A 521457-nucleotide genomic window follows, 5' to 3' on the forward strand; every position below is an offset into this window, starting at 1 on the left:
AATGCTGCATTCTTTCAGAGAAAATACAATGTTCTAAAACTTCCAGATGAAACTGAACAAAAAAAAAATAAATGCAAATGTTAAAATGCATGTTTTAGTTCTCACATTTTACAAATTTAAGAGGTGCTGAATTTTACTGACAGTTTTCTTGGCAGTATGTGAATTCCAAAGATGCACATGCAAATATTTGTCAAAACCGAATTTTCAATTTTGCATGCATAAGGATTACTCCAGAAGTGCTGGCATACTCACTTTCTCACAGAAGAAAAGTAGTGTCATGTGGCATGTCTGGCCAATCACAGGAAAACTCTGTATTTTTAATTTTAAATATTCTGATTAATCCATAGAGTAAAAAAATATAGTGAAAAGAAAGTCACTGAATACATTTGAATAACAAATTGAAGATGGCGTGATTGGCTTATATATATTCCCTGAGTAAGGAGAGACAAAATTAATCAAATAAATTATTCATTCTGAATTATTTGTTCAGTTCTGTTTTTACAAGTGGAGGCCTAATACTGATGTCTGAATTTTGAAGTTCACTACGAAGGCTCTTGTATTGTGTGTCATGTCCTCCTGATAGCCACAGCTTTGCTTTGGGTCTGACTTCTTCACACATGAGCATTGCATTTGCCATGATGATGTATTTTCTGTGAAAGAGTTGCTAAAAGCAATTAGGTCTTGAGTAGCAGGCGCTGAAAGTCCTAACGTGCTCATTGACAAAAAGGCATTAGAAATATAATGTTGCCCATTTCTGCTAAATCATTACAACACAAATAGCGCTTCTCTGCCTTGGCCTTTGAGCAGAATTAGATTCAGGTTAGAGTGCATCCGTACACTTACCCCGAGAAGCACTCAGCACGGCTGTCCTAATTGCACCCCGGATATCTAGACTGTATTTAGATGGAAGATTTAATGGCTCTACTACCAAAAGTCTGTTAGCTTTTATTACATTTATTTTCATCAGAAAAACTAATCATTGTGTTCTCTGTTATAAATACAGTAATTAAAATGTAATTCTTCTTTCTTTGATAGCTATGCAATATATGGTACTTGTTTACAGTCTTGTTCCAAGCTCATACAGGAGGAAAAGCAGAAAGTTGAACTATTTGAGAATATATCAGTGTTCTGACACCAACAAAGCACTGTACTGACATCCAGAAGGGGACAGCTAGTTGTTCAGCAGGACTGTGCGCTTCCTCACAGTGCAGTGCTGGGCTGGGGACAGCGAAACTCTCCCTCGTGGTTGATGGGGAGGTGAGGCTGTGCCGGGGCACGTGAAGGGCAGGGTCTGCAGCCTGCCCAAAGCCCCAGGTCTCACCATTTCTGTGAAGCAAAGCAGGAAGGTGCTAGAGCATCACTCTCTGTCCGCTATGGACAAGCAGTGGAATGACAATCAATGCTGCAGCACTGTCTCGCTGAGGGAAATCTAAAGTTCTAAACAATCTGTCTCTGCTCCAAAACCCCTGTGTGAGGCTTAGGGCTTTGCTGGGTGCCTGCCAGCCCTGTCCTGCTGCCCAGGCAGCAGCTGGGGCTGTGCGGGTGCTGCCCCAGCCTGGGCAGGGGCCAGGGCTGCTGTGGAGAGGGCTGCGATGGGGACGGTGAAACCTGGAGCAGCATGGTCAGCTCATTTTGTAAAAGCCACCAGATGATCGTGAATTTCATTGCCAAACCTGACTGTATTTGAAACGTGAAAATACACAAATGTAAGTGGCACTGTCAGCTCCCTAAAAATCACATTTTCTGCAGCCTGCAATACTTGTTCTGTTCCATATGTGGAGGGATTTTTTTATGAAATGTTCCAGGCAGAAAGTGAAAAACTCTGTGGTATACTGGCACGATAAAGCTATCTTGCATGAATGCAGTGCTTTCCACTTAAAGTGACTTGCATAAGTGGAAATATTATCCCCATCTTGCTGATGAAGAAACTGAAGCCCAGCATTTCCTTTGAGTCACATCCAGTGAACAAGGATAAAGCCAAGAATGAATGTGCTGACACGCAGGATTTCCCATTGCCACCAGACAGGTTGTCTCCACTGAGAATATTTCATTCTGACTTTATAGTTGCCTTCTCCCAGATTAAGGTACCATCTTACTAACCATTTTATTTCCACAGGATAGAAAAAGAAATATTGTCTGTATTTGCTCCAGTCTGCTCTCCAAAGCATCTCTTAATGTGACAGGAGACTTTGCAAGCTTTACTTGCTATGATTGGGCACAGCTGGAAGAGGCCAGGTCCTAAATTAAATGATGCAACTGGTGCCTGCACTAAATCTGTATATGTGCAGGTTTACAATATACAGAAGCCAGCAAAATGTGGCTCATGTAAGACTTATGTTGTCTATAAGGAATCATTATAGCCTTGGTTAGAATTGTTAACAATTCAGCGAAATGATATGAGACATAATTATTTGAGTTATTGATCGATGCATAAGAAGAAAGACCTCCATTTACAGGTCAGTATGAAGCGTTATTGGGTCCTCTGAGTGCATCAATACAATCATTTATTTCTTCACATGGATACTAAAGAAGACTCAGAAAGATGCCATGTGCAGAAAGCTGCTTGTGCCAGTAAATTATATTTACATCTGCTGCATATGGATAGATGGGATACAGGCCAAGTATGTGATGGTGGGAAGCAGCTTGCTGCTTCTGTTTTGGGAAAGTTCATCACGGTTGAAATTTTGGACAAATTAGATTCTGAATCAAACTAGAGAGAGAGCAGTAGATGAGCTCAAAACTTTGGCTGCTCCAGAAACTCCATTCAAAATAATATACTGTCTTGTGTCTTATCTTTTCCATCAAAGTTTTGAAGACATTTTTCAGTTGCTTATGGGAGTAGGGAAGAAGAGAGGACCTTGCACTGAAACAGAGACAAACATGCACAATCCATTTCACTGGAAGTTTTGTGTTTAGAAAATGGAGGACATGGAAGAAGTCCATCTTTGCAGAAATTTAGAGACAGCTGTAAAAAAAAATTAAGAAGGTATGAAAGTCAAACTATGCCAATGGTGAATCTGGTCTTCTGCACCAGTTTGTGTCCAGACTCAGTATACAGACAAAACCAAATAGAGTTTTCGGGCAAGGTGCAAGGCTTGGAGATGAAGGATACAGATACAGACATTTTGTTCTCAGAGGCAGGTGAGTTCAGTAATTTTCCTGGTACAAAACCAGAGCTGAACAGAGGCCTCCCAGGAAAGTCTCCTTGCCTGGTTTTGCACCTTTCTAGGCTGCTGTCCCACTGCCACCTCCCTCCATCTGGCAGTGGCCAGTGGGGAATAACTTGAGGTGTTACCATCAGGGGCCGAGGTCCAACCTCTGCCCTGGTGCCCCACCTCGAGGAGGAGCTTCCCCTGCAACAGCAGGCCTGCAGGCAGGGGCTGCGGAGGTGGGCAGGGAGCAGCTTTCACCTTTGCTGGTTGTGCAGTGTGTCCTTCTGGAAGAGCAAGAAGCTGGACCTGCCTTCCAGCACTGCGCCCAAGATGGGGTGAGAGCACGCTGTCCCGAGGGTCCGGCTGGCAACACAGCCTGCCGATTGCTGATGGGAATCAGAGACACAGTGCAGACGCTGCCATTATTTTCCAGCAAAGAAAAAGCAGCCCTTTCTTCAGAGAACAAGATAAAAATTGGCTCCTGCTTAATCTCCAAAGCACCTGAGTTTGGCTTAGTGAATCAAGCAAGCAGAGCCACTGCCCTGTAATGCAAATGATATCTGAAACAGAGCTTGGTGGAGATGCTTACACTGCCTTTCCTGGCCAGGGCAGATGGGGTGGGCAGGGGCTGCTGCCTGCAGTCCTCTCAAAACTCCTGCAAGTTACAGTGTGCATGGGGAAACCTGAAGGTGGGAGGGAGGAAAAAAAGGAGGACTTTTCAGTTGCTGTGCCGATTTGTTTGTTGACTTGTAGTTGTTAAATACGGAGAGCTGGCTGAAAGGGCATCGGGTGCTTTCAGACTTGGCAGCTGATGGGTGAGATCTGTGTTAATGTGACCACGTTGTGCAGAACTGTCCCTTGCTTGCTGGGAATGAAAGCCTCACTAGTGAGCAGTGATTGCAGAGCGGTCCAGGAGGAAGCAAAGCTCCTCAGTGTTGCTAGTGGTGGTGGAATGCAAAACGGGGCACTTAGAGCTGCCTTCTGCATCTTGCCTGTGCATGGCAGTGCGGTGGCAGTGCCCTGTCTGGCAAGCAGCACACCTGGCTCTGCTGTAAAGTCACGGGCACTTACCGATCCTTGTGCTTTCCCTGGTTGGGCAGCCTCCCACCCCAGCACAGAGCACCCTGCAAGGATGCCACCACTAGCCTTTGCTGCCCAGAGCATTCCTGTGGATTCTCCCACAGCACTTTCTTCTGTTTCTGTCCAGCTGTTGCACTTTAATCTGTGTACAGAGTCAAGGCCAGCTGGTGACAGCTCAGTGTAGTAGATCACAAATGGTAAAGATTTTGCAAATCTAAAATAATATTTTCTTGCCATAGATACAGAGTGGAGACCAAATGTGACTGAAGACCCTTTCCCAAGCCCTGCAAGGGCACTAGCAGCAGAGGCTGGAATGAACCTGACTCTGCAGGCAGTCTTCTGCCTTCAACTCAGTGACTCTTGGGGAGTAAACCTACAGCAAGCCCCACAGTGATGTGTAGAGGTAAACACATATTTCACAAGTAAAATGTAAATGCGCCTGGTGTAGCCCCCCAAAGTACAAACTCCTGCTGTTGTCACTTGTTTGTGTCTATCTAATTTTGGACTATGTTTGCCTCTCAAATTTAATAATTTTGACAAGTTAATTTCAGCCTGTTCTTGACAAGGAACACAGCTACAAGGAATAAAGAAAAAAAAAGAGTGAAATGCTCTGGCAAGGTAATAGCATGATATTGTATGGCAAGCTACTTACATTTCTGGACTATTGAAAATGTTAATATTGAAGTGTATGTTGTTTGTCCAGAGAAAGAAACATAATGTCTACGCTGCTGAGAAATGACTGAAGGTCCTGGAGCAGCCAATTTGTGTACTGTTGAAAGGTGTCACATTTAGGCTAACCCAAAGGGCTTCAAAAAAGATAAAACAATTAGAAAAAATCCTAGATTAGCAATTTAGGAATATTCTAGGTATTTCCTTTACGGGTTTTCAGTACAACAGCTACAGACTTCAGGTCAGCCCAGTAGAGGTTATGGAGCCAGAGAAACTGATCCTGCAGCCTGAGCAAGGGCTGACCTGCCAGCTCTGTTCCACCCTTGGGTTTGCTCTGCCCTCTGCCTCTCTGACTGTGCTGTCCTGCCAGATCCTGGGAATACACGATATTTGTTTTGATTCATGATGTCTGGATGTGTATTAGCACCAGCCCTGGGCTACCGAGGTTGTCTCCAAGGCTTGTCACTTTGATGAGGGACATGGCCCCTCTCCCTTCGGGACTGCTGCGAGCAGTACAGTGTTCCTCTTTAGGGGAAGGAAGAGTTGAGCCCATGACTAAAATCCATCACACCAGAGATGGGGCATCTCCCAGCAGGTCTCAGAGGAGCCGGCAAACAGCCTGCTGGGCTCCCCTTTGGTTTTGGGGCTCCCTGGCAAGCCCAGCTCCCCCAAGGCCGTGCCCCCCAGGGACCATGCCACATGCCCCTGCATTGATGATTTCTGGCTGTGGAGGGAAGAGCTTTGCAGTTTACCCCATCCAGCCCCTGTCTTCTACAGGTGATAAATACTTTGGTGTGTAGATTAAAGAAAATTTAAGAAAAATTGGCTAGAGAAATTAAAAGTGCCTCAGGCAGCTTAAGTTGTAGAGCGACACATACAGTACTTAGCACCCTAGATTTCATTATTCTTAACAGCCTAACTGGAGTTCTATTTTCACACATTAAATATTCTTGGATTTTTTTTTCCCAATGAGCAGACATATGATTTTTTTTCTCTGCCATCAACATGCATGTTTTGTCCTTTCAGAGACTTTCTTCAAATCGGAATACAGATTAGTTTTACCTATGATTTAAAGAGCTCTGGTACTTGGTAAGGCCTTGATTTGTGTTTTTTATGGAAATGCATAGCTGTGGGGGCTATGGGGAGCTGCTCTCTGCTTAGCACTTCTGAGAGGAGAGCTGTGCAAGACTGCACTGTTTTCACGTCTCTTGGATTTCACAGACAATGTGAAATTTGACTGTTTGCCATGAAGAAACAGTGTTTCCTAAGTAGGGATGGGCATGCTCTTGTATTCTCCCAGGCCTGGTCTGCAGACCCCTGACAGCAAGATGGGAAAGGAAATATCAAAGCCTACAAGAGGCAGCGACCAAACTACCAGGGCCAATTGTAATATGCCTGCAGTAGAGTCTAAGGTTGCATAATTAGGAAACTGTGATATTTGGGATTTCTGTCTGTCACTGGAAACATGGAGGCGAAAAGACTTTCCCAGCAAGCCCTCTGGTAGGCAATATATCAGATAAACTGCACACTGGGTGGTAAACTTGCCAGAAAGCCATTTGCTAGAGCAGACTGGGGGAAGCTGTAGGTGGCCAACCTGGACAGTGAGTTTTGGTGAGTCCTGTCATGGGTTTTGGTGGGGTTGCCAGCATTGCCCTCGATATTATCTTCACATTTCCAGTTCTTGGGTTAAGACTGTGTCTAATGAAACCTTGTGCTTCAGGGCTTTGGCCAGGCACCTTCGCAGTCTGGGAAGGTGGATTTTGCATGCTCACATACTGACCTAGATCTTGCTGGGCTTTGTTTCCTCCTGTCTTTCTGAGGCCCTAGAGCCTTTCAGCATGAGATTTGGGCAATGGAGATCTAATCAGCAGAGAAAGGAGCCCCGAGAGTCTGCTGCCTTACCAAATGTTGGTGTCTGTGGCTGGGGAGGCTGAGCAGCTTGCTAAGACTCCTGGTGTACCGTGTACATCCCCCTGGACTGCAAATGAAGCCCAGAGCCACATGTGGGGCACCTAGACTTTGATGTCTTAGTGTGGGGCTGAATCCCATCCTTGGGACTCAATGCAGCTCCAAATCAGAGGGTCTACTGCTGCTTTGTCACTGCCTTGTGTGCCTTGCCGTCATCCGGTGCTCCGGACAGCATGGGTCCCTGCTGCTGCTGTGCTCTCCTGCATTCAGACACACCAGGCTACTCCATGTGAAGTGGCAAGTGGCATTAGGTGTTTACAGGTAGGGACACAAATCTGTCTGTAATTGCCCCAGACCAGAGCCAGATGAGTGCTCTGGTGCAGAGTATCATCTTTCCTAAGATGATCTTCAGATGTCTAGGTCCTACTGCTCATTAAATTTAATCCTCACCTGCTGGGATGATCTGGGCATATATCATCAAAATAATTCTTTGCTGTTGCAGGGGGCTTAGGTGTTACTGGCAGCTTTGTCATGTTCCCAGCCAGTGGAGCACAATTTAATCTGGGGACTTGAAATACTTTAGTCTAATGAAGTCTTTGAGTTTAGTGCATGGGTGAAATATAGTAACCTATATGGTACAAGAGGTCAAACTAGATGACTAATAGTCCCTTTTGGCCCTAAATTATGAAATTCACTGAATCATTTCTAATAATGAATGCATTTGTAAAACTTGGATGCCTTCTCGTGAATAATCTGCAAACAGAGAAAAGACTTGTTTTGTTAAGCAGACTGCGACAAACAGTTCTTCCAACTTTATGCAGACATGTATTTTTGGATATTCTTTGGGGGAAAAAAAAAATCTACTGCAGCTAAATCTACATAACCTGCAAGAACAAAAATCTGAAACAAAAGATACATGTAGATTATGAAAGGCAGAGAATCAAGCTGGAATTCTGATGTAAATGTATGTCATTATCAGTAGAGATCACTTGTAAAGCACTATTTTAACTTGAAGAGCTGAGAACTGGAATATTAAAGTGGAAGTCTTTTTACATGTGCATTTAGAACAAAAGCTACCCTGTCATTAAAAATCATATATAACAGTTGGATGCAGGTTGTTGTTTTCAGTGTTTGGTTTAAACACAGTAAAGATGAACAAAATTAAAACATGTTCATTGATGCATGAGGATGAAGTCAAGATCAGAAGTACAATTTCCTAATTTTTAGATTTATTCAAAGACTCTTCCTTTGTATTAACTCCTACAGATGTTTAATGAATGCTTAAAACCAAACAGTGCTTCTCTCCCCCCCTCCCACTGTGTTCAATGCATTTCATACAGGCAACCTGATAAAAAGAATATCTGGAAGGAGAGGAAGACAAAATCAAAGTTGATGTATCAGAACATCTACTGCATGTCTAAACACAATGAAATTTGAACTGTGTGGGTGTATTCACTCATTTTAAAGAATGTTCATTGATTTTAGTTTTATTATGTTTGGAATTGTGGTATGTTACACAAAGACCATTTTACTGATCTTTATGATTCCATAAAAGCCTACAACAATTTCTGTAAAACTGGCTGTGCTAAATTTTTTTTCTTTATTTCTGCTGTTAGACTTTATGCTTAGCTCTAGCTACAATGAATAGATAGAGGTTTGTCCTCCTCTCACTGAAAACAACGGGAGCATTGCTATGGACTCTGAGGCATCCAGCCATGGGATGTGTCCTGGCCCATTCAAGAGACACACCTAGTTTGGCCATGTGTGGAGTTGGTCTACGGAGAGCGTGAGGCTAACATGAAATGAACCTGTGGTAACCACAAATACAGAGTGCTGGAAATGGGTATCAATATCCAGCAGATATTGTTGGTAAAGATCCATGAGTGAATTTCCATGAGATCTCAGAGATGCAATGTCCTGTTCTAACAAGACTATCTCCTCCCACTGCACCTCTGACAGTCCACTTCATGATGTACTCTTGGAAAGAAAGATAAACATGGTAAAAATGTGAGCCAGTGTCCAAGCAAAACTATTAATCTTCCATTTTTCCTTAGAAATAAGTGAATTGTAGTCAGAGGAAAAGTAAGACACAATATCCAAGAACATCAAGTATAGCTGGGGAATGGTAAGGACTTAGAGCAGGGGACTGAGAGTCCTGAGAGTTGGGATCTATTTATAACTCTGTAGAGATCCCACTGTGTGGACTTGGACAAAGTGCTCTGGATTGATGTGAATATCAGTAGCAATACATAAGACCCCTGTTGGCTTCCACCAGCTTTGAAGTACGTTTGAACCAGACTTCAGTGGCTCAGTACATACTGCACTGCCTGCTCCTGTTCTCCCAGCTGAAGCGCAGACCACCAGTGTGGAGCTGCCAGGCCAAAGCTTTTTCTCTCTGAGACCCAGAGGAGGCAGAACGAGGGTTCGATGTAGTGGACAGAAAGGTTTTGTGCAGAGAGACTGGACTTGCCTTCTGCTGTGAAGTGAGACCTCCTGAGCCTTCCTCTCTCTTCTGCAAGGAGCTGGCAGGCAGGAGGACTTCAGCACCAGGCACTGCTGGGTCTGCATCCAGCCAAATCCGTTGTCCACTTCTTCTAAAGGTGGGTGGGCTGCACCTCTCGGTACAGCCAAGGTTCGGAAGGTGTCACTTTTGAGGGAACAGACCTCACCTGCTTGGGCACTCCGGCCCTCGAGTGCCCGGGGCAGTTCTCTGGGCCAGCAGGGACTGTTGGACACACTGAGACACGGCAATTAACCCTTCTATGCCTGTTAGCCAGTACTTGCAAGGAAGTTTGATAGGACAGGGATACCATGCAGCTGGAAGCCAGAGAAGGTAAAAGGCCAGTTGGTACCAGGCATGTGTGGACCACCAGTGTAAGCTGCACCTTCCAACCTGCCATTCATAGCTGTGAAGCTGCAACTGTTTTTCTTTTCCATGAGTGAGGTTTCACGCTACGGTTTCATTTCACCTGATGGATGAGACATCTTTCCTATAGTAAGATGGATAGACAGTGTGTCATCCTGGGTACATTTTTTCAGGGGTGTTTTAAAGTTTTATCCCACAGGGGGTTTTTAGGGTGTTTTTAACCCACAGATTTTCCACAAGGACCCACTTTTCACTAATATTCTGTATTGTTAGTTGATAGCAACCAAACCGTGCTAAATCCAAACTCCGAAGCATTGAGGTAAAAAAGATTTCCCTGGGGAAGCGAGCTTACAGTCTAATTAGTGGATGGTGTTTCTCGTTGGGCAGTTTGTACTTGCAGATCGAAGGTTCAGGTGAGTTAAGTACTGGCTTTCACCACAACAAGCACTCAGAGCTCAACTAAAATCAGTCAAAGCTCAGGCTGCCCAGACCCAGCCTGTGTGCCCTGTTAACTGGCCACTATGAAGATGGAGACCTTAAAATTGTTGCTGTTATTACTGATCCCAGCTGGAGAAATTTCAGTGCAAGAAATAAGCTCATGTTTAAAGAGATTGTTCTCTAATCCTGGCGTGTTTCAAAATCCTGGGTGAGATTTAGTTAAACCCATGAAGGGGAAGAGAGATGAAATTCTAACCTTAGTATCCACAAAATTCCTAGACAAAAATGGGCATTGCATGATCTTTAATGAGCTTATCTCAATCTCACAGACATGCCAACACATGTGCACAGCATCTACGTTTTGCAAGGAGCTGTTGCACGCCGGGAAGCTGGGTGACATGTTGGTGTGCTGGGGATGCCCATGGCTGGACATCAGTAAGCCTGTGCTGGCGTGGTAAGTGCCCAACTTGTTCTTCTTTCTATTGTCAGCTAAACACGAGTCTTTGTTCAGCTACTAAGCTGGGACCATTGGGGTTTGGGATAGAGGGGACACAGGGGTCGACAGTGTTCTATGTGGCAGATCGGGCTGCAGGAAGGAGCTGTATGGGGCAGCAATGGCTTCCCTGCCTCCTTACTGGCAACTGCACGGAAAGTCATAATTAATTATCACCCAGATTACTGCTATTGACAGTCTCAACTGAATTCCTGTGTGGGGAGAAGGGGCCTAAGAAGGAAAGTTTATGGTTTTGGTACACAAAACTCCTTCAGAAAGGCTGGTTCAAAGGGCAGTGTTGGCAATGTAAGCATTGGGGGTGAGGAAGCCCAATGCTTCAGCACTCCTGGTGTGCTGCCATGCTGTTCTTTATCTTTCCTAATTAACTTTTGGAGTGCTCTCACTACAGCAACACCAGTTCAGTAGCTGCATGGGGGAAGTCAGCAGTCCTGATGCAACAGCACAGCAACGTGCTTCCACTAGATTTTTCCGAAAGAGACTCTTCAGGCTTCAGCCAGAACTTATTTCTGACTTCTTGTATGTGAACAGGTCTCTTTCAAGACTCTAAGCTGTGTTGTTTGAAAATGTCGCATTTAACCCCAAAACAATGAAGTTCAGGGCTGAGGGCTTGCGTTAACTAACTTGTTAATGAAACCTTCACCACCACTTTCTTCCACACATTGTCAAAACAAGGAGCTCATGCTTCAGGGGGAGGCTAGGTCATCCTAACTAGAGTCTTTCAACTTTGTTTTGAAAAAATCCAATTGGTTTTGTTTTGTTTTCTTATGCAGACTGCTGCTGATTAGCCTCAACTTTCTGAAGCAGTTTCATTACTATGTGGGTTAAGTGTGTACAGGGTGCTCACTTTCCTTTTGCAGGTGTTCTTGCTGTTTTGCAGGGCATGTGCCACAGACCCTACATAATTTTGGATGAACAATCCTGGCTTGTGTGAGAAATACACTTATCTCAGGTGATACGGCCAGTAGTATAGTCTGTAAAAAATGTCAGAGCTGTTGCATGTGTGAATTATGTTCTCAGACTGGCCTTCATTTGCAGATACAGTCAGAAGTTGAGCTCGTGAGTGCTGTACAAAGGGAGACTCTCATCTTCATGTAGACAGCTCCCACGGCTGAAAACTTTCCAGTTTCCTTTTCTCTTGCTGGGAATATCACTGTAGTCCATGACTTCCTGAGAAATGAAAGACGAGAAAGTCCTGGTGCAAGTTCTATTAAGCAGTTTTCCATGGTGTGTTTGTTTCTAGTTGTTTTTTTTTTTTTTTGGACAACATTGTCCTTTGCATTAACCTGTGCTCTTCCAAAGGCATGATGTTATGGAGCGCATTAGAAGGTAATATTTGTGTTAACAAGATTTAAATACCCTCTGGCTTTTAGTCTTAGTTTTGCACCCACGTTTACTTGTTCTCAGATTTTTGCACCTGACTATAATTTACTGCTGGTGTGAATATCAAGACGTAGCCATTTAGCTCACTGATTTGTGGGAGCAATGAGGTAATTTTATGCCTAGGTCCTCTCGTACCTGCCAGCAATGCAGAGGCAGCCTTTCCTAATCAGGCATTAAAAGTTCTTCTTGATTAATCTCTGACTTTGTTGGAGCCATTCCAGATTTAAGCCAGTGTAATTCATTTCAGGATCAGACCCATTAAGTGTTTTCCAATGAGTAATGTACTGTGTCATTCTTCTGCTCTTAAGGATTTCTAAAATCATGGAAGGATTGATGCAGATCTAGGAGATACATGGTTCTTCTGACTCCACTGGCACCTTCTCTCCCACTCCCTGGCTTTTGGAGATTTGTTTCTAGGTGAAATTTCTTTTTTTCAATTTCTTTCTGCGTTGTGCTAGAAGCATTAACAAATGGTGAAGTGTGATACTGTCAAACCAGTGCTCTGTGTGGCCAGGCAATCAGGACAGAAATAATTAACACAGAAAATGGCCTGCCAGTATCCTGCTGAATGAAACTGGAAGGAGTTCAAATACAAAAAGATTTTTTAGCTTACTACTTCTAGGCTACACATAGCAATAGCCATTTGGAAGGACAACTGCCAGCTTCCATTTCAGATTGCTTGACAGCACTAACTAGAGCACTAAGAGCATCGCTCTATTCCAGCAAGTGCCTTTAGCCAGATTTGGGGTGTGGAGAAATATTTTCAGACAAGAGAAGAGACCGGAGGATGGGATCGGGTGCTGCTCTGATGCAGTGTAAGAGGGTGAGCTCCTCTGAACACGGGAGGAAATGTGACATGGGAAGGGCCTCTGGTTTCCAGCCTGCCCAGCAGCTGCTCATGATGCCCTGGCTGTCTGGGGACCCCCTGTTCCTGCGAGTGCCGGCTCCTTCCCCACCGCTGCCTCCCGCCACCTCCCTGGCCCCGTCTGCCCCGGGATGCCACCATGCAGAGACAGTGGCTGGGCTCATGGGCACAGCCACACACCTTTGCCCTGGCTGTGTTGCAGCGCCTGTGCCTGTAGGGTGACACAGGGGAGGGACTCCTGCAGCTCTCTGAAGACCTCTCTCCCCTTCCTTTTTCTTTCTGTTTCAAAGACAGATGATGCAGCATGAAACAGAACAAATGGTGGCTGTATCAACTAAGAAATCTTCCTTAGGAGCAGGAATGTCTCATGCTAGAGAGGTGATGTCAGGTGATGATCTTCTACCATTGTATCGACTGAGCATCCACAGCCAGGTTGAAGCCATGTATTTCTATGACACCACTGTCTTTTAGCTCATTTCTCTGGCTTTCCCTCCCATCATGCTTGCAGAGCCATCCTGCTACAGCAAGATACAATGCAGGGAGTAAGGAAATAAAGCAGAACCATAGTGCTTTACTTGCTGTAAACTGAGTATGTAGACTGATAAAACTGCAGCTGTACAGACTAAAATTACTTCTGTCCTGGCAAGCACAGAAGCCGCTATGTACCTTTTGTGCCCTACAATTAGCAGTGCATCACTTTGTTTCACATCTGCCTACATCAGGAACATACTTGGTGCTTTCAGTATTTTCAGAAACAACAAATGAGTAGATGAATAGGAGAAACAACGGAAGAAAAAAATTAAAAGTAGCAAGCCTCTGAAATGGCTTTCCTCTGGAAATTGTTCAGACTGGTGGGCTGAGATGCCTGTGGCAAGACTGCGTTACTCCACGGTGCCTGTCAGTTTGCATGCACAATGAATTGCACGGCATTTCTTCCAGGATCTCTAATTCTGCCTTCTCAGCCTTAATTATCCTGAGATGGTCCACTTGTACCTCTACCACTTGTATATGCCATGGACAAACCATTACAGACCATGACCTACTCTGTAAAGCCAACTGGACACCTGAAGAGAAAAAGTGCTATGCAGAAGCTATGCATTATTGATGTTTACAGGTAAGTCTTGCCCTTCCTTTTACTTTTGCTCTGATGTTCATCTTATTGAGCCTGAAAATGATGATCAACCTCCCCTCTATTTTGTGGAGAGGAGTCACGATGGTCATCTGAGGAGAGAGGAAGAAGCACTGGGATCTAGTTGATTATTAACTGCAGAAAATGGTTCCATTAGCTCCTTGTGAGAACAGTGTTTCTCAATGATGTTACATCACTTGCTTCCTATCAGACAAGATCTGTTGTCAAGGTCTGGGGAGCCTTGACTCTTCCTAGAGCCAGGTGTGGCTTGAGACAGTTTATTAAAATAGCGCCACAATGATTAGAAAGAATTTGACTTGAGGTTTTTCTGTTACTTCGATCATGTCTCTTTTTTCAAATTTGTACTGAATACATGTATTTGATTTTTCTCATGCATCCTGAATTCAAGTTTTAAAACTGACCTTGCTTAATTTGACCTTATCTAGCTAATTTATCACAGGCCTGTGTTTCTAAACAATGTTAAATGGAGTACATATCCTTGTATCTTCCCAAGTAACTAAGTCTCCTGCAAAATTCAAACAATTAAAAGTGAGGGTGATAGAAGCTCCAAGAAATGAGTGAACTTAACATAAATATTCATAATCATGTCAATTCCACTTTTTAAACAATTTCTGAAATGTTAGTTTGCTCTAACGGCTGGTCAGAAGCACAAAGGTTAGGTTAAGCTTCCTTCGTTAATGGTTTGGCTCAATGCACCCAGCAGTATAATGTATTTTATCAGTGAGGGAAATTATATTGGTTTAAGAGGTTTCATGTAACAGTCATATCCTGACCAAATGTAATTTTGAAAACAATCAGGGCCATTATGGCTCACACAGAAAGAAAGATAAAGACAGATAGCTGTATATGGGTTTTTAATAAGTAATTCACCCTGGGTCTTGAAACATCAGATTGCCAAGTAATATTATTAATGTATAAGCATGTTGGTAAAATCATGTATTCTTTCCCATTGGTTGACTATAGATATGTTTCTGATGCAAATATTGTGTAAGTGTATTGAATCCAAGCTATGTAAATAGACTATATAGTACATCCATCAAGCAGTTGACTTGATTATTCCACACGCTAAAGAGCATTTTCTGACATCAATCTACATTCTGCCTAAATAGAACATTTTTCACCAATGATATTATGCATCATTTACTGTATATTTGATACTAATTGTTCAGCATATCGATCACCTGTCACTCTGAGAGTTTAGTGATCACTGCAACTTGTCCAGGCAACTTGTAAGTTAGAGTCAGTTGGCTACTCGACGTCTGTAGTAGCGGACCGAGATTTCCTGGATGGCGCTGAGATATTGCCCTGGGCAGGCAGCACAGAGAGAAGAGTTAAGTGGTAAGGGTCTGCCAAATCAGTACTTGAAAAGGAAAAAAATCCACCAGTTTGATCCTCATAGAGATTAGACTATGACAGCACACAAAACCGCTACAAAGATTAACAGATGTCAGTCACTTCTCTGCCTGTCTGTTTGTAAGCAGATTTTTATTAAAGGCTCAAGATGAGGACTGACCAGCACAACGGGAGGATGGGGAGAGATGCAAGGTGTTGATTCACTCTTTATACTGATGCACTGTGCCATTTTGTTTTGTGAATGCAGGATGCAGCCCCTCTGCAAGCTGCTTCTCTTGCAGGGCTATTTAAAAAGAAGGGGGATATCCAGGGAAAGAAGGTCTTTATTTTTGCATGCAGAGTCTGCATACATGGCAATCAGTTACCTGTCAAAGGACAATTATATCAATAGCTAAAGGACATGGCTCTAACTATCAGAGCAATTTCAACTGCCTGATAAAACAGGATCTGTTTTAATATAAATATGTTGAACTCTGATCAGTTTTAAATATCTACTTCATATATGAAAATGTAGAGATTTTAAAATAAATTTAACTGCAGCTGGAGGGGGGCTGTTAATATTGACTGTTCTGTATCTGTCACAGCACATACATTATTGAACTAGAAAACTACTGGAAGCAAAGGCTTCAGAAACAGGAGAAGAATATATCGATTTAATCATTGCCTTCTTTCAGCAGTTCCTTTACGACATTTTTTACAGTATGGAGCGTGGGCTGCCTACTTGCCACACACTTTATTCACCAAGCAGGTTATGCCTTTACTGTATTTCCCTTCATAAACCCTTTGTGTTCCAGGCTTTCCCCTCTCCAGACCACCGAAGCTCATAGCCAGGTTCTCCTCCTCTCCCAGCTCAACTACTATCATCTCTTTCCCTCCGTGGCTGTCACAGTCATCCCCCTCAAGCCTGTTCTACCATCAGCCTCCAAACCCCACCTTGCCTCCTGGTCCTCATGAGCTGGCCACCAGCTTGCCCTTGGTCCCTGTGGAGGCTTCCCCCGACTAGCACCCAAACTTAGAATTCACTCCATTGCTGTTCCCGCTTGGCCACAACATTCCCACCCAAATAAACACGGCATGAAACTTTTTGGAAAGATACTTCAAGCTGCTAGCTTTACCCCTCTCCAAATCTTTGCTGGAGCCTCAGGGGTGCTGACAGGCCTGCTACCCAGTGGGGGAGGCTTGGGGGCGCAACTGGGGCAGCCGAGCACGGAGGGACTGCACTGAGATGCCTGCGGTAACAGGGGAGGAGGGGGCAGATTGACATTGTTTTGCGATAAACAGGAAATTTTCTGGAAAATGCTATTTCAGGGGAATCAAAACTGTTAACAAATTAGGGTCAGACCAAATAAATTTTCAGCCAAGCAAAAAGTATCTGCGAAGTGGCAGGTGGCAAGAGATTTTTAAAACCTTGAGACAATTCACTCTGACATTTCAACAAAATAAGCCTGTTGACTCTTTGCTTTGAAATGTGTTTCTCAATTCCAAACTGAACTGAAAGAAGGGAAAAAATATGGAAAAAGATTAAAATAACCCCAAACTTGAAGCAACATTTTGTCTTGGGTTGAATGACAAGATCTGACATCTGAAATGTTTTTACCCCATGGGCTTTTTCAGTCACAGAACTCAAGGTTGTGTTCTTTTCCCAGCTCCACTTGAGGAGCCACTGGTGACATGCACCAACTGTACTGACTGTACAGACTGGCTGTTTCTTTCGCAGCCTGACCCCTAAACTTTAGTCATCTGTCTCCACTCCTTCCCTGCGTTTTGCCCTTTTCTTAGAAGACCAACTCTTTCAGATGAAAGGTATAATCTCCTTACCAAAGGACTGTGTATTAACTCAACCAACTTGTCCAAAATCACTAATATAAAAAAAAAAAAAAAAGTGAGAAGAGATATTAGCAGTCTCTCAATGGCTTTGCTTTTCTCAAAGGCGTGATCCTATGCTGCTTGTATGGGTATGTGGTCTCTCTCCTGCTCTAGGAATTGGCAACCTCGGAGGTGGCGGCTGTCCATGTTTCTCATGAATTCCTGACTCTGGGTTCCCAGACTTCTCCAAAAGGCTTCTCCAAGTCATTCTGAGGACGTCTCTGACCCATCATCAAGCAAGTCAAGGAAATTCTCATATTCAGGAACAGAATTGCCTTGCCTGTGTATGTTTTGCTTTGGATCTTTTCAGCTGTCATTGTGGAGACCTTCTTCCCAGAGGTTATTTATAAAAGATGCTTTGATTGAGGCAGCATGTGGTTGTATGCGTGTCAGGTAGAGCACACAGTGCCCTCCCCACAGCGGCTCCTTCCTTCGCTCTGCTCTCTCCTCCCATCCTCTGCACAGCGCCTTGCTGTCCCCTTCTTTCTCTGCCTCCCGGCTCCCTCCCTCCTACCCGCTCTCTCAGTCTTCCAACAGTGGAGCACTTTGCTGGGTGCGCAGCTGTTTTGGGAGGGAGAGAGCTGTGTAGTAGCAGCTGCGGTAGCAGTTGTAGTAGCGAATTACATGAGGATACAGATTATCTGAGCACTTGTTTCAGAGAGGTACGGCTTATCTAAGATGTAGACTTTGCATAAGCAGTATGGAAATGACAGCAGCCCAGCGTGACACTGCTGCACTGGTTTATTATTTGGGCCCTTCCCTGCCAGGGCGACATGGGCTGTGGGGGGAGGTGGGCGCAGCGGGGCCAGGGGCTGCAGGCAGGCAGCAGCCCTGCCTGCATCTCTGCCTGCCCAGCTGGCCCCGTGCATGGCCACAGCACCAGGAGTAGCCAGTGTAAGCTCCTCAGGGCAGGAAACGTTTCCCTTACTCACCCATGAAGTATCATGCAGAGCAGCAGTGGTTTATAAATAATAGATGTTGAGAAACACTCAGGAAAAAATCCTCTGCAGAATATACGCAGCGAAACGTTACCGAGGCATCCCTGAGACTGCCGGAGCCACGGGCACGGTGAGCGAAACCGTAATGTCCCCCCATTCATCTCTCTAGCAGTCACTGCTCTCTGCTTTACGTAGCTGTTTACTTTTTCAGGCATCTTATGCCATAGCATTAAGACACAACAGGGTGTGCTTTACTGGGACATTAATAATACATCGGGTGCGTTGTGAGCCATGACTGCGAAGGCTGAATGGCTTCAATAGCCCAAGAAATGTATTAATGCTCCAGTAAACCACAGCTGAGAGTGGTAATTCAAGTTCTATTTTGTCATTTTATTAATGACACAAGTTATATGATATTATATGTGATGCTGTCTAATGGCATGCATAGGCAACGAAGGGACAGCAAGCCCATGGGCAGTGCTGGGCAGATCAGCTTCTGTTCCCTGCATGCGGGGAGGGCAACTTTAGTTCGAGAATTTTACCTAACTGCATATAGTTTGAGGGAATATTACAGCAATAGTACAGATAGCCTGTGCAAACCTGTCTAACATATATAACAATGAGGGTGGTAATGTTATGAAGGGTACATATATATACTAGAAATGGGAAGATGGATGATTTGCATGTGCCTAATGCTTCAGTAGGAAAAGCTAGGCTCCTTGTTAGCAAGAGAAATGATGAAAGATAGGAATAAAAATATATCCCAAAGAATGCTAGAAAGAAGGAAAGACAGACGCCAGTTTATAGGAAGCATCTCACCTCATTAAGCATCTTAATTCCCTTTTATTGTCCATACTGCACCGAAGCTTACAAGATGTATGCATGATTTATAAACAGTGCTGTGCATCAGCTAGGCAGTTTTATACAGGGCTCTGAAAGGCTGAGACACATGTGGTGCTTGGGTTTGGGTGGGTTATTCTGCAGCATTTGAATCTTGCCTGATTTCATTCACGGTGTCACTTGGCTCTGCTGTGCTTGCATGCTTTTATTTTGATAAATGTTTAAACACCTCCATATCAAATGAAGCCAGGTAAATATGCACCCACTTTACTCTGACATATTTTTAAATTAATTCATACCTGGATAGACCTGCATTTAATTACAGTCCACTAAATAAGAGTCATTGATGTTTACTCAGAGCCAAGAAAGCTTCATGGATAATTTTATAGTCATTTAATAATTTTATTTTGTTCAACTTAGCATATTTTAGACTTTCTTATCCTCTTAACTGCATTAGCTGTACAATCATGAAGAAAATCTAAAACAACAATGAAAAACGCTGTTGTTCAGATTCCAAGATAAATCCAATAACAACGCTGACAGGATTGATTACAACAGAATCAGCAAAACCTCTAGACTCTTTTTAATGCAGTTTGAGACATAAAGAAGATAATGAAATATGTTACTTGACATCAGTAGGATCTATGTTTAGAGCTAAAAGCCAAGTGTTCTGAATTTTTGTTTTTGATGTTGGAACATTTTTCTACTGTGAAATATGATTTTTGTCAAAATTGACATATTCATTAAATTACATTAATTTTTATGACATTTTCTGGAAAAAAAATATTTTTCAAATGATCCTTTGGAAAATTCTATTTGGGAAAATGAGATAAAATCACAAACTAAAAGCGTGTTTTAAATTAAATTCTTCATGTGTGTTTATAGTTTTAACCTCGTTTTATGTTATGTCACCAGCAGTATTATTTTCTGTGGTGGTTTTATGGAACCTAATCCTCTTTGCCCTCTCTCTCGGCACTTTTCTGTACCTCTGGGTAATTTCATCTGCAAACAGGCAATCAGCTACTGCCTGTGCGTGGCCACTCACAGATCCACCTGTGTGCTCACAGCCTGTCTCCTCTGGCCAACTTCAGCTCTGGGCTTGTTTCCCTGTCATTTCATGTAGACGACTGTCTGTCAACTCAGACTCAATGCGGATGAGACAAAACTTTTAATCTTTCCCAATTCATGTCTTCCCTGCTAGTCCCCTTTTTGATCACTGCGGACAACCTCACCACTCTGCCTGTCACTCAGGCCCATAATTTGTGTGTCATCCTTGACTCAGACCCTTTCTCAGGTCCTCACATCCAGGCTGTGGCATAATCCCACTGACTGCTCCTGCTTAGCATCTGTAAGATGTCACCTTTCCTGTCCATCCCCATGACTGAGGCCCTTGTCTAGCCTCTTCTATGTCTCAATTAGTGCAACACATTTTTTTATCAGGCCTTGACAAATGCAACATTGGCCTTTTGGTGCCCACTTAAGATGACACTGGAAGTACTCTTTGCCCATCAATCTCCCATTTTCTGTCCATTCCTGCTCCACCTCCTCTTTCTGTATTGTACCAAATGTTACCTGTTCATCCTTATTTTTGTGCTCTGTCACAGTCCACTTCCACCTTTAGTTATCAACAGCTACTTAGTACTGCCAGCTGGGGTGGCCCTGATGCCAGCTCCCATTGCCCACATGCTGGCTGCCCAAACTTGCATGCCCAGCTCCACCCTGCTGCCTCCCACTTTTGCGAAGAGCATCCTGCAAGCAGCTGCAAGCTGCCTTGCATCCTCATCCCCACCTAACACGAAACTCTCCATGCCCTCTTCTCCCAACCACTGCTATGCTCTTCATTTGCTGCCTGTCCTGTTGCTCAGTATCATTCTATGTTCCCCTGTGTGCCGTCATCCATCTTTCTGTGCCTCACTTTTGTCTCTTGCCTTATTCTTATGTTGTAAGGTTTTAGGAGCAGGTACCATCTTTCTATTTTGCCTAATACTTCGAGGCTCAGCCCACAATCAAATCTCATGGGGAAGAAGTCCACTATACTAATACATACACACACATGCATATACATTATGATCATATAAACTGTTATTTTTTATTAATATTATTAGTGTGAGAATATAGCCTGCCATATATCAACTCATACCTTTTTATGACTTATTTAATATTCTACTATTTTATTGTCCTCGACTTTTATTATTGTTGTTTGAATAATTAACTTTGCCAGCTATTAAATACAGATTTGAAGCTTCTTATTTTCTAGATCAAAGCATCTCCCACTTCTGTTATAATGAAACACTTGAATTCTTGGACAATCTGAACTGGAAACTTAGGTAAGAGTCAAAGTGTTTCATTACAAACAAGCAAGAGATGCTTTGATCTAGAGAATAGGATTTTAAATATTAATTTTTCATCTTAAAGATAAGATCTAGCACAATAAAGTGCATCGTAAATACAAAGTGAAATCACAGAAATGTTCCACTATTGTATTGCGTAATGTATGGAATATGTCGAGAAGACGCATTCATTACATGAGGAATGTCAGAAGGCACCCTGGCTCCCCTAGCTGCTGTGAGTTTTGGTATTTGGAAAGCAAACTGTCCTACTCTAACAAAATCTGAGTTTAAAGCTGAGAGGATGTCACTGGGAGCTCACTGTGATGGGAAGGTGCAGTCAGGCCCATAGCACAACTTGAGGTGGTGGTGGTCCCGCTGCACAAAGGGTGACTGCAGAAGGTCTCTGTGGGCCCACCTAGTGCAATCCACGGCTGCTGCCAGCACAATACTACAGCAGATCGCAGCCCGTGAGGGGTGTTTGGGAAATCTCAGGTTTGCACTGTTAACAAGTCGGTCCAAAGTTAATTTTTAAAAATTCATTTTATTCTGACATATTTTGAAATGTGGCTTGATGCTCTCATTTACAGTGGGTGTGAAATAGCTGCCCTTCCCACGAATATAGTTGTTCAGGTTCTGGGTTTTGACAAGGTCTTGCAAGTGTATAGTTTAGATTTCCACTTAAAATACACCATTTTGCTATTTTACTTTGCCAATAGAATACACTTTACCGTGAATATTTTGTGGTGTCACCAGAAAGCAGCAGGAGAAAAGTGTTAAAAATTGCTAAAGAAAAAAAGGAAAAAATTACTGTGAAAGATTTATTCACAGTACACACACGTAAGAGCTCTCTTCACCTGGAGGTTTCACCTAAGCCATGGAAAGGTGACCATTTCTTAAAGAGTCTTCCCTGTCCCTGCCGTGAAATCCAGAGTTATCACCTCTTTCAGGGCATGTGAGCTGCATGGACGTGCTCAACTCCCAGAGATCTTTTTGGGAACCAATAGATGATGTATTAATACATTTCATAACAATCTCTATGGAGACCAAAACTGGGTTGCCATCCTCCAAACTGATCATGATAGAAAACCCTGTTGGCAACATCGATTAGTGGGTGCTCCTCTCGGAGTCAGAGGCTGCCCCGGATGATGTAGTTTATCTCGGTGTAAATCAGATGTGACTCAGCAGCAGACACTGTACTGCCAAACGTGCAGAAAACTTGCGTCAGTGCTGAATCAAAGCCCGAAACATGGATCATTATTTAAAGAGAGTTATGAGAATGCCATGAGTTTCAAGAAGATCAACACTGCTGAAAAAGTGAAAGCCAAGAATTATAGATATAGTGATAGGAAGCTCTTAGGATTTATTAACTGTTTTGTTTGGACTCATTAAAAAGGAATGACACCCATTAAAGTATATCACAAGAATGAGCTATCTAGCAGCCCCAGGGCTGTGAATGAAGGGGAGCTCTGCGATAAGGTGAGGGCTCTCTATTGCTTTCCAATGACGAGACACTCAGTAAAACAAAGAGAAGGTCTTGCTTTATAAATTGTTCGTTCAATTCAAGAGTTTTCTCCAACAAATGTTGTTCTGCAAATAACCCGTAACAGCAAACAGGCCAATTCTCATTAAATGCATATACTTATGCACTAGTCTGAGATGTTTCTGATGTTTTTACGACAACTCCACGCACTCTTTAGCCGTGTTGTTTGAGGAAGATGCGCACTGGCACTGTAGATGGCTGCTGGCTCGGTGCCACCACTAAGGACAGGAGCACAGCTTGCTGCCTCACCGTGCACGAGCGGCACTACTGTCGTGAGCTTGGCAGTGCTCAAAATGGTGGCATCGGTGTGGAGAATGTGGACAGGTGATGCTGTTTTGGCAATTCTTTTTGGCTGTCTCTTCACAGTGGTGTTTCTTCAGGTTGCCAAACTGCAGGCTGGGCCTTGTTTCTGTACTTACCTAAGCACCTGTGCACTTCAAGCGCTGCAAGAATCAGCCACGCTCCACCTCATTTTCCCACCAGCCTCTATATACGCATCTTGCAAGCTTTGTGTAAGCAAGAGCCAGAGCTGACACAGTTGGGACTGTCCCCACCAGCAGTAGTGTTCTTCCCCTTCCCTCTGTCATGTCTTTCAGATTTTAGTCACTCTTTGGTGTTAGCAGCTTTCTTGCAGCACAGATACACAGAGGTTTGGTCCGAGAGCTGTACAGGCACACACGCTCACTGGGTCCTTTCCAAGCAATGTTTGTCTGCTTTCCATGAGGTGTCTTTGTCCTGCCGCTGCCCCCTGCCTGTCCTGCCTCCCCAGGACCTCACTACCTTTGGTGTCTTCTGCTATGCTTCTTGATAAGCAAGTACACGTCACACGCTAAGATGAATCTCTTCAGTTTATTTGCTTGCATCTGCACCAGCCTTTTCAGTCATGTCAGAACAACTCTGAGATTATTTATCTGCATTCAGGATATTCTGCTTGGCCAGTGTACATTTGATACTATGTAAAAACAAGGCTGTTTCTTTCAAATGGTAACTAGGAGTGGGGAATTTGAAACAAAAAAGTTCCAATCCTGCTTTGTGGAAGTTCAGAGGGCATTGCTAAACAGGTTACAAAATACTTTTGCAGAGGGAATTCCAGGATCTGAGCTATTTGACCACATTCCTTCCACTAATTGCTTCTATAATTCAGACCATTTTACTTTTCAGTGTAAAACCAGCAGTATTTTTAAGCTAACCAGGACAATTGAGATGCAACTGGGGGTAGCTGCCTTTCTTTTTTGGAAAATAATTGTCAACTCCCCCTATGTTATGGCAATAGGAGACTGTCAGAAATCTCACGCCATGCTGTTTTCTAGCACTGCTCCATGAGGACTCTTGGTCCTTTGTGCACATTTTTTTTGTGTGTGTGTGGTGGTTTTTGTTTTTTGGGGGTTTTGTTTGTTTGTTTGGATTTTCTTGTTTGTTTTTGGGCTTGCTTGTTTGTTTTTTCTTTCTCATTTGGGTGAGCTTCATTGCAGCTTATTATTATTGGAAGCTGGAGAAGAGATTGAAGACTAACTACAAGGATATGGTATACCATGGGAAAAGCCTAGTTATATAAAAGCTTTGCCTGAGACTCAACTACTTTGTGTTCTGCAAAAGCTACTGCAGACAGCCCTGTTGTTTTTATTGATCTTATAGATTCAGTACTGGGGCATTTAGAGTTTAGCTTTGCTTTGGAGACTTGCTTATTTTACTTGAATTTTCTCAAAATTCAACAGATTAAAGTGATCTGACAGATTTTTGAATGCTGGCCTAGAAAAAGAAATAAAAAGGCTTCACATATAAGGTGAGCCAGCTGTCTCCAGAAAAAGAGTTTTCACTCCACACTGTCACCAGATTCCTGATGCCCAGAAACTCCAAAGGCAGTGAAGTGTCTGCCGGGACAGGCAGAAACGTTCCCTCTCTGCTGTGTGCAGGAGCAGCCACGTGCAGCCGAAGCAGTTTGGTGTGACGGGGCTGAGCCCAGAGCCCCCAGCAGCCGGTCCAGGCTCCCGCTCAGTGGCAGGACCAGCCCCGAACCTCCCGCTGCAGCTCGGGTCACTCAGTCCGAGCAGCTCCTGGAGCTCTGCTGGGGATCCAGCCCCAGCCTCCTGCACCGTGTACCTCACTCCCCCGATCTGTACAGCAGTGGCATTTCCTGCATTTTTAGCAGAAATCTTTTAAAACAGTGATACTCCCAAGGATATGGAAGGTGCTGTAGTTGCTATTTTACTTAATATTAAAAGGCTAAAAAGCCTATGAAAACATATAGCTATGTGGAAATTAATGATGGTATCTCTTGTAAACTAGAGTTGTGTATGTACCTATCCACTCATAACGTTTTAAAATATACATAGCAGAGTGCAGATAGTGATAACACATTTGATTTTATCTGCTACTAATATATATATATGTCAGACAAATAACTTATCTCTCTTCCTACTTTCTGTATTGATAAAATCCATAGAGGATTTAATCCATCCAAGTGTGCTTCTCCACGTTATTCATCTCAACTGTGCACTCAGAAAGTTCAAATATTTAAATTGGTTTAAAGTAAGAATATTAATGGCTGTTCTTAGAAATTCAATAACAGTTACATTTTCCCAGTTGATGGATACTGTCACAAATGGCTACTGAAGAAGTGTACATAGTTAATTACTTTGCAAAAATTAGGATCTTAGTCCAAGTATATAAAGACTTTTACTAATATGTGTAATGAGAAGCACTGAAGCACTCTCAGCTCCTGATTGCTGAAGGAGCGTACTAAGGATCCCAGCTGATAAACCTTAAAGCAGCTCATGATAAGCACTATTGTGTGTCACCTGGGTGCAAGATCTGGGAGAGTTAAGGTTACCCTCCTGCACAGGACATAGGATTTGGTGTAGATGAACATTGTTTACTCCTAAAATGTCGATCCTGGTGAAAAAGAGGAGTGCCAAGGGGAAATGCAACTTCTCTGTGAAGGTGCATGTTTTCAATTAAAAATACAGAAGGAGAAACTGCACAAAATTCAGGCAGAGAATTCAGCAGGCAAGGAGACAAGCCCTGTGCAATGTTACACTGTGACCAGCCACCTCCTCTTAGTGCAAAGCCAGAACATATGCTGCATTTCAAGCCCGTTTTTAAATACACCCCTAATTATGAAATCATTACCAGAAATCTGCATGATAAGGAAAGGAGAATTATTATATTAACCTGGGGTCTTCAGTGCACTCAGAGGCATCACGAAGCTGCTCTCCTGCAGTCAAAGCCTGTGCACTCCCTCTTTCCTCTCATCCAGTGAGTCACTTCTCCCCTTTAATCTCCCATTAAAATCCTTTCTATCCTCTTCAGTTTATGACTCTGTTGCTGCAAGGTGGTTTGTGGCACTCGGTATGGCTAATCCTTGGGATCGCATCGTATTGAGAACAGAATAATTGAAAACAGCTTGAAGCAGTTGTAGTTAGGCACACAAATCAATGACAGATAATCGTTTAAGCACAAACCAAAACAGACATTTACATGGAAAACAATCATGGCCTTGGAGTTACACCCCGTTCTCACCATGCAAAATCTTTCATGGATTTGGCAGAATACCCTCAAAAGCTAAACCCGGTTGCCAATGTGGCCATCCCCTCGAGACGGTGCTGGCAAACCCCTGCTGGAAACCTGAGTTCAGCTGTAAATAGGTTTTCCTTAAAGGCCGTCCAGCTTCAGGCAAGATAAAACTGCACTGCCTCCCGAGCTGTGTGAGAGTCGTGGTCTGAGATGAGCAGTCCAGAACTGTGCAAAGCCACACAGCAGAGGAGAGTGTGGGGCTGTGTCCCCGCTTTGGGGGTGCTGCTCCCATCCCAAGTCCCCACCAAGGGAGGTGGGACAGGCTCAGGTGCACTGCACTGTGTATGGAAGTGCAACAATAACAAAGAAAAACTTAAGTAGATTCTTTCTTGACTCGACAGTGCAGATGGGAGCACATATTTGCCTGTCATTTTCTGATGACAATCATATTTATACCAGCTGGTTAAAATGTTTTAATAAATTATTACCTGATGAGAACACTTTCTCATGGCTGTGGTGCTGGGGTTTGCTCATTTTTGCCACAATCCAAATAACTGTTCAAATGAAAAAGCACCACACAAAACCAATAAAATGACAACTTTAGATCTTTCTGAGCATCTCTAGAAAGACACCTGGAAACCTAAATCCCAGCTCACCTCAAGTAGTAAGTTGAAAATGTGTTGAGGATGCCATATGCTGTCTGTTGGCTGTCCTGAGGGCCTGGAAGAGCCAAGCCTCTGTCCCCGTCTGAGGGCCCAGTCCATAGCCAGGCAAGCGAGCAAGTGCTGTTATGTGTATGGCTCCCATAGCTCTGAATTTCTCTGGGTGAATTTCTTTACAACTGTCCAGTTTAGAGACATAGGAAAATCCAGAGTGAATTCCCCTCCACCCTTGGTGAGGAGCTGGGGGATACAGCCCCCTCACTGCTCTCACGGCTGCAGTGCCTCTGCCAGGAGCTGACTGCCCTGCTACTGGGTGTGATGCACATGCATGCACAGAAACCAGCCGAAAAAGGCTGGTGATCTAGTGATTTTTTATTATTTATAGCTACTTATAAGTAGGTGAGTGGTATTTTTTTCCTATTATTTAGCCTTTTGCTTTAAAAACATCAACATCTTCACCAGAGAAGTTTCAAAAGTTCAGTTGCCAATTTTCCTTCCACTTTCTGTGACTCTGGTGAAAGGGTATTATTTATCAAACTAAGTGTATATTATAATCTTTGCAAAATGGTAAAGATCAAAGACTACCTTGCATCAAGCAGAATTACGGTGCCATAACATTTTATCTTGTTACAGCTGATATCAATCACGGCTTGACAGCAAGCTACAGAGAAGGTTTTTTCAGTTGGTATCCCTGGCATGCTGCAACATCTGAAATACAGCAGCCAGCTAGCATGTGCTCTGGGTGTGAAAGGGAAAAAACAGCAGCATAAGTGCCTTCAGTATCCATGTCATTAAGTACGGCCATTTGGCAGTGAAACACGTACACACGACTTTAATTCTGCCTGCGGCTGTTGCATCCTTGCAAGGGAAGAGATAAAAGCCTCTGTGGGAAGAGAGGGCTTGATTTCAAGTGACAGTGGTGACATTTTCAGCAACAACGCTCAAGTGCGGCAGAGTCCACTGCATGATACTCCTGCCCCAGAGGCATGTGCATCATCCTGGTTTTGCGGGGAAGAGGTAAGAATCTGGATCAGCAGCCAGGAGCAGCCGGGCTGCCGGGCACTGGGCAGTGAGGGAGGCACTGACCTGCTGTGCCCTAAACCGCTGCTGGCTCTGCACATTGTGCTCTGCAGCTCTCCTGCACCAGCCACAAGCCAGTTGCATTCTCCCCTCAATTTGCAATCATATCTTTGTTTAATTTAGGTTTGGGAGTCTTTTCACACTGGCCACAGACAGGCTAAGGGAAGGAATGAGATTTCTCATTGGAACAATTCATTCTGGGTGTCATCTCCAAGCATGTGGAGGAAAAGGTTATCAGAAGTAATTAGCATGGATTCATCAAGAGGAAATCAACCTGAGAGCTTCTATGATGGTATGACTGGCTGGGTAGACAAGGGGAGAGTAGTTGATGTTGTCTACCTTGACTTCAGCAAGGCTTTTGACACTGTCTCTCACAACACCCTCATAGATAAACTCAAGAAGTGTGAGTTGGATGAGCGCATGGTGAGATTTATTGAGAACTGGCTGAACAGCAGAGCTCAGAGGGTTGTGATCAATGGTGCAGAGTCTGTTTGGAGGCTTGTAGTTAGTGGGGTTCCCCAGGGGTCAGTATGAGGTCCAATCCTGTTCAACCTGTTCATCAATGACCGGGATGAAAAGACTGAGTGCACCCTCAGCAAGTTTGCTGATGATACCAAACTGGTAGATGAGGTCCCTTCCAAACCCAACTATTCTGTGACTCTATGATTCTCCTGCTCCTCCCCAGGATCCTGCCAGGCCAGCCAAGTTTTACAGCACTTGTAGTACTGCACACACTGTGTCCCCCAGACTTACCTCTGGAAACATCTGGTGGAGAAAAGAAAGGAAAGATTAATTATAAGAGCTCTGTTCTCATACATATCCCTTCTAGCAGGGATGCATACCTCCTCTACATGTTCGGAGCCAGCCCTGTGTGTTTTTCCTTGCAATATGCACGGATCCAACAGCAGCATCTTTCCCTGCTGTGCTCACAAGCTGCGCGGCTGCAAAGCGCTACCTGAGCTCCCAGCCTACGCTGGACCTGAGACCCTGCAGCAGGAGCTGGCACTTTTCCCAAAGCACCAGCAGGTCACCTGCAGGCCTCCGGCTGCACCCCCAAACGCAGCCCGCAGCCAGCCAGTGCCAGCAGGAGTGGCCAGGCCCAGCCTGCCCAGCCCCGGCACCACCGCAGGTGTGAGATCTGGAGCTCCAGGAAGGGGAGGCCTTGGTTGTCTCGAGCAACTGGAGCACGTTGGCTTCTGTGTTTGGGTTATATTAACATTATAATTTCATAACAGGTGACTTCAAATGGTCCTGCAATTGTTTCTCAGATACTTCAATCCAGAGAGGGAACTCTTTCAACATGGCAAAGAGGAGAAGAAGGAACAAAGCAAACGCAGCCCAGAAAGTACAAGGGTCTGACAAATTTAGACATCTTGTGTTTTCAAGATTCTCCTGCTGTTTGAATAGAAAACTGCATTGTTTTAGACAAAGTGTGCACCTTCAATTTCTCAGTCTCCTTTCCCTCTGTTGCTAAAAGCCACACAATGTACTTGCCCACCAGTTACTAAAATGCTTCTAAAAACTTGAAGAATTATTTGAAAAAGAGCATTCCTATTCCTTATGCATAAAACATGCATGCATATTCATATAAAACATTTAGAAAAATTTGTACCAGTTATAATTAGCATGTTTTGTGCATCTATTTTCTTTGCTATTAAATAACAAATTTGTGGTAACCATAGCAACTGGAACATCACATGGTACTGGTGCTATTTTGGGGATAACATAAGTACCTTTCTTAGAGAAGCATTTACACCTCTAAGCTATGAATTTTAATAATTTTCACTATAAAATATCTGTTGGGTAGATTGTATTCATCCCTCACTATAACATTGATTTAATGTAAAATGCACTACCTTGTTTTGCAGTGCCTGTGACCACTTAAAAGCACTAATGGGTCTTCTAGTGTTGTAAAAAGGCAAGAGACTTTTCAGAAAGGCAAAAGAGAAGCTATGTGATATATTAGTGGAACTCACACTGAGGGAAAAAGTACAATAAAATGAAATGAAGGATTTACTTTATTGTTTCTGGGGAAGGAGCTAACTTTGGTGATGTAACTCTTCATGTTTTAATGGAGTAAAGCAGAATGAAAGAGATGCTTTTGTCCTGGACTAGTATAGTTCCTACTGGAATAAGTGGGAGGTGTTGCATTAGCTCTACTGGAAGCTGGGAGAGGTCCTTGGAATCTCACATGGGAACTCCTGATCAGACAAGACCAGCTGAGCCATCAAAGCCAATTGCCTTCCACTGCAGTCAGGTGTATTTGTCTACAGAACACCTGCTGTACCAACACCACACGCCACACCACAGGCCTTCCAACTTACCTCAGAGCCTCATAGCTAATGAGATAAGGAGCAAGAGACCAAATGCCACAACAATAATGAGCCATTAAAAGAGATTAGGTGGCAACGAGGTCAATATCCATGTGCTAGGCTCCCACTAGGGCAGGAATTCTCTTAAATAAAATTTGCTGGAGTGCCACGTTACAGATAAGAACAAAATACCTCAAGAATCCTTGCCCATGTTGTGATGAATTGAGGAAAAATGGAAAAACGTGGAAGAAATTCCCTTCAGTCTCTGAAATTGGTAATTCAGTTAATCGTGAGCATGTAAGTAGGATGAAGCAAACAGGCACCCATGAGAAATGAATGCTATTAAAAATATCCTGCCCACACTGATGTACTAATGAAAAATGCTGGTTGACATGATTAATTGTTTTATCATGAAAGTGTCTGTACAGATGAAACCCACCCTGAGCTGTCAGGATGGTGTTATCCATCTCCCAGACCAGAGGTAATGAGGGATCATTCACCCTGGGTGGCTCCTACACAGGTGATTTGGGTTAATGGGCATGCTAAAGAGGCCATTAGGCTGGGAAATTACTCAGACTGAGTTCGTCTGCTAAGGTGGACTTTGGAGCAGAGGAATTTTACCAAAAGGTGAAGAAAGGCCCTGGGGTTGGTGAGAAGAGTTGTGAATTTGAGCTGTGCAGAGACATAGCAAGTATGTAACAAAAGGTGAGGGTTCATGGGGGTTGTAGGGCTGGCTGTGATGCCCAGGGAGAACCTTGGGCCTGAGACTGGGTTCCTGGTGTCAATGAGGGCTCACCAAGCTGTTGGCTGGTTTGGGGCAAAAAAGCTGATGAGAATTTTATTTTTATAAGTTCACCTAGGCCAAACTTTGCAAATCTAAACCAGACTGTAGGAATTAGCCTGACCAAAGATTCACAATGTGGTGCTTTGTTTCTGCCTCTGTTCTGTTCTGCCTCCCTCCTGTTTTTTCCTATTCAAGTGTATCATTGGGAATTTTTTGTAAAATTTCATCTTTTCTTACTGCTGCTTTTTTTAGCACAGCTTTTGTAAGAGAAAGTGTATTTCTGCTTTTCTCTTACTTTAAAAAAGTAGCTTTTTATTATTATGAATAGTTACCAAATGACAACATGTTCAGCCATTTTGAAATCGAGGCTTTCGTTTCAGAAAGTGCGTTATAATAAACAAATAGATGAAAAAGTATTGAAGTAAACATTTTGATATCTTAAAAATGGAAAGTTTTGATTAGCCTCAATAAACCCTAAATTGTTCTTTTATGTTTGATCTGCCCAGAATAAATAATCCAATATGGAGCAGTCTTTTTTCAGCCTTCTCTTGCTGAGTCTTTGGAGACTTGCAGTGCTTGTTTCAGGGAGGCCATGTCAGGATGTCCTGTGCAGAGGCTGCTTGAGAGAAGGGGCTCTCCTAGTCCCCACCACACTCGGTCCATGCATTGCATTGTTGATCCTTTTGGATTTATCTGTTCTTTTATCCTTTGCTACAGCTCCTGCTGTGCTGTTTCTCCCCCCTCCAGCAGTGGCTGGTGTATGTTTTCCCCTTGCCCATGCTGTGGAAAGGGTCTGGTCCTCAGAGCAACTCCGCTCCAGCCCTTCCCTCACCTCTCAGTCTTGTTCTTCCCTCAAATACCCACTTCTTAACAAAAGTCTTGGGAAAAGGTCTAATGAGGCAGCAGCACGGCGTTTCAGCTGAACACATACGCTTCCAGGAGCCCTGAGGGGTGAAGCAAAAGTAAACCCATTAGAAGCAAAAAGCAAAAGTTGCACAATGTGCTTTTTTACTTTTCTTGATCCATGCTGTGAAACGGGAACTTCCCATTCTACTTTCTGTTTGGAGGGGAAGAGAAGAAAATAAAAAGATTTGGAGGATGCTGGCAAGCAATAAAATACAAAGAAGTTCTTTTTTGTTGTATAGTAAATGAATCGCTTTCTGCCTTTCCTTTTGTTAAAGCTCCTAATCCAGCCTGTAAATAGGGATTTTCCCTTTGGATTGGCTGTTTAGATATAAGACTTAGAGCTGATCTGAAGTAATGGGATCACAAAATAGAAGATATATCAAAGAGAATGATACATATGTTCATCCTACTGAACTTTCTCTTGCAGCACTCCTTGTATACTGTATGTAAATGTTCACAAGTACAAAGTAAGCTTCATTTTACTGCAGACCTAAGCTAAGACACTCGCTTGAGCAGCCCGCCTGTTTGATCCCCGGGGAGGGGAGGGCAGCCTGCCTGCCTTCGGGCAAAGCACAGATCCTCTACAATAAAAGAGAACAGGAGATGTAATTTTGTTGCCTGGCCTGACTTGGGTTTACTAAATGCTGGAAGAACTCAGGCATTTAAAGATGCTGGAAGTGCAGATTCGTACTCCCAGATCTTGGAAACAGCAGTAGTACACCTGATCAAGCAGAAAACCCAGCAAAACAGGGACTCAGGATAGAGTGAACTCTTCTTTGAAGTTCATCTGTTTTCTAATTAAAAAACATATTTCACATACATGAAAGAACTTTTTACGCTACTTGTTACACTACTTGAACTTTTACAATGAAGCTGTAGCCCTTCTGGCTGTCTGCTCAGGGTTGTGCTGTGGCTTTCTGTGAGCCTGGCCCTGGCAATACATTGTTCTTCTTGGGTTTGGAAATCCTCCAACTTGTATTCAGCTGCCATGGGAAAAAAAATCCTGAAAATTCACAGGCTTGTCTTGTTTCCAAAGACACCTCTGACCCAGGCAATGTATTCTAAAATCCTTAATAATTTTCTACTTACTGAAAATCCTCACTGACTGAATAGGAATTTTTCCCAAGTCAGAAATTAAGCAAGAGATGGAGTTTCTCTTGTGGTTCTTGAAGATTAATGTAGAACTACGTTGAGAATACAAATATAAAATATGATGCGTATATTTTTATTTTAAAACGCATAAATGAGTCACTTGCCTTCCATTTTATGTTTAGGAACATTTGTACACCATTTGCTATTTATATTTTTCAGGGAAGCTTTTCATCAGATTTTTTGAATATGTGCTACTACAACCGTATTTTAGAAGGTATTTGAAGCAATATAAAGAGCGAAAGCTCCAACCAGTGCCATCAAGGTAATTTGAAAAAGTTGCTCTGACTAGAGAGCTCCAAAACCCAACTTAATTTCTTCTGTTTCTTGCATTAATCTTGTGTAAACCAAGTGGAACTCTGCAGATCAGTAATTAGACCCAAGGAAAAAAGATGCCTAAACAAAATATATCTTCTGCTGCCCAGATATGCTTTACACATCAGCAAGAGTAAAGATCAGTATTTGTGGAAGTTGTTGGTCTGGGCAGATTTTCTTCCCCATTGAAAATACTGTGTGACTAAAGTGGGAAATGTTTAGGGGAGGCAGTGTGGGGTGCTCCCGTGTTCCCAGAGTCCATGGCCATCAGCACAGAGCTAATTCCTTGTGACAATCCCAGCTCGTCCACTGAACAGTGTGAAGAAAGGACAGACATCTGTTTGCATCCTCTCTTTTTCTTTAAAATAGTCTTTATCGTCATTGTACACTCTTCTAACCTGAATGGGTGACTTTTTTTTTTTTTCTATACTGCTACTGGGTTTTGTTTTCTTCTCAAAGTAAACCTGGCATCTGTCAAAGCCACAAAATAAATTATGAACCTTTAAAGTGGTAGTATTTGTATTAATACATTCACTCCTGATCAGCTGAAAGCTGAGAAAAGTTTGCTTTGAATTCATCCCCAAGATATCTTTTTAAATACCTGTAAACCGGATGTTTTAATTACACTAGATAAATAGCAACCACTTTACTCTTTCTTTCTTTTTTTTTTATTCTGTGCTTTAAGCAGTACGACCACTTGAATATCTCCTACATCAAATACTAAGCCATAATATTTAAAACATTTGGAATAAATACTTTTATTTTACTTCAGCATTAGTATGACTGCTACTAAAAGATGTGTCCTTCATAGCCTGTTTCAACTTTATACTGCAAGGCCTTCATTTTATTGAATTAAATCTCAACTAACATAACTAACAAGCTGGAATATGGGGCAATGACATGGCACTGCACCACCTCAGTTGCTAATGCAAAATGGTGAGTGAGCGGTGAAAGGTCAGCTCTGGAACTGGGGCCTGCAAATGCAGCTTGCTTTTCATATTGATTGTGTTTTCCAGTGGGCTTCAGGTCAGGTGCTGAGACCCTGGGGCTCACTCTGTCCTGAACAGCTCTCTTGCTGTTTTCTTAGCTTACCTTGAGCAAGTTCTGCAACGTTTCTGTACTGTTCCTCCAAAGAGAAAATAGGTCTAATGTTTATCAGTGTTGCAGAGGCATCATTCCCCCTAAAAAAGGTCTTTAGAATTCCCTGGGAGGAAGATATTCAAAATAAGAGATGGGTTACAGCATTGGTGGATAAGGGAAGAGCAACTGATGTCATCTGCTTGGACATGCGCAAAGCGTTAGATGCTGTCCCTCATGACATCCTTGTCTCTAAATTAGAGAGACATGGATTTGATGGAGGGAGCACTTGGTGGATAAGGAATTGACTGAACGGTCACACTCAGAGTGGAGATCAGTGACAAGTGCCATTCCCCAGTGGTCATTTTGGGGCTGGATAGTGAGCTCGGGTGCACCCTCAGAAAGTTTGCCAGCAACACCAAGCTCTGTGGTGCAGCTGACATGCTGGAGGGAAGGGATGCCATCCAGAGGGACCTTGACAGCCTTGAAAGCTGGGCCCGTGTGAACCTCATGAAGTTCAGCAAGGCCAAGTGCAAGGTCCTGCACATGAGTTGGGGCAATCCCAAGCCTGAATACAGGCTGGGCAGAGAATTGGTTGAAAGCAACCCCAAGAAGTAGTACCTGGGGGTGTTGGTTGATGAAAAGCTCAATGTGACTCGGCATTGTGTGCTTGCAGCTCAGAAAGCCAATTGCATCCTGGACTGCATCAAAAGAAGCATGCCCAGCAGGCCAAGGGAGGTGATTCTTCCCCTCTGCTCTGGTGAGATCCCACCTGGAATCCTGCATCCAGCTCTAGGGCCTCCAACATAAAAAGGGCATGGATCTGTTAGAGAGTCTCCAGAGAAGGGCCATGAAGATGCTCAGAGGGCTGGAGCACCTCTCCTATGAAGACAGGCTGAGAGTTTAGGTTCAGCCTAGAGAAGAAAAGGCTCTAGGGACACCTTATAGCAGCCTTCTGGTACCTAAAGGGAATCTACAAGAAAGGTGGAAAGGGACTTTTTACAAGGGCATGTAGTGACAGGACAAGGGGTAATGGCTTTAAACTGAAAGAGGGTAGATTTAGATCAGATATAAGGAAGAAATTACTCACCATGAGGATGGGTGAGGCACTGGAACAGGCTGCCCAGAGATTATGTGGATGTCCCATTCCTGGAAGCGTTCAATGCCAGATTTGCTTGGACTCTGAGCAGCCTGGTCTAGTGGAAGGTGTCCTTGCCCATGGCAGGGGAGTTGGAACTAGATGATCTTTGAGGTCACTTCCAACCCAAACCATTCTATGATTCTATGTACAGTGTGTGTATATCAAGGGTTAATGTTTCTCCATGGGATTTTTTTTTTTTACCTATTATTAAATCCATTGTCAATAAATGCTTTTGTTTAGGTTCAAATGGTTGTACAAAAAAATAAAAAATAGGCACCTGTTTAGAGAAAGGGACAACATAGAACTATACTTTTTAGCAAAAGTATTTGTTGATACAGAATAGATCAATGTGCAACTGCACAATAAGGTGGAGAGAAGATGAGACTAAATGTTCAAATAGATATCCTAATTAGAAAGGACATGTACATCCACGTATAGAGAACCTGACAGTGAGAAAATGACAGAGATTTAGCACTACAGTGAATTATAAATGTCAAATTACAAGGATGCATGTAAAAAAAGCTTGTAACTGTTAGGAACTAGACTGTGTATTCATGTAAAAACTGTTGCCTTTATCATCTTCTTAAATCCCTTTTAAGGTGTTCTGTCATTCACTGTCAAATTTTCTACATAAGATAATAAGATGTATGTCACACAAGTGTCCAAAACTGCTTCTCTGCCATTGCCAGGACACACCAATACATTTTGGGTTTGATTTTGGGTTGTGGTCTTTTGGGGTTTTTTTTGTGGGTTGGTTTGTTTGTTTATTTTGTTTTTAAAGCAACAAGAGTATTAGGCAGGAGGTCTGCTTAAGTATTAGCAGTCAATTATGAAAGGGTTTTTTGCCCCCTCGGATATGGTAAAATCTAACGCATGATACCCAAAATGTAGGGGAACAGGGAACCAGCAGCGTGGTTCAGATTTGCCTGTGGATTCAATAGGCTGAAAGGGAGCCATAGGATGCACAATGGATGCTAACTAAGTTTTGATGTGCAGGAGCATGTGTTTAATTTGCAAGGTGTTTTGTTTAATTAAAAGGTAAATACCATTTATAATTCTTCTCACAGACTGAGAGCAGCAACAACACCTACAGAGCTCTCAAGCCGCCTAAATAACTTCTTTGATGCATCTGATCCATGGGGTAGGTACATTTAAATGAGAACAGTTCACTACTCTATTAAGCGATATTTTTGTTTTTACACAGTATTGGTTATTACTTCTAAAAATGTCTAAACCTCAGCTGCAAGATGTTAGCTGCATAAGACATGCAAAAATATTCTGTTATGGAAGAGTGGTGAAAATCCCCCCCCAGATATAACTGACTCAGAGACAACATCTACCATGTGCAGAAGACTTGCATCAAGCCAAGACATCACACAAATATGAAGGTGCAGAACCTATCTGCACAAGCCATGTTCAGACCCCACTGCATACAGGGCACACAGAATTGCTGCTGAAGCAATCACATCTTTTTGAGGCTTGCTTTTCCTAGCTGCATCCTCTCCTTCCATATAACCCGCCAAGCCTGCAGACCTTACAGTTCCTTTTTCATTTCCTTTAAGGGTTTTGAGACTCAACACTCCATTATAGGTTTTGGCCCAATGCTCTCCTTTGGGATGGTGTGGTTCCTTCAGAAAAACCCATCATCTGACTGGGCTTGTCCTCACTCCCCACAGGTTGAGATGAGTCTGTGGCAGCATCTGTGACAGGAGCTCTGCAGAGGCATCACTCATTTGGCAGACAGCTGCTGAGGCCAAGAGAGAAACAACAGTATCAAATGAAAAGGCAGCACCAGTGCAGTGATGGGTGTTGTATGCAGTCATGTCATCCCACTGTATCTATACAGTTGTGCTCTGAAAATCAAGTGTCTTCTGCCAACTGCTCAGCAGCACTTTTTGGCTACAAGTGCTGAGGGGGAAAGTATCTGAGAACCGCCTGGCTCTGAGAGATGGCTTCGTCTACTACCAGTGGTCTTTAGGGGCAGCTGCGAGCCCAGCAGCTCTTTGTTAGGTTGTTTTTACATGAGAAGAATGGCTGGGAAGAGGTGCAGGCTGCTGACACCCAGCTCTCTAATATGCTGAAGTCGGATCCTGTTCTGCTCAGAAGTTCTGATGGTATCAGCCTCCAGAGAATCAGTGTATGACACTCCCAGTCTGTTGTTCATATTGGTTTGGTCTCAGCTGAGCTATTTCTAACAAAGAAGAACATATCTGAGAGAGTTACAATTTGCTGTAGTCATATTTTTCCAGTTTTTCTGTGTGATAATTGCTCCCATAAATATCATTGCTTCACCTCAGCTCCACAGAGTGCTCTCTATTTCTGTTCTTAGCCTCAGCCTTCCACACTCGGATTGCTGGGGAAGGTCAATGATAGTATTTGTTATTACTAGGACCACTCCAGCTATGTGGCTATTTGGGTTTCCAGTTCTGGTTCAGTTTCTGTGTTGTATTAGCTGATAAAAAATTGCCATCTGAAGTGAAAACTAGCAAAGGAAGGGTGTTAAATTGTGCATGTGTTTAATATATACAACATATAATGTATATTTATTATAATACAGCTTTGACTTAGTTTTCAACCAGGCAAAGACTTGAAAGCCAGAAGACAGGATGCAGCTTTGCAGTTAAATGTCTCTGACTTTACTGCTGGCCCCTGGGTTTAGTTTAGCAACAGAGAACATTTTTAATGTAATCAATGGGCTGCAGATCTCAGGAATTCTGGTTCCTACTGTGCTTACTGACTAACAGCTTTTAGGATAGATCCTTAAAGTAGACTTTGTAAGAGTAGGGACTATTTTTAACCATCAGCCTAAGAGTCTCAGATGCATTTGGACTTCAGAGCACCAGGTGCTGGGAGCACCCAGAAAGGAAGTGCTTGGTCTGAAAGTATATGATACAAGAAGGTATATGGGAAAGAAAAAGAGGTGAGAGCAGGAGTATTACTGTCCCTATTTTAAAATTGGCAAAATGTGGCAAAAGACCAAAGTACTTGCCAAAGTTACCTCTGTTGCCTATGGCAAACCTGGCGTTCAAAGTGAAATCTCCAGATTTCTAACATACCCTCTTAACTGCAAGGCCGTTCTTCCCCTCCAGAAGATGATATATAGGTATATAAATGTGCATTGATGTAATGCCAAGTTATAAACCACAAACCTTTCAGAACTCATGTCCCTGATAGATTGCGAAAGAACTTGAAGTCAGGAGAATTGCGGTTTGTCTGACCTTATGTTAATCATTCTCCCTGCTTGTGTCTTGGTCAAACTGAAAATGGATAGAATAATGAACCCTTTTGAAAACCGTAATTTCTGGGTGTTGGTCACGACCCAGTTTTCATAAGTTGCTAGGATATAGGGATAATCAGGGAAATGAAGATTCTATCTTATGAGACAAGACCGAAAAGCTTGATTTAAACAAAAGAAATGATGAGAAGGAATATTAGTACACTGCAAGGGGAGTAAATATCAGAACTAATTAAGTTCAAGGACAAAATTGGCATCTGAACAAATGGATATAAATGGGCTCCTAATAAATGTAGGCTGGAAATCTTAAGAAGCTAGTTATGAGATTCTGGAACAGCTTTCCAAGGGGAATAGTAGGGCCAGAGAAAGTCAGTGCTTTTCAAATGGATCTCAATCAGTTTATGAACTGGGTATCATGTCTGAGACAACCAGAGAGCTAGACTCCTGGGCCACACATGTCCAATGTTCCCAGGTAACAGCCAGAACACCACCAAGCTAGAACATCTTGGTGATATTCTGGAAAAAGAAGTAGCCAGCCACAATGTACCTCAAGTTTCATCACATATATTTTGGTTTTTTAGGCTCCTCCATTCAGAGAGCCTCTTTAGTTCCCTGATTATCCCACCAACCTAGCACTTGAGATGTTCATCGACATTTCCAGGTAAGCCTTCCCCACTTTCAAGTGTCAGTGTAGGAATACAGCTGAAACAGCTCAAGGTAATGTTGAAAGTGCAACTCTTTGTGTTTGCTGTTGAGGATGAGAGAGCAGGGATGGATGTGAGCAGGGGCAGGTATCTGGGCAAAATGGGATTTCTTGTATGGCTGGAGACTCTGTGTGCAGAGGCTAGACCCTGTGTACCACCTGTGCAGCCCTAGAGAGGTGAGACCCTGTCAGGAGTCTGCTGGTGGTGTCTTCTAGCGCAGTTGTTTCCAAGGCCGGGCAACCTGTCCTGCTGCCACAACACGGGGATGCAGATGCTGGTGCGTCCTCTCCCATCCAGCCATGTGGAAGGCATGGGTGACCCCGCTTGTCTTCCTTCCCCGGCCCGCCTGTGCCCAGAGCCTCCCCTGCCGTGGCGCTGTCCCACTCCCGCCGCGGAGTCCCCGCGCTGTGCTCAGCTCCCGCGGCCGGGCCGGGGTCACCGCGGGTGGGGCGGTGCAGAGCCCTGCGTGGGCTGCGGCACCTCGCGCGGCCAGCAGGGGGCTCCGCCGCTCCGCGCCGCTGCGCGCAGGCGGCTGGGGCTGCGGGGGCAGGTGCGGGCTGACCCGGCCCGGCCCGGCCCCGGGAGCGCCGGCAGCCCCCCCGGGACCACTCCCAGCCCTGAGGAGGGTGCTGGCCGCCGCCTTCCCACAGCCCCCGCCGCAGAGGGCCTGCCGCAGCTCCGCAGGTGCGGGACGGGCCGCGCCGGAGTCGGAGCTTTCCCGCGCCACTTCCGCACGGTACGGCCCGGGGACGCGGGAGCGAGGCCGGCGGAGCGGCCGCCCCGGCCGGGCGAGGCGGCGGCTGCCGGGAGACAAAAGGCGGCTGTGTGTCCGCCTCTGCGGCAGCGCGGAGTGCGCGTCCGCTCCCCCTTCTCAAGCAGCCTGCAGCAGGGACGGGGTCTGCCGCCGTGGCCGCAGCCCAGCCTCCCTCCCCGCCTCGCTGCGGCGTGGAGCTCGGAGCTCCCGAGGAAAGACCGTCTTGTTATTAACCGTAATAGGCGGCCATGCGTGCCGAGGGCAGCGGGGAGCAGACAGCCCGTGGGAGCAGGCAGCTACGGTGCCGGTCTCCGAAGCGGATGCCAAAACCCGTATGAACGGTGTTAACCCCAGGTAGAAGGCGAAGAAAGGGAAGAAAGCGAGTCCTTACAAACCGGTGTTCAGATGTGATGGGAAAGAGAGTGGCCACCGTTTATTGGGCACTGATACTTCTGAATTATAAAAAACAATAACTAGATCGCTTTAACACTTTTTTTTCCTCTGGTACACTATTTTGTGCGTTACCGTGGAAGTGGTGCCGAGGCGTGCGGAGGCACGGCAGAGCGTGGCTGCGGGAGTGGCACCGGGCGGTGCCCAAAGTTCCCGCTGTCTCCCCAGCAGCAGAAATCATCCCTTTGGGGCAAGAAGCGCGGGGCTGAGGCGGTGGGGAGATAAGAAGGGAGGGGCTGCTGTCGGGCTGCCCCCTCGTAGCCACCGCCCCAGTCCGCCTGGCTTCCCCGGAGGTTTGCGTGAGGTCGAGAGAGAGGCAAACTCAAGTTGCGCCGGGGAAAAGTTGCTCGACTGAGAGGACTCGGGCGGGATCCTGAGCGCCGGCACCCGCGTGGCCCTGTTTGGTGCTGGGCTCTTGCCTTGTTCCTCGGCAAACTCGGGGAAAGGTCAGGCTTTGCCTAGGAAGCTTCCCGTAGTCGTACGGAGAGAAGGGGAGAAAGGAAACAACATGTCGTCTGAGTGGCACCTCTCCTTGTTCTGTCTTCTGCTGTCCTGGCCAGGATTGGAAAAGGGGCTGGGGACAAGCGTAGCAGTGCTCCGTGCCCTGCCTGATGCCAACTCTCCCCGCTCCTAGCCCCTCTTAAAGAAACACGTCCGAGCCTTCGTGGTGAAGAATCAAAACCAACGAAAGTTGAATCTTTTTCCAAAAGGGACCTGGGGAGCGCCGAGCCCGGTGGCTCCCGCCTGCCGCACGCTCGGCAGCGCGGAGCGCTTGCCGCGACTGGGGCTTGACCTGCAGAGGGCAATAGTTGGACGCAAATGCTGACAAAGGCGGCGAGGCTCGTTGGCTCGGCACTGTGGCCGGGACCCAAGAATGCTGTGTAGGTAGGCAGCAGTGCTTAATTAATGTATATTAAAACAAAAGATCGGGTAAATTGTTTGATTTGTCTTTAGGCTACGTTTTCAAGGCTAATCTAATTCATAACTGTTAAATGTATTCTAAAGAGATTAAGACAAACTTCCAGGAGAGGCATGCAGTTAACTCCAGAATTACCCTAAACACTAATTGTTTACCGGAATATTTACATTCAGCCGCTTGGATTCGTATTATTAGCGTTATTATTCTCTGCTAATCACATAGGTGAGGTGGAAAGGAACGGGCGCTTTCCTAATTGTGGTGCGATTGACAGGGCGACCGCGCAGACTTTGCCAGAGGAGGCGGCAGCCGCCCGGCGCCCTGCGCGGCGGTGACGGGCGCGTCGCGCCTGGCCATTGTCTGCGGGGCCGGGCCGCTGCCGTTCAGCACCGGGCGGGCGGACAGCGTCCGGCCCCGCTCTCCCGCCGCTCTGAGGGGGGCGGGGGCGGAATTCGCCCCCGTCCGCTCCGGCAGCCCCTTCCCCGCTGGTGATGGGTTTATTAGGGAGTGGAAAGGAGCGCCCCGACGAGTGCACTTTGTCTCCCCGTCTGCGTGTGTAGACGCGGCTGCTGTAGACGTCTGCAGCTTGTGTACATATATTCCTTTAATAATTATATATACGTCTCTGTAAGCTTGTTATTCAGGAAAGACTAGAAAACGCGAGCAAATTGGAGTGTTGGCAGCAGGGGTGATTGCGGGTCTGGATGCATACTCCATCTCTCCCCAACTCGCCGCCCCCTTCCTCCCCCCCCTCCCCAAATCATATTTAACTGAGATTATGTCAAATTTCAGTGATCGGAAATGTCTTGCCCAAAAGCCATTCCTGCTGGAAAAAGTCAAAAGGGTTCCTGGCATTAAAACGACTTTGCGTCATTCCTGATGAAATTAGCAGCGCTGCATGTTTAGAGCTTGGCTGTGGATGCACTTTGGTCACAGTAAGAAGTAAAGAGATTTGGGGTTTAACCCCCCCCGCCCCGCATCTGAGCAGGAGCCTTCTACTTTCACTAGCTGCAAATCCCGAGACCGGCACTCGAAAGCACCTTAGTCCCGCAGTCCATTTTTTACTTGTCTTTAAGTGCAAGCGATGGGAATTGCTAACCTCGGCTAAGAAAATTTCATTTCCCCCATCCTGCTAAACGGTTCTGGTCGACATATGTTTGTTATCAGAGAGAGGTGCTATGAACACAGAGCCATTTTCTTAGTAGCTCTTTGACTCTGTGTTACCATAGTCCCACACGGCATTGGTCCTTTCCCGTTGGGAAGTCATGAATAAGAGACTGTGAAGCTTGCACGTCAGATCTTCCTCAATTAATCCACCATTAGCATGTTTGGGATCCTCTACTGGATGGTTAACAGCAGCTTGGGTAACTGTATGCTGTCCATGCCCAATTATGCTCTGCTAAAAATGAACTCTGCAGAACAACCTTCCTGAGCTGTCAGTGTCTCCCGTTTTCTTATTTTAACGCTTGTGTGTAGTGGCAGGCGACAGATGGTGTAGATCAGATCGATTTGATTGCATTAGGCGATTTTTTTTTTCCTCCTCTCCCCCCCGACTCCTTTTCTGGAAGCCCACATTCATCTGAGAGGCGATCGCCGGGGACATGGGAAGCAAGAGCAGCCGCCGATGTGTGAAAGCAACGAGACATGGCCAGCCAGAGGCGCCGGGGTCCCTTCCCGGGGTTTGTTAACATGGTAATCCGGCACCAGGAGAGAAAGCTGCTTTCTGCTGCCCAGAGCCCATTCCCCATCACACATCAGATGACTCTCTGGTTTTACACACGGAGTTCTGCCCGAAACCTGGATTTAGAGGGTAAGCGCTTCAATAGAGGTGGATTTCTGATGGTTACTCGGGTAGGTGGCGAAAGGAGCGAGCTCCCAGAGATTTTAAAAAGAAGCTGCCTTTGAGCGGGAATTAATGTTTTCTTCCTCCCTCCTTTCTTTCTTCCCCTCCGCGCCTTTTTTTTTTTTTTTTTTTTCTCCGCGGCCCCTTTCCCTTTCACCAGCGAGCCCCCTAATTCAGAACAGTTTCCCGCACGGAAAGACATTGTGCCTCTCTATTGACGGATGGGATCGATATTCCCCTCTCTGAAATTCGCTTTTCGTGGCAAAACCGAGCTCTGCTCAGAGCTCCGCTCCCGATAGCTTAATTGTTTAATTCCCTCCATCCGTTCCCCTCCTTTCTGTCTCTCACCCCTCCCCCCCCCCGCCCCGAGCACGGCAGAGGCAGTGGAAGTGCCCCCCGGGGCCCCTCCTCCGGCACCCGGGCTCTTTCGGCGGGGGAGCGGGGCGGCAGCGCCGATAAACATGGCTTTCCGGAGCCAGGGAACAAAGGTATTTAACGCCGAGCGCGCCGCCGCGGGCGGCTCCCGCATGCGGCGGAGAAGGTGCGAGGCGGGCAGCGCGCCGGGGGCTTCGCTGCCCCGGTGCTGAGCCTGTCCGGGGGGTGCGTGTGCGCCCGGGCGCGCCGGTGCCGGGGCGGCAGGGACGGACCTGCCGGCGGGGGCCGGTGCTCGGCGGGGGCCGGTGCTCGGCGCTGTCCGGCTCTGCGGGTGCTGAAGGGCCCGGCGGCCGGTGGGTGCGGCGGGCAGGGCCGGTGCGGGGCGACCGCGGCGGCGGAGCTGCGCAGGGGAAGTTTCGGAAGGCGGTGTATTCGCGGGGGAATGGGGGGATGCTTTTGAGGGAGCGGAAGGCAGTGTCAGATGGACACAGCGAGAATAAGGCGGGTGTCGCGCAGGTCGTCTTTTCCCCGGGAATCGCGCTCTTTAATATTAAAAAAAAAACCAAAACAAAACACACAACCAAACAAACAACAAAAAAACCCCACCGAAGTTTGGATTTCTGCCTAATTCTCGATGCATTGGTGGAGCGCCTCCAAATTTCGGAGAATGTCTAGGTATATCACTGTAGAGTGTTTTCGCCACGACTCGGTGCATTTTACTTTTTCAAACGGCTTTTGTTCAAGTTGAAGGAAGCCCACTGCATCAGTTATCTGAGTTCCAATGCCGGTTAATGGGGTTACAGCCTTCAATTTCACAGCAGGGAAAAATTACAGTGTTTGTTATTCACTTTCTATCTGTCATTTAAAATGCAACTTGAAAGGTTGGTGCGTTAGAGGAATATAGGAAATTACACCTAAAATGAGATTAAAATAGAAGAGAGATGGATTTTTTTCTTAATTTAAGGTAATGTGGCTATCAAAGTATTTTTTCTTTCTCTCTTTGTTTTTCTCTTTTCTTTCAAATTCAGACAAGAGTCTATGTTACAAAACAAATGCTGTCTTCTCGTATGTTTTCGTAGGAAGCATAGTGGTAATATGTCAAGGAAGGCAAGGGCTCGTGTTAAGGAAGGAATCTGTCGAAAAAACAAGCATCTTGTATTAATTTCAGTTGGAATCTAATCAACAAGCTGGTCAGTTACCGAGTGCAGTGGATAATGAGAGCTGTGCATGCTGCATAATTACTCATGGCTGAAGAAGTGCGAAGTACCCCTGCTATGTGCGGATTTTGACCGTGCGTCGCTAGTTTCATTCCCCCCTGCCCGTCACTCACACAGAAGCTGTCCTTAGCATCAGGAGACTGGGTGAAATAACCCGGAAAAGTTCCTAATCGCCAGGCGAAGTGTGCTGTGCCATGACGTTGCAGAGATGCTTTCTATTTAGTTGGCGAACAATAAACGTTTATTATCACCGCGGCAGATCATCAGACAAAGCTTTCCCCTCCCGCCTCCCCCAAGTACGAGCGCTTCTGATAAGGGAACTGCTCCGGGTGACAGGCAGAGCCGCAGGCGCCATTTGGAAATAACTTATTTTTATTTTTTTTTTCCCTGGTTCGCCTTTTGCAAACAGGGCAGGGAGGCGGCAGGTGTCGGTGCGGAGGTGCGCTCCGCTGCCCCCGCCCGCCGCGGAGCCGCCCGCCCGGCTCGGAGCCCGCAGCCGCTGGGCTCTGCCGGTCGGGCACACGCGGGGAATGAAGTGCGCAGAATTTGTATTTTGAAGCCTTTTTGGCCTCAGATTTTTATGTTACTAGGGAGGCCTGGCAGATGAGTGCCTCTGCTGAGCTCGGAGCCTTTGCTATTTCTTTCTTTGATTTTCTTTCTCTTCATCGCTTTCCTTTCCTCTCTCCCTCCTCTTGGTAGCACACCGAGTCAGTGTGAGTCAGGACTTGCAAAATGCATTTCCAAAGCCCAGATGAAAAGTCTCTCAGGCGTGGCTGCTGCATTATCGAAGCTCTCCCAAGCCCACCTATGCAAACAGATTTGTAATATTTGTGTGCTTAACCGTGCATCTCTTTTACAGGAATCTGTTGCTGCGTGTGACATCTCTTGCAAGCTCCCAGAGAGAATTGATGGAGCATACGGCTAGGGAATAGGATGCCAGAGATGCACAGAGGAAGAAGCCAGGCAATCACCAGGTAAACTCAACCTTACTTTGATTTATTTCCTTTTACCTCGCCTGCAAGACCTTGCCCGCTCCAGTAAGGCAGCAGGAGAGCAGAGGGACTGTACGCGTGTGTATTAAACGCCTGCTCCTCTCGTTTGCCTCTGCAGCATGGGAAGGTTCAGCGTCCATTGGATATGGGACAAGATCACTCGGCAACCCTTGTGGATTCTCCTTCTTCTAGAGGGGAGTTATAGTTGTGGATTTATTGTCCCGGTGCAGCACTTCCACCACCACCACCAGCAACAGCAGCAGCTTTCTGACTCTCTTCGGTGACGGGTATTCTTGGGTGGATAATACGGATTACGTTGTTATTGCTTAAGAATACGCGTAGTCGAGGAGAGTACCGGCGGCGGGCAGGCAGGCAGGCAGCGCGACCGCCCCCAGCCCACCAGCTGGCTCCTCACCTCCTCTAGTTGCCAAGGTAGCACCTTTTCCGTCTTTTCCTACGCTTTGCAATGTTTCACTTTGACTGTGTCTCTGCCCGGGCGGGGGGGAGCTCGGACACCCTGTTCCCTGTGGAGTGGGGGTGCCCGTGTGTGCGTGCGTGGGAGCAAGCACAGGGCAGGGGAAAGGCTTGCCAAGCCCCGCAGCAGCACGCCGCGGGCGGCCCTGGCCCGCCAGGGGCTGCGGGCGGGGGCTGCCCGGGCGAGTCGGGGCCGCTGGGGTGCGCCTCCGCGGGCAGCGCTTGGCAGGCTGCACCGGCGCCGGGGAGGAGGTGCCCGCCCCGCCCGGGAAGCCCTGGTGCCCCGGTACACGGCCGGCAGCCCCCGGCGCCCGCGGCCCCTCGCCCCTCTCCGGTGGGGAGAGCGGGGCGGGGACGCGGGGTCTGGGGCGCCCGGCCCCGCCGGCCGGGCGTCCTCATCCCCGGGACAGGGGTTGCCCGCAGGGCCGGGGCGGCACCGGCTCTGCCCGCACCCGCCGGCAGAGCCCGGAATGCTGTCCCCTCTGCGGCCCCCGCGTCGTGCGGGGCCAGAGTGCCGCCCGCGGGCGGGGAGGTGCCGAGTACCCGTGCTAGCGAGGCCAGGGGCACCACGCACAGCCGTGGCTGCGCCCTCCCCCTCGGGAGGCGTCTGGTCCCTGGCTGCCGAGGGGTCCGGCCACCCGGTGAGGCCACTACTGGGGAGCAGGTTGTGGCGGATTGCTTCGAGAAGGTGATTCCCGCCTTACTCCCTTATCCTCATCCCACAATAGCAACCTGATTGAGGCAGGATTAAGAACTCACCTTCACACCAGCCCCAACTCAGCAGGCTGGGAAGCACCCAGCTGAATGTAGGGCTCATCAGCCTCTAAGGCCCCAGGTTGAGATACATGTTAAGAGTCAGGGGGTTGTTTACCCTGCTGCACCTCAGGTGGTGGCTTCTTTGCTCCTTCGAAGAGCTCAGTAGTCCCCAAATGCTTCTTGCAGCTGGTCAGGAGGGAGACACAACCAAGGGAGCATTGATTCCCATTGCTGGCCAAGCCATTCCCCATCTTTTAACACAGAAGAAGAGGTGCCTCTGTCCTTCCCTCCAGCATCAGGGACAGGCTTTGGTTAAAACCTTGGTCAGCCTTTCAGATGCTTTGCTTGGAAAAATGCAGGCATAGCATTCATACTTCCAGTCTTTTCTCCCCTGCTCCTCTGCCCCCAGGACTGGCAGAGGCAAGGAGCAGGGTGTGAGACATCTCCACATGCCCAGAGGATCCCAGGTCTTGTTTCTACATAGTTGCAGTTGTGAGGCAAGGTTTTAGCTGTAAATGAATTAGATCAGAAGCCATTTTAAAGCAAGACCAAGAGTATTGTGCTGAGATAGCTTTTTGAATGGATCCTTCCCCAAGCTCAGCTATGATGAGGCTAAGAATGATTTTTAACATGGATGAGCCAGACGTGGGGTGATCCTTAAGTTGTGAGTGCAAGGCTTGTTGATGGAGAATATCTCTTGCTTAGCATTTGAAAGATCATCTATGTTCTACTTAATTGTTTCCAACAACTGCCAAAGGAATCTTACTCTGTTGCCTGCAGTAGCGAGTGGAACGCTTATTGTTACATAGGCATGTGGATGTTATTCTTTAGACACATCTTTGATGCCAGCACTCTGATCCTCATGTTTCTCTAATACTACTTGAAAGCAGATTTTTTTTTTTGTAGTTTAATATGTTCAACAGCCTCAGAAATAATGTTAAATTATGCTTTAAAAAGGCATGATCAGCTGCTAAATCATAGTTCAGCACTGTAACCCAGCCACATCCACAACTGCTGCAGGAACAGCAGTGGAAACACTATTTTAAACATCCAGGTTTGTATTACAAACCTTCCTCTGATCTGAGCTTTTAGTTGACACCTTCCCTTGAGTCAGGACTTAGAGTATTATCAGGAGTTCTGATTTCATCACATAAAGGATGTGGTTTTGTTTGCTCTTTGCTTGGTTGAGTATCTTGTGCAGTATGCATTGGACTGGTACCCAAAAAGACAAGCTTAGTAAAATGTTTCTTTATACCTGGTTTCTTCTAGTTGCTTTCTGTTTAGCATGATGAGCTGGTTTTGCTGAACAATGCCTTAATGACAGGGCTGATGCATTTTTAATGCTTGTACTCTTTGTCATTGTCAAAATTAACATTTTGATGATTGTAGGTTTCTTTTCTCTAAAATCTTTTGGGGATTGCTATGATATGTGGGTTAAAAGAATGAAACCGTAAGGTCCGATTGGAGAAATACTGGGTATGCTCACCAAAATAATTATAAAATATTGTCTAAAGGCTCAATAGAATAAGGGCTCTTAGAATGATGTTTCCCGATAACATAATCTCAGAGTGGCTCTCCCCATTCATTAGCAGTTCCTGGGGTCTGTCACGTATGTATATTGAAGGACAGAAGCAGTCGTTTCTGAACAACAGATATCTAAAAAGAGACTACACTGCGGGCCTGATCCTGGGAACGTACGTAGCTTCCTTGGGACTGGTCGTGGAAGCAAGGTTGCTCGTGCTAAATCCAAAATATTTTGGGCCAAATCCTACCATCCAATGCAACAGCAAAGCCCCAGTTGATTTCACTGCGGGAAAGATTAGACACCTAGGGAAAGTGATTTTTACAACACTACACTTCCTATTTTTTTGCTTTAGAAATTGCGAGTCCTGTGTGCTGAAAACTGAATCTAAAACCCCCCTGCATCTAATAGTCTAATAATATTTTATTAACAGTAGAAATCGTACTAAAAGGCTATAGTGCAACATAATAAGAAATTACTTTCTAAATAGGAGTTTTTAATTGTACCAGTATGAGTATTTTCTAAGACAACATTTTAGAATGAGGTTTGTGGCAGCACCAACTGTGTGTTAACAGCTATTTTGGCGAGTGCATATTTAATTAATTTAGAATACTAGATTTCTGTTCTAAAATTGTTTTTGTAATCTGCATCCTGGTAGAAAATTAAATAAAGATTTAGCCCCAAAATAATTACTCGAACTTAGCCTTTTTTTAAAGGCCATAATCCTATGAAGATTTATATCTCTGGGTAATTTCATCCACTGGAGTAGCCTTGAAGGCTGCTCTCATAGGTAAGTCTTTGTTGTGCTAGGGCCCCCACAGCAGCGTAGCCGATTGATGGTGGAGCGGACACTGGGGTGGCAGTTGCCCCGGCACAGAGCAGGGTGCTGCAGGGTCTCCCCCTGTGCAGCAGCCCGTGATGCTGACTGTTCCCCGACCAGCTCCATGCCGGAGAGACACTGACTGCTCAGGCCTTCCTGGAGCTGGGGACAGCTGAAAGGGCTGTGACTCTGAGCATCACAGGCAGGTCGTGCCCCACTGTGGGAGTGGGAGCAGGAAGGGTAGCTTTGGTGCCTATTGCCCTGTGCAGGTAGGGGAACAGCCCTGCCTGGGTCTGCCTGAAACAGGCAGCATCGCCCTCCTTAGCAACACCCTAAATTAAGTGATGAGGACTGCCATTCGATTTCAGGTGCTCTCTCCACAAATATTTAAGCCTGCAGCTCTTCTATATATATATATATACGTATAGGTATCTGAATGGAATGAATATATAAATGTACATATACACATACACACATTTCTCTGACGGGAGGCTACAGCACAGTAAGAAAAGCCCCACTTTCCCAGAGCTGACAGAGGCACAGCTCCCACTCACCTCAGCAGGGGCCGTGTTGTTGCGGTGCGTATTTATGACTGGTGTTTTGATTCCTCTTGCTGTCTGCAAATTTGCCTAAAATAAATACACACGGTTGCATGTAGATACATACAGTTATGCAGATGCCTTTTCTTGGGGTCAGTTCTGCTTGCTTTCCGCTTTTAAGACTACATCTGATTTTGAAGTGAGTGTAAGATTCCTTCCCGTAACAGGTTATTGCCTTTTGTGTCAGTTTAGGTGGCTTCTAGTGTTCATATGTGTTTCTTAAGGAAAACAATAATATCTATACATCCAGACAGCTATACACATACTTTGCAGCTGTAAGAATAAGTTAACTATCCTTTTTCTCTGGGTTTTTACATCACAGTAGAAGTAATATGTACAACTGGATTTTTATGCATTTTTTAAAATAAATAGTGTCTTTACATACACAACAGGCTTTTCTTCTCTTCCTTTTAAAAGATTGTTATTTTTTCTGAAAAGCACTCCCCCAGGTATTACCTTTAGCTCTTTTGACACCTGACCATTTAGTGTTGTAAATGTAAATTATAACACTCATTATTAATAATCGTAATTTCTTACCAGATTCAGCGTCTGCCTCTTGAAAGCTATAATGGTGGAAACATTTCCTGGGCTAAAGCCCATGATGCTTGCATGCTTTTTATTGCTATCATTTAGTAACCAAATTGTTCAAACATCAAAGGACTTGACTCTCTCATACCTGCAACGCATAGAGCTATTTATAAATGTTGGCTTGATAATAACAATGACTCAAAAGAAATTTAAATGCCAGGCCAAAAATAAGAAGTCTAAAAATGAAAATCCAAGCCAGAATTCATAGAGGTGATGGGAAGAGTCTGACATTGAAGGACAGAGGAGGTCCTAAGGAAGATAAAGAGAAAAGGCCTGGAGATGATGGTAGAGGGTAGATGTGCCACGGCTTTGGAAAGCCAGAGGGCAGATGAGAGGAGAGGCACCAGGGATGGCAGGCGAGGAGGTATTGCAGCTTGGTGCTGGGAGAATGTGCCAGAAGTGTGGAAACCAGGGCTGAAATACCACATGCATTCGGTAGCTTGCTTTTTGGAAAAACAGTATGTAGTTAAAAGCAGCCAAGAAAAAATTAGGTAAAATGTTCCAGAAACTGGAAGGGTTGATTGATGGGGAAAAATAAGAGCCCTGAAAATATAGCTGAAAGGAGTTTTATATATTTACGCATATATATATATATATATATGAATATACGTACCTAGCCACAATTACATAATAATGCCCATATAGATACATGAAATTAGTAGCCTGCTTTTGAAGTCGTTCTCCTATAAAAACTGGGGGGAAATTTCTATTGATTTCAGTGTGTCCAGAATTTCTCCTATCTGCAGGAAAGCAATGTAGCCTGGTGTGTGCAAATAGACCTAGGAACTAGGTAGGGTGAAAATGCAGTGTGGCTATCCTTTCAGTGGACGCAATTCCTCCCTAGCCAGTGGGGATGATATAGAGTAACGGAGCAATCTCCAGGCCCGAAAGCCCTTGCCTGAGAGATATAAAATTACCTTGGCGAAGACACTGTAGGCAGCAGTCACCCTATGAGAGCTGGAGAGCCACCTGGGGAAATCTCGCCTCTGACTTCTGCGATACACCTCCATGGGGGTGGAATGGTGCTGATAATTCCCCGATGCTTTATATCACTAGAAAGGAAGAGGTAGGCCCATAAGAAGCTATTTAAACCTTCCAAGATACTCTCATAGAGTATTTCAGATTAGGTCAAAGTTACATCTTTTATCTGTTTCAAGGTCAATTGTCACAACAGTATTGTTCTGTATCAGTTCATCTGAATCATATGTAATGTACACCCCTTTCACACTATTACATTAGGCATGAAATGTTGGAAAAATACATCTGACTTTTTTTAATATTAAGAATTGCTGATTCATAACCTTGATTGGAATATTAGCAGTTCTATTACTAAGTCAGGGCAATATCACAAAGTTTATTAATGTTCACAGGTCATGCCTATCTTCTAAATCACTGAAAATCAATGACAAAGAGATCACCATGGAATTGGTCTTCTCTAATTGGCAAAAGAGGGACATTCTGAACCAGAACAGTACAGCATTTGATTGTGCAGCCTGTTACCAAAAAAAGAACCATCTCACTACATCTTACAGAGGCATTTACATAGATAATGTAGATTTCATATGACTTATTTTAGATTTAGTAATAGCTTTGCAAGTACTCACATTCCTCTAACAAGAAGTTGATAGAAAATTCAAATAAAAAGGCATCACTGTAATTACTGCGTTATAAAGGATTTCTTTTATTTTTTTAAGTTAGGTGGGAAATAACAAGAGCAGGGAGGCTTGATGCATTAATGTTTCACACCACCTGGAAACCCATGCTTTAACAATCATTCTTCAGGAGATAACTGGTTACTCCAAGAAAATGTAGAGCGGTATTGCCTCTTTGTCAAATTGCCAAAACATTATTCTGAAATCCAAAATTATACGGTTTAATGCCTGCTGTTTTACTGAAGCAACAGTTATTACAGTCTTGATGCTCTGGTTGTTAAAAATGACCGTTACAGGAAAAAATTATTCATTTTTCCCCTACTTTCTTTTGTCCGCTGCCTGGCTGTCTACCCTTCCTGTTTATGATACATGCAAAAAATTCAAGGGGACGTAAGAGGTTTTTGTTTTCAGAATGTTTTATTTTACAAATGGCAGAATCATTTAATTTCTTTCTTTCTTTTTTCTAATGTCTTGAGCTATAGAGAAGAGCAATAGAAACTTTCCCAGACCTCAGTCTAAAAGGTGGTGATTTTTTAATTTTGAAGAAAGAGACCTTTTTCCCTGCATGTTTGTCTGGGGTCTGAGTTATGCAGAGAGCAATAACATAATTACTTTCTAGTTTTCAGTACAATCCTTTGCTTTCTGGCTGTGCATGTCGTATTGTCCCTTATTGTGTTATGACATCATGTAGCTATCGTACATGTAAGGACATAAACTCATTTGCCTTCAGTCATTCATAGAGACCCTTGGTGAAAATATGATCTGCAAGTCCTGCTCTAGGAAGCAAATAACAAAACCACCCCCTTTTGCTCTCATTGTTTAGGTGCTCGTAATTTCTGTGTATGTAAATTCTCACCAGTGAAAAATGCAGGACTGGTCCAGACCTTCGGTTAGAGATGAAAATAGACATGTTTAATTTTCATTTGCTGGAGCCGCAGTAAGGCAGTGCTGCTCACTCTGCTCCAGCCTCCTTGGTACAGAGGGAGGAAAACTCCAACAAGGGAAAGGAGGCTGAATGGGCGTGATGCAAAATCCAAGGAAAAGAAACCAAATAAATAAATTTCCTCACAAAATACCTAGCTGGAATTTTTGTGGTTTATTTTTTACCAAATGCCACTCTATTTAAAGTATTCCACATTTCTTGGACGCAAAACTTAAATATGTGCCCCGCAGAGGGGCTTAGAATAATAGCTCTGCTTTCTCTAATACAATCTCTCTTCTGAGATTAACTCTGGAGCTAGCAGTAAGGTCAGTATTTCATTTCATAGAAGTCAGCTCATGCTGACAAGGGTTTGGCCTTCTTAGTAATGGGCCGTTTGCTGCTCAGAAGTGTGAGGAATGGCTTTCCAAAATATCGATATCTTGCCTTTGCTGGAGTTCATGATCAAATTTAGCTGGCAAGCATCGATGTGCTACAGCACCCGGACTGATGGGCTGCGAGGCTTGGGCCTTGGGCCAGCCGCTAAGGTTTGCTTTTTAAATCAGAGGCTAACTCTTCCATTAGTGTAAATCAGTGGTTTATAATAATGTCAAATGAGATTTGTGCCAGAGTAGTCCAGACTACATCCTGGTCTTAGGATTTGAAAAGGAATAGAAAAATTAGACTGAGACCATTAGTATTCTGTTTTCATTTGGTTTTGGGGTGTGTGTGTATACACGTGCCTATACACACAGGTGCACACATGCAGAGCTGCATTTAATTCCCATGGATGTTTCCCATGGCCATGTTTTTACCATTGAACAAAGACCCAAAACCGCAAAATCTTCATCGTGGTGTGGTTTAATTGGCATGTGCAGAGATCTCACATAAAGGCTCTGGGATCCCTCTTTTCATCCATTAAAGGAAAGCAGGCAAGCTTCATCCCTGGCTAAACCCTTCACACAATATACATCACTAATGAGGCAGCATCTATTTATATATTGTGTTTACAAATTGTTCACTGGAAATGACTGAATTCAGACAGAAGTTGGTGAGGCAGCCTGAGCTCCACCAGCCTCCATGGGGTCTATTGTTATTACCCAGGATGACTGCTCAGGCAAATGGGGAAGAGAGGCACAATTTGGAGCCTACCGTGTCATGCCGTAGCAGCTTTGGCCCTAGGTAGGTGGTGTCTCCTCTCAGAGAACACCTTCGATGGCTCTGCCCGGACCTGGCAGTCACGGAGAAGGAATGCAGGAGAAATGGTTGTGAGAGGAAGGGGCAAGAGTGCAGCCCCATTGCTGCTCCCCGGGAAGCGGCATGCTGACCTGGGTGTATCCACCGGGTGAGAGCTCCCTGCCTTTCTTCATGAGGAAAAAATGTCCAAGATGGAATGGGAGGAAGGCAATACTAGCTTGATACACACTGATGCCTTCTTGCCATGTCTTTGCAGAAGGTTTTGAACAATATATTTTCTTTACCTAGAAAAAAAAAAAGATGCAGTATACCAGCCCCATCCAGCATTACAATGTTGGTTAGCTAGGTCTGTGCAGCTGATAGTCTGGTGATGAGGACGAGGTGCAGTGCTGATACATGCCCGTGACAATGAACACTTGCTTGTCTATGACATGTTTAGCATAAATAAGGCACTCAAAACCCCTTAGCAAAGCACAGTCCAGACAGCACTTTCGCTCTGTGTCCTTTTTTCTCTTACTTTCCTCTGTGGCCCTTGTGTAGTTTGCCCATATGCTCCAAAGCTATTTTGTTCTCAGTTATGTGTATGTTTTATGTAAATTAGAAGAATCAAGTTCCTCTGCTTGCTAGATTATAAATTAAGTGGAAATTGGCCAACTCTCTTTAGACTATGTCTATAAGTTATACAAAATGTAACTAATCAAGCTGAGCAGGCTGGGTTGGGGAGGGGAAATGCATCTATAGCATGGGCCATGTTAGCTTTGACCATACATCTCTGTATACTGCCGATTGCCTTTGCAGCCTTGAATATCTCTTTGATTTAAGGTGCTGATCTAACTCCTTTTACACTGTTCTCCAAGATGCAGGTTTATTGCCTTCTTTGGTAGTTTGCTCAGCATATTCATTATACCTTGTATAAATGAACTGCTCTTAAAATGGTTGTTTCCACTCTTGCTTTAGGACCAGAGTAGATCCAGACTGCCTCTTCTGGGAGCACTGATTCATTTTGTTTCCCTTCTTCTCCTTGTAAGTCAAAACGCCTGTTGATTTTAGTGTCTGTTTCTTTGGCTTACTCTGTGCTTTGGCTCCGCTTCCCCTATCCCACACTAATTTTCATATGCTAGAGTTTTGCCCTGAGTTGTCTTCTCCTTAGTAGCCCACTGCAACCCCACAGAGTAGAACCATAATGTAAGAGCGGGAGCCTGGCAGGGTCTGGCAGCCTGAGAAGTGCTGCCAGGAGAGCAAGGGAGTCAGCCGGTGTCTTGGGACTCTGTGAGATGGTGGAGAATCTGCTACAGGTCAGAAAAGACAGCCTTGCTGTGGCCTGTTCCTGCACAGTTAGACCAAGTTTTAAGAAAAAGGCACCCAAAATCAGACCCCTAAGTCTAACGTTACACATTTTAGAGAAGGCTGAATTTTGGGCACCAGGAAGGTCCAGTGTTATCATAAGCAGATATGGGTATCGTCCTGCTCTACAGTCTGATGTCAGGGTTCCTCTTAAAAATGTCAATTTTCTGACACCTGACAAACCAAACTGCCCCTAAAAGAGGCGACCAATTGCAGCCTCAGCACAGGCAGAGATGTCTGTCAGGCAGTGGCCATGCTGGTGTCCGCCTGTCAGCGTGTCCAGCAGCACTGGCTGAGGGCAGCCTGGTGCAGCTTGGTGCAGCCCATCTGCCCATGAGCACCCAGCTGCATTGGGGCAGAGCTCGGGATGATACCGTAAATCAGCTAATTGGGACAGCTCTGTTCTCTGTCCTTTACTTCCATGCCAGAAAAAATACTTTTAAGACAGGTGGTGTAAGGCAGTTCTCATGAAATCTTGACCAACTTTTTCAGGCCAGCATCACGGAGCTCGTGAGTGCCATTGCCATGGAAAATCCAGTTTAGAAATTAATTGCTGGAGGGAAAAATTGTGGGGGGTGGGTGGTCTCTGCAGGCACAGCCTCAGGGGCACGGGTCTTAGGCTGGTAACATGCTCCCATGTAATACCAGCCCTGTGCATCTGCTGCGTCCTGGCGTGCCTATGTGGGTCCACAAGCCCTCCCAGCCCAGACTGGCTCTGAGATGTGCTCAGTAGGCTCTGCTGATTCTGGCAGGACTGAAGCATGTATTTTGTTGAAGGGGATCCCAATGGAGTCGGTTCTGCACAAGTAGACAGGCGGCCGTCAGGAGTCTCGGGCTAGGACCTGCAGGTCACAAATGGGATCCTCTCTGCTCAGCCTCTGCCCTGCAGTTATTTGAGTTTGGGCTCTCTTTCACTGAGTTCATAAAATACATGCCTTTTACTTTAATTCATTAGATACTTTGATTCAGTGACATACTGTGAGAATGTAGTTTATTCTGTCCAGTCAAATGTTTACTGAGAAGCGATAAAAAATATCCAACCTGCCTTTTTAGAGCTGCTTGGTTTTTTTCAAAGGGAAGGCATAACCTTTCGTTTCCTGCTGTGATTTTTATTAAACCTCTGCCTGTTTTATTTGTCAGACCACACATACATTTACTACCATTTGTGTTTCCAAATAGAAGACATATAGGTTGGTAAGCAGGCTGGTATTCCTTGAAACTCATAAAAGGATCATTTTAATCCATGGAATTGCTAATTAAAGCTGCTTCTTAATATACAAAAATTAAGTTAACAATAATTAATGTAGCCAGCCTGGAACCTTAGGAAGCTACTGCCAGCAAGTGTCTTTTGCTGCACTCAAGAGGATGCAGTTTGATTGTTGGCACCAACAGACAGGTTGGGAATTGTAAACATGGTAATTAGCAGTAAGTTTCTGGATCTCAACTTGCCAGACTGGCAGTCTGATTCTTGGAGTAGTTGTCACATGGGAGGAGGGAAAAACAAAGTAAGGGAATTAGAGCAACCTTGCATTGCTCCGCCAACATATGCCACTGGACCAATGTTTTTCTTGGCAAAGATCTCTGACAAGGAGTTTAAAAGCAGCATTGCAGCCCTGCTGCAAACTGTGAACCTCACTGCAGGCATCAACAAAGCAACTGTTTCTGGCTCCTCTGCTCAAACCATGAGTGTTGCTCCACAGAAAGGAATTGTAGAATCTGAGATTCCCCTGCTCCACATCTACAGTGGGACACAGTGTTGATAAGGTTATCAACAATAATGGGATTAAAAGAGTTAAAATCCAGCTTTTGCAGTAATCCCAGAGTATTCTATTGTTGAGCTATCAAAGATTAAGGTTATAGTAACCTTATTAACCCTTGTTGTAGTGTAAATAAAAAGGAAATGTCAACCTTAATTCCACCATGAAATTAAATCTTTACTTCTCTAAATGATGATTCAAACACAGCCTACTCCAGTCAATGTGGTTTATGAAAATACGGAACCCATGTGAATTTAAGAAATCCCATCAGAGAGGTGTGGGGGGGGAAGTTTCAATAAACCATGGCATTTATTTAGTTTAAAATGAAAAAAGAAAAAAAATCTATTTTGTGTGTCTGCAGGAACTATACCTAGAGCAAACAACTTCTGCAAAGAATAAGGCAGGGACCAAATGCTCATGGTGTAAATCCCTGTGATGCAGTGAACAGAGCTCCTCCAGACTGCAGCAGCTCAGTCTCTGGCCCTGGGCAGGACAGCTGACCCTGTGCCAGGCAGCAGCCACAGCACTGCTCATGGTGTCCCTGTCCCCTGTTGCCAGGCACTGTGTGGCCTCCTTAGTGCTGCCCCAGTGCCAGGGACCAGGTGCCCCAACAGGAGAGCTTGAACCAATCATTGCTCCACCTGTGCTAGAGACAAGACGATGAAAACCAAAAAATATCAGAAATAAAATGGTTGCTGAGCCTTGTGGAAAAAGAGAGCCAGGTGCTGGTGTGATAGGCACAGGTTTTCATGGCTAAGTTCATTTCCAGGGGGTGGGAGCTGCCTCTATTGGTAATGGATCGTTTGCCCCCACACCAGCGCTGGGCACTGCCCCTGCTTCCCCACCCTCAGAGATTGAATCTATAAGCAGGTGTGAAACTACCCTCTGGGACTAGCTCTCCTACTTGAAGAGAGGGAAGGAAGGATGGACGTACTGGGCATCACTTAGAAGTCAATAGGATGCGGTACAGGTAAATCTATATTTACTTGTGGGGAGCAGCAGGGGAATTACAGTAGGCAGAAATGAGCTGTGTGCACTTTTTTATGCTTTTTTGACTGGGAGGAAGAATAAAGTAGTGGTAAAATGGGGTGATTCAGAATGATTCTGCATATTAAATAACTTAAATACTCACTCCGAGTTTCTAGCAGAGAGGTAATTAAGTATTAAGGAGCTGCATATAGCAGGAAGTGAGATCTCTGGAGGGCAAGAGGCATTGACAGAGAAAAGAGATGGCTTTTGTGGGGCTGTTCTGAGGCAAAAGGGGCTTTGCCACTTCAGCAAAACCCTGTCTGTCCTGTGGCACCTACACCTCCTGGAAATTACTGGCTTTGTGGATTGATAGAGCTGGGGAGTGGGCGTGATCTGCCTCTTCATACTGCTTACCCCAGTCCTCGTGAACTGGTGAAGCTGCATTATGAAACTCAGACTCATAAAGTAGCTCAGTTTAGGATGGTTTTCTTCCCTCCCCTGACTGAATCATACTCTTCTGTGGTGTAACTTGTCACAGCTCCAGAGCGTGCACCAGTTCAGGTGCACCTGCTGGGTCCTGGGCTGCCTCCATACCCACTGCTGCTGCAATCACTGCCACAAACACAAGCTGGCTCGCTCTGGCTCTTCTTGTCTTTCCGCAGTGTAGTAATAGACAGTGGCCCATGGGGTTGTTCAAAAATATTACTGGTTTCCACTGCTGGCATAATGCTCCCTCCTGGGTAGTATCCCTCTTCTAGAAAATTTCCCAGTAAAATAGTAAATGGCAACTGCAGAGCAGTAAAGGCAATGGTCTATTTGTTTGACTGACATTTCAGAGCTTGCAGAGCAAATGCAATTAGAATCTACAGTGTGTTGCGGCTTCCTTTCTTCATGTTGCTACCCCGGAAGAGTTGTGGTTAGGTTCAGCTTAAGGCTGGCCCCTGCTCCATGTCAGCCTCAGGGTGGAGAAGAGGCTCCAGGAGGGAGGGTGGCATGTCCCTGAGCCTCAGTGGACACCCTCAGCCTTGGGAGCAGCCCATGTCTCGCTGGGCTCAGGTGGGACAGGAGCTGCTGCTGCTCCGCTGCTGGCACTATGGCCCCAGGCAGTACGGGGGTGATTTTGGTAGTAGGTATGAGCTTCCCCTGGACTCAGTGGAGCTGGCACCAGGATGGTCCCCCAGCACTCAGACCCACACTCCTCATCGGGGAGGAATCCTTGTTGGTGCCTGTGGATCTGTGCGAGGAGAAGCAATACAGGATTTGGGTTGCCCCGGTCTTCACTGGGGGCAACTGCTACTTTCTTTGGAGTTTTGCAGGGTCAACAGTTGATGCACTGTGAGCACATTGATACACACTTGGTGCATCAGAAAGAGGTGGAAAAAAAAAATGGCAGTAATCGTTCAGGTTTGTCTGGAGGAGGTAATTGAAAACAAATTGCTACCAAAAGCTAAGGGCTGCAGTTAATTGTGGTGGAGCACTGTGGGTCACTCACCTGTAGGGAAAGACTGCTAGAGAACGGGCAGGGGTCAAAATTGTTTCTCTCCTGGTGGGGAAAGAGGGTCTCGGCCATATAATTTGTTTTATAGGGTTATTCTGTAGCTCATAGACCCTGACATGAAAATCCAGACCCACAGAGCAGTGCTTTAATCACTGGAAACAATGCAGCTGGTGAAGGCAGGAGCAGCCATGGCTTGTCCTTGTGGCAGAGGCCGCCCAGGCTGCAGCATCCCTCCTGTCATAGGCAGGTCCGAGCTGGACCCGCAGGCAGCACATGGCAGGAGAGGCACGGGCAGCTGCCGAGTCCCCTCTCTGCTGGGTCCTACTCGAGGGAGGGGACATGTAAATCCTGGACTTGGCTGAAGAGAGAGCAGCGTGGTGGAGGCTGCGATGTGCACAGAGCCACCAAACTACTAGCCTGCTCCAACCGGGAGTTTTACCTTTCTGTTTGAGCATTGCTGCTGTGCATTGTTTTATTTGTTAACAAATTTAAACACTGCAATATTTGTGGATGCTCCATTACTATTATGCGATTTGAACATGTTTAACAGCTCTGTTTTACAGCAAGTGTGCATACCTGTGTGTGCAAGTGCACACGTACACACATACTGCAGTAGTCCAGCGTTACACGGAGTTAGCTGCTGAATTAAGCTGGCAGTATGAAATGTGTTATCAACCCCTCATAGGGTCAGGCATAGTACCTGTACAACAGAGTGGAAAAGTCTGAGTGGTACTGGTGAGAATGTTTTCCTGGCTAAATTTGCTCATGTTCAGTTTGTAACTTCACGGTACCCTTCTTTTCCATTATTTCCTTTTATTTGTATAAACTGAAGGGAAAAGAGGAGGGGAAAATGGCTTTCTCATGGGAGGAAAGGTCTTGGCAGGACAAAAGCTCTGTGTATGCTGCTGAATACTGCTGGATACAAGAAGCTGCTGAACACAAAGTGTATGTGGTGAATTGAAGGCATTTACAGAGGGCCAAGTGGCTTTTTTTTCATGATAACCTCAGGGCCAGGGGGAGTTTCTTGGGGCCAGGACATCTGGGAGCTCAGGGAGCTTCAGTGGTCAGAGTGGTACATTATTGCAATGAACAGATACAACACAATCCCCCCCGAAAAATAACACATAACCGCATGTTCAAAGCCTAATGCCATGCTGAAGCCACCTGGGTTTCTCCTGTCCTGCTGCTCCCCCCGTTGGGGTGCAGTGCTGAGGGCCAGTGCTGCTTTGCCTCAGCGTGGCTTTCTGCATGGAGGCACGACCGCCGTGGCACAGTGTTCGGGGCAGCGAGCACTCCAGCCCTCCTGCTCCTTGCTGGCATGGGACACCTCTGCCAGGGCCCTGCCGGGGTGGGCAGGGTGCTGCCCGCAAGGCCAGGCAGCAGCAGCTGGGCTGGGGGGCTCTGCGGGGCTCCTCCCTGCCCCGCTGAGAGGATGCAGCTCGGTAGCATAAGGAGGGGCCCTGTGCTTTTGACCTCAGATTTTTTTCTTGCGTATGCATAAAGAACAGTGTGGTGGTGGAGGGTTTTAATGGAATGAAATTGAGGAAGCCAGTGAGTTATTGTCAATGGTAAATATTTATATTCATAATTTTAAAATTCAGTGCAATTTTTTCCAGAAATTTAATGTTACCTTTAGAATATGAGAGCAAGATGTCACTGTAAATGATAAAGAAGGAGGGTCTCAGTTAAAGAAACTGCAACTGAGGACCTCCTTCTCTAGTAACTCTCAATGTTTCTACTGATGAATTTCCAAATAGCTACTCTAAACCTTTGGAAATCCAAGTGTGATGAGCTGAGGAGTCCTGGTCCTCTGGTGTAGCCCATGCAGCACCCTCCCTGCCCAGAACTGTGCTTCCAGGCAGGATTCAAGCCTCCAGCACCTCAGCATTCCTGCACAATTACAGGAAACCAGATCAGGAAAAAAAACCTGTTTACTACAGCGTGGTCTAGTTTTTAGATCCAAACAGATTGCTGTACATTGGGTGTGAAATTCCCAAATGTTTTAATATGATGCTGGAACCTCTCTGCCTGACAGCTCTGAGCAAAACACTTTCTGAGGTTACGTAAATGTCTAAAAAGAAATCTAACCCTAAATCTTAATTGTGTAGCAGATTTGAGTTCTGTGAAATCTAGGCACTGTCAGATTTCAAAGCTATGCTGCTACCTTACATAAATACTCATAATTACTTACTGTAAGTGTCCTAAAAAGATCTTTGGTTCACCAAGGGAGCTAGAAGAAGGTATTACTGGGCTGCCCCCTCTACACCAGCTGTGAGCAGCACACAGTGCTGCCCAGGCCTGTCCCAGCAAGAGCAGGAACCCAGAACTGTGGGTATCAGAGATCACGTCCCAGGCAGAGGAACGAAGCTGCTTCCATTTCTGATGTCTACTAACAGGGTAAAGAGATCTTTCCTGGTGCTTCTCTGCTCTAGCCTGATGCAGAAACAATTATAAAACACATTTATAAATTCCACCCGGGTGTTGCAGCCCTCTCTACGAATCTCAAAATATATCTGAGATTTATTAGTATGGTGGTGCTTCTGACACAAAGGATGTGGGGGACAAAGAGCAGCAGCTTCTGTGTTAAAGGAAGCACATAAAAACCTGTCAGTACCCTTGTAATTTAATGCTTCTAACTGTTGTTATCCAAGTGTCATTGTACTCACAATTATTCTGTGTGCATTTATTCTGAGGTGTAAAATACTACCTCGTATTAAAAATGTGATAGTAGCTTGGATTGTTAGAGTACATTTAATATTTTTGTGAGAACTCTTGTTAGCTCTTATTGTCTTGTCCTTGGTGTGACTTAAACTAGAAAACCGAGAGTTTACTGCATTTTAAAAATCTTCAGAAATATGTGCTTAAGTAAAGAGATGTCTTTATTTTCAGTGTTGGAATAGGTATATAAAGAGAAGGGGATTGAATACAGGCAAAGTCCATGTAGTACAGCTTACTAAATAAAGGTTGTACTTAATTTTGCAGAATTGTCCATGAATAGCTGGCAAAAAATGTTTCCCGTATCCCACAACTTCTAGAACTGGCTGACTCATTATTGTACTCAAGGAGTGATACCTTTGAGCTGTGATCTCACGCATATTAAAATTTGCCATTGATTTTTTTTTTAAATTTTTTTTTTTTGGAGGTTGAATCAGGGTCCTGAAGGACTGACATATTTCAAACAAAATACTTGTTATAGCCTTTCTCTTTTGTTGCTTTTCCTAGGCTAGGTGAGGAATTGGTGCTAAATCATGGGAGTGCCTACCTCTCCTCTCCTGGAAGGAGCAGAGGGACAGGGAACCCTAGCAAAGGGAAAAGGCAGGAGAGGAAAAGCACAGAAGGGAATGACTGGAAATAGCAGAGGAAGGGAAGAAATAGGAAAAAGGAGAAAGAGAATCAAAGAGAGCCAAGGGAATGAAGAGAGAGGAAAAAGGAGTAGAAAAAGGAAAACAAAAGGGAAGGTTGGATAAACATGAGTAAGCGCAATAATTAATTCTCAGTCTTAATCTTCCAGCCTACTCCTTAAGCGGGAGCTCAATGTGATTTGGAGGTTTGTGGGGGGGTTTTGAAACAAACCGCACCTCCCGCTGCTCCTGCAGTGCCATCTCCAATAGATTTTTCTCCCTTTTTGCCTTGGCCAGAGTGCAAGGGCTGGCACAGCTCTGCGGTGCCCGACAGCCGCCCAACTCAGCTGGGAGAGCTGCTGCTGGCCATGGGCTCTGATGCTCATCCTCCTTCAGCCGACCTGAGATCTACAGGGAACATGAGTAAGCACCAGCTCCTGGTTAAATCTCAGCAGGTTTATCATTTACAAAACCGTGACAAAAGATGAAGTAATGTCCTATCTGGCCACATACTGAACTGTAGGTCCTCTTTTCATCTAAAAGGAGAGCTGACTGATGTGTCTCGTTACTGTCAAAAAGAAAAAGGAAAAAACCACTTATTGTTATTTAGAGGAGCTAAGTGTTTAATATAAAATATATGTTCAGTGATTTCATACAAAGATTCAGTGATAATCAGGTGACTTAAATCCATGCACACTTATCATAGCCAAAAGATTTAAGATGTTTGTAAACCATCTCTGCTTTCATTGTGACCTCTTACAATTATAGATGGGGACAATGAAAATACGTGTTCCCATGCAGTTACTTGCTGTTACCCTATAAAAAGCCAAAGCTTAAGGAACTCCAGTACACAGTAAACTAATAGTGTCCTTGTGAAAGAACAACCTGGGGAGTTTTGCCCTACTACTTACAGTGAAAGCAGATGTATTTATGAAAATAAGCCTTTGTAAAAAGCTAGGTTTAAGATGAGATTTGAATGAGTTTGACTCAGCATTTCCAACCTGTTGAGAATGAATTCTACCTGTCTTCTGTAGATCTTTACCTTGTGTTTTGGAGAGAACAGTACACTGCCCTCTAGCAAGCAGAAACATCAGCTGCCCTCACACAAAGAGCAGAGCTCTGATAAATGCACTGATCCCAATTTGTGCATCGCTTTCCAAGTCATCAAAGCAATTTTAAAATCAATATGTTTTGCTTAAGTGGGAAGCCATGCGTTCCTCTCTGTGCGGGAATAACCCATTGAGTCTGCACTGGGAGAGATAACATCCTAGACACAGTGTTTTGTACAAACCAGAGAATATGAAGAATATTCCAGGAAAGCCATAAAGGGAGATGACGCAGTAACTGTTTCTGGGATGTTAAAAATACAGTTCTGCTTATGAGCTGCTGTATGAGCCTGACTACAGTGTCTGACTCGGGGTGACACTGTGTGGGTGACAGTTTCACAAAGGTCAGGAGTGCAAGGCCGAGTCCCAAGCAGCTCCTCCAATTTTGACATGAAACAAGGCCAGAAGACAGCTTGGTGCAGTAGCAATAATTTAATGCAATTAATATACGTAAAGATGCATCTGACACAGTGTTGATAGGTTTGCCAACAGCACTTTGTTAGACACCACAGTGATCAATCCGGGTGGGGGCTGTAGGCTTGGGGACAGGTCTTTGGGATCAAGCCACTAGTTTTTAATGGGTTCGAACCATTCTTAAATAAACCTTCATTAATTAGGGTGGCACCGTTAAGTCTGCTTCCTACCGAGCAGCAGGAAGACAGAAAGACCATCTACAACAGTAATAGTTTAACACAAATTGATTTAAAGACTGGAATAACAAGAATCTTAGAGAGCTTGGATGAGGGATGAAGGAGTTGGGCAGAAAGAGATGCAGAGAGGAACAAAGCCCAGCCGGCTGCGGATGAAGGAGGAATGTGTCTCCTCCACTTTCTGCTGTCAGCTGAAGCGCACCATACTGCAAGCAGGAGATGTAATGCCTGTGTGGCACTTATAAAACCACTCTCCACTTTGACCTGTTTATAGTGTCAGGTGAGTGGCCCTGGGCAAACCAGGCATGCTGCCTTGCACGCCCTTCCAGCTTCCCCCTCCACAACTGGAACCAACTGCAAGGTGGGTCAGACTGTACTTTACTGAACGGTCTGCTGAGCAGCTTGATTACGGCCTCCAATCTCCAGAGGTTTTTTTTAGTCTACCCAAAATATTTATGCCTGCAACATCTCAGACCTTGTCTTTTTTTATCTGCTGGGTATAAAGTAGTTTGGCTCTTACAATGTCTCTGTATACAGAGTTTTAGTAGCTTAGATTGCTTTTCTATGTTTATGATGAAAGTAACACCCACTTAAAAAGGGTTATTGATCACAGGAAGACAGTAGATGGCTTTTAATCTTTAGAAACAGAACTACAATTAAATCAAATTATAGAAAGTATTAATATTTTATTTAAAGACATTTTATTTTATTGAAAACACTACATGCATGTTGGTAGAAATGGAATACATTTTGTTTCTTTGTACGAGGGTTCGGAGGAAACTAGAGTGGGAGTTAGCCCTTCTTACTCAGTAACTGTGCTAATGTCAATAAGTCAAAATTAGACTCTTCCCAAATTGCATAAACCACGAAGAATTGAAAAGTAAGGATTTGGAGGGCTGTAAAATTCCCATTTCAATTGGTAAACTATCTGCAGAAGTTGTGATCTTTTTGCACAGACACATGCAATACATTTTTTCTTTACTGAAAATTTAGGACTACCACAATGTGTGCCTATACATACACCCATATATATGTATGATGTATAGCTGAGCACGTATGTAAATGGTTGTGTATATACATGTATCTAAAACTATATACTTATTGCATTACGTTATGAAGAGCCAACAATTTCTGCTGGCCATGCAATCTGTGCCACTTCTGAGTACACTGAGTCCCACTGGTGCCTGTAGCAGCCTCTGACTGTCCCACTCAGCATGTGGCTCTGGCTGACCTAGTCATGATGAACTGCAGCAGAAACTACCTCCTGTCCTTGTCGTGACTGGGTGACTGAATTTGGGAGTCGGTTTGCATGTTCCAGAATAAGGACTCTGCCAGATGTGACCACAGGAATGTGAGACCAGTGGGCTGAGCCTCATGAAGCAGAGAAGAGCTGCCTTTAGACTGGAGTTTGCACCTTCTGTTTCCACGGTCTAAGAAGGAAATAGGTCCTTCCCTGGAAGAAGTGAACCAAAGAGGCATTATCCATTCAAGGAGGCTGGTGGGACTGCCTGAAGGCCAGTGGTCTTTGTCATTAACCAGCTCTCTTCAAGCTGGCTGAGGAGCTGAATAGTTCTGTTGATTAAATTCCATCCCTTCAAAAGGAAATCACCATTATAATGTTTTGGCAAAGCAAAACATTTTTTTTGGTAGTAAGAGTTTAAGTCACGTGCGGCCATGCTCTCCCTTTAGGATGTCAAAGAAAGAAGCTTCACTATTCAAATGCTGCCTGCCTAACCAGCTTGCGTTACCCTGATGATAAAGTGCTCCGGTGACAGAAGTCACCTTCTGTGTTCAGCTGAGCTCAACAGGAATCATGATCTGTGGCTGTGCCGCCAAGTGATTCTGAAGACGTTACGGGTGCAGAGCTGTGCCACTGTGTTTCAAGTGATAATAAAAACTCATCGGATAAATCGAAGGAGCATGGCTTTTCATTGCAGCAAGTTGGGACGGTATGAGCAACTCTATCACTGTGCTGAGGCAGCAGATGCAGTTAGTGTTTGGAGGAAATGGTTCATGACCTGATGGTGCTTTCCGAGAGATGCAGCCAGGAAACAAAGATGTTGAGGGCCCCTCAGGTGGAAGTAAAATTGGTGGGGTGGGCGAAGGAAGCAGGAGGATCAGACAATGGGAGAGAGTGAAGAGAAAGGTGCAATGCAAGCAGAAAAACCCTTCGCCATGCTTCAGGCTCATTCTTGTGCTCAGAGCTGTGGGACAAAAGATGATAGCTTGGGTAAGAGTCCCCTACCGAAGACCTGCAGAGCATGCCAGAAGGGTGCTACAGCCACCGCCTCTGCAGTGAAAATGAGGAGCAATGCCACAATCAGCATGGGCTCAGACTGAAAATATCGGATCCAAGATCTACGTCACCCTGAGAGCTGGGTTCAGCAGGTCCTTAGAGCAGGGGAAGGCCCTCACCCCACACGGCCAGCCACAACCTGCTGGGACTGGGCACTGTCAGATGCCGGGCAAGATGCTCACCACACAAGAGCATTGAAGCTGATCACTGGCCAAGCGAATGCTGACAGGGTGTTACTGGAGTATTTCAGTCTCGGAGCAACCAACACTGAGAACACGCGAGAGCTGGTGCCCAAGTGTGAAGCATGACCTGGCCAGGGTTCCAGGTCAGAAGACCAGGAAGCTTCCCCGGGAGCTACACGCTGAAGAAGGCCAGCCATGAGGCCAAGGGGAGAAGCTGAGCTGGCCTCACACAAATTCTCCTGTGGTTCAGGCTGGCCAAGCTAAGTGGGTCCCTTCCCTTGGCTGATGTCGTGATTTTGAGGGAAACACCAGGGACCTGAGGGTCAGAGACAGAGCTGGCTCCTGCTGCCCTGCACAGGGCACTTGCTGCTGCAGGAGGACTGTGCTGGGCATGTATAGGCCTGGAGCACGTCCCTGGCAGGGATCAGCCGTCACCCCCTCACTGAGGAGCCTCCCATGGCAGCATCCTGTAGCTGTCACACCTCACCTGTGGGGGTGGACGTGGCCACACCGATGTGTACACACACAGGCAAACCCTGCGCACGTGGTGCAGCCATCACCACTCCCACATTCAGTGGCAGCTCTCACCCCTTCAGGAGGGTCCCCAGCGCACAGTGATGGGCATCAGCGTGTCCTGTGCTCCCCACTCAGGGCACCAGCCGCCGTTCTCCCCCAGCCTGTGCCCACATGCACAGCACTGCAGAGCAGTGAGGGGCTCTGAATGCCCCCCCCCACCTCGGGCAGGGGCTCTGTGGGGGCACTTGTATTCCAGCTGAGGGTTTGGCTCCCTGGTCTTTGCATCAGGTGAATTTGGCTCAGCTGTGCTGGTGGAAAGGAGCGAATACATTTTAAGAAAAAAACCTGCAACATAAAGGTGTAATATATAAAGATAAAAATGCTCCTAATGAACCTCATTGACAATGGCATTATTTGCAGCTATCACCTGGACGTTAAAAAAAGGTGAAATAAAGCTGATTCTTTTCCTGAAGGAGTGAAAGTTTCTTCACTAACACTCCACCCCCTGCATGGTTCTCCCCTGCTGCGTTTCTTGTTTCCCTTGTTGTCGCCTGCTGACCTGCTCACCTGAGGGGCTGTGCCGGGGAGCAAAGCTGCGGCTGCTTTGAAGCCTGCTGTGGCCACGGCTGCTCCCTGAAAGGAGAGAGAAATTGGAGGAGGCAGCACCGAAGTGAGGGTAAGAGTGTGGACGGGGGGAAGGGAGCAGGTGATAAACAGCTCCTCGAAGCAGGGGCTGAGGCCGGTGTGCGGCTCTGACAAGTTGCAGTGCCTGACAGGACTTGTCCCCTGCCAGGGGCAGGTCACCTTCCCTTTGTCTCGACACAGTGTTGGAGTGTGTGTGTGCATGTGTCTGCATGTGTGTTTGTGTGTGAGCATGTGTGCTGAGCCCAGAAACCAGTCGCTGATGCTCTGGATCTTCTCATAGACACTCATTATATTCTTTGCTGCCCTGTGATTTGCAGTATCTATTTTATTATTTACATAAACTCATGCTCTCACTGTCTTCAGGGAATTTCACCCAAGTAAGCATTGAGCTAATTCACCTTCCTTTGAATCCATAAGTACAAACACCTTTGATGTAATTTTTCTGCCCCTGGGATCTCTATATTACTCACTTTGGCTAGGTCCTTTTTAAAGAAGTTAATAAATCTATCACCACAAGTCCATTGACTCTCAATAGAACATTTCTTCCATTCCTGAGGTCACTTTCATAACCAGTTTGCATATTAGCACTGTTTGTTAGCATCCGATCAACTTTTCTCTGTAGTATTAGTGTGTGTGCGCTTTCTTTAATAGTATCTGAAGCTCATAAGACACCTATGAGTTTGCCTCCTGATGGGAGAGAAGGTATCTGTAGTCTGTGTTTTGTGTCTTGAGTCTCTTAAAAGGACTAGAAATCCCAAATGCAGTAAATTGTGGATTTTCTGTCTTAGAGAATTAGGATGTCTTTGCATTACTGAGCAGGCAAACATTGAGCAGTGCTTGATCAATAAGAGGCATTGCCAGAGGTCTGGTATAGTCTGCCACAGCTAACGGTAAGTGTTGCTATAGGCTATAGAACTAGGAATGTAAAATGTTGAATGACAGTAATAATTCATGCATCCTGGGACATATAAAACAAACAGCATGTCAATAGCTGTGGCATGCTCTGCAGAAAATATGCAGGATTTAGATGTTGCAGGAGGCTGTGTTTTATTTTAAACCACACTTTCTTTGGTGAAATATAGATTTTTCGCTATTTGTTAAAAGCATTTATTTTGGGTTTCATGGTGCTACTTTTCTATTAAGATTCAAAGAACTGCACAGCTGAAAAGGGGCACTGAGATTCAAAAAGCAAAATAGATGTATATATCGAAGAAAAACACATAAAAGATTTATAAAACAGAGGGTACAATGGTATTTGAGATTCATGGACCACTTCAGCATTCATAAAAGCATATATGGTTCTCATATTGGCTTCACTGGGAATCGTACTTTGCTAGATGAGTTACCCAGAAGATATCTAGTATTGCTTTAAAATTATACTCATTACAATCGCTTTGCATTTTACTTGGAAAGCAGAATATCTTGTGAAATAAGAACTTCTCCAGTATTCATCTTCTTAAAAAATACTTTGAGATAATTAATATTGCTTGTCTTAGAAAAGATGCTGAAGACGGTGAATTATTGCATTTGGAAGGGTTCAGCAGGCATAAGAAGAAAGATGGCATCTATTTGATACATGTTCTCCCGTGTGCCACTATTGCACTGCTGCTTGGGAACCCAAAAGTGACAAGTGCTGTTTTACTGGCTAAGGCTCCAACAAAAATTCTTCAGATTAAAATTTGATGAGAAAAGAAAAAAAAAAAATGTTCAAGCATTGCCATTCTTATTCTTTCAGCTGTATGCTCTTGTGCACCTCAGCCATGTGTTGCCAGGTCTCAATTTCTCTAAATCTGCCTGGAACTAGAAAGGCGAGACAGAGAAGTTGCATGTCACTCATGATTATATGAATATAGGCCTTGGCATACAGGTAATACTTCTAAAAGAATGTAAAATATTAACAAAAAATAAAAGGAAAAGCATCACAAAGAAACCCACCATGCATTATTTAAATCTTCCCTGTGAGAGGCTGAGGACTCAAATGCATATGAATCATCTGCTTTTCCATGTGACAGCAATCCCTCCACTTCAGAGTTGCAAGGTCCCAGCTCCTACTCTTCTACTCAGGAATTTTTTCTGAGGTGCATATTCAAATAAATCACCTTAAATATAATTTCTGGTTTTTGAAGACCATGAAGTGATTTTGGTGCAGTGGACTGCACCTACATAAACAGGCACTAATACTTATTTCAGCACATTTGCTGAAGCTAGAGTGGGACAGAGATCATGACAAAAATGAAAAAAAAATAAGCCTGCTAACTGCCTGAGACCTATGAAGAGGGATATCTTTGTTCTAAGGAGAACATCTTGGCTTGTTCTGCTCCTTCAGCTTGGTTTGGGGAGGATGTATTTTACAGTCCTCCCCTTACACTTGGCAAATTTAAACCTGTCACTGCTGATCCTGCTTCTCTTCATATTAAAAGAATGTCTATGGTGTTTTATAGTATGGGGAAAAATGCTATATCTGCTTATTGTATTTTCATTGTCTCTCTTCTTATGACTATACTGTTTGCCAGCAGCTGAGAGGCCACTTTGATGCTTGCTTTGATGCCATGGTGTATTGTGTCGCACAGTTGAGCCTACAGTTTTCCTTTCTAATCAGAGCTGGCATGCTGGATGGAAAAAAAAAATAAAGCTTTTCTATACTTATGGTTATCTCTTAAAGTTTGCATTTGTTATGGCTGCTGGGGTGCTGGAAACCAGTGTTTCTAAATACCTATACATATTTTCTGATTTGTTTTGAATTTCGGAGGTGTTTTTGCCTGCTTCTGTTCCTCACCCTGGTCACTCGTGAGCAGGCTTGTGTCCCTGTGTGCTGAGTGGTTCTTGCCTCGGGAAGGTACCAGCCTGCACGTGTTACCTGTTACAACCTACACCTTGGTCACTCTTCCTGCTCTAAGAGATGGCATCCCATCAAGAAAAACAAATGAATCTTGTGCAGTCAGTTCACCCAGGGAAGTGAGCAGCCAAAACACCAAGAGCATGAATGCTGGCAGCAGGGTCAGAGGCAGCCCGACGGGGCTCAGGTGTGCTGCGTGAACCCACCTCTGCCTTGCTGCTCTCAGAGGTCTATGGTTTCACCGTGGGTCCTACTGTGCGTAACAACACTCTCTTGTGCCCACAGAAAGACTCACTTGCTGGTTACCTTCTTTGCCCCACGCTCCATGTCATGATGCCAGGCTGGACTTGAATAATACCCATTTGGATGTTGCTATTACTTTTCTTCCTGTATCTCATGGCCATTTGTGGATTGATGAGGGACTGTTCTGTTTCCATTTTACAGATGGAAAAGGAGGGACTTTGAGTGGCTGAGTGATTTGTTCAGGATGATGCAGCAAATCAACGGAAGAAAAAGGGATCAGGCCACTCCGTGCAGTTTAGGAGTGTCTTTAACTGCCTCGTGGGTTTTCTAGGAAAAGGCATGCAGGTCTCCAAAGAGGCAACTTCCATTGCAGCAGTGGTCCTCTGTTATTTCTTTCAGGTTATTGCTGTGAGCGATGGAGAAAGGCAAAATGTATTATTCATCTCTCCTACTCATAAAATCAATACCTATCAAAATACAAATACAATTTAAATCAAAGGGCACTTGTTGAGTGCAGATCCTACTAATTAGGTATGATTTCCCTACAATTCCTTAAATTATTTATCCAAGGGATGGGTAGCAGGCACTCCATGTGCCCCAGAGTGAATATTACAAACCTCTTGTCATGATACAGCAAATGTGAAATGTAGTGCAATGCAGTGTGATTTGTAATCTTGATGAACTAATGTAATATCAATAGACATCAGTCTGTGCAAAAAATGTCTCATTGTAACATCTAACAAGATATGTTGAAAGTCAATAACCTTGTGAAATGGACACATATCAGTGAAGGACACAGCTTGTGCTGCTAGGAATCAATTAAAAATGTAATACCCACCTGCAATGGAAGTTACTAAACCACCATCACCAAAACAGAGGTTTATACCATGCATGGACACTTGTTGTGAGAGCAACTCCCTGCAGGCTGGCTGTTGGCTCTGTAAGCAATTCCACTGTAATATCTGGCCCTTTTTACTTATGCTGGTATTGCTTAATCTAGTCTCATAGTCAACATCTAAACAATATTTATGCCTTATCTAGTTAATTACAGTTCTAAAACCTGTAAAGAAAAGAGCAAATGGTTTTGAAGATTTTTTGTGTGCAAATTAGGAAGCAGGTCTCCTGTAAAATGAAAGGTTTACAATTGTCTGTCAATAATGTAGATCAATGCTCTTCATTTTTCAATCATAAGGATTTTTTCTTATGCAGCTTTTTTGGGTCTTAATTTTCAAAGGTATCCTCCCATCTATACAGCAGATCTTGAGATTCCATCACAGCAGACATGTGTCAACTGAAAAGCCTTTGTCCCATCATATAGACATGATACCTACCAATCAAATTGTTTCATATAAGCAATTCAAAACAACAGTCTGAAATATTAGGTATATTTTCTCCCCGATTTTTAAAACAGATGTCTTAAAAAATGAACATTTTATTATTTTACTTTTTACTTCATCATCTGATGACAATTTAAGGGCAAATGTAATTTTGAGACCTAAATAGTTGAGCATAGAACTGCTATGACTTCAAAGAGAGGCTGAAGTAAAACCATCGGAGTAATTCAGAGCTTAAACTTCTTACTCAGTGCGTCCCTCTCTAGCCTTCTTGGTGACCAGGCTCCCAAGAAAGCCGCCAGGAGCCTGAGCAAAAAGCTGTAGCAGTCCAAAATGCCCGAATGTTACGGCTGCTGCCGGCAGCCTGTGATCTCACTGCGCTGTTGGCAGCACTTAGGTGCAATTGTGCAACTGGGCATGCAAGTCAGAGCCTTAATTCAGAATTTCATGGCATTTTCAAGTACAAGTCAGAATTTTAATGGTATTTAAACCTTCCTTATTAGTTACACAATAAGTGTCTTTCAGCTAGTGTTCTGCAAAATCCTTCCTGGTGGTCTGTAAAAGACAGGGTTTGAAAGTCAGAGCTGGAGGCTGAATGCTGGGTACGTGCAGATGGATGGCTGTGCCTGAACTGATGGGAGGAATAAGGGAGGCTGAAGAAGCACTGCACTAGGATATCATAGGCTAATAAGGGTAGTAGCGCAAAGTATAAAACAGCATGGCATGAATACATTGGTTATATAGGATAAATTCACCTTCAGTTTTTCAGCTCTCCTGCTTGTGTTTTTGTTCTTTTTGAGTAAAGGATGTCTGTCTGGTAGGTATGAAAACAAAGTTCAATACCAGAGTGTTTAAGTTACAAGTCTTAGCTACATCAAGTGAAAATAGACAATCCTACATTTAATGTTTTGTATTTTCTCATTCCATTTAAATGAGAGCGAGTTATCTGGAAGGAGTATCAAATATTGCAGTTACTGTTAAGTGGTGTTTTCACTTTCTTCTTCTTCCTAATTCCTTTCATACATGTTTGAAAAGTGTGTGATTGTATAATATATTAATGATTGCAAAGGTTACCTAAATTAACATCATGGACTAATTTTGTTTTAAATGGAGGGTAGGAGCACATCTGTTTTAAACAGCTTTGCAATATGCCTTCTGTGAGTTCAAATCACATACGGTAATGACCACTTAAGTGAGCTCCTACATGCACAACTACTTACTTGCAATAGTACTAACCAATGCATCTATGAAATGGCACTAGCATTTTGGTGCACTGAAATAGGTTCCTTCTTTCCCCTCCTCTTGAAAATTCAGCCTTATGTTAGTGTTCACCGCATAACAAAGAAAAGCATGTGCTCTTCCCCATGGTGGATGTGTTATTCACTGTATAACTGTACTGGCTAGTTATTTTACGTTTTGCTTGCCTGTCCCTTAGAGAGAGAGTTGGGACATTTTTTGTAGCTGTAACTAACACTACTTTTCAACCATGAATTGTTATAACTATATAACATTATAAATAGAATTGAGGTAACAAAAGCAAAGCAAACAGTCAAGATTATATCCTGGGTTGTATTAAGAAGTTAAAAGTGTGTGGTTTTGCTGTACATCACACTTATTTAGGAAGGATATCATTTGGAAATGATCACACATGGAAGACACCAGCTGGGGGGCATGTACCTCATACTCGAGCCTACATCAAATTGCTTACTTAAACAGGGAAAATGCCTTTTTCTGCAGATGTCCTTTCTATAGATAAAGGTGTGTACAGCCTGCAGATATCTACTGTGGGCAAACAAAGTAATTAAATAGAAATGTGTTCAATTGACAAATTTCTAATGTAAATGTTTTTGCCTTAAACTGGAAGGATCAAAGAAACACCTTGTAGAATGGATCCTCCATCACAGAGACAGGGAGGCAGAGGACTGCAATGGTGCTGCCTGGCCTCTGTAGGGGTACAATCTGTAATGCATCTGTCCTGTGAAGCAGGAAAGTACTATTATATTTATTTTTCAAAGAGAAAGCTAAGACATGGACAGAAACCATGGGACCTGTCTGCACACATAAGGGAACTCTGTAAAAGCTGGGGGGTTGAAGAAAGCATTGTGGAGGCCCTGGCTAACACCATTGGACTGTCCTTGCAAAATTTATGTTGCCAAGTCTGCTGCCAATGAAATCTGAAAGCAAACATTAGCAGCCAAGAGCATCATTCTAATTAATTGCCTTAGGAGGACACGATTTCCAAGATCTAGTGAAAGACGGAGTCCAACTCCCATATGTCCCATTTGATAGCCCAAGAAAACATGCCCACATTTTTCACAGAAACAGTGACAAATGTCCAACTACTTGTCTCTCAGCTGAATAAAACTAATCACCAGGCCCAGAGATGGAAATAGCTGCTCATCAGCACCCAGCCTGAAAAGCCAGCTCAGGATCTGTCACTGAGGAACGGTTTTGATTCACCATGTTGAAAGCAGCTTCAGAAGGTGGCAACTGACCTCCAGAGCACACCTCTCTGTGCTGCCGTGTCAGCCAACAGAACAGCAGTACCCCATACCTTGCATGCAGCTACCGTGTCATTTTGCTGGTTCATTTAAAAAAAAAAGACCAATAAAAAGTTAGCATGTCATATTCCTGACAAAATACTAGAAAGAAGATAAAGGCATCAATATAAATGCAGTCAACGGTATGTGCCAGCACTGCCTTGCTGTGCTATAGGTAGATGGGCTGTTCATGCCAGAAGGACACTGGTGTGTGGCCCCAGGGCGACAGTGAGGGCCAGAGGGCTCGGAGAGAGAGGGCTGTCTGTGGAAGCATAACTCTTTTGATTGGGGATGTCTGTTCTCTGTGTGGCTCTAAGGCACACGGAATTCTTCAGCTGGCTTAAAGACATAATGTTTCCTTTCAGTACTTAAGGTGCTGTGGCTGTACTCACGATGTGCCATGTTCAGGGAGAGGCAGGCGCCCTCTCCACGTGTGAGAAGATGGTCCTGCTGTGCTGGTGCAAGTTATTTGATGCAATTCCCAGGTTGGTTTGAATAAAGTTGGCTGATTGGGCTGTTGGTGTGCACACTGGTTTGTTATACCAGACTTGACCCTGTGGAGAGAACGCCTAACAGATGTCATGGTGACAGTCCCAGCCTGGGGTCACTTGCTCAAAGGACGGTAGGGAACGTCTCAGTGGCCACTAAGCAGACCTGGAGGCTCAGTGCAAACAGGGGAGCAACAGGGCTGTGGAGCAGGACTGTGGCAGACCTCAGTGTTTAATCCAGGCCTTCTGGGCATCCCTTTATCCACCCAAACACCATTAGTATTTGCTAAATGGTCATTTTTTGGAAACACTGAAACTGTTCACCTTCCCATTCTATATATGATACATGTGAAACTGCTAATCTAAAAAGAGTGTATTGACACCTTGTTTAGTGAAAATGGGCACAAGGAAAGCAGGCACAAATTGCACAGCAATTTTTTGCCTTAAATATTGAAGAAAATATATTTTATTCTGTCTACCCTGAGATTAAAGTGCAAAAAACATTAGGAAGGTCAAGGTAAGTAATTGTAGCACACCAGCTATTGTGTATTTCCTTGAGATCTCTCAGGTTTGTACAGAATAATGACATTTCTGAACTTCAGTAACTTCCACACAGAAAGGCAGCCCATTTTGACAGGCCTCGGTAAATCATTTAAAATCATAAGGGCTGCCATTATGCAGCCTGTGGGATAAAGTTAGATGTAGAGTATTTTTCTGCAATTGGCCTTCAATTTCACTCTAGATTTTAGGTGACATAAAGCTCAAAAGGAGCTCCTGGTACTACTCTGCCAGAGAGGAGATCAATATTATAAATACGAGTTTTGACTACACAGCTGAGAAAATTGAAGCGATTATTATGGAAGAACCAAGGTGATAAGTACCATGTTATACATGAACAACTGTCAGTCAGACATGCCAAGAAAGGTCATAATCTGTTATATTAATGTCATAGGTGTTATCATAAGCTGACATCAGGACGGTAAACTGGGATTCTTGTGCTTTTTTTTTTAAGTGCTGTTGTTTGTAAACTTCACTGTGTCCTGGAAAGGCAAGTTGAGTATTATTTTTTCTCTCAAAATAAAGGACTTTAAAGATTTTCAGCATAACAGAAGTAGTTTTTGTTTTTATTATTTTAAAGTAACTGACTGAAGCGTCACTGCAAAATCCAGATACTATGACCAGATGAGGGAGGAGAAACCAGCAACACAATAATTCCTGACTATTTAGATATGGTCCCTCATTGCTTTATTTGAACTGTAGCTGTCACACCTGCATCACTTGGGCATCTCCCATCCTCTTGCCCCCATGCTGGGGGCTGCTCCAGCTGAGGACAGGAGGAGCAGGACAACAGAGGTGGGAACTCCTGCCCTGGCTGCTGACCACACCAAGCCAGCACTGTGCCCTTTGCAAACTACTCCCTTGACATTCATTTTTTTCCATATCAGATATGAACCAGGCTAACAGTCAGGAATTTTTGACAGTAGAATGAGAGAATGTAAATCATATTTAATGTCTTTTGTGTTGCCAAGCATTTTCACACCCACAGAGAGCAGGCAGCTCAATGGATGTCACCAGTGCATGGCTCCTCTGAATTCACCCTGGGCTCCCAGAGGAGTATCACCAGGGATGGAGAAAGCAGAGTGCTCTCTAATGAGACTTTCTTCTTGCCAGCACCAAGGGGTGCGGCATCCATTGCTGACCAGTTAAGAACCAGGAGTAAATTGTTGTCACCTTGTGTAAATCTGCTCCCAACACAGGCTCTCAAGCAAGGGTAAGGGAGGTGACTGCTGAGTCCATCCAAAACCATACCCTCATGTCCAGACTGACTAACTTTACAAATTCTGCAAAGGAATGGGATTACCCTGAAATGTGGGTGCATTGGAGGTGAAACAACTACCCAGTTAACACTGAACAACTTGGTTTCCAGCATTTGGGTGAATGGTACGATAAACTCCAGAAATGCAAGAGGAATTTAAGGTGAGTTTTCACATCCCAGGCAGAGTCCAAAGACAAAAGCGGGGTAAGTACTTCTGGAAAGTGCCGTGCTGTATTTACCAACCACATCAGATCAGGGCAGTGTTTTTAAATCAGACTTAAAATTCAGCCTTTCCAGCAGACTCATGCTGATGTACGGGTGTGATAACATTGACGCAGGCAGGAGACAGCCACCAGTGAGTCACCGCAGCACTTCCTGCAGAAACCGGCTGTCTGCGGTGGGCATCCCATTGCACTGCTCATCTGGTCAGGCTTGTAAAAATCACCCATCTAGTCAAGCTTGTACAATCTACAAATAAGCCGTGCTTGTATCATGCAGGTAAATGTTCGTAGTGAAACCGATATATGCTGACTTGAATTGTATAAGATAACTGCAAACCATTACTTCAAGTAAGAGCATAATGCTTGGAACCACAGGCAGGAAAATACATTTACAGACTATCAAATTATCTTGGGATAATAGTATAATGCTTTAGGCTGCGGTACTGTGTGTTCTGATAGCTGAGCAAATAATGCTACAGCTGGAAAAGGCTCAGAATTTCAAAGAGAAGAGATTTCATAAGCAGAGTGCTTCCACAGGAGAGACTGGTTTTTCTGTATTATTTGGGGGGAGTATTAAAAAAAAGCAGTTATTTTTTTATGACTTGGAACTACATAGAGTAACATCCTATGATAAACAAACCCTTTAGACAATTTGTCTATTTTATAACATAACCTGCAAAGTGTTTCCTTTTTCATACAGGGTTACTTCTCTCTGTGCTTGCAACAATATTCTTTTGATCAAATGTGTTTTCAGAACTGGCACAAACAAATCAAGTAGCTAAGCAACTATAGCAGTTGGCATGCACAAGTGCTGTTTGAATATAAAATTTTTCAAGCACATTTTCAGAGAAAACAGAGTGTTCTTTGAAATTTTGAAACTAAAGCTATATACCATAGTGCTGTTCATGATGTCTAAAGAAATATATGACACCCAAAGTGCTTTTAGGAAGCTCCGAGGTATATCAAAGAGCATTAACTTCAGCACAGCTGGGAATGTCCCCAGATTCATTTATGAATACATATTTCTTATATCCTGTATGTTAACTACAGTTAACATAGCCTTGGTCATTGAGAATAATCCACAGAGTAAGCCTATTAGGTGAGATTTAGCATCTACATTTTTCTGCTCACATCTGCTTGCCTGACATATGTAATCTGCCTGGATGTCACAGCTTACATCCTATTTTCATTGGAGGATAATGAAACTTGATCGGTGTCTTCATCTTCTTCTCTGTCTCCCTAAGAAATATTTCTTGTCAGCTCCTCCTTACCAGCACTCTTTGGTATGATTGCTAGCCAGCTCCTTTATTAAAGGGGAATACGTGCAAGGCTTGCAGGCAACCATACAATTAATCATTGTTTGTGCAAAATGGGTGAAGAAAGTGTTAATTCAAAGACAGTAAGAAAACAAAAGTGGTGTAGTAATTTCCTAATCTGAACTTTCTGTACTTCCTTCTCTTACAAAGCTCTGGCATATCACTGTTTTCGCAGCAATCAGTCAGTACTAGCTTTCTGAAGACTTATGTTTCCTTTTAATTCTTACAAAACTGAACTGTAGGCACTTCAGTAATTTTAGAACCGCTTAGTCCAAGAGGTAAATTAAAATTAGGGAAAATTAGACCATTTCTAATTAGATGGTTATTACATGGATTAATGATGATTATTGGTTCTGCTTAATAAAACTGTCAGCCAATGCAAAATATATATTAAGTGAAATTACATTACAGTGTATTTCTATCAACTCAGAAATCCAGTGCATTGCTTTCCCACAAACCATGAGCGTAACAAAATGTTAGACAGTGCTTCCTTTTCCAAATAGGATGAAATGTGGAGCTTTCAAAAACAGCTCTTTAAAGCCCTGATTTAAAGCCCCTTAAATCCAATGTGGTGAAGACTCATGATGACTTCTGTGCCATGTAGATCAGGACTTCACTAAAATTGGCTGTGTTCTCTCCTATTGTCTGTACTAGATATCTAGATAATGCTATTGTGGTGAATATTTTACAGTATTATTAGCCTACTAAAGAAAAACACTCATAGGCACACATTCCCATTCCCCTTGCCTCACTGAGTTCATTGATTGCTGGTTCACCCACTTTTCTGTTCTCATTTACCTGCAAATTAGGAGATGGACTTCATAGGGTGAGCTACACTTTTAATTTCCAAGGTGAAAACAATGAGGAAAATTATCTATTAGCTAAAAATGATATCCTGCTGTATAAAACATGACACTGGAGCCCCAAATGCTTAGAGGTGGGGCAACTCCCCAGAAGCCTGTTGGCTGTCTGGGGATCTGACTGGCCAGGAAATCTGAATACTCAGCATTTTTTTGTTTGAAAGCAGGACATGATATCAAACCTTGCCTTCAGCAAGGACCGCTGTGCTGAGGAATGAGAGCCATCCCTTTGGGAGGGTGAGTCCCTGCCTCTGCACTGGGGGCCTCTCTGGCAGTAAACTGACAAAGGGGGAGGAAGAAAAGAGGGGAGGAGTGAAAAGTGTGTTTCTGTGTAGGGCTTCACCTAAAAGGATGTGTTTTTGTGGCATGTTTTGAAATAAACTAAGCCACATTTGTCTTACAGAAAAGGTTTTTACTGCAGCTATAGAAGCAGTGTATTTTATAGATTCTGAGACTAAACAAGCAGTAACAAGTGCATGACGAGACACACCTGTGCCATTGATCTGGTGAACTGGGGCATGGAGGTGAGCGAGTCTTTCGGTGGTGCATGTTGAAACCTGGAGAAGCACAGATTTTCCTATATAATTTTATTTCTTTGAGAGTACTATTGCTCCTACAAACAGCAATGTATTATCTTAAATGAGGATGATAACATAGTTAATGAGTCACAGCACATGTGGTTATAAGGTTTTTACCGTGCTTTGAAACATTTACTATTCAACAAGATTTCTCCTTTTATGAAGCCCATTTTGTAGAGTTCCATAAACAAGGTTCAACAGTCACAATTTCATTAGCATTATATTGTTGCCATGGTAATGTGGTACCAATTCAGTTGATGGGCTTTTCATCCTGGGCTTATTATAGAATTGCTCTTCCTGTCAAATATACATCTATATGGAAACAGAAAACAGACCATACCGTCTGAATACTAGCACAAAATTTCATCATATGCTAATTTGGATAGGAATGTATCGTGTTATTGGCATCAGACTCAGAAATCATCAGAGACACAATAGAAGTTACTAAACATCATACATGGCAAAGTTGCAGTCCAAAATTAGGAAAATTACTTGCATTGTTTGCTGTGGTATCTGAATTTGTTACTGCAAAAGCACTTGGCTCTGCTGTGATCATTCTCTGTAATGCTGTTGGGAGGACACAGTGCTGCAGGTGGTAATATCAAAGGGAAAAAAAGGGCAGTAACGAATGCTAAAGAATAAAATGTGGAGGGATGTTGGTCCTTCTCCTGTGTGCATGTTTTGCAGCATGTTTTAGGGAAAGTGCTGCCAAACGCAATGCCATGGTTTCCCGATCTGTAAAATGGGGATAATGATCCTTCACCCCCTGTGCCGAGCACCTGGTGTATACCTAATAACAAGTGATAGCTGGTACTGCTAAACATTGTTATTAAGTAGCAATGTTTTTAACAGCTCCAGGAAAATACACTGCACATCTATAATTTGAGAAATGTCGCTGGGAAAATCTGGACTCACCCAGGGAAAAACAGAAGAGTTGGCAGACCGAGCAGGCAACAGAACGTATGCACTTACGGAGGAAAGAGACATCATAAAAAATCATGGCAGTTCATAGTTTTTTAGAAATCAAGAATATTGTAGGCTACAGGAGAAGTATCTGCAGCAATCTGAGCAAGCAGAGCAATAATACAATATAAGGCAACAGCGAAGTGGCATGTTCATTGTATGTTGAAACATTTTCTTGTATATTTTCACTGTTTTTTATGATTGTTTCTTGTTTAGATAGGAAATATCTTTTTCCATCCTGACACATAATATTCAGTCTATCATTTCTTAGCTTAATCATGTTGTGTTCTTTGCAGCAGTGAGGGTAAATTACAGACAGGATAGTATTCAGTATAATCAAAGATGTGTTCCATTTTACATGCTAAGTTTTGTCTGATTTACAAAGGCAGTATCTTCTCCAGCTGAGCAGGGAGAGACCTTACTTGCAGATAAAACACACTTCAGAGGAGACGCTTCTCCTCCATTAGGATACCATTGTTCATACAAAAAAATAACCATTGTCACTGCTATTATCTATTTTTATCATGATATAGCCACAGGACACAGCTGAGACAGGGACCTACTTGTGCTAAGCACAGCAAAACCACACAGAGAGCCACAGTCTCCTCCTCAGACAATTTATAAGCTTAAGAGCCATGAGAAAGACCAAAGAGGAAATAAAAATAGAGAGATGGAGAGACAGCTTAAGCAGCTGACTGAAAGTTGGAGAAGACAGTGGCAGAAGCAGAACAGGTCTCCAGCCCCAGTGCCCTCCATCCGGATGCTTTCCCCTCTCAGGGATGGAGATATTTGGAGATGTCATCCCCCAAATGATGAGGATTCAGGCTCTAACTCATAGACAGAGCCACATTTTATCTCCTGTTTTCAATGGCTGCATCTATGTTGCTGAGCAGGGGCAGCCTGAGGGAAAGCTTGAAGTCAGCTGTGCAGCCCACCCATGTTCTCTATTAAAACACCTTCAGGCTGGCTCCAAGGCAACTCTGCTAATCCTCCCAGGGACAAAGGCTCAGGAATACCCTATGTTTTCGAGCATGTTCAAGATCATGAGGGTCAGGGTACCTGCCAGAGGAATATTAATGGGTTTCACCACCAAGGCAACAGGGATCAGGCTTTCTTCTTTGGCGGCAGGGACTTCCAAAGCCAAGCCTGAACAGACGGAGGGGTGGGGGGTGAGAGAGGAGATTTTGGTCACAAGAGCAAAAAGTCAGTCTGCGCCAGAATTTGAAGGCTTTGATCAGGAAGAAATATGATGTCTTAGACAACAAAAGTATTGGCTTGGTGTTTTTCTTGCTTTCTCCCTCTCTCTATCTTAAAAGTCCATGTAATGTAAAACTGTTAAACTCTGGGGGAGGAAGCATTCATCTTCTGAACAGTAAATACTTCCTTTTGCTGTGTGGTACCTGCTGACTTTACCGCTGTTGCAACCTTTTAAAATGCTTCAAGGAAATCTCATTAGATTTCGACCTTTTCTTTCTTTTTTTTTTTTTTTTTAATCAGGGAATCTGAAGAGAGTTTCTAATAATTCCCGTTAAACTTTTTAATAAAAACTGCAAATAATATGCTAGCATGGATTTGATCTCATATACATATCTGATAAAAATTCTGATTTGTAGTAAAATTCATTAGCCAGGGGTCTGTTGTGATCATATTAATGAACATAAAAGCTGGCAGCTTTAAAATGGCAATATTACAGTGAGCCAATATTTTTTATAATGGTTTTGCATCGTGCATTCAGTATTGGTGAAGATTAAGATTTAACATGGAGAAGCAATATCCATTATGATGGGATTGTCCACAGTGAATTGAGTAGGACATTTGCTTAATAAAAAGTATTTATCTTAGATCATGTAAGAAGTATGTCCTACTACTGAACTGATGATGTAAATTGGCTTCCTATAATCAGTTCACTACCGATGACTCTCCTTATACAAAACAGAAGAAGAAAAAGGTAAGAGTGAGAGGAAAGTAACAGACCAAACTGTCTGAGAATTTAAAGCGGCTTTAGAAATAATGATTAATTAACACTACACCATGAGTAGGAAATCCACACAATCACGCCCATAATGCAGACAGCTAAACAGAACCCTAAAATGCTGCAGTTCCAGCAGAACATTAGGAAGCAAAAAACATGAAGAAAAGCTCATATTCCCACTGTCACCCACTGGATCTGTGCTACTTCACCTTCCCCTCATGAGGCCTCAGAGGACATTGGGGAGCTGACCTCAAGGGGTGGGCAGGGGCTCTGCCGCAGTGGGGGGCCAGAGTGAAGCCCCGTGGTGTGGTGTGGGGGTCTCACGGGGTCTCAGTGGCCAGGTGCTGGGGCAGCAGAGCTGCTGTGGCTGGGGAATTCGGATAAAGAGTGGGGAGCACAGCCAAGGCAAAGGCCAGAGCTATAGGGAGGGCAGGAGCTAGTCTAACCTACTCCCTAGGCAGGGTTTAAGTATCTGTTTACAAAAACACATCTTTAGGGGAGAGGCCTGACTAGGGGAGTGTTTCAACCTATCTCAATGTTACAGCTGGACAGCCTGTCTCCTGGACTGGCCCATCTTCCTTCCTCGCCATGCCAGATGACCCATGGAGAGCTGTAGATCTTCAGTCTGTGGGGACAATCTAACATCAGAAAATTCTGGGGCTGCTACTACAAGGTAGGGCCGCATCTAACTCCTTCAAACCATTCCGTCAGCTCAGGTGTGTTGCACATCTGAAAAGCTTGTGAGTCCCACCGTAGAGACCTACCTGTCTGCTTCTTGGAAAACCCTCCTACCCACGAGGTGGCTTCCTGAGACAACGGGACCTTCCACCAGCCAGACACACAAATCACTCACTAACTAGTGTTTGGCTGAGGTTGTTGGATGAAATCTTCATAAATAGAGCCAATAGGACAGGCAAGAAATATTTCTCTTCTCCCCACAACTTGTTTTCCCATTATTTCTTCTTGTCTCCTTTTTATACTCCAGGCACTTTTTCTTTCTACATAAGCTAATAGGAAGAAATACTGTGCCCTACTCTAGTAAATTAATTAAAGTAATTTGTTTTAATTCTTCTTATGAGCATTCAAATAGCAAGTGACATTTATTGATATACACTACTCTTCAGACACACTAGAAAAAATTATCTGGCCCATTCTCTGCTCATGTTGGCTTAGATGCTGTTTTAGGAATAGCAACCACCCTGCAAAGGGCTGTGCATGTGCACAGGACAGAGCTGTCAGTGAAGTGCGTGGCCAGGAATCTGGTTTTGATCTGTCCATGTGATTTTCCAGGTGGTCTTCTGACCCTGCCTCCAGTCTGTGCTACCAGACCTGGTCCTGTGACAGCAGAGGGAGTGACACCCGGACACCCGGCATCCCGCTGCCCCCAGCCGCTGCACGGGGCATTTGCTGCTGCTGGACACCAGCTGCCTGACACCCAGCCCAGCTCGACTGCTGGCGGAGACGCTGCTGGGGCCAGTTCCCCCCACCTGGTGCTGCCTGCCTGCCCTGTTCTTCTGAGTGATGCCCCAGCCCACTCCTGTCCCGTTGTGCTGCTGCCTCTGGGCCATGTTGTATTTTCAATTATCACAATATACAATGCAGATGCTATGTAAAACAGCCAGCGTGACTCAAGCAGGCTGAGCTCAGTAAAAATACAGTTAAATCAAAAGGACTGCTATACTACCAGGAGGCTGATTGGAACCACAAGATACCAATGTCATATCCTGTGGCTTTTATGTTGGTGGATGTAGATTTTAGCCATTAGAGTCTAGCTATCCAACAGATAACCACCAGAGGAAATGCATCTGGGTATCATCAATGGTGAATAAGTGATACATTTTTGCCAATAAATGGAAGACCTGGTAAACTGTCAGAAGGAAAAAACTTCTGAGATACCTACAAATATAATCAGGCATGTAATCTGTGGTAGCTTCTAACTATGTACAACTTAAAGAAGCTCCTCGATTACTCGCAATATATTTAAAATGGTATGTCAAGAGAGCTCTGATCTCAGAGAATCAATGAGTGGTTACACTGCCAACTCCAAATTCAGGCAAGGAAATAAATAGCAAGTGTAGGTCTCAATGTATGTATTTGTACAAACAGTAACAAACCCCTGGCTTGGGTAGGTGGGGGTAAAATGCTATGAAAAAAGAGAGAGAAATAAGCAAAAAATACAATAATGTAAAATGTGCCTGTTATTAACTTCTAGAAAAGCTCAACAGCTAGAATTTTAGATTGTGGTATGTAAACAAATGTAAAAAGAGCAACACATTTTGTGTTTTTCTCCAGAGTAAAATGAAATAGGCATACAGAGCAAATTATAATATTTAGTACTTTCAGGGCAAATTCTAGTTGAGGATCATGAAGTAATTTGAAATTATTAATGAATTAGCCTCACAGCTAGCTTTCAGGTAGATAATAATGATAATTATTACTATAAATAAATACTATTATTGTCATTCTTGCTCCAAACACATGAAAATTGAGGCATAGAGAATTTATGCATTTGTCCAAAGTCTGTGTTTTACTGCTGTAATCGTCCTTCTCTAGAACTATTTTATACCGAGTTTATCCTTTTCCAAATACTGTATGTGATATACTATTCAGTTTATGAGCTCTAAAAACCAACCAGCTGAGCTTCCTTGTGAAACAATGCCTGCGAACATCTCCATTTGCATTTGAATTCTCAAGCAGCGACAATCCTGCTTAAAAAATATAAAGAAAAAAAGGAATCATGGAAATCAGTACAAAATCTGTCAAGGCCCCATCTGTGACTGGGAATCAGAATACCGCTAAGAAGCTCTGAGGAACAAAGTTCATTCCAAGTCTAAGGCATAGTGCTTTTTGGTCGATGAAATTAATTCAAGCAGGGTGAAATGAGGGCACATACCATGAAAAACTCTGTTCCTCCACTGAGGGGTGAAGGAAAGCAGCATTTCTGCTGTGTGTGTGATCCTGGTTTTGGTACATGTAGCCATGCTTTAATATAATACTAAAGGTTTTACACGGCAAAATATTCAGTGTGCTCACGTCTCCTGTTGGTGCCACGCAGACCTGCAGCTTCTCTGAGGAGTGTCTGGGAACGAGTGATCTCTCATCCTAACAAGATGAGGACTTAGTTCACATGTGCTTGTTGCAAAAAGCAAGCTTTCACAGACAGCTACCTGAAGTAGTATGGAAATAAAATAATAGACTCCACCCTGGTCTTGAAAATACCCCTACAAACATGTTTACTTCCTGCTGGATGGCAATATATAAAGTTTAGGGACACTTATTTGTAGGATATTTATATATCTCCTATTCAGGATCTGAATTCCTAAGAGTCTTGGTGTTAGCTTTTTGCTCTCGCACATGTGATATTTGGAACTAACTACAGGAAAACCACAGCATTAACACCATTCTAAAGCACCATCTTATTTTTCTTCCCTTTTTTTTTTTTTAACTGTTAAGAGTATGCAAATGATCAGTTAACTGGTCCTCATGTTTTCTCTTTATTGAATTGCTTTCACTATGGTAAATAAATATTCATAAAGAAATGTGGACAATAAATCATTTCAAATAGTTCAAAGCCATTTTCCTTCTATGCTGCATATATATTCAGCTGTGACTTGCCTTTAATATTTCATTCAAAAGAGAGACTTGTAGAAGGACAATAGAGATAATGTGTCAAGTAGTAATTAAAAGAGTGGGTAATGATTAAAACCATTTTATCTACATTGTGCTCTGTCAAATTCATAATCTCCTGTGTTTGTTAAGATAACTTTCTACTTGCTTTATACAGAAACTCAAAATAAACTTCTGTTTGAAGACACTGCACAGAACAAAATATTTTAACCCCAAGCTTGTGGGGTGCAGAGCCCTTCCCAGCTCCAGAGGTCCAGAAGTTTTGGTATATCTTCTGTACCATCCTAGCAAGACAAACTCAGGCAGGCACTGTCCCTCTTGCCAACATTGGGGCTTCTCTGGGAAGCAGATCCAGGTATGGGGCAGAAAACAACCAAGTGCCACCCCAATGTGTACAGGCATGTGTAACCTGTCTCACCATTCAGATTTAAGCTAAGAGCTCCAAAAGAAATAAAAGTTAAAGATCTGGTTAGCTCATACATTTGAGGACCTTGGTTCGAATCCAAGTAAGAATGGTGTTCCTTGTCTCATTATATGCATTTTGGCTGCTAATACACATATTTGGACCAAACTCATTATCTTTCCTGATTTGTTGCTGACTTTAGGCCCTGATTCAACAGAGCACTTATATACAGACTTAAATAAATTGATTTAGGAAAGCATTCCTCTTTGTGTTTAATCTTGGGCAGACATTCAACTTTGAAATCAATGGGACTTATGAACAGCCCTGACCTTGGGGTCTAAATGGTTGCTGAATCAGTGCATTGACAGAAACATACTGGAAAATATAATATCCATGTCTAATCAGAATTATAGTCTCTACTTTCATGGGAAATTACCCATAGATAACACATTATTCTGCTCAAGAAATCCATTTTATAGCATTTATTAGAAAGCCTCAATTCACATTGTCTGTTTATGCCAAAGGTACCAGATGAACAGTGTCATTCCTTGATATATCTGTAACATTCTTTAAAAGAAAAAATACAGGAAAAGTGTTGGCACAGGTGGTCATTACTAATTATTTACAGACTTTCTCAGTTGCCTGCCACATGGAAATTCTTTGGATGACGGGTGGATGGAAGGTGAAGCAGAGCGGTTGTGAAATCTCGTGGACTTGAGGACAATTGCATATGAAATATCATGTTATGCAGTATCTAAAAGTGAAACTCGACTCTAAGAATAACATTTATAAGAGCTCTCTGCCAAGTCTACATAGGGAATTTTGAGTGATCGCATTTTTATCACACAATGAGAGCAGCAAGAGTAAAACCAGCAGATCTTTCTTGTATCATGGTGTAGAGGTTATACAAGTGCAACTATAGCCAAATCTATGAGATTACAAGAAGCAGTTGTTAAAATAATTGAGGCTATGTTGGATGAAATAAAATAGTTTTCTTGCCATTCTTTAAAATGTTTCACACTTAAGTCTTATTTACTATATTTCAAACATGGCAAACAAGGACTCTTTAATGTTGTTTAGAGATTTGAAACACAGACATAGAAGGGGAAGTAAATTATGATGGGTGCCATTATGTAATCTAATTTAATGAATGACAAGAATGAAGATCATAAGAAGCTGGAGGAAGAGTCAAGGGGTGCTGCCTCTCTGTCCAACTATGGAGGACACCATGATCCACATTATTCCCAAACTCTGCCCCCAGAACCCAATGGAATAATGCATAAAGAACGGCTGTGCAGTGTTCACTTGGCTCACAGTGGTAGAAACTCCTGCAGTTCCTGGTATCTATCCTAATGCTCCCCACACTTGCTTTAAAGCTGATGAGCCAGGAATATGCAGCTGCTGTGTTGCACGCTCATTGCATGCGAGCTCTGTATTGTCTGCAAGCCTCAGAACCAACGTCCCTTAGATCAAAGGGCAGACTGTAAGAGGAAAGCACAGAAGGTCAGGACCTATCTTATCCTCCTATATAATTCTCGAATCACCAAAAAACCCCTGAAGCTCCCTTTTCCATCATACCGTCTACTCTACCCTAGGAGAGGGTGAGGTTAGAGCAAATGTGCATTCTGAAACAGTTGCTGCTTCTGATAGGCATTTCCATATATGGTAATGAATTGAAGCTAAATTTGCTTAATTTAAGCTCACCTGCTCTCAATGAAATCAATTAGTGCCTAGCAGGAGCAGAAAGCTTATAGAGCTCAAGGTGAGCAGGAACAGGTCCTTGTTGGATCAAAGGATTTTTCCAATGTGAAGAATTGCTAGAAGGAATAATGGATCTGTGCTATCAAATTAGAATCTCCTAGATCAGTTCTCTAGTTTCTGCTGAAATCTTACTGATTTAAAGAACTTAGTTACAGAGGTGAGTTTTGTAACTGATTTAGAGTGTGGGATTTCACTTTTTCAATTTTCCTGATACCTTTGATTACAATGTAGTAATTATTTTTCTATACTGTGTGTAACATAGAGGTCATAGAAAAAATGTTTCCCCCTTCACTTCAGTAGTATTTATACTATTTTATTTTTTGAGGAGCTAGAAAGAGCTTACCTGCTCTTTTCTGTACCAAACCGTATCCCTGTATGTCTATTTGTCACAGTTATTCTCCTTTTTAGCTTATGAAGATTATTATTTGCATCCAAAAGTCCCTTTTATGATCTCATCGTATGTTACACTGTTACCTTCACACCCTGCTGCAGCACTCAAGCTAATGTGACGTGAAATGCAACATACAGTAACTTGATATGGGAGAAATGCTTCTTAATGCTCATCCACAGAAGTGGGAAAAGAAATTTATTTTTTCACCTTACTAGTGTATTTCCTTTTTTTCCATAATTACCTGCGAACTAGGAAGCCTAAGATAAAGTGGATGGAAAGGACCACTGTGCATCCCATGTTGCTGTTTGATTAATTTCATTACATCCAAAGTATCTTATCAGAATGATGTTTGGTTATCAGTTTTTCCCCCAAACACACTTTTTTTGTGTGTGTGTTGTTTGGTTTGGAGGGGTTTTTTTTGTGTTTGGTTGTTTGTTTTCTCTCTCCAGTGTTCTGGCTTTTCTCCAAGCAGGGGGGATAGTTCCAGCTAATAACAGATGTAGACCATCCCCTAAGAATCAGGATTAATTAGACAAAAGGTAACTGTTGTCATTAACATCTTAAGATGTACTTTGGTTTAAAAGTCCATTTTGTTTCCTGCAGACCCATTATTTACTAAAATAAATGCTACAAGTACAGCCATAGTATGCTTGGGAAAAGAAAACAAACAAAAAAAACTAGATTGAGTTTATACTCAAATGTAAACTGTTCCTTGCAGAGGAATAAGAAAAAAAGACTCCTGATGCTGTGACAGAGTTAAAAGCAAAAGCTCCACATGGTAAAAAGGGCAAGTGAGAAGAGAGGATGAAGAACAGGTGGTAGAAGAACAAGGGGAGGGCATAACAAAACAAGGGGAAAAGTGTACTAAAGGAAGAAGCTTAGACCAAAGGAGCACGTGCAGCCCCAGGGGTGTGCTTGTGGCACTTCAAAAAAGGTCTGACTAACTTTCAGAGATAGTAAAAACTGAATGAAAAGAGGAACGGGAGATGTGACAGCCTATACATAGCAAAGAGTTAGAAGAGAGCCGGGCAGAAAAACTTGAGGCACACTCTGGTTATTTATACATTCTCTCACACTTCTTTCTTTGTAAAACATCCTATGGCTCTGTTAGTGTGGAGGTAGGAAGAGCACAAGTCGATGTAATGGCTTAATGTTGCTCATGTGTCTTGTGACTAAATAGTTTGGTTTAGGATATCAGTGCTCTGAACATGAGGTACAGACCATTTATAACACCCTAGAAGGGGGGTGGGGTAGGGCGGACCAACAACAACAACCACCAAAAAAACCCCAAAAACCCTACTATGGAGTGCATACTGATAATAGAAGTGATTTCTGTATGGTAGAAACTTCAGATGTTCAGTTACTTAAGTGGAAATCGAGGTGTTACAATATTAAAACTTGGCCTAAATAGACTCATCTTTTGAGTACTTTGCTCTTTGTATTTGGTACCACTGTTGTCTTTTATGGAAGAAATGCTGATGCTTGAAGCTTAGATATGATAAACTTCAGATACATATTGGTTTTGAAGAATCTACACATGCTCTATGTAATCAAATTGAATTGATTCTGTCTTCAGTGAAGTTATCAGTAATAGAAATGGGTCCAGTGTCTGTTTATGACTTTGTTGGCAGCAAGTTTAAAGGTCTCTTTTGAGAGACTACATGATAAGAGTTTAGCTTCTGCTGCGTGTACAGCTTGTCTGTCCCACAAGTAGGCTTCTGTCAGCACCTTGGGCCTGCTGGTCACAGCCCTGGCTGCATAGGCTTTCTGAGAAAGTGATATAAGGAGCGTGTGTTGCTTATATCAACATTGTTGGCTAAAGTCGTATTTTGGGTGTAAAAACTCCATTTACTGTGGTTGCTCTTAAGCTTAGACATGCACTTTTCCTTCTAACTGACAGTTTCAGTGGTTACTTAACAAGAACAATTTGTGCTATAGCAATGGCTGCTCTTGATTTTGTTCTGAACTCCTTTCATACAGCACATCCTTCTAAGCACTCTTTGAAGCGAGTGGGACCTGACTGATTGTGTAGTCAAGGGCTATCTAAAGTTATCCAGAAAGATGGCTCAGGTCATCTTGGTGGACTTTTGCCATATGAAACAGCTTTCTTATCTGAGGAGAAACTATTTGTCTCCTTGCTTGCGATGGCTAAAAGTTTCTTCATTGGAAGATACAGAGCTTTGCTGCAGCTAATTACAGATGACTGGGCAAAATTAACCCCTCAAAGTTCCATCAATGAATGCCTTGATTTATTAACAGGCACTGTGTTTTGCAAACAGCAGATATCACAGATAATTACCTTCAATAAAGAGAGCACCAATTACTGATGTTGGCAGACTTACATAATTTGTAGAAATTTTAAATGGCAAACCATGTTTTCCTCCAACCAAATATGTTTTGGCCAGAGGGATTCTATGCGGTTTTGGTTTGATCAAGAGTACTTTATTTCAACCTTAAAGGAGGAGACAAATTAAATAAAAAATAAACCAAACACAAGAAAACTATGGTGCCCCTTACCAAAATTCACAGATCTATATAGAATTTAGAGCAGTTGTTATCCCAAGTGTATTATTCCTATTCTAAAAAATTTTGAGGTTACACTTAGTCATAAATATTTCTAGTCTACTAGTCCCTTCTTTATTTTGTTCTTTGGAAGTAGTATGAGATTGAGGTACAGACTTTTAAGGTAAAAAGTGTTACTGGAAGAAGCAAAGCCAGCTATGTCTGTCTCTGCCAGACTCTGCAACCTTTCAGATTCATCCTGCTGATACTAAGGCTTGTCCCTTGCAAGATCACAACCTACTGCTGTAGTGAGTAGTATTTGCTCAGTGTCACGTTACCCAAACAGTGCAAAATCAGACCCAAGACAAATTGTGTTACCATGGCTTTAATGGGGGTGGAGGGAGCTCATCATGTTTAAATGGCTGGTATGTACTTGCAAAGCATATAACCAAAACCCAGAACTGACAGTTTAAGTATACGATGGGAGAATAACAAGTGTAACAAACAGATGGGCCAGCCAGTCTGTTACAACGTGGTTCAACTGCAGGTCTGGCTGTGTGTATGTGGGAGCTCCTTAGTCAATCTTAATTGTCATAGCTCCATTGACTTTGGTATTTACAATAGCTTTATTTATATGATGATTAATTTCTTCTGTGATTGAGGAAAAGAATACAAATTAAAAAGACCTTTTAAATCCTATGATATATTCTGTTTCTTTCAGGCTTATAGCAAATATATCTAGTGACAGTGATACAGGTTCTCTCTGCAGTAAGTGTGAAATGACAAGTATGCATATATATATATGATCTCATTGTCAGTGTTTGACAAGCTTAAAAAAAATGTTTTGGCTATAGAAGCTATTGATGTAGGTGTTATGAGGCACGTGGGAAGAATCCTTCAAGTTTTTGGAATGTTTGAAGCAGGAATTTGCTGTGTGGGCTAAAAGGACTATATCCATGCCCCTCTCTCCCTCCATGAGTCCCAGCCAGGTGGAGATTACACTTTCCCAGGCGGCTGTTGTGGCTGGAGCCCACCCCACTTCTGCAGGAAGGGGGAAGGCAGCATAGCCAAAAGTTGTCATAGCAATGAATTATTACACAGAGTATAATCTTAAGACAAACCAACAAAACAAACCAAACAAATGAAAAATGACAGCAAGAAGACACAAAACCTTTTCCTTTGCTCCTTTGCATAAGAAGTGGATGGCCTTACAAACACAATTACCTTTTTTTTTAATCAAACCCTGTATAAAGTGAAGAGCACCCAGCATAATACAGTAATACAGTACATTTTTGTTAGGTATATATTCCAGTATTCCATGAAAGCTGTTGTTTTCCTGTGTGAGACTTAAAAATAATATTAAAAAAAACCCCAAAACCCAACCCAAAACAAACCCCAAACAGCAACAGAAACAAAACACAATATATGAACAGAGAAATGTCTTGTGTCTGCAAGATACTTGTCTAGAAAAGTTGTCATAAGGTTGACTGGTATTATGGGGCTAATTGTAGGTAAAGAAGAAGAGAAAGGTAGGTTAAATAGTTTTGGAGGAAACAAAAATAAAAGCAGGATTAAATTTTTTGAATCTGATCAAAATGTACAAATTTAGGCAGGAGATTAGACAGTGTAATCTTGTTTTATCTGGTGGGAGAGGATATGTTTTTTTAAAGTATGGTGTGTGTTCTGTAGCAGCAGTCATTTTCATTGGAAATAAGATTGTCTGCATTGATAGATCTTGTTTGTGATAAAGGGTTAATTTCCAGAAGGAAACTGGTTTAGTTCAGATTTTTTTTTATCAAATTGACTCTGCTTGATTTGATGTAGTGATCTAATATGACCTTGATTAAATTAGAGAGAAAATGATGATGCAGACTGTTTGTGCTATTGACAATTTGCTACCTTAGGCTAGGGTGGCAGTGAATTAATGTCTTGCCCATATTTTGCAGGGACCTCTGGTAAGAATGAATTTCTCCTATTAATTTCGGCCTTACCAAGAAGACAATAACTGTTGCTGATTGTAAAGTTAGCTATTTCTGAAGTAGTGAAATAGGCTTCACCAGTTTGCTCAAAAACAGCCCAAGACAGATGATTAGCTTACCACCAGCCTAGAAGCTTAGCAAGGACATAGAGATGTACCACAAGTCGTTTATATTATCTGAGCATCAGTTCTCCAGTCAACAATCAAGACGGTGGATGGTCTTTATCCCTTGTCTTATACCACGGGTGGGGGCTACAGCCACATCTGACACCTGTAAGTGGAAATCAGGTTTCTTCTGCACAATGTATAGCGGAAGAAACTATCATCTTGCCAGCATAATAGGCTCAAGCAGGATCTCTCAGCAAAGCATATTTTATTAATGATTTTGAAAGACTGGGTGTTTTACCTAATGGTAGGCACACAGAACAGGACCAAAAGCTGCTGCTTATATTCTCCCCCCTGAATCCCAGCTGCAAATTCCCTCCCCTGTTCACCACTAGTTGGGTACCGCAGGGTTTACAGACTACCTGACACTTCCTGGATGCCCTGCCTCAGTTTACCTATTTCACTAATCCAGTTCTAATGACCCTCTCCTTATTTATTTCCATTTAATGTTTGGTTTCTTGGCTCTCTTACCTCCTGCCTAGCTTAACTTTTAACCACAGGAATTGGTTTTGCATTCTGAGATTAGTGCAAAGAGACCTTGTTTTACATTCAAGATCTGATAGCCAGATATCCCTCAGTCCCCACGCACTGGGTCAGGCCTCAGATCCCCCGTTGCAAAAACAACATTCCCCCTTCAACGGCTCCTTATATATAGGTCCTGGGTAAAAGTCAGCTTTATAGCAAGGTAACTAAGAGAAATTTTCTTTTTGCCCTATTTGCTGAAAGCTATGGAGCAAAGGTGTACTGGTGAGAGTGCATTGGGGGCTGTCACTTCATGTTTCCAGCCCAAGCCCGATGTTACCTTACAGCAATCATTTATGTAATGTAAAGGACCATAGAACAGTTTTTCTCTGGCAATATTTCATTGCTTGGCTTAAACAAAATAGTCAAGCTAATTACCTGTCTGTTAAGTGTTGATGGCTGTCAAACACTTTTATAAAATCGAAGTTATAGTTGAGGTCCTTTGCACTGAGTACTGTAAAGACCTGGAGAAGACAGTAGCCTCTATTAGAAAACTTAGAGCCTTTTAACTCTGTTTAAATCTTGTAATGGGAGCAACACATTTCACTGTGTGTATGGCTACAACTGCTGAAGTTACAGGCAAGTGTAATAATTTGAAAGTAAATGGGACTCCCTATAGGAAGCAACTCACAGGCATGCAGAGTTGGGTTAACAATGTGCAGAGTCCTCTTTAGTGTTTACATAGAGCACTGGTGGAGGGACAAATCTTGACTTTTAATGGCAATCCAGTATATATTTAACTAACATGAAAAAGAAAACTTTAGTTTTTGTGTACTATAATAATGAAATGCGGAGATGTCTGTTAATATAAAACTAGTATGTGCTCTTACACAGCTAAACAACTAATGTAACATGTAAACTGTCATATCTAAGAAAGCAAGCAACAGTCCTCTGGGAATGTCATGCATTATAGGCATGCTAGGGGGAAGGAAAGTGTTCACATTACAAAATCAGACAAAGCAACTCTTTATTCTCATTTTGCCTCTACTGTTAAAATTAGGATTTCTCTGGTATACCTGCCTACCAAGATGATTCAGCATGGGGCCAGCATATAGCTCCTATCAGTTGCTATGGTTTTTCTTATGTAGTGCTCTCATTAGTACTTTAATAATAGATTCTGCAATGACTGTCAGATTTTTTTCATTTGTTTGGTCACAGGGCATAGGTGAAGGTGTTAAAAAGGTGCTAACCCAGCCTAAGCCTTCTGTTGACGATCATTGGCCATTACCAAGTACGGCTGGGATTTCAGCCATGAGAGGATTGGATGTATTGTGGAGACAACAGACTAGTTGCAGTTACTTAAAGGGACATTGAGTTACTACCAGTTGTTGTAGTTCTTTTAGGAAAACAGAAACCTCTTTGTTCCTTTTTGAAGTACTAAAGAAGAACAATCCAAACACAGCAACAGTTTGTTTCAAGGATGCTAATCTGGTGGTATTTTTAATTACAAAATAGTAATTTAAAAAAGCAAATGGCAGCCATTTTGTTTGTCAAATGTCTGTTTTGCGAGGCATTTGAAAAGCTATCAGAGTTGAAACCAGTTGTGCTGAAACTATAGAGACCTGTAGCAAGCAGTAGTAGTATTTTGTAAATAATTCAAGAGGCCAGTTTGTACTGTGTCAGCATCTCTGGAAAGCAACATAACTACGGTATCCCCACTAAAAAAAAATCTCCTGCTGATGCTCCTGCTGTTGTTTGAAGGGGTGAATTAATACCAATAGTTCAGTGAATATATTTGTGATGTCTCTTTCAGAGTTTGATCTACCTATGATTTCACTGCATGCTTCCCTTTGAAACTGCAAGCACAAAAGTAGCTCATTTTCCATGATTGTAAGTTAGGCAGTAACTCGCCATCTCTAATATTCACCTGAATGGAGAAATACTTGCTGTTGGCAGACATTAGGTATGTAGTAAACCTGTTCTCCAACAGCTTAGCAGTCTGACTTCTTGGAGACTTAGAAGCCTTCTCTGCACAGGGAGGGAGGGCTGGAAGGTCAGTTTGCGCAGACACCAGCTGGCTGACATCCACAGGAATGCTGGGTGAACTCAGTATCATTTTGTCCTATTTCACTGCTGCACGATGAAATGGCTCAAAACCAGGCCTCACTCAAAAGGTGCACCTCACACTTGTCAGAAACTTGCTGTCACAGGGAAAGTAGGAGATGCAAATAATGCAGCATACTGCGTCCTGGCACAAATCCTTCAAAATTATTTTTCACTCTTCTCATCCCAGAGGTGTGTATGTCTGGAAAGGAGCACCCTTTGTTTCTAATACCCAGGGCTGAAAGAGGTGGATGTGACACCCCTTCCACCACCACAACCATGAGACATCTCAGAAGCAACTAAGTGATTTCAAATTTTCAAATCCCATAGTGGATTCCCTTTTTTATCCTGAAAAGATAATTTGGTCTTATGTAACTGAGTGGCTCCTCAGTATCTCTAAAATTAAGTCAAACATACTCTTCCTGTAAAGTATTTTCAGCCTCCTCTTCCCCAAATTCAATCCTCCAGAATCCCATCTTAATCTGAGACCTGTAATAGATTTCATCCAGGGAAGACTCATGATAAATGTGTATACTCAGATTTCCTGACTATTCTACCTAGCTAGCGGCCAGCAACATGAGAAGCACATTAAGAACCTAAAAATAATCTGAGGCACACACAGAGAAAAGACTCTCAGATCAGTGCGAACCTAGAACATCAACTTAGCAATTCTCAAGCTTAGTAACAAATACAGGATTTGTCTACAGATGTCATCAGTGGAGACTGGAGGGGAGGGAAAAATAGCCAGATTTTTACATCCCCTAAAATATCCTAAAGAAACATTTGGTGGCATTTAAATAGAAAAACATTATGCTATGCCAGAAACAAGTTTTACTTGTTAATATTTCTTTGAATTGCATGATAGTGGTTATCAAAAGATGTTTGTGGTGTGAAAATATGTTGGTTCTTTTTGCTTAATTTTCCCCCAAGATTATTATAATGAAACGTGTGGTCCTTGCTACATCTAAAAAATTATAAAGCAGTTTTGGAGACAAGCTTCTGTTTACACTGCCACAGATGGCTGGAATAAATTAGCAGACTCAGTAAAGAACAGTTCATTTTAGTTTAAAATGCATTTGGACACTTATCAAAGCTCACATGGTGGCCATTTTGTGTTATTTATTCATCTGTTTGTGCTTTACAATTCCATGCCCAAAGGCTATGTCTGAGTAATGGTCAGAGTTTCCTCCTAACAGAATTTATAATTATGTATATCTCACACTTCAAGCACACTTGTACTCGTGTACTGTAGCACACCTTGGGTTATCCTGTGTAGCTACTCTTTCTGAAGAGCATTGCAAGTTCAATTAAGAAACAAGCAGATTAGAAAGGCAGGGTAAACTTCTTCACTCATGTGAATGTTTTAAGTCAAGCATTTTCCCTAAATTGGTGAAGAAATGCATAAAGTTGTAACTATATATTTCCTTCACCATCAACACAGCTATTTGGGAGACTTAGTGAGAGCAAGACTTCTCAAATTAACTCTTGAATTCCAATCCCCCTGGACTGGATTAGGATGAGGGAGGACAAAGGACACCATACTTACTCCGTGGCTCTTCTCTTACAAACCTTTCAGAAACAGTACAGTAAAACCCCTCCCTCTCACACTTCAACTTTTTCATGTGTATACACTTGTTTCCTCAACACCAGTACAGTGAAGATATGCAACACAGATGTCTTCAGACTTGATGAACCTGGCACTGGAATCAGTGGGTCTACCTTCAATTTTAACAGTTATTTGCCTTGTCCTGGGAAAGTCTGCACTGCTACTACTGTGACTTCTAGTGTAAGGGAAGAAATCAAACTAATATCTGAGTGGCTGCTGGTAGTCTTCAGGAGCAGCTTGTCATCTTCATGGCATTTTCTTGCTAATCCCACTTCTCTTGGACCCTTTGCATACTGGGTGTATCACCTTTAGACTGTTGCACTTGGGAGCTGACAAGCCAAACTGAGAGAGCAGAAGCAGCAAACAACTGAAATGTAAATCTGTGCACTGTCATAGTGAGGTGCTCAAAGAAGGGAAAAGAGCAACTTGGGTTCACTTCAGGCTTTCCTGAATCCCTTGAATTTGACAGATGAACTTGCTTAAGTGTAACGAGCAATATGGGTTGCTAATTAAGCATTCAGATGTTGGGAGATGCTAGCAGTGAGACTGTAACCATCACTCTTTATCATATGCAATGAGTGAGGAAACTGGTCCTGGAATAAAAACAGTGTGATTAAAGACTGCCCACCAGGTCCAAGTTAAACTGCACAGCAAATTAAAGTCTGGAGTGTCCTGTCTTTCTAGTACCTGAACTGATGTGAATCAGGGGCAGTTTTGAGGAAAAAGCGGGGAGTTGCTTGTATGATAGGGCAGTACACCAAAACCTGTGGGCTCCCTAATACATTACTGCCAGAATTTGAATGCTGAACTTTCTGAGTTTACAGTTTACCCTTTAAACTCTCAGATTAACCACTGTAATGGCTGGAGGGGAGGAATCCTCTGTTTCAGATCGCAGGTTTTGTTCTTGGAACCATTTGAAAGAGATGGCCTTGCTTGCTGCCTTCTGCCCTGCCCTCCAGCCAGGCAGCCGATCCCAGCATAGGCTCTTGCTCTGTGGCAGCAGCGGGTGCCTGGAGGTTTTCTGAGAAAGTTGATGTACAATTCTTTGGCATGTGAGCACGTTTTACCCAAAGAGCACAAAAACCTAAAGGTTAATGGCAATTTTCAAAAGCCTGTAACTCAACCAAGCCTCAACTGCATTTCATGCCATAAGTGAAAGTTAGGTCTTCAGCATCCCTTCTGTTTCTGCTGCTTTCAAAACCATGCTAGAGGGGGAGAAAAAACAAACAAAACAACAGAGGCTCAGAACTTCAGGAAAAAAGCCCCAAACTATATTTAGGCTGTGTAACACTTGTCTTATTATAATTTCTTATAACTTCTGCTTTAGAAAAGTGGGAATACTTGTATTATGGGGAATGTTGTGCATGCCTCCCTGTTTCTGCTCATTTTTTTCCTGAAACAAAGCTCAGCTGTACAGATGCTCAGTGCTGATAAGAGCACTGTTTGCCACAGTTGAAAATCCAGAGATCAGAAGGGTGGTCCATGGAAGACCAGCCCTCCCAAATGGCTATGGGGAAGCTGGCAAGTGCGGCAGGCTGACACAGGCTGGCTGGTTGCCATGGTTTGCAGACAGTAAGTTAATCCACAGGAGAAATGTGTGAGAGGTGAAATAAGAGGAGCCTCCTTTACCAAGAAATACAATTTGTGAGATAAGGCAGGGTGTGGTTAGGTCTCTGAATCCCTTTCTCTAACCTGTACTCACTGGCAGAATAGGTTCTGCTTCTTTTGGAGAGGAAAACCCTAATTCTGTAACTTTTAGATGGTGTTACTATTTATTGGTTTCATAGTGCAAAAATCCTACTGTTGTCAGGTTTGTTTGGCTGGGTAGGTAACATGGGGTAACCAAGGGTTTATAACCTGCAGAGCAAAAGAGAATGTGCGTGATGACACTTTCCAAAAAGAAGTGGAGGTTCCTTAAAAGGGTTTTATCTGTAACAGCTGAAAATCTGGCAGGACAGAAAGAAACTGGAGAGTCCAGTGGCTGCTGCTAGTTTCTTCTAATGTAACTGCTCCTTTAGACCAAATCAATGCCAAATGTAGATGGTCGGACACAAAGCCATTTATTATTTCAAATACATGGAAATAATCCTTGCGAAAATGACTTATGGACCTAATGCACTTGTACAGTCAATATACTGCTGTAGGTCAGGAGCAAACATGACTAGAGGACTCCTCAGCTAGCACCAGGGAGCACTGAGCTGCTCAGTAATGTCAGTATTAATGAAATGAACCAGGCTCTCAGATTCGTTAGAGATAAGTACTAGCAATGCAGGGGATCCTGCTTCTGATTTTCCTGCCAACACTTTAACTGCTTTGCATGGGTGATTGTAATCAGCAAGAATTGTTCTGTGATAGTGCTGAAGCAGAGACTTGAGAAAACACAGCTCTCACTCGAGACACAAAAGGCCACAACCTTATTTCTCTGCATCTTATAAGGGAAACAAAATCTCCACTGGGCATCTCAAAAGTGCTCATTTACAGAGATGGAAAGTAATAAAGTAATTACAATGCAAAGAAAAAATTCCATGCTATTCAGTGAGAGGCATTCTCTCTGGAGACATGAAAGGAAAAGGCAAACATATTCTCTACTGTACCCAAAGGGTCATCTGTGTCCAGAAGCTACTTACACTTTTCCAGGCCTTTTTATAAGGCAAATAAGAGTTGCCTAGCATGAAAATAGGAAAAACAAAGACTAGTCATTGTTAAACTCCTCTATTCTTGTGATATGATGAGGAAAGCGCTCATATTTTTGAGGATCATAGACATGGCTACTTGAAAGTGGAAAGTGCTGTCTAGAAATGGATATTATGGTGGTGTGTTTCCCCCCCCCCCCCCCCATTGGGGAATACTTATTTTTGCTGTTTTTTGAGGTAGGAGGCAAGGCAGAACTTCTCTATAGGCATGTTGCAGTGGGAATGTTTATCTCAGTGCTACCATAAATATTGTGTTTGTGGTATTAAACAATAGCAACGTTTGGGAGGAAAGAAACTGAACAAAGCACAGAGGCTGTGTGAGCCGGTGCCGCTGCGGCAGGATGGCCTCTGGGGGGTCAACTCCCCTGAGGGGGTGAAGGGGGAGGCTTGCTGTCCCTACAGGGAGCAGAGGGAAGGTTCGGGGACGGCCCGAGCCAGGAATGGAGGGAAGGTGCATGTGTGACCCCGGGAAGGGTCCTCCCTCTCCGCCTCTGGGCAGGAGAGAGGCTGTGTCCCCGAGCACGGCCATGTTTCGGCTACAGCCCTGGCGCAGGCTGCTTGTGTGGGATTTTCGTGGAGTGGAAAAACAGCCAGGGCGAGGTTTGACCCCGTCCCCCCTCCCCCTTCTGCCAAAAGGGACTGCGGAGGCCGGCGGCGGAGGCTGTGGTGCGCACGTGGGCGCCGGCGAGGGGGCTGCGGCACCTGCCCGGGGCGAGGCGGGGCCCCGGGGCACCTGCCCTCGGTGCCGCGGCCCCGCCGTGTGAGCCCTGCGGCTGAGCGGTCGTTTCCCGGCGGGGGCGGTGCGCCACGAACCCCGTGGAGAGTTTCTGCCGAGCCGCGTCCTCTCCCCTCGGTGACCGCCGCCGCGAGCCTGAGGTAAAGCGGCGCGGGCGCTCCCGTCCCGCGGGCACCTGTCGCTCTCCCCGCCGGGCCGCCCTGACCCGGCGCGGCTCTGCCCGGCGGGGCGGCCCGGGCCCCGGCGCGGGGGGCGCCCGCCCACTTGGGCGTTGCTGTCCGGGCGGGCGGCTCCGCCTCCTCCCGCGCTCCGTTCCGCTCCACTCTGGGACTGCGGGGAGCCGGGGGAAGGCGGTGGCGGTGCGGACACCATGGCTCGTGTGCTGAGCCGGGACCCGGTGGACATTGAGGTACCCACTCGTCCTGCCGGGACGTGCGGCTGTCGCTAGCGGGGAGGGGGCTCTGCCCAGCGGCGGCGCCCGGGCCGGGAACGCCCAGCAAAGTTTAGCTGCGCTAGGAAGTGCCTCGCCGCTGTTGCCGCTGCCCGCCAGCAGCGTCCGGGGCCGCGCTCCGCCGTGCTGCTCCGCCGCGGGGCTGGCGGCGGGCAGTCCCGGCCCCAGGGGCTGGCGTGCCGCCCGGGCAGCTTCGGCGGGGGCGGCGGCCCGACGCACCGCTCCGGGTCTGGCTCCGCGTCCCCTTCCCGCACCCCGGTGAGCGGGGCCACCGGGCGGCCGAGGGGCGTGAGGGGGCGGTGCCCGGCGCTTCCCCTTCTCGCCGCCTCCCGTCCCTCCCCATCGGCGGAGTCGAGGGCTGGGTCTGGGCGAGCCCCGTGTCCCGCGGTGAGGTCTCCGCCCGGCTCTGGCAGCGCTCCCGCGGGGCAGGGCCGCTCGGGGCCGTGGCCTGAGGGCGGCTGTGGGCGGCCTCGCGGGCCTCGAGCTCTCACAGCGCCCCACGGCCCCGGCCTCGATGGGCCGCGGCTGTCTGTGGCCGTTGGAGATGTGCGGTCCATCAGCTCTTCGTGGTTCTGCTATGGGCCAAGCTGAGCTGGTACCACACCGTGTCTCCAGGGAGTGAAACAGTTGCAGGGAATGCTGAGCAGGATGGCAGGAGTAGCACCCTTCTTGCAAGTGGCTTCCAGTACCCGTGGCACTTGACGTTTTTGTGTGACATTCATTGCCGCAAGGCCGGACTGGGAGCTTGAAGTAGGATCTGGACACGGCCTGGTGCAAGGCGGAGGTGAGGTGGAGTGGGACTGAGGCTGGTGCAGTGTAACATGGTGAACTCCTGCGATGTTAGCCAGCTGGCACAGCTGGGGCTCAGGGCAGCTTTCCCCACCCTTCTCAGGACCTTGCACGTGACTGTAAGCGTCAGCTCTTAGAGAGAAGCTAGTAAAAACAAAGTGAAAATGAAACAACTTGTAGTTTGTCAATCTTGTTCCAGCCTGATACAACTTTTTGCTGTGATATGCCCAGAAATTTAAAATATTAGGTTAGAATATTAGGTTTAGGGTGGGCTATTGCAGCTCGTTGAGGGGCCAGCCATAATACATAAATGTGCACAGCAGCAGCTTGAATACACCTCTAGGTCAGCTGTGACTGAACTTTAGCATCAGTTCTTAAATTGACTTTTTGTGTCCAGTCCATTTCCTAGCAGAGCTGCTGCTCAACCTATGACTAATGTCGAGAAATACTTTTACAGATACTCCAATAAAACTGAAACATGGAGTGGATGGGACAAATGAACTATCGTAGAAGTCTTCCTGGAAGTTAGGGAGGCACTGTGGTGTGAAATCAGTACTATCTGTCTTTTACCAGCTCAGTGTTTTCAGAGCAGCCAGTCTGGGATTTTTCTTCAGGTGTTCATTTTCCTATTACAAAGGTTTGATTTCAGCAGTACAGGTTTTTGAGCACTTTCCTCAAATTTATAATGCAAAATATTTCTGGGATTACATTGTTTTGCATTTCTAGATATGTTTGACTGGGATTCAAAGAACGATATACTATTGTAGGATCGTGTGTTGGTTGTAGTATGCAGCAGTACATGATTTAGAAGACAAACTGATGGCCATTGAAACAGACTAGTGTTTACTTTTACTCTCAGGTTGAAAATATAAACTTTGGTCAGTATCTTCCTGTGTTTTTACTTTCAGCAGTCATTTAAATTAGCAAGGAAATCAAGGCAGTCCATTTCTAACCAAATGGCCTTTCCCCATCTGTTTGAATAAATTTAGTCGCTGTATGATTTATCTCCCAGATGAATGTATTAATAATTACTGCTAGTGTAATTGCAGCTCTCTGTGTTTATTGTTGACTTTTTTTTTTTTTTTAGGGGGAAAAAAGTACTGTGTTTTCAATAAAAACATATTTTTTCTTTGAAGTAGGGAAAGTGCATGTTAGCTAAGTCCATATCATTGTAGATACATATTCTCAGAAAATTGGTTGTTGAGGGGAGCAATCTATCAACATGAGCACTGGCAGCACAACTTGAGTGTTTTGGTCACTTTCTTGGCTACAGTATAAAAACTGAACAAATTATTTCATTAAACTTATCTCAATGGTTAGCATCCTACACAACATACTTCATATAATGGAAATATTGAATATGATCTTTGGAATCTTGGTACTACTTTATCATTTATTTAGGTAGTTAAGGCAGTATAAAAAGACTGATGTCTCTGGTTAAACAGGAGCCAAGAGTCTGTGCTAGAAGTAGCTAAAATCACAGCCAATTCTCCAAGTTATTTAATAAAAGAAAAAATCCAGGAAGCTGTCCCTGAGGAATCTCATCACCCTTCGTTGGCTTAGCCAGCAGCTTCAGGCTCTGGGCATCCTGTCCCTAAAATCTTTTTGCTTAACTAAAGAAGATGGAGAAATTACATAGATAATCTTGCTCTGGAAGTCTGCTTTCCAAATTATGGAAGACTAGGAGTGTTGCGATTAAAATAGAAGGTCTTCTCAAAAAAATGTTAGTGTCATTAAAAACAGACAAACAAAACCAACAAAACAAAACAACAAACCAAAAACCCCAATAAATCAAACAAAACAAAAACCCAAACAACTGCCAACCACACAAACCCCAAATGCTGCCCGAAGGCTGCTCTCTGAAGGCCTCTAACGAAGGTGGAATGAGGTTGTAGCCTGTTTGAGCAGCTTGCCAAGGGTTCAGTCAGCATACCTGAACTTGAGGGCTGCAGCTGGTTCCAGGGTCTGGTAGATGGGGGAACAGGGCTTCTTACGCTGTGCACCCTGCTGCATGCAAGGACCACCTGGGAAGTGCCCCTAAGCCTCAAGGAAGCTGTATGTAGAGCCTGCAGTTTCCATACCGCTTAAAGTAGCAGGTTTGATAGCAGTGATGGCTCTTCTTTCCCTGGTAGGGGAGCAGATACTACAAAGCACAGGCTATGACAGCAAGGTAAGCAAATTTCGCTTGTCAGGTTTATTCTTCTCCCAGTACAAATGGACTAGTACAGTGAAATACTGCAGTGCCTTGAAGCTGTGTCTGAGAGCTAAGCTCGGTGTCCTCTAAAGGGAGAAGCAAGGAGAGGATTGTAAAATAAAGAACAGTGTAAAAACACAGGAAGCCTCCAGCAAGATAGCAGGGAATCCTACTAGTCAGCATGGTTCACAAAACTGTCAAACAAAGGTTATGTGAATAAATAGCTGAAGCTAGCTTTCTTTCATCTGGGCTAAACTGTTATTTTAAAAAGCCACAATTATTACAGTGTCTCTCTTTGTTGTAGATAGTTGCTGATTGTTTGAAGTTCCATAATGAAGCTTTAATATGGAGGATTTTTTTAAGTTATTGCTTTATAGCTTGCCGTGATGATCAGATGGCAGTTCCAGATTGATGGCTGTGTCTTTCTGGGGTCATTTGACAAGCAATCAGTGAGGAAACAAAACTTCCTGTTTAGCTATTTTTGTTTAATGAATTTCTCAAGCTCTTTCATTGTTTTAGTGGTTTTATTGTAGTAAACTCTTAGCTGAGTGGAACAGCAATTATAGCATGATTACAAAGACCTCGTGGAAGATTATAGACCACAATTATCATGTCTGTCTTGGAGAACTGAACAATATGATTTACTCATCAAGTTAAAACCTGGTCGGGCAAGTAGGACGGAAAATCTCCTGTATGAGACATTTTATCTTTTCGTGTTGTATATTCAAATCCTGTTGATGCTCGAAGAATTATGTATGGTCTTGCCTCCACTGCCAATAGTCTGCTAAATTGTAGCACTGACATTCGGTCAAGTTCTCCAAAATAATGATATTGTGGAAAAAAAAAATTACTCTTGTGCTTTTCATTTTCCTTTTACCTTTGAGTTTTAATGTTACTCATGAATTCAACTTTCATTTTTTTCCACACTTTTAAAATTTTACTCTTTTTGTAAGAAAGTCTTGAAAATAATACCTGCTACTCCCACCTTTTCTCATGACTGGGACTTATGAGAAACACAGGCTGTTATGAGACTCAATAACAGTTGTCGCTGCAGATAATAACTCTGAAAACAAGAAGGAACTGAAATTAATTTTCCTTTTTGTTACATAAATGGATTTCATGATGATTTTATATTGTAGACTGGACTTGAATTTTATTCTTTCCTCTGCTTAGTGTTACATCTTGTAAGAAACTAAAACTACATGTTGATATAGGAAGCCGGGATCTGTAAGGCAGGATTTTGCCCATCAGATGTGCCGAGAGTGCAGTGGTGGTGGTGCAGGGCAGTCTTCTGAGAGGTGTTTGAAGGGGTGTGGTTTTAGCAGCAGGGCAGAACTTGCACAGTTTTCCGTGCAGCCGAGAGAGGTGTGGCTGTATCTGATGGACTGGGATTTGCTTGGACCCAAGGCTGAACAGCTGTCTCCATCCTACGAGCCAGTCTACATGCATGGTGCAATTTGTGCTACCGAAAGGCACGTGCTGCTGCTTTTCAAATGGATACTTTAAAAAAAATCTACTGTCCATCCCATCTTATGGCATTTTGCCAGCACCAGTAAAATGACCCAGGGAACGCAAACATAGCTGGCATTGGGTCAGGAACACACTTCTACTTAAAATGTTGAGAAAAGCTGAAATTCCTGGTGGCTGCAGACAAGCTGAATTGAATGTGTTCTGTTTGTTCTGGCTACGCCAACCTTTGACAGCACAGAGTTCAAATCAAAAACTGCTTTCTCTCTGTCCCTGGTTGCCTGGCAACCTCCCTCCTCTTATTAGCATATGATTTCTATTCCTTTTTTTATTTCATCAGTACAGTGTTACACACTCTGCTCTCTGCCCTGTGCTGTCACCTTTGAGAAGAGCAGGATTTGTGCCTTTATATGAGACTTCAGCAAGTATGTGATCTGGCAAAGAAATCAAACATTTGGGATTAGGAAACCTTTGGCCATAAATGTCTTATCAGAAGCTCAGAGGGTGGTGTTTGTGTGGGCATGCTGTTCAAAGTCTTTTCATTTTCATTTGCTGTCATTTGTATACTAAGGGCAGAATTCTTGCAGATCAGCACAGCATAAATCTTGAGCGTCTTTACATGTGCAGGGTATCAGTTTGTGGAAGGTGCCAACAGAGATTGGCTACACAGATCTTGGTGGGCATTTTGCCTTCTTGGTCTGTATGCAATTCAAACGCAATGTCATAATTCAAAATATAAATATATTAAAAAATCAGATATATCCAGGTCAAATTGGTACTTGGAGAAGTAGAGAAAATGAACTAAATTCTCCGTTTTTCTTATAATAATGCTTTTTAGAAATAGGAACATTTTTCCTTCAAATTGACCAGGTGCATTCTTTTATGAAATAACAGGTGATTCAGACTGGGTCTTAAGTTTAGCTGTAAATTCCTTTTTTTCTGCTCATAGAGTCTTACAAATGTAAGAAATACCCAAATCGTTTTTTGTTGTTGCAGATGACAAAGTGACAAAGGCCATAAGATTCAAGTGGGCAAGCTTCTTTAATAAATATCATTAGAAAAAAGCAACAGCAACAACAAACATTAGAAGACACAGTGAGGATGAAATGCCAAAGCAAGTATATTTGGGGAGTGTTTAGATCAAGATAAGCATAGGAGTTTTTTCTTAATATTATCCGATTCATAAGATATTACCATGTTAAGATGTAGTAGAATTACCATCATCAGCACAGATTTACACAAAAGGGATCCAGTGTTCCTTGAAAGAAGGAAGAATGCAAGAATCTTTTTGTGAAGCAATTGTGATATGTACTCTATACCTGAGACAGCTCAGAAGTCACTGTATAACCTTCTGCCTTACAGCAGAAGAGGGGTTTATTCCACTTGGAACTGCATCATCTGGATGAGTAGCATGTCTATATCAAACCCAGAAGTGTATTTGTGATGTTGTGTGAGGTTCCACAGTAAACAGTGGCAAGCCTTAGTCAAAGACATGAGATGTTTTAGTTCCTCAGATGTCAGCGTATTAGCACACATCGTGAGTGGTGGGAGTGATTTAGTATCTCATTTTTAAAAATGCTTCCAGTGTTTATACATATAGTTTCAGAAATCTTTATTTTATATGATAAGTATTAAAATATGTGATGCCAGTGTTTTATTTGTAAATTTAAAGTGATAAACACAGTGAAGTCCTTGAAATGCCAAACCTTTCATCTCTGCTTAAGCCAAGGTTCAATTTTTTTTTCAGTATGACATTTGCTGCCTGAAGTGTTACAAGTGACTTGACCTTAAAATTGCATTTATTTTAGTTCATTGAAATAGTTGGCCTTTCCAGTTCAACTTGACACCAATGGTGCAAATGGGAGACGGCAGACAGGCTTGCTGGTGACTTCATTTGAAAGCTAATAAAAAAAATATCTCGGTGTTCAATCTAAATATCTCCATTTAGATGGGATGGTAGTCATCAGTTAAAAGCAATCATGGTGCATTCTGACATTTTAATTTCAGGTTCAAAACCAATTATATATGTAATTAAAGGGAGAAGTGTCCAGGCAGCCAAACTGTCTGATTTACATATCTTGCCAGTGTATGCAGTTTTTTTAATAGATGTACCTGTGCACACCACTTTGAGAATGTAGAAATCAGGTAGAAAAATTGAAAGCCGCTTTGAAAGTTTGATGTTAGTTAATATTTTCTTCCTAATGGTGCTCTTCTTTCAAGTAGTAGTCATATGAGCAATGTCATTAGGTTTATATTTATGATGGAGATTGGACTCTGTGCCATTTTCATGTAGGTTGTTGTGGTACCTAGTTTATTAATATATTGCTACAGACTTTCCTTGGTTCTTTGTTGTGAATTTGTTAGTTGTGCTCTGAGAGGCATTATTTAAATTGGAACTTTTTCTGTTGTAATGAACTGTCCTGGCTGGGGTTTTTCAGTTATCAAAATTTTTTACCAACTTGGAGAGAATGAAGCAGGTTGCTGCATAGGAGGTGCATCACAGAAATTTGGGCTACTGTTTCCTGAGACAGGGATGTTTGGTTATGCTGTGTGCTCTGCACAGGGCTGCCTACCCAGCCTTGAGAGAGGTCCTCATACTGCCCAGTCGCACCTCTGTTAGTTGATTAAGGAATGATAATATTGTGCTCTGAAGGGTGCCCTTTGCAGTCTAGAGATGAAGGGACAGAAGGCAGGACATGTCCTTCTGGGTGAGGAAAATTGGCTGATAAATATGTGGAGGAATCTAGAGGGAAGGGGAAATAAAATAGGTGCTGCAAGCAAGCTATAACTGAATTTAACAATCACAGCACTTTCTTTTACAGCCGTCGCACTGTTAGCATCTATCTCAGCATCTAGCTCATTATAAAATGCTTGTTTTTGCCTTGATTGTGAAGGACATTCTATGAAACCCAATTCTATTCTGCTCTTAACAATAAGCTGATAACCCTCCCATCCAGGCATGTCTAGCATCCATGCAAAACTCCAGAGTGTGTGTGTGTGAAAGTAGGTAGCAGTTTTAGAATAGGTTATTAAAAATGTAGACCCATAATGTGAGTAAAGAAGATTGGAAGTATAAAAAGAGGTTTTACACCTGGAAGTTATTATAGTTATTTAGATTGAGCGAGAATAATAACCAATTGTTTTCTAAGATGTATGACACATTTATGAAAAACCTTGAAGGATAAATGAATCTTTTTAGTATGCTACTTCCACAAAGGACTCTATGAATAAAATAATAGTGAGAGAAATCTCAGTAGATGCTGAATACTGCTAATTGATGAAATTATTACTTATTACATTGCAACTGAACTCTGCTTAGAAACACTATTTTCAGTATGATTTTTTTAAAATGACAGCTGAAATGTAAGAGGCTTTGTATTGAAAATGAATAGTGATGATTTCTTGATATCTTTGAAATGAAGGATAATTCATTGACAGTTAAAACTGAGAAAAATGATTTTTTTTTTTTTTTTAGTGCTCAGATCATGGAATATTACTCTGGAAATAAAATGAACTTCTCTGAAATAAATAAAGTAGACTTAATGTCAATTTATGAGGCATTTAAAAATAATTTTAAGCATTCTTATTTATAACAAAGCAGTCAATAATTTTTGTCAGCTGTTTTCACATTATGTCACATGTTAAGGTTAAAAATGAGGTTTGTGAGATAGGGTGTAGCCATTGCAGTTAGGAAAACTCTAATTGTAAATTAAATCAGCATTGAAGAAGTACTTCATCACTTACAGCTCAGGGCAAAAATGGGAATGAGTACCAAGTTTGGCTTTGATTTAGTACTGATGAAATTAAAGCCCACTGTCCTTGGTGTGTCATTTCAGGTCTACATACTAGCTCTTAAGGAAAGTTATCAGTAATTGGTGTGAGGATCTGAGTGCAAAGTATCTTGTGTAGTGTAATATTTTGGAATACAGGTGAATACAAGATTCAATTTCAGCCTTAAAATATTTGTTTATTTGTGTTAGAGGTTTACCGCTCTTCCAGTTGATCTCAGCCGTCTTCAGAATCTGAGGGACGAAGTCAGCTTGTGCAAATTCACTCACAGGCTTGTGGGTGGGTGTGTGTGGGTGCCTGTGTGTGCTAATGACAGGAACATGAGATGGGAGATTAGAGGTGGTTCCCAGACTTACTCCACTTCAATTTTAAAGCTGTGTTTGATACTGCATTTTTTTCAGTTCCAACGCAAAACTTTAAAGATTTTAGTGAGCTTATACATACTCTTCAAAACAGATGGAAGTGAGAGAGTGACAAAAGAGTTGGGAGGAAAAAAAAATCAAACAAGATAACCAAAACAGAAGCTGTTCTGGAACGCTGGTAATAAAATGCAGGAATGAAATGAATACAGAACAGAAAAAATGAAAATATTATCTACTCTCAAAAAACCTACAGTCTGTCAGCAGCAACCAATACTATTGACTGTGTAAGGGCCAGTTCTTCTTTGTTAGGATATAATAAGAAAGAGTTTTCAGAAGACTGTAGAATATTTGTTCCTAAGTACAGCAGAGTAGCTTGCATGCTGCCAAACCTTGGCACCAGGTGAGGACACGCAATGAATTGATTTAGAAACCCCAATAAGTATTTAGGACAAAAGCAAAGTTAGTTCATTTTTAACTCCCAGCATAATGTTCTCTATGCATTTAATCAATGAGCCCTTAATGAAAAATACATAAGCAAACTTGAGAGTTGGGTAAATGCTTTTCTAGTGCTGAAGCAGTGTTGTTGTCATATTTGCTCCTTGATTTGCTTTTGTAATCTTAGTTTAACAGCTAATCAGCTCAACTTCATCCAGGTTTGCTTTCCACCCTCGTTAGTGGAAGGCAGGAATGTGTGGATGGAGGTCTTCTCTTTCCAGGGTGACTCCGGTAACCATTAGACTATTATGCCAAAGAGCAAACAATAGCTAAAAAAAAGAGCTGACCTGAAGTCAAGCTGAAGGAGGTAAAGACCAAATTTCTGTTCAGAGGTCTCGTAGCAGAAATGTGATTTGTCTTAATAAGTAAAAGAGTTAGAAAATAATAACTACTACATATCACACCCTTTATAAAGTATTTTAAAAATAAGTTTTCTGTATAAGCATGTGACAAAGTATGATAGGTCAGAATCCAGATGTTTGCTAGCATGTTTTTAGATGGGGCAGCCTAATCTGACTATCCTATTTTTTAAAGAGTATCACCTCTGCCTCTGGCCCAAACATTCAGCAGTATTAATGTCAGGAAGATTTAAAAGTAAAAATTGTCAAATAAGAGTGAAGAACTCCAAGGAATTGCTTTGCTTTGTATTTCCCATTATTGATATATGTTCCCTTGTAATCTGTAACACATGTGGTGATGCTCTGTGTATTTCTGGAATGTCACATTTCTTTGCTTAAAGGTGTCAACATAGGATCATTGTGAACTTCTACAAAAGAAGACGATGACATGTTAAAGGAAAAAGAAAAATTGGCAACAGTTTCCTCTTGCCTTACTTACATGGGCTGTTAAAATTTTATTGCTTGAAAATTGGCAGTGTTATTTTTTCAATTATCAGACATTTAAAATATTTTAATATGTAACTTCCCACATCAAACCCTTCCTGTTTATAGTATATAATTAACAAATGCTTCACAGTTCCATTTTCTTTCTACATGCTGATTCTTTTTTTTTCTTTTTGATTAGGATGCTCTGATGTATACACAAAGTTACTAGAAAATGAGTAGTTCCATTGTCAGTTTTGTGTTTTATCATTGTATTAAACAGTTGCTAGCGAATTTTTTGTAGAAGGTTGCACATTAGTTGCACATAGGTAAGTTTACTTGTTGCTTCTTAATGTTGCAACAGATTTAGAAAGTCAGTACTGATAGATAGTTGGCATGTTCTTGGAACAAATACAAATGTTCATATGTGTTTCAAATACTGAATACACTAGATCTTTTGGATGGATATTGTCATTCTCATCCTTGCGTTTCAGGTTCATTTATTGGACTTTGAAAATCACCTTTTAACAAAGTTTTCAGAACATTGCTTTGCTCAGCTAAAATTAGTTCCACTGATTTTGCCAATGATTAAACTTAAAGCAGGAATAACTTTTAATGCTAATTTCTCTCCTGTAATCAAAAGTCAGTAGAGCATTCACTTTTCATTAACTGACATGTCTAATGAAAGTTTGGGTTTTGGTTAAGCAAACACCCACAACTGAGGGTTCAATTGAGATGTTCAATTGTGGGGATACAATGGCCTATTTTTGGTTTTGGCACTAAACTTATTTCCAAGTGCAACTGAGCTTGCTTTCTCGTTCAATCTGTTTGTCTTCTTGCAGAAAACCACAAGTGAGATGTCAGTGCATGTGTCTGATTATAATCCTTTTTGCTGTGAGGTACTCATTAAGTGACTCTCCATGTGAGTGAGCAGTTATAAATATTAGCATTTCTCATGTAACAGAGCAATTTGATGTGCAAGGGATCCAGGAATAGATAGATATTATAGTGAGGAAACAAAAATCTTCTGTTATACCTGTGATGCAAACTTAAATATTTTCTGAAGCTTTAAGGTTTTTTTTGTAAAGACAGAAGATATTTGTATTAGGAAGATGAATGAAGGTAACTTTGAGTGTAGTGGGTTTCACAGACTATGGAGACCATGCATGTGCTAACTTTTAAAGTAACAGCAGTCATGAAGCTAAGAATCAAGGCTGTGACATGATTTGCTCTGTTTTTTACACTTAGCCAATTGGTTGGGTGATTAAAGACTGTCCAGTTAGAAAGAAAATGTATTAAAATGCTAAATGTAGGTGTGGAAGGATAGCTGTGCCAAATTGTAAGCCCCTCTATTTTTAAAGGCTGTAAACTAAGTAGTGTTCTAGTCAACAAAATGAATACATGGTAGTGAATTCAACTTTGAGTAAATCCACAAGACCTGTGCTTACCTAGGCCTTCTCTGAATTTGCTATGTTAACCCTAATAGCTTTTGATGTAGTGTATTGTTTCTGGTGTGAAAATGTGATCTTATCACAGAGTAAGGTGCTCCTGAAGAAGCCTTGGATCTGAGAACTTCATTGAGCCTGATTTAAGCTGTGTAGCTTTTAATGTATATGTGCTTGTGTTAAATATGTGAATGATTCACTGAATGCTGGGATACTACTTGGATACTTATGAACAGAGGGTGAGTATTCACTTTAGTTTTTTCTGTGAGGGTGAAGGTGATTCTGCAGGGATCAGCTGTGTCAAGGAGGTAGCAGGCAGAGTAATTTGCCACCCAGAGCTCTTCCAGTAGAGAATAGTGGTTGGTATCTATGGGAAGCAAGTAACAATTTTGTTTTCTATTTTAAAAAACCTTCCAGAATTTACAGTAATACCTAGCATAAATGCATTGCTGAGGTAGAGAAATCAAGCTCTTAATCTAAAAGTTAATGTATCAACAAAATTAGGTAAACCATGTTTAGGGTTGTGTGAATTTGCTACTTTGTTAATCTGTAATGCATTAACTTTGCTTATATAACAGAAAGTGCAGGAGGTATACCATGTTTCAGTTAATATAGACATATTCAAAACTAAGACTTTCCTGACTTTGGTGGGAGTGATTTAGGAAATTGCTCGTTTTGTTAAGAGACAGTATTTACATACTGCAGCAAAATCTAAGGACCGTGAAAATCTGTAGTGGTAAATCTGTTTTGGAAACCCCACTTTCTAAGTATCTACTAATGGACCTAAGACTACACCTCTAGGATACTCGTCTGCTATGATATTATTACAGGTTAAAGAACAGTCTTACTCTCACTAAATATTAGAGGCTGTGTAAGAAGTGCAATAAGCCGGAAAGGTGTGTGTTTTGATGTAAAGCAGTCTGTCTTATGGGGAAACCTAAAGCTATGAGGAAATGTAGAGATGAGGATGTAGTACTTAAGTGCTATGCTAAAGGCGGTGACTTAGTGCATAGCTAGAATATGCTTACCACAAGGTCATCTATTGGTCTTTGAGTTCTTGCTTGTTTTCGAGACTCTGAGTTGGTGTGGCTCAGAGAAGAAGTGAATCTTGTGATTAAAAGTTGAGTGTTTTTGCATTCCCTCACCCCATATGCACCAGGATTCAGGGTCAGGCCCCAGTCCCTAGAGCCTGTTGGCTTTGTGGCCCTGTCCCACACGAGGCTGCAGCACTGGTGCTCTTCTGACACATTTCCTCATCACAGGCTGATTGTCTCACCATAGAGTCCCATCTTCCAGATCTCTGGACCCTGAGGGACTCTGGTTTGCAGATGTCATGATAATGTAAATTGCTGGTCCTTGGGCATGGGCACAGAGGGTCACCTGTAGAGTTTATCTTTGAGAGAGATGAGAGGGTTGTGACTTGTCACACTATGTTATGCTGTAATATAAATGGGTTTGCAGTCAGCTTTTGACTTTGCTCACACATGCAGCTGTTTGTCTCAGTAACAGAAAACTTATTTGGTAATATACAAAATTAATTATTTGCGGATTTCCTGTCTTATTCCCATGCTGTCTGGGATTGTTTCTGGTTCTAGAACTGGGTTCTCCAAAGGCTGATCACACTATTCCCCTGACATCTGCGGTCATTTCATGTAGCTTTCTCTGGTATTCATTGCCTCACAATTAAACCAGTCCTGAACTACTGTAAAAGCACAGTCTTTACTCCTTTTTGAAATTTTTGGATGAATTCCTAAGACATATTATCAGCCAGGTTATATACATTCTTAGTAGTGATTCTCATTAGTTCAGGTCTTCAGTAAGGAAATACGCACTTGACACAAATATCAATTTATGAGATATTCTCTCGTACATTATTGTGAGGAAGAAATTAACAACATTTTCCCATATTCTTTCAATAATGAAAAATAACATAGATTATCTTCTGGAAGCCATGACACCATGGATACCTATTTTTCAAAATCTTCTTTGTCATTTAGTGTTACAAACTCTCCTAGGACTAGAACTTGCTCTTGCCTATTTGGTAATGAAATTTCCACTTGTAATACAGGGTGTTTCAAAACAATGGACCCAATTTCAAAGATACAGTGATTTCAAATTGGATCCATCTTTTTGAAACGCCCTGTAGTTAGGGACTTCACATGGTGTTTGAAGTGCTGCATCTGTTTGTGCTTCATGCAGCCTTCAGTTTGAATTGCCTAAATCATGTTTTACTTCTCACATCTACTCTGCCTTAGTCATCTTTTTCTTAACTGACATTATTTTTAAACAATAGTCATTATTCTGGGTCATCTAATCTCATGAAAACAAATACTTCTAGCTTGAGTTCTTTGGTCTATGACTGACTAACACTAATAAAATTAGTTTCGTGTTCAGACATACTAGAAAATATCAGGGGAAAAACTCCAGGTACTTGTTTCTGTCAGTGAATTAACACTAGTATCGAAATTAATTGTTTAGTATGCTCATTACTCTTAGCAAAAATAAATATGTTCTCATTATGTTCACTTGGTGAACATATGTATCTTGCAATACATTTAATGTTACTTGCTGTGAGGGAGATTACAACTCTTTTTAAGGAAATTGGGTAGATTAATGGAATGGGGTGGGTTAAATTGCTCTCCACATGCATTCCCTAGCATGCCTAGCCTATTCCTGAATTTTAATTGATATATATAACAGAGTTTAGCTGAGGATGCTGTGTGAAGCAGCTGGAGTAAACCAGGATATAACCTGTGTATTGCAGGGGCTAGGTTAGGTAAATGTGCTGTATACTACAACAAAGCAAATAACACAGGACCACATTTTATGCCCACAGTCATAGTCTGCATGCAAGCAATTGCATTTTCAGCAGCTTCATGGTGGCTGTATGTGTATTGATACGTGGTGAACTTCAGCAGGCATTTTGGGGCTGTTCCTGAGGAACTTCCCCAACAATCTAGAGAAAGTGACTGGAATCCATCAAAAGAGCAAATTACTACTTTGTCTATTAAGAGTAACCTTAACTATTGAATTTTGACCAAATTTCCTGTTTTGAATGAGGGATAAGGTCCACATAACCAGGACACCTTGCTAACGTTGTTACTTGGGGGGTAAGGGAGGGGAATGGGAAAGCTGCAGACCTTAAAGTTTAGTGCTTTAAAGAAAAGCTTTCAAAATATGGAGTAATGTCATATATTTTACAAAGACAATGCTAGACTAGCAGGACTTTTTGATGACCATCTTGAAGTTACTGTCATCCCTCCTATGATGTAAATGATACTTTTTTTAACACCATCCTCTCTCTGCCTCCTGCCACCCCCAGTTGGTGTTGCAGTGTTCCTAATAAGCGTAAGTGCTTCCATAACTTTATATTTTATTTTACTGAATACGCATTTAATTAAAGATCAGATTTAATTGCAGTAGCTTCTTATGATTTCAGCTAAAAGGGTGGCTTTATGAGATGGGAATAAAACGTGTGTGACACTTTTAATGAAATTAAATTTCTATACCAGAAATTTATGTTGGATCACCACAGAGCATGTGCCAAACCTATCTTGATTTACCAAAAAATGCTGTATCAGAAACAGGACTCCCAACTGCAGAATGTGTCCTATCCTGAATGACTGCCTTGAAATCGCTTATTTTTGGAGTAATAGTAATTCAAATTCTCGATAAGTCACTCATTGTAATATAACATGCTGTTTTAAAACTTTTACAGCCTTTTCATTAATAGACGATAGTGAAGATTAGAGCTAGTCCTTTTTGCGTAGTCTTCTTAATCATAGCCTTTAAAGTAGAAGCTGAGCAATAAGCATCTAATGAATAGCTTATGTCAAGTTTATTCTCAGAAAGTATGCTACTGTGTTGGTACAGATCAACATAACCATTTATCACTAAATTCTCAAAATTTAAAAACAGTAGCTGTCACTTATACATCCTAGTCATTCTCAATGTACATTACATATAGATAGTTTATAGCATTTTAGGATACTTTCAACCTAAATCAATATATATTAGTCATAATGAATACGTTCCTTTCTAGAAGAGGATGTATTAGGGAATTAAACTATCCTTTAATATTTTTAAGCTTATAATAATATTTGCCTTTTAAAAGGCATAAAAGAAATAATTATGAGTTATTAATAAAGGAATTCCTTGAAGTAGTTGTATTTGAGGGTCATGTGCAATATATATATTGAGTTGTGTTCTGTAGTGACAGACCACTTGGCTTTCTTCCCAAAGTAAAGTCTTCAAATTAATGTATGGAAATAGTGAAAGAAAGTACAATACTTTCGTGGTGCCCATCAGTGTTGTGCAAAGCTGCAAGTTTAACTGTATTACACTATGTTTGTTGTGCAGCTGTGCCACAAGTGTGTACTTGGCATGGGCTGAATTTACTTCTATGTGCTTACTCATAGCCCTATTTCTTTCTCCATCAACATGGTACCTAAAGAGATTTCTACAAAATACAGCAGTGTTATATTCTGATCTGCAGCCATTAATGATAATGGATTTATACCTACTTCATTTTTAATGAAATAGATGTGACCATTTACGTAAACCACTAAATATATAATTCCTAGGTTCTCCATTACTATACAAATAGCATCTTAATGTGAAATCCAAAGTTCATAGTACTCTGAAAAGTGATGTATTATGTACCCATATCCTCCATTGGGGAACTTGAGTCTTGCCCTTTCAACATCTGGAGAGATCAAACAACAGCTCATCTGGCAAGAATGAGAATTTATGCAGCAGAATAAGCATAGGATCGGGACAAGCAAGATCACAGATGCCCAAATAATTCTCCTCACCTATGAGCCCCCCACCCCGGTTAGATGGCCAGTGTGTTTGAGAGACTGGAGGTCTCAGGATTCCTTCCTTGCATGTCCATGGTGGTTTATTTTTGTTTAGCTGGGTGCACACCTTAAGTGTTAGTTGGAACATTCCCTCTAGAACTTTCTTCGCAGTAATTTTCCATTTACTGGCTGACCTGCCTGAATTTATTTGTTAAATTTACTAAATGTCTGACCTAGCCATAAGCTGCAGAAAACCAACCAGGGAACTGAAATGAATAGGAAGAAAACACCCTCACTAATTTTCCTTTCTGACAGTTTAGCAGACCCAAAAGCATTTACATTACTTTCACATTCAGGCAGTTAACTTCTGAGTGGTTCTTAAACACCAGGGACCTCTAGCTAGAACAGCCACCTTGGTCAGCAATCCAAGATTTAGGAAGATAGTATATTATTTAGGTAGTGGGAATACAAGCAATTTTATATTGTATATGTGATTTAGTATGTTCTGTGCCAGTTTTATTTCAGATTTAATTCTGGGACATGCTGCACTATGTAGTCCTTTTGGATTTCTGCAACTGTTGCGCTTGGAGCCATGCTCCTGCTGCAGAATTCCAACAGGAGCAAACATATGGGGATTCTTCCGTCCTTGGCTTGCCCCACCATTTGTTCCATGTTTTAAACCAACTGGTGCTGTACCCAGTGGAGTACATCTGTTACAGTTTATTACTAGAAATTTGCAATTCATTTCAGTTTGCTAAAATAATTATAATATTCATGGCCAAGAGTACAGCATTAAGCAATTACAAAAGAGAGTAGGCAAAATTTTGCAGCAGTGTATGTGTGATTCAGGAGCTACTGCTTGGTTTGGGTGATTTGGGCACTCAACAGCCCATCACCAATGAGTCAGATGTGCTCTGACAGTTGAGTTTGATCATCTTGAGAAATTAAAGTAGCAACTGAGATGCTGTAAGTGACATCCCTTATGTGAATGTCCCTGTTCTGTTTTAATTAAGAGTGAAATAAATTAACATAAACCACAACTGAATGCATTTGGTTGCCACATCTTGCTTGAGGTACTCAGCTGGGGAACACCCAGAAATGGAGCAGTGTCTTTACCACTGGAATTGCAGAGGCACATCTGATTACACCCTCTAACTCTTCCTGAAATTCAACAGCATGTAGGCTGCTAAATAGTCTATACCTGTTTGAATGTTGTAACCCACTTTTTTGTCTGTTTGTACTTGGGGGAAGCTGTGAGTTACTGTATTGGGTGATGTTGTTAATTGCAGGTAGAATTTTCAAGTAGGTGAGATTTCTGGTTTGTGGGAAAATGGATTACTGATCAGTCCGGAGTAAACATTAAATAATTGATTAGAAAGTGACCCCTTTGCATTAAAAAAAAAAAGGCCCCATAAACATCAACACAATAATATCTGAATACAACAGATTACTTTTTCATCATTATCACCCACTCAAGCAGACTTTTAAAATAAGGAAACATCCTGCTGATATAGTATGCGTAACCCTATCAAATTTGTCATGTTCAGTCTCCATTTCTGTAAGTCAGTCTCGCACATCTTTGACATATAGTAACAGAATAATCACACCCTGTTCACCACAGTGGAGAAGTATAGTGCTAAAGTCAAGTTTTTTTAAAGGAAGATTTACAAAACCAGTTCTAGGAGTTACAACCAACAATATGCCTGTTTTGGTTCTCCATCACAGACCTGAGTCTGGATCTGTTACTTGCACGCTGTTCACACTCACTCCTTGAATTAAATGAGGTCAGTTTTGCTATTGAAACCTGTCACTTGCCTGATTTTAAAAAGAGCTCGGGTTTCAAAAACCTGATTTAATTTTTTAAGTTATGCTAGTATAATGAAAGACATTAGAAAAGTCGTTCTGCTGGTGTCGTCAGACTATCACTTAAAAGTACAGCTATATTCCCAGCATTTATTTGTGTCCTTGTCATTGTAAGAGAAATGAAGTTGACTCATCAGCTCATTAGGTGTAGAAGCAGGTTCCTGTGAAGGCAAATTGGAATTTATACTGAAATAATGAAACATCCATAAATAACCCAGATCCTTTAAAATATTTTTGCTTGTTTTGTTTTACAAGTGTTACTTGGAGTGATATAATGAAGCAGAATTATGTATTTCTGTATGCCATACACAACAAACATCCAGGGATGGAAACCTTTATCATGGCTGCTAAATATAATTCTGTTTTCTAGCAGTCCTAGAAATATCTTTAAGTACTCAAAATCTAAGTGGTGTGGACAATACAAATCTAAAGAAATTGCTTTCAAACTAAGTTTGAAATTATGTAATTTGAAAAAATAATTCTGTGATTCTATAAACAGGTATATTAAAACACATAATTAGTTTGAAAGCATAAGAAGTCAGAAATAAACAAATTCATATAAAGTTGGTCTATAATATTGAATAATTGTGGTTTGCTTTTTCATAGCACTGTAAATAAGTTGTGTGAGGTGTGATTTAAGAGGCCTTGAACTTTTTTAAAATTTTATCTATGTATTTTAATATTTTCTGTTCTCTTTCTACAGAACATTCTGGCTTTAAATCCCCGACAACAGACGCATGCAACTCTTCATTCAACTGCAGCAAAGAAACAAGTCAAGAAGCAATGGAAAAGGAATTCTGACAAAAGCTGTTCAGTAAGTGCATGTTTATTATTGCATCTGGAATATGCAATAAACCATTGAGGTTGAAATCTTAATTGTGTGAGAAATTCAAATTTGAGTTTCCTGTGTTGTTCAGTAGGCAAATGTGGCTCCTGTAGATACAAAGTTACTTTGTGATCATCTATTTACTTGTCAGAACCAAATACATTGCACACCTTTTTCCTTTTTGGCAACTTAGTAAGTCTTTGATGCAACTTTTTCCTCTTTTGCTACTAAGTCAGATGAGTCTCAAGTCTCACGCTGTGTCAGGGTGTCTCACCACGTCCTGAGCCCCGTGGAGCTGCTCGCTCCCTGGGCAGCAGCACCGGCAGCCGCTGCTGTGCCCTGCTGGGCTGCTGCCCACTGCCTCTTTGCCTTCTGTTTCCCAAGAGTAATACAGGGTAGAACAGCACTTCACTATCCTGAGACTTCAAAAAATAATTTTATGTGAGTACGGAAATAGGGAAATCCATCGTATGTACTTATTTTAAATACTTACATATATATATATGATATATATATATATATACACACTTATATATATATATATATACACACTTACATTATATTTATATATATAGGGCTACCTATATATGTACTATATACACATGACCAAATGTGTATATGTTACCTATAAACAAATACATAACGCTTATATTAAAACATGGCTCTAGATTTTAAATTTTGTACATTGCATTTTTCAGGAAATAGGTGGTTTTAGAACAAATATTTTGTCATTATAAACTGCTTGTATTCGTCAGTATTTCTGCCATTAGATATCATAATTTTCTCTCTAGGTATTTAGGTTCCTAGTCTCAGTGTGATATTTGACTAATCCTATCAGACTTTGTCTCTTTGATCTTTTATCTGATTAGAAGGTTTGTAGTGTTTTTACTGTCTTCCTACAGATTCTCTTAGATAATCCTCTAAATTCAGAAATCTTTTAGGTAGAGTGCTACTTATTAATCTGCAAACTAGTACCCTTATGGGTACAATGTTATGGTGTCTCTTCATACTGTTATCAAAACATCTGTCACTAAGTAGGAAAATTTAGGTTTGATAATTGTCATTTGTTTATTATTAAAAAAACCAAACAAACGGCAAAACACAAACCAAACCAAGAAACTCACAGAGTTCCTCATTTTCTCAAAATTCTGAAATCCAGTATGACTAACAAATATTTACTGGGAGAAGCAACGCAGGGTACAGTTCGCATTTGAACCATGCTCTAGTATAGTTTCCTGTTTTATAGCATTGATTATAAGAATCTCTGTCTTACTAAAGCTAATATTCCTGTTTTCTTTATTTATTGGCTTGGATAATGTTATAATAACTGGAAAATAACAGGGATGATTATTTTGGGATGTCTGATGCAGTTATTGCTCACAACTATGTGTTCCTGTGCCTGGACAGCTGCAGTTTACATTGTTATATTTTCAGGTGACCTGTAATCAATAAATCAATACTGGGCTGTAAACTCCTCTGTTTTCAGAATCTGTTTGTTAGGAAGCTCAGGTATCCATGCAGCAGGGCAGTGAGGTATCTGTGTAGTAACCTGATTAGCTGTTCCAGTGTAAGCTATCCTAGTTAGTTAAACTTCAAGCTATAGCATACATGTATATATCTTCCTAATGAGTGTGTTAACACACATTTTTAAAGCTTCTATGCTTTAAGATCACTGTTGGTTATCTCTGAACTTTCCCCCATATCAGCCTTGTTTGAGTTTTACCTTCAGTTTGTTCATAAAATGTTGGATATTTGAAAGTTTTCCTGTTAATTTTGAAAGTGCATAGCTTTCTAGAAATTGTCTCTCTTCCCGTGTTCCTGCTCTTAGCTGTGTGTGTGTTCTTCATGGTATCCCAAATGTTCTTGGATCCCTAAGGCCTGAGCTTTCCTGGGCTGTGCAAACAGCAGTGATTTCTGGTTTATCTCTAGCTTATATGCCTTGTCTGGATTTTCATTTGAAAGAAATTCTGAAGGTTGTGAAGTATTACCTGATGATGTTTTGGCATAGGGTTACAGTCTAATAAATAACTTGATTTTATAGTTCTGCATTACTGCGTGGAGATTTGTGCAGTTACTGGGACCCTGCGCTGGCAGAGATCTGCTCATATGTTACAACCTACAGGGTTAAAGGTTAGAGATAAGCAGATGGGTATAGCTGTACATGCGCACACCTTCAACACAGATCATTCTTATGTTGTATATTATGAATTATTTGGTAGAAATGTCACATCATTTAGTTTATACGTCATTATAAGAAATGTAAAATGCTTGAAGAAACTGAAAAGGGGTAGTCCCTATTTTTAGGCCAGTAGTGGTCCTAGTTTTTAGAACTGTCAAACACTTCTTTACTCAGAAATACATAGCTTACTTTTAGGTAGTCCCTATTTTTAGGCCAGTAGTGGTCCTAGTTTTTAGAACTGTCAAACACTTCTTTACTCAGAAATACATAGCTTACTTTTACTGTGCAAGATTTACCACATAGCTTACTACTCTGGCAAAAAAAGCCCTACAAAACTAAAAAATCAAACTGAAACCTCTGTCTGGCACCCCATTACATAAAAGACATTGGGAAAAAATGATAGAGTTCTTACATTCTCCAGATCATTGTTGTTGAGTGGTTTTCATAAACAAAGAAAACAAAATGATAGAATCATTTCCTAGCCTTCTTAAAATAAGAAAGCTAATACAGGAAAGGATACATTGAGCACAATTTTCTGTTACAGTCTAAAAAGCCATTGGCAGTAATGTTTAGGCCTGCTAATGAGCAGATCAAGCTCTATTTGAAGCCCATAGGAAGTATACTTGTTGACATTTCCTTAAAATCTGAATTTGGCTTTTAGCTTTCAATTCTTTTAAAGCTGTACTGATTCTTCCTTTGCAGAATTACTGTTGGAGGGAAGGTGGGAGTATGAAAATACAAAACTAATTAAATTAACAGCCCTCAAAACTCTGAACAAAAGCTGCATCTGCTGAGGCATGCACACAGTGACTTTGTAATGTGTAATACACTTCCAGATGGCAGACTTATATATTTCCTCAGAATAATTACACAAGTGAAATTTTAACTCTTTGCCTGCTCTGAGACACTTTTGGGTTGCCCATTAAATGAGTTCTGAAGTGGAGAGTCAATATCTTTCCTTAACATTGTTAAAGCATTGTCCTAAAGGAAGGATCAGTTATGCTTTCAATGAGTCCTATTGTTTATTTACTGTGTTAGCAACCACATTTTACTATAAAAGTGATTTATAGCTGTAGGTGCAAGATCAGTCAGCTTTCCTTCAGAAATTTTAACTCAGAGATTTAGATCAGAGTAGGTAAACTTTATTTCTGAGTCACCATTGGTAACAGTGCAAAACCTAAGCGTTAACACTCTGGTTTCTGAGTCATTCTGAAAGGTGTTATAAACAGATGCCACTAGTCTGCCTGGGGAAACAAAGGTTTCTGTTGGTCAGAAGAAATTAAAAGTAGAAGATCTTTGAGATGGCTATACTGATAGTAAATCATAGAGAAGGATGCAAAATTTAGATCACTTTAGGTCATCAATTTGCAGGTAAAACTAAAGCAAAGAAATGAACTGTGGATGCTGTGAGGACTTGCTTTGGATTCAGGGTTTTCCTAGGTAGTTCAGGATTGTTTAGACATCCAATTTTTTATTTTATTTATGGTTTCCAATTTTCCATAATTCCATTTCTATATGTATTTTATGCTTGCTAACATTTAAATAATGAATTAGATGACCATGCATTGTACACATTTGCGTTATAGCCAGCACATTTGAACTCCTTGCTTTTACAAATAGGACTTCTAAGCATTGTGTGATAAGTTCTTTTACCTTGTATATGTGCGGGTTTGTTGTTTTAATGAAATTCACCTTCACAATTTTTATAAATTTACTTGTCACTGTAGAATTCAGTGGCATGTGGTAGTCCAGTGTGTTTTGGTTTTTTAGTTTTTTTTTTTTTTTTTTTTTAGTGAAACCTTGGATGTATCTGATAAGGATACATAAGATTATATAAACCCACCTATGTATTCAGACTTCCTTTAGTTTCTGCATTTAGAAATAATAGTAGTAATTGCTCCAGATGGAAGAGTTGGAAGTATTTCAATGAGACAAGAAAGGTGAAAAGGAAATGAGGTTTAAATTGGTTTGTAGTTAATTGCCATAGCCTGTAACAGTATTGATTTTGTGGCAGTAGTAGCATCGTTCTTTGTCCTTACGTTTGCAAAGCCTGATCAGCGTTGTCTGACAGGAGCTTCTCTTCCTTGAACGAAATAATTTTTAAGCTTATTTGGATTTTTGCGAGGCCATCGCTTTTGGGCAAGAGTCTTTAACTGTCCTATAGTTCTCTTCAGCCGTTAGAGAGAACCAAATTCTTGTCTTTCTGTGCAACGTTGCTCTGTGCTAACGGTGGAGAGTGAAGACTGCAGTTCATTGCAAGATGTAACAGATCACGTTGCACTTCGTATTCAGAGGACAAGGTTGCTCCCTTCAAACAGTAATAGTAAGAGTTTAGTAAAACTCCAAACAGCTTTTTACTTTGATGATACTTCTATGGCTGTCAGTGCTGTGTATGAACATCGGTAAAAGGAATTCTTATTTAAAAAAGATTTGGGAGACCACTTAGTGTACAAATGTCCAAGCTTGCACAGAAAAATCTGTAAATGAGATAACGCTTTCTCAGCTGTAATCAGTTTGTTACTCTAAATATTGCCTTCTGGTGAGGTGGAAAAATGTCATGTGATTTTTGTGCCCAATCATGTATCACAGTTACAGAATAATCAAGTTAGCAGTTCACAAAGCAAAAATAGTGCAAATTGCAGATTTGAAACCCAGTTCACCCAAGGCCTGAAATCAGGAACCTTGGTGAATAAATGCTTTTTCAGTGAATAATTTGGCCATTTCTAGACATGTATTGATGAAAGATTATATATTTATAAATAAAAAAATGATCCCAAATATTGTAAAATAGAGAACACTCATTAAAGAAAATCAACTCAATTATCTTTACAATCTAAATGTATAGTTTACCTTTGCAAATATTTATTTTTGTCTTCATTGCATATGAATATGCAAGTTTAGCTCTTTTCTGAATGAATATACAATGGCAGATGTCTCTCTAATCGCTGCTCTATTCAAACATTAATTGGTAGAACATATGTAGAATTCTACTAGTCTGAATAGGTATAGGATAGCAGCAGTCTTTTTAATCACATCACTATTCAGCCACTAATTGGTGTGATGATTAAGGGACATTAGAGGGAGCACTTTGACATCTGATTCTTTCAACTAATGTCTGCTTAGTCTGCACTGTATCCATCATGGCCAGACTGATATCTTAAATAAAACGCTCTGATTCCCAAATGTGGAATATACTGCATTAGGATCTTTTGAGGTGATTAGGGAATTTGAGAATGATTCTTTCATTTAACTAGTGATTGACTGTATATGCACAAACTATTCATATGAATAATACATGGGTTACTGAGCATCAGAAAGAGCGGAGAAGTAACATCAAGAGACTTTCTCTTTTCTCACAGTGTCAATAATTAAATATTAATACACATTTTAAAATGTACCAGTTTAATCATTTAGCAGTCAAATTCCTGCTCATGCATTTTTTAGATTAACTAATTACTCTGCATTTTCTCGTATCGATATAATATGCTGGCATTTATAACCATTTTACTGAAATAAAGTGGTTTACGTGTTTATATATGATATCACTTATATGTGCTCTAAGAAATGCATATTATATTCCTTGAGTTTTCTGTTTTATTTTAGTTTTAATGTCTTAAGGTATTAGTATTAGAATACCTCAATAGCTCCTAACTCACTTGAGTACTACAAATTAGTACTTTTATGCACGTTTTCTGTGTATCATATTGTAAATACTAGCTGATGGCATGTTAATACCAAACCCTTTTTCAGTCCTCTGCAAAGAGTTCCGTCTTACCTTATGGCTCCCTTGGAATGCTGTGCAAAACCATCTCTGACCTCTTAACTTCCTCTGTTCAGAGTTCTTCAGGTTTGGTGTTCTTCAGATTCGATGTTGGATGATCCCCCTTCTAATAGAGCAGCACTTACCAAAGATTTTAGTTCCAGGTGTGTTTCTAATCTTAACCATTTAAAAACTGAAGTGTATCCAAGTTGCAAATTGTTTGGTTTTACACATACATACATGACAAAATGAAAAATGTTTGTCTGCTGCAAATGCTAGGTAAGCCTGATCAACTCCTTCCCCTTCATTAAAGCTGAGCAGATCAGAGAGTAGATATAGGACCAGAAACAATCTTCACTGTTAACTTTCATCTTCTGCTTAGCCTTATGTTCTTTTAGATGTGGACTTCTATATGTGCACTTTCCCATGGTTATTGGATGGAGATAAAGGTACCTTCTTGTGCTGATGTGTTGGAAAACAGAATAAATAACAAGAAGACTAGCTCTTCTTTTTTCATTTCCTCTACTCTCACTTTTCCTTTCTTTTGTAAACCATTGCATAAACTGAAACCTATACTGCTCTTGCGCTCTTTCTTTTCTGCTCCTAGACTTTCTTCTTGTTACAGTGAAAGCCCCATCTCTGTTCTGTTTAGAAATCTATAAAATTAAAAACAATCATGAGCTTTAGGTTGAGAAATTGCAAGTACTTGAACTTGGTTTCTTGGAGAAATCTTGGCCATTGTTAACCTTTTAGTAATTACTTGCTTCAGGTCTATTTATATTGTGTAAGTCCTGGAAGACATCTGCTTGCTAGAAGCAAAAGTTGCTGAAAGACCAATTTTAGTGTGAAGGAAGTAGTGTAGCTTACTGAATGATGTATATTAAGCAGAGCTGGTAGCACCGTACAATATTAAGTTGCACCGAAGTGCTCATTACAAGATGCTGCATGTAGCCTGTCTGCAACTTTGCTATATATTTGGACCAAAATTTTCTGGGTACAGTCCATCTTTTTTTTTTTTTTTTTTGGTAATGCAAATTAAAAGATCAGTCATAGATGGGTAGCAAAAAATCACTTGATTTAAGTAGGAATGAACAGGTCTGACAGAAAGTCTTGGTTTTGTTCTTTTAACCAATCCCGATAGTATTATATTTTAAAAAAACAGTAGCATCCTCATGCTTTGAAGCAAGGATGTGTAACAAGCATGAAAAAGTATGTTGGTACAACAGAACTGTCCAGAAGCTTTGAAAACCTTACCTTGACCAGTTTCTGTTTCATTTTTATCACAAGGTACAGTCCTCAGGTGGAAAGCAGTTAACTGCCTCATCACTCACTACTCCTTTGCTTACGATATTCAGTATTTTTTGCTTATAGTAGTGTCCTGGTTTCAGGAACTCTTAAATTTTTGGTGGTACATCTCAGGAATGATTTAAGACTTTCATAACAATTTCTTTGTTGTTTTATAAACTGATATGTTGTTTGAATATAGTGTTGAAAATAAACATAGTATCCCATCCAGTATTGATATCAGAAATGTTTGTGGGATCCTTGAGCCTGCAAAGATGCCATGTACTCCTTGGTACGAGAATCTTCCTTATAGTATGTGGGCTTCATATTGATGAAATGGCAACCGGCGGGTGGTCCGGTCTCTGGAGCTGTGGTGTTGCCATGTTGAAGCATATTCCCTCTTAGTCTTTTTGTCTGTGTGCCTGTTCCAGCTGTCTTCAGAAGGCTACATGTGCACACTTTCTGCAGTCACTTTGATCTCCAATCAGTCCTATTTTTTCAGCAAATATCTGGAACAATCACTCAGCAAAAATACAGCTAGACATTTCTTGACAGATATTTGTATAATCCATTTCTAAAGGCATATGGTGATGGAGACTTCTTAGGACGCATCTTAATTGAGATCCTTTTTCAGTGATAGAAAACAAGATAAGGGTTGTATTTTGGTAAGTTGTGTGCTCCCTGGGTATTTGTTTTATCTAGACTACAATTTTGTTTGTCTTATGAAAATGTGGTGTAGAATACTTATAAAAAAAGTTTACTAAAAATTTGTCACATCTATGACTTATTCATGAGACCATTCATCCTCTTAAGGACAGAAAATAAGATTGATTTAACTTTGTCTTTACATGCCCATGTTGGCTTTTTTAATATCACAGTATTATTTTTAATAAATGTACTCAATTTTCTCTGCAGGGGCTATAATTGCTATTTTCGCTCCATTTTTTGTAAAGTGAAACATTATGTTTGTCTCTTTTGGCCTCTTGGAAACCCAAGACCTCAGAGTCTTCGGGAACAATTGATAGTGGTCCATGAAATGCTTCAGCTAGTTCCTTGATGCCTCAGTGATACGTGAACAGCATCTGCCTGATTAAAAAAAAAAAAAAAATCAAAAGCATCTTCTCTCCATACTCAAGCCTGCAATCCTGTCTTCTTGCTAAATATAATACTTTTAGTGATAGTTATGGCTAAACCATGCCATCTTCATGAAGAGAGCAGGGAAGGCTGTGAATAATTCAGTTCACTCTGCATCATTTGTTATTTGCTCTCCTTTCCTGTACATAACCTGTATTTCTCTTCATTTTCTTCTTAGTTCTCATGTATATAGAACCTTTTTATTATTATTTTTTAAATCTTCCTTACTAATTGAAATTTTCTTGGTGCCTTAGCTTTATGATTTTACTCCTATAGGGTTTGTGCTGTTCATCTAAATGTAGAAATTGATATACTTAGGTATGTGTCATACTTTCCCTACTTTTATGATTTTGATTTCCAGTCCATGGGGGAGACATGATATTATCATGAAGGTCTTTTAAGTGCTTGCTTTTTTTTTTTTTTTTTTTTAATTTCCTTTTTCTCCTCCTCCTTCTTTGCTCAGGAATAGTTTCCCTTCATGCATTTCTATCAAGGTTTGCTCTCTCTCCTGCTTTCCTTCACTGATCAGTTTATCTTTCAGGAAACATACCAACCTGATCTCTGGGTTTATTGAAATTGTATTTTCTGAAGTTCACCGTCCTCATTCGGTTACCCTCACAACTTTCTATACTTGGAACTGATTGTAATGCTGTTAGAGATGTAAGTCATTGTAAGACGATTTGACTTTCTATATACAGCCTGGAAAACCACAGATCCCAATAACGGTAGGGTGCAGGTATTCTTTGATGTGAAAACTGACAAACTTTGTAACAGTTATTAAATCAGAAACGCTAACATAAAATTGTAAATAGTATCAACTCTTACTAATTCAGGTATCAAGCAGAATACACTTGAGTGTTAAATGTAGCAAATGGGGGAAGTTGAAGAATAGGTAATCACAGAATACGATGTTCATCAAGCTTTTTTTTTTTTTTGAGTTTATTTAGTGTAAGTTCTATAGAAGAATTACCCAAATTTATTTTAGTATTTTATAAGACAAACCCAGAAGTTAAGAAAACTATTTAGATCTCTAAACTGAACAGCTCAAATACATGAATTTTGAGGAGATTATTACTAATTCAAATATACAAAAGGTATTTGGAATTTGCATCCCAACTTGTAAAGAATAGTTTCAGACTGAACTGGAAAACAACTTCAAAAAGAATATTAGGAGTGTGGGGATAACCCACAGGGAATTGAGAAAAATGGGATTGATTGGCAAAGCCAGAAGTACAGAGGGAAAAGTGAGAATTTTCAAAAGTCAAGTTGATTCACACCTGGCAAAAGAAATTAAAACAAATAGTAAAAGGTTTTTCAGCTATATAAAACAAATAGTAAAAGGTTATTCAGCTATCTAAATTAAAAGAAACAAAAGAACAAGTAAAGCCAGTGTGAAGATAGGATTAAACATCCTAGGTATTGTCTAAAATCTTTGTAAATCGTTGTCCTAGTTTCAGTAAAATGGGAGTAAAACAAGAGGTGGCTAGTGGGCAGACAAGTGCAGAAATGGAAATTACCCCAGAAAGGCCAGAAGGAAAACTTGAAAGGTTTCAGCTCTGAAGTCAAAGGAACAGAAAAATGTCTGTGAAAGTATCACAGAAAAATTGATATGTGAAAATACAGGCCTAAGAGTAAAGCAAGCTGTATGTTATAGTACTTGATTAAAGAATAGCCGATGTAGTTTCTGTATGTTAAAAGATGGAGAATTGATGGGCAGCTATAATTGTTAGTCTCATATCAGCAGCATGCAAAACATTGAAAACAAGTTTTGAAGCGTAGATTTATTAAACAAACTAAGGTAAATATACAATGGAATAAGATATATTGGGCTATATTGTTAGGGATAGATCATGACACACTGACAAGGGTTTTTTTTGGCTAATTAATAATGATGTATCATCTATTTAGATTAAAATAGTAACATGGATAAGGGACTGGCTAGAAAGGAAATGAGAGTGAGTAGTGCTCAAAAAAGAGCTTCTGAGCTTTGAGTAGAGCTTGTTGAAGGATCAGTCTTCAGATTCATACCATTTAATATTTTCATTAATGAGCTTGACATAAATATTAGGAGTGTGTTACAAGAAAGTCGACAGGCACTGTCAATACAGAAGGAACTAGAACATCATAAAGAACTGACACCGGAATTTAGAATAAAAAAAAAAAGATAAGAATAAATTTAAAAGTGCAATTAGGAGACTGTACAGCCAAGGGCTGAGGAGAGAAGAATGACTGGGAGCTTAATGGTTGGAATTAAGAGAGAGGATGTTTTAGAAATACCAGCTGATCAGAGGGTGATGGTTCCATCAACTGGATGAGAAAATCTGAACGTCAAAGCAACAGAGTAACTCTCATCATCCAAGTTGTCACTTCCAGTCTCCTATATACTTTAACATTTTGGACCATAAGTGACTGATACAGCACACTCAGTTATTTTATAGACTTTCTGTGCCGATTGCTGGCTGTTAAAAGCGGATATTCATAGTATGTAGAATAATTGCTTTTAAATCACTTCAGATGCTGTAGTTATGCATGTCATTGAAATGTTCATAGCGAAAAATAGTCCTGCCTCCAAATAAGGTTTTGAATAGTGTGCAGTAAATAAGGCTACACACTAAGCATAAATGTTGAAAGGCTATTGATTAGGTGAGCAGTCCATTCTGTATCCTGAGTCAGGCAGTGCTTCTGTGTAAAATAGCATATGATCATATCATTAAAACTGCTGTTTTGTTGCATATGCATGAAAGGGCCACATCCAGTTTTGAAACAGCAAACGTTTTTAAAGCATTTTTGAATTTAAGTGCTTGACTTTGCGAAGCCTATGTTTGTTTTATGGTGGCCTATATCACCTAGGAGTTCTGCTGTGTTCTCCAACCAACTCTGTGTACCCTACTTTGGCCTTTAATTTCTAAAAACTTTAGTGTGGGAATGAGGCTAATAAACTGGGATTGTCTAAATATTAGTTTCTGTCCTTTGTTTACCTATGTGGATCATTTGCAGTTTCTCTTTACTACGTATAATTTGTACCTGACAGATGTAGACTGATGCTGTTAAATGTCTTTTTAAGGTATGTGCTCTGATGTATTTTCTTTTCACTTGCTACGGATACTCTGCTATGAGGACATCAAATTGCTTTGAGGCTGATTTAGCTATATAAAAAGTTCTTAGGTAATAACATTTATTTGCCCTTCAGAAAGATACATGTTACCTGAACATTTCCTCCATTCTGTAGAGCTTCATCACAGGGTGGTCCTTAACCCAATTTATGTAGTTATCTTTTGCTTTAGCATTTCTATTTCTTGACTCCCATTCCAGGACTCATAATATCCTTAGAGTTTTAGTGCCTTGGATAAGCATTATTTACATCCCCAAATTAAAAAGACATTTATTTTTCAGACATTGTCATTGGCTGTTGGAAGGAGCCATTCATTGCTGTGGAATAAAAGAGGATTGTCAAGGAAACTGGTTTAGTATGTGAACTCATGATACTCAGTTTAGTTAATGCTGGTTCATCAATACTTTGCAAAGTATGGACTTAATGAGCATTTGTTTCTAACTTTTGAAGATCAAGCCCAGCAAACTTTTGTTTTAAAATAAAAGAGAGGGTGGGAGGGAAGCTTCACTTTCTATTCTGTAACATTTGAAGTCATTAGAAATCATAGATATTGAAAATCTTTTAAGCTTGGCTCCATAAACTTTAGGAACAAACTGCGTTTTTGACAATGCTTGGACCATTTTTCTTATCCCGTACAAACTGGAGGCTACCTACTATATTTTCTTTAGTGTAAAGCTTTCAGAAGCAACTTTGCGAGAGTGTAAGAAGTCAATGAATCTCTGCCAGTACTGCATACACAGTAACTATTTAAGAGTTGGGTGAATTTAACACAAGTTTTGATTTCATAAGAAATATTATTTACATTTTATTTCTCAAAGGTTGTAACAGTAGTAGCATTAGTGAACCATAATAACATATAAGCTACGCGTGTTTTATGCAAATGGGAGTACCTGAGATGGGGGCAGCGCACCTCAGAGTACGGGGCCATTTCTTGTGCTGGAAGAGTAGTCCTGTTGTTGGTTCTTTTTCTGGAGTTGTTCTTTCTCATTTACATTTTCCTCTGCATTTATTTGCTAGTGAATGGACAAACAATGTGAGAAGGATCTTGCATATATTTGTAGCAATAAGTCTGAAAAGCTCTGTTGCCACCAGAGCTCTAGAAAAGCTGTGGAGAGGTACAGGGCGTTGCTAGGCAACATGGCATGGCCACAGATAGTATTTTTCTTTTAATTTATTTATTCCTCTAGTTTGAGTGTGTCCTGCTTGGGGCCATTTGGGTAATAGTTAAGCAAGCACATAGAAATCAGAGAGCTGCAGGAGTGGAACAGAGGAATGCAATATAAAAAAATAAAAAAGGAAAAGCCGTGACACATAATGAAACAGACCAAGAGACATGAAATAATTAGTAAGGACTAGGGGAAAAAAATAAACAAGTGTGGAGAAACAGAACAGGAGAGGAAAAAACCTCAAGTAATGGAGAAAAAAAAACATAGGGCACTATTGAAGAAAAATTAAAAATGGAAAGCTCAAACAGTTTATACACAAGGGAAACAGGGAAACTGCTGCATAAGAATAAGAATTAAAAATCGGAGATAAAAATGGCTTTGAGAAGAAAAAGGAGAAATTTGGTAATCATGTTAAAAGAATAATGATTTTTGTTTCTTTTTGCTTTGCAGCCACCCTGCTCTTTCCTATTGCTCTGTTTGCACTTATACAATAGTAGTAGTGACACTCAGGAGCTGGGGACTGATTAATAAGTCCAATATGTTTTCAAGAGAGGAAAAAATAAAGTAAGAGTTTCAGTGTTATTTAGAAAATATTCAGTGTGTATGTTTGAAAATAGCATTTTCAAAACTAGGTTATTGTGTTTTATTGTACAATGCAGATGATTATACTAAGGGTACTAGGTTAAGCTCTGCAGGGAGGGAACGGGTTTTTCATAGTCTCCAAGTTAAACGCATTAAGCAGTGCCAGGTCTGTCCTTTGCAATGTCCTGGAAACCAAAAGCCCTTCGCTTGCAGTAGCTGAAGCCACTTCTAGACTTAAGAGTAGCATAGGCATGTGAGGAAAATGCTGTGACAGACCCAGTCGTGCTGAGAGACTCAATTTATTAGCTCAGGATCTGTGTTACCTAGCCCAAATGTCTTGAGGAGCGCTGTTTGTGAGACCTGAACCAGACTCCTTAAAGAGTGCTAAGCCTAACTCGTACCAAGGAGCCTTGAATCACGCTTCTGTTCTGGTGACTCTTGGCTCCATGTCCCTGCTTGCTTGGGAATTTCTGGGAAGGTGCTGATGTAGTGCTTTAGGGCATGCTTGTATTGCTCACCTCAGGCTGGACACTGCAATTTTTAAGAGACTGACAGGAAGGGGAATACAGCAGTCTGAGCTGTCTGAAGGCAGGCCAGAAGGTTTTGGGAGAAGAAAGCTACTTGGGTGGAGACATGAAAGCTTCCCAAGGAGTAAAAACCTTACAGAGAAGACAGTAAATGGAACACAGAACTGTAATATTATAGAAGAGTGTCTGGTGCCATACTGAGGTATTGGGTTGTTAGATGCTCTTCTCTCTAAGACGGTAAATGGAACTGAGACCTGAGGCTATATATATCCTGGATGTTGTTTTCAAGCTGCATGTGAATAAACAGCATTACAGCAGCATTCTCCTAATGCTCTTTCTAATGTTCACCGTGGAAAAAAAAATTTTGAATGCCCTGCTGACAAATGTAGCTACACATAAACCTTGTTCATTTCTGTATATAGGAAAGTTCTCGTTCATGTCATTTCTTACAGAAGAGAGACTGATACAGTTTATTCCCTTAAATTTGTATTGAGAGATTCTCAAGCTTATTAAACATGCATGGTATCTTATTCAAAGAAAATTACAACTTATTTGAGCAGTTTTCCCTCAGTTTTGGTTATGTCTGTGTCTGTAAATAGATGACACAACAGATGGTGATAACTTCATAGGATCTGCAACAATTGTAATAGCCCCGTGCCTCTGATTTTCTGAATTTCTTTTGAGAGGGAAAAATATTTTACAGCAACAGTGTTTGTACTGTCCTACTTTGTGTTCACCCCCACCTCGAGACTTGACTTTCCCCTCCTTAGCAATGAGTGTAAGCTTTCATTTTGACTAACTTGGCTTGATGCATGATATTTAAAGATATGTAACTGTGTTGACTGTGTTGTGGCTCACAGTGAACCAATTTAGTGGTTCTTTGTGCTTTCCAGTTTCTCTCCCCCCCACCCCCCTTCCATTTGTTTCTTCTGACTTTGTATATATTATGGTCTGAGGTCACTGTCTTGTCTCTAGTTTTACAAGAAGGTTTTAGATACCAGTCAGTGATGAGCATAGTAAAAAATGCCTATGAGTATAGTAGTCTTTTCAGTATTTTTCTTTATGGTATTTTGAGGGAAAAAAAAAGTTTTCCTCTGATTTAGCTAGTTTAGATGGCAATTAATATAAAATGTATTTAAATACTTGACTTTCCTGAACATCTCAGTAAAAGGACATGTCTTTTGAATCTCAAAGAAAATGGAAATAAAGGAGAAATTACAACCTAGGTTTTGTTGTTGTTGTTGCTGGTTTTGTGTGTGTGTGTGTGGTGTGTTGCGGTGTGTGCGTGTTTTGTTTTGTTTTTTTTTTTCTTCAGAGATATGTGATGTCCCTTCTCCTTGCAGGTGGGTGGACTAGGTGACCTTTGAAGGTCCCTTCCAACTCAAACTATTTTATTAATATGATTCCATGACTTGTCAACTGACATGTCCTGCTATCATCTACAGTTCCTTCAGAGTCAACACGTCGTTTAAAACATAAGAGCTGAGGTAACGTTTTGTCGGTGCTTGCATATGGTCTTCATAGTTAATGAATGAGCTTCAGATTGTCTTAAGTCAAATTATTCTTCAGTTTTTTGTGAGGAATGATAGTGATGGAGAATCTGATACAAAATGCCAGCATATAACACAATGCCATGAGGGTCTTAATACAAGGGTTGTGCTCTACTGGCTGCAGTCTTTTTCCTAATTCTCATTCCTTTGACTCAGGGATATGGTTCTCAAGCAAACTTAATATTTCCAGTTATTCCTCTGGGGAAATCTAGTCTCAATTTCATATTTGGCTTTGTCTGTGGTAAGTACCCTGAACTGTCACATGAGGAAATTTGTTTCATTGCTATCTAAGTCATCTTTTATGTTGTGATACTGCTTTTCAGATAACATGGTAAACCAGAATAGAAGCGCATATACTCTTTTCTTGGTAATTCACCGAGTCAGAGGATGGGATCTTAATAGTATTTTTTGCGGAATTGTTTCAGCTTTTTGCAAAGAAAGTTTGGAGGAAAGATGCTCCTTTATGAGGACTTGGCCAGTGAGCATAGTGACATATAGCCACATATGGTTATGGCAAGAAATATGGTTAGTTCCAGCACTGATGTATTGTTCATTCTGAGCTGTCACTTCAACTGTTTTCTTCAACTGAGCTAAGCAGAGGATGGCATTTTTCTCTCCCTTCCTGCAGGACAGAAATGTTAGGCTGCTTGGAGCCCCGAAGTCATAGATCCTACAGTATTTTCCGTATAAGAGTCTAGTCCCTTGATATTGTCACCAGGTCTTCGGCTCTTGGCCTTGTATTTACCTTCTTTTCAGGCTCTTTCCAAGGGACTTAATGACTGTTTTATGTAAGTCTTTCAGTGGTTGGTGAAAATTTGGAATACACAATTTACTAAGTAGTACATGGAATGTGGTTTAGCTGGTGCATGTGTTTCTATAACTGTCAATAGAAAGACATGATCTGGAAGATTAGAAGGACCTTGGCAGGACCCTGCTGTTGTGGCTTAACCCCAGCTGGCAACTAAGCACCATGCAGCAGCTCGCTCACTCCCCATACCCAGTGAGATGGGGGAGAGAATTGGAAGGGTAGAAGTGAGAAAACTCATGGATTGAGATAAAGACAGGTTAATAGGTAAAGCAAAAACCATGCATGTGAGCAAAGCAAAACAAGGGATTAATTCACTACTTCCCATGGGGCTGGCAGGTGTTCAGCCATCTCCAGGAAAGCTGGGCTCCATCCTGTGTAGAGGTTACCTTGGAAGACAAACACCATCACTCTAAACGTCCCAGCTTTGTTCTTCTTCCTTCAGCTTTATATACTGAGCATGACGTCATACGTTATGGAATAGCCCTTTGGTCAGCTGGGGTCAGCTGTCCCAGCTGTGTCCCCTCCCAGCTCCTTGTGCATCCCCAGCCTGCTCGCCGCTGGGATGGTGTGAGAGGCAGAAAAGGCCTGGGCTGTGTGTAAGCACCACTCAGCGGTAACTGAAACATCCCTGTCTCCAGCACAAATCCAAACCAGCCCTACGCCAGCTACTGTGAACAAAAATTAACTCTGTCCCAGCCAAAACCAGAACACTTGCCTAGTCAGTCCTCAAAGTTATTTGGGAAAGAAGCTTATGCAAAATCATGAGAAACAGCTTAGGCAGATTAGCTTCTGCAGAATTGGTTGGGAAAATTGTGTCCTGTTGTATTATTATTTTTTTTTTTTAGATAATGAGGCAGCTATAAGGAAGATGCAGTGCATGGTGAACCTTGAAAGATGATGTTTTGTTGTGGCCCTTCTGAAAAATACTATTGTTGGAGAATAAAGTGTGTCTTGTAAGAGACGAGAGATGGCATCTTGGGCTGAGGAAGCACAGCTGCTGCATGTACTTTGCTTTTTTTCCTCTACATAGGGCTGGTCTGTGTTGTTTCAAGATAGCATTTAAGCATTTTATTGTAACTTTAATTTTTGAAAAGCTCTTCTATTTAAAAATTCTTTACCAATGCATGAAAAATAAGAGGGAACCTGTAAGCTGGTACTCTCAAATATGTGGGCTTAGTTCCTTAAATTTTTGGTCATTTGGCTTCTAAAAAAGCAGGGGCTTTTGGGTATATGCTTTTTCTTATGCTCTTTGTTGAAGGTCAAGAACATAATCTGTTCTTTAGGAGTACAGTTCTACCTGCATTTTAAAGATTCTTGCTTTTTTTTTTCAAGGTTATGAGCTCTGTAAATGTTAATTCTCAATATGAGTCTGGTCTTTACCCACACACTCTCATTTTATTTAATCTCCATGAGTCAGGAGAATATTTGCCTAAGCAGAGTAAAGAGTCTCAAGGGAAAATGAGGTAGGTTGAGGTATGGGAAGGTACTGTGAGGGGAGGAAGTATAGCATGTGGGATATTTTTTTTCTTACCAATCTTTGTTTAGATGTATTTTCACTGTCAAGTGAAAATACTATATTTAGAAATTCTTTGTAGAGCCTGTCTGTCTTTACTTGGACTTCAAGACCTTAAAGAATTAAATCGTAAATTGTAAATTTATGCTATGCATATCAAAGATTCAGAGGATTCAACCATCCAGAAAGGACCTTTAACTTCTGTGAAGGCTCTCACGTAGTGCTCGGGCTCTCCAATAGGATGAAGGCAGGACCGCAGCTGCATTAAAAAATAAAAAGTATCTGGACGAAGCTTGTTAAATTCTAAGAGAGGATGTATATTGTTCCCTGCTACAGAGTCCAGTTCCATACAGGAAAGCAGCCTTGAAACTGTCCCTTTCAGATGCAGAGGGACCGGTAGCTTTTTGCTAATTCCTCCTCTTCATCTACTGATGAAGTTCAAAATTTGTTCTAGGAAGAGAAGGAAAAAAGTGGGAGAGGCAAAAGTTTTCCTTCCTTTATGTTCTCAAAGTTTTCTCTGTCTTTCAAAGCTGAGTCACAAGGGGAGGAGTGTTATAAAATGTCCTGTCTAGTGGCACCACCCGCATTCTCTGCTCCTTCGTTATTTCCAGCTGTGCCTCCGCTGTCTTGCATATCTTTTGTAGCTTTTTATTATTTTCTTTTGAGTTCTTTGGTCCACTATTCTTTGTGTTGCATGCTTGGTCCTTTCAGAATGTCTTTTCTCATCTTCCCTGTATCACTGCTATCTGATGTGTTATCCATTGCCAAAACACGTGGTGTCTGCATCTGCTCTGACAACAGCAGGTTGAATACAAGCAAGATACCATACCCCTATGTGAACACTGAGAGGCTGTTATAAATTTGCTACTTGAAATTTGTGCATGAAACTGCATGAAAAGGAAGTTAGCAGAATGCCATCTCAGATTGGAAGATCTCGATAAAATTTCAAACTAAAGTGTTATGTATGTTCAACAAGTAATTAGCTTTTATATAATTACCTGTCTTTAAGGATTAAGTGCATCATATTTTAAAATGGGAAAACGTAAAAAAATCCGAAATTGTCTGCTTCCACTTCAGTATTCCCAGTTACATTGACGGTATTTCTGGTAATGAATAACAAAAAACACACTTGCAGTTTCAGAAAATATCTCATGCATTGGAGTTTCCTGGTATCAGTCCTGTTTTAGCAATATATTCCTGTTAGTGGAGGAAATGTGATAATTGTGTTTGAGTTTGCATGTGCACTATTTCTAGTGCTTTAAAAATCATATTCCTCTTAAAAAAACCTGAGAAAAATTAGCATGGTTATGCTAATTAGGAATTGATTATAGCCACCCACAATTCTATGTCATATTTTTTCTATGGATTTTTATTTTATTACTGACAGAGCTGGTTTTCTGTTGGAAGTCTGCTGGTTTTGATGGATTAATATCTATATTTTTCAAGGAGCCTGTCTGGCCGATATGGCTGTATCACATAATGAAAAAATTGCTATAACAAATGTTCATGTATTATGAATGACATACTGTCAAATGTTATGTAAATACCTGAGGCCTCAATATACTTTCTGCAGATATTAGGAATATATACTTATTTTAAAAATACCAGTTTTTTCTTTGTGAACAGCTGGTCAGGTATCAGTTTTAAGTTGCTTCTGCCCCTGTTTGGAATAAGAACACCTTGAGAATTAATCACAGCAAGTAGGAAGGAGGAATTTAGTAGGTAGGTGTTGCATAAATCATAATATCTTACAGTTAGGATTAAACAATCATTTTACTTGTTTAGTTTTTAAGAATGCTCTTAGATAAAACCCATTGGCAAATGCCATTGGTTTTGTTTAGTTGCTCAATATAAAGGTAGTTTGAGGGGGCTTCCTGTATGGAATACAACTGTCGGCTACTGAATAACTTCAATGAATCGTAGCACCAATATTAGAATAAATGCAATATTTGTAAGCCATTTTATCCTATAGTGGATGGGTGCTTAAGTCTGCGATAGAGGACCAATGGAACCATTAGGTTTTTGTATTGTTTCAGTGTAGAAAGATAATCTGTTCTAAATCAGGAAAGAAGTCTGCTAAGAATATTTGGATTTCATTGGAATAAAGCACAGTATTATATAAGTTCGCATCAAAAGTAGTAGATGTGCTATTCCAAACTCATAACAATTGTCTATTAGTCTGTTTTTAATAATTTTTCTTTGGCATGTAATCCTGTTTAATTAGATTCTACTCTCTCTGTTGTTTCAAGATTCCATAAACTGGAGTCTTATATACCAGCTGCTAAAGCAGGAGTTACTGTCTAAATGATATTCACAATGAGTATTTGGAAGGTTTACAATTATACCCTTGCTAATAAATTGTGCTATTTTCCCCAACAGTTTTAAGTGCTAATCTTCAGAAGGCATTTTAAAATTAGCTAAAATTCTGTCAAGAGATTTACAAAAATTGTTAGCATGAAGATAATTATGTCACAGTCCTTGGACTCCATCTCTGATTGTGTGCATAAATCAGAAAATGTCAGCTGTGTTTTCCCTTAATAATTATCCTTGCAGCAATATATTACAGTTTAGATTACTATTATAATGTTGCTTTAGGTTTATAAAACACAAGTTAGTTATTTCTAAAGTTTTACGCTGATGAAATAATTCACATTTCCAGAATAACAAGTGATTATTGGTGTTAATATTTTTTATATTAATAAGGAAATCAATATGGAAATAAGCATTCTACGTTTTTATACAGTCCCCTGAAGAAATCAGCTTTTTTATTACAACTTCATTAAAGGACATCACTTCTACTTATGACCAACATTTTTGAAAGAGCTAGCTGATGTGGTCAGCCTTGTGGCATGTGTGGGAGTTACAGTAGATTCTATAGGTCCCCAACAGTTTTGGCAATCTGTTGTAGGAGCCTGTCTCCTTAAAGGTAACTAATTGAAGTATCAAAGGGAGCTACTACATCCTTCAGAACTTGCACCAGCTTATCTCATTTTAAGCACTCAGAAATCTAGGTAAAATACATTTAATATGCACATTTTAAAATTTGGCTACATAAACATTAGAAAATTAAGACACAATATGTTCTGTAGGAACATTTTTTGTGGATCATATAGGAGAAAACAGAAAAATGAATTAGTTTTTGCATTAGCGGCAATTATAAATACAAATCAAAGAGGTGAGAGCTGTTCCATCTTTCAATTGCTGTACGTTACTTATGTTTAATACACAGAGAATATTTGACAGTAAAAATGTGAGATTTGCTTTCACAAATGTTTGGAAAAAACCTCAGGCTTTCTAAGAAAATTCTCTAAAACCATGTGGAAGCAATGAGTTCCAAGAATTCGTCAATCCTACTTACTTAAAAACTTCTTTCATGGGAGAGCAACGGTATTTTAAGGAAGGCTTTTGATTTGGCAGTATATCAACTAGGATAAGAGATCTACTCAATTTGAGTGATGCGGCTGCCTTAGAATAGGTCTTACGCTGTTGTCAGATCAAAAGATTTTATTTCTCAACTATCTCAAAATGTGTGTAAGACATTATGTGTAATACTAAGATTTTTGAAAGTCTTATGTGAAGTATTTCAGAATAGAGTTAAAGTAGCAGGAAATGGCTTAGTGTGATCCCACTCCAGTTTGACTGGATGGAAGACTTAAGGTTGATTTTGATGGAAGTGCGGTCACTTCTAGCAGTACTGTATTGCAGAATGGGCAAATTTGAGTTCTGGTCTTCTCAGAACTGTGATTTTAGGCCTGTCATGTCAGAGAAAAGGCAGCAATGCTTTAGTGATTTAGGGAGATCCTCAGTGGTGACACCAGGCAATAGACTGCTTTTGGTTTCTGAGCTACTTCTGCAAAGTTTTGCATTTGACCCAAGAGGCCAAATCACAAATTGTTTTCCAAATGACTAAGTCAAGAAACAAGGGCTTTTCCCTCCAAGACAAAAACATATATAAGAAAGCTAAGCTGATGAATTTTTAGAGATGTGTTTTTAAAAGCACATCTTCACTTCTGCCAGGATTGTAGGCTTTATTTAAAACCAGAGTGATTATTTATTTTCTTGAGTTATGTGAGCTAGCTTGCTACTTCAACTGATGTCAAAGAAGAGGAGTACTTTGGACTCGGTAGTTGCTGACTTTCCTCAGACTTTTATAATATGATAAAGTTTATGTCATGATATTATTAATATTATTACTTACCATAACTGAAAATAGAGAATTATGAGCACATAGTCCTTGCTCCCAAAGCTTGCAGTTTATTTTATTAACAAGAATAAAGTGCAGTGGGAAAAAAGTAGTATTCTTGTGGTTATGGGAGAAAAAGCTTTTCAATTTGTTTGTTAATGTTTTTCCCTCATCTTCATACGTTCATAATTCATCTTTCTCATTTCTTATTAGATGTTCCACCAATATTCTGTGTGTGATGCCACAGATATCTGTCTACATCTCCCTTTTCAACTAGTTGTCATGTAGTTTTAGTTAATATCTCATATGAAAAATAAGCCGTCTATTGATATATAAAATCTCTTCCTCACTCTCTTGCTTTTTGGTTCATTTAAAAACCTCAAAGTATTTATGCTAGAATCCTTTAGGAAGCAGTATTTAGTCTTTTGTGGCTTTTTGACATGCGATGGTAGTTTGACTTATGATGGCCGTGTCCCTGATCACATCTCTGTACTTATTTTTCCTCCTGAACTTCTCAAAGGTGATATTTAGTTTAGTATCATACAGCACTATAGATCCGCCAACAGCGATAACATATAGAGTACTATATAATTATTGAATCATAGAGTTAAAACTTATACCCACAGAAAATCACTTGGCAGTAAGCCACCAAATCAATTTTTTTTTTCATTGCTTGTGTTTTGACTTTTTTTTACTTTAGTTGCTGCTCAAAACAAAACACCTGGGAGTTTAATTGCTTGTTATGTGAAGTATTATGGGCCAAAACATACTGCCCTGTGCAAGATGTTTATAGATATTAATATATTTGGTAGCACAGATAACAGAATGAGCTCAATTTTTGCTATGGATTTCCTGCTTAAGGATGTAAAGCTCAGCCTGGTCAAGGTCTACCAAAGTTTCATCATTTCCCAGACATATTCGTCAGAGTATTCTCATGCTCACAATTTCATTCACATTGGTAGCTTTTCCTATAAATACTGTCGTTTCAGCCAATCTGCAAGTGTAGTGTGTGAGCTGATATTCAGACCCATGAAGAAGTGGCATCTGTACACCTGTAGCTATGCTTATTTTTGGTATTTCAGACACCCTGTTCTCTTTTCTCTGAGTGGATCCAACATGCGGTTTTGGATGACTGCAGCTCTGTTTGGAAAGCAGTGGGTGTGATCAATATTTGCTCCCTCTCCTCTTCAGTATGTATGCAGTAACTGGTGACATAGTACCATGAAGTCATCTTCCTTCAGGAGTTTGCATATGGCTCAGTTTTCAGTTCATTCTGTACCTTGGATGAGAGCAGCTGAGAAAGATATTGTCCAGAAACTGTTCTCAGAAATGGTGAAAGTTCACCTTCTTGCCAAATGAATTGGTACCACATCTATTATTTGAATCTATAAAATTTGTTCAATTTTTTGTTCTGGATTATCTATTAATTTTCACATTGGGTTTATAGTTGAGATGGAATATTTGTGTGTGTAAGGCTATATGATCACAAGATTTTCTTTAGATATGGACCGCCTTTGCCCTTCAACTGATTAACACAGTATGGGCTATATAGACAAAGAAGAAATACGAGCTGAACTTACTTTCAGTATTTTCCATGTGGAGACCATGAGTTATTTTAGCTTGTACGATACAGAGAAGATTTAGTTGTGCTTGATAAAAATCTTGTGTGCTTTGGATCCTCTGTCATTTCTATGTGCTTTATACCATGAGGTCAAGAGAAATGAACTGCATCATGCTCAGATTTTCTGAACCCGCCCCAAGATGCTGATGGCACAGGATTGTCAAAATATGGGCTGTCCTCTTTTGGTGCTTGGAGCAATATTCCAGATGGTGTTTCCTTTGCTCTATTTTCCTGGGCGATGAGAGGTTTTATTTTTGCTTGCACAGCTACTTTCAGTTTAGTGTTGATGAATCACAAATTCTTTGTTAACTAATATTCTTGATTTGGATTTCTTTTGTGTATTTTAAATGACTGACCTGCCTGTATGTGCTTGATGCTGAAGATCAGTTTACGCTGATCTAAATAATGAAAACTTCACTGTAGAACTTCCCTGTCTTTCTTACACAATCCCTTTGAGTTTTTGAGTTGGGTTTTGCCATACAAAGGACAACGGATTGTAATATAAACAAAGAAAAAAATATCAGATTAGCCACGAGATAAGATTTACTACTCATACTTAAGACAGGCATCAATCATTTTTTATAAGGTAGAGAAAAGATTGCAAAAGTTCCAAATGTAGCTTTGTTTGTTTCTCCTGCTCAGAAATGTATTGTTAAAGTATTAAAAGTTTGTATTAAAAAGTCTATAATCTTATTTCAAAATAATGATATTTTAAATGTTAATTGGACAAGCTAAAATGTCTTGTTAGGTCATTTACAAATACATTATTATTTCCTTTCCTGTAATGCATTTGTAGCCTCAAATTGAATGTAATTATAGAAATAAAGAATCAATGCACTAAAGAAATAACAGTAGGTAACTATTGTATTTACTATAACTATCTTCAAGATGTGGACTTGAAAATTAATTCAGATATTAAAAACTGTGAAAGCAATATGACCAAATAATAGTGCATGTATTTTCTTTAAAGCTACTGCATAAAGAGCCTGACAATCCTGCCTTCAAGGTTGTTAGCAATAGTAACTGTTTTGCTTCCAACTTGTGTTTCTTTCACACCCATATGGCAAAATTATGCCTCCCAGAGGTAAGTTTTGGTATTGGAGAAAGGTGCTGCAGAGAACAGTGGGGACTTAAAACCTCCTGTATTGATGAAGCCTCAAGAGAATATAAAAATTCTATGGATGATGCAGATGATCAGAGAATTATTGTTTTCTGGCATTTCACACTCACTTTGCACAGATACAAATTTCTATACTCCTCGGCATCTTCTGAATCAATTTTACTGCTGTTATGGGAGCAGAAGAAAAGGATCAGCACTGTGGAGTGATGGAACTAGTCACACATTTAATAACAACAGAATGCAGTGAAATTTATTTCATTTACTGTCACAAAATCGCTGGCTTCATATTACTTTTAGAAATACTGATGAGCTCTAATCTGGAAAAACACATTAAGTGGTTGAGGTGTCTGTAAGCAATCTTTTCAGTTTCTGTTATGTTTTAAAAATTAAATTAAATATGAATTAAATATGATTGGTTTGTTCCAAGAGCACTGTCTGTTTCATTGGGACAGAATATCTAACTTTTATTATAATTCTAAACTGCACATTTATGTTTCTATTCTCATCTCTGTGCGTATAGTATCTTTGTAGCCTGGCATACTAATTAAGAAAATTTTTTTTTTTTTCAAAGAAGAAAAAAGTAAGAATTCCATACATTTAATTATGGAACATTTATAAGATGATTTCCATGACAACCATATAATAAGATTCATGTTTACTTTGTTTCCGAGTTCTCAATGTCTTTTTAATGACTCCTGTGTAATTAAAACAGGATGCATAATTTGAGGTTACATAAGATAAATCAGTTTTGTTTCCATGATGTTGGATAATTTTAATACATGTACAACATACCGTTTAAGAGCCTTACATGGATTTGTCCGTTTGTTGCAGAACTGTGAGAAACTAGAAAATAATTTTGATGACATCAAGCATACGACTCTTAGTGAGCGAGGAGCACTTCGAGAAGCAATGAGGTAAGTCTGGGTCACCATAGCAACAGTCACAGATGTGGTAAAGAAAGAGTCATTCTTCATTATTGGGGGAACAAATGAGTTCATTGCCACCATTCAGCTCTATTCTCTAAGGTATTAATTTGTCAGTGGAGAGGCTTCCCTTGAGGCTGTACTTTGGTTTTGAAGCTGCATAAATGTTAAGCCTGACTGCACAGTAAAAAACGTAAATGTTTAATTTGTTATTTAAAATGCTTAAGGGGTGCCTTGCTTTATATTTATACTAAACTGTGAGTGAATGAAAATATTGTTCATCTAAATTCTGTAAGCGTTACAACAATTTTACAATGCTGTTTGAACAAACCTGTGTTTGCTTTTAAATTGGATTTGATTTTTATGTGTGTAGTTCCTGTGTACTCTCTTTTATCACTAGATTCACATGATTTTGATTTTGCTAATGGAATGTTAAAATCTATCTGGCTCTTCATATATTGTAGATATATATATTTTGCTTAATATCTTCATATCATTGCACTTAATGCTTATTAGGGGAGGTTAAAATTAGTCAGTACATGAATCTTCTCACACCCTTACTTGCACTGTAGAGTATCTGCGTACAGGACTCCAAAGAAACTTGCCAGCCGTAGTGCCTAGAAAAGGGAATGATTACAATGCTGAAAGGTGGTGGAATCAAAAATAGATTTTCTAAAGTAACTCATTGAATAATCAGGAAGATGTTAATTATAGTATTATCTGTCAATCAGAAAATTGTAGTAAACTGTATTTTTAAAGGTTTCGAAAGCTGGATAGTAAAATGTAATAATGCAAACGTACTGCTTCATTTGACTTGCCTGATATCAGAGTAACTTCTTAAGACTTGCACTAGCACAGTAAAAAGTAAAACCAACAACAAAAAATATTGAGAATCTTCTTGAAAAAATAATTACACCCATTTGCTTTGATTGTGTTCATAATCCCTGTAAATTTATGGATGTGTGGGAATGACTTTATTTGCCTGACTGACTTTATGCTCATGACACTCTTGTCTCGTGTACACTGCTACGAATAAGTGTTTGTAAGGGCATTCTGACTTGAAAAGCAACCTGCCTCTTTTGAAGCCTTTTCTTACTACCTCCAAATTATATTCTTTCCGTTTTAACATCTCAACTACTAGCATTGCAAATAACTGTAAAAATAACGGCATTTACCTTTCTAATAGTGATTTCTTGCTTTTTGCTTGTTTTGCTTCATACGTTTAGGGTTTTCTCTCTATGTGGTCTGTCATCTGTGTACGTGAATCTTTTGTGTAGACCCAGTAAATGGAAAGTGATTTAAAATAAAAATTTGGGGAACTTTTGACATATGAGGCTACTTTTAGCATTTTCATTGAGCTGGATTTCAAGTTGCTGCTCTCTTCTAACAACATTCCATGGGTAGTTTTGCGGTGTTTTGCAATACATGACTCAGCAGAGTTTATCTTTTAAAAACCTGGGAGCTGACAGCTCTTTGGTGATAAACATTCACTAGCAAATGGAGCTTTGTCATTTCAAAGGTCATGTTTCTGTTGCAAGAAGTGGGTAGAAGATTTTCATGATTCTATGCTGTGCATACAATAAAAAGCACTTTACTATCTCATAAATTTGTATCCTGGCTGTTTCTGCTAGTGTACAAGCCTTTCTAAGAAACAGTTATTGATTGTGAAGTGTGACAAATATTGTGCAGTGCTGGAATTCTCTTAATTGGAGTCAATATTATATGGTTGATTTTTTTCTTAGTTGTTTTTATGGAGGTAAAGAAAATACCTGACTTACTAAATTAAGACTGTAGCATGTTTTTATAATGTACTTGAGTAACACATAAGGGGTGCAAAATGTTAATTTAGAGACGTATATGTGTATAGATGTATGTATTTTTCTATATGTGTGTAAAAGACACTTGTTATTTTAGTCTGTACAGTTCTTTCAACTGCTGCATAGTCACCCCATATCCTTGGTGGCTGCAGTTTTCTAGTTGGATCCCAAAATTATCTTTAGCATATGCAATTCAGATGGTACATTTGACAGATTGAAGTTCACTTTGCTTTCCTGGAACTATACTGGACACTGGACCAGGCATTAGGGTGCTAAACACTGTCCCAGGTTGCCCAGAGAGGTGGTAGATGCCCCATCCCTGGAGACATTCAAGGCCAGGCTGGACAAGGCTCTGAGCAACCTGATCTAGTCAAAGATGTCCCTCCTCATGGCAGGGGGTTGGACTAGATGACTTTTGAAGGTCCCCTCCAACCCAAACTATTCTATGGTTCTGTGGGAGAATGTGGATTTGCTGGCCTCATTATTGTGGGGTTCCTGCCTCTGTTTGGTAAGGGAAGCATGTGGAAAGGGTTGCACATTGCACAAAGGCACTAAAATCATGATGGCATGAAAATAACAACAACAACAAAATCCTAGTTGGATAGCTAAGCGGGTACGTGTGGATCTCAGATGAGCCTTAAGTTGAGTGGGCAGTCTGCCCAAATCTCCTCTGATTTCCCAGAGTGGTACTACTGGTCTGCCAGATGAGAGATACAATGATAATTTTTCCCTAGTGCTCCTGTTTGGAACGAGACCTCTCGTTTTAACTTTCTCTTCGAGAAAAATGGTCAATTTAATATGGGTTTCAGTACATTTCTGGTCTATGAATATCACTCTGCTCTGCATAAACAAACACTAATATCCAAGAAGGGCCTTGTTCTTTTTCTAGCTCTTCATAAACTGAATGGTATTCAAATGAAGGATTACATGAAAATCATCTTTCTTGTTTATATATTTTGATGTATGCAAAATAAACTTTCTGAAGGGTTTTGAAATTATCATAAAGCATATGAACTTTCTCTAGTTCTACTTTACATATTATTTTAGACCTTGAATGAAATAATGAGCTGATAGTAGTTTGCCATTACTCAGTGCATAAAGAGTGCTTTTGTAAGAATTTGGTTTACTTATGATTGCACATAAAAGCATAAAGCATTCAATTCAGTTAATATTCTGCTTATTTTGTTAATGTACTCCAAATTATTTATTATTATATTTTAATGCAACTGCTTTTTGAATTGGGGTTTATAAATGGAGAGACTATTACTTTACATACCTCAAATGTGTATGTGATTATTTATTTGGGTATTCTATGTAGTAACACATCAGAAAAATAGCATAGATACATACCTATAATGTCAGGTTGCATAAGTAAGAACATTAAATTTTTGTTAAACAGGGGTCAATTTATTCTTAATATATAATCACTGTAGAAAATCTGGACCCTGATCCTCAATAAAACTTCATATAGAAATTGAATGGAGTGTTTAGACTGGTTTGGCTGCTATGAGGAGATAAGTATTTGAGGAGGAGGAAGTAGGATAGCTAACTGTATGCTGACCCTGGTAGTCTTAGGTAGCAAAACCAGAATGTGGACTGCTGCAGCAACCATTTCTCTGGGGAAGCAGGGTAAAGTGGCCTCGTGGCCTTGAAGAGTCTTAAAAACAAACAAAAAAATCCCCTGAATGAACCCCCCCTCACATGATAAAGTAACTTTTAGTAGAAATACGGAAGAAATCTAGACCCAATTGTTAATATCAGTTTAGAAGAAGGTAAGGTTTTGGTAGTTACAGGGTTTAAGAACAAGGTAAAGGACAGATTTCAGAAAGCAACAGACATCAGCTGGCAGGAAAGAAATTTTTTTCCAGTGAATCTCTTCACTCACTTTGTGTCCACGCATCTATCGTTGTTATCAAGAGAGAGAATCACAGACTTGCTGAAGTTGAAAGTACTGTTGGAGATGATCTAGACCAGTGGTCTCCAAACTTTTTTGATTCTGCACCTGCAGAATGTTTTTGAGCACACACCATTAATATGCATATGTTCATTTCTTTATAAATTATATATATGTACCACTGTACCTATATATTATGTGCATTATAGAGCACGGACAAGAATAGAAGTTAAAAACTTATGAGATAAAGATGAAATAAACACTACTTAATTTAAACAGAAATGTTATTTATTAATGGTACCAAAAATATTATCTTCTCACATCCAAGTGGATTGCCTCGTGCAAACTGCACTTTGGAGATCACTGATCAGCTTTCCTGCTCAGAGCAGGGTCAAGTAGAGCAGGTTACTCAGGGCTGTGTCCAGCCAGGTTTTGTAGATCTCCAGAGGTGGAAACTCCACAGGCTTCTTGTTAATAAAGGAAGATTTAAACGTATTTCTTTGTACTTTGAAGTGGGAAAGGAGAGAGAAAGTTTGCTTGGCTGTTTGGATCAATATAAAAGGACACCAGAGTTCATTTGGAATTTTCTTTTACGTTCACGTATTTGCATATGGTTTTGGGTAATGTGAACATGGGAGTGAGGCTTCAACGTGATTTCAAGTTTGATAGAAACAGTTTCTGTTAATGATGATATTCACTGTTGTCTTGACAACTGTATAAATCTGGGGTTAGTAATAATCAAGCTTCTTTTAATATGGTCTAGACTCTCAGATGCATTTGACAAATAATTTCTATGGCTGGGCAAAACCCAAGAAAATTGCACTCTAAGAAGTTCCATGATTTCACAAGTGTTCATTAGTTTACAGAGTAAACGTTAGGGATTTAAAAACTTGTCAACAAAACAAGTCTGCAGCACAAACTACAAAATATCTAGTAACTGATTTGTTAGGGCTCTGTCCTGAGATGTGGCAAATACAGGTTTATATTGTGGTTCTGAGTCAGGCAACTTGGTTTTCCCAATTTAAAAAGCCACATCATGGAGCTGTACAGCTAGAGAAATGCAGGCGTGAAATATAAGGAAAATGAGAACAATGAGAAATGTCATGTTAAAAGTATGCCTGCTTTCATGTTTTGTTCTTAAGCTGTTCTGAGAGATGGGACCCAATCTCTGGTAAGTTGAAAAGGAAGGTGAATGAGGAGTAAAGGTAATTGCTTCTGGGTTCCGGATTTAGGTCTCAAAGATCATCTATTCAAAGAAATCCTTCATGTTCTGGGGCAGCGGAAGCCTTTGGAGGGAGTTCCAATGATCCAAAGTAGCCACTAGCCCTTGTGATTAGTGTGCTTATTTGGAACTGAGGGAGTAAGTTCAAACTTCTCTTCCACCTTCTTCTATCTTTACGTTTCTCTCCAGTGCAATGATTTGAATGCTGCTTGGGGCATGTTTTTAGGGGAGAAGCAAGTGATTGCTTCATATGTATTTAACATAAATACTGTGCTGCTTCCAAAGTGCAACAATATTATGCCTCCTTGGGTGACCAGCACATGTTCCTCTGATGTATCTCAGCAGCATCAACCAAACACCCACCAGCCCCAGAGGATATACTAATTGATATACTAATTAGGTGAACCACTTCGATATATAGGCTTATTCAGTTAGACCTTTTTTTAGACTACATTTGGCTTAGGGATATTCCTTATTAAAAAACCAAAACCAAACCCAAATCAAACCAACAACAACAACAAAAAAGACCAACCCCAAAACAAAACAAAAAACCCCCAAACAAACAAAAAAACCTAAATCAAAACCAAACAACTGCAGAAATGTTCTCAGGCTAAAAACAACCCACAAAACTGTGGAGTTTAGGGAATAGACCATGCTGCCCTTAGAATTTCTTTTCTAGGTGTGTATCTTGACAATTATATAAATTTACCATACTATTAATAGCATATGGAAATAAGCAGATGCTGCAGAATGTTACATTTGGTGTTGCATAGGAATACATGCAGAATATTAGAAGCACGTGAGAACTTTTAATAGTATATCCGTAGTATAGACCTATGTGGCTAATAGAAATTAATTTAATTTTGGTTTGAGTGCCATTTTGAAATCAGAATTTCACTGTCATCCCTCGTGTACATTAGAGATCAGATTGTCAACATCATGTGCATTGACCAAACATTGGCCATATATCTTCACTGTAAAAGACAGCCCTGTTTGAAGATAGCTATGACTGAACAAGCTGCTTAGGGGCTAGAAGCTGTCTAGTGGCATTAACAAGGTTCTGCAATCATGCGATTTTACCTTGCTGTTTGTTGTCTAATTAACTCCTGGGTCGCCCACTCAGGGCCTCACAGTGCCTGGGATGCATTGTGTAGATCCTGTCACAGTGGAATAATTTCTGTCCACAGGCAGACACTGTGCAGGGCTGTAACACCAAGCATATATAGGAACCTGTGACATTAATGTGATTATTTTTGTGACAGTTATTAGAACTTGCATTGTCTTTCTGTATCATTTACATGGAGAATTAAAGGGCTTCATATTTCATTGTGCAATTAAAAAAGAAGGTTCTGATATATGACAAGTCCATTGTTTCAAGTCACAGCTATAACTCATACTGAAGATCTTGTGGAAGTAGTAATAACGTTTATCTTCTGAACTTTAGCATGTAATTGCATTGCTTTATATATTTTTAAACTATAAATCAAAAAAAGTTGTGCATCAATGATGTTCATGACTGGCAGATGTAAAATTTTGTTGAATTTTCTTGTGATTTCATTTTGCATTGTAGGTTCATAGTTACTTCACATCAGAGGACTGAATTATGCCTTGTAAAGTATATAAACAACACATGGATCTAGAACAAAAGCATTGTTAGCAAAATAGCAGTCAATATAGTAAAACAGCAAAATAACAAATAGTATTTGTGGGTTTGGAAAATGCATTACAATTACTACTTTAGTTGATATACTGAAGTGTGCTTTAGGCAAGGTCTTACATGAATGTTTTTGGTAAAAGCTTGCATGTTTCTCATGCACTTTCTTGTATGTATTACAGCGACTGAATGATGCTTCAGGTCTGTTCTGTGTATGGTAAACACATAGTTGCTGTATTCATGTGTACCATTCCCCAAAAAATATTTTGGAGGGAAAAGGAGAAAACAAACCCCACTTTTCTGTCACTTCAAGGGAGGGAAGCCTGTTTTTGCTTTTGAACCATTTAGCTTTATGATTTAAAGAAAAGAATTGGATAACACTCAAAATGTTGCTTTTTAGCAAACTGCAGGAGGTGTTGTCTGATGTTGACGGTGAAAGAGATTTTGAAAACCACTGTGGCAGATGGCTTACCACAAAGACTCCAAAGATGGCATGCAGTGGGTGCAGCGTTGTACCTTTAAGTGACTAATAGCCACTCGTCTGCAAACTGTTAGAGTAGAAAATTGCACCACGGAATCTTGAGCTCACTGTATGGGTTTTCCCTTTGTTACTTTTTAAAATGCAAGGTTTTAAAATATTTCTGAAGTTTTTTTCTTTGCTACCATTAACAATCAGGAAAAATGCTCTGGATTGCTAGAGATGATATATACAATATGGACTCATCAGATTCATCAGCCTACACATTTTGGAAAAGGTTGTGGTTTGTTAAATAAAAATTAAAAAAAAAAAAATCAAAGATGAGTGAAGTAAATTTGCTTATGGTCTTGCCATGAGCCATGGCTTTCTGTAGATTACTGATATTTGATTTTATTTTCTGGGGCTTTGAATGGTTTAGAACAATGGAATTGTTCTCCCTATAATTAAAGAACTAACAGGAATGTTTAAAACTGTTTACATAGGAACTGTTGCGTATTTAAGGGAGATTCTGGCTCCACTGAGTGTTTTCCACTGAAGAGAGCTGTGACTGCGCGGCTAAGCCTGCATACTGCTGGCCGTGAGGCTGCAGTCACCAAAGCAGAGCTGAGGGCCCTGTTCCTTTAATGCGTCTTTCAGCCTGCACTGAGATGCAGCTGCACTGTATTCAGTGTCTGGCATAACTTCTTTTTGGGTATAGGGATATAGACAAGCTTAAATAGCTTCTGTGTAGAGTCATACAGTTAGTCATGGCTGACCCGTAGGTGCTTCTGTGTCACCTGCGCTGACTCAGCTGGCATTTGTGCGCAGCTGGTGGGGCAGCACGTACCCAGGCCAGGGGTGCGTGGCTGTGGCCAGTCCTGCTCGCAGTGGGCGATCACTTCTGTGCCGTCTCTAGGACAGTCAGTGCAGGCAGCATGACGTGGAGGCTGCACGGACATGGATGTCCATGTCGGTTGCTCAAGCCTACAGGACTAGGTTAGAACTAGGCTGAAATAAATACTACCTGCATTTTGGGAAGAGTTATGTTGGGTTTTAATGCCAACTGTTTTGCTGTAGAGACCCCTTATTACTGGGCCACACTTCTCATGTAGATACAGTCATTCTGGGCTGTCTTTTGCTACCAGAGATGTAGCCATTCTAGGGATATAAATTCTTCTGTGGCCAAAGTCATGAGGAAAGGCTGGTTTACACTCCAAGAAAGCGGAGAGGACTGCTGTTCACCCAGTGGCAGATGAAATCTCTGATTTTCCTTTTCTAATACAGGAAGCCATTTAACCAGCAGGGACCATACAGCATAAATATTTTGCTCTTTTTCTTAGTTGAATTAAGATGTATTTCAGTGAGCATAAAACAGTCTCCCTGTGCTCCCTGCTTCTGTGAGCAATTTTTATTTTTTCATCCTACTTAGGTAGGCTGGGTGAGTGAAGACTTTACCCCTACATTGGAAAGGTTTGAGTAATCTTTTGCTGGTGGCATTGCTAAACATTCTTTCTCCTGCTAGTGTAACACTGTTATAACATAGAAAATTTATTTTGTCTTAAAACTATAACTGCAAACAAAGCTTTAAAATGAAACTTCTCTTAATATTTTCTCTTCTATCATACTCATTTAATTCTCGAGAATTCATTGGTTTTGTGCTGAGTGTGAAGCCACAAGTTGATAATGGTAACTCGATGTTTGTAATATAAAGTGTTATTCCTGTAGTGTGGTCCAATTACATGACAGTAAAGCAGGGATGTAACACAGCAATGCTGCTTTCCTATTTGTTTCAGTAAGTTTAGCACAGTGGGAAACGTGGCATTCTTCCAAGGTAATGCGTCAAGCTTACAGTTGGCTGGCAGTGCAATGGAAGTTATTCTAAGACTTCGCGTGCCGGCTAATAACTCTTGCTGAAGGTATGCAACAATTGTCTTATGAAATGTATTTGATGTCATTTCATTGCAAGGATTATTATATCTTCATTTTGAGACATCATAGTATTCTAGAGATATTTGGACAAGCTTCTCTGTGGACACTATGTTTATGACATTGTAGTTTTAGTAGTCAAACATAATTTCTGTAGGGTTAGAGATCATGTACACTCATTTTTCAAAACGCTGCTGAATCTTATGAAATCAGAAAGAACTACTCTATTAATTTGGTCAAATTATGTAATTTTTTCTTCCAAAAAATTCCTTTTTTTTGAGGAAAAATATATCTAAAATAAGGTCTAAAATGAAAAAATACATGTACTATCAACAGGCTGTTTTGTATCTTTTTGAAGCCCAGAGAGCTAGTAATGTATCAGGAATTTGGCAGCTGGGAAAAAGCAGAGATGGCAAGGCATCTTTTTTGGTAGTGACTTTGCTGTTGAGACCTAGGGGGTTAGATAGGAATCACTTAGAATTTTTGTGGTTGGTCTCATTTTTGACTAATTTTCTCATCACTTTAAAGCCATTCCCCAAGTCAGTAGACATCACTGTTGTAATATGGTAGTCAAACCCCCACAACTGTCTTAAAGATACATTAATAGTCTTTACAATTTTGAACACTCCTCAGCAAAATATAGACATTTAAACTAGCATGGGAGTGGCTTTATAAACTGCTCTGTGGTGTATCTCAACATGTTTTAAATGTGATGAGGAATAGCCACCACTTACGGAGTATTAGCAAATAGTTCACAATTAAGGAGTTAATCTTCAGCCTCATTAGCAGTCTTGTTACAGAGGTTACCAGTGCATGCTAAAAAAAATGTTGGGTTTCCTTTTTGTGAACCACAGGTAGCTCAGAGTACATCAGTTTGTTTCAAGCAGGTTATTGAATGCTGTCATAGGTAAAAATACCAGCTGTACTGCATGTGGTTTGATTTAATGATTATAAAGGTAAAATTCCCCATTTCAGGCATTTTTTTATCCCCACTACTCATTTTTCAATCACCCTTCTAAATAGACTATCTGACACCCTTTGGTCACAGATATTTTATCTGTGGTAGTAAGTTTGGGCTTACAGTAAGACCAGTAATTGCTATGAGTGTCTAAAGCTTTCCAAAGCGCTTTCATTACATACATAGACACACCTTTCCTGAAGCATCTCTGAATGCCTTTGGCAACATCGATCCAGCAAATGGAAGGCTGTTTGTCACTGGCAGCATTTGTCATTCCAGGAGGCGTGTTTGTTCCAACTGATTGGAGTTGTTTCGGCACTGACACCTGAAGAGTGTATAAAAGAAAATAAAGGACAGAGGAGATGCAGAGAGGTTAAAAGCCAGGCATCAGGGTTGGCCCATGTTCCTTCAGGCAGAAGTAGTGTCAGGTGTGTGGGGAAAAAAATGACCACTGACTTCGCTGAGCTCTGCGCTGGTCTAGCAAAGCAAAGATAACTGCAGACAGTTATTAATGGGACTGAAAAAGGGGATCAATTGGTACTGATCTCCCTTAGTAATTCCTACCAGCATCAAGAGCACCAGCCAGTTTTCCATGCAGTTAATGTAGTGAGCTTGCTGACTGCGAATGTGTGTTGTGTATGTTGTCTGCATTTAAGGGTCCTTGTGCATCAAAATGGGCTCACACAGTATGGAGCGGAAAAAGAGTGAGTGTGGGGTGGCTGAGGGTACGTGCTGATTTGGCAAAGGATATAAATAGGTGGAATTCCTGGGTCGGTAGTGGCAATGATCAGAGTGCCTTTAGAATGAATAACTGAGTATAGGGCAGTCAAAATTTTCCTCTCAGCAGTGACATAATGTGGTGTAGTATGTGCCAATACTTGATGAAGAAAACACATTTGGGACTGTCCAAGCTGCCGTTAGGCTCCTACAGCTGCTTTCAGAGCTCTGAAAGCTCTATTTTGGACTGGAAAAAAACTCCCACATTTGAACATCACCTGTCAGGGGTTTTGGGGACAGAAGTCACAAAAGGAGGATCAGTCAGAGATAAAGATCAAAACTACAGAGCGACAAAACATGCTTGTCCCTGGATATCCTGGATCAGAGTATCTGCTCAACACCTTGGTTTGCTTTGATGGGTAGCACTGACACTGAGATGCTGCTGCCTTTTCAGTAACAAAACTCCAGCTGAACCACTGAGACTGTGCATGTAACACGCTGTGATTTTTTTTTCACCTTTTTCCTTACAGACAAACATACAGCAAGAGAGCAAGGCGTTACAGTGTGCATTTCTAATGCTGTATAAACAGGCCTGGATTATAAGTGAAAGAAATATCCAAATTCTGTAAAAATGAATAGCATCTTTCTTTAATCCAGAGCCTCATACTTACTGCTGTGCCAAGCAGAATGACTGGAAAGTTTAAACTCAGTGTTTTGTTTATTGTTACCAAGCAGTAATAAGTTCCCTCCTTAAATTCCGTGATTTAGTGTTTTCCAAACCTTCAATTATTGTGGCACTGAATTTTCACCAGTAAATTTGTAAGCATTTCCATGCATTGTGTGGCACAGTGTCATCATTTGTATGTAGTGTGACAGTAGTAGTATTGCAAAATAATGTTGAGTGTTCATGAGGTGAAAGGATTGTGCCTCTCAAATGAAGTGAGAATTATTTGTGAAAGCATAACCTGTGCTGTTTTTGCCCTCCTGAATGTGTCTAAATGCTGTATATTTGCTTTTGCATTTAAAATCGCCATTTAATGGTTAACATGGGAAATGACTAGAAGAAGGAAAAATAAATTTTCAGCATTTTTATGCTGCATTTTGGCTGCAGTTTGAATAGCGGCTCAGTGGCACTAAATATCATCTGGTAGTTTACTCATTTTGTTTTACCTTTGCATTCTTCCAGTGTATGGATAATGCTCAAGTAATAGCATTAACACTTTTTTTTTTTTTTTTAAGGAGGATTTTTTTCTCATCTTCTCTGATTGCCAAGTTATTTGTATGTAGAGGGAAGATTCTTTTTGTATAATCAATCTGCTGCTACCCATTTTTACTGCCAAGCATTCCTTCTCTATGGTAGCGTAATGTTACCTAGGGAACAGCTTAAAGCTGACACATACAGTGGTGCCACAAATTAATTTCACAGTTATCAGGATATAGGGTGATAACAACAACATGAGCTACTGTGAAATTACCATTGTTCCCATTGAGTTACAGTGTAATTATTACTTTTGTGGCAACTATGCAAATAACTCATGTCACCACTGTAGGATGGGATGTACTTTCCTTTCTCTGATTCAGTACTTTGTGCTTCAGAGACATCTTCATGTACTATAAACTAGATCTGTTCTTTGAATTGAAATCTAAATATGGTTATAGCTTCAGACACACAAAGAAAAAGAGAAATGCAGCTGTTAGGAGACTAAAAACCAAAATCCCTTGCAGTCTGCCCATTATCACCTGCAATCTGATCTGCAAATGTGTGCTAATTTAACAAAAAATCAAACTGTTATTTTTTCCATTATTTCCAGCATGAAAGTGGGAATCTTCCTTTAAAAAGGGAGCTTTGGGTTAGTTTTATTAAGGGACGTTTTCAGCTTTCTTTGCTGCCATTTTATGGAGGCTGTTTGGTGGGAGGGATAGGTAAAGAGATGTTTGATTACTTTATATATTCTTATTGATAGATAGGAAAAAACATCTGGAGCAAAGTTCAGATACTGTTCCCAGTATATACAGGATGGAATGTATCTTTGACCCTGAAGAATGGACCCTGGTAAAAAAAAAAGGCAGCTGCTGGGGCTTAATGATGGCAGAAGGCAGGAAGGTCACATAATGAGGTGAAGTTTGCACAGGTGCTCCTCGTATCACTTGTTAGAACCAGAAATAAGCATGCTTTGGGAGCTGCAGGTTAGGTTACGTATTTTCAGAAAGGTAAGCTCCATGGCATGTGTTGGTGTTTTGTCGTTGTTGGTTGTGGGTGTTTGGCTGTATTTGTTGTGTTTTGGTTTTGTGGTTTTGTTTGTTTGTTTGTTTGTTTTCTCTTTCCCCTACAGAGGGCTTAGGTGTGCAACTTGCAGTTGTGTATGGATAGCTCAACTTAAGCTTCTTTAAAAATTCCTATTGTAGATAAGTGGCTGATGACCAGATTTTCATAATTACTGAGAGGTCAAGAACTTTAAATGTTTAAATACTAAAGAAGAAAAAAAACTTGTGAGACATGCCATTTAGAAAAACATTATAGCTACTACCGCATGAAAAGAATGAGCAAATGAAACTTAATGAAACAAGTCTGTAACCAAGTGAAAAATTTGTGTGCATATGGAAACTCACTATTATCAAAATTGTGAGCGTTAGAGAAATTTCCCTGAAGGACAAAATGCTGGTGATGGGAATGTTTTCTTTCTATTTTAGAATTTAGTGAAACTTAATTGAAAAACAATCCTAATGGAATGAAACCCTCTGATTTTTAAAATTAAACTATTAATTTATATTTCATAGTATACAAGAAAATGAAATTGGAGAAAGCATTTTCTCATTTTAGTTATAATGACTTCTCAGATATTCTCTTGCAAAAAATGCTTTTTAATTACATTTGAACGTTTTTTTAATGCAAGATAGTTTGCAAACAGAATCTGTTTCCCCAGTTCTTGTTCCATTGCACTGACAGAAATACAGAGCAGCTTGATGAGCCTGTTTCTGTGAGGAATGACTTGTGAAGGAATATATATGAACAACGTTGTGAAGGAGCTGTCTGTGTCCATGAGCATTTCTAAAAACACATATCTGTGCTGCATCATCAAGATTTGAACTGCAGAGATATGCTGTAAATTTGTGTGAAAATACGACAACTGGACCTTTTTTTCTTGCATGAATGAGCTACATGAATGTTGGGTGTGGGTTTTTTTTTTGAGCTTACAAAGAGATTTGTAGCAAAGCTACTGAAAGAGTAGGAATAACATCCAAATGATGATGGGAATGTAAAGCAGAGAGTCATGCTGGGTGTCAGTGTTCCAATGTATATTATCCATGTTTTGCAAAATAGCAATTTTCTGATGCCATTTCTTTAGAACTAATGAAAACCAGCTATGTAATCACAAAATTACAAAGCAGTATGCTGTCCTGCATCAAAGCACTCTGCTTTTAATTGGAAACGCATAAATAAAAAAAAAGTCACTTCCATGAAGCTCCCACTGATCTGTCTTTCTGAATTGCTGTACCTGAAGGAGAAGCAGTTAAACCAATGGTTAAGGTATTTTTCGGTAGTTTGATAGCTGCAAGTTCCTCTCTAGAAAAACAATGTTCTGGTTCTTTCTTGTCTTGAATTTTGGTTTTTTTGGGTCAACACAACCTGCTCAGGTTTTTCACTGATGAAATATACCAGTACCATAAAACCTCTGCAACTGGCAATCTAAGGGGAAGTAATGACAAGATAAATAAACCTTATGTTCTGGCTCATTTATTATCCATATAATGAAGAATGGTGGAAAAGTGTGTGGTAATTAATGGACTGGCTTCCTGGAATGACTCTTGTTTATCTCATGTTTGTTGCTCTTTTTAGAGGTTTGCTGACAAGTATTAGTTTGGTGCAAAAATAATTGCGGTTTTGGACTGTGAATTTTAAGTCATTATAAATAGGCTCAAACACATCTTTATTAATCAAAATAGGAACCATTACAATAAATACATTTTTGCCAATGAGAAACAAATTTGTTTATTCCTGTAGCATAAAAATCCATGCTTTGGGATTCGACGAACTCTTGGAAAACATTTTTTGCATCCTGCTGGTTGTGGAAGCATTTTCCCTGCAAAACGTTGTTGAGATGCTTGAAGAAGCAGCAGTCAGTTGGTGAGAGGTCAGGTGAACATGGCAGATGAGGCAAAACTTCGTAGCCCAATTTGTTCAACTTTTGCAGCTTTGGTTGTGCAACGTGCAGTCAGGTGGTGTTGTGGAGAAGAATCGGGCCCTTTCTTTTGACCAATGCCGGCTGCAGGCATTGCAGTTTTCGGTGCATCTCATTGATTTGCTGAGCATCCTTCTCAGATAGAAAGGTGTCACTGGGATTCAGAAAGCTGTAGTGGATCAGACTGGTAGCAGACCACCAAACAGTGACCGTGACCTTTCTTTGGTGCAAGTTTGGCTTTGGGTAGTGCCTTGGAGGTCCTTCTCAATCCAGCCACTGAGCTGGTTGTTGCTGGTTGTCGTATAAAATCCACTTTTCATTGCATGTCACAATCCAATTGAGAAATGGTTTGTTGTTTTTGCATGGAATAAGATGACACTTCAAAGAGACAATTTTTTTCATTTTTGGTCAGCTCATGAGGCATCCACTTATCGAGCTTTTTCACCTTTCCAATTTGCTTCCAATGCCTAACGACCATAGAATGGTTGATGTTGAGTTCTTCAGCAACTTCTTGTGTAGTTGCAAGAGAATCAGCTTTGATAATTGCTCTCAATTGGTTGTTGTCAACGCCCGCTGGCTGGCCACTACTCTCCTCAACTTCAAGGCTCTCGTCTCCTTTGTGAAACTTCTGGAACCACCGCTGCACTGTATGTTTGTCAGCAGTTCCTGGGCCAAATGCGTTGTTGATATTGAGAGTCGTCTCTGCTGCTTTATGACCTGTTTTGAACTCAAAGAAGAAAATATCTCAAATTTGCTTTTTGTCTAATATTTGCATAGTCTAAAATTAATATAAAATAAAAAGTAATGTCGGTAGCACAAAAAACATGGAGAAAAGCACGTTAAAATGATGTATAACATAACCACATTTATTTAAGAATGTATTTCAATATCAAATGGCAAATTTCAACAATGCAAAAACTGCAATTCCTTTTGCACCAACATAATAAAAGCTGTGTAGCTAATTTTTTAATTGCTTGACCATGTTTATTTATTAAGCTCAAATTCCTGATAGACAGTTTTCTTTGTACTATAAGATAGATTTGCTGCAGTATGAGGAGGTTGCTAATTAATATGGATGTTAGGAAGATTTTGTGGGAATACTCTAAAAAATCTGGTTATTTAAAAATTTTCTTCCTGTCACCCTCCACTTTTATAATTTCTAGATATTGAAGAGCTAAGTCAATATTTGATGTTGCGTTATTGCTCAGGCACAATCATATTTAACCTATATAAATTTCAATTGAAATAACAGCTTGCTCTTATTAAGAGTTTCTGGAAAACCTACAGCAATCCTTGCATGTTGTTGTCAGGCATCAGCCTTGTGGAAGCAAGTCATAAAAGTTTAGAACTGCCAGAGATGCTCATCGTCCTCGGTTTGGAAGGAGTGGGGAGTTCAGGGTGGGTCGTTGTGGGACTGTGGGGAATTTCTACTATTACCACTAATGAGCAGGAAGCTCAAGTTGATCGTAAGAATCAAATGTTGTCTTTTGGATACCTGATGACCCGAACAAGCAGTTATGCTCATGGATAGTGTTATGTAGTGACAGGTTTTTAAAAATAAGTAGACGCAAAAAGGTTTTGGGTTATTTTTTTTTTAGGAATCTAAACTCGAACTATATGATGGACTCCTTCATTAATATGTAAATACAACATATCTCCAAAAGTGATAATTAAGACAGTTTGTTTGCAAAATAGGTAGTGTTAATTATGGATTGTGGTGTAAGTTATTTGTTTTCTTAGGTTTGCTGGACAAATAATGATAATTCTGTGCTGCATGTGACACATCTGTTGTTTTAAAATGACAAGGAATGCAGGAAGGATAGATATCTTCCTACATTTTTCAAGTAAGGGAATGATCTGAGCTCATTAGTTTGATTTCTTACCCGTCATTCCCAATGACCAGGTTCAAGTATCCTGATGGAGAGCCAAGAAGGAAGAGTGAGTTAACCAGCTAGTTTTGTCCCCTTTTGTTTGTTTCCTCTGCCTTTTTTTTTTTCTTTTGTTTCCAGTATACTTTTTCATTGTTCCTTATGTGGCCTACTGTGACTTCACTAGTTAGGAGAGACTGAGCCAAGTGTGTCATGTAATCTTTCTTCCTTTGCTTATGGAGTAGCTGTTGGAAAGGTTGCAACTTTCAAGACTGATCTTACCTTTTCTCCTTCAGTCTCTGGCTGGCTGATGGGTGGTCAAAGTGCTCAGCAGAAACAGCCTGAAAGCTGAGGTCCAGCTCTGACTGCCAGGGAAGCGGATTAGCACCTGGTGGTTTACAAAGGGTCAAAACCTACATAATAGCTGAGTCTCTCTCCTGCTGCGTAGTCAATTTAAACCTCTGCACTGAGGTTTGTAAGCAGAGCCCTGGGAAGGTCCTTCGACAGGTTGTCATGACTCCTGTCATGTAGAGGCAACCTAATCTGATCTGTGCTGTAAGTACAGACAAGCGCGCATGGCACTTGAATGGTGGTGTAAGGGTGAGCAAAATCCCTCTTTAGGATTGTTGAGGGACAGGACATCAAAAGACAAGACACCTGTTATTTTTATGTTCTCAAAATTTACATCAGTTGGTGCTTCATGCTGTGACTTTATCCAGGGAAAAAATGAATTATGGAAGGATGGGATAAGTCCTTAGTTATGTGTCATTCGATGGAAGGTGAACTTTTAAGGTGGGACTTGCATGCCCTTTCCTGTTTGTCACAGTCACTGTCCCTGAGAGACATGGAACATGTGCTTACTTGAAAAAAACCCTTCTCTTGGAAGTTCCATCTACTGGAAATCACTCAGACTGGCTTTACACAAAATTCTCTCTCCTCACCAGCCTGAAAACTGTGGTCCTCTTTCAAAATAATAGACCTACTATTTCTTTATGCAGGACCACTGAAAATTAACAATTATGGGGCTTTGAGCAACCTGGTCTAGTGAAAGGTGTCCCTGCCAATGGCAGAGGCATTGGAACTATTAATAGATGATCTTTAACGTCTCTTCCAACCCAAACCATTTTATGATTCTATATCTGTGCTCTGAAGAATGTAAATAGTTCCTCTTCTCCAGGGAAAAATACATAAATCAGTGCCAAATCACGCTAAATTAAAAAAACCCAAACAAATAACCTATTTCATTTTGGCAGGGTGGGTAATGTTCTGATCCTTGGCTTCAGGGCCAACATATTTTTCTAGGTCTACATAGAAAGATGTTCATGTCATTTCTGCCTCTACAGTAAATAAAAAGCTGGATCAGCTCTCCTACATTGTCTCTGTAATGAGTTCCAACTGGAGTACTATCCCTCCATGCTTAGTAGCTTTTGAGTGGAGCATTTTCTGGTTTTAGAAAGGTTTTTAACCTTTTCCTTGCCCACAAAGGTACAGAAATTGTAACATAGGAGATTACTTTAAAAATAGACACTAAATCAAAGTTGTGAGCTTTATGGACATTAGTATGTTGTCTGTTTATTCAGAAGAGTTCTTCACATTCTGACATGTTTTATTTATTCTTTGGGGAATCAAGAACATTTAGTTTTGTTCTTCTTAATAAGATAGAGATTCTGGCATCCGTTGCACCAAATACAGCTTAGGACTATGAATTATCAGCTATTTCTATATTGTATATATATTTTTTTAATTACTTTGCTTAGTAGTCTTTCTCTAAGTTTTTCCTCATTGAAATATTAAAACCTGCAAGAAGTTTCTTTGTAAAATGCTTTGACTGGTCAGTTTGCCACTGACCAAGGAAAAAAGCTCAGTGGTAATGAAGTTTTACCTGAAGGCAATATACGGCATTGTACACTCAAACAATACTTAATAGGCAAAAAACGTATTAGAGCAGAAATGTGATCTCTATCAGCTTCCATAGAAAACGGTATGTGATTAGGGAATTCCTTGGGGAAGAGCAATCCCTTTCTTTTATCCCACACTAAGATCTACGAAGAACTTTATCGTCTTATTTTGCCTATCATCAGGTTGTCATTGTGGATGGATTAGATCTGCCACATCAGTGTGCTATTTTACAGCTGTGAATTCCCTCCTCAGCACATGTGGAAGACTCAGCAAAGTGCAGAGCACTTTGGCCAACACAGTGAAAGCTCCTACTCTTGCATTGAATTTTAAATGAAGCCAAATTCTTATGCCTAAACTTGAACATGTGCTTCAGTGGATGCACAGCATAGGGCTTCAGTACTTGTGTCTGCAAATATGTAGTATTTATGTTGGCTCATGGAAATAGATACAGGTCCTTGGAATATTAACTGTTGCTTCTTGTGTGATGATGCCCTGCCATGTGGCCAGTGACTTGCCCTGAAGCAGCTCATTTGCTGGAAGTACTCAAGGGATCAATCCCAAGTTTCATCTAGAGACTACCTACTAAGAACGCTAATACTCCTGTCATACCACAGATAGTCCTGATCTTGTGTGAGTATATTTCTGTGAGGAGTAGGATTAATAATTAATGCATGTTCCCTCTGTGTAAAATAGGATAATCTCTGACAGATGGTGGTTTTTAACAAGAACACTGCAGTAATTCAGATCAGACTAAGCATGTTATATCTGTGCCTCAAAACTAAAAGACTATTATGGGAATGTATGTAAAACTTGCGTGGCTTCCTTGGATTCTATTACTAGTTTTAGATTGTGGATGTAATGGATTTTTGAGAGGTTGCAGTAGTAATGGTGGTAGTGGGGTTATGTCAAATTTCATAGCATTATAGAAATGGTCTGCTTTTAGCTGTCAAGTGTGCCTATCTATAGGTGAACAGCTGCGAGCAAAACCAAATTGCTACCAATACTAGCAACTTATTAAAAAATGCAATTCTGGGGAACAGTATTTTGTACCAGCTTTACTATTATGAGTTTATATTAACATACAATAGTTTGGTTTATTAATTCCTTAAATGCCTTCTGTATTGCTGTTGAGGAAACAAGATACTTAGTTCCTATTCCTTTTTTTACTGAGGCATGCTCACCTAAGATTTAGAGGTCAAGTTGGGTATCCATCAGTACCGTCAAATGGCACTGACCTCCGAAGAAAGATCATCTGTCCCATTCTGAAAGCTGCAGAGATATATTAATGAATGATAGAATTGCTGATATGTTATCAGGAGCTCGTCTAACATCTTGCACATCAGGTTGATGTGAGAGAAGGATTGCTGAATGTCCTATAAACATGTTGGATATTTAGATTTTTCTCATTGTATGTAACGAACTTATAAAAAATTATGCACCGTGGCATACTTGTGATGGATGGGTGTCATTGCTTAGATGAAAGCTTTGAATTACAAAAGTATGTGCAAATAGCTATCTTTTTCCATTTGTAAAATATTGTGCTAACTATTTCTCAAAATGGCTAATGTACCAGATATAGCATGAAAACAGTGTCTAAAAGTGCTTCAAATCATGCTAAGTAGAAATAGGTAAGTCTATTGAATGTAGCATCTAGCTTGCCTCATTGGAGGTATCCATTTGGACCTTTTTTCTCTGGAAATGTGATTTTGCAATACTGTACCTGTTAAAAATCCAGGTGTTTGAATCAAAGATGTTACACCATTAGACAGCAGTTATGTCACCATGAACTGTATACGACTTTCTTCATAGTACAGGCTGTTTCAAAAAGATGGACCCAGTTTTAAATCACTGCTGCTTTGAAATTGGGTCCATCTTTTTGAAACACCCTGTATAGCTGCTATGTTAAGTAAACAATTGCCAAATCAATGTCTATATCTATGTTACAAAATTAAAAGCTTTAAGTACATCTGTCCAATGAATGCCGATATTTTTCGTCATATGGTAAGTTGTGTTCTCATTACAGATTTCCCATGGTTGCTTATAGACTGTATTTAGGAAGAAAGTGTGGGTTTGTACAATGCTGCTGTCTGGTGCAAGTCAGTCTATACCTCCTCCTGAGCTGACAGCTGGTGCAGTAATTTCAAGAAGAATCCATGTTGCCTTCCCTGTGGCTTCTCCAGGTGCTACAATGCCTGGAGGATGTAAAATGGCACTAACTTTTACAGATGTTAACATCTGCACCAGAGTAGGGCTTCGTTGATTAAAACTCGGATAGTCTAGCACCTTAACAGTAATTAACCCAAAGTACTTGTGACTGCAAATGACATTTCGTGTTACGGATAGCTTTTTCCCTCTGTTGCCTCCTTCTGAGTTTTAAAGGAAATCATCTGTTTGTTTGTAGGAACCCAGACAATTTATATGAAATATTCCTACATTTCTTAGAAATATTCATTGAAAAAATACTTTATTAATTCTCTAATTCATTAATTGATTTTTTAAATAATCAGATTATCGAATATAGTCACATTTTGAAAAACAAAAATTAGGGTTAAACTACTGCACACTAGAATTAGATATAAATTTGGGGACTACAACATTCACTTTACAGTCCAGACACCTATCATTTAATACTACATAGTGTAAGCAAATCTGTAGGTTGCAACTTGCCTGCTGGATGGACATTACAGAAGATGTATGGTCTGCTCTGCTCCTCTATAAGCAGTAGACACCATGCTCATTGTAGAAGCTCTGGAAAACTTCTCTATCTCTGTGTACTCAGCATCATGATGTGTATTTTCTGTACCCTGGGACAAAGTTTCATACGCTACTTTGTGTAGCAGAGGCTGAAGCACCACAATTTTGCTTTGGTGAAGTGACTGAAGAAGGCTGCAGCTTCTGTGTAACTGGCCTAGGAACGGCAAGCAGCACGGTCTGGTTAGGGAAGGGCTGATAAGGTTTGTGAGAATTGCATGCTGTCAATTCCTCCTCATCAAAGAGGTAGGAAAGGTATGAAAGTTGTGCATAGTTGTGGGTAAACAGCTCTCCAGCTTCCAGGTTTGTTCTGGCAGCATCTCATGGTAGATGTATTTGCAGGCAAGCCTACTTAAAGGTTTTAAGAAAAGCACTGTTGGGAGGGACTTTTCTCTTCTGATGTCACTTTGGGTCATGTATGTATTTTTGGTCTCTGTAGGAGCCTCTAGTACTGTATAGTACTGAGCATTGTGGAGTCCTTCTCTGTCAGTGTCTTCTGTTCACTGGCAGCAGCTTTCATTTCATACTTCGAACTGTGACTTATACCTGGGGATATTATGGTTTTCAGTTTTCTTTGTTTTTTGCTTTTGATAAATGCATTGTGATGAAACCTGCATACTACCTACTAGTTTGTGGAGGCGAGAATAACTGTGGTGGTCTCCTGCAAGCCTGTTAAAAAAACTAATGCAGGGTGTGACTGCGTGCAACTTACTAAGCGTTCCAAATAAGTATATGGCTGGTTTTAGACAGCACATAAGATATGCATGTATCTTTAAAGAGAGATGTAAAAACGTCGGTGATTTTTAACTAGCTTTTGGGATGCTGCTGCTCTTCCTAATGTGGCAGAAGAGCACTGCCATTGTCCTGGGCAGTCAAGATAAAGGGATGTTAGTTCAGGTGAAAGTCTGCTCATATTATTCCTGGGTCTGCCATGGCTTGGATCTGGTGACCTTCAGGGCATCCTGTAAGCATCCTCTGTGTTCCCAGGCTTTTCCTGGAGCAGGGGAAAGCTGGCAAGAACTTCCCGCTGTTTTCATTCTTGTAACTGTTTATTTGTTTGTTTACATTAGGATCGATATGTTAAAATGCAAAAGAAAATGTAAACTTAAGAAATTTGGAAACAGGTTTATACTATCTTATGTATTATAGACCAAAATAGCTTATTTTAGGGTTGATGTGGTGGGTTTTGTTTGTTTGCTTGTGGTTTTTTGTTGTTTGTGGTTTTGTCTTTTTTGTTTGATTGGTGTTTGTTTGTTTTTGGCAACCAGACTGTAAACCTAGGGTTTTGTGAACAGTGTTGTATGTAGCAGCTGATGTTAGGAAAATTTCAAAAAGTTCAGAAAACTTAGCCTCTTGCATTTGTTCTGGACTCTTTGGGCTCATAAATGAATAGCCTCAGCCTTAATCAATTACCTGTTCTTTTATAGATGAAAAGACAGATATTCAGTCTCCAAAACCAAGGTTAGTATTCAGTGTCAAATGTTTACATTCATCTACCTTCCCCCAAGTTACACTGACAAGGCTGAGTTACACTTTTTAGTGATTAATATAAGCTACAAGCATTCCCTTTTTTGGCTTAATTTGGTAAATTTGATATTTTTCTTTTAAGAAAAAAAGCCTATTTAATACCTAGAAAATACACTATTGAAAAATGTAGTGTTTGAAAAGTGAAACTGTCTTTCATGTGATTCTGTATTCAAAAATGGATTTTTCAGTTAAAATGTAGGAGGGCATCAGTCAATTGCCATAAAAATAACGGACTAAGGAAAAAGAAAAATGTTGAAGTAGCAAAGCTTTTTAGTGAGATCACATTTAAAATCCACGTGAATTATCAAAAAAGCAAAGAAAAAAATCAGTTTATGGCAGTTAGTAGTGATATTTGTCAAGAAGATACAAAGAAACTTGTAAAGCCTGGAAAGAGTGATACTGAACGTAGATGAATGAGTTTCAGTGCAGGAAATTGTCAACTTCTGGCTGGAGACAGACACTTTCTGACATACAAATATTCTTGTTTCAGGAATACTGAGGAAACTCTTGTGATTTTAAGTGATACAAAATGTGTCCTAATGCTAACATGTTTGGATAGGGGATTATCCAGTAAAATTATTACCTGCGTCTTCAGTGCTATCACAAGAAGGGGGGAGTCTCTTATCATGCAGGAAAGCTCTGGTCACGCCAAGTGCTTTGTGTGGAGCTGGGGCTGGGCCGGCAGCGGGAGCGGAACGGACTGGCTGGGACAGGGCTGTGGCCCCGGGGTGTCCCCATTTGTGGCTATGCTGGTTAGATGCCTCAGACTGGACGTAGACTGGAACATTTGCAGAACTGCAGCTGGAGCAGTTGGGAGGTTTGCTTTTGAAGTCCTCTGCTGATTCAAAGTAAAGCGGTGACATAGGTGCACCAAAAGCAAAGCACGGTGTGCCTGTAGTGTATCGTACTATGTCAGCAACCAGTGATGCTCACAGCCCCTTTGAGAAGCAGTATTATCTCTGCATACTACAGAAATAAAACAAGACACAAATTGACCTTTTCTAGGTCATCCAAGCAGCATGCAGAAGAACTTGAAACTGGGATGAGCTCTTGAAACACTGTTTCACTTGTAAGCCCTAGAGCAATGTAATTAAAATATTTTAAAATGTAAAGGATGCTCCTGAGCTGATAGTCAATTCATTTCCACTTGCCTTTGCTTCAGTAAAAGTAGCCTCATATATACAGCGCAGAATGTGTCTTATGGTGACTAAGCTACAAATGATTATTGGAACAAAGAGAAAAGAAAAACAGTGACATATAGATTAGTTAAAGATACTGGTGAATGTATTGAAAATTAATTTTTCCTTACACCATCACCTGTTTGGAATATTATGTATTATTGTAGCGTGTGTGCTCTGTTGGTATTCATGAATACTGCAGTGTTTCAAATGCTTGCAGAGAAGAATCTGCCTTTACTTCACAATGTATTTTTGTATGTAATGTCTTGTAATTTGAAGTTTCACAATGGTAAAAGCGTCACACTACTCTTCATAGGGATAGTCTTGGAGAGTTTATCTTCTCTTAGTACAGAATTTCACTAAAACACATACTTTGCAGCTCACTTGGTGCAGCAAGCTACAAAAACTGCTGCTCATCTACCTCAGCAATCTGTAGGCTGGAAGTACTTTCTAAAATTGTCTGGAGTACTTAAAGGCAGATTTCAGAAGGCACTGATGGTTAGAGGCATCAGGGGTTCTCTGGAATATACCACTTTCTAGTTGCTCTTTGGCATTGGGGGCATTGTTTATTAACATGCTGGCTGAAAACAGGGCAACTCTGAGGTCTGTAGTCTCTGAGCCTCTGTTTATACCACAAATGGTTTAAATTAGAGATTGATACATTTAAATTTGCTGAAATAAAGTATTTTGAAGGAATTTAGAAGTCTAATTAGGTGGAAGAGTTTTGCTTCCTTCTCACAAACTCCTCTTTTACTGAATATCTTTGGAGTTATTCAATAGAATTATTAGATATCACAGTCACTCTTCAATTTCGCTTTCATTCTGTAAGTATGCATCAGACAGATGGATGCTTTATATGACAGGTGAAAGTGGAGGTTTCTTTCAGGATAGGTTCTTTTCAAAGTTGTTTATTTGCAGAGTGCAGCCTCAGGATAGCACTAATGCTTTTGTTAGCAAGTGATTTGCGCCAGCCCCAATACAAATAACACATTTGATTTGTGCGTTCTATTGTAAACAAATGTGCACATGCTTGCTGTCTTCAGACATATTGTATTTTATCAACATGAGGGATCCTTATTTCTTTTATTACAGTGTGTAGTGAATACCAAAGACAGCAGTGTAGTAAGTTGTAATAAAGTGTTATGAAACGAGTAAGAAAGTTACCTAACATCAAATTCGGGCAAGAAGTGAGTCTGTTATGCAGAACATGTCTTCAAAATGCTGCATACAACTGGAAAATAATTTCTTTGTGTTACTGTCCAAGAAATATGTGTGAATATTCTGTTTGGAATCCTATTTCACAAAAAAATGAAGAGAATACTGTTTCTGATACATTTGGTAACATATTTGAATGGGTTAAATTGTGTTATTCCATGTGGTAATCACAGTGTACAAATCACTATGTTTTGTTCAGTGTGTTTTAAATGTAGTCTGTTAACGTTCGTTAACTTTGAGGTATTTTTTCATAAAAAAAACCCCAAACCAAACAAAAAAAAACCCAAAACAAAACTCCAGAACTTAGACGTAAAATGAAGTGATTATTTAATGTTATGTTGCAGTATGTATATGTGCTTAATCACTCTTCATTTTCTTTATGAAACTAACACAGAACCTACCAGATACTCCCTGTATGATTGCTGTTTTGATATTTAGATCCAAGAGATCAAAATGATAGTAGAATCATTAAGGGAAAGAGACTTTAAAAATTAATCTGTCATATTTCTCATTAGTGTGAGAGCATACTGTTTATTGCAATAATTACTGCCGTAGTTAGATGCAGTGGAGAATAATGTCAAGTGAACTGAATATTATGAACAATGTGAAGATATCCAGTCTTTCCTCATTACCAGTAATTTCAAACATGCTCTCTGATTCTTTGTGAGTCTAAAGAACCATGCAAATAAACTACTCAGTTTTCTGAATATGAAATATACTAAATATGAAATTCTTTTAATACCAACAGCAATTTGGCATATCTTCAAAAATTATCAGAGAATTGTAACACTAGTGGTCCTAAGACTTGTCTAGATATTAAAAAAAAATACAATATTTAAAGACTTGAAATGTTTCACAAGTCACCCTAAATAGAAAAAATATTTTATCTGACATAATGTTGATATTTACTGTTGTGACTACATCTGTATCTAGCAGAATTTGAAAAATAGTATATTCCATACAATGAGATTTTTGTACTAGAAATCAACTATTTCTTTTGACGTGCAAAAATATAGTTAGTTTCTTAATAACTTCGTGAACTTTGTTCTGATGCAGGTGTTAAAATCCATACAATTACTTCAGTGCTGTAGTCAATGGTCATTCACAAGTGTATGATATGAAAAAAATTGACGTAACTTGGCCTTATTTATTAAAGCGTTATTCTCTTCTCAAAATAGTTTTTTAAAATGTCATCAAGGGTCTCTGAATCTCAATGACTTCTAAATTTACTGGTTCTGTTTACAGGTTAGTTTTTCCTTAAAAATGCCTAATCGATAGGCCTCCAATTTCAACAGCACTCTAAAAATGAGGCTTTTCTTTTTTACTGTCATATTAATGCTTGTGACAAGGATTCTTCATCTGAAATTCAAAAATCTTCCTGATGATCAATGACTCAATCTGAAGTCCAGGTACTCTTGAGAGCAAGCATGAGTACAGTAGCAAAAATGTTGCTATAATTTCACTGTAGGGTACAATGAAATTAGAGACAGACTTCTCATTGTCTTCCCTGGGGCCATGATTTTGTTTGCTTGGAGCAGCAGATTGAGAGTCTTGCTCTTGATCTTTGTAGCTTTTAAATAAAAATTTTCAGAAAGCTTTTGTTAAATTAAATAAGACAACAGTATCTAACTTGATGGTCCAGTGGAGCGCCCAGGAATGAGGGATAACTCAATGGTTCTGGTATTGCCTTGGAGGCTGGTATGGAAGTGGTTTCTGTGCTGTAGGCTGCTAAAAGCTGCTAAAGTGTTCTGTGCTTTAGTCCTTCATTGTCAAAACTGAAATAATATTTCTTTGCCTTATAGCTTTGATGGGGAGAGAAGTACAAACCAAGAGTGAGATGCTCAGGTGCCGTGTCACTGGTGACTGCCTAGGTAAACGTTGAGGGATGAACACACTGTTTTGTTCAGGTGTGAACCCGTTCAGAGCTGACTCCAGGTAGCAGAGAGCGAAGATGTGGTTAGCATAGCTCAGGGTCTGTGATAATAAGCCCTAAGGAGGGCAGGCAGGGAGGAATTATCCTTGAGTATACAGTTTAGGTATCTCTTGTAGAATCACAGACTCGCTGAGATTGGAGGGGACACAGGGAGATTGTGTAGTCCAGTCCTCTTAGTCAGAACAGCACTGACTGGAGCAGCTTGCTCTGAGCTCTGTCCAGCCAGGTTTTGAATATCTCCAAGGATGGACACTCTGCAGCCTCTGTGGGTAAACAAAAAATAGTAGATGTGTCATCATTATACTGAGCCTAAGTTCACTCGTAGAACAAGAAATGGGCAGAGCTAATTTTTCCACGTAAGGTTACAGGCACTGACCTAGCTATGCTGCTTCCAGATTCAATGGTTTTGACATTTTGACAAAAGGGTTTTGACAATTTACTTTCACCTGGTTTACATCCCCGAGGATGGCACATCTGAACAATGCTGAGGGTCGGGCAACACACACAGAGTCAGTTTGTTATATTCTCAGGGCTGCCAAAGAGATGTCTTAAGGTATAACACTGACTTAATTTCTGCTTTCAACACCGTAGCTGGCTGTTGTTGGGGTGAACACTCATCACTGAAGTCACTGCAACAAGTTTTGTTAGCAAGAAGTCATGATTTACAAAATAGCATTTTTGAAGATGGCTCATTGGTTCGTGATACTTGGCTCAGGTATCACTTAGTGCTTTTGTCTGTTGGTTAGGTAGGCAAAAGGTGTGTCACTCATTTTAAAGCTCTCGTGGTTAGACTAGGTTCCAAGCCTACGAAAAAAATGCTGCTGGTCTCTAAACAAATAGCAATCTGTAACTGGTCAGAAAAATTACGATCAACTCTTACAACAATATTGCAGAAATAATTTTGTTGAGTAACTGAAGATGGAGCACTATGAAGATTTAGTACAATAAAGCGTGTGCTTTCGTAAAGCATAATGTAAAATTAAACATTTTCATTTTGGAATATGACTCAAATACCTGTTTTCTTTTGAAAGGAAAATGTGGTAGTGTGGCATTTTTTAAAAATCAGCAAATTAATATGTTCTACAACAGAACTGTGGGTCTCTGAGCTGTATTTGCCAGTCCCAGAATTAGCATCTGTAGCATTCTGAAACACCTGGACTCTTGGGATAGGTTTGGCTTGAGAAATTTGGCCTAGTAAGGTGTCTGTGTTAGTTAGTGCTTGATACTGTTGGTTTTTCTTTTTCTCTCCCTTTTTCCTAGTCCACACTTTTCCCTGCTTATCTTTCCCCCCCTCCCCAGCTTACAGTGTGTCAGTAATTTAATCTCTTATTTCTCCAAGAATAAGGTGGTAATGTCATACTTTATATTCATGGTAAATTAATAAAATATTTAATAGATGCTAGCATGAGCCATTATGAACTGACGATGTAAAAGGGTGGAATACTTGAGGGCATTTGTCACACATAATTCATGGCTGCTGACTAAACTGATTTCAGCTCTTTTGGTTGAGATGGTTTGTGTTCCACACCTTACCTTACATATATTGTGAGAACGTGCAAAATGCTGGAACTCATGAATTTTTTGTCTTAATAGATAGGAAGGGAACATTAAATCACAACATCTAAAAATAAGTCTGACTTGTTTTTTTTCTGTTGGCACATGTAAATTATTATTTGAACTATTCATTCTTATTTCTAATGTTACTAGTGTGAACTTCGGCAGTAACCAGATAGATTCATTAACAATAAGCCTTATCCCTCTAAAAATGAGAGTGAACCACTACTGTCACTCCTGCAAAGCGGTGCTGTGAGCTGCAGTTGAATGATTATTTGGTTGAATCTAAACCCAAAATATTATGTTTAAATGTTTCAATGGAACCTGCCTCTATTTGAGATTTATGTCTACATGGTGACTTAGGCTTATACTATGGAAAAAAGTATATGTTAGACTAGGATTAGGACATGTATAATGTTAGTGGTGTGTCAGTAATTTGATTCATCCAGCAAAGAAATGTCTTAAGTTTAAAAATATATGAATAGGTAGTGCTATCAGGAACTATTCAGAAAAAAAAATAGCTTTATATTTTCACGCTAAGCAGAAACATGCTGGTGATAGTATAGTATAGTACATTTACCAGGCTGATGTTGAGAAATATGTCAGGAGGCTGTGTAGAGCTATTTTCAGGTTCAAAATAGTCACCCTAGAATTTCATTTGACTGTGTAATATTTTTTTATCTTCACAAAGGCAACAAACATGCAATATAAAGTACAAATTTAATGCATATTTTTATGTGCTAGAAAATTACTAATTTGCACTAATGATAGGGAGACCCTTTTATGAATTACTGAATTGTGCAAATTAGCAAGTGAACAAACACAATTAAAGAAAAGAATAATGTATCACATAATGCACTTAGTCTGTTTTGACATTTGTGGTTTGGCGTTAACTCTTTATGCTACTACATCATCTTGCACTGTGCTAGTAAACATATTCAAGTATATTTTAGTAAAGATCATTCTGTGCTATCAGTAGAGCATTTTGCCAGAGCACTGTCACTCTTTGCTGAAAAAAGGTTATATTGCCTCATGTAAAATAGCATATTTCTGTTGCTTTTGTTTGAAACTGTGGATAGAGTTTTGTGTGGTCATCTGTTGTAAAAACAAGTTACTAGAACTTAGCTTGCTGGATTTTAGCATGTGTAAAGCACCAAAATGGATTTGTGGAGGGATCTTTCAAAAATACAGACAGAAATTCTGGTCTTAATTACACTGATTTTTTTTTTTTTTTTTTTTTTTTCCTTGGGGCATTTGGGGAATTGGTTTTTTTATTTTTCTCTTTGAGTGATAGCTGTCAAACTACTGTCTCTCTGAAAAGCTCCTGGTCCTTGAAGGGGCTGAAGAGGCTAGTCATGGATAAGGAAATGAAAGGATGAAGAAAAGGGAAAGAGCTTGTACTGTTCTTCATTCTTGTCTGATTCAGAAAGACAAACCTCTCGTGATTGGCAAAATATCTTCTGATTATGCAAAAAATTGCTTCAGAGTGTGGAAAATAATGAGTAGAGGCTATTTCCAAGAGTGCGTTTCTAGTCATAATGTGACTAGCACATTTCAAGCCCATAGTGAAATGCAAAATTAAAGAGTGGATAACTCTATCCTTCTACTGTTCTGCGCTTTCAAAGGAAAACCAAATTGTCTTGACTGAATTATAAGTGACTAAACAGCCTTTACTTGCATTTGTCATCTTCTGTTCCATTGCTTTTTGTTACCTAATTGAACACATATTTTCAGCACAACTAATATACAAGTGTTTGAATTTACATTGTTATTCTCTGTTGAACTGCATAACTCTAGTCAGAACTCATAGACTGAAGATGAAGCCTATGTAGTTTCTAGTATCTTTAGTACCTTTCTTGACTGAGCAAAGTTTAACACCGTCCAGGCCCTCACAGAAAATACAGCCCTTGAATAAACCTGAAATGGGGCTGGAATGGGATTCTAACACAAAGTATCTTTCCTTCTGCTGCTTAAAATTTGGAAGCCATTATCAAGATGCCTTCGTGCAGGTGAGCTAACTGCTTTTAAAATTGTTAACCACGCAAGTCTTGACTGAGAAAGGCATCTGATAAAGCAGCAGCATTGTTCACAATCAAAACTCTTACAGTAACCCCAAGTTGGCATATATTCTGCTGTGATCAGATTCTGGCCAAGGCTGGGGGAACAGTAGTTAGTCTTGCCTATTGGCATCCCAGAGAAAGGGATACAGGAATGGAGCAGACTGACACTAGTAATCATTAAGGAGATCCTCCTCCTGGCATCATTCGTGGTGAGAGCTGAGATCCAGGGGAGCACATAAGGCTTTTAGCAACAGTAGTTCTTGGTACAGGGAGAGTGGTGGCTGTGCGGTGGTAAAAAGCGCACGAGTAGAGAGCTTCAGGATGCTTACTGCAAAGAGCTTCAGTGAGAGCTGTCTGACTCTGCAGGTATCCTCTTCTTTTGGCATTCATATAGAGTAGAGAAAACAACTAACAGCCCTCCCTGTTAAAGGAGACACTGGTAAGGAAGCTCTACTTGTGATTATATTGATATCCTAGGCTGTATCATAGTATCCTATAAATCTAAAGCATGAAGCTGCTGGAAGTTATCAGACATATTCATCAAATCCTAATACTTCTGCGTTAGAAAAGAGCAACACTAAAATCACAGCATCTAAGCCTGGGATGCAGGAACAATTGGGAAGTTGCCAACATGTACTGTGTGTGTTTGTGTAGAGAGAGGAGGTACTGATGGAGGGTGGAAGAGAAGAAGCACTTTGTACTGATCCGTGGGCTTTCTGAAATGTCTCTGTGTGACTTGTCTGAGGAAAGCAGTATTTGGATCTGTGTGGAGTACTTTTTTATAGATAATTTTTAACATTTTCTGTAATTGTTTTCAAATAACTGCATAAAAAAGAATTGCTAAAAGGCAGACATCTGCTCATTTGTAGCAAGAGAGACTATCTACCAAAAGAGAATATTTAAATCCTACTAGCAGGTTTTTGAAAATGCAATGCCTTCGGGAAATGGGAAAAGTATGATTTTTTTCAGTTGCACTATATTTACAGTCCTGGGATTGCTATATTTGGTGCAGGTCTAAGAATTTGAGCATGTACAAAGTAGTGCCATGCCTCATATTCAAGAAAAAGTGATCTATCAAACCATGGTGAATCAACAGGGTAATGATTTTTTTTTTTAATTAATAAAAAAATTTCTCTAAGCTGTGTTTCTCTGAAAAAAACATTTCTTTTAATATTTTCCAGAAAGCGCATAACTGCTGAGCCATCCTAGAAAATGTATTCATTCTTATGCCATTAGCTTCAGTATGGGAGGAAATGTGACAAATACTTTCTTTGTCTTTTATATAATCTTCTTAAAAGGATGTGAAAATTCTTCATACTTAGGTTGTAAGGGTAAAACCTAAAATGCAGGATTATTTTTTTGCCTTCCTTTTAGCAACAAATGTTTGGTCTATTTTTACAAGCACGGATGCACCAATTGTGGTCTAGCTGCCACCTAAGCCTTCTTGAAATTTGCAGGCCAGCACCTTTTCTTTGTTTAGCTATAATAGTAGATGGAGTTTTCTTTGCCAATATACATCCATCTAAAAGGCCATGCTATAGCATTTAGAAATCAAACCCTATTAAAAATGTGTGCAGGTGGTTTTATATGAAAATCCTTGTACATAATACTCAGATTTTGGATCTCTTGATTACTGTTATTTTAACTAGAGTCCTTTAATTTACCCTACGTTTGGAGCGACTTGGTAAGGTGCTAAAAGTAGGGATTTAATTCATAAAGAAAATGAATACTCAAGTCACTTCTGTAATCCCAAATAACTTGAGAGCCACTATATAATTGTATGCTTCAATCAGCTGGCGGAAGGTTTCATCCTTTAGGGAGAAACGGTGTCCAAAAACCACAGCACAGATCACGTTCGAGACGGCGTGAACAATGGGGAAGGAAGGGTGGACAGCTCTTCCTGCAGACAGAGATATGCGTTTGTCTCCAAAACACTTTCTTCATCTCCTTTGTGATTTTGGAAGCAAGATCACAATGACATTTTATAATAATATCTATTTAGACTGTTACTCTTAAATTGTTTAGAATTTCCTTATTTCTGTGGGAAACCTCAACTGCAGATAGATAAGCAGACATAAATTTGCCATTTTTAAAGGCCATTATTTAACATACTAGGAGAAATTGCAAAGACAGTATAAACCTGTTGGATCATCTAGTCCAGCCTTCTGTCCATGTAAGTCTACAGTAGGTGTGGTTGGTGAGACCGGAATGGTTGAACATCTGTCTTAGACCCCCAGCTAAGTAGTGTGCATGTAGGAGCTTTTATACTCTGGATGAATGAAGCTGTGATAAGGCAGAAGTATTCAGTGCGGTGCTTCTGTGAACCAGCCTTGCCATCAAGAGAGTCAGACTCTAAATTTATTTGGTGATCACTCAGATTGGTAGAAAGTGAGCCTGCATACACTACTGTGTCTATAAGTTTTGTGTGTTGTTTTTTTTTTTTTTTAAAAAAAAGTCTTTTGTATTTAAATTATTTGTTGGTTTAATGTAAATATCAATAGTCTGGACAGTGACTTTTGGCTCTGTCATTTATTTACATCATCATACTGTGAATGTTGTAAAATTCTTCACAGTGAAGGTTATGATAACAAAATCTAGATATGACACATACCAATCATTCAGTCTTAATGAGTTAGTGTATTTACTTCTACTAAACAAATAAAACTGAATTTTGAACTATCTGCTTTTGAAATGTTGCTTATATCTTTAAACTAAAGATAATAAGAATGCAACATTGATTCTTAGTGTAATTTGTAGAGGATTTCTCTTTGCTCTGTGCTGACCTCTGTAGTTTGCCTGTATGATTTCTGTTATTGTGTCATAAAGCTCTTTTCATTTGCTGAGGTGATACTGGTTCTGAATCTTTACTTTTTGGATAAAATTAAGGTAGAAGAGTAAAATAATTCCCTTAAACAGCAAAGCATACAAGAAAATGCCACCTCTTTTAAGATGCTTATATATTATAAACAGGGATGTATTATTTTCCTATGGCTAAAAAATGTATAAATGTTATGCGGTTTAGAAAATTAGAACAAAATAGCAAGCATATTTCCTTTTTTCTGGGTATTGATGGCTAAGCATATTAACAAGTGACAGTGTCACTTATTAAAGTGTCTTAGACAAACCTCTTTATTTGCAAAAGAAGATATAAGACAGTCATTATACACATGCAATATCTACAGAAAAATATTAAATCTTGGAATTCTTGCAGTTTCCACACCAATAGATCCTGTCAGGGAAGAGACGTGAGTAGTGGCTCTGAAATACGTATCTGCATCAATTTTAAGGTGAGGAAAAGAGTGAGGAGACCAGAGCTGTTCCTACTAGTCTGGGTGCTGGGAACTCACTTCTGGAAGACTTGGATTAAGTTGGTTTAACAAATAGCTTAAGGGCTTCCATTATAAGCAAATGAATGGTCTAACTGAGTCCCACTGGGGACTACATATGTTAAAATAAAGCACAGTTAAGCAGTCTGATAATGAACTAGAGTGTTCACCATCTGGCAGGACTGAGCTTTACTAAGGATACCCTGGCTATGAGTTTTAAAATTTGGAAAAAGATGGTCGACTGGGATCAATAACTTATTTCCTGTGTGGAAAGAAGAATCTTTATCGGGTTCATAGTGGAAATGTGACTGACCTCTTAGTTTTCTCTGGAGTTCTAAACCGTAGTAGCAGCCAACATTTATTTTTCCCTACAAGTCTGAAAACAAGGGAAACTGAAGCTTTTGAAACTTCTATTTTGAACACAGAGTTGAGTGAGGCAATTTGTGCTTTTCTCTGCTTCCAGAATGTGCTCAATGTGGGGTCAAATGTTCAGGTGACACCAGCAGCAAAGCCTGCACAAACCTTCTTGGTCTTTACTCCCTTTCCCCCACACCCCAATTCCATTCTGATCGCATTGTGGATTTGGCCATGGAGGGGCTGTCCGGTGTGCAGGGAGCAGTGCAGCCAGCCTTGTGGGGGCCTGGATTCTATTATACATCAACATCAGGTCAGTTCTCTGAGCAAATGGCAGGATGATGGTAAAGAGAGATCCAGAGAATTCTTTGGTGCTCAGATCCTAAAAATAAGGAAAATGTTAGCTTATTCTGCTGTTACTGCCTCTCCCAAGACGACTACTCCACAAAGGTTCTTTCTTTGAATCACTCTTGCGTCAATTGTGGTGCAATTGCTGGCATGCCTAAATCGCAAGACAGATGAGCATTAGCACTGTTGGTCTGATCTTTAGAGTCTCTGTGGTGGTGTAGTGAGGAAATGGGTTTCTTCTGGGTATGTAGTTTTTAACTGAGAACGTTTTCTTAAATTTTAAATTAATGCATTTTAGTTACATTATAAACAATCTAGATAAAGTTTAAATTTAATTATTAAATGTTTTAAATGTTTTCAGTACAAATAAATGGTAGATGTGTGCTCCTGTAGTTGAAGTTGTATTGTACAGAGTGCCATTTGTAAGATGTGCATAGATGATCAAGGTATTTTGGGAGAAAAAATGTCTGTGACTGAACTTACAAAAGTGTGTTTTTTTCCTGAAGTGAACCCAAAGGAGTTTCACTGACATTAAGATAAACAGACAACAGGTGTTTCATATTTTGAAAAGGTGATTTACACAGGATAAGAATCATGCCACATAAAAATAATTTCTTCTCTCCTAAAAAGACTAGAAATAATCTTTGATATAAGTCAAAAAGTCTTCTGGGAGAATAGTCCTGGTGAAAGTCTTCTGGGAGAATAGTCCAGGTGAAAGGAGATTATTGTGTACAGGGCAAGCTATAATAAAAACTGTCAGTTCTGTCAACTCTTCTGTCTAAGGTCTATAGAGGATTAAAAGGATATTGAACATCATGTAACAGCTGCCTCCTATGTGAAAGGGATCACTATTGTGGTGAACATAAATGTACCCATTTAAAACACCTCCACAAGGCTGGGTGTGCCTGAGCCACAAGTGGCTGGTTTGGCAGGTAAAGTGCCGACTTCAAGAACCTGAAAAAGCACAGTCTATGTTCTAAGTAGGTAGTATCAAAGTATCAAATTGGCATGATAATAATCAAACTGTATTGTGCACCTATGGTGTTGAGAAAATATTAATTAATATGTAGTGTGAAATATAATCAGTGTTTCCAGAGGAATTGTAAATTTGAGTTTTAACTCTTATTTCTTGTAAGTCTAAAAACTCTTAAGTTTCAAATAAAAATATGTTGCTGACAGTAATAAAATCTTTATACATAGTTTTTCTGGGACAGTTTAATGAATTTTGAGTGTTGATTAATACTATCGAAAACACAGCAATTTCATAATGCTTAATATGAAAGATGAAAAAGGGAACAATGCTTAGAATGAATATTGCTGTAAATCTGTAATATTTAAAACTTTTGTATTTGAAATTTTTTTAAAAAAGTTCAGTTCTGAAGCGAATGGAGGAAATAGTCTATCCGATGTATCCTTTACTCAGAAGGTACAGGGTCTTTTGGTTTGGTTTGTGTTTTTTGGTTGCTTTTTGTTTTGTTTTAATTTAATTTCTCTTTTTGTTTCGTAAGAATGAAGTATGAGAAATGGATAGCTATCTAGATTATGGAATGGTTTTCTTATGTACAGGTAAAGGGAACCCTCAGATTCTTTAGTACAAACTTTAATAGTTGCAGCACCTGCTTTTCCTTAAGCATTCATGTGTTTGGCCAGTGCTGTGGGTAGGTAAAAAGATAAAACTGAACATTAAACTCAAGTAGCTTTTTCTTCTGAAAATACATCTCGTACTTTTGTATCTTGCTGAGTTCAACTTTATTTCCACTTAGGTTAATTTTAATTTACTAAATTTGAAGACCCGGATCCCCAATACCTTTTCTTTCATTGTACAAAGCAGCAATCTTTAGGCCGGTTATGTACTAAGTCCTGCTAGAAGGAGTTTACAAAAATAATTTTTCAGAGAGCAATGGTAACTTCTTAGCTGAGCACTTGTTGGGAGCTGTTAGGCCATGGAATAGGTATAAGATGTGAGGGCTGATTACAGTATCTAAACTTAAATTCTAATTCTAATACAGTATTTCCAAATAGAAATTCGAGTACCACTTTTGTTGACTTTCCAGTTTAAACACATCTGGTAACATTCAGTGTATTATATAACACTGTCCATAGTTTTGTACAGAGCTCTTATGGGATTGTTTCAAACTTCTTAACCCTAGCTGGAAGTGTTTGCAGCAAGCTAAGACAGCTGAATCTTCCATAGAGGATTTTTTAAAAAGGTTAGAAAGAAATATGCAAAAGTAAGAGACTTTTTTTTTTTTTTTTTTAAAAATCAAACCCAAATCCTAAGACCACCTGTCAGCTTTTAAAGCCAGTGGACACATCAGTGTATTGAATTTTTAAAGCTAATTGAAACCAATATCTAGCTTGTCATTCATGGGAATCATAAAAATGTAGCAATTTAAATACAACCTTTTTGAAGATGTGCAGTAATACTGCCCCAGTCTGGGACAGAATATCAATAAAGGGACCAACCGAAGTTCATTAGGGAAGTGCCACAATATAAAGGATGAGAAATAACTGAAAAGATGAGAAGACCAGGAGTTTCCTGAGCACATCAAGTACTGTTTGTTCCCCACGATAGTTTTCTGTGACAGGCAGCACCCAAACCTGTAACTGCTCCTTGAGAATTGCCTCACATTCCTGCTGGTGGAAAATAGGTTGATCTTGCTGGGACTCAAAGCTAATGTCTCTGCATTATCTAGAGCTAAAGTCAGACTTCCTCTCTGGCTATGTTATCTGATGTAAACCCAGTGATACCAGTAGTGTCAGAAAAGAGAATCGAAGCAGCATTTGATGTGTCATGGCACTGGATGGAACAGAAAGAGGAAGTTATTTTTAATTTCCCCTTTCAAAACACAGTATGCTGATAAACTGAAATGAAACCTTTGTCACTTGGAAATGAATGCGAGAAAAGGAAAAGAATAAAATTCAAATGGAGAATCAGAGGTTCATTTTGTGTCTTAAGATACAGAGGCTGATGTGGAATAATTGCTGCAGGTAAAAGCATGTGGATGGGTTTGACGTAAGAGAGCTGTGTGGTATATGAGTCTGCATGTACTTGTCAGGAACTGTATGGTTGACATATCCTATGTAAGATCTACCACTAAGGAGGAAGAGCAAATAGGTTTTGACACTCACCGGACTTCGTGCCTTTATACAAACTGAGAACATTTTATTCCTGCACCACGGCAATATTTTTTTTGGTGAGACATTACCATAATAACTTTGTTTTTGAAGTCAAAGAACTCTGAATGTTGTAGAGTAGTATAGAACAAATGGATTACAAAAACAAAGCATGGATTTAAAGATGCTGTAAATAAATTGCCTTAGTAAAACTCCAGAGAAGAGGTAGTCTGTGTGGGAGTGAAGGAGCTAGTGAAAGGTATTCCATACAGATTCTAGTACTGATGATGTTAAGGTAAATATATTTTTAGTAATAATATTGATTTGGTATGAGCTACATATAACATATAACATAGTGAACCATTTATTTGAATTACTTGTTCACAGATTGAGTCTATGAGAAAGCATAGGATGGTTGAAATTATTTGCATTATATATATATATATATATATATATAAGGTTTTATTTCTGATATGTCAAAAGGGTGCTACAGCTTTTCTGATTTGGCATGTGCTGATATATATGCTTTGTGCTACAGTATTCTATAAGCCACACTGCTTTTTCTGGTTTTGATCAACTTCAATTTATATAGCAGTTTTGTTCTGTAACATTATAAATTGGAGAAATACGTTTAAAGTAATGATATACAAGCTATATAAAGTGAAGTGGGTGAAAGACAATAGTCTTTGAGGGTATATTGCAATACGGTAAGTGAAAATTTCTGTGTCCCAGTAAAATGATGGGAGGAATTTAAGAGCAGGCAGAATATAGTTTCCCATGAGCTGCCTCGGAGCAGGCATCTCGCCGTGGGGCGGTTCTGCCAGCACCACCTCTGTGCTGACCACAGAGCTCTGCCGGGCCGTGTTCCCACTACTCAGCGAGGCTTTAAGAGGAAATCCCACTCATCCACTTTTCTCCTGGTAGCCACTATTTGCGTATGTCTGATCACAGTCCAAGATAGCACGGTCCTGAGTATGCACTAGGCAAGGACAGTTTTAGTGCAGGAACTTACAGAAATGAAGGTTCCGCCAGGCTGGATGGTAGATGGCAAAAATTCCGAAGATGGATTGAAAAGCGACGGGTGCACACTCTCCTACACCCCTGCCATCGATATGTGCTGGCAGACATTGGGTCATGCTTTTTTAATGTTATCAACATTACCCATTAAAATGGCGTTATGCTGAAGAACGATAAAAACTTACAGGACAGAGGAGTGGAGGAGTTTTAGATGTATGGAGAAAAAAGACTACAGAAAACAGGAAGCAGATGCAAAGCGGAGAAGAGAGTTCCTGCACTCAAGGGGGATTCAGAAGCAGATGAGAAAAGAAGAATTATGGTCATGTAGAGAGCGAAAGAAGAAAAGAGAAAGATGAGTCATTGATGAATGGAACGATTTGGAGTCCATGTCCATATGATTCACTACCTCTTAAGTGTCCGAAAATAACCTTGTCTGTAAGTGCCATTAGTCTGCACTATGGTGGGAGGCTTTTGTGCCCGAAGACTAACTTTCGACTCTGAGCATTTCTTCCTTTCAATAAAAAACACCTCCCTCACACCTCCTGCAGCGGCTGGAAGCAATGTCATATCTGTCTCTAATCCTGTAGAGGGCCTCTATTTAAAATTTACTTCCTCTGGTCATCTTAACTTACTGACAGAGAAGTCATCTCATTTTCTGTGGGTCTACAGAAGACTCATAGGACTCCCTAGGGCAATGCTGATGATGTGGGATTCTTTCCTTTTTTCTTCAGATATGGACTAATGTTGCCAATTCACATGATACTGAATCTTTTGTTTCTTATAGCTCCTGTGCATTGCTAACAGGATGGGCGTTTTTCTCTCCAGTATTACATGTTCAGGACCATGAAACCTGCTTGCCTGTATAGTCTGCGTTCACTGCCTTTAGTACAGTTTCTGATGCCTTTTGTGTTCAGAGGTTTTTCTTGGAGATTACGTCTGTTTCTCCTGTGGTCCAAAATTATGTGTTCATAGTTGATTCTAATTTAAGATTTTGTCTTCATTGTTACATTGCACACAGGCAACAGAGTTCTCAGCCTTGCGTGTAAGAGTCCCTTTTTCTGCTCCTACACTTCGAATGAAAACAAATATTCCTCTAGCTATGATTTGTCTTTGACACTCATCAAACCCTTATATCAACTGTTATTGTGTTTTGATATTTAAACCTGACAATAAAATTTCCCCATTGCTTTATAATGTTTTTCTCTTCTTCTATCCATTGTGGAGTGTAATGAACAGGAAGACAAAAGGGCATGAGGTTTTTTTGCTTGATTGATAGTTTTGGGTGTGTTTTTTGTTTGGTGTTTTTTTTTTTTAATAAAGAAAATAATGGCAGCAAGTCTCTTTCTACCGCTTTCAGCCATAGCTTCTCACTAATGGCTTTCCATTGCACTAGAGGATCTTTATTCTGACATCTCTCTTCAATGAAAGTATATATGTCCAAATCTCTGTTTAGGTTTGTCCTTGACCCTAAGTACAACAAGATCGAATGGGGAGAAGAAAGCCTAAGTTCTGCAAGATTGGCCATAAGCAGTTAAAGGATTTAACCTCAAGAAAAACTTGTGTGATGCCCTTCATGTGCTCTATCAAAGGCAATTGGCCTTCAACTTGGGACATATAGATTTATTTGGAAATTATAGATTTATTTCATTTTACATGTGGCTCTCTTACTCTGCTGTTTAGCACCCCCAAATCAGGGTTTAGAGAGTGGTGCAAGAGACTTGAGACAAAGAAGAGCCTTGACATGAGAATTATCGGAATTGGGTCTCTTGTGCAAACTGGCCTCTAGTTCGTTGAGTGGAATTGGCTCTGCCATTCTCTTAAAATTAATTGACCAAATCCTCAGGGAGAGTATACAGAACATCATGATGAGACCTGTGTAAAACTGTTATGTGGGTATCTGGGCTATTTCTCTGAGTAGTGGACAAAGTTTTAGAAAGTTCTACAAATAGTAGAGCTGGAATCCTTTTTTTTCCAAAATGAATGTTTATGTCCTGCAGAAACCCACATAAATGGATTAGGATTTAATCTGCTTCTAAACATCTGCCAACAGCAGCCATGATAAAGCTTGTTTGGCCTGTTTTGTGATATATGAAAATGTGATAGGTTATCAGCGATGATCTGTTTGTGGAATATTACTCTAGATTATCTGTTTCACCCCCCGCCTTTCAGCATACATGGGATTGCACTTCAGTTAATATTGTAGCCAGTTAGATAGACAATTATTTGCTGCAATTTTAGGTAATGATATAACTAAATTGCCCTTCTTTGTTTAGAAACAAAAGTGTGTTAGGAGCTGGTCTAGACCTTGAAATGAGACTGTGTGGTCAGGTATTTTAATTTTAAAATAAAATACTGGGTAATATTCCAACAATTAAATAATGAAAATTATTAATTGAAAATTAGTCTTGGCTATGCCTTCCTTTTCACTTTTTCTTCTGTACACAAGAGTAGAAAACTGGTTTCTGGTATAATTCTTTTCCGAAGTGGAAATATTATTTATACAGGAGTGTGTTACTTTTTTATTCTTTATTTTCCTCATTTGCTTTCCATTCCTTTTTACAAATAGACATACCTCATTGTTTCTTGCATCTTTTTTTCCCAATGCATAGTATGTGTTCCAGAAATTTGCAGCTTTTATTTGGCTGTTCCATTTTTCTTTTCTATTACAGTGTGTTGTGTGTTTTGGAGTGTGGGGTTTTTTTGTTTGGTTGATTTTGTTTTGTTTAGTTTGTGGGGATTTTTTTTTTTTTATTGGTTTGTTTGGTTTTTAGTACCCATGCTGTTAGAGGTTGGTTGAATGAGTTTGTGTGTATGCATGCATGGTTTTAGGTGCTTATTTTGCCCTGACAAAATTGATAGGTGCAAACCCTATTGCTGATAATGTTTGGCTACTGCATAAGTATCCTTTGCATCTGTTATTTTGTGCCTGAAAGAGATTTATAAGCATGCTCACCTTAAACAATAAATAACTTTAGTACCGCAACACTTAAAAAATCAGAAATTGAAGATTTTAAGCTCAATGGGGATACATATGTATAATTTAACACTGTTCAGGAAGAGATGTAAATTTTCAGCTTAGATGTGTGGGAAATGTGAATTTCTGTCATTATATAGTCACGGGCATGTCTGCAATGCTATGCCAAATGATAATATTTGCATAAATATTTATATAAATATGCTATACTTGCTTAGCATTTGTAGGGGTTTTATATCTAACTTAATTTACGATTTCACAATGAGACTGAGTTGAACCAACAGCTGAGTGCTTCCAAAATGGAAAATATCATTCCTTGTCTTTGAGTTCCTCAAGTTGGAGTTTAGTAGTGCAAAGACTATAGTGTTGCCTTTTACATGGAAATCAATATGCATACGAAGTGAATATGGCATCTTTTAAGATTAAACATGGCCTATATTTTTCTAATGGAAATGCTGTTCCATGAACAAATAGGGGAAAAATTCATAATAGGGTGTTTTCTGATATTTCTGATAGTTGAAAGGGTTTTTCCTAAGAAATGCTGAGATATATACGCTGAGAATAGTATAGGTCTAGCTTTGTCTAATGCTTTGTATTTTTATGCAATCCAGAATAGTAAGACTACTTAAAATGTGGCTTTTTTTTTTTCTTTCCTTAATATAGTGAGCATATAGCTCTTCATTTAAATTTGGTAGGAGCTAGCAGCTGAATTAAGAGAAATTTATTGTAAATTTATAGTTTCTCGTTTTCCTTATTTTGAACTAAAACCATAGTAATGGAATAACCTTATGAAAGGTGGGTTATCATAGGGTGGGAGGACAGTTACAGAAAAAGGAAAAGTGTAATACTTAATGTTTCTTCATATGGGGAATGCATGTGGAATTGAAGCTCATGGTAATTGTTGGTGTATTTTTTTAAGCACACAGTATTTTGCCTGTGATTCTTGAAAGGATCAATCACTTGCAGCAATTTCTGTAATAATTTTCTGGTGGATGATTCTACTATTTTTTTTGTATGCTTTTTGCCTGGTTCACCAGAATGCAATACCTTTGCTCCTTGGTACAGCAAATGCACTCTGTAATATCTATTATGGTATGGTCAAAAGATAATTTATTGTCAGATAGAAAAATAGGTCAACACTAATGTCACTTGATGATCAACCCCCCAAGTTTAATAAAACACCTCACCAGCACGCATTCTGCAGAGTGCTTGATGTTTTATTAGGACTACAGTAGCTTACAGTACCTAGCTCTAGCGGGAGTGTAATTACTGAGCTGTCAGGGTGATAAGTGGGATTAATGGCAGCCTGGTGCACTTTAGTCTGCAGAGTGCTTGGAGAATCGGAAGATGGTATTATTATAAGAGAAAGTCTGAAGTGGCATATTCATGGCAGCCTCCCCTCCTCCCCAAAGCTCACGTTCACGTTTGTGTTATCTACCCGCCCCGCCCCGCCCCCCCCCCCCGCCCCAAGTATCTGACATTTCCAACAGCTGTTATTTGTGAACCAGCTCAAAAATCAAAAGATAAATAATTTGGTAAAGATGCTTGCTAGATGCAACAGGTAATCTGTACACTGCTTATCCTGCTAGGTGCCATTCAAGTCAGTTTTGACATGAGATTGTTCTATATATAATTCACAGAAATATATTTTATGTTAATTGCTATTCTTTTGGTCTTGGATATGGGACTGTTGTACTTTAAAGGAAACTACATTCAGGAAAGTGAAGAGCAAAAAGTCGTAATGAAATTGTTGCCTTTTTTAAACACGTGATTTTCCACTTCTATTATTTCCTTACTGCCTACACATGTAAAATGATCATCTGAACCCTCATAGTGGTGTATTTTTTCTAGTGTATCTCCTTTTTTTCTGTCTTTCAGTACTAACGTTTTGCTGTCTTTCAATCTGCTTAGAATGCGAGGAGCATCCTCTTGACTTGGTGCTCTGGCCATGTCAACCCGTGGAGGTCCTCACTGACCTGCTGTTGCTTGTTAAGGCACTTGTAGCGTGTCCCTGTCGGTGGGCAGTGCAAGGCAGCGGGACATGTAAGTGCCACGGCTGGGCTGGTGGGTGCGCTTCTGCCAGAGCCCCCTGACATCCTGACTGCTTCAACTAGTAACCCACCATGGTGTTGAACCTGTGTTTGGCTTTATCAGATTTTCCAGCTTTTGCAGCCTGCGAGACCTGTTTCCCTTTAAACATTTCCTCTGGGACATTTTCCCCATGACTAGTTCTGTGAGAAAATCCAAACAGCCACTACCACATGAGCCTTCAAATTTTGCTGGTGCCATGGTGTCTGCAATATCCAGCTAGATGATAATGCATAGGAAGATGAAAGACTAATTAGGCTTTAACTTAATTGGCATTGCCTTCTCTCTCATTCCACCCTTAACTGAGAAAAAACAAAAATAAATCCCAAACACACACACTCCAAAACAAAACAAAAACCACACCAAAACAAAACAAAACCCCCAAACACACAAACAAAAACCCCAAACAAACAAAACCCAAATGAAAGCAATACATGGGATTGACAAAGGTCAGTTTCTCACTGCAGGTATTTCAGGCATTTCATTCCTTTTACTGTGTTCCTCATTTCTTTGTGTGTTGTCCATAGGCCTCTTGCAGCTTTTCTGTGTTTGGAAATATTCTGTCCCAGGCAGTTCCACTGTGTTATTGTCTGTCACTAAGTGACAATAGTTAAGGTGGACTTGTGGGAGTTACGTGAGTAGCTGTGCTCAGATAATACATTAAAACCAAACTTTATTTCATTTTCCATAGAGTGTTTTACAACCATAATTTGCATAAATTCTGTATGTTAGTAGAACAATATTGAAAGAGCATCTGGAATAACTTAGTGAATTCTGAGATAATTAGTAGTGTGGCATTTGACCTATGATAATCACTGATATGTAAAAACAAAAGTATGTAAAAATACCTCTGTGTTTAAGAGAGAACCATTTTATTTCTTCAGCTGACTTTTATGTTTTTTTGTTAGATTTGCTTACTGCAAATTGCATAGACTATCCTGGTGGCTTAATCCACAGGTGAGACTTGTGCAAGCCACCAGACTGGTGGATGACTATGCAGGAACAGGCATTAAATCCTTGCTACTTGGTATGTTTTAATATACAGTTAGGTTTAATCATTAGGGATGACAAGAAGAGGGTCTTAGGGTTTTGAGTTCTGAGTATGCATAAAACTACTGAATTGTTTTCAGAGGTCACAGACATGTCACAGACATGTCACAGACAAATCACAGGAAACTCACAGAAAAGTAGCTTTAAAATTTATCAGCTGTTCTTATTCTTTGGCACATACAGTACAAAGTAATTCCTTCATCTGTGGAAATACTGTTGCTTTTGTATGTCTGTTCAACATCCAGAATTTAATCCACATTGACAATTCCAGAACTTTGTTAATAAAGTCAGATTCACTGCACAGATGTTTTTCATGTAGAAAAATGAAACGGTCAGAAGTCTAGCAATCTTGGATTCCAGGAAAAAGTGCTTCCATGTAATTAGACATTGTTTCCTAATACTTAGACCTGTGTAGTCCATATGTTTGTAACTGCACCCTGCTGCATTTCTTTGAAGTCAGCAGAATGTAAACAGTGTTTGAATGCAAGTCAATAATGATAATCCAGGACTTCGTGATTTTAAATAGAAATTTTATTAAAATGCTCTGTATTATTCCTTTGTGGCTTATCTTCTACCATGCTAACTTGAAAACCTTATGGTATTTGTAGCATTTGTATTCCAAGTCTCCTTGACATGTTTTTATTCTTGTAGATGCTTAAAGTGTGCAGATGCACCTTGTCAGAAGAGTTGCCCAACTGATCTGGACATCAAGTCATTCATCACAAGTATTGCAAACAAGGTAAAATCAGGCTTGCATAGTACATGGAAGAAGATAACAGCAGTTGCATGCAGTTCTATTAGTGAGATTGCATTTCAAGGTTTATCTTCGTAAGATCTTAAAAAAAGAGTGTTTACAACAGATACTTTAAAGTTCAACAGTCATCTAAATTTTAATTATTTTTGCTGCCTATCTGTGCCTGTAGAGATAGTGTATAGTGCAAATCTATTTCTTCATGTCACTTTTTCTATAAAGTTTTTGGTTTTGATGGTTTTCAAATATAATGATATTAAAAAAATTATGATGTAGTTATTTAACTTTGCTGCTACCTGAGATATTACAGATACAAACCTTTTCATTAAAGATTTTTTTTTTTTAAGAAGTGATTATAGTTTAAATTTGCTTTGGGTAGAAATTTCGCATGAAGGTGGTCATCTCAAGGAATGTTTTCTTGTACTTTATAATAAGAGGCTCTGGTTAATGCAAATGTAGTCAGTCACTTAGACTATTAATAAAATACTACAAGAATAAATTGAACCCCCTCTTTGAAGGTACTGTACCTTTTCATTTCTTAATAGGCTATTATACTATAATCATAATAAAATCTTAAAAACATTATTTTGATTTGTGGTTTATAAATTACTTTTAACAGTCAGAAATAGAAATAAATAAAGATGACTGCAAAGTTGATATGACAAGATTAATTAGGCTGTCTAGGATAGCCTGAAGATGACTGGATATTGATTGCCTCATACCTTTTTAAACTTCCCATCTGTGGAATCATTAGCTGCCATGTGATTTATTTGTCTGTATGAGCCCAACTGGGGGTGCTGCAAAGATTTCCTGGCTGCATATTATGCTCTAACACAGGGGTGTCGAACTCATTTTCACCCGGGGCCACATCAGCCTCGCGGTTGCCTTCAACGGGTCGAATGTCATTTTAGGAGTCCTAGTTCGACACCCCTACTCTAACATGTCTCACTGTTAGATGCAGCTGAAAGGGCCAATGCAGGTAAAGCTGGAGTGAAGTTGGCAACAGCAGCACTGCCATGTGTGAGTTAACAGCAACACTGCTTTTACAACACTGTGTGTTGTACAGAGAAGAGACTGGTAAATTCTGCACCTTAACAAGAAACATTAGAATAAGAGGAGATATTAAGATACATGCATCAATTATAACATAGCTATGTTTTGATGTGGTTTACATTAATTGGCATTATGCCCAGCATCTGCATATAGAGAATTTTCTTATGCAATCTATACCCTGTCAGTGCATCATTTATTGTCATGAATGTAGGCATCTGTTTGCAACCATAGTGTAGCCTGTGGCATATTGCTCCTATTACCTCTTCCAGGCATTGTGAAGCAGGGAAACTGAACGGAGAAGGTACAAGACAGTAATGAAACTGCTAGTCTCCATCTCATCATTGGGCTGTAGTTTGTTTAGGAAACTTAGAGCAAATTTTATGGAAGTATTTCACTAGGATGGGCTTTTCTTATTAGGGCTTAGTTATGCTGCTGCCTTGCATAGGATAGGGTGATGTGTTGTTCAGGAAAGAAAAAGAGCCTGATTATCAAAATAGAAAAGCTTGGAATAAAGAACCAGGGAAGATGGACTGAAGACTGCAACAGAAGATGTCAGAAGAACTGACACTAGCAGCATCCTGGAATGAGAAATCTGCTGGGTCTTTTAGACTTTGATAGCCTCAGAAGTATGATGCCCTTTTGTGACCTGGCAGAAAGTGTATGTCATTTTAACAGCTGAATCATTCTGAAATCTGTGAATCCATTACAGAGGAGAGAAAATAAAGATGGGGTGACTGCAGGGCTTTGAGAGTTGTATTTTGGCAAATATATTGCAATAACACTAGGAAGTAGCATCAAATGTACAAAGTGAAGTCTTTGCCCTGCTGAAGCCAATGAGTACACTCTTACAGGTCTGAATAAGGGCAGATTTAACCTGTCAGATGGTCAGTGAGGTGAGTCAATCCTATAGAGTTTTGGATGTTTTAAATCATCTTGGAAGCTTCAGATGCTAGGTAAGACTGTGGTTCTACCCTGAGCAGGTGACATGATCACTTGCTGTTTTATCAGGAAATCCTGCTTTAGAAAAGAATTGCAGTATACTACTGTTCTCTTAAGATGTTTAACATTGTTTAGGGAAAAATCCAGGTATCTTAGATTACTGAAACGTACTTACAGCCTTTCTTTTTGAACCCTATCCCTATCTGTCAATAGCTTTTGTATTCACTCTACAACTAGTTTTTTAAGTGGTATACAATGGTTTTGGTAACTGCTTTTCTCTCATGTTGATCCCTGATAATTGCATAGACAGCAGGAAACATTCACACACAGGAAGTTATAAAAAGTCAGGTAGTCAGTTTCTGCTAGCCGGGATGTTAGGACAGGAAATTGCATGCCTAATGCACTGCATCTGTGAAATGTATTTTTAAGTGTGAGTCTACATACACTCTTACCTTTTGCTTTCTCTCCTTCTCCTATTGGAAGAAATCTAATACAGCATGGTTGTGGAAGTGCTTCTCTGCAACAGCTCTAATGCTGACTTTAAAAACAAACAGTCAGAAAACCAACCAAACAAAAAAAATGGGAGTGAGAAAAACCCATGACCAGATATGCTTAGCAAATAGCCGAAGTCATGGACTGAGAAACAAGGCTAGAAAGTCCTGGGTATTTGTGGTCTTCATGTCAATGGCTATGCCTCCTGTAATTCACGTACCAAGCAACTTCTCAGGGAAATAAACAGTGTATAGAAGGAAGCCAACTTTGACCTGATGGCCGCAGTCTGCTAGGCTGAATTTTCCTTTTGATGAATGTGTTCCTGGTACCTTTGCTAGTAAATGCTTCTATTATACCAAATTCTGTTCTTCAGAAAAAGTAACAGTAAATTTAACAGTAAATTCTTCTGGTATCCTTTATTAATAGATTATTTTCTAGGTATAGGTATGTACTACTGTTTTTACACTGCTGGACTATGAAACTCCTTGCTTTCTGCCAAGCAAACAATAGATAAAAGGTTGAAGTTAAGAGAGGAGTACCAAAAGTTGAAATGATTCATCTGAAGTTGTGACCCTGGCAGAGTCTGTATGAGTCCAGTACTGTGACTGCTCCTACAGTGTCTTCTCCCCTCCTTCATTCTGCTCCTGTGGTGGTTGGAGTACATGCACCATACACTTTTAGAGCAGACAGAAAACAAGAACAGTGTGCTTTTGAAAACCAAGCTAAAACTTCTGACTTATCATTTTGAAAGTTTTTAATGGAACCACTAAGTAATTTTTCACTTTGTTATGCACTTTTCTATACTTTTATTGAAATAATCATTTGGATATTGTTCAACAACCTGCCTGCTGAATACTTTTGTATTTTTTTCTAAAAGTATTTGCTTCACATTATTGAGGATATTTTACATGTTGTTGAAAATTCTTTTCAAAATGATATATCTTTTTTGCTGTTTTCACCTTGTAAATAAAATGTATTTTTTATTCCAAGAGTTCTTAGATATATCTGGTAGCTTCTGGATGAAGTAGATGGGTGAAGTGTAGAACATTCAGGTACCTGAGGTCATTAAATCCAGGAAATCAGGGTATGCTTTCTAGGTGTATTGAAGTCCCTCTTCTGCTTCTCAATCTTTCTTCATCACTCGAGAAACTTTGTTCAGCAGGTTACTCTTCTACTTGCTTAGAGGAGATTCAGTTCAGTAAATTCCTTGTCCTCATCCTTGTGTAAGCGGTATTGCATGCAGGTATTTATTTAAACACAATTCATTATTAATACAGGGAATTTAGACAGCAGCGTACTGAAAATGAATTACCTTGTCAGGTATTTAAGAGCTCTATTGTATGTAGTTTGTTTTGTTGGAAAGCTGCTATAGCAATCATAAAAGGTCAGGGATTTTTGTTCTCTAAAGCCTGAGGCTTTTTAGATATTTACAGGCCATGTACAATGTAGCTGTTCTGCCATTAGACCTGGGCTCAGGAGTAGAGGAGGGACTGGGGAGGAGGGGTTGTTTCTGGGTTGAGAGGGTAATTGAATTGCCAGACTCAATGAGCCTTGAGCCCCTTTGAGAAAAGGATGTCACTTATGCTGTATTGTGTTAGCTACTGTGACTCTGTAGAGTTTAGGCCACAACTTCCTTTCTCTTTTTCCATACAAACTGGATTACAACTCCACTTTATAAAGGTACAATCTATTCCATTATGTCTTCCCAGTCAGTGTTTCTTGGTTCTTACAGACTGCTTGAACTGTGTCTCTAAGAGACCAGACTTCAGATTCACCATGCACACATTACTTCTTTTGTTTCTAAACATCAGTAGATGGCAAACAAAAGTGTTCTGACTTCCAGCTGTCCTCTCTTTAAATACGGCATTCATGTTGCAAAGTGTATATGCTGTGTTTTATAATGCACAAGTGCCATCTTAGTTATTTCTTTCTTTCAAAAGGAAAAAAAAACCCAACCCAAAACAAAAACCAACCAACCAAAAAAAAACCCCAAACCAAAACACTAAGAAAAATAAGTGTTCGGCTGCTGCAGGAGAAAGCTTCACCCTCTACCCCTGAACGAGTACCTGAAGGGACTTCAGGATTTTGTGTCCTTTCTCTGTGTTGATACGTCAAAGCAAGAAGGACTTGCAAAAATGGAGCTCCAGCACCCATCATCCTTTAGGAGTGGCACAATCAAATATTGTACAGCAGCAGAAAATCCCACAGCTTCCCAGAAGCAGCTCTCAGGCTGAACACTTGCAGCCTGTCCGGCTTTCCTCCTGTTAGGCAGAAGTGTGTGCCAGAGGGAGCTGCCCATGAGAAAGCAACAGCTGCTGACATGCTCTACTTTTGCAGTGTTCAGTGAGACGGTCTTGGAGCTTTTTGGTATCAGGCACCTTTATGGTTGAGTAATGACGTTGGAAGACCACTGTTGGTGCAGTATAGGCTGGGGTTATGAAGCTGTGTTAATATGGCACTGGCATAAAGAGTGAAGGGCTCAGCTTTTACAGGCTGAGTCTGTAATGAACTAGGGATGCGGGAGTATCTTTTGTGTTATCGGTACTCAAGAATCACACTTTTTCGCTGCAGCTCTCTGTTACCGGCTGTTATTGCAGTGATTCTTGACATTGATTCAACAGTTTTCTTCCTGTTCAGAAGTACCATCTTCTCTCGTATCCCTTCATAATAAAGACAAACTGGTCTGAGCTGATGCATCAACCGTTTTCTAACAGACTTTATAGGTGGATATAAGCCTTCTGGTGGCCAGCATTTTAAAAGGAAAAAAAAAACACTGGAAAACAAACAAAAAAAACCCCAAACCAACAAAGACATGCAGCCCTCTGGATAAAAGCTTGTCTCTGTACTGTGCAGAATGCTGGCAGGAAAATGGGGAAGAGAGAATTGAATGCTAGAAAGAGTACAGAGAAAACTGTGGAACACAAGAGTAAGTTTTAGGATTTCAGAGAAATGTTTAGGTTTAAATGAAACCAAAGGAAATCTGTGTGGGTTGGTGTTGTGTGTGGTTTTTTTGTTTGTTTGTTTAGGGGGGGTGGAGGATGGTTGGTTGGTTGGTTGTTTTGTGTTGTTGTTTTTTTTTCAAGAGAGAAATTCGCCCTTTCAAGGGAGAAATGGGAGAGGGAACAAACTGGAGGATAGAGATGGATACAAGTGGTAAGGGTGAATCTGAAGTTTGGGAGATTGAGGGAGTAAAGAAAAAAGTGTTTGTGGCAATATACTGGAAATGAGAAATAAGGAAAAGTGGGTAGACAAAAGAAGGCAAGAGACCAAAAACTGTGGGATCATTGAGAGAAAAATAAATGAAGATCGTAAGGATAAAGGGTGGTGAGAGACATAGGATTATGACAGGTGGATGAAAGTGAGTGATGGTTTTTCTGTGCTAGAGGAACTCTGAGTAAATTAACAAAGGATGTCTATATGCCATTGCAAATGCTGTAGAAAATCATGAGTCATAGTTCATATGTAAAATACTGTAAGTGGGATACTGTTAATACAATGAAGGATTGTGGAAGTCAGAAAGCTGCTAGATGATTGGTAATAATTATATACAGATATGCATCACAATTAATCTTTAAGTACTACTTTGAGGCCCCAGGTTTTTTTAAAGTGCTGTTTTATTCAGCTTTTTCTGTTAATCTTTGTATATTTCAGGTCACTAAATACAAAAAACCCCCCCACATTTAAAAGAAAAAGTAGTAATGGTGTTAAATTGATGCACTTGAAACAGTGACTTTTCTTGAGATGTCTGTTTGTACTTAGTGTAATGGAATGGCTGACAGCTGGTTTCAGTTGCCATAGTGTAATTATGTAGAATAGACTTTTGCGATGACACTATGTCAATTAAAGAATCTCTCACATTCTAGACTACAAAGGACAAAATGACAGTACAAGATATTTCTTCCGTTCTTTTTCGTAAGAAGATAGTGACACTGTGTGAAATTACAGTCCTGTTATGATGACACAAGTCAAATGATGTGAAAGATTTCTGGATTGATTAAAAATCATCAGCATTATAATATAGAATATGTATGATTTGATAAGTTGCTGTTATGTTTTGTTCATTCTTCTTCGGAAGATATTTGGGGGGGGCTGACAGACTGGAGGCGTTTCTTGTTATATTTGAACTGCTGTGTGTCAATGTGAAAAATGCTACTTACATAACTACATACTTTAAATAGAGGCTCTTCAGTATGTGAAAATATTTTAATCCAATACATCTTGAGTAAATTTTAAAGCCATTGCAGAGCATGAACTAGGATAGGAGGAGGTGATATTTTCCCATATTTTTTGCTATGTTTCCCCTTTTTTAAACTAAACCCAGATGAAAAGAATACTACCACTTTTTTCTTCTTTTCTTTTAAAGTATTCACTCTGTCCCAAAATCCTGATGAATTCAGTGTATTCATTTTTATTACACAAAGCATAATAATGCATATTTGCCATTGTTTTGAGAAAACTGCAATATCAAAACACCCTGATGCATAATGAATTTATATAAAAAGCTATTGAATTGAATTGAAAGAAAAGATGCTATAAGCATTTCCTGATAGTAAATGCGATTTCTTCTGGTCTCTCAGTATTGATCCTATGTGTTTTAATAGGCTTTTTTCAAGTAAAAACCAGTCTCATTTGCATGCAAATTATATAATGCTTCCAAATGATACATGTGGAGATCCTCCTCTGCCTGGTTTCTGCTGATTATTGATGTCTGTGTAAGGCTTGTTTTTGTTCCTTGTGTTAGCAATGTAGTATTTATTGACATTTTGATGTAGGAAACCACAAAACATCCTATCCAGTTAGATTAATTTATTTCCAAGGAAGCGCACAGGAAAAAAGATTGTATGAACAAAGGCACGATCAGACATTTATCTCATTAAAAAATTCAGAAGCATTCTAGTTTTAGACTTTCTTCCTTTGTGATGTCGGTAAGAAACTAGCCAACTGAGTCATCTTATTATTTCAGCATCTAAAAAAATGACTCCAGACTGTTAAGGCAGTTTGCATCGTTCCATGCCCTGGAGTGACACTGTCATTTTAATGAAGCCGTCCTCCCTTTAATTCTGATCCTTCTCCCATATAACATGTGGTGTGTAGTTACCAGCTTGCCAGGTCTGCATCTTATGTTTATTTTCTGTGCAGCCTACTACTGCCTGGTTTTGTGAAAGAGAAGTAATCGATACTTTTTATAAAATGTGAATATTTTATGAATATTCTACCCCTAATGTTACTGGTAAATGTAGTGATCATTAACACGTGTTTTCAGCTTAAAAAAAGTTGTGAGCACAAAGTGTTCATGTAACTAAACATTATAGATACTGTACATATACTACAAACTCTTATTTATTACTGTAGTAACACGGTGATTTGCAGTTTTGTAACACAGTTTGTATAACAGCACTTAGTGTAACTTACTAGACTATACTGTATTTCCCTGCCAGTTTTTGTCAAGTATTGGAAAACATTCTTCTAATCATGTTTGATACATTAGAAAATAAATCAACACAGTAAAGGCAGGATAAATGATTAAAGAGAATGGAAGGTCAGAGAGAGGAAGGAACTCAGAGCTGGACTCCTGAAGTTCTGCCCACAGCGCTGGACTGTGCCCTGTGGGTGTCAGGAGGTTGCAGAGGGCTTGTTCTTGGACAGGAGCTCATGCTGTGCAGTAGATCAGCATCTATAAGCAAAAGGTCCAGTTACATCTGCAAAGACATTTCTTAAACATTGGCATTCTCTTGGAAGTTTCTAGCCATGTCTAAAGCATCTGGTTTAAGAATTTTTTGCTCAGTCTTTTAAAATGTCTTTAGTGAATTTGAACCTCCCAACCCAAAGTCTTGTTACCCATTTTTGCTTATATTGGCAGATCTTGACACTGCTCGTTTTATTCATAACTGGATTCTTGCTCTGTGTGGCATAGCATTCGCTTTGAATAAGGACTTACGTGTACACTAGCCTATTTGACAGACAGTAAGTCACAGGTATTGCATAATGTCTACTGTGACCAAGTACTTCACACCATTTGAATGCTACGTCTTCTGGTTGTTCAGAGTCAACCGTCCTGGGACAGAGAGGTAAAGATATTTGTGATAAAAAGCAGTTTCATATTAGTGATGATTATTGAAGATTGGAATATGGAAGAGGTGGTGGAAGAGAAAGGAGAAATGTTCTTTAATCTCTCAGTTATTGCAGTTTGGAGAAAACTGGAAGGAGATCCCAGCGTTAATTTCTCACTGAAGAAGCTATTGTCGAACCTCAGCTGTGTGCGAATTCCAAGGGGCACTGGATTGTCTTCTGGCCCTTGAAGGGAGCTCTAGCATTAAAACATCTTTGTGGACTTGGTGAGGCTTTTAGAATTGGTGGGAGGAGCAGTAAAATGAAGAAAGAACTAGAGTCTACAATTACGTAAAGTTTATATTAACTATACAGAAGAAAAGATAGATTGTAAGCAGTTTGCTTTAATTACCCCATAATTTTATTAGTGGAAATGTAATGCAAATTCAGAACTGCCACCAGTAGTTATCTCCCTCTAAATGAGACCAGTTCACTCCTGGCATTTCCACTGGTGCTCCCTCTTAGGAGAATTATTCAGTCTAAAAAAACAACCAGAACAACCAGGAGTTGTTTTCTCATGGCATAAGGCACTGGGAGCTTGCTAATGTCTACTCCATAGATTTTTATTACGGAAAGAAATCTTGCTGGGTCTCATGTATCCGGAAACTGTTGCTTTTCTGAAGATGTGCACTGAATATTGAGAATCTGTGAAGCTGTGAATTGTACATAATTTCTTTAATCAGTTCACTGGTTTGCTGTTTATGGAAACAGGAAAATAAGTGTTTGCCCTGATCACTATGTGGTTGAGAAAAAAGAGTTCCAAGGTAATCCAATAGTGCAATATCTACAGGTAGCTACATAGGAAACCTCCTTCTCATTTTGGATCTGACTCAGTTGGCACTACTGATCTGGGGTAAAGGACAAGCACACCTGCAGAGGTGGTGCGCATGGATGTGTAAAATCAGCTTTTCATTCCCTTTGTCATAAGGAACTGATAATCTAACTGGCACTTTCTGGTCAGACCTTCAACAAGGGTTACTACTCAGCTACTGCCCAATTGACCTGGAAATGGAGAAAGTATTTACACGTACATCATGTAGGCACAGTAGTTTTCAAACATAAATTTGTTAAGTCAATAAAAATTGTATGACCTCCTCAGGCTGAAGACACTTAATTATTTTGCAAGCTAAAAAGAAAAGTTTTATCTTTGCATAATCAGTTGTTTTGCTGACTTCCTTTCTGGTGTCTTTGACATAATGCTATATAAGATATATTTTGTATTTTATCTTGAATTTTTGCTTCCTTGGTAAGTGACTCTTTGACTCTTTCCCCTCCCCCCTTTTTTTTTTCTTTTCTTTTCTTTTTTTTTTTTTTTTTTCTTCCCCCAGAACTACTATGGAGCTGCCAAAATGATTCTTTCTGACAATCCTCTTGGCCTAACATGTGGAATGGTGTGCCCAACATCAGATCTCTGTGTTGGTGGCTGCAATTTATATGCTACTGAGGAGGGACCAATTAATATTGGTGGATTGCAGCAGTTTGCTACTGAGGTAGGTAGGACTTGCAAATGTTTCACACTCTTTGTATGTACCAATGAGTATTGTCTGAGTGGTTTCCTTTGTTAATGACTTGTTTTTTAAAAAAAGTTGGTACTAATAAAATAAAGGCATAGGAAGTTAGAATAATTATCCTTTTTCTTATAGCACGTTCAGAACCTTAGACATGCTTTCATAATGCAATACTTTACAGGAACATAAGGAACATTATTTGTGGACAAAATGACTCCTTAGAAACACTAGTAGTTGAGACAATTTGTTTTATAATGAAAGATTTATCTAAGACAGGTGAAGTTGCGGATATTGATGAGTTAGACTGCATAAGGAAAAAGATCATGTGCACCTGCATCTGTAACTGCATGTTAAGGAGATGTAGAACTGTTCTGGGTGTTGGGTAGAACCCATAGCAGAATTAGTGTGCATTTGTACTGTCTTTCCAGCAAAGGAAACATTTCAGATTATTTAAACTCTTTACTGTCCTGTTTTGCTAAAAGCAAGTAAATAAGTAGTTTCAGGTTGACCTGAAATATGTGTATGTCTATGTGCCTCTGTCTAGACAAGGGATGTCCAACTAATTTTCACCAGGGGCCACATCAGCCTCCTGGTTGCCTTTGAAGAGCTGAATGTAATTTTAGGACTGTGTAAATGTAACTACTCCTAAACGTAGGAGTAGTAAATGTAGGAGTCTAGAATAGATATAGATGCACATATGTGTGTACATGTAAATTTATTAGTTCATAAAGGTATGCATATATTCGGGCTACTGAAGCAAAAGTTGTTACTTGCTGGTTGATGTTAGGAAATCTTCTCAAGAGTTTCTATTGAGGTGCATGTGCATTATTGGTGAGTGTGAAGTTTCAATGTTTCAATTTACATCTGAAGAAAGATGAGGCTGCTGCTCATTTGTTAACTTCCTTTAAAGACATGGAGAATTTATACCAAACTCATGGTCTCAGCTGGCACTTTATCTGATCTGTCTGAAGTATCTTTGGGTAAAAATTGTGACTTTGCTCTCTGTACAAGTGCTGAAGTTGTGGCTGTATAAAAAAAAGGCATATGCATGTGTTTGCGCATTTCTGTGCTGTCCTTAACTAATGAGTTTGTCCCTCTTCTGTATTTTGAGTCATTTGGCAGATCATATTTACAAACGCACGATGAAATTCCAGTCGCCTTTACAAAGCCTGAGGAATGCGAATCAGTCTGGAAGTAACAGATGATTTGTTTATAAGGCAATTTTTTTTTCTCTGCTGTCATTCATAGGCTTCACACCCCCTTCTTAATAGCTGTGGGTCATGATTTGATGAGCAAACGTTGCTACCTGCTGCAGTTCTTCTCTTCTTTATGTGTTTGTAAAGCTTCTGGAGCACCTACTAAACTTCCCTGCTAGCTGTTGCTGAACCTTCTTTCCCCTCTGTCATTCAAGTAGTTATCCACTTTGATTTTCTGGAGATTTGAACATATAAATGTTAGAATCAGTACAGTTTGGACCAAAGTTCTCGTTTACAGAGTGAGGCTAGAGATACTGAACTGTATTTTTCTGTGTGTATATTCAATAGTTGGGTTTTATCAGTCAAGAGGCAATTTTATTAGCTTTTCTTCTACTGGCCTTTATTCGTTATACGTAAAGCCTTCTGATGTGCAATAAAGTTTTGGTTTTTTGCTTTAAAAAAAAGAAAAAAAGATTAAGCAGTTGTCAAGTAGATGATAAATACAATAGTGAAATATTACCGTTTAGGAACCAAATGCAAGTGATATATGTTAAAACCTGATTTGTGTCTCCTTTTAGCCCTAATGCTATGATTAATAGAGAGGAATTATGGCTTAATAGATAATGCTAAATATCTGCCATTTTTCTTCAAAAATCTTTAGAAATCTATTAAAAAAGCTCAGTGCTAGCATAATGATTGATATGAAAACTGCAGAGGATGAATAGCTCAGAATGGCTTTGCTCCTAATGTTTCAAGTTTGTTCAAAGTGATATTAATGTCAAGAGTTCTAACAAAATAAAATTGTTATACAGTTCTATATAGCACTCTAACAAAAATAGGATTTCAGTAGATTTTATTATCCTTACTATTTTATGGCATCCTAAGATGTTAAAATTTGTTGTTAATAACCTTTAGAATTATTGCTGTTTAACAAACAATTTGTATGTATTGTAGTACTCATAATTAGTAATAATAGGCAGTCACTTTTGTAGTTAATACTTTTTTTTTTTTAGCTTTCATTCGGTTAGATTTTACTATGGAAGTATGTATAGTTGGAAGAAATACAATGTAATGAGTGCTTCCAGGTAACAACCATTACAAAAATATAGGTGAAAGTACTGAAGAAAATCATAAGGTACTACTGCTGATAAAAAATTGGCACAGATACTGCAAACAAAGTGTGTTCACAGCTTTACCTGTAAGAGTAACTCAGCAAATTGTGTAATTTAGGTGTGCAACATGTGTTACTCTTAATGAGAGCTGCATGGTAGTTCTCATGCACTATGTAATAGTTTGTCCCACAGGGGCTTATTTACTAAAACTCCATTGTGCATAAAGCCTTTTTAGACTTATTTTCCTTGGAATTAGTCTGAGGATCATATACTTGATGCGTTACGACAGCGAGCAATAATAGGCACAACTGCTAGCTGAGATAAAAGATAAAATTGCAGTAAAGCAGGAATGTGGTTTAAAATGGAAAATATATGGGTATGACGTATGCCCCTTTGTGCTTCTGAACAATGACTGATCATCTGTTCATACTGCAGATAAAAGTCCCTAATTGTAAAATATTTGTCTTGCATACAGTGGAACAAAAAAATGGCACCTCACACCTCCTGCATTTTCCTTTTACCCTTCTATATAGTTTTGTAACTATGTTAAGCTTATTCTCAAAGTAATTCGTAATGCAGTCTGAAAAAATGTGTATTTTGACAATTAACTGTTCAAATGGAAAAAAATGAAATGTCCGTTTGTATTTGTCATGTAGAATGTGTATACTGGGATGCAGTTACCACGGCAACTGTTGCGTCTAGAGAATAACGGGGTAAAAGCTCACTATTATAGATGATGAGTGTCAAGCGCAGGTTACACCTGCTACTGCACAGGTCAAAATTATATTAATGTCTTTATCTATGTCCTTTGCCCAAGTGCTTTAGAATCAGGAAACATCTCTGGTTTTTGGAACACAAATTCAGTGAAAATATACTGAGATTGCAGTGACAATACATACAGGCATGAGCTATATGACTGTCAGTCCCACAAAATAGACTAAAATTACCGGTTACTCAAGTACAAGTCTGTAAGCTTGCAGTAAAAAAGAAGCATGATCTATTTACGTTGTCTGCTGTAGCATGAGTAAGAAGCCCTCAAAATCTTACCTTTCTGGATAGACATTACTGAATCTAAAGGTTCTCCTGTGTTTCTAGTTAATCATTCTAAATGGAGTAGCACAAGCTAAATAGAAAATGTATTATTTTAATTGCTGCGTACTAGATTTAGATACTAGATCATTTAGTACTGTGACTCCTGTGCCAGCTAAAGTTCTCATGATTTGTTCCTCTCTGGAGATGTATTCTGGCTGCGGTTGCAGCAGAAAGAAATTGCAAAAGGAAACTTGATTTTTTTTTTTTTCTTTTTTTCCCCTGAAAGATGCATTGTACCAGCTGACCTGCTGTTAACCTCGGAGCATCTCAGCAGAGCAGCGGGAGGTGGGCTGTGCTGAGGGTCCCGCTCTGTTGCAGAACCTCCCTTCTCCTCGACCCACCACGGGCAGGGAAGCAGCGGCTGCCCAGAAGGGTTGCTGTGGAGGGGTGCGCTGCGCCCTTGAGCTCAGAGTCCCTCTTGTAGTTGCACATAGACAGCTCTGATCAGTCTTAACTAAATGTGGGGAGAAGGTGGTTCTTGTGGAGCTGCGGCTCCGGCAGCTGGGTGACCCTGGGGTGTCTGCCTGGGCCCCTCGCCATCGCCAGCACGGATGGCATTGCTGCATCAGCAGAGGGAGATTGTTCTGGCAGCTAAGGCAGTAGGACAAACAGAAAGCAAACTCTATTTGTCAGTATTAGTATTTATTTTAACACATCTTTAGGTTTTTAAGTCATGTTGAAATCTATAATAATCAATTATAAAATTTTAGGCTTGTTCGAAGGGGATGATGTAGCCTTCAGGGTGTGAATCTGAGGACTTCTGATTTTTCAGGCCAATGCTGAAAGGCTTGATGATATTTTGACTAGTTATATAAGCTTCCCTACAGCAGGTATGTGCGTCTACATGAATGTTTCTATGTCCTTTCTAGTGGTGGGATTCATGACATTTTGAGGTATGGGCTCTGCAATGTCCTAGATCCATGGGCTTTCTTGGGACTGGGATAATGTTAATGTATAGTTGTTACGTAGGTTTGAAAAATCTCTAATGAGACACTCTAGGCCCTACTTCTGTCAATACTGTCCTAATTAAAAGTTTGCGGTATTACAACTTTAACTTGTGGAGAGTGAATCAACAAGTTTTCCCAACTAGCTCACATTTGTGGGAAAACCTTCCTGTACATCTGTGCTATCCACTGCAATTAAATTAATTGTGTGATGAGGTAATTTAACAACTTCAAGAACATAACTGAGCATGCAATTTGCTTCATTTTTTATTGAAATCCATGCAGAATATTATTTTCTCCTTTAAATATTCAACTGCCCCCTATTAAAGTAAACCAGCCTACAGATAAATATCCGTGGAAACCAGTGGAGAAGTGTGAAACTAGTACAATCAGTTCCTAAATGTTACTGATTTCATCGCCTGTATTTTTCTTTCTGTGCAGTAGCAAAATCTGATAACAATTCAGAATATACTAATATGTTTCACACTAAAATAAATACCAGCTAGATGCTAATGTCTATGTCAGTAGCAGTTCGGTATCTCATCACTTTAGTGAAGGATATTTAATAGCAAAACTGACTAATAAACTTATTTCTATAGCCTTTTAACCATGGAAACAGGAATTATGCCTCAAGAATATGAAGGATTTTGTTATGAAGTCTAAAGTTATGTTACTAAAAGATTAGATTTTCCCACTACTCCTTCCATTTTCCCCATTTTTTGTATTTCAGCCTTTTTCTGTTGATGAAGGTTTTGTGATGAAGATGAAAGATGCACTTTTTACTTAAAAAAATGTGACCTGTGTATGTCTTGGAAACTACTGAATATGCTTTTTAGCAACCTGTCTTGTTTCAGAGGATTAGGCAAAGGCTTTTTTTATATTTTGACCTTGAGTTTAAAGTTTGTCTTTTAACTGTTTTATTTAACATATTATTTATCATAGTCCAAAGATAATTTCAAATAAAGGTGAATTAGAGTAAAACTGTCTGACTGAATTTGAATTCTGCAAATAGGTGGAGAAGGATATCTACAGTATTTTCCTCTTAAAAAAAATTCTGATCAAAAAACCTGAGAAGTGACTGAAGCGAGTTACTTTGATTTATTCTAATTGAGACAACAATTCTGAATAACAGTTCTAACCTGCTCTAATTGTTTTAAATGTGTTAGATTTATTTAAATCATGCTTACTATGCCATAAAATGATTTTCATCAGGTTAGCAAATGCATTTCTCTGAGTCACCTGCCATTCTCTGCCAAATGTCACATCTTTTCATCAAAACATGCTAATGCTGGAGTTGTATAGTGAAGGAGTATAGTCGTATAGTGGAGTCGTATAGAGTAAGGAGAAAAATAGGCTTTTCCCTGTCTGCATTCTGATAAACAGCTAATGTGAGTTGGCTAAAACTTTCCAGGAAAATTAAACTTGAATCAGATGCTCAGCAATTGAAACAACTATAGTTTACTTCAGTGGGAAATATTGTGGAACCTTAATACAAACTTGTGTTTGCATACAGTGCCTGGAGTTATGCTCTGTGTTGAGTATACTGAATGTTTTGGGACAAAAACCAACCCCATTGCAGTGATAGGATGTTTGATTTACAAGGGAGAAGAGAACAAAACCCCTGATTTCACACTGGAGAGAACATCGAGCAGGCGCACTCACACCTTTACACGTTAAAGTAATGCAAATAGGGAAACTAAGTGTTATAAATGTCTGAATCAAGAGTGAGTTTGTTTCAGTCATTGGAACCTTAGCAAAATAGATTGGCTGTTTTGATTTGGTCAAATTGTATCTCACTTGAGGACAAAGTGGCCACTAATTGACGTGAAGCATAGAAGTGGATGGAATCTGTGTGGGTTTAGTTTGACTAGGTCCTGGATGGTGAAGTAATGATGATTCCAAAGTATTTGATAAAAAGAATAAATGCTCAGTGTTATTAATGTCTAATGTTATAATCTATATAACCTCTTTTGTGTAGGAGAGTGAGCCAGAAGGAAAGGATGATGGCCGCAGCTTTCCACTGAGAGATTTAGCTTTAAAATTCATTATTTGGTTTCCTTTTCCCGAATTGGTCTTAGTTACAAAGCACTGCAAAACAAAACAAAAACTCTGTCTAAACAAAAATGAAATAATCTTTTTGAAGGGAAAGTGGACAAGAAAGGCAATAGTAATCAACTTTACTTGCATCCTGACCATAGTCTGAGCAAGGAAAAATCGGAGAGGACAGTTATGTATAGTGTGGCATTGAACACTTTCTTGCAAGGTAGTAATCTCTGCACACCAAAGGATTTGTACAGAAGAATTCAGTGTTATTTAATTGGGTGAACTACAGTGTAGGGAAACTTCAGCATGAGGTGAGTGAAAATCTTTTGAAATGCATTGAAGCAGTTTGCTATTTTCACACAGTTACCCTGCCAGCCTTAATATGCAAAACTGCCACTGAGTTCCAGATGGCAAGATATCGCTGCACAAGCTGGCTATGCTGCATAAAGACAGTTTCACCCTATTTGCAAATAGGCAGAATCAAAGTTGACCATTCAGCCTGAACTACTAGGATTTCCTGCATGATTCTGAAGCTTAGCGCTGTACTACAGTAGTGTGGCTCTTTAGCAAAACATTTAGTTGATGGACAAGACTATTCAATAATACATATTAAAATACTTATGTTAACAATAAATTTAGTGATAAATATGTTAAGCTTATGCATATTCATAGTGTTCAACATACACATTAAATATGAAAGTTATAATTTGTATTACTGAGTAGCCTTCTAAAACAACTGCATAAGACTTTAATGGAAAATTGGTATTATTGAAGCCATTTCTGTGTGAATGTAACAAAGCAGACATTTTAAAAATATCCTATTGCATTTTGGTTATCACAGTCTAGTTTCACAGCACAATATAAGCTTTTCAGCCTGTGAAATCCATTAATAATCACATTAAACCTTCCCATATTGTATGAATTGTCAGGTTTAAATGATTCTTTTTTAAAAACAATTATCTGTCTCTTGCTTCTTAGAGTTCGTTAAAATGCTATGTCAATTTACAAAGGCTGGGGGAATTTGACACAGAAATTTTAGAGGGGGAAGGAACTAATCATTGGTTTACCTAGCATGAGTGCTCAAGTGCGCATGAAGAAAATGAACATTGATTGATTCAAAACATAAATGAAAAATTCTATTCATGAGTGGAATTGCCAAATTTTAACTTGAAAAACCTTTCTTTCTCGAGTTCTAAGGAAACTAAAAACTCTTGGTACACTTGTTAAATAGCTTTAATATGATATTTATTAAGACAAATGACATTGTATGTATTTTAGAGGACTAGTTAGTACTTATTTAATGCAGTTCTTCATTGATATAGATGGGGAACAATGCTGTCATCTGGTAGTTTTTGAGGTGCAGCCTTGAAGTGTTTTGTGGTACGATTGGGAATCCCAATGCAATGAACTCTTGTATCCTTTTGGTCTAATATTGTTCTTCTGCTACAGAGATATACTCCTTGGGTTAAATATTTTCCCCCCATGCCTAAAACAAAACAAAGATGTAAATATGCTCTTCCATGCTCCTAATCTTTAGTAGCCTGCAACAGCTGTGAGTCTGTTCTTTTCTTTTATAGGTTATAAAGGATAGAGGCTCCATTCCTTCCCCTACAGTCCACGTAAATGCAGAGGGCAGTGAAGTCAAGCTTAGTGAGTGTAGGATATTTCTGCCTTAGCCTCTAGCCTGTATGCCTGAGCAAAGAACTGATTTAATGCAAATCTGAAATAAACCGTGTGACTTTGCAACTAGATTAAGACTCCGTTGTGCTATGCTCTGTATAATTACATAACAGTGGTCAGAGACTCCCCGAAAGTACTTCTAATAGTTGAGACAGAATGGAGCAGTTCATCACCATTTCACAGGTGAAGAACTGAGGCATAGGGAGAACAGTCTGAACTTTCAGGCATGCATACAACTTTTGGACACCCAATTAAAAAGTGGGGAACATCTGAACAAATAAGCAACTAACATGAAGTAAGTCCTGTTATAATTGTCTAAGGGGAGGCATCTAAAGCATGGGTTACCTTTGAAAATATAGGACTGAAAGCTAGGGATGGTGCCTCAAACGTGTCAAAACTACCTAAGGTTCTTTACCTACCACCTCTAAAAAGTCAATCCACAAGTGATTTATCCGGGATCACACAAGATTCCTCTTGAAGAAGCAAACCCACTCCATTGGTATTAAAATCCTTTGTGTTATTTGCAAAAATACTTTTCTAGTAGTAACGATAATCTGAACATTGTTTGGAAGGAAATTTTTGGTATTACAGAGATTCTACACTGTCTGAGTTTGTATTACTATTCTGTTACTGGTATTCTGGTTCCATCTTCTTTGTAAAATTTACAGTACTGAAAGATCTGACTTCAGACATTTTTAAGAGAAAAAGAATTATAGAATAGTGAAGCCCTGCAACTACAACATCCCTCACAAATTCACACGTCAGTTTGGGATCCCTATAATGTTATGAAGCGATTTGCAATAATATATCAATGATATGTGACAGTACTAGTGGAAGCTTCCATCGCATTGCTACTAGTAAAATTTAATGAAGGAATGTAAAGTATGTAACCTCTCGAATGTATTGCTTTTCAGGTGTTCAAAGCTATGAATATTCCTCAGATTAGAAACCCTTCCTTACCTCCTCTAGAAGACATGCCTGAAGCCTATCATGTGAAGATAGCTCTCCTTGGTGCAGGACCTGCAAGTTTAAGTTGTGCTTCCTTTTTGGCTCGATTGGGCTATTCAAACATCACCATATTTGAAAAGCAGGAGTACGTTGGTGGCTTAAGGTAAAAAAAAATGATAATAAAATACTCTTTCCAATGATTGTAGAAAGCATAGCCAAAAATATTGTGCAGATGTAGTTTATACACAATCCTTCTACCTTCATCAAAGTAAGGGAGTAGAAGAGTTCAGATCTGGAAAGTTTATTTTTTATTTAAGTAATTAATCAAGTCAAAATAGGTACAGTTACAGGCAGTCTTTAACTGAAAATCTGGTGGCTATCTCCTATATTATCTTCAAATGACCTCTAAAATTCCAGGCTGCAATTGTTATTATCAAATTAACACTTCAGAAAATTGTCAGGAGCCATTTTCCCTTATCCAAAACTTTTAAAACAAGATGAAGTGCTTGTAGCCCTACATAGTGAGAGAGTTAGTAGATGTTTAAAGTGCTTTAGAGAGACAGTAATTTCATGGAGAATTTAAAATTTAGAATGCTTATGCAAATAAAGGTGACAGTGAATAAATCTATCGTGTGCCTAGACCTACAGTTTTAATAAACCATACCATAAGAGTGAAATAAACCCCCTACAATTCTCAACCTTCAACGAATCGCAGATACAGAAAGGAAGGTACCTTTGCACTTCTAATGTATGGTAAACACTTGATGATATTTGCATGGTTTCATGTCCTTGACACTAGAAGAATAATTTTGACGACTGCAACAATGGCTGAGATAATATCTTAAAAGTTTGTTGGAATCTCTAAGTGTAAGATAAAGTATTTCAGAAACTGACTAGTGGATACCAACCCACTAAAAATCAAAATTAAATTTTACCCATTGAAGGTGTACTCATAGCAAAGAGTTTACAAAATAAAAAGTGAAAAGAAACAGAGAAAGAAGGGTGACGTGTTCACGTTTCTCATTGCAGCATCACTGAAATCAATAGAGTTGACACCATTAATGAATTTGATCCATAATGTCATAATGTCAAATACTTATTCAGTGCTCTGGAAGATAGAGAATCAATGCTGGAGAAGTTAAATGGATCACTTTCATTTTTCCCAGTGAGATTCAGAAGTATTCTACCTAATTGTCAAGGTCTTAATACATAGGCATTTAACTGTGGAGCTTTTTTATTTGAACTGATTGCTTCAGAGGATTGCAAATTTAGTATATGAAATACTTATTCAGCTGTTGAGTGGTGCATGTTTTCATAAATACCAGATTTAAAATCAGTTTTGTTGCTTTAAAGTAGTAAGAAATAACAAAATGTTTCTAACAATAAAGCTTTACTTCATGGCAGGTTAGACTCAGATTGGGCTCAGCAATATAATTCTTCACTTTCTGCAATTGCTTTCAGTGCTAACAGTACAACACTGCAGTTACTTACTGTGTGCTTGCATACTTGAAGCAATGTGATGTTAAGTTGCATCTATTCTTCATGTTTTTCTTTGAATTTAAAAAAAGCTTAACCTGTTGTTTGTTCTATTGCAAAAAGACTTACACTAAGCTTTGCATGTTCTGTTACTATCCTTAACGGGCAAGCAGTGCACTTTAATGTCTTTTTTTTGAGTCTTAAAGAACACATGGCAATCAAGGTCAAATTTTACATCCATTTATGGTAGAAAGTTTCACATCTGGTTTAAGTGCATCAATTCCTTTTGTTGCTCTTTTAATCTTGGAACATAAGGGAGGCTGTCCTGTGGCAGCAATCATCCGTTATTGCAGTTGTAAGACTTTGCGGTACAGCTTTTAACAAGTTTAGGTTATTGATGGGTGTGTTTTCAAGGCTTCATAAACTACTGCAAATGGATAACAAGACCAAATTAATTTTGTGTTTGGAATCAGCTGTTTGGAAGGGCAGTGCTTTTGCCCTTTTTGAGTTTGCTCTGCCTTTTTAAAGTGTTTTTAAGTAGGATGTTCCTTTGCATACATGTTAGATGATAGCTAACTTTAATAATATTTAGACAATAGAAAGCTGTCTAGTGATTGCAGTTTCTGCGGTGTGATATTTAAGCCTAACATAAGTCTGGTTGACTGTACATGTCTGAATTTTTCACATTCATAGGCAGATTTTCCTACATTTCAGTAGTTGTGTAAAATTTATGCTTCATAGTAGAGTGAGCATGGGCAGATCATGCTTGCGCTTAGAGACCATGAACAAGCTTCACTGCTTGTGCTCCTAGCTATGCCATTGGTTACAGCATACCAAAATCTTTCTCTCACTAGGCTGAAGGGATGTCCCTTGAGCAAAAGTAATTTGGGATCACAGAAACACCGAGCACCTCTCTGTGCACCTCTAACTTGGATCAGATTTGAGGAAGAGGCAAATCTGTGGGACACTGTTTGCATCCGCTGCATCCCCTCTGCACCTCTGGCCTGTTTCCTTCTCCCCCTGTCTCTCCATTGCGGAGTCAGAGACTGTCTTCTGCTGCTGAAAGAAATTGTAGCAGCATTATTGATGTACCAGTTGACTTTCATAAAATGTTCATGGTAAATGTCCATGTATGTGTCCCCACAGAAGTGTGTATTTGTGTATGAACATATATGTACATATATGCAGGTATACTTCAGTGCACAAAACTATAAGTAAATGTTTAATAAGAGGAAAAAATAGTTTACAAAACCTGACAGGGATATAACACAGCCAGGGCTGTTTGGGGGTCTTCTAAGAGTCATGGAAATGACAGGCCTTCAATAAATATTATAGGCGGCTTGAAAAATAGAACTTTCTCTTTTTTAAATTAGATTACTTTATTGAATCTCTGTTGCAGAATCATATTGATACATTAGTATCTGCCTCAGACACCTTTTTACTTAGCATGACCTATGAAAGTTGTATTGTCATGACATGTTCATTATATCTGATATTTAGAACACTTTTCATTGCACATTGGTCAGAAAAGTTGAAAAAGGAGTGGTATTAAAAATAAGGAGAAACATCAGTTTCTTGCCAATATAATTAAAGTTGGCGGAACTCAAAATAAAAATAAGAATCTTCTTGCCTGTCAAATTTAGGTGTTAATGATGATGTGGTCACTAACAATATATAAAATAAAGCCATAGTAAATCTCTTGTGCCAGTGCTTTGTTATGGAAATTATAGATCCATTAGTTTGACAACAGATTAGACTGTTTGAAGCTTAGAAGTATCTGGGGAGAGACTTTCATGTTTCTACATATTCTTTTTTTTTTTTCATTGAACAAAAGTATTTAAAATGAAACCTCACTGTGTTTACCTGTGATATGTTTTAGGAGAGAGATTTTGAACTGGCATAAGTAGATGTCATTTTGGTGGAGATAAAGGTCTCTACCAGTATATATATAAACTGAGATTCTATGCTAGCACTGCAATTTTCACTTACAGGAGATCTGTGATTCTGGGAACTTGAAGATGTCCTTCCTAATCTTCCCCAGGAGGAAAAAATACCAGCTAATAAATGTTAAGTCAAAAAGCAGACTTGAGACAAAGAGCTGATAAAAAATTACTGACTTCGTCCATCCTGAAAGATCATTAAAAAATTATGAAGTAGAAATGGAGGAGGGTACAATTTTAAATACCCTTGCTCAAAATAACTTATGCAACACTTAAAAAAAATATTATGGGAAATTGATTGCTAGAGGATCACTTTGCTTTTAGCAGATATGAGATCTTTTCTTAAATTGATGTCTTAAGTTTGTTTAGTGTTACACATACTAGTGAACAAAAGGAATAGAACTGAAGCTCTTTTGGACCCAAGCTTAATATATGTTAAATCGGTATTTATAAGTGTGGGTAGGATTGGCCTCAAGGTACTGCCTTCCTGGCCTATATTTTTAGCGTTGAGTGAATAATGCTGTTTTGTCACTCTTGTGATTTTTAAATAAAGCCAACAGTCAAGCTGCAGCACATTTCCATTCCCATATGTCAAAATTAACTAAGGTGTGTTATAAGTATCGAATTTTTAACAACTAAAAAAATCCTTTCTTCTTAACAGCTGGGAGTATTTCACAAGTTCTTATTGTTGTTGGGTTTTTTTGTTTTGTTTTTAATTTCAGTACATCTGAAATCCCCCAGTTCCGATTGCCATATGATGTAGTGAATTTTGAAGCTGAGCTTATGAAGGATCTTGGAGTGAAGGTAAGGAAAAATATATCCCGCCTATGTATAGCTCAAAGAAAAAAGAACAAGAACTCTGCCAAAGATTAACAGCAAAATGTCATGCACATTAGTAAAGAACAATTAAAAGCTACGCTAGACAGAGGCAGGTAGATGCTTCCTCTTGCTCAGGGCATTTGTCTGTCTCCTGTCTGAATGCCACTAGTTTGGAAAAGGGCAATCAATAGTTCTCATCTGGCATGCCTGCATGTGATTAATTGTCTGTAAGAAACAAATTCCTAAATTGCTTTAGGGGGTCCAATGTAGCTATTGGAATGACTTGGGTTTTTTTGATCGAGGTTTTTTCATGCAAGTTTGGCACTACTTAAAACATTCATATTTGATACTTCTCCTTTTGTTCCCTCTCTCTGAGTTTTTTCTTGATGGTTTATAATAATCTTGCATCCAAGTTAATTTTATAGTAAAATACATCAAATTAAACAAAGTGTTAACATGATCATTATTATAAACAATAACAGTCGTTCAACTTCTTGGAAAGCGATAGTTATGCATTATTCTCTTAAATGTGTGTTGTTCATAGATAATGGGAACATTGCTTTATTGTTAATTTAGGGCTTGAGCTGAAGAGTTAGATGGTATTTACAACTGCTGTGCACTTTAGCAGAAGTTAGAAACGTAGAATGCATCACTGGATCAAATTTTTCAGTACTGGGAGGTACTCATGCATTCAGTGAAGCAAGAAATTCTTCTTGGAATCTTTCATGTTGGTTCATATCGTAAAAGCAGTAGGCTGCTGTCACAAGAACCCAACTGAGAATGTCATCCTGCCCAGCTTTTATAAAAATGCTGGTAAGATGTATGATGAGGCTTTAAATGGTACAGGTCTGTTTTCCCACTCTAAAGTTCCCTTTGCAACCCTTGAAAAGACTGACAGATTAGAGGTTGAGTTAGGGATGGGGCTAAAAACAGAACACTGAGCCAACTTTAGACAAAATTGCTGGGTATAGGCTACTGGGAAACCTTTTCAAAACTCAAATCCCCGGGGCTCCCTATTATGACAAAGTTTCCAGAATGGACTGATAGAGCCACTGTGTCATCTTGACCTGCAAGTCCTCTGCAGTTTTGAAGTGCAGCAGAGAACCTCAATGTAAATTTGCTTCTAAGCTCTGCCATTGGCTTGCAATTGACCCTTTGCCAAGCTGCTTAACTAAGTACCTTAGCGTTCTACCTCTGTAAGCTGGGAATTTTTTCTGGTGTTTACTTAAAGCATTTTAAATCTGTGGTGGAAGGTGCTGTGTTCTGTAAATGCTCAGTACTGCTGTTTATTCAAGTAATTCTACTGAAATTAGTAAGAATTAGTCAGCTGAATAAGGATTACAGAGCTAGGCCCTAGGAGTATTATGAATCCCCACATAAAATAGTAGTGCTATTTAAATTCCTTCATTAGGTTTTCATAACATATGTACACAATAGGATAAAAAATGTAATGACAATTTATGGAATGCATTTTGTTGCCAGTGAGGATGTAGTCTGTATTCTTGAAAGGATTACAACTGTACAAGGCTTTTGCACGTCTGATAAAATTTATACTAAATCTCCAAAGACCAAAAAAAAAAAATCAATGTTTTCAGTATTGTCTACCGTATTTTACATCTGCCTTTTTTTTTCTCCAAAAGGAAAATTGTATTAAATGGAATATAGGCAGGTTCAATAACAAACAAGATGTACAATGACATGAAGACTAAACTCTTAAGATCACAAAGTATATTGCTTACACAATGAAGTGTGGTATTTTGTAAAGGGAATACACAAGTGATATAACAAAAACTGAGGGAAAACATTCAAGTTCAGAGAGTCTAAAGTACAGAGATAAAAAACACATATACTCATGTCAAGAAGTACAAAATATCAGAAAAGGTATCACACAATGCTTTGTGTGCTCAAAAGCCTTGGGGTTAGGAGAGATGAGCAAAGGGTATGTGTATCTTCAATTGTATGACCTCTACACAGGAGACCGCTATCGTTGGTTTGCTGAACACGCAGAAAACTCTCGTCCCCATCTCACTCCTGTAACAGCTGTAGTTGTTCAACCCGTGCAGCAGCTGCTCAAAGCAGGAATGGTGGTGGAATATTACAAATATTTTTCAGCTTTTGCTTCTGGAAGTGAGTAGTTGTTGAACAGAAACAAGTACAGATTATAGGTGCATTTTTATTACTGTGACTTATTTCCTTTAATAAATTAATGCCAATCACTGCATCTCTAAATTAGAATTAAACAATTGCAAGTTTAAATCAAAACCGATCTCATTCACAGTTTTGAAAACCTTTGTTAGTTTACCACACAGAACAGTCTGCTTCATTACGAGAAAGTAGACCATGCTGTAATTTGCACAAAACCTTCTTCAGAGTTAGTGCTATCTCTGGCCCAGTCTTTTGCACACAGGTTTTCTGAATCCACAAAACCAGCATTGGCTTCACTGAGGTTTTTTGGCGTAACTGGTGGTTTCAGAGCAAAATTCAGGCTGTGAGCTTTGAGGGTGCAGGACAAAGCAACGCCATCCTTCCTTTGGACTGGCATTGCATGCTGCGCAATTGGAGGCCTACCAAGTGCCTAATACTGTGCAGGAAAACATTGCTTGGTTTTCTGTTCGGAACCCCTGTTAATACAGAATAGTTTCATGTCTTTTATTTTCTTTGTTTCTCTGTAAGAGGCTCGTACTTGCGCTAATGTTTCTACAATAACCGAAACTGCTTGTTTTTTGGTTGGTGTGCTGGGTGATTGTTCCTTTTAGCGCATATTCCCTAAAGAAGGCTCTTGCTTCCACTTCACGTTTCTTAAATTCTAATTTTCAATTGGGAATACAACCTTTTGTAGTCAGCACCGAATACAGCAATTTATTTGCAGTAGAAAACTGCCGTTTTCAGCTTTACTTCAGTATTGCGTTCCATAGACAGGCTTCATTTGTTTGTTTAGCTTGCTTTAACTGTTTTAGCTTACAACAGAAACTAAGCTAGCCTGTGCTTGCCCACGTGAGGATGATCTGAAGGTATATTTTATCCATATCTAGTTTGGGTCAGTTGTTTAAATCAGAGCCAATCTGGCCTTTTTAGCGTGGCTTGGGGGGGGAAAAAAAAAAAAATCCTTTGTTCACTAGAAGATCCTGCGAGATGTCTGTATGCAAGACACAATAGAAATTATTTTCACATTATCACATTAAAAGCAAGTAATCTTTAATTCTTTCAGATAATTTTTAGTAAAGGACTTGCAATGGATGGTATGACACTCCGTACCTTGAAAGAAGATGGCTATGAAGTGGTCTTTATTGGCATAGGTAAGAAGAGCTCACTGTCCTGTGTTTTGTCATCCTGAAATTGAATGTCTGTCTAAGAATCAACTGGAAGTTGCATCTGTGTTAATAACATGATGTGAGACAGCTTTAATTTGATGCATTATGAAAGTGTGGAAAATTTAAAAACCAGGAAGCTAAAGCTAGATGTCTTAAGAGAGTTACTTGTTAAAATTTTCAAACTTATATGATAAATTTTTAAATAAGACAAAAGACAAGAATATAGCTGAATGAGTTGATGTATTGTTTGTTTAAATAGCTAAAAAAGGAGGAACTAAAAAATTAGTCTTATATAATTGTTGCGTTGGCCTAGAGCGATACACGAGTTCAGTTTTCAATTTTCGCAAACAGCTTACTATACCCCCATAATTACTGAGTCTATATGTAAGCCAGTGATATCATGCTTGCTTGCTCTTTTTCTTTTCTCCATATAAAACATGTAACATCCTTCAGATAGACTGGAGTGAAATATAATTATGGGATGGGTTAACAAAATAAGCTGACTTTGACTTATACTAAAACTGGCATCATAGGTCTCTCTTCTCTCATATGCTTAAGAAGTCCTACACCTGCCTGCTGTTTGAATCAGTGTTTCTTTTTAATGTTAGATTAGAATTGTTATCCATTTACAAGTATTTTGAAGTACAGCTGGACCCATCGCTACCATATGATAGGCATGTTGAGCAGGCATCGTCTGCAGTTGGTATGAGGCTTAATGCTCTTTATTGATCTAGACGTTGCCTAAGTGAACATAATAGGAAACAAGTTGTCCAACTGTTCCTCCTTCCTATTATTGATTACTGAGATGTAATTCTTAGTTCAGCGACAACTGTTGTTTACCATCTGGGTCTGCAGTATAATAAGCTCTGCAGGTCTATTCTGTCATGTGATTGTAGTACACAGTGTTGTGATTTATATAATCCTAAATCCTCACATTGTTCGAGACCTTCCATGTATAGGAATTTCTAATGTGTCATATTTTGATCTAATTGTATATGAGGCAAAGGTCCAGCTTATCTTCTTTTTTGTTTCAATCTATGTCTTTCAAACTGCTTTGTGAAATCTCACCAATGAGGGATGGTTTAATAAATAAACATTTGTTTTCCAAGAGTCTAGCATTTAGGAAAAAATTATCAGTCATTTTTGGAACGTCAGCATGATTCCCTTGCGTTTCTGGCTCATAAATTTAAAATAACAGTTTGGTTAAATGTTAGCAAAAATGACCACTGAGTACTTTACCCATAGGATTGTAATGTTTGCTTTATGTATGTGAGTTTATTTTTCTGACCTTAATAGAGTTATCCTAATATAAAATATTTTTGGTTAGAAATGTATATAGACAACATTGTGCCATACAAGTGCTAGGTAAAGGGACAAAGCCAGAATTTTAATAAACAAGAGAAGGTATCTGAAGCGTAATTCTCCTGTAAACCATATGTTCACTGATTGTATTAAGAAACAGAGGGTAAAAATGCTAATGAAGGATTATGTGTTCCTACAAAGTTTTGTTACTGGAAGCTACCTTGCATTTATGATGAAGTTGGTCCCTCTTTCTACCTCCCATGTCTGCCTATCATCTCTGCTTTACAGTACTGTGTAAGACCCTAGATAGTAGTGTGGCCTTGCATACTGGTACTGAAGATGGAGGACAATCCAAGGGGTCACAGATTTCTGGAGTTAGCTATATTAATGCAATGGAGCAGTTATAAACTCTCAACAGCAGCAGTTTTTCCATAATAAGTCTGTATTGTATTTCTTCTTGTGTTTGTTGCCTACTGAACAAACATCTATTCAGTGAAATGTCACATTTGAACATTACCCTGCATCATGGGAACAAAATAATTAGAGAGCACTACCTACATAAAATAGAAGTAGAAGGTGGGTGATTTTTTGTTGTTGTTTGTTTGTTTTTTGTAATTTGCTTCTGAATGAATCTATACTGTGATGGAAAATAAATACGTTAGCTTTCAATTTTCCCTATTAGTCGAAGAAAGTAAATGTGAATGGGTATGTACAAGAAGAGGAAGTCCCTGATGGGACCAGGGGGTACACTGTGAGAGGATTTTTTCATAGCCAGGGATTTTTGAAGAGCACACCTTTAGTCTTACAAATGAGATGGAACTCAAGAATTTATCAGTCAGGGTTGTACAAGAGTACACATGATTCATTAAAATGAAGGGCACTTGTAGACAGCCAAATACTCAAGGGCAAGTGGAGATGCAAAGAGAACTTTGAAAGCTGTTTTCCACACAGTTATGCATCAGGAAAAATATATTGCTCTGTGGTAAAGTTGTGTGAGGTAGGGAAGATACACTCCTTAGCTGGGTCTATGGAAGGGAAAGCATAGGTGACTGGGGTTTGATCACTTCTAGCAAGTGACCATATTGAATAAAAATGAATAGCAAAGGCTTTTTTTGAGAGCTGTTTGGAAAGGTATTAAAACTATGCTCTAGTCAATGTATTTGCTCTGTTTCAGAGCAGAAGGGTAAAGAATTCCTAAGAAGTTCCCACAAGGATACACGTTAACACCCTTACTTTAAAATAAATAATAATAAAAAATATGCTTAGCTTCAAGTGTTTGCTTACTGGGGCATTGAGACTATGATGATTTGTCTTAAGGTGAAAGAATCTCTTCAGTCTGTAGGTCTGGTGCATTTAAGTCACTGTTTAAATCTCAGAAAAACACCTTGTACTAGACTTGAAAATGAACAGATAGCCAGTATGTGTCACCAACCTTTGGCAACTTCTGGAGTTTCAATTTGAGTCACACCTCACCTTCATACTATTTTATTTTGCACCATCTTATGTTTCCTAGTTAGGCTCTGGCTGTGTGTATAATGTTGCAGAGACTGATGTGGAATTTGGGGTTACAAGGACATATGTTGAACTAGTGAAGACTAGATCTGAGGAAAAGCTTTCATAGTTACCTGGGTAAGTGGTAATGAAGGAGGTCAATCTAGATAATGGCACACTGGAAACCAACACTGCCTTCTAATGGGAGCAGAACCTCAAAACAAATCCTAGGTGAATCTCAGTCACAGGACTGGCTGTTACCCTTTTTTCCTTGTGGTAGTTCTTTCCTCCAATCTCTTGGTTTTTGTCTTAACTGAACTCTGTTTCATCCAACTGGTTCTTAATGCTGTACTTCTGTTTATTTTTAGAGGATCGATATGTGAATTGTCTCTTCTGTGTCCATAATTTACTCTTGTGTCCTCTCAGTTTCCTCTCTACAAAGATGTATATTTTGCAACATCTGGCAACAGACATTATCTTGTGTTTTGCATACAAGGACCTGAGAGATAGACCATTCTTCTGTTTTTCTCCAGAAGTCCTGACTTCAAATTACAGCTAACATAAGTATTAGAGATTAGCCCATGAGTCTCAGTTTCTCACATCAAAGGTACTGGTAGACAATAGCATGCATGAGAATTTTTTCAGATGACTGAAAGGTAGCAGCGAAAGGGAGGAACAACCTGTACAATATATATACTAGGATTCTCTACTAAATTTTTTTTTAGTTCTCTTTTCATTGTCATTTACATTGGTGCAATTTCTAAACTTAGTCTTATTTCAATGGGCAACAAAAAATGTTGATTAAGAATTAGTCCTTACAATTTTCATTTTAAAATTCTGTTTATCTTCCAGTTACAAGTATTTTGCTTTTATTTTGCTGTTCACAAACATTAATGAATAGGAATTAAATCTCCCAAATGTACTTTCAAAGTTTTAAAATTAACCTCCAAAACTATATTTGGAAAAAAACCAATCCTTTCCAGATTTTATAGATTACATTCAACTTACTGTACCTAGAATCAGCTCTGCTATTTGATAAGAAATGGTTGTGAAGAATTTGCGATTAAGGTGACAAATCAACTTGAAAGTTTTGCTATTAAAAAAAAAAAGTCTTGCATCAGTTGCTGCTTCCTGTAAACACCACAGAGACTCAGGGTAATAGAGAATTGGCATGCTGAGAGCAAAAGGAGAAATCGATGATGGAGTGAGGGGCTGGGGGAGGGAGCACATGGTCCTCAGAGACAGCAGAGTAAGGCAGCGAAGGGTATCTTGCCGAGAACAGAGTAGTCTGAATGCTTTGTGTTACTGTGTCTCTTGGTTGATTTTCAGGGTAGAACACTTACAATTTTTACAAAAAATGTCTGTGTGTATGTCTCTTGGCTATCAGAGCAAATGCAGAAATACTTTTATTACTCATCCTTCTTGAAGTTCAGCTACATTCTTTGGAAAACAGGATTCTGTGGTTCTGCCTTTTAAGACTCCACAAAGCCTTATGTACTCTTTTTGAAGAAGAAAATACAAAACAATTTTTATATAATTGTTTAATTGACTGAAAATGAATGACCTAAATATTTAAAGTATTTAAGGACATGTTTCATGTGGCATTCAAACAAATATATAGAAAGGCTATCACCAGAAACATATTTTCTGAAGACTTTCACACAAACATCTGTCCTTATTCTATAACATTTTATTATAACATAGGGGTTTTATATAACATTTATGTTCTCTTCATAGAAAGATCAGATACAAATATATCTTCAAAGATTATTTTATTTGGTAAAATATTTTAAAAAAATCTCAGGCCCTCATTATTCCCAGAAATTGCTTTCACTTTAAGTTTGGTGTCCATAGGCTTAAACTTGCAGCACTAACCAACTTTCTAGTTAACTTCTCATTGCAGGGCAAATGCAGCTAGTAATAAAGCTTTCTTGTTTCTTCCTCCATCTTGTGATGTTAGAATTGCTGTAAAGTCAATTTTATTGCAGTAGGGTATTCAGAGGTTCTATTAAATACTGTGAAATGGAGGTTAGATGAACATACGGAGTAAATCCAAGCAGATTGTTGCTTGGTGGTATCTTAAACAGTATGTCATGCTTGCAAGGGTTAAAACCATACGTAAAAAAAGGAAAAATGAAATCCCCTGTGGAAAGAACCTTTGTGATAATTGCAGTCATTCATAGTTAATTAACATAGCATTCAAACAATAATATAATCAGATGATTCCATTGATTGGAATGAAATTACACACCAAAAAAAGAAATTAAAAGTCCAAGCATTGATGTACCTTGTTTTTTAAAAAACCCCTGTGAGATTGATTTACTGTCTCTTCCCCAAAAAGTAAGTAATCTCCTCATGCCTGTTATTATCTTCTGATTAACTATGCAGTGCCACCTGGTGTGCAGATGGGAAGAATATTACACATCAAGAGCTCTGTTCACACCCACCCACAAAGATATAAACCTACGTGGCAAAAAGTGAACAGATGTTCATTTTGCTTGTGCTATAGGAAAAAATTGTGCATCGTACTCCTGATTCATAAACTAAATTTGGAGGACATGAAATGTACATATGGGGCCTGTAGGCCCATGGCCAGCACAGACATTTATGGAGGAAATATGTCATATTCAAAATAGATTTCTTTTCGGGTTATGAACAGACTTTTATTTGTTTGCTTCTCTGGTTTTGTTTTATCATGTATTTCTGAGTTACCTTTTTCTCTTCACTTACTACTTCACTTATCACCTTCAAAGGGAAAGGTTTAGAGGCACAGTCATTTGAAAACATATCCAGGATTTATCTATTGGTTGGTTGTTTTTCAGAATTGTTTTCTGTTTCTTGGCATTTAAGACGTTCCCTAAAATTATGCTTTTAGGCCTCTTTGCGAAGACCTGTTTGACTCAGGGGTAGTGTAGCAAGTCATGTAAAATATAGTGCATCTTGGTTAAAGATAGAACTGTAGTACAAGCATTGCACAGCCTTAGGCTCTTAGGATCTTCAGGTCTGTTTTTGGAGGTTTTTTGGTGTTGTTTTGTATTTTTTTATAATTTCATAAGTAGTGTGACAGTTCATAGGTGATACAGTTTTAGCTGCAAGGAAGCTGAAGCATGAAGACCAGGTAAAACACAACAAGCAGGGGAGAAAAATAATAAGTTGGAAGGTAGCGAAGGAAAGAATGATGTTGGAAACATGATCAGCTAGATACTCAAAATAAATGTGTGCCTAGCTTATTTTCTGTGTTGTTTTTTTGACACTTGTAGACAAGGGTTGTCGCTGTCTCAGAATCTTGCAAAGATGATGCTTTCACTCCAGGATTTTAAATGGTGACAACAATGGCCTTTTAGGCATCAGAATCCTTATGCAGTCAAAGGTAATACAGACTGCAGAGCCAGAGAAAACACTTGCAATTACATTTTACTGTGACAAAACAAAATATTCAAATCTATTTAGCTGCAAAAAGCCGAGAGACTTTGTTATTAGATACAATGAGAATGAAATCATCAAGATGAGTGATGAAGTCAGAGGGAGTACTTTAAACAGTTTGAAGAGCAATAGTGACGAAGAGCAGTGGCAGGATTTGGACAAAGGCAATTCAAAATATTTCCTAATTGCCTTACAGTAACTTGAATATTTTTTTACACTTTTTTTTAAAAATAAAGATCCCTGAGAAGGCTAGTGATAGATGCTTTTGCAATTTAGTACAGGACAGGATCAAAACCGCACATTGAACTGCAACTGCTTGAAATTAAGTCCCAAGGAAGAAGTCAAGTCCAGGACTTCTTTACAATCTGCATTCTGGAGAGCCTTAGCTCACACTCGCAGCTTGGAGAATGAATGGAATGTACCCTTCTATAACACCATATTTCTTAAGTTTTTCAGGTCTCTCGTGAAGAGTATGATAAACAAATTGCACCATAAATTGGTTCTAATACTGAACTCGTTAGTCCTCAATATTAACATTATTCTCATCTTCTGCTACTCTTTAAAAAAATGTTATTAAAAATGAAAAGGAAAATAGTTATATTAGAAAAGGAACTCTGTGAAAGAACCTGTTCTTGCATGCTTATAACAGATGTCTGGACTTGCTTTTATTCCCAGTACAGTATCTTTCCTGGAAACCAACAATGTACATACATCCAAGGTTTTTTTATGCTTGAGGCATCTTTTTCTACTATTGGCATTTGTAGAAAGCTGTTCTTCCAGTTCTGTTGTCCTCACTACTGCTCTGGTTATCAGTGGAATATTGGAAGCAGTAGGCAGCTGAAAGCTTTTAGGGCTCAGATGCACAAACCAGCTTATTTATTATTAATAGTCTTAGGACACTTTCAAAAAATACTAATAATCTGCCCTTGGGCATCCTTAAGTTATTCACTTGCAAATTACACAGATTTTCATGCTCTTATTTACTTATCTTTCCTATCAAAAAAACTACTTAGCATAACAATCTCTATTGCACATGTTTTACAAAACACTCTCCTGTCTCTTTCTAATATGCTGGACAGTTTCCCTGAATAAATGCTCATCTAAATATAATGATAGAATCAATTTGATTCATATTGTTTTAAGAGTAGCTAGATTTTTTAATATCTTAGCAAATTAATTCATCTAACATTATTTAGCACTTTTCTGAAGTTTATTCAAGCATTTATTTTTAACCATTTTGTTGTTTGAGAAGTACATAAGAATAAAGTATTTAACAAAATGGTAATGTTAGATATTGCATTTTCAAATTCTGAAGTTAAGCATTTCAGTGCTTTACACCTAAAGGAAAGAGCTTTGCTTGCTCACCTATTGTTTTGAAATGTTCACTCCATGAGTCAATTGCTTTTATCTTTTAGATGTAGAAGTATTAGTTATGCTGCCATTTTGGTGCCACATCCATTTAGCTGAGGTCTCTTCCCTTGTAAGGAATGTGTTTGTGGTCCAATATGTATTTAATGCAATCAGACACTTTTTTAAGCTTTATTCTACCTAATACTATAGGAGGACTGATACAGCACAAAATTTAAATAATAGGTTTAGAAGTTCCTTACTTCATCTTGCTTATGAAGAATAAAAGGCTGGTTAAAAACCTAGGTTTGCTGCTTTTTTTTTTTTTTTTTTAAAGATTGTACAGAAGTGGGAAGTGTATCAAAATCTCACTGTTTAGTGCCAGTTATTGGTGAGAAGATGGCAAGCACTTTTTTGAAGTCTTCCTGTACACATTTACGTCTCATAAATATAACTCGTGTTCCTTTCACTGTCTACTCAACAAGCGCTGTATCTACTTGATGAATTGAATTGACAAGTTAAGACAAAACCTGGATTTGTGTGGTGGGTATGTAGCACTTGTTGAAGGACACTTAGAGATTGCTTTAGGAAAGGTTCTTGCTCTGCACCTGCTCTGCGTTGGGAGACTGGCCCCTAGGAAGCCACTGGTGGGCACGGGCAGGGCTCCAGGCTCCAGTTTGACCTGGTGGTTCTCTTGTCTTTCACAGTCATCTGCTTCCCTTTCTGTCATTGCTTGGTAGTCAGGCCTTTGCTGATCGTCCTAGATTGTCCTACACCTAGTTTGGTGTAATGAAGGGCAGTTACCTCATTTCAGGGCAAAATCCTGACACCTGGGTGTGCTTGAGGCCAGTTTTGGTCCTTCGTGTCTCTTGGGGCACATTCACTAGTGGTTCTGTTTGTCTGGGCAGGATTTGCAGTCCGAGGGTCTTCTGAGACCTGTAGCCTTCCTTATCTGTGGTCTGTGCCTGAGGAATCCCTCAGTCCTTCCTTCAGACTCAAGGCATTAATTGAAAAGCTTTCCTATTTCAATAGTATTTGTAATTTGCTTATCCAATACAATAGCTTCTACCCTAATGGGAAGGCACATCCGCTGCCTCGCGGATCTCTCTAGTTTTAATGGGATGGTAGTTTTTGAAGTCAACAAATATCTGAGAAGAAAATTTTACATGTTCACTCTAGTAAGTAATCTTTAACTAAGCTGTGTAAATATTTTTTGCTGCTGTGTCTTGAATTTTGAGTGGATAGAGATTATCCAGGCTTTTGAACTACTTGTTGTGATCACGATGCTTGAAAATTGTTCTTTAGTGTTCTAATCTATACTTTTCGGAGATGCCAGTCATGTGGTTGCTTTTACTGTGAAATTAAAATACATTGTGTCAATACATATGTTAATGATTGTTAATAGTGTACATAATTAGGATACAGCATATAAATATTATAGTATGTATCACATGGCAAGTGCTTTTAAAGAAATGTTAACAGGAATGCAAATATTTATCTGGGTTTGTGTCGCATACTGCTGTGTCCTATAGGCTTGATGTCAAATTTGACATTCCTCGTGTGTCAAGTTACTTACATAGTCTTCTGTGCATGTTTTATAGTACCAAACCATATTCAAAATTTGTCACTTTTTTGCTGATGTCACAAGGTGTGGAGTATATACAGTAATTAAGATTCACTGTTTGTGCTGTTACTGCTTTCAGTGTATAAATGCTAGATTTACTGTAAATTGTCTTTATAAAACAATGTTTACAAGATTAGAAGACAGAAATAAGCATACTAAGTGCTCAGAGTGTTCGGATAGTGCTAATACAAATTACATGTTTATCTAACAAAGGAAAATATTTTCCAAACATTGACAGTGTTTTCTTTCACAGTAAATCCTTTGGCTATTGTTCATTCATTTGTGCTAAAAATGTAGTAAGCTGAACACGAACCATTAGCAAAAGTGAAAATGCATTCAACAGCTACTATGATGATTCAACATTCCCTGTAATGATCTTTGGTGATTAGTTTCATAGGAGGAAAGAAAAAATGAATAATGAGAATTTAAAGATCAACAGGTTTCATCCAATTAATCTTTAATAGTAATACTGCAATTGTGTTGAAATTACTAGTCACTTACCAAGTAGAAACTTGCGGTGTATTATTACAGTTCTAAGAATTGTCAAGGTTTTGTTTGTTATTGTTTCATTGATGTAATGGAAAATGGTATAACTCACTGCAGATTTCATTGTTGGTTTGTGACTAATGATAATAGATGACTGTTTATTTGAGTGTGATTTGTATTTTTAAATACATTAAACAGTTTAGTAGATAGTGAAATTTCAGTACTGGGTTGTTATTTAAATTGAGATGACATCATTAACCATTAGCAAAGACCATTTCTCGACAGTACAATATTTATAGCTTTTTCTCTAACACATTGGATTTTTTAAATGAGAACAAAACATATCTTCTAAAAGAAACAGTTATTCTATTTTTATAGTTAGTATATTGTTTAGTAGCTAGACATTGAAAATATCACAATTAATTGTTTCTATATACGGGTGACTTGTACGTGATTGCTTTTCTGTTTGCTGGAAAACAGGCTTGATGCTGCTATTATGGCTCAATACAAATGTTTTGTAGGTGAAAAATGATCGCTAAATTTTTATCTGGGAAAAGATTTCTTAACCTTTAGAGAGTTAGATAAAGGTTGCTTCAAAACCAATCAAAATGTTCTCAAGAAGATTTTACATACTTGGGCAACCAAATAGCAGCTGTTTACATTTTTACATTGCTTGCGGCTCCTGAGTTTGATACTCTGCAACTGTGCTTGGTGGCTAAGGGAAAAGGGAAAGTCCAAAACATGAAGTGTTGTGGTGCCTATTCTGAATAGATCTTAGGCAGTTTTAATTATTCGATCTTCCCCTGGGCAAGGTGGCTTGTCCCCACATGCTCTGCGCACAGCTCCTGGTGGGCTGGCAGAGCTCTTGGTGTGGGAGCCCAGTTCCTGCAGCCTCCTCCCTTCAGCAGAGGAGCTCAGGGCACAGCATGCTATGCTAGGGTTGGCGTGGTTTGCTTGGGTGCAGGACTGCTACAGGTCCTAAAGTTGTCCTACATCATGGAATTTTAAGTTGCCCGTCTCCTTACACTCAGAGTTTGAGTTCTCACCTGTTCCTAGCAGAAAGAAATTTGCAGAATTGAGGGAGGCTGTCATAGCACCCATTCGGTGCAGGGAACATAAGGTTTTCAGTTGTGGTGTCTGTACTAATCACTGGGATAAAGTTCCTGCCTGTTTTGTTGCTGTAGTAGCTGCTTAACAATAAAGCTTTGAGTTAATTTGCATTTAAAAACCTGATTTCCTTCCACCAATAGATAGAATCTAAAGAAATCACCACTAATTGTTACAATCCATGCCTTCTTTGTGCACAGCTTTTACTGGAAAGCCCAATAAAATTAAGTAAAGGAAGTTTTGAAATCTTAGCACTTTTTAAATCATAGGGATGTGTCTTAATACACCCACTATACTGGCAAGTTGGTTCCTTATTTTTCAAATGCAAATATGGGCCCTTGCATGTGCTGAATGTGCCCTTTATTGTACTGAAGCATAGAAAATGCACATTGTAGCTCAGTCACTTCTGTAGACCTGCCATGCTTGCAAGAATGGAATGTGCTTAATCCGCCTTGCAGAGTGAATAATCATAGATACAAGTGTGGCGTTCAGTGTTCATTCAGAAAGCTATAGAATATGCAAACAAAATGTTTAGTTAAAGAAGAGTTGCGTGAATTGCAGCTGTACCAGGAGATAGTAGTTGTTTTTAACTGGAAGCCATGTTCATTACCTTTAACTTTTCACTTGGTTAATAGCAAAAATATAAATCATGCACTACAGTAGGTCACTGGAGGGAAGCAGTGTGGTGTGATGCTCTGCTGAGAGTGAGACTTGGGCTCTGGCTATTGGTCTCCTGACTGACTCTTCATTCTTCTGCACTATCAAACGAGAGTAGTGAGACCTAGCTCTAAAAAGGCTATAAAAATGCTCAGTACTGAAAAAAGTGCTGTGGTTCTTGCTGGCAAACATTCAGCCTGTTTCTTGGAGCTGCAGAAATATTCATTCCTAAGCACTTGCAATTTGTGCTGCTTCCCCAAATTTCGTATCTATTCCAGTGTTTTGAAAAAGATGTGTAATGACCAAAATAACAAATTAAATAATGCATTTTTTTTTGCATTATTGGCATGAATCTGGCAATTTCTCAATGATCACAAGGAAGATGAAATTTTTTATCAGATAAATTATTATTTCTATTGTAGCATTTTCCTTAAATTTTCCCCCATAGGATTATGCTGTTAAAGATGTGTTGTATCCTACATACTATTTTCTGAAATGAAGTTTTAATAATTTATCAAAAATGAAACAGATCTTGCATAGTGTCTAATATATATTTATTTCAACATTTCAGATATGAAAAGATCTAGACCAGAAATAGTTTGCTTACATGGTTACATTTTACTTACGTGTTGCAAAAGAGCTTTGAAGACAATGTGGTTGCATTTGTGTTGACAGTTTGAAAAGCAGCTTGACTTTGTTTCCTTCAGTTCTCAAAGGGAAATATGCCTCTGCTTGCATAACACACTTTCTAAAACTCGTTGTAGTAAGGTCTGCCATGCAGTAGGGCTTTCCATATTTCTAATAAGCACATGGTAGTATAAGGGTCAGGAACTAACCAGTGAATAAAAGTTAAAACTCAAAATGAGGTACCTTTCCTGTTTAACACTGGGCGGTGATAGATACTGATAAAGTTTGATTAATGAGCAGCAGCCTTGTGGTGGGTGAAAACATCTGTAAGAAATGATTTATTATTTCAAAGGTATTGGAAGCTTACCGTATCTTGTAGATGTAACTATGTGTGCCTGAATAAAATAAATGAGATGCAACATGTGAAAAATGAAAACACATTACTCGTAGAGGATGTGTCACAGGCAGGGTATTTTTGTTCAAGAACACTTTGTCATGAGGATTTTTAATGTTGCTCTGAATACAGATCATTTAACTGGTTCATAAAATCAACCTGGTTGCAATTCTTGCATCTGTCAGAGACAGTAATGAGGGTTAAACTTAATATGCTGGAACTTCCTTTAAATGTTTGCATTTGGCATCATATACAGCTGTTCAAACTGCACATATGCACAGAAAAGATTCTCTCTTAGAAATATAAGTGAAAAAATATATTGATGCAATTTTAACATTGAAATCAGGAAAATGAATTCATTTTTAGTGTCACTAAAAGGTAGAGTCACTAAAGTTTGTTAAATTTGTTGTAAATGTGTTTGTATGAACAAAGGTCCAATTCTCCCTGTGTAAGCTGCTTGTTTGAAAATGAACAATGACTTGGAGGTTTTACTTTTGCGCACTTCTAGACTGGTCTTGTTGTTGCTGGGTAGTCTTGTAGACTGCCCTTGGTTTATAAGGTGTCCTTATTTTTCCTGTGGTACATGTCTGTGTGTGTTGATCTGGTGTCAGGTCCCTTGGTTCTATTCAGAGCTGCCATGGAGTTCAAATCACATTAGAGCTAATGATGGTGCAGACTCACCTCCATGAAACTGCAACATTTGTTCAGACAGGTTGGAGTGCCCTGACTCCCGTGTTAGAGGAAACTGCCTTTCCTCTAGCTTTCAAAATAGATAAGGTGGGACAGGGGAAATATACAGCCTGCTTGCACATTTTGTCATCTTATGCCAGGTCAGTGACTGTGGAGCACTTCTCTGCAGTGGGGAATATTTGAAAATTCTGGTCTCTGCTGTTTCATAAAACTAAACCTATTATTTGTTTATAACTTATCCACTTTCTTTCTTTTTTGTTCTGTCTAATCCAATAGGCATCTAAAATATTTTTCCTTTGGGGTTTTGGCATTGATTACTTAAATGTGTATAAACTCCAGCCAGAAAAAGGACATGTTTTCCCATCATAGAAGGAAAGTATAACTTGGTAAAGTTTTTAATAAGGTGTGCCAATTTTTAGTAAAATTGGATGATGTACTTGCCATGTCCCTTGAACCTATTTTCTCACCCTGATTTGTCTGTGGAATTTAGTGCTGAAGAGCTACAGCATAGTAGTCACAATGTATTTAGTTACTTAAGGTCATCATAGTTTATCAAAAGTTTTGTTTAAGATCCTGTTAGATTCTCCTAATAGCATTTGCTTTCTTCACATACAGCCTTCTCTGCTCTGTTCATCTTGTTTTGATCTTACGGACTTCTCTATAGTGGGAGTTAGAGAATAGAAAAAAGCCTCTTTGTCTTCAATTCTCTTTTCATAGTATCTCTGAAATAAAAAGAGGAGGAAATTAATCTTGTCCTCAAATCATACCTTCAGCCAGTTCTGTAGGGTCTGTGAGTAATGTCATAGCTTTGAGTTAAAGGGTTCTCTTGTTTGTGGAGAGGTTGGCTCATCCTCTCATCAGGCCCTAGAAGTTATTTTTCTAAGATGTACTAGTCAGTTAAAGCAGTTATGAAAGTGGAGGGCATCTGGTTTTACTGTCACTGAATTTCATAAAATAGAGCTCCAGCAGTGATAGGAACTCCCTCTCTTTAATGTGGAAGCCACAAACTGACTACATTAAAGGAATGACCTTTCAACCTACAAGCTGAGTGGAATTAGAGCAGCTTGCCAACCATGAGGTCTTGGTAGTATCTCTGCAGCAGGTGTTGGCCTAGAGAACATATGGAAGAACAGCTGGACACTAAGTCCACTGAGCTCTCACAGGATCCTGACCCATGTATATTTATAGGGAGAGGGAAGAAAAAAAACCAAACCAAACCAAAAAACCCCGAACAAACTTAAAGAAGCAGACAATCAGAATTTATAGTAATGCTACATGGATGTTGCAATAATTTAGTCTAGCAGCCAAATTGAAACTTCAGAAGCAAAAGCTGTCAGAAACATTGTAAATCTGATAATTTCTGCACTCAAGATCTGGATCCAAATTCCTTGGTCAGGCAGCTAAGTCTATAAGCTATCAGACAGACCTGCTGCAAGTCCATTTGCAGGCTTCTTTTATTAAAAAAGGTATGTAGAAAGCCAAGCACAGTTTTTCCCCTTCCCTTGTTGTGCACCATATACACAAGAAAATGATAGTATACCTTTAACTGATACATCTTTTAATGCCCTTTTTTGTTGTTGTGCTTAGTGACTACTTTCAGCTTCTGAATTAAGCTGCCTAACAGTAGTGTGGAAGACACCTAAAATGCCACTGAATTAAGGTTATGGTTAAGGATGGAATTGTTTAGTGCTGTGATCCTATGAGAACAGTCTCAGTTTTGTCAAGGAGCTAGTGAGATTTTTACATGCAACATGTATTTTTTGCATACTTTTTAAAGTATCTTTGAAAAAAAAAAAGTGCACTGTAAGAATGTATAACTTTTGAGAATATACTCGTCACCGTTTACTGCAGGGTGACAATAAACCGTGGCAGATGCTCTCTGTTAACCCTCTGCCCTCCCCACTAAGGAAAGGTAATAGGAGGAAAAGGGAGAGAGATTTACAAGTTGGAAAAAAAAGTTGAAAATGCTTTACTAATGCTACTAATAAATGGAGAAGATAATACAAAATATACAAAACCAATCTTGAATTTCCTGGCATAGCACAGCGGTGGAGCTGGCGTGGCTGCAGGGGAGGTACCCAGAAGTCCTGGGTTGGACTCAGCAGGAAACCGGAACTGGATTCAGGGATGCAGGGATGGGAACTAGGCCTAAGATCACAGGCACGACAGGCAGGGTCCTCTTCAGATGCTGGCCATGGTTGAAGATCGAGCATGAGACTTTTATAGGGTGTATGATGTGTATGGGATGGAATACTTAGTTGGTCAATTTTGGTCACCTGTTCTGTCCACCTTTCCCTGTAAGTACGCCCCTCTCACTTAAGGGACATGCAAAATTTATTAGTGACGTTGGCTGCCATAGCAATAAGTCTAAACCTGGGGCTCTTCTGCCTGTCATTACTACTGTTATCAGCTCCAGAGTGAACAGTGTCTGAAAAACATGCAGCCAAATTCAGAAAAGTGCAGTTACTTAGAAGAACTTAGCTAAAAGGAAAATTCACCAAAAGAGAACTGGTCTTGTTTTAAACAAAACCAGGACAATGCCAAAACAGTAGATGGAAGCCCTGTGTTTTGCATCTAATGTTTGGCTTAAATGAAATTGGTGTAAACTTTTTAACCTATATTATTACGCACTGCTAACAGTAAGTTTGGTGCGTGGCCCTTTGTGTATATGCAGGAATAGAGAGTGCATAGAAATGAATGACTAATTATGAGTATCCTCACTAAAGTCAGGTGTTATTCCCAAAGAAAGTAGTATTCACAGATGTCGAAATATATTTTGTAGTCATCTTAGTGGCTGTATTGCATCCCAGAGGTATGCAAAAGTCCTGTATTCAAGCCAATGTTTTTTTGAAAAGACAGTGATCTGTGGTCCTTCAACTGTCATCATTGTCTTCCAGTGCAGTGAAACTTGGATAATAAACTACAATATGCAAGAATTATGAACTAAGGCTTCAAGATAAAGTTCATTATGTCATTGTGTGCTTTTAAAATCCTATGCTATTTTTGCTCATGTTCTTCAGCTGGGATGGAAGTGTATCTCTAACAGTATGACTAATTATCTTTACATGCGTTTATCACTAAATAAACTTCACACAAGACAGCAAGATTGTTTACTTAAGCAGTATAATACTGGGAATGGAAGATAGCTCTAGAACCCAGGATTACATTGCCAGAATGGCACTATTTATTAAGCTATGATAACGCTAATGTTCCTCTTTGATGTATAGCATGTGCGACTTCAGCTGAACTTGTAGAGAGCCTTAAGGATGTTTCATTGAACATTTAGTATGGCAGCAAGCCAGAATACATTTAGCCTAAACCCAGATGACAGGTTGGTAATGAGGTAGTGATTGATGACCACTGCTTCCATATGAAAACCTGCTTGATATGCTGGGGGGGAAATGCATTGCTAGCTCTTTTTGTTTCACTCCCTCTGTATTAGTTATTCTTACTGTAGAGGAGTAGCATTGGCTGCTCCTTATTCAATCCTGGTTTCATTTTTAGATGAGAAGCGAGTACTCAGCTGAGATTTTAGAAGTGCAGCCCTATGGCTACATTTATGTGTAATTCAAATCCTGATTTCAACGGATTTTTATTATCAAAAATAACTGCAATTATATCACCTATAAAACACCCTATAATATTTTTATAACCTGCCTCTGTAATTTTATAAGTCCTATGCAAAAGAAACCTATGATTCACCTTCTGTGCCATCTAAATGACATTGCTTTCTCTTCTGATATAAAAAGAAAATCTTGGCCTGAAGGCTGTAAAACATTGCTCAGGCAAACAAGCCTGAACAAAGGACTACTGTTTATTTTGCCTAGTGCTCTTGAATGCTTCATTATAAAGACACTTTGCACTTTGCACAGATGATGGACAAACTATTCTTGTGTGCACCAAGAAGGATATTTAAGCCCTGCCCTTCAGCTAGATTCCAGCCTGATGTCTGAATTAGCAGTAAGAAGAGTTAAGAGGAGGCAGCAGAGCAATGTAGGGGTTATATCCATAGCTGTACACACTCAGACAGGGTGTATATTAGATGTCCCCAAAGCTGCAGGATAACTAATGGGATCGCATTAAGGCTTCGTTAGAAATCACCCAGGGATGCAGCAAAGGGCACTAGGGCAGCATAAATATCCAATGTCAAAAGAGACTCATTATTAGTGTTTTCCCAGGCAGAAGTGTCTCTTGGTCAGGAGTGGGTGAGGAAGCTTGTCACCCTAACCAGAGTGACGTTACACTCCCTCAGAGCAAAAATACAAGCAAGAAAAGTGGGGACCAGTGCTTGAATCAAAAGCCAGAATAAGGAGGTGATGAAGTGGGGCTGGGACAGTTTCCATTCCCCTCCTGCACCTCCTGAGGACATAAGGGAAGTTGTCATGCCCTGGTGGGGTGGAGTGGCTAGCTTTTTGGCACAGAACCAGTGTGATATCAAAAAGGCAGGTGTGTGGTGCGTTTGAGGGTGTATGTTGGATACAAACAAGGGAGCCTTGATTGCTGGTGTTTGCTGATGGGCCTTTAATGTCAGGACAGGTTTTGACTTGATCAAGATGCATGTCTCTGGGACCTGTCTGACACTGCCTGGCAGCCAGGGAACAGTCACTGGTAACAATTATTGTATGTTTGGGCTGGTAATGGTCACTTTGGGCAAATCCAGGTGTGCTTCTGGTGTGACTCCAAGAAGGGACAAAGGATTGTGCAAGGCAGGAAACCACCAGACTTCCATTGATGTATGAACTGGTGGCCGCCATGTTTACAAGCAATTTGTTTGGTACCACAATTCATCAGGAAATGCATGCACCTTCCCTTTTGGGTTGATGCAGGGGAGAATATTTTTAACTGCTTGGGAACCTGTCCAGGAGTATACAGTGAAAGGGCTAAGGTAATCGGTAATGTCTCGTGCTGGCAGAGAGGGTCCTAGTGGAATTACAATAGTCTTCAGAGAAGACTCAATGGCAAGAATAGTCTGCTCTGTTGTCAGGTGCAGAAGAGGAGATGGCACCATGCAGGGCTGCATTCAGATATTCAGTGCTGAAGTTTAACTACACGTGCAAACCAAAAATGATTAGAACAGGAATAATGATCTGGTCTGTCCAGGTCATTTAACTGCCACAGAAGCAAAACTTATGTCGTTATTTTCTTACAAAACCATACCCCTTTGATGTTTTCTTTCTTCATGTGGCTTTCACCTTTCATCTCACTCAAAAGCTTTTTGCAAACCTGTGTTTATTGAATAGTAAGTTCCTTAGGGAACTCTGGTCTCTCTTTTGTTTGGAAGGTACCCACATCCCACATGTTCAATACCAAAATAATACTTTAGAAATGAATATATGTTAATTTAGATATGTCATTAATTTGATGGGCACTTGCTTTCCATAAATTCCTATGTATGATGGTAGCATCCACAGGGCAGGTGTTCTGTCCTAAGAGCTGCAGAATTTGTCAACTCATGTTTGATTGAAACATTGCTTTCTTATGAATGTTTTGATTGAGTTTGTCAAATGTTCCTACTTATAAGCTGTCCCTAATTGAGACGACCACATTTTGCTGCTAACTGACCAGTGACAGGTTGGAGCAGGTCCATTGATTTTTACTCTATTCCTGGAAAGACCTTAATTTTAACAAGTAGTGGCAAGTGAGGACATAGTCTTTGGGTGGAGATTAATGGCCATATGGTGTTGTTGCTTATACACTGGAAAGCTTAGTTATTTACTGTAAAATCTGACTCAAAATTCTATACGCAAAAGAGAGACTCCTGCTTGGTTTGTTTCCATAACAACACACAAAACAACATCAATCACTTATAGTAGATCTCCACACTCCATAATTAGGGATGCAGTTTCAAGAAGTGTGGGAGGAGTTGTGTAAAATGTTTTTATGTTAAAAACAATGTTAGGCCTTGCTCTCACAAAAGCTTATGCACAGACTTCACTTTATGCAATGTAAGTAATTCCACTGGCATTTATGGCTATGTCTACACAGCTCTGATGCCGTGTCTGGTGTGACTATTGCATCTTGTCTGAATGACTGATGTATGAATAAGGTTTGCTTGAGGGGGAGCTTGCCTCCTGGGTAGGAAGCAAACTTGGTCTTGACTTGGGGTTTACCTCAATAGACAGTGTTAACAGACCACTTTAACTTGGAGTGCATGGATTTCAGTATGAGTGTAAAATATTGTAGAAAAGTGATGGCAAGAAAAAACTGCTCAAAGTGCTTGCTTTATAACAACAACAAACAACAAACAACAAAAAACCACACACACAGAAAACAAAACGAAACAAAAAACACCACACACAAAAAACCCCAACCCAAACCAAAACACCTGTTTGTCTTTTTAAGGTAGAATTCTAAGCCAATGGGACATCTTCCAAAAGTATATATGATATTTTAAGCTGGTATCATGTATGTTCATGGCATCTCTACGCTTCCTACAACACAGCAGTCAATGACAGATACAGACATATACAGCTGTTGAAACATCATAACTTCTTCAGCAAGCCAGATCTGTAGCCCTATTAATCCCTTGTTGTGATCTACAGATTAAAAAGGTTCAAAATCACCAAATGCAAAGTATTAATTCTCCACTAGATTTACTACTTTGGTAGGAAAAGCTTCTTTGGTTTTTGTGTTGTTCTGGTGTTGTGGGGTTTTTTTTGTTTGTTTGTTTTATTTTGGCTGTGTTTGGTTGTTTTTTGTTGTTGTTTTTTGTTTGTTTGTTTTAAATACACACGGTCTATGTTTTAAAGTACCAACCTGAAATACTTTAAGTTCTCCTGGTATTTTTTAAGGCAATGGTATAACTAAGGTATATGAAAACATTTTCTCCAAAGCATCTTGTAGCTGACAAATCCCTGGGCACCAAGTGGAGAGTGGTTGAGTCTTGTTACTATCAGCTGCTCCAGAGACAAGGCTGGTGGGGTGAGCCTGAAAAGGAAAGGCTATAGGGGAAAACTGTGCAAAATTGAGGGAGAGTTGGAAAAAAATAACAGGTAAAAGGCAGGCAAACAAGAAAAATATATCTATAAGGAAATGGAACTGAAAAAAGAAAGTATAAAGGAAGAAAAAATAGATATAGTAGAATGCATGAAGTGAAAAGAAAAGCAAACTGAAGAAATAAAAGCTGAAAGACATGAGCAATATCCATAAAGATGAAAAAAAATGGATTAAAATAAAGCAAAAAGCTCATATAGCTATTTTAGCCACTTTTTCAATAATTTACTTCCTATGGTAACATAGATGTCAGTTTTTTCTTTTAAGAAAAAAACCAAATGGATGGAATAGATGTCTTTTGCTGAATTTGGATCTACTATAAGTGATTGATGTTGTTTTGTGTGTTTTGCTGGATTTGTAAAGTACTGTTTATTGCATATGCCAAATAAGTAATATCTAAGGTTAAAACAAAAGGAGCATTTATCTAAATACCTCTCCTGACTGTTGAAAATTGGGAAAAAAATAGGAAAATGTGTGTATTTTGAGTTTTTGTATGTTAGTTTTAATTACATTACTTATTCAACTTAAAGAGTAAGCATATTGTTATGTCAGCCAATATATTGTGTTGTGGCTTTTTTTTCTTCTTTTCAAAACATAATTAAATAACAGCTAAGGTTGCTAGGTGACAACTAAGAGAAGATGTATAATTAGACACGTCCAAAATAAGTCAAATGGCGGAAATTATTAATCCTGAAGGGAGGTCGCCATTGTCTGTGCTGACACCAAATGACCATCTCACTCAAATGTACAGTTCTTTGAATAGTCACCTTCCGCTCTGCTGCTGCAGCTGAGCTCTTACTGCTCTGTGTGGAGTCAGTGGAAATAGGGAGGACATTTAATTATGTGTTAATTTTGATTTGCTTTCTGAATAACCTTTAACAATGTATTATTCCTAGGTTTTTAATATTAGCATTCACATGTTTCCCAAAGACAGAGGGTGTAGCTGCCCCCCAGTACATGATGAGTCTTTCTACCTGTGTCTGCTCTGTACAGGCTACTGGCAAAATAGAATCACAGACTGGTTTGGATTAGAAGGGACCTTGAACTTCATCTAGTTCCAAGCCTCCTGCCATGGGCAGGGACACCTTCCACTAGACCAGGTTGCTCAAAGTCCCATCAGACCTGGTCTTGAACACTTTCAGGGATGGGGCATCCACAGCTTCTCTGGGCAGCCTGTCCCAGTGCCTCATCACCCTCACGGAGAAGAATTTCTTCCTTGTATCTGATCTAGTCTGCTTCCTGGGCTGTAAAGATTCTGGTGATGGAAGATCCACTGTTCCAGCATTTTAAAATACTATTGTCTGAATGCCCAAGAGCCATCACAACCTTGCTTCTAATGTGTGGTCCTCAGTGAACCACTTAAACTTTTTGCACATCTGTAAAGCGCAGGGTTAAATGTTCATCTGTTATATTTTGAGCTTTGGCTGTTTATGTAGCACCTTGAAAACAGAAAGCACTACAAACAGTAAGTGCTATTTGTTACTATTGGTATCAAAGTAACTCATGCAGCCAAACATAGAGTATAGCTTGCTGTCTAACTGATTTGCATTTCTACATGCAATGAAAATGGGAAGGTGTTGCTATAATATCACTACCTTCATTTTATAAATTTTATGGCTCTTGCAGTACACCCAGAAATTCTGCATGGTGCATTTGTTATACATTTAATTACAAGGCTTCAGAAATTTTAAATATCCTGTTTTTTTCCTTTCTTCTTCAATGTCATGATGGCATTGCGTTTATGGCATTTTTCTGGTGGCACCATTTGCTGACTGCATCGTTCTATATCTCTTTCCAAGTTTTTAAGTAATCTTAACTGGATGTATGATTTACCTTTCGTTAATATTCCCCTATTCTGTAAAATCTATGTAATGAGGAATTTTTATTTCAGTACGGTGTTCTCAACTGTCTGTGTAGATGATTAGATGAATAAGTATGTAAATAGCAAAGTCTCCCAAACCTCTCTTGTGGTGTCTCAGTAGTAACCTCTTTTTATCTTGCAAAGACTGTATTTAGAAATAGTTTTGTTTCTTGCCCCTTGAACAGTTTTTTCATTCAAATATTCTAAAATGTGGCTTAATTAATTACTCTGTTCCTGAGCTATGAGACTCTGAAAATGTCTTTTTCTTTTGTGTTAAATTGGTGATAGAGATGACCATGAAAAAACGCAGCTGTCTGATATATAAATATATATCTGCTCAGCATTTGATTGCAGACTCAAGAGAAAAATTTGAGGGCTTTTGGGAAGACCTATACTTACAGGTATGGAGCTGTGTCTGTGCATGTGCTTGGTGATGTGATTGTCAGTTCAGGGTTATCAAGCTGATAGTTTTGATCACACATGCTCTACTTTTAACATACAGATCTGATTTTGTATTTAAATGCGTAAGTGAATACTTGTTTTCTATTTGCATGTGTACTGTAGTCAGTAATAGCAGTGGTTACCAGAGTGCAGAAGTCGGAGGTAGATGCTGTTAGCAGGGGATTCTGCTTATCTGAGTCTCTGTTCTCACACAGCTGTTGTTGGTGCTAAGGTTAATTAAAGTTACTCTGTGGCAAGTGTTCAAGCAGGCATAGTCTAATTTTATATGTGAAGCAAAACTAATTTATCATTGAAAATACTGTTGTGAAAGGCTTGGTTTGGTATAACTGATTTGGTGATGCCGAACTTCTGAAACACAACTTTGTCTATAGAGCAGTGCATGTACAAATCAAGATTTTCTGTCTGCATGGTGGGATTTTTACATGGACTTTAAGGAAGGTCCATTATCAAGCAGTATCAGTTGTAACATGTTCGAAAATTACATCAGAGGTAGCATTACTGTTCTTACATGTTGCAAACATCCATGACTGTAGGTAGTGATATCTAAGAAGTTGTTTTTAAATGTTCACAACTTAAATGATCTGAGAATTGAGGAAAATTGTATTCAGATTTTGATTTAAAGTCATTTGCCTTGTTCTACACTCCTGTCTTATGAGACTGGTATTTTTGAACGAGTCCAACTCCATCACTTACTGGGAAGGGGACTGCAAGTGGCAAGATGTGGTTTCTCTGAGCAAAGTAGATATGGTACTAAATGGAGGTTTTGGAGTGAAGAAGTTTCAAAAATTAGATTGTCAGACTTGTATGAGAGCTGTATTTTCTAGTTCTTCATCCGTGAGCTTTGTCTCTTTGTAGCATGGGTAAATGAAGAAAGGGTCTGATTCCTAATACACTGCCACCGGCTAGGAGAGCTCTGTAACCAATAGAAACATATATATATATGTGTGTGTGTGTGTGTGTGTGTATATATATATATATAGGGGCTGTGGAAAATGTCTGTAGATGCCTGTGAATTTATCTTAATTTTCTGTGAATGTCTGGTACCTGTGCCCTGATAGAGAGTATTTTTCTTTTACCTAATTGTATTAGTGGATTTTTCAAATTCCAGATAAAAAATTCAGAAATATTTCCATGGCTTAGGACCTCAACCAGGGGGTATTTCGTAGAATCATAAAATAGTTGGAGGGGGATCTTTGGAGATCATCTGCTCTAGCCCCTAGCTCAAAGCAGGGTCAGCTAGAGCAGGTTGCCTAGGACTGTATCCAGTCAGGTTTTGAACATCTTTGAATACATAAGAAGGCTTGCTCTGAAATCTCCTGGCACCCCTGAAGTTCTTTGCCTCCAAGGCAGTCTCTCTGCTAAATGCTGCATCAGTAACATACAGACATGCAGGTCGTTTGGAAGACAAATTATGGACCCTGAAGATGCTGAGGCTCAAATCAACCAGAGTATTTAGGTGCACACCTAGGAAGGGGTTTGTTTCAAGTCTTGTGTTCAGTTTGGTCCCTAACACCTTTATCTGTGCTACAGTTAATGTTAGATTTCTGCAGGGAAACTTTTTTCAAGACTTGATTTTGTAGTGAGTGCTTCCAGAAATGTATCTGACTTTTACTACCCAACTTGCCTACAAATCCCAGGTAGATTTTCCTTCTGGCACATGAGTAGTCCCAAAAGACTGCCAAGTGTGTTTCTGAACAGATTTCCATGTTTAGAAGTTTTTGCACTGATTGTGCAAGTAGGCATGTTTATGAATCTTTTGATCTTCAGTGTATTTCTGTTTCAAATCTAAACATGTTACCAATGACTGTATTTTATAATTTTATATAATTATAGAATATCAATTATTGACCACTGTCAAAAGCTTTAAAAAAAATTTGATGCTCTTTTGGTTTCAGTTTTACTATTATAGTATTACACTGAATAATTGTTTCTCTTCAGTCTCTCTTCATGATTTGCATGGACAATATTTCTGCTAAAGAAGACAGATAGAATGTAGCAATTTTTTAGCATAAAGGAATTGAAGGTTGTCTCTGTTCTTTCCTGATTCATTGATTAGCCCGAGAAAGTCTGATAGCTAACTGAGGGTTTCCAAAAGGTATCAAAGTGGCAAGTTGATGTTAACGTAATTGAAGTTGAACATATTAATTTTGTCTTAGTAATACAAAAATCAATGCATTTTACTACTGACTTTGCTCTGGATTTGGACAAAAGGACAGTGAAGGCCCTAATGCTATGAACAACTAAGCTTTTTCTTTAATTGTGCAGCACTCAGCCTTTGTCAGGTAGTGGCCAGAACATCAAGCTCGTAGGTCTAATACTGGACAGACAGCAAGAAGTGTCTTGACAGTTTGCAGAGATTACTTTGTATAAAAGAAGATGGAATACTTAATATTAGCTCAGTGTGTGCTTCTTGGCATTATAGCACATCCTCAGAGCCCTTGACAGTTTTGAACAAAGTTATCTTTTAGCTCAAAATAGAACAGCAAACTAATAAAATATAGTAGACCTCCAAATAGTCTTTATTTCAATGAGCCTGATTTCAGGACCCCCACAGAAAACTATCTTCCGTTTACCTCCTGAGGATTAGTAGAAAAGCTGCATTTTCTATAACTGCCAAATTCTACATTTGACAAAAATTAAATCTGTTTTAAAAAGAGAGAATACCACAAACTGCGTCTTAAATTTATGCTAGTGGCATTGGATTTAGGCACTTGAAAGCAATTTCAAGAGCAGATTTGCATACAAGAGAAACCTGTAAGCAAATTGCAAGTGCTGTTTAGGATTCACAGAGGAACAAAATGCATGCTCTATCTCTGACATAATTTGTCTTGAGGTTTATGAAATAATTTTTCATCGGATTATAATATTTAAAGTAATTAAAGATACAATTTGCTATTTAATAAACAATGTGTTTTGTAACTTCATTAAGGATGCTGCCTTTCTTAATTGTAATGGTCCAAAAGGTTGTCAGCGAACTGTACATTAACTGCAGAGATAATAATGATTTTATATGCTAATAATTTTTAAATGAATAACTCATGTAGTTTTTCAGCCACATGGGGAAAATAATTTACATTCCTAAAGCTTGCTATGGTGTTAACCCCTTTACTTGGGGAGACTGGATATCTTTGTATAAAATGTTCATTTGTTTTACATTAGCACTAATGCAAGCATGTAGGACCCACTGGTGTGAAAGGCTTAAAAGCAGCAGCATTAGACAAGCATGAACATTTCAGAGAGAAATCCTTGTTAGAGAGACCCATTGGGACTGTGTAACTTGATTTTCTATTTATTGATCAGATGCTTCTTGGTTTTGTTACCATTTGAAACTCCACTGGGAGAGATTCTTCCTGCTGTAGTACTGCAAATACAAAAATATGCACCAAGAAGACATTAAGGACCCACGTTCACTCCTTGGGATGTTTGTGTGGCTAGACTAATATTGGTACGGCTGGGATGTCTCTGGTAGGGGAAGCACACGCTCTCCGAGGAGAATTTGCACCAGTGACTGAAGGCAATTTTAGGCATCTAGTTTTAACTTTCTGAAACACAGTCATTTCTCTGGATATGTCCATCTCCTCTTGGACTGAAAAGGATGTAGGTTCCTGCCTCTTTGATGTTTTAAGTGTTACAAAAATTAGTTGTTTAATGTAGGAAGTATAAATTTCTTATTTTGAATTTTTTACTCAGCTGTGAAAAGAATGAACTTAGGAGGAGGAGGTGTGCATGCCTGTGCAGATTTCTGCATCCACAAACCGAGTACCTGATCCGTGATCTTCAATGAAAATGTTTCACTGCATTTTCTTGACTGTTGGACATTGAGGGGGCATTTGGAGATCTTCATCATCTTTCTGCCTGTTTTCTAGATAGTAGCCTTACAACATCTGAAGTTCAGCTGCATTATATAATATTTCCGACCCACAGTACCAGATGTAGTGCTTTGTCAGCAGTATGTGAAACGCTCAAGGAAAACTCAGGCGCTTGATGAAAATGATTGAAGTAGTTAATAAAGACACCCTGCCTTGTAATACAATTTCACATGAAACACAAAATATGCTGATATTGGGAAATAAATTAAGATTTACTTAATGGATTAAAAAAAGACATTAGACAATTTATGACTACTTTCTGTCATTGACCCTTACTCAGATTAGGGTCTGGTCGAAGTATGACCTTACATAGTTGTTTCCAATATGTGAAAGTGTACAGATGTAGCTGTGTAGTTGGTTTACTGTTTCTCTGCCAATTTACTTGTGTAGGAGAATCTCACTATAACATCATATTTACACAGAACTCCTTGATACAGCCGCTTTTAAAAGGAAAGGCAGACAAATATGTGCTTAATGATAAGGACATTGATGTGAAGTGGGTCAATGACCTGAGTGAGAGCTCCTTGACCCTCTAGCATGATACAGGAATGTCATACGTGTTGCAGAGTACTCTGCACTGACATACAGCATGTGACAATCTGAGAAGGTAAAGATTCTGACAATGCATACTTATTATTCACCTACAATTATAAAAACTGTCTGCTATTTTTCTTAATTGATAGTGAACACTGGAGCATAATAATGTTGAAAGTGTCTCTTCAGAATGTTGCTTTAAAGAGATGAGTAAGAAAGTCTTCTCAAATGTTTTGATAGATGATTCATGGCACTGGAGCTGCTGACAAGGAGCCAATGTATCCAAGCCTATAAATATGCAGTTACGAGAACTCTGAAAACATGCGTTCTGGTAGTGTGACAGATTCAAAAAGCACTTTTTCTTCTGGAGTAGGTTTCTGAAGTTGCTTTCTTCCTGTTCTACATTCAGATACTGTTGTCTAATTAGACTAATTGGTTGGCAAATTTGCCTTCTTTTAAATAAAATTAGTTTGGAGTTGAGAGAACAAATATCATCAGAAACCTGAATTACTCTTTCTTTACATAATAATTGTTTCTCTTTAGCAGAGCAGAACCAGGCTTTATTTTTTCTAGGGGATTTCTGCCTAATTGACTATAAATGACACTTTTCCAGAAGGGAGGGAGTATTGGCAGTCTATTTATAAACCTTTAAACAAAGTAATCATAGTAGAATGACTGACCTCCACCTTACCTGCAGTGGCAGTAATGGATACAGCTCTAACAAATAACTATTGCTGGATGCTATGTGTACAAAGCAAGCTTGCCTTAAGTCAGTGCATGTTTTGTATTGTCTTCTGAAGACCCAAAATACACCGAGGATAATGAGAATGAATGATAGCTTAGATGTATTCTTTCCTTGAACTACTGGCTGTATTAGATCCACAGGTCCTGTGCACACCTAGGAATCTATAACATCCGTTTCAGATGAATTCGGAAACAAGGGGCTGCATTCTTTCATTCTTGGTCCAGAGATTAAAATTGATCACAGGAGGCACAAGAGAGCAGATGGTAGTATCACAGCTCAATGTGGTTAACAGGGATAGTGCACGGCTGCTATTCTACTTAACTGTGCGCGTACAGGTTACAAATATTATTGATTTCAAGGGTCAGTGAAGGCTGGAGGGAGGTTGTGTTGCTTGATGCTGTTCGGTAATTTTTAAGGGACAAGAGCTATGAAGCCTTATAGCAGCTGGGACAGGTAGAGTTTAAATCTGACAAATGGAGATTTATGTTTGTGTGAGCTGGCAAAGCCCTTCAGGTAGAAATAATAAATGGAAATTTGATAGGTTGTTATATTGTAGGTCAAATAATGTGCTGTAGAAGAAGGGGAAAAAAGATTTAATTATTACCTTTTCATCAGAACGCACTGATGAGAGGTTTTCAGTTGTAGATCGGTACTGCAGAAAAATGAATAATGTTTAGAAGTCTCTTTTTTGAGGCATCATTTTAAAAGATATGTAGAAATGGTTCACCTGAAGTGATTCAAAAATGCAGCGTAGGCAGAACGATACAGGAGTAATTACTGAATAAGCTTCATAGCATCTCTTTGTTCTTCCATGTGGACAAACCCAGTGTATTAATATTCTAAGATTTAAGATAAGACAAAGAACTGGGTAGCAATGTTTGTTTCCTATATTGAAATTTCAGATAGGTTGGTAATTATTCAGTAGTATTTGGAAGACATTGCTGGTTTACACTGAAGAATTTTACATTAAAAAAAGTTTTGGGTGAATCCTTCTTACATTTTAAAAACAGGAATAACCAAAAAGTCCTCTATTTTGCAAGTATTATTTAGCGTGTGGGATTTTCTTTGTGGATAAGTAATATTTTACAGGTATTTAATATTGATGGTTATATGGATTGTAAAAGGTGTAATTAATCCAGCCTATTGTTTCATAGTCACCATATTCAAATAGAATGGAAGGTATGGAGATAGCATGCAAACAGAGTAATAGTAGTTGGTTTATAGTTAGGTATTTCTGTAGTTCTTAACTGCTTATATTTGGAACACCTTGATACCACTTGTCAGCTATTGTATTACCATTATATCAAAAGTACAGAATGATTTAAACTAGTACAAGTTGATATTGTGTCAGTACACCTCATTGCAACTTCCTTGCTGTACAGTGCCTGAGATCTGACCAAAGGTATTATTCCAGAATATTAATTACTTACATTTCCACGGGATGAATTTGCTGGCTTTGATAGATTTTTTTTTTTTTTTTTCCAACTGTTGCTTTGCAACAGTGTAGAGACCTACTATTTATTTTCTTAGTGATGCCAACTAAGCATTTGTGGCTGTTCCTTTGTGAATGTTTTCCGTCAGATTTGTTCTCATTTTATCCATTCCTTGCATAGTTACCATATGTAGCTTCTATTGATCCAGCTTTTCAAGATTTTTTTTCCAAATTTTTTTGAAACAAAAAAAATAAATGAAGAGATCTTTTCTGTGCTAACATTTGACTTTCTCGCTGTAAATTTTCATGGGGTTTGATTATACCTATATGCCAGCTTGACTGCCTAAAACTGGGCATGTTAGACAGCTAAGTTATCATGAATCTGCTTGGGGAAAGATCTTGTTTCTATTGCAAACAGCTATTGTAATATTTTCTGCTTTCTTTTCTGGAGTCTGCTCCCGATCACTCCATGCAGTTTATTTTGCTTTCGCTTCTACATATTTGGATTTTCTGTACTGTATAAAATCCTTTTACTGTGACATATGGTTTCTGAGGTGATAGGTTTTTCATGTCCTTGAAGTTACTGATAGACAGTCCCCAAGGAGGTGATCTTGCTTTTGTGGCCGCTTCAGTTCAGCACTGTTTACCGAACAAGAGTAAGCATTGGGGCCAGTTTCCCTTCTAGTGCAGTGCAGCATATCACGCCAACAAATAGTTTCTGACTGGTGGCTGGAGGAAACACGGCCCCCCTGTGTCTTTCCTTTGATGCAGTGCTAGGAACATACGTGTGGAAGGAAGAGGGAAAGGAACTGACAACATTAGCATGTCAGATCTTAAGCTTCAGCATCCCTGCTATGCCAGTTCAAGGATGCTCCTGAATAGTGACAGCTTATGCCAGTGGCCAGATTCCAGTCAGGACTAAAAATCCAGTTCAGCTGTATTGTAAGCAGACTGGAGCAGGCTCTTTTCCTGAGTCAAATGGTACATTCTTATGTTAGAGATGAATTTGACTGAGACAACTAAATGCATTTCTCCCAGTGACCTTTTCAGATTTGTCGCCAGTGTAATAAATGTTACCAAGGTGACATAAGGAAGGTTTGCAGCAATATTCCACTTTATTTTTTACAGCAGATGTTTCTTCAGTTACTCTGTATTACAGTTTACGGAACTCTTATGTTCTACAAATCAAGATTCATAGCAAATTGTTTCATTGCTTTAAGTCCTGCAATAAACAATACCAGGCAGAACAGAACCAGAGGGAAGGTAAGCAGACTTCTGCATTCATCCTTCTCTGTGATGAGGTTTACTTCATTGCAATCTTCACATTTCAGCAAGTCCTTTTACCAGGACTGAAATCTAACTTCCTATCATGCTCAATTTGACTATTACTTCAAATATGGACAGCATTAAGTATCAGTTTCCAACCTGAGAAGAAAGGCTAGAATTACCATCTGTTCCTTAATTTAGGAAGCTGTATACCTTTGTCCAACCTAGTATCACTTCTAGTGTGTCCTTTAAAGAATTATGTTTTGAAAACGCCCAGTGATACTGGTTGCTTCAGTTCTGAGGTATGCATTTTAAAAGAGTGCTTTTAGAGGTTAAGTGCTCAAGATAAACTGGGAGCTGAAAATCTTTACGATGCCTAATTCAATACTCAGGTATTGAGAATTGCAAAATCACCACATCATTTCTTCAGATCTTTGTTTAATCGTCTTGAAATGCTGACGATTTTCACTAAAATGCATTACAGTGATACCTCAATAGTACTCGAAGTGCAGGTCCCATATGTTGACCATAATAAAATTAAGAAGATCAATTAAGACTAGAAGTAGGCTGTTGCTGTTAGGCTAAAGCCTTGAGGAAAGATGGACTGATTATTATAAAACCAAATTAGGGGTGAACTCTAGATCTGACGGGACTAATGAATTATGGTTCACCTTTGGACATTTTGGACAACATTAGATGTCAATCTAATCTGAGGATGGGATCACTAAAAGTTGTGAAGACAGACCACAAGGCTGCAGTATTTTATAACCCAAGCTCAGACATACAACACTGGTTGTGTGGTCATAATCCTAATTTCCATCACTCACGTGCATTGATTCTAGACTCTGCCTGTTATTCCCATCTACAGTTTCTGATGCCTGGCTCTTATGAAATTTCGGCTACATCTAAACTGAGATTGGACAATTGGCTTCAAAGAGAAGTTGGATTACAAGAACAGATTTAGTTTTGGCTGATCTGACTAATTCATTCCTATTATTTCAGTACAATTTGCAAAAGCTTGGATCATTGTCCCTGTGTCTAATTTAGCAACAAAGTAAGGTGTGAGGCCTATAGACTGCATTACTTACAGGTTCACCTATGTATTCAGATGATTTTAAAAGATATTATGGTATGGACATAGCTGTTCAACTTAGAATGCACTGCAGCAATTGTGTATGGCTTTTGCTGATAGATGTGAAGGGTGTTCTTTCACATATGCTGTACATAGTGTTTGTTCTAACTTGAGGGTTAGAAAAGGCTAAGCCAAATGTCTTGTAGTTCCTTTACTTTTCTCCCTTTTCTTTTTCTATTAACAAGGCCTTTAGCCATCATTGGGGAATTACCTCTACAAACCTTGCAAGTGTACCTATTCCAAAGTAAAGAAATCATTAATAAAAAACACTGAAAAGGAGCAGTTATATTACAAAATAAATATACCAGGCTTACAAAGAAAACAAATTTGAAAGAGCCACCTGCTGTGGAGATGAGGCAGTAATCTCAACAGCAGGAAATAAACAGAGAGAGGAAGAAAATACAAAAGCATAGACATTAAAAAAGTAATTAAAACACTTATCTCCATCAACATACATAGCAAACAAAAAAAAATCAGCCACCTAGAAAACATACTCTATTGAACTTCACAACAGGAAGTAACAAAGCTGCTACTATTAAAAAAAAATCTGCAGTAAAATGAGAGAGATCCTTTAAAAATACAAGCCTCAAAAGTATTTACTAATGTGTTAATCACTAATGGACTGACCTTGAGAGAAGCTGAGCACCTGCAGAGCATTTGCAACTTTGCTGGGTGTTTAGTCTTTCAGAATAAAACATTTAAAAATGTAGAGAGAGTAACTCTTTAGATACCAATGGCTTTCTGTTCCATTTCTAATGAATGTCATAGCACAAGTAGTCATGATGTGTTTAATATAATCAGCTATGTGGCACAGCTTAGGTACCATATTTGGATAACCGTTTCAGCATGGTTCGCATCCACTGTTGTGTAATATTGATCCTTAGCAATGTTATCAATATTGATATGAATGAATGTGGCTTCTTATAAACAAATAGGTAGAGCACGTGCCACTTCATACAAATAGGTTCTATCATGTCTAGGGAAAACTGTAAATTTGACAGTCATGAGAATCTGCTGTTTTGATGTAATCCTTCAAGAAAATGATATACTTAAAACTCATGGTCCAACTTATACAATTCATGGATCGTGTGACAGAAAATAAAACTGCTTTAAATACATAGATTTTGATCTCCATTTCCCTGGATCACAAACTAGATAGACTTGTTGAAGAAGGAGAGACTTCAGAAATATTAAAGGCTGCTTATGCACTTGGAATTTACAATATATTCTTTCTTCTCTGCCATGCACCTTTGTAGTCACACTGACCATATGGTACCTGTAGCTGCAAGTGTCTGGGCAAGCGTGAAATGCTATCAGAAGTGTTATATCTGAGATATTTTTGTATGGTAACACAAGGAGCAAGTTGGAACGCTCAGTGTGTAAAAGGGCAGGGAGATGGGACAAAATGGATACATTGGTAAATGGAGTTTGTTGGTTTTGGTTTGCTAGTTCTAAAAGGCAGAAAGAAATCTGTGCATAACCAGGGAATCCAATTTTCTTTTTTTTCTCCTTTGTATTCAATTTGGATAAATTTACAAATGTAATGTCATTTTGAAATGAAGTCGAATGTTTCATTATAAAAAAAAGTCGAAATAGAGTGTGTTGGCTTTTTAAAAAAATTATTCTTGGTACATTCAAACTCAGATTGCATTCACCAGCCTGAATTTACATTTTTACCTGAAAGTAAGAGGTTAGTAAAAATTCGGCCAGTTCTCATCTTGAAAACTCTCTGCTGTCAGGACTGAAACAGCTAAGAATCCAAAGAGAGGGAATATGGCTTCAAAGATCCTAGCTCTTCATTTGTTTACCTGGTCCAGCTTAAGTTTTTCCAAAATGTGGTTATTATCACAATTAAAAATCAAGCAAACCGAACTTTTCAGTGTTCAATGTGAGGAAAACCAGAAAACCTCACAATGCTCCAGTAAGTTTTGTCCCTGTAGGCTGCTGTATATTTACACTTCAGCTTGAGCTCAGGTTTTTTTGTCTGGAGATTTGTTTTCAGTCAGCTGCCAGTGAAAACTACATTTGACCCTTACCAAGGAAGAGGGCTTATTTTGGATGTCAGTTATTAAGACTGGCTGAGAAGTTCATTTGAAGCTGCAAATCTGCCCAAACATGTTAGATTTAAGTAATCCAAACGATAAGTTCAGGTTTACCAGGGCATTCTTGTTCCTGGAGGGAGGGGATTTGATCAAAGTAAGAGAGAGAGACATTCTGTGCCTCTACTCCCACCTTAGTTTTCCTTTCCAGAGCAGGCTAATGGTTACAGTAATAGCAGCAGTATTCATTTCCTTTTCAGACTTAGCTGATTGATGTGTTGATGTGCCTTGATTTATTTGGTGCAGCAACCAAGTGGACTACGTGCATTGCTCTGCATGCCAATGCCTTACATCGCGTATACATCACTCTTGCGTATTGCCTTGTATATCTGACAAATTGACTCTAATGGTTTAGCGATTCATATTTCATCTGGACTAGGGGATTGTGAGAGGATCTAAATTCTGTCTCTTTAAATGGAGATGATGGACTTGATGCTGCCAGTTAAGAAAATCAACATGCATCAGTATTGTGAAAACAAAGAGTACAAGGTCTTGGTAGTGTATATATATATGTATGCTTGTATATAGTTATATGTATATATAAAGGATAGAAAAATGGGAAGGTAAAGTCTGTGTTTTCCAAAGCCACTGTTATAGCAGCTCATGACTTTGGCAAGTATATGGTATGTCAAACATGGGAGAAATACCGGTGCTGAGGTATAGTCCTGGAGAAGGGGTCGTGGGGATCAAATGAAGGAAAGGATGAATGAGGGCTTCATACTAAGTGATGCTTATTGAGAGACAGCTGGAGCATCTGAAGGTGAAAGGCAGGGCCTAGCAAACTAGAGGGTCAGGAATAGAGATGAATTGCTTTCTATGCTGTTCCTGACCCAGATTTGGACTATCTAGATTAGCTTTTGCAATGCTGAACTAGATATGCAAATTGTTATTTCCACTACGTTTCTACTTTATTCTTAGTAAAGAATATGCCATTTTCCACAGCCTGTGAGGCTTCGTTGTGTGCTTTGGCTATCAGTTGCTTCAGAAGCTTGTTCCCTGGCATCAGCAGGTGAAGGGATGGAGGTTTCGGGATGCCCAGGGCTGTGTCTGCCAAAGGTGGGCGATGGGCATCGCCCGCTGCTTGTGTGCGGGTGTGCAGAGTCCATCCCAACAACACCTGTAGAATTGTGTTTCTAGGCTGCCTCCTCTTGGTTGTCCTTCAGAAGAGTTGTTCTTCAGTGCAGGTGAAGGAAATAATTATTATCACTAGATTTTGATATAGGTTATTTAGAGACAGGAGACCTAGAGTAGCGAAAGATTGTTTCAGGACAAAAAATACCAAATAATAAATTTAAAAAGCCTTTTAGATGGCTTGCAGGTGGATTTGGAGAGGAGAGAACTGACTCCCATTGGCTTCAGCCTAAAACCTAGGGGAAAGACCTCATGTTTTTCCAAGCATTTTTTCTTGAGTGGCTCCTGGCTATTTTGTGCTAGTGTGTGAATTCCCTTTTGCTAAAGGATCTCTTTGATTTATCTTCAAAGGGTATTTCTCTTGGTTCATTATTTTGACCTAAATTGTGTCTTTCATAGATGACTGGGGTTTTTTAAATTTTATTTCTTCTCTAAAACCATTTGCTCAAAACTACATTTTTCCTCTACAGCTGTTTTTTCATCAAATGTTCTCTCTCCTGAGAGGCTGTTGGCTATTTATCAATATTTGATCTGTCTGTAAAGTGTACTTCTGTGGGGTGGCTGTTTATTATGAAGTGGTGTCTCTCTAAAGTGGGTCTTATCAGTTTTTGATCTCTTTCTCTGTTTGTCTACCTCTTTTTTAGCTCTCCTAGTGGCTTTAAGAAGTGTCTCTCTATTTTAACAAAATTAAATGCAATAATTATAAAGTCAAATACTAAACAGCAAAAGGAGATACATGAGACAACCCAGTACAACTTCCAGCAGATGCTTAGCAAAGAGCTTGGAACTCTGCCAGGTGTTTATAGGTATAAGAGAAAAATCCTCTGCATTTCCTTGAAATGTAAATATTGCAAAATTGGTTTTCATGGACTTTTCAGCAAAATGAAAATAGTAAAATAAATAGCAGAAAATGCCATGGATACTGACTACCTCTTAGTTTCTTTTTCTGTCATATCAGCCAAGCTAAACATTATTGAATCCAATGCATTCTTAATCCAACTCCTTTGATTTCAGTGACACTGAACTAGTGATGAACTTGAACCATAAACATTGCAACATTCCCTTAATTCTATACATTCTTCATCCTGTGGGAGCTCAATTACTGATGCTGATAGAGACAAAATTAGGAGGTGTTACAAGCAGAAAAAATAAGTGAAAAAAAATTTTCATGTGGGTTTCTCCTTGGTTTTGAATTGCGATAGATGTTAGGTAGAAAGGAAATGATCTTTAATGCAGACTGCATGTCTCACTAATGACAAGAGTGTTTCTCCCAAGAATAAACTGAGCCCCCTGAGCTGGCTTACAGATACCCTCAATAGAAATAGTTGCATTACTCTGTCCTCTGCCTGGAGAAAGTCCCTGAGAGCTTTTTCGAAGGTACTCTTCTTGCCATAGATGATTTGGCAATACATATATATAGAGGAAGACCTATGCAGTTTTAAAAATAAATTCTTTAATGCATTTTACATATCGTGCTTTCAACAGAACTAAGTATTTCTGGCAGCCTCTTAAGATATCTATTATTCATTCTTCATTAGCTGATATTCCAGTCTACCCAGGAAGTACAGCGTTCAGAGGTCTTGAAGTTCAGTACATGCTAGTATTTTCTAACCTTAGTTTTATCAATATCTAACTATAGATCAATGATGTTTTGAAAGTCAGTTGTTCAGCAATAGTCATGATATTTTTTTTATAAATAGAAGTCAAGAAAGTGCTCAGTAAGATGAGATTTTTAAACTGTAAAAATTTCAGGATTTTTTATTTTACTTTTTGGCTTGTAAGCCTTTTGAATTCACTAAGAGTGTATTTTCATTTTCTTCACTGAAACTGTTAAAACTAAAAATATCTTTTTTTTTTTTTCTGATTTCATTGTAGCGCCTTCATTCAGGGATCTAGAGGTTTAAGAAACTCCCTTCATATCAGATGACTAATACAAAATTCTAAGCATTCTTATGACGGAGTCCTGCTCTTATGCTGTAATGAGACAATTTTTGCTGCTTCAGTAATATAAAAAGGCTGTAAAACTTCCCTACTTGGAACAGCACTCCTCAAAGTGCAATCCTGCTTTATTGTTGACACTAACACGGTGTTATTGGGGTTTTCCAGACCAGTATGTCTTAAAGAGGAGAAAGATAATTCTGCTGCCATCCATGTCTGGGAATGGAGAGAACACAGATTGCTTTGCATGCTCCAATTCTGCCTGCTTGCTCTGAGGACTCCTCAGCTCTAGTGTTTTCTTAGAAAAATTGTTGACATTTACCCCATTTCAGTATGTAATTATTAATTAGCATACTTTGATAATATTATGGGGTTTTAGATGTAAATACGAAAGTCAAACCCCTCTTGAAAATACCCTGATAGATCATTGCATTTGCATGAAAAATTTTTTAACTTCTGTGTCAGCTAGGCTGGTGTTTTGTGCTGTCCAAATGTTCACACAGCAACAAGAAGAAATTATTTGATAACTGGAAGATGGGTTTTGCTGCTTTCTTTTAATTGAAAGGTATTTGTTGCTATTATTGGTTGTGAAGTGTATCCCTGTCTGTATCCTACGGCTTCTGTATAAATTTGTGCTATTAATAACTATAAATAAATGTCAGCCAATAAGGACTTCAAGGTTTTGAGAAAACAATTGAGAATGGCAAATAATGATGGCATTCAAATACTCACAGATAATGCAGATCTACAGTGTTGCCATTTGTCCTCCTCTCCTCATCCATTAAGCTGTTTATTATTGCCTCATTTGTATTATCTGCAGACTAGCTGTATTGAAAAATGCCTCAAAACAAAGGGAAAAAACCCATTTTCGAGCAGTAGGAGTTACGTGTGTGTTCAGGTAAAGCAAAACAAGAAAAGCTTACAAGAGTCTTCTCTTCCTCAGTAGCTTCCCTGCTTTTGCAGCTTGCATGTCCTGTTCTCTCTGACCCTTTTCTCTGCATTTGTTTTGGTATGAGTTTTATGAGTACAGAGGTTATCCAACAACCTTATTTGCAGTGCCAGCACTATTAAAAGATCACCAGTTATGTAAGCGATAGACTGCAGACACGAAGCTAGTCATTTGTGATGTTCTTTTAGAAACATCTGCGGGTTTATTATATTGAGGATGTTTTTGAGGATGTGCATGTGATATGAAATATATATTGGTCATTGTAATTTGCCTTGTAGTTCTGATATGCCAGAAAATATCTGTTTTAGGTTTGCCAGAACCAAAGAAAGACAGTATATTCCAAGGATTGAGAATGGATCAAGGATTCTACACATCTAAAGACTTCCTTCCTTTGGTAGCAATGGCAAGTAAACCAGGTGTGTGATATTATATTGCTGTTGCAATCATGTTCAGCAAGTTATTTGCAGTTATTGATATATCAAAACGGACAGTTGGTTACACAGCAGCCCATCCAATTACAAAGTACCTCCTAATGAATAGGTCTGAGTCAGGGTTTTCTTCTGGTGAGCTGCAACCTCAAGAGTGTGGTCTGGAAAGTCAGTCCTAGAGACTGTAAAGCAAGTAGTCATGTATAAAAGTCTAAGCACATGGCAAATCATTACCCCTAATAAGTTATATTTGTTATTTTGAATTCTATTCAAAAGATTCCATAAGCTTCTCATATATAAAAATTATATTGATATAGTGTATATATGGTGATCTTGAAAAAAAATCTAACAAAGAAGCTGTTGCCAGCCCATATAAGCAGCTGCTTTGTGTATTGTTGATAAATGATTTTACTTGATCCCAAGTTGCGTGCTGCATGTTTTACAGACACATTTAAGGGAGCCCTAGTTCCTTACCCAAAGAACTTACAGGCTGAGACTCAGGACAACAGTAGTATGCCAGGAGTTAATAAGACAACACTCAGTTCATAAGCATCAAGTGCACTTTTGTTTTATGCTTTTACATCCTTGTTTTCAGCACAGAGATGGCTCCCCTTGCTCCCCAAGGAGTATTGCTGCTTTCAGTGGCCCTAAATGTGAAGTCATAAGCCCCAGATGATTGTATCAGATGGGGCTTGTGATTTCTACACCATGTTCCCTCATGGTCTAGATTCCCCAGTGTGTTCATAAAAAAGAAATTCCCTTGACAGTTTTCTGCGCGTATACTTAGTGCAGTATGTGGCCTTGTACCTATGACCCCATATTTAACCACACATATGCCTTTTTTATGGACAAATTTATTTTCTTCTGAGCATTTGGAAATTTCTTATAGCATTGTATAGGGTTGCCTGCTTATTTAGTAGACTTTCCGTAAATGATGTGTTAAAGAATGTATCTTCTGTGGCAAATTATTCTGATATAAGTGTATTACCTCATTTAATGCAAAATATTTATGAAGGGAAATTCTGCATCCCATCTGTCCCATCTCTCTGCTATTTTGATCAAATGCTTATTTTTGTCTGTTTTCTTAAGCTCAAAGTTAGCTCAAATGAGTTGGCAGAAAAGGGTGTTTTTTGTTGTGGGGTTTTGTTTGTTTGGTTTTTTGTTTGTTTTGGTGTTGTTTGGTTTTTTTTTTTAAGAGATGTTTAAAAATGAAACAGATTGACAATCTGCACCACAAACCATTTGTAGATTAACAAAGGAAAACTAATTTCTGCAAAACAATCCCTTCTTATAATAATTTGACAACAAATACTTTATAGAAATTTTGAATGGACATGTAGCACTTGTATGCTGTAAGTTGCCTGCCTGCATGAGGATCTGTATCTGTGATCTGCGTATTTTAAAATCTTGCAAAGGAGCTCTCTTAATTTGCTGGGATATTTAATGATTTTTTTTTCATATTAAGTCTACAATGAAAAAAATTAATCAGCTTTGAAAAACTAACCTTTTCTGACTGACATTGTAGCTATAGCCACCTCTTGCTCTCTAAAGCACGGAATTTTAAAATAAAGTATACACATCCTATATCCTGCTCTATCTTCTTTTTTTACTATGACAGTTCTCTAAATAATAGACATAATAGACTTAGAGTAAAATTCAGATGAATACTACTTGTTAAAGTACTTTCATCCAAAAGGGGTTCCCTTTGCAAATACATATTTGGTGTGAATTTACCTTGGGAGTGGCTTTGTTACCTAGAGGAAAGTGGGCTGCTGCAGCAGAGCCGTTCGTGGCACTTTGAGCTGCTGTTCCCTTGCTGCACTTGTGCTTTTTCTGCTGCTCTGTGCACAATTTTTGTGAAGGATTAAGTTAGTTGAAAATAAATTAGAAAAGTTTGGAGAGAATTTCGAAATAAGAATCCTACTAAGTAAATAGTAAACGTAATACCATATACATCGGAGAGGAAATGATAGTGCTTGCCGTACATTAAGCATTTTACAAATGGAGAGAGAATATGTGTATTAGGATGTTGTTTCTCGCTCTGTTTATATGTCTAAATTAAAAGCATTGTTTCCTTGAATGATACTTGTGTTTCTTTACAATTGCATGTGAAAATCTGCTGCTAGTATAGCAGGATACTTGAGTTAGAGCACAATGATTAAATGGCCATCTCAGCACCTCCTGACTGAAATTATCACGGGCTTATTGAAAATATAGCTTTAGATTGTTTATGGCATTATTTTTTAAGTTGCAATAATTTGCTTAACCAACACTTGCATTTAAACTTGTGATAAATGCAGTCTCATACAAGGAACACACACAGTTCAGTTTTACTCAAGTATTTCTTGTATAATGGAATCAGCAAATACAAGCTGTAGATGACAAACACATAATGTTTTCATTCTCTCTATGTAACTTTTGAAAATTGTTTGTAGATAGCCACTGTAGATCAAATGTTTTCTCCCAGTGGAAGATCTAGGAACTAATGTAATAATAATAATAATAATAATAATAATAATAATATTTGTACCTCATGTTCAGCTGCCTTATAGAATAGCCGCTGAGAACCGTGTCACAGCCAGAATAGTGTCAGTGCCTCATAGAAAACAGAGGAGGGGACTAACTTTGAGAAGTTATTACACAGAACTATCAACAACTGGTCATATTTTGAAAAATACCAAGCGTTATTGTTTATAGTCTGTTAAAAGTTGTTGTTTTTTTAACTAGGAGGATAATGGATCTGATAAAAGAAAAACTTACTTTTTGGATTAAATGATCTCGCAATGCTAATTTCAACCTGACAGGACCCACAATCCTACAAACGTTGTCATTTGAATTCTTTCCAGATAGAAAGGTGCAGCTGCTTAGAGTATTGACTATGAAATTATGTATATGAGCATATCTTAAAAACGGGAATAAAACTGTCTTTCAGTGAAGCAGAATAATTTGATAGTGACACTCCATGCCTGGAAACTGTAAGATGCAATTTTACACTTCTTTGGATACAAGTACCTTTTGAGCTGTCATGCAGAAATGGTTTCTCTACTTGAATATGGGCTTTTCCTTTCATCTTTCAGGGATGTGTGCCTGTCACTCTCCATTGCCAGCAATACATGGAACTGTGATTGTGCTTGGGGCAGGAGACACTGCTTTTGACTGTGCAACATCTGCTTTACGCTGTGGAGCCCGTCGCGTGTTTGTGGTCTTCAGGAAGGGATTCACTAATATCAGGGCTGTCCCAGAAGAGGTAAAATTGAATAACAGTGGTTATGATAAGAAATACTGGTTGTTATTTTTGCAGGGTCTGAAAGTGTGGTATAGGTACTTAAAAGTCATCACGTAAAGGTTTTGTTTATAAAAATGCTCTTAAAATGTATAAATGTTTGTTAAAGATCTGCGGCTTACTTCACACAGTCTCTGTATAAATAATTTTCCTCAGTTGTACCAGTTTCTTGTAAAGTCAGAGAGATGCATTTGCATACAGGGGTTAGAATTTCTTGTAAATTAGAAAATAAAGTAAATTTTTTAATCTTGGAAGCACTCCAGAGATCAAAGCACCATTGTAGATGACTCTTCAGGTCATGGCTAGATCACAGAATGATACCTTCTGGCTGCTGTCTAATGAATCTCAGTGATCCTGACGTTGCCTTGGGAGCCTATAAAATCTTGTAAAAAAATTACTTACAGTGATTTTGGTTTTGAATCACTGCCAATGGTAATGGAACAATGTCATTCATCACACATTTCAGTGTTCAATTTGATTTTTAGTTTGGCTTTGCACTTTGGCATTTATCAGGACATCTGCACATTTTGAAAGTGACTTTGCTTTCTCAATGTATCTGTAATACAGGAGGGTTTCTTCAATTTAGAGTTTCTTATTTTGGTCATCTTTTTCTGTTATCATTTGTTTGGTACATTACACTTTTGCACACTCGAGGATATCAGGACATCTAATGCATCTTTATCATGAGTTTTATGGTAGTTTGGTAGGTCTTAGAGATCTTATAGAAGGGGAATGGAAGTACAAACAAAACAAATAGAGAGTCTCTTCCTTCATTTAAGAATTCTAGACACAATGAGATTACTGGAACCATTGCACTGACAGAATCATGGGCTATTCAGATTCTTACTAATCAAGAGTCAGCTGTCTGAACCAAAATCTTTGTTAGCAGCCTGGGTAAATTCCTAAAAGTTGTCAATATTTCTAGTCATCCATACATGCAGTGGCCTTGAAAAAAAGTGAAATAAAAGCTGCTCACAGCTAGTAACAGCCATGCTAGAATGATGTCAGGTTGGATATTACGTGTTCAAAAAAGTTTTGTTGCGTAAACATAGACAATCAAATCCTGAGGACTTTGCTAAGACAAAATGCTGTTTGACTTCAGCAGTTTTACCACAGCAGAGATTCAGAAGGTCTTAAATCTGGATTTTCACTGAGAAAACTTGTTAACACACGGTAGTCAGCATTTAATAACACCTTAAAACCATAGTAAACACGAATCATGGCATGTACTTAATGAATATTAGTCCTCTTCTTAGAAGACTCAGTTACATAAGGTAACTCATTTGTCCTCAAAGGAGTTATATATATTCAAAGTAACAGGGAATAATAAGAACATATATTGGAGAAATATTTGCATTGCAAACTTACCTAGTGCTACTGTCTAGAACTGCTTGGTTTAATAGCACAGGAGGCTTTGTCTGTATACCATACACAGGTGACTTCTACTACAGAAGAATGCATGTTAACATCTTGAGTCAAAAAAGTCCTTTTTTTTTTCTTTAATAAAAACACAGGAATGTTTGACATATATTTTATTGCTTCTACTCTACAGATGGAACTTGCAAAAGAAGAGAAATGTGAATTTCTGCCTTTTCTCTCCCCTCGGAAAGTTGTACTTAGAGGTGGACGAATTGTTGGTATGGAGTTTGTTCGAACTGAACAAGATGATGATGGAAACTGGAAAGAAGATGAGGATCAGATTGTCCATCTGAAAGCTGATGTGGTGATTAGTGCCTTTGGTTCCATTTTAAGCGACAAGAAAGGTAACCCTGACTAATGCATTCTGTAAATGCTGTTTGTTATTTTAGCTGCAGCCGTTTTCTGTCCTTTGACAGTTTTGTGAAATGAGTCTTCTGGAGGTTACACAACTTGTGGCTGCTGATCCTTTTCACAGGAATTTCTTTGTCCTTTGTATCCCTCTTAGAACAAAACTTGTGGGTCTGATGACAGTTTTCTCTATGTTGTTGTATAGAGCAGGAACTCAGATTAGAGGTACAGTTGCTCAGTATATATGTTGCTTTCCTGACAATGCAAATGGGATCTCAAAGAATACTCTTGAGGATTTCTTCCGGTCTCACTAATTAACTTTAGAGAAACTCATTATACCACAACTTTAAAGTGAACTGATCTGATCTCTGAAACCTTTTTTTTCCCTATTAAATTAAGGACATTCATTATTCTGGTTCAGCTAGTCTGGATATCACTAATTTCTCGTGCATATGTGAGAGAACTGGCTCTTCTCTCATATATACAGTGTTTGTTAAGTTCACCTGTGCTTGTCTCAGATTGTCTCATTATTTAGTTGCACTTCACAAGCTTTGCTCTTAAAAATTAACCGTTAAATAGTTCTACAACAAAGACAGAAATAGGTACGTAGTTTTTCAGAGATTGAACGAATTGTCTGGATATAGCAGAAAGAGAGCTGAAAAACATGATTATAACTAAGAACATGGGAACTGAGCAAAGCTCAGATTTCTTCTCTGACACTAGGTTAAGGAGTTCAGGCACATACATCAAATGTGCCTTGAAAGTAAAAAACACTGACTCAGCAGAAGACAGATTGATAAAATGAATAGATCTTCATCCCAGAGACACTCATCAAGGTTAGCAGGTTCTGAAAGCCTTAGTGATGAATGTGCTTACTTCTCCAGGGCACGGCCATGCTAGCCAATTACCCCATGGCATGTTGTCATGGTCCTTTGGGTATAAATGCTCTGACAGAGTACTTGGCAAGTGGCCCAGAGTGCACATCGCCAGAAAATTTGGTGATCAGGTGCTGGTTCTGCCAGTGCAAATGGAATTTCAAAACTTCTTAGCATAATGTGGTTTTGTGAATCTTTTCGAGCAAGAAAAATTGTAAATATAAAATAATCCAAACAGAGACTAGTAGCATGTGTGAACATACCTCAGGCACATAAAATGTGTGACTTCTAGAGTTATTGGTAAAATTATACAAAAGGTGTACTGATTTCACAGGAAGACAAAACATTAGTGAAGATAAATTATAGGCCTCATTGAAGAATTTTAGAATATAGCCATGAGCACAGTTGACTGTAATGTGACTGAGCTACTCATTGCTTCTTTTTCAGTAGTCCAATTGTATGTAATGTTAAAACATCATACATCCATGAGAAGACTCTAAAATCTATGGTAAAAAAAGAAGGATCAACCTGTTTCATTGAGGAACATGATTAATTCTAGGAGCATTCCTTTGTTGTGTGTGTTGCTGCTGCTTTTGGGACAGCTGTGTACCCTGTGCCCCCTGCCCCACCGCTCCTCCTGCTCCATGGGGCACAGGAGGTTCAGTCCACGTCGCTTTGGGAGAACAGGCTCTATTTCCACTTGGAGTTGTGGTGTGGTGTAAAGAGTCTGATATCTGTGTTGGTCATGTTTTAGGGCTCAGTCTAACCCTCAGGAGCAGGAAGAAGAAGAGTAAGATTTTTTTTTTTTTTTTTTTTTAAATCTTTAAGAAATTCATGAGGTACTCCATTGGTGAAGTTCACTTGACTGAGAATTTTGGGAGTTTTGTTGTTTTTAAAACACTCTGTTTAGGTTTTTTGGAAGGTTTTCTAGAGCCTCATGTGGTAAATCAAATATTAGCCTATGCAATCTCTATGTTTTGTTGTGATTCATAGACCCTATGATAAAGGAGTGATTCTCCCACATTAAAAAGTGCTTCACATAAAAGGTTGAACTTAATGTGTTGTTTAGCCATAATGCTTTGCCAGTCTTGTATCTCCTAGAACTCATTCACTGACTAAATTACTTGTTGAGAGGTATTTAAATAGGAACATAAAATGGGAGGGGAACAGAGTCATGCAGTGATCTGATGATGAAAGAAGAGTCGTTTACCTTGGGGGTTAGCAGTACACCTCAGTTTCACACTTCGTTTTGGGTGAAACTGCTATTAGAATAACAATCAAATTACAAGGAAAAATGCAAGACTTTTGTTTTGAATGTTGTGGAAATGAAAAGAAACTAAGACTTGAGGGAGTAAAGTGTTTCTTTTGAGCATACCATTTGAGTTGTTTTTAAATCTTTATTTTTTGGCTAAACTGTCTTAATGAAAGTCAAATTTGCTTTTCACTATTAAACTGGATTTCAATAAAATCTCCAGGATACTTCAGCATACATAACAAAAAGAAATGAAAAAAACCCCCACCGCTACCACCAAAAAGCACCCCAAACACTAAAAGCATCTTTTATTCTAGGTGATTTTTTTTTTTTTAAAAAAAAAGAGGAGGCACATTTTTGTATTCAGGAGATGGAAATATTAATATATTCTCCATCAAAATACAGTGACGAAAATATTGGAGGTACTTGAAACTGCACAATGCCATGAGCAAACTGATGTGACTTGGAACTTGAACTAACTTTGAAGAAGGTGATGGACTAGGTGACCTCCAGAGGGCCATTCTAGTCTGAATTATTCTGTGACTGGATGATTCAGATGCAGGTTGCATAAATATGTTAATTGTTGCTCATACAAAGAGCTCTATCAATCGACCTAATTTGTAAGGCGCCTGAGGGAACTGCAAATAGAGTATTGGTATTGGCCTAAGCTAGCAGGGTATGTCCTATATGTTATTAATGTTGTTAAATGTTGATGCTACTGATGTAAGAATAAATAAAATACTATGAAAACCAGAGGGATTAAAATCAGACTTAGCCCCAGTTCAGCAAAGTGTTCAGGGCAGCCTTGATGCTCATGTTCTGAAGTTTTGTTTAACAAGATATAAGCACATGGGTGACTGCTCTTCTAAGCAGAAATAGCTCATAGGTTAGAAAGCTTTTTTCTAGTCTATGATCCTCCCTGTTTCTTATTTTTACACAGTAGCTATTAAATTTGCAACTGAGATTCCATGCGCTCACAGCAGGTATTTAGACTTTTTTGTTTTGTTAAAATGTTGATTGTATTTTTAAGCAACGGTTCTAGTAGTATTCATCCTCCTATTGAAAATCATATAAATGCATCATTAATTTTTAAAAAATGGACTCCTAAGTCCATTTTATGCTTGGGAAGTTGCTAGCAGCCAAAATGTGAGAGTTGCCTTCTAGACTATTTTAAGAGCATTACCACTTTACTGAAACCAGTTAAAAAAAAAAATAGTACAACAAGCTGCCTTTTTTTTTTTTTATTATTGCAAAGCCTTCAAGCCATCATAACTAACTCACATAAACAAAGAGCTGTGACAGGATTTTGTGCCTTTCCTCATGTTCCTGTTCTTTTGCTTGGTTTATTATTTTGGAGGTCTATAACATATTAGTAAATTATTGAAATCTCTGTCACCATTCCAAATTGCAGCTACTCAACGTATACAAATGTAATTCCGTGTACTCCCTAGCACTGCGTACAACCTCAACATCCTACTTAACACCAGTCTAGTTGTTTTATAAAGTAAACTTTGAATAACCATTTTCTTATCTATTTTGTTCTGCTAAGCAAAAGGAAACAATATTTTTTGACTGCAAAATTCTGCACTGGAACAAATGTTCTTGTTCTGATTTATTTTCCTAAATTTCTGAGGAGAACCATGGAGATATTATGGAAAACAGTACACTTGTTCAAAACGCACCAAGACATGCAGAGCAGGACATGGGACTAAGGCAGAATAGAGAACCGGCAGCATAAGTTTATTTAAACACTTTGTTTAGCAGGCAGTAGTAAAGAGGAAGTATTTCCGTTTTCCAGAACACTGAATCTTGGCATGATAATGTCTATTTTATTTTCCTGGAGAGATAAAAAAGCAGAATGGAAAAATATCTAAGCAAACTCCAAATACTGCCTTTGCAAAAAAACCCCAGAAATAGTAGGCTATTTGTGAGCAAAAATATGTTTTACTACATTTTTGGTAGTAGCTAACTATTGCGTGGCAACTGAAGGGCAAAATTTTATTTCACATTTCTGGGAAACAGCCACAACTTCCAGATATTTCGCTCTTACTTTTATTACGGCTGTTATCTTGCTTGGAAACTGCAGCAGCAAACCCCAGAAGGCTTACTAGAGTAGAACTGCTGCCCCCCCAGTATAGCTCAACATACAGCAAGGGGAAATTCGCCCAAGTGGTTTGCAATTTTATTATTTAACCCACTCCTACTTAATATTTATTTCTCTAGATTGAGAAGCGTTTTCTAGGGAAAAACGGGACAAAGCTTGCAGAGCTCTGAGCTCGTCAGTGAAAAAGATTTTAGTTTTCATTTGTAGAAATACAGACCTTCAGCCGGTACGGCAGCCAGCGAACCTGCAGGGAGTGGGAGTTTCTTCATGCAGCCTGTGAGGTACCTTCAGCCGCGAGCGCTGGAGCCCTCAGTAGCTCGTGAAGCAGTGGGAGGGAGGCAGAGGTGGCTGCGATGCCCCAGCTGGGAATGCCCACGGAATGCCCACCACCTGACCTGGTGTCTCTCTAGTAGCACAGCATCTGCCTCACACCCACAGAATTGACTTTGTCACCAGACTTCTTCAAAATTTGTTATATAAAACTGACATTTATATAGATTCAAAAGATGCCTGGTGAAATAGGTAGGAGTTTTCCTGCTGAGTCATTTGGAATAGGATTTTTCTCCACAAGTAGGTTTAGTGAATGAGTTTGAGTACAGCAGTTCCACGCTCTGAAATGATTACTAATTTTCAATATCCAAAAGTGACTTCATGATGACTTCTACAGCCCTATTGGAGCAGGAATTCTGCCCTTTCATCCGATAGGCATCGGTACCCATTGGCTTGCTGGTGACAGGCAAAAACCAAAGTTGGTATCAGCTTTCCCCAGGAGCCTCTCCTGGCATACCTGGACCCAGCTTTATCCAGTCAAACCATTTTTTAATCCTGGTTCAGTACACCAGTGGGCCAGAGGCTGTGGGAAGTATGATTGTGCCTTTCTTTATTTGCTGGGCATTTAGGCTGGGCAGTGTCAGCAGTTAATCAGTCTGTTGGTGTGTGTGACAGCTGTAGTTTTATATTTGAGATTAAGAAAGTCACAGCGTATTTGTATTTTTCTGAAGTAATCCTGCTATTCACTGTAAAGGAAGTCCCTAAGATGGATATCAAAAATAACATTAATGAGCTACTAAAGCTAAAATTACAGGAACTTATGAAATTGGTTAAACATAAAAACCATTAAACTGTTTATTGAAGCTTCACAGATATACTGCAGCTAATGAGCATTTCTGCTATTTAAATAAGCCCAAATTGAACACACATTACATGGATACATAATTAGTCATGGCAGTCAAACACAGGCAGACTCACTTTTAAAGCTTTATTTGAGGAATCTTTTCCATTTGATTTGTTTTGTTAATTAAAATATTTTTTCTGTAATCACTTATATTTTAATATTGTTTTTGCAAGTGCTGTAATTTGCTGCTGCTTTTCCATTTGTGTTTGTTTGCTCTGTGGATGTAGGAAATTTGGAATATATTTTCAGAACTGTCCTTTTGTTTGGTGTTATTTGTGTTAGCATCACTTGATAGCATCAGAATAATTCAATTGTATCTTTCATCCAGAAGGATCTTTTAAAATTATATGTAATATCTCACCAGGATGTGGAGGAGAAGGCAACACAGACACAGTATTGTACTTTCAATTGTCGAGAGAAAAGCTATGTTAGTTTTAAACTTCAAAAGGTGCAGGGATTTAAAATGCACTCTTTAACCCTGTCCCAAATGATGCACCAACAAAAACATTAGATGTCTAGTTTGCTTATTGTTCAGTGTCGAAACAGCAATTCGGAGACCGGATAGTTGGAGTCACCTCCTTTCAAGCTCAGGTTTGGCTCTTAGGGTCTCCCTCGCCCCTTGCAGGGGACTTTGTGCAGACCAAAGTTCTCCCCGTCATTCCGCGGGTGGCCTGGGAGGGGCTCCCTTAGCCTCAGAGTTGCCCAAGTGCAAGATCCAGATTATGAGGACATTAGGAACTCTTATATAGGATGTTTTTAAATCGTGCCCTTATTTTTACTTAACCTGAATCTTGGAGATTACAAAAAAGACAGAAGGAAATAGCTGCTGGATACCAAGTCAGCCTTGCCACCAGGGAAATGTTCTTTACCAATTTTAAAAATACTGATCAGGCAGACAAATCCCCAGTCTCTGGGGAAATGTTTCAGGTGAAGGGATGTTGGGCACTCATTGCACTCAAAGCTGTCTGGACACAATTATACCAACAGTTCCATTTTAGTAGGAAACAATCAGAAGATAGATTTGAGAAATGTAATAGATCAAGGATAACAGAGGTAATACCTTATTTTTCCACAAGATGAAATGAAATAAGTAGTCAGAACTTCCAGCTTTACATCACTTTGCCTGGAAGACTACATCTCCAGTAGCATGTTGCTCTCTAACACCTGTACTGTGGTTCAGTCCTGTCTCTGAGAAAAAAAAGTCATCTCTTAAATCCCTGATACCAAATCCTGCAGCACCAAGTTTTCCTCTGGGTTTTTTTCAAACATGTCTTTACAAGCCTGTACGTGTTTAGTTTGTGAGAACTATCTAGACGACGTGCTGAGATGGTACCACTGCATGCAATAAGTTTTCCTATATATGACAAATATAAGATGATCAAAAGCTTCCTTGAAGTACAGACAGTCTGAGACATAAAGAGAAAGTTAATGTATTGATTTATAAATATTACTGAAGCATTCTTAATAAAACCGCTATTGGTCAGTATCAGCACTTTCCTAAAAGAAACCAACCAACCAACCAAAAACCAAACAAACAAAAAAACCCACCACCAAACCAAAACAAAACAACAAAAAAACCCACTGCAAACCCAAACAAACAAACAAACCACAGCCCTCATTTTCCAGACTGAAAACTGACTCATCCTGAACGTTGTGTTTGGCGTGATCTTTCAGTAGTCTAAATATTTTTAAAGGAAACCATTTTGTAAGTTTTTGATTCTGTTACTACGCAAATATTATTTTTGCCAAGTTAAGTCACAAGTATATGTGGGGTGGGAGGGATTATGCAATCAACAGGTCTTGAGAAGAGATTAAATAGTTCTGGTATGAAAACCTGCTACAGTGTTTCAGCTTAAAACTCTCTTCTGTGAGTCTGGCTTCTGAACCAGTTGCAAAAAAATACTTTGGATGTGAGTCTTGTGGATATTTGTGTATGCCAAGGGTGAGGAAGAGAGTGTAGGTGGGACAGGTAGGTGACAATGTTTGTGCCTTGCTTCCTATTTTGTTATTTCACCCTGGATTATACACAGCCCCCACTTTGAACGACACTTCTAATATATGATTTAGAGGTGAAGGGAGATACAGAGCCTGGACGAAAATTCCATCATCATGATGTGCAAGAAAGATGTATTTGAAGCTTGATGTAAACTCAGGCATGCTCTGGGGCAATACCGTGACTTTGCCCTCCTACTGGAGAAATATTCTTGACTTAAACTGGCAGGTTTCTCTTTTACATATATGACAGCACAACTACATCAGTTTAATTGACCTTGGCAATCTGCATCTGCTAGTGGTATGTCCCTGAGGGACACTGCAATTTTAAGCTGCGTTTCTTTTGCAGAATCTTCAGTTCCTATAGACAAAGCTATATTAAAACCCCCATTTTGACATATCCCATCAACATTTGCTAAAAATATTTATTGAAAAACTGATTTGTTTTCACAAAGCTACTTTGAAGTGTCTTTGATTATAATAAAATTATTTAAAATTCATAATAAAATTATGTTAGCATAGAGCAAGATTATTTTTTCTGAGCATTTATGTGTACTTAATGCCATTTGTATAATTCCATGCAGTCTAAAAACTTTTTTAAAATTTTCACATCTACATTATTTTTAAGGACAAAAATAGTTCATGTGCAGAATGCATATGTATGTAGTTTACTAACATGAAAAAATTAAGATATCTTAATGTGTGCTCTAAAAAAAAAATGGAAATTTTGTTTGAAAAGATACAAAAGATATTTTCTACATGTAAGCATTTAATTTTTTATTGTGTTTCTATCATTTTATTCTTAATATATGTAACAAATTTTGAAGTGAGCCTTACTTTCAGGATGTTCTGATTTTAAATATTAAGTCAGGATGGATTTGACTTTATCAAAATATATCTTTTTCAGAATTAAATTTATTTAAAAACAACACACTTTGTCAAAGCCAAAGCTTTGATAGTGTAACATTTCCTAGTGGGAAGATGTTCCATCTGAAAATTTTCAATCAGGTTTAATAATGATCTGTCAGAAAGTAGCAGAGTATCGTGTCTGTCGTGAGGGTTAATAAACATGGGAAGTAAATTCTGGCGATCTAAATGAATTTCTAGAAATTGTATCATAAACATACTTTTTTGTTTTAAACCTCAAAAATCATATTCTGTATATTATGTTGCACAAGAGAGCGTATGGTAGGTTATTCAGGAGAAAAGCACATTGATACGGTAAGTGCAGTACAAAGCTATGGGTGGAGGGAAAGCGAGAAAATTTATTTTTCCTTTGTTAGTATTGTTCATTAATAGATTTTTCAGAAGTGCTGGACTTTTTCCCTGAGAGATGAATAATGCCGGTGAGAATGACGTTGTGAAACATTGCAGTGTGTTCTCAGGGAGCGAGCAGAAGAACGTTAGCACTAATTATTTCTTGAGCCTGCATCGAGTCAGTCACTTCTTGTGATGCTTGTGTACATTTCTCTTGTACACAAGTCTGGCTTTGCGGGCACGCAGGAACTGGTTACTTTTCTGGTACTAACAAACTGCTGTTCTATATAATGCAAGTTGTTTTTCTGAGTCCTGTCAGGAATTACATACCTCCACTAGCTCAACAAAAACATCAGTGTATATAAAAGGACTTTTCATTTCTGCTGTAGATTTGTGTTTAAGTAAATGAAAGAACTAGGGCTTGGAACTGCTTTTCTAATTGTTATCAATGTATATTTGACAGATTTTAGCAACAGTTTTTTGTTTCTGCTGTTAACATACTTGTTGTTCACTTTAATTACAGTCAGAGAGGCCATGGCACCTGTCAAGTTTAACAGATGGGGTCTTCCTGAAGTAGATCCAGAAACTATGCAAACAAGTGAACCCTGGGTGTTTGCGGGGGGTGACATTGGTGGTCTTGCTAACACTACAGTGGAATCAGTAAATGATGGAAAACAAGCTTCCTGGTACATGCACAGATACATACAGGTAATTTTTTAAAAGTATTTTTCTGTTTCACATTTCTATCTGCTTTTATTAATAGATACTTTTATTGTGATTGTTAAAACAACTCCATTGTGTTTAGGAATAAAAAGACAAGTTTTGAGGAACTAATACCTAAAATATCTGGTGATTTGAACATAATAGATTCATTCAGCTTGCATCACCTACTTGAGTTTGGGTAGCTGAACCCAGCTTGCTTTTACATTGTCTTAACACTAAAATCCAAGCAACATTTTCTTGGCCTCAACTCTGAATTCCACTCAAGGGTAGCAAGCCTTCCTGCACAATACACAGTACAAGCAGAAGTCCTAACCGGGTAATTGGGGAAAAGAAGTGAGTCCGTTAGAATTAAAAAGTAGAATCTCTCAATAGCGCATAAAGTAAAAATGAAATACTGCCAATGTTGTTATCTGGGGAAGACAATTTAGTATTTTTAGAATGAAAGTGTACTAATAGTTTACAGAGCACTCAGATGATCTACACCGGAACGAAAGTTTGCTCTGATGAGACTAATAAAATGGACACAAGAATGCACAAAGGAAAATAATGCAAAGGAGAATTTAGCTGAGAAATGTGAGTTTAAGGGGTACAGGCTTGAAAAACCTGGTAGCTGCATGTTCCCTTTCAGTGCTCCTTGTGTGTTGCTGACTGAGCACCTCTGCCTTAATTGTTCTAGTAAAAGAAAGAGCACAAAGTCTAGAGGAGCTGCAGAGGAACCTTCAGAGACTTCAGAGCCTGTGTGTGGAGAACCAGCTGACAAAGAGTGTGTTCATAGTGCAAGGAACTTTTTAGAAACACGATGCATGATTCATTCTCCCACAAAAAGAGATTTGAACAACTGAAGTTGGGACTGTAACAGCTCAATGTCTTTCTCCCCCATCCATCTGCTCAAAGCCTCTCTGATTGCATGTTTGTGCAATTTCGTGCTGTTGGGGTCTGATTTCACTTCCTAAAAATACTTCAACTGAAAGCTTGTTGTTAGTATCTGTGCATATTTTTTCTCACTTGTTCTATAGCACTGTTTGTGTCCTGCCTTCTTAGACCCTATGAAAATGCTGAGTGTGAAACATCTTTAATCCCTGACCTGTTTCCTCAGTTTCTCAGTGCACAGTGAATTTGGGTAACTGTGATAGGGAAGGAGCGGGGGGTATCTCTTCCTTTTTGTCTTCTTCCTTTTTAACCTCCAAAAATACATGCATCACTTAAAACCCCTTCTTAATCATGTTGCTTCCTCCTCAAATCTTGTGGTTTTTTCCCCTCTGGAATGTATTGAATACTTCGGAAAAAATCTGAGTAGTCATGGCTTGAGAGTTAGAATTTTAAATCAAGCAGGCTTGTGATATTAGAGCATTTCCGTTACCCTTTGCAGGTTTCAAGGCAGCTTATTCGACCTTACAGTCTCACCAGGAAGCTAATGGGAAAGCCTTACAGCAATCTTCACAGGAAAGTTTCCAAATGTCATGTGTCACCTTTCCAGCTGTTAGATGAATGGGTTGCCCAGGGGCATTTATTTGGATGTGCAGCCCCTGTAAAATCTGGTTGCTGTGGTGCAGAGTGCTGTAATTTGGCAATTTACTTCACCAGTGTTTGGATCTGGTACAAATTTTAGTGACTGGAGAAGAGCTGCTTTTTTTAAATAAGTCGTCTAGAGCAGGATTGTAACCCTCGTGTTTATAGGGGTAGGTATGTGCATGCCTTTGTGCGAATCCGTGTGTGCATGTTCAATTCACAGCCCTGTATTCGGGGAACTTCCAATATCAAGTGAAAAAATACACTTACACTCTTCCTTAGTTTTTCTCTACTGTGAGATTCTGAGGCAAGCAACCTTTTTTGTGGTCTGATTGCCTGAATGCCACGTTAAATTTTAAATAAACACATTCATACTATCTATCCATTTGCATTTTAGTTACAGGAATAGGTAGCCATTTCCAAAATTCTCATCTATCTCAGCACCAGGATCTATAAATAACGTAGTCAGCCTTTAGAAAAATAAAGCTATTCCATAGGATTTTTCAACCAACTCAAGACCATGTCAAAGACTGAAACTGAAAACCACCATCCTGACTACTTGCAGAATGCACTGTTTGAACTGCATGCTGCCTGTGTCCCAACCTACTCCAGGCAAAAGGCAAAGCAAACAGATGGGCCTGATATGTGCCCTGAAACCCCAACCATTGCAAGCTCTGGCACGTGGTTACGTGAAGCATGAGATCCAGGCTCAAGGACTTGACAGCAAAAATGCCTTATGCTCAAAACTGGGAGTTATTTACAGAAGCTTCTTGGCTGCTCTTATGTGGAAACTTTCCATCATTAGTTGTCTAAATATCTCCTGCCTCTTAATATATTCGTCCCACTATATGAAGCATAGGTTCATCTCTTGTTGCCTGCAGCTGTGTCAGGTTAGTTTCTATCAAAAAAGACCAGTCAAAGCCTAACTAAGGATAGTTGTAGTAGAACCTGTCACAAAACACAGTCAGTCTTAGAATCATTCTTTGCAAGTTATTAGAGGTCCAAACAAAATCAGCCCAATTCATGCAACTACTTCTCACAACACTTTTTTCAAGATTCAACCATTTTTGTTATTCCATGAATGAAGTTAAAATTTCTCTAAAATAATCTTGGTGGATTATTTAGTCCAGGGATTTAATGGCCCTCACTTTTGTCCAATAGTGACTTTTTACTGTGCAGAAGCAATATAGGCTGCTCTTCTCTTCTCAGTTACCCTTCATTTCTTCTTCATCAGTGAATGGGATTTAATAGTATAATAGTTATATTCAGGGTAATTCACAATTATTGCAGGACTAACTTCTAATTTTCTATGCCTGCCTTGAGAGCAAAGACAGCTCTTGCATTGTGATTCTTCCAGTATTTGCTTTCTGGACCACTGCACCAGCCTTAATTCTTCACTCCTGCTTTATTCGTACACTTAACTGCGAAGCATTTTCCCATATGTGGCAGTCAAGCTGCCATCTTCTTCTTTCTAAAATCCCTCTTAAAAAGTGACTTTTCCTCTCTGGTTCACAATAAGTTTTCTTTTATTTAAATCTATTTTCTTCTTTACTGTAATCTCCCCAGTGTGGGCTGTTTCTTTTATATTTTTCCTAGTCTGAAAGGTACATGATACACTTAAAGAATAAACTGCACTTCACTAAGACGCTATTCAATATGAATTTTGAGCACATCACTGTGTTATTTTGAGCCAGTATTGTATATTTGCTATTTTTTCTTTATCTATGCTGTCAAAAAATATATGGGCTTTGTATCTGAAGAGTATAGTTGTTGATTATTTTATGAAGTTTGACCATTCTCATCTATCCCTCGAGCATGCATGAATGTACATTATTTCATAATCAATACCAGAGATGGGTGGTTCCCGGGAAGCTTGTCTTTGAAGCCTTTAGTTATGTTGTCTGCTGCTTTTCAGAATTAACAGAAGGAAAAATCAAGTGTCGCTTTGTTTAGCTAGAACAACATATGAAACACTAGCATGGAGATAAATAACAAAGCACCATTTGCAAAAGGGTGGACTAAATGCAAGTACAAGAAACCTGCTCAAGCTGACCCTGCTTTGAGCAAGGGTGTTGGACTAGATGGTCCCCAGGCATTCCTTCCAACCACAACCATTCTGAGATTGTATGAAATAACATAGACATATTTAACAAAGTTGAAATGTATTTAACAAAGTTAAATAATGGATAATCAGAGAGAGGATAGAAGAAGCAAATGCAAGGGAGAAAAGAAATGTTTTAAGATGAGGCTTAAAAATAGAGAAAGCAGGAGTGAGATGAAATTATTCAGAAAAAACTCTTCAAGGCAGTAGGATTTGTAGAGAAGGTTCTCTGTGAAAAATAACACTAATACAGCTACTCACTTTCACAGTCTATCTTTATTAAAGGCCTGAAAATGGAGTTAGACCATATCACTGTGGTTAAGAATTTTCTCCATCTAAAGAAAACGAATGTCACAAATTGTATTAGGTCTAAAGCCGAGTTCCTGTCTCCCAGCCCTGCACTGCAGACTCTGCTGCTTTTGCCTCTGGGCATATCCTGGTTAGAGTAAGGCACGGCCACTGCAGGCAACCTACTGGGGCCTTGTCACCACCCTGTTCCACTATCCAGAAAATTACTGTGACTGGAACAATAAGTACCTGCAATATTGTTAGCTCAGCTGGTTGGCATCAAATTTGAGGAAGAATGAGCTGCACATTTTGTCCTCTATTTTTAAAAATCAAGGGAAGAGTTATGATAAATAAAGCCTTGCCTGCAGGTTTTCTTTTCCAATTTGTTTGTGCAATGTCAGGGAAATCCTTCATTATAAAGATGATTTTACTTTCAGGAAGTTATAAAACATTTTAGTTTGCCCAAAGTTTTGCTTTGTAGATAAATAAATTTACTAAGCCCTGATGTGTTGTTATTTTATAAGTGTTGCGCTGAAAGGAAAAAAAAAAGCAAAAAACAGAGCAAAAATTGAAGTGATAGGAAGGAGGGAGATAAATCTGGGAGGATGTATAGCCACTAGCTACTGAACCTTCAGCTGCATCCTGCCCCTGTGTGTTTTTAAAGACCTAGTTTATTCCATTGAAACCTTTTTTAATCCTCCCTCTGCCATCTCCACCTGGGTCACCTCATCATTAGGCACATCTTGTGGTGCTTGAGTGCATCTGGGTGGAATTGTTTGTAGTTTTGCTCTTTGTGAGGGAAGTTTGGCAAGAGGAATAGGCTTCTTTGCATATGGTTTGGGAAGTGACTTATGACCATGTTGTATGTTGGCATGCAGGAGGCAAGACCTATTTTTGCATGGGTGTATTCAGCCACACAGTTCAAAAGTTTTTCACTGCTCTGGTGCATTTTAGTTTTTTGTCTTGAATATTTATTTTCTGTTTTATCACAGAAAGCTCCTTTGGGGTCTCTAGTTAGGAGTCACTGTCAAGCAGCACTCATTTTAGCTGAGAACAACTTTCAGAGATTAAATTCTCCTGCTTGGGAAACGAAACAAAATACATATTAAGTGCATATTAAGCACTTAATCTATCTGTCTATAGCAGTCAATATTTACAGTTATAAAGGCAATGAATAGTTTGTGAGCAATGCACAGACTGAAATGTATTCACAGAGAACATTTTAACAATTCTGCCTAGCAAATGAATTAACAAATTACTGCTTTCAAAATTGAAAATTAGGTTTATTACTCACATGTGCACATAGAGTGGAATTGGCCTAAAACCTTTCCATAAGCGTTGCTTTGCTGTCACTCTTGCAGAATCAAAATCAAAGAGTTCAATGTAAGAGTTCAGTGTATCAATGTTGATTTCAGCAGATTTCCCCATTTCCAAATATGTAGGAGACAAAAGATACTAACATTTTAAAAATGCTTTAATTTCAATTGCATGATCCAGGAAGTTCTGTTTTGGCATTGCAAACAACATTTCCTTGCAGTTGAAATTTTAGTTAAGAAAGACTAAAAAAAAAAAAAGTTTAAAAGATGAAATCAAACCCAAAATAATTAAAAGACAATACTTTTTTTCCTTTGCTTTTTCTTTGGTTTATCAGTTAACAAAAGCTTTTGAGCTGTAGAGTGCCAGGCTGTTGGTCTGTCTAAGGACTCAGGTTCTCCTGGTGTAGGAAAACAGCCCTGTGGAATATGATGTGGAGGCAGCAGTGGGCACTTGGGAAGGGGGAAATGGGGATGTTTGGCTTTCTATGAAGTGTGGCTGCATCGGCTGCCAGCTGGGAGAGGTTGTGATACTGAAGGGAGTTTGGTCCCAGGATCTTTAAAAATTAGCCTTTCTCAAAATGTCCACTATTAGGGATGCATTCAGGTTCGCATCATTTGGGGTAGGACAATTCAACTACTTTCAGTGCTTTCAAGCCATCAGAAAATTTGGCCTCCAAATGTATCCTTTCTGTCCCAGGAATAGAAGATCTGGGATTAGAATCTGAGACATTAATCCAGGTAGTCCAAAAAAAAAAAAAAAGACAGATGTGAACTCTTAGGTTTTGAACCAGCCTAGGAAACAAAAGGCGCTAAAACAAACAAAAAACCTCTTGTCCCATCCATGCTTATTAGTTTTCACAGGTAAAAATGGGGTAAGTTCCTTTTAAAAAAAAATTCTGAAAGGTAGCAATTTGTAAGTGGCTGAGGTTTTTAATCTGTTACAGAAAATAGTCCCCATGCCTCCAGTAGAGATTCTAGATTCTTTCTGTCCTGCTGAAGAAATCTTCATTGTAAAGATAGAAGACACTACTGTGATCTTATGCTGGGACTTAGGAACTCAGACTGTGTGGGGCTTCTCTGTGTAAAAAATTCCTGCTTTATTTCTTTGTGATTTTATTGAGTCAACCATCTGAGTGAACAAAGATTTTAATTGTGCCTACCACAGCCTGATTAGGATTCTCTTCAGTATCCATACACGGAAAAAGATTTTCTCAATATAATTTTTACAGTATTTGATGCAACATTTACATTGAAAGCTTTTCACTGACTCTCCAGAGAAAATGCTGTCTTTAAAATGAAAACAAAAGTGACTGTGGTGTTGCAGAGTGTATGATGTTCTTTGATCCCAAATCAGTGTCTAATTTTTGTCACTTTTAAAGTATTTATATTAATACAATTAAATATTAAAGCAATGCTAGTTTTGCATATATTGATATGTATCCCGGATCATAGGTTAGATAAAATCTTTAAAAGGTGCAGGAGTTCAAAATATAGTAGATTGAGTTAGGGCTGAGTGATCCTGTACATGGATTCCTTCCCTCGTTTTTCACAAGTCCCAGCACTTTTTATAAATTGGCACCTGCAAACAAAACTAGAAAGGGTCTGTCTGTGCTTACCCTGTTGTTGTTGGGTTTTTTTTTTTCCCAATCTCACTGCTGCTGGCTGCAGTAGGAAAAGAACTGGCTGTTCAGAATAGCTGAATAAACCTTTGGACTGAACCAGGGTAGCAGTACAGAATGTAAAGTAACAAGTTGTTGTTATTATTGTTCCTGTTATTATTATTGTTGTTGTTGTTATTATGTTATTTTTAGCATGGCATAATATTTCAGCAAGAATGCTGTTTGGCCAGAAGGTGTTACGTGTTACCTATGCAAGCATTTGCATGTTTTGCTGATTTGCAAGTCTGAACACATAACAGAATACTTAAACTTTGGGTTATTATATATGATTTCTTCCTTTATCAGGGTTAATAACAAATTATATAAAAATTAATCAACAAAAATTTCTGTGATTTTTGTTTGTTTTTTACAGTCCTTACATGGTGTTGCAGTTTCTCCTGTTCCAGAACTACCACTCTTCTATACTCCTATCGATTTGGTAGACATCAGTGTAGAAATGGCTGGACTGAAGTTTCAAAACCCTTTTGGCCTTGCCAGTGCAACCCCTACTACTAGTTCTTCAATGATTCGAAGAGCTTTTGAAGCTGGATGGGGCTTTGCTGTCACTAAAACATTCTCCCTGGATAAGGTAAGGAAATATTTAAAGGTATATTTATCATGTAACCATTTCTTTGTATATTTGAAAAATCTGAATCTTTTGGGAATGACACTATTAAATCTAGGTAGCATAAAGATAGCAGGGAAGGATGTGGTACATTGTGTAGGTCAGCTAGCCTGGTAGGTTCCAACAGTGCAGTGTAAAGGTGACACAGTTTCTGGTTTTGTTTGCTGTTATATTCTTCTCTGACCTTTTAATATTAGCCAACTTGTAAGAGTACTAGTCCTTTTTTAAAAGATTGCAGAGAAAATGTTTTCTTTGAGGGATCAGGATGCAAAGCGAATGAGTAACAACTTTGTCACACAACTCATGAAAGGCAATTTCTGTGCTAAGCACTGCCAAGATAAGCCAATGAAATTGAGTTGCAGTTGCAATGTGATGATGTGTGTGTAAGCTTGAGGCTGGGTGGGTAGTGGAAGAGAAAGACGGAGGCAACATAAAACAAGCCTTTGGGGAAAGAGTAGTTATGCCGAAGGTTTGTAGTACAGTAACATGTAGTGAAAGAGGAGAGAGTTAGAATTAAGTCTTGAAGGCTATGGCTCAGTGTGGCACCTAAAATAAAGCATTTTGTGTAGATCTGGATGAGGGGATCGAGTGCACCCTCAGTAAGTGCAGACAACACCAAGTTGGGTGGGAGTGTTGATCTGCTGGAGGGTAGGAAGGCTCTACAGAGGGATCTGGACCAGCTGGATTGTTGGGCTGGGGCCAATTGTATGAGGTTTAACAAGGCCAAGTGCCGGATCCTGCACTTGGGTGACAACAACCCCAGGCAGTGCTACAGGCTTGGGGAAGAGTGGCTGGAAAGGTGCCCAGTGGAAAAGAACCTGGGGGTGTTGATTGACAGCCAGCTGAATATGAGCCAGCAGTGTGCCCAGGTGGCCAAAAAGGCCAACAGCATCCTGGCTTGTGCCAGGAATAGTGTGGCCAGTGGGACGAGAGTTGTGATTGTTCCCCTGTGCTCAGCACTGGTGAGGCCCCACTTCAAATACTATGTTCAGCTTTGGGCTCCTCACTCCAGGAAAGACATTGGGGTGCTGGAGAGAGTTCCAAGAAGGGCAACAAAGTTGGCGAAGGGTCTGGAGCACAAGTCTGATGAGGGGCAGCTGAGGAAACCGGGGCTGGTTTTTAACCTGCAGAAAAGGAGGCTGAGGGGAGAAGACCTTATTGCTGTCTACAACAACCTGAAAGGAGATTTTAGTGAGATGAGTGTCAGTCTCTTCTCCAAGGTAATAAATGATACGGTGAGAGAAAATGGCCTCAAATTGCACCAGGGGAGGTTCGGTTCAGATATAGGAAAAATTTCTTCATGGAAAGGGTTGTAAAGCAGTGGAACAGGCTGCTCAGGAAAGTGGCGGAGTCACCATCGCTGGAGGTGTTTAAAAGACGTGTAGATGAGGTTCTTAAGGACATGGTTTAGTGGTGGCCTTGGCAGTGAGAGATAATGCTTAGACTTGATGATCTTGAATGTCTTTTCCAACCTAAATGATTCTGTGATTTAAAGTGTAATTGCTTGTTCGACATGAGAATTGCATTCAGGATGGCTTTCCTGCCGTTTTCACTCAAAACGGCAAAAGAAGTATGAGCAAGATGTTCATATAGTGAAAGAAAAAACCAGTTTTGATCAAAGTATTGCAGAGAAAAGAAACAAGATTTGGGCCAGGTTGTAGATAGAGTTTGACTTGGAGGGAGAGGAAGAGGATTAAAGTAGATTCTTGGGCATTGGCCTGAGTAACAGTGTGAATAATGGTAATGTGTTGCCAACCAGTGACAAACAGTAGTGTGGGCTGAAGAGAGCTTTTGAGATGAATTTGGAAACAAGGGACTTTTATTCTTGGTTCAGAGATTGGATGTAAAAGTGTACTGATGGATGGAGACCTTAGCAGAAGAGAAAAGGTGGATTTGTTACTCTGCCACCTCTACATGGGTAAGTACCATAAGTGAATCAACTGTAGAGGGTGGCCCTCTAATACGAGAAAGGTCCAAGGACAAAGCTCTGTATTACTACAACATACTGTAAAATATTTCAGAGTGGCTTACAACAGAAGTAGCCCTAAGGAAGTAAGTGTTCTTTTGGATTGCAATTGAGATTCCAATCTATTTCACAGGGTTTCTTACTGAAACACTTTTTAGGACATAAATGTCATTCAAGTATGTTTACAACTGACTTATGTGTACAACATACCGTCAGCTGTAATTATTCGGTGCCTAAGCGAAAGGCAACTCATAGCAAGTACTGAGATTTATATATTTATCAGTTTTGTCACTGGTATGCTCACAGTCCTGCCAGACTGCACGTTGATTACTGTGTATCTCAAGAGCTAAACAGACACTGGCTGAGTTCCAGCTTGGGTGGGAGTTCAGGAGGAAAGACATGCATGTTGTAGGAAGTGATATTGGTACTCCACTAAGCAGCAGACTCTGAGTCATTTCTCAAGTGGCGACTGCAAAGTGTTCCGTTGCATGCTGTGCTCTGGATGTGTGACTTGGATGGAGATCTTTCACGTGAGAGGATTGCTAAAAGCAAGTGTCTTAAGTGGTTATAAAATACAATTTAAAAATATTTTTATTGCAATAAGATGCAAATTATTGCAGGTAGTATTTATTTTAATGTGATGAAGTTCAGAAAAGTGCTTTGGATGAATTCTAGTCCAGTGTTCATTATTTCTAGCTAAGCTTTCTTCTAAAGTTTAGTAGGAGGCAGTAGTCTTTCTCTGGTACCTAAACTCTTGAATCATGTATTGCTGTGTGCATTGGGACTGTGTCCCACTCGAGTACTACCTAGTTTTTCTGCTATTGTATTCTTCCCAGTAGTGCACTTTCCACAGGTGCTAAGCCTTAGTGTTTGTGACATGATTTGAGATGCTTGGCTGCGAGGTGCTGCAGAAATACAATTGCTTTTATTTATAACAGTAGCCTGGTAATTAATGCTACAAAAATGAATATTTGAAATGGGAAGAAAAGCTCAACGAGGTACAGCAGTTCTTACATGAACAATGAGTACTACATAAAGACTGTTCTTGTTGACTTAGTGCTAGAACAAGGAATGGGTAGAGAGTTTGGAATAATATGGGTTGGCATAATGTTCTAACTTGGGTTTTTTTGTTTTGTTTTTACCTTAGCTCCTGCTTATGTAGACATAAATCTTGTGCAGTGTTCAGCAGGGAGCAGAATGCTCTCTTGGGCTGCGGCACCTGTGGGAGTACAGACTTCAGGCTGAGCTGTCCTGCCCAGCCAGTCACAGGTAGCGGGGTAGCAGGACCAGGAACAAGGATTTCCTGATCTGAGGAGGCAGAGCTGTTCACCAGACAGTTCCCATGAGTGGAGCAGCTTCTGGGAGGAAGGGAGCTCACTAGACACAGTTTTTGGTAGTTGGAGCTCCTCCATTTCAGCCTTGATTTTTTGTGATTCTGCGTTCACCCCTCTTGTCTCCTCATTGTATCTGGCCTGGTTAGACTTAACCCGTGAGCTTCCTTTGCGTTTGCAGCCGCTAAAGGCCAGGTGTAAACTGCCTGTGTGGCCACGGGGAGCTTGGCAGCAGGAGAAAAGCTTCCTTCTCCAGAGCCAATTGCTGAGTTCTCCGCTGTGTTCAGTCACTGGTAGGGAAACTAGTGACTTCTCTGTTGACCCAGGGCATCCTTTGGCACTCCTCTGAAATGCCAGGCAAGGGATCCCTGCAGCCCAGGAGAGGCCAGACCTTCTTGCATGGGGGAGCTGTTGCTGCAATGCAAAGAATCCAGAATTTGCTCCCGCAGTCTTCCCAACCCTCATCTGTCTTGGCCTCACCTGGAAAGCACCACGTGTTGCCTGGGAGAAAGTTAGCAGAGCACTAACTGTTCGGTGCCGCGCTCGCTCCCTTTGCAAAAACCCACAGACTCGACTGCATAATCGCCTTCATGACAACCTGGGTAGCACTTTCTGTTTGCAGGGTGAGGATTTCCACTCTGAGTCATTCGGCAAAAGTTTGTTCTTGTATACTACTGTACTATTGTTGAAACGTAAAAAAGCTAACGCGAGAAATAGCTGAAATTCCTTCAGAGTTTTTATGCCTTTAAGTATACTGCACTTTAGATATTTTAGAAGGTACTGGATATTACAGCACAATGCAGATATTAATTATATGGTGGTGTATCTGTATGTGTCTGTAGGTATCTGTGGGGGGGGATAGTGACTTGTAGGATTTTATTTACTATATTAAACATCTTTGCACAGCTGCTTTAGTATCAAGTAGATTTAATTTCTTCCAGAAACGAGAATAACTGCTTTTAAAATGGACTATCACTAGGAAAGACAAATGGTAGCAGAACAAAAATGTCCCTTTACACACCTCTTCCAGCATTCATGCCTTCCCTTTTTGACTGCAGGATCAATAGCTCACTGCTCTGTTGATTCAAATAGTATTTCTGTCTAATTCAGATAACTCTCTGCTGCAACATATTATTTGTAAATTCTGTTGGCAGAGTATTGAAGGGAGATGGGGGAGCTGCATGTCATAGAGCCCGCAATAAATGAATACCGATTATAACCTCTTTTAGAGGTTAGATGAACAGAAAACTACCCACAAAATGAGAGATACTGCATTAATTAAACAAATAGATGCGAGTGAGAGTTTTTTAGTAGAAGTGTTATACTGAGCTGGTTTATTTACTTAGAACTTATTATTGAGCATTATTTAGTACGCAAAATTTGCATTAAAGCCAAAATTTGCATTAAAGCCTGTAATCAGAAAGTTTGTGTAAACATAGTAACAAAATAATTCAGAGCTTATATGAAGTGTCCACGTCTCTATACCACGTCCACTACTACAGTGAGAAGTTTATAGGACAAATTGGGGTTTTATCAGCTGAATTCAGGGTTTGTTCTTTCACTGCATTGTATGGGCTGCTTAGAAAGAAGAAAAAACAACCGGGACAGCAGAAATATTTGCTTTGATTTTTTTTTTTAGATGCTTCCTTCACTTCTAAAATTTAATTCCGATTAATCAGATACATCTGTCTTTATTCTGTTGTGACATGCATTGATTTGTGATGCTGTCACTTTCAATAATGCAGAAACAGTTGCCTTTATTATGAGAACCGGCAGAAATCAACATGCAGACTAACTTCATTTTTAATCTTTAATATTTTTTATTCATTATATGTGGAGCAAGTTGCATGGATGATTTTAAAAACAAAGCTACAATTAAAACTAGATTAAATTTGAACGAAACCATGGAGGAGAAAACTTTCTAGTCATAATATATGTTTATACAATTAACTGATGTAGATTCTACAATATATTTTCGGAACCATTTCTAAATTAAAACCATTTCTGGTAGAGAATTAATTGATTTACCCAGGAAATATCGTGTTTCCGTGTTCTGTTATTACAATATATGTATTCAGGCTCCATCTAATTCTCTCTGTACATTTGCACTGTGTGCACCTCGCTCCATAATTGAAGGTGGTAAAAAAATCATGGTACAATGATGCTTTGTTTTCCATAACATTAGTATTTCACAGAAGTGAATCGGTATTACAAAATGTATATTTTTGTATGATATTACAGCATAGTAATTTAGATTAAACTAGTTATAATTTATGATGCCAAGCCAAAAAGCTATTTAAGATGCATTAAAATGCAGAACCATGACATTTGAAATTCTGATGTTCTTAATATGACAAAGGTTATTCTATGGAGTTTTGCTATAATATGAAATATTAATATTTCACAATACAGTTTTGATGAAGTACAATTTGCCTAGCTTGCATATGATAAAGAAATTAAATGCTTACCAAGGGAGTTCAGTGAGAATTAGAGCCCTGCCTGAACATCTGCTTGAAATGTTATTATCCTGTCCTACTGACAGCATCGCTCCCTCATTGTTTTTCAAGATTGACAGCTGAATATTGTACTGATTTCTGCAGCAAATATGTTTAGGTGAACTTTGTTTCATTTTTTTTTAGGAATTTAGAACATGCTTTTGATTTCCATCCTATAATTTTTTTTTTTTTTTTTTTTTTTTAATACTCTTGACATTTGTTGATGCCAGATTGAGGTCTAGTATGCTGTAGCAAAGATAGACCATTGACTTGCAACGAAATGCCAGTTGATATCTCAGTAAACAGAAATATGACTATTCTTTATTGTGTGGTCTGTATGAAAGCTGTATGGGCTTTCTTTGGGGAGAGAAATGATCAGATTGTTAATGTCAAATATAAAAGGGACTGTTTGCCTTTCTACTAAATAACATCAGACAACTTTTATTAACTACATTTTTTGAAGAGAAAAATGGGCATTTTACAGGTTTCCTTACCACACAAAACTCCGTGAGTTAAATTATTGTATTTATATTATATATTAATCTTAATAATAATAATAATTTAAAGAGTTAATATATAATATTATTATTGGTTTTAATATTCTTGTGAGTTCTTTACATACCTTATTTTGTTCCATATTTCTGAAAGAATTTTAATAAGAAATACCAGCTTTATTGTTCTCGAATTTTTACATTTTTAGATCACTGCATAAAATTAGCAAAGTTTTACAGGGGAAGTAAAAGACTATTCTAGGGAAATGCAATAGAAAATTTAAACGCTGTAGCCATGACGTTGTATTTTACTTGAATATTTTTTATATAGAAGGTGTGTTATTTGACTAAAAAAAAAAACCCAAATCATTCTGTGATTCCAAATACGTGGCAGGAAAACAGATTTTCCTCCTTTTTCCTCGAGAAAAAGTATTTCTCTGATATGTTCAACTTACATACCAGAACTCATCTCTACTTAGTACTGGCTATCCCTGGCCCAGTACAAAAAAACCTGGAATCTCTCTTTAAATGCTAATATCTCATGGCTACTAAATTTCTGTCTGAGGACCAGGAGAGGACTGCCTGTGACCATTCTTTCTCCTCAGTCCCCACACCTGGGCCTGCAGGGGCTTGGCACATCTTCTCCCTGGAGAAATCTCAGTCTGGGGAGATGTAGCACAGCTTGAACAACACAGCCAAAGCCGAGAGGCCAAGGAGTCTGGGACCGAGAGCTTTACCCAGGTTGTTATTGATGAACCAAGTCCCTTCCTATTACAGCTCAAATCTGCACCAAGTAGAGGTACACCTTAAATTCTTGCAGGTGTATCTGGTTTTACCATTAGGAAACCTGGTTATTTTGGCCAAGTAATACTTTGAATGTTGAATATAATGAGCTGCATTTTTAAAGCAAGAGTTTTAACAACCGTACAAAATCTCTCTCTGTTTGTCATGGTATTTCTTACTTTAGAAATGAAAAACTTTTTACAAATTCATGATAAAAAAATTAAACCTCTGGACAAATGTTTAGTCCCACTCTTCCTGTGACGTTTAATATCACAGTAATGCTACATTTGTTTTGCAATGAGAGCCACAGCACAGAGCCTCTCACGGAGAAGTCTGTCTCGAGGTGTGGAGCACAAAGTGACAACTCATCAGTGAAGGCAAGGCGGGATCTGTCATGCAGGGCGTGAGCATTGAGTCAGTAAACCTCATCTCTGCTACTAGACAGATTTTTACAAACAGAAGATTAGCAAGCTGCTTTCCATATTTTCTCTTTTCCTTCCATTCACCCTCATGGAGCAGAATAAGCTTGGCTGTAACTTTTATATCTTCTGCTTCTTGAGCTCATTTCGTAGATTCCATAGAGTCCTTAAGTCACCGATGACTTACCTTCCTCAAAGCTGCTCAATTATGTAGTTGTGTCAGGATTAGGCTTCCGTTCATCTGTTTGTTTTTTTACAGAGTATTTAGAGATCATTTCTTTTTCATGCCCTTTTCTTCTGGAGCAAATGGTTTAAACCAGTAGAGCAACAGTGCACTAACATAAAAAGTGTAAATTTGATCATGAAGCTTGAGCTTGGATACTTTAGGCGGTTTATATATAAAGACTTGTAAACCAGTATTTTAGGTAGTTTTTAATCTGAAAACTTGCATATTTTAATGAAACTCAGTGTGCACTTGGAGTGACATAACTGAGAAGCAGTTCCGGTGAAATTCAGAAGAGCATGAAGGTTGAAATACTGAGTATTTTGCTACATAAGCCTTTCTATAAAAAATAACTTCCAAAAGCAGAAGTGTTCATTCCTGCTCAGCATAATGTATGGTGTTCTGGAAGTGACCAGTACTTAAAAGAATATGTGATTTATATTCATAGAACAACTATTAGCCAATCAGTCAAACAAAATGGATGCAAATTTTACAGTTGGCTAAAAATCTGCACGGTATTTCCTTTTATGTTGAAGAAGTTGCTTTGCTACCTTTGCTTTATTTACCTCATTCTTCTGAAAATATCTGCAAATATTTAACAAAAGAGAGTGAGACAAAGAGAGCACACATTCATGATTTTCCAAAACTGCTGAGTATCTCCAGCTACTGATGGCTGTATCTGAAGTCCTCACCGTTTTTGAATATCACATCCTGAATAATCAGGATTCTAAAAAGCAACTATGTAACATACTTGTGTAAAATATCATTCAAGTACCAGTTTCTGCAGTTCATTTGTATGCCCTTGGAAGTTTGTTGGTAATCTCTGCAATACCTCAACTAATTTTGTATCAGAAAGGAATTCAGCTAAAAAGGCAGTTTCAGTGTAAGCTAGAAATTGCCAAGTGTAATTCTGAAATATAGAATATTAACACTTAAGTTTCATTCTCAATTCAGATTTGTTGCAAACTTTTTAGTATTTTGCTTTCTTCAAAACAGCTGATGGCATATAACTTTCTTAAGTGGCATTAATGTATTTAATAATTTATTATAAAAAGTTGTATATTTTTCTTAATAGTTATATTTTAAAAATGGCTGTCCAAGACCATCACAGCGTATGGCCATATTTAACATTTTTGACTTTTCTTAGCATAAATGGCATAAACTTCCCTATTTTTTGGAATTGTTGTAAGGCACTTTAAGAGATTACCACAGATATTCAGGAAAACAAAAACAAAACAAAACAAAACAACAACAAAAAAGAAATATTTATTTTGCCATTATGGAATTCAGAAGTTTTGCTCCTGTCAAGTCATTGACTTTCTCTTCTTCCCGATTTGGTTAAGCGTATGAGTAGAATTTGGGTTTTTTCCTCATTTCCACATTTTAAGAAAATCCAGAACACAATCCAGACTTCACTAGGTGTACTGAGATACTGAAGTAGAAAAAGGAAAAGTGGTCTTTATGCTTCAGTGTGTCCATCTCATGAACTTTAGAATTGTTACTTTAAGAATTACCCAAAATGCTCTTGTCACAGCTAAATACAAAATCCAGGTTTTGTTCTATAGAAACAGGAAATAGCAACACAAGTTTTTAAATAATCCCCTAATATACATATTATTATTGTCTTTCATTGTACATTCCCACATCATGTATTATATGGGCATACAACTTTAGATTTGTGTGGAGGATTTCATACTACTTCAAAAAATTATTTCTGCTGAATTACACTATTGTCATTGAATTGTTGTCAAGTATTGACTTTTCATACTTTAAAGTAATCTACTTTGACTTTCCTGGTGCATTTTGAACTATGAAGCAGTTAATTAGAATGCTAGCAATAGATTACAAAAGCAGCTATCAGCACCTTTTCGCTGTTCTCAGGCAGATACTTAAACCTTCAATATGTAAGTGAGTTTACAAATTATTTTTTCCCTTAACTTCTGCTTGCTTGACTTCTTTGACAAGTCAGTGGAATATAAGTGTTTAAAAAAAAAATCCTAAAACATATTGCAAATGAAAAAGTTGTAAGTTAATGCTATAGCTGGATGGTTTTTCATTAGCAGCTGACCTTCTATTGCTAGAAAAACAAAAGCCTCGGCTAGAAGACAGTTCAATAAATGAACAGGCTATATATTGATTTTTCTCCCTCTTCCCTTGTTATGCAATATGATTTCCCTTCCCGTGCAAGGGTTGCTGTCGTGCGGGATGGGGCTGGGATCATGGTGGTGGAAGCGTATGGGAATGTGTAGACTAAGGAAGGCTGTCACAGCAGTCAATAAGATCTGAGAGGTGTTGACTAATTGCCTGCTAATTACACAGTAAATTGTCTAATTAAGCTGATGGTTAATTAGGGTACGCTTGCACAGCAGTCTTGTGGAATTTTTGTCTGATGTCTGGGAAGCAGCTTGTGTAATTGGCAAACTGGAAGGGACTGGCAGAGAACATGGCTGGGAAGCACGCCGCCAGTAGATGACAGAATAAGGATGCGTTTGCACAAAGGTGGTCATGTGAACACCAAGGGGTTCGTTAGCCTTCTCCAGCTACGTGGAGCAGGCGCAACCAGAAATTCAGCTGAAAGCTATTGGAAGCTGTAAATAAAATACGGTTTAAGCATGTAATATTAGAAAAAGCAGCGACATGTGCTCTTCACCAAACTGTGCAATTTGACCGTGGTATTAACTATTATATTGTGATCTGTTTAGTGGAATCACAAAATGATTCTACTTCCCAGGATACTCTATTTGTATGTGGATGCTGAAAAAATGTAACTATTAATAAGGATGCTCACCAGCCATCATAACCATCACATGTGATATTCTGAATCCTCATGAGGCACTTTGTCCCTCCCTGGATGTAAGCAAGTATGAACAGGTCATGATGATGCTCTGAATTAAATGTGTATGTTCTGTGCATAACTATAATACAATTAATGAAAGTAGCTGGATTCCAGATCCTGACCCAAAGCCAATGGAAACTGTTGGGAGTACTAAACAGTGAGAACTTGGACAGTATAGGAGTGCAGACACCGATTCAGCAAAGCACAAATTTGCTGTGATTTAAATTTGTAATTTGGTAAAATAATGTGGTACATGTCCTTTCTTATAGTTAATTACAAATGTAAGCTTCCTGCAGAATGAGCATAGCACAATACAGGACTGGGTCTTTACATGGTGCTGAGATTTAATTTTGAGCTATGTATAAGCAAAATCAAAGAAAATATTAGCTCTTTTGTATGAGCTAAACCTGAGAAAGTATGTGTATATGTATTTATTTATTAAGAATGTTTTGATGTCACTTGAGCGAAGTCAAGCTTAATATCCACCCTCACTCTCGGAAATGTTATATTGTTTCAGAGGTCCTCAACTTTTTACATTTTAGCACTTGCTATATGTGATTCAGACAGTGTCTTCCTGGAACAGAAAGCAAAATACAGTGAATTCTAAATCTGGATTGGTGCTGAAACTGTTGATTTTTTTTTTTTTTAATTTAAACCACAAATACATTTCTTCTCCCCTAGAGATAGAATTAAAATAAAAATCAAAATTCGAGGCAGAAAATTATACTTTCTTTGAATGGACGAAGCCATTTTTATTCTGTGATCTTACTGCTTCTACCTCTCTGCACCTGAACAGTTAATAATGCCTTTATGTAGCACACTCTACATTGCGATTTTTTGTTTATGATTTTTCCTCTGGAAATAATTGTCAAAATTGTGGTACACTAAGAGCATTCTCACTGTGCTAGTCATCAAACACGGGGCTTCGAACACTAACAGGCTGATCTAGAAGGCCTTAAACCTTCTCTGAGGGGATTATAACAATACTTATAATGTTGCTCTTCTGTGTATATTTGCACAGAATAAAATGCTACGATTTTCCCTCATCAGATTCTGTGAATTGTTGCATAAAATGAAAAACGTGTAATTCATTGATTCAAGTCAAAACCACACAGAGAGGCCCTATGTACCTAATATTCTTTCAAAGAAAATATAATTTAAATTTACATTGCATATGTACATGTATGTTTTTCCACATCCATCTGCACTTGGGCAAAACTAAACCTCTTCAATTTTTCTTAGTGTTTTTTTAAGGAGTATCCCTTAAAAGTATTTGGAGAAACTATTCTTTTTGTCTCTGACAGCACATTCAGGAACAAAGCTCACTTCACCAGGCAACTGCAGGAACTGAAAGCATACGGTACAAACATCACATTTGCTTTCGTTTTCTATCATGGGGCAGCAAACGCATACATTGCTAATGCATTTTATTCTCTGCAGACAGAAAAAGGAGTTCAGAGGATAATTGTTACCTTATTATGTCCTTTAAAAGGAATTTCTGGCACATGCTATTATGATTTATGATTTAATAAATCACATAAACATAAAAAGGATGTTTCTGGTAATTCACATGGTATAGTAAATGTATGTATGTAATGCCCTATTGCAACATCAAGATCTGTTACAACAAAAAATTGTGTGGTAGTAATGCTGCTGTTAAATAGCATCAATTACTACCTTCTTTGAGAAATCATGGAGTTTTTTTTAATGTATTAATTTTTTCATATGCAGTTGTAGCTGTGTCTTATAATATATCTGGGCTCTATTGTGGAATCATTAAAAAATGGGAACATTTCCCAGATGTCCCTAACGCATTCTTTACCAAAGCCTCTTCACTGTCCATTTTCCGACCTCATGCTTAAACAATGGGGTCGGAGGAGGCTGTTGTCGACGCAGTGTCGGGGTGATGTTCTGGTTTATTGCCCGCCGTGGTTCTCTCCCCGTGCGGTTCAGGAGGGTTCCTGTTTGCCACCCTTTTATTTAATGTGTATATGAAGCCATAGAGAAGGTTTAGTAAAGTGACATTGATTGAAGTGTTTTCAATATGTCGAAACTCAGCGTTATAACTCTCGGCTGATTTAGCTTGAGCAGTTGATTGCATTATTCAGTGTTTGTGGGAGACTGGGGCATGGTTGAGAGCATGCTGAGCAAAAGTCAATCCAGACAAGATAGGAGTAATGCTGGGATCGTTAGAGGAAACATCCAGAGGCTACGGCAAGAGAATTATCAGTCCTTCCGACTGAGGGATGTAGTTCCATTCCAGGCTGTAGCTGCAACAGCAGATAAGAGCCAGGAACCTACACCCCTTCTATTTTCTGAATGCAGGCCTTGCTAAGAGTATCCCTGCTTTGTATTTCAAGATTAACCTACTGCCAGTGCATGCTATGTGAGACGGGATCTTAAATCTATCCAAATATTGTCAGTGGTGACAAACTTCACAGGTTGAACCAAGTGCCCCATAGGGGAATTAAAAACGCGCCCAGCCCATAGCGGCTGTTTTGGGCACGCTGGGCTGGTGGGAAGGAGATGCTACCAGTTCATCCCAACGCTGCTCTTGTGTTGGCTTGGAGCTCCTGTCCTGGGGTGATCTGTAACAGCCTGAGTCTCTTAACTCCTCACAAACTTGAAGGGATTGTTTTTCCTGCTTAACTTTGCAAGCATTGAGGAAAGGGTGAATACTGGGTTTCTAGTTGCTACTGCATTTTTTATTATTCTGTTTAAGTTTGTTGCTGCCAAGAGCAGTGTTCTCGGAAGGTCAGTTGATTGCTGCTATTGTGTAGGATGTATATTTTAAGACTGCCAGGAGTACCTGGAATAGGTGGTTTCACATGATGGTAATGCAGATCTCAAACACATAAATAAACAAAACCTTATTTTCCTGTATTGTGGGTATATTTAAACTCAAGTGAATTTCTCTGCTTACATTTATGGACTTTTTTGTTTGGTATCCGGAAAAGTTTTGTGCCTTTAGGGAGAGGAGGATATTGGAGTTCATGTCTGAATTTTTGGAGTATGCATTTTTGAGTATCTCATTTTTTCAATGGTTATACTGTTGTTATTTCTTATTCCAGGCTAAAAATCTGCATTTATCTTGGGTTAAAATTACATCTAGCAGCCAGAAAATTCATAAGAGTATATTATCATTTTTTTCTAGCGACAGAAAGTTTAACCTGAAAATGCAAACTTAATCCTTAGTTCACAGTAAAACTGTATGTATCCAAATACATTTGTTTACTTGAGCAACTTTTACTCTCCTATCATTTACGTTTTCTTTTCCATTCTAACAGTATGGTTGGAGAAGCCTCTAAAAGTATATGAAAGAGAGAGTAAGAATGTATTTGAGAGTAAAGTATTCAAACTATAAACCAAAGACCATCAGTATTCCAACTTCTTTCTTATGCCCCTCTCTTCAGTACTAAAAGTGATGCTTTGCCACCATAACAAAAGTTGTTCTTTGTGTTGGGAGTTGCATACCTGTAGATATATAAGCTCTGTCCTGTGATTTTTATTTCATTGCTCTTTGGGTTCATTTTTTTTTTCCTTCTTCTTGCATTCCTCTTTTAACACAATTTACAAATTAGTGCCAGAGAGTGCAAGGATTTATGAGGTTTAAATCACCAAAATATAACAGTTTCTACAGAGAGAGACTGACGGATTTCAAGCTCTGCCTAAGAATCTGCCTGACAGTGGAATTCATGCAGAGGAGCGACTTGCTTCTCTGTCAGACATCCTCCATGTGTAGCTTGCTTGAATAGTGTTCAAGGGTTCACGTTTCCACCATGCCTCTTCCTTATGTGTTTTCCTTATCTTTTCAGAAGTCTTTTGTCAGCCAGCCATTTCTGCTCTTAAATGAGCTTTTATCACGGGCAGTGGAGCATCCATACTTGTTTGTTTTTTGCCGAATGCGCTGGACCGCTTCCCGTTTCTGATGTAGATGTTGGAACACAACATCACCTGTAGTCCTGCTTTTCTGTCTATAAACCAACAGTTCACAGTGTGCTACCTGGTGTTCAAAAGCACAACATCAGTGCCCGTTTCAAAATAATGTGACTTAATAGCATAATTGAGGATGTAGTATTTGTATTCAGCATGCATGTTTACAGTGAAGTGTCTTGATATAGCTAAGCTCTCATGGACAGAAAATTAAGTGCAAGAAAGAAAAACATTTTTTCGAAGTGATGGAAATGAGAGTTGTTTATTTTAAGCGATCTTATGTAAACGCAGCTGGGGGAAGGAAAGCAAACCAGCATTTCTAGCCAATCCATGCCTGCACACATGTATCTCTTCTGGCTGGAGCTTTCCCCTTTGGTGCCATTAGCATTTTCATTTCAAAAAACGACAGTCTGCAGTGGAAGCAGTAAAAATGTTCAACCTGTGGTTTAAATTATTGATTTTTTTGAATATTGAAGCTGTATTTCAAATGGGTTTTGTTCGAGTTACTTCTGGGTAGAGGGTTCCAGAGGTAATTTGATATCTAAAAGCCTGTGTATTTCAAAGCCATTTCAGTCTTTTGAGTTCCTTCAGCTGATCAGCTGATTGAGTAAAATACCTTATTGTTTTCTGAATTGCAGGCAGTAGATAAACTGCAGCTCAAGGTTAGCACGTAGACTAGCATACAATGCTCTTGGTGATTTATTATGTGTACTCAGTGTCCAATCAACTGACAAAAATAGCTCATTTATTTTTAATGTGGTAACTTATCTTCACTTAAAAAAGAAAAAATCTTTTGAGATTCTAGTACTCACAATTTAGGTGGAAGGAGCTCTGTTTTCTGTATCGCTAGGTAATAATGTGTAATTAAAATCAGGTGAGTTCATGGTATAGAATCCAGTATGTGTTAATAAAAATTAGATGCACGTATTTTTACAAATAAATGGTGTTATATTACTACAGAACAGAATGGCTGCAGTGAGAGTGAAGTCACTTTTAAAGAACTGCAGTACAAACAGCACTCATGTTTATATATGAATAATTTTACAAAGGGCTGGGTTGTTGATGGTTGTACATGTACAATGTGTAGGAAGTTAGCCATTCTTTAACAAGGCTCAGATCTGGCAATGAAGCCATACTGGAATGCATATTTGAGTTCATGTGAACTGTGGCAATGAAATTAATTGCAGGAATGGGCCTGTTAAGAAGTGTTATTATCACTGGTGACACTAAGTATCATAGAATAATGGGATGATTCAGATTTAAAACAGACACTTTTTTTACCCTAAGGAGGCTGTGGGTTAAAGAGTACCAAAATAAAAGAATGTTTCACTAAAGTATGAATTATGCAAATTCAAAATTATGCAACTTATTTTGCAAATATGCATATATAGTCCATGTATGTTTATATAAAATTCAAATATATGAAGATAAGTCATGAAAAGATATGTGGCATAAAAAGATTATATAATGCCTGATTGGTTTCCCTCCTACAATAACTCCAGTTTCTGTGATTGTATTTTAAGAGTTTGTCAAGAAGTTTGTTGATATTCTTGGGATACTGCACTTCTGCGTTTCACATTGTAGTTTACCAAATACTGTTTAAATACCATGAGGATTAAGTTTCTGCTGTATTGTTGTGTGCACGAAAATACTTTTACCCTTGCTGTTTGTAGATGTGCAGCAAAGCTGCCTGCCCTGATCTGAACTGGCTGCACAGACCAGTGTTAACTGAGAGAAGGTTGTCTAAGACAAGCAGAGATGTAAAAAACCAGATTCCTACGGCCTCCAAAAGCAGAAACACGCAATCCATACCTGCCTATGTGCTTGCTTGGTTTGCACATTAAGTGAGCATTGACCATACTGCATACCTGGGGACACAACTTGGGGCCGAGAAGAAGGTCATGGGTGATTCCTGGTGGTGGGGCAGCATGCTGGGTCCCATGCTGGGGAGCAGCCTGTGGTCCTGGTGTACACTTGATGGCATTGTTCTCGGCGTGAGACTGCTCTGCAATCTGGCCTGTGTCAACAGCAGGTCTAGCCTGTTTCTCAGTGACGTTTTGCAGTGAGCTGTGCTTTAAACTCCACAGTTCTGTGGTAGGAAAAAGGATGGGAAGACATTCCCTGTGTCCTGTTTATCACTAATATAATTATCCCTAATCAAGGATTTCTTCTGGGGAGAAAAAACTTATTTCTCCTCGTATAACTTGGTGCATGACTTTTTATGTTTAATATCATCATCAGGCTTTAGAATCGTCGTTCCCGTTTTCAATCAATATTCTGTTGGAATAAACAGAGAACCTGGAGATCAGGCTGTCCTCTCTAGCTGAGGCCAGATTTATTCTTAGTATTCCAGTTCTGAGCATGCATAAGCCTTTTGTAGCACGTCTCAATTGGCTCTGCCACTAATAGTGCCTGAGATCGAGCCAGAGCCATCGTATACGTTCTTACACCCCTGTGGCCGTAGCAGTGGGAACAATTACCAAGATTCCCCAAATGAAAACCCTCACTGATTTGTAGCTTTTATCAACCACTTTCCTTTTGATTTCAAGGGGAACAGCTTTTGTGTCTACCCTATCTATGCGTGCCTGCTAGATCCTCTGATGAGCATATTTACTTAACTGACAGACCTGAGCAATGACTCCACGGAGTGCTGGGGTTTGGAACCTATTAGACATTTAATGAGAAAGAACATGGCCAGCTCAGATTTTTTTTCTTTTTTTTTTCTCTCAGCGGTAAACAGGAGACTCGTCTTGCTAGGAATTTCAACGTATCTTGGCTATTTTCAGTTCTTACACAGTTTAATAGAATGCATCATTTTTCCTGGGAATTAAAAAAAAAAAATAGGCAATGATTAACCTACTGCTATGAAAACTTCAGGTGAACCTGAAGGAAAACCAGACTTGAGACTGGGCTCTCTGTGTTCCTCACAAGTGTGTGGGAATCAGAGCTAGTCCTTTGGCATAAAAATTCTGCGTACACTTCAGCACTTCTCTACTTGGATTCCTGTCGGTCAGAGAAGGTAAAACATGTATAGACACTGAACGTTTATTTATTAAAAGCTCAGTCTGGAAAAGTAGAATCAACCCAACACGCTGGAAATCTCCACTTAGAGGCTCTCGAGAGGCAAAAGCCATCTCTCTCCAGGTTATGGAGACCGTGTGCGGTGCCTCTTGTGATGACCGGAGGATGAACACTGAATGCACAGCTCGGCCCTTCCTGAGCTCTGCCCACCCAGGATCTGCACTCCCAAAGCCCCTCCCAGGGATGTTGTACATGATGCCCCAAGTTCAGCCTCAGCTTTCTCACCAGAGTTGCACTGCATCCTCATCAATCATAAGATGCTGGCAGAGTTTGGTCCATGATTCAGGGGGTCAGGAAAGAACTGTTAGTCATTACAAAAATGGTGACTAAGGCAGAATGATAGTTTAATTCGGAGTAGAAGATTTGACATTCCTTGCAATTTGATTCATAGGAAAGTAACTTCAAAAGAGTTTTGTCAATTGTTTGGTTTTCGTTATTTAGTTTAAATTTATTCTGACACTGTTTCAACTACTTTTATGTCTGTGAAAATAAAATCTAACAGTTTGCTTGCAATACTCTGATGCGTGTCCACAGTCTGGTAGCCAATAAAAAACCGAAAATACTAGTTTTATTTATTGGATTTTAAAGTACACGAGACCTCTATCAAAAAAATACCAAAATCTATTTTAAAGATCCTGTTTAAAATTTAGTGCTGAGTTAAAATTGGTTTGAATCTTTTGCAAGATGTTAAAGTGCTGAGTTAAAATTCATAGGGGCTGATGTTTTCATGGTTTGTTTTCCCGCAAAATTATGTCATCCAGATCTATGTATAATCAGGCTCTGAGAATGGTAAGTGGCTCAGCCTTGCAATCCCTGCTCATGCAAAAGACTCTGGCTTCAATAGGACTTGTGCATAGGAAAAGATAAAGAGAGTATGTTCAAAACAAAATTAATGTTTAAGAGGTCAGGTTATCAAAGTAGAAGCGTTATGGATAGATTATCACTGGAATGTGAAACAAAATATTCCTGTAGATACTGAAACCGTTACACCTTCCCTGGACCCCTTTATCTATGGCTTGAAATTGTTTAGTACAAGCAGGAGAACTGATACTTTGAAAATTATAGTATTAGTTATTTAAATACCCTCCCAAATAGAACTGGTATGATTTTCTTGAATTTCTCACCCCTAAATATAGACAAATCCTAATCAGTGTTTATGGTATTTAAGCAGTCTTAATCCTAATGGAAAAAGAAAATGCTGCAGGTAGGTACAAGATGTACCTCAATATTTGCAATTCATCTCCAGCAGAAAATTTAAATATATGCTTCAAGGGAGTAATGTGATTCTCCTTGTAATTACTTAATCCAGCAATAAAAATATTTTGAATTATACATAAATTTAAATATAACTTTGGTGATCTGTAACTTCCCAATGTTGATTCTTTGTGCTAGAATTTTAACAAGTCTTTAAATAGGATTGTAGTTAAAAGATTTTTCTTGATTATTGAAGAAATCATGTTTTTCCCCTCTTAAAGGGGAGCATCTATTCTTCCCTCCTCCTAGGAGAATATAGTAGTCTTGATTTACTTATAGCAATCTGGAGGAAATTATTTTAGTGATGGTTTACAATTTACTAATGGATTTTTACAAAACAGCCCCTAGGAACAGCTAGAAATACATTGATTATATGGCTTCCCTATGAGAAAACAGTAATTAAAATTATACCACAGATTCTATCAGGACGTGTTAATATTTAATTAAGCAATACGTGAGCTTGGTGCAGGTGTCCAGAGTTGTTGACAGAAGCTTCGTTAATCCATGTAGTATTGTCTCTTAAATAAATAGTTACCTCCTTGCTTTTTTCAAGTCTGAAGTTACATGCTTAATTAGCAGACTTCAGAATTCCTGTGTTAAAGTTTTTGTTTGTTTAGTATGTGTCTATATATTGAGTGGAAAATCCTAGATGTGGGCTTTAAAGAACCTGTTTTTTGATTGTTTGCTATTTCTGTCAGGGTTTTTGTTAGAATTAGGAGATTACTTGCAGTTCTCTCCCATTTTTTATCTACAGGAGCTCAGCCTGTGTCACTGTGTGTCTTGGCTTTTAGTTTATCGCTTTTGGAATCTGCTACTATCGATGTTGCCCTACTGCCTTCTCACAGGATTTTGTTTAGCAATTAGAAAACAGTACTGGAGAAAAAACCATTGAGTTGTCTCTAATGATGATGTGTGAAAAACTGTGTTAATTTGGCTTCCTCTTAAAGTACAAGAATCCATTTGTATTCTCCTTGTAAGCATAACTCCTTTAGTGACTCTCCCAAACTTGCTGCTGCAGATGTGTCAGAATTCTTTCTTCTCTTTCCTAGGTCTTACCTATTTTTTTTTAATTGGGTCTTATCTATCTTGGTTCCTGCCTGGTTTTCTTAAACTCATACTTTTCAAACTACCTTTTCCTTCCTATTTCATGGTACCATTCAATAGTACTCATCTAGAATGAAGCCTGCTGCTCCTTTATTTGGTCAGTTAAGTACATTTCACAACAAGTTTTAATCACTGATTTGATGATATTCCCTGACAACTGAAAATGTGCTAATATTTTTAGATGTCTGTAAAAGAATTAATCTCTTAAGGGAAGCTAAGTTGTGTTTTAAATCCACTGGAGTCCCAAGGGCAAGCATTATAAACTGGACTAGTATGTTTTAATTAGGATGCACTGATTTTCCACCTTTCTGAATGTACACAGATCCTCACAAGCGATGCCACAGAAATTTCACTTTAGGATACAGACCAAAAGCTGCAATCTCTGTAGGTACTTTATTTATCCAGAGACTCCTATTTATTTATCCAGGACTTGTTTCTGTTCCCCTCAAATCATTAGTATTGCAACATTTGGCTTCCAGTGGAGTAATAGAATCCAGTCTCGTCATGTTGATCACTTGTGAATGTCTGCTCTCGGTTACTATCCAGAAATGCCTTGTCAATATGTTAGAGAACATGAGTTACAGGTACAGGTTTTTCAATAAAGCTCATTGGGTTCTTCGTCCAAGCAACACAATAATGCTTTGCTGATACAAAAATATTACTTGTAGGAGCATAAAACTGAGTTTTTACACAGTTTCAAGATGTTTTATCCTAGTACCTCAGGGATTATCTGTGCTGTTGTGAGAGAGCAATTTTTTTTACTCTAGATACTCTCAAACATCTCACTTCATATATGCTGAAGCAGTGATTTCTTAAAGATCTGTTTTCTCAGTAGATCCCAGTACAGTCCATATAGTACAGTGAAAAGTTTCAGGTGTATTCCTAGAACTGAAATTACTTAAAGTTCTAAAGATGGTCGTTCTATTTTGCTGTTTTGGATTCTGTGCTGCAAAAAAATGGCACAGTTGACCATCCACAGCTGACTTCTTCATCACTGACTGTTTTTCATGGGCTTGTCTCCTGTATGGAGCAGAACACAGTCCAGAAAAAAAAGCTGCACTGTGAAATCTCTGGTTGGTTAATTAAATTGAAAACTAGAAGCCTTCAGATAAACCAACATTTGTGCCAAGGAAAAGTCAGATGTCGTCACTGTTGTAAATTGTATCATTGGTCAAAAAGTTGTGGATAGAAAATTTCTAAAGAGCTTACTAATGGATGCTCTTTGTGTTTTCTGCCATGCTATATTCTTATTTCTAATTTTCTTTGTTAGCTAAAGAATATATTTTCTTTTTTTTTTTTTTTCCTTTTTCTAATTCTGCTACGGTTTGTATGCTATTTATTTCCAAACAATGGGAAAGCTTGCTCTTGGGGTAGAGAAATGATATTTGTTTCTAAAAATAAAACCAAACCAAAAAAACCAAACCAACCGAAAAAAACCTCCAAAAAACCTGAAAAAAATCTACTGATCAGCTTCAGATTTCTTTTTCACAGAAGTCTGGGATGTTTAAACATGATTTTCTGTTCTGTGGCCTCTCACTGAAAATGAATTAATGTCCTGAGACAATTACTGAACATTTTTCTCATCAGTCAGCTAAAGCAAACGTTCATCGATTAGGTAGCTTACTATATCAAAACACTGAGATCTGAGAATCATACAGTGCAAAAGCAGATCTAAAAGTGAATATCTGAATACAGATACAACTTTCTCTCAAGAACCGTAAGTCTGCTTCTCTCTTCTTCAATGGATATAGTTTTTGCCCACAATGTAGTTTGTTTGCAGAAATTTAATCATGTCCTACTGCTTACACCTTTATCAGAAAACTGATAAAATGTGTGCTCACACTGAACATTAGCAAGAAATTTTTCAAATGTCCTTCATTTTTTTTTTTTTTCCTTTCTCTTCTCTCCCTCCCTTGCTTAACTGTCGCTCCCTGAGAAACTGATATAAAGCTGATGAGAATTTGGATTTGATTTGAAAGCATCTTTTGTTCAAAGACTAATTTTAACCTTGTGATAAAGATTGCTTTTTGTATTCTGTTGAATGTGATATCTAGTAATTGTTTGTCAAGGCAAAGTGCTGTAGGACATAATACATTTTTAAAATGATCTTTTGTAATTACAATACAAATGTCTTTACATTCTAATATCTAGAAAACAAGCAAATATGTCAAAAATAAGAAAAAAATTACATGTTTTGAAGTGTTATGGGTTTGTATTATGATTTTTTTTAAAGAAACTGCTTGTGCAAATTGTAAACAGAGTGAAACTTCATTTTCTTGTAAAATATATAACTCGACTAGAAAAATATGTGTTTGTACGTTTGGCATAAACATTATAGTTACTCTTCCAGTTTTTTGTACTTTTACTTGTAATTTATATTGCTTTTGTCCTGTATTTTAATCTCCTGATTTATTACTAAAGGGAGCTTTAGTTTATAAAATTAGGACTTCTAGTCAAACCATCACGTATGAATTAACAAAGATTTGGGGACTGCCGTTGTTTTAAGCAAGGGCAGCAGACCATTTTTGCTTGACTTGCAATGGTGATAGGATCGTCCCGAGATTATTCTAAGGTAAAGAGAGTAAACTTTTCTTTTTTTTAAATATGCCAATCTAGTAAGATTATCTAAAGAGTTTGGGATTTTGCTGTCTTAATCATAAGTTATCAGTAATGATGGCCCACTGGATGAAAGTTGCATTAGTAGAAGTGGTGTGCTGAACAAGCAGAATGATAAATGCTTAGGTAGAAATTAAGTTCGATGTCTGTAAATTTTGAAATTTCTCATGAATTCTCATGCTTAAATTTTAAAGCACTAGTGAGGCAGTATAGAAAAACATCAAATATGTGGTAACTAAACCTCTAAACTTGTCATTTGTCTTTCACACAATATGAGTGCTTCAGCAGTTTTTCTCCAAAATCCTGATGCATTGCTTTTTCCATTATGGGGCTGCAGTCTTCTGTGCTGACTTACTGATTTGGAAAGCTAGCTTGCTTGCTGGAGCTGTAGTGTTAAATTCATTTAATAAACACAAATGGGATAGTTGCAAAAATGTTTATGAGGTAACAGTCTATTTTTTTTTTTCTTAATAGTTTGCATAACTCAGCTTATTCAGTCCAGAAATGGAATAGAATATTAAGGAAGGTTTACAAGCAAGCACTGAACTCCGGACTTTCTGGATATAAGATATGTACAGATCTGGGTACTTTCATCTTTGCAAACACAGGACAAACAGCTGTCAAAAGACAGAAAAGAATATTTTTTGAAGTGCTCTTTTCCCCTCTATAGCATACTAGATCTTGTACGTAAAAGCTGAAGTAGCGTCATTTATAAGTAACATCAAGGATCTTTTTCAAGATCTATTCTGTACTCGTGGAGGAATCGGAACACTTATGCTTTAAATCGTCAATGTGAACAATCCTGGAAGGCCGAGGAAATAATCGATTTTTAAATTCAGTTCTTATTTTGGTGAGAGAACTTGAAAAATAATTATTTTACATAATTTTTTATTATATGCTATCTGTCTTCAAGAGAAGGAAAGCAATGAAGAGGAAAGAGAGGGCTAGATCTAGACTTCATTCACAAAAGCAATGAAAAACAGGAGGTGTCTTTATGGTACTAAATTTCTCATATCTGGTGCTGGGGAGATTAGAGCAGTTTCTGCATGGTGGGATATTCTGAGATAAGTTTTTCTGTCAAGGTAGTTTCAGTTTTTTTAAAAATGCTCCTGCATTCACTGAGGAAAAGAGAAGGACAGAGCGAGGAAATGACTTTGCTGAGGTTTTGTACTCTTATAAGAAGAATAAAGTCTGGCCTATTCCCTCACTAAAATCATCTGCTAAACACAAATATTACAAATTCAACAGGCAGCATTGTGTGCAACAGGACAGTGGTTTGTGCAAGGTGCCAGTGGCTACCTCAGACCTCCTTGGGCAGAAATCTTAAGCCAATTTACCTGTCTTGCTCTGTGAACCAGTAAGCCTTGTTACACGTTGTAAAAATCCTACTCTAGCAGGTAAGGTCTTTATCAAAAGTAATCATTAATCTGCATGGTTGTACCCAATGGAATGGCTTTGTGTTTGTAGAGGTCCCTGCTGTGGATTTAGCTTCCTATTAAAAGGAGGCTGACAAGCTCAGCTGGAAAAAAATCTGAACTTGGCGAAATTCAGGAGAGCAAGTCAGCGCTTTGGGCCTCAGAAAAGGAACCCTACAGAGATGTCGCATGTCTCAGCTCTGATGAAGGAGAGGAGGTGAGGAACAACTCGGGAAGGATGTATAGGAACAGTGCTGTGTGAAGTGGTATTGGTGCTTCAGGCTTCTCTTGACTTTGTGGCTGGTTAAAACTCCAGAAGGGGTAATACAAGATACAGTCTGGCTACACAGCTGAGTCACGGAGGAGGCAAATTGTCACAAGACCTTGAGCGAGAGTTGTCAGGGAATTACGAGGACATGAGTCTGTGATGCCGTTCCTATCTATAAGGGTGTGCAAACAGCAGTGAGCCAGATTTCCAGAGTTCTTGTAACTACTGCAATATTAGGCAGAAAAGGGTGATGTCTCCTTCTCCTCCATATTTTTATATAGGTGAAATTGTACATCAAGTTCTACTGTAATTAGTGGAAACAGCAGGGAAAACTTAATCTTGATGCTTGATTAAAGCATTTAGAAAATAACCTCTAAAAACGTTTGACACATACTAGATTATGAGATCTTTACAGCCTTTTCAATACAGCTTTGAAAATCTGGGGGAAAAAAAGGTACATCATAATGTACTTAAATGCCTTCATTTTCAGCTACTGTATTTTGTTGTTCAAGTAAAGAAGGTGGTATATTGAATATACAAAAGTAGAAACTTAGATTTGGGCGCTTTTTATACATTGCAGTTTACTGTCTACTAACTTCAAATATGCTGGTTTGAGATACTTGACTAAAATTACATTAATAAGGTACTTATTTACATCTCTCTGTCATGAAGAGGCCAGTGTGGGTGCCATGGTGACATTCAGTAAGTAGTAAACCCAGGAATGTACAAATGTATACTCCACTTGGCAAGTATAATGCCCTCTCTCCCTAGAAGAAAGAAAGGTCAAATAAATTAACTTCGTTAGAAGTAGTAATCTGCTCATTGTGTTAAATCTTTTTCTCATATTAATGAAAAGAAACTGACAATGATCACTAATTCCTATCCGCTTTCAAAAGTTAAGGTTGAGAAAAGCTTAATTTGAAGTATACAGTGACTTTCATTGACTTTGGGGGCCAATGCTGCAAGGCAAGTTCTCTGTGTATTGTAGAAGCCTCTCGGCGTAAAGAAAACACATGTTAACACCTGGTATGGTGTGATTAGATGTATTTTTAAAAGCCAAAAATCTCATTCAAAACCTTAATTGTGCTGCAAATATTTACGTTGCAGAACACCTGTACTTCAGGAATGAATACTCATACAACTGCTTAACATATTAATTAAAGGTACAATTAATTAATTTAATTTCCCTATCCAATATATAAATGTATATGTGTTCTCTTAAGCAACTTTATTATTTCAAGTGTTCATCAAAATACCATTAGCTGTAATATTTTGGGAAAAATGGGGAGAAAAAAAATGTTTCAGACTCTGCAAATCAGTAGAAACACATCAGAGCTTTGATATGAAAAAGCATACCGATTTATCCTTTTGGTTCTTTTTACTATCTTTGCCTAATATAACTACATTAATTGAATAGGCATGAGGTTGTGGTATATCTCTTGGGAGACTGTTTTTATATGTTCCTGCAACTGACCTCTTTACACACTTTTCTCCAAACCATTTTTTATATATTTTTTTTTAGTTTCTAGGAAACGTGATTATGAAATAGAAAGTGAACTCAGTTAATGAAGAACTGCCTTCTTGATTCTCCTAAAACAATAACACTGAGTGAGAGGTGAATGGCTTGGTTCATTTCTATGGGTCATTAACTTCTATGCCTACAGATGACAACATTAATATTCAGAATGTGAATTATTTCTCTGCTGATTAGTTTAGGAGAAATACACAATTAATATACTTATCGCATGATCTAACACTGTGCTACACACCCTTCTGAATCCCTTGAAACTCAAAATGTCCCTTCTGCCCAAACATAAAAGCACTTCTCAGTTTAAACAACATGGTTGTGTTTTTAGAATACAAAAATCTGTGGCAATTATTAACTGCAAAAGTGGACAGTACAAAGCGAACCAAGTTTTAGAATGACTAGTAAGGCATGGGCTGATGTCTTGATTTTGCACCTTTATTTAAATATAACTGACTAAAATCTGCTGAGTGTTTGGGCTTTACCTTAAAATGTTTCAAACCTCCCAGTCCATTACACTTAAGTAGTTTAGAATTCAATGATCTGATTTCAGAGTTCAGAGATTATTAGAGCAAATGAGGCCTGATCAATGCCTTGGGTTTGGTTTGGTTTTGTTTTGCTTTTAGTGTGTTAATTAGTCAACAGGAAGAGAAATATATGTGTAATGCAAATTAACTCAGTCTCAAGTTACTAGAATACCAGAATTGTTCATAAGCAGAAAAGGGGAATCCAAAAGCAGGATATCGGCACTTTTGTCTGTGTAACACCACTTTCTTAGGTGATGTCCTGAGCTGGAGATATTTGAGGGGGTGATATGATTGTTTCTGATCTGCTCTCCTGGGGAAACAAATCATCATTTGAGGCAAAAGAAGTTCGGTAACTGAAACATTCGTGATTCACAGTTGGCCCTTGATTGCATTTGTTGTCACTGTTTGCCTTCATTTGCATTAACTCCCCCAAACCAGGTTGTTTTGCTGTTATCTAGTACTGAATACAGTTTCCCTAATCCCCAAGCCTACATTAATTTGCAAGATTTCCCCACAACAAATTAATTTTCTATGGACTATTCTGTTTACCTTTGCCAATGATTTTTTAGTCATTTTTTCCATAGCTTTGTCTTTTAGTGTGGTGAGATATAAGCTTTGTTCTCCCCTAGCTGCTCTTCATTAAAAGTCTTCTGTCCTTGGTCTTCAGAGCTTTGTGCTCTTTTTCCCAAGGACTGTTTATTGCTTCCATCGCATGGGGAGGTAAGATACTTGATTCGTTTTGGAGTTTGGGGACGTTCTCCTATTCCTGTATGTGGACCTCTACTTTCAGCTGCATGCAGGGACCAGACCACCTCATTAGTCAGGTCATCTCTCAGTAGCAGTCAGCTTTTCTTAGAATAAAAAAAATCTTTAGTTTCAAACCTTGAAGTGCTTCCTGTCAGGCTTCTTGCTCCAGTTCCATTGTGGTTTTTATGCACACAACAATTTTTGTTAACAACAAAAGGGTTGTGTGCGTAGCTGGGATAAAAGGAAGAGCTGGGGTTGGAATGATTAGTGCCAGCACTTGGCCGCACAATTCCTACAAACAGGGAAAATCAGCGTTCAATTAAACCACTGGAAGACGGTCTGTCACAAACCCCGGGGGCTGGAGCACTGCGTCTATTTCAGCTGCTCTGGCTTTACCTGCTGTTTTGGAGACAGCAGGAACAATTGGCCAGCCAGCAGAATTTCCTCTCTTAGTGAAAGAACCTGTGATACTGTGTAAAATTCACTCCTAAGACCAAAGGGCATGAAGTTGGCTAAGCCCAGCCCATAGACTCTTTGCCTAACTCTCTCCCTGTTTAGCTTTCACAGCCGTGGCAGGAGACGGAAGAGGAATATGATGGTAAGGCAAGTTCTGTGTAGGTACTTCACACTCACCTCAAAGAGACAATTTTATTTTCTGTCACTTGTGTGATTTTTATTCTGTGCGTACATAGGCAGATTCCTTGAATCACCACGTAAATTACAAATTCCATTTTGTTTCCACGAACCGTGAGCCTCCTCGTATCTGGGGCTGTCATGTGCTAACAAGAGACAGGAAAGGTGCCAGCGTGTCAGTCATTACAGGCTCTCTCCATCTAGCTTACTCAGGGCCAGGAGAAGCAAATGAGGATCGGGATCTTAAATAAGGACAGCATATCCCTCTCAGGAGGAACCAAGACAAAGCAGCCAGGTGGTAATGTCTGGATTTCAGAGCCGGGAAGCGTTTCTGGAAGCAGAAGCAGCTTGGTCAGGAAAGACAGAGTGATGCACGGCCAGAGCAGAGGGGCCCTGTGAGCCAGGGGCAGTGGGAGGCAGTGGAAGCTGCTGCTCGAAGGAGCAGCTGTCTGCTGGTGTGGGAGGTGTGGCGAAGGTCCCTGAGCACCAAGGGGGGTGTCTCAAAATCTCAAGGAAAATTCAAAAGCAAGGAAATGTAGGCAGAGAAATGTTTGTGTGTTTGCCGTTTCATGTGGCTCTGTATATCTCTCATGGTCATTAAAGTGAAGAGTGGCTGCTTTTGAGGCCGTTTGCGAAGTATGTGCATTACCTGATTCAACTTTGTGGAATCCTGGAGAGATAAATTGTCACTCAGATGTCGGCTATGACTGAGCTCTGGGAAAGCCTGAGTCAAAGCCATGGGGATTTGGCAGCAGTCGCAGGGTCTAAACAGCAGTCTCTGTTCTTAGAAGAGAGAAGAGATTGCCTGGAGACCCAAAGCAGACAGAAAAACTTCAGAGTGTTTTTGCATGGAAGCAGACTGAGTCTTTGTGAGTGTCCCACAAGAGCTATCATCTAGGCTGTAGTATCTCAGGCTTTGAATTTTTACCTGTAGTAAAATGAGAGAGACTGGAAGAAGAACAAAATGTGCACACAGTAAGATAAGAAATAGTACCACAGGTGGTTCCAAGCATTGTCTGGCATTCACACGTACACAAGGCAGCCACCAAATGGAAATCATATCACGTGCGTCTTATCGTAATTTGCACTGGACTCAAGAATAATAATTCCCACCAACAGACAGGCTGTTAGCTCATAGTTAGTTCTGTACAGCCTTAGCTAGGTAGCTTCTCACTGATTTGGAGCATGGGAAAAGGAAGCTTATGGTTGCTTGGAGCATGGTCAGAGTAATTCATATGTGTTGGCAAATGACCACGTGCACCCTGCGCTTGCAGGAGTGAGGTCAGACCACCAGCGTTTATGTCACTGACTTTGCATGTTTCCTCGTGCTGGGTGATGTGATAGCACTGGCCTGCCCGTATGAACAGCTTTCTGGGATGAAGTCAAAGCACAGGCTCCTCGAGGGCAATTTTAAAGGAGTGAAACGCTCAAGAGGAGAATGTGGAGCAAACTGATGTAAATGGTTCTTCTGCATAAACTGCAATCTGTGTAATTTGTTTTGGGAGTGAGGGGAGTATACTTTGCTGTTTGGTTTTGGTTTGCATAAATTCAGAAAATGTTCTGAATTGTTTTTTCTGAAAACATAACTGTCGAGATGGAGGTAAAGCTTTTGTGATTAAGGGAAAATATTATAATAAGAGAATCAGGGATTATTGTGATGTCCATGTTCCAGACTTAGGCCTGGAAATAGAGGAACTGGGGAAATTAATTTGTGTGATTTCTACATATGTAAATGGACAAATAATTATCTATCAGTATAAAATGTTAGTGGATATTTACTGTAAAATAATTAACTAAACTTTATAAGCAAATTAAGATTACCTCAAATTTACATACAATGTGAAGAAAAGTCCCTTTATCCTCTGTAACTGCAGCATTTGGCAGATTCAAGAATAAATAATCTTTTGTGGCAAGGGTATGCCTTATCAAACATATGCAGATCAGTGCTAATTAATGCTAATTAAGGTTTCCTGTCTATCTAGTTGGAAAAACGTCCAAATGTTATGAAATCCAGTTAGTATGCCTATTACCCTAATTGTTTTATATGGGATGGTTCTTAATTAAAATATGTAAATTGACCTTAATTGCTATATACTAATGGAGGCTCATGTTATCTCACTAAAATTGACAAGATGGTGAGGAGGGCTACTTAAACAAATAATTCTGATACATTTGTAAATAAATGACCTTTACTCAAAATTATTTTTAATTGGAAATTGGCAAAAGGAACATTTTGCCATCTATGTTTCTCTTTAGTTTTAAATAATGTCAGAATTTACAGGTCTTTGTTAATATAGATGGGGTGACATTGCACCTTAATTAAGACTACTAAACAAGTCAACATTTTGTATGTTTACTGTATGTTTCAAAATTGTTTGCTAGCCTCATGTTGACCTTCAGAAATGTCATGCTTTACAATATTGATCTGAATTTCCAGTATCTGGGGGTTTATTTTTTAATTTGGGTCTCTCTTAATTGCGTCACTTAATTTGTGAAGTTTGAAACACTGGTGTATGTTCACTGGTGACTGGACCTGTGACCCTGGCTTTTCTGCAGGGAGGCTGGTGGGCAGCACCTCTGCACTTCACCTGTTGGTGTAGGACACGGACTTTGATCAGCTTTTGGGAGGATAGTTCACACGTGGGCTGTTAAATGACTGAGGTTTACATGGGTTTTTACATAAAGTCTTTTATGCCCTCTACCTGACAGAAAAGCATTATTTAAATGATGTTTGGTATGGCAGTTTACAGGTGCCCCATGTTGGCATTTTCTCGATAGTCATCATACCATATCAAACACACAGCAAATGTTTTTCTGCTCTGATGTAGAGAATCTAATTAGAGAATCTGCTAATTTAGAGAACTAGCCTATAATTGTGGTTTTTACTCATAATAACGGTAGATTTTTAAAACACTTGATGCATTTAAGTTTGTCATAGACATCATTCACTTATGCCTCACTTTGCAAAATCAATCTGAAAGGTTTCACTGTTTTTTTGCAGGATATTGTGACCAATGTTTCTCCAAGGATTGTGCGTGGAATAACTTCAGGTCCTATGTACGGCCCAGGCCAAGGCTCTTTTCTGAACATTGAACTGATCAGTGAGAAAACAGCAGCATATTGGTGCAAAAGTATTGCTGAACTGAAGGCTGACTTTCCAAACCATGTAAGTACCGCTCAGTCATAAAGATGCAACATACTTATTTAGAATCTACAGTTTACAGATATGTGAAAATCATCTATTTAATATTTATTTAATAGGATGCCAATTACTTTATTGACATACGAGTATGTTATTAAAAGCTAGAAAAGTGCATCCAAATAATCCTTATGATGGAAAATTCTGTGAAATTGCTGTTACATAAACAGAGAATATTTGTGATTTTTTTGTTAGGCTGATGTTTACGTTCAAATAGATAATATCAAGGGAAAGAGTTGATCCCAGTGTGGATGCTTGTCAGTTTTGCTGTTAATAATTTTGTATTTAAGATCGTATTTAAAGATGTAATATCTAATAATCATTTTCATTGTCAATTGAATTTGATTATAAAAGGAATCTGTGTTTTTCATTCTTAATCCAAATGTGAAAGATACTTCTAGTATTTTTATAGACAATCGGCTGCTTTAGGAGGAAAAAAACCCAACACTCACTTAAAGTTAACTTCACTATAAGGACAGAGTTTTGTTTGAGCCTTCTTGCCTATGGGGAATATCTGTCTAGAAGGTACTAATCAAAGTTGAGAGTAATGATACCAGCTAGCTGGCATAAGTGCTTTTTGGTTACTGTTCTAGTGAATAAGAACAATGAGGTGGAAAGTAAAATTCTCCTCAGTCATTATCTCGAATGGATAGAACTAAACATCACAGAGCCTGCATATCTTCTGTCTTGAAGTTATTACCTCCATAGTTCACCTACGAACAAAATAAGTGAATGTTTCTGAATATATTCGGGAATGAAGACAATTTTTTTTTTTTTCTCAGTTCCTGGAGTATAAATGTACACATCAACAAGTACAAAAATGTTTACACACATTGTATTGATAGTAAAATTTAAGTGCTACATGTATAATACCCTACTTCACTTAGGGTAGACTGTGTGTTTCTTTGCTGAGGTTCATGTCACTTTATTTACTGTGACTGTGCTTCATAATAATGAAACCAAAATATAATATTGTAATTCTCCGATTTAGATTTTAACATCCTTTGTCAAAATCCTGGATATTGCATGCGGGCAGACCACTGACCATTTCTACTGTGGGAATAGTCTCCCATTGAGTCTTCACCAAAAATCTATCGAAGCACTTTGTGCTTGAGACCAACCCATTCTCTTCTGTGAGGAAAAGCACTAGTAACAATTTCAAAGGGAAAAATTGAATTTTCTGAGACCCAGCCTCCTGTGTGGGATGAAGAAGTCCCACTCTTCCATAGCTTCTGGGACGAGCATCTTCTGATCATCCCTCGCTGTCTGAGTTATTGCTTTGAGAATGTGATTTCAGCTTCTGCACGTTGGCTGTGGCTGCTGCTGTGGCATCTTTGAGGTTGGTAATGCCTGTGTGGGCACAGGGGAAGCAGCATCCAGCAGTAGACCTTGCCTTTGCTGGCAGGGTTTTTTAAAACATGCCTGTGAACTCATCTAAGAACTGTCATAATTATAATGGTAAATTTGCTGCTGAGAACAGATTTTTATTCACTGAGTAAAAATCTCTTGGTGCTTATTTTGAATATTCTGTATAATTAGAGCTTGCAGATTTCCCCCCGCCCCAATTCCTGTTCACTGCTCTAGAAAGGCATTTTAAATTTGATGTGTTTTTATTAAATCGAGAAGCAGTTTCTGAGAACTGTTTAGGTGAACTTAATTAACAAGCAAAGAATGACATATTCTAGTCAAATGAAGACCAAACAGAGATCAGGGCACAAGTGATTACAGTAAAAAAACTTACCTTACTACCGTAAATTTTAAAAACAACTAAAAATGTACACATAATTGCTTTTCCTATGTAGTACATGTAATTTAAGGTAAGATTTATCTTACAGATGAAAAGGATGTGAGCAAAATAGTTGCTTCACTAGAAAATGATCCGACAACAGCATCCTATGTCATGCTATTAGAAAGAAGCGAACCATAATGCAAAAAAAGCAGCTAAATTCCCCCAACCAAGCCTAGGATTTGAACTGAATTTTACAAGGGCTTGTGCAGAAGAGAATGACCAGTCACAGCTCAGTGGATAATGTCACGTAACTGTGACGTGTTGTCTGTATAGATCAGGAACTTGCGTCTCCCTTGTGCTATCTTCGCCCCTGTAGTCGGTGGCCTCATTCTTTGGCTCTGCCAACTCCTGATTCTTGCTTGTCCCTCACAATTATCCGTGACTGGCAGTCCTTCCCTGCCTTCTCTTCTGTGAGCTTCTCCCCTCAACCCTCAATCCACTTCAAGGGGACTAGGGCAAAAGCTGCCACCAGCAGAAACTTACTGCAATGCCGCTGGCAGTGAATTAAATATTTGTAAGGGTCCAAGCAGAGAAGAAAGCAGAAAGTATCAGGATTTTGTATGTTTGCTTCTGAAGTAACATCAAAAGCTTTGCTGTTTCAACTTGGGACTTTTAAAAATTTTAGTTAATTTAATATCACTATTACTGCTTTTTCAGAAAACATACACACAAAAAGAAATTAAATGGTATGCACAGTACAGGCCTAAGGTGACTTTTTTTTTTTTCTAAATCAAGTGATTCTCTGGTAAAATGATTTGCAGTTAAAAACTGGGTTGTTTACTTCCAGTACTTCAGTCATCTCAGTAAAGTATTACTTCAGCAACTTGGTTGAGACTGTTTAAAACATATGGTATTACTCAGTGTTGTTTATTCTTAAATTTTCAAAGGATGCAGTTTTGAAAAGACTTTGTCCACTGCTTTCCTATATACCAAGAAAACAACCCTTCAGTCAGAGAGCTGTGAAAGGGAGAAGAAAATTAGTCTGTTTGTATTTGCTGTCTTCTTTTTACTTTCCCAGATATTGTAGTTTTACTTGTTTATATTGGCCTGTCTTTGTGATATCCAAACATCTTTACATGGTTAACTAAGCGTTTTTTTATGAGAGTTTATTAAGTATTTGTATTTTTCTCTCTTATGGCCACACATAGCATCTGATACCACAGGATTTATCATTCTGCGCAATTATTAATCAGGACGAAATTGATTTTGTATTTTGTTTTTTAGTAGTAGAGACTGAGAACTTGACAGTGAAAAAAGATGGAATAATTATTTTATTAATTTCATAGTCTTAAATGCAACATTAAAATATCCCTTCCGAATTAGAATAAAGTGGATACCTTATTGGCAAATTTTGCATCACTACTCCCCCAATAAAGGTTGTTTGTAAAGTGTTATATTAATCTAAAACTCAAGAAAAAAGCAAAAGAAAAATACCTTTAAGCAATATTTTCAGACTGAAATTTAATTACAATTTGTTTGAGAGGAATGACTACTGAAACCATAATCACAGTCCAGTAGACTGTTCTCTTTAGTCCCTGCTATAGAGGGACATTTTGGACCAAGTCTGATATTCCCGTGTAATACAAATATTATCTCAACATGATAATGAGCAATGGGAAGACTTTCCTTTTCTAAGGCCTGCTAAGGCTGGTTTGAGATGGCGGAAGGGAGATTTTGGTGGTGGGGAGTGAGCGACTGTCTGGGTGGGCTTTTAACTGCTGCCCTGGGTCAACCCACCACAGATGGGAAATGCATAAAGTTGTCAGTTCATGTTAAAAAGGCCACACCGTAATTTGGACATGCAATATTTGAGGCACTTTAGACAGCAGGGCAAAAGAACTAACACTAACGTCACAACATGTTCTACTTTCCTATGTTATTTACCAAGGAGATACCCAATTATACCGTGTATCGATGTCTGTTCCAGCCAAAATGTGGCTGACAAAATTATGTTTTATGGTATATTCAAGAAATTAGTTTACTTAAGAAGTATGAATTTGGCCAAGTAGAACTCGATATAATCAGGACTGGGGAAAAAAAAAAAAGTTCACTTTCACTTTAGCAAAAGTCTACAAATTTTAATCAGTAGAAAAAAAACAGGAAGAGAACTTACTGCTGAAATTTTATGCTCACATACTTGACATTAGCTGCAATGCGGCCATGACCTGTGCTGGGAGCTGTGAGCGCAAGTACGTCTGTGTGTGCTGGTGAAGCAAGGAGCTGTGTGTGCGGCAAAGCTGCCCATCCTGAGAATCAGCTTTGGTGGTTGCAAGGGAAAGGGCTATATTGGAGGTAACCCTTGTTTCGTACAAAAAAGCATACAGCCTGCTGCTGTTCCTCATCAAAACCTTTTGCTTACCATAGCACAGCCTTCTCATTTGAGCGGGTAGGTCACCTACTTACACAGATGTTTATTCTTCCAGTCCTAGAAGTGTGTCTATATATTTACAATACCTAGTAGCTGGCCAAATATTTTAAGGTTGTACATTATCCTGAATCCTCATTAGTGTTTGCCCTGGGGAGAGCAAGCTTGAGAAGAGCAAGGTTTGAAAATAGTAACACACTTCTTTGCAAAGAAGTGTGTACAGAGGGTCCCGTGAGAAGGTGATGGACACAGTTGCCAGGCAGTCTTTCTTCACCTTCCCAAAACTGTAACTGTTGCCTGTAGATAATAAAAAAGTAAGCAAGCTAATGATAAACCTCAATATGCTAATTAGTTTAAGTCTGAGAACGTGCGGGAAGTCACAGCAGTGCAGATAAAGGGCTTTGAAAGGACACTTAATAAACAAAATAGATTGCAGGGGAAATGTCATTCCCTACAGGTCTAATAGAAGCCCTTCACAAACAAGCAGATGTCTGAGAAATTTGTACTGGGATACCAGATTGTCAGCTGTGACACTGATTCTGTGATTCAGATATCAGTGTCGTGATGTGTTGAGTTGAGAAACCTCTTCTGCTAGAAACACTAAGTACTCTTGGACCCCAAAACTAAGCTGAAAATTCCTGTCATGTTAATGTTTGTTCTGCTGCTTACAGAACGTGGCTGACAGTCTCTCTGACAGTTACTCAGCAGAGAGCAGCTTTACAAGGCTGAAACTGTTAAAGATATATTTTTGTTCAACATTTTGTTCAAAATGTCCCAGGAACACCTGTCAGGAGTAGCCGTGCTAGAGAGTGTGTGAGAACAGAGCGCTGGATCCCAGGTTGATAACTAACTACTTTGGAGCATTAGGTTTTTGGCTTTTTGTCTGGTTTTGTTTGTTTGTTTTTAGTCTCCTGGAATGGAGTAATTAGGCTTTTTATATTATGCATTTTTTTTCTACCATAGAGATATGAAATAGGGCAGCCCATTTTGTTTGGTTTGGTGTTTGCGGGGCTTGGTGATTATTTTTTTGATTTTTTTGGTTTTTTGGTTGGTTTTTTTTTTTGAGCGTGGTGGGGTTTTTCTGTTTGTTTGGGTTTTTATGTTGGGGTTTTTTTGTGGGGTTTTTTGTGAGTGTATTGGGATCTTTTTATTTTAATTTATGTAGCAAAACGGTTTTTTTTTTTTTTGAATTCTACCATGTGAGGATAGGAGAAAATAAGGGGTTGCAGAGCAAGAAAAATACAATTGAACAGGCATAGAGGAGTGCCTTTCTTCTGTAAATAACTTTTGGTGCAGCAAACCACAATGTTCAAAAAGATTTCCTGAAGTTATAAGCTGAATAGAAATAGATTTGCAACAGCAATAGCAGTTATTTGGATAGTTTACATGGAGAGGTTTGATTAGTTTGCCAAAGCGATGCCTGAAATGGGGTCGTACATATCAAGCTTATGGTAGGACCAGCTCTGGTTTTAATACCAGGTTTCCTCTACAGACAGTGAAGAACATTTATATATTTATATTAACCTTTTCCCTCCCTAAGTCTGCACTAATAGTAGACCTTTTAATCTGTTTACTGAGAGGAATTGACGAGAACATCTAAAATTGCTGTAGTTCTCCTTTGAGACCTAAAACTAAGGGACATTAGGTGGAAAATCTTTTAAGATACAGGGGAATCATGGACTTCACAGCATTACTGTGAGGAGAAGGCCAGATTTAGCTTTCTCACTAGGTGTATCTGGAATACTTTGTGTATTTTTGCAGGCATTATTACAGATTTCACTTTTGATGGGTGTTCAGAGGCCCATGGGATGTTGTGTAGAGTACATAGTATTTACATTTTGAGATACCAGTCACTGATTTGATTCAGGTTATAAAAGGTAATGGTTTGTTTTACCATTTAGGTTTCAAATTTGAAATACTTGGGAATTTGGAATAGCAGTTGTAATATAGGTAATTAGGTGAGGTGAAGGGCAGACCCCTCATCTTCATCTTTGCAGGAGTCCCGTTCAGAAGAAGTGAAGATCAAATTGTCAGACTGCTGCTCTCCATAAACACGTGCTCTTCCTAGGGTTTTGCCTTTCCATCACAAATGATACTTTGGACTCCAAAGATCTACTGAGGTGTGCATCCACATGATGACTCACAGACACGTTGACAAGGTACAACACCTACAAACTTGGAATAAAATGTTTCTAAACAACCAGGTAGAGCCGTGCCAATGTGGACCTCACTTGATACCAGCAGCAACCAGTGTATTGTGGACCTGAATGGGGAGGGTACGTGCCATGCATTCTCAGGCCTATCAGAGGACCCTGGCTGGAAGCCCAGATGCTTTTCTCCATGATCTGAAAAGGAGGGAGCCACAGCTCAGCTGCCTAGATGCTTGCACACTCCATATCATGGAGGTGCCCAGCAGGGCAGAACAGCTACCTGGGTTCCTTTATCTGAATTTCAGATCCACAAATCATGTTAAAAAAGCTCCAGAAGTTCTTATTGCTGCAGCTTGAACTTCCCAGAGCCAGCTGTCATGGCTGCTTGGTAGGAGGTGAAAAAACTCGCACAGCAGTTGTTAAATTCACCATATGGAAAAGATCGCTTTTACTACAGAAAACTGGCAGTAGGCCTAGACATTAACATCAGAGGAAATCCTAGCTGAAGAGGGAGGATGAGGCTGGGATAAGGCAGTGACACCGGTTATCTCTCCCAGGAACTGAACCACTTGGCCCTAGCTAGTGTGGAGTGCAAGAACGGCCAAGACTCCTCCATTTCCGATGACGACTGTGGTGAGTAGAAGGGAAGAAGCTTTGGAGCATGGAGCATTATGACCACCTTCCCTTTTTTTCTTTATGCTTAACCATAATGGAAAGGGAGGAAAGATGCTTCCTAGAAAAGAGAGGGGCAAGACATAAACAACGTACCTCTGCATATTCCACTCTCCCCCATCCTGAGGGTGTCCTCATTGCCTCTGACCCCGATTCAGCTCCTCGTGAGCTAGCAGGACACATTTTCCTCTGTGCAGTCTAAGGAGGAATTCAACAAGAACTCAGATTTACTCAGTGGATTTACACCAGAAGTGCTCATCCGTTTCTGTAGGCACAGCAGTTTATATTTGCAAGAGTAAGTGAACAAAGAACAGAGGCTAGTAACAGAAATGTTGATGTATTGGGTCTTTGAGATCACATTTTCTTATAAGGAAGGAAGTTTTCTGGGAGAGGCTCTTCCACAAGGCATAAAAAATGCTCAAGCCTCATATAACCTGAATATTAATAGAGATGGGACTGAGCTACAAAATATGGTGCTGTAAATTTTCCCTTCTTGAAGCTTTGGTGTTATTAAAAACAACAAAAAAAACCCAACACCAACAAAAAAAGAGAGTAAATACAGGAAAATTCTCATCTATCATCAGCATTTTTTGATAGTAATGTTGGCTATAGCAGATCTGCACGAGGCTTGAAAAGTAGCAGAGAACTGGCATGAGAGCTACACTGATGTAACAACTTTTCTGGAGGAGATCAGGGGAACTACAGACTCCAAATCTTCTATCCTTGTATGCAAATTGGTAGAAGGTGTTCTAAAAAGTAGAATTAGCAAACAAACAAAACCAAAAAAACGAGAGAGTAAAGAAACCCCTTTTTTAGTATGCCATACCTTAAAATATGTTCTTTGAGGACATCAAGGGAGACTCAGCTGATAAAGAGAGCTTGGGTTTCTGAAAGCATTTGATAGTGTCCCTCACTGAAGGATTTGATTGAAAGTAAGTTACTATAAGATTAGAAGGAAGAAACCCACATAAATAAACAACTAGTTAAACATAGTAAACAATGTCAAAGAATAAATACTCAATTTTCACAGTGGATAAAGAGCTCCAGATAAATTCTCTAGGGATCTGTGCTGTGTTCTGTGCTGTGTTCTGTGCCGTTTAAAATGTTTATTAACTTCAAGAATGTGAACTTTGCTGGCAATAGTATTGTAGGGAGATAAAGATAAGAGCAAACTATAAAGGGTTGTGAAGGATCTTGAGTTACTGTGTGACTGGCCAATGAATTGCCAGATAAAATTAAATTAAGATAAATGTAGTATGCACATGGAATAAAACAGTACTAAATTTATACACAGTGATTGATTATAAGCTAACTATACTAGGGTTACAGTGGAGGGCACTATGAAAATCTCAGCTTAATGCTGAATAGCATTGAAATAAAGCATATCAAACATAGAACTTCTGAGAAAGGAAGAGAGAGCAAAGCAAAAACCATCCCTATGCCAGTGTATTGATTTTATTTTTTTTTTTCCCCCCACCACATTTTGAATACACTGTGCAGTTCACATTTGTCTATCTCAACAAGAGTGCTGCTGGGTTGGAACCAGAAGAGTTGATAGGTGGAAATGAGCAGTAGGAGACACTCCACCACATGCCTCTGTGCAACTGGTTCTGATTCTCACATTGCATTGCTGGTGCCAGAGATACAGACGGGTTGAGAAAGAATCAACTGGAAAAATTATTTGGAGAAGGCTATGAGTGCATCACGTCCGGCTCAGGAAATTCCTGTGCCACAGGTTTCTTAAAAGCTGAGGGAGTTTTCTAGGGAAATACTACTCTAAGGTTGCCCTAGAGAGCTGCTGCTGGTGTGTGTTAGAGAAGTGGTACTGAGCTACATAACACATTCCTACAGGTTTACATTGTCAATGCTCAAAGAAGAGCTGTTAGATTTGCACCCAGGATCAGAAACCGTCTCCTGCCTCCCAGTCCTGTCTCAACCTTTGGACCATTGTGCCTGTATTACATTTTGAGAACCTGATTAGCATGTGACTGCACTACTTGAACTCAAGCTGAGATGAAGATTTATTTTGTACTAGTTTGAAATTATGTGCTAAGGGTTTTGTGATTCAAGTGCGGTCTTCAATTTCCTAAGATTTGAAAGGCTGCATTTCCAGAGGGTCACCACAGATGATCCTACATATAGAAACACAAGAAAGTCTACTAAATATTTACCCAGAGACAATGTCTGTTCATGCATGTTCCAATGATCATGCAGTACATGTCATATTGATTGGTCCCAACTGCCACTATATTCATTTTGGGTCTTTTGTATTATTTTAAGAATATGGTGAGTAAACTGGCAAAGAGGTAGAAGCATGCACTCTGGCCATCAATTTGAGGGAGTTTTATTTTATGAAAGCGCAAATCTTTTGCTGGAAATGGCAATTTGTAACTCAGAATAGAACCACATGGTAAATTCAGTGAGATTTTTACAATCAGTCTGTGATTCAGATGTACATGTTTGTGGTGGAAAATTAGGACATCGAGGAGACATTTAGAAGATCTTTTATGTTTTGCACTTGGAAATACCACTTTGTTGAGAAACCTGTCAAACTAGTTTAGTGCAGAACTGTACTTTCTTCCTGTGCATGTTATAAAGCCATGACTTATTTTGTTTGTTTTACTTTCATAGCTAAGGTTTGACAAATATTCAGTAAGGCAGAGGACTATTTGTACATACGCTAAGAATATCCTTTTGATTTGAAGAGTGAGTTATTGATCCCTGCAAGAAAAGAACAATTTTCACAGTTTTGTGAGGACTATGAATGCGTCTTTAGAACTTTAGCCTTAGGGTAAGAACTAGGAGAAAATTAAAGCAGTTTCTGAAATACTTCACCAACCATCTCCTAGAAAATGACCCAATCTGCTTGATTATTGGAAAACACAAACTCCTTAATGGCTAGCATCAGCTGAAGCTGGTTCAGGATGTGCTTTGGCTGTTGCTGCTAAAAATTCCTTTTTTGAAGAGATCTGTGAGTGGCCGTTAAGCAGGAGTATTGACAAAGGAAATGCGATAAACATAAAGACAGCGTGATTAAAAAAGATATTTCTAGAAAGTAATTCTGCTGACAGTGACATGAAGAGTTTAATATTTTTGTTCATCTTATTAACGTTTGAATTTCCTTTTATTTTTCTATGCAGAGTATTATTAGGAGAGAAAAGAAAAGCTCTTAAAATCCCCAACTGTTTTCTCAGTTTGGTAAGTTACTGTGTGCACAATAGAGTGCTGCAAAATGATCTGTGAAGTCCAGCTGGGTATCAGGCAGAGCATTCATTCTTTCTAGAAATGTCCTCCATACACTGCAACAAAGGAAATGGCATCATGCGTTAAAAAAACCTGTACGCTAAGATGTCCATTTCACCCCCACCAATCTGTGCTTAAAATAGCTATAACAATCTTGGTGCAGGGCATTTCCTGGCGATTAATAACCGGCCAGGGTTAATGGCCCTCAGCAGTGCCTCAGGCCATCAACTCCTCCCAGCCAGTCATTACTCCCTGGGAAATGCCCTTCTCTGGGTAGTTATCTTTTTAATATTAGGACGTAGACATTGCCATTGGATGGGGAGAAAATGGCCGTGTGTCAATGTTAAAAAATAAACTCCCAAATGGCAAAATTTAAAAATTACCAACAGCCAATGATCCATCAAAATTAAAATCTAAAGTTTGGAAGAATGACAAAATCCTACTAGCCTTATTATGTGTGCAAAACATTTATCCCCCAAATACTTCTCCCCAGTTTCCATTTCATGTTTGTCATAGGTAACTGGGTAAATTACAAAAGTTGACCTTTTAAAATGCACAGTAGCTTTAACATTCATTTATACTGACTGCAATATGATTTTGGTCTTTTAAGAGGCACTGTGTATGATTTAGAAAATTCTGCTTTTTCTCTTTTATGTAATGTATATTACAATAATAATCAGAAAGCAAATATATACCTGATAAAAGTAGCAAGTACATGCTGTTCCTGTAGCCCATATTCTGCACTTAATTTCTGCAATGTGGTTTACATTTTAGGCATTCTAGTAGAGCTCTAATGAAGAAAAATATGAAGGCTAGGTCTATATTTAAAAGCCTTGCTCATATACTTATGTAGGCTAGGAATACTAAAAATAAAATTGCATCTAACTGCTGTCCTGGCAGAACCCTAGGGTAGATGCAGTTATACCATCAAACTGTTTATTTTTGTTCTGGAGCAAGGAAAGAGTTTACTAATATGAACTGTGTCGGCAGTAGGAGAGCTGGCTCTGTGCAGACATGTTCTAGCATAGAGAAGGAAGGCAGAGGCAAATGCTTGAATCTATCACGATTTGAGCCAGCTCTTCAGTCTGATTGACAGCAGCTGGACTATATCCCAGTCTCCTGTGCTTTCTGGAGAGGGGGGCTGTGGGAAGATCTCAAATTCAGAGCAAAATGTGGGAATAAAGGATTACAAGATGTTTTTTTTCCCTTATCCCCTGAGAGAAACATGTAGATTAGCAGAATTCTTAGTGGGCTCTGAACTCATCTTAATCTCCCCCCTCAACACTGCTGATTGCTTCTGAACTTTTTATGCACATTGATTTTAAGTACTATTGTCATAAACTTTTACATAGTCATCTTCACCAAACTTCTCGTGTCTGTCACGTTTCCATATTCTAGATCTCAGTTAACCCTGCTTTTGTATTTTGATTCCTTTTTTATGTTCTGTTCAAAAGTAATGAACCACACTTGCTAAACATGCAAAATCAGGTGGTCAGCAGGACCCAAAAAGCAAAACTCTTTCTCTGTTCATATAGCATTAGTCTGATATACTGTTATGTAAGCACAGACATGCCAACAAATTATTAATACCACAGGACAGCAAATTACTGTGTGTCAGTATGGTAACTACCCGTGTGCATGTTTGTAACTTGCAGCAAATACAAGCTAATTCACGTTAATATGAATTTCCTTAATTTTGGACATAGCAAATCGGACTTACCTTGTATTTTGTGGGGTTTCAAAGAGTGCTGAAGCAGGTGATTGCTGCAAGTGCACCATTTGCTGGTAACTCATAAATCAGCAGTAACTGGTTTGTGTGTCTAAACCTTGTGTGCCTGTCTAGTGGAGATGGTATATTCTTTTAATTGTTGAAGGAAAAATGTAACAATAAGTACTTATTTCCTGAACACTTAAACCCAAATAGATGTTTTAAAGCCTTCTTTCAAGGAGACCTAAATACATCCTTTATTTTGAGCTGCATAAGTTAAATGTAAACTCTAAGAAAATAACAGAGTACTTTTCTGTCCTATTCCTTGCTGCTGCACCTCTCAGTCTCATGACTCCCTGGAAGAATGCTTTTTTGCTGGTTTATTTTTACATCCTTCTTATATTTTTTAGGCTCAGTTCCTAATCTATTTCAAGTTTCATTTTCTTTTAGGTCTCTTTATGTTTAACATTTTTGTTATAAAATTGTACTTACGTTGATTGTTTCTGTCTATACATAACAGCTAGTTAAGGTCTTAGGTTTGGCAAAAAGTTATACTGAAGCTCTATTCCTAAATTTCAGGATAGCATTTCTAAAAATCTGTGGCACTTTTCTTGCAGTGTAAAAATCTGGTAGGCTTATTCTTGGCCACATAATTCTTGGCCACCCAGCCATTTATGAGAGATATCCGTATTAAAATCTGAATACACTTACAGAATGTTTGATTTAACTACAGCTCGGGTGAGGTTCTGTGAATTTTATAGGTGCCGCAAATTCTTACCTGTGAGCAGTATGCGCATCTCAAGGTAAAGGCTGGACATTAAAAATGGATGTGAGTCGCATTTGTATTTTCCTAATGTTGTGCTATCGGCACCCGTCTGGTTCCTAGAAGGACTTCTACCTTTGATTCTGCCAGAGGCATCCACGTTTCGCCTGATTTATTTTCAGTTTATCTTTTTGGGAACACGCACACTCACTGCTGGGTCATTGATAAAATCTCTCCAACATTAGATGGCAATTGGTCTAACAGTGCATTCAATTGGATAGGACTATAATCCTATAGACTATTCAATGCATTTTAATTTTGAAACATCTAACAACATAGTGGTATACTGAACAAGTTAGATAACAATTTTATCAAACATCCAAATATTTAGTGAAAATAGTAAGGCCTCTTTCGGTTTCTCAGCATCTCCAGATAAACTTCCCTAAAAGATGAAGAGGTGGGTGGAACTGGCAGTTAAGGAGGAAAGATTAGCCAGAAGGTAGCTGCCAACTTCCAGCCCTTAATTTTGTATCATCTTTGCTGCTGGAATGTAGCCAAAAAACTACTTGGGTCATCAGACATAACAGCAAGCTACTTAAGTAAATTATAATGCATATAAAAAAGCATAGAGCTACCCACTCATGAGAATTTCTGATCATATCTCAGATGGAAGCACTAAAGACCTGCCATCATGAGGTCCGGTGTGTAGTGGCACTGCTGTTCACTGAATTTTTGGCCCAGCTGGGAGATGCTGGGGATAATAGGAAGGTTATATGAAGAGATCAAGTTCAACAGAAAACATGGATTTTCATCTTTACTTCTTGAGTGCTTCTGTGCCTGTCAGAAAGCAGAGTTTCTTTCTTTGCTAGGGGACTATTTTAGTATATTTTTCACTATAGAAATATTTATGTAAGAAACATTTTTTCAAAATGAAAATACTTATTTATTTTTAAACATTTTTTGTATAATCCATAAAGCATGTTTCTTACTTGCCTCACCTTCTTATCTTCTCTCTTTCCCCTTTAAAAAATTCCAACAGTGTTACTGGCAAGAAGCTATCGAGTGCTAATTTATTGTTAATCATTTGAAAAGAGCAACAAGAATTAATTTTGTATAAGAAATGCTACTATTGATACAGGTTGATCATTAAATGAGCCTAGGGCTTGCATTAATATGGGCCTAAGCAGAAACAGTTGTCTCCCACCAGATCAGGAGGGCTCTTGTTCATTTGAGGAGGTGGAAGCTGGTAGGAATTAATGAACGTGTGTGAGTGCGCCTGATATTTCTCTTTGTTGCAGTTTGAGGTTTGTGCCTTGTGTGTCAGGGAGGTGAATGGCGTGTTGTAGCTGTGGAGATGGCCTTGCTGCTGGGTCTAATTAAAGAGCAGAGCTGAATGAGCTTGGACAGTGGCAGAAAAAGTAGAACTGAAGATTATTTTTGCTTTAGTACTTGATGACGGTGAAGAACAAAATCCGAAGGTAGGTACCAATGAAGAAAAGAGTTAAACCTGGCAAGAGGGGTCAAGGACAACAGAAAGAGCTTCTTCAAATACATGGCAGATAAAACTAACACCAGAGGCAATGTAGGCCCACTGATGAATGGGATGGGTGCCCTGGTGACAGAAGATACAGAGAAGGCAGAGTTACTAAATGCCTTCTTTGTCTACTCTGCCAGAGGCTGTCCTGAGGAGCCCCGTACCCCTGAGGCCCCAGAGGAAGGCAGGGCAATGGAGGAGTTTGCCTTGGTTGATGGGGACTAGGTTAGGGAGCAATAAAGCAATCTGGACATCCATAAATCCATGGGTCCAGATAGGATGCACCCGCGGGTGCTGAGGGAGCTGACTGAAGTCATTGCTGGACCACTCTCCATCATCTTTGCCAAGTCTTGGGAAACGGGGAGGTGCCTGGGGACTGGAGGAAAGCAAATATCACTCCGGTCTTCAAAAAGGGCAAGAAGGAGGACCCGGGCAACTATAGACTGATCAGCCTCACCTCCATCCCTGGGAAAGTGATGGAACACCTTATCCTTGGTGCCATCTTAAGACATATCAAGGATAAGAGGGTCATCAGGGGCAGTCAACATGGCTTCACCAAGGGGACGTCATGCTTGACCAACCTCATAGCCTTTTATGAAGACATAACAAGGTGGATTGATAACGGCAGAGCGGTGGATGTGGTCTACCTTGACTTCAGTAAAGCCTTTGACACTGTCTCCCACAGCATCCTCACAGCTAAACTGAGGAAGTGCGGACTGGATGATTGGGTAGTGAGGTGGACTGCAAACTGGCTGAAGGAGAGAAGCCAGAGAGTCGTGGTCAATGGGGCGGAGTCTGGTTGGAGGCCTGTATCTAGTGGAGTGCCTCAAGGGTCAGTTCTGGGACCAATACTGTTCAATATATTCATCAATGACTTGGATGAGGGAATTGAGTGTACTATCAGCAAGTTTGCTGATGACACCAAGCTGGGAGGAGTGGCTGACATGCCAGAAGGCCGTGCTGCCGTCCAGCGAGACCTGGACAGGCTGGAGAGTTGGGCAGGGAAAAATTTCATGAAATATAACAAGGGCAAGTGTAGAGTCTTACATCTGGGCAGGAACAACCCCAGGTTCCAGTATAGGTTGGGGAATGACCTATTAGAGAGCAGTGTAGGGGAAAGGGACCTGGGGGTCCTGGTGGACAGCAGGATGACCATGAGCCAGCACTGTGCCCTTGTGGCCAAGAAGGCCAATGGCATCCTGGGGTGGATTAGAAGTGGGGTGGTTAGTGGGTCGAGAGAGGTTCTCCTTCCCCTCTACTCTGCCCTGGTGAGACCGCATCTGGAATATTGTGTCCAGTTCTGGGCCCCTCACTTCAAGAAGGACAGGGAACTGCTGGAGAGAGTCCAGCGCAGGGCCACAAAGATGATTAAGGGAGTGGAGCATCTCCCTTATGAGGAAAGGCTGAGGGAGCTGGGTCTCTTTAGCTTGGAGAAGAGGAGACTGAGGGGTGACCTCATTAATGTTTATAAATATGTAAAGGGTGGGTGTCACGAGGATGGAGCCAGGCTCTTCTCGGTGACAACCAACAGTAAGACAAGGGCTAATGGGTTCAAGCTGGAACACAAGAGGTTCCACTTAAATTTGAGAAGAAACTTCTTCTCAGTGAGGGTGACGGAACACTGGAACAGGCTGCCCAGGGAGGTTGTGGAGTCTCCTTCTCTGGAGATATTCAAAACCTGCCTGGACGCCTTCCTGTGTAACCTCATCTGGGTGTTCCTGCTCCAGCAGGGGGATTGGACTAGATGATCTTTTGAGGTCCCTTCCAATCCCTAACATTCTGTGATTCTGTGAAAAATAAAAGAGATTGGTCCTGCAGGATCACAGGAAGAGGCAGTGGAGACAGCAATGGACCAGGTCTCAAAGGGGAGCAAAGACGACAGCTTGAAGATTGCATGAGAGAACAGAAGGCAGAATATAGAGATAAAAGACAGGTTTGAACACATATCAGACTGCAGCAGGTTCCTGTGCCCTGAGAAGGCTTGTTAGGCTTAATGTCAGAATTGCTAAAGATAGTTGGTTCTCTGCTTGATGCAGGGGTATGAAGTGAACAGGAAGAGAATGAGGCAAGAATACTTGTTGATCATGTGTATTTTTGCAGGGAGCACTCATAGGAAAATTCAGGTTGTCAGGAACCTCAGGAGGTGAGGTGAGCTAGTCCAATCTTCTGCTAAAGTAAATTGGTTATGAAATTAGACTATTCAGAGAAAATAATACGGATTTGGAGAGAATGCCCAAAGAAGTGGAAACTTAAGTGTTCTTCAGAAGAATCATTCTAGCATTTGGAGGAGGAAGGTAAAAGTATCACAAGAAAACAAAAATCAATAGATCAAACAGTTATTATTATGTTACTGTGTGCATTGTAGCTTTCTACCATTCTTTCATTCATGCTTTCCAACAGGAAAATAACACAGAAGATCTTTGTGTAAGTGATCCTTAGTGAAGTTCTGGTGGGGATGGATCCCACTGGTCCTAACTCTGGCCACTGAAAAGATCCCATGTTTCCAGCCCTGAGAATATCTGCAGATTGTCTCTCATGAGTTGAACCTGTCCCATGAATCAGGCAGATTTTAGAGCATGAGAAAGCTCCTCTTTCTGAAGTCCAATACCTGGACCAGACAGGAGAGAATTGCACAAGGGACCGATAGGTCTCCTTCATGCAGCTGGCCTGTAAAGACCTCAGAAAATTTCCTGAAGAAAGGACAAGCCTTACAGCCTGTTCTCACACGCTTTCTTAATGACCATACCCTCATCTATCAGAACAGCCTAACTAGAGAGCTGTTTGTGGAAAATCCGGCAAATTATCAGTGCTTTTCATTATATCACTGCAAGAATAATGGTGCATAGAGAGTGGGTGAGCTGTGGAAGATGCAGCCAGGCTGACAAAATCACTCACTCCTCCCAAGTATTGCTTTGGCACCAGCAATGTCACATGATGAAGTAGATCACAGGGCTCTAAAGTGTAAAAGGGAGGGGTTTTTCTCCCTCCTCTCAGCTACATTTCTCTCCTCTATCAGCACCGACACTGCTAGTTTTCTTGAGCCTTCAAATCCAAGGAAGTGAATTAAAAGAAGCCCTGGGGGTGATGGAACAAGGGAAGAGATAGGATGGACTTCTCGGGGATGCAAAGAGACAGATTGGACCTGGGGAATTGCTGGCTGACTAAATGCAGGATTTAGGGAACTCTGACGAAGTTATTCTGTGTGCATTTTGTCTCTATTTTCTACTGAATTTGTTTTCTAATAAATTAAGCAGCTTTGCTGCTAAGTAATAATATATCTGCATGTATGTAGAAGCATTCAGGGACTGGAAGGGATCTTTGGGTTCTTTTCAGTCAATGTCTGTCCATTCCCTCTATGAGAGCAGCCTGCAGCCCTTGAACATTTTTGTCTCCAGTTGACTTCCCTTCTCAGAGGGGCACCCTGCAGAGAGCTGCCTGTGCTATTGTGAGTCTAACCGCTAACAATGGGCGAAGTGCTTAAAGGACTGTGTTAGAAAGGACTGTGCATATATCTGGGCAGATAACTTGATGAGAGAAAAATTTCTAAAGGTGGAAGAAAAAATCCACAAATTTGTGTTGTCTTTTGCCAGCCTTGTTTTCCATATGTGGTCATAAGAATCAATAATGTGTCAGCACCCTGGTGTAAAGCTTTTGCTACAGGTCATAGCATGTGTCTGAAATATCGTAGAATTAGATATATCCTTTTTCTGTTAGCTTCTCCAATATTGTATTGGCCTCCTCTGCTTTCTCTTTATATTAAGTCAGTGTGGGAAGTGCAGAAATACAGCAGGGGCATGGCAGGTCCACAAGGACTTGCAGGTATTGTTTGCAAGGAGTACTGCTGAAAATAAATATCTGTCTTCACTCTTCTCTTGCATCCAGCCTTTGTTAACTTGCATCTTTTCCATTCAGTAATGCTAATTTCCATTCACCCATGTATTCATTTTCACTCAGTACCAAAGAGATTAAAGGTTGAACTAGGATAAGTTTCCTATGCAAGAAAAAAAATCCCGAAGATTCTATCAAATTTCCAGGGAAGTCTTCAGCCACATGGGTAATTGTCAATGGAACTTGAAGGGTTTACCTGAAGCACTGAAAATTTCAACAGTCTATCATAAAATAGACATACGTTTTCTAATTATGTCAAACATTTGAGTTTCCCTGAGGTGTATTATGCAAGTGCTATATTCTCTTTCATTAAACATCTGTTTTGGGGAACTCATATTCCATGGTTTCTTTTTCACTCTTCAGGAATTACCATGTCTAAATTAAAGAGGCTCTGAGGCATGGGAGGTACAGGTGCATCAGGTCGCTTTTTGTTCTGTCCATTCATTTTGCTTTCGGTCATATTCCAAGTTGGTAGGACTCTCATTAAACGTTTTAATGGAAAGTTAGCTTTTTCTTTATCCACACTTTCCATGTGCATGATCTGTGCCTACACATGTATGTGCACAAGCAGGGCCAAGGCCATGGTAGCTCAACTTCTGCCCTGACAATGGCCGATATGGTGCCAACACTCACGTGGCAGAGGAGCAGTTACAACACCAAGCTGCTCCATTGTTCCCTACAGCTGCAGTCCTAAAGAGCAACCTCTTTAACTTTGTGCTCCTGTCAAAGCCACGGTGTTCTGTTATTTTACAAAGAAATGAGTTTGTTCATAACCCTTGCTTTTTATTTGTCTGAGGACGTTAGATCCTAACAGCTCTAGGTCCCAATTTGAAGCTATAACCCAGGGTACTCACTGACATCGATCAAATAATCTTACTAAATAGATGAAATCTCATTGGTAGAAGTAGAATCATTACATGAAAATAACTGGCTTTGGAAATCAGCACCTCCGTTTAGCCTGAGAAGAGAATCTTTGTTGTTTTCTGCTCCTGCAGATTTTGTGTGTGATAGAGTGAGCAAATGGTAACATTTTCGAACTCCTATCATCAGCTTCTCTAGACTTATTTGTGAGCTGATAGTGTTTGGGCTGTTTTTTGCGTTGATCTGTTGTATCTTACTTCCACTTTGAAAAACAAACTGGAGATCTCAATATAAAGTAACAAGGTAAAGAGACAAGGTTTGCTACAGCAAGGCAGCTAAATAATAAACATACTAATATCCCATACTTGTCTTATTTTCACTTGCTATAATTATCTTAAATGTATTTTAAGTGCAAGTTAAGGAGGAAACAATTTATGGTTAGAGATTGTTAAATTATTTACTCACCACTCCCTGAAAAAAGAAGAGAGAAGCAGAATTATAGGTCAACAATGTTGAGACATGCTGCATTGCTTGTCTTTATCATCATGCAGAATCTTTTTATTAAGGCAGCATAGAAAGAATAGATTTATGGACAGAAGGTACAATGTTTAATATGTCCATATCCATCTAGATTGGCAGCTCCTACCGACATGAATTTCCCAGGAGATACAGTGTTACTGGTGTCAGTGGATGGCATCATTTACTTCAATGTTCCATTATTAAATTGATAACAAGATAATTCCTCTGCTTCTCAGAGACATGACAGGGTTTATAATTGTTAACTTTCTTATTGCATGAGATTTGATGTTCTGGGTGGTTTTTAATAAGAAACTTATTTTTATTTCAGGTCTGCAACAAATCAAAAATTACAAGTACAGGAAAAGATAAACCTGTTTTGGTCTACAAGGCATCAAAATTAGGCTGGTTTCTAGAAGGTTGATTTTACAACAATAAGTCTTTGTGCTCCCATTGTTTTTCAATACTGGACATTTAAGCATGTTTGTGCAATACAGAATATTTGCTGCTGTCATCCTTTTTATCTTGTGAGGTGGGTGTTAGCGATGTTCTGTACGGTGGTAATTCGTGCTGGATGATTTTGAGGATGAACATTTGATCAGCCAGTGGGCACTCGGAGAAGCAGAGGACTGCCACAAGCAGCATGGAGTGGCAGTAAGCCTCCAAGAATCCTTCTGCTGGCAAGACGTGGTGTAGCTGTGACTCGTCCTGAACCTGACGTGTGAGAACCAGGGTTACAGAGTCAGGCTAGTGGTGCAAAGCTTGATCAGGTGGAAAATCTGTACCAACCCAAAACATCCTGTGGTGCTGTTGTTTATTCCCTTGCTGCTCGCTCTTTGCTACTGAGAGAGCATCTAAGAGCCTGTGGTCCCCACATTTCATTCTTTCATGTGTGAAAAAACTATGTGAAGTCTATATGCAGCACGTGTGTTTCTCAAATATTTAAAGGATTGTTTATCGTGTCATTGAAATAGCTAAGGAGTGCTCAGTGTTCTTTGTTAGCTTTTCTCCAAGCACCTGGAGTAACACATGTTCTTGTAGCTACACGTGTGCAGGACCTTCAGGAAATTCTCGAGTGTGTCAGCTCGTTACGGTGTATGGGCGAGAGATGGCATGGGTCAGAACTGAGTGCACGTACCCCTCATTTGAGACAGATGGGGGGATTTTAACACTGTGAAGTAGCAGTTCAGCTGCCAAGTTCTCCTGGCCTAATGTGCTTGTGTCTTTTCCAGTGGTGAGAGATGAACTAAATATGTTATTTTTGCCATTGTTTTAGAAAGCCTGTATCTTCAGTGCTGAGCTCTTCCTAGTAAAAGCTTCCTGAGGAATTTTGGTTAAAAACATTTGGGTTTGTTCAGACTGAGCAGGTAGTGTGGCAAGGCTATCCTGTGGTGTTTGAGAAGAAGAAATGTATCTTGAAAGGAAGATTGATGTCTTTCCATCTAACCCAAACACAAATACTTTCTGAAGTTTAGATTGATCAAGAATAATTTTGTAGGTATTTGAAATCTGGTTTTTAATGTAGTCTTCAGTCTTGGCACATCCTCTATCCACAGCAATTATCCTGTTCCATATCTCTGCTTCCAGGTAGCTGTTACAAAACCAGTCCTTCAGCCTTCTTGAAAGCTTCTCTTGATTTTAGAGCTTCTGGGGGAAAGGTCTCTTAAAGTCGATGTTAAGAATCTCTTTCTATTTCTCCAAGGGCTGTGCATATCAAAATAAAATCCTGGGGATTTTTGCAAGTGTTTGAGAAAGAAGAAGGGGATGCAGGTTGAGGCCAGCAGCAGTGTCTAAACGGAGCATCCATGGACACTTGGTGCAGAGCTGTCCTCAAGCCTGGTGCGGCAGTGAGAAGGGAGGGAAGAGGAAGCAGGAATTACACGGGTGGCTGAATTTCCTGAAGTGCAGGGAGATTATACGCAGACCTGGAAGAACAGATTAGGAACCGATAAGGGCTATGGCCTGCGTTAGAGGACCAAAGTAAATATGGTTATTATAGGTGTGAGGGTAGAGGATTTTGGTTCCATTGTATCTGTTGGGAAGTTTTCTTAAATTTGCAGGAACTGACAGTGTTCACATTTAAATCCAGCCCCCTGAGATTTTTTTCAGACTCTTCGAGTGTACTGAAACTCCCTTATTCCCTGCAGAGCAGTACAGGACAAATGGTAATTGTCTACCTAGAGTTTTACTGCTGTCTGGCTTTAAATAGATTTTCTCAGGACTGTCTGACCCAAAGTAGGCCCAGTTACTTTTTTTTCCTCCTTCCTTTTGTTTTGCAACCTCTTGCAGTGAATTCTGTGTGCTAGGGAAGAAAGATCACTTGAAAAACATACACAGTGGTGAACCTCATCCTTTTTATTTCTTTTAATGCTGTTGCATTCATGAGACATCCACACAGAGATAATGGAAGAGGAAAAAAAGAAAAAGAAAACAAACAAACAAAACCCCCCCAAAACAAACAAACAAACCCACACACATTCACAAGGGAAATGGATTCTAGTTTAAGCTTCCGGGGGATTATTATAAACAGAGAGAAAAATTGTTTTAAGGATTATGAGAAGTACCTTGTCAGTCTCCTTTTAAGTAGAACAACTACTAGTGCTTTAGTTACAGAATTGTATGAAATGTAGTTTTTTACTAGGTGCTTTAGCTACACTATATTGATCTTATAATCACATCCTAAATGGTGCATTATATACCCTCCCTTTTGCATCTTCCCTCCCTCCAACAAAGAAAAAGTTTTTTTGTAGACCTTCTTCCATGAATGATCAAGTAAATCCTCTACACAGAACAGTCTTTGATGTTACAAAGAGGCGTTCATTCCTTTATAGGCATTTGGAGAAATGGTCTATCACCTTGTGCAGTGTCAGGGCATAAAGACCTTGTCTAGTGACATCTGTTACGGTGATCATCGGGGAGGGACGGTGTCTGCAGGGCCACCGCACTCCTTGACGCAGGGCGGAGCAGGCAGGATTGCTCAACAACAGGCGAAATAGCAGTTTGGATGGAGAAGAGGGAACAGCACGTGCCAGCTCTGCTTCTGATCTGGAATCAGGGACGGGCCAGGGATCCCACTGTGCTTCAGTCACGCGTGGCGTCACAGGCAGCCCTCACCCGGGCTATGACAAAGCTGCAATTAGTCAGCCTTCATTTACCACTCACTACACTTTAGCAGCAGCTTCATTGTAAGGTCTGTCAGTGTCTGCTTTTGTAAGCCGGGCAAGCGTGGTGCAGCCTCACACTTGTGGTTCAAACAGCTATTATATAATTAAACTCATGTCAGGTTGGCACTGCGAATTTCAGGAGTCAAGAGGGTGGATGTGCTCTCGGGGGTGCTCCTGGGCTGGGCCATGCGCTGGACTTTTATGAGATACCAGCTGTTTGGGGCTATTAAATTTGCAGGGATGGTAAGGTGGTACATGGGATTATAGGCACCAAAGATGTAAAAGAAAAAAAAAAAATTGAAATAGTGAGAAGAGACTGAGAGGCTGAAATGTGATACAATTTCTGCGTATTACTTTCCAATAAAAACTCCGATTTTTATCATTCGTTACTTGTCCCTTGCTGTTCTCTCTCTAGGTAATAGGAGATAATATTCTATGTTTTCTTTACAAATTCCTCTGTGTGATTTTAGGAGTAGATTCAAACCTCAAATACCACAGATAGTGCCCCTAAATGTCCACATACAATAATGATTATTTTTTGTCATGGGTACTGACTCCAAATGAAAAGACCATAGAGGCATTTTGGGGAAGAATAGTTACTTGAGGAAGGACAGTTTTGTTAACATGGAGTGCTGAAGGATCTGTTTCTACCTAGGAATTAAGTTTAATTTCAAGTTATGAGTGAACACTTGCGGGGGAAAGCAGAATAAAATACCTACTTCCCCCCCGCCCTCCCCTTCATTTTTTCCCTTGGAGATCATGGTTTTCATGTAAACAGCCGTGGAAGAAATGTAGTTTTTGCTTTCAGTCATTTTTGTTATTATAAACCACTGCTTCCGTCAAAACTATGTTCTTAACTTTAAATGTGAATGCTAAAACTAATCAATATTAAATAAACATGTTGTCTTGATTAACAGCACTTTGAAACATCACAGATCTCATTCCTCCTCTTTTGCACACTCCCAGCAGAATTTTCAACTTTCATTAATAACACTTGACATAACCTAGCTCAGCTACTTGTGTATCTAGTCAGCTGCCCTTCTTGTCTTACAACTTTCCCTGCTGAAAAATTTTGTTTGTTTCAAAGCTGAATTGTGTATGTTTCTGATATGCTTTGGATTGTGACTGCAGCTATGAAAATCCTTATAATGTCAGTGTCTGAATGGTTTGGGGGTGTTTGTTGTTGTTGTTGGTTTTGTTTTGGTTGGTTTTGTGGGTTCTTTGTTTTGTTTTATTTAGTTTATAAAAAACATGAATTTGGCAAGATACGGTTTCTAGTTAACTTCCAGTTGGTGTATATTTTAACTGATTTCTTACTCTCATTTTTTCTCATATATACTTTCTTAAACTGAATTTTTACAAATTGTGTTTTTAAAAATATTAGTACATGTAAAGATTTTTATATTTATTTCCCGAATACTCAAATTATCTTGAATATTCAAGTAGGATAGTGCAAATTTTTTTTCGTTAGCATTTGACCTATGCAGCTATGTAAGATTTTTCACAATAGAAAAAAGTATGGTATAAGACAGTTTTTTCCTTTGTCAAGAGGGGGACGAAAGCATGGAAAATAATGACTGTGTGCGTTGAATGAAAAGCTTGGTCTTATATTTATGCCAGAGGTGCACGCAAATGGGCACCTGCAGGCGAGGCAGGTAATTCATCAGCTGCTTTCCTTCTCAAAAGGCTCCCATCTCAGCCAGAAAGGTGGATGGGTCAGTAGTCTGCAGGTAGGTAGGTGGGTGGTAGATTGATAGGTGAAGATTCATCAAAGGAAAATAATAGAAATAATGGAAATAATGATGATGATAAGTGGTACTGCCCTTTTAAGTGAATAGAATTTAACCTCACCCTGTCTGATTTTGTCCATAGCGGCCTTCCTTTTCAAAGTATATTTCTCTCCCTTCTAAAGATACTAAATATCTCATCCTTCTTACGGAGATAATTTGAGAGTTTACAGTTTCCAACAATTGTGTGTGTTGGACAATTTTTCCACACCTTTTCAGGATTTTGCCTTATATGAACGAGTCATTAAGCCTCATCATTATTGGAAAGCTCAAGCGTTGTACTGACTGCGAGTGACAGATTAGGCCTGTCCCAGATATTAATGCCAATGGTAAAACTTGCTTGGCGAGCAAAACCATTAAAACCAAATTTCATGCTACATATGAATCAAACTTACATTTGAAACTCTTATAGATATCACCTAAGAGGGCAAATACACAAGAGTGAGACCAGATGTTTTTCTGTTCTCTTCTTGTGGCATTTCCTTCAAATGGAGACTGATCCAGCAGTGTGCTCATGAGTTCCATGGTTTCATTTTCTGATTTAACTTTTTAGCTGCTGCAATACAGATATCTGATGGGGTTTTTTTCCTTGCAAACCTCATCCTTCTAAGAAGTCCATCACACAGGAGTTCCTGGGGTGAATTCTCCACTGATCTCACCATGAATGTATCAACTGGAGAGTTTCAGTGTCTGATGATATGTGATGGGTCCCCAACATGTGGTTTTGTTTTAGTCTTAATTAGAAACTAACTTTGTTACTTGCACTGGACATTTACTGGGGGAGTAGTTAACATTCGTTTAACAGTAGATAGCACTGTACACAACTGAAAAGGTGCCTTGCCAGAAGAATCCTATTAGAAGTTATTTTACCTAAAAACTTTAACCTCAATAGGGGTTTTAGAGTAAGCTGCAGTTACAGGGAGAACCTGAACCTGAAAGTTGCTCGGCGCAGCAAGGAGGAAAGGCAATGCACAGAAACAGCTCTCGGGGAACTGGTGCCACGGCCAGCGAGTAGGAAATCAAATACGTATGGTGGGAAAAAACAAGCTGGAGTTTCCCTGTGCTACCCTCCCAGTCCTTCCAGATTTTTCCCTATGTCTTACAAATCTCCCCCCCATTTGCGTCTACACCAAACATTCCCGGCTGCCTGTCAGTGTCCTTAACTTGTGTAGTGTGAGATGCCAGGGGCTGGTTCTGGTGTATCCCAGCTTCTGGAAGTCAGCTGGAACATTGTGTTCGTGTTGCTGCCGTGTTAGACTGTAAACTCTTGCGCTTCTGTCCTGCCTACCTCTAAAGAGACCCAGGTGCTTCTGACGTTGTATAAATAGTAAATAACTTAATTCCTCTGACCTCAGAAACAGCTATGTTTGGCAGTGTTCCTGGTGGGCTCTGTGTCTAGGATGGCCTTTGGTCTTGCTTTATCTCATGACAAAGAAAATGCAAATTCATCGATGTGTTTGACTAGACCTGCTGGATTTCCTTAATGACTTAAAAATTATGGTTAAAATAGATGACGTTGCATGCCATTTCTCATCCCCAATGAAATGCACAGCTATATTTCATTATACATGCTAGCAGTATACATCTTGTAGTTCCCACATACAGGTAGTGGTAGTTTATGTCTAGAGTCGCAGTAATGTACTATATTACAAAATCTGGTAACATAGCCTAAAATGATTGTGTATATATTCTTTTCAGATTCTGATTGCCAGTATCATGTGCAGCTATAGCAAGGAGGACTGGACTGAACTTTCAAAAATGGCTGAGGTAATGGTTTCCTAAATGTGTTTCTGCATTTGTCTTTTTTTTTATTTTCCTTAAAAACAAGAGCTGCAATAAGGACTTTCTTGAAAGAAATGGATTCAAAGTGAAAAATGAGAATTTAAAGCATGTCCATTATAATTTGTTTATTCTGTGTTTTCATTAAAATGATGGAAATGTAAATTTAAAGGAAATCTGTTCCATAAAAATGGTCCCTTGGATTTTTAAACAGTACCTGGAAAGCCTGTAGTCTTTGAATCTATATACTTTTTATTTGCATATTAAGCAAGCTGTATATTATGACGGATGCCCTGATAAAATTTAATTCTACCTTTGAGATCCTAACTTGATCTTACCTTGCCTACAGGCACACTAGTTTGACAGCACCAGAAGAAATTTTGAATATAAAACTCTTGAATATTTAAAGTATAAAAGGCTCATTTAATGCTATTCTAGTTTTAATACAGACTTTCAAAAATGATAGCAGAGAAAGCCAGCGTATATAATAGCACTCAGCAGGCTTCCTATAATATAAATCCAATCTTACACAAATGCAAACAGACTATGCACCTGAAATTTCTATTCAATTTGAAGGAAAAAAAGCTATTAAAAAACACGTACCTGTATCTGTAGGGAATAGTATAAGAAATAGTTGATTAAGACTGCAATAATTTAATTCAGAAGAGGTGTCTATATCTGAATGTAACACAAGGTTTTTGTTTTTAAATAAAACAAATAAAGTATTGTTTCAGATCAATAAAGGAAGGTTTAAACAAATTTCAGTAAAGAAAAAAAATTAGCTTATCAGTATTGCTAGCATTAGCAGCTCATATTTAAATGTTTTATAAATATTATGTATATATATTGTGTATATATGTGTTTATGTATGTGTAGATGTGAGTGCAGATGTTTTGAATTTGTGTTTTCATATGGCTGAATGTGTATGTTTGGGCATAGTTTCTTCTTTATTCACAGTACGCTTAAGCCCTCCTGTGATGACATGGGAAGACACCTCTATTTTCTTTGGGCATTTTAAACCTATGAGGAAAAAATCACTTTGGGGACTTAGGGAAGTGAAATTAAACATTAATCAGTAATTGGCTTGGTGATCTTCAATGCTGGTCCATTTTATACCTGTATTTACCTAATTGACCATGAAATCTTTTGTAGAATATGTGCCTGACAGGAGCAGTAGTGCTCTTAAACTGACTAAGATGAATGGCTTTATTGTGCAGTTTGCTTCTCTTTTTTAATCCAGTGGTGCTACTATCCGATTTTAAGACAGATATTTTCAACCTGTGTTTGTACTTGTTTGTACCTTTAGAAAAAAGTAGTTACCTAAATGCGCTCAGTAACGTGTAACGTATGCGATATAGCTTTCTCCCACAAAACAGTTGTAAGTCTCTGTGTTACGGAGAGCAGCACCCTTGTTTGGGGCGCTCTGGAATCCACAGCTGAGGAGCAGTGATATTTAATCGAATGCATAGGATCCTACCTAGAAGGTAATAGATGTGGCTTTCCAAAGAGCAGATGCCCCAGAAGGTACCGCGCTGCCTCTCGGCAGGAGGACGACCTATTCGCACGAAAGGTCAGCTTGTCACGGGGCCGACAGCGGCAGCAGCGGCTCGGCCGGGCTGGCAGAGCGGGCCAGGACCTGGAGGAGCCCTGAGAGTGATGGATGGCTCTGCCCGCTCGGAGAGCTGCTGAACCATGGCCACGCAGCAGGGAAAGTTACTCCAGTTCAATAAGCAAAAACAAAATGCAAATGCAAACCAAAAGGCTAGTTACAGCCGTGTGGGAGGCAATGGGAGAAATCCTCGTCTCGGACCGGAGTGGTTCAGCAGGGAGACAGAGGAGCCTGTTTGTGTGCTGCCCTTGCCCACCTCGGCTCCTTTGCCTTTCTAATTGTAGCTAATGGGGGTGCTGAAGAGAAATTAGCATCAATGATATGTTTGTATAGGTTTTTTTTAATACTCTCTTGTTTGACTTCAGAAACAAAAATATTTAATGACAAAAGCACAGTACAGATGCCTGCAGAAAATTTAGAGGCTAAATTCATTAAAGCAGCAAGGGAAATTTACCACTGACTCACAGTTTGTCAGCGCACAGAAGCACCTGGGTAGCACTGACTGCTGAACCTCACTCTCGGTGCTGCCCTAAGGCCCTGTAATTACATTTCATTCTTTAACATTTTCCAGAACCAAGTCCTTATTGTACTTGTCTCTTTTACATTTATTTGTTTACTTTAATTTCCTTTGTAATTTTGGGAAGCCACACCAGTTTTTGAAATTTTTCTTTGTAATCATCAACACATTTATTTTTCAGGCTATCCTAACCATAGCTTTCTCGCTTTAAAAAAAAAAAATCAAATGTCTAAAGAAATCTATTTAACGTGAACAGTAAATGCTACAGGAAAGAGTACTTTAAGTTAATTTTGCATTTTTTTTTCTTTTGCATGTTTCATAGGTTGCTGGTGCAGATGCGCTGGAGCTGAATTTATCATGTCCTCATGGTATGGGGGAGAGAGGCATGGGCCTGGCCTGTGGGCAGGTAGGACTGTAACTGCAATCTCTTTCACGTGTCCTCAGCGACCCTGCGCCACCACACTGATAGTTCCACCTCAGGGGGAAGATACAAGCAGCAGATTACTAGCTTGAGGTTTTTAGGTTGAATGTGTTTAAATATTTAGTACTGAAAGCAGGGGAAAGGAAAAAAAAAGACAGAAGCTGAAAATATACAAAATGCTTAGTTTTGCTGAGAACAAAAATGCATTATGTATTTGACAAGGAACAAGATTAAAACAAATAATTTCCAAAAAGCACTTGGAGAGAATTTGTCGGTTTCCATTTCAGTACCTTCAAGGTATCTTTTAGATCACAACCAGGTAACTAATGCTTTTGAAGGACATGAGATATACACAGACTTTGTTTCACAATTTTTAGCATGTGGACCTAACTAATCTGGAATAGGGCGTACATTCTGGTAGTGCACCTACAGTTAACTTCATCTCCTATAGGAGCCTGTGTCCTGTACTCTATAGATTTGATGCTTTGTACAGTTTAGGTTGGAATTACCATACTTGATGTCTCTGCCATGTAGAAATCTGATGCAGAGATTTATCAATACATCCCATGACTTAAATTAGGAGTATGTGTGTTGTTTTGCCCATGAAAAGGAAACAAACATGCACAAAAGCCAATTGTCATACTAATATCCTTTTGAAGTTTTCACATTTTTTGCATGTTTTGGTCATGGTTTCAAATTTGTTTTGGCTTTGAAACATGCCCAAATGTGGTTCACGGCCTACCAGGAGAGATTTCCTAAGGTTTGACCGTCAATGTTTCAGAAGTCTGAAGCCTGGTTGATTTCCAATCTTACCGTGTTTTGGGGACAGGGGAAAAAGGAGAGAGATGCAGAATGGGAATCATGGTTACATGCCCTGAAATCGACACACACTGTTCAGTTGATCTCCTTGGACAGAGCTAGTAGACATCTTAATTCATCCTGACTTCCTCAGTTGAACACACAATTTTAAAGAACTGAACCATTAACTTCCCAAAACTTTTAGTAGGGAGGCAGTTGCAGCTGTAATCCTTCCAATGCAACTGTGGACACGCTTCAGATATAGCTTTGTCATAGTAATACTTGCATGGGGCAGTTTATTTTCTGTGAACAAAACAATGTCAATCTGTTCCTTGCTATAGATTATTATTTTAATGGATGTAATCTGGATGCTTTTCATGGCTACTGGTCATTTACCCAAATTATGATTAAAAAAGAGAGAATTATAAAAACCTTCCAGGACCACACTAGCAAAATGGGAATAGTCATTATTATTTTTTCCCCTGAGTTGCACTCCACAACAAAGAGCTATAGTAGCTGTTTTTATAAGTTTGAGGCAAGTCCCACCCTTCGCTCTGCAGAGCGTAGCTCAGTAGTTTGGGTTGTCCCCACCAGAGATGGCAGCACACTGCGGAGGGTGTGCTTTGGACAGGGAGAGCCCGGAAAGTTTCACATGGAAGAAACAGACTCCTTTCAAGCATGGGGTTTTATTTGCCATTCCTTTTTTTTTTTTTTTTTTTAAGGCATATGTTATTTCCAGCTTTCACTGGTTGGAATAATATATGCATGTGAAGTTGCTTAGATGTGTAGTCAGTAGGGAGCTGTCTGGGTACATGAGTTTTTACATATCTTTCAGCTATTGTAAAATCAGAGAACCAAATGCAAAATCTGAGCACTCAGGGCTATCGTGTGGATTTGTGACTCTCCTTAGAGGAGATCAGATCCATAAAGCAAGAAGAAAATTACATTATATATACATATATGTTTGTATAATAATATTTTTCTCTTCCCTGTACAGTATGGATATTCTTTTGAATGTTTAATATATACTACTCTCATTTAAATATATTCTTGCATTTGCTTAACTGTCTCAGCAAAATGAGAGCTCAGAAAATAATCTAATTCTTTAGACAAATAAATGAATAAAATAAGACATCTTGAGAGGACCAGATCCTGAGGTTCTTCCTCAGAGTTGGCTAAAATTAAATTATAGAGGCTTTAAATGAAGTGCATTGAAGTAAAGGGTGAGGATGAACTGAATAAAATAACGATATGTGCAAAGAGATTTATCAATAGCCCTTCAGGGGGCTTCCATGTGTGGTGGCCCCTGGAGGTCCCATCATAAGACGAGGAAGTACTAGGAAGAGTTTTCATTCTACTCCTATTTTTTTTTTTTTCCCCCCAGCGCTGAAGTCAAGTAGGTCATACATAGGTGCTGTGGGGAAGAGAGGGCTCAGGTATGCTCTGTAAAAAAAAAAAAAAAAAAAAAAATCCATTCAATATCTAGAAGTTAGGGCATGAGGCTTTGAAAGAAAGCAGCTTTCCTGGTTGTACAGTAAAGCAGGTTTTCTTAAATGTTTTTGATAACATAATCCGCATCTTCACAGGAAATTTTTTTAAGGATTATGTCCCTTTTCATGCCTAAGCACATTAAATCCTCAGGAAACTATGGAAATGGCTGAGATGAAAAATAATGGCAGAAAAACATGTATGTATATCTTTACGATTTATACTGTCCAAAATGTTCTGCCTTGTTGTTGTTGTTGTTTAAAAAAAAAAGGAAAGGAAAGGTTAATTACACTGTCTACTTTTCCTCCTCATTTCAATTCCTATGGTGTGCCTAAGGGTAAGTGTAGAAATCTGGGAACATCAGATTTGTTTTTTCTCTATCCTATTTTGTTATCTAGTCTAAAACACCTCCACTGTTTTATATCCACTGTAAATTTTTAAAATTACAGATACATCCAAATTATATATATAAAGAATTGGTACTAAGCATGGTCGTTTGTTTTATACTGAATTACAGTTCTCAGTTTTTATTTGATTTTAATTCCAAGCCATTAGTGCAGACACTCTGGCGCCCAAACAGCATAGCTAGCCAGAGGGTAATATTAAGAGGCATCTGTATTGCTGCCAATAAGTTACTTAAAGCTGGTTCTGTATAAAATGTCAATTATATTTACTAATGATGATTAATGATAATAAAGCTAAGGTTCGTATTCTTTCATAACAATCTGCAACTGTATAAAAGTTGGATATCATTCAAAATCATAATAGAATTTTCATTATTAGGTTTAACAGCACTAATGCACGGATTTTCTTTGAATCAGATCATGTAAGTGTACAAAACATTTAATAGTAAACATAAAGACAACATGGTGTACAGTAGTTTATTAAAAAATGATGGTATCGCTTCCCCACTGTAGTTCTTTAAAATTATGCAAATAATAAATCAATCAAACATCTGAGATGGTAGCACTGATATTTCAGTGTCTAACTGCTGGTGTTGTATTTGTGGTGCACTTTTTGCTCCTTCAGTGAAAACCATGCAAAGATGTGTTTGTTTGTTTGTTTGTTTGTTTAACCTATCCTTCTAAAAAGTGGCGTTAAATGTTCAGAACCATTACTGTGATGTGATATCAACAAATTTAAGTGTTTGGCTTTTTGGTTTTGGATCAAAAGTCAATAGTTCTCTCCAGTTGCTCTGGTAGGAATGCATAAATAGTTGAATTGAGTGAATAATCTGGGTTTTATTTTGCATTCCTCCTAAGCTTTGTGTCATTCTTTGCTGTTCACATGAAACCCCAGGTCTAGTAAGCACAATGTGCATATAGTTGGAATCATTAGAATAAGACCGACTAGGACAAGTGATATCCAAAGTCTTCAAAAATATCAGTGAGCCTACTTGGCCTAATGGGGAGTGAAAAACAACAGAGGGAAGAGCAGCCTATGGCTGCTTGGATGTTAGTAACAAAGGTGCTCGAAGGGTAGCTACAAAGAGGGAAAGATGATTTTCTGTAGCGTCAGATGATGCAGCAAGGGGCAATGGCCACGGATTGCAGGCTGAATGTTTCAGGTTGGGCATCAGGAAGAAATTCCCTGAGAAGGTGAAGCAGCACAGGAACGTGGTGTCTGGCAGGGCTGTGTCCTTTCCAGCTCTGGAGTTTTCAGGGCTCAGGCAGACAAAGCCATGACCATCCTCAGCTGCTTGGTGCTTGACCCACACAGAGCAGGAGCTTGGACTACCCATCCTCCAGAAACCCACTCAGACCAACGTTTCTGTGACTCTGTGGGTTCACGCTGCTCAGTTCCTGTCCAAAGGTGCTGCATCTTTTGTACCGAATATAGGGAGTGAGTAGTGGATTAAAGGAAGCACAAGGACTCACCTGCTCACTTGGGGTGAAATGACCAGTATAAAAGTGAGATCTCAAGTTGAAAGCAACACAGCAGTTAAATTTCCAAAGCACAGAGGGTGCTTCTGTACTTTTTAAAAATGCCAAATCTGATATTCAAAAGTCTCAGCCTAAGTGCAAGAACAGACATTCTTTATGCTATAAGCAAATATTTTAAAAGTTACTAATATCCTGGCTTATAAATATTTCTCATTAATTAGTCTTACCTTCTAACCTCCAAAATATAAAAAGTCTTTGCTTATCTCCACATATAAGCTGTAGGTTTGGAAGATTGTTTGCGGTTTTTTAGTTTACATTGAAGGAGTCGTATATATGTCTTTTGTGAGCACCAAAATCCAGATCCTGGTGGTTTAACTATTCAGATCATATGTAAAATTAACTTGCTTTATGGTTCTTTTCTTATCTTTATTTTCATTTTACTTAAACTGTACTTGCTACAGCCCCTGCTGCTGGCTGTGTCCATGTTTATTACCTGCAATTAGGAGGCAATTTCATAAAAGCCCACATTGCCTCATTCAGAAGAAGACAAATCTGTTAAAAACAAAAAGCAAAAAAACCCCAAAGCCCTGGTTACTCTGGAAAGATGAGAACTGGCTGCATGGCACAATTAGATTTGTTCTGCTGTACCTTGGAAACAGGAAAGATGAGGCTGCTTTTTAATTGAAGTGCACAGCATAGCATGATAATTCGCTGTAGCTCTGCCAGCAAGGAGCTTGAAGTATTTTAAATAAATGATGCCCCAAACAGAATTTGATTATATCTATGTTATGTGGCATTCTACTATCACCCTACAATAATATGCTGGTTAACTATAATTCATTGAGTCCTGCAGGCAGTATTAGTTCTCTCTCTTCTCTTAAGCATCAGTAACTACAACAAATTAATGCAAAATACAACAGGGGGGGTGTTACACTGTGCTATAGCAGCAGCGGAAACATTGACACCCCAAATCCAATATAAACCAGTATAATCGAAGTGAGGTTTGTGTTGGTGTTTGCGGTAGAGTTTCAGGATTTATATGTCATCTTGTTCTCTTGCATTGGCCACTTTCATCCATTGTCTGGGGTCTTAAGAAGATCCATTCTCGCTGATCTCAGTGTCTTTGTGTCTGTCGGTGCCCTCTGTTGCTTTCGGGCATGTTTCAACCCGATGACATGTTTCGGTCATGTTTCTCAGAGTTGAAACTGTTTCAAAGATATGAAATTTCTGTAAGTTTCATAGAACCTAGGCAGCCTGGTAGGGAAGAGAAATTGTCCACTGCCCAAGCTGATGGATATGAGCAGGAGCCTTAGTAGTCCAGCTGCGGGAGAAGCTCAGGCAGATGCAGAATATTCAATCACAGGGTGCAAACTCCTCAGAAATGCGGATTCCTTGGTTCAGGTGGTGAGAGATGTGCTGTGCTGAGCGTTGTTTTGCTGGGAGAGTATTTGGGGTGTGCAGGGAGAAGGGATGCTGCTGATTCCACCCTCCAACTCCTGCAAACGTGGATCCAACACAATTTTTTGCAGGCCGGGGGGTGTGTTTTGTGGGCTTATGTTCCTGGCTGCTACACTGATCGTGGCCTCATCCTTTATGATAGTTCAGTTTTCTTTTAACCTCTTTGGATGATTTTTTCATCTTCCCTGGTTTCACATCTCTTCCCTTTCTCTTTCCACTCCCTCCTTCTTTAAAACATTCCTCATAAAGTAATGATGAGTTGCTTTCGAAGTAACAATTGACTGATGAGCTGTTTCACTGGAAATCTGGACCGAAGCAGCTGTCTGACTCTGTGGTCACTCCTGGGCTGCGGACATCACTCGCCTGCCTCTGGTACCTGAGCATTCATTGTCTTTTCTGTTGCCCCCACAGGATTCAGGTGTGATTAAATGTCATAATCTAAATGGATTTTTCCATGTCCTGTATGTCCTCAGGTATTCTCTTTTTTTATAACATTTAAAAAGAGACAATACTTAGAAATGAGGTATGACACTCAATTGCTGTTTTGTCTTAAGAATTTTGTTTCTCCTAGGCTCAAGAAGAAATGAATTAAGATGCAAAGTTTAATAAACGCATCATCCAAACGCTATTCTGTAATTTTATATTGCGGTTTGACAACGTTTAATCCACTGTTATTGTTTTGAAGGATTTTTAATTGAATTACTCAAAAGACAAAATGGAAAGTAAAAAGGGTTAATAAATAGGACAGTAATGTTAACAGCACCACTGACTGCTGAAACTTTTTAATGACATGTTATGGCTGTTAATAAGGTTTTAAGTAATACTTACGTGTGGTGGCTTTTTTTTAATATATGGAAAGCATTCTCTACAGAATGGATTTTCTTAGAAAATGTAAAATTGATTCGGTTTCCTTGAAATTCTTGAAGACATGAAAGCAAGTTGGGGATAACCTGATTTTCAGTCTCACTGTGATGGAAGCATTTCAGCTGAGATCCACATTAGCGATGACGGGTGTCACAAAGGAGGTGTCACAGAAGGTGTCACAAAGCAGGTCAGTTCGGCCAAGATATCAGTGATCTGCCACTGTCTAAAAAGGAAACAAAAATATTTGGGCTGTTTTAATGACACTTCAGTAGCCTAACTACGATGGAGTATATAGCAAGTGCTTCCAGGAAGAAAGAAAAACTTTTTTTTTTTTTTTTTTAAACAAAATGACAACCTGTACTTATTCTTGCAGTTGTATTTTAATGCACAGAGAAGCTTTCAGAAAAGGGAAATGTAGAAAACTCAGGAAAGCCTATTTCTGTGGTCTATATAGTTAAATGTTTGGGTTAAATGTCCAGATCCTGTGGACTGCTTTGCCTTTGGATATGTGATTGCAGCATAAGGTATTGCAGTTGTTCATGGCGATGTTGTATGGTAAACAGGATTTATTGGAAAGGAAATGATCAGCAACAAGTATCTATGTGCAGGTAAAATAACATTGTGCACCAAGATGAACAGCCTTAAAATATAAAAGTTAACTGTGCAGTGCACATTTATAGTTTTTTCTTTCTATGGTTTCAGTTTTTTGCCACCATTTGATAAAGTTAATTAACAGTATATTAACTAGTCTCTTCACTGCCTGCAGAAGAATTTTCAGGACTAGGCTCACACTTTTTAAATTTTGCCTCACATCCCGGTAAAGTTAGTCAGTGTGCCGGGATTTTTGCTCTTTACAGTAGACCAAATCTGAATACAGGCCCATATGCTGATCATTTTAAAACTGAGTGTGAAATCCTTCTCAGAGCATAGGTTTTGAATTCCTTAGCTTCATGGTTTCAAAGGTTTATGGTTTCCTCAATTATTTGTTATTTTCTGCCTCTTTATTATAGGAAAGGACTGAAAGCTTGCCTACCTGACCGCAAGAAAAAGCTATTTGTAGCTGTAGCACTCATGTATTTGAGTTCTATGCTTCCCTTTGAAATATTTCATGTATGATGTAAACCTAAACAAACCTTTATGCCTCCTAGCAGGTAACCTCTGCATGAACTAAAGAGCTGAAATATTGTTTAATTGTGCTTCATACTACTTTTTTACAGTGCTATGAGAAACATTATTTTGGTTGATTAGAAACAACCAAGATAAAATATTTTGTTCTGTCAGGGGTAAAAAGGCATTTTTATTAGTCAACACTTTGTGTATACCAATACTGTTGAATAAATATTTCCAGCTAGTATCTCCAAGAAGTTTATAAAATGTACACATGCAGTTTCATAGTTTTCATTTGTAATGTATTTGCCCAGTTGGTACCGGAACAAATGATTTGCTAATTTGAACTGACAGTCTGTGCTTCACCCTTTCAGGCCAACTATTATTAACCTTTATTCTGACAACCAAAGAAAATAATGGGTGTGTCTGACTCCTTTAATGTTGCATTAAAATCAATAGCTGTAAATAAAGATTGCTACAGTTTTAACTGAGCTGTGTCAATGAAACTTAGAGTTTTTCCTGTCATGTAACTACAACAATAAAAAAAAAAAATTACAGTTAATTTTAAAAGTAGAAAGTTTTCCAACAGTGATGTTTCTTCTGGTTGCTTAGATTATAATTTTAATTAAAAAAAAAAAAGAAAAACATTATAGTTTGACAACCTACTTAGAGGACTCAGTTTTCAAAAGAAATTAAATTGTTTTTCTTTTCGTGCCGAGGAGAAAACAAAAAGCTTTTATGTGATCTGAAAAAGGGAGTAATTGCAATGCTGACTAAAGACAGCCACAAACCTTTCAAGTCTCAGTTGTGCTTGATCTTGACATCCCTCTTGTCGTTGCTCTAACTCCCAACACAAATCTCTGTTTTGTACTTTTGTAGAAATCAAAAATTTCTAGCTCATTTTGACCTTGTCTTAACATTGTTTGGTTTGGGGTTTTGTTTTGTTTTGTTGTGGTTTGGTTTTGTTGTTGTTGTTGGGGTTTTGTTGTTTGTTTGTTTTGTTTTTTCAATCATTAGGTGCTACATTATCAAAGCAGGGGTGCAGGAGTGCTGTGCTGCTAATAAGGTTTCCACGGTGGACAGCACTTTGATAAATGTATTCTTGAGTTTGGGTACTGACCTATATTAATATTGGCAGCTATTAGATTACATATGTTAAAAAGTTTTAGAGTGTTTGCTGTTCGGGGTTTTTTGTTTGTTTAGGAGTTTGTTTGTTTGTTTTATTCCTAAATGTACTGTTAAGCATTGTTCATTTGTGCAGCTCCAGTAGTGTACTAGAATAGGAAATGCTGTAACAACTTATGGTTCCTATTTTTTAATTTGGAGTAGAGACACATGATCAAAGGCTATTTGTTTTATTCTTTTAACATCTTTCAGAGTTTCTAATTGTAGAGTTGGAGAAGGGAGAAATAGTGATCATGATATTACATGAGAGTAAGAAAGAAGAGAGACATGGGGATCTTCTTAAACTGAAATTTATTAGGTGATTCTGATTCTGTCAAAATTTTTCAAGAATCTTTTCAGGTTTATTTGGGTAAATACTGTTAAATTTGAAATTCCTTTTTTTTTTATATGCACCAATTCTTTTTTTAAAGTTTTTCGAAGTAGCCTAACTGTGAGAAGTAGGAACCACAGTGGTGCCATAGTCTCATGTTGGCTTTTCTCAATGTCTGCTGTTATCTCTCACAGTATAGACTGGATCTAAGAGCTTTGACTTCTCAGCTCAGCCATGACCAAAGCCTCAACCTAATCCAGAGTGACTTGATGTTGTCCAGTGAAACACTGGTATCCCTATTAAAAAAACAAACAAACAAAAAACAAAAACAAAACCCCAAAAAAACCTAGCGGTCACACGGTCTTTAAATGGTAATGTTTTTGCCTCTGTGAAAAGACTATAACAAAAAGAATTAATGTCGTCTGTAAAAGCTAATGGGAATTTTCCAAGCTATACTTCTACATCTTAATCTGCAGTATTTTGTAAGGAAAAATGTGCTTGTTTCGCTCGTAGTGCATGCTTAGTTTATAAGCCATATGATACCTCTTCGGTTTAAAAATATTACAGTTTTTGTTCAAATTATAAAGAGAACACTTATGTAGAAATAACACAAATGTCTTAATTTACCCAGTAGACTTCTTTTAAAAGAAAGGAATATTTTAGAGTATGTAAGAGAGTAGAAAATAAGCATATCCTTGAATTAAACCAGTGAGCAATAGTCACTGTACATATCGTTGCTATGGTAGTGTAGTTAAATGGTAACTATATGGACCTTGCTTAATTCTTCTCATATTAATCTCTGATCTTTTAGAAACTCCTACAAGCCCACTTCATTTTGAAACCTCTTGTTTCAAAGTGCAAGTTAATTAATAAAAGCTGAAGGTCTGAACTGAAACAAAACATTTTGATCCTCCCAGAACAATATATGAAATGATCTAATTATGGATGGTTTTGAATTTTTATCCTGAATAGGATTTTCCTGTATGATTATATTGAAGATGTCTAATGAAATTTTGAAGTAATTTTTTTTTTTTTATAAACTAATGGAGAAGGCATCCACTACATTCAGTATATTTTGGATCTCATGCCAAAAGGCAGTACAGTATTGACTGGAAAAAAAAAAAGGAGTCCTGAATTCACATATTGTCATTATCTCTAAAAGTTTATTTTGTGGCATTGGTTTCACATCACATCATATCGTATCATAGATTCTAGCCAGAAGGATATAAGCTCTCATCCAGCAGCTACATTTCTGTGGGGTTGACCAGGCTGACCCAAAGCCTCTGAAGTCGTTTAGGTATTTTTTGAAATTTTTCATAATATATATAGATAGCCTAACATATAGCTGTGAAAACTGTTATTCCTGCCTTAGGTTAAACTGCCTCATTTCTTTCTTTTTGACAGCTTTGGTCAATAGATGTTGACCAAAACCTGTCAAATTTACTGAGAAATGAGGAAGCATTTTTTACTCCAGATGAGAAATATGGAGTTATTTGTCTTCTATCCTGGGAAGTACTTCCCTTAATTTACAGGCTTTAAACAAATTGTTAGCTCTATTTACATTTGAAACGGGATAAATGCACAACCCAAACTGCCCCTTTCTCAGAGGTGAGAAGACATTAAAATTAACCATGAGATTCAGAAACGGTGTGTCCTTTGCTACTGTGATTGACTGCAATTCTGTATTTAGGTACTGTGGAAATTTTGAGTAGATTTAGAGAGAGACAGTTTTATGAAGGCAAAGTTGGATATCTCATAGGAGGAGAGAGAAAAGATAGCTGTGGAAAAGATCAATAGTAATATGAAAAAAAAAAAAAGAACGCTAAAGATACTAATTTGTAATGCGTTAAGCTGAAATTCCCATATTTTTTCTTCACATTTGAAGGAATAACAAAAGAGTAGCTCTTTACACACATACAGAGAATATATATTTTTTTTAATTCTGATTTCCTAATGAATTTATGGATCCATGTTTGATCTGGAAAAGAAATATGTGATAGACACAGCATTTAAACTGCAGGTCGTGGCAGGTGGTGCCACTGTCGTGTTCACAAGGAAAGGGTGGTGTGGCCTGGAGGGAAGTCTACCCATTGCAGGCAGGTTATCTGCAGATGGTGAAAGATCCTTTCCTCCTTGTTTTTCAGATGAGAGTGCCTCCGAGTCCTCACGGGCTCTCAGACAGCAATTATACTGAGGATAGGTTTGACTCTTCTCTTGTAGACTATTGTGGAATGAAACAGTAAACTGAGAATAGTACATGAATTAAATTTAAAAGCTGAATCTCGCAAATTCTCACTTATGAAATTTTTCTTAGCTCACGACATTCCTGACCATGAAAGCATTCCCTCCTTTTCCCGTAGATATCCTTATCCATGCTATCCATATCCATGGGGACAGACTTTTTAGAAGGGAGTGTTATGGTAGGATAGGGGCTAATGGTTTTAAACTAGTAGAGGGGAGATTCAGGCTAGACATGAGTAAGAAATTTTTTTGCAACGAGGGTGGTAAAATACTGACACAGGTTGCCCGGAGAGGTGGTAGATGCCCCATCCCTGGAGACATTCAAGACCAGGCTGGACGGGGCTCTGAGCAACCTGATCTGGGTGAAGATGTTCCTGCTCATGGCAGGGGGATTGGACTAGATGAGCTTTGAAGGTCCCTTCCAACCCAAATGATTCTATGATTCTTTTGGAAAATGTCTCTACTGTGCAGAATGAGGAAGTTAACTCTAGGACATTTTTTCATATAAAAAATTCATTCAACAATAATAGAGGTAAGGGAATGACAAGATATTTTTCTAAAATCCCAGTACAGAAAGAAAATATGTTACCAGAAGAATGCACTGATGAGGGACTCAGTGCCACTTGCCTATTAACCATATATAGCAAACCCCACGTCAGCTTCATGTGTGTTAAATTAACACAGACAAAGTAAGTCCTCTGTAACTTAGTATCAGTATTTAAAATTGCAAACAGGTTTACATAAGGTATGATTTAGCCATGAAACTCATTGGCAGGAGATGTATATGAGAATAGTTTCGTGGCTGTCAAAGACTCGAGGTTTATGAGGAAGATCGGACTTACATTAAAGAAAGGGTTTTAATTTTTGAAACTTTGTTTAGGTCATTGTAGTCAGTGATAGATGAGATTTAAGGACTTTACATGCAAGGTCTTAATCGATCTTGCAACATTCTCTGTGCCATGTAGGACTTCCCATCATTACAGTCAGGATAATGGACTTACACAAATCATCAGCATGACCTGTAATGACATCTCCAGTAGTCCTATGGAAGAAAACCTTCACAGATATGTCAAATCAGGATTCTATCTGAGATGAGTTATGCTTTTATAATTTCCACAACTGCAAAGGACCTTACTCTGTTCTTAGTGAGACAGAACTGCCACCATTATAGTAATTAGTGATGGACTGAAGATTGCATGGTATGGTCCATTTTCTGTAGCGCTAATTAGACAAGATCAGCTAATGTGCTCTACTGAGTCGTAACCTTCCTTCTGAAGTTCTTGGGGGAAATTCCGTAACAGGTTTATTTTTGTGACGTCTTTCAGACTGATATTTGTTTTCTTTATGTATGCACACGTACGTATGTATGTACACTCACATGTGTGCTTCCGAAGAACTGTTTGCATCGTTAAGAAAAGCAGGTACATTATCCTAACATAGTTGTATTTCTGTCTTTTGCATTATTCAAATACACTGAAAAACTGATTAAATTCAAGTATTAAAAATATTTCTTTTGTTCATTTGGAAAGTGTCTCCTGGTTTAAGGTATTCTATAGAATCAAGTGCAGTTATCTGCTGGACAAACCTTTTCAGATCCTTATGTAAATGACTTAGTAAAAACTAGGCACCAAAACAAGGTGAGTTTGAGGAGATGCACCTCAGTGTATTTGACTCTCCTCTCTCCATTTGTTAAACAGCTATAATAGTACTTCCCTACCTCAGAGACGTGTTCTGGATACAATGTGCAGTAACAGGATAGTGTAAAAATGAGCACCCTGCAATAAGTCAAAATTTCTAAAAAAACAACAGCCAGACACTTCTGTGGTAATCTCTTCATGGTTTTGTTTCTTTCCATGAAACACAAGGAGAGGTGACCTACTCTATGCACAGCATTTTCACACTCCTTTTTAAACATGCAGGATGTATCTGCCTTGGGCGTGATAGGACGTGGGATTCATCTCATTACCAATGCCAAATGCAATCAGTAGACAACTTGCTGCTTTAATTTCTGAGGACTTATTCTTATAGTTATGGTTGTAGCTAAGCTTATCATGTGATCATTCAGAAAAAAAGGTGAATAGTTGTTTTTCCTCTAGTATATCTACCCATTGGCAATGAGTAGTTAGGATTAAAAGCTCCATCTAGCCCAAGGCTATAATGAATATTCAGGAAAAATGATTCTGTACTGCTGCTTAGGGAAGTAAAAAGACAACCCCTGGAACATTCAAATCTCCTGTGCCTTTGGAATAAACAAGCAATATTTGATTAAGAACAGGAAGACAGAAGACACACTGTTGTACATCTCATACCAAAAGAGACTTTATGTGGTATTAAATTACCGACAGATTCCTGTAGGTGCAAGTGCATGAATCAATATTATGTTTTAGCTGATGATATTTTCACCAAGCTTTTATTTAAATGGTGTTTGTTTAAAAAAAAATACAGCAGATAAATGAAGTATGCTACCAACGAATGTTACAGTCCATTGAAGCATTTGTTCATTCTTCTGGATTGACACACAGAGCACAATTATGCTATATATTTGGTAACAATCACACTGTATCATCATTAATGAGACATCCAACAAACCTAGTTATGTGTAATAGAAGGAGATAATTTATAGCAATGTGGTAGACTTTGAATCAAAAGCATTAAAATCTTGTACTACATTAAGCAGAGGAATATTTTAGTTAGTTCATGTTGTTGATTTTGCAAATGTAAATGCCCAGCTGTTTTTACAGCTAATAGCATTTTACGTATTAAGCCATTCAGAAAATATTTCTTAACTATGCGGACTTCATCAACCACTTTAACAACAATAAAAGCTGCAGACACTTTCATATAGTTGGATTGGGGTAAAAAAAAAAAAGGCATTTATGTTGTATTAGCAGCGACAGGTATTTTTTGTAACGTGATTTATGGGCCTCAAGATTCATTCTCTTAGAAGCTGTATGCTCATCCTTTGAATGTTTTGTGAATCCAATTTCTGCTAAGAATCAGTAAATGTGATTTGTAAATCAGAGTGATTTTTTTCAGAAATCCAGGCAGATGAGAGACCCTGAATTGACAAAATGAATTAAGCAAAATGAAGCCTGTACATAGCCTCTTTAAAACTAATTTTTGGTACCAGGCTGTTCACCTCGTTAAATTTGCACTGGAGTTTAAAACTTTGCTGAATATGATAAATGAACATTCTCAGAAATTTTAAGTTTTGAACTGCATTTCTAATTGAAAGAATTTCTTTAGTCAATGATTGCACTTAGATGTGAATTCTCTATTTCTAATCACTTAAACCTTTCTCAAAAGTTGTGTTCTTGTGTGACCTCTGCAAATTGTTCTCAGTCCAAAGGCAAACTTATACAGAGACATTGTACCACCATCCAGGGAACTTCCACTGGATTATATAAATGTAGTTCATTAATTTCATGTGAAAATTAGCTATCCAGTGTCACAAATGTCTTCTGTTTTCAATCATCTGATGACTTAAGATGCATTTTTCCTAGTCCTCTGTGCAAACGTAGTAGGAAATTATGAATTTGATAAATGAATTAATAACTTCTTAATGATCTAAAGCATAAAATGCAATGTTACAGATAAAACCAGGTGGGGATAGTAATCCTCTTTGGGAATATGTTAGTTGTCTGTAGAGCATAAAAGCTCTGGAATTCCCATGCTCCTTGGCCCAGAGATCTCTCTGGCAGCAGGGATGCTCAGGCATGTGGTGGCTGTGGCCACTGGACACTTGCGGTGTCACTACAGTGAGGGGAGGGAGGCTGAGCTGAGGTGGGTGCTGATGCTGGCCACTGCACCAGGGAGTACCAAAAATGGGTAGGTTTCCAAAACTGATACAAGTGAGCGTTTCAAAAGGACTTGGTCTAAGCATGTGCTGTGCAATCAGATATTTAAACTGTTTACTAGCTTGAAAAACTGAAGTCCCTTCCATTGCATTTGTTGCATTAATCTTGGTGTGGGAGAAACAGAACTGATGGAAAATGAAGGTCTTTACTTACTTTTGGGAAAAAAGGTCAAATTATTTTTTATTAAGAAAGACGAACTAGTTAAATTGTCTTAGGTAGGATGCAAATTGGGTTTACATGAATGAAAGAGAGCTCCCAATAAATTATTCAATGTGGATTAAAATAATTGTATTAAAGTGTTAGCGTGTGCTGGAGTAAGAATTTTTATGGCAGCACTGTAAGCACGACGAAGGCAGCATAACGAGTGACGTGGTGCCAACATCCTGAGCATTATTACAAGGATTTCTAAGGAGAAGAATTAACATAAACTATATACAATTCATGTCTTCTAAAGGGTGTCTCATTTTTGCATTGGGCCTCAAGGAAATTCAAAACAGAAATGAAAGTCAAAGATGCAGCTACTTTCATACTGCCAGTGCAGCGTTCATACATATTTCATGGCAGCTGCATGGGCGGGGAGATCACCATTTTTATTGGAATGGCACAGCTAAGTCTCAGGGTTTTACTATTCATGTCAAGCACTGTGTACTTTCTAGGAATGCAGCCTGTGGGGTTTTTTGTTTGTATTTAACCACTGGTGTAGGAAGAAAAAAACAACAAGGAGCTATTTCCTGTGTGTTCACTAGACTGACAACCTCGGTGTCCACTGGATTGTTTTAAACTGGACTTCATTTAGGCTTATCCTGTTTTCAGTTACTACATAGCAATGCAGCTCTCTGAGTTTTTACAATATCCAAATGGGAGAAAATGATTCATATATGTCGGGGTTAATTATCTGAAAGAGTGATAAAGATTTAGTAAATGTAAATAATTGCTGCAGTACCAATTAGCCTACCCACAGGTTATACTTGCACTAAATCTTGTAATAGCACCATTCAATTTTTAACCAGATCATGCACCATATTCTACATGCATGAGTATTGCAAATTTTAAGGTATTTGTTGAAGAGCATTATCAATAGCCAACAGAAAAGAAACAAAAAACCAAACAAAAAACCTCCACCTTCCCACCCCCCCCAAAAAAAAACAACAACAAAAAACCAAACACCACCACTAACAACCCATACCCTAAGAGTTATACTGAATAATAACCATTATATGTGCCAGATGCAGAATGTTAGTTCCACTGAGCTGTTTTCAGTGGAAAGGATAGTTGATTACTGTCTACATGAGACGTATTCCATAAGGGAAGTAAATACCTGGAAATCATGAAAAGCCAACACTTGAAGATTTCAATTTCTGGCTTTAACAGAGAAGATTTTGATCTTTCATTTACACTGCGGCCATCCCAATCTATTCTCTGAAGTCAGAGGAGAGTTCAGCAATGCTGAATTGCATTCTGATAGCCCTGCAAGCTCAACTCATCCTTGTTCTTCTGATCAAGGCATGATCAGCCAATGCTCCAGGTTCACATTATTTTATGGGATACTGCTTATTTTCAATATACTTTACATTGAGCAAGTCATTAAAACTGAAAAGTAGTTTTTAAAATAAATGGGTAAAGTAAGTCTCTGTCATACAAAATGATATTTTCTCCTCTCTGGGAAAAGAACATTCTGTGATATCTTTGTCTTTTGGAAAAAAAAAAAAAAGGCGTATTTTCCTTTTTTTGTGAACTAACCTTTCTGTAATAGACTTGCAGTTACCCGATGTGTCTGAAATAAGTTAGCTAATGAGATGAGGTTCAGTTCTGATGTGTAATTTCACAAAATCGCAGTATAGCCACTTGTAGCAAAGTTTTCTGTTTCCTTGATATACCTTTTGTTCCTATTACTTTTAATTAAGTTCTATATTTATCTGACCTATTTGAACAGGATCCAGAGCTGGTACGGAACATCTGTCGCTGGGTTAGACAAGCTGTTCAGATTCCTTTCTTTGCCAAGCTGACCCCAAATGTCACTGATATTGTGAATATTGCGATGGCTGCCCAGGAAGGTAACTGACTCCAGTGCACAAGCTGTGCACATTTACTAATGTGCTGGATGGGGGAAGATAGGGGAGTTACTGGAATAGTAACAATTAACAGCAGAAACTAATGTGAAAATAGTTTATTTGATATGTTTAGAATAACCACAGTGATCAAAAGCTTCCTAATTTTTCCTGTGCTTCTAGAATATAGCAATATATGAAGACAACCATATTCGTCTGTTAACAATTAATCATATATGTATGTGCATGTGATTGTCTGCATGCTCCTATTTGTGTCATAGTTATATGTTTACTGTACCACTATAAATTCCCCTGTTCCTATGTTTAGTAGTGAAATGGTGTGTGTGTGTCCTGATAAAATGGAAATACACCATTTGAAGGTATATATCTATTTCTTTTCTTTCCTCAGACCTTAAAGTGCAACATGGCAGGAAATTAGTTTGCAAGTAGATGTATTAATCCATCACTTAGAACTGTGGTCATCATTTCTCTGTCACGTTGTTCATTTCGTCTTGCTTCTTGCAATGAGAAATGAGAATATGGGCTGGCTCCATCGAAGCAGAGTTGGTGTCATCAGCTTGGAGGGGGTGACCTCAGTGGTGGGGCACCTCCAGGTGTTGAACAACCAGTGTAGCAGTTTCTGTCTCACGCAGCTGAAGGGCAGAGATCTGCCCGTCAGCCCCAGTGTTTCCCAGCCCTTACAGCTTTTTCAACTGATGCAGCCTGCCTTGAAGCCAGTGTTAAATTTATCAGCCCAGGACTGGTCCTAAGGACCTTTCTGTGCATCCCCTTACAGTTTGTTGCTTTCTGTCTTTAGCTGTTTATTTGAATTTCTAGTTATTTCACAGTTTCACAGTTCTTCTGTTGTATTTTTTTCCTCTCTTGTTCTTTATACTCATGATTTAACAAAAAGTGACTGACCTTTTGTTTCACAGGTGGTGCAGATGGTGTTACAGCCACCAACACCGTGTCAGGACTGATGGGACTGAAAGCAGACAGCACACCTTGGCCAGCAGTTGGTGCAGGACTGAGGACCACATATGGTGGTGTGTCAGGTAGGTGTTGCCCTTTTTGATGCATGGTACTTCCTTGGAGGCTTTCAAAACATCAGGAGGTCCTTGTAGTGGGCTAGAATATCATGTCTGCAGCCGCACCGAGTCCTTAAAGCTCACTGCTGGTCAGTGTTTCTAATAGTCATGACAGATGGAACAGATTAAGTGTGAAGGCTCTTGGGTTGCCCTTTCCTTAATGGTAAAGCACTGCATCAGAATACTGTGATAGGGTCACTGGAGAGGGAAGGAAATCTCTTCTCTCATGACCCTTGCTTTTCCTCAAATTTTTCATTCTGTCACAATTGTCAGGCCCCACGTTAGACAGAGGCTAATGAAAGGGCATCGCAGGGGAAAATATCAACAATCCAAATGCAGTGTATGTTTCATAGCCCGAACTCCAGCCTTCCTTTCTCCTTCCCACAGAGTGCACCTCTTCCGAGGATGTTATTTCCTCCTCTTCCCACTGTGATAAAAATGATAGACTGTATTAGGCAAATATATGTGTATTTTTGTAGCCTATTCCTTGAGATATACAATGATATCTTGTGTAGGCCATATTTCCAAGTCCTGCTTCACAGTTTAATTTTAAAACCAGCAGCAAAACTTTTACACTCCAGTTCAGTGCCGGTGCGCACACTCCAGTTCAGTGCCTGTGCACACTAATGTATTAATCTATTGACCCTGTGCACTCTGTTGCTGTGACAACATGAACTTGGCCCTGCAAAGACAATACCGTGAGCTCCTTGACTTTACTGGTATGGAGATTAGTCTCCTTGGTGATAGAGGTAGCAGTAAATATACATAACAGAGGTAATAGTATCCTCCTGCTTGAGTCAAGCACTATTTTATCAGACCCGCCTCCCACCTCACCCCAAAAACGTATTTAGAGGAGACCAGACAGGCAAAAAATGCCTTATTTTATGTGACTTGTGTTATCCTTAGAGAACCATAAGAAATGTAGCAAAAGATACCTTTTAAACAAACTTTAATTCAGACGAGTGTATTCAGTGGAAAATTGCCTTATTTCCTTAGATAACTACATGGAATTTGGAATTTTTTAGAGAGTGCTGAAAAGCAAGGAAGAGATAACAATCAGTAGAAATCATTATGCCTATTGCATAATGATTATTTCATGGTGACAGTCCAATATGATGTTATATTTTAATATTATGCAAAATGGGAGGAAGAGGGGAACAAGAAGAGAACAGCTACAGCCCATTTCAATTTCTCCAGCCTGCCATGTTGACAGGAAAAGAATAAAGGAGGTCACAGTGGGTGCTGTGCATTAAAAATTAATAAAAGAACTATTGCAGTAGTATTTTATATAAGTAACACCATTCCCGTTTTCTCATTTAAGTTGCAATTTCTGAATATTCCTTTCTACCATAAGTCTGTCTAATAAAATCTATAAAATGACTGCATTATGAAAAGTGTGTCTCTTATGTCACAAATTTAAAACATGTATATAGCATAAATTACAGTGGCACCTGGATGCTCAGCTATAAGGGGGGACATACCAGCATTTCTGTGGTGTAGAATTCTGTTATAAATGGGATCTGAGGAAAAGTTCTTTGTTTCTTTTATTTTTATATATATATGTGTGTGTGTAAGTATAAAAATGTGTTTTTTTCCCTGAAGTGTTACATGTATCAGAGGAGAGGGAAAAATGTCATTTTGAGGTCCACCATTACCTATGACACAAATCTGGTTATTTAAAAAAATATGAAAACCACTGGAAGTGCTGTCAATTTATTATGTTTTGAAGAAGCATATTGTTGCAGACAAATATATAAAGGATTCTTGCTGATAATTGACATCACTAGGTCCCAATCCCACAACTCATTGCACAAAAGAAAGCCACAGAGCCAATAAAGTCAATAGGCTCTGCAACACATCACAATACTTTCTGCTCAGTGATCAGGGTATAGCAGTATACAAATTTACAGAAGCAGGAAAGCAATTTTAAATCAAGGGAGCTAGCATGTGGACAAGAAGACAACAAATGGGAGAGCGTGTCATCTTGTCAGAGCAAGGGGCAGGGTGGCCGTTCTGCTGAGGTCTGTTCCTGGCTGTGCCGGGGCTGAGCCCTGTGGCCTGCAGCCAGGCACTTGACCTTTCCGTGCTTTATTTCTCCTGTCTGTGAAATGGCAGGAACACCACTAACATGCCTACAGGCTTGCTGGGAAGTGCTCTGTGGTCCTGGCATGAAAGTCTCTTCACAGTGTAAAGTATTGGTTTCCCATTTTTATTTACTTAAACTTCTTGTTCTATTTTATTAACTGATAGAGTCAGTAAGTTTTTGCTGTTTTTTCAAATAATTCCTCTCAAGAGAGAATTATTTTTTTCAAGTGAAAGTCAGTGCTATTATAGAAGCAATAAGTCTGGTCCATTTTCCATGTGTTTTAGCAAAGCACAGCTGGTTTATCATGTACTGTAGTGCACAAGCCTAGAGTAGATACCTGGCATTGCCAAGCTGTATCTCGCTTTCTGGACTTTTTCCAGTTGCACAGGTTTTAGTTCTTTTCTGGACCAGCAGTGACGCTGGCTTGGTGTAGAGGTTTGGTAAGTGTGGCAGGAGTCTCTGCCTTATGGGGTGGGTGCCTGTGGGGCTGCATGAGGGTGGGTGCGGTGGGAGCAGCCCTGGCCCCGCGGGGTCCCAGCACAGAGCCCCTTGCCCAGGGCTGCTGGCGAGGTCTGAAACGTGCCTCGGCTCGGAGCTGGTGACCCTCAGCATCACCCAGCTGGTGAGGAATTGCTCACAATGGGGCATTTCTGGAGTGCAGGATCAATCTGGATTTCAGATCAGTCTGGACTTGCTTATCTTTTATCCTGTTCTCTTCACACATAAATTACGGGTAACTTTCTACCTCCAGTAGCATTGCCTGCTAGTACAGGGGTTGCTCTGTCTGAAAGGGTGTTTTTGCTTCAGAGGGTGAAAGCAGAACCTGCTGTGCTTGGGATCCACCACCAGCAGCATGGGCACATTCCTCCCTTGATGACACATAGAGAGCCATGTCCTGTCCTGTGCTCTTGTTTTTCCATTCCTTCCCCAGAGAGCTGAAAGAGCCCCATGCTTTGGTGCAGGGGCACAGCGTGCGAGGGAGGTAGGGCAGCAGAAAGCTGGAGGTAAGCCGCTGCAGCTCAAAATGCAAAGGTCGGCACTGTGCACCCTGAAACAAGGCCAGGGGCCAGCCCCCGTCTCTGCTTGCTGAAGGGCTTGCTGCAGGCTCCTGCGGTGGGGCTGAGGACAAGCGGGCGCCTGATGCGGCCGTGGCGCTTGGGGCAGCCCGCCGTGCTGGGGGCTGGCAGCGCAGCCGGGGGGCTCTGGGGCCGGTGGCAGGGACTGATCGCGTTTCGAGGAAGTTGTTCTCTTGAAAGACAGCTGTTCTTCAGAGTTTTATCAATTCGCTATGTCCACACATTTCTTAATGCCATGTGAATTGCCTTCTCCAGGTAAGTGTAAACTCACTCCGCTGAGTTTGATGAAGATTTCTGTCGAAGAGCAAATAATGAAAGTATGTTAACGCTCTGGCCTAGTAGCAGCCTGACATTTTGACTTGCAGTCTTCCCTGTCCTTCACTGTTCAAAAATATGCTCCTACATGGCCGTGTGCTGCAGAAAGGTTTTCCATATACGACTTGGTCTACGCCTCCTGTCTCCTCATCTGTCTCATGTGGAAGCAGCTCTATGCAGGAGCGTTGTCATTTGTTTTTCCAGAAAAGAGAGACATTGAAAAGGGAATTTCTTTTCAATTCAATTTAAATTGCCAAATGACAGGTAGTTACCTGTGGTTTGTCTAAAATACATAAAAATAATTATAAAAAAAGTTCTTAACATCATGGCCAGATCCTGAGATATTTTGAGAACAGACTTTTGTGTGTGTTTTTTTAAAAATCTTTTGAAGAAGGAGATACTTAATGAGATTCCTTTCAAACTCCCATTTAGCTTTGAGTTGTCACAGTCAATGTTTTCTTCCCAGTCAGTGCTTGGGCAGTGACCTTCCTGTTTTCATCTAATTTGATCAGCTAAAAATTGCTCAGCTCTAAGAGGCATCACTGTTTCCTCCTTCATACCCTTCTGTTTCTTGCATGGTTTCGACAGGGAAGGATCCCAGGATCCCAGGTGGATGTTTGACCACTAGACTGTAGGATTTGTCTCTCTCTCTTCTCCACTTCCCTGCAAATACTGAATTATTTATACAAAGTGAAACAGTTCTCACAGGATACACACTCACACTAGCACAGCCTGCTGACCTGCACATAAGCCTGACTTGGGAGAGCCATGAGCCCGGGTCCCAGCTGGGTCCCCTGGATTCCAAGTTTACCCTCCAACTATTGAGCACTGTACAATCTGTCTGGTTTTTCTTCACCTTCTACCTCTATCCTGGTGCCAAAAATATTTGCAGGAAAAATTTGACTTTAATTTTGACAAATTGTTGTTTTCTATGAAAATTCATTTCTAATGGACACCATGGAGCCTCAGCTGAGCCCAAGGGCTGTGGTAGCCCTGTGGATTTCTGTGGCCCCATTACGTCAGAGACCATTGTGCTTAGAGGATCCCAGTCTTCATCCATTTTTTATAAGTTTCCCAGAACTGGCCGTTACTCAAAAAGTGGAAATGCCCTAATGAAGCCTCCAAAATACGTTTAAGGAAATAAGCTCTTACGATGAAAGAAAAATACTAAAGATATGGCTTCCCAAGCTGTACAACTATTGTCTGTGTTTTCAGGATTAGAGATGTAGTCTGATTTCCATTAAGGAGCTTTTAGAATTGATCCAATGATATTTCAGGTTTGAGAACATAGAATACAAGGTATTTTACCCCAAGTTCTTTCTATACACATGCAATGCAGATTGTTTGCTTCTTAAAGAGAAGCTAATGCTGGATTTTTATCCTTACAAAGAATAATGACCTCCGGCTCTGAAAGAGATTGTTTAGTCTGTATAAGTATAAATTATTTTGAACATGCATATTTTAAAGGTACTATAATAAGATGCCAGGTTTCCCAGATAAATGTTGATACACTGTCGGCTGCTACATGCCTCCCTAAATCATTTCATTTACATGTATTTTAAAATTAAAAAAACCAAAACAAAACAAAGAGGAAAAAAAAAAGTTTTTTCATGAGCTTTCATACTGTGCTTCCATATTCCAGATGTGTTTTATAAAACACATCACATTGCTGCACAATAGGATAGCTATTGCAGGAAAAATAAAGCAGTGCTTCTGTTTGAATTTCCATGGTTTTTTGTTCTTTGTCATCTGTTTGTTTCTTTGTTTTTGTCTGGAAGCCAGATCCTTGGGGAATAAATTTATAAAACCAAAGACTGGGCTTAGTAAAAAACCTCAGGTTAAAAGCAAATCTCTCAACAGTGCACTCACTACATATCCTTTAGTGCTTTGTTGCAAAAATATTGCAGTATTTTACAGTAGTAATTCAAATACCTTATGTCTATGTGCTGTTAAAGCTTTGTCCAACTATTACATTCTGTAGTATTTTGGTATTACTTGCAGGATTATATTGCGTGGAATGTTTGAGTACATGTGTTTGTATGTTTTCCAGACGAAGAGAGATTCAGAAAGTTGTGTGTTATAACTTCATAGCTGACCACAAGGGATGTCAGAAGGAATATACCTGGATAGCAGATTCATTCATTAAATGTGGGAATGTATAATTGTTGGAAACAGATAATTTTAGTTACTTTTGAAGTAAGTTAGTGGATCTCTTTTTAAGAAAAAACCACTGTCAGACAGCAGTTCTGACTTTTAAGGGGACGCTTTGCAGGTATTATTTCATTAAATTAAAATGTGTATATTATATGAGTAATTGACATTATTAATAGGGGCATATATTCTAATCTGAAATGTGTGAATTATATTGAAAGAGGAAAAGTTGAAGTTATAATAATAAGGGCTGCCTTTTAATTTTAATTTTATGACACATCATTAAAAGCAAAGTGAAAAAAAACCAAGAGCATTCACTTTCCTACTCACAGTTCTCTCAGTGACTGTGGAGTGTGGATTTTGGTCAATAGCAATGAATGAAAAGCTGCCTATCAGTGGAAACAAAACAGAACGTATGTATGCACAGGCACTTCTATTTATAAATATTTACCAAGAGTTAGAGTATTTACATTAACGTATATTTATAAAACAATGTGGATACAAGTAAAAAGCATATATGCTGTAGTACAGTTTTAATTTTGTTTTATTATTTCTGTTAAATGTAGCTCAGCCATTAAAAGCTCTTATTTGCATAGATTATGTCAGGATTCACAAAGAGTCCTCTGTTTTCCGTGGTGTCCTTGCAGCAGGCTGATTTCTCTCAGTGTTCTGCCGTCACTGGTCTGTGCAGGAGAGATCAGAGCCCTAATAATAGATTTTTGACAGGGAGCTCGCCTGCTACCTGCCCTACACAAATCCTCACTGTTCATGTTTGCTTCGTGGCAACAAAGCAGACAGAAGGAAAATGCCAATTGCTGAGTTTGAGGTACAGCCCTGCCATAGCTTGACATTTCAGCAGAATAGCAGTTTATGAGATGCATAATTTTTCATCTGGGACTCAGCTGCCATTTTCATAGAAGCTTGCAGCTCATCGACTGACTGGAAGTAGGGCAAAGGTTTACAGCTTAGATCAAGGTCTACATCCTTCCCGTAGCTATTTAAAAATAAGTATTATTCTCCAGATAAGGTCAGAGAACTAAGCATATTTTTTTCACTTTTAATATTTTTTAGCCAATTTCTTTCTCACAAAGAAAACGTTTCATACTTTTAGCACAGGTGCCGTTTGTAGTTGATTAAAAATGATCATAATTGGTTTCATTCACCAAAAGATTAAACGAGTCCTGGAAAAAGAATGAAGCATGAGTCTTTACACACAGCATTTGAACAAAGCTGTGTTTTCTCCTCCTCTTTCTTTGAAAAAAGCTCATTCCAGGCTTGAAATGAATGAAAAGTCTTTACTCTTGAAGTGTAATTGGTTTGTGTTTTATTATTGTTATAGATTGAATTCAAATTTTCACGTTCATGCACATGTACTTGGGAAACAAATGCGGTGTAGGTACATGTAAGTGAGTGTTTAATTTAGAATTACACATCTCCGTGAGCCTCAGTAACAGTTCACCATGTCACAGCCTCATATAGAACAATGGTACAGTACATTGGATTAATTAAAGAAGCCTCGCAGAGAACTGAATTCTCAGTATGTCAAGATTTCAATTTTATGTTAAATATTTTCTAAAGGCCAGACCCTTAAATCTCAGGGGCTGTACCAAGCAGTGAGCTGTGAATTTAACCATAGGCTAACTGCTAATGATAAGGAAAAGAGTCCAAGTTGAGGCAGCTGTAATACAGTCATTGGATTAGGCTATCAATCACTCAGTTCCCTGAGGAACAGGCAAAGACGACAAAACAGTGAAAAGGGAAATTAGGAAGGGAGGGCATGACTAGAATGAGATTCTTCACCAAATGTATCTGTTAGTTGGCTGAATCCCCCAAGCATTAGACAGAAATGTCCAGCATTGCTCTCAGACTAAAAGCCAAGTATTTGTTCCAAACTCCTAGAAAACCATCAAATCATCGTTAACTGTTGCTGGTCTGTACAGGATTTTAGAAACGCAATCGGCTTTGATTATGTTTAAAATGTTTTAATAGCCTGTAACTAGATTAATCTCTAAACTATTGTTGTTGGACACTCTGGATTTACTGTTTATATCAAAGCTCATATAGAATATGTCCAGCTGAAATAATTCATTTCTCAGATGAGCGGGTTTTTTTAATAAACAGATAAGCATTATGCTATCAAGTCTTACTGATGGCTACCAAAGGGGAATGACAGAAGGTGACTCAGACAAAATCGTAAATTCTACTCAGACATAATATGGTAAAAATAAGAGAGAATGACTGTGGCCTAGCTTGCCCAAGCACAGGTGAAAGAACGTGTGGTTTTAATCTGCGCGCGGGCAGATAAAATGGGAAGTCGATTCACATAATGGCATCGATTAACATGATTAAGTGAAGAGTGCTCTTTTAGTTAGCAACTTAGAGACATAGTCTGATAAACAAAGAATGGAAATGTATAGGGAAAGTAAAAGAGAAGTCAAAGCATTTTAAAGCAGGCTAGTGGAGCAGGGACTTGTATTTAAACTCAGTTACAGTAATGGGTAGAGGTGAAGGTACCAATGCAAACTAAGACCTGATGAGGAGGTGTAAGTCAGTCAAGGGCAGAAAATTTCTCCTTCCAGTAATACCAGCAAGATTGAACCCATTTGTGTTGTCTTTGTCAGCATTGATCGTCTTTGCATGTCGCTCAGGTCTAGGGGAGAAGGTATCTCTCTTACGATCACCTCTTCCACTTTTAGGCAAATGCTCATAAAAAAAATCTCTCAGAATATATTTGTGTCACCTTTTGGAGGTTATCCTGTTGAAAACTGATATATTTCTATCATAAAAGTCTTACTATAATTCATTTTGGAGGTCATTTGAGTATAACCGCTTTAAGAATCTTATGAATTATTTATCTGAAAAATACTTGGCATTTAAGTACTTTTCAGTTTATTCTAACACAGGAATTAAAATACTATCAAGAATTTCAAATAGACATTAGTTAAAATAATAAAAATCGAGAAAAGCCCAGGTGAAATCTACTGCTTGGTTTGTTTTCCATTAAGTCTCAGCAGCTCTCTGAATCTGATCTTGCACACGTTTCTCCCTGGATAACCACAAGGAAGTCAAAATGTCTTTTGACTCCCAAATGCAGCTTGAATGAGGAGCAGAGACTGTAGTGTCATGCAGTGTGGCACCGGTCTTCCGCAGAGCTGAAAGGCGACTGCCCATGGTGGGAGCTGCCCACCCTGCCGTGTCCCCGCGGCTGCTCCGTGGCTCCGTCTCACCGACAAGTCTCTGGTGATCGCATGGGTTGGGCCCAGCTCTCTGCTCACAGTTCTGCAGGCAGTGCAGAAGGATGTTCTGTAGAGAAGCGGTAATTCTAAGTGGCTGAAGTGTGTGGTGGTGGACTGGAGCATGAAGAAGATAATTTCAGGTGGTAGGGTTAAAGTTGGCCTGGAGGTCTGCAAGGGTTTATTGCAGCGTTACATGCGTGATGGATTCAAACTTGAATACAGGTTATGAGAGTTTAGGGAGCTTCAATACTGGAGGCAGAGGAAAGACCTCACAAAGGAAATAGGGTCCAAATTTGTGTGAATACTTACCAGTGTTACAAACTCCCTTCTGTCCATTCTGAAGAGCCCATAATTATCTTCTCTGCTGACTTCTTGTTGCGTACCTGAATCAACAGCAGGGTTTGTGATACAGGTAGTACTTGAGAGTGATCAATGAGACAACTGTCTTCTCTGGAAATTATGAACTGCACCTGTCACTCACAGAACAGAAGTTCTAATTGTAATTCCCAAAAAAATCAAGAATCTGACAGAGTTGGTAAACAATTCTGATTAACAATTGTATCAGTAGAGGTTAAAACCCTTGAGTACTGACCTGGGGTGTCTTAAGCATGTTCATTTTTTTCCATATCTTACTTGGCATATTGATTTGCTGTAGTCTCCAAGTAGCATATACTGGTTGTAGAGCCCATCTATATTCGGTGGAGGACATGTTCTCATCTTATGTGAAGAACAAACACATTTTTACATTTATTAAAAAGAAAAAATGCAATAGATATAACATCAAAACATGAGCTAACAAATAGAAAAATGACTTCTTATTTAACATTTGTTAGCACGGAGCTTCCTCCTGTTCTTCCTTCTCTTGGTGGGACAGCTCTGCTTCAAGGTTAGGCCACGTGACTACTGGTTTTTGCCATCATTCTGGGGATACTACCACTGCTTGCAACACCTCCCAACTTCTGTATCACGAGCCAGCTCCTCCACCTGGGTCACTAGCTTTGGTAGCCTCAGTGGCTTCAGCATCTCTGCAAGGATGTTTTGGCTCCCACTGTTCTCACTACCTACAAAACACTGGATTGATGTGTTTTAGAACTGGGTCAGGAAGTGGCTTGAAGAGGAGGTTTCACAGTTCCATGAAACTCTGCTTGCTGAGATTGATCTGGTTGCAGGATATTTTGACAATCAGATATGGGGATTTAGGGAAAAAAAAAAAATCCTTGGAACAACTTTAAACCCAGACATTGTTTTACATCCCACAGCACCAAAAGGACATACAGCACTTATTTCTGCTGTCCTGCTTCCATGTAAAAATAGCCTTTGAAAGTTCTACCACTGGTTAGCTATGATTTGTGATGAACTCATCACAGTGAATACATCTTTATTCACCTAAATCCTGCTAACGTGCTGTATTTTTTAGTATCCTACTTGAGTGATGAATAAATCCTAATGCCAACTTCACTCATAAAATACAGAACACAAAATATAGCAGATTTGTTTAACTGGGTAGATCCTGGGTTTGTATTTCACTGGGCATCACATCATGTTTGATGAGTTATTGCCAGAAGCATTTATAAAAGTATTTCACAACCGTCAGAATGTTTTGGTTTGGTTTTTTTAACCTTTCAAAAGAATGCAACTAATATATAGTAGTCAGCTAAGGGATCTGCATTTTAATGTCTTTACATGCAAGCACATCATTGTATAGAATAAGCTATGCAGATATGCTGCTCACACCCAGGATATACAAACATATCCTACAAAATCTTTTAGGAAACCTGCTGTAGTAATTTGGTTTTCCACTTTATGAACAATTTTCAATTTCTGTGTTGCCAGATACTTGCAAATGTCTTTCCTATTAACAAGCACTGTATAACAATCTTTAAAGTCCTGTTCAAATCCCAAAGGACACCCATAGTCAGGGATCGAGCCACCATTATTTGGGTTGAGAGCTGAGTGAGGACCGTTGAGCACAGTGTCCCGCTCTTTCAGAATGAGAAATCCATTGCACAGCCGTGGCAGATATATAGAGAGGGTGTTTTTAATGATGTGAGGTCTGTCCATACGATGTGTGGTACCACACCTGGCTCAGCACTGAGGCAAGGCTGATGCTGTGAAGAACTTTGTTACAGGCAGCTCAGAATGAGGAGAAAGCTGTGGGGCTTTCTGCAAGCGGGCATGCTGATGAAGGCATGGTTTAGTGTGATATGGTTGTGTCTGGCTGTTTATATATGTTTCATGGCCCTCTTGAGTGACCTATTCATTTTCAAAATTATGTATGATTACTCTGATCCTTATTTTGGCTGGACTGAGCTTGTCTTACTCCCTGTCACTTATTGCTGTGCTTACACTGTTAATGCCACATCAGCTGCTTGCCTATTGAATCTACCAGCTTTGACAGTATTTTCACTGATTTTTGGATATATGCCCACTCAAGAGCTGCTTAGATTTTAATAGGGAGTACTCAGAGAAATCTTCTGATTCTAGGCCCTGATAAATTCTGTGCATCAGCTGCACTTATGGAGAAGGTATTGCCATACAAGGCTTTCAAAAATAGATTACTTTTTCTTATAAATTGCCCAGCTTCTTCAGAACTTATCGAAGGTGGGATTTGAAGAATTCAGACTTCCAAGGAGGATCTGGTAGCAACTTATTTTCCCTAAGAAATACTTTGAAAGCCGCTGCTATGCGGTACATCTGGTTTGTTGAAATAATGAAGAGATTGTTTGTATCTTTGTTGTTCATAAAAATGCATTAAAGGATCAGTCCTTGGCAGGTGTCCAGAGAGGAGGTAAACCCTACTGGAGGCAGGGAAGTGACCCCAAGTCTTGCTCCATTTTGTTCCATGGGGCTGGCACACAGATTTCTTTCCTGTGTCTTAATTTTTCTTTCGGGCTCGCTATTTTACAGCTGAGAACATCCCCAGCTTACTGTTAAGGTCAGACAGTGTAGGGTGGTAAAAAAGGGTCTTAGAAAATAAAATTGTCACTCTTACAATTTCTTTTCCAAACTTGGGCTTCTTCCAGGGCTGTCTCCAGTGTTCTTTGCTATTTCTTTCTTACACATAAGATTCACTGAGCCGAAGGTTAGCTGGGCAGAGAAGGCAGGCAGTGGTGGTGCTCTCTTCTGCTTACGCTGCCTGCAGCTGTGTCCCCAGGGAGGCCAAGGACTCGCGGAGGTACCGCTGGTGACAGGCGCTCGCGGTCGGGGATCTCAGGGCCAGCTGTGAGCAGATGTGCTAACGAGTACAGCCAAGGGTTGTCCCGCTGAACTTCAGGCACTTCACTAGGAGACTGTTACGCTTCTACCTCATCACTGCAAGAAGTCGGGCATCCTCAGAGGTGGGTTCTTTTCTTGCTCTGCTGAGCACATCAGAAATTTGTGATTAGTGTATTCCTAATTTAGGTGCCTCTGTCAAATGCCTAAGATAGCCTGTGCCTACATTTTTTAATGAAATTCCAGTGATTAGGCAAGTAAATTATTCTTTTTTTTTCTGGTGCAGGTGTAGATTTCTCTTTTTTGAAAACGCAGATGGATGTGATTTTAGTCCAGTCCATTTTCTAATCTGATATCACAGGAGAAAGTCATATTTGTATGTTTGACATTAAAATATCTTCCAATCAGTTAATGTAAAGCATCTGATGTTTTTCTGTATTTTAATGAGTCCTAATAACAGCATTGCAATCCCTTAATGCTGTTTCTCATGTTCTTGCTACAGTAGGTGTATGGCACACATTTCCTGGTTTAAAAAGCTCAAAACAAATTTCAGCAATTTAATCTCAGTGTTAGAAAAAGGATCGCAGCAGCTGCTGTGGTATTTTGTATTTAAACTAGTTTTTGTAAAGACTCGTGAGATGCTCCCTGGGAGCTAAATATTGACAAGCATGCTCTGGCAAGCAAGATCAAGCTTGGTGAGTTAACACTGCTCAAGTCCCTGCGTTGACACTGTAACCCAAGTCTGAAAACTATTATCCTACTCCATTTATTTTGGCTTTATAGGTGATACTGTCCACTTGCATTAGGAATTTCTACTGTATTTTTAATACTGTAACTGTGGATTGATATTTGATTTAGGACCACAGTACACGCAAGGTTGCTTGTACATCTGTGTTTGATGACATCTTCAGTAATGTATTGTGTATAGAATCACAAATGACAGCATAAAACCTTCATGACTTCAAACCTTCAAAATAGAAGTAAACATTGAGTGTACAACAATTTAAAGTTTAATCACATTTATCTTCTATGCTGTAGAGCACACCATGTCCTGAAACTGTGAGTCTGTGAAAGCTTTTGATCGAAAGTGCAGCTTGGACATGTATTTGTTGTGGGATATAATTGAGGAGATTAATTTTCATTTGTGTTCTGTAAGTAAAAAGAAAAATCCACATTTTTTTCTAATTGTAAGTGCACCATGTTTATAATGCTTATAGTTTACTTTTTGAATTTCTGAATAAAGGACTTAAGCCTATTTGGGCTTCTAGTAAATTTGGCATATACACTAAATTGATTACCAGATGCATTGTGCAATATACAGCATTGTACAGTCTTGGTGCACTTCACAGTATTTTCTTAGATTACCAGCATTTGTTTTGATTCCAAAAATGCACTTGTCTCAGCTCTCTAGTGCTTTGTGCTTAAATGCTGGCTTTTCAGTGCTGAACAGATGTGTTAGACTTTCACATGGAACATTTATGCTTTTGTGAGTCTTCCTCTTTGAGCTTTCCATGCACAGTACTATGTCGGTGATAGCTCATGCAAATGGGATCTCTTCATTTTCATATGTACACTGATGGCCTAAAATAACCTTCAGAATTCCTAATAATTCTGCATGATCAAGAACAACAAGGAAGCAATCCATTTTTTTCCCAAAGCAACCCATTTTTTCCCCGGAGTGAATCAGTGCTTTCAGATATGTTTAATTTTAGATTAGAGAAAAAGAGGAAGGAAGAAAGTAATTCTTTTACGGGTGACAGCAACAGTCACAACAGTCCTGTATGCGTCTGTGAGCAGCCAAACTCCCACTCTTGAGACTGTGGTTTGAATGGGCATAAAAATTCATCCCTGAAAATGCACAGAACGACGCGCCCAGGACATTAGTATGTAATTTACTTCTAAGAGGGGACTGCTTGAGTTGATTTATAAAGCATACTTCTGAAAAGGTATCCTTTAAATTATCAACAGTTTTAGAAAAAAAGGGCAATATGACATCCTGGTCCAAAGGCCAAGGGGTTTGTGAGCAGGAGGGCTGACTGCTGCCTCTTCTGCTCTGGTGGAATTGCTTTCTTCACACACAGATTTCCAGGCCTCTCCTTGCACCCTTTCTCTTCTGTGAGATAAAAATGCTATACCTTTGTAGAGCTTTTGGACATCCTGCCATAGAAAGCACTGATTAAGTGCCAGATATGGCTGGTATGTGTTTAGCAGCAGCAGTGTGTGTAATGATCGGTATTTTGAAATCAACGAACAGGTTGTGGGCCCCTGGCTTTCCACTAATTGGCCTTTACTTTGATCACTGAAGACCTGTGAATGCAGTTTAGGAGCTGTGTTGCTATCACTTTGCTTCAGTGGAAGCCGAGGGGATGAGTAAGTACATAAATTAAGTCCCTTACTCTCTGAGCTGCTCTCATTGGATAACAATTAAAATGATCTGACAGAGCAATGCACTAAATTCCCTTGCATCCTCTTATGTTGCTCTGAATATATCAAAGAAATTAGTATTTAGGCCTATTAATGCTGTTATTTTTTTAATTAATGCAGAAAGCAGAGTTATGATACAGGTGTATAATTTCATCTTGAAATGAACGTCAAGTTTTGTGACTGGTCACAAGCAGGACTGGTATAACCATGTTTTAGTTACCAACCCTTGATAATACATCTAGAGCTAGTAAAGGCCTCTGCAAATAACATTTGTGCTTCCTTTATACCACAAATAGTTTACACAGCACGGTCGTGCTATTATTTTTCTTTCCATTAAGGCATTAACTCTTCAGCTTGCTGTACACTCTCAGCTAAAGAAATGGCATGAAACTTCACATAGTTGTGAAGGTTATTAAAAAGAAAGAACAGAAGAAAAAACCTTTCTTTAAAATTGTCATCCATGCGCAGCCAAGGTCTCAGCAAAAGCCAAGGTATCAGCTCTCTGTTGGAGGGGGGGGGGCCTTTTCTTTTCTGGAAAGCTAGGTATTGTCATGTAAATTTCATTACAAAAATACCAAAGGGTAAAGGAAGTAAATATTTAGAAACTTGTGTACCTAGTTATAAGACCATAATTATGAGAAAGTGTTCTTGTGTAATGAGCACTGCGTGTCTGTCATACAGTGCTTTAATGTCTACAGTAGTTATTAGCCAAATATTTCCATTATTACCATTCTGTGAGCAACTGCCGTTCTTGAAACTGATTGATGTTTAGGAATAAAGCACTTTTATTACATGTTGCCAATTTCTGAGGACCAGTCTTATAACCTGCAGTGCCTTCAAAGGAGTGATGATACCTCCTCCTTCTGGAACTAATCACATCTGAGGAAAGTGAAAGGGTGAAAACGTTGTTTTTGGTTTTGTTTTTTTTTTTCTGGAAAACTAACTTTCATTGCATTGTACACTATTCTGCTGCAAAAATGATTATAGTGTTTTATCTGCCAAAGGTGACACTGGGGGAAGATAACTTTACAGGAAGAGAGATGTTTGAATATAGGCAGCTAGCACAGTGCAGTGCCTTGTCTCGAGGCAGTGAATTTATTTGTGGGTTGATGAAATTGTGGTCTCAATTTTTCATTGTCTGTGTGCAAAACAGTCTTCTGACAGGGTTTGCTGGTTGCAAAGTCTTCACTAACATTTCATTAGTTTAATTTGTGCTCTGTCCAGACCAGCACACAGATCTGCAATTTCAGGGAAGAAAAACTACAAGAAAAAGAGAAATGCCGGCCAAGTGTTTATCTTCTTAAGGCCACACTGTCTTTCTGGGGCCTAGGCGATCTCTAATCATGCTTTGAGAGTTTTTCAAAGGAGGAAAGCTGTAAGAAAACATTGCAGGCAAGTCAGTGGTAAATATCGCTCAGAAGGGACTTGTAGTTTGTGCATATTTTGTGCATTATTTAAATTCCCTCACCCTCATCCTGCCTCTGTCCCTTAGAGACTATCTATAAAGGCGTAGTGCCCTCTGGCTCCAGTGGGAACTACCAGAGAATGGGAGCTTCTTGTGCTTTCTTCCCAAAATAAGGTAGAGAAAGAAATTGATGCTAGCTTAACACTGGCATATAATGTGATGTCCGAGCTCAGCTGGTAGGAGCAAGTTCAGATGCTGGCACTAATCTAAATGCACCACTATGAAACTCCCAATGGCTGTATTTCTACTTTAGAGACCACCTGAAGTTGGAAAGCTTCTGCTCCAAAGATCCTTCAGTTTCTGTATTAAAATAAAAAGGCAAATCTTGAGAGCTGAAGAATCCTCCCAAGAAACTATTTTCAGCACGATAGAGTGGGGGCCCAGCTGTTCTCTCCTAACTCATAATTTGTTCACTAGATTATAACTGGTCCTGCAAAAATCACATACATCCCTTCCAGCCTTCAGTATGAACAGCTCTAGTTTTTGCTAGAATCTCTGTCTGCCCAGATCCCTTTGTGTCAAACTCCAAAATTACTGAGTGAAATTACCAAAAGCCACCATACTTTGCTGCTTTTCCCAACCCCACCCTGGTAGCAGCAGCTTGCTTTCCAAATATCTCAACAGACTCTGGTATGGCCCTTCTTCTTTCCAAATGATGATACAGCCTACCAGCTTACAGACACATGCAGATCCCCATGAACAGTCAAGGTAGGTAGTTTCCATTTATTGCTGGGAGAAAGAAAAGTGTCAAATAACTTCCTACTCATCCTATGGCAAGCAGATGAGTAGGCTGTGTGCTTCAACCACCCTTAGGTAGAGCTACCAGTTCTCCTGCTCTTGGTTGTGTGAGTCTTGAGAAACGGGAAGTGTTGAAATAAATGGCTATGATACACATAGTGTTGAAATAAACATTTATTTTAACACACTGTATGTGATGAGCCATTTATTTTAACACTTTTCACTTGAAGTGTTGAAATAACAGTTTTTATCAGGGGACGTGTCATCCGCTGTTTTATGTATTTGTGAATATGGAAATATATCTACTGACTGTGCGTGTGTATATATACTCACACAGATTATATGGATATGTAATAATAATATGGTATAAGTGTGTAGATACACACACTAGTCCACAGGAAAATACAGTGTTTTCTGCTAAAATTGAGTTTTTTGTTTCACAAAAGTTTTGTGTTCATGCCATCATATTTTTAATATATTTTATTTATCTGTAAATAGATCTAAATATATCTGTTCATAGCATTGTATATTACTAGGCAGTAGCAACTGGATGACCTAGATAAAATAGAGACATAGACAAAATAAAATAGATAAACCTCTAAAATAAGATAAGAATGGTCCTAAGTTATGTAAAGGAAGAAGAAAATACTTCATCTGAGCTTTCTAAGTATTTAGATCTGGGTTTTTTTAGTTTGCTGTACTTTCATAAGCTGTCCTTCCCTTTCTCTAATGGACTTCTTAGACAAGTGGTTGTTAAACAGTCCAGGGTATGCTTCAGGTTTTGTAAATAACCTGAAGAGTTGTTGTACTGAATTTTTCAGTAATGTTTTTATGTTTAAATACACTGCAGGAGCCTCAGTGCCCGACTCAGCAGCCAGTCGGCACTCTTCCAGTGTCTCCTTAGATGTACCAAATTGCCTTTGTATGGTTAGAATGACGCGTGTGCTGAAGTACAGGTACAGACACGTAGACACACATGCACCTCCTGCTTTCTGGCACCAAGGTCATGTTGACCGTGGTGGTGGTTGTTGTTAAGGAAGTTAAAACCAGCTCAAACAAAGGTAGCGCTGCCTCTGAGGCTGGCGGAGGCAAGGCTGCCTCTGAACAAATCTGTAAGCGTCTGGGTAAACAGCCACAGAGACTTCCACTAGACTTTGAATTGAACACATCTGTCTCCGCACCAAAATAAATGGGCAGTTAGCCCCAGTGTGCTAAAGTGAAGCACTCGCATGTTTTGGGGGGAAGGATTGCCCGGCAGAATTTGGCAGGAGCTCATTTGTCCCTCTGTGATGGCTGCAATGGTCTTGTTGGGTGACTGTGGCCAGTATTTCTGACATGGGCTGTCCCTTGGCTCTTATGCTGGTCTGGTTCACGTGTCTTTTTCTTTGTGTTATGTCGGGAAAATACCTCAGTTAGCAGCACTACTTTTATTCTTTTATCGTTACTGTTGTATCATTATTTGTTTTATTTTGTTAGCACTACAGCTCTCAGTAAAAGGCCAGTTTTGTCCCATCTCGGTGGAGGAGCAGGGTGGTGGGTGCGGGACCTCCACCAGCAGCACCTGCTGCTCAGCTCCCCGCACCGACCTGGGGACCTCGAGTCCGGGTTACGCTGGGGAGCAGCAGCGAAGCTCAGGGAAAAGCAAGGGCAGGGCAGCCACAGAGCATGCAGAGCAGGGGGTGAGACCATTGCCGGCTTCGAGTCAAACCAAAGTAGAAAGCATGAATGAAATTAAATAATGAACGTCTGATGAATTGCAACAGAAAATGCTTTGCTGAGTTTCATGCAGATCACCAGATGTATTGATTTTTAGTGGCTCTGTAGTTTTCAGCGAGAGAATGGCTTTGTTAGAAAATGTTTCACCAGCTCTTGCGACAATTGCAAAACAATTTGTATCTGTGCTCTTGATTTTTCCTACTGAACTTCAATATGAGTGAAAATTCCCTCAAGTCTTTCTGGATGAACAATATTTACAGATAAGAAAAATTTACTTTTTCCCCTCTCTCTTTCTCCAATTCTAACCCTTTTAATTGAGAGAAGTCTCTGATGACTGCTAAACATTTATTGAATAGGAACTCTGGTGATTTTGTGAACTTTCAGTTGAAAGAGCATAAATAATCATTAGAATCAATTCAAAAATGGTAAAAATAAATCCTAAAAAGAATACTGATTTTTTTTTTTTTTCTGTGCTTATGACAGTTCCACCATTTTTTTTTCTATTCATGTACAATTTTTTTTCAAAGGAAACATGAAGCAAAATTACTACTTCTTTTTTCCAGTCACAGGTTGGGCTCAAACTTGTAGGTATCCCTAATAGAATCAAATTAGAAGTAAACTCTGAAATAAGAAGGAAGGGGGAAATAGTTATCAGAGAAAATATTAACACACCGTTAATTTATCAAGCCATAAATGTCATAAATAGTCTCAATATGCTAACAAAAATGAGTAGAATGCAGTCAGTTGATACAGTTTCAAGAGCCAGCGATGGCAGCATGAGTTAGAAATTGTTTCGAATCTGCAGAATCGCTAACTTTTTTCTAAAGTCTTGGGGTAAAGTCGTGACTTCCTTGTAGTCAGCAGAACCTTTGCCATTTTTTTGGTAGTATTGGCGCATCACCCTTCAAAAATTATCGATAAAATGAAACATTAGGTAGCTATTCCTTTGAAGATGTACTCTAACTGTTGTAGAGACATCCCATAAAATGAATATTCCCTCCAATACTCCATTTGGTAAATGAATAATTAAAAGCTTTGGTCGGAAATAGCCAGAGCCTGACTAAATCATACATTATTAGTAGTGATTTTGGCAAATGGCTATTAACATGTGAGTAGTAATGGACTGCAGGACTGACCAAGCTGTGAAATAGAGAGGGAGCAGTGAAGAGTCTTCTCTGGATCCTGAGCTGAGTGACAAGTGTTGGACTGTGCATCATTATAGCCGTGCCAAGGTCCATCTTGAACTTGCTCTTTGGGTACTTCCTATACTTTTTAGTGCACTGAATATTGTGCATCCCATTTGGGCAACTCATAACCACTGTGGATATTCTTTCTCTCTAAACACGTCCGTTCATTGGGTTTTCTTCTGCATATAAATGCATTCTCTGGCCATTTTGAAGGATGTGCCTGCTACACTGTTTCATTAAACTGCTGCGTTATCGGGTAATTGTTTAAACATAATGCCACAGCACTATCAAAAGGAAAGGTGAACTAATGGCATTTGCAAATGTCAGGGATTGTCTTAACACTTTTATTATAGTTTATAAAAAGTAGGTTCAGGGCATTTCATGGCAATTATTTCCACAGAAATTGGTTATTTAAATAAATTGCTAATTATCTGCATATGACAGTACTGAAAACCCTGCTAATGAGTTATTTGATAAGTGAAGCTTATGGTGGCCACCTACAGGTGGGAGAGAGAAAGAACATATAGAATAATTGCAATCGGAAGGAAGGCAGTGCAAATGAGTTGTGTATAACCTACACATTTATTTCCCTAGACCGTTTGCAGATGCAGATTTTATATATATATATATATATAAAAAGTACTTTGATCACCAGTACTAGGCAGCATACACGTTATCCAGAAAATGTCTTAACAAAGAATTATGTTTTCTGGTTTTGGTTTGGTTTGTTTTTTTTTTTTTTTCCCTAATCCCCAAACTTTCTTATTTTGTTCCTTCCTGCAGCATTGGATTGATCATCTGCAATGACTGAACTTTCCTGGACCAATTCCCTTATGTAATGCTTTTTCACCCAAGTCTGGTATTTGCTGTCATTGGCTTATTTTGTCATTAGCTTTATTAATTTTAACAGATTCAGGGTCAGTATTATCAGTCTGAATTGATTCATCTCAGTTCTGTTAGCTGTTTTTTAATCAACCTGGATCGTCTTTACCTAAAGACCCATTTAGAGCTGCTACAAATATGTGTTAAAGACTTTAAACTACAACATTGGTGCAATATATTGCAAGTGAGTATGCAGCCCAGTATTTAAGGCTTCTGAGACTGTTGTGGTGTTGTTGTTGTTTGGGTTTTTTCCCCCCCATTGGTGGATTACTGGGATCAAGAAGATCCGAGTTGTTTCTGCTAGGAACTTCCGAAGCTACAGGGTTGCTTGAAGCTTAGTGCCAGGCTTCTCCTTGAAGAAGGCATTAAGTTTGGCTCTCAAGCCTCAATCTAGTGCACATTTTTGGTGCTTGACAGGATCGAGTCCTATGGGGAGTCTAAGGACTTACGAGGTCTTAATAAAACCTGTGTCTTATGGCATTGGTAAAGGGCTTTTTACTTTCAAAGGAAAAACAAACAATCAAAAAATAAGTAGGTATAATACCTCATCAGTTTGTCATCAGTCTGCTGTCCTCAGAGGAAAAGGCAGCTCTGCCTACCTGCACCGATCAGGGAGAGGCATTTGATCGACACATGTTCTGCTTCTCCGTTGTGTTTTGCCTATTGGATTTCCTTGACTTCAGCCTCTCATAGTCTCAAAAATTTCTGACTTTTTATTAGAAAGGAAAGGAAAAAAAAAGAAAACCAAATCTCTTTCAGGCAAGAAAAAAGGTCGGTGACTTTTACATCATATATTTATTTCATTGTTTAGATCTTTATATAATAGCAAGTATATGTTTCATAATTAATAAGAGACTTGAAAGAGTAGTTTTCAACATAGAGTAGCATGTCATCTCCACTAGCTATTTTTCTCTCTGTCTTTCATTTCCAAATCTCACTCCCTTGCTTGAGGTCTGGATAAATGGACTTTGTTTATTAAATCTCATTATTTTACAGCAAGGTAAATGATAGCCACATCTAGCATCTGGTAGCTGCTGTAATGCTATCAAGAGAGTACCATATCAGCAGTTTTCCCAGCTATGGGTGCATAACTAGTGGAATTACAGGTCCCAACATGTCAAAGTATGTGGTAGGTGCTTAATTTTTAGCATGTGAACTGTCTTTCAAATATGTGCTGGATTTGGACCTCAGCTTCTTAAATACCAGTGGATTTATCAGAGAACATTCTGCAAATTCCCACTACTACTTATAGCTCTTTTAAAATTTTGCATTAAATCTCCTTTATTTCAACCTTTTAAAAACTCCTGCACAAATCTCTGTAATGGGATTTATTACCTTCCTGTGGTACTCATATGGAAATGGAAGAAAACAGACGCTCTAGATCACATTCAATGTTAGTTTGCTTTGGTTTTTGATTTTTATTTGCATTTTTTTTTAATAGCTTGGCTTCTCTATTATTTGTGTTCTTTCTTTTTTTGGCTTTAATCTGGAAGGTTGTTTCTCTATTTCATTAGACAGTAGGATCTCTATTACAAGTAAATCACGTTGTATTCCAGACCAGCAGCTTTTATTACAGAAGGGGAAGCATCTGAACTGTTGATCGAGAAATGCACAGGAGAATGGCTGCACCTTCTGATGTGCTTGTTCCATATTCTGTAGACTAAAGAAAAAAATGCTGTGATGAATAATGACACCTCAGTCAACCCTCTGATTGTCATTAGAGCCATTTATTTACTCTCATCAGAAGCACTCCTGAAATGTTTTTAAATTCATTTAGGTGAATTATAGATGAATGGAATGCTTTTGCGATCGTACCAATTTATCTCTAATTTACTAATCACCAAATGTAAGTAATAACTCATATTATGAATATCAAGTGCAGCTAGTAGTAAAAAGTACCTGTGTTCCATAATAAATTCTAAGTCTCGTTGCCATCTCTGCTAGGCTTCATCAAATCACATGCTTGATTTCTTTGGTCTGAATGAAGGCCTTTCTGATTACCTATTGTGCTGAAACCTTAAATAAACTGTCATTTGCTCCTTTTCCTGTACTGACCATTGTACAGAGACAGTCATCTAAGTGAGAAGGTGGCTAATTTAATCAGACTGAAGAAAGGAACAATTCTATTTTGAAAATATTTTCTTGTGGAACTCTTTGCTACAAGGTCAAGGGCCTATAAGGCTTAAAATTGATTGAATGCATACTCTTAGAGTTACATTGGGGTTAAAAGAATATAAACCTATATGCCTCAAGGCAGATGTCGGGTTTTAACTGATGCAGATTGGGAAGAAATTTCCCTCTAGCCACATGATTTCAGAGTTACCAGCATCTGTATTCCTTCACCTTTCTGAAAAATAACTACCTCGTCACAGTGAGATTCTGGAGCAGCTGTGTCAGTGCCTGCAAGCAATATAGCAAGTCTGATGCTTACCTGTAGACTCAATTTCAAACACTGAATATTTGAAGAATTTCATGAACTAGTGTTTTTCAATGAGATTGTTTTCAATGGTTTTGGCTGTGTAGTGTATGTCTTGGTGTGTATGCCCTTCAAAAGGCTTTATAAATAAATCTGTGAAAGCAAACAGCATGGTTCCATTTTTTTTTTTCATCTCAAGTCTTTCTCTAAGACTGGACCATCAGTTCTGTTGTAATATTTGCTCTTTGGACACTAGCAGTCATACTCTTTCACAATCGATCTAGCTCAAATGATGGCAAAGAGTGTCCTGTGGAAAGTTCCTACTCAGCTCCACCTCTCTGCTGTGATCTTTTCTGGTGTGATCTTAGATTCTTTTAGGCAGTTTTGGTGAGATTTCACATTTTTATGTACCAGGCTCTAGTTTTCACCAAAACACATATCTTGGGTTAGGCCGTCCATTTCTGCAAATTAAATTTTATATGCTGAAAATATTATATCTCTAAACTAGCAAGAAGTATCTGTATAAAGCCTGTTAGCAGCCCTGATCCCTAATGTGGGTGTGGAAGAACATCCCATGTGTCTTGATGGCAGGTGGAAGATTCTGATCAGATGGTGAGTCTTCTGGTTTTTGCTCAGGTGCAGAGATCAGCTATTAAAGAAGGAGGACGTGTTGTACTGAGTATATAATGAGAAAGTTTCTGTCCTGAGGCAGCAGAAGTTGTCATTGCCCAAGAAGATAATTTCGTGCTGAATACAGAGCAGGTGTCAATAGAGACGCTTAGCTGAGCTTTTGGGTGTGAATGTGTTTAATGCTGATGGGCCAGGGTCTCCTGTGAATTCAGATTTGTCTGTCAAGGTTGCAGTGATGGACAGTAGTATGTTGCAAAGGGCAATGTGAGCTGAAGACAGAGTGTTTTTAGTGGTTAAGACAAAACAAATTTCAGTTTTCTGTAATGGAAAATTACTTTGAAAATGGAGCACCTTGAAAAAGTGACAGTGCAGTTGTCCTATTTTAAGCAAAACGTGATGGGTTTTGCAACCTGACCTCATCTGGGATCATTCTCCTCATTGACCATTCCAGCTAGACTGCAGAGGTCTTAGCTGATGCACAAGCAAGGCAGAGGCTCTTTGTAGAGATCAGAATCCTGAGCCGACAGTAGGTCCTTCGTGGAGACCAGTAAAGCTCTGCCTGGGAGGAAGCACTGATGAGGACACTGGAGGGAAGGTAGATTTTGGGCTCTGTGAGACAGGGTTGCTTGAAAAAGGCAAATTATCCTTTACTAAAGACTTCCTTAAATTAAAAATCCAGCCAGCAGACTGCAGTACTTCTGTCTCAGAAAGGGTAGAGAATGAATAGCAAGACAGCTTTATTGGGCTGAAGAATAAATTTTGTCTGAAGATGAGATTGATAGTCAGACATCTAAGCAGGGGTATGGTGATGCAGCAGCTACTGTTTCTGCATGGTCTCTTTTCCCACACCTCCTAATTTTAGTTTCTTCTTCCTATTGCTTTGTTCATTGCATTGCTTTTATTTCTTTCTTCTCTTTCAGTTATTTGCTCTTGCAGAAAGTCCAAGCTTTAAAGGTTATTAAAACACCCATGGAGGCTGTTCAGAAGTATTTCATGTCATGATGTTTCCCCAAGTTTCCAAACGCAGTATGAAAAAAAAAAAAAAGAAAGAAAAAAAAGTACTAGCACTTCCTTGTATAGGCTGACAGCCAGCCATTTCTTCTGGGAGCGATGTATCCCTCCCTTATACTACTATATTGTTGCCCAATCACAAAATAAAATTATCCTAAAGGCTCTCTAAATTAAGTAAAAAAACCTAAGAATGTGGGAGTTATCTAGAGAACTCCCAACCAAACTAAAAAATAAATAACTGAAAGTGTCAGCTGTCTATGCTATCCATCATTTAATGAGCAGCATCTGTATGCGTATTTTAAATATTTGCATACCATCAATAGGATGTAGCCAAAGCAGATGCATTGCAGACAGAGTGTATTGAGATTTTAGTCATGATTCCTCTAAATTGTAGCTGGGAGTTATCTGACTCAACCTCTATATACCATTTGAAAATTCAAGCTACAGTCTTGGAGATACAACCGCGGATGAACATACTTTATTCTTTTGAGCTTCTGACTATGGGGTTAATAGTGAAAAGGTGCTTACTTAAAGGATTATCTGAATCTACAAACATCCAAAGGTGAAACATATTAAATAATATATGAAATGTCAAGTGCAGTGAAATGGTGGTTTTAAGCAATTTTTAGTCAGACATAAGTAAATTAGATGTTCACTCCCACTTGGATAATATCTGTGTTCAAAAAATCAACCTGATTCTTTATGTAGAAACATACATCTCTTTGTTTACAGTGTACTATATGGTAAAGTATTGCTTTCTGTCTCAGACATGGTTAGTCTTTGTTTTGAGCATCAGCTAAAATGTTCAAGCCAGTTTTGCAATGTTTATCCAAATGTTTCTGCAATTTTATTTATTTCAGCCAAAGTCATGATACTTTACAATTATTGATACCACTTGAAACCTGCTTGGTGTGTTGGTAGCCTCTGTATCTCAGAATTAGGTGTTAGTTCCTGATGTTCCTACCATGAGAAACGTGCAAATTACATCAGGATGTGTTCTGACATTGCTTGCAAAATGTTCTGGTTTTCTGCAGGAAATGCTATTAGGCCCATCGCCCTCCGCGCAGTGTCTGCCATAGCCCGTGCTCTCCCAGGATTTCCCATCTTAGCAACTGGAGGCATCGATTCTGCTGAAAGTGGGCTCCAGTTTCTGCACAGTGGGGCTTCAGTTTTACAGGTACCTTTTCTTTCTTTAAAACATTAAAGTTAAAATAACTGTAATTAAAACCATAACGTATCTTCCTTCCAAACACTAGAATAGTGGGGGGTTTATACCACTGAAAGGAATTTTCATGTTTTTAGTTGCGTGTTTCTTGCTAAGAGACAATCATTTCAGATGAAGGAGGAGGAGAAGTTGCCAAAGATGACTTTTGGTGTCACAATACCAATCTGGGAAAAGGCTAGCCATGAATATGTTATGACCTTTCATCTCTAATCTATGGGATTTAAACTTTCAACATCTCTCCTTTGTCATACCACCAAGGTTAACAGAGGGTTAAGACTGACCTGTCTGATTTTCCTTTCCTCTTATTTTTGTCTTCTGCAAAGAGCCTTTTGAAGACGAGAGAGATTTCAAAGAGGACCACTTTGGTCTCACTGGGAGCCAGTTTAAAGTAACTCTTGTTTATCCAGGCATCTGCATCCCTCAGGATGTTTATCAGGACAGGAGGTGCAGAGTTGCACCTCCTGCATATGGTGCTGGCTTTGTGGCCTATTGCATCGGAGGGAGGTGTCACATCACATGCAGTAGCTGAGGCTGTTTACGTTGCCTGATGGGTTCTTCTGAGGTCCTGGCCAGACTGGCATGGTTAGTTAGTCCCTCATGGAGGGAAGCCTTGGAGATCTTTTTTTTGTGGGCACCAGAAATTGGCTGGAAATCAGCCCCTTTGCTGCTCATGTCAGGGCACCATTGCAGCATGTGTGTTAGAATGGCTGATAAGGAGCCGTGTGGGTATGTTATAGTATTCCTTTGTATATTGTTACATTCTGGTAGATACTCACCCCATTTACCTCTAGTTTCCATTGTAGACAATAGCAGCTGTGGATATCGGCTTCATGTCACTCTGCGGGATGACTGGGGTGGTTTCATTCCCACAATTCACTTTGACATTAAAATCAGATTCAGCGTGTCCATCCTTTCTGCACAGCTATGGTGACTGCTGAAATTGGTCATTTGTTTGCTGTGTTTCAGAAAAAAAAATAGGCCAATCTAGTGGTTTGGTTTTGTTGGGGTTCTTAATGCACATCAAAGTTAGTATCTCTGGGAGATGAAGTAGAAGGCTATTGCTTTTTTTAAAACTTACTGCGTTCTTTGCATTTATTAATACCATTTCCTATTGTTTTAAGTAGTTTGTATTAGAATGCTTCGAACTCTACCTATGAACAGACAAAAGATCCACCTTTCTTATACAAGGGTTTGAGAGCTTCTTCTATATAAATAGTAAGTAATGGTACAAAATACAGATCATTTGCCTAAAAACCAGTAACGTTAGCAAGGGAATGTTTTTAGTACTATAGATGCATTTCATTTGTTGTTGTAATAGAGCTGCAGTTTTGATGGCTTTGTCTTTGACAATGTTACGTGACTTGAACTACACAGTGGAATTTTTTTCTGTCCTATGTCTGCTGCATCTGTTTATGGATGACTGAAAATGAAGGTTTTTTTATGTTATTTATGCACTTTTCCTCTATATAGAATGTGTAGCTGTTTATTTCTCTTCTTTTGTGTTGGTTTACCCCAACGGTAATGGGAAATTCTGAAACATAATTTAATGCAGACATCCCAGTCAATGCTTAAGAGAAAAGAATATTGGATTTACAAAACATTAATTATTGTTTTCCCTTTAGTAATAATCAAATTTTCTTGAAGTGGCTTCCAGAAATGACTCAGATCTACACTGGTCTTCTGCCCTTTATAGAAGGATTTCTCTTTCCAACACATTTTTCCTGGAGATGGTGAAAAAAAACCCTCTTTTCTTGTCCTCACCCTTCACCAGTTTAACTTAATTTAAATCTTTAGAACTGATTTTAAACTTCTCTGGATCAAACCTATCCTCAGTTTGAGTGGCTTATTTCTGTTTCACTAAAGTAGGGAAGTCATTTAAACTAATCTGAGATAAATGGATTCTAAAGCTGCTGTGTAGGTAAGGTCTAAACTAGTTCAGTTACACTTTTTTAAAAATAAGCCTTTAAGAAACTTCCTGTAAGATTGTGAATACAGGCCATATGTTTTTTCCTCATCTTGGGAAAGGCAAATGGAAGAGAGAGGGAAACGAGTTATCTCTATAGACAGTCTTACAAGAAATACACTTGACCAGGACTAGAGTGAAACTTTTAATTGCTGCTCATGCAAGATACATTGTGATAGACAGAAGAAGACAGCCTCATCTGCATAGGTCATCTTTGTAACCTAATTAGGATTATGAGAATCACTGCTGTTCTTCTCCTTCTTAACAATGTCATACAAATAGCCGACTAATATACTTTTCGCTGAATCCCAGTCTCTCTCTCACATGTCCTTGGTACCAAATGCCCATGTTGGTCCTTCTTCAAGAGCCAAAATCTCTGTTGCCTATTTTAACAGCTTTGGTGGCTCAGTTCTGCTTTCTCAGTACTAAAATACTGAGCAAGTACAGAATTTTGAGATAGGATCAAATAAAGTGATCTACTGAATGATTCAGTATATAAGATTCACTATGCAGCAAGTCCTCAAGTTAAGTAGGTGGAAGCTGGGGTGTACTGGGAGAATTATATATGCATCCCCTAGCCTTATCGTAAGTACCTGCTTTGGACACTGTTGGAGGTGGTGCTGAATAGACATTTGGACTGACACAATGCCACACATTTTGTGATCTTACTTCACATTTCCAAAAGCACGAGGACACGTTACGACTGATCCCGAGGCAGAAAGCGAGCAGCCCGTGTGGGCTTTGGCACTGCTGGACTGAGCCTGCGCTTGCTGTGCCGGGAGCAGGTTCTGCCACTGCTGGTGCTGCCCTGTGACACAGAATTGCATGTGGATGTTTCCTCATTAGCAGTGTGTTAAAAGGGTAGAGCACGTCAGTTCATCCAGCGTTAAACGTGGTCTAGTACCACTAAGCAGCACAGGTTGTATTGATCCATTCACGGCGTCCAGCAAGAGCGCCTGGAGAGCAGCAATTGCATGGCCATTGGGCTTCCCCTCGTTTTGCCGAGACACGAGTCCTGTGTCTTCTCTGCCATGAAAGGGTGATGTTCATGGGCTAAGATAATACAAAGGCTTTGTGTGAGTTAATTTAATTGCAATATGGCATATGTCTTAGAGAAGGGGTTTATGAAAAATAAATGTACCTCCCTTAAAAGCAAGATCAGGTTTTCCTCTGCAGCTATTTCACCTGCAATCAGATCTCCATTAATTTTTCCAATTGCATTTATTTTTAAGACATAGAGATTTATTTTCCATTTACAAAATCATCATACACAGGAATGCAATGTCATAAGCCATATTTTGATAAATGCTATAACCACCTCAAGTGGTATTAAGCAAGTATATTAGGGAATGGTTTAGGGAGAGAGTTTCAGTATTCAAAGTGTGTTCTATCCCCTCCTTTAGAAGATGGAGGGCAACATCTCAGTGTCATTACTGGCAAAAAGTTTGTGTGTAAGAAAGTTTTGCAGCAGATACAGAAAACAAAATGGATCATTGTAGTCAGTAGTAGCTGGGATTAAAATTTTACACAGCAATTTAACAGAGCATTCTTTTACTTTATGGACTTCAGAAACAGTTGCAAAAAGACTCCACTTGTTTTTAAATTTTTTGTTAAAAATGCCAAAACATTTCAATCATTCTTCAGCTGATTCCATAGCACTATACTTTTTTTGTAACATACCCAAATCTACCAATCCCTTTTCAGTACAGGCATGAAATTGAAAAAAAAATAATTATTTGTGGAGATAATCCTGCACTCCTTTCGTACCAAAAGCTCCAGAAATGTCTAGCTGCATCTTTGTGAGGTACAGTTCATTACTATAGGATTCCAGTAAGGCTGAAGTATTTTTTATAAGTAAGCTTTTTTTAAACCCCCAATTTATCAAAATAAGATGTATATCGGATTTTTTTTGCATCTTTTGCCTCATGTCTGTGATTTACCATGTCACATTGATGATTTGTTAGATTTTTGCAAGGCTTTGAAAGAGACATACATTTTTCAAAGTCACATCGCTGTAGGAAATTAAAAATTCAGACAATTATAGAAAATTCGAATGGAAAGAGAAAATGCATTATAGAAAAAGCAATAATAGCTTAAAAATATTAAAGTAAAAATCACTTCACAGTAGCCTGTATGATTCAATTGTAGATCAATATTGTGTAGTTAATGCATTAGCAGTAGAGCATTAATTTGCAATTACCGCAGGTGATCTGATCCTCTGTGTTCTGTCCATTGACATAGATGACCTTTTGTTGAAAGAGATTCTGTAGTCATTATTTCTAGCAGATGTAGAAAAAAAAAAAAGATAGAACAAAGGGGTATTTTCTGAAGTATACTTGTTTCACAGTAGAGTTTCTTAACATTATATTCTGGTATGGAATACTTTTGTTAATCCTGAATATTGGTCATTAATGTGTAAAACAATATGGGTTCCTTTCCAAACAAATTTATTTTCTTACGAAGTGTGGAGGCCACACATGTCCCCTGTTGCTCCAACGCGGATGTCTGTCTGTAAGGCTCTCTGCGCAGCAACGATTCAAAACCCCCCCATATAAAGCTGCTTCCAGCAGGGCAGCCCGTAGCTTTGCCCCAAGCCCTGTCTCAGACCCACCTTCCCCCATCTCCAGCCCCCCTCGCCCTGGAGGGGATGTGGCACTTTGCAGTCCTGTTTACGGGTACTGCGCTCTCATCTTCACTGTGTCGTATTCAGCCCTTGCACTGTGACCCTTCTGGAAGTATGACAGACCTTGATAGGAAAGCAGTGGTGAAGGTTTTTTTGCCTCTTCACGATGAAATCTCCCTCTAACACAGAGCACCCTTGTTTTTGTGAGACTACTTCTGTTTTTTGTAACATTTTCAAGGGGCATTCTTGTTGGTACCTCTTTAGAGCCAGAGTCTCAAGGGATTCAGGGCAGTTTGATTATGATTTTTTTCTTCAGTAGGCATTTTACTGAACCATTTAGCTGATGGATTTTTATAACAGCAGGATGGCCCTTTGTGTGTGCATAAACAAGCTTTTCCATCATGAAATAGTGGGACTTGAACTATGAGAGAGCATTATTATTGTATTTGTGCAAATGTAAAACCCTGTGAGTAACCCCTCTACATGGTATAAAATGCCCTGGATATCAGAAAATAAAAACAAGGCTCTGAAAATATAATCACTAAAATCACAGGGAAAAAGAAAGACCATTTCATAAACATTATGTCACATTAAATATTTCAATGCTACCATTTTTCTCCACTCGAATCTCAAAAAAAAAAAAGTAAATATGTACTATAATAATTTATCATATTCTCCCCCCCCACCTTTTTTTTCTTATTTTCATTAAAGGTCCCTCATGCAATTTTTCCATGTTGTTTGTATGGCTACAGAACTGCAAAGTAGAGAACTACTTGTCCATGAGCTTAATTAGTGTTCTTTTAAACCTGTCTCAGTGTCTCTTCAAGTCAGTGAAGACACTGGTACTTAGTTAAGTGAGGACTAGATGAGGTCAAAACATTCTCATCCAGGAATTATTGTTTATGCCATTTAATGGTTATGGAGAGTGAAAAACTAAGAGAGATTGAAGTCATGGGAGTGACACAGCAGGGCAGTGAAGGAGCAGGCCTTATATTTCACAATTCCAGGTTAAGTTTATACTGATGACAGTTGGAAAAAAAAATATTTCATCTTGCACTGAATAGCACTGATTTTGAATGCAGAGGAAGGACTTACGGACTTAGTCTTTTCTTGTGTCTAATCTCAGCTCTGTGCGAGTAGAACGAAGTTGGGTGGGTGGCTGCAAGCCTCAACCACAGGATGCCATCGGGATGGCAGAGCCAGCCTGGGATTCTCCTGCCTGGGCTCTCCCAGAGCCCACCCTTCCCTTGCCCCCAGCCCGTCGCTGCACCAGTGCAGGGGGGGACGGAGGCTGGAGGCTTCGCTTGGTGCCAGTCGGAGGGTGCTCCATGGGCGCATAAGCCTCAAAACGGGCAGACTTTGGCACCAGCTAGACACCGTGAAGTTTCTGATGCAGGCTATGGCTCAGGGGTAGAACAAAACCTTTCTGTACAAAGCTGTCCGTGATACAGAGAAGTTAAGATATTGGAGCTAATTCGTCCCACACCAATTAAATTGATGAGTGAAGAACAGATTGCTTGACACAGTGGCAGGCCCCCAAAGGGATTCAGGATGAGATTCAAGAGTGGGCTCTTCACATCCACCAACAATTCAAAGGAAAAAAAATACCGCTTAAGACAAAACCACTTTTAAGATATAGGTCCTTTGATTGAGATAAATGTAGTCTCATGTAGAAACAGCAGTCTTTAGCCCATATTGCCAAAGAAACTTGATATGTGTTTGTATGTCCTTTTGAGTATCCTCAGTCACATTTGAGCTTTGTGGCCATTTTCACTGAAATTTGCCAGAAGACGGGAAGTATTTCGTTTTAACAAGTTTTGAGAAAACAAAAAAGTCAGGCAGAGGAGAGAGCGTACGTGCATTCCCTCACTGTAAGCACGAGCGTGTTATGAGCTCACCTTTATTAGACCTCTGAGCATCCACATGGGACAGCGCTGTTAGGCCTGTGTCAGCCACAGGAAAGGCTTTAATTGGCAGTCACACCTTATTAGACGTCAGAGAACCCAACCAGGAGACACAGAGCTGCTGGGAGCCAGGTATCATTAGCTCCGCTGCTCACAGAGCCGCACGCTTTAAAAAGTCTTCAGTGGAGGCAGGGCTGAACGGCATGGCCCTGCTCTGCAGAACGGGAATGTGCAGAACGTGCAGAAACAAAAGAGGGAACAAAGTGCTGTTTGAACATGTCGACATAAAATCAAAAGAAATCAAGACAAATGTGAAAGGGAAGAGTTGAGACAGACATACTCGAGCGATCACTTCTGATAAACATTTCATTATTTTCTGCTTTTTTTCTTAGCTTGGTGCTAATTACAGAAACTCAACCTGTTCTCAACTGTCTGTCTTTGCTAATAAAAAAAAGTGATTAGAAGACTGCCACACTTGCTCCATTACAGATGCTTGGGATGGAAATTGCTAACTGATAGTGAGAATTTTCTGAGAGAATTCCTTTTAACAGAAATTGGAATTTGCCAAACAAAAAAAATCTGGAAAGTTTTTTTATTATAGTTGGAAAAAATGTAAAATTAGAACAGGTTTTTGTTCTTGATTTTTACTTTTATTATCTTGCCACTCTTAATGAAAAGTTGCAATACTCAAATCAGCACATCGTAAAGTTACGGACTAAACTCTAAGCTAATAGTGCCTTTTATTTTGTGCAGTTTTGCAGTAGTTTTGCATTTTCTTTGGAGCTGCTTAGGGGATTTATCTGTTAGCCTTCCTTTATGTCTGCTCATTTCACCAGCTAGTAAATGAGGTCTGCATAGATAGGATTGTTATTTCATAAATTTGTAAGAATGAATTCAAGCTCGTTCCATAACAGTTGCTATTTGTCATTCTTATAATGGATTCTCATGCAAAGTAAGTTGAACTATCACTGAACACTAACAATTATTTAATAACAATTAAGTCTCAATTGAGCATCAGCTCAGATGCCATCCCGTACCAGCCACTCCCAGCCCCTGCAGAGGATTTGTTCTCTGCTCTTGTACCTGGGGACCCTGAGGCTGCTTCTCTTTCTCCTTCTGCCCAGGTGTCTACCCAGCTTCCCTGGGTCTGGTGACACCAGGACTTGAAGGGTTGGGGAGATGCGAGAATAATTGCTTTGGCAAAATGCTTTCTCAATCTCTCCGAAGGATGGACAATATTACTTGTCTTTTCAAAACCCAGTACTGCTGCACCTATTTTTAATGTGGATTCACACTACCGATGGGGATTCGTGCCACCAGTATCTTACATGAACAAGCACAGAGCTGTCCTCCCTGTAGATGAAACCACATGGTGTGAATTGACATCAAGTGAGTTTTGTTAAAAGTTTACCAAGTAAAAGCAACGTGGAGGTCACTCTTCAGAAGCAGCTCTGTTAAGCATTGAAGAAATTGTGGGCAAGTTGTTTTACTCAGCTCAGGTTGCTGTCAGACATAACGCTGGCTCTGTTGTAGACAGGATTCCCCTCATGTACCAGTGTGGAGGTGAATCTGAAAATGTATCCAGCTCCTTGTTAGATATCGAAAATGTGAATAGCGGGGAAGATAAGTACCATGGAACATGCCAAGTTTCTTTTTTTTTATTATTGCCATCTCCAGTAATTGCTTAGGGCATTTCCTGTGTTTTGCTTTAAATTATACAGATGGTAACTGCAGGAGACTTGTTTCCAAAAGGGGAAAATGTAAAACATTCAGGTTTGCGAAGCTCTGCCGTCAGAGTTTTTCTCGGAAGCATTATCGGTCATACAAAGAAAATACACATACAAGAAATTTTTGGTTTCGTATCGTAGCAGCTCCGTCGATCTTTCAGTCCAAGGCTGCAGCTGGCAGGGAAAGGAGCGGGAGAGCCGGCGGTGGAGGAGGCTGCGCTGGCTCGGAAGGGCACGGTCCTGCAGCCCGCGCCGGCGCCGGCGAGCGCTGCCGTGCAGCTTGGGCTCCGTACGGGACAGCCAGAGTTTGGTGACCGATCTGCCAGTGTTCCCAGTGACAGGAAAATCTTTTTTCTGCCCAGGAAGGAGGGAGCAATCTGGGAATGCAAACCATGATGCCTTTTGAAGTTTTTTTCCTGCTGCAACACAAGGCTCCTGACACAGCTTGATCTGTCTGGCGAGAGGTCCTTTTATCCATGCAATTTGAATGAAAGAAACAAATAGAGAAACCATTTTTCTGAAGCTGGCAGTACATTTAACTTCCTTCAATATCTGAGTTATCTCACTGCTTTTCTTGCTGATATTTATTATTTGGACAGAGATAGGTAAAACAATCCCCAGGGAAATGTAGAAGTGGGTTTTTATCTCAGACACGAAGGACTCAGAGGGTCAGAACTATTTTATTCACATGAATCTCACTCTTCAATGGACACAGCAGCTGCTGCACAAATTTGTACAGGCAAGCTGATAAAGGATGAAAGTAATTTTAGCTGAAATAAAATGTGAGAGCACTAGAAGGAAAGACTCACAAGGATGAGGGGTTAATCATTGCAGGGCTGAACTGATGTTCCAAAATGGAAAAATTGCTTTTTTGTTTGATTTTGAGAGGTCTGCAGCTTTCAAAATTCTGGTCACAGGAGGATGTCACTCAGTAGATTGTTCTCATTAGAGTTTGTTGAAAACTTCTTTGAGGAAACTGTTTTCCATTGACAAATTTCATTTAATCCAAATAGATCTAGGTTCAAGTCCCTGCTCTGTCTGATTCAGAGTGTTCTGGGATGAAGAGCACTGAAGCTCCTACGCTGGATCTCTTATGCATTAATGAACCCATGTATTACAAATGATCTGGAAATAGTTATTCCATCACAGGGAAGTTCAGGGATGGGAAAGTTTTCCAGTTTAAACTGATAATCAAAATTCTAAAAATGTGTGGAATTAACATATTTAAAGAAAAAAATACTATTTGGGTGAATCAAAATTTTGTTTCAATCATTTTGCAAGATATTTTAGTTTTGATCTTTTCATTCCAATTAACTTGGATTGCAAAACAGACGTTTTTGAGTTAAATGGAGCTGTTGCCTTCCATGTTGTCAAACACCACATATTGGTGATTCTGAAACTCTTTTCCACACATTTTTCAGAGCACAATTCTTTCCTGAAAAGCGTGCTTTCCTAGAACCAGGCTCACTTCTGACAAATATGCCTTTCCAAAAATGGAATAACAGACCAACTTCAGTCCAGAGCGGATGGTGTTCCTGTTGGTTAGACTCAGAAAACAAAAATCTTAAAAACGCTGCTGACCTCTGACTAAATGTGTCGTGTTACTTGATGACTTTCAACATCAAACCACCAGATCTGAGTGACTTAACCGTTATCTGCTTTAGAAATATCTTTGGAGGACCTGAAGGAGACAGTTCATGGAAATGGGTCGAGTATATCTACATCTATCTGGCACGCCTGCTGATGCTGTACCAGCTGCTGTAAAACCACTGGGAGAACTGAAAGATTTCATTTTCCACAACAGTACTTGTAAGAGTGAGATGAGACCTTTGGGTGTTAATAAATGAAATATGAAGTGATATTCAACATATATTTAAAGATAGTTGTAGAGCCTCTATATGTGATTGGACTGTTTACACAGGGGAGTTAGCTCATCTGCTTTCAAAGATATCTTTCATTTTCTAGATCTGCAGTACAATGATATAATTTGCTATAGATGGTTGATTATGAGGATGTTTCCCACACTTCTCAATGCTCAAGGCATGTGGAATCATATTTGTTTTCTTAGGAAAGATGATCACAATCACTACTTTTATCAGTGTGTGAGCCCACCTACCATGCCAAGGTCCACTTTGTAGTTCCAAGAACTGACAGAATGCTTTAGTGAGATAAGGAACCCCTCTAGGGGTGGTTGACAGGGGAAAAAAAAAAAACCAACCTCAGGGAGCCTTCTGAAAATTCTTGATTTCTTCCACGTTTCCTCTCTCAAAGACACGGGATACAAAATTACATCATTCAGGATCCCTTGATAAGCACCAGTTTCCCACTCCCAAACACCCAGTTTAGCTATTTAGATCAAAGATACATTAATTGGCAGAGAAGAACTTAAGGGGAGGAAAAATACATTTGAGTAGGCTAGGAATTAATGCAGCAGATAACATTCCTAAAGGATCCCTTACAGTGCTCTTATCCCCTGCCATGCCCTTGTCTGGTAAGCAGCTAATGGATTCCAGACTTTTTTCTTCTCCTTCATTTTTGGCCATTCACAAGTGCCCAAGGTTGCTGGAGGGTAATACACAAACAAGGTCTGACTTTCACCACCAAATATCGGGTGCTTCGGGGTGCCTGTGCCAGCGGGAGCAACTGTCACCTTGTTGCTGGGGAGATGTTTCATCACAGCCTGTCTCAGGAGGCTGCTGTGGCTCTAACACAAGACTTGTGGCTCTTCTTGCTGCCCAGCAACCGCATCCATCTTTCCTTACCTGTGGTCCCTGCCTCAGTGCTCCTTAAATGTCAGCTCAGCTCTGCTCAACACCACGTCAATGTTATGTTGTCCTTTTGCAGAGAGGATCCAAGCTTTAGAGGAGATAGAGCTCCTATCCCACAAGATTGTCTTGCATAGGCTGGAGACTTTCTTATCCTTCTAACTCATTACTTACTGACATTAGCCTATACTTCTGATTAGAATGACACTTAACCTCAAGCTTGTCTGATTAACTTACTTGAGGTATAACAAAATAACTGAAATATTTCATTACTGACACCCACATGACATCAGACCATCCAGTAATTTTTTAAATGTAGATTTCTTAAGCCCTATGTGAATGGTTGCCTACTCTGCAGAGCTGGAGTTGTTAGCATCTTTGGATCTTTCTTCTGTATGTTGCCCCTCAAATGTCACTATTAAGCCCTCAGCTCATTAGGACTTCAACTCCAGGACTCAGTAAAAAAAAGATTATGTGGGTTTTTCCCACAACTCATACAATTCATAGATGTAATATTTGAGTCCTTCGAACTGCTTTCTAAAAGCAATACTAGACTTTGGAACAAGTAGTTGTTCGTTAATTCATGTATATTAGCTCAATTCTAATGTTTTAAAAAGGCTATCAGCTATCATCCAAAACAGTTTTGCATCTTGATCCAGAATCCAAAGCCTTGTTAAGTAACATCCCATCTGCTAACCTGTATCTCTAGAGTCATTTAAGCAGCTAATGTGAATGAATCAAATCATTCCATCTGTACTGTATCAATATTTGGGAAGCTTTTTCTTACTTACAAATTTGTTCTTTAAAACAAAGAATCTTGTTTTGTTTTGGTTTTTTCCAGAGAGTGCACCAAAACGTTCAATAATCCACTCCCCTAATGTCCTTAATCCTGCAACCCGCTAGCAAAAGTAATAATTTCTGACAGAAAGGATAATTTAGGCTAGGAATTTAATGTACTGCTAAGTCAGTGTTCAACGAGACATGAGGAAGAGGCACCATTGTCATACAGGCAGCCTTTCCATAGACATTGCTATCCTGGAGACTGTAAGCACAGAAACCCCTCTCAGAGGAGGTTTTATTTGTCTACTTACTCTCACATTGCAACTCTTGCCGCATTATTATGAGTACAGTGTCAGACAACCAGTGCCGTGTGTACTGATTTTTACTTTGTAGATCTGGGCACATCTAAATCACTGTACAGGGGCTAGAGAACATACATTTTCATTTCCATAGGCAAGAGCTATGCAACATTTAGATTGCATGGCCCAGAAAGATCTCCCTTTAGTTTAGTCAATTTTTGCTAGTTGCTGCTTTTGAGAAAACATTTTAAATGGCATGTATGCCTTACCCAGATTATAATCATGCTCTTGCCTGCTACAATAAAATTAATTTTCTTAAGGCTGTCAATTCATATGGATACCCAGATAGGCACAAATAGAATCCTTCCTGAAACACCTTGCATTCATTTACAACTTCAGTTTTTTTCCACCAGAATCTTAATCAGTAGGCACTAATCAAAAAAGCAATAGCTTCAACTATACATTGAAAAACAGCTTAGAGTCATTCATAAATGTTCCTCCAACAGGAAGGTGAATTTATGTCTTCAGTACTTATCAGTAAGAATTTTTAATAGAAAAATTAAGCTTCTATAAAAGGTGATAAATAATGCTAAAATTGAAAATATAATATAAAAACAAAAGAGTAAAACTTTTGCTTACCATTTGGGCATATCAGTAAAAATATTTCAAAGGAAGTCAACAAAATTAGTGGAAAAGCAAAATCGTTAATCCATTGGAAAACCTCTCACAGGTATCTCAGACGAATAATAGTTGTTTATCCCCTCGCTATGGTAAGAATATTAGAAACTGTGAAGTCAAAGGCCAATTTCCTAATCAGATGGCATTTTGAGAGCTATTTTATTTAGAGATCCTATGCAGTTTAGAACCATAGCTGCAATAAGTCTCTGTCTTCTGGGGAAGCAAGATGGCATTCTGCTAAATGCTAGAGTTTTATCATTTGAAGGGAAGAAAAAAAAAAAAAGGCAAAAAAAAAAAAAGCAGCCAGCGAGACCTAAGAATATAAAAGCATTTGAGATCTCAGAAGGAGTTTAAATCAATGCACTGCCACAGTTACAGCACAGATGAAAGAGCCTGCTGTCTCAATTGCCAGGAAACTACTTAGAAACTCTCACTTTGATTTTTTTTTTTTTTTCAGTAGTCCGTTATATTGCCACTAAATGCAATATATGAGGACATCACTGCTTTGATGTTGTACAGCTACAACAAATAGAAACTAATATGGTAGAACAGTCAAGCTATGTGATTTGCGTTTGTATATACAAATATATACCCGTCAATCTTCTTACTTCTAGATTGTGTATCACTGCCACCCATCTGCCTCCTTGCTGTTACTTCTGTTTTCATAAAAATGACAATTATTTTACACCCATATTCTGAAGAAAGAAACATATCTTTTGGAGGGGTGTAAAAATTAACATTTTCTCCAAGCTGTTGTCTCCTACCACAAATTCATTGTTGGCAAAGAGTTTTAATAATGCTTTGACATTATTTTGAATAGGAGCATGACTGCTGCCAGACCTTGCAGCATTCTAGTTCTCACAGATCTAGTCACACCAAGAAGACTTCCACTTCTTTCAAAGCAACGCGTTATTAAACAGGCTAGATTCTCTGACCTGCTCCAATCTTTTGCAGTGAAGTAGCAGTATATGAGATTATTGACACACTCCTTGTTAGTTGAAAGTAGTGTAAGGAAGGGCTAATAAACGTGTCTAGATCTGCATCTCCTCTGCCACCTCTGCTGAAATCCCTGCTACGGATGGAACAGAAAGAATGTGCGTGAGGACTGGGGCCCATTTTTAGTTCCATCTTCCCCATCATTACCTGCCCAGCTGGGTTTTCATCAGGTAAGAATGAGTTATGTAGAAACTGAAAGGAGTGGACAGAGTAATGCCTGAAGAGGAAGGCACTGTTTCTTCTTTCCAGTGTTTCTAGTGTTACAGAAAATATTTTTTCTCTAGTGTTACAGAAAATATTTTCTCCTCTACAACATCCCCCAATGGGAAAATGCAAGGAAACACGGAAGAGGAATTGCTTTAGTGGGTGATGTGGCTGGGAATGCCTCAGCCACTTTGTCCACGTTCTGCACGGATGGCACAGGTCTTCCACACAGTCCCCCAGGAGATGCCAAAGTTTGGATAGGAACCACAGCCATTTCTGTACAGAGCGAAACAAAAATAAAATGCAGTGTCTGAGTATTTTTCCCGTAGCTCCTAGAAACATAGACTGTGGACAAAACTTAAAGGTCTTACACAGACAGAGCTCTCAGTAAATGGTGCAGGGGATTCGCCTCAGTAAAGACTTGAGAAATTGACATCTCTTTGTTGTGTAATGGTTCTGCTAAAAGCAAAGGTATTTACAATGTTTTCTAACTGATGTGGTAGTAGTACTTGTCACCAATAATGAACTTTTTCTTCAAAATATGTAAATTAAAGTTTCAGATTGATGTGAGTGATTAATAACAATCATGTAACCTGTAAAATTCTTTTTACACGACAATAATCTCCTAACAATTTATTCCAATTCCTCAAGTAAGATTTGTAATGGCTCTAAATCCTTTGACAAAGTTAGACTCAGTATTTATGTTTGTTTAGTAATAGAGCAGACAGGTCATTTCTTATGCAAGACATCAGCAGAGACCTTTGCATGCCTCTCATATCACTGCATTTTGCAGAACAGTTTTACTCAGCCTGTGATTCATTTCACATCCCCGTCCCCCAATGAGATCATTTGGTGTATGTTTGATTTACCAGCAGCAAAGCAGGCATTGTGTGTTTTAGTATCTCAGACGTGTCTGTATAGATTAGAGTTGTAACCTACACTTGCAACTTACACTGAACAGTTTTATATTTCAGAATACTGAGAGCAAGATATAATTGATCATACATGGCGCATTGGCCTGTTGGTCTCTTTTGGGACGTAAGGGGCAATCATTGGAGTGGAACAAGGAGCCTGGATCTGAGGGAAAGGGGAGGAGGTCAGATGTTAAAAATGAAATTGTAGCAGTTCCACTGCCCAGGCAGAGCCAGCCAATGCAGTAGAACCAAGTTTGTGCAAAATTATCTCCCTGTATATAAGTGCAATATGAATAATATATGGTACCTTTCTAAGCAGGAAAAATGTAGCGCCTTTCGCTTCTAGCACAAGTTCTAGTCCGAAGCTAGAGCCAAACTCAAGCAAGACAGCGGGACAGCACCTGTCAGCAGGACAGCTAACAGCTTCCTTGTGAGCTGGACCTCACCCTGTCCATAAAGCCTGCTGCTCATCTCCTGAAGAAAAAGCTACTTTCTACCTAAATGTTTCAGGTGAAAGCCTGAGTCAGTGAACAGTTTAATATTAATTTACTCCTAAAACAGATTCACTTGGATTGTTTAGGACAAAGGGATATTAAACGGGTGCCATCTCTGCCATTCAAAGTCCCAGCACCACTGCTTGCCAGAACCTGGGCTGATAAACCACGTGAGTAACTGATCCACACTTGCTCTGTTATTTTACTCATCCATAAGCAGCTTCTGTTGGCCACAGGATACAGACTGCTGGTTTGGCACAGCATGACCACGGGTATGTTCTCAGTTTGGAAGTTACGTTTTTGCTCAGGCTTTTGCTTCAAGGTGTCCAGTGGCTGTGCTGGGTCGGAGCAGTGCGCTGCTGGGGAGCGGAGCGGGCAGGGCTGGCTGCGCTGCGGTGTCACCCTGCGCTGCGGTGTCACTCTGCTGCTGCGGTGTCAGCCTCCTGCTGCGGTGTCAGCCTCCTGCTGCGGTGTCACCCTGCGCTGCGGTGTCACTCTGCTGCTGCGGTGTCAGCCTCCTGCTGCGGTGTCAGCCTCCTGCTGCGGTGTCACCCTGCGCTGCGGTGTCACCCTGCGCTGCAGTGTCACCCTACGCTGCGGTGTCACCCTGCTGCTGCGGTGTCACGCTGCGCTGTGGTGTCACGCTGTGCTGCAGTGTCACCCTATGCTGCAGTGTCACCCTACGCTGCAGTGTCACCTTGCGCTGCAGGCTGACACTGCGCTGCGGTGTCAGCCTGCGCTGCGGTGTCACCCTGCTGCTGCAGTGTCACCTTGCGCTGCAGAGTGACACTGCGCTGCGGTGTCACCCTGCGCTGCAGTGTCACCTTGCGCTGCAGAGTGACACTGCGCTGCGGTGTCACCCTGTGCTGCGGTGTCACCCTGTGCTGCAGTGTCACCTTGCGCTGCAGGGTGGCACTGCGCTGCGGTGTCAGCCTGCGCTGCGATGTCACCCTGCTGCTGCGGTGTCACCCTGCTGCTGCGGTGTCACCCTGCACTGTGGTGTCACGCTGCGCTGCGGTGTCACCCTGCACTGCGGTGTCACGCTGCGCTGCGGTGTCACCCTGCTGCTGCTGCGCCCAGCCGAGCACGGGGCACGCACAGCAGCACCCTGCTCAACTCTGTCTCCTGCTGAGGCAGCGTAACAAGACATTAAATGAGAGGTGGTAGCAACCAAAACGCAGTTCCATTTTAAATATGGCCACAGCTGGACTGCTCTTCCTGCTCTTCGCACCCATAAAAATAAGCTACCAGCAGAAAGGGGGACTCACCATTTCGCCTTGCAAGCGAGGGGGAGCGTGCCCGTTCCCCGTGACAGCAGCAGGAGTGAAGTGGGGGCGTTAATGGTGTGTGGAGACGGGTCGGTTCAGTTCTTCTGCGATTTTTCCGGATGCGTGAGTTTGAGTCTCACCTGGTGTATTGCCCTGCCACTTTCTTGTGCTGAAAAGAGGACACAGCGTCGTTTAAACTTGTGATTCAGAGGCAGCCAGGTATGATGCTAAAAACCTCTCTCTGTGGTATAGAAATTGTCATGGCTGATGGGTCAGGGTGACCTTTTATCTTGACTTTGTTCACCACCTTTTAAAATGCAGCAAAGGCTTCTACCTTGATTCATGGAAGATACTGTAAGCCTAAAACATGAATTTCTCCGTCTGATATATGTAGCATAAGAAATTTCGAAGCTCAGAATGTTTTGGAATTTGCCAAAAATATGGCAAAACTGTATCCGTTGGGTTTGTATGTGTTGATGTTTGAACCTCTCGTGTTCTAGGAAAGGCCCGTAAACATACACACTTGGTTTTATCACAGTGAAATCAGTGAAAGACATGTCTTTGGTTAATTATCTGCACCACTGGGTACCATAGCCATAAGAAGAGGAAGATTGTCTGCAACCACTTGCTAATTCTGTTTCTAAGTCTTTCCATTTCAGATAACATTTTTCCTTTGTGAAGAGATTTAAGTTTTTCTTAAAAAATTGCATTTTGCTTTAAGTTTTGAAACCTAATTCCAGGTTGAAACCTTCTTTCCAGGGAAGAAAAACAGTGCACTGCGCATAGACTCACAGGGATCCAATGTTAGCTCTTAGTGTGATATCATCTTCTGCACATTTTTATATTATTGCAGTTCATAACACAGTACCACAAGATGGAAAACAGTAAAAGCCTCTTTATTTATAAGGTTATTACAGGTATCCTCCAGTGTATCTCATGTGTATACATCCTGTCAAAATATTTCAGGATTTTGACAACAGTGCCTGAACTTGTTTCAAGTGACATGACATGGCTTTTAACTGGATTTTTTTACAGTTGTAGTATTTTTAAGAATAGCTAATGAAAGTGTTACCCATGCACTTAAAAAAAATATATGTGTGTATATATACGTATAGAACAAAAAGGTTTAAAGAACTATCAATGGAGTTTTGCAGTTAAATAACCTGGACAGGAAATTATTATGATGTTCTTTATAATTGCTCTGAAGAAAATAAGTCTTGAAGTCTATGGAAGGCATAACAGACTTAATTAATGCCCACACTATTTCTCCAGAGAAACAGATTTTTTGTAATATAAAGGCACTGCATAGAAAATGTTCTTGTGCTTATTTTATAGTTTTGCCTTATTTTTCCTTGTACAACTATAGTGTATGGTATTTCACAATGTGATGTACCCCTGAAAGTGGCATTATCATTTCTGAAATGTGAAAAACAATTATATATTTTCTGTATTTTTGAGTGTTGATGTCAATTATGATCTAAGGTGTGTTTTGATGTCCAAGGAGTGTGGATTTGTTTGTGCATGTGCACACATTCATGTTCTAAAATAGGTGGCTATTTCATTGTTGTGTTCATTATGTGTGTGTGTAAGTGTAGGTGTTATCAGGAGCGTTCTTTTTAGCTTTTAGAATAAAAGCTGAATCAGAGGCTGAAAACACTGACACATCTGGAATTTTAGAGCATTTCCAGGGACTGACAATTAATGGTACTCAACCAACCCTGCACCTCGTCACTGGTGGATGATTAGAGTTTAGCTAATGAGAAGGTGTTCAGAGAAGAGACGTGGACATTTTTATTCACTTGTCAGTTTGGTTGGAGGTCTCTGTGGGTTTAAATCTGATTTGATGTCCACAGAGTGGTCCAGAAAAATCTGTGTAAATGGTCAGATTATTCTCTGCTGTCAGTAGTTTTGTGTTTACATATTAAGCTCTGCACGTCAGGGATCATTGCTTTATACGTTTAATATATTGCTATCTGTGTTTCTAAAGTATCTAAAATAAGGTGTCCTGCTCTCTCAGTACCACTGAAAGGCAAATGGTGATTAGCAGAAGGGACTGTTCTGTTCTGTGCCTGGCAATGCTCACCCACACTGACAGGTCAGCTTCATGGGTGCTGTTTGCTGAGGCACTTTTGTTGGAGCCAGATCCTTCCCAGGGGTATCCAGTGAAAGGAGAAAAGGCAATGGCCACAAACTGGAACACAGGAAATTCCATTTAAATATAACAAAAATCTGCAAGGGAGATTGAACACTCGAGCACGTTCCCTGGAGAGGTGGTGTAGTTGCTGTCTTTGGAGATATTCAAACCCCAGCTGGACATGGTCTTGGGTAGCCTCTTCTGGCTGACCCTTCTCTGAGCTGGGAGGTTGGACCAGACAATCTCTAGAGATGCCTTGCAACCTCAGCAAGTCTGTGGTTCTGCGATTTGCTTGACTGGGACCTAACTGGGTACATCCACGCTTTCTGAGTGGGGACAGCACTGCCCGTCTGCAGGCACAGCTCTGAGCTCAGCCGGGGCTTTGCCCGTGTGCTGGCAGCTCTGTGTCAGTGCCCTGGGACGCACGCTTGGGGCTGGGCTTGCTGGCTTACTTCTGAACAGCCTCCAGGTCTGATCTAAGGGCTGCCATTAGGAAACTGAGGCATAACTAGTGTTATCAAGTCCTTTTTTTTTCTGAACTGCAATGGTGGTAGAATGACATAGGATTAAGCAGCCAATTAATATCCTGAATTCTTGTAGTTCTTCCCCAGTGAAGTTGCAGGAAGGGTCATCTGATAATCAGTAAGTCCAAAGAGCTTGCTAATTCCATATACTCCTCTGGCAGGATGTTGCTGATAATTGACTTACATTTTGTAGGTGTGCAGTGCAATCCAGAATCAAGATTTCACTGTTATTAGTGACTACTGCACTGGACTGCGAGCTCTCCTTTACCTGAAAAGCATTGAGGAACTTGAAGACTGGGATGGACAGAGTCCTGCAACCATGCGCCATCAGAAAGGAAAACCAGTACCTAGAATCACTGATCTGATGGGAAAGGTATTTTGTTTCGTTGCCATTCCTGTATAATGACATTGTGTCTTGCCTTTGAATGCAATTCTATAATCATTGTATGCAGTTTCTGCTCCTTAGCTTGGCTAATCACTGCTGCTGTCACAATTAGTCACCAAGTCTTTTTCCTTCTGAGTATTAAGAAATATCTGGAGGCAGCTGAAGAAGCCAAACTTGAAGTGACTTGCTATGGGATAAAATTTTTACTATAAGTATTACCTCTCCATTTGATTCATAAATCATGTCTTTGAAAGAAGTTTAGAATGTAAAATTATAAATGCATTGGAACAAGTTCTGGAATTGCTTGTTTTAATGAAACTCAACTCGATTCAAATTGATACTAATGTGCCAGATGTTCCTGGATGTTCCAGCCAAGGTGCAACAATCAGGAGACGTGAAATACCCCTAGCACTGAACATGACCAGCTGAAACAGCTTATCACAAAACAGTGTTAGTTGGAACACGACACCAGGTAGGAGTGGCCCTTTGATCATCATAGCTGAGCATCTCAGGGTCTTTCATGTGTGCTGACTCTCAAACCCTCTGCAAGACAGGGAAGTTCCAGGTGAGGAACAGTGACACTGAATAATTTGATAGATTTTGCAAGATCATTTAAACCTAGGAAGTCTGTGGTGGAATAGGAATGTAAACTATGGTCCCTCTGAAATCCCGACCTCTGGTCTGTCTTGTCTGCTTGAGCAGTTCCCTGCTACGAAAGCATCTCTGGAGATGTTTGCCGGATGCAGTGGGTTGCAGCCGCCCCAGCGCTGCCCACTCCCCCACCAGGGCAGGGCTGGCCCATGCTGGGAAGCAGGGAGGTGGAACTGGCCTCCTACTGCTGCCGCTGCCTACTGCTCTGAGCAAAATACCTGCACAGCAGGGAACCTGAGCTTTTGGTTCTGGTTACTAGAGGGGATCACTTTGAAGACTGATTTCAGTTATACATCATGCCTATTGATCATCTTTCCAAAAATCTGATATAAAGCTGTTGAAAATACCGTAAAAAGTAAAGAATTACAAAAGAATAGGATTTGGAGTGTCAAACACCTCCAAATCTCTGCTTATCGTTGCTGATGACTGGAGCTGGGTTTAGCAGGAGATTAGAGACTCCTATATTGTTATTGTTCTCAGTGGAGCTCTGAAAATTATAACGTTACCTTCCAGGAGAAAAGAATCCTGCTCCTAAAGCTGTGGATAATACACTACTTAAAAATAAAACAAGATATAAGCAGTTTCATTTTCATCTACTTATGTTAAGCAGTTAAGCCAGGCTCAAAGGGTTATATCTAAACTTCCTTCCTTTAACACCTGTAGAAACCTACACAGAATTTCCAACTCGTGTAACAGAGATTTCTTGTGATTCTTCTTTAAAGCTGCATTCAGTGTTCTATTTTTGTGTTACTTTTGTATTATACTAAGCAGACAACCATTGTCAAAGATGTTTCTCGTGTCCTTTTGAATGAGGAAAAAAATTATAATTCTTAGTCTTTTCCACTTGTCACTACATCAATAATTAACTTTAAAAAGGTAGTGTAAAAAGATGCTTTAAGGAAGCATTTAATAATTCAAAGGAATCTTAACTTAAAACAGGTCACATGAGAAAGAATGAAAAACAAAGCCCTACGTAATCTTGTCTGGCTGGCTCTGTTAGACATTTAAAAGGAACAATGCATACAGAATATAACTGATTGTGTATTTGATTGCCCTTAGCACTGAATTATGTCATTGGATCATTGCTACTAAATAATAACATATAAAGTTAACCAGGATGGATCATTGATAAGGTAGTGATATATTTTAGGCATAAGCTCAGGATGGCTGTTTATCCAGGAATGAACATACAAGGGAAAAGGAAGAAAAATAATACAACACGGGTAAAAGGAAATACCATGATGAATGATCTTACTAGGGGCAATCAAATACAAAGGCTTGATATCATTAATATTTATAATATCATAATTAGCAAGACTGTGCCTAAGCAGTGTTATTAGTGTAACTAATTATGTTATCATAAACTAAGTTTGCAGTATTATAGGAATCAGTATTCTTACCTTCATTAATTATTATTAATATTGGATTTCATGTACTTGTGCCTAGTAAATTTAGTTAAGTACTGTAGTTTCATCCAGATTCAAACACAAATCTGTAGCTTGCTTGGCAGGAAGTCATAACACACACTTCTGATTCTCTTTCTAAAATAAATTCACTACAAAGCATGTCCTTACTCTTTATTTGGAAAAGAGAAGATAGCCTGTTGACGTGATATGTATGTTCTCATCGACAGAAGTCACGCGTAGGCATGTATGTGTTACATATGGAGTAAAATGTGACAGGCAAAATCCTGCATTACGATTTTAAAAACTTAGAAGGAGCTGGCCAGGTTTATCCTGGTATTACTGTGAGATGAAATGCAGTTTCTTCAGTAGGACCCCGTGAGAAGCTAAGCAGCAAATACTGATGAACTTTTGCATTAGGAAAAAAAAAAAAAAGTGAAGATGCTCATTTTGATATGTTGTATTTTTGGTGCAGTAAATGTAGAAATATAAAGGAATTAACCTCAATTTTTTTTACAAAATTCCTATTAATTTTCATATAGAATCACAGGGATAAGAAGTTCAGTCAATTGGCAATTTAATGAGAAGGAACCGAGAGACAATAAATATTTTTGACAGTATGAAGAGTCACTTGCCTTCTGATTGTATACAAATTCATTGAGCCTCTCCAGTTTTGGATATATTAGAGTTTTGGTCCTATTCCCAGCTAAGTATGTTCACAATAGTAACTACTTTGATTCACAGTGCAATATTGAATGTTGATGTCCATATTTTTATATAGCAGTGTGCTATTCTTATGATAATTCATTTTCTGTCCTGGTTTCAGCATCAAACAGATACTGAGTGCAGAGTGTTGCCACAGGAGAGTGACACAATAGAGTTTTGTCATGAAATATTGTAGTATTTGTGACCAAAATAAACTAGAAGATAAATACTTTCTTCTGAATGGTACACCTGACATCACATTGAAACTGTCTTGCCATGCAGTCAGCAGATGAATGACAAAATGAACAGTTATCACTGTCTGTTGTTACATTTTTCACGATAATTTCCTTCCTAAACAGAAAGAATACTAAAAATAGTGTGCTAAATAGTGTAATATGATAAGCAGTTTAATAGCAAACATATAAACTTTTGGCTGAAAAAGAGAATTGTGTTGAATAGTGCCTGTTCATGCTTCTGCATTAATGAAACTAATACTTTCAGCTGATAATTTACAGCCCTTAACATATGAGAAGCATCATAGCACTGGAAAATATTTTGGAAACTTGAGTGCTGTTTTTATGGTTTTCACTGTTGTAGAATGTATTTTTTGGTATATAGATCCTAAACTTATTGTCTTTGAGCCAGCTGGTAGATATTTTCTGGTAGTCTTTTCAATAGCGGTAGCTTTTTCCCTTTTGCTAACACAGCAGTTGCTACTGGAGTCAATACTTGCCGTGTCCAAGACGTGACCTGTGGTATTTCACTGCTTGTAAGAGCAGTGAGATTCCTGCTTAGAAAAGTTAACCTCAGTCCTGGCTTCCAGTCACCAGGTGATACTGTTTTCCATAGCTCCACCAATTGTATTCATTCTTTCCTGTGGTTGTAGCCTTGTCCGTGACTGCTCCAAAGACAGTCCTGGCATAGATGCTGAGTCAGACTCACAAAGGTGGGCAAAGCCAGTCTCTGCACTTCCTTCCTCTTTGCTTTTCTGACGACTTATTTGGTTGTTGGTTTGGGTTTTGGTGGTGTTGGTTGGTTTTTTTAATTATTTTGGTTTGTTTGGGGTTTTTTTTGTTTGTTGTTTTTGTGGTTTGTTTTATTCTGTTTTTTTCTCTGGGAGAATGGGAGGAGCTGACATCGGAAGCCCTGACATAGATGACTGTCATTAATATCACCTTTGAATCACCTTTCCATTAAATGCATGGAATAAAACTTGTCTGCTTGTCTCAGCCATAATGTCGGTTTGCAAATCTCGACACTGAGATGAGAGAATGGCAAGGTAATGATGACACCACACTGCTTCTCACTGACTCCCTTGAGGAAGAATTTTTCTAAAAGCACATTTACCTCAGCATGAATTTAGGACTGAGATCAAGTGCATGATGCAATCAGGCAGACAGTTAAGATGTAGAGCATGCTCTCACAACCCAAAGTTATTATAGTGGCTGCATAGGAGAGCAAGAGAGCACAGGTAGTATCTTTATAATCCAAAATTAACAGAATTATGATTTAAAATAATGTTCCTGAGTTTCTCAGGAAGATACATGACCAGGAGCAATAAAAATAGCTTTGTTCTCACCGGGTATCTGGATAAGGTACAGTATTCCCCAGAGATGCAATTTGATCTCCTGTGTGTAGTCACTGTCTCACCTTGTCTGTTTATTACAGGACTCTTTTATTAGTTGCTCAGTGATCTTACTCCAGAGAGCTTAAGTGATTATGTCCCAGAAATGCACTGGTGTCAGCTGGTGGTCACAGAAGTGGTATAGTGCTTTTCTGAATAAACTTCCACCTAATGTCAGCTATAAAAGTCATATTTAACACAGTGACCTCTATACCTGCCAGGTAGCTAAACATTAAAAATATGACAGTGTATTCAGGTGGTAGGTGTGCGTTTATAGGAAGAGGTAAATATATATGGATGTTTCATACCTTGCTTTCAGCACTAGAAGTTTTGCGAAACCTGATGTTTGATTATGTCAAAGGGTTAAAAAAAAATTATGTCAAGATTAAAAAAAAATAAAAAGAAGAAAAAAATGAAGTAATAATTTAAGCATCATGATTCCAGAAATATCCAAAGCCCAAGACAAACTGGTTTTTGTAGTGGATCCTCCTCAGCTGTTAAGGTTGTGCTGTATTGAAAATGTTAAAACCATATCTGATAAAAACACTTATAGAGAAGGTGTTTTTCTCCAGCAGACAGATGAGAGAATGGTCCTGAATGTGCATAGTGTATGAAATTCAATGAAAATTCTTACCACCTTAAATTTAGCAAGTACTGATTTTGTTCTCTGAATGCATGCATGTCCCATTAAGACAAAAATACAAACTTCCTTCAAATGTCTATGGGTACTAAAAGCTGAGTCTTTGGAATAGTACAAACCTGCTAAATTCTAACTTGATCGCAGTCAAATCTAAATAGCCTTTTATACAACAGAGAAAAAACCTTGCTATACCATTGAGATTTCGTACAAAATATTAAACTAGCTCTTCTATTAAATAAATTTTTTAAAAGTGTACACCCAGCCATGCAAGACAACTATTGCAATGACTGCACCAAGTTTTGGCTGCCTTCAGATTCTTCCAGACTTCTGACTATGTTAACTGAGCAAAGGTTTTCACCCTTTGTTTTTGGAAGTTCTCCTTGTTGTTGGGAAAGGCAAGTTTGTCCAGTATGGTAAAGAGCTTTCCCCTTGTTTCCAGCACTGCATAAAGAAGAGAGAACACACGGTATTTGTGGCCGTGTCCAGAAATACAGACCATCTCGTCATATGGTAATATAGAGACTGCAATAAAAAAACATTTAGTAAGAAACTCTTTTTTCCGTATTGCCATCACCAGTTCTGAAAAAGAGTCAGAGGAGGGAAAAAAATAATTTTAAGCTGTTTGATCCTTTTTGCCATTAGCTAAGGCTTGCTCCTGAAATATAGCTCTCAGCCAGGCAAAGTATCTGAAGTGTAGCCAGTATTGATCAGGACACCTCTTGGTTTAGGATATTATGGGATCTGTGCATCTGCACACTCGGAGGCTGTTGCCACATACGCTTGTTGGGTCGACCAAAAATAAGACTCTGCTGAAATGTATCTGAGCCAGTATCTGCCAGCAGGTGAGGAAGTCAGTCCTTTCCTCTCAGCCGTCCACTCCTCCCCGGAGGCAATGGCAGGTCTCCAGCTGGAGCCCCGTGGTCCCTCTGGGGAGCATCGCCAGCCGCGTTTTGGGGAGCCCCAGCAGAGCAGACCCCCGCACCCTACTGTGTGTCTCACGCTCACCAGGTTTGCTGCTGCTGGTGAACCTCCCAGTGTCTGCAAGCCAAAAGTAATTATGAGCAATCCCTGACTTGCCTAATTTGTAGAAAAAAAGGAGCTGTCTAACTATTTTTTTTTTCCTAACCAGTCTATTATGGAAGTTTATGTTGTGATTATCTACAGTGCTGTTTCTCACCGAGACTGCAGGTTGTTACATAAAATGTATCTTCCCTAATGGTGAAGCCATTTGCAGTAGAAATGGATAAAACAGAAGGAACTGGGATTATTAAAGTGGATTTAAAGTAGTTTAATCTTTGTGGGTTTTATATGTACTGTATGCTAAATTTGCTTCCAGCACCAAGTTTAAAGTTTCATATTCACAGCCAGTAAACGTGGCTATTCAGAAACAATGTATTCACGTTAACTCCTTGGCTGGGGTGGTTTTAGTGTGTTCACTGCTGGCAACGGACATCAAGCCAGGAAAATCCAACTCCTGATGCAAAAGGATTAAAAAAAAAAATCCAGGCACTGCCAAAAATACATAATTCCTTTTTTTGTACTCTGCAGTTTGTTTTACTTAGGGAAACGGCCTGGTCATACCCTGCAGCATGCATTCATTACAGTGATCTTTGACTGGCAGATGCAGAGTAATAAGATGCATATTTTAGTGCTTATTATAATACCCTGTCCAAAAACAACTTGACAAATTTGTGATTTCGACAGTATCTCATTTTGCTGGCTGCAGTGCTCTGTGATTGCCTGGTCCACGTGGCTCCCAGATTATGCATACCACCAATACTGCTCATTAAAATGGCCACAGTTCACCAGTTTCGGTAGCTTGGAACGAACTTGGAATGAATTATTATACAACAAAGAAGCTGCTGTCATGCAGAACAAAAGACAAGCAAAAGAGAGCTTTGGCTTAATGAGGCTAAGTGAGTGTCTCCCCTGCATCACCAGCTACTTGACGGCCTTTGAGCATGGATTTTTTTTCTCCACAGGCCAAAACCTTTGGTCTATTATTTTGTGTTTATGCACCTTGAGGCTAATATACATTTTAATATGCTGCACATGGAGAAAAAAATCAGCCATTAGATTAGAACATGTGCACTCCCTGTTAAGTTAATGACAGCCGAACATAGAGATAAATTTAGGTTTTCATATTTAATTATAGCACAGCGCAGTACGTTTAGCAAGGATAAATTGCACTATTATTATGCTTCATTTTTTTTGACATCTTTTCATATTAACCATGCGCACTTACCCCCACTTCCTCCCCAGTGTCACACATAATGTCTCTGTGCATCGTCCTTCTCTAACACTATTAATTTTTTATTCTGTACTGTTGTATATTTATTGTTGTATTTGTTACTTAGGGTTAGCTTGCTGGCTGGATAAAACCATTCCAAACAGCCCTTGTGTTAGGTGATCTACATAAGCAATATGGGCAGAAAAGACATGAAAAGAACTGGCCTGTGCGCCCAGACGTGGCTGCTCCCAGGGCAGGGGTTCCCAGCCTTTCTCCCTGATGTTCCCAGCGCAGCGCACACCGTCTGCGGCTGTGGAGCGGTGACTCCTTCCTCAAGCAGCTGAATTAGAACAGCCAGAGAAATAATACATCAAAGAGAATTTTGGAGTTGAATAATATTAATATGGACAATGGTGGTGTTAATATAAAAGGTTTCTGTTCTGAAGAATTCAGCATTGTTTTATTGTACAGGAACTAAAACACAGCTAATGTTGCTGGGTGGTATGTGCTGTTTGTTGGGGCTTCGTACCTGCGTTACCTCTGTTGTCAGAGCTGTTGCTCCAAGAATAGTATCAGGAATTAGGCCAGACCTCAGCCTTGTAGAAGACAATATGTAATTAAACATAGAGGCAAGCTGGCACGCAATGCAGCCTTTGCATATCATTATCAAGTTTTAATGGGAATATTTGACAATCTCTGTGCTGCCATGGATTTGATGGCAATGTTGGACTATTTGTTACTACCCGAGAGAGCTTTTACATTTGCTTTCAGCTCTGGGCTGAGCTTTTCAGGTGGCTGTGGTTTGTGAAAAATATGTTTGCATGCTTCACAAAATTAAGGAAATACTGCTATTTTCCAAAGTGGATTAGAGCAGGTAATAACTCATAGGAAGAAGATTTTCCTCCTCCCGCGGTGTGTATAAGCAAGTAGAAGATATTATGCTACAGGCTTATTCCTAGATTATTCCTCATTGGATAGTTGTTTCGTGACAAAAGACACTGTGGCTTGATGACCAGAGGGTCATGACAGGAATAATAATCACCATATGAAAGGGTGTCTGGATCTTGGTGATAAAGCATTCCTCATCGCAATCAGTCAGCACTTGCTGGTGCAAGAATTTTCCTCAATGGCAGAGATCAGCTTTTTCATATTCATTGAGAGCAAATCAGTCTCTCTCTCTGCTTCTCCCTCTCCCCACTATTTCTGCAACCTTCAGTTCTGTACTGGCTTTTACTGACAAAGAGATTTTTCTTTGTCAGGTGAAACTCATGGAGTTTGGGGATGTTTAGGACACTGCAGTATTTGTGGGATTGGTATTAGTTGCAGAGCTTTATTCTTTGTGTCCTCAGTGAGTAAAGCCCTGGTCAGTAGTGACTGATAGCTAATTGTCTACAGTTCAAGCACTAGGAAGGGTGTTGGCAATTAATTTAAGTGTGCAAAACTCTTCTCCCTGATTTTGTAAGTGCAGATTTTGATGCAAATTGCATCCATGAAAGCAAGGTTGTGCCTTCCAAAGTGTAAGCTATAATTACTAGTCTGAGGACCCGATGATACAAAATTCTTCCTCTAGAATCTACCCCTAGTGAGAGAAGCCATTTATTAACAATATCGTCTATTTCTAAGCAGTACTTCTAGCCATCTTTTTATTTATTAAGGACTGGTAAAATGCTTGATATTATACAAGATGTAGTCTTATGGAGTTGCGGGCTATATCCTACAGACATCCAGATGGCTTAGAAACATCTATGCAATCAGAAATGTCTCTTCTCTATCTACAGGTAGCTATTATTAGTAAAAGCTACTTTTATTTATGTATTCCCATTTTGTTTATGGTGCTAGTCATAGATGTACTTACTGATGTACATGTAAAGGCTTGGGCTTTTAGCTTTTGAAAGAATCATTGTTCGTATAAATTCATCTAAGCAAGCTGTTTACTTGGGTAGTGAGGTGGTCTGCGGGCCACAGTGCTCTGTGCAAGGAAAGTGCAAAATAAAGTTTATGGTATTGGTCATAGACAGTGGACTAAGTATTTGTTTTCAGCCTGTTTTCCAAGAATTGTGTTATTCTTGTGCTAGATTTGAGAGACATTTTGACTATGACATCTCTTAATTCTCTTAGGAGCAGATTTGGCCCTTAAGCACAGCCTGAAGTGTAGTGACATGCACAGATGTACGAGAAATCTAGGAGGAGTGATTTATGGGGGGAAGCTAAAGAAGCTAAAACTCTTAAGTGTCCATTTGTCCTGCCTAAATGATGTGTGTAAACATAAGAGGTGGAGAACTCAGTGGTCTACAAATATTTGAAGTTGGCAATCAATTGAGAGAGGGGGATTTTGTGATGTAGAGTGAGAACCAAGACTGATGAGTTGAACTGGGGAAAAAAAAAAAAAAAAAGAGGTGTTCAGGAAAAGCAGGAGAAAAATTATCCTGATTGGAACAAAAGCCTTTTTGTAGAAATGATGGAGGTTTCATGCTGGGTTGTTGAGATTAAAGGTAAGGAAGACTTTTAAAACTTGAGTGTGTGAAGTACTACTGGCAGAAATTTTGCGTTGCCAGGACTTTTCCTCTCTGATTTGCACAAGCTCGCCTATGGCCCCTTCCAGCATTTCAGCTGTGCACTGGGAGCTGTCCTTGGAAGCCTCGGCATCCTAACAAAGTGTTCAGATAGAGACTCAATATAAGCCACTGGAGCTAACAGTATCTAATAATATGCAGTTGAAATGGCTTTTTGTTCAAAGATTAAGATCATACTTAAGGAACATGATTATGTCCTTTCCCACCTATTTTAGTTTTATCACCTTGAAAAACCCCTGAAGGATTTTCTATAATCCTGTGTGGTTTTGATCCAACCACATGGATGCCTCAGCAATCCGAGCCGTTACTTCCTGAGTATTTATGGACAGGTGGATTAAAAATGTCTTTCTGTTTCATTGCCCATTAGTCATACACTGGCACAGGGCAACTGCCCCCAGTAACTGAACAGAGCTTTTGGGCACACCATTTCTACATGAAGGAGTTGAGAAGAGATTTCTGCACTTTGCTGACCTATTCATGCTGTACAGAATTCATTAAGGCCCAGCAACAGTGTTTGGGTTGTTCCAGGGAACAATTACAGCCAGCCTGTAATCTGCTGCTCTGCAGCACGTTGGGGCTCTGTAATGGTTTGAAGGGACCTGGCAAGAATTTTATTGATTTCTTGGGATCTCATTCAGGCTGATTGCACTTGGGTACTCTGATGGTTGATGTTTAAGAACACCTACCCTAGCTGTTATTAAGAAGGTGGGTCTAATCCTCACATAGGCAAGACCTTGTTTGCCCTTCATTGAACTCAGCAGGCAAGTTTTAATGAAATAGCTCCCTTTCATTTTTTATGCCACAGCTCTGTTTTTGATTGCCACATTTAGAACTAGCCAGTGTAAGTCACGGTGTAACCCATATATTGGTCAGGATATGTCATATCATATATCTATTCTTTCTTTAATCATTTTGTCTCTTTCCTGTTTGACTGCTTGGAATAATTAATGCATTTTTCCCCATTACTATGTTGTATTTCTTCCAAGTTGCTGATTTATTTATATACAAAAACTATAAAACATCTTCTTGTTTTATATAGTCTGTCTGGATTCATGAGAAACCCAGAAACATATCACTGAAATAGTACATTTTTTTAGATTATTTAAGACAAGACCTTGCAGTTGAGTTTAAAGTAGTTGAATTCTAGAACCTAACAACTATAATTTTACTTATTTATACTATCCATCATTACAGCATAGAGCATTATATCCTAAATGCTAATCATTACTTACTATTTTCCTGAATAGTTATGCTCTCATTTAAAATATTAAATATATGCCAAAAGGCATCTTTCCCAATTCCAGACCAAAAGCCTAACCCAGACTCTCCAGCAGTTTTTCACTGCCTTTACTGAGCCTTCTTTCAAATGTTGGGCACTCCTAATATTTTGAAATGTCCGTTTAAAAAATTTCCATTTGTAAATTGAAATCAGAGGGCTTATTGTAAACCCACGAATCTCTATGAGCACAAATCTATCTACATTTTCTCTTTTGCTAAAAATGTGTCACTAAGCTGTAAACAACTCACATGCCATTTACATTAGCATAAATGATATTCTGAAACCTCTAAACTTACCTGTTAAAGCAGGAGCAACAAGAAATCCTTTGACAACTGTACCAGAAGTTTGTCTTTGATAATCGATATTTATAAAAGAGCCCCCAGAAGGAGTGAGCGTGGTCCCTTGGGGCTGCTGCTCTGGGTGGCACAGAGCAGGGCTCATCAATGCCTCACGCTCCAGAACGCCCCTCTCGCTCTTCACGACAAAGTCAGAATCATTCATTTGATCGCCTGCAGCCATTCCGTGAGCAGTTTTGCCGTAGCTTGGGTTTTGACCTTCAGCGCCTGGTCTGTGGGTGGGCTTTTGTGCCTGCTGCTGGAGTTTGGACTGAATTGCCAGGGTAAAGCAGATGGAGGAGAAACTTAGTGTTTACATTTTTCCATAGGATTTATTTCTCTGTTGTTTATCACTGAGGTATTTTTGTCTACATAGTGTGAATTTTTTGCAAAGATATTTATAACAACATTTGAGTAATGAATGTGGAGTCTGAAAAGCTTGAAAGTCTGCCTCTCTGCCCTCATTTAAGAAAAGCATTTCCTTCCCATCCAGTCTGTGTCTTTAGTTGTCTAGTTCCTAAATGGTAGTTTGGGAGGGGATGCCTTTGTGAAGTCATGACCACTATTTTGACTGTATGAGTGCTGGTTCATAATTCAGCATGCATTGGGAATATAATTTTTAATGCAGAATTGAGCATTTATTTTGCAGTGGAGTCTATTGTAAGCATCCAACTACACTGTCTAAATACCATCACCAGCTCATCCGTGGACAGGGGTCTCAATTTACGATATCTGCCCTTAGGAGTTTCCAGCACAAGGAGTGAACCCCCTGACCATAGGCATTGATGTCAGATATCAGGATGTTGGAATAGTTGAACATTACACACTCAGAGTTGGATTTGCCTCCAGATATGGTTTAAGACCCTACAGGTGTCTGAGGCATCTCTGCAGGTCTGGATCTTGGAGCATGGCACTAGAGACCTGTGCAGGGGCAGATGAACCCTGTCCTGCTCAGAAGCTTAGTGTGGTTCAGACACTGGAAGTCTGACAAGCAGAAACACGGTCAGAAAAGGATGCAGAAAGCTGTTTCCAAAAGCTTATGCTCTCTCAACCAGAGAGACTGTTCCTTCTCCAGAAGAAGAAAAGAGTCTAAGTGTAAGCTTCTGACCAGGCTTACTGCTTCTAGGGGTGAAGAGATCAGACTGAAGGGGTTGAGGCATTCGTCCAAAATGTCATCCAACTCTTTTGAGCTTTTTGAAAGAAAAAAAAGCAACTATGTGCAGCCATGTGTATGTGCATGCATGTGCAAGGAGTGTTTTGTTATGTTTGAGTTTCTCAGCTGTCCTGAAACTCCAGCAAGGTTCCCTCTTGCTGGAGTCAGGGTTGCAGGAAAGAGTAGAGGACTCCAAAAACTTGGATCCCACAGCTCATGTGACCGCCCCATGTGTTCACTCTCCCCCAAAATAATGTCAGCCACAGGGCTTCCTGCAAGCTTGTTTTAGCAACCCAGAACCGAGAACTGTAACCAGCCATATTCAAGCCCATCTAGCTCAAAGACAAGTAAGCTCCTGCTGTTAGATTCCATCCCAACCAGCTGATGATCATTTAGAGAGTGGGATTCGATCAGGATATGACAAATGGGTCTTGAATAGTATCTAGGTACGTTGAATATTTGCTTCCACATATCTAGTGGAATAAATGTTAGTTCAGTTAAAATTCCCTTTAAATTCATTCAAGGCTGTCTTTGTTCATCTAGCCGGGGTATTCTCATTTGCTACTGTGAGAGGGACTGTGTTGCATCATAACTTGCTTTCAGTTTCAAGTGTTGCGAGATGGTGCGGCATTATCAGCCCAACACAAGACAATTCTATAATGGAATTGCAATGAAAACTTGGAGGCTCAAGAATTAGATAGGTAGTGGTGGATACATGAAAGTCTCAGTTCATAACCGTAGTCAACTGTCCTTGCCTCAGTCCCACAAGGGTACTTTAATTTTCTTCCTCTCTTGCAGCTCATAAACATGCTTCTCTTCGCAACACACGCCATATGCTCTTGGAAAAGGGCTGTAAAGTTTTATAGATGTATTTGAGGGTATTATAAAAGTATAATAAAGGAAAAATAATGCAAAGAAATAGAAATTATTGAACAACCGAATTAAAATATTAGGCTGGGATAGTTTTATTGCGTTTGGGTTCTACTTGGCTTTTACAGTCATGAAGAGATAGAATTCTTTTTCAGAGTTAAGAAAATTAATAATTTTTATTTTAACAGTACTTGTAAACCCTTACTTAAACACTTAAATAATTTCAGTACATTGCTGAAGACTTAAGTTTTAGCTCAACCAGTACAAAACTGATTTCTGATGTTTATCTTTTGAAAATGTTCTACTTGGTTTTAGGGAAATATTTCTAGGTCAGAGATTGAAGTTTTTACTCATACAAATTGAAATGTTAAGTAGCACTGCGATGAAAGTAATAGCACAATAATGGTGGTGACCAAATCGCACATACTTTGTTTAATCTGAAATAAGTTTCAACCCAAAATGCGGCCCCTTTCTCTGGAAACCTGGCAGAGAAAACAACACAAGTGCTCTCAGTAGTGCTGCCCTCTTTTTCCTCTTTAGAAGTGAATAACACACCGAATGGTCATCTCGAAGGTGAGGATGGGCAGTAGCACAGCCTGCTGACTCGAGCAAGCATAGCTTACCTGCATTCACCCAGACAGAAGTTTCTGCAACTCAGAATTTTAATTCCAATTTGTGGGGGACTTTTTCCCCTCCAAAAGCAACTGGAGTACTAGACATTTGAACTTTTCTCGTGGGAACAGCCTGTTAGAAATAGTTGCAAAGAAGTTCGGAATATTTCAGGGCTTTCTCCACTGCAGTGGCTCGGCGGTGGCTGTTCCTGGCTCGCCCTGCATGGCCCTGCCTCCCCCTGCCCACCTCGCTCTGTGAGCCCAGGCCTGGGGGATGCTCCGTACGAGCCGCCCCGAACCCTGAGCCCAGCCATGGTGGAGCTGGATAACCCGGTCCTGACCCCAGCCTGCACCGTGTGGCAGGCAGGCTGGCCATGAAAATTTTATGTTGTGGTGTTTGTCTGGGCTTCAGTTCTGGAGGAATTTTTGAGAGATAACATGTAGCCTAGCGATCTGCGCTGGAACCAAGCTGCTCGCTGTGAAGTGAGCTCAGCCAAAAAGTTCAACTTTGTTTACGCCCCTGATGGCTTTTATATACATAAGAACAGTAAGACTTTAAAAAAGGCTACGGTAAATTTTACTGTGATCTATTATAGCTGATGGTATCTTAAGTTATACTTCACCCCCTATCACAGCAATCAGAAACTTCAGATAAAGGTTGAAACCTGCCTTGCTTTGTCTCGCTACAGGGGTATGTTCTTTTCCCCAACTTACAAGAAATAACAAGTCTTTTAAGACCTACAAAGAACATGGCATGAAAGTGTCTGTATCTGTTTTTCATGGGGGATGCTTGAAAGGAATTAGACTATTTTCCAGCGGAAACTTCTGGCATGCTGCTTGTGTATAAATTAACAACAATGAAAGTGGTAAATTAAAATTGCAACATCAATTTCATTTTTAGCTCTGCTTTGCATTTATATAGAAGGATTTATTATTACTGTGATTTACCTTCTACTAAGAGGTAAAAGAAAGGAAAGCGTGAAATAGCAGGAGTTGTAATTATCTCCTGGAAAACTTCAGTTTGCAGAAGATGCTGCAGCATGTCCTCTCCAAAACCAAACTGATGTGAGCACACCAGCCCACTCTCCCTCCGTTTCCTAGGCTGGATCCCCAGCATTTTCCGACATGGCAGTTCAGCTGCAAGGTTCAGCACACGTTGAAGGAAAGATCCATCTTCCATCTCAGATGAAGCACTGACCTCCTGTATGGCCTCCACTTTTTATTTTTCTTTTTTTTTTTCCCCGTCTCCCTGCATGTGCTGGCAATGAGGAAGGAGTGTTGGTGGTGAGGAAGCCCTGGATGGGCCATCCCAGCACAGAATAGCAAAACAGCTCTGGGCTCTTTTCTTCAGCACAGCCAGTAGCAAAGATCCTTCATATCTTACATGCGAGCTTAAACCCCAGGGGAAGACGAAACTCTGTGACTCCATTCACTCCTTGTGCTGGCTGGATTTTCAGCAATGTTCTTTTTATAATACCGCTGTGTGAGGTGACTGAGTTGGCTGAGGGGCATGTCCACAGCTGTGCAACGAGCTCCCACAGGACCTGAGACTCGGTCAGTGCCATTGCATTTTGCCCTGACAGTAAAAGGCACTTTTCTAACTTTGCTGTCTCTGTGCAGAAGTGTATCTGTGTTACTGCTTGCTTTTGTTTTTACAGGAAGGAAATTACTAAAATCTTATGGAAACAAAGCAGCCTGTCCCATACACAAAGAATTAGAATGAGAGAGCAGGTGAGCCATGCAAGATAGCTGGAGTTCATTAGCTAACAGACACTGCTGGGATATTTTAGTGATGAAGGTGGCATAAAACCTCTGCAAGGCAAGACAACGTATGAAACAACTGTCCATTTTATCTCGTTTCTTTTGTCTTGTGGAACAGAAACAGAGACACTGAGAGGCAGGCTCAAGAAACCTAATTAAATACCGAAAGGAAATGAAAATTAGTTCCCAGTTCTGTTGCCCAGACTGTTTCTGTGCATATTCAATTTGTATTATTTTCAGAAAAAAGTAAGACATTATAACCAGAATTCTCAAGGTATTTCTCATTCTTGAAGAAAGAAACTAGGTGTCTGGGCTCATCTTCACGTATGCTCCATACTCCCAGTACTGTATTTAGGACCTGCCAAGTATTTGGCATATCTCAGATCAGTTTCATTGTTATAAAAAGGAGTCAGTGAACCCTCAGATTTACTCATTCCTGTTGGGGAAATGTTTAAAGACTTTGAAGCAAAGTTTTCATAAGGAAAAAACAATTGGTAGCAAACTATATTAAATAAGCTGAGTTCCCATGGAAGAAATCATCAACACTAATTTTTTAAAGCTGTGGTTTCACTTAGAAAGGAGAGTTAAATCAAAATATTATGATTTTATGGTCTGTCTGTATCAGTGTCAGTATCAGCATCACTGATACCAGTTACAGCATCAAAAAGAAAACTTTACAGCATCCTGAGGTTGCTTCACTTCCTAATTAAGATTACAGCAACATTTTGCAGAGCGTGAGAGGAGTTCTGCCTGGTGTAAAGTAGCTGTAGAAGGGAGAAATTGTTTATTTTAAGGACACGCCTGGTACAGGAGCTTACTTTAAGACTAGGTTGAAGATACAGCTCATACTTCGTCTTATGCTGGAACATTGTTTATTTTCTTGGCTTTTTAAAGCTGTATTTGTACTTCTATTTTGCAGGAAAAAACAAAAAAACAAACAAAAAACAGTGGTCTTCAATGTTAAAAATTGCAGTGATACCTGTGATAAATAACTCCACACTAGGACATACTTTTTATGCTTATGCATTAAGTTTTATCACTCTACTTCCAGAAATCCCTGATGACAGACAGTAGCGTTTAAGGAAACTAGCTGGCTGGCTGCAGGCAGGCTGCCCGCAGGGAGCTGCCTGGGACACCCGTAGTCAGCACAGGCCAAAAGTGGGCAAGAAAGTGTTGTAATGCTTCCTTAGGATAGATGATGTATTCGTGCCCAGGGACATTCCCAGAGACTGATTTACTGCTGTGGATATAGACTGAGGGTCTTGCAAAAGGCTCAGAACAAAAAAAAAAAAAAAAAAAAAAAAAAGAGAAAGCAATTATTATAGTAGTATGTGAGTTAGCATGAAAGATGGACAGATGGACATAAAAATGAGCTATATTGAATGTTAGTGAAAATTGCACTGGGAAAAGGAACTCTCACAGCCCGAGGCTCCAAAATCAGAAAACCAGTGAGAATGTATAGAAAATCTCCAGAAATATCTTCTCTCTAAAATATAATAGTGTAATGTAATATAATATAAATGTGTGAATAATATGTGTGTGTATTATCCAGATATAAACAGTCTAAAAAAATGATAGCTCAGTGTCTTTCCAAATGAACTTCCATGAGTTCTTTGCATCCTAATGGATTGATTCAATTTGTAGGCGGGACAAAGTTGCAGTGACTCAAATGAGAGCACTCAGAAACTCTGTTTACGTTAAGAAGCAGTGCAGAGAAATAGGCCAAATAGGAATGGAGTTGCAGAATTAAATGGCTGATGCTGCAGACTGGTGTCCACACAATATGCATTTCAGGGTTTTTTACTGAGTTCTATCTCTAGTCTGGTCTCATGGGCTAAATGCCCATTAGCAGCTGGAGCTCATTTTAGGTGCACTCCTGGAGCACACCTTCAGGTTTTATTTCATCTGAAATAAAATCCACTTTGTGCTTTCTGAGACTGCTATGCCATAAGAACCAAAGTGCGATATATGGGGATAATCAGGAGATTCACTTCCAAGGCGTGCTCCTGATCTAAACTCAAACACCAGCATCGAGGCACCTGCAGAGCTCACGCATCAGCGTTACAGCAATGCAGAGCTCATGTGCACAATCAGTGAGCAAGTCGAGGCCAGCCGTCAGTGGAGCAGAGACAGAAGCCATTACCCACTCAGAAAAGAAAATGTTTGCATAGACAAGGAAAAATCTTGTGCAAACATAAATGCATTAGCACAAAGCAGAGAAGAAAAATCTACTGGTAATTGTCTCTCATATGGGGTTCTTTGCATTGGCAAGAAAAATGTCTTGCCAAAGCTTGCTTACAAAAGCAAAAAGAAAAAAATGCAGCACATCAGGAAAAGAAACTGACTCAGAAAATGTAATTTTGCACATATCTGGCTTTGATGCACTACACAAGACCAGAAATAAATTTCTGGTGCCATTTGCACAAGCATGAACTTTAAACTAAGAGCAGCAGCACAAAAGCAGAGAAGAAGTTGAATGCCAGCTGGACAGTTGAACATCAGTAAATGCTGGATAACAGGGACTTTGTTGGCATTTTGTGAGAATCTAAAACTGCTGACAAAAACGTACAGGATAGTATTACACAACAGAAAAATCAAAACCAGCAGGACAATGTAAATTACCGAGAAAGGATAAATGTTTTGAAATAACAGGAAATACAGGTAACACAGAAATGCTCTGCTTTTTACTAAATCAAATGAATGAAGCACGTGACTGAACTGGGGCAAATAATTAATAAAAAAGTTACTTACAGAAAGTCAGAGAAGTTAGCTTAAATAGGTAGTAAGCTGTAAGGCTGCTGTAGCAAGGTATCTACATGGTGTTTTAAAGGTCTGGGATGTCTTCTAGGCAGACGACAGCTGGAAATGGAAACAGCGATGCAGCCAGGAGAGCGCTTGCTTAATAGAATGTCCTCTGCACTCAGAAAAAAAGCAATAAGCCAAGTGGAAGTAAGGAAGTCATAAGTCTCATTGCTGAGGTTTTCCAGAGCCACAGGTCAGATGGGCAGCAAGCCAGCTGTAGAGAAGGTGGGAAGCTGTACATATGCATAGTCGTTTAGCAATTTAACAAGCCATTATACAGACCTGCAGGTGGTAATATACTTTCCATCTTAAAAAAGTAAAAGTAGTTTCAGTTTCTGGTGCAATACTGGTATATTTGCAAATGTATACTATCAGACATAAGAATTAAAGAAAGTAGCTACCTTAGTATCTTTTGAACATCCATTAGGGTGGATGCAGGCAGAAGAAAATGCAATTTGAGATCAGACCTGTGGTAGAAGAATGCAGCAGTATCAGCAAGAACTAACAGGGCTGCCATAGCTGCATAGATACAGAAACAGAACAGTAAAAGCTGTAGCTGATCATGATTACATTCTCATCTATCAGCTTGAAATGACCAAGGCAATAAATCTAAAATGAAATAAAATGAGATGAAATTGCATTTGACTCCTGGAGCACTGGGATAATTGCTGACCTCCCAAAGGCTATTACCCAGCTCCTAAAAAGTAAAAACCATGCAGGATAGACCCACACCTGAAAATTAGTCAGTTTGAAGATCAGTGGGATTCATAAACCATCTCACAATACTTTTCTACGCTTTTCAGACATGTACAGTCTTCTGAGGTGATTACTAAACAAAACCGCACTGTGAATACAACTGCTGTAATTCACAAGGCTCTTCTCATATATAAAGGAGCTGTACAAAATATCCCACGGTGCTGTGTTGCAGCATGTAAATGCCAAGGCCATTATATTGCACAAGGCAGGGCGGAGGTGGCACTTCTGGTTTTGGGAGGCATATGTAGAACACAAGTCCTCCAAAATGGCTTCTACATCTACCAGCAAAGTGTAGGAGCAGCCCAGCTGGGACATACTGGAGTAACGCGTGCAAGTGAAAACTTCAACCATTGTGTTTCAAGGACAGGAAACTATACAAAGTGGCCATCAATCATTAGAAAGTATTTTATAAATCCAGAACTAGCACCCCCTCAGTAACCACAAGGGAATGCTGCTAAACCTGCAGCGATGTGCATTGCTCAACGTCTGGAAAGGGATTGAGATGTACATCCCTGGCTTCTTATCCAGGCTCTGTACAGAAACACAGGACAGCTGAACAAGAATGTCAGATTCTCAAAGTAACAGAAACAGAGAAAATTAGGAGATTCAACCTAAGTATTTTTAAGCTATTTGTCAGTTTGAGGCAGGGGCTACAAAAGAACATCAAAGGTATGTTTGAAAAAGGCAAAAATGTAGCGTCAGCTCATGCCCATCGATCTTTCACATGGGCCGTATGAGCAGGGAGAAGTCCTGTCATCTCCTGGAGTGGAACTGTACAATACGCGTTCAAGTTACAGCACCCAGATCAGTGAGCAGAAATGCTGCTGGGTGCCTGTCAAAGCTATTCTGGGACAGAATCCTCCGTTCAAAAGGATGACTGTATACTGGGGAGCATCGAGCTGTGCAGGTATTTGCATTACCTCTGGAGAAACTTAGGCCTAACAGAAAGGAGAGACATAAAAACTCATCGCATTCTTAATAGACTTTGAGGAAAACCAGGTCAAAGGACTTCATTGCAAACAAGTCTCAGAACCTAACCTTTGCTGTATTAGTCAGACTTCTGTGGCTCAGCACTCATTTTGCAGCAGTTGCTGCAGATGGCGAGATCAGGATCGGGCACTCAGGCAGCCTCACTGCCAAACTCATGCAAATAAAAGGGGAGTAAAAATCTAGTCCACTTCTCATCACTGTTCCCACTACCATCACCTTGCAGCAAGTCGAATGGCAAAACTGAGTCAAGAACTGAAATTTCAGGGGTTTTTTTAAAAAGCAAAGAGAACGACATCCTCCAGCGGAGCAACGTGTCTGTCAGGAAGCGCTCGCGGCAGCCCGGTGCTGTGCTGATGCCAGGTGTGCCTCTGCTGCCTCGGCAAGCATTATGGCTGGCGATGGGGAGGGGAATAACGAAAAGAAATCAAAGGGCGACAATGTGATCAGCAGGCTAACCACCACCAAAAAATATGACTCAGGACTCTGCCAAGATCAATCCGCAAGATAAATCATGAACTTGAGAGCAAGCCACCCACGTTGAAGAGACCCTGTAATTGTCTGGAGCAGGAGTGGGTGAGTGTATTTTTCTAGTCTCACCCCAGATGTCTGCATCATATGATCATGAGGCAAAACTATGCGTAAGGAGGTACTTTTTTCACTGGGGATCGGTCAGTGGGACAGAAGAACACAAACTGGTCAACATGCTATTGACAAGTTTTGCAGCTGACTTGTTAAACCCCACACCACTGCAACAGCTGTGTCACAGGCAGTGTCTTTGCAGAAAATGCTCACCCAAGCTTTGTGCTGCTTGCAGGTTCCATTTGGGGCAGTATTGAAGGTGACAGAGTAATCCTCCTAACCCAAGTTGCCAAGAAAATTGGTTTGGAATTTTTTTTTTCCAGTAATAATTACTAAGTTTTGTATGTGCTGTTTCCCAGGTTAAGGATAGAGAGCAGTTATATGAGTGATTATTAATGCCATCTCAGCTAAATGTAACTGAGAGATGTCACCACAATGCGCTTGCTTATTCCTGCATAAACACGTTTACATGCAGGAAATTCAGAGAACGCTGCTTAAAAAAAAAAAAAAAAAAGTGGTTGAAAGAAAATAATCCATCTAGAAGAAGGATTAAAGGCTGGACTGAGGTGCACTCTCTCATTTCTGAGGTCTGAGCACAGAAAATTGTTGGTCTAAGCCTGCAGGTAGTCTGAAATGGTGGCTGAGGGGGATGAGCTGCTCCATCAGTCGAGTCACTATCAGAGCGGGCAGCAGCCTGGGGTGATGGGGGGAGTGGGCGATTTGAGGGGTGCTGCTGCTGCCCGGGAGAGCCCCGCCATTCATCCCTGCACTGCTCCCTGTCACAGCCCTGCCCCTTCTCCTTCCCCTGACCGCTTAGTGAGTGCTCCAGATCCACACCAAGCATTTCCAGCAGCCATGGGGTGCAGGAGGGCAACCCTGGTCTGTCCCCAGCAAAATCAAGTGCTGCTTAAATACTTGACAGCTGTGAGCTGCTTTGTGCCGCGGTTCTTCAGGAAGTCCCCGTAGCTAATCTGCATTTTGCCACCCTGCCTCATCTCCTTGCCCATCCCACTCTAGTTTGTCCTGCTGTGGTGTCATGGCTCGTCGAAGTGGTCTGCACACTGCAAGAGGGGATATTTGGGAACAGACCTGCTGCTCGTGCAGGACCACTCACTGCGTCTTCTCTGGAGGCAGGAAATGGTCCCGACCTTCCTGAGAAGCAGCAAACCTGTGTGGTGGCTGCTCCTGCCTTTGTGAGCCGCTCAGACTGAAGCTCTCCTAGGAGCTTTATTGCATCAGAATACACAGCACTTCTATAAAATATGGAGAAAAAGAGTCAGGTAGATAAACAACATGGATTGTCTATAATAATATAAATTATGCCACCCGTGACCTTTATAGCAGCAGTGCTGTTGTAGACAGTGTTAATGTAGAGAAGTTGTACTAAGTAGAAAATTTTGTTTCCATTTCTGTCTTATGGTTGAAATGGCTACAGATGATTTTTTTTGAGTTGTAGGTTGAATCACTATAAATAGCTGGCATAATTTTAACAAGATGAATTATGTCAAGAAATAAAAAGAATTTAATTTTTACAATTTAAATGAGGATGAGATTTTAAAATGTGGCAGGTTTTTGAGCAGTGAAGCTCTGTAGGGCTTGTGTGATCACTTATCCACGAAGAGGTATGTTATCTGGAACGATCTGGGTGCAGAACAGCTGACGACATGACAGTTTTTTCAAACAGCACGAAAGAGCTGTGCACTGTGGGCTCCATTTTATCTTTCATTGCGCACCTGTAACTCCTGTGATGAAGTCAGATGGAACCGCATGTGCATGTCCAAGAAGAGTGGGTTGGTTGTGGTCAGCCAATGAGATATAGTCCTAGGTCTCCCAGTCGCTGCACGGAAGCTTAACCTCAGCCGGTGTCACTACTCGCATGTTTAAGAGTCAGCCACACAGAAGAGCTTGTGGGATCAAGACACGAGTTGCTTTGCAAGTATAAATTATATAATTTGTTGTGCCATGCCAATCCTTTTGACCTGCAAAATAGCCCAACGAGTACACAGTACAAAGTGGTATGTAAAGGGAAGGTTTATGTATCTCCATTGTTTATGTGTAAGGACCACGTAACCAGTGAAAAAGTGGATGGCCCGTTGAAGCAATATGTGATTGTGGTTGTATTTAATAGCAGAGGGCCAGCTGAATGCATATACTCGCAAGCCTAACTGTGCATACAAATCAGTGAAATCTTGTAGTAACAAGATGATCAGGACTAATTTTAAAGCTACTATAGTAATATAAAACAAGATAGTTCTTTAAAATACAATGATGTGTGCCTGTGGTCTGTATTTCTAATTAATTACACATTGGATTTTGTAAAATCAAAATCTTTGTCTGATTGACTTGAGTGAAAATCTAATCAAATTAGCACTTTAGAATATATGACCATTGTAATGTCATTTTCAGAATATCATGATACTTTAGATATTATACTTCAGCTGTTTTAAAGACAGCTAAATATGCAAGAGAGGCGCTGTGGGGGACTTGGAAGGTTGATTCTAATGAGCACTTTTCTGTTTGTCTACATTAGGTTTTCATATAGAATCTCTTACTTCGGTACATACGCATTGATATCTCCTCGCTGCTTGATGGTGATACAGGAAGCATTTATATCAGTTTAATGAAAGTATCAATTTTGTAACGTGTGTTGATATTTTATTCCTAAGTTTGGTATAATATTCATTTTAAATAGTTTAGCAATTATTCATTTCTTTTCAGATCTGTTTAAAAGTTTTAATGACTTCAAATTATCAAAATTCTTCATCGTCACTTTCTTCTAGCGGACCATTCTAATTTTACCATCTGGCTATATTCTCATAATTTTTTTAGTATCATATGTTATGTGTTGATATGTCACATCTTCAAAACTGTTGGAAGGCCTTAATCAAACCAGAATACCCAAACTCTTCACAGGAGAGCATTCAGCATTTTCTCATCCTACCTCTCGCCAACTGAAGTGGGAGTTTTGAGTATCTAGGGGTGGAAGCACTTACTATTAATGCCAGAACTATTTGTGTTATGACTGTTAGCATGAAATTTAGTGAGTTTAGATGATTGAGATGATGGTAAAAATCATTGTATTATTGAGTTTGAAGACTCTAAAAGGCAATGTTAGGCTCCTTGGTCATAACTGTGAGAGCTGACTGGAGCTCATTTGTCTGCACTGAATACTTTACATTTAGATTAGGATTGTGTGAAGTAGAGATGGAAGGATTACTGTGTATGAGAGATGAATGAGGGAAAGCATTGTAGTCTCTGCAGAAGGAGGATAAGTACTGTAGCTCATCTGCCATAAAAGATGGATTACAATGGATCTGAAGTGGAAGAAGCTTTGCTTAGGAATTTTTAGCAGTGGTTTGCATTCAAGTAATCTATTAGTGCAATAATATATGTATAGTTATGTGATGTGTAAACTACAAGGGGAAAGCAGAGTTTATTTCTAGATATATTGAAATGATATGCTGTTTACAGTATAGGCAAATTGGTAATAAGTCTGGATCTTCCATGCAAAAAACCCCCATCAAAACAAAAAGGCAGGATAAACAACAACAAAAAAAACCAAAACGAAACCAAAACAGAAATCTGCAAAGGTTCCAGCAGATGGAAAAGGTATATGCTCTTACCAATTGTGCAAGGTTTAACTTAGCAAAAATTATTTGATAGGTAAATCTGCAGCTAAAACACATATAGCAATGGTGAAAATGCAATTTTCTTTGCACACAGTGGCAGCAGCAATTTTACTGAATGTACTCAAAGCCTCATAGAGTAGCTTTAAAAATCTTGGTTTCTTCCAGAGGCCGGAAGAGGTGGTTGCTGGTTGCCCTCTCTGCCTGGTCTCCCGTTCCCCTGAGAGCAGAAATTTGATGAACATGACTGATTAGACTGCATATTTTTTATATGGCCGTGGTGCATACAAAGGATTTCTATGTATAAGTACTACAGGGTGTCTACAGCTGTATTTCCAGCAGGGCGATGCTGGAAGGGAGCATGGGGGAGCTAAGGAGGATGTGCATAGAGCTGCATTTCACCTCCTCCTGCCCACAGGGTCTCAGGGTGCTCAAGGAGCTTTTGAACAGGTTCACGTGGGTCATGCAGACGGTTTAAATGCAGCTTCATGGGGCTTCACATTTCTAGAAATAGGGCTAGGCTGCTCTTGGTACCCAACCCAGCTCATTTAGCACAAGTAGAATTAGCAAATTCAGCTTAATACAGCTCCGCTCACCTCACTAGGTCAGCAGCATCTGTGATTGACAGCTTGGTTGGTAACCACTAGCGTAGCCATAGCAGCAAGGATATTCATGCTCTCTCACAGCTGTAAGAAAAGACTTATTTTCCCCTTTCAATAGTCTAGCCAGCACCTCTGAAACTTCTTTGAAAAGATCTAGGAAACAGAGAGCCATTAGGTGCTGCTAAAGTTCAATCTCCTCAGTACATGTGCTCCCAGAAGAGGACGGTTAAATCCAAAGAAACTGTTGATTTTAGGGTTGTTCTGAACACCTCGGTTACCAGTCAGCTTGGAGGAGAAGGTAGGTAAAAGTAACTAGCAATTGCGTTTTTTCATGTGATCAGATAATTTACAACACTGATATGATAAGCACATAAGCTGAATGTATGGTTATATATACAATATGGTATATAGATACACATGAAAATGTGAATACGGGACTGATGTATTTTTACTTCTGTACCAGTAAAAATACAAAATTGTTGTTGCACAAAGTTTTTTCCAATAATAAAGCTCAACTGATCCACGTTTTCTAACTGCATTTGAATACAGTTATATTTGCTTGCCTGTCAGATATTTGCTAATAGCCATTCTGCTGACATCTTTGTTATGCTGCTGCTTTGCTGACAGAATTTTATCTGCATAAATGGGTGGAAAGTCCTTTCCTCACGTGTCCAACAAACTGGAGACAAAGTGCCTGCCAATGTTTTAATTTCTTTTGCATGTTCTGGTTAGAGAGTGAGAAGAATGCTTTCACTCCACAATGTCATGAATATGGTAATCTATGGAAATCACAGAAAGCAGGTACTTAAGTTAAGCACATACTGTACTACAGGAATCCCTGATGAATTCCAGTCTCTTCTGTTTAGAGAAGATGTTGTTGTCTATTAAGTGACAGACTGCCAGATGTTCATGAAGTAGCACAGTAATGTGTATCAGTATCTTCTTTTCTTCACCCCAGAAGGTAACATTTTCTTTATCATTTATGTCATCCTGGCTTTTGATTGTAAATGTCTAAGCTTGCTTCAAATATTAACTCCTTTTTGTTTTATTGATGAATATTTCATGACTTCAGTACATTTGTAGAATGTAAGTTTTTGCTGCACTGTAGTAAGCCTATAATCCTAAAATCTTTTCCTTCACTTGGTATGTATAAGCTGCTAAAAACCAAACATTTGAGGTAGAACATGAAGAATAATTTGTTCGTGATTTTGAGCTAGTAGAGAAAATTTTGGCAGTGTTAGAAAAATGATGAAAGAAGAAATAATTGTTATTTTAAATAATGGTTTTATCTGCACAACCAAGCATGGTAATATATATCTCACGGTGAGGTCAGAGCAATATGTTTTCCTAGAACACACATAAATGTTCCATTTAGTCTCAGAATTACTGCAGAGCTGGGGGCTAGCTCACCCGCTTTAAATAATCATGGTCTAAAGAGCGGGCAGAATAGTTGAGTAACTAAATGCCATGGTATATACACACACAGTGTGGGGAGCAGAGATTACAGGAACAAGTATATGTGCAGTAATTACAGATGATTGAGACAGCACTGTTTATAAAGCAAATAAAAGTTCCAAGAAAAAAAAATCAAAATAACCGAAAGGCAGAGTTCATTTTTTCTGAAGAATTGTTGTGTTCTGTCGTTTGTGAAGGCATTGCCTTATCATTAAAGACAGTGATGCCAGTAATGTCTCGGCTCTGAGAAACAGAGCCGTGAGAATGTGTGAACCCTTTAACACAAGGGACAAATTCTCTGTGGCTTCTTGCTGATGTAACTACAGCAGCTCCGGGGCTGTAACAACTGGTGTTGGCCCCAGAAACCCACTGTCAGATGGAAACTGATGGAGTGAAGTGTCCCGTCCTCTCCACAGCACGTCACCTGCCCGCTGGCCAGGGGGGCTCTGCAGAGGTCCCTGCTGGGGGACTTGGCCTGAACCCACCCACGTCTGGGTGACTCTTCATGCTGTGTGGGGAGGCACGTACATCAGCATTGCCAGACTGAGACAGAGAAGAGCAGCTATTTAAGATAATTTAGCTGTGAATGTCTGAAAGAGTAAGACCATCTAAAAGAATAAGAATTAGGAGTTTCCCTTTCTCCATTGCCATACATAGTTTTCATTAGTTAAGCAGTTTACCCAATTAATGGAGAAAGCTTGTGCTAAATATTCTCTCCATATATCTATGAATATGAATATGTGTGTTATTTGCCGCCCTCAGAGGAACAGAATTCAGCTCTTGGCTTTATTGTTGGGTTGTTTGGGGTTTTTTTCCCAGAAGGATCACAAGCTACCTTGACATTGTGACAAGATTTTGTTGTTGTTACTGTTGATGTTCTTTGGTACTGGGACTTTGTGTTTTCTTCCTCTATGGAAATGTAGGAGTCATGTCTCATTGTATTCTCTGAGAAAAAGGAAGCAAGCAGATAGCACTTTGGAAACCGTAGTAGTCGTCGTTGTTGTTGTAAAGTTGCGAGAGGACGGAGGCAGACCACTGAATGGAAAGTGTTGTGCAGTATCAAGTGTAGTCAGGGCCATGTGTGGGTGCAGCATGTAATAAGGATCCTAGATATATGCAGCCATTTTGAGCACTTAGAATTTAGAAAAAATAAACTTGAAGAATTCAGAAGTAACTGGAAAAAAATCATTAAAATTGAAAACGCTTTCTCTGGAAAACTTTATATGTCAAATATAGAAGTTTTCCACATGAACAAATGGGGGTCAAACATTACTAAAACCTTTGTGCTGAGGGCTTATAAAATGACCCATACAAACCTGATTTAAATTCTTGTAGCTCCTGGGTGAGGGCAGCCATCTACCATGCTTAAATGTTAATGTTTCCTTTTCTGATTGCCTTTCTGTACCACGCTCCCACTTTCAGGGGTCCTGCTTCACCTATTACCCTCTTCAAAGCTGTTCGTTCTTGTCTGCAATCTTCATAGCTTTAACTGTGTCTGAGGTAGTCACTTGGCTGTGTGGCCTCCCAAGCTGTTTCATTCTTAGCTTTTACCCACGCAGATACTTGTCTCCCCAGTTCCCTGAAGCCAACAAGAAACCTTCCCAGATGTAGTCCTACCAAAGCAGCAAAGGGATGAAGCCCAGATTTTCTTGGTTACAGAAGACAGTGGTAATTGGGGAGGGTAGCTAAGCCAACTGCAGATCAACTGTTCTTCATAGGAAAGGAGTGGTCAGCATGGATTTGTTCAGGGAAAACCACACTTGACCAACTCAATGAGATGACTGGTTTGGTAGATGAGAGGAGAGCAGTAGGTGTTCTCTTTAGCAAGGCTTTCGACACTGTCTCCCATAGCATCCTCACAGACAAACTGGTGAAACCTGCTGTAGCTGACTCTGCTCTGGGTAGGGTTTGGACTGGATAGTCTCAAGACATCCCTTCCGATCTCAGCCACTCCGTGATTCTGTGCAGGTAGTTGACCACCTTTGCCCTTTCCAACCATTTAAAGAATTTGTATTTTCTCCTTCCTTTTTCTCTCCTTCTCTGAGGAAAAGCTGTTGGTTCAGAGAAAGAGCTATTCAGAAAAACAAGCCACAGAGAAGGAAGATTAAGAGCCACCTGTTGTTCGAGTTCTAAAACATGCTAGTGTTTGCCACTATGTGGCAAACTTTTCGTGTGACAATTATCCATCCATTAGCATAGCTACAGAATATGTGGACCTTTGTTTGGTGCGTGTCCACTGCAACCAATATAGAATACTTTAGTAGAGCAATTGGAACTCTCTTTTAGCAGTTTGTCAGACATCTTTCAGTCTGCACTCTTGTTCCCATCTAGTTTAGCTATGTGCAAACATATGCACTTGAAAAATGTAAAGTACTTGAAATAAGACAATTGGGCTTCATTTCCATTTGCAGATGCATAGGGACATCACCGTGTCATTTAAAATTGTTTACATGTTGAAAGTGCCCAAGAGGAATTTATAGAATGAATGCACACACATCTTCATACCTCAGACTGGAGGCAACACTCAAGTATGAAAGAAATTGGATAATGATGTTACATTCAATATGGGAAATTCTTCACACATGAGGGAAACAGTATTTTTGAAACACGTTGCCTCATAGCTAAATGATATTGCTACCTCAAATTTCCATGAGCCAGTGATCCCTAGAATAGTTTATGTAAGGTCTTCCTTTACCTTGTTACCACTGCTCCCTGATAATCATTTTTATGAAAATTGCTATTTTCCAGTGGTTTTTTTGATGCCTCATCTCATCAGCATATACCAGCAGGATATACTTCAGATCCACTGGAGTTCTGTAGGAGACTGTTGCTTATTTTTGGTTTATGATGATAACTAGCTGTGCCAGCTGAAATCAGGGTTTTCTAACAGTAGATAGCATCTAGTGCCTTAGCAGGAGACAGCTCCCAAATAAGCAACCCATGACTATGTCATGGAGACATACATGGACTTTCCTAGAACAAGGAGCAGATCAGTTTAAAGTTAGAAATAAAGTCTGGGCTATCTGAGGCATCTTGTGCTGTCCGGTCACCAGCCTGTTCCACCAGTCAGGCTACTTGCTGGTGTGCCCATAAAAACTGCAGCAATCTGAAGTGGAGGATTCTCTCTACTTTTTACCATTAGGAAACAAGCACCTTTTTTAGTTCATAATATGCTCAATTACCTTTAGATTGATCCATGAATAAATTATAATCAAAACCAACTTATTCAGCTTAAAGCTCTCCTGGCTTAAGGTTTCATTGTTGATTCATTATGTTGTCAGTTCTCTATCGGCAGGTTAATGCTTTTTTATATCTGGATAGAGACAGTTTTAGTGGAAGATACTGTTATCTTTAAATGAGTAGGATTTAGCTTTTCTGGTGAGAACAAATTCGTCAATGATGAATCCCTGGAGAAAGTACTGAAACAAAAATCACAATGTTGCTGGAGATTTATACAGTTCATCAGTTAAAAGGCAGCTTTTGGAAGTCCTGGTGGGAGGGGGAGGGTTTGGATTTTTTCCTTTCTTTCTGTAAAATACGGCAGCACAATATTTCAAGCTTCCAGTGTTGTGATAATGCAATTATAAACAATGAAATAATACCACTTAATACATTTATTTTGGCTCCATTCTTGATGTTATCCCTCCAATAGAAACACATTGAATTATGGCTATATAGAGACAGATGGATACAAATAATGCAGCTATAGACATCACTGATACAGATATTTAAGTAGACAAGAATTATCTAATTACTCTGCTTGTTACAATCTTCTAAGCACTTGCTATAATCCACATATTCACATTATTTTTTTTTTCTAGGCAGATGTTGGTATGACAAAGATATCAGTGTATGGAGAGATTAGTGACATTGAAATATCTGGAAATTAAAACAAAACAAAACAAAACAACAACAAAAAAACCCACAAACAAACAAAAAAACCCCCAAAGCACCAAAAAACCCACAAAAAAACACATTCTGTAGAAAGATTTCAAAAGCAGAGTTAAACTCAACAAGTTCTGTGCTCGTGCTTTCATTGAGAATTGTGCTATTAAATCCACCATGTGCTTAGGAAGACATCCCTTACAATTATTAGATTAATAAATAAATATCCACCTCTTCAGCAGTTACTTCAACACGTGTCCAGTTTTGCTGTATCCAGTAACTCGCTTCATTAAAATGTTGTTTCCCATTTCAAACGGCCTTTGACTCCAAAACGTTTGAAACTACAGCTCTGAACAATAAGCAGTCGCATCAGCATTCCCTATATCTGTGCATTACTCATAAGGGCAACCATCAATAAGTCCTTCCTAAGCTCCTGAGGCTACATTTTTATGTATTATTTATTGTTATAGAAAAGATTGCTGGTTTTCAGTGCTGTTTGATGAAATTTGGCTTGGTTGCTTGTGAACTACTAGACTGAGCACAAAATAAGCGGACAGTTCGTATGGGCACACAGTCACCTACTGTTAAGTCCATGGAAGCTCATTGTGTGTGCCCACACCTGGATGAAGACCTAGGTGTTTCCTCGGTTATTTTTAATTCCGTTTCATCAATTTCTTGATGGAAAAACAGCAATGCACAGCAAAGACTAAGGTTGGATGTTAGTGTTCTAGATTAACCCTAATTTCTTTTATTTTTAAAAGATACATATTATATAGGGTAATTTAACTACATGCACATAATTACAAAACATCTGAATTATGGTACTGATAGCACTGCACACTTTTCAAAATGTCTGCTGTACATTCCAGCTAGCAGCTATGTTAGATATAAAAATCTGAATACTTAGAAAATTAATTAATTGCCTTCGTAATTTGCTCTTCACCTATACACAGAAATGAATTATTTTTCCAGCCTTTTCCCTAGATCATCTATTTCATTTCAATATACCCAGTTTTTCTATCTGTAGGAATTAGGAGATTGGGCATACATTAAGAGAACAGAAGAGTAAAGGATTTATTCTGCAAAGATTTGGCTGTTCTTCTGAAAGATGATCTTCAATCAGTCAAGCCATGAATGACTGTCTACCCTCTCTACTACTTCAGTTAAAACCTCAGCAAAATTAGCTTTGCTACCTGCTCTGAAAGTCAGAAATTCAATTCCTGGCCACAGATGCAAGAGTCCGAAAATGCTTTGTCATCAGGTCTCCTGCCCTCTCAAGCCCAAAGTTGTCGGCATCAGCGTATAAATTATGGAAAGAAAATAGTTTCTCAGTGACACGGGTACTAATTATTCATAGCCAAAATGTATTTCCAATTGATGCAGCCAAGCAGACATATAACAATACTTTTTATCAAAATTTGTATTTTTTTAGATATTTACTAAAAGTCTTAGGCTTTCTAAAAGTCATAAAAAGAACTGAGTCTCTGTGTGTGTACTTTAGAGCCTATTGATTAGATTAAAATTAGCCAAATTCTTCCTTCTACTCATTTTCATGTCTGAAATAATTTGGGGTTTGCTGTCTTATTTGACTTAGGTATGTAAGGCCACTACCTTACTACTGTTTGCAGTAATATTTTAAGACACCCTAGCACATTTCCTTTCCAAGATCATGAATGGCGACTGCACAGAAAGGAAAGTTTGTTTGATATCTATAAGGAAGCCCTTGAACGTGACGTTCAGGAGCAAAGTTCCCATAGAACAGACAAAACGAGCCCTTTGCTGGTGGGCAGACTTGGCTGCCTCTAGATTTGGGACAGATGGGGTCTGCAACATCCCCCACAGTTCTGGTCTTGCATTTGTCTAGACTGAGGCTCTGTCCCAGAGTATGGCTCGGTCCCAGCCGGTGGGAAGGCACCTCCTCTGGTGCCTTCAGACTGCCCATCTTGTTCGGACTTGAAGCTAAACATCTGTGGAGGCTGCAAACCAAGTCTCGGAAGCAGGGAAGCTTTTCAAGGACCTCACCCTCTGGCTGTATGCTCAGAGTGACAGAAGCCTAGCAGCCGAGAAGGCTTTTATTTGTCGTAACAAGAAGCCTAAGGTCCCAAAGTTGGGTATCTTGACTGACAGAGCTCATTGAGGAATTTTTCTCCGAAGGATTAGCAGAAGGGCAGGTTAACCTCTTCTGGATTTACTTCATTTTAAAAAATAATAATTTCTAAATTTTTAAATAATTCTGGTTTTAAAATTCACATTGAAATTCCCTCTTAAAAAATTGATAACCACAGCAGTACTGTATCTTGTTCGATATGCTCTTTGAGGTGGTATTATTAGCATGAATTAATGCTAGCAACTGCTGAGGCTGTGTATCCCCTGTTACTACCTGCTCGTTTCTGCAGTACTGCAGTAGCTTCTGAATGGGGTTTCGTGAGGTGGATAAAATACTTTTACAGAATAAGGAACTAGTTTCAGGGGACAAAGGGCATCCGTGTTTTGTACCACTTTTATTCACCTAAATCTGTGATTGTGGCACACTACGGTTGTCCGTATCTCTGGCAAAAGGACTTTTTAGTTCAGGAAGCTGAGTGTTTTATGAAATCTGAACCAGCTCTTTCATGTTCTTGAGTGAGACATGAGTTTTGCAATTCAGTGAAATCTTCCTCTAGAGTTTGCTTAATTGGGTTCAAGGATTAAATATTGCAGAAAAGACTGCAAGTGGGACATAGAGGTAAATTAGGAAATTAGAATGTGTTTCAGTTCATCTGGTGTTTGTTAGCCTTACTTTGACAGGTCAAGACAACCTTCTGTTATCAGAATGCAAAATACATGTTGGTAAGCTTTAAAAATATATATTGATATATTGTGGAACCCTTCTAAGTAAACCGATAGTTTTATGATACCTTTCCACATACTATAGAAATAAAGTTACGCATTTGAATTATTTAACATGATACATTTTTTTTATATAAGCAAGTATGCAATGGGGAAATATAAAACTGTTGGATGCTGACCTGCAATTCAGCTATTTTTCTCCTGTGGTATATTAATATTTTAATATTCAATATATATTTTCAAGTCAAATCCCGAAGTTCATATTTGATATTTATTCACTTCTCGCTCTGGTACAGTCTCACTCATTTCAATTTCAACTTCGTGCATCAGAAGCAAGTCACACTCAGGAAGGACTTAAGATCTTGTCCTTGGGATCAGACTCATGTTTTTGCTATACCTGCTCATTAAGCATAATCATGTTTCCTGATTTTTGTTTCAGAAACTACCCAGTTTTGGGCCTTACCTGGAACAACGCAAAAAGATAATAGCTGAGAACAAGATTAAACTGAAGGAACAGAGCGTGGTTGCTATGCTTCCCCAGAAAAGGCATTTCATTCCGAAGAAGCCCATTCCAGCAATCAAGGTAACAAAAATCCATGCTTACGCATAAGAAATGATCAGCCATCAGGCAGTTGACATGCACAGTCATTTCTTGCAGTTTGAGGTGGTTATTGCTGCTTTTAAGCTTGTTAGAGGACATCAAAGACAACTATTTATGCAGACTTTCTAGCTTTTAACCAAAATCGATGGGAAATGATTTGTGATCTACATGTATAGGTGTTTCCCTAATGTCATTTTTCAAAATGAAGATATTCAAGCAATGGAACGGTAATTGTAGAACAAGGCATGGGTAATGTCTGGAGGAACAAAGTAGGACTGTTAACCATTTCTTTCAGTTTGAATGCTGCAGTATGAGTTCAGTTTTGCACGATACCTTTTGATTACTTGCACAGTGCTAAATACCTCCATCTCTCTCATGTAGGATCAATGGAAAAGGATCAATGGTTCAGTACATACGAAAGCTGTGTCATAAGTTTTCAGGCTGAACTTTTAAAGCTGGAGAATGTTTGTCTAAATAGCTGATCCACTGTCTACAACGAGTAAATGTCAAGGTGAAAATAAAACCTGTGACCCTGTCTACTGCATAATCCATACACGGGAGCTTCTCCCTTCCCTTAGGTAGCCAATAAATGTCAATAAAATGAAACATCAGAAGGTAATTATTCTAGGTGTTCACTTCAGACCTTATTTAAACTTCATGTCTGAATAGGAAAAAGAAGCAGGCAAAAAAAATATTTATTTGAAATCAGGATTCTTTTATAAAGCAGTGTGAAAATTATATCTCTTGAACTTGTTGACTGTCTTCCTCATATATGTGAGGATATCAGAAATCTACAGATAGGTAACTTTCGCTGTATGATCTGACCGGTAAGAATTCTTGCAAAAATAAAGCCAAACTTCAAATATGAGTGGTGGCTCAAAACAACACATAATTCCCAAGGGATTTTTTCAGTTTATCAACACATGCAGTATTCCAAGCTAACTGGTAGCACTGCAAAATCAGTCAAGGAGAAATTTTGAGTCATCTTCCTGTTTAAGTTAAATAGCTTGCCACTTCTGTAGACCTCTCTCAGTTTTTTGGGCTGCTTATTTCAGTTTATGTCATGCTATAGAAAATTGCTCCCCTCCTCTTGTGCTGAGGTTCCCTTCTTTATGTATACAAAAAGTTCCAAAGAACAGCAATCTACGCTTTTCTTTTCTCACTATGATAAGCATTTTCAAAGCCTACCTGACCTCAGAGGTTTTATGGTTCTGTTCTCTTTTCAGGGAGAGTATTGATGTAGGGAAAAAGAGAAAAAAGAAGCAACAGCCAATAACTGCATTTTCAATGAGATAGATTGCTTCTGAAAACAGCAGAAAACCAAAAAAACTGATATCATCCAAAAGCAAATAAACTGAAAGAAGGAAAAAGTTTAGCGAGAGGGAAAAACAGACATAAAGACTTGAAAAAAAACATAAATAAAAAGTTGAGGTCAATAATTTATCAAACCTAACTCCAAGTACAAAAGTAAAAAAGAACCAAGTAGTAGGAGATGGATTAAAAAGCAGAAAAGAGGCCCTACTGCAGGGAAGAGGAAAATGAGCTCCCCAAACCAAAAACTTGCTTATAAAGACACTGAATACTTTTGTGTGGTATCTGTTAGGAGCTTCTGAGCCAGAGAAATCAGGTTAGTGCCTTTCTCACACCTTCATTTAAATGAGACTGAAAAAGACTAAAGCAATTAGAAGAAGGTAGGAACCACCAAAGCCGATTCTTGACAGTCTTTCAGTCCGACTGTCTCTTTAGAGGACAATGTTTTAACCATAATGAGGAAAGCAGCAATGAGAGATGCCTGCTAAGAAATAGAAAAATACCTGGGCTCTGCCTGAGTAGGGAGCTTGCCACTACAAAGGGAGGTTTTAATAAAGTTTGTTATTAATAGATTCATCTATTATTATACTGTGGAGAAAATCTGCCAGGATTCAGAATATTCATTAAGGAAGCTGAGTGAAGCTTAATGAAAATGGTGACTTATGTGATACCCTTCCCTGATCAGGAATTCTCCACGGAGATAAGCAGAGGAGCTTGGACTTGGGTGATTTATTTGTACCTGTCCAAGGAGCATTCACATTTAGAATTGCAAATCCCAGTTTGTCTCCAAGGAGTTCTGTCTCTGCTGACCCTCTAGACTGAGGAGGGAATACGTCCTGTTAGTTCAGACTGGGATATCAGGGGTGGGAATGCCCAGCTCTTATATCTCACGGCTAAACTGAGGAAGTGTGGACTGGACGATCGGGTAGCGAGGTGGACTGCAAACTGGCTGAAGGAGAGAAGCCAGAGAGTCGTGGTCAATGGGGCAGAGTCTGGTTGGAGGCCTGTATCTAGTGGAGTGCCTCAAGGGTCAGTTCTGGGACCAGTATTATTCAATATATTCATCAACGACTTGGATGAGGGAATTGAGTGTACTATCAGCAAGTTTGCTGATGACACCAAGCTGGGAGGAGTGGCTGACACGCCAGAAGGCTGTGCTGCCATCCAGAGAGATCTGGACAGGCTGGAGAGTTGGGCAGGGAAAAATTTCATAAAATATAACAAGGGCAAGTGTAGAGTCTTACATCTGGGCAGGAACAACCCCAGGTTCCAGTACAGGTTGGGGAATGACCTATTAGAGAGCAGTGTAGGGGAAAGGGACCTGGGGGTGCTGGTGGACAGCAGGATGACCATGAGCCAGCACTGTGCCCTTGTGGCCAAGAAGGCCAATGGCATCCTGGGGTGTATTAGAAGTGGGGTGGTTAGTAGGTCGAGAGAGGTTCTCCTTCCCCTCTACTCTGCCCTGGTGAGACCACATCTGGAATATTGTGTCCAGTTCTGGGCCCCTCAGTTCAAGAAGGACAGGGAACTGCTGGAGAGAGTCCAGCGCAGGGCCACAAAGATGATTAAGGGAGTGGAGCATCTCCCTTATGAGGAAACACTGAGGGAGCTGGGGCTCTTTAGCTTGGAGAAGAGGAGACTGAGGGGTGACCTCATTAATGTTTATAAATATGTAAAGGGTGGGTGTCACGAGGATGGAGCCAGGCTCTTCCCGGTGACAACCAACAGTAAGACAAGGGGTAATGGGTTCAAGCTGGAACACAAGAGGTTCCACTTAAATTTGAGAAGAAACTTCTTCTCAGTGAGGGTGACAGAACACTGGAACAGGCTGCCCAGGGAGGTTGTGGAGTCTCCTTCTCTGGAGATATTCAAAACCTGCCTGGACGCCTTCCTGTGTAACCTCATCTGGGTGTTCCTGCTCCAGCAGGGGGATTGGACTAGATGATCTTTTGAGGTCACTTCCAATCCCTAACATTCTGTGATTCTGTGATTCTGTGATCTGGTCCCAGCCTAACTCTAGTTCTCTGGAGCAGCAAAGAGCTTGGAAGCTGACTGGACCTGAGCTGTCCTTAAAAGAGCTATGACCTCTGCTTTAGCTAGCTGTATTTTTGGAGGATTGCTGCAAATTTCCTAATGCCTGCCCAGAACTCCTTCATCTGTCTAATCAGCTGTTGGGTTGGTAATATGTAAATTCCAACATTTGTTGAAATCCCACATGGTGCCAGAATGCCTTTTTTAATAGATTTTAAAACTGTCTGTGATTATCCAAAATCTAATTTAATTTTTGGATAGACTTTCCCATGGCTTTTCTCTTTATTTTCTCTATTTTTCAATATTAATTGAAACCGCATAGTTTCATATTCAGCGGAGTAATTTTTCTTTTCTCACTTGTCTGTAATATCAAAATTTCTGCCATATGTGGATATGTGCCCTTGATCTTTTCAGTTGCAATTTTTTACATCTCCCACACGTGTATTTGCCTACCTGGGTAATGTCCTTCTTACTTTAATTTATTTCCTGATACATTCCTGTGGTTTTTTTCCTAATAATTTATTTCTTTGTCCTTCAGGGCTTATACCATAATATTTGTTCACCATTTATGTGCTTATTTTAGAATCATAGAATTGTGGAATCATAGAATACCAGGTTGGAAGGGACCCCGAGGATCATCTGGTCCAACCATTTTTGGCAAAAGCGCAGTCTGGACAAGATGGCCCAGCACACTGTCCAGCTGAATCTTAAAAGTGTCCCATGTTGGGGAATTCCTGATCAGGGAAGTGTATCATCTCCTTTTTTTTTTTTCTTTGCTTAGCCAACTTGCAATCCCACTTCATGGCTACTGGATTTCAGAACTCTGTTGTGTCAGAAGCATATTGATACATAAAACTTACTGGTTGTTGTTTTGTTTTGTATTGCATTTATTGCCTCACAGTCTTCATAAAGAATTGTGATAGATTCATGAGGCATAATTTTCTTTACAGAAGCCATATTGAATTATGTAGCAAAGGTTCATTTGAGTTATTTTGTAAGTCCCTGTTTAGGTAGTACTGCAACTGTTTTACTTGCTTTACTGAAACAAGGCTTGGGGTCCCTGAATGCCAGAGCACATTTAATAACCTTTTTAACTACTGGAAAAGCATCTCTAATCTTTCAATTTAAAGTTAGTTTTAATGAGATTACATATTTTTGTTAGGTACTTTACTGTAAATTGACCTTGGTCGTCTACCCTCAGGTGACTTTTTCTTCTTTAATCTATAATTTTTTGTAACATTTCTTCTTTTCATCCTTCTCTCTCTGACAGTACCTCACCTTTATTACTGAAAGAGAACAGGTGGAAGGCAGGTATCTCTCTAATGGAGATCAATACTGGTACAGTCTCATTTACGTTCTTGGCAATATTTTGTCCCCTTTCCGTGCTCTGTCTGCATCCCAGCGAGGGCACTTCTGCGCAGCCCCTTGTTCTTGCACAACCTGTGGAATCCTGAGACCTGCCCAAACACCCCATAAGTAATAATGGACAGATAGAATACTTGGGATCAAGCGCACAACTTTGTTATATGAATGTCAGATACTTTGTTAGGCATTTTTTTACATTACTTGGTGGTGAATCAACTTGGGCATTTGCATCATGGTCAGTGGTCCCTCAGAGACCTGAAAGGCCTGTCCTTAGGACAGGCTGCTGTTCACCGCCGACGGAGCAGACCTCTGCTTCTCGTATCTAAAGATTGCCCAGCTTTCCTTACCTGCTGAGGCTGCCAACTTCAAGTGCACAAAGTTCCTAGTCAGTGAACCTTTCTCCTGAACCCAGTGTGACATGCAAAGTGTTCTATGGTGGCTCAAAAAAGTGCAATAAGAGGACAAGCATGCATGTTCCCTTTGAACTTGCTCTATGAGATGCAGTACCTGTGCTGGTATGGCTTTCTAATAATCTAATGAGAGGCCTGTGGTGAGCAACATCTCTACACCACAGTGTGGTCTTTTACTGTGTGACCTGCATGAAGATGGACACAGCGGGTCTACAAGGAGCCAAATCTGAACCATGAATTGTATTTACAAGTATAGGTTTACTAACATGAAGGTTGATGAAAAGCTAATCACCATAAAATGTTTGGTATATTAACATTAAAAATGCAGCTATAGTAATAAAAATAGCATTGTAAAAATGAAATCCTACTGAACAGATCTGCTCCTTGTGTATACTCAAAACCACATCTGCCTAGCTTAGTGACAAAATGAATTTTTTTTCTGTACTCATTAGTAACATAAAACTAATGGATTCTGCTCTGATTCTCTCCATAGCAACTGAATTCCCTGCCAGTTCCAGTTGCAGGACTAAATTCCTCTCCCAGTTGGTTCAGTACGGTTTTGTTGAGAAGAGTGGGATAACAGGGCAGTAATCAAAAGGAGCGCTCCGTGTCCCTGAGATCGCAAAGGTGTAACTTAGGACAAATTTTAACTTCCAGCTTTTTTTTTTTTTTTTTTTTTTTTTTTAATTGCTGCTGGTAATGCATAAGCCAGAAAGAACACAGCTTGACTTTCAAAACCTGGCTTCTGTTTGCAGGTTTGGCAGTTGGCAAGAAAAACATTATACTGTAAACAGTGCAAATTTGATCCGGAGGCCATTGAGATATACCAAGTGTGGAATCCCACAGTGCCATTTTAGACAGTTGCTTTTTGGAGTGAAACTGCACTTTAAACAGTGAAAGCTAATTATTTCTTGCTGCACTGTTTATTTTGTTCCAAACGTTTATGATTTGATGGAAACAAGAAGCTCTGAGATAGCTTGAGATGCTGTAAAAGAGTGCACCTGCAAAACATCCTTTAAGAACCATTGCTTTTTTAGTCAATAAAGTCTTGAAACTTTGCAAATGAATAAAAATACAGGTTTTGCTTGAGAGAAAGAAGTGATTAAAAGACACAACAGCCAGGAGTGTAAATGAGCGGTAAATCATTGACACAGTCTTTTGAAATCACTTTCAGGCCTCTAAAATGCCATCGTCCTCCCTGTTTGGGATTCTAAGTCCCCAGGAGTGTATTTTGTGAGCTGTGAGAAGTGAGACTTGGTTACAAATTCAGAAGTCACCATGCTATATGTATTGTTTTCTGTTATTCCCTTTGTAACTTTGTAGCCGGAAAAAATCTATTTTGATCATGTTCTTCTAAGCAACCATATCCCAAACTGTCTAATGCTGTCCTACACCTTGGACTGTCTCCCTCCCGTTCCTCAGGTGCTTCTCTGGAAGGCCATTAACCACCTCACTCCTGTCCCATTTAAAAAGCCTATTCTAATTTCCAGCTTTAAATTTTTTCATGGCTGGCTTATAATCATGTGTTCTTGTGCCAACATTGTCATTTAACTTAAAACAGCTCTTTCGCCTCTCTGATGTATATATAAGGAGACATCATATTGCTGCATTGCCTTCATCGTCCAAGGCTAAGCATCTTGTTAGGCTCGTTTTGTCTTCTCTCATAAGCAATGCCCTCCATCCCAAGATTAGGTGAGTAGCCCATCTCCGCAACCTGCTTGAGCATTGTGGGTTTTGTTAACATCTAAATGATATTTAAAGAATACAAATGTGAATCTGGAACCTCCCTGAGAAAATTGTTAATTACCTATGCTGTTTAAACATCTGCGTTTGTTAGATTAAAAAGCCCTTCGCTATCAGGAATCTCCCCATGTTGATAACTTTTACAGCATGAGCAGGCAGTGGGAAGCTATTTCATTGTATGTTGTACAGATTTTACATCATTTTCTTCAAATTCTTCAGTACACATACCCGTACTTGCATACAACACATGCATTTGCGACATAGAGTGGAACATTTGAAGGCTATATACACAAAAGAGAGGCTTATAGGATACTTTGTGTTGCTGGGGGCAGTAGATCATGCAAAGACATGCCTTTTGAAACCTACAGCAGGTATGTTACAGGCAAGCCTACATGAGACTTGAAAAAAAGCTGGAGCTGACTTCTACAGCTACAATATTTCAGCTTATACAGAAGACTGCAGAAACCTGAGAACTGTAGCAACCTGAATACTGAGAAATTGCTAGTAAATCCATGAGCTATTCTGAGTAAGACATGGAAATGAAAATACAGGGGTGTGAGCAGTTCCTAAGAAATCACATGTGACTGAGTTACTGTGGCTCATCAGTGGATGCACAGTAAAGAGTTGCGTGTTCATGTCTAGTCCTTTGCAACACCCAATTAAAAAGCAAAAAGCTGAAACACTTTGGTAGTAGTTAAGCGACCTTTTACAGTGGTTTAAGCAAACAGCTTTTACTTCAAATTTGCAGTGAATTTGGACCATGCACATAATCAGCTTGCACAGCTCTGTTGATGAGTGCTAACTCATTAAGCTGTGATAACTTGCTCACTTACAGTCATCTGTCTCTACTCATCATGCTGCCTTTAGCAATGTGGCATAGCTGGTTTATGCTGGAAGAGCATTAATGATCTCCACGTGTTGCTGAGAACTGGAAGGCTTTTAGCATTGAATGAACACAACCAAGGTATTTCACGTCAGCAACTTCGGGTTTGGCAGAGGGAAAACATTTCAGTATTTTTGGAACAAGAAAATAGTACAATTTCCCTGTTCTCCTTCCTGGACTTATGATATGGTTGAATTCCTACCTCAAATCATTAAGAACAACTTTAGAGATCCTACCACTGCATCCAGCAAACAAATAAATTTGTATCATTGCGTAAAGATACTATTGTAATTTAAGTGCTGAAGGCCAGGTAGGCCTCCAAGTTACAACTTCACTGAGATGAACAGGAGTCATTCGTTCAGGAAGTAGAGCTGCTGTTGCAAGTTCTCAGCAGACTCAGGAAGACAAGTTTGGATCAATTTTTGCATTTAATTCAAGTAGCAGAGGTTTCCTTTAGAGCTAACATTGATAAAGCTATATTGCCCTGTTGTTCTGATGTGGCTTAGGAATAATTAGAGATGCTTAGTTTGTTTGAAAGTAAGGATGCCCAAAATAAGATATGCAATGAAAAATTAGGTTACTGTAATCTGGTTCTTCTGCAATTGGAATTGAAAAGCATTGTATGTGATTATAAATGATACGGGTTAAGTATAGTATACTAATATACACTTAAAATGGTTGCTAATCATTTCAGAATAATTTTTGACTGATAGGAATACAGTAAGTATTGCTTCTTCAAAAAATATTGAGAAACAGAATACACAAAGAAATCCTTATCATGTTTCTTGATGATGCAAGACCAAAGGTAAATGCTTTGAAACTTATAATTCTGGGCAGACATGTCTGTGTCTCGTATTTGGCTTGATCTTGAGCATTTTTCAATTGATTTGGATCAAATTCCATAATCAAAATTGTAATGACTTCTTGGTTTATTACAGTAGAATGAGTTTGAAGCCAGTTCTGCTCTCCTATCACTCAGTGAGATTTCTCTAATACTTATCAGTTATACCCCTTTTTAAAGCAAAAGCAGAATGTATTGTTGCATGACATAACCTTCATTTACTGAGCTTGAACCTTGCACATAAAATCAAGCTTGGTTTGCCAGCAACTGTTGTAGAAGTGCACTTAGTAAACTCACAAAATATCCACGCAACCAATCGAGTGCCACAGAGCGAATCTTTTAAAATGCAGTCATGTCCATCACCTGTGCTCTATGTCCACAAGTTAAACTAATATAACTGAGGGACAGCTGTAGTCCGAAGTACCTGGGGCTTGTCCCATCTCCACCATTGACTCAGTGAAGCTGAACTGACACCGACCTGTGCAGTTCCCCTTGATGTAAAGTGGAAATGGTTTGCATCAGGTAGATCGCAAACGACTTCTTGGAATGTACCCATACACTGTCCTGCCATACACCTTTACTTTTGTAGCACAGATGTGTAAGGTTGATGCCGAAAATTTCTCCCTGTGAAGTTAACAGAACTGAATCAAGACTTGCAGGATTAGACCCACGTCTTACTTCTGTACAATATTTGCAATAAACTGGTGATCTTCATGTCATTTGCGCATCTTATTAAAGAGAGAAAAGCAGTTATTGTTCTGTCAGTTTATTTGATTGTGTCTTGTTTTGAGTTCTTAAATCTGTGCGAATGAGAATGACTGAGGATGATCCGATTGTTTGTAGCACATCAGTCCTGTTTTGTGCTCCATTTTGTTCCTTGAAGTTTCACACAATAATGGCAAAACAATAGCACATTCAAAATCAAGAACTAAATGTGTAACCTATTTGTAGAACGTATTTGTATACAAATATGTACTTCTAGTGCTGCGTACATTCAAAATGTGCCTGTATGGAGTATTCTTTGTGTTGTAGGGGATGTATGAAGGTCAGCAACTTGGAAATTTTTAAGAAAAATCACAATGCATGGCCAAATCTTCCATATTAAAGTACTAGAGAGTGCTCCTGTGCAGCTATAGATACTGATTCGGTATCTTCTAAATGAGTCAATAACTTTTTTTTTTTTTTCCCCTAGGATGTAATTGGAAAAGCACTGCAGTATATTGGAACATATGGTGAGCTCTGCAACACAGAGCAAGTTGTGGCTCTGATTGACGAGGAAATGTGTATCAACTGTGGCAAATGTTACATGACCTGTAATGATTCTGGCTACCAGGTAAGAGCACAGCTATAATTAGCAGAAAGGCAGGATGAGTTATCTTTCTGCTGCTGGGAAGAAAGAATCCACCTTCTGTTAATGAGCAGGTGGTAAAAACAGATGTCTAAAATATTGGATTCGAAGCCCAGCATGCTCCCGGGCTGCACCCTGCCTGAGCTGTTTGTGTGGCGGTGAGAAACCCGGCCGGCACAGCCTCTTCTGGAGGGCTGCACAAAGCGTCCCGCATCTCACCCGCTCGCTCCAGGTCACCCTCCTGGTCTCTCCCTAACTGCAAGCGTGAAGTGAGATTCTTTTTAAGAGGAAGAAAATAAAGGAGACTCCGATGGCAATAAATGTGGTTCTTTGGTGGTTTTCAAGCATATGAGGGAGAAAAGGAAGAACGCATCCCTTCCCACCAAGGGGATGTGGGAGACAAGACCTGTTCTTATTGCCAAATGCCTTTTAAGAAACCTAGTCCTTATTCCATCAGTGTAACTGAACTTGAACTAATTCAGGTTTCAGGCAGGTGGGTTTTTGTTTTGATCTCGACTGAGGTACAAATCCTTTCTCCAGGATAGCTGCCAGGGTTTAGAGCCGCAGGTTGAAGTTTCCAGAAATCACTGTGACCAGAAAATAGCACATTTTTGAGCTGTGGCTCCTGTTTGCAGCAAAGTATTTCTCTGATTTCTGCTCAGTACAGTAACGTATGTTGTTTGAAGTGTATCAGCATTTCTATGTGCCGTTCCTTGTCATATCCGCTGGAGCTGATGGACTGGTCTGCAGTAGAAAGGGCAGTACAGGAGGTCTCATATTCTTTTACTAGGTTGGTGCAAAAGGAATTGCAGCTTTTGCATTATTGAAATTTGACGTTTGATATTGGAATACATTCTTAAATAAATGTGGTTATGTTATACATAATTTTAATGTGTTTTTCTTGCTTTTTTTTTTTTTGCTATTGACTTATTACTTGCTGTTTATTTTAGACTTAGACTATGGAAATGATGTTAGACAAAAAGCAAATTCAAGTGATTTTCTTATTCGAGTTCAAAATGGGTCATAAGGCAGCAGAGACAACTCACAACTTCAACAATGCATTTGGCCCAGGAACTGCTGACGAACATACAGTGCAGTGATGGTTCCAGAAGTTTCGCAAAGGAGACGAGAGCCTTGAAGATGAGGAGCGTAGTGGCCAGCCAGCGGAAGGGGACAACGAGTAACTGAGAACAATCATCAAAGCTGATCTTCCTACAACTACACAAGAAGTTACTGAAGAACTCAATGTCAATCATTCTACGGTTGTTGGGCATTGGAAGCAAATTGGAAAGGTGAAAAAACACAGTAAGTGGCTGTCTCATGAGCTGACCAAAAAATAAAAAATTGCCTTTTTGAAGTGTCGTCTTCTCTTATTCTACACAACAACAACAAACCATTTCTCAATTGGATTGTGACATGCGACAAAAAGTGGATTTTTAAAAGACAACCAGTGATGACCAGCTCAGTGGCTGGACTGAGAAGAACCTCCAAAGCACTTCCCAAAGCCAAACTTGCATCAAAGAAAGGTCACGGTCACTGTTTGGTGGTCTGCTGCCCGTCTGATCCACTACAGCTTTCTGAATCCCTGCAAAACCATTCCATCTGAGAAAGATGCTCAGCAGATTGATGAGATGCACCAAAAACTACAACGCCTGCAGCCGGCATTGGTCAACAGAAAGGGCCCGATTCTTCTCCACAACAACGCCTGACTGCACGTTGCACAACCAACGCTTCAAAAGTTTAACAAATTCGGCTATGAAGTTTTGCCTCATCTGCCACATTCACCTGACCTCTCGCCAACCAACTAACACTTCTTCAAGCGTCTCAACCACTTGTTCCAGGGAAAACACCTTCACAACCAGCAGGATGCAGAAAATGCTTTCTAAGAGCTTGTCGATTATGACGGTTCCTATTTTGATTAATAAAGATGTGTTTGAGCCTTGTTACAGTTATTTAAAATTCACGGTCCAAAACCACAATTACTTTTGCACCAACCTAATAGAAAACTAAAATATAATTTTGCATAACCTCCGTGGAATCCAATATGCAGTAAGCAATAATTTCTACATTAGTTTTTCCATTCATCCCAGTCCAGAAACAAATACTTTAACTGAGCACCAAGTTTCCTCTGAGCACCATGACCTTTTGTTCATCCTTAATTCAGTCTAACCAAGGGTAGGTCTGATAAATTTAACTACACAGTCAAAGAAAGAACTCTTCCCATTTAAAATTGACTCCTGCAATTAAAACAAGTGTGTCAGAGCAAAGGCAAACATGGGTTTTTTTTTTCCACTGATACGAGAAAACTAATGCTGCACTTATGGCAGATTAGATTATTACAGTAGCTTTTTAACTATCTAAATTTCTTCTTGACACTGCAATTTTTACCTCTTCTTTTTCCATCAGATTTCCCAGTGAATGAGAGGATATAGCCCTTGGACACCAAAAGTCTGTTTATATTTAATAAAACTTTACTTTCTATTCACTGGGGAAAAAATCAGCACCAAAATAACCAAAGTGTAAAACCTCAGGAGATTTTTCTAAGCACAAAAAAAAATTAATTAAGGAAATTAATAAATTATTGCAAAGAATTGCAAAGAAATCAACTCTCTCCCCTCCAAAATAGCATCTGCTTTGTGCTTCTCTTTGTTTCAAAAATATCCACGCTGGTCTACAGAGCTATTATCTCGTATGACTCCAACAGAGCAACTTTCCTTAATTTAAAGTCAGCCCTCTAGTCCCAACTTCTCTCCTTCTTTGAACTCCCTTCCAAGACGTGTGTTGCTGTTAGGGAAAGAAGGAGGAGTCCTTCTTAAATACTCACAAACCACAGCTCTCTTTCTGCTCAAGCTGATCTAAAACTTGTAGATTCAGGGCAGTTAGTACCTACTTCATGCCCATGCTGGTTGCTACAGCAACTTCTGTGCTTTCCTAGCAGTGAAACCCCAAATGCCACATCTGCCTTTGGAGCCAACCTGGCTCCTCCCGGCTCCCCTGGTCACTGGCATTGGGTAGGAAAGTTTGCAGAGGCACCACTTGCTTGCAGAGAAGCAAGAGTTCAGCTTTCAGGCCTGATTTTTTTTTTTTTTCCTTCCTAAAACTCTGAAAAGTAGATATTTGGTGGTGGTTTGCCTTTTTTTTTTTTTTTTAAATACTTCTTTTTACTTTTCTAAGCTTGCTTCTTAGATATTGAAGCTTTTGCGGTTGTGTGATGCTTTTGTTTTTACTTTTAATTGCCATTTCCATTATACCAGGAGCTTATTTCATTGAGACTGCCATTGTTATTTCACATTCAAATATACTTATCGCCCTAATTGGTAATGAGGATTCACTGCATGGAAACATGAGAACTAAAGCCAGCTCTGCCTGCCCAAAACTCAGATATCCCTTTCGAAGATTTGCAAAGGAAAATAATCATATGAGGCACAGCGTGCTGTGTTTTTCTCTACTTCTTATTAAATTAGCTTGTTTAGGCGTGCTGAAAATGAAAGTCAAGAGAACACATTGTGGCCACTGTTGTGCTGAAGCCGCACAGGCATGGTCTGGTGTCTGCACCAATAACCCTGCCAAATCGCTGTCTTACGAAATATTTCCTTCATGCAAAGGAGAAATATCCCTCTGGGAGTTTAAACATCATGGGCCAAACTCCTCCTTTTTGTAACCAGCCCTTGTGACCTGTGAGCTTTCACCAAGCTATAATTTGGCCCATATTTCTCATTTTAAAGTGTCAGGGGGGAGGGTGGTTTTATTCCATGCCAGTTGAGCAGTTGCTATAGCTGCAGTGCAGAATCGCACCAAGATGTCTCCAAGTGCCGTAGCACGGGAAATGCAGACGCTAAAAACAGGAGCAATTTTTGACCTTTTCCGTGAGTGACATCAATAACGTTTATTCCTGTTCGCAGGCTATCCAGTTTGATCCCGAAACCCACCTGCCTGCGGTCACTGACAGCTGCACAGGCTGCACCCTGTGTCTCAGCGTCTGCCCCGTTATCGACTGCATCCGCATGGTTTCCAGGACAACCCCGTACCAGCCCCAGCGCGGGCTGCCCCTGGCCCGCAGCCCCGTGCGCTGAGGCCATCGCTCCCACGGCTACCGGGAGCTTCACACTTGTTTGATGCAATTGATTTGCTTTCTAATTAGTCCTTGAAAATCTACTCTTATAAAAAGATGTAATATTGATAGCCGTTACAATGAGCACTGTGCTTTCCAATTATTATTTTTACAACAATTAAGCTTTGAAATTACAGAAAGGTTGTGATTAGTCAGTCATGGCTGTCAGTTGTCCACCATTTGAAGTGTAACTTTCTCCTTACAATTCATGCTGTAATTTCAAAATTTCTTTATAGACGCTTTAATCTCTATGTATTTTCTGGCTGTAAATATAATTAAGAAAGCATTTTTAATGAACTACAAATCAATGTACAAGCTAACTGTTTTCAAGGAGGCATTTTTGTAATTAAACATTACATTTAGTTTTAAAAGAGTTTCTAAGAAGATGTAATTAACTACATAGCATTCAAATAAAGCAATGTGCCTTCTATTTTTCTATGGGAAGAAATGAAAGGGAGTTTAAAATAGGATTTAGGAACTGGATTAATCACTTTCAACTACTACAGCATATGGTAGTGTATTTTTATAATCCTTTCTAATTCTTTCTCACACTAGACACTTTACAGAATAAATTTGCTGTGCACAGACACATGCTGGACTTCGTATCTTGCATGGGTAGCTTGATTGTTACTTTTTCCCCTCCAGTGAACACTCGCAACATCTCTAAAAACAGTTAAATCAGTTTATTTTAAAGTCCAGGTTGCATTTCAGTATTCTGAGATGCGGCAACATTTTTTGCTCCAAGCTTATCTTCTAAATAACTTTTTAATTGTGCCAATTAATGTTCCAGAATGTACGTGTCACAGGTCAGAGCTCTGATTACGTGCAAATGGAATACACACCCTGCAGACTGCGTTTGCCAAACACGGACATGTAGGGCAAACTGGCAAGATGATTTCCCCCAGTGCCAATTCTTCATACTCGTATGGTTATAACAGTTTCACAACCAAAAAGAAATATAGATTTATCTGTCTTGCTAAACAATAGTTCAGTTTTAATCCATTTTGCATTCACAGTAGGAACTTTCTGATATGAAGGTATTGCTGTCTGCTTTACTCCACTTAAGAATATAAAGCCTCTAGCTTCATAATAATAATAATAAATGATCTATCAGTTCAATTTCTTATACATTATGTTGTGCTCAGCAAAAACTTTGATTAAAACTATACCCAGACTTTTGTTTCTTGATTTATCAGTTGTGCACTGAATTATAAATAAATGTTGAAATCAGCTTGGGGTTTTTTTGTGGTGTTTTGCTTTGTTTGTTTGTTTCTTTGTTGTTTGTTTTTTCATTTACTAAACAGATTTTTCTTCTAGAGAAATCATCCAGGAATCATTAATGAGTTCATCCATGTGTACATTATTCCATTAATTGCCTACCTTCAAAATGCAGCATGTTCTTTGCCCTCTCTGGCACCCCTTTGTCTACCTCTGACTCGTCATCCTTTTGCCTGCCCTCCCCACACACAGGGGTGTGCACCCAAACGTGCACCCTGCGTCACTCTAACATTTTGAAGTGTCATTTCATTTAGTGTCTTTGCTCCGTCAACGCTGTGTTGCCAACGCTTGATGAGATCCCTTGGCAGGCTCGAACCCAGCGTCTCCACTAATAGCTTTCTCTTCATACTTTAATTTTTCTCCTCATTGTTGTGGATTTTTCACGCTCAGATGAAAATAGGAACAGATAGTTGTACTGCTTAGAAAATATTTGCCTGAAACTTCTTTAAAGCTTTTGATCTTGTGGTAGTTTCTTATCTTACTTGAGCTATAGAAGATTCATGGGAAGAACAAGCTGTTTTGTGAGTGTTGGGGGCAAAGTTTGGAGACTCTGTATGTACCTACTGCTTGTGCCTCTTCTGAGGAGCTGCTGACAGGCAGCAAAAATACCCCAACAAAATCAGATAATCTGCAGGTAACGTTTTATGTTTTCAGTTAGCAGATGCAGTGAAAAGTAACTGTCACCTCCCAGGCTGTTACCATGTGCTTCTCATTTTATATCCTACCTACCACGAACCCTGAGGGCCAGAGGCCGTGTCTCACCTGCCACTGGACTGGCCAGTTTCTCCATGTCTTTCGTTGCTACATCATCAGCCCTGATTACCTTACTGTCCTGAAGGCATCACATCTGCTAGTGTAGCTTTTAAATACAGCGGAATGCCAGGAGACCTTGTTTAAGTAGCTAAGCACATGTACAGCATAAACATTAACAGCAAAATTAGAGCTTTTTCCTAGGATATGCCATAGTCGCAGGACATCCAGTATTCCCAAGTAACTACAAAATAATCTTTGGAGGAGTAAAGGCATTCATTGTGAATCAAGATTATAATCAAGACTATAATTTGTTTACCAAAGAAGGAATAACAGGTTATATTATATATATATATATATAACAGGTTTCCTTCTCACTACCCACCCTCTCCCCTACACTTGTTCTATCGAGCCCGTTAACCATTCCAGGAAACAGATTCCCAAATGAATGTGCATACTTTCTATCTCTGACAGTCAGCAATAAATCTGTGTGTTACAGAAACTCGGAGAAATGGCCGCATTTAGTTCTCCTGCAGGATTATCTTTAAGTCATCAGGGTAAGGGGTGGTGTAAAGAGACAGGGGGGAGTGCCACCAAGGACCTATTCCTGGGCTTTATAGGTTTTCACGTCTGTCTTGGGGAATCCATCCCATTCAGCGCATTCAATAGCCAAGAAGCAAACAGAAAAATCTGGTCTATTCTGCAAAAGCTAGAGCTAGTTCTTAAAAAAGGGATATGAATTTTCAAAGTGTAAAAGGTTCCAAATTAAGCTCGTATATTTCAGTGATTTAGTTGCACATTTAAGGAATAATGTATTATTAAAGACATGCTGGGCGAGATCCTGCAACCCTAGCCCTTGCAGTTTTTAGATGTCATCCTATTGATCACTATTATAAAATATTGTAAACTATATTTGACAAATAAAATTACAGTACTACTACCATAGCTTATGCTCCAGTAGCACATTCTTATTCACATCATATTCCTGAACAGAAAAACCTCCCCATGTTCAGTGTATGCTCTGCAGTCCAAGGAATACTTGAAAAAGCTGCCAAATCCGCTTGAGCGAATCCCAGTGCACTCATACATGTTCATTGGAAGAAGAGATGTTTTGCCTTGCTAACAGACTATACAGGCAGTTTGGTTTTTGGCCTCTAGGATGAACAGACATAATATTTCCAAGGCACAGGACTGGCAGTGTTAATAGCCACATTTGAAAAATTACACAGGATTTTTAAAAGACACAATTTCCTGATTTAAAATGAAATATTAATTTGATCTCTTAGCAAAATTAAATCTAGCCTTTGTGCATGAATCTGATGGGTAGCCTGTATATCCAGTGTTGAAGCCAGTGTACATATATACTGCTCCTTGCTTTGATACTTTACCCGTCGCCAGAGGAAGCCGCCTTTGCAGACACCCATTTGCTCAATTCCTAAAATTCGTCAAGAGCAAAATGCAAGTTACCTGTCTAGAATTACTGCCCTTCTTTGTTGCGGTTTGGAGGACACAGGGCTTTCTACTGTGTGGCCTCTGGGAGAGCATGACGCTGGCATTTCTGCTGTTTCCCCGCCTTCCAGCACCTATTGCTCTCACCTTCGGCTCCTCCAGCTTTGTTGTCTTTAAGCCTTTTATCTCAAGGTGGCAAAAGCGATTGCTAGATTCAAGGCAAACTATCCAAACCCCGAGTGCCGTCAACCTCATGCCTCATAAAACCACTTTGTTTAACAAAATCCAGGACTGTAGCCTTAGAAATATAACATTAGCACAGATATTTTCTACCAATAAGACCCAGCAAACATATTCTGTATGTATGTTTCATTATTTATCTACTGTAACAAGGCATTGGGCATGTTGTTAAAATTTAATATTTTTCAACACCTCCTAGTAGAAAATATATTTTTTAGATAAAATATTTATTTTATTGGCAAAGGTTTCACTTCACCAGGCTGCTCCACTTCTTTGATGAACTGTAGAGGATGATAGGTTTTCATTTGCAACATCTGGCAGCCTGGCAGACTCTCTCAGCAGCTGGATTAGTAACTTCAGAGTGGCTTCGGGGTCTTTCATATAATTAGTCTGCTTATGACCCATCTGGGTCACTTTGTCTTTGCTGTTGCTGTTCCCTTTCTTTCCTGAGGAACTGTAAGCTCTCTAGTTATTTTTCCAAGAGATCAGTTTTTAATAACACTTCCTCAGGTTGGTCTGCTGGGTCTGTGCAAACATCCACACTAGCCTTGCCCAGGAGCAGAGACCCTGCTTTTATCCCTCCTTCTTTCTTGGAGCCCTGAATCTGCCCATTGTGACTTTTTGTGATGTAAGAGGAGAGTTTCTCACGGCTATGAAGCAGTGAAGCTGGAGGTCATCTTGGCAAGTGGGCATGCATCGCCTCTGCACAAATAAAGCCCTAAAAAAATCTCACATCTTAACAGTGAACACACATACACACACTTTCCCCTTCTAGTTTAAGCAAACTAAAGTTACCACAAAGAAATGCAATTGTTCATTTTCTGTAAAAGAACTGCAAGTTGTTAAGCTTTACCTTTAGTTGTCTACCTGGATGCTTTCAGACACCGGCGCTCGGCAATAAATGTAAATTAACTTTGAGCACTGGAACAGAAGAAACTCCTTCTTGACGTAGCTCAGCAGCTGAAAACCATAGCTGTTCCTTTTAGTTATCTTTTGTCAGATACTAACATGCCTCTGAACTCATTGGGATTTCTTGTGGTACCATAGAAATACCAACTTTCTCACATAGAAACACTCAGCATTGCAGGATTCCTGCGCTCTGCAGAGCTGCACTGCACCTCCCAGGCTGGGGCTTCCTCTGCAGGGACAGCTGTAGCATTGCCTTCCAGCCTCTGGACCTGGAGGTTAGACAGGACTCATCTGTCTAGCATGGGCTTTGCCATATATTTGGCAACCAGGCTCCTTATGACAAGGGCAGCAAACAGTTTCCAGCTGTTAGTCACCCATTTTTGAGGTACTAGGTAACATTCAGGAGAGTCTTAAATGATTTGCATATAAGTTGAATAAAACAGCAGCAACCCTTGATCTGCCTTGTCTTTTTTTTTTTTTTTTTTAAGATGAAGCATTTTTCTTCTTCATCACATCACAATATAGTTAAAAGTTGCTCCTCAGTATTATTGCCTTCAAAAATGAGAGCTCTTTTGTTGCATTTCAGATAAGAAAGGCAACCAGTATCAAATGCCTCCAGTGGGCAACTCACACTGGTAATTGCTGATGAGAGTCATACACCACCTAATAAAGCTAATCATCATCATTAAGGACATGTTCCTCACCTGTTTTGCCTGGAGAATACTTATTGTCAGAGCTTTAACTTCTGCTTATTGGAGACAGGTTTAGACCTTGTCACTGAAGTCTTCATATTCAATTGCTGAGAAGTAATGTTTCTTGGGAAATGAACTCCTGTTATCAGGCAGATTAGATGGACTGCAGATAAAAGTCACCCACTTTCTGCAGGTGCACGATGCCAAATTTTCTAAGTCTAAGTTCAGTGAGGGGAGTCAGTGCCTTCTGTTTCTTGTATGGGTCTGCTATAGTCTCTGTTAATTGTTTTAGGCACAGTGAGTGATGTGGAGTTGGACAAAACCCACTATAATACAAGGGAGCCAAAGTGAATATAAGGGATCCTGGGCTGTGGTGCAGGGCTCCAGCCTGATGGAAGCACTGGAGCTGGGCAGTGCTGGGTGGTGGGGAGGATGCCCAGGCCCCTCTGCAGGGCAGGAAGGCACTTCTCCTTCCTTTGCCTTGGCACAGTCTTTGTCTGGCCTCTGCACTGCTGGAAGACCGTGGGTCACCCTTTGCATTACTTTAATCTTAAAACAAAAACAAGCACTGCAGGATCCTTTATTGAAATCTTTAAGAATTATTATTTTTAAACAAAATAATGTGAAAAGAATACAGAACCTATTTTCCATAAGGTGACATGCTACCAGAGTGGTAAGCACAATTACGTCTCGGTGTCTGGGCATGTGCTGCAGTGATTTCCCATACAGTCACCTGCTTTGTAGCTGCAGGGACTTCCCATTGTAACACATTTGCTGGTTCACCATCACATGCAGAGCAGCCTTTTTGAAGAGCCCCATGCTGCACTCTGTGGATCTTTTCTTATTATTGTGCATAGGTAAACCCCTTTCATAAGTTTTATGAGGAGCAAACATATACGCTATTTTATGCTACTAGCCTATTTATTGGATTAGCTTGAGGATTTGATGCAAAAGCTTAAGATGATATTGAAAACACACATCACTTCTATTGTAGCTAAGAAAATCAGCTTTAGAATTAGAGAAACCTTGTATCAGGCATTATGTATAGCTCTTTAGCTTTTTAGCATGGCTGTTCTTTGTTGCTATAGCAACCGAATTAACCATTTCATTAATATAATGGAATAAACCACATTTACTCATTTTTGCACTCACGGGTAATCCACATTCAGCTTTCAGCACGCTCGTCAAGCTGTGTCCCTTTCACCTCAGCCCCAGATTTTTCCTCAGCATTGCCAAAGGGTTTTTATTTGTGTTTTTCCTTGTTGGGGAGAGAATGAGCTGTTGTTTTTGAAGAACATTGTGGTTTTGGTAATTAAATTTACCTTCATTTCATTGGCTAGCTTCTGTTTAGCATCGCGTAAGTGGAAAGGCGGACTTCACAGGCAGCATTCAGTGCAGAGAAGTGGTGTTCTTCGCATCAGAAAAGAATAAATCACTTAAAATAATGAAAGACTCGTGCCTGTGATCAGCGTGTAAGCTGAACTTGGCATGATGTGTTCTACCACAAATACGAACAGTACTCAGCTATGTATGCTGCCCAAACAGTTATGTTGCTGAACTGTGGTGTTAAAAGCAGATGGAGTGCTACGCTCTTTGTTTACCCTGGGTTTAATGTTTCCCAAACCATGCCCACATGTTGTAATGGCTATTGAAATAACACCATCATTAAAAAAAGAAGCTGGCCCATCAGCAGAAGGAAGCAGGAGTACTCCGGGTGTGTGGCACCGGCAAGGCGGTGTCGGTACCGGCAGGGCAGTGTCAGCCCCGTTTGCATTGCTCTGCCCGAGCTCTGCCATCCCCAGTGCTGCCATCACACCTGTCCCATCCCCGTGACAGTGCAACACCTGTGCACGGGGGCCAGGCTGCAGTGGGGCTGGGCTCAGACCCGCACAACACCTACCGCTCTCCTCGGCAGTCCCAGGACTTGCCCAGCAGTAACCAAAACGGGCCCCACGGTCAGCTGGAACAGCTCTTCATAACATACTGGTGCCAGGTGGCCACAGAGGCTACGGTGGGATGCAGTCGGGAATCAGAGACCCCCTCAGCTCTAACCTGCTGCCTGCCAGCAACAGAGTGGCCACGGTGCCCAGGCAGGCACCAGCAAGACTCCAGGACCGGGTCTGCTGGGTGTAGTCTTGCTTTATACCAGCGGTGTGACAGTGAGTACAGCACAGGCTCTTGGCTAATATTTATCTGACTGTCCTGCCAAAACAGCCACCATTGCAAAGTCACAGACCAAATTTCAGCCCGCGAGATTCATCATTATTAACAACTCTACATCTGAAGTAACTGCAAATGGAGTAGTGTAGCATATCTGATGTGATTTTTTTTTTCTTTTTTCTAAAATAACTCTGAAATTAGTAATGCGAAACTAAGTTTTACTGGAAACAGAACAGATGTGTAAATGATTTTGAGAAATGAGTTAATTAACTTTGAAGGTATAAACCCTTTCATTAAAAAGACAAGGCATAGAAGTAACAGCACAATAGCATATTGCCTGCTGTAAGACTGTTCATTCATTGCTGTTTAAGTGAATGTATAAATCATATAATCTACAAGGGCTAGTAGAGTCTATATCAGTCACATGTACTGCCTTCCCTAGCTGAATGAAATTTTCAGTGCTATCTCCTAGGAAACTCATTGTGCAAGAAATGCCAGAAGACCCAGAAGGAGAAACTTTTGTAGCTGGCAAGGTGAGAGACGCCACTGGCCTTGGACACAAAAGCCGAAGCACAAAGGCTCTGCACATTGCAGATCACGCTAATGCCATATTCTCCTCCCGCCTTTGTTTCTCTTTGTATATGGCAAGTAACCTCCCAGCTGCCCAGCAATACAGGACTAAGTTAATTTTACCATCATATATCATGACGTTATAGGTGACGAGTTTGGACTAGTAAATGTTACATTAACATTAAGCTTTCAAACTAGTGAGGAACCTGTCATCTGTTTTAGCCAGAAGATGTCCTGTAATGATTATCAGAGAGCTTGTGGTTTCCAAAAGCATTGCAGCTAAACACTATTTCCCCCCACAGAGAGGTTAATACTGGTGCAATAATTAATATACATCACTATATTTTATCTCAACCTTAGCTACTCCTTTCCATCCTTTACTAGAACTTGGCATGCTTTAAAAATGGCAGTTGGGTACTTTAGACATTCAACAAATAAGATGGAGTGATTTTTATCCGGAAGGCGACCCATTAGCTGCAATTGATTGGAACTCCTCTTGGCCAAAAAATGAGGCAAAATAACTGTTTGCAATAACTGTGTTTCAAACAAAGCAGGGGCCTTGCCTTCCTTTCCCTATTCCCATGGTGCAGAGAATACCTGGGCCCCCTTCCCCCGGTACGGCCGTGCCTTTGTGGCTGAGGAAACGCGACTGCAGAGCTGCGGTGCAGCCTCGGCCGCAGCTCTGAGCCTCCGGGAAGCAAGTCCTTGCCCGCTGTTAATCTCCCTTTACGTCCTGTAAAATGAAGGTTAAAAACTTGCTCCTGGGGGCTATTCTAAGGCTGATTAACACTTGAACAATAAGCTCTGCCTACACCAAGCTGGGTATTATTTCACCATCTAGTGCAGAGCTGGTATAATTCAGGTGACTCCTACGGCAAACACCCCAATGGGTCCGTGAGGGCTGCTGAAGACGGCCTGTGAAGAGCAGGCATAAAAACAGAGATGTCGTCTGAGACGCGCTGCTTCGATCTCCGGCCGCAGCCGCTGAGGGCCGCCGGCAGCGGGGCGCAGCGGGCGCAGCGGGCGCAGCGGGGCGCAGGAGCGGCCCCACCGAGCACCGGGAGCCCTGCGGGGAAGCGGCGCCCCGGGCTGCCCCCGGCTCTGCCCGCGCACGGCGGGTTCGCGGCCCCGAGCGAGCCCGGAGGGAGCGGCGCTGCCACCGCGGGGACCCTCGCGGCGGCGGGGCGCGCGGCGGCGGTGCCCGGTTCCCGCAGCAGGGGGCAGCCTCTCACCGGCCCTGCGGCGCGCGCGGGCGGGCGGGCGGCGCGCGCCCCGACAGCGGCCGGGCCGTTAGCGGCGGCCGCGCGCTCGAGTCGGACGTGGCTCGGGGCGGGACGCAACGCACGGCCCGCGCGCGCCTGGGAGCGAGGCAGAATCAGGGGTGCACCGCAACCCGCCGGGTGCGTGCACCTCCGCCCAGGGTGTGCACCGCAACCCACGGTGTGCACCGCAACCCAGGGCATGCACCTCCGCCCAGGGTGTGCACCGCAACCCACAGTGTGCACCGCAACCCAGGCCATGCACCTCCGCCCAGGGTGTGCACCGCAACCCACGGTGTGCACCGCAACCCAGGGCGTGCACCTCAGCCCAGGGTGTGCACCGCAACCCAGGGCGTGCACCTCAGCCCAGGGTGTGCACTGCAACCCACGGTGTGCACCTCAGCCCAGGGTGTGCACCGCAACCCACGGTGTGCACCACAACCGACGGTGTGCACCTCAGCCCAGGGTGTGCACCACAACCGACGGTGTGCACCACAACCGACGGTGTGCACCTCAGCCCAAGGTGTGCACCTCAGCCCAGGGCGTGCACCGCAACCCACGGTGTGCACCTCAGCCCAGGGTGTGCACCTCAGCCCAGGGTGTGCACCGCAACCCACGGTGTGCACCGCAACCAACGGTGTGCACCGCAACCCAGGGCGTGCACCACAACCGACGGTGTGCACCTCAGCCCAGGGTGTGCACCACAACCAACGGTGTGCACCTCAGCCCAGGTTGTGCACCGCAACCCACGGTGTGCACCGCAACCCAGGGCGTGCACCTCAGCCCAGGGTGTGCACCGCAACCTGCTGGGTGTGTGCACCTCAGCCCAGTGTGTGCACCGCAACCCACTGGGTGTGTGCACCTCAGCCCAGGGTGTGCACCGCAATCCAGGGTGTGCACCGCAACCCAGGGTGTGCACCTCAGCCCAGGGCATGCACCGCAATCCATGGTGTGCACCACAACCGACGGTGTGCACCGCAACCCAGGCCATGCACCTCAGCCCAGGGTGTGCACCGCAACCCACGGTGTGCACTGCAACCCAGGGTGTGCACCTCAGCCCAGGGTGTGCACCGCAACCCACGGTGTGCACCTCAGCCCAGGGCGTGCACCTCTGCCCAGGGTGTGCACCACAACCCACGGTGTGCACCGCAACCCAGGGTGTGCACCTCAGCCCAGGGTGTGCACTGCAACCCACGACGTGCACCTCAGCCCGGGGTGTGCACCACAGACCAGGGTGTGCACCGCAACCGACGGTGTGCACCGCAACCCAGGGTGTGCACCTCAGCCCAGGGTGTGCACTGCAACCCACGACGTGCACCTCAGCCCAAGGTGTGCACCTCAGCCCAGGGTGTGCACCGCAACCCACGGTGTGCACCGCAACCAACGGTGTGCACTGCAACCCAGGGCGTGCACCACAACCGACGGTGTGCACCTCAGCCCAGGGTGTGCACCACAACCAACGGTGTGCACCTCAGCCCAGGTTGTGCACCGCAACCCACGGTGTGCACCGCAACCCAGGGCATGCACCTCAGCCCAGGGTGTGCACCGCAACCTGCTGGGTGTGTGCACCTCAGCCCAGTGTGTGCACCACAACCCACTGGGTGTGTGCACCTCAGCCCAGGGTGTGCACCACAACCCACTGGGTGTGTGCACCTCAGCCCAGGGTGTGCACCTCAGCCCAGGGTGTGCACCGCAACCCAGGGTGTGCACCTCAGCCCAGGGCATGCACCGCAACCCAGGGTGTGCACCGCAATCTGGGGGTGTGCACCCCAACCTCGTGTGTGCACCGCAATCCAGCTGTGTGTACCGCAATCCAGTGTGTTCACCGCAACCCAGTGTGTGCAGCGCAACACAGATGTGTTTGCATTGCTGCCCACATCTCATCTCTGGGGTTCTGAAAATGTCTGAATATCCTAACTCCAGGGCAGTTTGCAGCTGCCCTTCGGTAATAAATGAAAGGAGTAACCTCCAGGTTGTGACAGCACACCTGCTGTCCAGTCACTACACTCAGATGGAGATATTTTTTTTTATTTTTGGATGTCTGGCTTCGTCCCAGTTACCCGTAATACAGATTCGAGGCCTTAAAAGTAAATCATTGAGCATTGGTTAGCTCCCCACAGTACCTGCGACTCAATAGCATTTCCTTTTTTCCTACTCAAATAGCAGCACAGGCGCTCAGGTGCTGTGATATCAGTCACAGTGTATTTTAACTTTCCAAGGGCCATCAGTACAGATGAAACAGAAGGCAGAGCTATTGCCAGAGAGACTCTGGATACCAGAATAAAATTAGCATCATAAGAAGAGAAGGGAAAGTATTACTGTTACCCAAGTGCTGCTGAATTAGCCAGACGGAGCTAAAAATAGATTGGAAATGTCTATATTGTAGCCGAAAGAGTACGACAACATATTACTTATGTTGAAACGGTCTTCTGCAGCATGAAATATTAGGCGTACAAACAGAGCCTTATATGTACTTACCTGCAATACATTGTGTATGGGTATATATAGATACGATTTATATATTACACATTTCATATGTAAGTCTAGCCAGATGCTAATTATTGTTCACAGTTAAGTTTCTGTTTCTAAGAGAGTCGTGTGAGACACTGATAACAGGCTGTCTGTCTCCAAACACTTTTGTCTATGGCAGACATAGCTTGAAGGCTGGCTGGTGGTAGAGGTACTGATGGATGTCCCTAAGATCCCTAGTAAGAGCCACCTGTACTCCTGGGCTTTTTGTAGCTGCACTGTGGGGGTACAAGGAGTGGTGGGCAGGAGGTCCGAGGAGCCCCTACCCAAGGCACGTCGTTTACCTGCCCTTCAACCACAAGTCATTTAGATCTACTCCTCTTTCAAGGCCTGGTCTATTCATAGGCACTCTGAAAATCTGTGTTCTCCTCTGCGTTCAGATAGCCATTCAGATATTGGGATATAATTCATCTGCGCCACATCTTTATACACCGACATGCACTTTCACTGCCATCAGCACCAACCTGGCTGCGTATATGGACAAGATCACGAGAGGGTAAGATGACATTAAACCCAAATCAGAGAAGGGCCTTAATTTCACCAGAGACAAGGTATTAAGGTTATTTTCCTACTGCAAGGACAGTCGTCCCCCCCAGCCCCGGATGATGGAAGTCCCTCAGGATTTCTCAGTCACAGGAGACCCAGGCAGGTGTGGTACCTCGCCCCGTGGCTGGTAAGCTACAGCCTGTGTCATCTGGGAGCTCTTGTCCTACAGGATTTCATTATTTTTCAGGCTTTCCATTGCTTTCATTTCAGTGAAAAATATATTGGCTTATAAGTGAACTCCTCGCTATTGATTCAGAAGCACATTTCTGTAGCATAGCCATATTTTGAGGGAGTGAATACAGGCACTCCTCTGCCTTCATTGCTCTGAAGACAGTATCTCCCTGTCTCCTCACTCTTGCAGGACACAACTTTGTATCACATCTGGGAGCTGGATGGGGAAACAACCAGAATATCGAGCCTGTTTGGAAATGGCTCCTCATCTCTCTGCCTGTCTGCTCTGAGCTGTGACTGGAGCATGCCAGAGCCCAAATGGGCCCCGTGGTCCAGCATGGTGTGCGTGCAAATCCTTCTCCTGGCTGGTGTGCAATAATTACCTGTGATTATTGCACACTTCAGCTCATGAGTCAGGCTGGCATGCTCGCTGCCTCTGACACATCGCTTCAGCCCCGCACACCTTTCCTGACCTTGCACATCCTGTTTCTTTACAAATGCCAGTGCCTTCTGTCAGCTTTACTCATTCATCACACTGCTTGCTCATTACTGCACACCCCAAATCAAAATTAAAGTCACCTCACACATTTTCAAAGTCCTCAGCTGTCTCGGGGCAGGATATCTGAGTGAGTCCCTCTGTCCTGCTAAGGCTCGGCAGGCAGCCAGCACTGCTGGCCCAAACTCTGCTGCTTTCCAGCCAAGCCCCTGAGCCCAACTCACAGCAGACGCTGAGCTGCTCACCCAGCCACTCTGTGGCGATGACGACAAGCAAAACTCCTTAAAATATATCCCAGTTTTCTCTGACCTGGCTTTCCCACAGGGATGCCCATGACATCAGCCAACCGATCCTTTAAAACCAGCAGAAAACAGGGGGACGACTCCCACAGCCTGTCCATGAGGCTGGTTTTCTCCCTTTTCAGCAGTTCTGCCCCTGCCCATCCTCCCTCCTGAAGAGCAGCCTGGAGACATTTAACATTCCTGGTATGGTGTGAGCAACCCGCCAGTTACTACACTGTACGTTTTGTTTGCATAATTATTTGTATGTCGTGCTTACCAGCAGGCCAAGCTGAGTGTCAGGGACTCGGTCTAGATCAAGGCTGGCTGACACTGGAGATTAGCGGGGGAGCTGGATCATTGCTGCAGTGCACCTAGGACACGGCCAAGGTTGCAGACAGCTGCAGAGAGCAGATTTGCATCATGACACTGCTCTGAGCAGCCTGCGTCACATCTTCCATGCTTGCTGCAAGGAGTAAGGATGAACAGCACCTAATGAGCCCAGCCCCTTGGGTTCCTATTGCAGAATACAGCCTGCTTATAAGGCACGAGTTCCTCCTTTGCTCTTGAATTGTAAATGCACGTGTTGCACAGGGTTTGCCTCACTACTGGGAGGGCTTTAACTCATCTGTGAGCCATTTTAGAGCCACAAGTATTGCACAGTCACTCAGGGTAGCTTATTTAGTGCTCTGCAGTCAGAGCCCACACCAGCCGTGTGTGCCTACAGCCCCCTCCTCCAGCCCCACTGCCCAGGGGCTTTGCCTCCCCTGCCTGCCCTGGCTGCCGGGGAGCTCAGCTGTGGCCTTCAGCAATTTCTGTGCTCACTGTTTACTCGGCTGGGCCGCAGTAATCCAGAGTTTGCCGTGCAGATGACAAAAGAAGAAGAAACCAAGAAAGAAGATTTCCTTCTTCATTTCACTTGTTAATTGAAAAATACCACTTCGATGCAGCAACAAGCATATGTAGAACAAACGTAAGCTGGCAGTAACGGAGTGGTGAAGCTACTCTGTCACTTCTGCTTTAGCCTTTCGGGTTGAAATGGCTGTGTTGTCAAATGACTTCTTTATAGTATTTGCCAAAACATGTTTACAGAAAGGCTCGGGCACAAGCGCAACGTGGCGTGCCAAGGCCGCCGAGAGTGCTAGTGCCAAGGACCACGGCAGCTGGGTGGAGGAGACGCCGGCTGCAACAGCACGGGAAGAGGATGCTCCCAGAGGAAGGGACCAGGGCACACACCAACCATTTGAGCATTTCTCCTGGCAGCCAGCTGAAAAGATGCAGAACTTATTTCCCAAACACGACTGTTATGAATTTGGTAAGAGCTTGTAAGTTTTAGTGTTTACAGATGGCTTAATTTGGCAGTCATAATCATTATAGGAGCTACTAATCTAATGGGACTTAAAGGCTGCCAGAAGTAAAGTCTGACAATTAGAGCAACGCCCCATTCCATGAGTGCTCGCAACTAAGTACCATTACAAATGCCGTCAGGTGCCCTGCTGCATGAGCATCAGGTGTTTAGTTGATTGCACTGTAGTTCGAGCAAGCACCGGCACCAAGGAATCAATGGACAGTGAAGAATCACACCTTCGCCTGTTCCTCCCCACCCAGCTCCTTGGCCACACGACTAGCCTGACAGCAGGCTTCATTTCTTTTAATCCGTGGGAAGAAAACAACACATGAAATCTAAGCAGTGGCCAAAGAGCACACAGCTGAAGAACCTGCCACATGAAGATAGTCACAGTGTGTATTTAAAGCTTTTCATGCTTCCACATGTTCAAAAAAAGCCTATCATCTGTGTCTACCGAGGGCATAGTCACAGGTACTAGACCTACTTCCCACCAGCTGAGCTGCAAGGTAAGTCAAGAAAAGATGCACAAACTCACCCGCATTGCCTGGCATATGCTAACGATGTGCCTGTGTAGTGTCATGGAGAATCAGCTGATGTCTAATACCTGCTGTCCTCTAATAACTTGCATGTGTGTGTAAAGCCCAAGAAGCACGTGTACACATGCACACAAACCACCCTGTTCCTTGTTGTGTACTTTTCTCCAGCTAGTACACTACCTGCCTGGTTTCTTTTGCCAGAGGCCCTGCACTGCTGGCTACATTCTTTGGATCCGTTTTGAAAGCAGCATCAGAAGTCCTGTAGTGTCCATATTATAAGGATATTGTATTTTCCTTTGACAGGAATCTGGTAGTTCTCTATTATTCCCTCTCTTAAAATGCCACCTACAAGTTCTGCTGCAGAACCTCCTGTTGCCACAGGAAAGGCTGGTTGCTAGGTCATTTAGTAAAGTGGTTGGAAGTTTGGCAATATACTGCTGGTGTGATGGTGCTGACATGCTGGACTGGGACCTTTTCAAGGCACTGTACTGGCTGGCGCAAACCTCACTTTTGCTAAAGCAGCTTTCTCAGGTCCATGCTGGGGTTTGTTGGCAGAAAGGAAAATGTAGTCCACCTTTGTCTCATAAGTATCCGGAGACCATCCATGAAGGATGAAGATGAGTCAATGTCAAGCTGAGGGCAATGTATCTCACTGCAACGAAGAGCTCGTTCATCTTCGGGGCGGGGAGCGTTGTCTTCTAGTCTTTCCTGCTGCCTTTCCTCCTCAGTACCAGAAAGAAACATGGTTCAGCTTGGGCTCAGCAGCCACCTAAGAAGTGGGAGATCTTACTGTTGCCTCTGCACCAATTAATCATTAATTTGTGATAAGAGAAAGAACTCCAATAGTCTATTATGTGCATGAAATACAGCATTTGGGTGGGTATCCCCAACGAGTCTGTATCAGCCACCAGATATACTTTGAACAGACATTAAATTGGGACTCCTCACTCCAGCAAAGCACAGTGTAGCAGAAAAGGCTTAGTTTCTCTCTCTTTTGCTAGAAGATGTTTCCATCAGCAAGAGGGGAACAAATCTTAACCACAGACTTCAGCATAATAGCGGCAGTAACAAACCAAGCTCCATTATTAAACTAACTCTTGGTAAGAGCCAGATGATTTCTACAGACAATTTTGCATGCAACTGCTAGATGTAATTTGCAGAGTGAGCGCCAAATTGCCACACTAATTATTTCTGGGCTGATGTTCCCTCTGTGACATAGTGGCATTTGGAGAATGGGGACTAACCAACAAGTGAAGTGCTGAAGTGGGAGATCACTAATAGGGTTTCTGAGAAAGAGAAATATAGCAAATACCAGTCTGCCTCTTCATATGCTCACTCTCAATTTGCACTGAGACAATTTAATACGCAGAACTGTTCTACCTAGTTCATCTATACTTTTGGCGCCATTTGAGCAAATGACACCCAGCCATCCCCGGGCAGAGCGTGGGTACGGCTGAGCGGGGCCCCGCGCCCGGGGGATGCCGGGAGTCAGGGGTGGCCCTGGCCAGACCTCGCCAGCCACGAAACTCTCTGAGATGACTTTTTTCCCTCACTGTGCATCTGACATGTGACTCATGCACACGCTGCGGGATGCAGCTTGCTAAATTCTCCGATCTGTAATATGCTGGAGGTGGGGAAGGGCTGGCAAGAAGCTCACTTAGTCTGAGTCTGTGAGCAGTTCTGTATCTGCTTTTATGCCTGCTTTCTTGCTCTCTGTGCTCTGAGTCAGGTTTTCGAATTCGATACTTTTGTACACTGCATAATATATGATGGAAAAGCCTTTCTGGTATACTATGAGTTTTTTACTTTCCTTTCTCTTTCTCTGTCTTGTTTTCCTTTTTTGTTGTTGATGCAGCATAATTTCGGTCTGTAACTACACACATAGAGTTAAAGGAAAAGCAACAGGAAAAGAAAGACTTGTAGGTCATATTTTTCTTCTCTTAAAAACAGAATTCAAATTTGTTAAAAGTCTAATTACTGAAATTAGAATAACCATTTAATATTTGTTTGAAAAAAATACCAAATTGCTTTAGATTTTGCATGTCAAAAAGTTGATCAATTACAGTGAGATTTGGCCAAGGAAATAAGGGTCTGAAACCAGCAAGTGGCAGTGGCAGGATTATAAATGATGTTTGATAAAATGTCGATAATTCTCCATTTGCCTTGTGCATTACTGTAGCAGGGAGTTTGGGCTAAGGGAGACACATTCCCAGTGGGTACTTACTGGGATGGACTGAGTGGATAACTCTGAGCTGGCATGAAACCATCACCAGATCAGTTCTTCATTGCAACAGCACTACACGGACAGATTTGAAGTTAATTTAAACCACCACAATCACAGAGCACCTCACAAACATTTCCAGCTGGAACCGTACTCAGTTTTTGCCAGAGATGATTCTTTGAAGCTTATTGCGTCCACTTGCATCACATGCCTCCAGTGAGGTGCGTTACGTGCAGCCGCCTGTTACCTGCAGCATCTGTCCTTCCATCCAAGAAGGAGAAGCAACCACTTTCCAGCAGGACCCTGCCACACCGGGATGGCCAGCACCACTTCAGAGCCTCTCTGGTGCTACAATTGCTTCAGGATTGCCTCAGACCAAGATGAACTCATCAGTGGTTTAGCCTGTCCAAGGTTAATCTCATTACAGATAATCTTGTTTATCACATGCACTGGCCATAAAACAATGTTAGCCGTTAACTCTTGCTATCCCCACAAGCCAGCTCATTAGAGACACAACCAAAAAGGCTGTGTGGAGCAGCTGACTTCCTGATCCCAACCCCACAACCAGCATCACGTCCTCCAAGGACAAGGCTGATAGCAGCTTCCCCTGTGAAAATGCAGCAGCAGTGCAGCACCAGGCTGGTGCCTGCAGTCACACAGCACATCATCTCCATTCCTAACTTCCACATCCTGACATCACATCTCAGTGACAGATCATCAACATCTTCACTACCAGTGTGGATGACTTTTGTGATTAAGTTGAACCCTGCTAGGTTCATCATAGCCTCATGTGAAGGAAGGATGCAAAACCTCTCCCCACTGACATCTTTAAAACACACCTCCTGTTTGCCTTCTCCACCCTGCTCCCGTAAGCTGATACAGCAGGAGAGGTGAGAGGGGACCACCTCTCACTGCTGGCCTCACGCCTCTCCAGTGGGATTTCTGGCTCCCTGTCAGGGTCTCCATGGGCCACACGCGCACACATGGGGTGCACAAACACCCAGTTACCGGAGCTGCAAATCCACTGGGGGCAGGTGCCCAGTCCAGCTCCAGGAGGGCAGGTGTGGGCGCAACCATGGCCGTGCCTGCTCGGCTGCTCCCAGGCGGTCTGCAGCTGTAGGGCAAGCTCCAGCTGCCCATCCACCTCAGAAGCAGGACTGCTGCTCTGCCTTTTCCCTCCTCTGCTTCCAAATGCTCATGCTCATTTTGGGTTAAACTCAGCTCAATCACCCTGTTATACGGCCAGCCTGCTGCAATACAGAATTACAGGACACGTTTACCGGTGAAAGTTTGCATTTGTTCCAATTTAAAAAAAAAAAAAAAGTTTTTCTCCTAAGATCCAGGAAATTGGAAAAAAACTACCAAAATTATTTTGATCACAATTTCATATTTTTCTTTTAAAATCTTTTCAGTTATCTTACATTCCATCCTACCAGGTCAGCTGTGGAATATTTAGTTCACTGTATCATCTGCTGGAGTCATCATGTAATGAAAATGCTGAAATTTTCCTATTCTTTTATGGCACTTGTTAAATCAGTGGGGATGGCTGCCTTGTAGAACTAACTTATTGAAAATCATTGTTTTTCTAGATCAGTGTCTCTGTTTATTTTCAGCAGGTTGAGTTCATAATTACTTCTAAATTAAAAGTTGAAAATGAATGTTTAAATCATTTCTCATTTCTAAGATGACAGTAGTCAATATTAAATTGAGAAGTCATTTTTAAATAAACATGCAGAAGTAAAATCTTCATTTCCTTTTCTGAAACAAAAATATCCCAAACAAAACACTTTAAATTAGGTTTTTCGTGTCTTTATCCAACATAAATTTATCAAAAGCTTGTCATTTCTGTGAAACAATATCGTTTCACCAAAACAACATATTTTTCTTGCCAAAATCCTTTCTTTGCCCATGTCCTGACCAGCCCCACTCCCAGTTTCTCTGGCAGAGGTGGCAGAAAAGGTGAGCTGCCCTCACGTTTGGGATGCAGAGGAACAGGGGGACATTTGACGTTGTCACGAAGATCCTCCAGGGACCCTCTAACACACTTGTTGCTGGTTTCCTTTTAAAAAGACACACTTGGACAGACTTAAGGGGAAACATGATTAAACAGGAAAAAGCAAAAAAAGCCAAACATCCAGGGACGTCATTGCCAGCACCGTGTATCTCACCTCGGCTCTGGCCACCGCCGCGGTGAGGGCTGGGTGCTGTCGGGGTGCACTGCTCCCCCAGCATGGGCAGCGCCGGTGGGTGATGCTGCCGCCGAATCCAGGGTGGCACAGCCCACAAATTCCCTCCCTGCCAGGCCTGCGGGGAAATTGTGCTTTTCAGACATCTCCTCGAATAACAATAATCTCAGAGCAAAACTCCCCTGCCACCTGCCTGCTTTCCTGCCACAGAGGTGCTGCGCCGAGACCTCTGCCCACGGCCACCGTGGGGATGGTGTCACCCCCTTCCTTGGCAGCTTCCATAGGGCATCGCCCCTCCGCCGGCACAGCACCCTGCTCGGCTATTGCCGGTGGGGAAAGGAAATGAAGATTTTTCTAATTTCTTTTTGAACTGTGGAAAGAAATGTTTCCAGGCTACACGAATACCAACACCTTCACTGCTGCATCACCACAGATTTGTCTATGTCCTCTGTCAATACCAGCAAGGATCTCATAAATATTCCACAAGACAACCTCCTGTCTTCTGCACTGTTTCCACAGACAGCACAGTAAGTTAATTTCTATCCATAATATTTGAAAATACCTTAATTATGAACTTAGCAAGTTTGCTTACTAATGCAGTTTTGCCTAAATTATTTCATGGTTGAGTGAGAATTCGGTCATTAAAAAGTGGTGATGAACATTTAGAGTGAAACAAAGCTGAAGCCTTTGGAATTCTGCCTTGTAGAGCAATAGGAGGAGGGAAAGCTCTTGTCTCTCTGGTACGATGTCTGATCTTAAGCTATAGATTTGTTGTCTCTACTAACACCTGTGGAAGAAGTGCTCCAAAACCTTGCCTCTCCCTGACCCCAGTCTGCTCTGCTGCTGGTCCCTGAGCACTGCACAGCTCTCACACATGCTCTGCGCTGGGGATTGCTACTGGATTTAACATCATGCAGGGCATGACACGCTGCAGCATTGGGAGCTGGAAGGAAACACATAATCCAAGATCACTCAGAAGTACAACCAAGCAATTTGTGCAGTGGGGCTAATGCCCAGTGCTGGAGCAGTCGTCACTTGTGCATTGCCTTACACTGGTGCCACTTCACTAGACCTCTCCTGTGGACAGCCCCCTGCCCCCTCTCCCCATGTTTGGGTCAGCGTTTTGTCCAAGGTTAGTAGCCCAAATCCTTCGTGTACAACCCATCAGCTCTTCTTTGTGTCTCTGGTTGTGTCATTAGTGAGATCTTCACATGTATTTAATATTCATCCTAGCTGGGTCTCAGACTAGCTTTCTCAAGCTCCCCTCCCTCCCTGATCAAAGTTATGGGTGAGAATTAAAGGGCACAATAGGAAACATCACATTTTAGACTGGGTTCTCTGGTTTTCATGGGCATGCAACAGGGAAGAAGAAGGTGATACTCATGTACACTGGTCAATGCCTCAGGCCTGCTCATCCCCATACTGTTTGATGCAGACTTGAACACCTCTCCAAACAGCCATAGGCAAGAACTGTCCAGCGTGCAAACACGACCAGAGATGGAATTCACAGACCAAACCCCATCCATCCATTGCCTGAACTCACTCCTCCTTTAATGCACCAGCTGGCGAGTAACCATATAAGTTTCTTCTGCTTTGGCAAATGCAAATACTGTGGTGCCTTCAGTCTCTGAATAAATATGAAATAAAAATCAGAGAGTAGTTGATGTATTAGTTTCTATGCTGAGCTATTTGTAATCTTTTCAAAATCCTACGTATGATGCAGCCAAATAGCAAGGGCAATTGTGGCAGTGATTACCAGGGATATATTTGTAGGAATTAGTGACAGAAGTTTAGCGGTAAACCCATCCTACAGAACTTGACTGAAATTTAAAGATGCTTTGGCAAATGCTGTTGTTCTCAAAGAGTCGAGACATCATTCTTTATACTCTGTGTTTTATGTATTTGTAGGCATCACCCAGTAACATATCCTAGCTTACATATTTTAAGATGCCATTCTAAAGGACGATCATACTCAAGGATGCATCTACCAGATACCTGGGGGATCAACTATAACATATTGAACAAATTGACAAAAAATTTTTGGTTTGTATGTAAGAATGAAATGATGAGTAAATCACAATTGTTTGCTGCTCTAATCATCCATCCAATATAAAAGAGATAAGGTTCAGAACTCCCCCCCAGGCATCTGTAAATCCAGCTATAATTTGCAGTTCTAGAGACGTTTTTTTCAGGAGCAAACCATTTTAGCAAGCATTGTGAATATCAAAAAAGATGTTTTCTCTATTACAAATGCATTGCATTGAATTTGTCTCCATTTCTTTCCTTCAGCTCCAGCAAGAAACTTAGATCTTCACTGAAGTAAAATTGGTTATTGCTGTGAAATATCAGTTAGAAAACCCTGCATTTTTCTTTCCCTATCTTAGCTTTAACTATGATTTTACACATGCCTTGGTGTCCACTGACAGATTCAAAAAAAATCTGGATATTTAAAGGAAATACACTGGAAACTACTATGGCTTTCTCTGCAGGTGTTGCCCTCTCCATTCACTCCCTGTTTATTAGCTATTCCAACAAAAGCAGTAAATACACAATAAGAAAATATGTGGCCCTGGCAAGATGTAGATGAGCTCAGTGCTCAGCACTCACTACCTTGACTTCTTCCCCAGGTGGATTGGGAAATGAAAAGGGAGTGATGGACTTGCTTGGTGGGTAGGGCAGGGCTTGCTACTAATAAAATTTTGCTTTTAGAAATGCAGAAACCTTTCTGCACCCTCACCGTTAGAGCCCTGCCATGTGGTATAAAATGATGGGTTTAGAGACTACCAAGCTAATCTCATGAGGACAATTTTCAATCTTAAAAGGACAAAACATAGACAGGGAGAAATGATCCTGTATACATCACTACCCTGGCATCCCCCATTCATGAATGCTTGGGCATGGACGGTTCTTCTGCCAAGATGCACAACCAGCATTGTAGACATGAAGAAAAATGCCGGAGAAACTATGGGAGCAAACCTGGAACTGGTGGTACAATCGGGGAATACAAACTGGTGAAATAAAGGAGACCACAGGGAGATTCGAAATGTAGGCCAAGCCCATTCAGCTTTTGCAATCAAGTGTTTACTGTCTGCCTCAGCATCATTCTGCTCCCATCCTTGTTCCCTTCATTCTGAACAATGCGACATTTCAATCTTCTTTAAATTCAAGGACACCGAGTCCCTGAGTGCCCCACTCGCTAGCACTGAATGGGAAAACAAACCTGCCCGGCCTTAACAGCATCTTAGCTTACGTCAGTGATGCAGAACATATTGCTTCAAATGCATATTCTTCTAGGGGTGCCATCTATCCACACTGACAAGAAATAGAGCGTTCTCTCCCTTTATCATGTCTGAGAGAGAGGAATGTGTGAAGCAAAGCTAAATGTGTGAAATGCAAATACAAGTCACTACATTCTGGTAATACATTTCCTATATTGTCTAGGAGTATCGCAGGGCTCTGGCTCGGGGATGTTAATCTCCCCAACAGATGGCACGTCGTCCCTACCTACTTAGAAAAGACACGCTTTGAAAAAAGCAAAGAGGCAGAGACAACATGAAGCGTGCGAGGCGGGGAGAGTGCCATCCCTCCTCAGGGCTGGGGGTCACAAAGAACCCGAAGGGACCTCTATCCCAGGTGTTCTCTTAAAGAAGGTACAGGTTGTAGGACTTTTTTTTTTCAAAGGACAGATTTTCAGGATTTTTTAACTGGCAAAACCTTTTTTTTTTTAATAATGTTTGATAAAATACACGAGTAATACTACACTAACCTGGAGATTTGCATCCACATTTTCTTTCCACACGAACGCTTATGTATGTATGTATGCATAACATGATTTTCATATACAAGAAGAGTTTGCCGCAACTGGGCAAGGCAGACACACACAAATAGAGCTGGTGTCACAACAGTTCTATTGGGATATCTTGTTTTGGGTCAGTATGACTATTTCTTAATAATAAACTAAGCCATAACAGGACACTCTTCTTACTTAACTGCATGTATTGGGCACGGCATCACTGCATCTACTTAAAATGAAAATTCACAACTGAACTAAACAGTTATAAAAACTTGTAGCTTATAAAAGGCCTAATCTGAACCAGCTGTCCTTTCTAGACATTTCCAGTTGATGACATCGTTGTAATGCATTCTTTCTTCCCCAAAAGAATTTGTAAACACTGTTGGAGTAATCTGTATGACTTCAGTACCATGTGTCTTTACAAATACATCATAAGCCACCTGAGAAGACATCTCAGAAGAACAAGTGTGCTGGGACTTCTTCCTGGGGCAAGCTCATGTGTATGTCCAGACAAACGCCTAGTGAGGAGACATCAGCACCAAGTGGTAGCCACATGGACACGGTCTGTTCTTCTGGAAGTCACTAAGGTCCCTTTGGAAAACAGGTTTTCATGGATGAACGAGCCGCTCTGGGAGTGGCAGGAGCAGTGCATTGAGTTCACATCTTATCCCGGTGCTGCGGCTGGAGCCTGTCCTGGGGCTGGAGCACCCACCTCGCCCCTTCCCCTCCTGCATTCCCTGCTGCCACCAGGTAACTGTCAAACCTGCTGTCCCTAAGCAATGGCACTGCAGATTGCCACAGGGCCTGCAGTAATTTGATATCCTTCAGGTATGTGTACCATCAGATTTATTGGAAATTGGCTGTTACGGCTGAAAAGTTCAAAAAGAGAGAAAGCAGTGTGTTAACAGATCCATAGCATGAGTGTATAGATTGAGTTTCCTTAGGAAACCAAGCTTCAGTAGTACTGCTGTGATCCCTGAAGAAATTGTGTAAGGATAACTTAATTATTTTAAAGTATTTGGGAATTCAAGAATTTTGCTGGTAGCAACGTGTGAAATGTCAATAATTTTTATCCAGTGGAAAATATTATATTTAGTTTGTGAATGAAAAGAAAAAATGAATGACACCATCAGTGCTTTTGAGATGTTTTTCTGCAATGTGTTTAAAGTACTTAGTGCGCGGAGGGCCAAAAGATCCTGGTGCAACCTCTGCAATCTATAAAACTACCGGTAAGAAATAGCAAATGTAACAGCCAGTCCCTGTATAAGCTCAGGGAGCTTCTGACAGAGCTGACTTGATTCATTTTGCTACAGACTTGAGGAAAAATTGTTGAGGTCTTTCTGACTGTTTCTGACTCTGAACTGCAGGTATTATAGCACCTGGCAATCCAATCGTGCCTGATTCTTTGCATATGTGCAATGCCAAATTTCCTTCCACAATATTGTAGACATATTAAACAAGTATAAAACTAATTTTATTAGTAAAAACTACTTTCCTAGTAGATGAATAGTCACCTACTATTTTGCTAGTCGAAAATGTGATCACATGTTTTATTTCCCAAATGGTGTTAATAAAGTTACCCTGCCTTGGCCAGCTTGTAGCCTTTTGGACGCTGACCTATGAAATGAAGGGCCAAGAGTCAGGATCCAGCCTCAGAGGTGCATTGCAAGTAGAAAAGCGAATGCCAATTTCAAACCTTTAAGGAAGGTTATTTTGCCTACAAGATAAAAGGAACAGGACGGGACACTGATCTTCCATTTTACTGACTTCTGTCTGGTCAGAATAGCAGTTAACCTAGGAAAGACTTGCCCTGTCTTGACTGCATTAGAGCAGTCTATCTCAAATGCTTATGTTTATAAAACAAATTTAACCTACTGAAATCAAGGATAACATGATGTCTGAAGCCACATTAGAAAAATTAATCATCAGCATAATTTATATTTAGATTTGCACAATGATATGGGCTTCTATTAGACCTAGAGATATTCTCTGTGAACTTTTAATAAGAGCTGGATAACATCCACAGAGAATATTTGTGCTTCATACTGACATCTAGGTCCACCTGACTGCTCTGGACTTACCAGGCTTAAACCTGTATATCTGTCACCTTACTCCTCCTGTAGGTATTTCAGTCCAGAAGTCAGAGCCTCCAAACCTCCTGACAGCCGCTGGGCAACACTGAAGATGGCTTCTAAAATTTCACGATAAATTTTCCAGGCACGGAAAGGTGATCTGGGCAAAGGTGTAACCACCTATGTCCTACCAGACTGAGAAGTAAAACATGTAACAATTCCCACATCCACAAACTTTTTTTTCTGCCAGTCCTATTCAGAAGAAAAATACAAATTGCATTAAGGAATTTCTATAGAAAAAAAATTTGCACATGCCAACCTGTTTACGAATTTATTCTTCTGCTCCTGAAGGCCACCAGTGTCTCAGCTTGACCCAATTACTGCATTGTACAGCTTATCACACCGACCATTTTCATTTCCTCCTTTTCTTCAGAACTGAGCCTCATTAAGAGGAAATATGACAGGTCCAGTCAGTGTTAAATCCAAACTCTCGGGTTAGTTCTGTGTTTGGAGGCAACCTTAGGTTTTGTGAACTTTTACTGAACACAAAAGCAGCTCCTGGTACTTGCAAGCTTTAATGGATTTGCACCATTTACAGTAGTTGTGCTTGTCGTATTGTTTTCCCCAGAACTTGGTCTCTAATAAAGATTAATATTTATATATGGTTTTGTATCTATACATATACATATTTCCTTGGAAGGTCTTTCAGCACTCTGGTAGAACACCAGGAAGATATTTTTCAGCAGATTGAAGAGATCCCTGTATTTCTTCACTCTGCTATTCCAAAATGTCAGAAATATTGATGGAGTGATGCTTGAAGTGAAAATGCAGCAGTATCCTCTCTTTGAGCTTGAATCATTCTGAACAGACAGAGGTCCTTTTTTTTAAAATTCTTCTTGTCCTTCAATTTTAACTCTTTTGTAGAGTTAACTCTTTTTAACCCGCCTCTGCTCAGTGCGGGGATTTCTTTCACCACCGTTGCCTTTCATCATGCATTCAGTTGCCTCCCAGCTTTCACCCAATTTCAAAAAGTTTCATTTTTCACCAGAAAACTGCTAGCTGGTCTTAACCAAGATTAAGATACGGAAAATAACAACTTTTCTGATTGTAAGACAACCATTTCTAAAATTCCTCTTAAGCCTGAAGCTCATTTAGCCCAGAGAGAGTAAGAGAAAAGCATGGAGCTGTAGGACCTCAGTGCCATCAAGCCTGACCAGGCAGACAAGGGCTGAGCATCCACACAGCACTTGTGGTACCAACACTTGAAGGAGACCCGCCTGGTTTGGTCCTGCAGCTCCAGCTGCCTCCTTTTAACTGGGCACAGGCAGGTAGCACACACAAGCACATACCCTCCTCTGTAAGAGCCTTTCCTTAGATTCTGGTTTTGAGGAAGGTGAAACATAAAAGCCCAATTTCTAGCACCACGGGAGAGAGGGATCTAACCACCCCCTTGCAGAGAGGACGTGCAAAGGCAGAGCAAGGTGTGCTTCACCTCCGCCAGGCTCAGCAGCCTCTGTCCTTCACGCTTATGAGAGCCTTTCCCTCCATGATGAGGTACAGATGCTAAACTTGGCACTGCTTTATTACAGGCAATGCTACTCAAGAACATCCACAACAACAGGAAAAAAAAAAAACCACAACAGAAAAGAGACTGAGCCTTCCCACTCACTAATTTTAGTTTCAAAGCAAGAGGCTGAACAAACAAGCACCTGACAGCACAGGCATTTTGGGATGCCAGCTCTCCCGGGACCGCGGGGGGCACTTGGGTCCCCATGCACCGCGCTGTGCTGCTGGCTGCCAGGCTGCCTCTCTCAAAACATTACCGTAACTTCCACAGTAGCCACTGCTTAATGAACCATGGTTTAATCCATTAATGGAGCTGAGCCAAAATGAGTAAAAGCACGCTCAGGGCAAATTTGTCCATTTTCTGGTATCTCTTGAGTCTCAGCTGGGGGAGGATGGACCAGAGCACTTCTCTGACAGCAGATGTAGCCTCACCGGAAAAGAAAAAAAAGAAAGAAATGACGTTATGATCAGTAATTGCACAATCCTTTCAGGAGGTGTTCATCATTTTGCAAAGTGCGCTTCACCGAAGGGCAGAGAACCTCTCCAAACTCCACCCCTATTACTGGCCTCCTTCCAAAACCTGAAGCCAAAAAGTAATAAGAAAGTTGCCTTGACAATGGTGCCAGCCACAGCCTTCCAGTTCATAAGTCCTAAGTAAAGAGAGGAGAACCAGAACCTACCCCCCTCCTCGCTTTTATGGGCACTTCATTCAGTTTTTAAAAGGCCATGGAAACGAAAAGCAGGCTATGTGCCTTCTGCCCCCCAGTGACATTGCGAGGCAAAATCCAGAAGCAAATCCCAAAGGAAGACCCTCGGGAAGGGACCCATGCTCATGTAAAGGGCTGATGTTGCTCCTGGTGCAAACCTCTCATCTTTCGTCTCAGGGCTGTGTTTGACAGCACTGGCCCCTCTGCTTGCCACCCCTGTGCCCAGGCAGAGCTTTGCTCCCTGCGATGCTGTGCCTTCCTGAAGCCAGCAGAGACGTGAGGTGTCTAAAGCAATAAAAGAAATACTAGTACAAATAAAACAATAGAAGCTCGGGATCCTGGGTTGGGCTGCCTGTACGCGCTCTGGTCACCAGCGCTCCTTGGCGTCAGAAACAGCCGTGCAGGAAGGAGCCAAGGATCTCTTCAGGAGTCAGCGTGGGGCTGGATGGGCCTGTTAGCCCTGGCACAGCTCCAGTGCTGCCAGATCCAGTGTAATTTTCAATACAAATGGGGACGCAATGCAGGAAGCCACAAACCGTCTGTATGAAAAGCTAGCTTAGGTCTGCAGAGTTTATTAGCCTGGGCTCCTGGCCACAAGAACGTACCTAATTTGCTTCTGGACTGCAGCTAGCGCTGGAAACCACACAGGCTGGTTTTTCTGGGCTGTATGAAGTAGTGAGTAGGTGTCACCTTGATTATCCAGTGTTATATTTATCTTTGAGGAGCGTAGACTACTTTGCACCAGCAGTTCTCATGATGCACAATCAGCGCAAAGAAATATAGAAAAAATGGAAAAGCATTTCTTATCATGATTCTTACATGGATGAGCTGTAACTTTAACTACCATCCATGGAAAAAGACTTGTTTCTGTCCAGTTTGACGAAGAGCTGGATCCCATCACTCCCTAGACTGGGCAGCCAACAGCAGGGCCAGCTTAGGTTGAAGCAGAGGTGGAAGGGGACTCAAAGGACGGGGTTCCTATGGGACCAGGGGCAAAGGAGGCCAAGCTGCTGTGGACCTCATGTGTGGGCTGGTGCAAACCACACCAGGAGCTGTGCCCTGGGAGCCCACCTGTGCCCACGCCAGCGACAGTCACGCTGGCGCACAGGACTTGGGAAGACGTCATCTCTTTAATAAAGCTTTGAAATTAGTTTCAAAAAGGCATGAGGGGGATTATTCAGCATCCTGCTACAATTCTGGGAAAGCGAGCACAGTTCAGGTTTGCTCTTCGCTTACATGAGTATGCTGGGAAGAAGCAGAAATGCTTGAAGGGGTGAGACCAAGATTTTGCTGTCACGTAATATTAGAGCACTGGGTTCATGTTGCAGATGAAGGTATAAGTTAGGTACCACACTGCTCAGTCTGACAGGACTGAGGCATTTCGAAACATGACCAGAAGCAAGATTTCAGATATCATGGGAGCTTCAGTGTCAGAAATACAGGTGCCTACTAATTTAGGCCCATCAAGGGCTGAGCATCAGCCAAGTGTGTATTTGGAAGAGCACAGTTTGACAGACTGAGGTGCTCAAAGTAGGACTGAGGTGTGCAGGAAATTTGGCAGTGCTTTTGCAAAGTTCATCCCCATGCAAGTCAATTAAAACTCATTTTTAAGCACTCCAGTTTCTCCCTGTGGTAAAATTCAAATGTCACAATTGTAAAAAACAAACAAACAAAACACCACCACCACGACCACCACAAAAAAAAAATTTAAAAAAATAAACAAAACCAAACCCAACAACAACAAAAAACCAAACACCAACCAAAAAAACCCCCTAACACATAAACTGTAAAAGTGTGCATTCTGCTCTTCCTATGTGAAATCTGGACATTTAGTGAATTTATTTGTTCCAGCCATGTAACACAAGTACCAGCAGACATGCAAAACCCCAGCTCTATGGTCTGAGTATTTGCAATCCAGCAGCAGTCTGGAAGCGGGGCAGTGGCAGCAGAAACCCTGTGCTCGGAGACAAGTCTGCTCCAGTGCCGATATTTAGAAAATGTGCTTATTGTCGCGGTTGAGACGGGCAAACGACATAGACCAAGTTCTTCCAGGATGAAAGTAGTAGATGCCATTTATTGCCACAAGTGCATTTTTATACAGTTTTACTAATTCATGTGTCTCTTCACTATTGGTTACAAGTTACTGCAATAACATCTCATTGGCTAATTTTTCTATCATCAATGTTACTCTTCTACTCCCTTCTCTCTCATGGGTACATCCCTTCCCTCTCACAGGTACACCTTAATATCTCCGGATACTCCTTTACTCCCATCTTTCTCATGGGTAGGCTTTAATATCTCCAAGGATGATCTCCGTTCCCGTGCTCTCCGTCAGGGAATCCACAGACCCACCATAGTCCTCCACGGCTTATCAGACAACTCTTTTTTGAGCGTCCCTTCCAGTTCCTGCTTTTCCTCCCCCCAGCATGCCCGGTGCAGCCCGTGCCAGGACTGCGGTGCTGCGCTTCGGCGCGGCGCCCCAGCAAAGCTCCTGCCAGGGCCACAGCACCGGCAGCCAGCGCTGGGCAGGGTGAGCCGTGACCTCTCTTCCCAACCTTTCACAGCCTGGGGCGCCCGAGTCGTTCCCCAGCTGATCCCCATTCTCAGCCTCGTACGTGACTCCAGGCTGAACAGTCACTGCTCTCCTTCAGAAACCAGCACCTGAGAAATTCTGCCCCTCTTTTAGACTTCACTTCTGAGGGAGAGGATGCTGCCTGCTGTGGTGACTGTTTAGCAGTATCCCAGGTTACCTTTTAACAGAGCATCGTCCTTCTCTTACACCCTTCTCTTACTCTTACACTCCTTAGAAGACATAAAAATAGCATTGAGTGTTGTGTAGCAAGACAGAAAAGCTGTGTCTCAGGGTGATGGACTGGCTTACTCCACTGACTTCTACCTTCAGCAACAGGCTCCGTTTATATCAGGATATAGTTTAAAAGGAATGATCATCTTTTTAATAGATCACATACTGAGTCACAAGCCACATATTCAACAGAAAATCAAGCTAATTGCTCACTTCTTCTAAGATATCCCTGAAGGATAATCGAACTCTGCAGAGCTGTTTCTTAGTTGGAAACTAAATAATTAAGCTAAAGAAATGCATTTCTCTTTCAAGTTTCTCTCTGTATTTTCTTCTATTCTTCTTCATACCAAATACTTCAGCATGAACATAAGCTATCGACTTTAATTAAAAATTAAAATTAGCTCTACTTTGTTTTGTTAAATCCACAGCTGAAAAAAAAAAAAAAAGAGACTGTCAAGACAGAAAAAGAAAACATTGCAACCTTCCTGCCAGTTCTCATCCCTACCCACTTACCTGGCAAACTGTGAACATGCCGTGCAGCATCTTCTTCCTGCGTGGAACTCGAGAGTCTTCAGCACGATTTACCACACGTGGACTTCAGCTCATAACAGCAGCTGCGCATAATACAAAGAAAGAAATGGACAGTATCACGCCATGATAGGTTTGTGAAGGCCTAGAATTTGACAGGAATTTTCTTTATTAATTTTAATCTATTACTGGCTAATTGCTTATGTACTGTAAATCTGCAAAGGTCAATTCTTGAAATCACCAAACAATAAGAAGGTGTGAAACACTAACAAGTCCTAATATAGTAAGAATGTTAATCAATAAGCTAAATGAAGCCTTGTATTGCCAATGGTGCATGAAAATGTATTATTGTTAGGGACTGCAAATATGGGTTTCACGGAAAGCAATCAAATAAAAAGCCATGTATTTTGAGAGAAATGGAGTATAAACAGCATCTGTAAATATTGACTGTACAACGAACTTTTTCAAACCAGCAACGTCAAGGAATAAGCCATTTCACAGAAAAGCTATTTTCTTGCATAAAAAGTGAAAGAAAAGAATGCCAATGCAATAAAGAAATACTTGACAAAGGCCAACTCTGAACTATATGTATGTAACAGAAAACCATGTTTACGTATAGTAAACACTGCATTTTAAACGTTTCTAAATAAATATTTATATACATTAAACTTGGATAAACTTGCTTATAAACCTGCAGCCTCACCCCAGACAGAATCCTACAGCTACTCCACTCGCACTACTGTGCCAAGCAAACAGAGTTACTGCAGATGTTCAGTTGCTGCAGATGTTCACCGCTGTAGGAGGAAGCAGCCTCTTCACCTGCAGCCTCGCTCCACTGTATTGCTTCATGGCCACGTGGAAAATTCCTGCCTTCCCAAGTTTCTAACTGGATCAGATGAATGTTAAGGACAAGTGGTATTTTTAAACTGTCTCTGAGTTCTAAAAGACCACAGAATAGTGTTCTGTTTGTAGGTGCAATTTAGCTTTATTAAGCAGCATGACACGGACTAAGTGAGCTGAGATAAGCTTTGTACAGCGTGTTGCAGCAGAGTCACCATCAGCAGCAGAGGCCAATCAGTCCAGAACCCAATTACCAAGAGCTGTGCTGGCATGCTGCAAGGAAAGGTGTAAAGAACACCTCACTTACTCATCCGCCAAGCTAGACACCCCATTTCACCTCTGATACTACAGAAGGAATTTCTCATGGCAGCAGAGGTTTGGCAAACTGTACTTCTCAGAAAATATTTTTGTGTTTCTCTGTTTTCATTAGACCTCTTTGCCAAACTGCCAGTTGCGAAGGTTGTTTCACTTGCACAGCATTGTTAGAATATATTTCACCAGTAGTATAGACAGAACTTACTGTGAAATCTGTATTACTTATTTTCCTGCTGGTAGGAAAATAGACTACTTAAAACCAGTTGGGAATCTAAAGAGTTAGACCTGCTACAGGCAGGTCTTAAATTGCTATTATAAAAAGGTCCATTAGCAGGTTTGATCTGAGCAAGGAGGGTGTGCTGGTTTACTGTATTAGTCAGAATTCTTCCCAACTAAATTCTGCTCATGAATTTTAGAAGTATTGAATTAGAGGAATCTGGTTTTCAGGGCCAGGCATGAATACTGGGAACAGTCATATAATAATGTACTCTTATGTTTTAGGCAGAAAAAAGGAAGCATTATTCTTTCTGAACATTTCCTTCCTCTTTAAATCTTCAGATACTCTGCTTTCTCTAAGGTCATTGCTTGAATTTAAGATACACCATTCTGGAAACTAAATTAGCCCTCATTTACTGGGAAGTTGAATGCAGCCAGACTAATGGTGGTGCAAATATAATTGGTTCCCAACATGTGTCAGTGTGTATACTCCTCAAGCCACGGAAAAGATGCATTATGGGACTAATTTTTAAATGTTAATGGATATTGGATGTTTGCCAGACACCCAGCTGTGCACAAAACATTGAGATGGTAAATAGCTCTTGATCTGTTTAGAAACAAATTATAATGGCTGTTTGGATTCCACATGACTGAAGGCATGGTAACCAGCACAGGCTCACAGACTGACCCTATTAACTGCACTAAGGGGAATGCGCCGATTTCAAAAATCAAAATAAAAGACATAAAATAAGGCTATTAAGATGCTGTTTAAATTATTTTAGATTAATATTAAACAAACAAAATCCCAACAACAACCCATAGCACCTGTTACCACTGCCTACATGAGCTAAATTATTTAAGGAGGCTTTTTTGCTAGGTTTCTTTGGTAGGAGGTAAAAAAGAAATTCTTTCATCACTCAATTAACTTGATTCTAAAGCTGAGATCTGAGTGAAAATCTTACCTGTGCTTATAGAATAAAATCTCTCCTGCTGCACTTCAGCAATGGGTCTTCACTGAGATGCACCAGGGAACAAGACCTCTCTTCGTTTGATGTATAGTTCTCATAATTTTAATTTAAAGTCTACGAATACCAGTATTTGCAGGAAATTCTCTACTTGAAATGTCTTACTAATTGTATTCGTTTGGTCAGCAAAACCCAACAGGGAATTTTTAATCAGTTGGATTAGGCGCTTTTGATGACTATACTGTAGCATTAGCAGAAAGCATCATTTTGCAAGTGAAAAGTGTACTAATTGTCAGCAACGCAGGAGACCTCTTTTCCATAAAGCTGTGTGTTCAGCAGTTTGAGACCCCTTTTCACAAATAAATAAGACGGTCACATTTATATTCAGGAGATCTGCCCCTTGAGGATTTTGCTGCTTGGGTTTGAAAAAATCTGGAAAAATCTTTCACATCTAGGACATGATCAATCCATTTATGATACTGAAGTCTCTCCACAAAAGAACACCAAAAGAGCACAGTGTCATTGAATCAACAAAGAATGACTCAAGACTGTCTAAGAGCTGACTATGCAGTATCATTAAATCATAGCCTGTCAATAAAGCAAAATTTGTACTCCCCAAGCAATTCTGCACTTACAGCTTCAGATCTTGAATTTGTGCTTCTTAGCATCTATTGTGTAAGTTGTTTTTTAACCGGGTACTTTCTGCTAATTTGGGCCCCTTCCATAGCTCTTTCGCTATGATCTGAAATACACTAGTGTAGTAGGAAAGCAAGCCTGAGAGTCGCTTCTCAGGGTTCTTCAAAATTAATTTCCTCTTTCTCAAAATAATGTTGTTTTCACCAAAAGTAGAACGTGTACAAAAATGAAAGCATCCTGACCATTAGGAAATACGTGCAATACTACGAGGCACCATTAAAACATGCCAAAGGAGGATATTTTTCCCCTGACAGCTCAAGAGTCTTCATCCTTTCTCACAGAGTAAGCACAGATCTCAGGGAAATGTTTTCCTTACTGCTGATTTCAAGCGCTAAAAAAAATGAGACTGAAAAAAACCGAACAAACACCAAAACAAGACAAAAAAAAAAAACAAAAACCCGAACAACAACACCACCACCAGAAAAAAACCCACCTTCCTCAACCTTGAGAACTTGCTTGACAAGCCACAGGACGGAGACCTGCCCCTGCTTGCTGCCATCCCAGCCCGCACAGCCCTGGGCACGTTGTTTTGGTGGCACTGGGGCACCCACAGCACAGAAGTTTTGCTCTCCCCAAAAAGTCCAGGCACTCGTGGGCTGGGAATCACATAAACAACTTCACCTCCACCCTGCCAGCAGGATGCGAGAGAGTCACAGCACTGTCTGCAGCTGCAGGAACCCTGGAGAAGGGTGAGGGTTTGGCCGTAGGGGCGTCGGTGGTGAATTGGGCTGGGATGGGGAAAGCTGGGGTGCGGCGGGATCTCCTCGGAGCCTCAGGAGGGAGGATTTTGTGCCTTTGAAGCTGTGCTGAGGAGATGGGCTATGCGGCCAGCTCACGCTCCCTCTGCCCTTGTCAATAGGCAAACGACAACAAGCTGATGTCCCACGGGAGCAACAAGGGTGAAACAAGCTTGTTGCTCACCCCTGGTCCTGGCTGGGGGGCTAGAAGGAGCGTGCCCATAGCCATGTGCATTTCACCCCTTTATAATGGTGTGATACATTCCATCCCAGCTGCAAGCAGACAAAAAACTGGAACTTCTCTTTCCTTGTAAAGCACTGATTCAACATCAGGATTCAGACAGCACAACTACTTCAAGGACCAAGCTATACCTTCAGTTATGTTAGCATAAATCTGAAATAATTCCACTAAGATTGAAGAATTTATTTTTTATTTTCAAAAGCAAATGAGGAAAAGAGTCTGACCAGCAGCATTCAGAGTTTGAATGACCTACATCCAAAGTGTGTTTTCACAGATGCAGAGTAATTTCATTAGAGTACTCTGCAAAATCTTTTACTTGCATAACTTGTTTCCATTTCTTTTTAGTGTAATGAGATTTCATGATGAAAGCCAAACACAATCTAGTATAGCAAAAGTGCATGTTACACTGATCCTAATAAGCCCAATGAAAATCAATAATGCTGCTAGTTTCCCTGAAATCAGCCCACATAAGCTCCAAGCACCGTGTTCTGCCTAAAGCAGAGTATTAGTAGCTTATATAAGACAGATATTTCCTAGCAGAAAATCTGAAAACAACCACACTTGTGCAAAAAAAAACGCAAAAAACCAAAAAAACCCCCCCACAAGGTAGTTGTTAAAAAGAAAAAAAAAAAAAGATAGTTGTCTCCTATCCTTAAACTGTGGGTAAAAAATCAGTTCCCTTCCCAGCTGCTACCAAAGCGCCGTGCTGACTGCAGCCTGCACGGGGGCCCACCCTGGCTTCTCCGTCCCTGGTAAAAGAACAACAACATTGTCCACTCGTTTGCTGAACAAGGACGAGAAATTTTGCTCTGAGAGCAGAAGCCCCACTTTCACTGGCATAGAAATGAGGATTACAATAAAACTGGAAAAAAAAAAAGCCAAGCACACTGTATCAAGGAGAGGTATTAAAAATTCAGGCAACCTGCTGCAATCAACTTTGAAAGGGTGCGTGTAGCATCTGTCATATCTCACTCCCTTTGGTGGTAGCTTGCCCTGCATTCAGTAATGGGAAATCCTCAATTAAGAAGGGAAGAGAGGGCAAATCTAAAAGCAAAGACAAGAATAAGCAAATGTCAGAAGATGGAAACAGACAGTTCATCTATACGTTTCATCGTATATAGTATAGCTGAGAACAATACCCATCATTATGTAGATATTTATACTGCATGTATTTCAAATAAAAACCTTCTCGGAAGTTTTCCTCTTCTTAAATAAGCTAATAAATGTAGGAAGCTTAACATACCATTTCCATTGCATTAGTAAGCTATTTTTTCTTTGCATAAGAAAATGTTTCGCTGTAATGATCTACCCTATGAATGACCTGGGGAAATAATTTCAGGTTTCTTTAAAATGCAACCATTTGTTTCTTATTGGTGAGTTCAATTTCATTAAAAGTTATGGAGTGAACAGCAACAGCCTATTTGCAATATTGGATAGCCAAAGGTGCGTAATTATTTCCAGTTTACTATTAAAACAATATTTAAATAATTCAGCATGTGGTTGCTTTTTTTCTTTTTGTAATGATGATTAACAGGTTGACAGATTTGCAAGAGTGAGGCATTGCATGAATTTTTTGAATTAGGAAATTCTTACAGAAGCAAATGTAAGCATGAGCTTTTATTTTTGTGTAACGTTTGCATTAGAAAATCTTCCCTCAGGACAAGAATATATTGAATTTCTGCAAGTGTATAACTTCATGTAAGTAGCACATTTGTATTTATTTACCAAATATAAGTAGAGTAATTCTGAATAAAATTACTGTATATACAGACCACACATACGTAGCATATAGAAGTAAGTGCCATGGATACATCGGAAACGTATTTCTCCCTGTGACAGGGGGATGGGGCATGGCTCATTCTGCCTAGTTCAGAGGTTGTAACGGCCTATGCCTGTACATCACAGGTGTACAGAACTGTTGCTATGGAGACTGGCTCAAATGAGCAGGAAATATCATTTTGATAAAGTTATATTCTTGGGCAGAGCAAGAAGGCTATATTCAGCATCACATATGGCATATTTTCATGTTTGAGACACATGTTCTGTAAATAACCACAGGCCTGAAAAGTGAGTGGCATTTTCCCCTTGTGGTATTAGCACCTGTGAATAACACCTTGGGAGTGGGTGGTGGGGCTGGGGACGTCCCTGTAGCACAACCCTGCTCGTTTCCCCGCAGACGGCGGCGGCAGAGCCGCGCAGCACCAGCACCCAGTCACGCTGCTGAAAAGTGAAAAATTCATTTCGGGTAAAATGTTTCATTAATTTTAGCCTATGTGAAAACATTAATATTTTTTAAAAAAGGAAATAAAACTTCTTCAGATGGAAGATCTTTCCCACGCAATCAATCAAACCCATGTTTTGAAGTCAGTGAAATGAAATATTTTCACTTTTTCCAGCTCCCCACACACCAGGATTTATCAGCTCTATCAGTTCACTAAAGCTGACAGAAATTTGCTAAGCAATTCCACAGACCAGAACCTGCATTTTTCAGGGGAAAGAAGATTTGACAGAAAGCTGCCACCCAGCTCTCCTCACTAAGGACAATGAAAAGACAATTATCACTGGGCTGGGGAGCATCTGAAGTAGTTGCCTCTTCTTTTTCTTTAACCCCTAGCTCTCAGTAGCACCTTCTGCTGTCCTAGGACATTGTCCAGGGGGTTCCTGGCCAGGGGCAATGGCCACTGCTCCCCCGCAGAGCCCGCCCAAACTGCTGCGCGTTCCACCTACAGAAGGGACAAAATCTACTGTTGATGGGAAAAGGCCAAGGGGGGATCCCCGCAGGAGCCCAGGGCTGCAGAACAGCAGCGCAGCCCCTCGCCTGGGGTCACCCGTGTCTCGGGGAGGAGCAGGATGGAGGGCTGGGGAAGCACCAGACCAGACCTCCACAGGTTAAAATCTCGGGAGGAGAAAAGCTCTTAGCTCATTTGCAAACAAGGATCAGGAGGTATCTTTGCTGGGGTATTTTGTTTGTTGTGGTGGGTTGTTTTTTTTTTTCTTTTTAAATCTTGACATTTGAAAGCTCTTAGCTATTTACATCTAGCAGCCTCATGCGAACAGCTATTATATTGAAAACTTTTTTGGATCATGGGAGTATTTTCTGCACTAATTTGTAACAAAAATAATTTCAACATTAAAGAATTGACTACTACTCCTACGATTTGTGCAATGCTTGGAAAGTACAGAATATTAAAAGCCTTTTACCTGAGAAACACCTTTCCTTAACCTACTTAGTGTTTTACTCAGGAAAACCATGGTGAAATCCATTCAGCTTCTGGCATATGTTAAGCACTAGTCGTTGCTGGGAAGGTCTGTTGGCAAAAAGGAGACCTTAGCTATCACATGTCTTTTCCTAAACTATATCTTAACGTCCATAAATAACTGATGAGGTGGAATCTCCTTTTGCACCTCAGTATTGTGCTCTTTTATTATAAGAAAAATCTATTTTGTACTGTAATAATATCACTTGCGACAATAAAATAAGTGGATATGCTTCTCTCCTGTCCCCTCCTGAACCAAGCACCTAGACTGCAGTAGGATAAAGAAAAGCCAAAGAAAATGAAAAATATCAATAAAGTTACACAGGTAAATTGAAATACTTACTATCTTGGGGAGAAAACCCGTTATTAAAATAAAAATACCTAAGATAGTGTCAGGCTGTGTGACAATGAAGATGTCGTTACTAAATAGGACTCTTTGGTCCCCTAGCTGTCAATAATTAATACATTATTTACACTTGCACATTCTCATTTCCCAGCTTTCAAGATTTCATTTACACTCTGATCCTTTGCTTAGCAGAAAATTTAACATCATCGTGACCTTCTTCTGCCTGAGACTATACACCTATCAAGCAGAGAAAGAGAGTAGCATCTAATATGTACATTTATTAAAGCAGAAAGCTTCAGTTACTGGAAGAAGTGACAAATGCCAAGTGTTTGCCACAATAAACTGGAAAAGAAACAAATCGCTCCCAAAGAAAAATCAATTAATAAGCTATCTTAATAATACAGTTTGTGGGAGCCTCAGTATTTGCATGTTTTAGGGAATGTAGCTGAAGTGTTCCTAATTAAAACGTGAAGGAATTAACAAATTTATGAAAGCCATATCACAAACTTCAGACAACGTTATGTTAAAGATAGACCATTTTGACTATCTGAAATTATTATATTCCGTTAGGTTGAAACAGCATTTTTCTTATGATGCTGAGGATATACACCCATTCCTAGGAGAAATAATGTCAGATGGTCATATGAGATGTAAATTACCATTACATCACAGTGTACATAAATAAGAATATACAAACTATTAACATATGTTAACACTGTGCGGTAAACAAGGATTGTCAGAAAACAGCTTACTGGGGCAACCTTCTGAAGTTATTGCCAGAGTTAATTTTTCTGTTTTGAAAAGCAAGTATTTTGGACCTACCCTGGCACACTGGGGACAGACACTGGATGATCTTGAATGGGGAAAACCACAGAAATTTAGAGTTTGGGACCTCAGGGAATTTTTCTGTTGGTTTCAGTGGATTTTGGAGCATGTCCTCAATGCTATCAGAAACTATTAGGAGTAAGAGCAGCAATGGTCCTACTGCAAAGAAGGAAGAGCTGAGAAAAGGAGTGTCAGAGACTGAAAAGGATAATGCCTCAAACATTGTGGCAAAACCAGTTCATCCAGACACAGGAGATGGGACATCCCTAGTAGCAGGAGATGGGACATTCAGGACAAGGTGAATTGTGATTTCCATATCAAGGACAAGCTAGTGAGCCACAGACAAAGGCCAACTGGCTGACGCAGGAGGTGGGAGATGTGTTGAAGGGCACGTAGCTCCATCTTCTGACAGGCCCAGCATGGCACAAAGGGAAAAGACCCCAGACCACTCGAGCCCCTTCAAGGTGTCCGGAGACCCTTCGGGACTTTACCATGTTTTGCAATCATGCCCAAGTGATGCCTGCGCAAAAGACTAAAGATTACACAAGCAGGCAGTCCAGAGGACTATAAGAACCCACCTGCACAAGCACTGGACTGACACGTACCCACCACCCTGAGGACTACTCTGCCCGCCAGTCTCACCGCAGGAACTGAACAAGACACTGGAGGATGCTCCACGTCGCTGGATCCAAGACTACAAACCCTGTCATACACAAAGCGGACGGTTGGTATCTCTCTCTCTCTCTTTTCTTTCTTTCCTATACTTCTATTAGTTTGCTTTCCTTTTTATAAGTAATAGAGTGATGTAAGATTTACAGCCCCACATGTGCCATAAAACTTTTATGTTTACCAATTCAACTTAAGTCACGTAAATCCTTCTGCCATCAAATAATTTGCCAATTAAGCCAAGCTGCAAAATAAAAGCTTTTTCTTTATGGATCTTAACTATTCTGTATACTCTTTTCCAATCAAGGGGACCCATGAACCTGAGTCACCTCTCCCCCCACCCATACCTCTGGGTGCAACGTGACAAGGAGATAGCCCAGAGATGCTTTTCCACATGCAGGCATTCTACTGAACCATGAAACAAAATCCTGAAGAAGTTACTTTGTCATTTTTTGGCTGTGTAGAATTTATGGTCATCATTTAGAAGATCCTTTTCTAAGTCCAAAGAAATCGAAAGCTCTGAACTTAACTTCTCATAACTTTGCAGAAGGCGACTGTATTCTCTTAGCCAAGCAGGTGCTTCCTCCAGCAGGAGTTTGCCGGCGCTGCCCAAACAGCAGGGTTGCATTTGGCAGAAGAGGTGATTTCTACAGCGTGACAGCTTCAAGGTTAACCACACCATTGACCCTCCCGGTCTCTCCAAGCACCTCTGCTGAGCGATTGCCGCAGTTCTTGCACCTCTCTGTGGTGGGGATGGTATCCTTGTTAATCACACAGAGGCCTGGCTGGATTTGGCACTTTCCGAAGTTTCATCTCAGGAGCTGTAATCAGAAGGAAAACACAGACACGCTGGACAGCTTCTACAAAATGCTGTACCATCTGCTTGACCAAAAGGAGCACACCAGCCAGGAGGAAGCGTTGAAGTGATGTAAACACATTGTGTTAGCTAAAGCTGGGCTTTCTCACTGCGTCCAGGCACTGTGGACACGGAAACCCGCCTGAGACTAACTTAAGTCTCAGTTTGCCTATGCACAAACAACACAACAACTAGCCCAACGGTGCCATAAAATGACTGCAGTGATAACCAGGTTCCACTTTCTTCTTGTACAGCCAGCACTCAGCTGTCACTGCCAAAGCTATGTCGAACAGGGAGGCCTGTATTAAAGACGTTCCTATAACCACTCTAACTTTAATATCTCATTAATTGATTTACCATTGCATGACATATTAACTCCAGTTTCTACAGCCCTCATTGTCATCAGTTGGTGATCTCCAGTTGGCACTGGAGTGGGCACATGTTGTTATTGCACCCTTGGTGCTGCTGCATCCTACAGTCCCTCTCTCTTTTCCCAACCAGCTTTAAAATAACCAATTGCTACAATGCCATAAAAAATAGTTAATATTCAAAAAAAGGGAGTTCATGCATAATTTTGCACTCTGAGAAATTAGTATTATTCGCTGCAAGTAAAAATCTCCAGGATTAATTCTTGCATGCCAGCTCTTAGCCAGGAGCACAATATATTGGTTGAATTGTGTTTTCTTGTTAGCAATAGTGATTTTATAGCAGAAGCCCTGGCACAATCTTTATGATGGAGGAGCAAACAGTATTACATCCACTTTGCCATAAAAAGTAATCATTTCTGGAAGACTCTAACACACTAACAATTCCAGGCTGTGGACTGGATTCAAATTGGTGAGTACCCAAAATGTGTCCAAATGCCACCCAGTTGCAAGAAGATCTGTTCTGAATTCCTGAGCTATTATGGGAATACAGTGTTTATGAGACATGCCGGATTGATGGCATCTGCATGCAAATTCTTTTTTGCTTGCCACACAAATACACATGGAAATCAGAGTGTAAATTTCCCTCTGCTGCCCGTTTTTGTAAATCACATCTCAGCAAGTGATGGGCCAGCTTTATTTAGTGGGATAAGAAAATGCATTGCTCTCTCAGTAAAATTGATCTTAATTTCTATTTGCTCTAATTTTTACCATTAACAGAAATATTGGTTATTGAAAATGAAGCGTTTTGCAATAGGATGCATTTGCAAGAAATTTTGTTTACTCATGGACTACAAGGGGAAAGCCTAGCTCTTCTTTCATCACTATGCACTCCTATGATTTCTGATGTCTTTTTTTTTCCCAAATGCTGGCCTAAAAATTGGCCAGGCAAGAAAGCATCTGGCAGAGCCCATCATTGACTAGGAAGCTCCTTTGTCTTTCATCTTTCCTGCCAATACATTAAGTTTTCCTGAAGTTGGGCAGGAAAAAATTAGATGCAATGCTTATTTTCAATTTGGCAAAATCACCCATAGACCATTCCCTCCAGGATATATTTGTCAAAGGTGGAAGACTGAAAAGCATGAGATAATCAGCACGGCTACTTCTCAAGTTCTCATTCCCATAAGGGCAAAGAAGAACAGACCAGAAAAAATTGCAGCTGTTTTGTTTTGGTTTTGGTTTTTGGGGGGAGATTGTTTTTGGTTTGGTTTGGTTTGGTTTTTAATCATCAGCACCAGACCCCAAAGCTCCAGCATTTTCCGTGACACAAGGAGGACCCGTCTACTCTGTTCTTCCTGTATCCTGTGCATTTTTCCTTTCCATACGTGCAGACGTAAGAGACTCTGAGATTTTGGAGACCAGCCAGAGCAAGTCCATGGAAACACGGCTCTCAGAGTGGCTGTGGAGGTGGGCAGCAAGTAAACCCCTTGGGTTTTGCCTCAGAGAGGCCAGTGGCAGAACTGAAAGCACAGCTTTCACAGGTCCGCTTCCCATCTTGCGCCCCGCTTGGCTCTCCCCACTGGGATGCTGGGATGTCATGTCTAGATTGTGCTTTTGCCAGGAAAAGGTTGGACAAGATGATCGTTGAGGTCCCTACCAACTTGGTATTCTATGATTCTATTTAAAGCAAGGTGGAAAAGAAACCATCGATGAAAGCAGAAAGACTAAGGAAACAAAAGCAGGAGAGGCAGGGAGAGACAAGGTGTCACCCAGCACTGGGGTAGAAACCTGCTCTTCGCATGGACCCAACAGCCGGGGGCCAGCTCTGCTAAAGCCACCCCTGCGCAGCCCCGAGCGCCTGCTCGCACCCCGGCACCGGCGCCTGCTCGCACCCCGGCACCGGCGCCTGCTCGCACCCGGCACCGGCGCCTGCTCGCACCCCGGCACCGGCGCCTACTCGCACTCCGGCACCGGCGCCTGCTCGCACCCCGGCACCGGCAGCTCCCGAGCAGCGGTTCACAGGCGGCTGCGCTGGCTGCCGGGCCGGGGTTTGGTGCTGAGCGCGGGGTGCGCAGGGCGACCCTCTGCTCCCGTCCCCACAGCCCACACCGGTGCACTCACACCGACTGCAAACCCACTGACACCGCAGGGGAAATGTGGCACAAAATCACTGCAATGAAGTGCACACACACATACGTGTGGGCTTATGAATTTAGTTAAGCAGAGATATAAACAGATCTAGCTAGTAAGAGGGAAGGTCTTTTAATGCTCTTCACCAAATTACAGGCTTTTGGATTTTTTTTTTTCCTAATATATATTTTGTCTGGAAAATAAGAGGAGGCAGAAGCAGCTTTGGTTTTATATGGTCGGCTTGCTGGTTTTGATAGTTTTGGAACATAGCTGCTGATACATTAAGAAAATACAATTTGGCTGTGTCAGCCCACGCTGTGTGCCGGTCTGTTGTGTGGGGGTGGGTATGGATAAGGATCACAACACAAAATGTGAACTGTGTGTAAAACCCCAGTAACTTATCTCCGGAAGAGGAGTTTATGTAAATGAACATTAAAGCCTTTACTCTTGTTTGCTGATAAATTTATAGACATTAGCATCAAGGTAGCAATCAGGATTCATCAGCTTTACTTTTTTATAACCTGTTAGTCTCTGATAACTTCTCTCTTCAAGTGACATACTGTAACATTGTGCAGTATTAAATGATATGCACAAATAAGTACCTAATGGTAGATTTAAAGATGTTGCAGCAGTCCAAGTTCTTTCATTTTCCTGATTATAACGGCATTTGCATAATGTATGAATTCAAACATTATTGCTGTTAAATAATGCATAAATATTCTCCCATGCTGAAATACATCTATTTCTTCTCCATGAATTATTTTGAATGTATCATTCAGTTGTTTTTCTATTTAAAAATGTAGTTAGAACTCTGCATATAACAGTATTATGACTGGAAGAAGTATCATCACAAGTAGTTGGCTAATGCTCCAAACTGTAAATGAAGTATACATTATTAAAGGGGCCATCTCCTTCCTTCTTCAGAAAGCATTATCACCAGAATACAATATTTAGTATTTCTGAAATGTCAGAAAGAAATGCAGGTACATATTTGATTATCTGGCAGGTCTTAGGAGAGAAAAAAAGAAAAACAACATTTTGCTCTCCAACCTGAAGGGAATATGAACATGGTCATATATAAAGAGAGATAAATCTGTAAGAGGTGATTGTGTGAGTTCTTGAATAGCTCTTTGTGAAACTAAGCACCATCAACACCCATTGACTTCCAATCCCATATCCCCCAGATGATGGACCCTTTTATTTATATTTGATTTTATAAAATGTGCCATCCAGCAAATTCTCAGATAAATCCTGTCAACACTTTCACAGAAGTCAGTTACATCAATGACAGATGACAGGATGAATAAAAGGACTTCAGGATTCAAACTTGAGCACAAAAAAAATTTAACTCGGTGCACAACATTTAACAATAAAAATGTCAAAATGAAAATAACGTAAAATGTATGTCCCTCCTGGGTCTATAGCCCAGCTGAAATGGTCGAAGAAAGTAAAAAATTTAATAAAATCCCAAGGATTCAAGAATACCTTGTATATATGCTTACTTAGAAATGTGCAAATGTACAGATTTGCCTGCTTCACTCTAATGTCTTTTTCCCCAGCTTATGCCACTGCAACATCTTTGTTATGACATATCTGCTTTTTGCAATTGCAGTGTTTAAAGATTTGAGTATTGACTTCTAATAGTATTGCCTCTCTCTTTTCTCCCCTCTATAATTGGTGTCTTTTTTTTTAATTACTTTTTACTTACCACGTAGACATGACTTAGTGTTTCAGTTTGGACTCTAGCTTGCTGGATTCTCTTGTCTCAGTCAATTTTCCACTTGGTGAAGGTAGGAAATAATCAAGTCTCCAATAAACATCATCTTTTTTTAAAGTGTGTCATCTTTTATGATTTGTCATTATAATGCTAAAATGTGTCTCGTCCTCACACCATTACTTTACCCATATAAACCCATACACCTGTATATACATACGTGCAAAGAAACTATTTACTCTATCAAATAGATTTTCTGTCACTTCTCCTTCCTTTTTTCCTTTACTGCCACTGATTATAGTGGAAATGCACTTCTAAAACCTAATAAGCTGAATCAGTGGTAAAATGAACATATTTTGCTTACACATATTTAAAGTGAGTTTGCATAAACTGGGGAACATTCTGAAATGGATTTGATCAACTTGAAACTATTGCAAATAAAGCACGGAAAATGTCATCTCTTAAATAAATTCAATACACTTGTTAACGCAAATAAAAGGGACCGTGGAAATTCATGGCAGTTTCTAATGCACAGACATCTCAAAAAAAAAAAAGTTGCTGCACAAATGCTGTAGCATGAATAAAGCCCTTGATTAACAAGACTGACTATTATTGCACAGATTGGACCATGGAGAGCCATGAGCATATAGTTAAAAATACTGCAGTTTTACCCAGTGAAGATATTGCCGTTTTTGTAGCTGAGATGTGATAGGGAAAGATCTCACCTGTAAAACCTCATAAGAGCCACCCAGACACTACCTAGCAAGAATTAACCCTTCCTTTCCCTTTAGTTTGAGATATTTTCTTTTTTCAAACCACTTTGCACTTGCAGCCTGGGTCCAGCAGCACGCCCCGCTGGCGGCCCATGCCGAGCAGCTGAACGCCTGCTTAACTGTGCTCGGACCAACAAGCATCCCGTTTGGGGCCAAGTTTTCAAATCCAGATAATAAATCTGGTTTACTTTCTCTCAGGGAGAAACATCTGCAAGATGAAGCTAAGCTGAAACACTTCTTCTTTTCACCCATTTGAACAAACATAATGGTGGGTGCAGATCCCCAACATACGATTAGCGAAAGGCTGAAGAGACGAACGGGCTGTGTAGAGCAAAGCCACCCTACATGTGGTATCTGCTGTACTTTAGCAAAGTTCACAGGTCATAAAGAAAGGACTATGCAGGTGGAAAGAAACACATTGTAGTTAAAAACTTCTCTGTTTAATTCACAAATGAATCAATGAAGTGTGAAACTCACCTCCTTATCTCGTCGTGGGTTTGCTGTCAGGAGCAGAGGTGCACAGATCAGAGCAGTGACAAAAGGAGCGGTGGTGTACACCTGAAACGCTCCTTCCCATGGGCCCCATGCTTTGATTTCTGCCTTTAATACTGATAAGAAGTGACAGTAGTTGGATGAAACAATCAAAATTGGAGCTGAAGAGCTTATAAACCTCCTGACACTTCAATAAACCAAAAGCCAATACAAACCTTAAAAAAAATCATATATCCATTTTGACTCTGAATGGCCACATGGAGCAAAACTAACACACACTCAGAGGGCTAGAAGTTACCTCCTGATTTATTTTACTCTCATTTCATAAATTTTAAATAAAAAAATAAATGCTAAGTTCTACATGGAGAAGTAAAGTCTTTTATAATCTTTTAGACAGTTGCTGCCAGTTCTCAGGAGAGCTTTGTGCCTGCTGCTAAATGTCTACAAATCAATATTTAATATTTTGGAAGATGAAGTCTTAATTATCCATCTCCCCTTTAAGCATCAACCCCACTTTGTGGAAATACAACCATCCACTGACTGATTAATTGACTGCTGCTTATTAGCACATATTTTCCTGTAGGTCAGAGAGAAAGGCTTCCAGTCACATTTCTTGTTTGCTAAAGAAACTATACATTTCACCTGACTTTGTCCATCTGTAAGTTGTTCTCAGCTGGTTTCTAAAACTCCTGCCGTAGTCAATAGCACCTCCAAGCACACAATTCAGCATATCGGACTTAACCCCCTGCCCTGGTTAGAGCTCCCTGCTTCTGCCCATAGGCAACTAGCCTGATGTGTGTATCCAACACATAGACAGCAAAGACTAAACGAGAGGTAAACGCCAAATTTATGAAACCACAGCTCACTGAAAATAAATGTGAAAATTAGAGAATTATATTCCTTAAACATTTTCAATTTGCAGTCCAGACACATCTTATTGCAGAATATATTTTTCTCATTTGCAAGTACAACGGTTAAATGTGTGTTAAATTCATGTAGGAAATCCTGAGGAAGGACAGATTTTCAGATATTGGGCAACTCAGAATTCTGATGCCTCAGCGTTCAGTCATCCTGTAATTTAAAATCTTGCTCTGAGTGCTCTAGGAAGAGATTCGCTGACCTTCTGTTAAATGGAGATAGAAAGAAAGCACAGAATCCAGCACACTCTGGATCTGGATCCTCTGAAAGTGAGTTCCATATCAAAATCTTCTACTTTCAATACCCACTTTTCAGTTTAGTATCTGCAAACATGAAGATTTTTAGTGAACGCCAGAAACTAAGCCCACTGAAACTAACAGGAACATTTCGGCTGATTTCAGTGGAACCAGGATAAGTCCCAGGAGCACAAAAATCATTGCAAAACTTAAATATATATACTACAATTAAGTGGAGATTTTGACATGGGAACTATCTGTTCAAATAGAGCTGACAAAAACAAATTGATTTTTCTAATAGACATTTCTATTTTAGAAAGCCACTTCTCTTCTGTTCTTTGCACTTGATCCTGCACTGAAGTCCTGGATTGAATCTGTGGCCTCACATTTATTTCACCGACAACTGATTTTGGGGTCACAGGCACGAGAATCATAACTTCATTGCAGAAGATGAGTATGGAATAAGAGAACATAATTTTAAAATAAATGAAAAATATCTTTCAGTTATCAATATAGTACTGAAAATAAAAAGTAGTTCTAAATTTAAAAGTTTAATGTAAATGTGGTTTTTTGTATTTGTTGGTTTTGAAAGCCTAAGAAAGCTGTGTCACATCAAAGGTTTATTAATGCAGCATCCCTACTCTGACGGTGGTCTGTACTTGATGCTTACTGAGTTTTTGGGTAGAAAAAGACAGCTATAGTAGCTTCTTTTTGCTGTTAACCACTCCAGGGTCTGGCAATCAGCTCTTCCCCCTTAGAGTATACATTTCTTACTCTAATATGGAGAAATATCAGAAGTTGCATCATTTGCATATCCAATATCTGTGTTGTCAAAACACTTAATGTTCAGGTAAAAACAAACCAAAACCCAACCAACCAACAAAACCCACAACAGAATACCAGTGAGGCCCTGGTATTCAGTTTCATATCCCACTAAACCAAGTGCAGGTCTTGTTGTGTCAGCACGTGTGTGAATATGTACTCTTTTCGAATCAACAGCAACGGGCACAATTATTTCTTGTTATGCGAAGAGCCAGTGAAGAGTCCAGGTACAAGAAAGGAAATCTCAGGTGCCAGTACAAATCAGAGTAGTGACATGAACAAATCTTAATCCCGTCATAGAATTTGGAACTTTAGGGTACGAAGAAGCAAAATCACCTCTGTTATTGCCGTCTCACTTTGCCCACCAAGTTGCCCAAAGGAATACACTAACACCCTGTCTCTGTCTTGTTTTGAGCAGTGTATATCTATAGTGGAAACCTCTTTTATAAGATGACACAATATACATCAGGGAACTTCAGTTTTGGGTAAAAGTCTTGTTTCAGGTAACATTACGAGTTGAGATTTGCCGTCAGATCCCAGTCCTCCCAATCTGGCACTTAACCACACACTTAATCCAGTTTATAGCTGGGGACTACTCACGCAATATAAAACAATGTGCTTCAATAACACTTCCCGTGAGTGCCCCCCTTCAGATCACCCTTCCAAATTACCAAGACTTTGGTATATGAACATGTGGCCATATGTGGTTAACAGCTTTATCTTCTCTCTTTCCCCTTTAAGCAGGCTACTTCTCATCCATGCCAAAATCAGTACTTCAGCTTCAAACTTATTAGAAAATATATATATATATATATATCCCAACTCAGGATACTAATTCAATCTCACAACACAAAGGCACAGAAGACGTGTGTTGTGGTGGCACAGCCACGGCAGCAGTCGCCCCGCGGGAACCGCCTGGTTGCAGCTCCCAACCAACTCCTCCTTCAAGGAGGCGCTTCTCCTTGGACTTACCCTTGGGCAGCCTCAGTCGCTGCTGCTTGCTTCTCCATGCCACGTGGGAAGCGTCCCCCGGCTGTACGCAGCTGCCTGCAGAAATTGCTGCTGCTCTGCACCGCATGCGAAGCCGTGAGGTGGGATGGTGTCCCCAGCACCTGGCAAGAGCCCAGAGGCAGGCAGTTACTCCAGACCAGCTGGCATGGGGCATCCTGGCTTCCTTAGAAAATACGACCCCTTGGCAAGGCCCTTCCATAATCAAAAAGCATCTAAAAAGTCTCACAGGGAAGGACGAGGGGGAATGGAGCCTTCAGGGCATCATGCCTTCAAAGACATGAGCAGAGCAGCCTGGCAGTCTTCCCAGCGCAGGGGGTTTCCGCAGCAGAACTGTGGTGCGCACACCCGCCAGCCCCCAGTCAGCTATTTTTATGGCGGCTTTAGACAAATGGAGAGCATATCAAAGATGCAACTCTTTAGCAATTGTTATTTCTTTGAACAGTTTTGGTGGAGCGCTAACATCTTTTCACCATCTCCTATTTCATACTTGTGTTGATGCATCAAGAGAAGTTCATTGCATTATTCAATGACAATCGCAGACAACAGCCATCGGTGTGGCTCTGCTGAATTCAAGAGCACCATGCTGACTTACTCAAATTTCTGGCCACAAGCTGCTTCAAGGGATTTAATTTACTGCACAGAAAATTGCTTCAGAAGATTTTTTTTTTTCCCCTGGGTAGAAATTGTCCTCAATACCATGAGTGCACAGCAGCTGCATCAGACATTTGGTCCACTAATTAAGAGAACTAGAATAATCAGCTTTAAAGCTCTAATACCCATCTCTAAATACCTCTAAATGAATTCAAACTAATTTTTACACAAGAAGTAGAGAGCGGTACTTCTTATACAGATGTGCCATTTTGGTATTATACGACCTAAAGCATTGTTACTTCTTCTGGTTTTATTTTTGCACGGCATGCATTAGTGACCTGATCCTGTCCACTTCGGGTTAAAAAGGAGACTTTCTTCTGGCACGAGTAGAAGCAAGATCAAGTCCTAAATACGTGTCTTCCCCAGAGGACCAGGATATGCTGCTGTGAGAGATTGCTTCAGCAAGCAGAAAAATGAGCTGCAACTTCTCCTACTTTTGCTTTGTCCTTTGCATTTTTCATACTCCGTATTGACAGCTTCTAGATGTGCAGCATTCTGTGGCTGGTGATCCTTCCTACGCCTATGTACTTTGCTGTCTACAGCCCTATTAACCTCAGATTTATTAGCTAGTTTGTCAGCCACTTACACTGCCAACTTCCCAAGAGGCAAACACATCCCTATTTGAAGATGCACCAAAAAGACAGCAATGGAAGAAAAAGCACAACCCATCTCACCCTTTTATACTTTAAGACATTTAAACAAAAAGTGAACATTCTACATGTATTCAACCAAGCTTTAAAATGTAAATCAAGGTTAAAACACATGTAGCAAACTCCAGGATTCATTTCAGCTTCAGAAACTGTTATTTTCTTACTATTTTTTGTTGCTTGGGGAGAGAGAAATATGTTGAATTATGGAAAAATATCATAGTGGATATTTGGTAAGAAAGATACTAATAATGAAAGAGACACATGGTTTTGTGTGATTAAGGCTCAGCTATTAAATGTCTCAAAGGAGGGTTATTTTGATTGCTCTGCTTGACACTCCATTACAAGGATGTGCTAAATTTATAATGGTGGGCACAGTATCTGGTGTATGACACAGACTTGCTTCATGACCTACACGTGGAGGTGGTTATGACATGTAAGCAACATGTACATTATTGAATGTCATTAAAATCTGGCTCCAAGTGTCAAAGGAAAACTGGAAATCAAACCACCAAGGGTACAGCAGGAGAGTCTATGAAATATTTAGACAGGTGGGAACGCAGGTAGGTTTTTTGGCTCACACTTAAGCAATGAAACTTTTCTAAAAGATAATGAACACTTTAAAAGTGTTCTCTGTGTAAATCTTCAAACATATTTTTTAGGCATTTTTCTGCGTTTAGGATACATTTAAAGAATACTCATTGTTCTCCAAGGCCTTCAAAACATATTAATCTCACTGCATGATTTGCTCTAGGGTGAGTTCACCAGGCAGCATAATAAAACATCAGTTGCCTCAACACTGCTGCAGCTATTTTAAACAAAACCTTTTCCTGTGTTTTCCCCCGTGTACATCTTTGATATTTAAAAGAGTGGGGAAGTAGTTTTATATTACCTTGTGAAAAAATTATGAGAATGCATGTAAAAGTGTGTAAAAGGTCACGAGGGGGAGCAGGGAGGCAGTGTGGGGAAGGATATAGCAGGAATTTCAGGTTCGGTATTTAGCCATCCTATGTTTTATCTCCCTATACCATCAAGGACTCAGTGGTATCTATTGCACTGAACCCAAGACACACTTGAGACAAAAAAAACCTTTCAAATCATTTGCAATAAGTTTAAATGGAAACTGCCTGACAGAACAGATTTTTTTTCAAGTGCCATGATATAAAAAGCACAACCAAAAGTTTAGCAAAAATAAAATACATGGACTACTGAAGCAGTCTATTTCGCCTACTGAACAAGTCTGTTATTTATTGAGAAAATAAATGGAATAGGAAACAGAAAGTAGAAATACTTGGAGTTTGACAGTAACGTACAATGATTGCAGTTTAATTCTAACAAATTCTTTCTCAACCATATGTTTTTATTCAACCATTCTTTAAAAAGAATGGAGAAAAACTGCAGACATGCTTGAAAGAAGTAACTGGGTGCGCTTTTGAAAAAAAAATTTCTTTGTGAAGGTATTGAATGCACTAAGTCTCTCAAAGTATGGAATTGTACAAGCCTCCAAGAACAGCATGGTAGGTCCAGTGTACCTATGGGTGCTGCAACCATTCACTCCTTTAGAGCTTAAGCTTGCAAGATGCCTATCAATGCCTTAGAGTGCACAGAGTCCTCAGAAGGAGCCGGTGCAGACCATCCTGGCCCCTTAGAGACTTAACTACAGACCTAATTCAGAGGGGCGTCCTGGTTATCGAGAATGCTTGTTAACACTCGGTGATAAGGACAGCCCTGTTGGTGAGCCACATCAGCCTGGTGAAAACTAAAGGGTATAACTTGATTTCTGCACCTGCTCAAGACGAGTCATATTCTACAGTCAGACCCTTTGGCCCAGCAGGGAGCAGTCCAGGGGCTGCTGATGTGCTGGAACAGGAACCGGTTGAGCCGGGGCTGCGCCGGCGCCTCAGACAAACCCAGCCAGAGCCGCAGCTCCTGTGGTGGGCAAGCACAGCCCCAGAACGGGCCAGTGTGACCCCACACCTGAAACTTTGCTTCACTGGAAACTGAAAAGCTGCTAGTTTGGGTCAGAATTACATTTGGATGTGAAGAGCTTCAAAAGCTGTCTTGTTGGGAAAGCTACGTAGAAGGGACTAGCTGGGTAAGTTTTTCTGACTCTGGAGAATAAGGGTGAAAATATTTTCTGAGACCATCTCCACAAACTCAAAGGTTCTCTCTGGATGAAAGACTGGAGATTTGTATCTACGAATGTATTTATACAAAAGGTTTCATGAATCTTGGAAGACAGAGAATCTGTGCTGGAAAACACTAACAGAGTTTCCATAGAATAGCTATGAAGACAAGGCGATACAAGTGTTCCACATGGGGATGTATATAGGCACATATTTTTAAGTGTTACTTCTTAAAAGTTGCATAGCCCTCTCCCTTTGTGTATAAGGCTTTTAAGAGAAGCTGTTTAAAAGCTTTCAAGTAGCAAAATCTGGCCAACGCTGGCAGGCTGATGTGCAAGGTGAAGGCAAATCTGGCAGAGTTCTGTTACGGCATATCCCACCCACCCATTCCTATTCCTTTCTTCTACCTGTTCTACACAGGAACGTTTCTGAATATCATAGGAGTTAAGGTAATTATTTTGGCTTTTGCTGTCCCATTTATGAGCCCTTTTGTAAGATGTTACGCAGCTGATTGCTGGATAACGAGGTTATGATATAAAAGTATTCTTCACTTCAAAAATCAATCACACACTATTAATTCTGCATGTTATTTTCATGGTCAGTGTCGATTACTGTGCAAGTATATTTTGCCTAAAATGCAAACAAATGTACCAATTCCAGTTTTGTTGATGTATTTCTAAACACTTACTATATTTGACATTTGCAGCTAAATACTTACAACTATTTACTCCTCATTATTGGGTTTATCGATTGAAATGCCATTCATTTTGTGCAGATAAAAGAAACGTGGCTTAACTTATTTCTGTTTATTAAGACGTGGCCAAGCAGAATTTTTACTTCATTTAAAAAAGCTCATATATCACTCTCCTTGCATTTGCTTCATATATACACTGTCAAAAATTCTGAAGAGAATTATTACATAATGCATTCATTCACCTTCTGTTTATTAGAAACACTTCTATTAGCATAATGGCTTCTGCAACGCTTTTCGCTAATAGATATTCCATTGTTTACACATTGTTTACATCTGTGTGTAAACTGTAATATTAGCTTTAATGCGCCTAAATAAAAGATGAATTGCAAAAAAGAAGAAACACAAGGAACTCAGGAATATTAGAAAATTGTAGCATGCGGATCTTTATTCTAACCAATCCAACAGGATGTCTAACTTGAAACCAATCACAATCTCTTTAATTGCTATGGCTAAATAGCATTAATCACCCGCTAGTGACTGTGAGAGAGGATACAAGACTTTACTGCTACTGCATAACAAAGCAGTTTGAAGTTCAAACTGCTTGGCTTATAACCACTGATAACCTGTGTTCAAGAGATCACTAAAAATTACGTTATTTTAAAAGTTACAGCAGAACTTTCCTTAAGGGGAAAGTACCACAGTGACAAAGCATTGCTGGTTGAGAAATAAAAAAGAAATCTCCTGGATTTTTCATTTTTCTCAAATTACTTTTTCACCTCTTGACAACAAAAGGAGCAGAAATTGAGTACAATAGACAGCTTAAATTATTCCCTCTCCCCCACCTCCAGCTAAGAATGGTCTTTTCCTAATCCAGTAATAATTGCGATAATTGTCCATTTTCTCCTCTAGGAATCATGGCAAGAGTATACATTGAATGCTGATAGTGCAAATGAACTTGCAAACAAAATCATTCGAGGGTGGTGTCCATGCTTATGGGGTGCTCAGCAGGAACAAGAAGTTTACAGATGGGAAGCAACATCATTATAGATACAGAGAAAATGGGGATGGATATGGTGAGACGAAAGCAGAGGAGCAGTGTCACAAAGGTCTCCAAAGCTGAAGATGAAACTTACAACTCGATACTGCAAAAAAACAGAAAAATATTAAACCCAATAAATGATTAGTTCAAAACAATAAGCATCTGTATTTTTCTACAGTGGTAAGATCTTTATGTACTTCAAAATGATCAGAGGAAGAGCGGTTACAGGAGCGGAGGCTGAGGGATGCCCACTGCCCTGCAACCAAGAACTTCTGAGGTGGCAGCAGCAGCATCTGGGCTGCAAAGAGCTGCCCACAGCGTGACCATCCGGTGCCCAGACCCAACACGCAGCTGTCAGAGCAGTAAGCTGCTGAACTCACTTTCCCACTGCCATAAACTCCTAACTTGAAAAGAAGCTCTGGAACATAATGAGATAAACAATACTAAACAAGAAGTGTTGTAATGCAAATATTGCTTTGGCTTCAGAGGGATGAAGCAACAGCCATGACTGAGTTAGAAATGGATCATGCTGTTTATTTGTGTATATCCATAACATTAGCTGTTGAGTACCACTATAAAAGTTCATTCTTAACCTGCTCAGTTTAACCACGGAGAATGAGACAAATGACTGTCAACAGCCATTCCTTCGGAAACGCAATGCAATAATTATTTAAGTTAGCATAAACCCCTTGTGATCCATCCACAATTTATTAGAAGTTAGAAAACAGGAGAGGGAAATGTGCAACACTCATTCCCAATCTTCTGCCAGTTGTGTAAGGATTCAATAAAAAAGCCATCCATCCTCTTTTGTCAACCAATAGTTCTCTAGTCTCAAGCTATAAAAAACCAGCACAATAAATTAAATGTTTGACAAGGAAGATATATGGCTTCACAACACTGTTTGATCTATGTTTTTAAGGAGAATACACTGAAACCCATAGCTGTAGTTATGCTATTGATTACCGGAAAAACGTGTTTAAACAAAGAACACAGAACATCTCTCCTCACCCAACCTTGGAAATTATTCCAATTCACAATCAGAAGGAACAGTAAGAAAATAAGAGGAAGTAATAAAAAAAAAAATAGCAGCAAATCCAGTTTGATGCTTCAAACACAAAGACATTTTTTCATGATTAAAAGGAAGGATATTGATTACTGAAGTTGAAAAGATACTTTTGGAAAACAGAGCCGAAGGACAGAGCTTACCTCACCTTGCTGTCGCAGGTCACTAAATTAAGTCTGAATCAGTGGAGAAAACCAGTTACCTCCAGAGATGACTTAACCCCCTATCTCTGCTAGAAACCTCTCGTGACACAGGTCAGACTGTCCTGTTGAGCTGCTTATCTCTGATGACTAATTTTGAGACTACGAGAGATGACTGGTTCAGATGAGAAGTCTAATATTTAGGCAGCTAAATTTAGGGGGTATGAATCACACAAGAGAGCCTGCCTAGCTGCTGCTAAGATCAATAGGAAGACAAGTTTTATTTTAGTGGTGTGCTACAAATGGCAGACTGCCCATTTTAACAACTCAGTCATGCTACCGTCATGGTGTAACATGCCGTACCAAAGCCTGTGAGTACTGAGCTGTTTGTAACGCTCCAGGATGCCTCTAATCCAAGTTAAGCACAGCTTTCTGTATTTATCATCTGGGATAAATTGCAGCCCAGGAAACCACTGACGTGGGCAATTTGACTGGGTTGTTAGAATGTTTTTCGGACAAGGGAAGTTTGTGTTTAGTCATTAAAATCAGGAGAGCTGTAGAGTCCAGCCTGCGTTCGGAGGAACCTGTATCCATGGTGGATATATAGAGCTGCTCCTATGGAACTGCTGTACCTTACAGCACAACTCTGTGCATAAGGAACAGCAATATACACAGTGATTGAGAGCGAGGTGTCAATAGCTGGTACTCAGGAATGAACTATAGTTCCAGGAAATCAGGAAAACTCTGCCAGCCTTGAGGTGGACTTCAACACTGCTGGGAAAAGGCCTGCTCTGTGTTTCAGTGTCTCAGGGTAGGGAGGCCCAGACTGAGTGTATTAGAAGGGGGGTGGTTAGTAGGTCCAGAGAGGTTCTCCTTCCCCTCTACTCTGCCCTGGTGAGACCACATCTGGAATATTGTGTCCAGTTCTGGGCCCCTCAGTTCAAGAAGGACAGGGAACTGCTGGAGAGAGTCCAGCGCAGGGCCACAAAGATGATGAAGGGAGTGGAGCATCTCCCTTATGAGGAAAGGCTGAGGGAGCTGGGGCTCTTTAGCTTGGAGAAGAGGAGACTGAGGGGTGACCTCATCAATGTTTATAAATATATAAAGGGTGGGTGTCACAAGGATGGAGCCAGGCTCTTCTCGGTGACGACCAACAGTAAGACAAGGGGTAATGGGTTCAAGCTGGAACACAAGAGGTTCCACTTAAATTTGAGAAGAAAGTTCTTCTCAGTGAGGGTGACGGAACACTGGAACAGGCTGCCCAGGGAGGTTGTGGATTCTCCTTCTCTGGAGACATTCAAAACCCGCCTGGACGCCTTCCTGTGTAACCTCACCTAGGTGTTCCTGCCCTGGCAGGCGGATTGGACTAGATGATCTTTCGAGGTCCCTTCCAATCCCTAACATTCAGTGATTCTGTGATTCTGTGAGTGTAATGTCCTTTTCAATGAGCATCAGCAAGTCCAAATTAACCTGAGATCACATCTGCACAAAAGATTACTACCCCCAACAGGACAGCATAGGGACATGTCTTTTGTAGATAAAGTCCGTTATGAAACACTTTCTGTTATTTCCGTGTCCATCTTTTCTTGACATACGAACTCTCAGCATTCAGCGCTGTGTGAAATAACTGCAATTTTCCTTCCAGCACCTACTAACAGTGATGAGCTGACAGATGGGAAGCACGTGATCAGCCCACTCAACGCTCTGCGTACCTGCCAAAGCAACGATGCTACAGAATGAAACCTGCCCTCGTCTTCAGATACTTTCTGGAGGGGCTGGTGCAAAAACTTTTGGAACATCTGTAAGGTAATAGGAGAATCAGTAGCAAACAATTTATGAGGTGTCAGCCTGACGTTTGTTTTGGATAGTACCTAAATAATGAAGTTCACAGGGAAGTAGATGTTTTCTGCAATTTAAAGTTTATGCAAAGCATAATTTTTTAGAAACTTTCCTCTACCGACAAGTCACTAATCTTTCTGTAGGAGGCAATTTTTGAGTACTTCCCACACATAGACACAAAGATTACAGGCCCATCTCTCTACTGGAAACCTTAGACTCCTTTTTATTTAGCATGTTTTTCTTGTAAAAGGAACTACAAGAAACTGAGTAATCCACTGTTTTAAAAACAGCTTTTTAATCAGTTTGGTTATCTGATTGGAAGAAGCAATAGGGAAAGAAAATATCTCAGCCCAAGTTAACTTCTCTACCAATCATACTGTTTTAGAAAGCTGTCTCTGAAAACAAGCTCTCACCTGACACCCCAGAAAAATACGAACTCAAGCAAGAAAATGTGCCCAAGTGTATTGGGTCGGGATGACCTCAGCCTCCAGTTTTGTACAGTATTTACAACCGAACCACCCACTGTGAAATGCTGCCAAATTCAGATCCAGCCATAGATTTGACACCGGCTAGACACTGCTGCAAGTGAGGAAGGAGTTAAAATCCAGTGTCTTTCTGCCACTCCAAAGCCATGCATATACCCTGCCCGCACCAAAGGTTTGCACCAGCTTTTAGGCCTAAAGCTAATATTTCTGCATGCTCCCCTACCAAGTACAATTGAATGCTTTTTACAATCAGACACTCAGCGTTGAAGCCTCTGCCAAAACTCAAGCAGATGTGCCATCCCACATCCCTCGCAGTGCTCCCGCAGTAGAGACCCGCCAGCCTGATGCATCTGTAGGTCTTGCTTCCTCCTCCTCTCTTGCAAGAGCTAGACAAGCCTGCAAGTGCTCCTCTTTTTCTGGCCTCAGCAGCACACATGCTGTTCAGCTGGGCTTTAGGGTCAGACCTTAGACTGGGTTACACGGGTGTAGCAAGGTGTGCCACGTCAGCAACAAACGGATTGCTTCTTCCTCATACCAAGTACAAATTAACATAGTTTAAAGCTCAGTGCAAATCATAAGAGCGATAGGTCAGGCCACCTTTGAACAGGTGGGATTGGATAGTAGATACAATTCAGTTGCAGTGGACAAGAGCTCGGTGCAAGACGGTTGCCCTGTGCAAAGCTGCACATTGCTCTTGCAACCGCAGGAGCCTGGTGAGTGCTCACCTGGGTATCCTGGCGCTGCATGTCGGACCGTGGGGTGGAAACCTTGACGCTCGCTCACTCCGGGTTCACCGCCACGTCCTTTCTGCTCTCGCCCTGTATTAGTATAAAGAATTATTATTTTAGAGTCATTTTGGTAAGAAAGCACTGATGCACTAGCAACAAAATACATTGATCCCCCAGAGCAATAGTTCTCACAATGCCCCAGAGGGTAATTTGTAACCCTTCCTGCCTTGCAGCCAGGTAGCAACACAGGGGACACTCATCTCTCCCTGCTAATGCATTGTCCCAAAATTCATCCAATATAGTCCTTATTCTGAACTTGGCAGATATATAATAATTTGCTTGGAGGCCCTACACTCACAAAAGAAATCACAGGCTGGAAGGACAACTTACAGACCAGGCATCCATCCTGTGGTTCTTGCACGGCCTTAAATGTGTTTGCCGCTTGTTCTTCACTGTCTGGTGCATCTGACAGTCTCAAGACACGAAAGCCTGAAGTTTTGAATGAGGTTGATCCAAAGCCCTCAGACAGCTGACAATGAAGTTACATCAAAAATGTTCCAGAAAACCCAGCACCTATTACTCCAAGGTTTGCTCCTGGAAATAGTGGGGTTTTTTTCAACAGTATCTGGTTCACTCTCTAGGTAAGCCCTCTCCTGTTTATCCTCCTGTTCATACCCCATGTGTTTGTCAGGAAGCTGCAGGCCTGGGCGGAGGGTGCCAGGGGTCCATCCAAACTCCATCGTTTGGCCTCAGGAGCTTGCTTGATGGCCAGACGACAAACAGTGGGTAGAATGTATGTAACAACCATGGAGACTGTGAGATTCCTAGTGGGGGCCGGTGGGGTGGGGGGAGGGAAATCATCTAGAAGAGGAGGTGTTTGCTGCAATCCAGGAGCCCAGTGCAAGCTAGAGCTGGTATCTTTGCCAGTACCAGTGGGGTCAAAAGTCACACAGATGTGCCACACAGACTGTTCCTGCGCTGTGTAAAGGTAGTGCCAGTGTTTCCAGAAGAAATGAGCACTGCTAAAAAGATATCACGTTAACCACCATCTGATCTGCCGCAACAATAACCAAGACACTTTTCCCTGAAGCAAAGCCTGGAAATCACAGTAAAAAAGAAAAATCACCATTTAGAAATGGAATCCTAAAAGACTGCTCCTTTGAAGAGAGCTCAGTAAATCTTTCTAAATTAGCTTCTGAATAGCTCTAAATTAACCTCTATTCAGGACTAGATTAAGGCAGTCTGGGTTCAAAGGTACCTTATGAGAAAGAGCAACCAAATGATCCTGCAATCATCCGAATAATCCCCACCCGGGATAGTCAGAGTAACTCAGGCCCTTTCTGCCTGTCAGGAGCACTGGCCAGGTCTGTTCTCTTGTCTGAAGAAGGGAAACCTTCATTACCAAGAGGGCAGATCAGCTCTGGCAGACATGTAGGTGAGACCTATTGCGCTTCTCAACTCTGCCACTCCAGAGTGTCCCGCTGGTATTTCGAGCCGGTGCTGCGTCTCTGTTAGGAACCGTGATACTTACTGCAGCTCCAGGCTCTGGGGAAGCAGAGGTGGCTCAGGCAATGCCAGACATAGTCAGGCTACATTGCTGACATCTGCTTATTTATTGCTTGAAATACAGCGGCACAATACATCTTTGCACTGAAAGCAAATTAAAAAAAAAAAAAAAAAATCTCTAACATTATGGTCATTCCTCAATAGCTTATTCAAGAATTCCAGAGGATCAGTGCTACTTTTAAGCAAAGCTAGTATCATCTACATCTGATCTCTCAAATAATTAGATTACTTCCACTCCAGAATATTCATACTGTGTTCAGCTTCACAAATCTTTGGCTACATCTTGCAGCTCTGATATTTGGAGGTGATTCCTGTAGCCTGCAGTAAGATAGGGGAGTTTTGCAGACCTTACCATAGCCCTTCCCATTATTCGACCCCGCTTTCTCTCTCCCAGCCTCTCATAAAACAACCAACCTGCCTCTAATGACTTGCCGCCTCGGCAGTGCCAGTTTCGCTGGCCGCTGTGCCCCAGTCTGGTATTTCCGACACCGTTTCCCAGGCAATCCCAGCCTGATGCGGTGTGACTGACAGGGTTACCAAGTTGCCGTTGGCCTTGCGGGACTGTACTCCCCCCGCAAGCCTCCTGCCACTGTGTCTGCAATCCAGCTGTTTCTCACGCAACTCTGCCTTCCACACCTTCTGCGCTTCAGGTGATGCCCGGTTACAGCCAGTCTGCACCACCTGTTCGTGCCTTACGTTGTCACCTGTCACATCCAGCCATTTCTCACGTCATGTCTGGGCAGTTCCCACAACTGCTGCATACAGGTGGATGTATGGGAGGAGATACAACTCGTGATGCCCTCTCATCCATGAGACAGCTTTCGAAGACGAGGCCTGATCCTGCTTCCTGGTGCCCAACGAGTGATTTCATTATTCAGAAGCAATGATATATACATACATAGAAAAGATATAACTGTTAGCTCATTGAGACAAAATTATCTTTTTAATTGAAGTGGCAACTTCAAGCATCTTATCCTGTGACTAAGGTTTAACTTAAGGAAACGCTGACTAAACTCCACACTCTACATTTGCTGCTTCTGCATAAGAAATGGGCATCTGTACTGCACAATTTAAATCGTGAAGGACTAACAATTGTGATTAATGACAGATATTCAAAAATCTTCAGCTTTAGAAAGTCATTAAGGCAATAGCTTACCCCCACAGAAAATTGCCTCAGCATCAACAGCATCCTGGATTGTTAATATTTATACATTGCTGTGGAACTTTGAAGTGCTAAAACACTGTAGATGGTCAAAAACTGCAGAAATGCCAACATATTTTCATGAATATGTGCTGTAATTCAAGTAAATTTTGTTTTGTCAAGCTACTTTTACTAATATAATTTCCTCTCTTTTGAGTATGACGAATAAATCCAAGCCTTTTGTCAAAACTCATAGCTATATCATTTCTATATCATTTACATCTTTCCTTTCCGCCTAGACCCTGATGAGAGGGTAGCAAAAGATACAAGAAGTGGAATTCACGTCTTAGCAGGAGCTTGAAAAATCAAGAGATGGGCATCCACAATTTTTCACACCTTGCATACATATACCCTTAGTCAGATATTTAGGATGTTCAAGGATTCCACAAGATTGTACCTGCAGAGCCTATTCTCCTTCATTTATATGGTTAAGAGTATACAGAGGTTATTTTCCTTATCTTAATGTTTGGTGCCTGTTTTACTAATCTTACACATTTAAAACAAAAGATATAGAACTACAGATACTCTCCTTCCACTGCTGAATTTTCCAGTTCTCTCTGATGACTTCGGAAATAGATAATTCAGTTTGAATTAGTGAATGTCTTAAGCCAGTGACATCTGTAGAGCAGAGAATTATAGCACCTTATAAAGTTATACCTTACCTCAGTCTTCAAGAATTTTAAAAGATACTATAAGATTCTCATCACAAAGAAAAATTGTATTAAGTAGGAGTAGCGAACTCATACTAGTCACATTTAATCTCGTATTCCAAATATGCACATAATAGATAAGAACAGGAAAAAAAAGACAAACAACCAAAATCTTTATCATAACAGGCCTTAAGCTTGGCTTCTATGTAATAACTCAACCATCAGCAGCCCCCAAAGTTAATTTAAAAGACATTAGACATGCATTATGTTCCAAAAGAGGAAAAACTCAGCAAACTTTTAGCTTCGGAGATTAAGAAGGAAAAAGGTCTGTAGAATATTTTCAATTAGCACCCACAACCCATGACCTGCCTAAAATTAATGACAACTTCCATGCACTCTGCACTGATTTATAGGAACCAATCTTGGCCATAAGGGAAAAGAGAGTGAAGAATCTCTTCCTTTTACCTTGGCACCAGCTGCAAACATCTCAGAGCAAAAACTCACCAAAGGAAAGCATGATGTGCTTGGAAATGGTGTTTCTTTCCTGCTCGCACAACGATGATCTAAGTCTCTGTGAATTTTCTGCTGCTTCTTGCTATGGGCTTTTGTTTTGAACAATTCTTTCTGTGAATCTGAGATCCATGCCACTACAGCTGATTATTCTTTTCAGATGGTTTCCTTTGCTAACATCCTAGAGTTAATTCTTGTTACAGTACTCTCCCTACCCTGAGGAGCACATTTCCTATTGACCAATACTCTGCTTAATTCTGATTATAATTGTAAAGGCACTGCACTGAGATTAAACCTCCTACTTCCACATCTGATGCACAGCAATCTGAGAGGGTTATTAAAATAGACTCCCTTCTGATCATCTCCGTAGACATTTTAATCTTACATTCAGTGTTTTTATATCCAAACCTTGCTCCTCACACACAGGGGGAAGTGAATTAATTGAATTGAGTGGGAGGTTGATTTGGTGGAGTCCATTGGAACTGAGCAAAAGTATATCTCATCTATTGAAAAGCACTTACCCTGAATTCTAACAAAATAAGCCCATTTTTAAACTGCTCACTTCAAAGGGAAGAGTGGGAATTGCTTGTGCTCTGTCTTTCCCCACTAGTCTTTCTATTATCATTTTTCTTAAAAACAAAACAGGCACCTGGGACAGGATGATACAACTGCAATGCATGCAGTGGAGCGTGGGCTTTTTTCCCCCTTACTAATGTTATTTCTAATACAGAAACATCAAAGGCCTTTCAGTGGAGCCATGGGATGAGGATGGACTGTGAGGCACAGAGCGAGGCAGGCAGTTAACTGTACTTCATTTTCTCTCTTTACCCACTGCAAGAAATCCAATGGCCTGGGTTCACTCGCTGATTTTCTCACATCTTCTCGCTGGTCATTCATTATACACAAAGGACACAAAAAATAGCAACAGCCGGATAAAGCATTTGCCTAAAGCCTCCACTCTGATGTTAGTGCACAATGCAAACTGGAGCTTCCTCCTGTTGGGACATGAATCTTCTCAGAGAGCCCAGCACCTCCCAGAACAGACCATGCTTAAAGAACAGGCATAAGGGTTTGTCTTCGAAGAAAAAGGATCATGGACTGGGAGGATGCTGGGAGCACATTGGATGTGCTGCTAGGTTTACTCTCATGATCTGTCAGCATCTCCGGAGAGATGTGTTCATTAGGAATAAAACAGGATTAGCACGAGTCAAGGAAATGTGAATGTGTAGGTGCCCCATATCCTGCCCTCACATCGAGGATCTTCAGCCAAAAGGCAGAATATTTGCTGGGAAGGCCAGGGAGAAAGGAGAAAGTCTACAACTAATATTAAACATAGGGATACTCATTGTGTCTGAGTTTGCAGCCAAGGCTCAGAAACAGATCCGGTAAATCCTAACCCCCTTCTACCTCTTTCAGTAACCTAGAACATGACAGTACTTCAACATGTCATGGAAAGGGTGAGCTCAAAATCTCCTCTGCCTTCCTGGGCCATGCTAGGACTAAGACCTGCATATTCACCTACGACATCGGTGTAAAGTATCCTTTTAGCTTCTAGGGCTAAGCAAAGTTTCAAAGAGGCCATGACTAGAAGACAGCGCTCTCAAGAAGAATTGCTGTGGAGCTGAGCCCTTGGTTTCCAGGAGCCAGAGGTCTCTCAGAGAAATGTCAGGCAAGCCACCACGCCAGTTACATGCCAGTGTGGTCTCTGGAGTTCCACATTTTCAGTTTTGTCGTGTTCATTTCGCTACAATCCAACCCTTTAACGCTTTTTTGGTAGTTAGGAGAATCTCAAGCAAGTCTGGCAAGTGTGATACACGTGACAGCTCCAGAGCTGCCTTCCCCCAATTAAATACAAGCCTGTGAAGGAAGTCTGGGTACCTGCAATCCTGGGACGTAAGACATTGTTTTCTGCTAAGCTTCAGCAGTTAGCTCAGCATAAGCAGCATCAAATGCTGAAGCACAAAGAGCCCTGAGAACTGAAGTTCTCTCTACCAAGTAACAAGGAGTCACAAGTTAGTCTGTAACTTCAGGAGCATTAGCAGTTCTGTTGCATCTTGTTCTTCCTTATGTTAAAGTTCCCCTCCCTTTCATTCACCAAACTACTGCCCTCCTCACTATTTTTAATTAATTGCTTTTATTTACCAGATTTTACATTTGTTAATCTGATCAATATCAAATTAACCTCACCTTCAAGGTCATTAGTGAACATGCTGAAAGAAACTGTTTTCAGAAAACCCTGGGAGCACCACGTACATCCTCCCTGTTTGGCAACCACCCTTTCTCCTGTCAATTGATCCTTTCTCATTGCTAGCCCTTCCTTTAGTATATCAGTAGATTTTTGTGAGCTAAAAAACCCAAGCTAACTAGCAATTCTGCCATGTCCAATTGGTACCTGGCAGATGTGAGGGGAGTCAGAACCCCCAAAAAACTCATTTGACTTTGTACATCAATACAATGGAAAGCTTTGGAGTATATTGTTTGTGCTGCTACCACTATTGTAACCTTATCCACCAAAATTTAAAGTCTCTTTTAATCCTGTGTCTACCTCCATATAAAGCATAAGTCCAAACATTCCCACTCCACATTTCATCATTAAGATCATCCCCATTACCTGGACTCCTCGCCGCTAAATCTTATGATGTTCTTCACACACGATAGGTCTTGCTCCAGTCTCCCATCACAAAATTTCTGATGTACTTTTAGATAAGGTCTCCTGGAGCCGGTACTCCGTATGCAGGACGTGAAGGGTGAAGAGGGCACATCAGAAGGTAGCACTCTCTGGGTTCAGTTTCAGATCCATTCAGCCCTCCCCAGGTCAGTTCTGGCTGGGGAAGAGAAGCAGTTTCTGAAACATTACCCAACAGCTCCCCATGCACTTACCCCTGCAGATGGCCAGCAACAAAATTTGGAAGCCGGGGTTGACCACAGGACCATTACGTCTCCACCGACAAGCACAGGGAGCCTGCAGCAAGCGCGTGGGGATCATTCACAGGGGAAAAACGGTGGCAAACGAAGGCAGCAAACCCGGCGAACAAGGCACAGGGAAGCAGCGCTGGGCGGAGAACAGATCAGGAGAGCAGCTTTCAAAAACAAGCAGAGTGTCAACAGTGTAAATGCTCTAAAGTTGGGGTGGGGAGGGGGGACTGAGGAAAGGCAGGTGTTGTGCTAGAGAAAAGAAAAAATTTTATTTTGCTTAAGGTTTGGTGTTATCTAGCCTGAGCTAGATGGGAAAATGGAAAAGGAAATGAGAACGTGTAAGGGGGAAAGAGGCACAGAATTTCAGACAAGATGTAAACTCAGTCTAGCAGAGCTTTTTCTTTCTTTTAATTTAATGTTCCATCTGCTTCAACTCTAAAGAACAGAGCTATCAATACACTTCAGGAATTTAATACAGAACTAGTCTATGGTTAACTTTGAAGCATGTAATCAGCTCTAAGTATGACACTTCTTATCACCTTTACCTTGTCATTAGCTATAAGCAGAAATATTTTAGTCTTTTCCTTGAGAATTTCCCTTATCAGAGCTGCTTAAAATACTCTCCACAGTCCTGAATCAATTTGGTAAAACTCCTTTATTTTTGGCTCACTTTCTTTGACATCCAGATCCCAGATCTGTGTTGATATACATAGCAATTACGTTCTAACTAGAAATGCCACAATATCTTACTTTATTCATTACTACATAAATATGTAAATTTATGTGCATATCTCATAAGTAGTAAATATTACCATTATCTGTCACCATACAACAGTAAAAGCCCGGCTCACGAAGCACCATTTTCTTGCGTTTCTCTTCTTACACTACAGTGAGGGTCAAAAATCAGAAATGTTTCTTTGAGAATTATTATGGCCTTTACAACTGACTGACACCTCAAAGTAAAAGAGAGCCTTTGCCTCAAGGAACTTAAGGTATAAATGTCAGCCCCATTCCATTAGGTAAAAGCAAACATCATTCTCATTAAAATTAACAGGGAACTAACTTTTTTGTTTCAAAAAAGCATCTTTGGAAAGAGAAGCACAGGAAAAGCCCACTGAGATGACAGAGACTTCAAAAAAACTTGTGCCTGAAGAATCCTAGTTGGACCTACAAGCAATGGCAGAAACACAACAAAAGTGGCAAGATAGGCTAAAGATAGGGGAAAAAAAGAAAAACGAACCACCATGAAGAATAATCAGCATTGCAGAGACCACCATCATTAATCCAAATGGTGATTACAAATATTTTTTCCTGCCTCATTGAAGAAAAAACACATTAGGAATTTAAATAACTTTACTTAAGCAAAACATCCAGCACTGCCTGTGAAGCTGATATAATCCACTATTTCAGCAGCATGTGGCAAACTGTTTCATAAGATGCTGTTGTAAAGCGATGTGTTTATTATGCTAATTTATGTTGTATATCCACGTGATGTACAGTATTTTAGTTAATTATTAGTGTCTAGAACCTAAAGAGGTTCATATGGACATTTAGGTCAATGAACATCACAGTGTGTATTAGCTTAAGTCCTAGTGCTACTCAGTATTTCCACCTATATCTAAAACCTATGGCAGTTCAGCCCCTATGGCTGGAATAAGTATATCAGCATAAAGTGTTTTAAAGCTGGCATTTCATCACGTTTTAGCTGATATTTGACTTCTGTTGAAGCAGCCAGTGTTGTCCCTCCTCCCAGGAGTACGCTCCATCTACTTGGGCACTTCTCCAGCCACTCAGTGACCACCTTCAGTCCACTGAAGGGCAAAACCAAATTACCAAAAAAGGGGAAGAGAAGAAGAGAGAAGGTTATTTCCTTTTGTCTGGTTGGTTTGGAGTTTTTTGTTTCTTTAGGTTTTGTTTGTTTTGCATTTGTTTTGTTTGGGGGTGGGGTTTGTGGGTTTTTTTTTTTGTTTTGGTTCGGGGTTTTTTTAGCTGTGAGTTTAACAAGCTGGATCCAATTGAAGACAGGCATCAGAGCTGGCAGATCACTTAGCCAAGAATGGGAGGAGCATGACCGATGCCTTCAATCCCAGCGAGCTGTGAGAACAGCTCAGCCATGAAGCCCAAACACCTCCCGAACCCATCCAGGCTACTGCCTGCAGTGCTAGGGGAGCATGTGGAACACCTTCCTCTTGAGATCTTGTGCTACACATCACAGCAGCCCGAAGATCAGGATTGTATTTGTGACAATTATTAATTTGTAAAAGACTTGAGTAAAATCCAACAGTCTGCAAAGTTTCAGCTAAATTCACAGTATCTTAGCTAATTTCCATTGTTAAGTGAATCACACCTAGCCTCACAACGACACACAGCACATCTCCATAGGGCTGCTTGACAAATTCAAACACTTAAAACACTGCAATTTAAAAAATTGCAAGTTCATTTCTGAAATTGAAAAAGCAACAAACAATCCTTAAAAAAAGAGGTGGAGGGACATAGGCTGAAACTGGCTGAGAAAGCGTATGGGTCTAAGACCAGTTGCCCTGCAGGTACCGTCACCTCTCACCTGAGCAGGGCAGAGGAAGCTCTCAGCTCCTGTCTCATCTCTGGAGAGCTGAAGTTATTGTACAGCAATTCAACATTTACATCATTTTCTCTCAGTTTCCTTTCCCATGCATGCTGGATCACTACATCTGGATGAACTTTTTCTTCTCCCTAGAAACATAGTTTTGGCAGGGCAGAGCAGATGTCTGCAAAAGAAAAAAAATCTCAGCATTCAGTAGCAGTTGCCTAGCTACAACCTCCTAAATGGCAGAAGTCTAGACTCAGTTTTTCCAGCACAGAAAATTAATGCCTGTTGTTCCAAGCACTAATCCTACTGAAAATTCATTACAAATTAGGGGACCAACAAGTATAACACAAGAATTTTTTTTAATTGTTATTATAAAAGATTGATTCAGAGTGTAATATTAAGTTTATAAAACATTTCAAACAATGCGAAGCATTTGAAGAGCTTCTTAGTGTAATGATGACATTGGTTGCTCAGGATTCCAGCAGGTGCTAAATATTACATGAACCTGAAATTAATTTGACTAACAAGATCCAGGGATTTGCAATGAGTGAACTGCCTCAAAACAGACTGGAGGGCTCCCAGATTTTTCTATGGCTACTCCGGATCTTACTCCAAGAGCCTGAAGTGCATGCAGCCCTAACTTCACTCGCCAGTGTCTTCCAGACTTCTATTTTACTAACTCCAGGCACTTGCTAGTGAAAATGGGTGGTTTGGTAATTCTCCCACTGCCACTGCTGAGAACACATCCCATGACAGACCAAAACGGGCTGCAGACTTACCCAAACAAGGTATACTACTACCTGGAGGAAAAAAGGCTATTTAGAGTTCTCCACAGCAGTGCAGAAGTGCTTGGTGTTACCATTCTCATTCTTTTGTTATCGAAAGAACAATTCATTCAAAGTACACCCACCGCTGTGTAACAAGATGGCACCACAAACGCTTTCTTTTTAAGAACTATCGTGAGTGAAGAGCCACCTATGGAAAAAAGGTCATCTTCTATTAACCATATATTCTGAAATGACTACACTCCAAAGATGATGAGGTTTAGCTACATGTAACAGAAGAATTTGAAAATAACCACTTTCTAAAAACCAAAGTGGACTTAAACTGCAGGAAGAGACTTAGGTCAAGAATATTTTCCTACAGTCTAATGATAAGCATAGCAAGCGCTGAGGCAGATAGATTATACAAGTTGTGTGACTTCTGTCTTCAGAGTTTAAAGAACAGGTTAGACAAACCTATGCCCAAAATTGTGAAGGTTTACCAGAATTTGCTTGAGAACTGGGAAATCAAGTTGAACTCTGGTCTATTTTTTTTTTTTATAAACAGCAACAGGAAAATCTCTCTAAAAAGAGAGGGAAAAAGAAAGAAAAAGCCTGCACACTTTGAAACACAACCCTTGTTTACAAAAAAAAATGTACCAAAATTACCTTAAAGTCAATACCTGAAGGTTAATGTTCAGAAAGCAAAGCACAGCATGCCCAAGAGAGTATTTTGTTGGCACAGCACTGTGGCTACTTAGGAGCTGAGGCTCGTCAGTGATCTGAAGCAGTAGCAAGGCTGGTGTCCCACCACATGCAGCACATCACTGGTGCTCGGGAGGTGCAGCTGCCAAGAAGCCTCTTGCTTCAGCACAGAACGGGCTGGCAGTGCGAGTTCAGCTGCACAACTGAGGTCTTCACAGGCCGCTGGTGCTGTGAGAGGTAAGCCCAGGGCATCAAGGAACTAAAGGGGATGGGGTCAGCCCAAGGGATACTGGAGCACCGTTCCATGGAATACAGATGGTCAGAAAATTTACAACGGACAATTTTTCATCAAAAAATGCCAGTTTCCCAACACGTGTC

The 521457-nt window shown here is 40.0% G+C and overlaps 1 protein-coding gene across 1 annotated transcript; it reads left to right on the forward strand.

Moving 5' to 3' along the window:
• Positions 1 to 103065: 103065 nt before the first annotated feature.
• DPYD (dihydropyrimidine dehydrogenase) lies at positions 103066 to 451586 on the forward strand. The gene is made up of 23 exons (XM_065656297.1): positions 103066 to 103148; positions 121918 to 122028; positions 147411 to 147493; positions 193239 to 193326; positions 203259 to 203420; positions 212420 to 212616; positions 216592 to 216673; positions 219897 to 219984; positions 257867 to 257974; positions 261064 to 261233; positions 262822 to 263032; positions 272214 to 272398; positions 279659 to 279874; positions 310559 to 310723; positions 336895 to 336963; positions 339424 to 339507; positions 356647 to 356767; positions 357697 to 357816; positions 383430 to 383572; positions 403087 to 403266; positions 437077 to 437220; positions 447015 to 447155; positions 451073 to 451586. Exons 1-23 carry the CDS (start codon positions 103110 to 103112, stop codon positions 451241 to 451243), a joined length of 3078 nt encoding a protein of 1025 aa, XP_065512369.1. The 5' UTR covers positions 103066 to 103109; the 3' UTR covers positions 451244 to 451586.
• Positions 451587 to 521457: the final 69871 nt, after the last annotated feature.

This window comes from Caloenas nicobarica, chromosome Z (assembly GCF_036013445.1).
Source record: "Caloenas nicobarica isolate bCalNic1 chromosome Z, bCalNic1.hap1, whole genome shotgun sequence".
Taxonomy (NCBI): domain Eukaryota; kingdom Metazoa; phylum Chordata; class Aves; order Columbiformes; family Columbidae; genus Caloenas; species Caloenas nicobarica.

What these genes read in the sequence shown, in the direction of transcription:
- DPYD (XM_065656297.1), top strand. Translation starts at nt 103,110, where the DNA reads ATGGCTCGTGTGCTGAGCCGGGACCCGGTGGACATTGAG. An exon ending in ATTCTGACAAAAGCTGTTCA is followed by an intron (nt 122,029 to 147,410) that starts GTAAGTGCATGT and finishes CGTTTGTTGCAG; the next exon opens with AACTGTGAGAAACTAGAAAA. An exon ending in AGCCCATTCCAGCAATCAAG is followed by an intron (nt 437,221 to 447,014) that starts GTAACAAAAATC and finishes TTTTTCCCCTAG; the next exon opens with GATGTAATTGGAAAAGCACT.